Genomic DNA, 576,716 nt, shown 5'->3' on the forward strand with positions numbered 1-576,716 from the left:
TGAACGACAATAGACTCGTGCGGCGCTGAAACCTTGAAACACTCGATAGATTTTCTACTCCTATTGAATTGACCAGACTGTGAAGTAAATGGGGCTGATATCCGCGAAAGTCATAGTCTTCTATCCGATCTGGATATATAAGGATATTTAAATATCCAAATATAGCATTTGAATATAAGTGTCAGACCCTTAATGTGCTATTTCCATCCAACTGTATTGATTTCAAATTGGGTATGTTTCACACCAAAGCTTTTCTGACGTGATAGTACCACAGATGAAATGTCGCTTCTCTATTGATAATCCTGTTAAATCTTCACCCAGTGTCTAACGGTGTGCTTAAGCAGTCAGTTGTGACAGAAATATGATGTCTGTGTAAGACAAGAACTTACATTTCTATTCTGATCAATCAGTTTTGTATGATTCATTGTTACTGACATACCATTAAACCTATTCATGTTCAACAGGGCCATGAAAAAAAAGTAGTGATAAAACAAATTGAAAAATTCCGTCGCGATTTATAAGCCATCAGCCAGGTCGAGCTTTACTGGGTATTTGGTGATATCGTAACTATTCTCTCCAGGGATCATGAGCTTCACAAGTAGATCTGACATTTTCAGATTCACACCACGCTGTAGCATGGGAATATTGGGAGACTGGCTTAATACCAACAGAGATAAGGGTATGCTTGCGCTGTCTCCTGGATTTTGTTTCCATTCTCTCTGACTGGATTGTCATTAGGATGACTTTCTGTCCTTTGAGACACTCCGTGTCTTCTGACCCCTAAAAGGAGGAATTCTTAGCAAGATCTATTTTATCTACTGATTGGGATTGTAGCAGTGAAGCAGTATTCTACAGAAGACTGGCCCTCAATTTTCCTCCATAACCGGTCAACTGTAGTGTTCTAACTTTATTGTCAAGGCGTATTTTTATATATACCGACAGGTTCCCAGAGGATGTATTTCGAGTGATCGCAGAATACAATAACACTTACAATAATATGTGTGTAGCGGACGTCAGTCAAGTTATAGTCATTTGTTATATAGCATTCATAGCATAGTTAGCAATGCGATAGCGACATGTCCGATCAACAATCGGTCATTTATAGGAACAACAGATGTCCTTCTGTCAAGTAAGAGAATTCGGCAGAAGTTTCATCGTGAGCCTCATCCAGTGACAATACAGACTCGTGTGTAGGCTAGAGTCCTAACAAGACTTAAGAGATTTTCTACTCCCAATGAATAGACCAGCCCGCAAAGCCAATGAAACAAACATCCGCGAATATCATGGTGATCAGTCCGATCTGGACATTTAAGAATTGTTCAAATCACGACTCATTATCTGTGCGACATTTGTAAAGCCTTTATTGATTATTTCCATCCAAGTATATTGATTTTTACAGCGTTAAAAGTGGGATGAATGGATTGAATGTTGACAGCATCATTCTCCATCACTGCTCTTCTGAAGTGACAGTGCCAATGATGAAGTCACGGCTTTCAGTCAGTATACATGGAGCCGGTAAATCATCACTTTGTGAACGTCGAACATCTCGGTATGAAATCTTGGAAATATGATCTATGTGTAAGACAAGAGCTTAAATTTGCATGTCTCGGCCCAGTTGTTCAAAAGTGTATTAGCACATTCGTCTGGTATTAACTTCAGTCTAGAGTTAAGTCCCATTAGGTTTGTATTATGCCAAGACTGGTATTAAATCCTGGGTTAACTTTTAATACGCTTTTTTGAGATTAAACGGCCTAAATACTCACTGGAGAAACATCAACACATGACATTAAGGCAGCGCCAGGCAAAAACAAGACAATTAATTCTGGGCTGTCGGTATTTCCTATTGACATACAAAGGCGCCTGTCATTGAGGAGCTCCTCGAGCAAAAGTTACTTTGCCACTCAGGGCTTGACCTCAGTTAATGCGCCTGTTGTCTACACAAAGTCTTCCGTTTTCGGACAAACCTACCATTAGGAGGACACTCTTCTCAGCAGCTTATATGCCAAAGAGAACAACGAAATCAGAAATGATATGAAAGAACACAATAACAGTCGAAAACCAAGAGTAATACCTTTCTATGACGGGGCAGACTAGAGTACTACCGACTCCTTCGCCAGCAACACATTGAGAAGAATGGAAGAAGAAAGGGAGTCTCGACAATACCTTGTGCAAGAAAGGGTCGGAACTTGTCTTTGTTCACTTAGCCATTGAAATGCAAACACCCTAACTACACAGCCACGCAAGGTGACGCTGTATAACTTGTAGTGACAATATGGCATTGTCAATAGCAATGCGAAGTCCTGGATTCGTGGCGAGAATTTATTTGTCTATTTATCTGATTGGTGTTCTACGCCGTACTCAAGGGAGACTAAGCGGGTTAACTGGCAAGTAGGTAAAAAATTTTAAGCTGAGAATATTTTGGATGACCAGAGACAGATTGTTCAAAAGCCTATTAAAAGTTAAGCCAGGCTTTATAAATCTTAAATCACGAATAGCGAGCGAACGAATATCTTTTATTGTCGTTTGGTTTAACACTGTGCTATGGTGTTTGAAAAAAATGTTTCTCATGATCATGGACATTAACTTGCCGTTGCAGAACAAACGGCGTTTCGTGCACTAGATACATATGTATGACGTTTCTGTCATTTGCTAAAACGGCATTGTAATGATTATTTGCTGTGTTAGTCTAAATTCCCTTTTCTTATCGCGAATCAGTGGATGGTAACCACATTATTTAGTTGACAGACAAATTTAGATATAAAACATAAATTCAAAAACTGAAATCGCCATTAATAATAATTTTAAATTTCATTATATCCTTCTTGGAATACATCTGTTAGGTAAAACATTACTTGTGGAAATGATTTCAGGTCACGGATTTGTAATTAACTCTACGATGCCCTTTCAGCGATATAGCGTGGGTTGGCTTACAGTTACTGTCGTCAGCATCGTTGTAACCATCATTGTCTGTTGCATAGTCTGCACAACGTCATACAGCGTCAGTCGCCGACCTACACAATATATAAATACAATGGTGTTACAATGGTATTTAAGCCATACTTTAGAAATCTTCCCTTATTCGACTTTGGTGAGAGGAGACAGTGGGGGGCAGAATATACCATCGCCCTACGCCAAGTATCTGGCGTATCACCGAGGGTTGGACATTACCCTAACCGTTAATAATCCAGCTATTACATCCACAAAAATAGTCCCCAAGTACAAACTAAGTAGTTCTAAATGACGCAAGAATACCTATGCTGTGGATTTTAAAAGTATAGAACATGCCAAATATTACTAAAGATACTCATTAAAATATCTTTGCCAGTAACAAAAAGGCATGCATATTATGTTATCGACAACTGATATTCTAACGAAGTAGTCGATTTGAAAACTGATTTCACTTCAGTCGTCGAGAACATACCCAGCATCTTTCCAACATTATTTAAAACTGTTGACTGCTTCTCTTTGCATGATTCTGTCCTATTTTTGTACTTAATATACTTTCTTAGTTTAGTGGTTTGTGTTCTACGTCGTTTTGGAAATTGGTCTTGCCTTTATTGACCTGGAACGTCCTTGTTGGTTGACAGCTGGTATACGAATGTTCTGTTTCGACGCATAGATTTATAGGCGTCTATACTCTCTCCGTCCCAAGTACAACACGCACTGCCCGATTACCTGTGACCACAATAAATGTATACTCATAATTGCATATGAAATCAACAGATTTAATCCTTGGTCTTGTATCTCCAAAATTACAAGTTGTGGCCACGATATCCTGAATTATTCATTGCCAGACTGGTGGAAAGTTTAGCAATTGATAAGTGTACAGAGGCACACGTTGGCGTTGAAAATGTTTCCCTGATTTTTTTCCTCCGTGTGAAGAACATTATTCAGATATTCATGTGACGCGACGTAAAGCATGAATACTCCACAGAGAAATGGGACTTTCATTTATACGCACACTATATGATGATTTGACATGTTTAATTAAATCTCTCGAGAGTGTATAATGTCAAAAGTGCGTGGGTAATATGGGTGTGCAAAACGATCCTGATGGATTACCTGAAAAACTACGGTGCCCTCTTGGAACCATAATACATCTCGCGTTATTGTGCCACCTTTCATATATTACCCGTCAGTGAACCATTAATATATCGTTGGGGGCTCAACCTTAATTATAGCTGTCATATAAACATTACCAAAAATGTGAAATTAATATATCTGCAGGTGTATTACAGGGGAAATTTGAGCACATCCACAAGAAACATATTCTAGTTCTGAATTTTCCTAAATTTACATTACCCGATGTTTTTACGTTTAGTATTAATTCAACTGATTTACTAGTATTTTAGCATGTAATTCACATCGTGTTGTGCTTTATGAAACCAAATTAATATCAACTTATTTATAAGTATCTGTCTCTTTATATTATAACATTCTTAGTTAATAGTACATGAGACTGTTGATTTCAAAATATTTCTTGTAGATACTCTAGATCAAAGGGAAGCAAATGTTTTCATCTTTTACGTGAAGGTCAACATCTATTTTCTCTAGAAAGTTGAAATTTACGGTCTACAGCATGAATTCTCCTGTACCAGGAAGCAAGATAGAAATACCAGAAGTCCTGTCAGAAAACAAACTGATCTCAAGTTTTGTGAGAGGCGTTACTTCTCTGGGGACAACCAAAATTTCGGAATGTATCCATGTAGCAGACAGCGTTAGGTAGAAGAATGGTGTCACGGTTCATACACAGGTGGATATTACTGTCAGGGAATCTCATGGACTTCATTATCCACCTGATAACGATTTTTCTCATCCCAGTAAAACTGAAATATCCTGACACGAAATCATGACAGTTTGAAGCACCATAGTCATAAGACGAATGGAAACTTTAAGTTCCTTATTTGTTTGTAACGTGCTCAGATGCATCCCTCTTTCAAATGCCTTCTAAATAACCTATTTCATACCATTAATCATTTCGTGGACACTTTACGAATGACGGAATATACTGATGAATAATAAATCGAACATTTAATTACAGCATATCTATTTGCGATAGAAAAAGCCAACACCTGTTTTTAATATTTAATTCAACTAATATATGATTAGAAATCATCCTGAAAAATGGTGTCAGTTTGACTTGAAACAGTGGCAAGTTCGTATTTTCTCACCTTCAAATGAGTTATCCTCCAAAGAACGTCTGCATGGGCGTCAACTGACACCAGATATCTGGACATTAAACCTTCTATATATGTGTATATGTGTGTATGTATTATGTACCTCTCAGTGCTGAGGTTTATTGTTGACCAGTGACCTGCTAAATATGAATAAAATGAACTGCCTTTTCTACCTAATTCTGATTAACCATGGTTCTAGGAAGCGCATAAGTTGCTACTATTTAAGCAATTACATGAACAGTTATAGTCAGGGCTGTAGTCAGAATAAAGCCCTAACTATGGTAAATTGGCAAAGAAGCTGAATTTAATTGGGAACTTGTGGACATTTGCCAGCTACTACACTCGCTGCCGTTGCTGTATTTTTCTCTATGCTGTTGTGTTTTTTATTATAAAGTATATGTCAACGCTTTTAACGACTGTCGTAGAAAGGGCGCATTTAAAATTTTTCAACGTGAAACCATTCTAGAACCTTTCACCATCTTGTGATGAATCCCGTTTTTATACAATTTATTGTATTTTTTATTTGTCAGTGTCTGTCCCATATACTTTCCCTCTCTGTATGTTATAGCCTGCACTGTGATTCAGTCGAGCGTTCTCGAGGCTTATGAGTTTAGTCTCATTGTAACAAGATTGTACACTCTGGAAATATGTATCGGTGTTGTATGATTAAACATGTTTACGATCAAACCTTTCATAGTTTTCTTTTACGTTAGTCTATAAATATGAGCGACGGAGATGTGAAGCTCGCAGTCATTTACCCACGTCTATTTGAGAGCAGTCATATTTACTGTCATTCAATGTGAAGGATTTTGCTGGGTTTGGAGATATGGGGTTTTCACGCCATTCGTCATCTGTACGCCATTTTCTGTACAGAGCACTTTTTGAGCTTGTGTTTCGCCGCTTACTATTTTTTGAGACGTTATTTGGAGCTTGTTTCGCTCATTGTCTCTTTGAGCGATTACGTACATTTCATCCCAGTTTACCCTGAAAGTGACTTTGTGTATATTTCGGAGGCGTGAAACATATATTGACAGCTCAGCATCACGGACGCTACTGTCAACCCGTCCGCCCTGAGAAGCTCCACATTCACTGGCAGTTGAGAAATAAACCATAAACGAGTTGTTTATCATCTTTACTCCCGGATAGTCTGCCCTTACAGTCTGTTTCAAACTACAATGAACCTTGAAAGTAAATACAATTATCCAGTCTACAATGTGTAATTGTTGTTGACGTTATGTACCTAGGGAATTCGAGGACGAAGGGAAATTTTTCATGTACACTTAAACACCTCGGGTAATTTTCTCACTAGTTGCTTCCCCTTAAGAAAAGGGCAGAAAAATTAAGAGTCAACCAATACGCTTTCCCTTATCACAACTTTCCGCAAATCAGTTTCTACCGACAGCAAGAGGCTATAAAGTATTTAGAGGAAAACTAAAAATCGATGAAATCGAAACATTTCCCAGACGGAGCTTCCTAAAAGGCTGCATCGTGTTGAATTTTGGCAAAACGAAACAGCTGTGGTGTTAAATGACGTAAAGATATATGTGGTCAGGGCTGATGAGACGCGTTCAAGTTTAAAGGGAATCAGTGGCATTTCGCATGATTAAGAAAATCCGTCTGTTACGCATGAGGTGTAAACTGCCCGTAAGAAAGTGTCTGCATATATCATTTTTATTAATAAGTGATCGATTCTCCGACATAGTTTGAAGTAAAAAGTTTGAGCAAATCGGGAGATATGGTTCGCGTTACAAAAAGCGTGGGCGGCAGTTTGAAGAAACAGCTGACACTATTTCGTTGTGGGACAAAGTTTTCAGTATTTCATCATTCATAGCCAATACAAGTAAATGCTAGTACAACAAACGTGTCAGTAAATTAACGTCACAATATTGTTAAGAAAACAAACCAAAAACTGCGTGAAAGACCAACTTCCCGAGTTAAGGTATTTATAGGCAACAGGCTGCTATTTTAACTTTTGTTTCATTTCACTTAGAGTGTTGAACTAATGTTTTAACGGTGTTCTTGTTGGGCATGATAGAGATTAAATTACCCGGCGCTAGGGGCGATATATTCATCGTCTTGAATTAGATCGCCACTCTTGATACATGAACAGGTGTAGCTGAGCAACTGAGACACCTAGATGTTATGCACATCTTGTACAATAGCGTGGTACACGATTTGAACACTGATTTCACTCAGTTGCCAAGAACATACCTTTTGCTCTTCTCCAACATCATTGAAAACTGTTGACTTCTTCCCTTTGAACGATTCCGTCCTATTTTCATACTTTATATACTTTCTTAGTTCTGTGGTACTTTGTGTTTAACGTCGTTTTGGGAATTGCCTTGCGATTGTTGACCGGGAACGTCCTTATTTCTTGACGCCTTGTATACGAATGTGTTGTTTCGACTCATAGATTGAAATATCATCACTTTGTCATTTCATTGATTCTATAACCTCCTAACATACCGATTGTGCGAAATTTATATTCATAAACTTGATAAACTTAATGATGATAGTCAAACTACTTAAATATCACAAGTGACGAACATGACTAAACTCGAGTAATAAAGAAATGCGGCGTAGTGGTAAGGCCAAACGCGGAGATGAACTTCCACCTGTGACTGAGGACCCTCGCTAAGTGTACTGTTGTGGAGTATTTTATGATCAATGACATTCTGACTCTCTCATGGTGTAAACTTTGCTGAAAAGTCACATGGTGTTCAAGTCATAATTCTACATTGAACAAATCCACATCTTTCATTTTAAGCTACCCTATATGTAAACTCCAAATGGTTGTTTGGTGTTTGAGATATTGGCATGTGCCAGTCCCCAGATGGGACTTATGGATTCGTGTTAAACGTCGTTTTGGGAACTGGCCTTGCAACTATTGACCCGGAACGTCCTTACTGGTTAATGACTGTCTTTGTATGAATGTCTGTCTCGACGTATAGATTATACCACAACCGTATGGGCGTCTAAATATATAAAAAATAAGACAAAAAACCTTAAATCTTCCGGTAGACACAACAAACTCTGCAACAGCCTTATAGACTCCAACGACCCTCGGTATATTCTATACATGCAAGTTCACTGACCTATCGCCCATAGGTTTTTCTTTTACCTTTAAGACATAAGGTTAACGTGAGGCAATTTTTCCCGGCCATTTGATCCACGTTCCACTTGACGCTTGTTTTCTACAGCCAATTGACTGTAAGTGGAATAGAAAAAAAATACTGACTTGAGATGATCATGAAAGTGCAGTTGCTTTAGCCCAGGGACATAGGAAAGACACTTCGTTTCCCCAGTTAGTTGGCCTATATCCCGAGGTATAAGTACGGAGCTTGAATGAGAAAGTCAATTTACAATAATGAGAATGTAAATACTTTGTATTTTCTACAAAGCTTGCCTTCCACTCCAAGCCAACCGTTCCATTTGACCTGTAGCGACACTCACAACATCAGTACGTACATTTATGTCCACAAACCATTCGTGTTATATAGCACCGGGCTTTTGTGACATCCAGTGCCCAATTCAAAGCAGCGAAAACCTCTTAAATGTCATGTGTTGGTATAGAGAAAAACATGTCAACCGCAATATGACGGTAACATCAAAATTTAGTGAGGGAGAGGGTGTTATAGAACCATTCTATTTATTTTGATATCCCTAAATGCTGGTATTGTGTTGGCTGCTTTTTAAAATGAGATAAGGATGCCCTCCAAAATCAGTCACAAAAGCGAAATGTTATAGAAGCCTGACAAGATATTATCTTTCAATTTTAACTTTACATCATTTGCTTGTAAGCTAGCAGAACATAAATCTGTTTTCACATACAAAAAGTATATGGAATGTGATATTCATATTTATACACATTATGTGCGAACATGTACCCAGTTGTACGGTACAAATTTATGCTTAGGTACTCAAGAATATTTCACTAATGCGACGGCGGCCAGCATTATGATAGGAGGAAACCAGCCAGAGCCCCGCGAAAAACCCACGACCATCCACAGAAAGCAATATATTTCATTTGTAAAAAAAAAGCAATGTCAAGTAAAAGAGATTTTTATACTTTTTATACTAGCCAAACTATCTGTTGACATTTGGAGGATCAAGTCATTGGAGTATTAATTGTACGGATATAACTCATCTGGTAAACTGCAGTTTCAACTGAAGACTTGCTTCTCCATCTGGTATAACTGCAGTTTCAACTGAAGTCTTGCTTCTCCATCTGGTATAACTGCAGTTTCAACTGAAGTCTTGCTTCTCCATCTGGTATAACTGCAGTTTCAACTGAAGTCTTGCTTCTCCATCTGGTATATCTGCAGTTTCAACTGAAGTCTTGCTTCTCCATCTGGTATGACTGCAGTTTCAACTGAAGTCTTGCTTCTCCATCTGGTATATCTGCAGTTTCAACTGAAGTCTTGCTTCTCCATCTGAATCGCTCTAAGAAGAGTTCACCGCGTCCAGTGAACGTGACCGACTTTCCAATGGATTTTGCATGGATGACAGCATACGCCTGAGTGCAAAATCTAGTTCTCCATCATGACAAATTTGTCTGGAATAAAACACCGTTACCAAATGAGCCTAGAAGACAAGCTTATCAGTCACCAACTAACGGCCTCCCACTCAGTACAGTGATAATTACGTTAATTTTAACTGTCTAATTTGTTTCCTTCCTTCCCTTGTTGTGGACCTCGCTGTCTATTCTAGCTTCTTACTGCTCACTAACACGCTGTGTTTAAAAATCCTACAGACCTTGAAAGGTAGGAGAAAATGTTCTGTTTTTAAATTACACTAAGTGCACTATTCTTTTCAATAGCTTGCAGTTACAATGGTTTTGACCTGTGGATGGCCGTTGGCGTAGTTCGATTTCCTCTCATCATAATGCTTGCCGCCGCCGTACCAGAGAAATATTCTTGAGAACGGTGGAAAGCACCAGTCGAATAAATACAATGGTTTGAATTCATGTTCATACTGACCTACTAGCGATATTGGTGGATGTAAGATGGCTGAAGGTGTAGACCCATGAACACAGTAATCAGTTAGAAGAAATTCTTACGGAAACACCATCACGGATAGTGTGTATCTATCAGGATTTATAACTGACTCGAAAGAGGAAAATGTGGATAATATGTTCTGGTGCAGGGAAAATTTTTATATTTCTTTTATTTTGTTGCTTATAAATCTAAAAAATAATATAACGTACTTCACGACAATATAAGCGTTTAATACCATGGGCCTGTTTTATGAAACAATCGTACATTGCGCCTGGCCTAACTGCTGTGACAATATATAGTGAAGAAATACATCACCACTGAAAAAAATGCGCTGGACATAGTTTTATGACAGCTTTGAATTTTATTTATTTATTTGATTGGTGTTTTACGCCGTACCCAAGAATATTTCACTTATACCACTGCGGCCAGCATTGGGGTGGGAAGAAACTGGGCAGAACCATCTGGTTGTTGGCAACAGTTTTTTAGGGCGACTAGGGACTCTAGTCGCCCTAAAGCACGTTCAGTAAGGGTAATTGTAATCACATCAATGGTATTCCAGCTGTGTATTTTATATTAAGGGCTCCTTGACCCTTTGACCAACGCCATTGACCTGTTCCCTGTGCTTAATGACACTCACGGCTATAGTTAATGGCCACGTGTCGAAGGTTCGGCGAGAATACATCCCTTACTATGAAGAGCGTTTTTCACTAATGACAGGAAAAAAATAACATCACTAGCCTCACAGGAAGAACATCAATTGATTCCAGGGCTTGTAAGATTTTCAGATTAGAATCGTTAGTAAAACTGTCGGCCGAAGACTTTATCATTTTACCTTTCACCCTTTTGTCAACAAATGCTGCACCATAATTTCCCGAAAGATACAAATTGTTACTCTAGCTGAAGAGTGGTTTCTCTAAAAAAATACCACAGTAGATTCCAATCTTGTTATAACCTGAGACATCCTATAATAAAATTAGTATAAAACTGATTTTCTGACTGACACCTCGCAGAAAAGGATAACAGGTTGTATCAAGTAGGCAAACTAAATATACAAACTAAATATACTTCCTTTTCACGAGAGGACATGCCAAAGACGACATTCAAACTACCAACTGAAGAAAAAACACTGAGCTGATTTCTGAAATCCGACTATCTCCCAAAACTACGGTCACAATCTCTTATAACATTATTGTACTTTCTAATCAAATCACTTTATTAAGAAAAAAACAACCAATAATCTTCAATGAAACTGAAACAACAAGCCTTGAACTCATGACTTACAGTATCTAGCTTCATCGCTCTACCAGCTGAACACCAATTTGCTTCTAGTCCTCTCTGTACCCCACTGCAAGTGCCGAACTTACTCCGTTCTGGCACTAAACTGTTAGTCTAGGCAAACTTTAGTATAATTTATTATTGTGGAGCGTGTGGATGTATATTTCTGGTTCGAAACTGCCTTATAACCCTAGCCAGTTAAATTGATATCGTTTTACACCAGAAAATCTATAACACGACCCTGCGGATAGTCGTGGGATTCCCCGGAGATTCTGCACGGTCTCTTCCCGCAAAAATGTTGGCCGCCGTCTTTTATGTGAAATGTTCTTGAGCAAGGCGTTTAAATTAAAGAAATAAATTGAGCTTGGTTTACGTAGCGAGGTCGCTCCGCTCGCTACTTCTTTACCTAGCTGCTTCTTCGTCTCACTATGTCACTGGCTCGAATCCAGGACAATCTAACAAACATGATGTTAAATATTTGTTGATGTAAATTCATATAGTCTGATTTGTTTTCCAAATTCCAAATTTGTCATCAAAACGTATCCCAGTCTGTCACTCGGGTTCAATAGCCTCGCTCTCATAAGCGTTGTACACGTACGTTTTGAAAACAATATATATCATCATGGCATACAGGTTATAGCTTACTACGATTCGCTGTATCACTTCTCAGCTGCCGTAAGGTATGCATTTTGAGTCGGTTTACAATTTTATGCAATTTTATATGCTCACCATAACAGATGTATTTAAATTTTTTGATTGTTTAGAAATTTAAGTCAAATTATATTATAGTTCTCAAGAAAAATGTTATTATTCTAAAAAAGAATAAAAAATAATAATTTACTTCTATAGGTTACTGTCTATTTTTTCTCTGTTCTATATGCGCTACATGGGGTGTAAATGATAAATAAAACGAATCAATGATCTTAACGTTAAATTGGAAGCATTCTGTATTAACCGCGTAAATTAAAATTTATATATTATTCCCCGAAATCGGGAAAAATCAATGCTGGCTGCATGTTTCTGAACATCTCTTTTCTTGAAAGAAAAAAAAACAGGCACGTTTTGTTTCTTTTCTTTTCTGAGGTTAACACCATCACTGCTACAAGTATTTGGAATTAACCATTTTCTTCAGAGGTGTTAGGCTACAGCATGTAAATTATATTTCAAGGAGAGGAACAAATGACATATACATAAGATTTGTGTCCTTAGAACAGGAAATAAAATTCTAACGCAAGCTGTTATACAGCAATTGTTTACCATACTTGTAGACTACATTAGTTTTCAGATAAGTTTCACTATCTCACTGCTTTACTACCTCTTTGTCTCACTATCTCGCTGACATTCTACATATTGGTTTCACTATCTTGCTACTTCGTTACCTCCCTGCCTTGCTACCTCGCTAGCTTCCAACTTCGACCTTTGTAATACAGGACGAGGTTGCGAGGCTGGTCACATTATCTCGCTTCGCAAAATCGCTTCTGACAAATTTCTCATGTTTAAGAAATATTGATGGTTGGGGTAAAAAGTGTTGCGAACTTATCATATATATAGGATGGGAATGCTGAAAGTTGAAGAACTCCATTCATCTCGCTTCATTATATTATTTATCACATAATTGTATGGTATATTCTCTTGTGTACGTGTAAATGGTAGTTTACGGGGTCGACCAAGAAAAAACAGCAACAGGTCGATGTAAACAGGCCTTTCTATCAAAAATCGCAGAGAAAAACTCGACAGAATATAAATTGCCAAATATCTGCATATATATTACCTCATAAGTAAGATGACGTACATGGTTAGAAAATTTTGTAAACATTTTTTCCGCGATAATATTTGCAACTCAGTCAAGGAAATTATTCTCTTCGTCCGCAAATCACATAATAACTATAGATGCGTAATTTTATATTAAAATACAAAATGTTTTTGGGGGGATTTTGTAATACGCAATGACCTTTGTGAAATATTCTCAGCTGTTTTTTGAGAAATGTATACTCTAATCTTCCCGCTAAGCCTATTACGTGAAAACATTCCACATTTGCTAATGTAATCAATCAGACTTATCCTGTCAGATGGCTTTAATCAACGTAGCATGTCTGCACCTGTCGATAGCATGCTGGTTACACAAGCCGAAACATAGCGACTAAAATGTCTAATCAGATCGGATTACATCTGCTTTTTGAGTGAGATCTGCGTCATTTCAGCCAATTACATGTAACAATCTCTTTCCATGTTTTCCTTTTACCAAATTCTTTTCAACAGAATTTGTAATCAACTAGCCGTTTTCGGCTGCATTTTTTTTTGTATTAAACCCCACACATAATATTCATTTTCACAATCTACCGCTTCCATATGTTGGTGTGAAAGAAATGCACGATTGTTCCTTATGACTTTGACCCCAGCAAAGCTCTTTTTTCTGGCTGTTCCTGAATGATTGTCATTCTCACTATAACTGATCTTCCAAAATCTGCTCGATATCCATATTCATTAAAAACGTGATACAGGAAGTTTCCTCGCTGATGTTATACAGCTGATTTTGAAATGCTTCATTTTCCCTGTAGCAAGAAGCATGATCAGCTTATTTTTGAGAGTTAAAAAAATTTTCTGCAAGCTAATGGTTTTGTGAAATTTCATGCATACATCACATACATGTCCCACAAAGAAATGCAAACTGTAGATATGGAAAATCCGGGTGCAAAGATAGGTCATATAAAACCCGTTAATACATGAGTTTCCAGGGACATCTTCAGGAAAATATTTCATTTGTGCCAGGAATTGCTCAATTTGATACTTAAGAAAGCATTTGGGGAACTCTGTGGCGAGGTGGTTAGCGTGCCAGCGCGGCGCAATAACCCAGAAGCCTCTCGCTAATACAGTCGCTGCGAGTTTAAGTCCAGCTCATACTTGCCACCGTCGTGTAAGTGAAATATTCTTGAATATACTAATCAAATAAATCAACAAATAAGTTTGGGAGTACACATCCCAACGTACAAGGTAGGGAAGGTAATTAAATCCACAGGCTCAAGCGAGTGTTACATTTGCAAGAGGACAGAAATTCGACCTGTGTAATGCAACAAGTCGAACAATAATGAGATTGAGTTTGCAAAATCATTCACATATAATATCTTCGTGGTGTGATGTTTAGCGTGTCAGTACATCACCATGGATCAAGAGCCTCTCACCAATGTAGTCGTTGTGAGTTCAAATCCAGCTCTTGCTTGCTTCCTCCCCCAGTCCAATGAGGGCAGGTCTTTCAGCAACCTGTGGATGGTCATAGGTTTCCCCCGGGTTCTGTTCGGTTTCCTCCGATCATAATGCTGGCCGCCGTCGTATAAGTGGAATATTTTTTGTGTTCGGGGTTAATAAAAATAATCAAATAAATAGATAAATCAAATCAGATATTATCTACCCAAAGTTCCAAGTTGCACTTCTTCAGCTCGTCCTCTGTAAAAGATTGAATGTCTGGATATCTGACGTCGGAGTCACCAGTCATGTGCATATGTACATGGAGCCATTCACCAGACTGTGCCATTTTGTTCAGTTTCACTTGAGAAGTTATTACCACTCAAAAATATCGTTATTCATGTACGGGATCATAGGAGCTGGGGCATCCGATCCCCGTCCAGGAATTTGCGATATCAGATGAGAGTCCCTGGAGAATAGAAATTGCTTCCTTGGTAATATCTTTTTTGGTTTTATGACGCCACAATTAACGGTCTCCTTAGAACAAACTGTCACCTTTGGCTACAGCTCTAAACCGTTCTTTGCGTTCGCTTTACATCCCTGCCACAACTAGCAATACAGATATCTTGAATAACGCCGAGGTCATTGGTGTCACGGTGATGAGGCAGAAAGTTTTGTCAGAAAACACACAAAAACTCTGTCTCAACCTTTTTGGTCCAGTAATACTTTATACACGTGCAGTCTTACCTACAGCATGCACAACATGATTGTAACACCTGAAACAAATTTATTGATAAATACTGATAAAATAGTTCCACACGAGGACAGAAGTGGTGAAGCTAAGTCTGAATAAACAGAAGGGCTACATACAGGCCCGGTGTGGTTAAGCAACTCCAAATCCCATTTGTATGTACTTGTCAAACAATTAGAAGGCAGACAATATCGAAATTCTTGACAGTAATCTTGTATATAGTAGAAAATGACACGCCTCACTAGCACCAAAAATGCAGTGACCTTCATTGCATTGTTTTAGACGTTACTGGTGTAGAATTATTCAAAACGCTGTGTTGTCATCACATTTAACATACAATAACATTAAGAAAATGCAGTGGGACCAGGGCACGGTTGTTCAAAACTGGTTTAAGACTTAATACCAGATTTAGGTTTAAGCCAAGTCTTCAATTTTGTACATCGCCTAAAAAAAGTTGTGTAACATTATATTAAGTATGAACTAAAACTGCTGTTGTTATACTTTGACTTTGGAGAACTGCACTGGCTGCTGGGTTTGGCTAAAAATTTAAATACAAAACATGACTTAATACCAGTATTAGATAATTCACTTTCGAACAACTGGTCCCTGTGCAGCGAGGTAGAGTGATACAGTTGTCAAATGGTCACACGTAACCGATGAAATACCGCCTCTTGTCAGTTTACCTAAGTTAGAGTTGTACACTAACTATTCATGTAAATGCATAAATAGCAGCCAGCAACATGCCCCCTAGCACAATGCCCCCTAGCAGTAGAATTAGGTAAGAAAAATTGCCTTAATGTTAGTTGGCTGTGACATGTGAAAAAGCAGTTTATCTACTGTAATACCTCATTACAGTAACTCGTTACGTTACAGTTTGAGATACATCATATCAGCTAGAACGTAGTATACAGCGCTTACATTTCAGCGTGCCATAAATACGTTCGCTGAGAACGCGTTATTCATATTGCGCTGTCATTATACCGTTCTATTTCGTAGAGACACCTGGATCAGGCTGCTGATAGATGTCTGTAGTCAGCAATACAAGGATATAGACGTCAGTATGATTAATGGCTGTTACAATGGCGCCCAAGATTTGCCTCTCGTGAGTCGCACACACAAAAAAATATCCCCCCGCAAACCGCTATTTCTAGATTCCTGTGACAAATGATTTTGTCGGCTGTGTACAATTTTGAGATATGCGTAAAAACCTCAATATGTCCACTTCCGAAGTGATTTACTGCTGCACAGAAGTTTAGGGTAAGATTTTTTTAAATCGTGCGACAGATGAATTATATTAGCTAAAGAAGACCATAAAGTAGGTGTAGCTATAGACTTCCGGTAGACTCGCAACTTAAGTGATGACTGCAAATCCCTCTGCATGCGCCTAGAATTTGATCTGATGATATATTTTGGGACTTTTTTGCGGCCTGATGATTATGAGTTATTCACTTAATGACAAAGAAAACATTAAACAGGCTGTTAGACGAAAGACCATTAAACACTGTCCAGAAAAGTAGTACGATTCATTTTTTTCCAGTATAGTGATTAAAATGCATTTGAAACTTTATATTCTACGGTGGACTTTTCTAGCGATTTTGGAACCACACACGTTAAATCAGGTTTAAAATTTCATCTTTCAAAATGCATATACACATAGAGCTATGAATGCATTCACCGAATGGGCCTTGAAGCAAACTATTTCAAGTCAAAAATGTGGATGTGATGTCATTGACACCATCTGCGTCATTCCACTTCGTTGCTAGCAATAAATCCGCTTTGAAATTTGACTACTTAAAATTAATTGCTTCCGATTGCTTTCTGTTAGACTGTTTTGATCATTTACACGTTATTGGGAGGGGTGGGGGTGGGTGGGGGATATAGGGCATTCGATTGTTCAGAAAATATGGCGAGGTAGTTGAGAAATGGAGCTGGCATTTTTCAATATAAATGCGTTAAATCAAAATGGTTTCTGGTATTTATCATTGTGACTGTGCCCGTTTTGGCGTAAGCACATTGGCGGTGAGACTCTACCGTACCATTAATGAAAAATTACACGAAACCGCGAAATTGTAGTCTAATTATATAGGAAAAGCTAATAAAAGAGTCTGTCGAAACACGCAACGCAATCTATAACTTTCACAAACTCCAGTTCTTATATAGGATTTAGAAAAGCACACAGTTCTGCCATTTCTGCTATTTCTTTAACAAGAACTTAACCCGGAAGGTGAAAATAAGAAAGCATGAGATTAAATTATCTCACGACGGGTTTTGTTTTAAACCACGTGTTCAATCAACTAAGGATGAATTTACCTCTGCAGCACTAAGTTCTATTGAACCGTTAAAATGTGTTTTGCCAGTTGAATTGGTTTGTTAATCTTTACATCTTCCTAACATGGCCTAGACATAATGTAACTCTCATAAACAGCTATAAAGTAGATGGGAAGAATTATTCCCTGATCGATTCAGGCATGACATCAACTCTGTGCATAAACAAGGTGCAGTTAATAGAGAGATTTATATTATTTATCTCACCATAATGCTGGCAGCCGTCGTATAAGTGAAATATTCTTGAGTACGGCGTAAAACACCAATCACATAAATAAATAAATATTATTTATCGTTATGAGCAGTAATGCAGCAGGGATTTTACTTCAAGAACCTGATAACTACAGCTGTAATGTTTTTTCTTTACAAACTGTGGTTACTTCTCCGGTGGGAACAGGTAAAATTTAAATGGCTATAGGAAATGGTTTCAGAGCAGAGAAAGATCGTGATTTTTTAGGTTTTTTAATCCCGTTGGCCATTGCATGAAATGTATTAACAGTGCCTCATTTTGTTCAGCCATATCTAAGAGCAATTGACAGCTTGTTAATAAAGAATGATCTACGCCAACAAATCCCCCGTCTAGTAAATGGATTGACCTCTTTATCACACATAACATCGATTGCCTTTCAACTTGAAAATATCCATGCAAGTCCACTCTATGACAGCTCGTTTACGTTATTTACGCTGCTCTTCACGTAAGTCGCATTTCACGGGTATTTCATTTTCATTCATTCTTAAAGGCGTGGTCTTTAAGGAGTAATTTTTTTAAAGAAAATGTGATGCATCCTCGATGAATAATTTCCTCCTTGAGCCATTATTCATGTGCTCCTCCCAGAACGAACGGAATTTCTTTGATACATACCGTAGCTGATTACGTAATCTCTTCAGCACTTTAGTAGGAAGGAATCGAAGTGAGAGAATAAATGGGCTAATTTGGGATAAATGTGTCTGATTTATTTATACCTAAGTGCTGATATATTTATAGTTCGACCTCTCTTGAAATCTTTGACAAGTATAGCATCACGAATAACTCAAAAAGGAAAAAATAGACAATAAAAAATAAAACATAAACAAACAGAAATCAACCACCGTGTACAGTTTTAAAAGCCGTATCAAGACAAGCTTTTAATACGTTAAACCAGTCTCACAGTACAAATTGTATATATTTGGAATAACACACCGTCTCTGGCTGTCTAAAAGGCGAAAGAATCAATTATTGTTTACGGACTGCTAATGCGTGATACAGCGGAAATCTGACGATAATTTAACAGGAAGTAGTAACAGAAGTCATCAAACACATCCGGAAACACATTAGGCGTAATAGGGCCTGAATCATATGCTGCATCATTCTGTAATCTCATTTTGATAATTCTACTACAGAGTTGTTATGTCTACACGCCTGTTTGATGAAATAAGGCCTCTTCTACCATTTTGTGCTAAGTGTGAAAGCGAGGCTATTTGAAAAACTGTAGTCTGAAGAGAATGGTTTCATTTTATACAGTATTTTCCTACTGTTTAAATCGCCTTAAACAAGCGAATCTCTTAACGTATTTGATGTGGCGCTAAACCCTGTATCATCACAAAGTACTCAGTAGTCTCCACTTTATTACTGCCACAGCACTTCCATGTATAGCTTTAGTAAGGCGCCACGTCTGCTGTTAATGATCTATGCAGTAGTACATAGCAACATTAAAACGTTCATGAATTAGGTGTGTGTACATATACTGTGTCTTCTTGTAGCAGGGCGAGTCCATGCCGCCAAAGTGTTGCCATCACTGAAGTATCATGCCGAAGACACCAGACATGACACCCTAGTCAGTCGCATTATACTAACACTGGGGCAACCAGTCTCGTTTCATTGCTCTGACCTGTCAGTACTGATTCGTGTATAGATTCGGGTGACTATTTATCATGCTACATATAAAGACCTGAATGTCCACTGGCTTCCTTAAGAAAATATCACTTGGTTTCAGGAGACAACGAGGACGCGTTAGTAATGCCAGTGGGATTAACACATCCCTTGTGCTTGGAGATAACCATGTCTTGCTTTTGTACGGTAAATTTCCGAACATGTTCGTATTTCCTGAGAAAAAAAGGGTCTGTACTTTAAGCTCTTTTTAACATGCCACAAGAACGACAATCTATCAACACTACAGACATACCAAGGGCGATAGAATGCATCACATTTCCAAAACTTTTCCGTATAAATTTCATAAGTCACTTTTATGCCACTTTTACAGACTCATACATTTTGTCAAGCATACTCACAGTTGCCATGCTTAGACCTTTAGGCCATTGAGGTCGTGCGTTCGAATCTATCTCTTGCTTTGTTCAGCCGTGGCTTTAAGTCATGGCGTTTGTCAACTGGCTGGCGAGGGCCGGTGGTTTGGTGGTTTGGCGTGTGGCCTAAAAATAATTCATTAGTACTTATATTGTGCTGCTGGATTCCGGTTCATAGTGAGTTAAGATAGGTGCTGTGGTCTTTTCTGGGGAATGAGAAAGAACTGTCGTTTAAGAGGGTTACTCTCAGCGTTACGAGAAAATCAGGATTAGGCCCTCAAAAAACTGTTAAGTGGCGGTCATTTGTAGGAAAGCAAGAAAAGCGGCTATATATTACGTTATTTCATGTGTTTAACGCAAAGAAATTAGTAACGCTGAGGGCAATTTCTTAAACGACAGTTCTTTCTCATTCCTCAGAAAAGAACACAGATCCACCAATTCGTCACGCGATATTTCTTTGGCAAGAACTGAAAATGACAAGGTGAAAATAGCAAAGGATGAGATTAAATTATCTCGGGCCTCGGGCTGATTGAGTGGTTTCATCGATGCTCTGTCGGGTTTTATTTTAATACACACACTCGATCAGCTGTGAAAGTTGTATTAGGGATGACTTTAAAATTTACCTGTGCAGCACGAAATTATACTGAACCGTCAAAATCTCATTTACCAGTTGAATTGATTTGTTAATCTTGACATCTTCCAACCACACAAACGCAACGTGGGGTCGACATAATGTAACTCTCATAAACGACTGTAATGTAAATGGGAAGAGTTAGTCCCTAATCGATCCAGCCCTCAGGTCAACTCTGTCCATAAACTGTTAGTAAGAACTACAAAGCCTTTTGGACCATGTCTTCCAGGCTAGAAACATGCCGATAAGGCGTCGGCTTACTCCTTCCATAGTTTGCAAATTCACTTTGTTTGCAAAACTGTGACATTACTTTTCGGAAAAGCTTGACTGTGTAGCAATAGGAACAAGTAGGCTTCAATATTAGATCATGACAACCCTCATATGTATTGCGCTCGGTGGCATGCTCTCACTGTGACTCGTTTCAGAACTGAACGGACAAGACGGATGGCCTGTGATCTCAAGGTACAGTTGAAGTTTTGCACTGTGCAGACACACAATTGCCATATCACTTCAAGAAATCGATGGTAAACCCTATTTTTATCTCATTTCCACTGATCTTCGAATTTATGTATGCAATAATTTGCTCCAAAATTTGGCTGTGTGCATTCTACAAAACTCTTTAAATGGCCCATAAAACAGTCAAAAGATTACCCTATATTTTGGACTTCTATTCGTCCTCCTCCACAAATCCCCACAAGTCGTCAAATGTTCCCATAAACTGCAATTACTTTCCCAGTGGGGGAAAATTTACAATTTAAACTATCTAATCCTCGAGAGATGGATGCAGAAAAATACGCCAGTCACGTATTTTTGATTCATAATCGTGTTAGTGGGAACAGTATTAACGGTGTCCCACTTTATAGTTCCGCTGTCTTTAATACCCTTAGCAATTCACATCTTATTAATAAAGAATGATCTATGCGGACAAATACCCACGGACGGTTTCCAGCTCTGTCTTGTTATTGAATTATCCTTTTGATACCAAATGACATCGATTTCATTAAACTCGAAACCATTCCATCCACTCTAATTACATCCGGCTTTTACGTTCTTTAACATGGCTCTCCAAATTTCATTTTGGTTCAATCCTAAATGTGTGATCTTTAAGAATTGTTTTTAAGAAAATGTAACTCTTTGCCTCACCGGTGTATGTTTTTTCTCATTTAATTCATTCTTTGCTTCTCCCAGAAGAAAAAAAATCTCTAATCATTTTTAATTCCCCATTAGTCTTATTCTTGTCTACTAGCATGCCTTCTCCTCAGCGTATTTTCGTGGGGAAGTGAGAATGGGTTTGGGGGACAAGCAGGTTTCTAATTGTCGTGTGATATATTCCTCCTGTCTTGAAAGCCATGACGAATGCATCGAGCATGAGGTCACATACACCCATGCACACTATACTGGAACTTTGTCAACTAGTACTTGGTCTATCCCGCAATTTCAAACTTCATGGGGCCAGGCACACAGACGTCCAGTTTTAAAATCTCGTGGATGACCAGATTCATGGTCGAACTCTGGTTTTCCATTTTCGAATCAAAGTGTGCCCTGTTGTATACTGCAATATAATTGTCAAATAATAAATGAATATCATCATACCCTCCAAGCATAACCGATACAGAAACATGGCTGACAATGTAGTGTCATATAACAGTGACAGTAAACCGTGTTATCACAAAACGTTCATTTAATTTGATTTATGTTTTACGCAGTACACCAGAATATTTCGCTTATACGACGGCCGTACTATGCGTTAAGTTTGTCTCTATTTTATAACTGCCATAACACATTCGTGTACAGGTTTAATAACGATTTGTACAATGTTACCAAATATCATGGGTAATAAAAAAAATCCTGAGTGTATTGACCGGGGGATACCTAGTTACACATTACGCAGCCTACAACGGCCTGAATCTCCACCAACTTCCTCCAGATCGCTTGACTTCAAAACACGGAAACAACGGCATAGTGAACGAGCGAACGAGGTATTGTTTTGCTCGGGTAAAACTCTGGCTTGTTGATATTTACTGTACAACAGAACAAATACGCTTGAAGCACTCTGTGAAGACATTATATTTGCGATGGGAGCGCGTCTTCATTGAGACGGTAGAAGCGAAATCCTTGTTGACGCTGTTGAACTTCTGCTGTTAAACACCCCCTTGATAATGCGTTCGCTAAGGCGAGCTTTAAATTCATGACTGCCTAGGAGCACACGTAAGGTGTAGAGGCAAAATATTTCATTAATTTAAGACCAGAATACGTGGCCTATACACAATTCCTTGCATTATATCATAAGTCACCTCGGGGTTTCATATCACGGCTATAGGTGTTAGGGTAGTAGACATGCCAGGGACATCTTTGTTCATGCAGAGCAGAACAGCCTGGAGGGGGAGATACTGTGTATCGGGCCTTGCACACAGCATGTAAATCTTGGCATATTTAGTCATGATAAGCCATACTGCCTACAGGGGAATAGTTGGCTCTTGATTCCTATAGGATACAAGCTTTCTTATGCAGAATATACGCCGTATTAGAGAATGCAGAACAGCGGATAAAAAAGAGCAGTGACGACAGGGTGATAGTTGGCAACTGATCAACCACCGGTGAAATCCGGACTGTAGCCAGTTACGATGTTATTCCAACTGTTTATCTAGATGCTTAAAGAGTGGCAATTAATACTCCCCATATGGCTTATCCAGAGTGAAGATCGCCTCCTAGCACCACGGCTTTAGCAGAAACAAGGCCGACAGTTTCCGTGAACTGCAGACAGCAAGTAGACTATCATTTTCTCAACCATCTTCCGGTAAACAAAGACATTTGTTAGTGTTCTTTTCTCATAAATACGTATCAAGAAAAAAATCAAACAGCTTAAGGCAACAGTAGATTGACAAACACCGACAGGTTTCCTCTAAGCATGGAGTATTGTTTGTTCAAACATCGCACGGAACAGTGTAAGAAAAATTGTCCTTCAACTGTCACACACAAGATCACCTTGCTATAGACCTACACAATGAACATGTATCGTCACTCGCAGAACACACATTGGGCGCGTGTTAGAGATGTCGGAAGTTGAGCTATACTCTCGCGAGATGGACGAGACTGATATAGCTGCGATTTTGAGCGCTCGCGGTATCTGGTCTTCAGGGATTTATCGCCGTCATGTGATGCCTAAAAGAATTAGACTCTCTCCATACTTGGCGTGAAGTTGTGAATAGAAGGCTATTGGTGGCAAACACTTTTCTTTGGAACGTTAATCTCCACTGTAAAAACTGGCTGATTTTTTGTTTCTTTTGATGCCATGAAAGCAGATGGTATCTAGTATGTCAATCTGACAGATGAATTATTTAACGCTATCATGCGAGATAAAAACGAATGTTTTCACGATCCCGGGAGTTATTTCATCGTAATCACGTTCACAGTTGTCAGTGGTTCACAGGGCCTTAGAGGAGAGCCAAGTGTAAACCATTAGCTCAGTTCACAGATTTTAGCGTGGAGACGTTTTTTACCCTGTGATACAAACGACAACTGTTTCAGGTTAAACACATTTCGTGCAAATTAAGTTTCATTTCTTTGAGTTCGTTTTCGCTCAAGCAGTCCAGAATTTTAAAGACAGGATACACAGAAACTTTACCTAGATTTGCAAATATCGACAACCCTTAAAGAATTCACTGGTAGATTACCTGTTTCGCTTTATTCCGGTTCACAGTATGTAGCGTCAGACGCTAGGTTTTTGGGGTGATCCTTGATCTTTGGAGCGATACCCAAATCAAATTTCAAAAGACCATACAAGTGCTATAGCCTCATTATACATTTACAATGACATTCTCACAGCGCAATGCATGCAGCTTTTATGAACGAAATTAAATTAACTGACATATACATGCCAGGCATCAGAAGATGGTTCAGCTTCAAACCGCAATGTAGGAAGTAAACCATCGTCCTATGTTAGGACGATGTAACTGGCAATCTTCTTCAGTTGGAGCAAACGTCATGTGCTGGAATCGAACAATACAATAGCATATCTCCCGTCACATTGGCTAATGCAGGACACGACATAGGGTAATACACAAAATAATTGGACGAAACATGAGCTTTACTGTCACAGATGTTCCTTATGAGATGAGTTACGTGGGTAAAAAAACTACCACGACAGATTGCTCACGATGTGTAAAAGGTTACAACAAGTTATCATCAACCCAGAAAAATTTCTCGACAGGAAGTCATTGGTTTGGGAAAACTAATGAATGAATGACTGCGATCTTCACAACTCCGTCGCTCATATTAAAAGACTAACGCACAGAAAATTCTGGATGATTTGATCGTAAACATGTTTACAACACAGATACATATTTCTATAAGGTATATGCTGTTTACAATGACTCTAAAGTCATAAACACGGAAGCCTCGAGAAAGCTTGAATGCATTACAGTGCAGGCTACAACATGCACAGAGTTGAAAATGTCGGTCAGTTACTGACAAATAAACAAAATTTAATGCAATGTTTAAAGATGTAGTTTGAAACATATAAACCACTCAAAACTATGCATAAAAATACTTTCCTTTATTTTTTTTAGATTTTTTTGAGAATTCTGAAAGGCATTCAAATATTTGAAAATTATGGTGGGCTTTATGAGCTATACTGACGGTATCTAGGAAGTCTGACTATCTAAGAACTCGCCATTTTTTCCTGATGTTCACCAGAAGGAATGAATTTTGGAGAACATTATTTCAGTAATCTTTCAATCAATTTATTTATTTATTTATTCGATTGGTGTTTTACACCGTACTCAAGACTATTTCACTTATACAACGGCGGCCAGCATTATGGTGGGAGGAAACCGGGCAGAGCCACGACCATCCGCAGGTCTTTCACTCAAGGGTAAAAAGAGTTATTCCAACATTCAGTGTCGCATTTAGAGTTGGATTTCTGTGGTTAGAGTTCCTAACCTCTGATAGTATGTCCACCCTAGTATCGTAAAGTCCACCTTAGAAGTCAAATGTTTGGGCGCCTTTAACTCTCTTCACAAAAATCTAAAAAAAATAAATGAAAGTATATTTAGTTTTAAGTGGTCTTCTTATCGATGCCTACATCGATTTTTAGAGATCCTTAAAGCATCAATGTGTGAATGACAAAAACACTTTCACCATGTAACCTCATCTGACCAAATTTTAATCCATGATTGACTGATTGCTTCATTTGTTTAATTGGTGTGCAAGAATATACGTTACCAGTGATTATATAATTCACATAGATTATATTCAGGAAGTGTAAACGGATATTTTTTACAACGTACCGTAAGCAGTTATCACATTCGTGTGAAAGTGACTATGTTTTAGCCATTTTTGCAGTCTGCATGTTTTACTGGCATTTCTTCAAATAAAACAGGACGTTATAATGTGTATCATAAATTCGTTTCTTCAGAAATGGATCCATCGCACGAGCAATCAGCCAGTTAAAACCGAGCTTTTTAAGAACCTCAAACCAATATCGCGTTTTTGTCAAAGCCTGGTGATCAATGTACTTTGCTGACAATGCAAACTCTGTATTTGCTCTCGCAGAACTTTTAGGAAATTACGAAATCAAAAAACCTAAGACAGATAAAGTTAAAATATAGAAAATTGGCGTTATATGAAAAACTGTAAAAGCGCCCGGTGAAAACGTTGAAGATATGATGCAGTAACACAATGATCGTTGTGGGAAATCAAAGGCAAGCTCTGTTTAAAAACAAAATACGAGATCTTCGGAATGGAGTATCGGAAACATTTTGCTAATGGGATGTAATCAAATTTCTGTTAAATTGACAAATGACATGAATCCACACGTCAGAAAAGATTTCCTTTTATCACATAATGTGACTCAGATTATTAACAAAAAACAAACAGAAATATTTCATCCAAATGACACCGCACAATTTAGAGGTAATCTGCCCCGGTCACAAAGTTTAACTCGTCCGATTACCATGTTTGTCGTCACAACACAAAAAAATGGTACTTTGAGAAATGCCATTACACAGGATGACAAATATTGATTAGGCCTACCTTTAAAATCCTTGAAATAATTTCGCTGAGTCTTTCAGCAGGAAAAAGGATTTCAGGATATAAAGTAGCGAGCATTTCACATTCCACAAACGCAAGTAAAGCGCGTAATAGGTCTAAGTTAAAAATAATTCCAACCAGGAAATCGTAAAAAAAAATAGTAGTCTGCTCGAGATATATTTTGACTGGTGTTCTTACTCAAGAACGGGCGGGTCGTTTAGTTCCTCTAAACCTTAACTGCTGTCAGACTCGGTATAGAGGTCGAAAAGAGAAAAATATGAGGTGTCTGAATTACCTGTTGATGTTTATTCGCTTCAATCTTGATCAGCAATGCTGGCGAGTGATTTTAATTTCTGGTTTTCCTCCAAGCCCATAGAGCGGTTAGCTCTGACTAGTTTTACCTCCACCCAGAAGACTTCCACCACTGTCCAATTAGACTGTCCTACAGTCTTCTGGTTCATACAGCAGTAGAGTTTGGGATTATCGCTGTCCAGTGTGTTCCGAAGTTATACGTTTTGCTGCAAACCTGCCTGGTTTGGGCTGCTCTCAGCCCTGCCATTCTAACCGCAGCAGAGCACGGCAATCTCTCGGATCAGATAAAAAGCCGTAGGACGTACAGTGTTAAATACAAACCTGGTTAGTTTGGGCTGTTTTAAGTCCTGCAATTCTAACAGCAGTTGACCACGTATTTTAACAGAGAGCTTTCAGGGACTGGCTGCAAACTTTGTGGGGCATTAGGCCTATTTTGCACTGAACCTAAGAGCAGGCAGACACGAGTTTCTCTGGTTTACCGTACGTAGAGAACTTCCGCAAGATATACTACGCCTGGTCTTTGGGAATATTTTGATGTAGCTGAGGCCTCGGTCTAAGAGTGGCTTATATCTACTGATAAGCAGGGACCGCTTGCCTTAGCCGGAGAATTGTCTGCGCCCGATTTCGGTATATTGCTTACGAGAACTACCCCCTCGTTCAATTCCGATCCATGCGCTTTAGAATCGTCCTGAATACACATAACGTACGGCAATTCTGAAAGCTAAAATATTTACGCACATTACTGGCTGTAAAGGCTACAGAATGTGGGAAAACTCGGTGAACATGAGTCATTGGAGTTTTGCCGTGTTAATGGATGTATTGGTACATTTTACACGGATTTTTGTTGTGCGTAGTAGGCTGATCTTACATACTACTATTTTAACCTGGTCGGGAACCGTGTCCGGAGCTGTAGTCGGGTTGGTAAAGGACTCAAAAGGGAGACGTCTGGAACCGTCTGGAGCTGTGATCGTGCTGTAACTGGGGAGTCCGTGCCCAATACTGCGATTAGGCTGTTGTAGGGTGTCAAGGGAGACGCCGGGATACTTACCCTGGGCTGTGACCAGGCCGTGAGACTGTGCGACTGTGTTTGGCACTGATCAGGCTAGGTGGAGCTATGGAACTGTGACTGAGGTGCTGTGGGGCCCCATGTACAGGTTAACACGGAGGGTCAGCGACCAAACCACCCTGTATTTGTAAATAGGGTTCTTTATACGGCAGATGTAAATCGCGTTTATTTTGAATACATGCTATTTTTATTTTATTCATTTCAATATTGTTGTGCGTGTGTTTCACCTCAGTACAGGTTTCCAATCTTCCCTGGCCCCCGATCTCTACTGGTGAAGGGGTGTCCTTGGTGAAAGCCAAGATCAGTGGCAAGCCAATCCCGGGTGCAACGGCTGACTAAGCTAGCTTGAAACGTTACAGTACTAAGGGCGTTAAGGTTTATGGGTAACGGAAACCTTACTTCCCGGCGTAAACCATGGCACTTCGCCTGGTACTTAAAACACCACAATCTACTTAACGACCCGTTGTTCAGAGCGTATCAGAGATTAATAAAGGGAGATAACTACATGTATTTGTTTTTACATAAACCCCATTATAGCCGGTCTGTAATTATCTTTTATTGTTTATATGGGGTAAAGTGGAGGGGGTGGGGGGATTTCGTATCCCATCTTTCGTCAATAATGTTGAGAGCTGTTTTCAGCCAATAGAAAGATGCAAACGCGCCGAAATATCTTGTTTTTACTGTGTGACTTTGTTGTCTGCATTGAGTGCAAACGTCTAAGATATGTTGACTGCAAGCCATGGTGGTATAGCCATAGATACTTTGGAAATTTCCTAATCAGTTTCATCTCTAATTGTTTGTGAATGTTCTTGTCTGGACGTTAAGGCGCTTTTCAACCGGCTTTCTCACACACGTGGACGTGCGCGCAACGCGCTCGTGACAGTGTCGTCGACACTGATATTCCCATGATTCATTGAGGTTTTCGTTTGACAATAATGTTAGTAAACTGAAAGCAACATTTATGTAGATGATAGTATAAAAAAATTCTCCAACTTTTGGACCGTAAGGCAGTTCCGATGTTGAACCTTTTTGTGTGGCGGACATGTGTATTTCATCCTGCGCAGAAATATTGCGCTTTGGACTTACGTCACATCCTTAAAGTACTTCGCGCCTCTGCACGCGCGTCTGTAAACAGAGACACAAGACGACTCGCTGATTTGAGGCATGATTTTGTGCTTTTTGTCGATCTTTCATTGATGGGATAAACTGAATTTTCAACGTGTGACCCGGTAATATCAAATTTATTAAAGTCGAATCATATATTTCGTTTGTAATTTTTTTAACTCTCGTTTAATAAAATTTATACTACAAGGTCACTCCTTGGTGACCCTCTATTTATTCAACCAGCATGAGAGAAAAACGGACAGACCATCCACAGGTTGTTGGAAGACCCATCCCACGATTTTTCGGACCAGTGACATCACATCAATTTTTTTCTACTTAACACACAAAGACTTTTAGATTTCATCATAGAAAATTCTTATAGATATATCAGTGCGTTCACCGCATGGACCTTGAGAAAAAAACGTATAATCCGATATTTTGAAAACATTTGGAAACATTCTAAAAATAGTGTTTAATTATGTTTCATCTGATACATACGTCAATTTAGTGTTGTCTTTGCATTTTTTTTTTGCATCTGGTGTTTCACATGATCAGTCAATTACTGATTTTTATCCCGTAAGTGAAACCAATGGTGATAAATACATGTAGTAGATTTACAAACAGTTTAAAAGAATCAGCACATACAATCACACCTACCGTGGATTAAGGAGATTTTTACATTCGAATAATAACGAAATTCCAACATTAAAGGATAAGTGTTCAGATTTAGTATTTATTCATAATTGGCTATCCCTGTATTTATTGTTAAACAGAGTGTAAAAAATGTTTCAAAAGGGTACATTAATTTGAGTAATATAGCACTTTAAATCACTACATAATGAGGCCGTTTTATGCATTTTCCAGCCAACACTCGGTAGTCTCCGTCAAAATACGTCACAAAGGCCCAACCTTCACGAGATGTCAGCGCTTTGCAATTTACAGGTCTGTGTTAAAAAGGTACAAGAGTGACAACCAGCATATCGAATCTCTCCTCGAAATGATTTGCTGCTCTGCATGCGGTTGTGAAAACAGGAGGTCGAAGAAACCTGGAGTTATTTTTCCCCAGACGATTTGACCCTCAGGAAGGCGTGGATTTACATTACAAGGGGGAAGGATTTTGTTCCCACCAAAAACAGCCGTATATGCTTTCGCCATTTAACAGCTGATAGTTATGAAAGGAGTACAGCGGAATTTCCACAACGGCACATATACACAGTAGTTATAAAATACTATAAACTGAACTGAAAGGTAATAGATAGTAAATATCTGTACACTAACGCCGATAACAACATCGTACATGTATTTATATTGTGCGTGACTATATGCCCCTATAGACATAGGCCATACGGAATGCCGACAATAATATGCGCCGGTTGTTGTCATTGGTATGAATTTAGAATCCCCCGGGGAACAGAATGACATTTATTGTGTAGCGGACAGAGGGAAAGAATAGTAAATAAATATTAAATCTTATTAGGTAAACACACGAAATGTACAGTTTAACACAAGATAAAGCTATAGCTTACCAGTCCATATTGCCAGTGCGGTTTGAAATGTCTTAATAAAGATCAAAATCTGATGTCTGGCAAGAGATGTCAGTGTCATAAATCGAAACCAACGTCGTCCATTATGGGTATAAATCGATACGGCAGTGTATCTGCATCTGCATAGCTAGAATCCATCTCGAACATGACATCGTTTTGATTCGAATTCACAGGTTATTTAGACCAGCTAGACTGTGTTGGCCATCTATGACGTCAACCGCTGAGCCGTACGGGGCGGCCGGCCGGAGATCGGCTATAGGGTAGAAATCTATTATTTTTGGTGGATTTAAAATCATTAATACGTTTCTCAGCCGCCCTCCCGGGAACATACTGTTAAACAGGTTATAACGTTTACAATTTGGACCAGTTGCTCAGTCTGGAGGAGGAAATCGTGTGCTATTTTGTTTTGATAAGGGAGACTGTCAGTCACAGATGATTTTGCACATACTATGCCCAGTCCTCGGTTAGATTCGGAAAACATCAGCTCTTTTGAGAATTTGAATAAAAGTGGTGATCCTCTTCTATCTGAACTTGGTCTTATGATCTCGCCTTCTGACACGTTTCCGGTGATATATGTTCTCAGAATGGATGGTTAAGTCGGTCCATGTAAACAATTATCCATTTTTCACGTGTTCAGCCCGGATTCCTTGTTTATTATACATAATTTGGTATTTGACGTTATACAAAAGCACTCCATTATTCAAAGCGCAGGGAAGGGCTTCATCCAGGAACCGTAGGAAAATCCACAATCGACGTTTCAGAAACAGAGTTTCAGAGCATTACTCTTTTTACTTTTGCAAAAATGACAGATGTATGACAAAAGGATTGTTCATGGCTTAATTTTAAAACGCTGACTCTGTTTTCGTATCAGAACTAATCTCTTACAAACGTTAGACATGCTCGTGAGAAGATTCCAATCGTGTTATTTTGTATGAAGTCTTAGTATTCCTCAGTTGGGATTTGGCAGCTCAGAATTAGTTTTCCTCTTGCTGAGCGAGATAATCCAAATCCTTACATTTGGAACGCGAACTTATGACGTGAATTCATTGAAATTTATGTCTTCGTTTATAACGCCACACTTGATCAAAAGAACAAAATATTGACACGAGGATTTCCAGATATTTGAAATTCTACAAACCTTATTCCCATGTGAGCAAGTTACGTAGCTGTTACTGACAGTAATGGGCCAAAAGCGTTTGACCTTAGAAAGAAGGTTCAAATGAATCCTATAGGGTGATAGCCAGGACGTTTTTGATGCCCCATATCACTGTGATATCAGCCACAAACTAAATTGAATGCATGAATGACAACATGACTTCACGCCATGTGGGTAATATTTCAGCTTTTTCTGTAGCCGAGAACATCCCATTTCCTATATCTGAATCTGTGTTGATTTCTATATGACAGAGATGAAAATGTCCAAATTCAAGACTCAGAAAAGAAACTCTCAAAAATCAGATCACAAACTAAACTTTAACTAAAAAACACGTTTACAAATTATATTGGTACTTGTAAAGAAAAAACTATACCATCTTATATAGCAATCAAAAAAAGAATCTGTAAGGTTCTGCCGAAAGATTAGAGCTTTAAATCACAAAATAATTCTACGATTAGGTAGAACAATTAACAGGGATGCTACATGCATATATTGACAAGAGGAAGACTGATGTCTTAAGCCGGCGAAGATCGAGCTTATGACTGGGAGCAATTGAGTTTTTGGCGACGGGAAGCAACTAGGGGCAACTGGGAGCATACGGTCGGACGCTGGTCGATCTACGCGCGCTTGCAATCACCGAAAACTGCTGACTCGGAGTTGCTCGGAGTATAAGCTCATCAATTTGTGGGGGCTTAGCCCGTGCTTGTACGACGACATAGATAAGTCACAGACAAAGCAAATGGTGTACACGGTGAGTGTAACGAGGGAGAGGGCTATAATTAACACAAATGATTAAAATTGTCGTTCCTTTCACTGAATGGCGGTACAAAGTGAAAAGCTGGAATGAAAAGACAAGAACATTTTCCAAGAAACCTAAAACTTCGAAAGAAAAGACAACTTTAAGACATTGCATCAATTACATCCACGTATCACATAAAAATACCGTTGCTAAGTGTCTGCTCACAGTCGCCATACCGAAACTGAATCTGATCAGGCGCCGCCAGTTGCTCACGATCGTAAGGTTGTGTCAAACTTTTCCACTTAAGTGCCGCGCGTAGGTCGACTGCGTCGAGTTGGACCCAGTTGCTTACGATGGCAAGTCGACCTACGCACTGCTTTACAATCTGTATTACCCTTCTGATTCATATTTGTAGGATTCCAACCCGTTTAATAAGCAGGTCAGGTGGTTAACTCGCTAGTACAGCGCCGAGACCCAGAAGCCTCTCACCAATGCGGTCGCCGTGAGTTCAAGTCCATCTCATGCTGGCTTCCTCTCCGGCAGTACGTGGGAAGGTCAACCAACAACATACGAATCATTTACAATGGGAGAGTAGCAGTCAGTAAGCATATACAAGTTCATTAACGGGTATATCCTACTCTTCACTCAAATGCTAGTAGCTGAACGTTTACATTAGGCCATGTAAGACGCTTGTGTTTTGGTTTTAATTATAAATATTAAATCACAACTTTTCCAAAACAAATAAAGGCACATAGGCCTAATGTAGCATGCATGGATGAGGACAACAAATCTTGGCTGCACATAGTTTTTATACGCCCACGCCATTAGGCGGCGCGTATTATGTTATAGCGATTTTGTTCGTCTGTCCGTCTGTTCGCCTCTCTATATGTATTCGTGTCCGGGCTTTAACTCCAACAGTTTTCCACACAGGGTTTTAATTTTTGGTGGATATATAGATGACAATGTGTCATGACTTACCTTTGTCCATTTTCGCTTTTATTATGGTAACCAGATGGTCATTTTCCTTATTCATACTACATAAATAGAAATGATTTCATGCCCGAGCCATAACTCGTTTTCCGCATAAAGTTTTCATTTGTGGTGGACACATTTTTCCACTCGATCGGTTGTCATTTCAAACAAATGGATTTGTTGGGGCGTATGTTGTGTTCACCTGAATTCATGTTAGTAAATATTTCAGTAAAGATTTACTCATGACAGGTAAAAGTTTACCATGATAAATGTTTACCTTTTATATGAAATGAAACTTTACTGAATCGGATGCAGCCTATCTGCATTTAACGCTTAGGAGAAAATGTTAACAGTGCGGTTGTATGAGGATCGTAAATAACATAAGAATAATCCATATATATAATTTTTTATTCATTTATATTACTTGTTATATGAGTTATTTATTTATTTGATTGGTGTTTTACGCCGTACTCAAGAATATTTCACTTATACAAAACCTTCTCACGTACGGCCGGAGAGGAAGCCCATATGAGCTGGACTTGAACTCACAGCGACCGCATTGGTGAGAGGCTCTTGGGTCATTACGCTGCGCTAGAGCGCTAACCAACTGAGCCACGGAGGCCCTCGATTGTTAGTTGACCCTGCGATCATATACAACAGCGGTCAGTTTTATGGGAGAGCACCAGTTAAGCCACTGACGAACTTGCCCACGTATACCATCGAGACTTGTACACTGTATTAATTGTGGAAGTCTCCTACGAACGTTGACAGCACCAAAAGCCCCGTCTACCCAGTCTTACGAACAAACTGAATGGTTAGAACTCATTCTCAACTTTTATGATGTTATGTAATATGGCCTCTGATGAGCTTCTAGACAAGCAAGCTTTAAAACACTTTAAAGATGATATCCTCAAGAATTTTTGAAATTACAAACACCTGTAATTTGCAGTTTTCTACAGAAAAAACAAAACAAAAGCACTTTCCGAATATTTCGAGCAAGAACAATAGCCTATCAGCTTGGAAGTGAGCCGGTGATTTCAAGATACTCTGTCCAAGTCCGGACATGCAAGTTTTGTGCCTCTTTAGCACTGAGCCACATCCCGCTGAATATAATTATTAACCATATATTGGTGGAAACAAAACTATAGCCATCAGGTTAGACATTTACATTTCTGTTACGCGTCAGCCGAAAGACGCTTCACTGCGTCCTCTGACAAGATACCTGTATCAACACACTTTATTTATCTACGGTTCCAAGGAATTTGTCTTGGAAATTGTTTGCAGTGTCGCTGAACTCTGGCTCGAAAACATGTGCATGTATGGTTTTCCACGGCATGATATCAAACTACTAATATATATATATATATATATATATATATATATATATATATATATATATATATATATATATATGGGGTGTGTGTGGGCGTGTGTGTGTGTGTGTGTGTGTGTGTAATCACAAATAATCACAGAAAATTGTTCTGAGGTCAATGACCTAAGTGTTAGGGTTGCTGTTGCTCTCAAAACAAGTAGTACTGAGCAAAAATCATCAATCGACCTAATTTTGTGTATAACGTTACACATAGACGAAGCGCGTACCACGGCAAAAATTCTATACACGTGAGCCTTTAAGGTCTATCTTGGATCCAACTTAACTTTTCTACACTGCTACGCATCAATGATCGAAAATCTCTCAGAGACTTGGAAATTTAATGTCGTCAAGTACATGCCTGAGTAACTTTCTTGACTGCCATGCTCTTGAGACCTCGACTCGCCAATTTACTTTGTGTATACAGATAAACGCAATTCGTTTTATTCTTTATTGTCTCATTGTATTTTGAATACTTGCATTTACTCTCTGACCGTCGTGCGCATGTCAGATATGTAGTAATGCAAATAATGTCCTAATGATCAAACAAGTGCGATACGGATTTCGTCTCCAAGCAGTAGTCCTCCATTGTTCCCGCTGTTAAGTAGGTCGTGGTGACCTACTTTAACACTCACATATTGAAGGTAAGTTTGAAACGCATATACAGTCGCCAGTGTATGTGACGGATGCATGGCGAGTTTTCTGTCAAACGATAGGGTCCTGTTCTTCGTTGTATAGTTGCTATATACGCTACATATCTCCAGGCGTTCAACATCATTGGGTTTATCAATATAAGCCCTGCGTTTCTGCGAGAGTTCCACCTTCGCCACGGTAGTAAGGTTCAAGAAACTTCACTATGATACTGGACATTCTTTCTGCAAACCTCACGACGGTGCTCATCTTCGTTATAGCTTTCCTGCTCGTCTGGCGAACTCTCCGTCGCCCGGCCGGGAATCTGCCCCCGGGCCCCTGGCCCCTACCGATCTTTGGCAATCTCCTGTCTCTGGGTGGGGCGGACTCGCGGAAAAGTCTGGAAGCCCTCCGAGAGAAGTACGGAGATGTGTACACACTGTACATTGGTAAACACCCCAGCGTGTACGTCCACGGCTACGAGAACGTGAAGGAAGTCCTTGTAACAAGGGGAGACGACTTTGTTGACCGGCCCCAGTCATTGAAACTGGTGCAGGAGGCGGAGGGAAAAGGTATCGATTAACTACGTCTGTATACGTTAGAAATCAAATAACTGGCAGTTAAATCATGAAATCAAAAATGCTGTTTTGTGTGGCCTGGGGGAAGGGGGAGGGGGTACGAGGCGCGTATGCGTTGATACTTTATTAAGCATATACCTGAACAGTTGGAATAAAACCCTATGTGCGGTAAATTGACAAGTGATCGAAATTCACCAGTAATACGTGCCATTATTTACCAACTGTTACACTTTACTCTCCCTGCTGTGTAGTCTTTTATGTTGTATTCCTACACAAATCAGGACTCTACTGGTGGACTAAGTATCCCCAAGACCCATGGCTTTTTTTAAATGTGACTGTGTATTAATTATGATGATAACACAGCATTTTGAGTTTTTATAGTCTTGCACCAAACATCACTGCATTTTTAACCTAATTCTGCCAAAGACATGGTGCTAGGGGATGTATACGTTGCTACTTTTCAAGCATGTAGACCTACATGAACAGTGGGAATAACACCCCAACTGTTATCTGTGACCATTTGCTAACTAGCACACTTACTTCACTGCTTTAGTTTTGTTCTCTGCGCTGTAGTTTTTTTCTCTATATCTGTGAAGTCCAAATGTTTGTTTATGCATATTTTATCACCTGTGACGTTTATTACTGTTTCGACATTCTACTTAGCATTTTGTAACAAACTGATCCTGATAAAGCGTTGATACTTGACGCCTATTGTTCCTGGCAAATTCCTCCCGATACATGAAATGGCGGGGTCGAATGCAAATGTCTGAAAAATCTGCGATTTAGCTTGGATAAAGAACAGCACATGTCCTATGATGACGCACTGACACAATTCAACAATAATCACGCAATCTTTTGTGACACCGATCACAGTTTAAAGATAAAAACTTAAAAATATATATATATATGCTAAATCCTGGGTTGTGGACCAAATATGCAATGTTGAAGCATAGGCACAAATCATCACGTGCTCTTGGTTGCCCCATAAATGACCCTTTCTGCGCATGAGTAATAACGCTCTCTCGAAGTCGTTAGCTGGCCTATATGGTATGGTTGGCATGATTGACAGTTCCATATTTCTGCTTAATTGTCTTCCAGTTATAACGCTCAGGGCTCAATTTGTAGCTCTGACATAGGTCTCTATATTATTACACCTTATAATTTGATACAACAAGTTTGCATAGATCATTCTGGTGTTCACTGTACACAAATTTACTTGTACAAACAAAGTACATGTTGTTGTTATGAAAAGCAGGTATTATGCCTCAAGTGGAAACGGAACTGTGGTATATCGTATGAGAAAGATGATATGCCAGTTACTACACAAACCACCTTGTCATTAACATGCTTCCTGCTGTTACAATTGCAAACAACATCAAAAATTGCCGTAAGCCAGCGCTTCAGGCATTCTAGCAGGATATGTATGTGGTACATGCGGTTGTCAGATCAGCTTAATTCTTATCGTTGAAAACATTAAATCCACGGTGTATAACTGTGCATTATTCAATGGTCTTGATGGGAATTTAAACCTCTAGAAAGCGACACATTTAAATATAAACTGTTAATCTAAAGCATCTTCTAAAGCATGATTTGAGTTCATTCAGAAAGAGACACGATTTCTTCAAGTTTGTTGTTCCCGTTAGGCCATATAACATGAGCTGTTTCCCAAAATGAATAGCGTTCATCAACTATATAGCCTTGTCCCACACTGAATGTACTTGTACATGAAGCTATATAAACCCAGGGAGAGGCACGAGAAGGAATATAATTGACATATCATATACATTTTATCAATAATAATGATAATATGCAGACAATACTTGGTGCAAATACCGAAGTTTTACCTTGACGTGGTACAAAACACAGCCTCTTTACACAAATAAGATCATGTCATTGTGACCCAGACAACACTGGTTAATTAATAACACAATGTAATAATGAACACTGTATAGGATGATTCATGGCTCAGTTAGTTCTTGGTTTTTTGTTGTTTTTTTTTAGGGGGGGGGGGGTGTTTTTTTTTTTTTGCTGTCTATTGAGGTTGAAGATTTCACTCTGATTGTTGTGAATAAAATAGCGGGGTGTGCTTGACGACTGAAGCCTGAAACGACAGACGCAACTATTAGTTATGTTATGGTGGAGTATAAATATCTCTGAGATGCCGTGCTCCGTATCTTAGTCATAACAACACAAGGAGTAATTCTGACAACTGCACAACAAGATTAATCAACTCCAGCTACATTAGTTGTTTTTTCTTTTTTTTTTTTTTTTGAACTTTACTATATATAGGCATGCTTTTGGTTTTACGTCGTACTTAACAATTTTGAATCATACGACGAAGAGTCATGAGGTGTGTGAACATACGCTGTGCGTCCTCGTGGCACGGTGAGTCCACGCCGCCAGTGAGGTATCATGCCGCAGACACCAGACATTACACCCCACCAAGTCACAGTGGCATTATACTGACACAGAGCCAACCAGTCCTGTTTCCTAGCTCAAACCTTTCAGTGTTGAGCGCCAAGCGAGGCAGTAACAAGTACCCTTTTTATACCCATTTACTTTTTACTTGAACTTTTTCGTTACTTTACCAGGTATTTTGTTCACGTCCGGTAAAGTATGGCAAGAACAGAGAAGATTCTCGATTCAGGCGCTAAAAGATTTTGGCTTTGGGAAACACGACCTCCAGGTGAAGATCCAGGAGGAAGTAGAGGTTTTGGTGAATCGCATCAGTGACCTTCAAGGTCAACCATTTGACCTTCACGACCTCATCCACATCTCGGTCTCCAACGTCATCTGCTCTGTTGTGTTCGGTACCCGATTCGAGCATGACGACAACGAGTTTAAAACCTACGTGGACATGTTGGACGAGAATTTCAGGTTGACGGAGACAGCCATCTTGGGTTTACTGATTCCGTTTTCTTACTTACTCCCCGGAGATCTGTTCCACATGAAGAGGCTAGAAGAAAACAAGCATATACTGAAAAGTTTTATCACCAACTTGATCCAGGCTCACAAGGAATCCTTTGATCCCAACAATCGAAGAGATTTCATCGATGCGTATATGAGGGAAGCGAGAGAACGACAACAACACGATCCTGAGACAACGTTATCTGGTAAGCTGATGTGAAGAGTATATAACGCTACTGTGCCCTTCAGTAATGGGAGTAAAGTTAACACATGGGCAACGTGCATATTTATGTCTAGATGAGTAATCTCATGTTTTTCGACAGATGGCTTGTCAATTCTAAATTTTCATTTAGATAGGTTAGAACAAGGTCCTCGAGCTACATTCGCGCTAGACTACCGTGTTTACTTTTCTGTAAGTTTCTGTTGATTTTATATTTTTGCATTACTATATAACGACATACTAGCTAAATCGCGAAATTAAGACTTGATCTTCAGGTATTGTCCTCTGTTTTCACTGGATAAAACCTCGTATCGTGCACAAATATGTAGATGGAAAGTAGAACAAACTGGTCGTGACCTCAAAGGCGAAATAGTATCCGAATTTAAATGCATTCGCTTTTTTATGAATAGTCATTCTAACACCTAGTTTTGATATGTCCGCGGAGAATAATTAACTTGAAACATTCAGGCAATTTTTGGGGCGTGGGGGAAGGGGTGTCTATTCTAACCCTGTTTGACGCACATATTTTGAAAATCTTATCGATCTTTCTGTCTTTCTTTCCTTATTCTTCCTCTGATTCCGCCAGAGGACCAGCTCGGTGCTGTGATAAGTGACTTGTTTGCGGCCGGAACTGAATCCACTTCGACAGTTATCCGCTGGGCGGCACTTCTGATGCTGAAATACCCGGATGTCCAAGGTCGTGTGAGACGGGAGATAGACTCTGTGGTGGGCGGTCGTCTGCCTTCTTTGGCCGATCGACAGCATTTACCTTTCACCGAAGCCACAATGATGGAGGTGTTGAGGTATACAGATATAGCCATGGCGGGCCATGCGACTGTCCGAGACTTAACCTTCCATGGGTACAACATTCCTAAGGGAACAACCGTGATGCCGTGTTTTCATTGCGCTCTTCACGATAGGAACTACTGGAAACACCCTGATATTTTCAACCCTGACAGATTTTTGGACGATTGGGGACATTTTCGGAAACCTGAATCTTTTATCCCGTTTTCAGCAGGTTAGATCTTTGTTCAAAGTCAGCCATTCATCTGGCCTTCATTTTGTCCGCAACAAATAAAGTGAACATAGCACATATTATATTTTCTGCCGTCCCAAAAGGTGTTGTACCGGAGACAAAAATAATGGATGAGAGCAAAACTAATGGATCTTTTTATTTTACTTAAGCAACGCCCAAATAAATACCGTTCAAAAATATTAACCTCGTCTGTGCACATTACCATTCAAAGTCCGAACACTAAAGTTACTAAAGTTTAAACTTTTTCACTGCGTCAGAGAAAAACCAAACTCGTCTAAACCATGCTGACCATATCATTGTTGTCTTCCACAGGCCGGCGGGTATGCTTGGGAGAGTCGTTAGCCAGGATGGAATTGTATCTTTTCTTTTCCGCCATCTTGCAGCGTTTTGAACTTCGGCTACCAGATGGCGCTGGTGAACCGGATTTGACGCCTGTCATTGGCATAACTAGAATGCCCAAACGCTTCGAAATGATTGCAAAGTTACGCCATTAATCTGTCTATAACTTTTTTTCGAAATCGGCCATTTATCACAATCTTGTTATCTTCCTTATGATACTGTTTTTACATTAAAATCCTTATGTTGATTTCCTGTCGGCAGATTTTGCAAATTATAATGACTTTAAACTAGACATGACATTAAACCTTTTGTAACTGTGGGAATGTACGTAGAACTGCTTGTAGGTAATGAGAAACTACTTATTGCTTTTTGTGTAAACTTATTACTGTAAGAATAAGATCGAAATATTGACGAGTTATTTGTTTGGGTTGAATACTTGCTGAGACCTTTGTGTAGTGTAAAGTGTAGGACCATATTGTACTGTCGAGTTCCGTATGTATTTCTGTAAAGATTTAAGCTCTTCTAATATAGTTTAGGAAAAATTCATGTTGAATTAAATACAAATTTTCAAAATACTGCTGTGAAAGTTTTCATCTCTTTGATCGGGGTTGATATATGACTTTGATATGATATTCCTGATGGCTGACTCTAAAGTTTGAAAACCTTTCGACAGTGTATAATTAGAGCAGATTCTTTGTTACTTCGTTTTTGGTAATTATTTATTGGACCTACTGCAACATTAGAAGGAAAGCTTAGGCTAGATTAAGTTGGTTTTTTTTAATTTTTAAAGCGATACTCGTGGCCTCCGTGGCTGAGGGGGTCACGCTAGCTGGGCGCTCATGCCGTACGCGGGAAAGTCCTCCAGCAGTCTGTGGATGGTCGTGAGTTTCCTCCCACCATAATAAATAAGGACATACTCAAGAAGTTCACTTATAACGACGGTGGTCAGGTTTATGGGCTGAGAATTCCAAAGTGCCCGGAGTAAACCACCGATATCCGCTAGGTATCTGACAAACCTCCGGACTTAAGGACAGCCGCTGCAGTAAGAGCTGGATGCGAACTCACGATCCCACTGTAGGGCGAAAACAGCCAATAAAGCTGCATTTATAATTCACCTGTTCAGCAAATCTGTGGCGAGGTGATGTACATTCTCTGTCCTAGAACATTGGCATGTGGTCAAGAAACTATCCCTTGCCTCTCCGAGCATTGCTTTGACGTCGGGGAAAGTATGCCAAGAACAGAGACGATTATCGGTGCACGTGCAGAAAGAGTTTGGGTTTTACAAAACAGAGATTCTGGTGAAGGGATATTCTCGATACTGGAGACTTCCTCATGCCTTCCGAATGAAGAGGATTAGGCTGCTAGTATTTACGAAACTACGAGCAATAGAGCTTCTGGCATAAAAGTTTTGTATGCTTGAGAGATTGCCATTGGGGAACAGACATTTATTGTAACATCTGGATGTTATGAAGATCCATTTACCTATACTCCCTAAGCTTGTTGTGGACCTGGGCTTGTCATTGGGCTTGTCAAACCAATGTTAAAGTCTTATAGCATAGAGAGTAAAATTAGAGCAGCGACAACAGTGTGATACTTGGATAATAGTCATATGTACAGCCAGGGAAATACATCCTCATGAGAATTAACCTGCGTTAGGGTTTTATTCTGACTGATCATGTAGATGCTTAAATAGTAGCAAATTACATACTCCCTTATCATAATGGCTTACTGAGAATTAGGTGAAAGAAAATTAATGATGTTAATTGCAATGACAAGAATTCTGTCTGAAGTTAGCTAGTATACAATGATTTATGTCAAAAGTAATTCTTGAACTTCACCTTTACCAGATATCGCTGGTGGACAGGATATCACCAAAACGCATTGATCACAAACATTAGTAATCACGTCGCGCCGTTAACTGAATAAAACTACGAAAAAACGAATCTGTCTCACAAAGTGAATTTCCCAGGGTATCACACAACGCTAACGTGTTAACTGAAGATACAGATCAATTGTTTTGTTCATCTGAATGACTGAATGAATATATCACTTGAATTTTATTGACTTCCTCGTTGATATTCCAATCCCAGCTGCACCCTTAACCGGCAAAATCCATCCTTCTGTCAGTTAACTTCACTTAATTGGAGTTATCCTCTTCACGACCAGTTGGACACACAATGTTTTTGTACCAGTCGAATTACGTTTTCACCAATTAGTGAGTGAGGTCGACTGTAGCTTATGCACTTGTTTGACTTTCCATATGCGACCAAGTCCAATAAGTAGAATCTGATGCCCCATTTTTCAGCGTTAACAGCACGCCGAGTCATGGCATATATGTATCACCTTCAGTTAAACGTTTAGAATCAATCTGTCTTCACCGGCCCCGATAGCACAATTGGTAGAGCGTCCGCTTCGAGAGCGGTAGATCCTAAGACCTTAAAAGAGGAAGTTGTATCAGCAGCAGCACTAGATAAAAGAACGGTGGAAATCCGTTCTGCAACAAGGATGCACTGCACTCTAAGTATTCCTTCGTCGTCATATGGCTGAAAAATTGTTAAGTACGACGTTATACCCCAAGCACTCAGTCAGTCTGTCTTGATCGGTCTTAATTTTCTTTGAGAAATGTTGAATTGACCGGATGAGCAAATAGCAGTTATTAAAACAATAGCCTTGCAAATGATAGATCACTTTATCATGTTGATTTGGTCTATAGGCTAACAAAGCAAAATACTCGAACTAAAAAGAAACGTACCGTCTACCATTATTACATAAATCGTCCACTATATGTCCAACTGTTGTCCTTTCTGTACAAATGAGACCATTTTTATCGGAGAATGACAGGAAATCGGAGAATGACAGGAATTGTGGCAACCCCTATTTAAATAAATTACGCCTATTGAAACAATAACTTCACCAGGGGTTGCAGTTGCAACCCCTAATGAAAAAATATTTCAATGATGGTTGCAACTGCAACCCCTATTGAAATAGTTTTTCATTAGTGGTGCCCCTATTGAAGTAATTGTTTCAATAAGCACTTTGTTTTACATTTATGACCCTTATTGAAATAAGTTGACTTGACACCAAGTTTTTTTGAATCTTCTATTTGTTAGTACTGTGTAAAATTGTAATATTGCTAGGTTTAATATTCAAAGGAGTTTGTACATAGGTTCAAGGTGATAAGTATTTTATACGATTTCTTGTGAAACAGAAATTTATTACAAAGTTGTGCTGTGCAACAGAGATGTCCACATACATGTGGTACCATTTTTAATACTTTATATGTGGTATTATTGTTTCGTGGGTCTCATTTGTTTCTGTCCTTGTAAAGAATAAACCACAGAGGTGCATGTGATCAGTGAACAAATTCAATAGTCGCCCTTCCATCGTCTGCTCCTTAGCATAGAGTAATTTACATTTTAATATTCAGTGGCTTGCGGTAGATCTTATGCTTTCCAGAAACTCCCACTGCAAATTTGCCCCTATTCAGATTCGATTATGTCTTATCTGTTGCATTGTGTGTAAATAACTATTCTTGATTGTTGATGAAGCGAATCTCTTTAATGACCTCTGCTAATTTGTGAACATCATTAGTGATGTTTATTTTTGCTAGTTAAAAGGTGACTTGATAGCAGAAAGACTATACTTGTACTTCATTGTTTAAGTATAAATGAGCATGAGGTTGAAAAGGCGTCAGTAGCGCTGAGAAATTCAGTTTCTTTAATTCGTTTTATTTGTTATCTCAAAAAAGTATGCCGGCTACAAATGCTGCCGCTTAACATAAAATGCTCTTTAAATACGTGATATTCTATCAATTTAGAGAGATAATACCTTGGAACTGTAATATTACAAAGGTGTGAAATACATCAAATGGCGAGTAGAATATGCGCAAAAGTGTCCCAATGAAATAAATCTTCTTTACTTCAACAGGGGTTGAACATTTTCTTAAGCAAGGGTCCCTGATCATGATCTGGTAATTAATGGACGAAGCTGAATGTGTTTTCAACCATGTAAGTACAGAGCTTTACGTGCTAACCAGCAAGTGTCATTTTGACAATTGTTTAGTTTGCTTTAACTTCTTGTGAGGCGTTGCGCCTTGTTATAAACCAAGCCTAGCCACAGACAGTTGGGACCAGAGTCAGCTGGTGCGGTCCCATTTATCCCTAAACTGGTCCTCTCCCAGACAGAGTATTAATCGTCTGTTGAAAGTCAGAACACGTTTTCATGGATTAACAGCTTTGTGTGTAGGCAATTATAGACGCCTTTTCTCCCAGGGATGGTGCCTTGGACAGCCAAAGAGGATTCATGCGACATGTATACCAAATCCGTATTAGTGACTTTGTCCTGCTTCACAAGTACGTTTTATTATTTGACGCTGGGTTGGACCTATGCCGAAACGAAGTTTAGTATTTATTTTGTAGGGACTGTCGTTGATATTACAAGTTTTACTTTGCCTCACTTATAATAAGGACAGTTCTCCAAACGACATTAACTCGGGTTTGGTCTGCGGTGTCAGGATAAAACGGGACCCTCATACATCAATCGCGGATGAAGTTCTGGACAGAAACCTTCATGACGTGTCACCCTGGAAGCTTTGTATGCGTATTTGTACCGTATGTCTGTGTGTGTCGGGTATTACGTCCTACTGAGCAATTTTTCAGTCACATAAACAATGAATGAATGATTATGGCTTAACGCCACATCGCAATATTTCAGCCATATCGTGGCGACATAAACAATGACGAGGAGTCATATACTCTGTCTTTTTACACGAGGGCACGCCGTCAAAGTGTTGTCGTCACTGTAGTATCATGGCAGACATGACACTCCATCCAGTCAAATTGTACTTACAGCGGATCATCCAGTTCTGTTTCTTTGCTCTAACCTCTCAGTGCTGAGCGACACGCGGAGTAGAAATCAGTATCATTTTTAAAGTCTTTGGTATAACCGCACCCGGATTTGACTCAAGGTCTCTCGATTTCTAGAGGGGCTGAGGGTAATGGCGGATTAGTTAAAGGCCTTCTGTGTTATGATCACTTGTTCTGACAAAGATATATGAATCGTATCTTGGTTACCAGTTTGTTATCCTTCATCCACAAAGCTCAGGACTGGCAGTTTGCCCTAATATTTTTCAGGAAAGTGCATACATGTCCAGAACTGACCTTTTCACAACAAACATATGTCTCTACATAAGAACCTGATATTTTCATAGGGCGTCAGCATAAATATTGTCTTCATTGGTATACACCCTAACACCAACTGTGGTTGGCCGATGTCACCGACGATTTTTCACCTAATACACGAACCCATTACTGCTGTCCGAACAGCTTGTAAAAGTGATGTGCCAGATCAAGTAGGGACCTGCCAGTGCTGTCCCTGTACCATACATTCTCAGATCGGCAAAAAAGCCATGCAGTATCGAACTCATGAGCAATAATAAATCCGCTTTCATTCGAATCCAGCTCAAATCGGTTTCACGTCAAGGCATATAAAGAATTTAACGAGGTGCGCTACTTTGTTGGGCCAAACAGACCACGTGACTCGGAAAATCTCGCTCACAGTGTATGTTGGAATATTGCAGTTGCACGTGATAATACGTGAAAAACCAGTCCTGTACCTAATTCGAGCAAGGATATCTCCCACCACATACCTGGCTACAATTTCAACTAATATATTCTCTGTATAATAGCACCCAAAGATACATAGGTCTACGACACGTGTTATTACCATGTTTGGACTTCATGAATATATAACAACTTTCACACGCGAAATCCCGATTCGCCATACTTCACAGCTCTGACATGGACATTAAATTGTGTCATGGACTCGGTTATACGTACTAGTTACCCCGAAGCGTTGGCGATTCACACACTTTCTTCCTACTGAAATCCACGAACGTTCTCAGCGTTCACGGCAACCATTCAATAACTGGATACTTCATGTCACTTTTTGTACAGTTGCTCGTTTGTCTTCGCACAGCGTTGTGTAAGTAAGCCATATTCTCGTGACTGGTAAAACTGTACTGCCAATGCTACTACAATATATTGCCTGGTGACAGGAGCCGGTGTCTTTGAATATCCACAACGATCTTTCTTTTTTCCCTTTTTTATACGTTTTCGCAAAGGGATATCCTTACATTAGCCAATTCGCCTGTCCTGAAACCAAAAGCAGCCATACATCTTCATATCATGCAGTTCAACCACTATCTCGCTGCAATAATTATAGGTCCGTTGCCTATGATGTCGCGTTCTGACCCAGCGCACGCTGTTTTAGTCGCGGTCGTAAAGTCAGAGATCCGTCATATACCTGAAGAGGCCGGTAGACCTAATTGCCGTTAAATAAGTGGAAAATTCGTCAACACAGAATTATTTGAAACGCTAATGAATCAATCAATGCTCTGATAGAGTTTTCAGATTGAGTATGAAGATTTTTATTTTCTTATATATGCATTTGCGGGAGGGTGGGGGTCTATATTAAAACGTCATTGAAATTAAATATTTGGATTACATACGATGGACAGGGCTTGCCCGCAGACAAGCCTTACCTCAACGGATTTTTCAGTTTGAAGTTAAACACACGTGGATGTTTTGCTGAACAAGGTCGTTCTAATTGAATTTCCGGTTTCTGTCACAAGATGATATAGCAACAGCAAACACAGTTCATATATACAACCATAATGCAGTGGCAATATCACCTAATCACATTCATTCTGCAGGTTTGGGCTGTGCTATATAGCTCGCCAGTTAAAATTAATTTTTCAGCAGAATATCACCTTAAGTGAGTGAGCGCTTGGGGTTTAACATCGTACCCAAGACATATGACGACGAATTCATCCTTAGAGTACATGTAATGTGCCGCCTTGTTGCAGGACAGGTTTCCACCGCTCTTTTATATAGTGATGCTTCACTGAAACGCCTTACCCAAGGCATGTAAGCCACCCCGCCCGAGCCGTGTCAACCAGTCGTTGCACCATCCCCTTCATGCTGAACGCCAAACAACTTCCTCTAATAAGGACTTAGGTGTGACTCGACCCAGGATTGACCCTGGATCTACCGCTCCCAAACCGAAAGCTCTACCAACTGTGCTATCGGGGCCGGTTTGTCACCTTAAGTGCGGCCTATATAATCAGACGTGTCACACAAATAAACGTGCCACAGCAAAAATAATGTCTGTCCATTTTTCATGGTGATGTATCATTCAGTCGTTATAAGACTTTGTTTTCAGTCTACCTTGAATCATTCGGAAGACGCTGTCCACAAAAACTGGAGGTTGATAATCAAGGATTTCCCAGTTTCACCTTCTGCCAAATAAAATTGTTGTGAAAATAACTCTTGTATCTCTTCTACCTGTTTATTTTGATTTAGGTCCGCTTCGGTGGCCGCCTCGAAATCGGGAGATCTGGTCACACTTTAATTTTAAAATGGAACTTGTTGCTTTCTCCTTTGGCGCTCAGAACTGGAAGGTTAGAAGAGTGGTTGGCCCAGTGACAGTATAATGTGATTAGGTGGGAGGTCATATTAGGTGTATTTGGCGTGATACTTTAGCGCCGGAAGCTGTTTGTCGTCATATGCCTGAAAAATAGCTAAATACGATATAAAATCCCAAGTATACATACATTTTGCTCTATAACTACGTCACGCAATAATGATCACATTCAGTTACACAACAGGCACGGTACGTACCAATATCCCAAGTTTTGTCACTTGTCCCAATACACAAATGACAACGTGAATAGAACTTCGCTGTGTAGTCGACTGCGATCCTAGAATGGATTATCCAGTCATTTCAACTAATCCGCTATTAACATGTACTAGTGTTCACAGGTTGTCTTCAACGCACGCTATACTGTACATCACTAACGACCTCACGAGCCTTACCGACCATATATTGTCACCACGGCTTGAAAGGCAAGTACCTTTAACCACAAGGCAATGATCCGCTTCACCACCAAAGATGTCTGTAAGCATGCTTAGTGTTTTACATCATACCTAACAGTTTTTCAGTTATATGACGACGAGAAGTCATTCGGTGTGTGTATATATTCTGTGTTTCCTAGTAGAAGGACGAGTCCACGCTGCAAACGTGCTGCCGCCACTGCAGTATTATTCCGAAGATACCAGACATGACAACCCACCCAGTCACATTATACTGACAAGGGGCAGTGCTCAGTGCTGGGGCACCAACAAGTACCGTTTTTAAGTCTTTAGCATGACTTGACCCCAGTTTGATCTTAGGTCTTCCAATTTCAATGTGAATGCTCTAACCATTAGGCCATCGAAGCGTGTACACAACGAATCAGCCCAGACAGTATGACGGTCAAGACCTCAGCCTTGACCTCAGCCCAATTCCCTTCAACAAACAAAATATGAAACTTAATTCCAGGATAAAGATCTCTGACAAACTTATTTACGACAATAAGATAACCAAAATATCGTAGCAAAGAGTAATAAATTCTGTTTTGCAAGCAAAATGGTACAACGTGAGATATCGAAACTATATAATACATACAACAATAAAATATGACAAAACAAATGTAATTGTTGGAGTAACGCGTACTAGGGCAAAGTTACATATAATAAATTAAACATGTGTTGGACCAACTTTTGTAATCCGGGTCCAAACTAACTTTTAATAGTTAAGGTGTGATTGGCTGGAAGCCACCAACCCTCTGATCAACGAAGTCGGATGTAAACAATGACAAAGATTGTCAGCTTCCTGCCATGCTGTGGTGGAATCATTTAGGCTCCGCCCAGTTTTCCTCTACAAATAAACCGGTCCTCATACATTCAAAATATTGTTGTGTGCAGCGTAAAACACTAATGACTAATGTATATAACAAATACACACTCAAATTTTTTCTTAAACAGAATACCTGCGAGGTAATCTTAACCATTGTAAAGGCACACCGAGACACTACTTGCCCTGAAAAATCATTAAAATCAGAGACATCAACAAATTTATATCTACCATATGAGTCAGTTTCCCAAATGAACCAGGTAAAACACACTATATTGTACGTTAATACAATCTTATACAAACTTACGTAAAATATGTATACTTTTCATAGTCTATATCAAATTTATATCTACCATATGAGTCAGTTTCCCAAATTATCCAGGTAAAACACACTATATTGTACGTTCATACAATCTTATACAAACTCACGTAAAATATGTATACTTTTCATAGTCTGTAACAAGGACAAACATATTATGCTACTCCTTTTCCCAATTGGAAAAGTCACGGTAAACATTAAATGACGGAACAATCTAAATATAGGTGCAGATAAACATAAATGGCAATTCTCCAAAATCTATTCACTTATGAGATAAGCATCACAGCATACTAAGACACGCTGTTCAAAAAATGTGTTAAAAGTTAAGCCAGAGTTAACCTATAATATCCTAGTACCAGTTTCATTCTAACAGAAATCAAATGGTACTTTAGTTTGGGCTAAAGTTAATAGCATTAGTCATAATACACTTTTGCACAACTGGCCTCAAGAGTACCCATTTTACAAAATGCTTGTATGAACTAGTAAGTACCGTGACCCTGTTACGGCTGCAATGTACATGTAAATCAGACGAACAAAGTCCGCTTTGAAAATCAGGACCAAGTAGTTCTACTTTATATTCTGGGGCCTGGATCACAAAGGTGCCTAAGATTTAGTCTTCATGTGTGGTATTGTGCCTAAACTAGGATTTGAACATAAATTCGACTTTTTTTTATAAGTCTAAAACAGCTTTCAGCAGACAGATTCTGGGGTCGGTTATTCAAGAGTGCAATAAAAGTTCAGATAGGCTTAAATCTTAATACCAGTCATGGCCTAATATAAAAATGATGAGACTTTAGTCCACGCTAAACTGCTAATGCACCTTTGGGCCCTGGTGCCCTGACCATTTCCTCAACATGCCATTGCTAATTTAATGGACACATATCTGCAAAGATTGCCAGTGACACACCTTACCAACTTCTTGGCATTGCTCAGGGTTTGATGTCTAGAGTACAGTGTATCAGGCCACTTAACCAGCAAGAGGCCATTAAAAAGCTATTTCGCAAGTGAAACGACTGAGATGAGTTCAGGTAACATCTACTAATGACCACAGAGCAATTTATATGTGACAGTCACCCTGGAGCAGAATAAGCAAACATTTTTAATGGCAACTAAACAGGTTTAGGCACTGTACAGGAGAATTTTTTGAACACAACTTTGAAACACATTAACCATGTCTTTGTTGCCCCAGTTTGGCTAAAATAATAATCATCACTGTTTCAACGGAAGTCTTTCCTTTATTTCCTTAGTATATTTGATAGCGTTCATCAAAAGTTTCTTCTCCAGGTAGCGCAGCAAAACAGCAGAGGTCTTTGCTTCTGACAAATCCTGGTTCAGCATTTCCTCGTCTTCCTGAAGGTCAAACACAGACACCACAAATCAGACACATTATCACCTACAAAAGGTCAAAGATAACTTCCTGGCTCACAGCTGAAGCCAACATATTAAAGGCACTCATGTCAACATAAGGACAAACTGGCTGCAACATCTTCCACAGTCAACATCAGCACTCAGTCTCTTCGTTGAGTGATTGACTCAAGTTAAAGGTAATAGAATGTCAAATATCAAGCCAATTGATGGACTGACCAACTTAAAGACCTGCTGGTTGTAGCTAAAAATATCCAGAGCAGTGATATTATCAGATCTAAACTTTTGCCCCAAAGTGCATTTCAAAAGGCAAATAAATGCAATAAAATGTTACTTTTGGAGCATAAGCTTACATTTTTCTAGAGGAATATTCTCCTCATTTCCAAATAAACCTCTAAACACCATTCTAAGGTCATTAGAACACTCAAAATCAAGCAAAATGTGCAACCTATTCTTAGGAGAAAAGGTCATTTTCCGTATGTGGACACTCATTTGACAGTTAGTGGACATGTATAAAGTAACCTAGCACAAGGTTGTTTCTTAAAGCTACATTTAATGATTTTTAACAAATACCAAATGTTCTAAAAGCCTACCTGTAAACTTGTGGGGTACATCTTTAAGAGCAAGGAGGCCCTGGTGTCCAGGAAGTCCCAGGCTTTGAGCTCCAGCTCTGGGGACAGGGGTGATACAGCCCTGCCCAAAACCTCCAGTAGCTCAGGAGATTCCTTGTTCTGGAAGGTCTTCAGAGACTCTGAAGAAGGGAAGTCAATGCACATGTACACTTGAAAGAAGTACAAGTTTTACAATGAACTACATGTTGCACTAAAGGCTGTCAAAAATATTCCAGTAAATAGAACAGTACAGATCGGTATTTCTGAAAGCTGAGCTAGGAAGAATGAATTGGATATCAGATCTCTCTAAAGTTAACCTATACTGGATATGGGCTAAATATGTCCGTGATTTTATAGGCTATGTTTAATAATAAACATACACATATATATATATAAAATCATTGTGGTGACATGGACAAAGCCAGATATTTAATAAGAGACGCATAGGGTATGTATTTATTTATTTGATTGGTGTTTTACACAGTACTCAAGAATATTTCACTTATACGACGCTGGCCACCAGTATGGTGGAAGGAAACCGGCCAGAGCCTGGTGAAAATCCACGACCATCCACAGGCTGCTGACAGACTTTCCCACATATGGCCAGACAATAAGCCAGCATGAGCTGGAATTGAACTCACAGCGACTGCATTGGTGAGAATCTCTTGGGTCATTACTCTGTGCTGGCGTGCTAACCACCTCAGCCACGGAGGCACACGAAATGCTTAAAGCCTGGCTTGTCTTGATACTTGTTAAATGGACACCTGGCATAACACTATGGTAACTTTCTGTTAGCTGGACTGACTGTCATACCCTCATCCATGACGAATATCCTGAGGAAGGTTAATAACTCTGTGTCCACAGCCTCACTGCCCATGTGTAAGGAGAAATTCCTAGAGCTGAAGACAGACAAACACAGATATTCTGTTGGATTGATGGAGTGTTTAATTAATCAGCAGTGACCAAATATTTAGCTTTATTCCATGGCTGGAGGTAACAACTCCATGTCTACAGTAATCCAATGATCTCTGTTACGTGTATGACACACTTTCACCCATGTCTACAGTAATCCAATGATCTCTGTTACGTGTATGACACACTTTCACCCATGTCTACAGTAATCCAATGATCTCTGTTACGTGTATGACACACTTTCACCCATGTCTACAGTAATCCAATGATCTCTGTTACGTGTATGACACACTTTCACCCAGAGAGCCAGCCACAAGTGTACATGCGTGTCGTACTGGAGAAAGACAAGCCATCAAGCAAGCTTGATCCAAGATGTCAGTAGGCTTACAACCATTTTTGATCGTATATTAACATCAAGGATACGACTGGAGGTGAACTTAAAAAAATTCTTTGCCCGAGGCTGGGAATGAACCAAGGCCTCGTACATAAGCTAAATTAAAAAGCAGTCATCTCAACTGTGGCACTGAGAAGAGTGAAAGCAAGGGAATCTCAAACATTTTTTGTCCAAGGCAAGGATCGAACCACCGCCTGGTGCATTCCACCCTTCAAAGGCAAGTCTCTTAATCAAAACCCTAATAGGGTGTACTGAAGAATTTTCACCATGCAACTGTGCATATGATGGCAATGTGGTTTGTGAGCGACGGACACCCACAGTAAATTTTAATCAACTACTGACTTCTGCCAGGTGAAAGGAAAACCAATTGATTCAAGATACTGTTGAATCAGCGACATCATGAATGGAGTTTGCCACATAATGGAGTCAGTCAAGTCCTGGAAAACCCACACTAAAGATGGCTAGAAACAAATGCATCACTCACCTCAACATCCCTATCCTTCCTAACAGTTCAGATTTCAAACCAAATAATGGGTCATTTTTACTGATTCCTACAAGGCAAAGTTTGCAAAAATGTACATACACAATAATACATTGAATACGTCAGACAATTCAAACTGGAAATACATGTAGGAATAACCTGAAAGTGCAGTGCAACTCTCAAGTGTATGCACCATGCCACAAACCGTCAAGTTTGTAATAACAAATTTTCATACAGAAACATGGAGTATATATTAATAATAAAAACAAGCAGAATTTTTGTCAGGAAAAGAATATCACAGATTTCATGAAAAAAATTTACTTCATTATAAATATGGAGTACATTTACTCAGTTCACCGGCTTAATTTCAAAACAAGGGGGATAATCCATTACAGTTTTCAACTTTCCATTCCGTTTAGAGTAGTGTCCCCTAACATACGTCATTGTTGTCCAGGTCTTCAAAAGTGTTGATAATTCTAAATGGAAGAATTTGCTCACCTAATTTTATACTCAAGCTGTCGTGTTCATTTTCTTTATACACAAAACCATTGTGGACAAAAAACTCTCCATTTGACCTGGCACCATAAAAAATAAATATCTACAAAAGAATAAACAATGAAGACATTATGCTACATGTAGGAACGATGGTGCTGACTTTTAAACAATGACTGGCCATAGGAAATACAAGATGACTTACAAATTGCACAATGTATTGTTTTAGGACTAGTAAAATTACCTGTTGATCGGTGAGAAAGTCCTTCATACAGAAACACTCTCCTCTATCCTGTTCCAAGTTAAAGTCTGTGGACAACTGAAAACAGAGAGTATCATTTTGTTTTTTTAAATACATGTCTTTCACAAAACATTTTTTTGTTGAACACATTTTCTGTTATACTCACTGATGAAAACTCTTGTACACCAGCCTTGTTTTATGGAAAAAAGAACTACATTTAGCCATGTTCTTATGGTAAATGCCTAAAAGGTGCCAATGTCAGAATTTTTGTAAAGCTATCTGAATGCATGTCAATTACAAAAGAAGGAAACACAATTTCAAAACAAGAAATACAAATTTTTTTTCTCAATTTACTAAGAATCTACTGGAAATATTTTGTGTCTTACTTAGCATGTTGATCTGATATAATTAAGTAATTCATGACCTGTTCACATGAAGTAGTCATTACTGTGAATCATACAAATGTATCAATTACATAAAGAAGTGGTCTTTCAGCTCTACAATTTATCTGGACATTATATCGACTTAGTTTTCTCACCTGTCCATTTTGATGATTGCACATATCCCAAAGGGGAATGAGTCCATATGTCATGTGACCACCATCCACTGATGGGATTGGATTTTGCCTTGTCATCACCGTGGAAACTGCCCATCTACATAGTAAAGAACATATCAGATGAAAGGATAACATACATGCCTCTCCCACAGGGGAGCTTTCCTGCACTGAAACTATAAATTTTCCGTTCAAAGTAAATCTGAATTTTAGGCAGGGCTGTATAAACCTCCATGTAGTAAGACAGAACCATTAGTCAGAGTTGGATTTGAGCCATCAACCTCATTGTTCAAATGTTGATGGAAACCATCTTCAAGAAACATGTCAAAATCCCAACAGGCATAAATTTATGTTATTTGACTAGTGTTTTACGCCACTGACAAATATTGGACTTATGTGACAGTGGCCAGCATTACGGCCACTTTGTATAAAAAATTACCTGTAGTCATCATAGGTGAAGATATCTTTAATAGGAAGTTTGGCTGCCAATGGATTTGTCTGAAAAAATACAACAAAATTCACATTATACTTTCATTTAATATTATGTAGAACTACCAGGAAATCTTTTCATTATTTTTCAATTCCACTTTCATATTGGTGCTGACCCCTTTGATTCTATGTACCAGTTTTGACAGCCACTCTTTGATCCACCTGTTTTTAACAATACCCTTTGACCCATCTATCACTCTACTCTTTGATCCAATCTAACTGTTTACTCTTTGATCCTATATACATTTTTAAAATACTTCTTGATCCTATCTACCAGTTCTGATACTCTTTGATCCTATCTATCCATTTAAATATTGTTTCATCCTGTTTATCTGCTTTATTACTCTTAGATCATATCTACTCATTTACTCCTTCATCCTGTTTTTAAAATTTTTTCTCCTGCCTACCAGTTTTGATACTCTTTGATCAAATATACCTGTTCTAATACTATTTCATCTTATCTACCTGTTTTAATCCTTTTGATCATTTCTGCCTCCTATCTACATGATCTACCTGTTTACTTTGTCATCCTATTTACCTGTTTTAATCCTTTTTGATCACATCTGCCTCCTATCTACATGATCCACCTGTTTACTATGTCATCCTATTTACCTGTTTCAATCATTTTTGATCATATCTGCCTCTTATCTACATGATCTACCTGTTTACTCTGCCATCCTATTTACCTGTTTTAATCCTTTTTGATTACCTTATATGATCATAAAAATCGTCCATGATTAACATGCCCATTTTTCCTGATTCTGAGAGTTTGATTGAGTTTAGATAGCTGTTTTGAGGTTTGCTTGGAACATGGGATGACATTCTTCTGGAAAATTGTAAGTTTCAGCACCAAAAAAAAAATACTGTGTGACATTTATTTGCCTCTAAAATTGCACATTTGTGAGTGAAATTTGAGGTCATTGAGGGTATATATGCGTCCTATCTACCTGTTTACTCTGTCATCCTATCTGCCTATGTTACTATTTTTTATCCTATATACCCGTTTTAGTACTCTTTGATCCTATCGACTCCTTTCCCCTTCATCCTATATCACATGTATCTACACAGATGTGCATGCTGCATCATGGAGATTCTCACCTGAAGATGTCTGTAGAAATAAGCGTATTGTCTTGTGATGTTTCTGAACTGATTGATCGCCTCACCTGAAATATGTAACACCAATACAGAAATGTGTAACACCAACATAGAAAAGTGTAACATCAACATAGAAACATGTAACACCAACATAGAAACATGTTACCATGAACACGGAATTATGTAATAATAAAATACAAATCCACAAAGACAAACCATGGTCAATATTACAGTGACCAAGGGCCCGTTTCACACATTGGGTGCAGCATTACATACCTACCCTTGTGACATAATACATATATCACTGATCAGCATAGAAATCATGTGCATGTAACTCATTGGTCTTCTTTGTGAAAGAAGCCCCCAGAAATTCCAAACAAAGAAGGAAACAATGTATCTTTTACACTGTCATTTAGGAAAAGATGCAGAATTTGGAAGAAAGAAATTTTTGACTATACTTGACATAAACCAGGGGTCACTATCACAAAACTTCAGACTCACATTTCTTGTAATTTTTACATAATTGGCCTCGTCCATAGGAAATAGTGCCATAAGTCATGGCAAGGAAAGTTACGAAAAACTGATTTACAAAATTTCGTGAAATTTCCATTTAGCTGTGTTACTTGTACATTACCTTGGGTAGGTGAGCCCTTTAACAGCTGCAGGTCATCTGTGCTGAAGTACAGGGGTGTATTGTAGGAGCTGGGTAAGATGTCCACAAACAGGTAAGGAAAACATAATTCATAATTTCCTCGTGCTTCCACCAGACCAGTCTAATTTCCACGGACACTTCGTCTTGCAATGTAACACCAGCGTCACCAGTTTGTGTTAGGGGAAGCTCAAAAAATTCGGCTTGAGTGTAATCGAGAATACGATAGCTTTGCCTCTCTTGACATCCATTTTTCAAAAAAACACATGTCTCTCCAAAACACCCTACAATTTCCCAAAATATCCACACTGAGGTTTTTTGACAGTTACAAGATATTCTAAACTTAATGAGTCATTGTTAAAACACATTCTGCATGAAAGCATTAAAATCACTAAACACTAAAAAGACTCTAAACACTAAATTATTTATTTTATTTATTTGACTGGTGTTTTACGCCGCTTTACTCATACAAAAGTGTCCAGCATAATGGTGGGAGGAAACCGGGTGGAGCTTGGGAGAAACCCACCACGGCTCATAGTTTGCTAGCTCACCCTGCCACATACAGCTCGACAAGAAGCCAAAAGTGACTTCAACGATTGCATTGATGACATAGCCCTGTGTCTCTGTGCTGTGCGGGCATGTTAACCACTCAGCCACAGAGGCCCCAACCACACACAAGAGAAGTATTAAGGATACTGATATAGGGAGCCCAGAAGGAGTTTTCTCTGTATTTCTCACACAGCAGGTGCAGAGAGAGGGCCACATTAGGCATGCTCTGCAGAATCTTGTCATCTGACATAAACGGGCCTGAAACAAGATAACATTTCAATTTCAGAATGAGACATTTCAGATTGCTTTTAGAAACTCTAATAGCTCAGCCTATAAACTCTTCAGAGGTGTCAATCAAAAACATGCAGTTCACCAATCACAAACATACAACATACAACATTTGGTTCAGCTAAGGTACTGACTTTGAGGTGAATGAATGACCAACAATGTCTGCAAGGCAAAGCTTGCAATATGAACACATACCTAAGGGCGATAACTTTGCTGAGTCTAAGGTCAACATCAGTTTTCTTGGAATGGAAAGGAACAGATCTGCTGTCTAAACAAGGAAGGAGAAAATCATTAAACTTACACAAGGCACATATACACATTTAAGCACTTTCGCAATTTTTCTTGATAAATTTTTATAGCCACATGGACAAGGTGTAAAACAAATGTAAACTAAATATAATGAAATGTATTCAATTTTAAAATAACAACAATTCTGCTCCACCTTGCTTGTAAATGCTTACCTTAAAATCTTTTTCTGCCTTCAAGCCATATCCATAACCTTTAAACTCACAAATGCCAACATTCGTTGTATCCACTCCATGAGTATTTAACCAATCAAGAAAGGCCTGGATATTTTCTGCTCTATTTTGTGAATGCGTCCCACTTCCTGTATCAAAGATAAATATGGACAAGAACACTGAAACAGTTTGCCTTTGAAAAAGTTTTAAAAAAATGCACAATAGACAATACAACTGACAAATTTATATTTACATACAGGGATAGTTAGAGATCTTTGATCCAGAACTGTATTCATTTGGTCAGTTTTAAAAACATTCTCCATAGAAATGGTTGATGTTTGAAAAGTTACCAGAACAGTTAAGATCAACCATGTGTACTAGCTCGTGACAACTTTTCAGAGCATCTTTAACGACCTTCAGAGTAACCTTGATGTAAACTTAATATCACACCCGTTTGAAGCTGCTCCACACGCTCAATAACCTGGCGAAGTTCAATAAAGTCATCCCATTCTTTTGCTCCCATACTCAAAGGTTTGGTACAGACTGCAAGTATGCAAGAAAAAACACACATGTAAGTTCAATAAACCAGTCTCAATGGGCAATATTTCTCAGTTTTCTCTCAGCTGAAGGAATACACCAAGTGTTGGTGTCATGAATGGTGTCTTCAGCATTGTATTGTTGTGAGGCAACATCTGTTTTAGCTGCTGGGTTGGCCCGACCACAAACAATTTGAAACTTGTTACTAGAACCTCAAGCATGTTAAGAATCAATCACATTATCAAAGCTATAGCGAATTCTACCTTCTCTTTAAAAATTTAAAAACATTTTTAAAAAAAAGCTGTAAAAATATATAAATGCACATTACATAACATACATATATGTATTTTTATAAGACTTCAGAAATATTTTCAGTTAGTGCTATGAGGTTGCAGTGTCATGTAAAGGTAAACTGACTAAGTATAATAGAACATTACAAAAGACTGACTCAGGAAGCCTATTACTTTCTAAAGTATCAGTTTCGGTTAAAATACATTCAACATTTGACCTGAGGTCAATGCTTACCAAAAATGGATTCTCCCACAGCATGACAAACCCTTTAACAATTTTCGTGTTAAAATCAAATTTCACTAGACTCAATTGGAGACTCTCAGATGACTAACATGTAATAAAAAGGTCAAAACAGCACTAGGACACATCATCAGTTCCCCACTGCAGTCGTTTATGTCACCTATAAATCTTATGTTTGATATATAAGTGAAAATGGACAGATCAGAGATGGACAGACAGACACCAACTCCTACGACAATATATTAAACCACTGGTTCACAACAAGACTTACGGTCCAGCACTTTATCTATGCAGTCCTTCAGTTCTCGTTTCTGCGCCCGATTCAAGCCGCTGTTGTCGGCACCTCCCGCATCGCCTCGAGGCTTTCGGTTTTTACGCCCCATCCTGCCCTAACGGTTCAACCTGCAGACAGATTCACAACATACATCAGCTGGATCTTACTCTTAGCTCCAACTCTGCTGCTCAAAGCCACAGGTATATGATTGAATATTTTATGATAAGTGGAAGTGCAGAAAAAAGTGTTGTCTAGATAAAGTTACTTCAAGGAAAAACACATCAACAGGCTTGGACACAGCTAAGAAATCAGTAGTTGCGGAGTGGGGTAACTGTTATCGAGCAATGTAGTTGTGAGGGTTATGAAGAGAAACATCCCCAAATGTGACAGATCCACGGTAAAGAACATCTTACCGCTGTCAAAGCAAAGCTTACCTGGGGGCAGATTCTCAAAGGGGTCATAGCGTTCTCCCAGCCTAATCACCATGACCTCGCATGCAGGCAGCATACATTGCCTTGGTATTTGCAACTGGCGTAACTTAACGACCCCTTCCAGAAACAGTCCCCTGTTCTCAGGTTGGTCTAACCGAAACTAGTCCATGGCAATAACCAAAATGGACAAATAAAAGGACACTTTCAGGGTCTACAGTACTGTGGCCGCCATCTCGATACCTGTAACTCACAAACTGCAATGGTATAGGCTCGGAAAATCTGATTAATTTTCACAAACAGATGCGTTAGTTAATTACCTAGACCACACAGCTGACTTCAATTTATGCTAGGGAAGATTAAATACCCCATGTGAACAGCCGTAAATGTGCCTTACGGTCAATCAAACACATCTGGGTCTGTTTCTCTCCCTAACTCTCGTAACTGCTTTGGTTAACAAGAGTTACCTCACTAAGAAACTAAGAAATCAGCTGTGAATTTTTTATATTGGGTGAACTTAAGTTGTAAGGATGGCTAGCAGCTTCTGCTTTATAATATATATATATATATATATATATATATATATATATATATATATATATATATATATATACAAGCCACCCCTACTCCATCCAGATTGTTTCAGGAGACTATGCTACATGTATTTTAAAATTCTGTCAATCATGAATGTCAGAATGTTACAAAAGCACAGAGTCAGCAATGCTTAGATACTGGATTTTGGGCTAGCATGGACGACACTAAGGGTGTTTACAATTAAAAACACGTGTCCACATGAGGATCAATGACGTTATAATAAAGTCGAATAACTTCACACAACTGGCTAGGCTAGGCTGGCGACACCAGTGTTTTCGTATCATCGTAAGTGCCCTACATGTACACAGTTCATGGAGAACTCCCAAATCCGGTCCATGAGTGTGCAGAGTGTTACAGGCAAGATGAACATCCTCTTTAATTAAAACTCCACAGTTCAGGTACATGCATCACAGATACAGTATATAATTTGTCACAGTATTTTTTGACTATCAAAAGCCAAAAACCTGGCTCTGTAAAACAACTTGTAGTCGACTGCACCGTAATGTGATGAGCTACAGCGCAAACACTGTTCAAAGTTAACATGCAAAAGACTCTAAGACCAATGACCATATATGGTCCCTGGGTCCATTTTCTAAACGAAGCCAGCGTAGTGCAGGCTAGCGTGCACATTTCCAGCAACACACACGGTACATTATCTGACCACATTCCACGTTACATACCGCCACAGGACACTCGATTTCTCCTTAAATGTATTCGCTAACCCGATTTCAAACTTACCACCCTGTCTAAATTCAAATTATCACTTCTAACGCTTCCAAACCACCGAAGTTTTGACAACCTATTAACCCATGTGTACATCGATGGAAAGTTCTCAGATATGCGGGGATTCGTGTCTGTAATCAATTTGAAACCCATTACACCGAAAAACTCCGAAACCCGGAGAAGGAAGAGTTCGCTTTTCTTCCTTCGAAAATGTGATATAAAGGGAGATAAATCTTTTGTGCATTGTCTCCGCATAATCCATTTCGCGTTGGCATTACAAGGGTTATGTAGTAAAATCGCGATCAAGAACGGAATAAATGCACAGAGGCATGTCCCAGTTAAAAAAAAAATCTTTTAGAGTTATCACGCTATACAGTTCTGAAGAAAGTAGCCTACCGGTTAAATGTTAGTATGCCAAATTGTTATGGATGGTTTTAGCATTTAGCGCACTGGAGTAAACAGCCGCTCATAACTAATTATCGATACCATACAATATCGTATGATTGTTTTAAAATCCATCACGTTTTTGAAATATTAGGCACAAATTTTCCTTGACGGTCATTCTTGGCAGAATGGGGGGGGGGGGTAAATAGACCGGTAAGCTTATTGTTGTTTATTGTTTACTCTACAGATAATCTCCGGTACAGAGTTTATTTGTTATCCCATCCCTCCCCCAAAATGACACGGGATAAAGCGAATCACAAAGGCATGATATGTATGAGAGAAATGTTTTTTCTTGGAAGGAAAACATGCATGCATCTATTAATTTGCTCTTCAGAAATGCAGTCTTGATAAGTTAGACTACCAGCACCAAATGTGCGCTTTGCTCCACTATAAACAAACATATACAGGCCTAACTCATCCCAGAAATTTATTTACCGCTAAACGAGAAGAATAAGAGATTCTAGCTAATCATTTGAAACGTTATCATTCACAAAAAAATCGAGAGCTGATGAGATTACTGGTTTAAAATATGCCTTTTCCCACTAAAAAAGCAAACAGAACTGATGCCACATTAGAGAACGGGCTGTGTTTACAAAAATGATATGCAGGTAAAGTGAACCGCAAGTCATCTCTGACAAACCCGGGGACCAATTTCATGATCGCGTAAAATCACGTAAATACTGGTCAAAACCTCAAATATTGAACCTTCTTACATGCTATTCACACCTGTTCTGGAGACATTTTAATTTCACATTGCAACTATAATTTATAGAACTATTCAGAAGTTTCACCTATACAACAGTTTTAAAGACATAATTCGACGACTGTTGATTTCAAAAGTGTCGGCAAACGAAATGAAAAACAAAAGTTTTAGATAGATTGGGAGAACAATGAGCAAATGCAAAAGTTGGATTGGCTGGCCAAATTTTAGCTGATTGGCTGTTAAGAATGATAAATGATTGGATGAAACGTCTTAACACTGACTTGTGATAGATGGAATTTTCAATCCCCCGTTGGGAGTATAAAAGGGGCCCCGTCTCCAGGTTCGCCCATTGACGATCAAAGTGATAGAGGAATATGTGAAACACCGTCTTTTGTGATGGAGAAAAATGTGAGACTCCATCCTAAGTGATGAACAAAAATGATATCATCCTTTGTGATGGGAGGAAAATGTGTGAAACAATACTTTGTGATGGGGGGAAATGTGAGCCACCACCCTGAATGGAGGAAAATGTGAGCCACCATCCTGAGTGACGGAGGGAAATGTGAGCCACCATCCTGAATGATGGAGGAAAATGTGAGCCACCATCCTGAGTGATGGAGGGAAATGTGAGCCACCATCCTGAGTGATGGAGGAAAATGTGAGCCACCATCCTGAGTGATGGAGGGAAATGTGAGCCACCATCCTGAGTGATGGAGGAAAATGTGAGCCACCATCCTGAATGATGGAGGAAAATGTGAGCCACCATCCTTTGTGGTGGAGGAAAATGTGAGCCACCATCCTGAGTGATGGAGGAAAATGTGAGCCACCATCCTGAATGATGGAGGAAAATGTGAGCCACCATCCTTTGTGGTGGAGGAAAATGTGAGCCACCATCCTGAGTGATGGAGGGAAATGTGAGCCACCATCCTGAATGATGGAGGAAAATGTGAGCCACCATCCTGAGTGATGGAGGGAAATGTGAGCCACCATCCTGAGTGATGGAGGAAAATGTGAGCCACCATCCTGAATGATGGAGGAAAATGTGAGCCACCATCCTTTGTGGTGGAGGAAAATGTGAGCCACCATCCTGAGTGATGGAGGGAAATGTGAGCCACCATCCTGAGTGATGGAGGAAAATGTGAGTCACCATCCTGAATGATGGAGGAAAATGTGAGCCAAATGTGAAAAACTATCTTGTGCAATTGAGGAAAATGTGACACCAGCTTGATCTTTTGTCTGCAGTTTTATGTCTGGAGGTTGGGGGCTCCGCTCCACCCACCATGATGCCAGTCATAGAAGTATTTCACTCATATAAGTGAAATATTCTTGAGCCGAAGACCATTTCTCAGAAGGACTTAAGACAGTCGTAGACTTAGACCCGTCTTAAATTATAAAATTTTCGGCCTCACTGTTTCTCAAAACCAACTGACACCCTTGACAAGACACAAGGTGTCGTGGGTCGGTAGTAACAATGAAAAACCTGCAAACATGTTGGCAAATGTGCCACAGACGCCGCAATAAGCACCTGTCAAAACATTATGCCCGTTTCTGTAACCCGCTACAGAAAAGTATTTGCGCACTTTCATCAAAGCTTATGCTGTTGTCTGTACATCAGTGCATGAACATTTTTCACCTTTTTTCACTGAAGAGTCCCAGTGCTTGTCCAAAACTAGGTCGCTGATACCTGGTAGAGGTTATGCATGAAAGTAAAAAAGTTGGTGCATTGTAAATGCCCTACGCCATCATAAAGTTAAGACACTTCTGAAAAATGGCTCCCACATACATTAAATAAATAAGTCTGGAAGTCAGACATTAAATCTGTCAAAGGGCAGTAATTTTCATACATTTTTTTCTTGACATTAATATCCATTAAATATTCTTGAATAAAGTGTAGAACTTGAATTAAACAAACAAAAAAGAAAATCAATAAAATGAATTTTGTGATAAAATATCACAATCAGTTAGTGCTCTCCAGTAAAACAACTTTATGCAGATGGGCAACCTGCCGATGGTCTTGTTTTCTCCCACCATAATTGGGGGCCTCCGTGGCTCAGTCGGTTAGCGCACTAGCGCAGCGTAATGACCCAGGAGTCTCTCACCAATGCGGTCGCTGTGAGTTCAAGTCCAGCTCATGCTGGCTTCCTCTCCGGCCGCAAGTGGGTAGGTCTGCCAGCAACCTGTGGATGGTCGTGGGTTTCCACCCACCATAATGCTGGCCACCGTCGTATAAGTGAAATATTCTTGAGTATGGCGTAAAACATAAATCAAATAAATAAATAAATAAATCCCACCATAATTCATTTATCCCCGTCACATAAGTGGAATATTTTTGAGTACAGTGTAAAACACCAACCAAATATAAAGCTGGGCCAGACTTGACACCATGGAGAAATTATGGGTTACAATGTCCAGTGGCAACTACATCGTAGGACATTTTGAGGACTGGAACATACATGTATTTAAGATACCTTCGATAACATGGACGTTGTGGATTCACTAATTCACAAAGCAAATCTTTAAATAAAAATAAAAAAATGATACTCTGTTCAATTAATATGCAGCACAATTAAATATACAAAAACAAACTGGCAAAGACAGCAAGAAGAATGCAAATCCTGATTTCTTGGGAATACATTTATATTAAATGCACATGTAGTCAAAGTTATGGTGTGATAAAAGTTACATAAATGATGTATGTGCACTTCAAACATACATATATGATAATGTGGACAATGGACAATGCAATATTGAACAAAATGACATCCAGGAACAATAAACCCATATCTCCATTCAGGAGTCTGGAGTGCACTGTAATCTCGAAGTTAAATTGACAGATATAAATCTTCATAGTATGGGTACAACTTCCACATGGAAATTCACTTGATAGATTTGGCTTCTTCTCTTACGATGATTGCATAAAAATCTGTAAAAGGAAATAAAAACTCGTCAATAGAAATGATGAACATCTGTTGAAATCATTGACGTTAAAAATGATCTTGGTTCTGTTTTAGTCCAATGTGTAATAAAGAACTGTGTGTAGAATAAACCCAGTTTTACACAACCTACACAATTTAATGATCCTCCTCCAACAGGAGAAGCTACATGAACCTCAGAACATTTATGTCAAAACAACTCTCAAATCCTCTCTAATGGGGAACAGGCCATAACTACCTTATTCTTCAGTTTCTAATGATACTCAACATCATCAAAGCATAGTTTTTAAAACTTATAAGGCAGACTTATCCCGGGTTATTCAGACAATATTCTCACTGCCACTTGGAGGCACAAGTTAAACAGTAATGCCTTAATGTCTACCATCTCAATCCCTTCAAGGAAGGTAACAATATTAGCGGTACCTGTACTTTGAGTTGCTCCGACTTGCCATGACAGGCAGCCCTCAGGTGAGCTGCGACTGTAGGACACTTCTCCAGGTATGTATCAATTACTGCACCTGCCTCCTTCATCCTGCACACAAATCACAACCACATTTCACAGTACATGTCTTCTGCCATTTATAGGCCATTAATCTTGCACGCTCAATCCCAACAAATGTATTTTAAAAGAAAACTCTTAAACCATATTATTTTGTGTTTTACTGACCGGCACACTAAAAACCTGCGCCCAAATGGAACCAAAATAATACAGAAAATCTACCGTTTTACTTTCTCCGATCTTGATATTTTTATGACTTTTCAAAGATTTCTGATCATGTAAATATGTCTTTAAAATGTAACATTGCTGGGACAGTCATTTCTCACAAATTAGATGATTTGTTAGGGGTTTTATTCCTGCCTTCGACATATTTATGTTTATTCATTATTCTTTATTTTATTTATTTTTAAGATATATTTTGACTGTAAAGCAACAATTGGGGGCCTTCGTGGCTCAGTTGATTAGCACGCTCGAGCAGCGTGATGACCCAGAAACCTCTCACTAATTCGGTCCCTGTGAGTTCAAGTCCAGCTCATGCTGGCTTCCTCTCCTGTGGGTATCCTCCCACCATAATGCTGGCCGCCACTGTATAAGTGAAATATCCTAAGGAACAGTGTAAAACACTAATCAAATAAATAAAATAAAACAACAATTTAAACTAGAGTGGCTTAACTCTGCAAAAAATCAGAATTTTACAGATTTTTGCTAATCATATTCATCATTACTTTGTTCTCATCAGCAAGCAGACAACAGATCTAATTATAGGTTCACATTATTGCTACCCCAACACACGTCCATCTTCTACTGGCTTTTTTATCTTTGAAGCTTTGTAATTTCATAACGACAAATCAAGAAAAATTAACCGTAACTGTTATAAGGACAAAAGGCTTTGCTTATATATAACTGTGCCTTTATAAGGGTGCAGTCAAAAAGATCGCAGCAGAAGTCTCATAAAAAGATGGCAGCAGGAGAAAAGCCACTAAAAAACTGTCTGTAATAAATATGTTCACTTCATGATTTTTTTTTTTTGGATATTTTTTCACAGAATTAAATGCAGTCAAATATTGGAATTGATAAAGCGGGTTTTGTGGGTCATACTGCCAATGGCATGATACTCTGATGTCATTTCACCTTTTTTCCTTGCTACTCACCAGCAAGCTAATTTTTCGGAAAGGTTCATTATGTAACCTTTCACTTTTGGGGAATATTAAAGAGCAATTCCATCTTTAAGGCCTTTCAAAGTGGGGTAAACTTCTTGTGACATCAGGGTACCTAAACACCATCTATGTGGTTCATAAAGTCCAACATAAAAGTTAAGCCTCTTTTCAAAAAAAAAACAGTATCTCAAAAAAAAAAAGGAAGAATATGTACAAATCGCTTTCAGAGTCTTACATCATTTTTAGCTTTCTGTCATTTTAACTCAAATCTTTTTAAGACATGTCACTTCAAGAATACGCTCATGACATTTGAGGCAAAATGTACAGAAAAATGTTCATTTTCAAGATACTTAAGTTATTCACAGTAAAAAGCATAAATTTTAACAATTCAGTTCCTCTTTAAACTGGAGTAGCTCTTCACAGTTGCAATAATTATGTCTACCGTCTTAACTTTGTCAACTTGTTCAGTTTTATTGATAAAACATAGCATGACCCAAAGTTCACAGGAAATGTTCCAGCAGAGAATCACCCGGTTTCCTCCCACTATTATGCTGACCGGCGTCATAGAAGTGAAATATTCTTGATAAACACCAATCAAATAAATTCAACATTAAACAGATACTGGTCTATCTACACTAATATAACTGAATGGCACAGAACAGAGATGACTGATGCAAGATTTTTTGTTATTCTGAACTTTGCTTTATCAGCAGAAATAAAGTTTACCTCCGGAAAATGTGCATTAACATGTCTTATCATTTTTACCTGTTGTGATTATGAAGGTGTTCAACCAACCCTTGGACATCCTGCTTTTCTATCAAATAGTTAATAAAGGCTTGTTGTCTCTCTGACCCATATATCTTATCATAACTGTTTGTCATCTCTCCAAACTGAAAAAGAATGTTCTCCACCTAAAACAAAAAGGTGGGAAAATAGTTAATTACCCTAATGACCTAAAATTTTCCCCAACAAAATGCATTTTCAGAGGCTAATAAATGTCAATGTATTATTTTTGAAAGGTACAATTTTCAGTAGAATATCATCCCATGTTACCAGGCAACTTCAAAGCACCTTCTAAAGTAAAAAAAAACTCTCAGAATCAGAAACAATGGGCAAGTTAGTTATGGATGACATTTATGGTCATTTAGGGTACCAAACTGGGTGGGTCATCGCTGAAGGACAGAAGAGATATTGATTCAATGCCAGCCGAAGATGGGTATCACAGAAATTTTCTTGCCTGCTCTGGCACTGTTGTGGCAGAAAGATATCATGAGGATATCAATGACCTATTAGGTACATGTAGTGTTACATGAACTTCCCTGGAGGTATCTTGTCTTCCACCAATATCACATATGTATTAATATCACCATCTCAAATTTGTGTGCCACATGTGGGAAAGGTTTGTCAGTTACTTACCAAATGCCAGTGGTTTTCTGCAGTGCTATCCTTGAAAGTGCTATCCTATCTGGCTTATTGATGTACTGATGCACCAATAGAGTAAAATTTCTGACAACTGACAATGTCTCTTGCTCAGCTTGTATAAAGGAAAAGAAGATGACCTAAACGCCTGTGTACTGGTATTTTTTTCTTTTCTTTTGAATGAATGAAATCTGTTTTAAAATTATCCAGCAAGAGTAAGGTTCGAAACAGGGTATTTACTCCTACATGCACCTGTAACTATTCGTTTTTTCATGACCGTCACAGACTTGAATCAGTGGTTACAGCAGATACCCATGTTTTCAGTTATAGTAACTACATGTATAAAGGGAATGTGTTTGCTCAGACACATCTGGATTTAGCAAGATTCAAAAATTGACCATTACAATGTAACATACATGAAAACTTACCCGAGAAATCATCGTAGCCGACAATCCTTGTTCTTCTGCCATTCTGAGATTGTCCACGACAGCTTCAAGACCTGCTGACATCACCATCTGAAGAAAAGGTGATTTCTTTTGACAACCATTAAGACAAAACAAGCAAATACAGGAATATCCAGTTTAGCATTTCATGACTTTACACAACTCAGTTAATGCTTTCCATTTCTACCACCTTTTCTTATTCTAGATATGTTTATAAATGTATTCATGTAGGTATATGGTCTGTGGTAAAGAAATCAAGTGTTAAATCATAGGCCAGTCAGTCCAGTGCTTGTTTAAATCTACTGTAATTCTTCCAGCTTTTTGCATTTTTGCAAGGTGTTTATTCAGACATATTCTGAAATTATTATTATGTGTAGACTGATAATATGACACTTTTTGTGCAGCCCTGAAATTGGCCAATCCAACCAATGTAGTTTTGTCTCCAAAATCAACTTAAGAATGTGCATAATTTGTATTGACATTTGCTCTTTTATATGCGAAAATGTTGAGGTAAAATTCCCCAGACTTTGGACCAATGGACAAGGGTTAATCTTGAGCCCTTGTGATGATGGGTTAATCTTGAGCCCTTGTGATGATGGGTTAATCTTGAGCCCTTGTGATGATGGGTTAATCTTGAGCCCTTGTAATGATGGGTTAATCTTGAGCCCTTGTGATAATGGGTTAATCTTGAGCCCTTGTAATGATGGGTTTTGTTACCTTGACCTGCTGTATTTGTTGGTCCTGATCCAACATAAAGGTGACACAGCCCAGGGCACAGCTGTACATCTCTACACGGTTACACAGCTCACATAAAGCAGCCAGATCTAATTCCTCCGAAACGGGACACCTACAACAACAACAGCATGGTTATCAGACTTACAGCACAAAAGAGCCATCTCCACTACCCTGTTTCCCCTCCTACTTGGGACAGTTGCAGGGACAGCACTACTGAGTGTTTTGTTGTTTTTTGTGCATAAATGTATGTTTCGAACTACACGATGCGTTATCTTGTTTTATGTATACTGATGTAGTTATTGATAGGGCTCTGAATAACGTTTCCTTTAATTTGTTTTCTCTGTGAATTCCTTGGGGAAGAACAATTTTATTGTAAATTGATTGAGCTATCTTCAATAAATAAAGACATTATAATTCAACTCTAGACAGCTTGCAAAAATTGTGATATCCAATTCTTCTGACACACAGGACCTGCAACTACCAAAATGGATTTCTATTTTTATTTTTAGGAGGCAAATAAAGAAAATTTCAATAAAATATGACATATTTATTACCGTGTGCATATGACACTGTTAATATCAGGGGGTTTTAATTTTTAGTACTGAAAATCACCTTACACCACTCAGAGTTTCAAACGACTAACTTTAAGAGTGAGGCGCGAAATGACCAGCAATATATATACATGTGAAATGTCTTGGAGAACTATGCTATCCACAGGCCTCCCACAAACACTAGGAGGTCTACATCAAACGTGTGAATCCCAACATCAATATTACTGTTACCTAAAACCACTTTCTAAATGAAATCTACCAATATGATAAGTTCAGCACAGAAAACATAGAGTATTACACTGTATGTACGATAGTACAATGTATATGTCAGATGAAAGACCAAGTAACAGGTAAATAGTTCGACTTTTATTTTCTTGGAATTTTTCCAAGTAAAAAACATTTTCAAACATCAAATTCTAAAGTGGTCAGTTTGCCTCGGTGAGATCGCATTCACATTTTTGGCTTGAAAGAGATCACTTGAAGGTCTGCAGAAGTCCTACAGTCCAAGGAACATATATTTAGGATCTACACGTCCAAGTATAGGACTATTTACCAAATTAAAACAAAGCCAATGATATGAGATATACTTCAGTTGTTATCACACTTACCTAACATGAGGTTATCCAATAAAATCACCCTTCTCCACCCCCAACCCTCCTCCACTACCTTCCTCAACACAACCAGTTAAGCAGACAAAGTTTCACAAATTGTTACAATGCAAATTAAAATTCATCTTTATATTTGCTTTACTTTTGCAGAAGATTAATGGCGCGAGCACATTCTTGAATCTGTTCAGCTGGCAATGGAGGTAGACCTAAAGAAAAAAAAAAACTAAAAATTACCTCAATATCCAATACTAATAAGTTTTAATCTTTCACAGGAAAGAAAGGGCATAATGTGAATTTAACACCCAGAAGGCTGCTCATGTGGGCTGGTACATGAATGCATTATTTCAGTAGCAGATAACTCTACAATAATGTAACACTAAGATGGAAAATATTTCAGCTTATAAACTCACTCATGCTCAAGGGCCTGAGACCTCAACATATTACATGCTGCAGTCATAAATATTAAAGAGGATTTTTCATTGCTTATAGTACGTTTATATTCATTTGATTTCAAAATCCTGCGGTTTCGAGCCGATGCACAAATGCTACCAGGTTACCGTCTATATACAGATAACTCTGCCACCTCTACATGCCATCCTAAACAGAGTTTTGAGGAGCTCATCACTGTAGGCATTGAGGAATTGATTTGACGTTAAAAACTCATCAGTGTATCCGTTAGCTTAACAGAACAGCAGTAACCTGACGAACCAATTTGATCTTTCATCAGATATCAATAAAATCTCCACGTGACATTGCTTCAATATAAATCCTCAAAGTGCCCCCATATTAAACTCTGGAACTAAGCTAACAACACTCATCTGACACACTGTGCCAACTCTCTCACAATACATTGCCTAAAGCATACAACAGACTGCGTCAGCTCACCTTTGTTAAGGAAGCTGACGAGTACGTCCTGCCAGACTTTGGCCAGTGATGGGATTTGCCACAATTCACGGATGCCACTGATTCGGATCAGGGAGTTCTCCAGCTTCTGGCTCTGTGGAAGTAAAGAGAGCTTTTGCTGATAAGTACATGTAGATGCTTAATGGAGCTGAGATAAAAACACAACATATTGTGAGGAAATAGATTTGATTTGATTGGTGATTTACGCCTTACCCAAGAATATTTTACTTTTACGATGGCGTCCACCGTTTTGGTGGGAGGAAACCAGGCAGAGCCTAGATGCATTCTTGCTGGCAGACCTGCCCATGTATGACCAAAGAGGAAGGCAGCATGAGCTGGATTTGAACTCACAGCAAGCATGACCTGGATTTGAACTCGCAGCAAACACACTGATAAGAGCCCCTTGGGTCATTGCACTGTGCTGGCACGCTAATCACCTTGGGCACAATTCTACAATGTATCTGAAATCCTGCCATATTGTTAGACAAAAAAAAAAAAGAAACCAAACATGTAACATAATAAAAGATTTACAACATAAAGAGTAAAACTAGAGCAGCAATGACAGTGTGGTAGTGGCCAAACTGTCACATGTAACTGGAGACATGGGTGCTAAAGGGCCTCCTGTCAATTTACCTCAATGTTCGTGTAAATGGCAGTACAGTAGCAAACTGTAAGCCTTCCAGTACCATTGCCTAAGCAGAATTGGATAAATAAAAATGCAGAGATGTTAACTACAATTTAATGAACGTCACTGGTCTAGAATTACTCAAAATGTTGTGTTGTCATCACATTTAACACACAATAACATATCGAACTTTTCTGTTGGACACCAACCTTACCCTGCCAAACATCTACAATTTCTGCAATTAATATTACAAATATTAATCAGTGATCATTCTTACCATGCCAAAGGCTTGTAATTTCTGCAAAACACAGCTCCACAAGTGAACATCAGCAATGTTATAATCCAGACAAATGTCACACACTAACTGTACGGCCTGAGGGGAAAGGAATTAAAGTTTATTTATTTATTTACTTGATTGCTGTTTCACGCCATACTCAAGAATACTTCACTTATACGATCAGGGCCAGCATTATGATATGAGGAAAGCCTTGATCATCCACGGCCGGAGTGGAAGCTGGATTAGAACTCATATCGACTGCGTTAGTGACAAGACTCCTGAGTCAATGTGCCGCAGAATTGAAATGCATCATGAATATCAATCATTCTCATGATAACAATGTTTTTCCTTCAATGTATTTCAGTTCATTGTAGGATAATTCTGACAAAGCCAATGAAGGTCCATGCTTTTAAGAGCAAAGGCATGTTAGAAAAATTTGTTAAATTGAATGTATCACAAAGTTACACTAATCACACATCTCAGCCATAGAGCTTAGGACTCATTAAATAATGACCCAGCAGTTTCACAGACATTTTGATGACAAGAAGAGCTAACAGGTCAAATATGTGAAATTTGAGAAAACACATGTACCGGTAGATTAAAATCACATCTATGGTAACCACTGATAAACTGTATTGGAACTGTCATATATAATACTCTATTGTACTGAATATTCCATGACAGGAGAGTCATTTAACAGAATGTCAGACAATGTGATGTTTGACAGACCTCCTTTAATAGATGAGCTCAGCTAGTTTTCTAAATAAATAAGTTATAAATTACTCCAGTTTTTAAAATTTTGCAATGAGGTATGGACGCTTGTTCAACAATGCTGCTAAAACAGTTCTGTTCAAAAATTTCAGCAGAACTGTAGACTTACAACTTTCTTGTGACTGTGTTTCTGCCAGACGGCCTTTACCAGGGCATGTTTGTTACACTGTGTAAAACTGTCCAAGCTGTGCTGAATGTTCAAACTGTCCAGGTCCACCAGATACATCAACACCTGCAACTCACACCTGGGCAACAACACAAACAGATTTGTTCAAACTGCCCAGGTCCACCAGATACATCAACACCTGCAACTCACACCTGGGCAACAACACAAACAGATTTGTTCAAACTGCCCAGTTCCACCAGATACATCAACACCTGCAACTCACAACTGGGCAACAACACAAACAGATTTGTTCAAACTGTCCAGGTCCACCAGATACATCAACACCTGCAACTCACACCTGGGCAACAACACAAACAGATTTGTTCAAACTGCCCAGGTCCACCAGATACATCAAAACCTGCAACTCACACCTGGGCAACAACACAAACAGATTTGTTCAAACTGCCCAGTTCCACCAGATACATCAACACCTGCAACTCACAACTGGGCAACAACACAAACAGATTTGTTCAAACTGTCCAGGTCCACCAGATACATCAACACCTGCAACTCACACCTAGGCAACAACACAAACAGATTTGTTGTATGGAGTTAATAGCTGGATAAGACGCTGCCAACACGTGAAAAATCCCAGACATGTATTATAATAAACAACATTACTACCCTTTTTCTTTCATGTTCGATTTTACATATCACATCATATTTCTATCTATTTTTTTTTGAATAGTGTTTAGATGCACAACAATATATTAAATGATAACATGTTAAACAATGCCAAATGATCTAAAGGAGTGTTTGAAGCGAAAAAACATGTCAGCAAAACCTGTTTTACCAAAAACACAAACCATACATACAAAGAGCAAGTCATCATGGAATTTATTACAAAAAACAGGGATATACTTGAAAAAAATATGTGAAAGAGCAAGTATAGGATAGATATACATGACATTTTTTCAAATCATACAAAAATACAGAAAGGCAAGGTCTAAAAACATAGGGTTCCTCTCTGATTATATGTTGGAAGGCTTTCCAGCAACCAGAGGATGGTTGTGGGTTTCCTCTGGGCTCTGCCTTGTTTCCTCCCATCATATGCATGAAATATTCTTGAGCGCAGCGTAAAACACAAATAAATAAATAGGCATAAAACACCAATCAAATATTTATTTATTTATTTATTTGACTGGTGTTTTATGCTGTACTCCAGAATATTTCACTTATACGACAGCAGCCAGCATTATGATCCAATCAAATAAATAAATAAATGCAATCATAGGGCACACTGCAATTCCTCAGATAAAACCTTATCTGATACCTTAATCAAACACGAAAGTTTTCGGCGTCTAAACAGACTAATACCCTTGGAATATATGCCTGAATCATCATCACATAATCATGAGAGTCCTAGACAGTACTGTAGAAATACAATTGTTTATCAACACTGAAACACTGAAAGTGGAGGGTATCTGTAAAACATCAAAGCAACAAACAACATCTCTTTCCTACCTGGTTTTAACTGCTGGCTTTCCACACACACGCTCAATAGTAGCATCATCTGCTAGTTCCAGTAAACATCGCAACGCTCTCACCAGACATTTGTTACTCTGCATCACACTATCCGTCTGTGCACAACAACAACAGCATCATTATAGTAATAATACATCAGACTAAAATCAAGTCATCCATGACAGGCCCCAACACATGAACATTAAAACTGAACTGCACACTTCAGTTCTGTAGATTTTTCTCTTCAAAATTCGAAACAAAAATTCTCAGAAAGCTTGGCATAATGTACATAGATGCAATGCTTCTCAGATAACAAGAGGGAATATTATTTCCAAGAACAGTACAAGATCAGAAATTCATTTCAGAAAGTAAAGAAAGGCATTTTGGGGGACAGTATTGGGGGAATGGTAAGTGCTGACAGCCCTCTGGCAGGTAAAGAGGCAAATAATTTTAACACAGAAGATTTGATGCCAAAAACAACGAGAATAAGAGACAAGTAAGCTTACTGGAGAAGTGTTGAAGAAATGGAACAGGAACTGACAGCTAAACTCTTCCGTGTAGAATCTCAATAGGTACATCACCCTAAATAAGAGTAATACACACAGAACACGGTGAACATCTGAAAATACCTCAGGTCAGAACATACTCAAAGTTGATAAACAAAAAAGCAGGACACTTGCAAATGCTATACAGTGCAGTGAAATTCATGCAAAAATAATAATAAAAAAAAAAAGATTCCTCTATTAATGTACAATCTAACTGCAGAATTCAGTCTGATTCTACATAAACAATTTTCTGATCAGAGCCACATGTTTCCCTCTCTCAACGAATAAATAATTTTACTTCATAGCAGTAAAGCTAAACACAAGCCAACAAAAGGTTTGGACAAGAGTTACCTACCTTCTGAGGGAGGACTCTTCATCCTCAGAGACAGGCTCTTCTTTTGCAAAGTCCATATTTGTGAATGTAAAATTCATGGTCTGGAAGAGGGAAAAAAGATTACGTCTTTCGCAGCTGTGTTGGAGTACATCAGTGCAGGTGTTAAGAGGGTAACAATACCATTCTGGCAGTTATTTGGTAACGAACTCCTGCATTATGCTGCTCACACTGCCATTCAGGGAGAGCAGCAGTTAACAGTGGTACAAACCACATAACACTTTGTGTTCTTTTTATCAGTCTGCAGTATTTCACTTGAATTACAAACTTGATATAATAAGCAATCAATTATTGTTCTACAGTTTTAACAGGATCTCCAAAATTCTCATTCTCTACTAATACAGGAGACTTACTGCGTCCGTATCCTCCTCTGCCCTGCTCTCCCCTCCTAAACACTCCAGGATCAAATCATTCACAATCTTCTCCAGCTGAATCGAGTTCACTGCAGCAATCTTCTTGGCCATTTCATGAATATCTACCAATGGATGGACTCGACATGAGGAACAGAGACAATGTCAGTCTTTGTATTACTATAATTGTTCAATTTTTTCACATGTTTGCAAGGCGTTTATTCAGACATATTCTGAAGGCATTACTCTGTGTAGACCAATACAATTATACTTTCTGTGAAACCCTGAAATTGGTCAATCCAATAAATGTTTCCGAAATCAAAACAGAAATGTGCATGAATTGTACTGAAAGTTGCCCCTTCATGTGCACAAAAGGTTGAGAAATTAGATTACTATGATTTGTGCAATAAAATAATAAGCTGATATTTTCTATGGAGATTTTCAACCATTATTAACTTGACATTTTGTCACTAACCAGGTTTGGCCCCATCTCGTTCGTCCTCATGTTGCAGAATGCTGGGATGCATGTAGAGCTTGTGAAGGAGAGCTTTAGGGTTGTTAGCCAGCTGTACTAGCTCTGGCTGAGTCATGCTGGCTTGATACAATATCCTCTCTGTGGCCAAACGCTGGTACAGCTCAGAAAACTTGATATGGGTAGCCTTGGCTCGCTCTTTGCTGGATGTCTAAAATTGAATTATATGATGACAAACCAAAAGACTACAAGGTAAAGAGCACATACATATGAAGTAAGCATGGTCAGCAGAAAGTTCATTAAAACTCTATCTGACAACGCTTGACTTTACAGTATTTATTTTTATGCAGTCAACATATTGGTTGTGAATTACATCAACTGTCTTCTTTCCCTTTCTCTTTATGATATGGCTGAGATATTGTTGATGTGGCGTGAAGCCATTATCATTCATTCATTCATTTCAATCATTCCCTTTCACGCGACGATATGAATGTTTTCACAAAGATAAAACCATTTTTTCAAGAGGGATCACTAAGTGTGGCAACATACCAGTTTTAAATAAAATGAAAGATTGAGAAAAATGTAAATACATGTAAATGTAGAATTACTTACACCTTCCTCAGCCGCCTTGTACCACTTCATTGCATAGCTTATACCCTTCTCCAGGGCTACCAGCTTCTCAACACCTGCAAGTACAGTTATACAAAATAGGATTTTCATTTGTCTGAATGTTTGAACTCTACTGATGAACATCCTGCCATCAACCTTTTTGGATAGAACAAGCATTTGCATTGTCCGCATCGATCAGTAGCAGACACAACAAGCCATGAGTACTCACCAACAGGCAGTATTAAAATGACGCAGGAGATACAGCATACCTTGAGTACTCACTGACTGGCAATACAGAAATCACGTAGGAGATACAGAATGCTGTGAGTACTCACCAACTGGCAATTCACAAAATCACAAAGGAGATACAGCATGGCATCAGTACTCACCAACTGGCAGTAGAGAAATCACAGAGGTGACACAGAATACCATGAGTACTGACCAACTGGCAATACAGAAATCACGTAGGAGATACAGCATGCCATGAGTACTCACCAACTGGCAATTCAAAAATCACAAAGGAGATACAGCATGGCATCAGTACTCACCAACTGGCAGTAGAGAAATCACAGAGGTGACACAGAATGCCATGAGTACTCACCAACTGGCAGTACAGAAATGACGGAGGAGATACAGCAGGCCATGGCCATCTCACAGTTTGACAGTTTGACCAGCATCTCCTCTACCTTCCTCAGCATTTCCATGCCAGCCTCGCTCAGCTCCCAGCTAGATGGGCTGATCTTAGAGGCATCTGTCCCCGCCATCAGGCGGAAGGAGTTGTTCTCCTTGTACTGTACTACTGTGTTCTTGATGGCTGCCATGTACAGGTTGTCCAGGGGGATCTAGGAGACAACAGAGATTCCATGTTAGTCTGCAGGCACAGCATGTAGGCCTAGTTTACAACACGAAATGGACGAAACTGATTTTTATTGCTATGATCAAAGAGTTTTCACCTGCACAATAGTTGTCAGCTACATGGGTACTTAAAACTGGAGAGCCTGTTGGAACCACCAGCCTCAACTTTTGCAATTAACTAACAAACTTTTCCTCATGTGATGCATACACTTTCACTTTCAGATCAACATCACTGTGTATTCCACAGTGGCAACAGGAAAGCTCTGATTAACAATGTTCATGTTAGACTACCCAAACGAGCCTACATCAACTATTGACTGCTAATTTTCTCAGAGGCAGGGCTGAACCATTGCCTTGTGTGAAAGGCCTATTCAAACAAAACATCCTAACCCTGCTACAGACATGTCCATATTTCAATGAGGGCTGCATGTGAAGTACATGAGCCTGGCGTTTGGAGGGGGTGCTCCATGAAGAGATTTTTTTTGGCATTATTGTTTTTTCTTTGTTTGTTTTAACAGAGATGCATCATTTGTTATTAATGTCGCCAGGTGTTGAATCTCACCTGTAACAATTTAGCCATTGGGATCCACTGTGTCACAGTACCATAGTTCAGCTCGGGTTCTGTAAATAGTTACACAACCAATACATATAATCTCACACATACAACCATAAATTCCTCATGTACAATACACTTCACACATAAAAACCATGACCTGAGAGTACCACTGCTTAACAGTTTCAAATGTGAAGCCATAAAAGACAAGATTGACATGCTTATGGGAAGAAGTACACAGTGACACAGACCCCAAAAAATATCTCACATACAAATGACAGATTTGACCCTTGTACAATATAAATTTTACACACAAAAATTCTGACCTCCAAAAACTAATGTTTGACGTTTTCAAAGGTGACTTCATAAACAAGAAGAAACCAAATAATGATATGTTTGTGGGAAGAGGCACACAGCTATCAAACATATGACATTTTCCAGACTGTAATATATTTTCTTAAAACAAAATATTTTTTAGGAAAAGGGTGAAAACAAACTTAACAGTGCTACATTTTTGTCTGACGTGTTTGGTAAATAAACAATGTTTAAACAGGAATTCTTACGATGACAAGGAACCCGCCATTTTAGAGCAACCAAAACACAATATCAATGAGAGTACGGGGGATGTAAGCAGAAACAGACGCGTGCCTCACTTATAGAAATAGCCGGCGCCTCGTTGGCTTACACTGATACCATAGCAGTGATTTCGACTGTCTGAACAGCATGGGGCTTAATTTGAACTGCGATATCTTTGTCGTGCAACATCACAAAAATTAAAAGCTATGCTTTCTAAACTTCCTGCAGGATACTTTATTGATGCATATATACATTTGGTCCAGTATTGTCCTTTCTTTTAAACATCTATAATCAAATAAAAGATAGACTGCACTGTCCACAGAAAAACATGCTGATGTTTCACACAGTTCAAAGCTATAATTATGTCATGCATAATCAACAGACAAAGGGACTACACTTTAATCTTGAACTTATCTTGAGCAGATGGTCATTCAGCTCAGAAATACTTCTTCTGGAATGTAAAAAAACTACAGGTACTTACTGATAATGCTCATGGGTTTGTCTGACATTAGAGGGGGGTATGGTAGCCTATCCTGTGACAAGGGATGAAGAGACTCCAGTCCACACACTAACTGTAACACCACCATACACCTTTATGTCATAAATTTACAGTAACTTTTTAAGTGTATAATAATACATAAGAATAACAATAAATAATAAGACATATTTCATCAGTCAAATATTGTGGAGGAGAAAGGTAAGATCGCCACTATATAATTTTTCAGTTTGTTAGTTTTGGATATTTGTACTATAGATATCTGATACTGTGTCCCATAATGCACTGCACGTAACAGACAGTGATCATTAATATACAGGGTTATTTGAGTAAGACAATCATGTTACACTAACTTACCTCTTCAGACTCCTGCATAATGCTGTACTTAATCTCTGCCTCTGTGGGAGGGACACAGCGTTGGTAGATCTTCAGGTACCACAGCAGCTCTAAGCCCTGGAGAGTAAAACAGGCACATAGCCTGGTCACATGCGTGTAGTAAGATTTCTTCACAACTATGTGTACAGACTTTCCATGCTAAAGCACATCCACCCTTGACCAAATGATGAGTTCCACCAAAGGGTTAATACTCCGCTAGGCACTATTACAACGTGAAATATATTTGTGCCCCATTTGGCAATAGTGGAGAAAAGTTTACAAAAAACAACCAGCTGGCTTTGGATCCAGATGAGAACTATGACCAAAATGTAATAGATTGGTAGTAAACCAGAGGCAAAGCAGCGCGTAAGGTTTCCTCCAAGTCTGGGCATCATGTGCTAACACACAGACAGGCCAATAAATAAAATGGTGTTCGAGGTGGTGAGCACATCAGTGCGGCGCAATGACCCAGGAGCCTCTCACGAATGTAGTCGTCGTGAGTTCAAGTCCAGCATATGCTGGCTTCCTCTTTGGCCGTACGTGGGAAGATCTCCCAGCAACCTTCAGATGGGCGTGCATGAGTTTCCTCCAGACTCTGGTTTCCTCCCACAGTAATGCTGGGCGCCGTCATATAAGTGAAATAATCTTGAGTACGGTGTAAAACACCAATCAAGAATATAAATAAATAAAATGCTGGTAAAAAAATAACAGAAGTTCCATGGTACAATATAAAAATATAGTAGACACAAAATACAGAAGATTTTAGTTTGTGAAATTCTTTCTACAAAGAAACTCCAAAAACGAAAGTTGAAGCATGTGACCCAACAGAGCGATCTTAAACTCACTTTCTGCGCCTTGGCATTGGACACAGGTGACAAGGATAATATCTCCTCTAACAGGAACTGAATCACCTCATAGTTGTAAGGGTTCACCTATCGGACAGAAAGCAACAGGTGTGAAAGCAAGAAATCGTTTATGCATATCTCAGACTGGCCTGCAAATTCTCACATGTAAGTATTTTATTATCTGTGTACCTGGTGTTTCCAAAAATGTAAACGATTAGTCACCTCCCTGCAACAGTTTTATTAGCATCAACAAATATTGGGAGCACCCAGTGAAAGATAAAACTTCTCCACTAATCCATATATACTTGCTGAAACCATTTAGGCTCAACCCATTATGCAAAAATCATTTGCTCAGCCGAACTAAGAGTTCTGCAAGTAAATATCACTTTGTGGGGGTGGGGGGGGGGGGTCAGCAGATTTTCCAAATTTTGAGGGCTGACTTATAGTTTTAAAATTTGCTTCTTGTTATGAATAAATAATAACGTTATCAGGCAAAACAATATTTCACCCAATCATTTTCAGTTTTTACCTGTTCCAAAAGTAAAGTATGTAATCTCTCCTCCAATACATCAGGTAATTTCACTTCCTGCATAGCTAACCTAGCTCTCTCTAACTGAGCTTGTTGTTGTTGCTGACCTGCCAGGTCATTTGGAAGTGGGGGAGGTGTTAACAGTAAATGGTTAATGTACATCAGCAAACCTTCATCTTCTTCAATCTGAAATGACCTGATGAACAAGAAATAATACAAAAACACTCACAAAAAATAATAAAAACACCCAACCTGCGAGTCCATCATAAAAATGTTGGCATTAGGAAGGTAAAGAAAATTCTACTGGGCAGATGCTCATGTATACCGAGCTTATTAATTTTAGCTATATATAAATAAGAAATTGCAAAGTAAAATGCATTATAAATGTTCAAACATTTTCCCACCTTAATGCAAGACATCGAACACTTGGAAAGTTGGTATTTTCTTTGAGATTACAATTTCCAACACACCCTCTTTCGATAAAAATAGAGAAAATATCACAAATTTCTATCTATTCAGGATGCCTATATGAAACAAATATTGCTTTTTCACCTAAGTGGTGGAAGTGAACAAAGATAGGTAACAAACCTGCAGTAGTCTTTAATTAAATCAATCGTGACAGATTCACATTGAGCCATGGAAGGCAGCAACTTTGTCTTCTCACTGGACGGTGCCATAAATGCATCTCGGAAGTTGATCTGACAACATAACATGACATGAAGACAAAAATGTAGTGGGTTTTCTGAGAAATGCTGACAACAATAAACACATATGTGAAGATAAAAACACTTGCAAAAATATACATTTTTTTTTACACATACATACATGCTAACTACACATGGATACGACCTAACACCTGCTCCCGGTATGTCTCACAACTCCTGATTGGCTGGTGAAGTCAAACCTTAGTAACAATCAGATCTGATCTGTTATATCTGAATACACAATTTACTGTATTCATTACAGCCAATGACATTTCCCAAAACATGCAAGAATTCAACAACTGTGGGCAGACTGTGAAAAGCAGATGTTCCTTCAGATGTACATGTATATATAGTTCAAGGTCAGTACAGGAAGCAGCTGAGTTATGTGACATTAGGGACTGCTGTTGACACAAGTATTTCATGTCAACATACATGAACTCCCTGAATAATACTATCTTTATTATATTTAAATGTATATGAACCTCAAACTTCTTGTTTATGCTAATATGCCAGTAATTCGATCATGATAGTGACTTATATACCTTAATATGTACATGTAAAAAACTTTGCAACAATACACAATGGACCTTTCTATTACCATTACCTTAATTTTGCTCAATCTGTGACCCCAGGTGGCGTTTTTCTCCAGCTCCTTAAACTTGGCTAGCGCCATGGGATCCCTGTAAAGGCTGCTCAAGGCTATCCCCACCCTGGACACAGACTAAAATAACAAGAGACAGAATTATTCAGAAAGTCTGGCACCAGTAAAATCTTTGCTAGATTAGTTCATCAAAATTCCATGAAAACATTTACAGTATACAGACATACACACTGGATATGGAATATAAGCAAGTTATGTCCATGACTGTGTCTAACTGTAGTTTTATCTTCTGATACCTACCATGATCATCTTGTAGTTGTGTCTGGCAGCAGACACACCTTTCTTCAGCACGGTCACACTGACCTGTCTGGGCAGACTGGTCAGATAAGCTAAAGCCAGTCTGTGGTCAACATGACTTTGATGTAAAACCTGCAGGATAAAACAATGTTATTTGGCACCACACATCTGCTGCAAAAGATACACTACTGCTCATATTAAGTGAAAGCATACTAAACAAACTCATAATTTCATTTCCAAGTCGAGAGAACCAGGATCATACCATAGACAGCTCTGAGAAGTGAGAGCAAGGAAACATGACTGGTTAACCCAGTGTCAGTATAATGTGATTGTCATGTCTGGTGTCTTTGCCATCATATTTCAGTGAAGGCAGCACTTTGGCAGCATGGACTCACCCTGCCACAAGAATACACAATACATGCACACACGCCTGTTGACGACTCATCGTCATATGAGTCAACAATTGCTAAGTATGACGTAAAACCCCAAGCATACAACCATACATTCATATCTTCACGTATTGTTTCATGTATTATTTCTTTAGAATTTTGATAAGGATATACTTGTGAAAAGTTTTAGGTATATCACTATAAAAAACAGTCTTGGGTAAAGATTGCAAATATCAGTAACACTACATAGCTACAGCAATATTTATATATATTATAACGGTCCACATTTTCCAATACTTTCTCATTCACCACTATTTTGTGAGTCTAAGCTACAGAAAAGCACGGAATGTTTGCCAGCTACCTGGAAAACTTCCTAACATAAGGCCACAACCGAACCACATGAACTTGAAGGCAAATGTATGAATATCTCATTCAACGCATGGACCACGTACATCAATAGACTAAAGCATCTGATGTCAATCTCTTGCATCTGGTGGCACACTGACATCTAACTGGATGCATCAAAAACCATTCACTGGCTCCTGTTCTACCCTTGTTCTTGTGGTGTTAAGCCATAATCATTCACTCATTCATTCAAACATGATGCATTCATGGACAGTGAACAAACCTTAGACAACAACGCAGAGGTGAGCTCTCTACACTTGGACAGGCCTTTGGTGAACAACTGAAGGTGGGCATCATCAAACTGGAATTGAAAGAAAGAATTCAGGAATATAAAGCATGAAAACTACATGTGTATCTACTTACTTACAATATAGTTTACATTCATATTTCTGCCGTCACAATTTCTGTACCTTCAGAATTGTGAAATATAGGCCCTGTAATCCTGGTGAATTGTGCTTCTTGGCAGGTCCTTTCTTGTGGATAATGATGTTGTATCATCCAGAAAAAAAAACATCATGCAAAGCTTGACTAATCCATTCAACTGATCCACAATAAAATCTGATTCCTTTCTTTTATTTTGTCGCATTTTTTTCTTTTTTTACAGACCAGTAAAACAGTAACAATTCTGCAGGATCAGGGCCCACTTTCACAAACTGTAATCAGTTTCTGTAACTTTCCTTATAAATGACATTGCCTTATGGTTCTATAACAGACGTCTTTCATGAAACAAGCTACGAGAAATATGATTTTCAAAGTTTTGTGAAAGTGAGCCTTGAGTCTGTTTTCACAGTGCTTGACAAAAGACATAGTTACCATAGTAACATGCCGCATACCATACACTGCCATGGCTGTTATACAATCAACCATAAATACAAGAATAGCTTAAAGCATACAGCCCCTGGCTTCCATTCTGCTCTTTCTGATCAGCAGCATGCTGTTACATTCACTTTATTTATTTGTCTGATTTTTGTTTAATGCCATGCTCAATACATTATTTCACTGAGATGGCGGTCAGTTTTATGGTTAAAGGAATGGGTGGGGCGCCCGGGGTAAAACGCAGAACACTGGCAAATTACTCACAAACTTTCTCAGGTATACATACCATATTGGTGGAAGACAAGAGATCCTCTATGACTGCTATTGTCACCAAGGCTCTATAAAAAGTGAGAGTGGCGGCCAAATGCCCAGGAAATCTACAAATCCACAAATTCCCTGTTCAAGTTCAGGATTGAACCTTGTTACATTAATCTATTAAAGCCTCTGATATTCATTAACCACATTATGATATGTTTACCAGTGGATAAAACATGAAACTTACAGATGAAAAAGTGTGAAAAGTTAGTTGTAAATGTGGTCTTCAATATTTTTTTCTACTTTTCAATAAAGAGAAAAAGACACTTGAAAATAATTTTTGTCTGGTGGGCATTTGGAGCCACCTCTTGGTATATACTGCCTTTGTGTAATAATGTTATAAACACAGATGTAAAACAGGTATAATACATTTGTACTGGAATTTGGTCTTGTCAGGTAACAAATGAGTTCAACCTGGATTTTGATCATATTTATACTTTTAACAATAAATAAATATTATTATAATTCAGGTTAATGTGTTCGGATATAAACAACAAATTTACATTCAAATAAATTTATTAGACATTGCATCACATCCTTTTTTAGAACATTATTATGCAAAGACAGCATATACCAAGAGGTGGTCATAAATATGCACTATACAAAAATATTTTCAAATACCCTTTTCTCTTAACAGAAAAAAAAAGTATATTAAAGAGCACATTTGACATAAGTTTTCACGCTCTTTCATCTGACTTTGGCTTCATTTTTATGTTTTCTTTTCCTTTAACCAACCAGGCACACCTTCTCTTCGTTCTGGTACAGCAGACAGCGTAGAGCAGTAGCCATCATCTGCCGGAGACACTCCACGGACAGGCCCAGGTGGCCATTTTTCTGCAGGTATACGACCAGGTTATGAGCACTGCTAGCTAAGTCTAACATGCCCTCTGTCTTCTCTTCTTCCGTCTTGGGGTGTGCGGAGAATGAATGCTCTGAGAAAATGCAAGTTTTTCATTTATGTTAAGGGGTAAATGTTGTGAGGTTTACACATTCATATATGCATGTTTATTGTTATGTATTATGCGAGAGAGTAAAACTTGTAGGCAGTTGGCACAAGTACCCAACTGCCTGTGGTCCCTAATATTTGCACACTGCTTTCAACACAATATTTGGTCTATTGCCTTTATACAGGGATTGCCCAATTTGAAGGTAGAAGGCATGACCTGACTCAGGATTGATCCCAAAATCCCAGGTGAATTCTTCATTGTAGCCATGACAACAGCTCAGGAGTTCATACTGTAGAGGTTGTTTGTACACATAGCAAGCCAAAAATTTAATAACTTTTTCTTTCAAATTGAATATTTTAGTAATTTACGGGCCCTCATATTTCCATATAGCATATTTTACCATTTCATTTTCGATGTATATTTCAAATAATGCAATACCACAAATCTCAAATTCCTGTTAACACAGTAGTCAATTACTGCATTCAAATTGTTGTATCCCATCACCCAGACTTTTTCTAGTTTTCATTTTATTATGAAAAATCATCAAAGTTATTGTCAAGCAGCATATTTGTGCTCATTCTATAAATACAACATGCGAAAGATTTCTTTCTTTAAAAAATATTATAATTAGTTTGGGCAGTCAACTTGTAATATATAAAGCAAACTAGATCTTTTGCCAACAAAAGTCATTAACCTTAATCAAACAACTTGTACATAGCCAAAAAGTTCAGAAGCAAAATAAACCGGAGAAGAAACGAAGATGGCATGGAACAGCCTTTCAGCTTCTGGTTAAGGTGATTAAATTGAGTTTTTCCACAAGTATTGAATGACAGACTCTAAAAACAAGCAAAATATTGAATAACAAACACATACAGGTCGATATCAACTCATCCAGACAACTCACCTACAAGTCCCATGTGAGAGCTGGTAACACGGGCAGCTAGAGGTAAAGCCAGGGCAGAATCTAAGACCAGGGCATCCTCTCTGAACACAGTATCCAGATTCCATACAGCGTAAGGGTCCTGGGATGTGGCATCTCCCATCTGTAATAAACACTGGCTACCGATATCATGTAGGACTTATACTTAGGCGAAATCAATTTTATTTATCAGTTTTACAGGTGAACTGACACTTACTAATCCAAAAATGGAAATATGTATAAAACTGAAAATCCACCTCTTCATTTTGTCTGACCTCCATATGATTTACCTGTTTCTCAAGGCTTCTCACTCAAGTAAATAACAGGAAAAATTGCTGAGATTACCCAAATTTCCCATAAATCACCCAATTTTTAAATTTTATTTGTTTGTTTAATACTCTCCTCTGACATTGAAAAAAAGATGTATTCTGTGATGACAACAACATTTTGAATGGGTGTGTCCTTATGACATTTCTAACTTATAATACAAGGATTATTCTCTCTTTATCTTTAACATGTTTGAACACAGACTGATGTTTTAGTGTATTTCATGTAAAGTTTACTATGTAAAATGCACTTTCAGGAGCACATACAGGCCTTAAAATGCCACTTTTGAAGCCAATACTTAGGTTTTTCTGATTAGAAATTAATCAAACTTCACAAATAAATTCAAACTGGCCATATAAGCTCAATATTTACCTGTTCAGATAGGTCATAGTCACCTGCCTCACACTGACCACACAGTCTGCAGGAGAGATCTGTCACTTTACACAGCTCCAAGCATTTCCCAATTAACTCTGTCAAATGGCCAACATATCAGAAATATATGAGCTCAAGCACAGCTCAATAGAATAAATATACATACATGTAAGTTGCATGTGTAAGTGGTAGAATACATATACATACATGTAAGTGGTCTTAGAATTGAGCTACATGCTGATGCACATCAAGGACCAATTGAAAGCTTTTTTGGTCAAAAACGAAATATATGCAGCATCTTATAAAGCAGTTTCATCACTCTGCCTGGCCTAAGAATCCACGGCAAACAAACAGTGAAGACATACATCGACATGGTAAATGACGTAGCATTGCGACAGCTTTGTAAGTTGTGCCCCTGAATGCTACTTTAACAGCTTATCCATGTAAAGAAAATGATTCAAAGTGATACATGATTCTATATTTCAGTTTAATTTAAACCAATTTCAATAGAATTTTCCCAGGAGTTTTCAAGAAAGTGGTATAAAAAAAAAAAAAAAAAAAGGAGATTAAAAACAATGACCTCCATGTCACTGGTGTAGATTTTCAGACAATTTACAACGACAGAAGGAAGGACGACAGTGCCAGAAAACTTTCAATTACTTCACTTTAATTACACTTTTCTAATGAGATTGTCATCAGAATGGCAATTTCTGACCTGGGCATATTTGGGCTGACAAACTGGCTTGATCTAATCGACGACAACATCAACAATATGAAACTTTCAAACCTAAGAGAGCTCTCAATTTAACTCTTTCAACATAAATAAATCAACTAGTTTCCATATTAACACCAAACCTGTGGTAAAAGCCTAAGCGGACACCAACATCATCACTGAAACTGCCACATTTTCCTCTCAAAATATCTCATCTACTGTCTAACAGTAATTGTCACGAAGCACTATTTGTTATACATGTATTATGGCACAGGTGCTGTTATCAGAATTTATGCTTAGTGTACCTGTGGGGCAAAGGATGACTGCCTGAGAGGCAAGAGTGTTGAGAACGGGCGGTAGCCGGCGAAGCACGTCTATGGGTGGACTCTCTAATGAGGCTAGGTTATCCTGAAGTACACACAGCGTCCTGGCCACATCATACATCACTCTGCCTGTCTGTGGGGTGGGCTCAGTGTCCAGTAGCATCCTGACAAATGACAACATCTATACAGTTATTCATCACTCTGCCTGTCTGTGAGGTGTACCCAGTGTCCAGTAGCATCCTGACAAATGACAGTGTCCAGTAGCATCCTGACAAATGACAACATCTACACAGTTATTCATCACTCTGCCTGTTTGTGAGGTGTACCCAGTATCCAGTAGCATCCTGACAAATGACAACATCTATACAGTTACTCATCACTCTGCCTGTCTGTGAGGTGTACCCAGTGTCCAGTAGCATCCTGACAAATGACAACATCTATACAGTTATTCATCACTCTGCCTGTCTGTGAGGTGTACCCAGTGTCCAGTAGCATCCTGACAAATGACAACATCTATACAGTTATTCATCACTCTGCCTGTTTGTTAGGTGTGTCCAGTGTCCAGTACATAATGAAAACCTTTGATGACACTAGATCTTACCTGCAAAGGTCTATAGCAGTGTCAACTTGTGCACTTCTGGCCGCCTTTAACACCAGCTGACCCAATAGCTGGGGACGTCCCACCTGGAGCACATCTGCCAGTCTGCAAAACAACAGACGAGGCAATGTATGAGTCATAATGCAAGAGATGGCAATGCAAGGGTCATGATGCAAGACATGGCAATGTAACTGTCACAATACAAGACATGGCAAAGGAAAGGTCATGATTCCAACATGACAATGTAAGAGTCATGATACAAGAGATGGCAATGTAAGGGTCATGATGCAAGACATAAGAGTGTAATTGTCATGATACAAGACATGGCAATGTAAGGGTCATGATTCAGACATGGCAATGTAACTGTCACAATACAAGACATGGCAAAGGAAAGGTCATGATTCCAACATGGCAATGTAAGAGTCATGATACAAGAGATGGCAATGTAAGGGTCATGATGCAAGACATTAGAGTGTAATTGTCATGATACAAGACATGGCAATGTAAGGGTCATGATTCAGACATGGCAATGTAAGTGTCATGATACAAGACATGGCAATGTAAGAGTCATGATGCAAGACATGGCAATGTAAGGGTCATGATACAAGACATGGCAATGTGAGTGAGTGAGTGCTTAGGGTTTAATGTCATACTTTTTTCAGTCATATGACAACTAAGAACTCTTTAGAGTGCGTGTACGTGTAATGTGTCTCCTTGTTGCACGACAGATTTCTGCTCTTTTATCTAGTGTTGCTTCACTGAGACGACTTAGAGAGGGCAAGTAAGCCGCTCTACCCAAACCATTATACTGATATGGGTCAAAGTCATTGCACTATCCCCTTAATGCTGCACGCCAAGTGAGGAAGCGTCTTCTTTTAAGGTCTTAGGTGTGACCCAATCCAGGACTGACCCTGGACACGGACGCTCTACCGAGCCATCGGAGCCAGTGGTGATGTAAGAGTCATGATGGCTACCATTAATGCTTCCCGGTCGGGAAGAACCAAAGTAATCCAAATCTATTTTTAGATATATTTTCTTTTGCTCCTTTGGGCTGCCCTTTTTCGTTTCTTTCTGCTTGTACAGTGGCAGCACTTTGTAGCAGAGGCTTCAAAGTTTCATTCCAGGTATAAATTTGTGTACTTTTCAGAGAATAGTGGCAGACGCACACTAGACAAAAGTAGTGGAAAGTGCCGTTTGCTCTCCATGGGTGGGTTTGACCGCTATCTGCTGTTTGTCAAATTTGTGAAAAATGTCATCGTTCAACTCCTAACAGGAATTTAACTGGTGGTGTGTCAGGGGTTGAGGATTAACAGGCCTGGAGCTTTTGGGACTCAGCAAAACACAGCAAAATATGAATGTGTCACAATAGATAAAAAAGACTGTTAGAATTATGATTTCAGAAAAGACAATTTCAGGGATCTGATAGGTAAAAAATCTTATAAATCAATGGTGACGAGCAAAAAACAGTGTATACTCCTTATGTTGAATATTATAAACTAAAATGAAGTATAACAACACATCCTCACAATATTTTATCTCACTTTGTACTGTCAATTTAAAAAAATTTAAAAGCACTGGATCTTACCTGAACAGCTTGTTGTAGCACAGTGCATTCTGAAAAAAAAAAAAAACATAAAGAAAAAATAAGCCAAACAACAAAGCCTCAAGCAGATATATGTACTTGCACTCTACAGACATGATTGTGGTGAACCAAGAAAATAGCTGAAATTTACTATCATAGCCCAAAAAGGCCGGGGTCCAGGGGCCGCCTAGGCCCCGTAAGCTGGAAAAATCTGCGGAAAACAGGTAAATTAATCGAAAACTGAACAAAGAAAAAGCGGAATTCCGCTAAAAAGCGGAAAAAAATCATGTCTGACTCTAGAAACAGCTCTGCACATGGAGCCCTCAGTGGCCAAATGAACTAAAAGCTTCATCCAGAAGCCGACTGATTGTTCAGCAATGAGGTCCAAGGTTTAAATCCAGCTTCTGCTGGACTGGATGGGGATTAAGAGGTTTGTCAGGTATATGGTGAGGTTTTGTTTTTCGCACCCTAAATCAGGCCGCTGTTATATGAGTGATATGCTCTGAAGTAGTTGAGCAAATCAGTGCATCAGTGACCAGACAACTAACATGTATGTATTGTATAAAGTAGAGAAAGCTATGTTAAGAATATACGGTCCCTTGTCAAATGGATTATTAAATGTGCCCATGACAAGACGCTCACCATTTGCTGATTTGTCCTAGAGAACATGTCCTGTATGTGTTTGGCCAGCAGGGAATCTCGCTGCACCTCACTTCTGTAATCATTCAGTTTGACCACCTCCTCAAACTCTGTCTAAAAAGTACAGAAAAAAGGTATGATACACACCTGACACGTAAGGCTTCACAGAGTTGGCAAGTGTTGAGGTTTTCACTGATGACAAATTAAACTGACCAAGAATTCTGTGAGAAACTCAACAGCAACAACTTCCTCAACAAAATACAAATGTATCACAGGCCACCATCAGAATAGCTTAGCAACTTTGAAAATGTGATCAAAAATGATAAATGTATGTGAGCCCCCAAACTTGGGTCTGTTGGTCTAATCTGTACAAACAAAAAATAGTAAGGAAAACATGCAAGGAATAACAAGCTTACCTGTAGGGTGGCAAGACTGTCAAATTCATGCTTGGCATCTGCATATTCCTCCACATCAAGACGATCTTAAAGACAAAATAAAATCTGACCTTTAACACAACAATGTAACCATACACATCAACGTACATTGTACACACCCAAACCAAAGTTAGCAAGACGTCTAACCAGACTAAGACACCACCAGCATCACTATAACTCACCCTCAGACAGACATACATACACATAGTACCGTATGTCACAAGAGCACCAGAAAGCACATGTAGATGGTGCAAAATTATCGGCTTCAACTCCAAACTATGTCCTGGCAATTTTACCCGAAGGTGAGTTAATACTGATGTACAGATTTTAGAGCACCAACACTTTCCTTCATCAAAACAGAGATTTATATAGTTCAAGCACATATTTTGCAGTTCGTTTACCTTCCCGTTTTCCGTAGTAAATGTTAACGATGTAAAAGACGATATTATTTTTCATCTTTATCCTGATCACCATCCCCTTTGGGCTTCAGGTGACTGCTCAACCATCAAGAACCAGACACAGAAGCTCAGGAATCCTGAGAGACACTTGCTAGATGGACTATATGTGTAAGACTACAAAGCCATTCACAAATAGATTGTGTCCAACATATTTATGGGTTATTTTTCAAAAGGTTAAAGGAGAAGAAAACTTAAAAAACACTACAGGCTGAAAAGCGGACATTTTTTCTATCTGGTGGTGCCTACTGCATAATTTTGCGATTTTTCCCACCATACACGTAAAGCCTGAATACGGCAAAGCTGGCATAAATCGCTGAGTCCATCTCGTCCTCCATCTTTAACACCCTGTAATTTATGCTGGGGGTGTGTTGCCCTCTCAGCCAATGAGAGTTGTTCAAACTGGCGGTTTGTTCGCGTAAACTTGGAACCTACGTCCAACATTCCGGTTTCTCGATTGTAAAGCGGAAAAACGAACTGTACTTTTCGCTACTTTCTGGGAAGAGTTCTACCAGAAATGTACGAAATGCACTTTGGCGGTTTCCGACGACAATTCTCCTCCTCACACAGAAGACTTCAGGACTAGTTCTTAGACAAAATAGAGTCGCCCACAGCAGATTTTGGCGCTGACTTTATTTATAATTTATCAACTTAATGTACATATTAGAATTTTTTTATGGCTTGCACCTGTGAGGAACTATATACTCTTTTCAATGGTATTTCATTGATATTTAAATTTTTTTTCTCCTTTAAGGTGTGTTTTCCTCAGACTCTGTCCGGTTTCCTCTGACCATAATGCTGACCACTATCACATAATGGAAACATTCTTGAGTACAGTGTAACACCAATCAAATAAATAAACAAAAGGTTAAGAGTATCTTAGGAAAATCAAGTTCAGAACATTTGGGAGCCTTTCACAAAACTTTGTGACAGACACACAAACCTTTGAGGAGCTCTGTCAGGTAGGAGCAGAAACTGGAGCCTGCAGCAGCAAACTGTAGTCTTCCTTTCTCCTCCACCTGTAACAATCAGTGGTGTGTTTAATACAAATTACCTTGATTTGGAAAACATCTGGCCAAAGAAGACAAATCCTGATTGTTCATGAACTGACTGTGTATTATTGTAAGACTTCACAATATATGTATCTTGGGCTATAATTAACAAAAACAGTTTTAATATAGAAACTTAATATAGAAAATCTTATTTTTCTCAAAACAATAAACGTTCTTAAAATTTCAGTATTTTTTCTTCTTTGTTTTTCATGCTGATGTTAATGTACCAGTACCTTTGGCTGCCAGCGGATAGGTTCATTCAGGATAACCTGGGCGTAGGTGATGAGACGTTTTGCACAGGTCTCTGACAAGTAAGTGGGTAGTGACCTCACCAAGGAAACGGCCTCATGTTCCTAGAATACAGAACAGCACAAGGCAATCCATAAATCTGACAACAAAACACAGATAGCTTCGCAATACATGGTTGTGAGAGCCCAGTTCTTTCAGCATTCCATACTTTCGAAAAAGAACGCAACAAAAATTAACTTTGGCTCTGTGAAGAAACAAAAAACTGACAAAAAGACAATGTGCATTTTTTTTTAATCATAATTCCTTCTGTTATCTTCATGAGTCATTGCTATCAAACATATTTCCCTGTTTCACAAGCCATGTATTGCTCCCCGTCACACTGATGCACTAGAATATGATGTAGCTTATTATTATTCCTGAGAAAATTTGTTATTTCATTGTAAGTGCCTACCATTATACATAACAAAGGGTATTAATTAAGTACTCTGAAGATTTTTTTTTGGCTTAAAATCCAACTGCAAAAACTTTATAGTATTTTTTATTTTTGCACACAAAACTCCAGCGAATTCAGTGTGACATGGTTGCCTAGGAGATACAGAGAACAAAGCTACAAACCCGATCTCCCTCCACCAAGAAGCGTAGTCTAAAGGCATAGACGTCCACCTGATGAGAACGGTCTAATCTCTTCAGCTCTATGATCCGCAAAGCGTCTTCCACAGACTGGCTGCCATCTTTCTTCAGAATGAACTTCATAATACGCTGAAATCAATCAGCGGTGTCAGCAGATCATCTTATCTTGCAGAAGAGCCACTTTTTTTTTTTGTTGTTACTATGGGTTAACTGTATTTATAAATACCTTAGTCTTACAGATTATGCACCAGTAAATGTAACCAGTGAAATAAAATCTCTATTTTCGTCCATTTCATTAAAACTGACAAAAATTCTAAAACCATGCACACACCAAATTCAAACAACAATAAACACCTAAGTAACCAAAAAAAAAGGGTTAAAAATGCAAATGGCAATTCTTCGTCACACTTTACTGCCTTATATACCTGTAAGGGAAGAATTGCTGAGCATGGTGTTAAAACAACAATCCAATAAGTAAATAATGTGTTAGTAAAGTGTAGAAACAGATGTCATTGACTTACAGAGAGATCATAGTCCCCCAAATCCTCCACCTTGATCTTCTTCAGCTCATACTTCAACAGAATCTCTTTGATCCGTGTGATATTACACTGCTCCTTCAACAGCTTAACTCTGTAATCAAACATTTATAATATCTCTATTAAATAAAGTAGAAGTTGTTACCCAGACCAAGAATACGTTTGGCACCAAAAAATGACACAATGCCACTGTATAAACATCTATACAAAATTTGCTTGTCTGATAACAATTAAATTATGCTAGTTGAGTTGTGCACTGCAATGGCTGAAAACATTTGGCTAAAGTGCAGCATATATGAAATGAGCATTCATGTATATGTACATTGTGATAACAAAGAAAATAAGAGAAACAAAACAGAATTTTGTCATCAGATTATTAACAACCACACTGATGACTCTGCTTTTCCTCCATATCATAATAACCATCCAAGTATTATCCATGGCTACAGTTTATATAAAGACAAACGAAAACAACTTTAAATAAATCACTTTATTTAAAGCTTTGAAATCAGCCTTCTTGTCCTTTAAAAACTTTAAATATACTGCTCCGAACAGTATCATAGATCAAAAATGTTCATCAAACCATCTTACTTTGGATGATCCAACTTCAATCCAGCTTGTACTAAATTCTGCACATCTTCAGTCCATGGAATAGATGCATACTTCATCACTTCAAGGACTGCTTCACACTTCAACTGAAATCGACAAATGAGAATGAAGTTAGGATGAGAGTATGGAAGTTGCTTCATGAGAAACTAATCAATCATAACATTCTGCATCACGATCACCTTACTAAAGATGGCTTTACCAAAGCTGTTTTACTATCTGAAATATAGGTTCTTTTAACTTTATTTCCTTCTTTTTCAATCAGTAATTCTCATCTGTCTTTGAATAAATCTCAGTTTCCTTCAATAGGTCAATTTTATCAAATTTCTAGCTATTGATGATTAAAACGTAACAGATTTCCCATTCATTTTTGGGGATTCGTATGAGTCCCATTATTCCATACCTAAAATGTCTAACAATTTATCAGCTGTCATGACCAATGGACTTCACAAGCAACAAAAAACTGTAATGGTAATACCTGTAAACCATTTATCTGGCTTACCTCAGAGCTTTTGATGTACTTGATCACAGCCACAGCTTTAGCCTCCCACCGAGCCTCCCCGTGGTATGACACTTTTCTTCCCATTCTCTCCAACAAATCCTGAAAAAAATCAAATTTGAGACAAGATCAGCAGTCATAAGCCTTCATGCTGATGAAACATTTTAAAAATTTTCCAGAGAACACTGCTTCCTCAGAGAACTTATATGGTGGCTATTATTAATTTGTGTCTTTTATATATAGCATGTACAATAATTCTGCTACATGTTGTCCATTCATACAGTTCTGGTAATCAATACAAGTGAATATATCCACTTACTGTGCCCACAACTGCCATTATTACAGGATAGTTTCATTACAAAAAAAAAAGTTTTCGTAAATTCATTTCACTTACTTTGATGTACTTGGAGAAGATGTCATCTTCTTTGAGGCTGTGTTCTATCATGTAGGGCCGTATCTGTTTCTTCAGTGTTGTGGGTATAAGCTCTATTGCCCACACCTTGTCCAGCATGCGGAACGCTACGCTTTCAGTGGATTCCTGTCAGGTCAAGTAAGTATACAACTTTTTTTTAAGTGGTCTTTTACTTCATACTTCCAGGCCCTGGGATCACAGAGTGATCTAATGTCGTAAGCAAATATTTGGACCTTATTATTCAAGAATTTTTTAAATTTTGACTTACTGATAATCAAAAAGTGTCTGAAGGTACATGTTGGACAATATCCTCCTGGACAAAGTACAGCTCGTGCTGGCTTCCTCTCTGGTTGTATGTGGGAAGGTCTACCTGCAACCTGTGGATGGTTGTGGGTTTCCCCAGGGCTCTGCCCGGTTTTCTTCCACCATAATGCTGGCTGCCGTCGTATAAGAGAAATATTCTTGAGTACGGCGTAAAACACCAATCAAATAAATAAATAAATATTTGATTTTGGTTAAATTGGCCAGTTTCAGGGCTTCAAGTCTGAGTATAATTTTATCGGCCAACACAGAATAATGCCTTCATAATATGCATAAATAAACACCTTGCAAACATTCAAAAAGGTTGAAGAATTACACTAAGTTTACTGTTCTTAACTGACGGCATCTTTACTCAATGACCGATGCCTACCCTCCTTACCTCCACAAACTGACCATAGGTCAGTTGAAACTTGTACTTTTGCTGAAGGTCATACATGTTTTGGAGTTTAACAATCTCAGCGTTGATTGACTGTAGTGCATGGGTCACATTCATCTGGGTCTGACATTAATCAGTTTAAACAGATATTTCAGTTAAGGACAAACTTAAGACAAGAGATGCCATAGTAATTCATTCCCTAACCTTGACTGGAAATGATTTCTTATTTGAGACTGTTATCATTTAGGGTCATATCTGTTTCTTGTTTGTTTCTTTTTTTCCCCTCGCCACAATATGGCTGAAATATTTTCCGATGTGGCATTAAGCCATAATTATTCAGTCATTCTTTTCTTTTCAGTACTGTGGTTATTTTTTTTTTCTTAAACTCAGATGGTCAGTGTCATGGGTGGAAGAAACTGGAAACCCTAGGCTAAACCACTGACCTTTAGGAAGTTACTGATGAGCTTTACCGCAGGGTGATGTACAGGCTATTGTTTTCAATTTTCATGTGTTTTGTGTAACACAGTCAGACAAAAGTGTAATAGACATTTATACATTCATTGTCCCTACGATCCATAATACGACACGAGCAATATATTTTCGTAATTCTGATAACTGAAATTTCAACTAGGGTAGCCTTTAATTTAAATCATAACTTGTATCATGAGATTCAATGATAATATCTTCTTAGTACTTCCAAAAAAGCTGAATACTGTTTTCTTTTTTTTCGATTACATATGCCGTAGTCGACTAAAAACATGTCAAACCCTGAGGACTGTTTCTGCAGGTGTGGCAGACTTGGTGTAGCAGAACTCCATCCCGGCTCTGTGAACTGATCTCAAAAACTTCATGGCATTCACTGGCCACTTCTCCTAAAATCACAGGAAAGAATGCACCTTTTGATTGAACATGAAATGGAAAGTCTTGACTGCCAAACAAGTTGTCAATTGTCCTTTCAATGATGTACTGATCATCCTGGTCTCAATCCAACCTTTCCAAGAGTTTAGCTTTTTCAGAGGATGCCAAGCGCGACCGACTCAAATTGAAAATGATGCTAAGGGAATTTGACTTCTTGTGGATGTGCTAATTGTTATAGTCTTTATCCTTCATGAATAACCTGATGATATGAAATCAGAATTACTGTAGGATTAAAGGAAACATGGAAGAAATTTTCCTCGTGTAAGAAATACCTTCTCTAGTCTCTCCATGTTCAGTGCCTTACGAACTGACCATTGTAGCAGGACAACCTACAATGAAAATGCATTAAAGTTGTGAAGGTGCATAAAAAAACCATTATTTGTCAAAGTTAAAGGCAAAATATTAACAATGGTAACACTGTTCAAGAAGAAATTCATTTTTTATGCAGCAATTTTACTTAGTCACAAATCAAGGTAAAATTCATGCACTTGATCACAAATGAAAGCTTGATACAAGCTATATACTCTTTAAGACAGGAGATGAAACCATGCTGTATGACACTGTTCTGTTATACTGAGAACAAAATGAAGTCATGAATTTCATACATCGGAAATTATTACTACAGGCACTTTTATATTTGAATAATCTTCTTCACTAACAAAAAAACAAGGCTTAAAGCTTGAAAGATTTTTACCTACACTTGTATTTGTTTTAAAAAAACCATGATGTTGAGATTTCCCAAATACAATTTGATTTTATATGACAGGTAAAAAACAACTGCCATTTCATCTGTTTGGTTGAAAAACTGGAGCGAGTAATGTTGGGGATCGTTTGTACATGTTCAGGTCATTTGCACTGTACACTATGTCATAGACTAGCCAATAACTAAGTTACTGAAATTCTTCAACCTTTTCACAAGTTTCCAAGGTGTTTATTCAAGCATATTCTGAAAGCATTATTCTGTGTACACTGATGAAGTTATACTTTATATAAATCCCTGAAATCCGTCAATCTAACCAATGTAGTTGTGCCTCCAAAATCAAATTAGAAACGTAAATAAATTGCACTGAAAGGCTGAGGAACTACAGTAATCCCTAAGGCCACACCAATTTGTTTTGGTGAGTGATTGGCTACTCCATAAAAAACTGAAAATACTCCTATTAATTTTGTCAGATCTAAATGTTTCTCTGATTGTCCTGCTTTTCTAGGCTTTCTGATCATCTAAATGTGTCTTCAACAGAAAAAATATCCAGGATATAAAGTTTCACAAATTAAATGATTTTTAAGTTTCCATTTTTATATTCTCCCCCGACACTAAAAAAGAGAGTTACCCTGCCAGTAAAACTACAATTAAAACCGGCATAGCCTAAACACCATTTGGTGCAGGACAAGGTGGTGACTTACGAAAGCTTTCGGTACAGTGCACAGGATAAAGGGCAGAAGATCCTGGGTGATCCAGCTCGTGAGCTGATCTCCCGTCACATTCTCTGGGATCACAGTGAGTAAATCATGAAAAGACTCTCTGGTCAGGTCTGTAACCCAGTCATGCTGCAAAATATCACAATACACAGAGATTTGATCTACTGTATTTGTGTTTTAAGACTGTATCCAAGAATTGTGGTAAGTTTGAATACTGAAGGAACCCAAGCTGAGCCCAGAGGTGACCATGCCACCTCACAAGATGCAAGACCAAGCTCCTGATTTAAAGCAAGAACCTGTGATTCAGGGGGATGTTTTTCAATGGAGTCTTATCATGGTTTTAGATTTTTTGATCAAAACTGTATCCCCTGGATTAAAGTCATGGCAACACAAATGTATAAAGAAATCAAATTTATAGTCCAATTAAAAAAAGTACTGTCATCCTATTTCCACAATTCTGTATAATTACAAAACAATCAAACTGTATAATGTTTATACACATATACTTTTTAAAGTGAAGAACCTGGACAATGTAAAAATTGTACATTTATGTTGCAAGAAAACAAACTACATGTAAGTCAATTGTAAAAATTGTATCCAATCGTCTTTCAAGTACAAGCATCTAACCTGATGTCTTGTCCAGATGGCAAGAGCCTTGCCCAGCTCTCCCTGTTTGAACCAAGAAAATGTATCCTCCCACAAGTGACTCTTAATAAAACGCTCCCATCTCTCAGCACTGTAACAAAACACATGTACACAAGTCACACTGTTAGAATGTACACTCCCACAAGTGACTCTTAATGAAACGCTCCCATCTCTCAGCACTTTAACAAAACACATGTACACGAGTCACACTTTTAGAATATATCCTCTCACAAGTAATTCTTTATGAAATGCTCCCATCACTCAGCACTGTAATAAAACACATGTACAGAAGTCACACTGTTAGAATGTACACTCCCACAAGTGACTATGAACCGCTCCCATCTCTCAGCACTGTAACAAAACACATGTACACGAGTCACACTGTTAGAATATATCCTCCCACAAGTGACTCTTTATGAAATGCTCCCATCTCTCAGCACTGTAACAAAACACACGTACACGAGTCACACTGTCAGAATATACCCTCCCACACGTGACTCATAATAAAACGCTCCCATCTCTCAGCACTGTAACAAAACACATGTACACAAGTCACACTGTTAGAATGTACACTCCCACAAGTGACTCTTTATGAAATGCTCCCATCTCTCAGCACTGTAACAAAACACATGTACACAAGTCACACTGTTAGAATGTACACTCCCACAAGTGACTCTTTATGAACCGCTCCCATCTCTCAGCACTGTAACAAAACACATGTACACGAGTCACACTGTCAGAATATATCCTCCCACAAGTGACTCTTTATGAAATGCTCCCATCTCTCAGCACTGTAACAAAACACATGTACACAAGTCACACTGTCAGAATATACCCTCCCACAAGTGACTCATTATGAACCGCTCCCATCTCTCAGCACTGTAACAAAACACATGTACACGAGTCACACTGTCAGAATATATCCTCCCACAAGTGACTCTTTATGAAATGCTCCCATCTCTCAGCACTGTAATAAAACACATGTACACAAGTCACACTGTCAGAATATATCCTCCCACAAGTGACTCATTATGAACCGCTCCCATCTCTCAGCACTGTAACAAAACACATGTACACGAGTCACACTGTCAGAATATACCCTCCCACAAGTGACTCTTTATGAAATGCTCCCATCACTCAGCACTTTAACAAAACACATGTACACGAGTCACACTGTCAGAATATATCCTCCCACAAGTGACTCTTTATGAAATGCTCCCATCTCTCAGCACTGTAACAAAACACATGTACACAAGTCACACTGTCAGAATATATCCTCCCACAAGTGACTCTTTATGAAATGCTCCCATCTCTCAGCACTGTAACAAAACACATGTACACGAGTCACACTGTCAGAATATATCCTCCCACAAGTGACTCATTATGAACCGCTCCCATCTCTCAGCACTGTAACAAAACACATGTACACGAGTCACACTGTCAGAATATATCCTCCCACAAGTGACTCTTTATGAAATGCTCCCATCTCTCAGCACTGTAACAAAACACATGTACACAAGTCACACTGTCAGAATATATCCTCCCACAAGTGACTCATTATGAACCGCTCCCATCTCTCAGCACTGTAACAAAACATATATATGATCAATGACAAGGACTACACACAGGAGAAAGAGACAGTATTACAAAATCACCCACAATACAGTTTGCACCAAAACACACATGTAGAACAGGTCATACATATATATATATATATATATATATATATATATATATATATATATATATAAATATGGTGACAAAATTTTCTAAGTGTTCAACTCTGGAACTACCCTAAATCTTCAACAAAATCTTCAACAAATTCCACCACACACACAGCGCATGTTTTGGCATATCAGAGTAATGTTACTGGACAGTTCATTTTAGAATTTCTGACAGGTTCCTATGTGCCCCCACCTAAACAACACATTTGTTGAATTGTTGAATGAATTATAATTTGAAATTACATCTGAAGTTATACTTTTCTGGTAGCATTTGTTGAGGATCCATGGTATGCTCAAGACCATGTAAAGTTTCCAGTGTCAAAAAGATCCACATAAAATGCTCCCGAGATCTGAATGTGTCATTCACAATCAAAATTCCCATTTGGTGGTACTCTAATTTCTCAATCTTTCTGCATATGAAAGAGCAACTTTTAGTGTAATATATGCACATTTTTTAAACTGATCATGAAGACAAAACTACACTGGTTGGATTGCCCAGTTTCAGAGTTTCGCAAAGAGTATAATTGTCTCAGTCAACATAGAATAATGCCTTCAAATATGCTTGAATGAACACCTTGCAAACATGCGAAAGGATTTACAATACTTAATAAAACTCACCAATAGTTATCTTGTCCATACACCAGTTTATAGGTCATCAAGCGATGAATAACTTCCAAAAGCTGAAACACAAGAGTGACAAAATCCTTCCACATTTACACAATCCCAACTGAATCCCTTCCCGAACTGTCAATCAAGAATAGAAAATAGTGCATTCATAAGCAGTATTGTTGCAAACAGGTCAACTGGATGTCCCACACATTGGTTACAAATGTTCAATCTTTGACGTCACAACTGTTTTCACTGGGAATGGAATGACAAGTAACGAAGAGGCGGTGGGACATCAGATGTATTGGATCCATCAACATGGATGGCTATAAATGGATAGGTGTTCAAGACAAGTCGGAATGCTTCTAGCTCAACTGCCGTATTTCACCAAAAAAGTTTGGTATGTAAAAATGCACTTTCAGAAGTACATAAAATTCTTAAAATGATATTTCCATTGCCAATACTTTAGTTTTTCCGATAAAAAAATTAATTAAACTTCACAAAAAATTCTTTGAGTGACCCAATTTGATGGCTGACTCCATCGGAATAAAGCAAAATTGGTCACTTGAAACATGCTTAACTTTAGGTCAAATACAATAAGAGGCTCCACAATGTCTAGGAGATTATAGGAGATGCTCCACCTACCCATCACAAACAAACCAATCACATAATAACCTAATCTGCCACAAAACATCAGAGTCAATCACATTTTGCTGGTACTGAACATTTACCAGTGCCGCATCTTTCACGAATTAACTCTAACAACATACTGATAACTCTAATAATCCACCTTAAATACACCTCAGGACCAAATACAGCTTTTTAATTTGGGCATCCTTTCAGTAGTCTAATTTGAGCTCATATATTTTCAGATATTAAGAAACCTGAACTTTATGCCTTATAAGATACCAAATTTTAACATCACAATTGTATAAAAATCTTGTCAGTGCACATGGTTGTAGGGAAATGTTTCTAACATTCAAGTTAAATTTATCAGGCAATATTCCTCAGATGATCACTTGAGATTCAAAAAATCTCAGTGATGAAAAAAAAGTACTTTCAAGCAGATAAGCAATGACAATAAATAAAAGTTCAAAAGGTTTCCTAATGTTGTATGGAAAACTACAGCTTACACTGTTTTGAATAGTATTTATTTATTTGATTTGACCTCCAGGACAAACAAACTTCACACAAGGCCTGGACTGCCAAATAGGCAATGGAAACCGTTTTTGCAATAAAAACAAAATGATTTATTTGGCTCTGTGACACAGTCAAAGACTGAAAAATACCTTCTTCAAATCATTTGTGGCTTTGCTTCTTTGAACATCTGTTAAATCTTTCCTTGCTCCCAAATAGGACTTCATCTGTAAAATATAAAAATAAATGAGACTAAACAGTGAACAGGATAAAAGTTTAGGATTTTACAATCACCCTTTTATAATATCAAGCATTACATACAATGCTTTAATACCTCAATGCTAATTTTCAAAAATTAATTATTTTATCTATAAATGAAATTTTTTTTATCTTGTAATACACTGTACATTATTGTTTTCTTAAACAAAGATCTCTTTCATGGAAACAAACTGCTGCCTGTTTATCCACCAGTCCTTCATCATTCCTACACTCTGTAAAAATAAATATATATACCATGCATGATCAGCTTTCAATTTACACCCTTGTTCCTTACCAGTTTCTTGACGTACAGCAGTATCTTGTGAGTGTCATGTAGGGTTGGTAAAGCAACATAGGTAAACAGAGACACAATATCTGCAATATCCTGAAACAAACCGATAAAAAAGAATTGATTGAACTTTCGAAATATTTAGAAAATATTTATTATTTAATAATGTATACATACTGTTCAAACTTACAGTTCTTACAGACCTTCCCACTTGCGGCCGGAGAGGAAGCCAGCGTGAGTTCAAGTCCAGCTCATGCTGGCTTCCTCTCTCGTCGTAAAGTGGGAAGGTCTGTCAACAACGTGCAGATGGTCCTGGGTTTCCTCCAGGCTCTGCTCGGTTTCCTCTCACCATAATGCTGGCCGCCGTCGTATAAGTGAAATATTCTTGAGTATGGCGTAAAACACTAATCAAATAAATAAATAAATACAGTTCTTACATGAACTTTACCAAATATATTTTACTTTTAGCTTTCTAGAGATATATAAAAAAATGATTAGGACTAATGATTCTGTGGATTCTCCTTGAAAATATGTTTATTTTTTTGGAATGTATTGTAGAGAGTGAATTTATCTTTTGATTAATTGTAAGTCTTACAGGGTTCTTCAGTGTTGAATATTTAAGGTAAATTATGGCACTGGATTGGAGGTAGAGAATATTATTTTTTTTCTTTTTTGATATCAAGTTCCTCTGAGCAGTATGACTGGATGACCTCTAACCTTGATGAAGGACAAACAGGTGTGAAGGTCGCTGATCATCTCCTTGACAACATCTGGCTCGTATTTCCCCACATTCCACGCTGATACTTGGTCCAACAGGTACTTACACTTTGCTTTATAAACAAGCTAAAATAAATAAAATCACAAAACAATGTAGTTCAAATGAAATGACCTAGTGGCACGTACAAAAGTTTTAATGTATAAAGATTAATTGGCATCAATCAGACCAAGATAAATAACACATAAAAATTCTTCTATTTCAAACTAATTATAGTAAATGAGTAAATAATTACGCACAGAGCAAACTTTTGGCTAGGGATGGTTTTAACGGCATGCTGAACAATGTTTCTCTTACAATGGCTGCCAAGTCTATGGATGAACGAAACACGAGTGCGGGAAGTGAACAACAACCTTCACCAAGTACCCGAGAAGCCTCGTGGGAAGGGACTACATTTGGCAAAAAACAATCAATCAATGCAAATCATATTGAATTTTTACTATTATTTTAGAATATCTAAAATAATTTCATTTACAAAACAACATTATCTGTGCATGTTACCATTCCAAATCAGGAAAAAAGTTTGTTATAACAGTTATCATGCAGGTCGCTTTTCAACTTCTCCAAACGTGAGAATCAATTAACTTAAGCTATTCTTTATAAAAGGAGAAAATTTGAGTTGATTAGCTAATATGAATTTTTTATAAAAAAATCTCTGGTATAGTCTTTATTAACATTAGCAGACTAAGTGTCTGTTGACAACATGTTTGGGCAAAGGCCTCTCAGCTGCAAGAAGAACAACTTTAAACTGAGAGAAGAGATGATCAGAAAACTCTTGTTCAGGAACTCACTTCTGTATCCAGGCTGAACATTTTAGCAAACTGCATTGCTTCATCAAATCTGTTTTTATTGAGCAGTCGAATAAGTCTGCAAACAGAATAAACAGAAGAACATTTTATGATCCAGAACTGTAAAAGATTTTCACCGAACTACTGCAATGACTGACAGTATCTAAGCAACAAACAGGCTAGGAGGATAAAGCAAGAAAAAGTTCATAAAAAAAAAATAAAACAAATATGTTTCAAAGTATGCTAAATATAATACTTGTATAAGGATACAGAATGAGAAATAATCAGTAAAGACAAATCATGAGAGAACCTCTGAGGATTTATTTACATGTATATGGTTGATTGTTGTCTCATGTTAACATTGTTCATTTTTCACTTAAACAATTTTATGAGTGTGATAATACAAGAAAAGCAGATGAAGCCTCCAAAGCAAGTAACATGTTGATGTAACTGACAATTTTAGGGTGGACCTCAAAGCATAGCTGATTTTGCATGAGTAATTTAAGCACTGTTATCTCAGTGTAACCTGATCATCACACAAAAGAATACAGGCTTAGATCAGGTATGGGGAAAAAAAATGAACAAATTACAATCCCTTTAAAACAGTGATACACAATCCTCAGGGAACGGGCTTACCTGGTCTCTGGTAAAGCTTCTGTCAGGCACCTAACCCGCAGGTGTGGGTCCGTACTACAACAACACAAGCCTCCTTATGAAGCAGACAATTTCCGTAAGTGCCTGAATATACTGCCTATCTAGGGGTGAAAGTACACTCCTTGAGAGAATAATGACTTCAACACTTGAAAGAATAGTTCATTTAAATTAAACATTTGGTCTATTTTCAATGATTTTTTATATTTACCTGCCTCAACATTTAATCACTGAATTAAAAAACACGGTAGGATCATTCCTCAAGGCACTTTGTGGGGCGAAGACGGCTGTCCACTCCAAAACTGCAGCACATGCCGACTTTGGTGGACAATAAAGAGAATAGGACCTTCATAACCACTCCTGCCAGTGTAAATCTATTCCCAAGTCGAAATGTTTTTGAAATCCACAGAAATATTTCCTTTCCCCTTGTTGAAATAACTTTGAGCTGTCATGGCGAGTCAGGTGTACTTAAATCTCAGAAGCACAAGCCAAAAGATACAGAAATGAAGAAACCAGGCAACCAATCTTAAATGACAAGATTACCGATGATTTCATCAGCCATCATGAATGTAGAAAGAAACATTTGCCCAGTCAGTCGAGCAAGAAAAAGTAATTCTAATTGCTCTAATCAAGGTTTGCGTCTATCGGGGTATGGACATTTTCCCCTCCCTACATCTCTACATGTATATATGATCAGTGGGAAATATAAATATGATCTTCTAACTGAAGTGTCTTGTAATGAATAGCCCAGGGGGGTCAAAATAAGCAATTTTTTTACATATTCGCAAACTTCTGGTATTTGTCTTCATGGGGGTGAAGATTTTAAGGCCTCTGTAGCCCATCAGGGTGTCAAAACAATAGTTTTTTTTTAAGAGCAGTGGGCCATTACATCAGATCGTAACACATGAACTATGTCAGGCAGTGGAGGGTCTTGGTGGGGGGTGGGTGTTTGAGGGGGGGAGGGGTGGGGGGAATGTCCTACATACATTTTGGATGCACTTCATGCATCACAAATGCACACCACAATTTTGAAGAGAGAAAACACTTTTTTCAGATTTTATAACTAGTCTAAAATGGGTTTGAACATGTATCAGTGATTGAAAGCATCATTTTCTCTTCAATCCTCAACAGAAATCGGCTTGTGCTGCTTAATTAGAAATCACTGGAAGTAGACCTCAACATTTAATTTAACTAACATATTGAAAGGACTGGTTTTATTTCTTAATGTACACTTCAGGATGTGTCACATATTAATACAAGAAAAGCTTCTCAGACTTCCTCTTGGTAGAAAAATCTTCCTAAACAGGTGCCATGTTGCCAGTAAGTTCATCCTTGAAGTAATTCCCAATAATTTCCCACCGTCAGTGGTAAATATGCATAAAATAGAGGGCTTATTAAGACATGTCAAATATGCCTCAAAAATGCAAAGGGGGACACAGAATTTCTTTCATTTTATTAGAACTATAGTTTTCATTTTAGAGTTCTTTTTTTATGTACATGTATGCTTCCAGAAGAATGCTCCGGCTTCCTTGCATATGTAGGAAACAACAACAACAACTGTCGCTGACTATGAGCCAGAAACAAATGATCCAGACTGCAGGGAAACTGACAAACTGGTACTCACATGTCATTATTTTCATCTGTGTCACACCACTCTATAATGTAAAGAGACTCCTGCAAGCAAATGAGCAGATTCCTCTCTTAAACAGGACTAAAAACATACAGGCTCCAGACCTATAGATGGGCTTTACATTTGGAATCTCAATGTCTTCCACCGGTTTCTCCCTACCACAATGCTGGCTGTTGTTGTATACGTCAATTATTATTGCATACAGTATAAAACACCAATCAAAGAAATAATTTCAACAGCACCAAAAAGGCATATACCACTCCTCTTATCTATTAAGTTGTCTTAAAGGAGAAGAAAATTTAAATATCAAACAAATACCACTGAGAAGCGTATGCATTTCCTTGCAGGTGCATACCATAAAAAAAATTCTAATATGTACCTCAAGTTGATAAATTATAAGTAAAGTCAGTGCCAAAATCCACTGTGGGAGACTCCATTTTGCCTAAAAACTAGTCCTGAAGCTGTCTGTGTTAGGAGGAGAATTGCCGTTGGAAACCGCCAAAGTGCAGTTCGTACATTTCCGGTAGAACTCTTCTTCCCAGTAGGTAGTCAACAGTACAGTTTGTTTCCGCCTGACGATCGGGAAACCGGAATGCTGGATGTAGGTTCCGAATTTATATGAACAAGCTGGCAGTTTCAACGGCTCTCATTGGCTGAGAGGCAACACACGCTGAGCATAAATTATAGGGTGTTAAAGATGGAGGACGCGATGGACTTACCAATTTATGCCAGCTTTGCTGTTTTCAGACTTTACATGTATGCCAAGGAAAAATCACGAAATTAAGCAGCAGGCACCACCAGATAGAAACAAATGTGCTCTTTTCAGCCTATAGTGTCATTTTTTAAAGTTTTCTTCTCCTTTAATATTATTTCACTAATATTTATATAATCAGGCTTTCCCAGAAAAAGTAACTATGATATCTACTATCACAATAACTTGAAAATGTCACACACACACATACCTGGAAAGGAAATGACTCAACCAGGTGAGTGGGGAAGAGTTGTAGGGTATAGGCTGTATCCCATCCAGGCAGATTCTTCACCTGAAGACAGTTCTTGCCCTTTGCTGATGTAATCATCACAACTTTAACACCTTCCAGACTGAAATAGCATACAACAATGTCTCACTAAACACATGATGTTAGTATTCAAATGAAATGACTGTTAAGGTTAACAATGGTTTTATGTAAATCAGGTCAGGCCTTCCTTAAAAAAAAATTCTCTCTTGGTGTCCCATAACTGTACTGTATCACTGAAAATAGGTTTGGGTTAGTGGGTAGAGAAATCTTTTTCACATTCTTTTTAATGAAAGACATAAGAGATTACTAATTTTAGATTTGGGACAATATCAAACGTTGTGATTGTGCTTTATATGTATTTAAACCATCAGCTCAATAAATGCACCACTTTTTGAGATGCCACTCCTAACACTTACTTTAACATCAATTTTAATGCACACTACACCAAGTGGTGAATTTTGTAATTTACAGTAATTAACATTCATACAGCGCATGAAGGATGGAACATCACCCTTGTGTTGTTGTACTCAACATGCAAGGCCTGAGCTAAATACATGCAGTTTTGCTTAAGATACCACCCCTAATATTTACTTAATCATTGCTAACTCTGCTATTGGATGTCCAGGGTATGACAAAAGCTATGAATGTACTCTAGTCAGGTAAGCTAAAAACTGACATTGAGAGACAAATAGAAAAAGAAATTCCTTGTTCTCATCCCTCAACCATATATGTATAATGACAAATTTGTCTGACTTATTACATTTCAACCTGAATAACCCACTGATCCCAAACCTTAATCTTCTTCTTTCGTGTTATTTTCTTACTTTTACCATGTTTCTGTCCTTGAACTCCACATCTTTTTCATAACGTCACTCGTTTAGATAGTCCTTAACAGGTTGATATTTACCTGTACTTATTCTCCTCTTCTGACTCCAACAAGAAGAAAGCCTCGACTGTTTCCTCATCCCACACTGTCAGCAACATGAACTGTGAGTTCAAAACTAACAGGTGCTTCTGTAGTCAAACAGAAAACTCCAAACTCACAGGTGCTCAAATTATTTGTATACATTCATGTATCAACCTGTGTTACAATAAACGTAAAAGCAGATTTTCATGAGGTACATACAGAGAGATAAAGACGATTTCAATGAGAGTTTATTTACTATAATTTCATTTTCTCTCAGTCTGCTGCATACAAAAGTTTGCATTAATACAGCAATAATGTGTAGAATTTTAAAAATGACCAAAAATGTCAGCTAATTTTGGGTGAAACAGAATTCAACGCATGGAGTCTTCCAAATAAAACAAATTTTTACTTATCTGACTCTCGAACAGAGCTACCCTAAAATCACCACAAATTTCATCCATGACTAACTTGCCCATTTTTCCCGATTCTTAGATCTGTATTGAATTTAGGAAAGTGTTTCAGGTTAGCTTGGAACATGGGATGATATTCTACTGGAAAATTTTAAGTTTCGGCACCAAAAATATATTTTGTGACATTAATTTCCCTCTAAATATGCACTTTTGTGGGCAAAATTTTAGGGCAATTAGAGTATATGTACCTTTTCATCCAATAGAAGAAGAAATTTCTCATTGGCTGTGACACAACCAGAGAGGATCCCAGCATCTGCAACAAAAAACATGTGTGGTACAATCAATGACACTTGACATGATTATCCTTCATAATGTGATTCTTGATTTCCATTGGTCAATGCAGTCACATGATATTCTACAACACCTAATGTCCACTGCTTACACGCTCAAGGAAAACAACGTCACATTACCAGAGTAACAGTCCACATTCATGAGGCAACAGCCAACAATCTCATGCCAATTTCCAACGATCCTGCGCATTTATTCAACTGCAGTTGCCACTTTTGGGTGTCTCTCAGACGTCTGCTTTTTTGTAAAATAAACTACGCGATGGCTACCTCCACTATCGATGTACAAATTTAGCGATTTAAAGTACCAATTGCGCAAGAGCTGTTCTTTTTGGTATAATATACAATGCATACTGGAGATGGGATATCAGGAATTGTCAACTCTCCACAAGTAATATTCAGTGAGTGCAAATATCACTTCTCTCAAGCTGACAATTCTTGAATCAGCTATCCATCAGCAAGCACCATATGTACAATTTCTGCACTAACATAAATTAACTTGAGTGAATTCTATTGTTTTAGTTTAATTTTGCCAGTCTGTCTATAATACTGATAATCCAAAATGACAAAATCTGAAACCATGTACTGAGTGGTGATCACAACTCACCTCGTGTTAAGAAACTGGTGCCCTGCTTGATCACATCCAGCTGGCCACTGTCCGAGGACCACACGCCTACAATATTCTCACCGAAGCCCTAAAACGCACAAACTAAACACTCTTCAATAATTCATAACAGAGAAATGATTCAACACAATGATGCTTACAATGGTTTTCAAATAATGCACCCTGCCCGGTTTCCACCAACCATAATGCTGGTCGCCGTCGTATAAGTGAAATATTCTTGAGTACGGCGTAAAACACCAATCAAATAAATAAATAAAATAAATAATGCACACCACTCTTTATTTGGTGGATCTCTGGTGGACAGGTAACCGTAACAGGCAAAGTAACACAAACTACTTTTACAACTCACTCAGATACGCTACAGATTCTTCAGAGAAGTGGCCACTGATTAGTCAACTCACCAGAGTGAGCACTGGCTAATGATCACAGATGTGAACTTTGACTAACTGGAGAGGTTTCCCTGTGCCAAGAAAACACGTCATTATTCAGACTGTGCATGCTGCCCCCATCCACAAAAATTTAGCACAAGTTTCACTGTTTTTCTCTTTACGGACAATCAATGTATTGTCACAGATTCATATGTTTGGGCGATGAATGACTGTTATAAGTTCATAGGCAACAAATTACTGTTACACCTTCACAGACAGTGGATCACTGTTACAGGTTTACAGACAAGAAATTACCTCTACACACTAACCTGCTGGCTATGCGAGATTAACCACCTGCTGGCTCTGTGACATTAACCACCTGCTGGCAATGTGATGTTAACCACCTGCTGGCTATGACATTAACCATCTGCCAGGTATGTGATGTAAACCACCTGCTGGCTATGTGACATTAACCACCTGCTGGCTATGTGATGTTAACCACCTGCTAGCTTTGCAACATTAACCACCTGCTGGCTATGTCACATTAATCATTTGCTGGCTTTGTAAGATTATCCATCTGCTGGCTATGTGGCATTAACCAACTGATGGCTATGTGAGATTAACCACCTGCTGGCTATATGACATTAACCACCTGCTGGCTATGTGATGTTAACCACCTGCTGGCTATGTGACATTAATAACCTGCTGACTATGTCACATTAACCATTTGCTGGCTTTGTAAGATTACCCATCTGCTGGCTATGTGACATTAACCAACTGATGGCTATGTGAGATTAATCACCTGCTGGCTATATGACATTAATAACCCGCTGGCTATGTGATGTTATCCACCTGACAGCTTTGTGACATTTACCACCTGCTGAAATTGTGATGTTGACGACCTGCTGGCTATGTGACTTTAACCACCTCCTTGGCAAGTGGCATAAACCACCTGCTGGCTATGTGATGTTAACCATCTGCTGGCTGTGTGACGTTGACCATCTGCTGGCTGTGTGACATTAACCACCTGCTGGCTGTGTGACGTTAACTGCTTGCTGGATTTGTGATAATTATCATCTGCTGGACAAGTGACATTAACCACATGGTGGACAAGTGACATTAACCACCTGCTGGCTATGTGACAATGAACAACATTAACCACCTGCAGGTAATGTAATATTAAGCACCTGTGTTTTATGTGACATTGACGTCGAAACAAGTTTATTATGTGACGTACCAATGTTATGATGTTTCTCCTCAGGAAAAGAGCACATGTTGTATCTCTGGTATGAACAGTCGTCAAGTCACCTATTTCAATGGTCAGCTTTTCCTGCAAACTCTTTGAACCTGAATGGTAAATTAAAACACAAAGCATTTACTTACTATTGTTAAACCTGATAACTGTAAAGAATAAATAAAAGCATAAAGCACTAAAACTTAACAATATACACAAATTTTAGACTGTTATCACTGAGTTTGTAGAATTTACTTCATTTTGAGAATAAATCATATCTCTAAATTACATAAACTTCATTCCTTATGCTAAAGCTCACCATCCATGAAGACTGCTGGAGTTGCCTCCCTTATCACAAACATCTGTGATGAAGTTGATAGAATAACTATGTCATACCCATCTGAAATAAACGAAAGATTGCATGTGAAAATGACGGAGGAAAGTTCTTATCTTTTTACTATGATGAACAAAAAAGGCATGCAAGCGAGATATGCAGGAAACTTCTCATAGCATCCCCAAAACCATCTCTTGACACTCTAATTTAAAAAGTTTCATCAGATACAAAATCTTCATAGAATGAACGTAAATAAACACTGTTTGGATTTAGAAGATTGAGCAATTCCACATAATATCTGTGTTCAGCGAATAATAATTTTATGCGAATGATGTCAATTCATACTGAATTTTTTCATCACGCATAAGATATGAGCAAACTCTTCAGTATACTTAGGACGTAGTCCTGCAACATCTGTGTTAAATACTCACTGGTGAATTTCTTGACAACAATACTCTGGAAAGTTTTCCCTCCTATTTTATTTGGGGGCAATATGGACTGTAAAGTCAAAATTATAAACTATGACAAAAAGCACATCACTGCACACATCCATGTTACCAAAGATCAATGTGAATCATCTCTTAAAGGACAGACTTCACAACATAATCTGACCATTACTCTGTGTAGGTTGACAGAACTATACTTCTTAAGAGGCCCCGAATTTGGCCAACCCAACCAAGGTTGTTTTGTCTTTAAATTGAATAGAAAATATGCAAAAGTTGCAATGAAAGTTGGTCTTCTGAATCCGAAAAGATTAAGGAACTATTGTATGAGTTAAGATTCTGGGAAATGGCTAACCTTAACTTTTAAAATTTTCTTTGAAAGGATGAAAAAGATTATGATAAAATGATAAAAACAATACAAAAACTGAAAACACAGAAAGACTGTTTTATATACAAATAACAGTTTCAAGTTAAAAAAACAAACTACAAAAGATCCTTTGTCTTACAGTGTTGCAGATGACTTCCTGTGAATTGGGTTCCACCACATACAGTGAGCCTTTGCAATCTCCCAATACCAGGAAAGCTCCATCTGGACTCCAGGCCAGTGTATCTATTACCGCATCTGTAAAGATTAAGAATGAAATCAAAACAATTGCAACATAGGAAGGACAAAGTGTAATATCCCAAGTACTGTATTTCATCTATATTTTAGCATTTTTGAAGTGACACAGTTTAGTTGATTCTGACTGATTTGTGCCCCTTATAAAGTCGCTTAGTAGTTTTCTGTTAAGTCTGATTGATTTCTTATCGGTTAAACTTAACTGTTGGCATGAAAGTTTTCATTTATGGTCTTGCTGTGCTTCTGAAAGTGCATTTTTACGCACCAAATCTTAGATGAAATACAGTACAGAAAACTGTACAATTAAACTGATGGACAATAAACTTGAAACATTAGTGACGCAAACACTGAAAGGCAACAATTCACATTAAATTTTAAAAGTCACACGACTGCCAGATCTTTTTGAAAAACTAAGGCGTACAACATATACAAAATTAGCATGATAGGATGTAACAACCTTTTTTGTGATTCAATTACAAGAAGTCATAATTAAACAATTATACAATTAAAACCTACCAAATTCCAAGGTCTGTTCAAACTGAAGATCCCGAAACACAGAGAGATGCTGATTGGCCACAACAGCAATCAACTCTCCAACCACAGCTGCTGAGAGGTGGGGCATTTCACAACTTTTATTCTGTTCATTCAAAAGAAATTACAAAACTATTCAATATAAGTTTTTATATTAGTAACATGCATATAGAACCAAGTTGTCCCAATTTCAGAGTCTGTTGGTTGGGGTTTTAACGTCGTGCTTAACAATTTTTCACTCATATGACAACAAAGGAATCCCTAGAGTACATGTAATGTGCCCTCTTTTTGCAGCACGGATTTCCATGGCTCTTTTATCTAGAGCTGCTTCATTGAGACGCCTTACCGAAGGCAAGTAAGCCGCCCCGCCCGAGCCGTTATACTGATAAGGGTCAACCAGTCGTTGCACTATCCTCTTTATGCTGAATGCCAAGCGAGGAAGTTACAACTTCCTCTTTTAAAGTCTTAGGTGTGACTCGATCAAGGATTGATCCTGGATCTACCGGTCCCGAATCAATCCTGATCTTAAATACCAATATTTTAACCTGGAAGACTCCTCGGCTGTCATCTACACCTAACCCCACATTAAAAGATCACTGCCGAGATCCTTGGCTAGGACCATCCTCGGCTGAACAAGACTTTGCCAAACCTAACGTCAGAGCAATCCTCAACTATAATACATGCAGAGATATACCGGTTCACGTTGTCCTATTGTAGCGATCGTGTTCACTTCGTAAAGCGCTGATCCAGATTCCTGTCGCGGCCCAAAATTCCTTGTTTCATCCCCAAAGTCAGTCTCCACGCAATCCCAAGACGACGCCATATCTGAAAAAGCGAAGAATGAAATGTCAAAATTTCACACCGAAAGTCTCGAACTCGAAACTGACACAATCATAACTCCTTCCACACCTTAGAAATTAGATCACTACTTCATGAGTACCACCAACCTTTGGAATATCCTGATAAAAGACTTACTCGATGACGTCGTTCAAAACTGGCATAAAAATGATTACAATGAATGAAAATAGAAGAGATCTTTAACGTGACTTACCGGTTGTTTTTGCCTTTCCCGCCAACGTTCCACACGATCTCGCCGCGCACGAGAACATATGGGATTAAACATGGCAGCCCCCATAACCTCCACACGCCGGTTGATTTGTGGATGTGGTAAACACATCTTACACTATTCAAAAAGGGGTGGTTTAAGACCACGTTTCAATCACACCAACCCGTGGAAGGATAAGTCACTTCAGGGATCGGTGGAAGTTGACATTGGTGGCAGGTGACAAACATTGTTTTTCAGCTGACGTCAAAGCGCAACAACAACAGCAAACATTACCCCCTGTGCTAGTATGCGAAAACGAAAGTGAATAGCCTTCAGTGCCACTGAGCTAGTTTTCAACGAATACATACTCTCATAAAGGAATGGACATTTGTACGCTTTGTTGATAACTTGAAAGTCTTAATTTACAATTTATTCATAAAGTAAAGAAGAATTCACTGGGTTGGCACTACACACTCTCGATTTCATTTCGTTTCCTTTCATTAGTGTCAACCCAAGTGTACTTAGTCACAGTGTGCTAGCAACACTTTCTGACATTATGCTGTTGGTGTAGTGTGATAACTGTGAATGTATTACAGCTAGATCACCCTTTGTATTTCTATTGTGTATTTCTTCGCCTAACCACTCTGGCGCACACATTGCATTATCACTGGCAGAACTTCCTATGTACTACCAGAGAAGAAGCCAGCATGAGCTGAACACATTGCATCGTAAGCAACTGTGTAGTCCCATATGTATGACCGTGTGTTTTAATGCTGATAACATAATTATCTGTCATTCACTTGACCATGATTAATGGTCATATATACTCTCGTTAAAGATTTAAAAAGTAAGATGCTCTTCTACTCTGGCAAAGAATACAGTACCGAAAGTATATATCGTGAATACATTTTATCTTGTCTACAGGCCACTGAAATTATCTACAGGACAGTTTGCCAGGTTTGCAGATGGAACAGCAACTGCCCAGGTATGTTTCAGCAAAATTTCATCACATTCTCAGGATTATGTTAACATTAGGTTTAAGTTAACATTAGTAAACAGAAAAAAGTGTGACATTAAGCATTATACCTTGATTAATGAAAGTACATTTGTTAATTCTCTTGTCTTTCTCAGCATGGGGACACGTCAGTCTTGGTTACTGCTGTCAGCAAATCCAAACCTTCCTCTTCGTCCTTCTTACCTTTAACAGTGAGTATACCATTCAAATGCATTGGTCTCCCACTGGGCCGTGATTAAAGGGAGCATTAGGAAGACAAAAGGTGCATTTTATATACCAAACAGAACATGCAGGTGCATCAGTGCTGCACTGTGGAAACTGGTTACAACAAAGCATATATTATCAGTTGCTCTGTTGGTTAGGAGACAGAGATACATGTACATGTAGCATGCCAGGCTATTTTGCCTTCCTCACTTTCCCTTATTTTACATCTCTTTTTGTACTGAAATGGCCAATAGAGCAACTGTTTACATATTTGCAACATACTTCCATCATGTGGCCAGGCTGATCTAGGCTGAAAGTTTTGGGACCCTTTTGAACTTAATGCTTGTCTTTTTCACCATTTTCTATGCAAAAGACTAAAAAAGGTTTTGGTATTTAGGATCCCAAACTCCTGACCTCCCAGTGCCTTTGACAGGTTGAAAAAGGCGCTTGATTTTTTCTTGTCTTAAAGGTGGAGAAAACATAAAAAGGACATAAAGTTCACATGAAAAAGACACTTGAAAATAATTTTTGTATGGTGGGTATTTGGGACCACCTTTTTGGTCTTTATAGGCTTTGTTTAATAATGTCATAAATGAGGATGTAACACAGGTTCAATAAATATTTTTGCACTGGAATTTGTTCTTTTCAGCTAACAAATTTATTAAATCTCAATTTGGATCATATTTTTATTTTTTACCAAGTTTGTAGGGTGATCATTACAGCCTACACTTACAAACTCTGTTGTGAAAGGTTTGTATACACTATATAAATCATAAAATCTTTTCACGGGTTTGGAGTAAAAATTTTAACACCTCTTACTGCTTTATCATAAGCCAAAATTTTTCATGTGGTGTGAGGTTGAAGTATGCATGTATATATTCTGTTGTTATTTTTATTTCATTATTACAGGTTGACTACAGACAGAAAGCTGCAGCTGCTGGCAGAATTCCCACAAACTATCTGAGACGAGAACTAGGGCCAAGTGAAAAGGAAATACTAACAAGCAGAATGATAGGTCTGTATCCATTTATACCCACACTTATACAGGCTTCCCACCTGTTTTACCTTTCCTAATTTTGTTACAAGCCCCCACCCATGCTACTTTTCCTACTACTTTACAGGACCCCCAACATGTCCTACATTTCCTACTATTCTTTTATAGGCCCCCTCACCTGTCCTACTACTTTTTTACAGGCCCCCTCACCTGTCTTACTATTTTTTTACAGGCCCCTCATCTGTCCTAATTTTCCTAATATTTTTTACAGGACCAAATACTCAAATATATGGTGTCAGTAATCCCAATATGAGGATTATAGACACCATATATTTGTGTATCCCATCACTGAGTGACCATGTAACGCATTTATCCTACAAAGACCCATTAGTTCAGTGCAGAAGACGGATGTATAGGTGAAATGCTTCAGCTATGTGACCATTATTGGATCCCAACAAAGGGAAATAACCTGTTCAGCAGACACATTTGACATCGTCTGCAGGATTTGAGAATATATCTGTACCCCATGTGACTGTTGTTACATTGTCTACTGAATGTAATGAACCATATCCCATTCTGACAGTTTGTGAAGTCAGTCAGTTTCTCTTAGCTTTAAAATACTGGTAAACATTTATCTTTTGGAACTTTAATAGGAAATTCAGTTCTAAGAGTTTTTGGTTTTCATTACAGTAGCTTCTTTAAACAGTATTACATGGCAATTCTTCCCATTGGTCTAATATTTTCATACAATTTAGTGGCAAATATGAATGTTTGTTTCTGTTAAATTAGAAATTGTTGGAGAAAATTATAGTTATTACAGTTTGAATACATTTTTAGTTGCCTGCACAAACTATATGCCTCGATCAGCAAATAGAAACAACATCCAACATCCAAAGCAATGTTAAGGTAACTGTTAAGGATATTATCTTATAAAGTACTGCATATAATGAGGTCAGGATTTGCAGGCATGTAAAGCACAATAACATGAAAGGTATCTTCTATGAATATATAAGTACTTCATATAGTGAGATGAAGTTTTGCACTCTTGTTTCTCCTACAGGCCCGAGCTCTTTAGTAGGCTTGCTACAAAATCTAAGATAACTTTGTAGAGTTATTTTGGGATTTGTATTTGAATGTGATGCTCTTTGTCCCTTTCAGATCGCTCACTTCGCCCTTTGTTTCCACCTGGCTTTTTCTGTGAGACACAGGTAAGAGTAGTTGGTAGTCCTCAAAGCACACATGAAATGCTTGGTGTTTACTTCTTGATATGAATATAGGATGTGGCCTGACATATTAAAGTAAAAAAAAACTTCACAGCTTTCTTAGTGGTAAGTAAAAATGGCTTCAAAGCACAGTCTTCCTGAGGCACCAGCAGCATTTCCAGAAATTAAGTACCCTACTGTGGTGAAGTCAACAGTGATAGCTGTCAAAACTACTTTGGCAGAGGAAGAGATGGATTTGGGAGCAATGAGCTGGTTCCGGCTTCCCAGTATGTTCATCGATGACGTGATACCCTGGAATCTAAACCCCTGATGAGAAATGTACATAAAAAGGAGGGCCTATTAAGAAGTATAAAATATTCCTCAAGTATGAAATTTTTTTTTTTTTTTTTGGCATATATGTTTTTATGATTCTTAAAACCATTCTGTTCATTTTGTGGTACATTTTCATGTAACCTTTAATTCATGCCAGTCTGAGATTCACGTAGCCCGTTCCCAAGAATGAAAATGGCCATGGTATATAATGAAACACCATGTCAATTTATCGGTTCAAGCTAATACACAGTGTTTTGATCTCGAGTTCAGTTTACTCCGATTCATCTGATGTTTATAATACGTGCTAAATCTTTTTTTTAATATATCTTTCAGCTGATGTGTAACTTGTTGGCCGTAGATGGAAAGAATGATCCAGATGTCCTGAGCATTAATGCAGGTATTAAACACGGTTACAAGAGCAGTTTTAATGAGATTCACAGCCATTTGTGGGAAGGTCTGTCAGCAACCTGCAAAATGGTCATGAGTTTCCTCCCACTGAGACTGATCGCTGTTTTATAAGTGAAATATTCTTGAGTACGGCATAAAACACCAATCAAATATAAATCAATAAATAAATAAATAAATAAATAAATAAATAAATAATGAGATTCAACCCACACAGAAAATCTCTGCATAATAAAGCAGAGAAACATGTAATAAAATATTTCCTTTTTAAGAACACGTTTATTACCAGGAACCCTGAATAAAACAGTGTGAACTTTGTGTATTATTTTATTACACCAGCATTGTTGTTATGCTAGATGATAAAATGAATTCTTTTGTATCTGCTTACATACAAGACTTACACAAAATGTTGTTGAGCCACTCTCTGGGAATTTTTTTTTTTTTTTAGAAATGACACTGTGGATGTTAAAATGTGATGAAATGAAGGAATTTATTAGAAAATCGATTGACAAAGAGTTTATTTTTTACAAAGATATCTCATAGCCAAACCATCGTGAGTATTTTTAGTATTTCTTATTGGCAAATGTGGTATTAAATCGTTAACTATTTTGAAATATCTTCACCATTTGTTTTGTTTTAGCCTCAGCAGCGTTAGCGCTGTCAGATATACCATGGAATGGTCCTGTAGGTAAGAGATGGATAACATATGACAACACAGAATGTTCAGAGACAGAGCAGTTCTCTGCTTGGTTTTGTACTGAGTAAAAGATACAATGTATTGGAATCACTGTTATTTCGGTTTTGTTTTCAACGTCAGGAGACTTGGGTTCAAAGCCAGGTCATAAAATGGTACTCGCTTCTGTCTTGCTTAGCATGACACTAAGAGTTCAGGGCAAAGAAACTGGTTGGTTTCATGTCAGTATAATGTGACTTGGTGGGGTGTCATGTCTGGTGTCTTCAGCATGATACATCAGTAGCAGCAGCACTTTGGCAGTGTGGGCTTGCTCTGCCACTGGAAGACACAATCTGTGTACATGCCCCTAATGACTGCTTGTTGTCATATGACTGACAAATTGTTAAGAACCTCATAAAACCCCAAGCGTACATAAAATGGCAGTGTTCGAAAAGCCATGTACATGTAATTTTGATATATTAAAGGTCTGCTCAGCTTATGTCCACCATCTTGGTAGCATTTAAAAAAGCAGAATTGGAAGTCATTATTTGCAAGCTGTAATTCGTTTATACTTAATGCCTTGAAGTTACTTTAATTCCAGCGGCAGTTCGTGTAGGATTTATTGATAACGAGGTCGTGATTAACCCCACTCGCCGTCAGATGTCACAGAGCACATTAAACCTGGTGATAACTGGAGGAGAGAGGAGTCAAGTAGGTCAGTGAATGTCATTACACAAGTTTCACTTTTCAAAACATGATTTTGGAAAACCTTAAAAATGGAGTTAGTGTTTTGCCAAAAAAATTACATTTGCTCATGACAAGATTTGTTAATATTTATATATTTATTTGATTACTCTTTTACACAATTTGAGATGTCACCCGAATTATGGTGGGAATTATGGTGTTTTGCCAAAAAAATCACATTTGCTCATGACAAGATTTGTTAATATTTATATATTTATTTGATTACTGTTTTACACAATTTGAGACCGGCCCGGATAGCACAGTTGGTAGAGCGTCCGCTTCGGGACCGGTAGATCCAGGATCAATCCTTGGTCGAGTCACACCTAAGACTTTCAAAGAAAAAAAGAAAAGTTGTAACTTCCTCGCTTGGCGTTCAGCATGAAGGGAATAGTGCAACGACTGGTTGACCCGTATCAGTATAATGGCTCGGGCGGGGCGGCTTTCTTGCCTTCGTTAAGTCGTCTCAGTGATGCAGCACTAAATAAAAGAGCGGTGGAAATCCGTCCTGCAACAAGAAGGCACATTACACGTGCATGCACCCTAATGATTCCTTCGTCGTCATATGACTGAAAAATTGTTGAGTATGACGTTATACCCCAAGCACTCACTCACTCACAATTTGAGATGTCACCCGAATTATGGTGGGAATTATGGTGTTTTGCCAAAAAAATCACATTTGCTCAAGACAAGATTTGTTAATATTTATATATTTATTTGATTACTGTTTTACACAATTTGAGATGTCACCCGAATTATGGTGGGAAGAACCTTTCAACTTTCAACTTTCAAAACATGATTTTGAGGTGATTAAAAATGGAGATCTGATGTGCTTATGATTGTTCCAAGACCTCTGTATTTCATCTAGATTTTACCATTTTTCAAGTGGCACATTTTGCTTTCAGCCATTAAATATGGAGGAAGCGATTCATATAAGGTCACTTTTTTTTTGTGAAGTTCGATTAATTTTATGTCAGAAAAACTTAAATGTCAACATCAAAGGTATCATTTTAAGGTTGCGAGCGTCTGAAAGTAGATTTTTACATTCCAAACTTAGATGAAATACAGTATATTTTTTGATATTAATCTCCTCAAGAATGGTGCACTTGTACAAGAGGAGTCAAGTTTATGGCCATAGCTAATCCATACTCAATAAAAATGTAAACGCACGAAGCAGTTTTATATTGTTTTCTCTCAGTATTAAGTAACGTGTTAACTGAACAATTAGGGTTAGTATTCTTTATCAAGTGTGGCTTCAATTTCCACCAGATTTTCACATTTTAGGGCCATAATCCAGGAGATATGGCAGCTTGAAAACAGAGTAGTGGGTAACCACAGTTCACTTTGTGTGTGAGGCTAACGGTGGACACACCCAGTGAGTGCCGTGAATTGTGATTATTGACCACTGTTTTCTCACGCTTCAATAGTTTCTGGATTATTGCCCTAAAATGTGATAACCTGGTGGAATTTGAATTGGTGACCTTTTTTTTTTTACGCAAGGGCTCACATTGGTAAGAGACAAGTGGTGCCAACCGACTTATGACTGCACCATGATATCATGCCAGCATCATTATATTAACTTGTTTCTTGTTTGCAGTCATGTTAGAAGCTTCGGCTGAAAATATGTTACAACAGGACTTCATGAAAAGTATCAAACAAGGAATTAAGGAAACAAACAGTATCATCTTGAAGGTAACATTTGTTTGGTGTTAAATTGTTTTGACAGATATCTCTGATGCCTGTAGCGGGGAAAAGCTTTTTGTGTTTAATATATCTTCGATTTGATCTTACCTGGTATAAGCCAAATTTGGAAATGATGCTAATTGTAAACCTTTTTTTAGACAGATCATAACATGCCACAGATTATGTTTTGTGTTTCAGCAAAGGACTTATCATGTTTAATTTAATATATTTGCTTCAAGATTCAAGAACTCCAAAGAAAATATGGAAAGCCAAAGAGAGAACTGACTCTTCCAAACCCTTATGATAATGAACTGGTGGATACTGTGAAAAGGTTCGTAGAGATTAAAGTAAAAGAGGGCTCAAATGTGAAGTAAGGTTCATCATACTGAAAACTATGCTAAAATTACTTTTTTAAAATATTTGTTCAGATTTTTTAGGATTGTTGAAAGATATTCAAATTTTAGAATAGTAAGGTGGGCCTAATGAGCCATACTGATGGCATCTATAAACTCTGACGTCACGTCACTTTTTTTCCTGATGTTCATCACAAGGAAGCAGTATTTAGGAATGTTTTATCAGTAATCTTTTACTCATGGGTAAAAAGAGTTATTGCAACATTCATTGTCATGATTGGAGAAAAACTTTCTGTGAGGTCAGAGCTCCTAAGCTCTGATAGTATGGTCCATAAAGCCCACCATAGAATTCAAATGTTTGGCCGCCTTTGACTCTCTTCACAAAAATCTAAAAAAATAAATGAAAGTATATTTATGCATAGTTTTAAGTGGTCTATTTAGTGATGCATACTTCAATTTTTAGAGGGTTTTTCCTTTAACGGCACATGATTATGCAGAAACACCAGGCATAGCCAATCATTTATGACCTGATTTGCTATTATTGTTACATGATTGGTCCTTATGGGCTGGCGACACCAATGTTTCTGTGTAATCTTTAGAGCCTTAAGTCTCTGATTTAAGATATACTTTCTTTAACATAATGCCATTGACTTTCACAAATGCAGTTACTGTAATATTCAGCTATTTCCTGTTGTGTGATTTATCACCCGAAGGCAATGGTGCTCTGCTTAATTTCATCTCAGTTCTCAAAATCTCAATTAAAATAAGTGAAATAGTTGTAAGTGTTGTTTAAAACACTAATATTGAAAGGACGAGAATAAGTCTTCAGATATTTGAAATATATGTGATCTTAAATGGTAGCATTTGTGTAAGATCATAGGTGTGTGATTGTGATGAGTCTTTTGAGAGTGTGATGACATTTCTGCTGAATTTATCAATAAGAAAATATTGAGATTCAAATTACTCTGATCTTGTGTTGGATGTCTATATATCTGATATATATGATTTTCAGCCTGACCTCTGCTAGACTAGAGCAAGTTTTGACAGATGAAACACATGATAAGGTTTGGAACTTTATTACTGAAAGCAATGACATAGCTGGTAGTCTAGTATTGATATACATGTCTTAACATGTATGGATTTAAGATTGTTTGACATTACTATAAAGCTTACATTTAACGTTATTAAAGCTTACATTTAACATTATAAAGCTTACATTGAATGCTGAATTTTTTAAAGATTTTCTACAAATGATTCAGTAGAAAAATACTAAAGCAAAAATAATCTTGCTATTTGAGAAAGTTGATGAAGTGTGTTTGAAGTGATACTTTGTTTAATAGAATGGAATAAAAACTTCAATACAAGGTTGTACATTGTTGTAACATCCATTATAATCTCTTGCTTTTGAATATTTCACACACTTTAATTTTTTTTTAACCAACAGTTTTCTAGAGATAATGCTTTAACAGAAATAAGGCAAGGTACCCTGGAGAAGTTGAAAGGTATTTAGCAGCTTTCTGGTAATTCATGACTTATTGTTGATAACTATTGATGGTCATATTTTCAAATAAAATTATACAAACCAATGCAAATACTATGCATTCATTTACACTATATAAATATGAGATAATTACATTTGTAAGAATGAAGTATAGCTCACTCTTTTTATAAGGCCTGTTTATTTTATTACTGGTGAAAAAATTATTGTGACTGTGTGTAGATTTGACTTTGCACTTACCTTGTTTTTCAATTTTAGAAAATTATCCAGATAAAGATCCGGGTTTATTGATGGAAATTATAAACGATGTGGTGAAAAGTGTTTTTAGGAGTTTAATCTTGGATTCTAATAAGAGGTAAGTTTTCAACATTCTGAAAGTCAACAATGCTGAATAATAACTATCACCCCTTAATGCAACCTATCAACAAAGTTGTCTCCCCTTAGTCCGATTTGTAGTGATTGTCCAGATGATCCTGCCTAGAAATACAACTTTGCCCAAATTACTGCTGTGTTTTTCACCATTATTCTTGTCATGTAGCATAAGAAAAATGATGTATAAAATCAGATCAAACAGTTAAGAGTGATTTAAAGCCAGCTAAATTGAAGAAAACAGTTGCAAATCAAAAATCACATTAAATGTTGTTTTTACATAATACGCATAATAAGAGCATGCCTTTTATTTGCTTGAAAACACAAGATGTGTGTTACTAAATAAATGGTCAGTGACACCCGTGTGGCTGTTTGTACAGTCTGACATCCATTGGAGTAAAAAATTCTTCAGTATGGCATTTAGGCGTATCAAATAAGTAAAATAAACAATATATAATCTTAAAACTATCATTAAATATAATTCTTATAAAATGATCTTTAATATCCAGGTGTGATGGAAGAGAGCTGACTCAACTGAGGGACATATCATGTAAAGTTGACCTTTTCCGACCTCTTCATGGTTCGGCAGTCTTTCAGAGAGGCCAAACTCAGGTGAGAATTTTGTTATTTTGTATGATAAAAATTGTAATGTGTAAGAATTTTGTTCAGATTAGAGAATTTACCAAAGTGGTAAATATTTAATGACATTAAATACACACATTGTAGCAAATGAAGTAATTTTTAAATTATTCTCTCCTGGACTATAGAATTCGGATGCCAATTTACATCAAGAGGATTGTCAGGTGATTGACGAAAGGTCCATGGGTTATTGTAAGCTCTCTGGTTTCCTTCAGCTGACAGCTGTCATACATTTGGAAAATTATTGAGAAAAACATTTAAGAACAACCAAAAAAGAAAAGGAGGGAAAAAAAGCTTGATGTAAAGCTATAAGAAGATTAAATCCAAATAGTAAAGCAAAGTCATGTTGTTTGCAGGCTGTAATCTACAATCTAACGTCTTTTGGTAACATTTCAGGTGTTATGTACAGTTAGTTTTGACTCTCCAGACTCTGCTATGAAGGCTGATCCAATATCTGTGATGACTGGGTAGGCAGATCTTGTCTTATAGACCTAATATACTCTATTTAACTTAGTATTTAAGATATGACTTCAGTAACACATTCTGTGGGAATATGAAATTTTCTGTCATCTAAGAAGTATGCTTTAGAGGTTGTTTTCGAGGGTTGATTTTGAAGGCTGGAAAAATTTACCTTCCTACAAAAAGCTACATATTAACATAATTATTTTCATTTTAAAACACCGGTCGCTGTGAGTTCAAGTCCAGCTCATGCTGGCGGCCGTACGTGAGAAGGTCTGTCAGCAACCTGCAGATGGTCGTGGGTTTCCCCCGGGCTCTGCCCGGTTTCCACCCACCATAATGCTGGCCACCGTCGTATAAGTGAAATATTCTTGAGTACGAAAAAAAAAAAAAAAATTTTAAAACGCAGTCATTATATTGTCCAGAATTTAAGATTATATATGAAAAGCCCTGAGAGTATTTTTCCATCTGTGGAACTGGATAGATCATATACTATTGTCAGTGTTGGTGATATTTTAAATATAGCAGCTGCAGAGATTAAACTGACAGCAAGCTGTTAATTGTTCAGCTTTTGGATGTACATACATTGCATCCAGAAACTTTGTGTATGTACATTAAGTAACAATGCTATGTTATCAGTTTTAGCCGTTTAATGCATTTTCTTTTCATCTTGTATTTATTGTTCTCCTTTTTTCTTAGGGGACTTAAGGAGAAAAATTTCATGCTTCACTATGAGGTAAGAATTTAGCTTTTTTTTTTCTTTTTGGGCAGTATTCTACCCACTCATTTCATTGTTCATCTGAGTATAATATAGTACAGGTAGATATGACTCGTTGTTCACATCTCTGTCAAGATGCCAAGATTTACAGTCAAGTATTTCTTGTAGGATATCAAAAGACCACCAAGGGTTCAAATTATGCAGTTCTTATTTTTGTGAGAATTGTCATAAAAAGCACAATTTCATCAAACTGATTATTCAAAGCATCAAGTTAAATTTATGTGTTTACATTTATTTATAATGCCTTTTTATCAATATAATCTTTGTTTATATAAAGCAATGTTTTTTTTCTTTTTTCAGTTTCCGCCATATGCAACAAATGAAACCGGTCGACCTGGAGCCATTGGTCGGCGGGAATTAGGCCATGGTTTGTCATATATCTTTTTTTTGACAGCACTCTTAATTACTCAAAGTTCTAAATGATACCTCCGCACAAAGTTTATGAGAAAGAAATTACATCAGAAATACAGCAAAATTATTTTTTTGTTCTGAATCATATTACAGGTGCCCTAGCTGAGAAGGGTTTACGCCCAATATTGCCCAGTAACTTCCCCTTTACAATTCGGCTGACTTCAGAAGTATTAGAATCCAATGGTAAGACTCAGTTATCTGTAATTTAGAATCATATTTGAAAGTTATATTTTTCAGTATCTTTCTTCTGGGATTTTATCTTTCTCACCCACTCGAGCAATGTAACCCTTTAACAAAATATACAGCATTAGAACCATGTCATATTTAGTGTTATATGAGTATGTGTGACTTGGTTTTGGCCGAGTGGTGCTTGTCTTTTAATAACTAGGATACATTAGGTGCGAGTTCAATCCCGGCATTTGACTCGGAATTTGTAGATTCCCCTGATCTCACTGTTCATAGGGTTTTAGTGACAGCAGGTGACGCTGCTCGGTGGTGATTTGTAGAATCTAGCATTTGTTGAAGACCACTTGTCTTTCAGCAATACATTTTGCATATCTGTATGTCTCACATGAGTAAGGTTTCTTAGGTTTACGTCGGGTACTCTGGTTTCCTCCACCCACAAAGCTGACCGAAGTGAAAATTTCTTGAATATTGTGTTAAACAACACTGAACTAAATATATTGTATCATTTCATTTTAGACGGCTTCAAACCTGGGTCAGGTCATACCAAAGATTATATTTATTTATTTATTTGATTGGTGTTTTACGCCGTACTCAAGAATATTTCACTTATACGACGTCGGCAAGCATTATAGTGGGAGGAAAATGGGGCAGAGCCTCGTGTAAACCCACAACCATCCGCAGGTTGCTAGCAGACCTTCCCATGTACGGCCGGAGAAGAAGCCAGCATGAACTGGACTTGAACTCCCAAACGTTTTATAAATGTTACTTGTTGCTGCCTGGCTTGGCACTCAGCACTGATAGGTTAGAGCAGAAGGACTGGTTGGCCCGGTGTCAGTATAATGTGACTGGGTGAGGTGTCATATCTGGTGTCTTTGGCATTATATTTCAGTGGCGGAGGCACTTTGGCAGCATGGATTCGTCCTGCCATAAGAAGACACAGTGTGTGTACACACTCTTACTGACTCCTCGTCATCATATGACTGAAAACTTGTCAAGTATAACGTTAAACCCCAAGCATTCTTTCATTCATCCCTTTCATTTGTATCTGGGGCCTCCGTGGCTCAGTCGGTTAAAGCGCTAGCGCAGCGTAATGACCCAGGAGCCTCTCACCAATGGGGTCACTGCGAGTTTATGTCCAGCTCCTGCTGGCTTCCTCTCCGGCCGTACGTGAGAAGGTCTGCCAGCAACATGCGGATGGTCCTGGGTTTCCCCTGGGCTCTGCCCGGTTTCCACCCACCATAATGCTGGCCGCCACCGTATAAGTGAAATATTCTTGAGTGCGGCGTAAAACACCAATCAAATAAATAAATAATTTGTATCTGACTGTATTGTATGTATGCTGTTCACCAGGTTCATCTTCTATGGCATCTGTGTGTGGGGGAAGCCTAGCCCTGATGGACGCTGGAGTACCTGTGAGCGATCCAGCCGCTGGAGTCGCCATTGGACTGGTTACCCGATACAATCCCGATAAACCTACTGACATCAAAGACTACAAAGTTCTAACCGATATCTTGGTAAGTCGTCTGCTTTTCTCCTGCCATTAGCCTAAAGTATGAAAAGCTCAGGGAGCTGTTTTTCTAAAGTGTTTTAACGTTACAAAGGTGTAGGTATTTACACAGACTCATTTTTTTCCTACATAAGTTTCTCTGGCTGGTGTAACTTCTACAACCTATCAGCGACTAAGTTTTAGACAAGAACTGGAACTCTTGCGCATTATGCAAAAAGGTAATAAATGTACGGGCTGATTTAGAGACAACAACTACAACACTGGCACTTGCGCACGCACATTCTTCCCTGTAGTGTCTTGCCTGATGCTAATGGCGGCATCTGCCCACCACATTTGCAGTCATATTTGCAGGTTTCTCATGGCCATAATCAGACTTACACCACCGCCTTAGTAAGTGCAAAATTTATGACCTGTAGATGGCATAGATTTGGTTTGAGAAATCTTGATGTGGTAAAGTTTAAGACTTGAGATGGGCCACACTCTGTTATAAATCCCAAAGAGAAAAAAAAAACTTGATCTCAATCTGTATAGTTCTGTGCATTTTTACTGCTTGTATGCTTTTAAAAACAAACTGGAAAACGTACATTATTGATAATTTGTGTGACATGAACTAAATTCAGGACAAGAACTGAATATGTACAGGACCCAATGTTGAGAAATGTTAAACTAATAAAGCATGCAATGTCTCATAAATTTGAAGATTAAGTGAATTGTATTTCAAAGTTTTTGTTAGTAATGATTATTTTCCGTACAATGACCTTGTGATTTACAGGGGATAGAGGACTACATGGGTGACATGGACTTCAAGATGGCTGGTACCAAGAAAGGAATAACAGCATTGCAGGTGAAGAACTAGTAATTTTGATCAAGTAATAACGGTACACATAATTTCCTGAGACTTTTTTCTTTGAAAGTAAAACAAAACTTTGTGTGGAATATGTAAAAGTATTCAGCAGAATCGTGTGTGACAAAACATAAAAATTGTTGGATATAGAATATAGTGGATAAGTAGATGTGACAGTGATGTTTTGTGTATTGCAATATTGCAATGTAATATGTTTTTCTTTGCTTGTCCTTTTGCATCATACAAGAAAAAGCAACAAAAGAAAATTATTTATGTATTATTATTTTTGGTTTGGCTTTGCTCTTTGCAGGCTGATATCAAAATTCCAGGTTTACCACTAAGGATAGTAATGGAGGCAATTGAACAGGCCAGAGGTAAGGCCTCAGCTTTGTGCATAGATTATAATATGCTAGCTCAGCAGTTATTTTCAAAAGTTTTATCTTAGTAGTAAGCAATGTGTATACACTCACTAAAGCATGCTAGCCTGACTTTTCCTTGGCAAGATATGAGTGTCCTGAAAACACCCTCCTTTTGTTGAATATTTATTTATTTATTTATTTATTTGATTGGTGTTTTACGCTGTGCTCAGGAATATTTCACTTACACCACAAGGGCCAGGATTATGGTGGGAGGAAACCGGACAGAACCCGGCAGAAAACCACAACCATCCACAGGTTGCTGTCAAGCCTTCTAACTTAAGACCTGAGCAGATTTTTGTTGAATAGGTCAAGGCTTACTACCAAATCAGACAGGGTATAGGGCCTTGAATACTTTGAAAAGCCTGGAAGTTAAAAGTAATTTGAAAAGCTTTGAAATTGAGATCTAGCTTGGCACAAATGGTATCCTTTTTCATATCATTTTAATATTTCCGCATGGGTTTTTTGGGGAATGAAGAGGCACTTTAAATTCAACAAGTACTAGTTTCAGTTTTGCTGTCTTCTGTTTCAGATGCCAAAAGTGAAATCCTGCGAATTATGAATGAGACTTTGGCACACCCACGAGTGGGGCAAAAAGAAAACAGCCCAGTTATTGGTGTGTTGTTGTTGTTCACACAAAGCATGTATACATGCATCTTTAATCTTATGACTAGTGGAAGACTACTTAATACAGATGTACACTGCTTCGGTGGCCTAATGGTTAGAGCATCTGCTTTGAAATCGGGAGACCAGGGATCAAATCTGGGTCATGTCATAACACAGACTTTGAAAAAGGGTACTTGTTGCTGCCTCGCTTTGCGTTCAGCATTGAGAGGTTAGAGCAAGAAACATGGTCCCAGCGTCAGTGACTGGTTAGGGTGTGATGTCTTCAGCATGATATTTCAGTGGCGACAACGCTTTAACGGCATGAACTCACTCTGCCACAAGAAGACACAGTATATTCACGCATAGCTAATGAGTTCTCGTCATCATATGACTCTCTAATGTTTATTTATTTATTTGATCGGTGTTTTACGCCATATTCAAGAATATTTCACTTATACGATGGTGGCTAGCATTATGGTGGGAGGAAACCGTGCGCAGTCCGGGGGAAACCCACAACCATCCGCACATTGCTGAAGGGCCTTCCCATGTACGGCCGGAGAGGAAACCAGCGTGAGCTGTACTCACAGCAACCGCATTGGTTCTTCTGTAATGATTTTAACTACATGGTGCCATACTTGTAATACAATTCTGTTAGATTATTTTATTGAAATAGATTGTTATCCCAGTAAGTTTATTTTATTTTTTGGTATTTATAGAAACCCTGGATGTGCCCATTGCTAAGCGATCCCGATTTCTTGGAATTGGTGGATGTAATCTTAAAAAGCTCCAATCAGAAGCCGGTTAGTATCTGTAGAGATGAGTAAAAGAAAAATACCACTTTCTTCATGACTGACGAACAGAAAGAGCCAGTTTCCAAAATCATGTTGGATGACAGTAAAAACAGTGGTATTTTACAAGGGACTAGCTTGCTCTTGAGGCAGCCATATAGTATAAAGATTTTAGGAATCATTGTAAATAAAATGTCATCAGTGTACTTACCATAAATCAATCACTTGATGCATAAAATGTGTTTCTGCTGAGCAGTCACTAATAAAACTCGAAAATATCCCACGCGTAAAATTTGTAAAAAATGAAATTGATATGACATTTGTGATCGACAGGTGTCACTGTGTCATCAATTGATGAGACAAAATTCCAGGTGTTTGCCCCAAATCAGAGTGCTATGGATGAGGCCAAAGAAATGATTGAGGAAATCCTGGCAGAAGAGGTACGTCATCATATTTTTTTTCTGAAATAAGGTTTCCACCATTCTATAACAATGTAAAGTTTGGTAAATGGGAAAAAAAGTTTTTTCAAAAGATGTGAACATTTATAATTGAATACTGAATATTTATTTTACAAAGAGTATTCAATTCTGAACCATTTCTTAACGGCCAAAAACTAGCCTTTGGACAATTGAGTGTTGTTAAAATTTGAAAATTATGAAAGAGTGTAATCTGACAATAAACGGATTTCATTCTGAATTTTTCTCCCCTTTTGACATGCTTGACACGAAAATAGCAGCATATGGCGAGATCACACTTCATATGACTGGCCCGGATAGCACAGTTGGTAGAGCATCCGCTTCGGAAGCGGTAGATCCAGGATCAATCCAGGGTCGAGTCACACCTAAGACTTTAAAAGAGGAAGTTGTAACTTCCTCGCTTGGCGTTCAGCATGAAGGGGATAGTGCAACGACTGGTTGGGCAGGGCGGCTTACTTGCCCTCTGTATGTCGTCTCAGTGAAGCAGCACTAGTTAAAATAGCGGTGGAAGTCTGTCCTGCAACAAGGAGGTACATTACACGTACATACACCTTAAGGATTCCTTCGTCGTCATATGACTGAAAAATTGTTGAGCACGACGTTAAACCCCAAGCACTCACTCACTCACTCATACTTCAATGTAGCTTTGGCATCTATTGCACTGCCCTCAGCACAAAACTTATTCAAACAAACCCTTAAATATGGATTTATTTATCTGTATACTGCTTAGATAACCTGTTTACTGATTTTTAGAGAGAACCAGAACTGGAATTTGGTGCTGTCTATACAGCCACTATTGTTGAAGTTAGGTAAGTATAGAAATTCACATACAACTGTAGGTTATTTTTGGCAGTGACAAGCCGTTGTTGTTGTTGCCCAAACTAGGTATGGTTTTTTTCTTGTTCTTGATCATGGGGTGCTTTGTTTAATGTTTATGCATCTCGGCTTGTGACCACACGAGTCACTTTTTCTTGTTTAGTCTGTGCCAGACAATCTTATATGCAGATTAGGATCTGAAATTAACTTGATATTGCGGATTATAAGTATTATCTGGATTAAGTTTTCTTCAAGATTTACATGCACCAGTCTGTTTGTTGATACGTGATTAAGGCCCTACCTGAAGAGCTTTTCACTTGATCAATGTCGGCCACTATGGTATGGCCTGAGAAAACTGGAGTGGGTTGAGTAATCCTCCAACTTTTCACTGGTGAACTTTCCTAGGTGTGACAAACATGTCATATTGCTGGAAGGCAAGTGGTTTCCAGCAAACTTCATGTAAGACTGCATGAGAGTGTAGCATTATGGTGGGAGGAAACTGGGCAAAGCCCAGAGGAAACCCGTGACAATGCACAGGTTGCTCGTAGACGTTCCCTTCTTGTATGACAGAAGAGGATGCCAGCTGGACTTGAACTCAGAGCACTGCATTGGTGAGAGGTTCCTGGGTCATTGCGTGCTAACCACTTTGGGGGTGGGGTGTGTGTGTGTGTATTGGGGGTGGGGTACCAAATATAAAGGTTCTAAGACCAATTTGGAAATTAGGAAAAGTAATAAATCCTAGTATGCAAAATACCAATGCAATTTAAAAAAAGAAATTCCTTCAACTCTGAAAATCTTATATTTATACAGTTGTAATTATACAACTTTCACTTTTTTCTCCTTCAGGGAAAGTGGTGTTATGGTGCAAATTCACCCCAAAATGCAGCCAGTTCTCATCCATAACTCTCAGTTAGATCAGCGCAAGGTAAGATTTAGTTCCTGGCTGTGTCATTTTCATAATTAAATGTAGCTTTCAATGCTTCGCAAGCAAGCGCAAGGTGGTACAATGAAACTTGACTTGTTTATTTGAAAAATAAACCTAACCTAAATATCTTAAGTACAAGGTGAAGTGTGGATTCTTGTGTGTTAAAGGCAGTTTTTCTCCACACAACTACCCTCCTTATGTCAAGTAAGATAGACTTCACCTTAAAGGTGTGGTGCATTATGACGATTTGAAATTCACTGCCCCTCCCCCTCTCTGAACTCCTCCACCCCGCTCACTCTCATCCCCAAGCTAAGACCATTTTTTTCCAATTGCTTACAATTTGTGCTGTCTAATTGCAGGTTAGCCATCCAAGTGCTTTAGGATTTGAAGTTGGTCAAGAAATAACTGCCAAGTATTTTGGCCGTGATCCAGTCAGTGGGCGAATTCGATTATCACGGAAAGTGCTCTTCTCTCCTGCAACAACTGTCATCAGAAACTTCACCGGGAATAAGTCAGACTGAGATAACATTGTAATCAACATGTGAAACATTAAAAACTGCTTGATGAGGGTATCTGAGTCTAACAAATGACAGTCTAACAAATAACAGTGTAACAAATAACAGTAGGACAGAACTTGGGATGGTGAAGACATGCAATGGTCAGAACATGGAATGGTCATGACATGCAATGGTCATAAAACGTAATGGCCAGGACCTGCGATGACCACGGCCAGGATATGCCGTGGTCAGGACATGCAATGGTCAGAACCATGACCTGAAGGGATGCATTCATCAAAAATAACCTTCACACTTGATTGCTGATTTATCTGGATCATCCAGAACCATGAAACGATTCTCTTTATTAATCTTATGATTAATTATCAGCATTAGATGCTTAGATAATCGGTGTGGTACACAACCTGTACTACGTGTACATGTACCTATAGGCAAAACTTAAGTTAATGATAGATAATTTTGTATGAGGGAATAAGTATAATTGTCAAATCTACTGGCCTTGTAAGCCATTGGCAAAATGTTTCCCGTTTGTATTTTATGCGGTCTGTGGTCCTTTGTTGCGACTTTTATCAGTGCTATCTAGAATGAATATTCTGTAGGTTTAATGAACTGCTTGATTAATCAAGCAGTTTATAGAATGAACTGCTTGATTAATCAAGCAGTTTATAGAATGAACTGCTTGGTTATTGCATGCATTGTACCTTCATTGTTAATATAAGTATCAAGATTTGTCCAAATAAATATCAAATTTCAGCTGTGAAATTTCACGTGTTTTTACGTAATAGCTGGTTCTTATTGTGATGAAGATTTCCAAGAATGCATTTTGCCAAATAAATATAAATCATCTGATTATTCCACGATTTAAAAAGTGCATTTGCTTCTTCCATTGTCCCTGCCGAATATAATGTACATGTAAGTGGATACGAAGCCTATATGCTAGAATCCGAAAGGTTGATCGATTCAAGAGTGGTTCTTGCAGCAGGGCATTAGATATAACTTCATCACACAGTATCAATATTAAAATCTTCAGGGAAATCCATTGTTCTCCAGTGCTTTTAAGCTTTCGAAGTTTATTGGAAACGACTTGAATTCTGCCAATATGATATATGTCACATGTGGGAGGGCAGCCTAGTAACTGGCCTAAGCTCAATGAATTACTCCGGCACTCCTTGCTTCCACAAGACATAATACTGGCCTTCATAACTGTATATCAGTGAAAAATTCTTCAGTGGCATTAAACAACAATCAGATCAAATTAAACTCTTCATTGAAATAGATGTTAGCCATTCTACCATAAAAATGATCGTTCATGCTATTCTCTCACATTGATGTACCACACCTTTATTAGCTTATTCAACAACAAAAAACGCTACTGTTTTCAAACCAAGATACACATTTATTGCAGGTTCTTTGAGTTTATAGCATTTTTTAGGATTCAAGTCGCCCAGTACCTCCATTCATTGCTTTGGCGTTGGCTGAAATCCGGCATACACATTAACTCAAGACCCAACTCAACTCAGCTCAACCGTTGGGTCGCTGGTGCTCGTGTTTATGAAATAACGACGCGAACCCACAGGAATACCACTGCAATCCGAAGTCGTTTGACTATCAGCGACTGGGTCCAACTCCATGGCACAAGTTGAGTTACGTCTTATGATCTCGTCTGTGACGAGCTTTGAACTGCAACAGCAGTGTCAAAAGGTCACAGTGCCCCTTCCTTTCAACCAAACATAAATGTCATCATACTTTGAGATGTTTCACTCTCATTGAGTTGCAGCAGTTTTTCACTAGTAACATTTACGGCATGTAAAAAAAAAATGCCGTGGTTGAATACCCTCTCTGGCTTATTGAGTTAAAGAAGCCGCTTGGCCTTTGACTAACGCAACGCTGCGGTTTTAACTCCAAAAACATGTAGTATCTACTCCACTGTGAATAAACTATATTATTTTTTTAAAGCCGAATTTCCTAACATCGAACTCTGAAGTGATAACGACGGTGAGATCATATAGCTGCAAGTACCAAAGACTTTAAAACTGGTTCTTTTTGCTGCCTTGCTTGGCCCTCAGTACTAAGAGGTTAGAGCAAGGAAATGGGACTGGTTGGTCGGGTGTTAGTATAATGTGACTGGGTGGGTGTCATGTATGCATGGTGTCTTCTGCATGGTACTTCAGTGGCGGCAGCACTTTGGCGGCATGGACTCGCCTTGCTACGAGAAGACACAATATATGTGGATACACCTAATGACTCGTCGTCATATGACATACATATAAATATACAGCTTATATAAATATATAGCTTAATTTCATTTATTATGTTATATCATAGGCTTACTAAAACTTGAAAACAAGTTTCAAACATGCAAGTGTCAGAAGCATGGTTTAGAGTTGCTCTGAGATCGCTTACCCCTGTTCCCAGCTTAGATTTCATACAAACGTTGTATTCTGAAAGCTAAGCTGGGAAGAATGAAACAGATCCCAGATCTAGGTTTAGATCTGTCGATCACAGGTTATATGTAACTGCTGCCGTTCTCCGTCAAAACATACTGGACTCGGCACATTACCCAGCATACCACTTGTTTTGGAATAATTATGACGTCAACCAAGACATTGAGGTCTTCATCCAGAAAACAGCCTTGTGGAGTTTAACATTATGAATTAGAAAAAGTATTCTAACAGCATTGTCTGGGCAATGAAATGAACGGGCAAACAAAAAGGGTGGTAAATGAGGACGTGGCAGAAAGAGGGACAAAAACAAGGCGTCGTAAAATATGTTACAATGGCGATGTCTTCTCCACCCACTCATTTTTGTTCGAATTAAAGGAGAAAACAACAACACCAGATAGTTCATCTTTCTTGTAGATCTTTTGAAAAAAACGACACTACATCGTCTCGTTTGACGGCCATTATGATCATAAAAGATAACACGTCGCGCTTAATGTTATAAATTGTTTATGGTTGGATAGCAATACATCTGCTATAGGGATTCTGAAGGCTTTTCCCTGGTGTCCATTATTTAAGAAATGAACAAGAAACCAAGATATACTCCATCACAAACTTCATTCTAGGTTTCTTCCATTTAATTAATCTATATGACATGTTTATTGGTAGAAAGGAAGGCGAAACTTCACAACTTAAGCGTGGCATTTTTTTATAGCCTTGTGCCTAATTCCACGGAACTTCATAAATATCCGCATTCCTACACAAACACGATGCTTTTGACATTGGATATCAAATAAAACGCTAGGTATTTGAAAACTTACAAATATAACATGGGAATGTTGTCGCTGGGTATCCCGCTGGAATTTGGATTATGTGCCCGGGTAATTGGCTATTCTTAATTACATGGATAAAAAATCATGACTGCCTCTCCTCTTTAAGTAACTTGTTATATACAACCTAGCTTATTTTAATGTCTATACTACTTTATTAAATATATATATATATATATATATATATATATATATATATATATATATATATATATATATATATATATATATATACGACGGTCACGGTCGAGATTGAGAGAGGATAAAACCGGAGGGATCCCAGTAATTCACCACCCTTTGTCTTACATGTATACCGGACCTTCTGACTTAAGAGACCACAACTTGCAAGAGTTAGATTCGATTCTTGCGACCTCATTGCTTTTGACGAGTGATAAAATTGACTGCTACAGTTAATAACCGCCCCCCCCCCCCCCCACAACTCGCCCACCCTGAACTCGCCCACCCAACACCTTTTCCTTTCCATCTGTGTGTATGCATGCCTATAATGCGAGGTGAACGTGCATAGTTTTAAAATAACGTCGTAAAATTATTGGCGGGTAAAGTTATACTGTTTGATAACATAACCTATAAAGTATACCCCCAGATTGCAAGAGTTGGGCCTATATACGTTTTGTTAAGGTTTTGTTAAGGTTGTTAAGAGCCACAGATATTTATTTATTTATTTATTATTTGTTTGATTGGTGTTTACGCGGTACCTAAGAATATGAGTGGGAGGGCAGGTGTGAGGAAACCGGGCAGAGCCACAGTCACATGTTACTTTTACATGATGGATTCAACACAATTCAGTGCAGAAGAATTAACTGCACAATGAAAGCAACTTGCACCTGTCTAAATTGTTTTAAGAGAAAATAATACGCTATGACAAGAAAGCTGACTAATTATATAAGAATCCAAGTTTCTTAATTGGCTATCAAGAAACATCGTAGTTATTGTTCTTTTTTGATCCGTTTGAAATGTATATATAGCTGTATTTTGAAAACCCTCCGAAACATTTACATCTCGTCAAATTAACTGTACAGTTTCCCCTTTTTGCCTTAATTGGAAAATTGCCGAGCTAAATTGTCTCGTCAGCTGCTAGCATGTCATTTACACGAAAAACAATGCCAAGGTTTATATTTTCTTTGTATTTTAACTGTACATAGCGATTTTTGGTACGTCGAATTCATTAAGCTATAATTGGATAGCTACGTCTTTTTACTCCAAGGTTCACTTCACATGTTCACTGAGTAATAGACGGCTTAAAAACGGTTCTCTGTAAAAATGATTCTAAATACCTGACGTGATTGCACCTCTCAAAAAATCCATGTGACTTTCCTATATATGTGTTCAGGTTTGTGGATTAATAAAACTTTCAATGCCATGTGGATCATGCATAATTCAATAGCAAGTTTATTGTTTAGTGGCGAATTTCAAAGAAACACTCTGAGACCGTGAACGCGATAACCATATATATTATTCGCAAAACAGGCGAAAACTTGTGGTACATGAGTATGCATGTCCGAGGGAAAAGTCAATAGGGATTAGTCAGTTTCATCGAAAAAGGCAAAAACGATGAACTTTCTTCTCTTCGAAAAGGCGAAAAAGACAAAAAACATGGGTATTGATATATCGGGTGAGCCAGAGGTGAAAAAATATAACCTTTTTCACTCCACAAATATTTAAAATGTTTTAAACGTATATGACTTATTTATTTATTTATTTATTTATTTATTTATTTATATAATTGGTGTTTTACGTCGTACTCAAGAATATTCCACTTACATGACGGCGGCCAGCATTATGGTGGGAGAAAACCGGGCAGGTTGCTGTAAGACTTTGATATTTGGCACGCAGCATTATATATCACACCTTTCATGAAAAATTCAGCAACAAATTTAAAAATGCACGCTTGAAGTATGGAATCAAGCTTCTGTGACGCTGTGTTCCCCGAGGTGTGTGGTTGCCATATATATGATATCTGTCATGCACTTTTGAATGTGTTGGTATGTTAACAGTTTTTATAGTATTCCACATATCAAGCGGAAAAAGTCTAGTGTTCACAGGATCATTGCGTTTATTTAATAGACCTATTCAGTAGCTTTTTGTGACATATAGATAATTTCCTACATTCGCCATTTTCCCGTTGTTTCCGGGGCAATGTCAAGAAACGGTCGAAGGTACTCCCTCGTATGGTCTTATGTGAAGTTAAGTGGACACCACTTGTTTTAGTACCGACTAATATGACTCGTGGGAGAATTCATCAATTATTTGCTAAAGCTCAGTTGTTTTCAAGGCAGGCACTCGCACGTTTCCTACATCCATAAAACCGTCATCGTATATATAAGTGAAACATTCTTAAGCAATATAGGTGTGAAATAACAGTCAAAGAAATGAAATACATTTTTAAAACATGCACAAAAACATAAATTCTGTAAAATCGGAGAGAAAACAAATCCCTCAGGTCAGTAATCATTGTTTGTATGTCAACTTTCACTCTAGTACTTGCACCATCATCTCTAATACTTGCACCATCATCTCTGTTACTTGCACCATCATATCTAGTACTTGCACCATCTAGTGCTTGTACCATGAAGATCGAGTATACGGTATACACCTATATACGTGTACATTTCTCAAGATTCGCCATGCGTGCATGCAACGTCTCCACATCCCTGACGGTTTTGAAAGTAAGCCCTGTGTACACACTCTCTGGGTGATCTAATAGTTACACGGGCACTGTAGGTTGTGACAGGTAGCATGTGTTAATCACCGGGTTGGGGAGTAAGGGGCACTGCGAACCCCGGGAATGTCGTGATGACGCACACAGCCTGCTTATCCTCCACTGAAAAGAAAACACCACAATGGCGGAAATGCCGACGTGACCACGGCGAAATACCGCGAGATCAGTGTGTAGCGTTAGGCAAGCTCTTGGCAACTGTATATAGCAGAATTAGCAAATCACTGGAACACCTTTTGGCTCGGGAAAAAAACACGGAGGACAAGCGAAGATTTGACAACCCGATGGGGAATGTTTTCATCCATTGTCTGCGCGCGATGTTAAGTTTGTTCCCTCACCCACGCGCAGGATGTTTGTCAACCCTTCTTAGTGTACGAAATGCCTTGCCCTTAGATAATTGGCGTATCACAAAATGCGCTTTACAGAAATAGTTTGAATCAAGCGTTTACCCTGGCTTGCTGATAGTAAACATATATTGGCCTAATCTAAAAGTTGTACAGGGAAAGCTCCAGATTTTTCGAGCATCAATCACAGTTATATCGCGAGATACCGATTACATGTACCTTAACTGACCATAAATTTCATCCATGACTAACTTGCCCATTTTTCCTGATTCTGAGATTTCTATTGATTTTAGCAAGGTGTTTTGAGGTTTTCTTGGAACATGGGATGATATTCTACCGAAAAATTGTAAGTTTCAGCGACGAAAATAATATTTTGTGCCATTTATTTACTACTAAATATTAACTGTTGTGGGCGAAATTTTAGGTCATTTAAGGTGCTTTCATACGTATGTGTTAATCCCCAAGGATTCATTCATTCACTCATTCATTCATTCCATATATATGTCGTTTTAAATATTTCAGATTAACGTATAGTTGAGGGCAGATTTAAATGCAGAGTATAATGCATGCGTATTTTGAATTGTGAGTTTGAATTGTGCAATTAGAGCTTTGTGCATGTATAGTAGTTATTTGCGCTCCCGGGACCGCTCTGTTTCGCGTGTGTGTCATTTCGCATAACCCGGGGTTTGGGCCTGTATGTATATTCATCGTGTTGAATAAGATCGCCACGTTTGATACATTGACAGTTACATTCAATGCACAACTGAGTTACATATTTTGTTATCGACAATTTATATTCTAGTATGGTGCACGACTTAAATACTGGTTTCACTCACTCGTCTACAACATACTTTGCGTCTTTCCAACATCATTGAAAACTGTTGACTGCTTCTCTTAGCGAGATTCCGTCCTATTTTCGTACTTTATATGCTGTCTTAGTTCTTTAGCAGTTTGTGTTATACGTAAAATTTGTTATTTTGTTTAATACTATTTCATGACTTTTTTCATTGATTTCTGCTTTTCGCCGAATAATTTTCTTGCACAAACATCCAGTTTTGTGTCATCATGTTGTGCTGTCAGTTTCATCGTGTTTCCATGACGACCCATCAAAAGTAAGATAGGTGCGCATGACAGTTTATAAATATACACACTACTGACAGATGTAAGAGGCGAAAATAAATAGGAGTACCACGACGTATATAGCTACTATATACCAGATTAGCCAACATATTTATAAACAGGTTTCATTTAACAATGATAGAATTCTAATAAAAAATTATTAATCAAAAGAGTAATTTTGCAGGTGTGATGTCTGTCTTGATTCTCATGCCATTATCTTGTCGCGTGTCACGTCTTGTTTGATGTGGATTTCCTGTTTTACAGCTTTATATATCATTTATTTGGCATGAACTAACAAGGCCTTTTCATATAAAAATTACATGTTTCTTAAGAAAAAAGCCAGAGAATCATTTTACATACTATATTCTGCACCTGATTCAAGAAGACTTGGCATAACATACAGTATATATACAATTGCGGAATGCACATACGTGAAGTTTAGAATGTATGTCATTGGTGATGTTGACATTGATTTGATAATATGTCTATCTTAAATCCTACTCAATTATAGTTAAATTTGAAAACTAAGGTTTTTAAATAGGCTGATCCATTTCTACTTTTCAATGCATATACAAATAGGTCTATAGGCATGTATATACTGGCAGCAAGTATATTGTCATTACCCCTTCTGTCGGTATGTCAGCCTTTCTGTCTGTCCAACTGTCAGTCTGTCTGTACAACTGTCAATCTGTCTGACCAACTGTCAGTCTGTATGTGCCTATATTTGTGACTGTAATATCTATGAACCTATATATATAACTCGCTGTTTTTATTTATTTATTTATTTATTTATTATTTATTTATCTATTGATTGGATTGGTCGGGATCTACGTGGCTCACTTGGTTAGCGTGCCAGTGCAGTGTACTGACCCAGGAGCCTCTCACCAATGCAGTCGTTGTGAGTTCAAGTCCAGCTTGTGCTAGCTTCCTTTCCTGCCGTACGTGCTAAGGTCAGCGAGCAACCTGCGGATGCTCCTGGATTTGCCCCGGGCTCTGCCCGGTTTCCTTCCACCGTAATGCTGGCAGAATATAAGTGAAATATTCTTGAGTACGGCGTAAAACACCAATCAAATAAATATAAAAATAAATAAATTTGATAGGTGTTTATGCAGTACTCAAGAATATTTCACTTATAACGACGGCGGCCAGCACTATCGCTGCTTTGAGCCCTTGGTGACAACATATATAAGTGGTCGGCAGTACTGGTTTAAATTATATGGCCCGCAACAGACCACGTCTCCCACCAATACGACATGCAAGTCTGAACTCACTTTCACAAAATTTTGTCAATACATTTTTCTCGCCCATCACATTGCCTTATGGGGATTTCAAAATCAAAAACGTCGTCCAGGAAAGAAACTTATGAGAAATATGAGTGGCCGCTGGACGTACACAAGTTAGTCAGCAACTTGCCGAAGGTCAGTGGTTTACTCCTGTTTCATCCACCTATAAAACTGACAGCCATCGTATGTACCAGTATGTAAAAACTTATGGACTATATGGCGTTGACAAACAATCAATCAACCAATCATAGACAGATTGCAAGTTATTAATTTATTGACTACATAAACATATACAAGCAGACATACACTATAGAATCTGCATGGTGTTAGCTACACTGCAAAAGATATGACTCAAGCAGATGTCATTTTCACTTGAAATGTCCTCTTACATATAGTTAACACGTACTACAGTGACATGTATGTTTGGCGATTGCCGATGATACACTCATGTACGTTAAGATTCATTCTCCGCATGAATAATGCATTGATTGCACGATTTGTTATCAGTGATTAGGTCATTATCAGGATTATTCTAATTGTATGACTGATTTGTTGGAAGAACATATCTCATTACGTCGGGGACATATTCGGGGACATATTGAATTACGATTCATCTCATAATAATTAAATCACACACTGATTGCCTTACTGATCACCTGCATGTCTCCCTAACTCTATATAAGCCTTGCCCGGTTATTGATTTCAAATCTCTATATATATAGATTTAGCAATTCACATCACCTATTGCCGTACGTGACAAGGACTGCCAGCAACATGCGGGTGATATTTCTTCAGGGTTCTCTACGGTTTCCTCCTACCATAGGGCTGCCACCGTCGTATATGTGAAATAGTCTTAAGCAACGGTAGGGCGTAAAACTCCAATCAAAAAAAAATTAAATTAAATAATCTATTGCAGTCAAACATATACACCCTTCTAGGATTAAATCGTCCTCTTTCCCGTTATTCTAATTCGCAGATTAACTGTGGTCGGTGGCCTACATGTTGTTTGCAGGGCGCTGTAAAACGAAGTTCATGGATTCACATAGGAAGCTAGACCTAGTCTAACCTTTCCTTGCTCACAGCTGACTTTCAAATCCATCAATCACTTTCAATTAGAGAACTCGTCAGCATGATTGCACATAAAAACCAAACAAAAATGTACTTAACAAGAAACAGGCGCCGTCGAAAATCGCTCGAAGAAATTCCTCACATATTTTTATGGGGCAAAACCATCTGATGTTTGTTCCTACGTCCTTCCTAGTCTTTCCTCAGCATTTTAAAAACGTTTCAGAAAACTCTGTCCAGAGTCGTGACCTGTTTGTGAAGAAAAAATGGAAGACTGGTTAAGAGTCGTGGTGTATTTTTTGTTAAGCTCAGTGTCGTAAATTTTTATGTTTTCGATTGATACAAATTAAGCTGTAGCCATTCCACCCAGGTAGTAATCAGGCACGCAAGCTGGGCAGTGGCAGAGGCCAAACTGAGATCGGTCAGCTGGCGCCACCTGTCGGATTCTGACGAAGCTACACTGATTGACGCTGTCGGCCACCAGAGGGCGTGGTTGTCATCCCTCTCTTGACAAATCGCACGATTCAGACTGACTTCACCGAGTGGAACGGAGCTGCTGTATGTTTCAGCGGATTACGATTAAAAGAGAGCTTTCGCTTTTGTCGCATGGACTAACAAGGCATAGGAAAGAGGTGTTTTACGAAATGACCAGCGTGTGACTCGTCAGTGGATACGGTCGCCAATCCTAAATGGTAAGTAAAATGTGTTTTCAATCCGAACATACCTCGTTTGTAAAAATATATAGAAATAGACGGGCCTGTGTCTCAAAACATAGCTAAAACGTTCGCAATCCAAGGCAGTGGTCGTGCGAAGACGCTTGTTGTATCGCGAGTACTCACCACATATCGCCAGACAGCTGCAGGTGCACAGTACTATTACAGCTGCATGGTTAATGTATTATATTGATACATGTAGTTCAGGCTTAAGTACTGAAATTTGCATATTTAATTAACTGGTTATTATGGTGTTTACCTTTGTCATTATATGGTTAATCTATCGTACAATGGAAAAAAAATATGTTGAAGACAGACATTGAAATTAGAATCTCTAGTTCATTGTAGGCATGCCGGTAAATAGTAATGTAATTTCCAGATACAATATGTAATGTACATCTTGTACATACAGGCAGACCCTATTAATATAGTTATGTATTGTATATATTTATTTTGGTAGCTAGCAGAAATGGAATAATTAACATTATTTTGGCAGTAGGAAGGAATTTTATATACCTGTAGTATTTAAGTGTTAATATGTAGCCTACATGTATGTGGCTCCATAAACTAATGTGAATATTTTTATTTCAAAAAAAAAAAATTAAAAAAAATTCTTTTTTCATTTAGCTTTTAATTTTTTAATTTTTTTTTTACAGTTTGAATTTTACATTATTTGTATCATAATAGTCCAGGTACATTTAAAGTGTGAAAGAGAATATGAACTAGAACCTCCTTTCAATGCAGCAGACTTTCATTCATAGTCCACTTTCATTGGTTGTTTTGCTGAGCTATGACATCATTATAGTTTATGTCTCATTCGAGGGAGAGTTCATATACCAGGAGATTCTCCATGTGCCCTGACAGCATTATCAAGTGAGGAAATTAATGGCTGTGAATTGTGAAATAAAATTATGGTAATGCCTGTTTTCTCCAACTTCTTGCACTGAAAACCAACTTAAGACGCAGATTTTGAAATGAACACTAGCAGTAACATGGAGTACAGCTGACTTATCCAGATTTATAATTGCCATTCTGATACAAATATAGAAATACATGTAGATGTTTATGCAGCAAACGTAATATTTTCTCACAATGTACATCCCATATACAGTGTGCCAATGTATAAAAGATGTTAAGGAAAGCTCTTTAAGACATTCTGTTGTAGATGTATACATGTGAGGCATCTTTAACTCGTGTATTTTTCAGAATTTTATGGCAGTCTGTTAGAATTATAATGTGGTGTTAAATAATGCCTGTAATATAATGTATAGGCCTATGTATAACCCAAATGAGTTGTTAGGTTACATGTGTAAATGGAAAGATGTATATTTACAGTATTTATGTAAATTTTGTTGGACATCTAATGAAAATATAAATATAAGCAACAGTTCATCACACCTATGTAATTGGCTGCTTAATTGGATTTACCTGTATTTTACATTCATATTCTCATGTTAAGATAATTCTGTACGCCACAGTGTGTATGCCTTAACATATCTCAGAAACATGCCCACAGATGTTTATAGCTGACCATGTAAGTTACCAGAACAGTACATTTCTCCTGTCATTCAAGAACAGCTGCCAACCTGCTATCTCCATCCTTTTCAGTCAGCCATTTCCTCCTCAGGTAATGTGACGATATAGCCTGTTTTCGTCATGGAATGCTGTTTCCATTTGATTTATTGAGTCCTATTGTACACAGTGAAAGAATTTAAATTCTAGTCTTTATTTTACGGTTGAGTTTTTTCTCAATTACATCTGAGCAATGAGGTGGAGCGTTGAGTTTGATGTACAACAAACCCACTGGTGCATGACCAGGTGATAATGAGATTTGTAGCTGTCCACACCTGTAGTGTACATATATAAGTAGATATATAATCAACTGACATCGCCCTATAATGAGCACTAGTACGTGCACTATGGGGGGTTTTGGAGAAAGAAGTCGTTATATACAACTCGTTGAGATATATGAAATGAGATATATGAAAAGATATAATATGAGTATATATGAAATATTAAATCAGATATGAAATGTACAGTATTTTAAGCATGAATGTTACGTTTAGTTTCCTAGTAAATTTTACCATACATTTACATCTCTTTCCAGCGATAACTGTTTACACTGCTTGTAAGGACACCCTGTTGTAATTGCTTCTGCTACCTACATGTGTACACAACTGGCTCAATGCAGCTGTCAGGCCTTTGACTAATGAGGTCACATGTTCAGATCCAACTTGCTGATGAGGCTGTAGCTTTAAGTCAGGAACTTTAAGACATGTGTGTTAGGTACATGTTGTAGTGTGTTTCCTAAGTGGGCATAGCAGTCTCCTCCACCCATTAACCTGACTGCTGTCGTACAAAGTGTAAAATTCTCCAGTATAGCATTCAAACGCAAATGAAATAAATAAATAAATAGATTTATGTAGAATAAAACTGCACAGTGCTAAAGTTAAAGGACGTTTACAAATTATGTGTAGAAAGGGTCGAATACCCACCCCCATCTCCCCTTTTTTATCTTCAAAATGGCTAAGAAGACCAGATTTTGTTCTTCCATTATGGATCAAGTTGTTTATGTACACATGTGTCTGCATGCACACAGTTATCATGATGAAAAAAGGTGAATGCAACAAACTATATTTTATGTGAATAAAATGCGGACATCTGGATTTGCTCGGGCGTGTCTCCCTGTCAGTGTGTTTGCCTCAATTTATTTTATTTAATTTTTTGAAAATAATAATTACCATATAATTATTTGACAACTTTTGGGCTGTTTTCCTAAAGTGTGAGTTTTGAACTGTGAGCAGGTCTGAACCACGCAGTACATGTGGGTGTGTTTCTCATTCAAAGGAAGCCTCTAGTTGAGTCTTAAAAAGTATTGTAGGGTTACGTCAGCTTTTTTTTTCTTCATCCATATGTAAATATATCTGGTTAGTGTTCAGATAAAATTTAATGTAATTTAAGTGAATATACAAGTAGACCATGTAGAAAGTTTATAATAGCTTGTGTCAGTCATGGTTACAGATTCCCCTGGGAAACCCTTCATGAAATCACATTACACTGTCAGTTATGTACATGAATCTCAGCTACTTAATAACAAATGGGAAATTCTCTTTATCTGTTGGACGAACATTTGATATACACATAATATGACGTAATAAAAGTTACACACGTACACTAAAGGGCTGTCTGTGCTCTGAATCATTTTGACCCGCTAAAATGTGTTTTAACAGATTTCTGCTCATAGATTAGTCTGTCTCACAATAATGAATCTAAATACAGTTCCTCGCTTAACCATTTGACACATCCAACTGACAAGAGTGAAAGGTGCGCACACTGTATATAATACAGGTGCATTTATAGTGCTGGCTCACTTGAAAACCATGTTTATAGCGTAGTATCAAGATTGTCACATTTTAGTCCTGACCTGGTATAGGATTGACATCAGGCCTCCCCCAATTACAGGGCAGATGCTTAAAGTATCCATTGGTTTAGACACATAGGCATGCATGGGTTAAGTGATAATAAGAGAGAAATAAGAGGCATCACCACATAGATGCAAAAGGTTTAGTGCAAGAAGCAAAAAGATTGTTTAACCTGTTACATTTACATACTAATGCCTCGGTGGGGGTGAGGAGGAAGGTGGGGGGGGCACAACCATCTTCTGTTGATTGATGGTAGTCCTTAATTCCCACATATGAAAGCTTATTGTTACTTTGATCTATGTCCAGAGTTGCATGAGTCATTTTTTAAGGCAGATGAAATGTTGATTTCAGCCTGTGTCTGATCATTATCATATTTGTATACATTTACATTGCATAATTACAACATTAGATTATGTAAATGAAATTAGCCTTTTGTAGCCTTTAAGAGTTTCCTGTCAAAGGTTTCATTTACAACTATGCAAAGAATTTTAATAAAATTACCCATTTAAAATTCATCGTATTTCATATCAGAAAATGAAAGGAAGTGGGTGGCGGTACATTATTCATATTTGTCCAATGTCAGAAATGATTGACGCAATCGCTGTTTTCATCAACCGCATCTCGTACCTAACTACAGGCACTATGATCCAGTTTGGGGAATGTAAGCATGCTTCAGACAAGTCCAACACAGCGTAGTAATATTCCCAGCTGTGAACTGCCTGAACTAGAGAGCAGCGATACTGATGTACATGTCTGTCATGAGGTAGTTTTACTTATGATAACAGGATACCAGTGTTAATTGCAGAGGAAGGTCTGTAGTTGCCCGTGATGATATGCATAATCAGTCGCCACCGGAGCGCCTTTACTCCCCAAGGGTGCCCCAGAGCCAGTTGAATGTAATAAATGTGATTTGATGGCCCATATGGACAATAGGAAAGGTATCCTGGAGGGGATTCGGGTGTGCCGGGGCTCAGTTTTAATATCGTTGATTGCAGATCAAATTGACCCATGAGAAAGGAACGATTTATTGCGAGTTGATGAGAACATACATGTACGTGTATCTAGGTGAGCTCAACATGTAAGCTAAGCCTGTCTCATTGACCAAGTGAATCTCAAGTGATTGACTGTAACCATAGCAAAATGCCCTCAAATAAAGTACAGCTTGGATATTTGATGTTAGCTACACGTGAATAAATACTTATTATTAGCAACAGTCTGCAGCACATTTACCTGTATGTACCAATGTTCGATTTGGAGGTGGGAGAGGGGTGGTGGTGGTGGAGCTTTGGGGGGGGGGGTGTGTGGTAAAGTTGGTAACCCACTATGATTTCATCCGTGAACCTGCTTAGTATTTTGCACATAAATTAAGGTTTGCTGTGTTAGTTGAAGTGCATTAAATCAAATAGTACTATTATAATGTATTTGTGTACATAGATGTATTTTGCTGTCTGTTTTACAATGTTGAATAGTATAAATTGTAACAACTTTAATTTTTTTGAAATAATTTTGAATGTATGCAGTACTTGTTAATGTTGGACAAAGTGAATGCTAACCACATGAATTTGTGAATGAACTACAGGTGTACATGTCCAGCTACCACTGCTATGTAGGTACATAGCCGTACAGATGTATATTTATTATATATATATATATATATATATATATATATATATATATATATATATATATATATATGTGTGTGTAATATGTGTTGTAGGAGAGCCCGTTTTAAAGTGAATGTCCATCTCAAGGGCAACAGAACCATTTGTATGTAGAATAATACACACAGTTGTGTGTTAAAAAAAATTGTGTTGTGTCATATGTGAGTTAATCTATGTGAATACAGTGAAGCCGTAATAACTGCATGAGGGAAAGATTGGCGGTTGTAGCACATATTGCCGTGCGTTCTCGGTGCTCAAGATGTGGTTAGCTGTAGCACCACTGTAAGCCCTACTCCATATATGAGGAGGCTAAAAATCAATATATGCTTTCCACCGCTCTGGCTTTGGCACACAATGTAGTAGAGGGCTTTGGAATTACTTCGCCATGTAGTCCATTGGCAGCCTGATTCATCTCCTGCTGGAAAGACGGGTGGCAACAGTGTTTGGGGTGAGGATGAGGGGTTGAGAGGGGGAGGTGGTTGAGGGTAGGGGGTGGCCACATCCTCAGGCAGGCAGGCAGTACTTGACATAAGCATTAATGAATTGTCGCCTCGAGACTACATCATAGACCGTTACGATACTGGAATATTATGTTTTGAGCATGCACATGCTGATGAAAATCCCAGGAGAGTGTAGAATGGCTATGATTCTGCATGAATGACAAGTGTGGTGAATGACATGTACGATGTAGCACACTGACGTGGTTTTCTGTCACTACAGGTGTATGCATGCGTTAACAGATGATACTGTAATAATGAACAACTGTTATGAAATTACAGCACAGTTGATATATGTTTCAGTATAAATTTTTATTGGTGAATCTATGTGTTGTGTTTGCTCATATATTTGGGGTTATTTTGTGAGGTTTTTTTGCTACGCTTGTATACCAGTCATTATACCAGTTTAGGGCTGTTCAGGTGATGTAGAAAAAGAAAATAAATGAAAAATATGTTATTGTATAATTCTGTGTACAGTAAATGTCAAGTACAGGTATAGTTTCAGCAAAAATGTTATACACATGTAGTTGCAACTTGCCTTACATTTCACTACATTTTACGTGCAAAGCTTCCATTTTGGGTGCACAATAATTCATGTATGTATATGCGTGCACATTAGTTCATGTGTGTGTGATCTGTGAAAGCTGATCACATTTCTAGATTCTCCTATAAAAGTCCCTAAACCTAGCTGCATGTAAAATTTAGTATTGCGATAGTAGATAGATATTACATTTATCAATATCTGTCAATCGATACCTGACAATCCTTCCAGTGCCTTCAGAGCAATTCTAGAAGATTTTCCATTGATAATAACCTTGGTGACTGCCTGTATACCATACAGGTAGATGCGTTGTGTACATCTGCATGTATGTACCTGCATGTCTGGGTCTGATGGAAATGGTGGAGCAAGAAGAAATCGATACTGTCAGCTGGGAACTGGTTCTTTTGATGGCTGTCTTGTCTTGTCTTCATCTCGTAATAGTAGAATCAGGTGAGCAGCGTATGAATCCACACTGTAGCTTCATATGTATTCATTGATGTTTATAGATGTACTCTGGCACTGTGAATGATTCAGCTTACTCCCATGTCATACAATCTATCTTTACAACCAGTGGCTGTTTTTAACTGCAGCCAATGTCGTTCTGTCAGTCAGTCACTCAAATTTTTTTTACTGCAGGACCTAGTGGTTAAAGTACAGGCACAGCACAATGACCCAGAAGCCTCTCACTACTGCAATTGCTGTGAGTCCAGCTCATACTGTCTTCCTCTGCAGTCATTTGTGGGAAAATCTGCTCAGCAGCCTGTAGATGGTCGTGGGTTTCCCCTGGGCTCTGCCCAATATCCCCGACCACAGTGCTGCTTGAAAGTCCTCTTATAAGTGAAATATTCTTAAATCGGTAGTAAAACAGCAATGATATCAATCAATAAATCTTTAAGCACAATCCATTCACTTCACAAGGCTTTGTGGGATTTTGTAGCAATTGGAAATTTTGCAGCTGCTCTTCCAGCAGTTCAGTTGTTCCACATGAAAGTCTATGATTATGTGATTGTAAAAACGTGGACTATAGCATGCTATATACCGATATGGCGTGAATCTCTAACCAAATAAACAAATATGATGTGCTTTTTGGCTCCACATACACGTAGCTGCAATGAGAAAGCCTCAGTTGGCTCGGTTTTTCAAATTTTTGTCACCCTTACTTTTAATTTGGGCCATTCTCTTAACGAGTGCAAGACAACATCAGCGTTTGGCAGGATATTATAACTGAGCCATTGCAAAATTTTTACCCTTGTTACAGTAATACTTATACATACATGCACATGGAACTATCATTGAACATGTGTCTAAGTCATGTACAGAAGTGTTTCAGCAGGTGGTTTTTGAGTAGACAGCCTTAAGTTCACAACTTAGAATGTGTTCACAATCATATGATAAGCACAAGCAATGTTAATGAGACGTGTTGTGTTTATGAAGTTTCAGACTTCTCTTTTACCAGTCCCAAGTACTCCCATGCTGCTTTTACTATTGAAGTCAGATGGGTTTCTGCAAGGTCGCTCTTTAGATCTGGGAGGGTTTATTGTAAAGCTGGAATGGATCTGTTAAATGGGTTACACATGTGACCCTTAGAAGTGGGAAAGGCCAAACCACACAGAGATTGGCAAGTCCACTCAAGGCTTAGGCCGCAGTTCATGAAGATTTTTCTTTCTTTCCCATTTTTTTCCCTGCGGAAGGATTTTTGAATGTGAGCACGTACACTTCAGATATCGTAAACACGTTGAGAGATTTCCAGGCGCAAGAGACATCTGGTGACGGAAATCAGCGATTGGCGTTTGGCAGCGTGTGTTTGTGTGCTCACAAGTGCAAGGTAATCAACGCGCTTGTACACCGTTTGTTTGTATTTTAGGACGAGGGCCATGTTTGTTGTTTTATTTAGAGTTTTCAAAGTGCCCCCTTTGCTCTAAGGAATTCCACTTCAGCTTGGCTAAGACTGTACCTCTACATATACATGTAGATCTTGATGTACATAAACACATAGCTCAGTGTTCGGCATGTAGAATTTGCAGCCCATGTGATCTATAACCTATGATGACTTGCATGTAGCTCCAGTCAAGCACCTGTGAAGCTAAGTAATTACTTTATCCCTACATCAGACATATGTACGTGGGGTATTTCATCTACTGACTGTAAAATAGACCCGAGCGTTGTAAATTACACCTTTAAGACGGAATGTTGCTTGCCTGGCGTACTTTTAGCCTTGAAATGATGGTATTGTAGGTAAATGTACAAGTATAATGGTCCTAATCCCAGAGAACTGACCAGTGTGTCATTTGCGTGTCTTAGAACAGGACACCTGTTTGATCACATTCTATTACATTTAGATTGCATACTACATGTACATTATACATGTCAGAGGTGATTGTCAGAGGATCTGGAAATCAACACAGGGCAGCTGTGGAAATTGGCACGTCTCACAGTAAAATGACAGGTGTGATGATAGATTCAACTACATTTGTGCCCTTTAGTTGTATGTGAATACTAAAAGAAATATTAATAGGGATGATATATATATATATATATATATATATATATATATATATACACACACACACACATGCTGATTCTTGTAAATGAATATTATGGTTGTTGAGTATGAAGTTTACCTTCAGCTTGAAACAAAGATGTGTGTCAAGTCAGTTTCTTGCTTTCATATATTGAGAAGTGAATTAAATTGTGTAATTGTAACAACGGTTTGGATTTGTAGAGAGAGCTCATTGGACGGGCTGGCTTCAGATCTAGATGTCCTGTAATTCCTCAACTTGTTTGTAAGGTGTTTATTCAAGCATAATCTGAAGGCATTATTCTCTGTAGACTGATTAAATTATACGCTTTGTAAAGCCCTGAAATTGACCAACCCAACCAATGTAGTTTTGTCTACAAAATTAAATTACAACAGTGCTTACAGTGCACTGAAAGTTGCTCTTTCACATGCAAAAAGGCTCAGGACTTAGGGTTGTCTGTGACAAGTCAGTTTAGGGAGTGGTTGCGAGATCTGACTTTAGTCAGGTTGCCTTTAAACAGAATCGTGGTATAGCTGGATCCATACTTGGCTGCACTGAATCTCCAACAGATGTATAAAGCTGGCTAAATACATCCTTTTTCCTCAAGAGCACAGCCAAACATTGCCTGAACTCCCAAAGAGTACCCCTCAAGCATCTCTCGTGGGGAAATGGTCATGCAAAAATGACGTCATGCGAACAAAAATAACTAAGCTTGGACCAGAGTAGCCCTAAGGCAGACCACTGGTACTGTTACTCAAATGGTGGGTCAATACGGTTCGCTTATGCAGATTAGAAGGGGTTTACTATTGCCCCTAGCCTGTGACCTGTGAATCCTGCTTTATACAATGTAAGTCTCTCCTGGAGGGTCAGTCTCCAGATCAGCAAACTTGATCGTTCTTGATCAATTCAAGCCAGTATGGTTGATCATGATGATAAGATTGTCAAGGACTATATAAAGTTACTGCATTTTACCTTAAGTTTAGCATTTTCCGAGTGACACTTTTTGTGAAATTTGGTTAATGTCTTAATTATCAGAAAAATTGAGGCGTTTGGAATCAGAAGTACCATTTTAAGGTTATTATATTCCAGTTTTAATTTTTAAAGGACATATTACATGTGCATAATAATTTTGTTACACAATATTATATGAACTAATAATTCTTTTATAAAGGAGAAACCTGTTTTCAGTTATTGACATAGAATTTTATAAAATGTGCGTGTTGCTTGTTGTTAAACTTGTTGCCAAGTTTCGAGAGCTATATAATGGATCTGGAATATATTATCTAGTCACAGTGGCATGTTAATAGCATGTTAATTTCAACAGTGTCATTGTTAGGAGGTGCAGGTGATAATTTGAAAGAGACATATACATTTAGCTTTGAAGTAAGTAAGTTTGGATACAAGTGTTAACATGTATCTGTATTGAGGCTAGGGATTATGTTGAACCTTTGCCAGGTGTTGTTCATTGATATTTCAAAGTCACATACAGAAACGTTACTTTTGTTGCTACATAGGTGTTGGAGTCTCCCCAGGTGCAGATGTGAAGTGGTTAATGTAAACCATTGCTGAGACTTTCTACAGTTTAATAATATCTCTTGCTCATGGATATTGTGTACCTAAATCTGAAATGCTAGCTGGTCAGTCATCTGGCATGCCTGAATTGACGGATGAGTCTGGCCACTAGCTTGGTCAGCCACAGGATCAAATTGACTGTTGGCTCAAGGATGACCAGAGCAAATTGAGACCAACTGTATCTGCTGACCAAGTGTTTGGGAAAGGTTTAATGGGATCACGCTGTCCATCAGTTTGCTTTAATGGTCAATGCAGCCTATAGAGAAGCCAGGAATTCCAGCGGTCAGTGTGTCGTGGTGGTAATCAAGCATGTGGGTGGCTAGGGCATTGAATTTCATCAGTTTTGCCCGTTCTGACCATTGTTAGATGGACTGTTTGTAGTGGCGCTTTTTTGTCTCTGGTTCATTGAAATACATGGTGACTGAGTTTGGAGAGGTGTTACGGGTCTCTAAGAATAAATGACCAGGTGAACTCCGTCATTTATGTTAATTTGCCTTGTGAAGTTTTCCTGAGGCCGGCACATCCCTTAGTTGAAATACTGTCAAATTTATTAGCAAGTAAACACTTGGTCTTAATAAATGTATAAGGATCTGCAGGTATAGTAACTTAGACCTCATACATGCAGCCTTGGGCCGGCTAGTGTTTTAATTGCTATGATAAACAGGCCAAGAAAAAAATCCAGGCATATACAGAAAAATGTGAAACGTTCGGTACTTATTTCTAAATATGCAGTTTAGGATGTGTCCTAACATATAAAGGTACAAAGAGGTTCTCAGTTTTCTTCTTGGGAGGTAAAAATGGCCTTAAACTACAGTTTAAGTAGGCAGCAGTAAATGCTGTCAATCAACTTTGAGAGAAGAGCCGGGGTAAATAGGAGGTGCTAAACTGACCTGGCATTTTCAGTGGGTTCATTGATTGAAGAGATATAAATTATGACTCAAACCAGTTTATATTTTGTGAAATAAATTCTTATTGCAAATAAATTCATATATACATTCACATTGATAGTTGATGCCATTTTTTTCTAAAGGGGAATTGCAGTATAATTCTTGAAAGTTTTAGGTTTAAGTTACATATTTGCATTAATTTCATTCAGTTTTCATTTTTTTAACATGTAGAAAGCCCAAGTAACATCAAACTGCCTTTCTAAATACATGTGTGTGTATCAGATCTAGAGTTTCTGAAAAGCTGTCTATTTTATTGCTAAATTTTACACATTCATTGTCTTATATCATCCTAAATGTCCAATACTGTCCATTTTAATGGATTTGTTCCTATTCTTTTAAAAATTTTAAACTTTCTGGTCAGTTTCACAATGTTGTACTGTCATTGAAGAGAGCAGTGAGATGGACGTGTTGATCTTGTCAAGATATGAAGGCTTTGTATGAGTTATATAATCTGTTACCGATGTACTAGATCTAGTTGACAATTACACACTTCATTTCACACAAACTGGTTATTTGCTCCACTGGTTTTAACGGATAATGTTTAACATTTGTGTCTTACTGGACATTCCAATACCTTCATACAATGTGCAACTGCCCAAAATAATCACACTGCAAGCATTATTTTGTTAACCGAAGCATTGACTTTTTGTAAAAGTAAAACAGTCCTTGTAAATTGTGAATTGTTGCGCATTTGTGGTTGAACAGTTTTTAACTCAGATGCTTATCGGTCCTTGAATAATTTGTCCTTGTTGTAAGCCAGTTTTACAACTAATCTGTGCATTTACATGTAGTAAGCCTTTTTATACCAGTGCGTGCCTGATGTGCACTAATTAGATATAACTAGAGTTGAACAACAGTGACAAATTTTAAACAGTTCAAACATGACAAATTTGCATTAAGAGCTCAAGTGTCCTCTGCAAACAAATTTTACCAGAAGGAACATGAACAATTGAGTCACACTTGTGGTTAAGTTGTGCTTAAAAAGCCCTGCTTTTTTTACAGTGAAAAACTAAATTAGCATCGAAAGTAGGGCCTTGTTTTTCTGTGCTGCATAGGTCAGTAAATAGTGTGCTTAGAGCATTGATTCCTGTGTGAGATAAAAACAGTACAACATCACAAACATGCCGATCCTCTTTCCACCATAGTTGGCAAAGCTGTGTGTGTTTTAAACAGGTCTTGTGAGCCCAAAGTAAATGTTTGTTGAAAGGGCTTAGCTTGCAATCAACTGTACATTTTGTCCCAAGGTTAGGACATGTGGGTTCTTTTTATAGTCTTAGCACCCATTTAGAGCATATTACTGCATTATATGTTTGGAAAGTTTGTCATTTTTGGTGGCCATTTGGTCACTTTAACATTATGTACAACAAATCTGAGAGCAATAAATGCTGCAAAAATATATAATTTTGATGACTATTAATTTGCATTGGTCACTTGTGACTTGTCAGTGCACAAAAGTCACAAGTAAATAGACATAAATAGGGTTGTCTTTACTATTCCAACCAGCATGCCGTTACTATTCCAACCAGTATACCATTACTATTCCAATCAATGTGCCTTTACTACTCCAATCAGTATGCCTTTACTATTCCAACCAATATGCCTTTACTGTTGCAACCAATATGCCTTTACTGTTCCAACCAATATGCCTTTGCTATTCCAACTAGTATGTCTGTACTTTTCCAACCATTACGCCTTTACTATTCCTTCCAGTATGTCTGTACTTTTCCAACCAATATGTCTGTACTGTTCCTACCAATATGTCTGTACTATTCCTACCAATATGTCTGTACTATTCCAGCTAATATGCCTTTACTGTTCTATCCAATATGCCTGTTCAGGTCATGATCTTAAATGTGTGCACATATCTTATTCATGTTTTACTTTGTTGTTTGCATGCTTGATGCACAACAAATGTGGATGGTACATATTGTGTTTAGAAGAGTCTTTATTATGTGAGAATTTTTTTTTGTCACCATTCACTGCAAAGCGATAGTGTGCAAGGAATATTTTATAAGGTTTTATTATAAACATGACTACATGCTTTGCTTTGGTTTTAAGAATTGAAATGTACATCATCTGCAGATGGTACCCTAGCATCTGGTGTGCATGCCAGTGTACAGTATACATGTACATGTATGGGTCTTTAATCCTTCAGTTTACAGGTACATATTTTTTGGCTATTAGAACTCTCCTTCTATAATGCATGAATAACTCGTATGGACCCCGTCCATTCCTGGTCAAACTGCTTCTCACAACTCAAACTGACCCAACAATAGTTGCTGTGTTTGACCCCCTCAGGCCAGACTAGCTGGCATCTACACACAGTACACCTGTCAAAGGCCTGTAACCTGCGACTATCCTACAGTGTAGTCAGAGCTTTCTACTTACCTGTACTCATACATACCTAAGTGGTCAGGGGTAAATGTCACCCTGAGGGGTACATACTAGATCTGGACGGCTTACCACTCTCTCTACAGGCTATCTGATGGCTAATCGACCCACTATCTCACCCCCTTGGAGCCAGGTTATACTGGTATGTGTGTCTGTTGCTTGCGAAAAATTAAGTTTTAATTAAAAAAAAAGTTTAATCCTACTATTTTAATTGTTTAGTCACTGCACCTTGTGTAGAGTAAAAAGGGTTGTTTTTGTTTCCCCTTGAGAAGCATTAGTGTGATTTATACATGTATATTATTTATTATATCAGAGAATATTATTTTTTAATGTAGCCTTCACAATTAGTTTAATACAGATATCCATCCATTTTCACTTGAATGGATCTTATGTGAACGGCAGACTAATAGTGGTAATGGTGAATGTCATGTTTATTGACAAGTACATGTACATCTATTCTTTGATGGCCATTTAATGATATAAATGTAAATGTACACATACTTTATACCTACACACCTTAATGATACATATATGTGTGCATCACATCGCACATGTACTGATAGAATGCGGGTTGTTTTTTTTGTCCCGACGACTTGGAGAATTTTGTCACATACGTGTAGCTGTCTTAAACAAGAACAACATTACTGTATTAAGCGTAACAATGTAGTTTGGAGTACGCTGCCACGGATTATCCTGGATTATAAGTGATTATAAGTGACTTAATTCAGGATTAGGAAAAATGTACTTTGTCACCTATACACCTATGGACACCTATACAGAACATGTAGGGTATATATTTGGTATTGTATAATGATCGTATTATTAGGTGTAGCTGTAATTGAATGATGTAACATGAAACAAAGTGAGTTAAGAACCAATTAATTACATAACGACCTACTGCTGGATAATATACTGACCTTATATCGTCATCTGATATGCAGGTTCGCTTATAATCTCATTTATAAATGTTTTCTATAATGTAATGTAATTTACTAGTCAGATTATACAGTGCGATCTCTGGGCCAACTAATGTTTACTTCTCCCTGGCATATGTAAACAAGCTTGAAGTGTTTAATAAATGTCATCATGAGCTAGAATATCCACTCTGAAAAAAAAAATGATGACAAAAATGAGTTTGATCCCATGTAGTTTAATAGTAATAAATCACTGATTAATTCTGACAGTGGAGTATCAGTGTATGGCTGTCTAATCTGTATTGGTCTGGCTTATCTCACACACTCAGGTTAATAGCTTGACTGCGACATGTACATCTGTCTGGCATGCCTAATGACTATATGTTTAGCCTATATGTACATGTACAGTACCTATGCATTGTTCAGGCACAAAAGCAGATAAACACCTTTTGTGCCAGGACATAAAAAAAAAAATTCAATCAATGAAATTTTTAACTTCTTTGATGAATTTGCATTTGCTTTCAAAATTTTGGGATAGTTAATACCTTCACATGCCTGCACTCATAAAAACAGGAGGCAAACTTGTACAAAAGTTGATTTGATTCAAAATGGAAAATTGAAATGGATTTGTCCATTTTTTTTGTGCCTGAACTCTTCTTGTATACACAGTTTTGCAGACCTGCTGTTGGACACCGCAATGATTAACTGTTCAGGCGATCAGGACTTCAGAGTTGATTTTATTTTATGGAGAATGAAATGAAGTGATAATCTTTTTTCTCACAGGATATTAAAAGTGTCAGATTTGTTTGTCTTTTGTGATCCCAGTCTCTAAACACCCTTTTGTTTTATGTGTCACATAAAATGTTAATGACCTTATGTTAGACAGTTTTTGAAAGACATTCATGTGGTGTACTTGTATTTGCCGTGTAAGTTTTCCTGAAAAGTGCATTTTTAGAGGCGGTTGAAGTCCTAACGTATTACTTTTTTTGTTTGAATGTACAGTTTTCCAGTAGGACATCATCCCGTCTTACGGGAACTCCAATTTCATTTTGTGTTTTATGTAGTCGAGGTTTTCCAATCGTGTAAAAATGTCTTTAACATGAACAATTTCTGGGACAGCTAAAACTGTCAACAATAGATGATTTTTCAGGGATGTTTTTATGCCTTACTCCCAAATTGATAACAGATTCATTCTGCCCGTAAAACAGAAATTTAAATTGATGTACCCCCCCCTCCCCTCCACACACACACATACAAAAGAGCCCCCCAAAAACCTAAACCCTTAGTTAACCTTTCTACAGTCAGAAGGACTTGCTGAAGGACTTAATTTTAGGTGGAATGCTGGGGTTTTATAGGGTTGTTATTTAGAGGTGACAGTTTTGAAATAATGAGTTTTCAGCATGGAATGTTACAAATCAGGTTGTTACGAAATACTGTAAATAGTGAGTAACAGATTTGTCAATACATACACACTGTATGTACATAGAGGGAAGACCCCCTTTTTGTATCTGGAATGTGCGTGTAATTCTTAAATGTGTTTTTCTCGGCTGCTTCCATCAACTTTCCCAAGATCTCTTAGCTCAGTCATAAATGACGCTAGGATTTTGTATTTCCCAGTGGCTTATACATGAAAGCTAATATTATTTCGCCCTGCCAACCAAAAAACATTTTATTTTCCAAGGAGATGAGAATGTGTGGATAAAGCGCTGCAGGATTTGCCCTATGGGTATAGAGGCAGAGAGAGACAGAGTGGGGGAGGTTTAGGATGTGTCAACTGCTGAGGCCTGGCTATGCTAGTACCACACACAGGCTCAGGTATTAAATAGAACAAGCTTTATAAATTTATAAGGCACAGGTCAGAGACTGTGTGTCAACACTTAACCCCTGCCTAAAGTGAGCGCTAGTGGGCAGGAGGATGGGAGTGAAAAACAGGAGTTAGGTAGGTTTAGAATGTCTTTAACATTTACATGTTACCCTATTACAGCGCATTCTTGGGTATGCACCCAACCCGTTGTGGTGTACATGTATTTACTTATAATACCAAACTGAGTTACAGTTTCTGGTGAACATAAGTTAAACTTAAGTAGATGAGGCCTGTTTCACAAAGCGCACATAACGTTACATGCACTTTACTTAGAGGTTACGAGGACATACATGTAGCGCTGTGTGAAACAGGCCCGTTTAAGCTAGTTTGTAGATTTCGAGTTTTTGGCTGTGGCGTATGGGAACTCGTGTCTTCCAAGAACTCTATTTCACCTAAAATTGCCTTTAAAAATGCGCGTTTTTGGGTGAGCATATTTTTCGGATGAATAAAGTGCATGGATGTTGACTGTTGTATTTTCTAAACTAAATGTTCTGGTGAAAAAATTGGATTTGTGTACTTCACATGGTATACATTGTAATAAAATATTTACATGTTCATCTATATACATGTAAAATATGTATGTACCTTTAAATTACCTTTGCCTGTTTTTTTTCGTATATGAAAACAGATTTCTTATGTTCACATTACATGCACTCTAAGGATTCCTTTGTGGTCATATGACTGAAAAATTGTTAAACCCCAAGCACTCACTCACTCACTCAATAAAGTATAAGCTTACATGCATGTCTGCTTTTGTGTCTTCACATACCATCTATACAGGATAGGACTTGTCTATGATTTATGTAGAAATAGAACATTATTACTATGTGACAGTTATGTATAATATATGACTTTTTCATTTTCAACCAAAACCCCTCCAAGCCTTGCCTTATTACTATAATCACAGCAGGTGAAAATGTAAGGTGGGTCTAGAGCAGGCTTTTCGCTGTTTTCTTGGCGTCACTTCACTTATGAAGTCAGAGATTATTTGGGAGATCAAACGCGATGATTCTGATGAGCTGGGCTGAACATCAATGGACAAATATCGTCAGTTTCACCTCTTTATTACATTCATTTTGTGGTGCCTGATATCCTACAAAGTGGCGCCCCGCCGGGACAAGATCCTGTGTGGATGCGTTTGTGTGTTTACAGGGAGCAGAAAGCGAGTTTTAAATCCCTGGCACTGTGTCAGAGTATTGAAAACCAGTCATGCGAATGTCTAAGGGATTTCAATACCATTTCAACAGGCTGTCAGTCAGACTGAATTGACATGTTAATACAATTATCATCATGTTTTATTGCTTCTGTACTCAAGAGAGGGAGTGACAAATAGGTAGGGGGGACTACAGAAATAAACGACATAGCTCTCATACATCTGCGCGACAGATATTACAAGATTTGAAGGATTTGTTTGTACTTAAACTTGTTCAGTTTGTGTAGCAAATTATTTTACACAGTTCTCAAAGCTCCCTGCATATTCTTAAGTACATATGTTCGATACTTTCGGTGTTATTGAGACTTTAAGTAGCAGTTGCACGGCGTATGTCGGACACACTATGCTGACGATGACCCTTACCTTGTTGGATTAGTTTCGACTGGTCCTCCATTTCCGGCCTGTTCTGTATGGCTGTCTGAGAAAGCCGGGAGGCATTTTACACATTATTTTTTAATGTTGATGGATGCCTTTTCCCAGCATTGAACTCAGATCTTGATGTTCATCAAACTCTAGTATCAAAACTTTTTAATGGATTTATTTTTATTCAAGGATACAGAAAATGGTTTTTCTTATAGAAATGAAAGACAGTGGATGTATGTTTCCATATCACAATACATGACCAGATGAAGTATTAAGTAGGTGACAGTAACATTACAGAATGTGCACAAAGATAAATACTTGTATTAAGATATATGTTTGATAGATCCAGTACCATATTTAGAACATTCAGAGATATGTTTAGGTAGGTTTACATGTATTTTGAGTAGAAGTATAAATATTTTCCTAGTCAAGAAGTTTTAATAATCAAACAAGTGTTGCTAATACATGTATGCTTAAGGCTCAAACTGTTTGATATTTTGAGCTGTTCATAGTGATGATCTCAAGAAAATGGAGGTCATCCAGTGTGGTTTAAAGGTGTGGAATGTGTTACATCTCCTTTATATCATTGTAGAACAACATGGGCGTGGCTAAAATACAACCGTCAATCAAAATATGAGTCGGAAAATTTGATGTTACAAAGTCATCTTTGTGATGTCCTGGACACAATTTGATGTCGGCAGTTTAATTTGAGCTCTTAAAAAGGAATGCCATGTGGGAAGGTCTTGCAGCAACCTACGGATGGTCGTGTGTTGCCCCTGGGCTCTGCCCGGTTTTCTCCCACCATAATGTGGCTGCTGTCATGTAAGTGAAATATTCTTACATACGACGTAAAACGTGAATCAAATAAATAAATAAAAAGGAATGAATTACCCAACATTTTGACCCTGATGTACATGTATATATGTTTGACTCCTAAAAGCATGTGCATGTCAACATATAGAAGAAAATCAGACTTCTGGTGAAAATAACTATAAAATCATGCAGTTGAATTGTTCCAATCGGGTTTAAATTGAGTATTGAAATAAATTACGTCCGTGTTAGGGTTATAGGCATGTATGGACAGGCTGTAGTTGAATAAAATTTACAGGTATTTGCCAGTGTAACATTAAGTCATAATCATTCATTCTTTTATGTCTGCTAATGAGGTGTACAATAAGCTATGCACCTTTAACGTGGATGTGGCACAAGCAGTGGTGGCTATACAGCCATTCTTGGCATACATATACAAGGAAATTAACAAGTGGTCTATTAAGAGGCACTTAAGGTACCTAGTGCGAGAGGTGAAACCATGGTGGGATGAAGTTTTCTGATGTTCGCCAAGATCCTTTTAAAATCCGTGCCTGGAAGGTTGATTGACACCTCCAGCAAATTTGTCTGATGGCTAGTTTAGCCTGAGGGCATGAACACTGTATTTTCCACTGGTGAACATGCAAGGAGCGGTCGTCAATATGGGAGTGATTTTAACGAGGAATGCGAGGGGTATTTGTCTTGCCCGTAATATTGATGAGTTTGTTTTTGATCCTGCTAAAGGTGCTTTAAATCCACCACTCTTTAGCCGAGTAATTTATCACAGCAGGTTTTTTTCCAGATGTGTACATCCTAATAAATTCATCATGGATGAAGGAGAAAGCAGTAGTATATGTATCCCACATGTTCATGGCGGTCAACTGTTGTGCATGTATCATGGTGGTAATCCACCTCACAGATGTTGGCATCATTTGCAGAACCAAATTATTTATTCTCAGTATTCAAAGATTTACATTAAAGGTCCAAATATTTATTTTCATCATTCAAATATTTATTTACATCATCCAGATATTTATTTACATCAAATACTGTAGTGACCTTCTTTCTCTTTATTAAAGGCCAGCCAGTATAAATATTTCGGTGCTTGTTGACTGATTTAACAGATTGAGTTTGCTGATAAACTAAATTTCAGTCTAATGTTTTTATGATTTTTTATCTGTTATATAATCTTAGCAGATGTATATTTAAATAAGAAAAATGTTCGGAAATTCAGGTTGTTTTTTTTTCTTTTACTTTGACGTGAATTACAAAAAAACATAAACACAAATTATTAGACATTTAGGTTGTACATGTTATGTTACTTGGATAATACAGTTTTTTCATAACCTGTTACAAAACATGATAGCTGTTTTATTATTATTACTCTTCACATTACAAAAACAGTGGGTTTTTTTTTTTACATGGAAATGACACATTTTTTCTGCTACTGGTTAGCTTCAGTTTAGAGTAGGTTGTAAATAGTGCTGATAACTGGTGCAGTAAGTGTAGTATTTACTTGTACTTAAGGATGTAGAAAGCATTCCAGGCCAGCTTTAGATGATGGCATTTGAAGAAAAACAGCACCTCACTGGCCAACCTAAAGAGCCTTCAATTAGAAGGTTGTTGTAAAGCAGCAGTCGTGGAATGTAGGACTGTAACCTGTAGATTACGTTGAGGCATGCAGCTGTTTGACAACGGAGGTCACATGCCAAAGACATTTAACATGGGGAATTGAAAGGTATTTGACTGATTGCTGAGGCACTTGTACTTCTGCGCATGTGGGATCATGTGTAGTTATTTAACAGGAATGTAGCATGTCGGACACCAAAACAAGTTATCCACCCTGCAATCCGGGTATAAAAGTTGAATGTGTACTTTAAGTTGGGATGTTTTCTTTGGCTGCTAAGGTATCAAAACAATAGAATATGATAAATGATGAAACCAACTACATCTCTGTACAGAGTGAGTGAACTCGTATACATGTGCTACTTTTTCCATCAATCGTACAGTTGCATGTCATTGTAATTTATCATATTTATTGACGATCCTTTCTTGTTTTTTGTTTCATTGTTTGCTTTTCATAGCTCATTATTACAAAGTATAAACATGTCCAGTTAAGTATTTTTTATGTATAACTCACTTCTGTGTTTAATATATGGATAGTAGGTTAAGATTTACGCACCTGTACATTAAGAATTTTGATACGGCTCTTAGGTTTATTCATAATACATTTCATTCAGATGTTAATGGAAAGTGATTAGGTTGATCTGTTTTGTTTAACTAAAGTTAATGGTTAAGATTTAATGTTTATTTAATTAGTTGGATATATGCCCACAACAGTAGACCATTGACTAAAGTTCTTTTGACCTTTGGTACTGAGTTACATCGTATGAACTGTACAAGAAACAATTACACGAACTGTTATCCTGCATTTTCTGTTCACAGTAATCTATGCAGAAGTGTTTTTTTGGTGCTTTCTGTTCTTGCACTTTAATTGATTTCAGATAAATGGGTTTATTGAATGACATGTATTTTCACTTTCGGTTGAAAATCTCATAATTGGTAGGGTCTACAAGGACATGTAAAAAGAACTGAGATCTGATCAAAAATTTTCACCAAAATGTCTCAAGTGCACTGTGGAAATTATACCTCACATTGATTCATAAATTCATTTGTATGTCCTCTAAATTACGATTGTCTTCAGTGATACGGCTTTCAGAAGTAAAGTTTGATCATAGACAGATCTTTGTTCTTGTTAATCTACACGAGGTTTCTGTGTCATGTGTGAAATGACACTGCTGCTCCCCCACCCCCACCCCGCCCCCTCCCTGGGGTAGTGCGCTGATTCACTTACAGACATCACAGCAGTGGTTCTCTCTGATTGTAATCATTTTATCTATGTGTTCAGAAAGAAACATTGGTAACCTCCAACCCCAAACCATACTCCCCAAACTCTTATTCCTCACTGTTGCCTCAGTCCTGAATTTCTCAGCCTTTCCAATCTCAGGTTGCTGATCCATAAAATACATGTACATTTAGTTGATATTTTGTTACTTTGAAATCTCAGAAGCTACACTAATACAGTGCATCAAATGTCCTTTCTACTTAAGCACTGCATTGTTGCAGAAATTTGCTCTGTTTTTACTTGTTAATGATTCTACTTGTTGATTGTTTTACTACACTACACTACACTACAGGGTGTATTTCCACTTAGAAACTATAAGTGCTTGAACTTTCATATTCAAATTTGTGAAACGATGTTTTATGCATTTATGTAAATTATGGACTTTTATATTTTAATTTATAGCATCTAGGGTAGAAGTAGAACACCTTGGGTGTTTTCTACCGGTATTGGTTGGCAGAGCATATTTGCAGACTGCCCAGGTGTGCTGTTCCTGTCACACTGAAGGACACCTGTACTCTGGCACGTGAAGGTGACATGTCCTGCCTTCATCTGGCTGTTCTACACCTGCTGAAACTTATATTGATTTTGACTTGCTTCCCCCAGACTCGGGACGTCGGTTTCACTTCATCATGCAACGGAATAATACCATAGCCTTCCCAAGAGAAATCAGTTCCAGTAGCACGCATGTTGTCATAGCCTGTTACTAAAACAGGCTGATAAGCAATGCTAAATTGCTGAGAGCATATTCCATCACATTCGGTTAGAAAGTCATCATGTGACCCAACCATAAAATCATGTACATGTTTATGGCCACTCGACACAATAATTTCATCAGCTCATTGATTAAATGTAATCATCGGTAAGGTTACGCAGACCGCTTAATTTCCAGTAAAGAGAACGACATTCTATGTACTTTAATGTTAAAGGCCATTTGCCGCATAATTCTGTGATAAAACGAGCATTGATGATAAAGTGATCTAATACTTCATAAATACAGCTATCACGACACCTTTCAATGCAGAAACTGAGTTAATCAATTGAAAAGCAATCTTCATAAAATGTTCAGGACTCAGATAACATTGGCTTATCACATTTGTTGCATTTGTCTTTGGTCGTATCAAATCCACTTTATGTTCGCCAAATGTAGGATGTTAATCCTCTCTAGATTGAAATCGCTGTAAATTTGGAAGGAACATAGATTTAACTTTTCATGCATGTTTCAAATTGTTTTGAATATTATGAAGTACGGTCCATGGATTTTAACTTTTATTTCTAATCACACTATTTCTTGCAGTACTTGATGTGTATTTTGAAAATCACTTGATACAAGTACATGTATTTCAATACATTTTCTACGTGTATTTAGCTAATGCAATGGGCAAGATATACAAACATTTATCGTACGGGGGAAGGTCTGGCAACCTTGGATGGTTGTGGGTTTTCCTCGGGCTCTGCCAGGTTTCCTCCCACCATAATACTGGTCGCCGTCGTATAAGTGAAATTTTCTTGAGTACGGCCTAAAATACCAATCAGATAAATAAATAAATAAATCAAACATTTATCCAGATGCACTAAAACAGTATGTATTTGCAAGTCTCATTTTTATTGTTGCTGTATATTGTAGTTACATGGATATGTGGAATGGTCGTGGTTTTTGGTGTATGTGTGTAGAATGGAGATAGTTTTTGGTGTTTAGATATCCAGCTTGGACATGTTAGAGAGCTTAGCAATACAGCAAGATGATAGAGGTCTTGAACTGCAGGGAAAAGCTTGATTTATTGTCTGCGCTGGTACAGCCAGTTCTGTCTCGCCCAGCGTTGAATGTTTGCCAGGTTATATCAAATTGGCTTCGTTAGACTCGGCTTGGGCTGACGATTGCCAAATAACTATTGATTTAATGGTCCGCTTTTTGCAGATTTTCCCTGCTGCAGCTACAGCCTCTCTATGTATGTGTGAGCACCTGCACAGTTTATGGGACGAGCATCCCATTGGTGAAGTCTACAGTAAGGTACACACAATGGTGTTACTGTGCTTTTTGTCCAGGGTGAAATGGGTTGATAAAGTCTCTCTCATTGGTCCTTAAATCATGGTGTTTGTGAGTGAAGGAAAAAGCAGGTGGCCATTCACATGCAACACTTCCTTTCAAGAAGCAAAAATGACTATCAAATACTTGTCTCCAGGACAATCAGTTTGGATTTACTTTAAAGTCTGGAGGCCAACTGTTTGCTACAGGGCAAAACTGCCATATAAATGTAAACTCTTTTTTTATTGTGAATAGCTGGAAGTTCTGCTATTCTGCCCTGCACCAACTTGCAAATTATTACCTGGCTTGATATACCAAATATTGTGCTCTCGAAATTCTTTCATTTTGATGGAATGGTGATATGCATTTATAAGTGTGTGGTTTAGTTTACATTTAGAGATCAGCTAATGTCACACACAGAATTGAGTTTGACAGCCGAGTCCCAGTGATCACTTTTAGTGTCATGGTATTGGGTAAGATTATATATTGTTCAGGCTAAATTCGTACCTCAGAGTACATGTACATAAATTTTCCTCTAGCTTTCCAAAACTGTCTCTTTTCCATCCATCCCTCCATTTTAAGCTGTCTGGTTCAGGTGTGGCCCATTGATAGATTGGACTTTATTACCCTGACACAAGATTACACTTCTAATTTCAGCTACTAATAAATCTACTACAGTCCTTATGTCAGCCTTCCAGTTAACCTTTCATCTGTCTGGTTGTCTTCTTGTGGTAACTGACATTTGTGACAAATCTGACCTCTGACCTCTCAGAGCACCTGTCTGACCTGCCGGCTACCTGCAACAGCCTGCCAACTCTCATCTCACGTCACTCAAACAGCTATGGTGTATTGACCTGTTTGTTGAGGCTTTATGATTTTATACTGAGGACAAGTGGAAACTCTACTGGGCACTGGATATCTTTGGATACAGTTATCCCTTTCTCTTAACATCCTGTTTATGTCCTCTCAAAAATATGTGACTGAATTCAGTTTGGATATCTAGTTTACTCTTGAAGCTGTTATTGTCAAATTTAGTGGTGATGATAATTTTAATTTTTTTTCTTTGAAGATGTGTACATTAAAAAAGAATTATTCCTCCAGGTACATGTAACTGTACTAAAATTTAATTATTTGTAGATACATGTACATTAAGCTTGATCTGTTAAATTATTTAATTTTTTGATTGGTGTTTGATTGTGTTCTTAAGAATTCTTCACTTAAATGACGGCTGTCAGGGTTGGTAGAAGAAACCAGAGTGTCTGTTGTAACACACTGCCATTCACCAGTTACCTGGAAAACCTGCTGACTATAAACTGTAGTCCAAGTGCAGCAAAAGCTTGACTCAAAACATGCGACCTCTATGACAGAGAGCCTGACTACTGCAGTAAGCCAATGCCTTTTAGCCAGCTGGGGTGCCCTGCTACTGTAGATGTAGTATTGTAAACGTTGCATGTTAACATTGTGTATGAGCATCTAGTTGGTTGAGAACTGAATTAGGCTCGGAATGGTTCAAGCTCAAATTAATCTAATTGTAGCAGATGAATGTTGAAGAAGACCACATGTTCCATGGATTGGTTATATGTTTATGTGTATGTGAATTTCAATACGGAGGAATAAAACATGGCTGCCACAGCAATGGCTGTGTACATCTGTTCACGCTGAATGATCAAATATTGGTGCTGGTTGATGGGAGTGGTTCAGAACCAAAATTTGCTTCAGCATTGGAGATCGCAGGACGAGCTTATCCGTGAGCTTATGTGTACGTGTAGTAGTAATGTACTTTGCTGTGGTACAGCTCTGGGTCAGCTTCAGGTCAAGTGACGCATTTGGAAGACTACGAGTGGCTGGCCGTATTTCTGCGCTTCGCATCCTTGAAGATAACCTCGCTGTGCTCACAGAAGACAGCAGATCTGCAGACTTGTTGAACTGACAGCACTATGGCAGGGTCTCTATGTGATTTTTACCATGGGCCTAAAGTGGCCGGTATTGATCTAGTGTGGCAGGGATGGGACGCGAAAACGTAAATGGGACATGAGTGTAGCACAAGATTGATTAAGGCTGGATTTATGTCCCGACTGTCTACTGGACGTCTCTTAGAGCCCTGTATAGACATTACTGTAATCATGGACACATCTACCACAGGTATACCTACATGTGCGTGGAGAGTTCAATACTCATATATAGGTAAAGAAATTGTAAATTCTTACAGAGACAGGATTTTTAAAGAAATAAGGACTGGATTATACCCTTTGCTAAGAACGCATATAAGTTAAAATGCATGCGCCTCAGAGTGTTTTTTCTTTATTTTTAATGCAAAATATTAGTTGTTGTGAAATGTTATTTGTCAGCATACTAAACATTCTGTAGGGGTGAAAAACCATTTGATAACATTTATGGAGTCATCTTTCTGTAATTGAAAATGCATAATTCTAATTTGTCTGTGTGATGTGATCATCAAACTGTGAATGGTGTCATGTTGATTTTTATCTTGTACCACCCACCTACATATTCTGTACATAGTGCATGTAGTTCTGGTATTGCAATGTTCACCTACAGTACCAGTAAGACAGACGAACTACTCTTGCTGTTTACCATACCATGCTGTTCACAGGCTAATCTATGGCGCTCCATTCACTTCGAATAGATCTAGCTGTTTACTTATCACTAGGTCTCATTTTAAACTTTCATTAGACCGCAAATTTGTTTTTCAACATGCATGTGTATTTTGATAGAAAGTGTTCTTTTGTTGCAAGTTTCAGAAAATGACATTCAGTATGCAGTGTATGTGTACGTGTACCTGAAGAAGTAGATGTACATGTATGTCTCTCATTCAACTATGTACATGACTTATAAGCATACATGCACATGTTCTGTTCATTTCTTGTACCTTTCAATAGACAGGCTTTTTATGTGACAGTGTTCTACTTGTTACTTTAAAAGAACAAATTTATGTTATATGTCCACGTATGATAGTAACTTTGTACTGGAATCAAAAGGCAGTCTTTGGTCAGCAGGAGAATGTTTCCTCTTTTGATCTTACCTTGTTTATCGCAATATTTTGTCAGTTAATAAAGGATCAAAAGCCCACAGGTATGGCTTTTGAGTGAAATGGACTTTCAGACAAGAGACTAAACCTTTTGGCTTGCCTTTTCCCCTTTATTCCTGATCGCTAATCTTTATGATCTGGTCTGAAAAACAGCTGGGTAGTGATCCCAGAATATACAAATTATCAGTACACATGTACCTTGTGAAGATCAAATTAAAGTTGCGTTTTTGGCTTGCTGTCACAAAGTGAGGCAAGTTATTTTGAGATAGAAGAAAAATTTTGCCTTTGTCCAGTTAATTGTTTTTTTTTTATGTGTAGCTGAGATTTGAGATCTGGGGACTTGGGTAAATGAACTAAATTTTTTTTAGAGGCCAGTAAACGGTCATTAAATGTTACTTTAGGTGTTGAAACTTTTCTCCAGTAGGATATGATCCTTACCCTCCAAACAAACCTCAGATCACCTCATAAGATCAACAACACTCTCAGAATCAGGCAAAATGTGCAATTTTGCAAGAAATTTACAACTTTGAGTTGAGTCTGTGACATTGATCAGTGAAGGGAACTTTGTATTCTTTCGCTGGTGTCTGAATTGTTTGATAGAAGCGAAAAATGTTGAAGTAGACAAGAACCCCTGCAAAATATGATATCACTATGTGAATTTTTAGATATTTACAAAATATGCCTGTACGAGTGCAAAAATCTGGCTGCTGGTGTACCTGGCTTTTATACTGAAAATATGTAGTGATGTGTATGCATAGGAATCCCCCCTGTACATGAATGTCTGTGCTTCTGACCAGGAATTTACAGGGTAGCTGTGGATATATGTGCTTATGATATGGAAATTTTCAAGATTAAATCGTTGTCATGTTAAGTGATGGATTATGAAGGTTTAAGCCTTGGATTATAGACACGGCACCTAATAAACTGGTTAAGAAAAAATAAGAAGAAATAAAAATTTTGACGCGCACTATATGATTGGCAGGGCAGGTCATCAGCACCTGGCTCTATGGTAACCATAGGTTGTGTTGGGGGGCAGAAACAAACTTATTAATGATTACGGAGTGGCAGTAGGCCGAAAAGAAATGAGCGTGCTGACATTGATGGATGTGGCTTGAGCCAGGTTTACAGGTTGTGACAGGGTTTGGGATAAGGTGTGCTCTGACAGATTGACACAGTGTCCGCAGTTTTTACCCGGGGACGGATTGAGAATAAGACCGGACAGATTATAGCTAGCACTCATGCAGTATACATGGATACATAGGTGCACTTGGGGTGTTATGCTCGATGAACTTTTCCAGAGCTGTGCCTGTGGACAGAATTATTCATGTAGAGATACATGTTGATCTGATATTTGGTAAGAGTTGGTCCGCTGATTTGGTCACATTGCATTTACATTGGGCATAGGGGCTCGTAGTACAGATGTACATGTAATAGAGTTTATATTATGATTTAGAAAAGAGGATTAGAAGTGAAGAGTAGTGGGTTGAATGATAAGTAATTTTGTGGTAGTGCTATTGGATTAACAGGCCAATATAGTAGTCAAAAGTAGGCAACTACAGATACATGTAGTCCAAGTGTAGACAGTAGGCATTATGCTGCCAATTTGTCATTATGGTACAGTATACATGTACTAGCGATTTTCATCTTTTTCTTGCATGCTCATCTACATGTACGCCTCACAATTTAGATTACCTGTAACTTCTCCATCAGGACTTACATAACTCCTTCATCTGCAGCAGCTGCTTTGTTATTGAAAAATGCATTAAGAAAGGAAACTGTCCAATAAATCATACATCTGTGTATATATTCTTAGGGTTAATTATTTAATCCATTGTGTTCTAACCACATATATCATTTGTCCAATCTTTCAGGTCTTGAGGATGTAGTTGGAGGATCAGATAGATACCCAGCTTATTGCGCTATGGTCAGACAACCTGATTCCCAGTCAAGTGTTGTGACGTAACATCGGACATACGGCCCATTGATCAGTATTAGTCTTTGTGACGGGATTATCCGTGTCTTCTGCGTAACTACTAGGATCCATTGTCATACCTGTTGTGTCGTTTCCATGGTTCCTTCAGTCCTTATATACCAGCCAATCAGTGGTCTCCTTGTATAACAGCATGGCTGAGGGTACCATCATGTCTGTGGTACGCTACACTGCGGTGCTTTTGCTTCAGTTTACCTTTACGCACTTGTGCCTGACCTTTGATCTTGAGGGGTCGCAGACATCTTATGCAGCCTTCAGTCGATGGAACCCCTGCCTCAATGGAACCTTAAGTTTTGAATTTAAAACAGACCAACCAAACGCCTTGTTAATGTACACTGACGACGGCGGTAAGTATGATTTTTTCGAGGTCAAACTTGTCGGAGGAATTGTGCGCTTGCGGCTCAATTTGGGCGATGGCACAGTGATTCTTACAGCGGGACACAATGCCAATGACATGCGATGGCACAAAGTGGAAGTGAAGCGATCCAATGAGCAGACGACCATCAGTGTGGACGGAATGTCTCAGTCCAGATCTTCAAAAGGTTCAGAATTTGCATTCGGTGGAGCCTCCAATAACAACGTGTTCTTTGGCGGGATGCCTATAGAGTACAGTGCCACTTTGAACCAACTAGCTTTGCCATCTGTAATGTTTGAACCTAGATTTAAGGGATCTGTCAGGAATATCTTATACTCCAACTGTGGTGGTCCCTTGGAACGGCCTTCCATGGTGGACTTTCAAGGAATACGCAATTCAGATGAGGACCTTTGTGACCAGAGCAATCCATGTGAAAACGGCGGGATGTGCCTGTCGCTGAATAACGGGGTACACTGTGACTGCTCCCGCACGGACTACGAGGGAAAGTTTTGTAAAAGGGGTAAGTTGCTCAGCCTGTGTTCTTGATGTTGTTGTTGTTCTGAGGTTGACTGCAGACAATGACTGACGCAGTATCTATGTGAACGGGTAGCAGTGTTTCATGATGAAAGACACACTTAATTACAAAGAAACATTGATCAATACACCTTTACATTTAGACTGTAAATGTACATGTACACTATGCATAGGGGTTCCTGAATGTGCATGACTGTTTGAGTAAACATTTAGAACTATTATATACACCATCCTACTATACATGCACATATCCCGGTAAATTTACATTTAGATACATGTATATGTTTTGCAAAAGTATTTTGTCATCTTGGTACTGTTTTGCAAAATCCAGCATTGTACAATAAGTAACTCAACATCAATGTACAAAGAGTTTTTTTTTTTTTTTTTTTAAATATGCTGAATATTTAAATGGTGCTGTCTGTTAACATTTGAAAGTTTCGGTGACAAGAAAAATTACAAATTTGCATGTACATTGGCAGACAGTGTCAAAAGAAGTCAAAGGTAATGCTTTACTTGCACCTCAAGAGAAAGGTGCTCATAGTAATATATTTTTTTTTTACAAGAAATTCCACAAAAATGAATTATTTTGGGGGTTTTGAGACAATATTGATCACATGCATTTTTCACATTAATTTGAGGGTCTGTATTGAAACTTAAATCAGAATGATCCTAAAGTTGTTCATCAGAGATAATTTTGCAGAAAATAACTATTTTCAAAACATTTGGTAGGCAGATAAGGGGAAATTGTTATGAAGGTAAATTTGGTTAAAGATTTGTGCGGCGGGTTGAGTGACACTGATTTTGTGGCAGTGTTAACGTTCACTTCGCAGGAACTTGGTTTGGAACCAGCATATACCTTAAAACCTCAACAAATTCGACCACAGACACAGTTTTTGTTTTGGCCTATTACACGAATTTTACCTGATCTGGATATGTTCGTTTTACAATTTTGGTGAAATTCATATGTGCCCTTAACCTGAACATCATATTTTATTTTTCAAAATCTTATGAATTATGCTTTAAAATTAGATATAAAGTTTTACCTTACTGGTCGAATTTATTGAGTATTTAGGATACATCAGGAGAGGTCCACGAGGGGAATAATCAGTCATTGTAACAACTATACACTGTAGTTGCCTATTGTATGGATCTATCAGGACATACCCACGTGCTGATAAATAGCTCTATCCTGCTGTATGATAAGGTCCTATTATTTGGCCATAAGCCATAGGGTTGACATTGTTAAGAGCTGTGGTCATTTTGCTGTTCAGTCGAGCGGAAAACAACAAACTTCCGACAGATTGATTATGACTTTTATGGCTGCTTGATCTGATCAAAAGAAAAAAAAAACCATGACCAATAAATCTTTTGATATTGGGGAGCCGATCTGGCTGGGCAAGTACAGATGTAGTGATTTTAGATAGAAATGTAGGTATACCTTCCTGTGGATCATGCATCCTATCAATTCTTAAACTGTTCACCTGTCGGAGGCAAGTTTGAGACAGACTTGTCACTTAAAATACATTGTCTTGTGTTTGTCTCCCTGTAGAATGGCAGATGGGGAGACACATGTACAAGTAGTCAGTCAGGCCGTATATATGCTGGCCTTCATGTACACATACATAAAATATGCACATTATAATTCAATGTTACATAAAACAATTTGCATGAATTGTGAACATGATGAAAGCAAATATAAAATTGTGAATGAAATTAAATATGTCAGTGTACGTTAAATAGAAATTAAAATGTTTGTCTTAAAATCTTTCTGGCACCTACATGTAATCACCCTAATTTTTCAACCTTTTCAACCTTGGGGTGTAGGGAAATAATTTACATTATAATAATTTTATGAAGCTTGCATCTTTATTGGCACAAACACATCATTTTAGCGCAATTTATATAATAATTCTATGCATAAATTTCAATGAAAAAATTCCTTTAGAGGTTGAAAAGTTTGAAGATTTACAGTACATGTACCAAATTAACAAGCCCAACCCATCCCTCATGTACTGATGTTAAAGCAACGTGAATTAAGTTAAACATCATTGCCATTCATTTCACATCCAGGATAGTAGGTTTTGAACTAATAAACACTCTTAAATCAATCCATGCAAGATTGAAAAAATGCAGAACAAGGAAGAAATGATTGCCAAATGGAAATTATTCCTTGTACCTGTGCCAGATATCACCGTTGTGACTTTGATATTGTTCCAGAGATTTGCAAACCATTTACAATGATCATTTGTAATTTTATAGAGAGTTCAATGAGTTACAGTTACAGTTAAGTTCAGTAGCCTATGATACCCTTGTGGAATGGTTGTTGCCCTGGAGAACGGTGTGTACATTTAAATGGAACACTCAGGATTTAGACCAGTTCCTTGATTTGGTTTGATTAATTGGTGTTTATGATGGTGTTTACTAAACTAGTACTTTTTAAAACTTGCCAACTTATGCATGTAACTTACATGTTCATATATTTAAAGTTTGTCGTAGAGTGAAAAAAAAGAAATTTCAAAATTCTCTATCCCAATTTGAAATTGAACTTGTGGCTTTTCTTATCAGTTGATTACAAGATAGGCATCACAACCACACTTTGTTACAGCCTTAGCCTGCTGTTCCATTTACTTCTCCAACCCATGTACATGTAATCTCTGTCAAACCAGTTCCAGGTGTCACAATGTCCATGATAAAATTGATTGATGATGCTGAAAAAAATAAGTGGTAATGTTGAGAAATATGTGATTTTAGACTAGTTAACAGTCACCCCTTTTACCATCAATCACCTGAAGTACATTGACGTTAATGGTGTTAAAATACATGTACACTGTAACATGACAGACTAGTTTGGTGGAATCTGTCGTTTTCATGGACCTGGGAACTTTTTGACTTCAGTTATAAAATAAATGTACAAGAAGGTTAACTGTTTCTGTTAACATTGTACATGTAGTTAGAGATGGTAGGCAATGGTTACCTGTTTTACTACACGGAGTAATATAGGTGTATATATGTATAGGTACATGTATAAACCAGATGACCTGCGTGTAACTTACACCTGGCTCATACAAACTGAAAGGTGACCTGTTTTACTGCACCGAGTAATACAGGTGTATATATATGTACAGGTACATGTATAAGCCAGATGACCTGTGTGTAACTTACACCTGGCTCATACAAACTGAAAGACCTACGTGCATGTTTGCCTCTGGATTCTGAGAATTAAATTCATGCCTGGACACGCTGAAAAAATAGAGGTTTTAGACATAAAATTTCAGTATAAATCTAGATGTATTTTATTCAAATGGATATATAAATCAACTGACACTAAATATGGGTTGTCTGGTTGTATTTGAGTAGAGGAATATTTGCCAAAAGTATATGTACATATATGTGGCAAAAGTTCAGCAAATTTTGTCAGAGGCAGACATCTCATTAGCTCATTCTTCCAAGTAGAATATCGTATTGCAAATAGTTGTCATGTGACCAGTTTGTTATTCACAACACTTCCACGCCATCCTGTTCTTAATATGACTAATAACTTTCCTGACAATTTAAAAGTATCTTTGCTATATTGTCGTTGTCCAACAAGTTCTTGATGTTTTCAAAAGCACCTTTTGGGGTGGAGGGTATAAGATGATGTTGTAAACATTTGTTATTGTAAAGTCTCATATTGACCGACATCGAAATAATGTACTGTAAGCGAAAATAAATATATGTATATATATATATATATATATGATGCCTACACATACATATAAGCACTATAAATGGAGATTGCAACATAACATCCCCATTTGTGCCTCTAAAGTGCTTTCACCTATGAACATGTGATTGGATAAATCGGTTTTATGCATCCCGTAAAAATGCTGACAGCTGTAGTGAAGCCATATTGTGGTCATTCCATCATAAAACACAAGTTAGGGCAAAGATAGAGGCCCAGAGGTGTACTAACAGAGTACCATGGGGAATACCAGCACTGGTGTTAGGTACATTTTATACAACATGATCCATGTATGTTAACTCTATCATTGCCCCCTCCCCCTACCACCCCAAACCCGGTCTTTGTGCAGCAGACACGATCAGATAGTTTCCCGACCCTGAGTTCTGATGGAGGATAATTTACTGGCTGCGGTTTTCAGTTTGGATAATCAGATTTTGACTGGAGCAGACATTAGTCCAGCCTCAGCCTATCAAATTCATTTCTTCCGTCTTCATCAGCAGTGGCTGCGTACTTCACGGGTAATAAATGAGCACGTCTTGGAAAACCTATGGATCTATAAGCTTATGAGAGGCTCGTCCCATGATCAATACACCATCTAGTTGACTTTATGACTTGAACCATGCAGCCCAAGACCCAGAACAGCGACTTTTATTAAAAATCATCAATTATCAAATTACATGTTATGTGAAGATGGTGGAATGGTCCTTTGGAAGCTTCAGGCTGTTGGAGGTAAAGACCCATTTTAACTCCAATACCAGGACGTGCAGGTCAATACCTGAATGCGCAGGTGCTCTTGACACTGAAGGAATTTTAGGCAAAATCAAAGTGCACATGCACTGAAAGGTATTATGTGCAAATGTGTGATGCAATGGCGATGACCCAGGAGGCGTTTACAGATGCGTTTGCAGAATGTAAGTCGGGCCCACGCTGGCTTCCTGGGAAGTGGGAAGGTCTGAATCTTTCCATTCCCATTCCTTGGAAAGCCGATCAGATTTTTATGGTAGGTTACTTGATTTGAGAAACGCACAACTGTTTGGGGTGGGATAGTCTGATGGCACCTATAACATTTACATACATCAGTCCCTGTGCAAGTGGGCATGTAGTTTAACAGGAAATCTGTATAAAAAAGGATGCAGCAATGTTGTTTATTCACTGATGGTGTCAATATGATTAAAACCAACATGGAAAAAAATGATTTGTAAATCAAAACTGCTAACAAAAAGAATTCCAAAAAAAATGTTATTTCCAAAGAGTGCACATGCACATATTCAACTATGTTTTTACATACAAACATACATGTATACATTACAGTGACCTATAACTTGTAGGTTAGAGACCTAAATCTGCCAGACAAACATTGCCAGCGACAAAGTCAGTTTGTCAATTCTATAGATCCCTAACCCCACCTCACCCCCAAGGTTCTACTATGACCACTTCAATGGCAGCATCAAAACTGTGTCCCAGATTTAAACCATCCAATAATTTCTTATTGGTGAACATTTCCCATTCTGCGGGATATTTCTTTTGTTAGTCTCTCCTGAATACAACCATCACCAACTGAGGCTCCCCTCTGTGTTGCTATTTTCACTCTCTCTTATGGGAAATTTGTTTTGAGTCCTATGTCATTTTGGATTTGTGACAACAGCTGGAAATATGCCGTACAAGGAGCTTAGCTGGTGAAATCTGTCTAGATGAGATTTTAATGAAAGATTTTGTGGTCTGGACAATCTGGCTTGGCGGACTTTGAATCAGTTGGGTTGTCTGAGACATCAGATCTCTCAGTCTTGCATACAATCTACAATAATATCTTGTCACATCTGCAGACATCTGGATATAAGTTTTGAAGTAAATACAAGTATTTGTTGACATGTACATGTACACAATGACGTTTTTAACAGTACAATCTACGGTCAATAACAGGGTGAAATTGTGGCGTACCATAGGGGCATGCCATAAAAATTCTTTGTTGGTCGTAACCTAACCCTATCTGAAAAACTAGGGTAAATGCAAGACAGGGCTTCTAATGAAATTAATGGTGAAAGAAAAAAAACTTCCTCAACATTTCATCTGCATATGCCACAAGAGTTCTTTCATCTTGTATATGGACATCTTAACAGCATCATTTGAAATTCCATATGTCAAAAACCACAGTCATATGTGGGACGAATTCCAACATTATTGCGGACACTTCAGTTTCTGCCAGCCATAAACTTGAATGCCATAATATACACAGGTGTATTAAGCAAAACATTCTTGAATACATAATCATGTAAAATCAACTTGCATTGAAGATTTAGATGTCAATTTCATTCTAATACTTTTTACTTGTTTTTATTTGGACTTTAATGCTTCTGTAAGCACTTTTTTCAATAGTTTAACTGCGTGTTATGCTTGATTATGAAAAATCAATTCATATTTTGTATGTAGGAGACTGTTACACTTGGGTGACTGCACTCACTGATAAGTGAACCATTCTAAGGGAATGAAAGGAATCATTCCCTTTGCTATTCCTGAAGGAATGCATGAAAAATTGTATTTTTTCAAGTACTTCATGCAATGTGCATTTAATTTCCAAATGACCAGAGCAATAAAGGGTCCTTTCCAAAAGGCTAGATCTGTGATCTGTGCTTACTGATTCATTCTCAGGCCTAAACTGCTGCTCCTGATCGCTTTCAGTAATAGTTGCCATGATGGAGCGGTAGTTTTCACCTCGCCGGCGTCTCTAGCTTGCTGCTCATTTGCATATCTCACTAGCGGTGTTGGGCGGTCAAGCAGTCAACACCGTTGGGAAATTGATTTCCCAGAAGGCCTAGCAAGCCTGTTAAGTCCTTCGCTTGGGCTCACACCTGCCCTTGCTAACTCTCCATTAATCTGCAGCTGATGTTAAATACTGGAATGCCAGTCACTGTTCTGCACCCAACTAATGCAGCAACAGCTTTTTTTGACGGCCATGCAAAACACCGTATCTCTTTAATGTGTGACTAATCATGACACTTATGCGGTGTTTTACTGCTTCATTCAGTGTTGTAAACTGTAGGTTAAATTACTGGTTTTGCTGATATTCTTGGAATTTTACTACACTTAATTTCTAATTTACTACAGTTAAATCATCCCATAGGCTCTGTAATTGAACATTAACCCGTAGTTTGCTGGTGACATTAAAATTTCTCGCATCTAAGTCATCAAGACATTTCACCAATGAGCACTTAATTTTTAAAATTCTTTTACCCTGTGGTATCTTTTCACAGATCTACTGAACAAAATGAGTGGGTGAGTGAATGCTTGGGATCTGTCGTATTTAACAATTTTTCTGTCATATGACGACAAAGGAGTCCTTAGGGTGCATGTACATGTTATGTGCCTCCTTGTTGCAGGATGGATTTCCATTGCTCTTTTATCTAGTGCTGAGACGACTTACCGAAGGCAAGTAAGCCGCCCCGCCCAAGCCATTATACTGATACAGGTCTGCGCGCTAACCAATGAGCCACTGAGATCCCTGAGAAAAGAGAAACTCTCCTTGTTATAATTATATGTATACTGGCTGACAAAAACAGAGCAGATCTCCCAAAAAATTAGAGGAATTAGGTATCAGGGTGTATATATACATGTATATAAAGGTGAGTCTGCAGAGTTTTATCTTTGACACATTGTTAACATAAGCAAGATTTGTGTATATTTTCATGCGTGTGTGCATATATACATGTACCTAAAGCTTGGATTCCTGAAGATAACATGTAGTCCTGATCTCAGACATATTGTTAACTCCCTCTGGGCCATTCGGGTGATGGTTGCGTGCAAGTGTCATGTGGGCAGTAGGGTGTACGCGTAGATCTGAGGTAAGCATTTGGGGGTAAGCCGGGAAGAATTTCCCTCAAATGATGGACAAGAACACGAAAAACGCCAACAAGGAATTGTTAGAGGAGGGCCAAATGGTGCTAGGGCGGACTTGGATCAATCGGGTAATGCCACCTGGAGGTTTGCTGGATAAACTGCAATAGCACTCTTACACTGAACAGGGAAGTATTTCTCATAGGGGTTTGTAAAGACTTTTCTGGATACGACAACAACAAAGCATCAATTGGTAGTAGGCTCTAGGGCCTTATACTTGTTCAACCCTTCACTGTTAGGGTGCGAGACACTTGTTGAAATTGCTACAGAAACCAAATCGACCCAGACTGTAAATACTGGATGAAGCTTTTATCAGAGTTTTACTCATACTTGGAAGGACACCTATGTCACAGCTACAACTGTATGACAGAAGTCGTGTGTACCTGGAATGATGTACTAGTATATCTGTCATGACTGAAAATTTCTCCCTGGAGTTTAGTACCAGAATTTTGATGTTAAATTGAACTTTTTGATCAGATGCTGGGTGTGTGGCATTATCATGACTTAATATTAAAAGTACATTTAATATAATTATGGCTGATCAAATTGATGTAGGCCATGCCATGCAATACCTTTACTGCTGAAGTGACATTCAGTTGTAGTCTCTCACTCATTCAAAATAATATTGCCAGAAAATTTCATGCAAATGGCTGAGACTTTGATCAAGAAACTTTCAGATGATGCAAGTGTTTATTTTATTTTGCATTCTTTGAACAGTTACAGTATTTATCAGACAAAAATGGTTCTGAAGGCAAATAATAAAAAGTGAAGTTGTGAAAGGCTCACGCATGATACACATGCATATGTATGTGGAGGTTAGTACTTGTACGTGGTAACTTTGACTTAAACTCTGGTACATGTTATAGTTGCTTGCGGCCTCTGAATTATTTAGTCACGATGGCCATGCTCTAAACACTGGGTCCCGTAAACTGTGGTTTTCACCAAAGGCCAGATTATGCAAGGTAATTGAGTCAGGCTGTGCTTATATGCTAGCTGTTCAGATGAACAGGAAGAGAAGACCTGACAGCGTTAATTAGCAGAGTTAATTAGTCAGTGTGAACACTGTAATTGATAATGTCAGGCGGTAGGTTTGTAGCTGTACCGAACATGAACTACTGTGTTTGTTGTCTGTATAAGTCTGACCACATTGGCATGTATGGGCACTAGTGGTCTGCAGGCTGGTATAGGTAAGACTTGGATCATATGATGTCTCAGCGGAAACTAGTGCGTTCTCGGGTTGTAGTGATAACTCCCATCTGATTGGTTAAGATTGATAACATGGTGTCACTTTAGATTTTATCACTGTCTAGGTTTTTGCTCACTTTGAACTGTGATATTTCATGTATAAAACGCTAATACATGTATATGGTGTGGCCAAACATACATGTGTAACACTACAAAAAAGTTTATAAACTTTCTTCTTAGGCCTAAAAATGGCGCTGAACTACTGTTTTCAAAACACCCATTTCTGAGTCCTGAAATTAAGAAGCCAAAACAAATAGTCCAAACAACTTTGTTGGGATGGGGGTGTCGGTGGAGTGGGGCAGGTGGGGGACAGGCGGAGGGGGGGCAGGTGGAGGGGGGTGCTGAGGCACTAAGCTGGTCCTAAGTTCCCAGTATCTTCATCAGTGTGGTCATTTCCGAATGTATCCGACCATTGACAGAAAATGTGTATAAAATAGAAGGGGTGATTCACTATGCCTCAAAAATGAAAATCTTTTCTCTTTTTGGGGGCACACCTTTCTTTATTTTTCTTGATAGCGTACTCTTTGTTTTATAGAACATGTACCTTTTCATACATCCTTTAAACTCTTTTGGGTAGGATAATATATCAGAATGTGTTTATATACATTTGATCTAATGGTGTCCATTCTTTTATGTAGTGAGATCGAATTATTGGTGATTTCAGCTTGGGGCAGCTATTAAACCCTGTCTTCATACCTGCTTGGGGCAGTAACTGTACACTGCCTGTAATATGGACATTATGCTAATGAAAATCTAGATACATATTGTAACGTGGGAGATATTGTTCATCATTGACGAAAATACCTTTAAAGTGAAACACAGCATCTGACTTATGTTTATGTCCACTGAAAGACAACTAGTCTTCAAAGTATCTTAAACCGGCATTAAATATTTTTTGAGATTTTTCTCAACCCTGTAAAAATTAAGTGAAACATCGTCTTTACACGGCTTCAGCAGGCCTCCATTATCAACAGCAAGGTGACGTCATGTCTACTCTAGCTCTCTGATGTCAAAGGTATTTTCCATATGATAGTCTAAGCAGTAGCCTATGGCAGATAAAAGTTGTGGACTTCGGCGATGAAGGCCCAAGTGATAGATATAGTTTTCTCAGAAAATGGACATACTGGAAGAATATTTCTTCCGCTGCTTGAAATGTTGATACAGTAGGCCTACTATGTAATTTACAAGGAACTCTAGCGACCCTGTTTAAATAGCCCACAGATGCAGGGCCAGGGTATTTCATGTTCAGGCCGCAGCCTCCAAAGGGATGTGCTGGTGATTTTGACCCCTATTAAATGTTTACAAGATTGTTGAACAACTATATGTAGATTCAAGCTTTATTCTGAAACAAATGGAAATAAAGCTAAACACCACTGAGGCTGATCTTGGCAGTCAACTGTCACTGGACTTTATGCTTCAGTTTTGTAGCAGTGGCTTCTAAGATGAAAGCAGTGCTGACCTAGTTATTGCAGACGTCAGGGAAAGCACCTTGGCTTCAACAAGGCGTTTCAATGATTTGACTGTATTTTTTGAAAGGCAAACATCCCTTGTATGCGAGGAAGATGAAGGGGCAAAATTTAAATTCTTCAGTTGTAATAAATTCAGAGAAAAAAAATTGTGTCATAAGATTTAATTTAATTTTAAGCGTTGTCTGTTGAGATACCATCTTCTCATTCCCATAAACCTTCGGCATCACTAATGAATTTTGCACTGACTGATATTTGTTATTTAGAAACCAATGACTAAAGGCTAAAATGAACGACAACCAAAATTTAAAAAAAAATGCAGTTTGGGCTGAGGCGACATGCTACTGTCTGACATAATTTGTGATAATGTCGTTGAATATTACATGGCTTGTAAATCAACTGAATTTATGTCTGTGGTGGTCGGTAAATGATACGGTCTTGCCCCACAACACTTTGCGAAATTGCCCTTTTGCTACACGCAACTAAATCATTGTAATCAATCTCAAATGATGTCTTCTGCAGTAGTTCTGTGATATCATATGTCACCGCATGTAGTAAATGAGCAAAGGCTATGTCATAGCTTAGGCCATGCAATCTGATAGCAACATGTTTGATTGGATAAAATTCTCAAGATGGCTGCCTCGACTCACACAAGCCATTTGTGCAGTATTGTCTTTTTGTTCTACATGATATTCATTGAAATCTCATTGAAATAATAAGGTATGATACTTTTTACAAAGCTTGAGTATCCTGCTTTTGATTGAAATATGTTTTACCCAGGTGCTGTCTTTCACTTTAAACAGTATTCTTGAATTTGCATTCTGTCATTTTTCTTTTACTTGTGCATATGTAGTAGCTTTTTTTATTCTCACCCACAAGTTGATCTTAATAGTGAAAAGGGGCCTTTTACGTGGTTCTTTGTTTGTTCACTGGCTGTTTCTAATTAGCTGTGGTATTTATGCAGTTGTAAGTTTGGGTAATCAAGCGGACACATATTGTAAGGGTTGATTACCAGTGGTATGTATCTATGACATCTCAATGCACATTGTACCCCTTGTCATATTATTTACATTATCCATCATGAGCAAGATAGGACCAATGTCTGTAAAATGACTGTGTTACATAACGGTAAATAGGTGGTAATTACGTGTAAGTATGTGTATGTACTGCCTGTCTTCTACGCTATTAAAGTTTTAAATCCATTCCGGAAAAAGAAAGTTAGATGCTCCCTAGCTTGTTAATATTTAGACTGTGCTTAAGGATGCTCTTGTGATGGGTAGCCAGTTAACATACAGCTGATAATTGGCTTAACCTCTGTTTACAATTTGCACCAGTGAAATGTTTACAGTTTGTAATTAAATGTAAACGGTTGCTACCCAGGTATAATGAAGTTCTCACGCAAAACTCAATTTGCATCAGAAAGGTAAACATGAACATTTGTATGCAAGGTCACAGGAAGACAAGTACAACCTGATTATTAAAGCATGTTGAAAATTTGAAAACCATACTTTGTTTCATCTGCCTTAACTTTGTCATTGCAACATTTTTGGGGGTAATATTTAAAATCTAATCTTGTTCTTAGGAGAAAGGGAATCCAAATAGGTTGTGGTGGGTGGTGGGTAGGGAGAAAAACTGAAGCTTATAAATCTGATTGATGTGTAATGCAAGAAAAAATTAGTAAGTGTTTAAAAAGCATTTAATATTTTGATTACAATTAAGATATTAACAGCTCGGAACATTTTGTTGCTTTAATTTCTTGCAATGAAAGGTAAATTACATTTTTACAAATACATGCTCCAGAAGGGACACCTCCAGGGACAGTGAAGTATTTGTCTAAAAACTAAGTGGCCTTTTAATATATTTCGTATTATATTAACAGTTCATATTCAGTGTTTGACTTTTTTCCAGTACATATTTCAGAAGCTGTTTGCGCAGTTGAAACCTGTATTTTACATGTTTGTAGGAATCATTAAATTCTGCTTGGAAGGATTTCATTGTGAAATTGATCTCCCAATGTTCTCCGAGAAGCTTTTTTTGGCAAACTGCCAAACTGAGATAATTTAATATTAGACACAGTGTTGGGTTTGAGAGAGCGATTGCCCTGGATATATGATAAGTATGTACATATAGATAAAAGTGCCCATCAAAATCCAGGTTATCTGGGAAAACTGGTTTTTGTGAAGGAGTACAGGGTTTTGTTATTAACATGGCTTCCCCTTCTACCCTTCAGATCAGTTCTCAGGTCAAATTATGAAAGTAGCTGGGGATAAACGAATATAAATCACAACCATATAAACCAGACATGTCAAGATATGCCCCCAATTGATCCACTTCATATTCCCCATCAGGTTTGTTAAGGGTTTTTTGTAGGCACCAAGTACATACATTTATACATTTTGGGAAGATATTCAGTAGCTAGTAGCAAAGTTCTTTGACTTTTATGTACATGTATATGTAGGTGGCCATCACTGCATCAGTCACACCAATTAATTCTGAATTAATTTTAATTTAGGGACATGTACATTTAAATTTAAATAGGATCAGGCTCTTGGGCTGAATGGTTAGCGTGCTAGAATAACTCAGTGACTCAGGAGCCTCTGGAGTTCAAATCCAGCTCGTACTTATAAATACATATACTTTTTTTCCGTTTTACATAGAATTGACAAATGTAGATCTATACCTTATTGGCCATCTCAGTGTAATTGACAGTGTGGAGTGAAAAAACAGTTTAAGCACAAATGGGTAATTTAGTGTATGTCACTAGAGATGATTGTATCTTACTGTATAAGCTTTGTTTTATGTTGATATCATCATGGTTTGTGAAAGTGTATACACCTAAGTTGTATGTTTCCCTGCTATGCACTGAAAGTTACGGGCTTCCCTTTCATGTGGGTTTTTGTGGTGGTACTGTACCAGCAAAGACTTTGTTTTGATCTAAGCAAAGCTGACAACATAAACTTTGGCCATGCAAACATAACAATGCTCAAAGGTAAAACAATTAAGTTAACACACCTGTCAAAAGGAAAGTACAATTAAAGGTAATGGCACAGGAAATTTGACATACTTTTATTGTGTATTTAGAGCTTCCTGTCACACATTCTTTTGTTCTTTCTATATTAGTTCCCACGGAAACTGAAGTTTTCTATTACTTTGCAATTCATTAGGTTTAATACAGAGACTAGAATTTTTCCTTTGAAAAAAAAACAAAAAAAAAAAAAACAGAACTGCAGATTTGCATAGTTAGCAGGGTTTGCGTAGTTAACAGTATTTGCATTGCACTTAGCATGCATCCAGTAGTTCAGGTTATCTTCAAAGATAGGCTTTTTGTGAGAAATTTGTAATAATAAAGTTAAGACAATTTTTGATGTCATATGAGACAGTGTATCATTTGTCAGATGCATGTGCATGTAAGCTACGGTGTAGTATTGTTGATAGGTATCCTGTTAGAATGATGTTAATTCCTGAAAGTACATAAGAGTTTTTCACTTGTGTGAATGCAGTCAGGTTTATGGGTATGTGGTTAACCAGAGTCCCTGAAATTCTGTGCCATTGACATCAAGTACATGTATCCAGCAAACATCCCAACTCACATATACGCATACAGCTGAGGCCGCAAAAGCTGTATTTTAACTCACGACCTAATCGGTGAAGTGTCTGATAGTTATATTTGGCGGGCCCTTTTATCTCTGAAATCATCAGGAACCAACACTGCATGGGACTCCTGTTGACATGTACACATACATGTATATGGAATAAGTTTCTTGTAGGCTCTGCCCGATTTACTTCAGGCTCTGTCCAGTGTACTCTAGCTCTGCCCGTATTACTCTAGGCTCTGCCCGTATTACTCTAGGCTCTGCCCGGTGTATACTAGGCTCTGCCCGCTTTACTCTAGGCTCTACCCAGTTTCCTCTACTGACATTTGTAACCAGTGCACTTTTCTGTAGCTTCCAGGTCAGGTTTTATGGTTGCTCTGTTTTTGGTTGTTGCTCTGTTTTGGGTTGCCCCTTGAAGAGAGTTTTCTGAAATGCCAAAACTTCCAGTACACGGGTTGATATCTTATGATGGATCTGAGGCCGATTGCACAAAGCAATCGTTGGCTAAGTTGATTGTAGCTAACATGACGACACATGCTAAAAGCATAAGGTGGTTTGCATGGTAGTTCCTTAGGCTACGGTTGCTTTGTGCAAGCGATCTCAGCTGGGCTCAGTCAAAAAAACTTTGTTTTGGCAAGATGAATACCTTAAGACAAAAATAACATAATATAAATCTAAACAAATTGAGGATCGATTTCATTGGTAAGCCCTCTTTTACATATGAATCTGGCTAATGCAGTGTAGGATCGTGCCCTATTCAAATTTGAAATTATGGCTGAGCCTGTGACCTGACTCTTCCAAATGAATCCTTATGTATGGACAGGAAAACAAGTTACGTCGTGTAAGATGTCAGGATTAATAATGTCCCTACAAAGGCACAAAGGTTGATCTCATGTCAGCATTAGCTCAAATAACAAAATGTTGCCCATGTTGCATAAGTGAAATAGATAATTCATATACTGTTAGAAACTGTATAAATATAAAAAATGCAGAAATTACTGAGCTTAGATTTGTAATATTGAATTAAAGATAAATAAATTGTACATTTACCTCAGTAATAAGTGCAATTAGGTTTTGTTGATTTTTATGTCAAATACTTACTTGTAGCTTTTTATTTTTAATCAAACACCAGTTTCAAAGCTCAGCAGATGATATCAGATCTTGATAAGTCTTTATTCTGATTTTGCAACTTGAGGTTTATCATCTACCAGTATCTTGAGCATAAATTAAATAAGTTTAATTTGCGTAATCTTCAATTTATTTATTTATTTGATTTGTGCTTTACGCCATACTCAAGAATATTTCACTTTTGCGACAGCAGCCAGCATTATGGTGGGTAGAAACCAGGCAGAGCCCGGGGGAAACCCACGACCATCCGCAGGTTGCTGGTCAACTGCATAATCTTCAAATCACGTGCTTTTATAGATGAAGATTGTAATAGAGATAGTAATTTGAAGGAAGCTAGCTTATGAAGCGTCACTAGGTGCAAACTCAAAACTTTAACTTATTAGACTAATGGTTTTTTTGTAATGATTTTTATAATGCAGAAATCAGTGCATACTTTTTGAGCTGTCATGAGAAGATGAGGATATTTTTAAGTTGTGTTTTCCTGGGGATTATACCATTTACCAACAACATACAGTCACATGTGTTTGATATGAATTTGAGATTGGAGCAGACAGCAATGGGTTGTATTATATTAGCACTGAAATAAAATCCATTAAAAAAAATGTTGAAAATTTTGGTCACCATTTGTTAAAGTGAACATAAAGTCTGCCACTATATATACATAGAAAAAAAGATAAACAATGCCTCATATCTTGTACAGCTCAAATTCTATAAATTTTGTAGTTCAGCATTGGGGATATGGCACTGATGGACAATTCAGTCTGAGTAGCCATGTTGTAGAAGCCCTAATGAACTTGGCCAATCACTAGTGCTTAAAGAGTCGTGTGATAATTGGCTGTCCGTTCAGAATACCTATTAGCTCTCGATTGTCAGTGTGGATTCTTATAGTGGATAGACAAATATCAATGCAATAAATTGGAGTTTGTGGTTAGTTTAATTGTTAATCTGATGCATTTTGGACCACACAATTACGAACAGGGAACGGAGAATGGCTGCCCATGTCACAGTGCCTACATGTTGGTCAGGAGACTACAGTGTCTTGCTGGGATGAGGGGGCAAGAAAACGGGGGGGGTCATTTCTTGAAGAAAAATGGCATTATTCTTTCCTTAACAAAGTCAGATTTATTCTTCCCGAAATCTGCATGAAAGAGTCTCTTGTAAAACAGAATGGCCTGCTTTGTGTGGTAAACTCTCTGATGTTGGTACAGCCAGTTAGACTTCATGCTTACACCCAGACAGGTCAAAGACGAGGACGAGCAGGATTGCTAAAACATGACGCTTTGTGCCCACAAAGATCATAAAGACCGAGCACCAGGCTAAAAGAAACATCGGCCCTTTGAACACGGAACAGAGCTGATACTCTTTGGTAGGGTACCAGGCGTTTTTGTTTGTATTTTCTTATTGGCATATTGTTGAATACTGACAATATGGGAGAGCTCCTGGGTTTTGTGACTTCGCTCTAGATAGCTATATGGCGTCATCAAATGAGTGGGTACTGTCAATCATTTGCTGCTTATTTTGTTGATAAGTTGTGCAGGATTTTTAAAATATGTTTAGAACATTTCTGAAATACAACTTTATTAATCGAGTGAGCTTTGGTGGCTAACTTTATGTTCCCTTTAACAAACCATGCACACACGTACAGATTTATTCAAGTCCTGTATTCCACCTGAAGTTTAGCATGTAAAAATGCACTTCCAAAAACCCATAAAGGCCGTAATAAAATGACGGCTTTTGATGCTGATTCTTATATGTAAGTTTTTCTGATATGAAATTAATGAACCCTCCCAAAAAACAGTGCATGGCCCAATGGATGGACCAATCATAGGCAAGTAAAATGTGTCTATTGTAAAATGGTAAAATTGTTTAGTAACATGCAAGAATGAGATATTAGATGAAGAAAATGTACTAAATTTTGTTAAAGGAAGAATCTTGAATCATGAATGGAAAATGCCCTCCTGACCCCAAGTGTAAACATGGACATGTCATGCTGAGAGCAACATCTCCAAACACAACATGAAGTCTATATGAATATAGACTTCAAACATGTCAAACATCTGTCTTCAAATGTCAGCCTGGAACTCAAGAGTGTGTCAGATTTGTATAGCTTAGCAGGAATCTTAGAAGTTTCAAAGATGCTCGAGCATTTCAGCCCCTAATTGCATCTGATTGTTCCTTTGCTTCGTGGATTAATCTAAAAGGAGATCAGTCTCTGTGGGTGGGAGAAGAGCTTGGAATGTGTGAAGTGAAACACAGCTTGATATAAGGGTTATACCTCCACAGGATTAATGTGTTGTTCTTTGAACAGATGAAAGAGAGGAAACAGTTTGTTTCCTGTCAAAGAGCTGGCCTTGTCTGTGCCGGATGTATTTATGGAATTGTATGTGTGGGCAGCTCAAAGCATTAGACATACTGGTTTGAGACTACTTTGGCTGATCTAGTGGGATCGTTAAGATTGTCTCTTAATTAGGTCAGGTGTCAGCAATGGTGCAAGACGGACCTACCTGAGGGGTCACAGTGGAAGGTTTCCTTTTTTTTTTTTTTTGTTGTATATTGCCTGATGAAATTAACCACCCTATGATTATCTGTGAGATAACATCGCACGGCACATTAATATGTAGAAACAAATTAAGAAAAAAATGCAAGAAAAGGTATGTGAGTGTAATGGAGTTAATGTTTGGTTCTGAGACCCAGTCTTGTGGGATGTGTAGATTTCAACTTTTTTTGGAAAGGTGTGTGGGAGCAGAGTATTAATAGTATTAATGTGAACTGGAGCGTTCAGGTGTAAAAATGATTATTTTAATGTTTTTTTAGGTAGTAGTTTAATGAGCTCCTGTGTAAATTAGTAGGCCAATTAAGCGTTTTATATGTAATGTATACTTACTTTGGTTTTTTGTTGTTGTTGTTGATTGTGTTTTCTCTTTTTTTTTTTAGCACACATGTTTTATTTGTAAGGTGTGAATATGCATATGGGTATATAGATACAGCGTGACAAGCATGTTTATGTGTTTCATGAAATAATTCAGTGGGAAAATTGAAAAGTTTGAAATCTACATGTGCATATCTCCTATCCATCTTTATGTACGTGTAGATGTAAGACTCTCAGCAGATGTCTGATTGGATCAACTTCCCAGCAGGTCCTGTCTGATTGGAGCAACTTCCCAGCAGGTCCTGTCTGATTGGAGCAACTTCTCAGCAGGTCCTGTCTGATTGGAGCATCTTATCCTAAGGGAATATTTTTAATGGTAAACTTGAGTGCTCTTATGGGTTTATTCTGGACACTGAGATAAGTAAATTTGGAGGTGACACATCAGTTGACCACCTCAGTGAAAATTTGCACCTGATTGCAGTGCACAGAAAAAAATGAAACCCCAAAAACAAAATAAAACAACAACAACAAAAAATAGCCAGATTAATAGCATTTTTAAGTTATACACGTCCATGTAGACTACTTCTCCTAAATTGGATTTGTTCATTGAATTACAACTTCCTGGTCTTATTTACTTTTTTTTTCTAATACATGTACCAAGTTGATGTTCTTCTAATTACACAATATTAGCTGTAGCAATCTGCCTTCAGTTAATAATTGCATACTCCCCCGTCCTTTTTTTTTTTTTTTTTTTAACTAAAGGGTAATCGGTCCAGACTAGATGACCCTGGTAGCTTTCATCAGATCTACCTGACTCAACGGAAAATCCATTTACATGTCAAACAATATGTATTCTTGGCCAAAGAGTACATATAGAGAAAGGCCAGTTGAAAACCATGGACACCTGGTCTCATAGCTCCATTTTTTTATTTCAGCAAAAGCGGATTTTTTCTTTTCCATTAAATACTTGTCTGCAGATGTAGGTTTGGAGCATTAAATATTAATGATTTATTTTTAGAAAATCGCCTTAGCGGACAGGGAGAGACTGTTGTCAAGGATCCATTATCCACATTAGGTTTCCATGGCGATGCAAATTGATATTATGGAGAGGAAATGAGTGATATTAAATAAAAGGGAAGAGGACTGGCAGTTGGTTCAGACGTGAGCTGAAGCATGGGTAATTAAGCCTCAACCCTAATACAACTCATATAGATACATCTATATGCTGACAGCTACGCCAAAATGTGTCGGGGTACATTTTGTCTGAATTCCGCTCTCAGATCATTAATACGTATAGTGTGAAAATAAATATATCCATATAAGGTATTGGAGGATAGATCAATCTGATATGATTCGAGTGAAATTAAATACCAGAATGGTCTTGTAACATAATCCGTTTGTCTCAAGCTGAAATTTTGTTGTTAAATGTCAAATACAGTTGAAGTGGAATAAGGTCACTCTTAAATTTCAAAGGTGTATATAAAATTAGTTCATTTTCTCCATAGATCTACTTGTGTGTCATTGTGTAGTCTATACATGTATTTATTTTCTAATTGTATTAACAGTTCCTAATGGCTAAATTATTACCAATCGTACCAACTTGAACGAGCCGTCACAACATTACTGTAACGGTGATAAAAATCATGACTTCATTCGTTTAGACAGCCTTATTTTATGTATCAAGAGTATTGGACAGTTCAGTGATGACTGTAAATGTAAAATAGCATGTTGGAATTTTGGTTGGAGCTTCCACTAGTAGGTTGTTTTGATTCTGTGTGGTCTCTATCGTCCTTGACAGGAATTCAGTTCGACTGCCAATTACGGTATAACCACCACTGCACTATTCAGACGGGGTAGGACCAGTCAGTTCTCTGCTCTGTGGGAAAAGCTGGACTTTCTTAAGCAACATTGCCAGCATGCTTAAAGCAGCATGTGGGCGATGCTATTTATGTTAATTTCTTTAAAAATTTGAAGCCGTTTAAGTTGAAGCACTTAACGTCTTGGGGTGAAGGGTAATACATTTTCTTTGACAGGTCAGATTTTTTTTGCTGAATTATTTCTGTGGGCAAGTGAAGCTGTGTTGTGTTTTTATACATTTTTTTTAACGAAGTACAAAATTCCTCCGTCGTTAATTTCAGAGCATTTACTTAATATCTGTTCTGTGGATGTTGTTTTTGTTTGGACTGGAAAGCCTGTCACGTGGTGAAGCGTTGACAGGGATCGTTCATTTCATGAAGATGTCTTGTGAACCTGTTTATCCTGCTGCGGAGGATGTTGTTTTCTCGGCATGCAGTCACGTCAAAATCATCGCTCATGTTCACTTCATTCTTTTCTACAATATAGATCGACTGTGGTTTCACCACTTTTCATTTCTCTACAACCATTTGTAAAGATAAAGTAACTTTTTTTCGATTGTCAGTTTCATTTAACGTCAATTGGAAATAAATGTTCGCTTTGTTTATTGAAGATTTTGGTATTGCCAATAATGTCACATGATGAAAAAAAAAACATTGTTTTATTTTTTAACATTTTTGGTGAAGGATTCCAGAGGAAAAGAAAATGAAACAAGTCTAAATGTGCTAAATGTAGTAATAATTCAGGTTGAGGTTTGTATTACGTGTATGTGAGGGGTCTACATGGCCTAGTTAGGGTGCGGATGCAGCATGTTGACCCAAGAGCCCCTTACCAATGTGGTGGCTGTGAGCTCAAGTCCAGCTCATGCTCGCTTTTTCTCTCAGTCATTGGTTGGAAGTTTTGCCAGCTACAGGTTTCCTCCCACCATAATGCTGGCCAACGTTACTAAGTGAAATATTCTTGAATATATTGAAGAACGCCAATAAAATAAATAAGCTAATAGGTTTATTAGGTTTAGGTTTATTATTATTAAAATATTATTTTAAAAACCTTTTATTGATATATGCACCTATACCATTTACCCTGTATATTGAAATATGCATGGTTTTTATATTTGTGTTTTATACTTGGGCACTCCGGTACCTCCACCTATAAACCCAGCCATTATGACTGAAGTGAAACAATTGAATAAAACTGTAATGGTGTTCTAAAAATTTGGTGTATAATTGCACTTGTACTAGTATTGTTCTACATACATGTCCGTCTGCTGGGACAAAACAATTTCTTGGAAGTTGCAGATGGCTGACGCTGATGTCTGTTTCAGTGTCAACATAGACATACTAGTGATGAGTTTCGGTCATGTCATCATTTGATGCCTAACCTCTGAGTACATTAGCCTGGACTGTGTATATCACCAGATCTATACTGACTTTATAACAGTATCATTTAATTTGTCTCTCACCATCCCTGGAAAATTGTCCATTATGAAGGGAAATTATACGAAAGAGCTAATCAATTTTTTGACAAAGGAAGACTAATGACTGTTGATATTTATAATTAAAAATGCCTGGAGGCCCATGGTTTTATCATATTTCTTTTCTTCTGTTTTTTTTTTTTGTTTTGTTTTTCATATACATGGTTATTTTTCCACCCCAACATCATTAGCATTAAAAATTTGGAGCACTATTTGTAAGTGATGAATTGATTGTCATGACAACGATCAACTTTATAGTTTCATACTTTGTTCTAGTCATTAAAGCTCTCAGCTTGCCCATTATGAAGTTCATATTGTATTCAATTGAGCTTCATTATATATTCATGTCAACATGTGTCAATGTACAATGCACAAGATCAAAAAGTGCATGTTTGTTCTAGTATAGAAATTTTACATGTAAATCACAGGCTTGATCCCTTCTAGTGTAATTTCAATAGCTGATGGTATAAAACTATTATTATTACTGCAGATCGTCATGGGTTTCCTCTTATTATTACTGCAGATGGTCATGGGTTTCCTCTCACAGTCATACAAGTAAGATATTCTTGAGTAAGGGCATAACACACCTATCAAATATATAAATAAATTATTAATATATTTACTAGATGCATGTATACATGCACGCATAGGTTACAGCATGTAGTGATCCCAAAGATATGTTGAATTTACCACATGTACGTCTATTTGAAATTGTTTACATGGATTTCTTTCACCTCTAACCAGACAGGCAATTTTCTTTGCTTTTTCATAATTCATGCACATTTTGCCTGTTTTATGTTAGCAGGTTTATCTTTGCGTCAAGCTTTAATCTGGATTTAATTTTTTTACACATTACATAAATGTATTTATTTATTTGATTGGTGTTTTACGCCGTACTCAAGAATATTTCACTTACATGATGGCGGCCAGCATTATGGTGGGAGGCAACCATGCAGAACCCAGAGGAAACCCACGACCATCTGCAGGTTGCTGCAGACCTTCCCATTACATGAATGTAAACTGTACATGTAGTTTTCCATTACATCTGATCATGACACATACATTGAAATTAAGTGGTTTTTGTATTGGTGTAATGAACATAATCAAGTACAATTCAAGCAACGATGTCCTGACTGAGCTGTCATGAAATTCCATGTTAAACATTGGGACAGGTTTTCTAGGCCCCAGTTTGCCAGCCCGCTATTCCCACTGCAGATGTATTCCCACATATGTTCCCGTCTTCATCAGAACCCAGTTGGATACACATGTTCTTCTGGTGGCATAAAACATGCGTTGCAGCAAAGGCCAACTTTGTGTAATCACGGCCCTGTGAGATGATCGCCCAATCGGCGTCTGCGCTATCAGGATTAACCGAGTCCAGATCACGACTCAATTGCTTTGGTAAATGCGATGGTGATATTTGTCGATTTGACAGGTTTGCGAAGCAGGAATTTGTCTGTGGCCCTTTCATCTGTGTCACAAGTATTGGCGAATTTGTTCCCAATCTATTGATTTTCGGGAATAACCTAGTTACCCATGGCAGCATAGTTTTTTTTTTTTTCGGTACCCCTCTCACTCAATCATTAAACAACAAAGAAATGGGTTGAGAAAAAAAAAATGCTAGAAATACTAGACTGTTTTTAATACAAAATGCTTCTCAAAAGCAGTGAAAATAGATATGATATGAATTTCAAGAAGCTGTAAGAATCCCCATACAAATAGTTTGGGGTAAGTAAATATGGGTCTCAAGTGAGCTCACAGATATTGGAAAATTGTCGAGGGCCCAAACCCGGGTTGATTGTTAATCTAGGCAGGGTGAAGCAGAAACATATAGATTTTCTGACGCAGTAAGTGGGGCGAATAAGAAACCCCATTTCTCTTTTTAGTCTGCAACATCTTGCGCAAATATCTCGTATGTAAGTTGTTGAATGATGTGGTCAAGAAATGGGGAGAGGAAGCGCATTTCTCCTGGGGTTTGATGATGCTCTGTGGGATATTGATATGTCTGTTTTCCACCTTTGTAGACAAGCTCAGAGCATCTTTGGTTCAATTTGATTCAAGAAATATGAATGTCTTTGTTCGGCAAAATCCAGTAGTTCAGTACATTTCATTTTTGTTGGCATTGCCATTGATATCTGTGAGGCAATATGGATATAATAGAAATCATTTCTAATATGATCTACTGCCTGATTTTTTTCCCTGCCCAGTTTAAATGTGCTATTTTTGATAGGTATTAATCTCAACAATCTATTGTGTAATTTCACCGACCTTTTTTTTTTAGATGATTTACACATGTGAACTGCCCTATATGTACCATATAGAAGTATTGTGTAACTACATGTATGTGTTATATGCCAAGCTACCCTCCTGTGTCTATACATGTATTAACTCCTTCATAAAGTAACTAAATCTTTCTGATGTACATGGTGGGAGGAAAAACACACTGATTTACCTCTTTTTGATGTGTGCGAGTAATATTATGGACACCGGTCAGCTTGATTTATCACAAGTCTACCTGCTAGTGTTTGTGTATGGTCAAACCTCGAACATGGTTCTAGCCTGGGGATAGTTGAAAGAAAATGAAATTATTGAGTGTTTATGTTTGTTTACAGCCCAGCACTTGACATGCCCCTAGTGCTATTGATTCCTGGCTTCCACCTAGCGCTACGAACTGAAGAATCGATAATTATTGTGCCAATTTTGTCCAAAATGTTTTCAGCTTTCCCAAACCATGTCCCAATGAGCCAATGAATCGAACTGCATGGAAAGTACTCCAGGGTCAAGGTCAAGGGTCATCTCCATGGCGATTGAGAGGGAGGTAAATTATCTTCTCCTCAGTGCACATGAGAGGCCCAACTCAGAGCCTCGGCAGCCGTATCAATCACAGTAACATCTCTATTTGGTCGTGGGTCTGCCTCCATACTTCGACTAGCCTCTCCCCACAGCCTAATCAATGGTACTCATTGTTCTCTTCTGAACATGACCGGAACTAACGACTTCGGCCATTGACTCCTGATGCCCATTAATTGGCATTCTTTTTATATACTTGATTGGTAAGACCAGCCAATTCTTTGAACACATCCCAACAGTTTGCCTGGTAATTCGCAGGGCAGCCCATAAGATCTGCAAGATAAAATTTTGCAACTTCCACACATGCCATTCAGTCTGATTGGGGTTTGTTTGAAAAACACGTCAGATGGTCTCAATCGTTACATACATGTACGTGTACATTTATGCCCTTATCACAAGCATGATTTCTGATATGTCTTATTCAAATTAGGGAAGCAATTTGAATTTTATCTACAACCAAACTGTCACCAGGAAATCTTGTGTTGTCTGTCTATTCAGTCAGATGATATCTTCACATGTTTGACAGGAGCTGTTAAGGCCTAAATAGTGTTAAACAGCTTTAAAATACCTTTAGGATTGTGCAAGATAAGAACAACACCATCTCAGCCATTTAGTTTTTCTACAGTTTAACTTTGGCCAGGGCTGGGGAATGTTGACCAACTTTTTTCAACATCTACATGAAAGCTGATTTTAACAAGATGGTGGCATTTAGTTGAAAGAAGAATGTTGGATCTCAGAGCAAAACTGTTCTATCTTTCTTGCTATGACTACAATTCTGAAAATTAAAAGGACATTGGGTTGTTATTGGTATCTAGATTTATTGCTATTTGGAAAAAAATGTCAACGTCAATGTAATTCTTGGATTGCTGTTATAGTGGTATTGTTGAATTATTACATAATGTAATATAAGAAGTGACCTTGAAAAGAAGACATGACCTTGGCATCCTAAGAAAAATTGATCTGTAGATGTTCATCAAGGGGTTGAAAGTCTTTCTTTGAAATATGACTATCTGGTGGCCTTCAACTATTTACTTGATCATTAGTTGGGCTGGGTGAGGGTCTGGGGGTAACTTGTTGGCACCGTATCAGTCAGTCAGGCGGCCAGCCTCTATTCCGTCTCCAGCCATTGCAAATGCTATTAATCTCCTCTGCAGATCTGCGTAAATGGTGGCAAGACAAGGGGTGACCAAATTTGGCCAATTTGTATGTGGTTTCCATGGAAACCCCAGCTGATCAGTTTTGATGAAGTACATGTCTAGAACATTTAGCAGTAAACTGTTATTGTTTGTTCACAGTACGTCTGCTTCATTTACAAAAACTTGGTGGTTCAAGGACAAAGGATTATTTACATTTGTTTACCTTTTTGTATCATGTTAAATTATTCAAATGTCAAACAGAGGCCACAGAACTATTTCCTTTTTGTCTGGTTATGGGTCATTTTTGTCATGATTACTCAAAACTTTTATATAAAGCTGGTATGTTGGTGAAATTTCTGTATGCCTTATGTCAAAATAATCCTTAAAACTTGCGGAAATGGACACAGGTTGCCTCGGGTTTGATGCGGTTAGTGACAGAGTTTGTGGTTCTGTGGTTTGTCCTGTGGTTTTGTACCCATACAGTGTGTACACCATGTCAAATCTCAAGCAACTACTGTATCAGCCAATTCAGACAAGACAGTTCAGAGATTGGACAATCAAGCAGGGTACATGTAGCCCAATGCATTGCTCTGTCTATTGGTTGTTTTGTTGAATTTTTGACGTTTTCCAATTTAAAATGATCACTCACTTAATAACAAGAGGTCTGAGTGCAAGATAACATCAGCTGTTTTGCAGGATGTCGCAGCTATAGGAAATTTGCGCTTGTTTGTTTTGTTTTCTTTTTTAAACCTGTGAGCATTAACAGGAAAACTTTGAAATCTGTTACATTAATAACGAATGATCTTGGAAGGTCGTCATTAAGTGCTTTGCAGTTGCCTGAATTGTGTTGAAGGAGTTTTCTTGCACATCTTTTGTGTACCTTTTCTGTGTACCTGTTCATCATGTCTAATAAATGTAGGACAGCCTTTAAGTCATGTTTTCTATGAATTGTCATGAAATATGCAGTTTTAATGAGAATTTCCTATCCCTTTTCATTTTCACAACTACATACCTATATCTCACTGTTTCTTTTCTATGGGGATATTTCTAAAATCAATAAATATATATATAACAAAAAAGTCTTTCCTTTGAACAGATTTTACTTTAGTACAGCTGTGATCTCATTCTACTTTTTTTCCTTCGCAGCAAAAACACCATCTGAAGCGACATTTTTTGGTGCTCACTACTTGTCATATGACCTGTCTAGCCGTGGTGACCCCATCGTTAGCAATGTGGATGAGGTTAATCTGCAGTTCCGTACCAGACAGGCCAATGGACTGCTCTTCTACACAGGTAGGTCACATTTAATAGTGTCAGGCAAACATTCACAGAATTCAAGTGGTATATCGTATTCCATCATCACACACAGAACTGGAAACCAGAAAAATCTTATTACGGTAGACATGTATTTGATACGGTCAAATTATGACCAAAATCAACATCCATTTTAATTTATTTACTGTAATTCTTCAACCATTTTGCATGATTGCGACATATTTATTCAGGGATGCTTTGAGTTCATAATTCTGTGTAGACTTATTATATTTATATATATATATATATATATATATATATGTGTGTATGTATGTTAAATTATACTTTCTGTGAAACCTCTAAGATGACCCACTCAATAAACCAAAATAGCTTTATCTCTAAAATCAAATTTAAAAAGAGCTTGAATCACACTTACGGTTACTATTTTATGTGTGAAGAGGTTGAGGAATTAGGGTGCACGTAAGTGTGTCACATACACATATAATTTAAGAAGCAGTTATACGGCCAAGTGATAAGATTCAGTCACCAGAACACATAGGTTTCTTCTCTTCTGTGGACAGAGAATTTGTGGATTCCCCCGTTCTCACTGTTTGTGGCGCCTTCATTGCCTTCATCGGTGACAATATGGAGTTGACAGTGAATGTGTCAGTTCATGCCATGTAACACACATTGGTCTCCCACCAATTTGTCTGTAACATTATCAGGAACTTAACCAAAGGCTGGCCTGTCTAGAGGTTTGCTCTGTGCACTCTTAGTTTCCTCATTCCATAAGCAGTGGGAATAAAAAAGAGCTTTACAGTTTAAGGTTTTCATTAAGAAGTGCCTTGTTTCTTCATGTAACACTATAGAAATTTACAGCTCAGCTCTACCCTTGTCTGCATACAGAAAAAGTCACAAGCCATGAAAAGAGCATTTTGTGTCTGTCTGTATTAATAAACATTAGCTCTACCCTTGTCTGCATACAGAAAAAGTCACAGCCATGAAAAGAGCATTTTGTGTCTGTCTGTATTAATAAACATTAGCCATGTCCAGTGGGGTTACAAGATAGCACAGCGTGCTGCCCTGTGCTCATCACTTTTCACTTGGGGCAGTGTTTTCCCAGACAGACTGGGATATATTCTATTAGACAATGTACCATGGCTTTGAGGTGTAAACAAACCCATGTCCCCTTGTACATAACATATGGTTGTTTATATAGCTCGTTAGATGCAGACTCCATCTGCCCATTTCTCATATCCACAAAAGAATCCAGGGAACTTTGTATAAATGATAAAGTCTTGGTTATATTCATTTCATCACACACACACGCACACGCACACGCGCACGCGCACGCGCGCACGCACGCACGCACGTACGTACGTACGTATGTGTGTATGTATGAAAATTTAATTCTAGAAATTGTTTACTTATATTTATTTAATTGATGTTTTATGCCATCCTGAAGAATATTTCACTCTATGTGATGGCACCTAGAATACTATTAATATTCTCTGTCAGTTCTGAATTTGATTTTATTTATTTAATTAATGTTTAATAATTCCATACTGTTAGTTTAATTGGCGGAGGAAACTGGAGCACCTGGGATAAAGCAAGACTTTTGGCAAGTTACTAACAAACCATCTTACATACAGACTTGCATACCACACTGATGGAATACAAGTGGTTTTAAGGGGCCCCATTAATAATGTCGGTGGGCAACAATAAAAAAATTCCTTGTCCAGTTCTGGGATTGAACCTACACCTAGCACTGTAGCTTTGGTCCTCTTTCATTGTTAAGACATATAAGTTACTTATAGCTGTCTGTTTATTTCTCACATCATGTTCGACACCTTGAAGTGGATACTGCACATTGAGTCTAGCTATTGTCAGTTTTGATTAAGTTTTTGACATCCCATGAAGGACTATTTACTTGTTATGGGTTTCCTTGTAAAGAGAAACAATATCTTAGAGATTAGATGTATCTGACAATAGGCATGATGTACGGGCTGTCAGTTGACAGATCCTGTTTTTTTTTTTTCTTTTAAATGTCACCCAGCCATTATAGGATCTGATAAGTCTTTTTGTTGCTGGCCTTGTAACCGAATACTGTTTGAGACCTTTAAATGGCACCTCTTCACACTGGCGAACTCCTCTGGCCACTTAATTTCAGGGTTTCAATTTCGTCATGTGCTAAAATGGCTGTCTTAGAAGGGCTGTTTGCAACAGACAGTAGATAATTATATATGTGGCAGTTTTTAAATTCGTACATAGGAATTTCTGTAAATGACCTCTTAGGCAATCCTGAATTGGCAGATCGCCTATTTTGGATTGTTGACTGAAGTTGACATGTTTCACTCAAGTGGACAATGAAAAACCGTAACCTGTAAGCTGTCAATATATCTTCTGCCGTAATAATAGTAAAGGCCACTTGGCTTTGTGATGTAAAATTAAGGCTATATTTTTGGAGTTTAGCCCACACCATTGGAATTTCATCAATCACACTTGAGTTAAAAGTTAAAACCTCGTAACTTATATTTAACAACTGGAGCATTTAGGAAGGTTCCATTATTGATTCCTTGGCAGATTTCTCCTATGCATGTGTATATGTATTGGACTACAGATTTCTCCTATGCATGTGTATATGTATTGGACTACAGATTTCTCCTGTGCATGTGTATATGTATTGGACTACAGATTTCTCCTATGCATGTGTATATGTATTGGACTACAGATTTCTCCTGTGCATGTGTATATGTATTGGACTACAGATTTCTCCTGTGCATGTATATATGTATTGGACTACAGATTTGTATATGTATTGGACTACAGATTTCTCCTATGCATGTGTATATGTATTGGACTACAGATTTCTCCTGTGCATGTGTATATGTATTGGACTACAGATTTCTCCTATGCATGTATATATGTATTGGACTACAGATTTCTCCTAGGCATGTGTATATGTATTGGACTACAGATTTCTCCTGTGCATGTGTATATGTATTGGACTACAGATTTCTCCTGTGCATGTATATATGTATTGGACTACAGATTTGTATATGTATTGGACTACAGATTTCTCCTATGCATGTGTATATGTATTGGACTACAGATTTCTCCTGTGCATGTGTATATGTATTGGACTACAGATTTCTCCTATGCATGTATATATGTATTGGACTACAGATTTCTCCTATGCATATGTATATGTATTGGACTGCAGATTTCTCCTATGCATGTGTACATGTACATGTATTAGACTGCAATTAGTGTACATGATCAAGTTAAATCTTAAAAGAGATAAACATTAGAAGAGATATTATGTCTAAAAGGCTGTACATGTAGTAATGTGAAAAGGCCGGTTCACTCTGCTTTACAGAGGAATGCACTCTTTTGTTTTGGCTCTTATATAACTTCTGTTTAATTAATTTATTTTTAATTTCGAGCTGTATGTCAAGCCAAGGCAGGCCCGTCATGTAAAACCTGGGGTCAAATTTAGTCAAGAGGGTGAATACAGAATTTTTGAAGTTTGCCGATTTTTCCCAGCCTAAGTGTATAACATAAAAGTTTATAGAGGTCAATACAGTATCCACTTAAATAAATATATTAAGTTTTAAAAATAGCTTTAAATGGTTTGTGCCATGTTCATTTGAAGGGAAGGTTTGTTTTATAGAATATGTAGGTTACATTTTGTTTGGCATGTTGTACCAAATTCTGTGTCTATTTACATCAAAGGGTTAAAAATCTGTCATTTTATCTTTGATCAAAACCATTAGTTATGACAGCCAAAATCAACACCAGGGATTGCAGGTTAGAATTTGAAAGTGAGAAAATAATTGAAAACAAACAAGACGAGATTGTGGTTGGCTGTTGATAATGAGATTGGCTACAGACACCATCGTTAAAATACCAGATCTGAAATGTTTCCTTTGGGAAGATAAATGAGGTCAGGTTTAGTATAACTTTGATGAAGATCAAACCAAGTGATAATTACATAACTTTTAATATTTAAAATGATATCATGATAACGATTTATTTAAGCAGTTTATGTATTCAGGGACTGTAATTGTCTGACTTCCATAGGGTTTGCATTCATAGAATTTCTTGTATAATGATACAGTCTTGGTCATGATTCATTTGACTGTATCGGAGGAAAGAGCTATTAATGAAGTAATTAGTTCGGGAAAACCTTAATGTCATTATACATTAGGATCACAGTTTACATAAAACCACGCTGTATAAGACACCTTTTTCTTTGGTGTTCATTGCCTCCATGGCTCAATTGGTTAACGCGCTAGCGCAGCCTTATGACCCAGGAGCCTCTCACCAATGCGGTCTCTGTGAGTTCAAGTCAAAGTTATGCTGGCTTCCTCTCCGGCCATATGTGGGAAGGTCTGCCAGTAACCTGCGGATGGTTGTGGGTTTCCGCCGGGCTCTGCCCGGTATCCTCCCACTATAATGCCGGCTGCCATTGTATAAGTGAAATATTCTTGAGTACGGCGTAAAACACCAATTAAATAGATAAATAAATAAAATTAATCTAATGCCAGAACACAGCTGGAGGAATTACATATTACACAAGTCCTGGTTTTCCAAAGTTTGGTTGTTGTGCTGCATAATCACCTGTTCTGAAATTAATATTGTTTCATCATACATGTAGTAATTTGAGGGAAATAAAGGCCATAATCTACAGTCTCCACTCATCATGTGTTTATTGTGTATTAGTGCTTCTGTTTGTCTCTGACCTTTACCAGGTTTTGATATTGAACAGGAACTACCAAACTCTGGGTCGCCAAATTTGCTGAAACTGATTCTGTGTTAAGAACCTGTGACCTTTTTGGTCAATATTCTCTCTAAATCATTCGCCTAAGGCTGTTATTATTTGAGCTAGTTGGGCTGATCATGATGGACAAAGCTTTTGGGGGGATTGCTGGGGAACCTGTCAGGACTTCCTCTCTGAGGGTCGGGTTGCCTGTGGGGTCTTATTGAAGTCCAACCCTCATCAGTCATCTATCAATCTTGCCAGTGATACAGTACACATAGCTAAGCTGATTTTCAGGAGTAGAAGTGTATAGATTCTGTCTATTGGTTCAAAATGTGGAACAATTACATTTCTTTCATTGTGGTACCTTTGCTTTATTTTCAAAGCCATACTGGCGTGGACGGCTTTAGGCATAACAGTGTTTTCGTAGGACTGTATTACGATTAAAATTTATTGATATCAGAGGGTTTTACCCAGTTGTATTTATCCATCCAAGGGGATAGGTAAAATAGGAAATTAGCGCTCCACATATTTGGACACACTGTATGTTTTCAGAGCTTTCAACATGGGAGGGATTGAGAAAAGTAAGATCTGGACAGTGTGCTCAAACAAAATGGTCAGAAAAAGGTTCTGTTTGGACGCCCCTCTTTGACATTTGTAACTAACACATGATGATTAATGTATTGGATGGTAATAGAGACCTGGTGTACATTATGTATAAGTAAAGTTTTTTTTTTTTGTTTTTAATGATTAACATTTTTAGTGAGAATCAAATAGGATATTTATTGATTTGTTTGCTCAAAAGTCCACTATGTAGATGTGCATCCAATGGTTGGTGAGTATTGTGTATGTCCTTGAAAACTTCTAGATGGGTGTAACAAACACAACCTCGGAAATAGCTGGACAACAATTGACAACAAGTAAGGGTTGAGTGGTAATACCAGTCTCAACTGAAGGTAGTAAATTGAAGCCAGTGCCAGAATGAATGATTTTTTTAGGTCAAGATTATTGGCTGTACATGGACAAATATGTACTGTCAAAAGTTCCATAGCCCTTGGCCAATCAGCTTACAGGATTGAATCCAGCTTGAAGTGGTTTGCCTGTAGCCTTAAGTCAGGTGGAATGGTACTGTAGATGCAGTGCTGTGGTTTCTTTTTCCTGCTGCCGTAATCAATAAAACTGACCAGTACCAGTCTTATTAGAAAAATATGCTTGAAAAAACATTATTTCAGTATAAATAAATAAATAAATCAGGTAATTTTTAAAAAGTAATATGAGTTTTAAACTGAGTAGGTACTGGACTGGACTCATTCATTTTAAAAAACACCTAGGATAATTATACTTGTAAGAATATGATTAGGTTCTGTTTTTTTGTTAATTAGGATTATAAATGAGTGAATTCAATGTTTTGCCATTTGGAGACATGTGAACAACTTTGCCGCAGTTCTTTCCTGCCTTAAAGGCTGGGAGAATTTTTTTTCCTCACTTTTCCTTTGAGTTTATCCATCTTGTTTTTTTTTTTTTTTTTGTTGTCTTCAACAGTTCTTTGTCTTGATCATTTCTTTGTCTTCACCTGCATGGGCCTAATGTATGCGGCTGGATACCTGCTGTGTCGTCTCCTTAGGGCCAAAAAAACACCTTAGACAGGAATCTTTTTCCTTTGCATAATACATTGGCAACCTTTTCGAGTTTCCTCTGATATTCTGCGTAGTCTTGGTGTCTGGGAGATGCTGTATGTTTTTTGTGGGAACACATTTTGACAAGACAATGTAGTAAATCGTCTTATTTTCCCTGAATAATTAATGTGCTTCTTGAGGAAGGAAGAAATCTGAGAAACATGTCTCACGCAAAAAGTTTGTTCTCATTTGTGGAATGACCAGAGTCTGGTTTAGTTGTGTACCTGAATTTTTTTGCTCAATGAATTCTCTGACTTTACGTGCATGCATTCAGTGAAGTTTTATGTTACAATACTAATCTCAGTGGAGATAATTTGACTTGCTGTGAATTTTCATTTGTCTGAACAAAAGTTCTCAACTCTTCTGTCTGGTAGATTGAATAAAAATTGCTGTTCTTGTGTCTTTCATGGTTAATGTAAATGATGGGTCACACCACAGTAATTGAAGCTTTCTTGAGGATAAGTGAATTGTTCATTATTAAACAAGAATACAGAATGTGCCTGTATATGGATTTATGTGCCATTCAATTTCATACAGAACATTAACACATTTTAAAAGTAGTTCTTGGCAGAAGATTTTAACATATATTTTTTTCAGAGCTGAAAAACAAAATATCCCAGTAATTATCCTTAAGTATGTGTAGTGAAAATATGCTGATCAATCATAACCAAAAAACAATTGAAATGTATTGTTTGTATCATCATGAAATGATTAATATTTCAGCCTTAATCTCTAAGACTGTTTTATAATACAAAACAGTGATATCACATTCCCAGTCACTCTGCACATGGTCGTGGTTTCCCCTGGCTCTGCCCAGTTTCCTCCCACCATAATGCTCTCTACGGTCATATAAGTGAAATATTCTTGAGTATGGCATTAAAACACCAATCAAATAAATAAATTAAAAACACAGTCACTGAATAAATCCTTGTCGAGTACATGTTGTATACATATGAGTGCTATGTAGCTTTTGCACACCTCTGAAACAAACTTTTTTTTTTTAGAACATATATGTAAAATTAGACCAAGGGATAAAGAAAGGACATTATTGTTGGAATCCATGTTCCATGTTAAAGTTGTCATTAAAGAGAATTGAATTGTCTGTTGGCAGAGCTCCTGTAACAAACAGTGATGTTCATCCAAAACCATTTGTCATTACTTATTTCCTGGTTTTGTTGACATGGCTAATCAGCAGAAGAATGGAAGTTGGACTGGGCTAGCCATTAATCTGAGGACAGTGTTTTAATGTTTAATGACTGGCTTGCAGGCATCTGGACATTCTACATCACTGATGTATACTAGGCATATATAAAGTATATATAGTTATTTTTTTTTTTTTTGTTTTTGCGAGCAAGTGTCATCAGATTGTAATGATTTATTAAATGGATTTTTTTTGTTCATTAATATTTGGCTTGTGACGTGGTGTTTGTAGACTGGGGCTCTCATGACTGAGTTAATAAATTGTTGTGTTTTGTGTGTGCAGGTGATGGGGCAGACTATTTGAACATTGCGTTAAAAAATGGTGGAATTGCGGTCAGCGTCAACCTGGGGTCAGGAGTCTACACCAAGGACGTGTACTCTTCAGATCTTCAGCCTGAATACCCAGCGCTTAGATGACAACAAGTGGCACCATCTGGTGGTGAAACGGGAAGCCAGAGAGGTAAATTTTATTGCCCTTCTCTTTTTTTAATTGCCAGCATTTGCAAACAAAAATTGCTCAGAAACTCCCATTGTAATAAAATGCATTTCTCGTGAAATTAGAATCTAATGACTTATCTACTGATTCTTTATTTTATGGTCCATTTCTGTCATAAATTTTATTGTCTCTGTTAGAAACAACTGAGTACTTGAAGGAAAGCAATGCTTTACTTAACACCTTCTTTAAATGACCTAAAATTTCGTCCAAAAAATGAGGCAAATAAATGTCACGAAATATTGCTTTTGGTAATGGAAATTGATACCCTTTTTCCTGTAGGACATCGCCCTATCTTCCAAAACTTTCTGATATCAGCAGAACTCTTAGAATCAGGCAAAATAAAAATAAAATTTAGTTGTGGATGAAGTTTTACATCATTTACGGTACATAGATAGTTCTTCTCCCAAAAAAATAGGTCACTAGGACAAAGCATTTATTAATTAAAATATAAGCACAACTTAAATTTGAAACCATTATGAAATTGTTTCTTCAGTCTACACTTGTTTGTGAAGAGGGCATGCAAGATGTTTGTCTGGTTTTGTTGTTCTTTTGCATGGTGATAAACCCAATGGTTTCAAGCTCTAAAACAACAGGTGTTGCTTGTCAAGTTTTTTTTTTTGATGGCACGACGTTGTGTTGGAATGAGTATGTCATGTGATCATTTAAGCATAGTTCTGTCTTTAATTCTGCTGTTAAGTTCATTTTTTCATAAAAACAGACCTTTCATACAGCAGAGTTTGTGAAGAAGTACATATTGTGTTGCATAAACATGTAAATGTAAGACATGCATTGTAACATTCTACTTTGCATTGATTGTGTAGTTAAAAAAATTTTCTTTGTTTCTAAGGAAAGTTATTTGTGTATTAAATATTACATGTACATAATAATTCATAGGTATTTATCTTCCATCCAACCAATGACCACTCATCTCATCTAATTGCTTTTGATTTTATAGTTTAAGAGTAAACAGCAAAAATATCTTTTTATAATACTGGTACATTTTATAAGCTGATTTAGCCCTAATCTGATTTGAATGGATTGTAGGACATAGCAGCTAGCCGTACAAGAAACAAAAATGTCAGATCCACCAGTGATTAAATAGTCTATAAATACTGAAGTAATCAGTTTATTGTGAGTTTCTTTTTAACTCCAGGCGAACAGTACATCTTATATATACAGTATAGCCAAGCTGTCCTTGCGGCATTTCTGCAGTTATTTATTTTTTGGGGAAGTCTCTTTTAAGGAACATTTCATGCATTAGGCTAGGCACAAAAAGTTCTGAGGGAAAATAGCTCTTTGAGACTAAGGCACCAACGGTAGTCAAATTACGATGAAGCATTCCATCTGGTAAATTGTTATGGGACGATGAGAATAAACTATCCTGCAATGGAACAAAGTTGCTTTGCTAGTGGCATGGTGTGAGAGAAACAAAAAAAAAAACAAATGCCAATGGACAGATTGAAGACTTTCAGCACTTGAGCATTTCATAGTCTTGAAAAAGTTGTGTGTTTGACAAATTGTCTCATTTGTTGGTCCCCTGTGGCTATGGTATGTGTGTTTTTGGTTAGCCCATAATTTTGTTCCTGGCAATCCTTTTGACATTTCTCTTTTGGATTTCCTATTTATTTATCCTCAGGGATTCTGGTGCTGTGTCACTTAGAGACACAAGAATAGACCCAGAAAACGAACTTAACAATGTTGCCTGTAAACCAATATGTAGAAATTGGCTGTCCATGTACATACTCATATCCATGAAAAACTAGCGTACGTTGGCGCTTTATTGTCCCTGTAAACATATGAGATAAATCTGGCTTTAGTATGGCAGGAAACACCAATAACTAGGGCGAGGCTTATGGGTCAAGATTGGAGAACAAGTACCAGAATATACATTTAATCCAGGTTTATAATAAACACATGCACATATATCAGAATTCAGCATAAACATGCCAGTAGTTGGCAAAAGTCATTTCAGTACTGTTTGGGACTGAAAGTATTTGCAAGACAGATATGTTTACACATAAAAAGAAAAAACATGGATTCTAAGAGAATATCCTTAAGGTGACTTTTTGATGTCCAGATATATTGCAGGAATGTCAGTTTATCAGTAATTTCTGATCAAATTTTTGACCTGTGTGTCTGTAGCTTTGAAGGGATCAGGACAAGGAATTGCTAGGCCTTGTATTGTTCTGGTAAAGGCAGTCATCTTGGAGAGATTTTCCACTGTAGCGCATCCATTTTATTGGATAAGCTCACATTGCTTTAGGATCTGACCAATCAGTGCTTGGACTTGTGATTCATATTGAGCTCTTCTATGTTTGAGGAAGCAAAATGGACATATGAAATGTTTAATCCTTTTTTAAGGATTTCCAGACACCTATGTATAACTGATAATCACATACTCATGTGTACGTCTCTTGATGTAATTTTGTGAAGATGAAACTGTTTGCTGTATGGAATATCTCGTACATTTATTACCTCTGCAAGTTTGACAGTTAGTGGTGAAGCCATAGGATGTATAAATTTTCATGGCCAGTTGAGTGCTGTAATTTTTGAGACATCAGGTCTTCTCCTTTTAGTCAGTATACCTGTAATTATAACAGGCACACACTGTTTTTCTTTTCTCACATGGTTAGTCCATCAAACTGACAACATATACATATCTTTACTTTCCAAAAAAGCTGAGAGACAGTGGTTATTTTTTGCTTTCCGCACTACTAATATGTGTCCTAATGGTTGGAAGAAAAACATTGCCAGAATCTGTGAACTTCATGATTGCCCAGGGATCTTGAGTCATCTAAACCTATGTTTGCTGGAAAATTATATAGCTATGAGTTAAATCTGCTGAACGCATTAAGCCCCTTTGGTTTCACCAGCGAATTTCCCAGTTTAGTTGCAGGAATTATTTATGACTACATTCGCCTAAAATCCAGTCAAGCAACTTAGATTGCCTTCTTTCTGTCCATTATCCAAGCTTTGCTCTCAGTGGCAGTGTATTTCGCTAGACCGCACCACAAACCGATAGTTCACAGGGATGAGGATTTCGGTGACATTAGTTCAGACTAATGATAGTATGCCTGACTGAACATTTGTTGTGTGTTCATTGGCTGGAATGGGGCAGGATATGATGTGTGCTGCTATTGGTGGAAAGTGAGCGATAATAATCTAATTTGCCCCAGCTACCTTTTAATTTGGCACTGTGACATCTGCCTGTTATACCATTCCTACACATTGGATTGGGTCTTCTCGGATCCACTGAACCGTTATCAGTTCTGCCCTTTTGGTGTGGTCAGGGTTAAAACCCCACCCACAGGGGTCTGGCTGCAAACCTCTGGGGAAGGCCATGTTACAGGTTCATCCTTGGTCCCCAGCAATGGTTTCGCAGGCAACATGGTCACACCGAAACATGCATCAGGAGGTTTGTGGGGAAAACCCATGTTGAACTGATAATCTCATTCCACAAGGGAAATCCACTTCAGTTGATTGGAGGTGTTAATTTCTCGATGGCTACTTCTCGGGGAAAGGCACTCAGTTCATGGCCCATACCAAGAAGGAATGGTCGCACCTGAACACTAACATTTTATTATGCCAACAAGTGATTGCATTTTAAGGATGGCCTAATTTAATTCATGCTTCTGCTAGTTATGAATAAAATATGACCGATGTCTGTAATTTTTTTCATTTGGCTCTAGTTACCGATCTGGCCACCATACTTTATTGATGTCATTTCAAAGCTGTTTAAATTATTGATGTCCTAAAATGCCAATCGGATTGCCACTGACTGGTCTCTATGATCCATGGAGAATTTCTGTCCCGGATTTGTCAAGGACACTTCAGTGCCTCCTTCTCTGCTCTTTTTTTGTGTCAGAGCTGTGGAATTTATACCTAATAAGATCAAATGGTAGCCATTTTCTTTACATTGATTGGTGATGCCCTCAAACAAGATTTAATCTCTTCTGAGTCAGTGTTTGTTAAAATTCAGACTGGCAGTGATCCTCTGTGTGTAGCTCCTTTACATGCCGTTATTAACATTTAACATCAGAGACCTGGGACTGGCACAAAAAGAGAGGAAAAAAACAAAGAAGTCGATCTTGAGCCTCCAGAATCCTCTTATGTTGTTGATGTGGTTTTGTGTGCAATGAAGAACTCTGTCATTACAAATTTGGTTTGAAAAAGCATTGCTGTTATTGTTTCTGGCAATACTAATGTATGTGTTAACTCATCTCCTAAACCTCTGTGGTGAATTCTGTGTCTCTGGGAACATTAGTTTGTACTGATTCAGTTTTGTACTCCGCACGAATATGGTGGCAGTGGGGGGAATTATGATTAAACCTACGTTTTTATATGTGCATATGGTTTTTTCTTGGCTGCAAAGTTTTGGTTTGTGACTCGATTTCCAATGCCTTGCGGGTAAAAATGTATGAACACATGGATGTCTGAAAATAGTAATTGATTTTAGTAATTGTTTCACTCATCTCCAAAACCTCTGTGGTGAATTCTATGTCTCTGCGAACATTTGTTTGTACTGATTCAGTTTTGTACTCCACACGAATATGGTGGCAGTGGTGGGATTTTAATGTTGAAACCTACGTTTTTATATGTGCATATGATTTTTTTCTTGGCTGCAAAGTTTTGGTTTGTGACTCAATTTCCAATGCCTTGCAGGTAAAAATGTATGAACACATGGATGTCTGGCAATAGTAATTGATTTTAGTAATTGTTTCACTCATCTCCAAAACCTCTGTGGTGAATTCTGTGTCTCTGGGAACATTTGTTTGTACTGATTCAGTTTTGTACTCCGCACGAATATGGTGGCTGTGGTTGGATTGTATAATGAAACCTACGTTTTTATATGTGCATATGATTTTTTCTTGGCTGCAAAGTTTTGGTTTGTAGCTTGTTTTCCAATGCCTTGCAGACATGTGTACATGGATGCCTTAAAAAATTATGCTGGTTTGTTGTAGTTGTACATGTATTCCAATATTGAACAAGTACACGTGGTTTGCAAACTTCTGATTAAACTATGTATTAATACTGACTTCTCAGTTTTGTGTGAGGCTGCATTTGTACAGAACTCATCAGAGATATCATCATGTTTGTTTGAGTTAATAAACATGTATGCATGTCACACGTGGCATGACCAAAGCTTGTGGCATGTTTTTGGACTGGATATTGGAAATGCGTTTTTCAAGTATGGTAATATGCATTATTTGGTTTTTGTGGGTGTGGAGGAATTATAAATTGTTAACAAGATCTCATTAACGTGTGATTGTTTCTGCTACAACAGCTAACCCGGAATAAAGGTGTATGCTATGTAAGTAAACAGCTGCTGTTTGGTATCGTGATTCAGTGTTGTTAACATCAGTAAATCGGTCAAGGGCTCCTTTTTGAGAGTTTTTGGAAATTTGCTTGTTGATTTTATGACTGGTATAATTAAGAGTCAACCTTTAAGTGTAAATGCCCTTCCACTGTGTTTCAGTTGGTTTAAAGTAAATTTGGAAAAACTGGTTGTTTGTTTGTTACTGCAGTATATAAAGACTTTTGATCTCTGAACATGGGTTGTTCAGAGAGTGTATACATGTAAAACCTGTATGTATGTATGTATGTAGTAGTTGGGGTAGGGGGCTTTTTGTTTGAGAAATTCATGACTATAAAATGTCTATGTTCAAGTGAAAGTAAGCAGAAAAATAAGTAAGCCTCAGTGGAACTGAAAATTATATTTAACACTACCATATTTATTTATTTTTTTAATTTAAGTTTAAATGCTAGACTTAAAATGTAGTTTTCAATGCCCTTTCCACTGATGCTTATATATTTGTTTTTCCGTTTCTTTTGCTTCCGTGAAGGTTTTAGATGTAATAACTAGTGTATTCCTAGGATAATAGATCCCAACCCCCCACATGTCTGTAAACCTACCTCCCCCTCCCCAGTGTGTGCCAACCTTGAGTGATAGCAGGGTACATCAAGTTTAATAAATAAACTGAGGGGTAAGTTTAGAAAACTACCATTTAAATTTATTAACAGATGTTAATCAAATTTAAGAGGATTTTATTCCCTGTGTCAAAATCTATGTCCAAGATCTTTTTGGAAAAATTATTTAGAAAAACATTTGATCAATTTAATATCTTAGCCAAGAATCCTGACCCAAGTTAAATGTAGGTTGAGTTCATTTCACTAGACTGTAACTTTAATTTGTTGAAACTTTCAAACTGTAGAGGCCTTAATTGCCTCTTGACGAGCTTCAGTCTATAGGCAATTCCATGTCTACTTTGGCTCATTTATTTTTGTTAAATGCCTTCAGAGGTTAAATTATGGTAGTGCTAACTCCTGCTCTATGTTGTGTTTAGTATCATGTGCCATTTCTTTCTCTTGTGGGTTGACCCATCCACAGTTCCTCCCCTGTGTACATAATTGGTTTGGGTGTAGTTTGATATATGACGAACAAAACACAAATGAGTTCATCAGATCTCAGTCTACAGGATGTGGTGGTGGCAGTTTAGTAACAATTTTCCCCATAATTTAAGCAAATTATACATTAGCTACAGGTGATTAAATGTTAGCAATGTATGAACTTTGTTATGAAACACAACATTTATGACCTGCAAATTATGAGACATTTTTTTTTCAATTAATGAAATTGTGTTTTAATCCATTAAATGAAAAAAATTCATCCCTTGCATGGTTGATATATGTATATTAGTTTTTATGACTTATATTGTGTTTTGTTAGATTGTTTGAATGTATTTTCTCGAAGTTGATACACTGTTATGCTGGTGTTATGTATGTTACAGATAAATGTGGGAAAAAAATTACTTTTAACTTCCCAGTTACTTTGAGTGAAACCGGCTGCGATAGCTCAGTTGGTAGAGCATCCACTTCAGGAGCGGTAGATCCAGGGTCAATCCTGGGTTGAGTCACACCTAAGACCTTAAAAGAGAAAGTTGTAACTTCCTCGCTTGGCGCACTGGAGGGGGATAGTGCAACAACTGGTTGACCCATATCAGTATAATGGCTCGGTTGGGGCGGCCTACTTGCCTTTGGTAAGGCGTCTCAGTAGACATCCGTCCTGCAACAAGGAGGCACATTACATGCACTCTAAGGATTCCTTTGTCGTCATATGTCGACACATATGACATATAGTGAAAAATTGTTATGTAGGACGTTAAACCCCCAGCACTCACTCACTCACTTTTAGTGAATTTCCTGATCAAACAGTTTATCCTCACAAAATCTGTCATTCTGCTGCCTTACCCAGGGGACTGTGTTTTCAGTCCCCTGGGTAAGGCAGCAGAATCAATCAAGGGGTAACTTAGATAAGATGTGTAATGAATAGGCCCATTTGTCAAGATTGAGGTGTCTTGTTTTGAATGTGCTCTGATAGATGTGCCCTGATAGATGTGCTCTGTTAGATGTGCTCTGATAGATGTAGTGGCGAGCATAAGCCTGTACTGTTTACATTTCTGGTTTAATTCATCGTTTTGAACATAACTAAACCTGACAAAATAGAATGTGATACATCTGAGATTCTTTCAGCCCCATCGGGCACAGTCTGGTTCATTTATGTAAACACAAGACTGTAGGGAGAACAGTTGAAGTTCTGGATACTGTCATGGCATGAATTTCTGAACATCTTGTCTCCAATTAAAAATGAGCATGTGAATTTTTTTTTCTTAGAAAGAGTTGGCGCGGCTAAGGTACTTCTGATTTCAGCTACAACATTACACTTTTTTTCCCCCAGTATTCTAATGCCTTCACCATAGGTTCAGTCTGTGGTGGTTTACCTGACATGTAACTTGTTAATTGTTTACAAGGAGAAAGATTTGTTCTTGTCCATATCACACATGTAAATGGTATTGCTGATTTTCACGATTTTACCAAATTGTGCAGATGACTGACTCGTCGCAAAATTGATTCACCAAGTTCTCATTTGTCTGGTGTCTCTCTTCTTTACATTTTTCCACAGTGGAAACATAACTCAATTTTCAGTCGCCTGATTTATGATAACGATATAGCGTCCGTTTTTTTAACCAATCAACAAGGAGCAATTACACTCCAATGAAAACCATCAAGGGAAAAGCGTGCCTGAAGAGCTCTACATCAATAACCCGTGAACATCTCCATCTTGGACGTCCCCATCTCATCGTGGTTCTATCGAGGAAAATTGCAACAGGAATTCAAACAAATTATCAAACAAACTTCCTGTGGCATAAATACTTTGTGAGTAATGTCTTTTGTCCAGATTTGGAGGATAAAATGGGTGCAAAGGATTCGTGGTTGCAGTCTGTGTATTCCTTTTAATGATTTCAAAAGAATTCCATTTCGGCTAGGAAATGAATTTTTCAGCTGATGTGGCTGAGATAATCCAGGCATCTTGATACAGGTGCTTTATGTGTATTGTTTTGGCCAAAAAAGCAATAAATTTTTGTCATTGATTTCAGTCAGGAAGTTCTACCCAATACAGCTGGTTGTGCTGGATGCTTACGATATGATAGTTCTTCTCTTTCAATTGCACTAAAAATTCCTGGCAACTCTACAATTTGGGTTCTTCGACATCTTAACATTGTTAAATAGTTGTTTTCATTGTAATGGTTGAAATCGTTGGATCTTCATAAACTTTGCTATTGGTCATCAGTCACATCAACTTATAGCCAGTAAAATGAAGTACAAAATATAAATACATACAAATCAGTTTAAATGTGTTTTATTATGGGTCAGTTGGTGAGAATCAAAAGAGGCCCATTATAGAAGCATGGAAAATTGTGAAGAAATTGCCGAAAGTAGTTCCATCCAAGTATGACGTGTCAGTGGGCTTAACAAAGTAGACTGTATGCTGCGGTCAAATATTAGCTTCCTTTTGTGATGTTTTCTTCATTGTTTTGTTGGGATTTATATGTTATGATTTTGCATTAAATGAAAGTTTTAATTATGTTTGGAGTCCTGCTTTAGTATTCGTTTAGTTTGGTGTCACAAAAGATTATCGAATAAGCATGCGCTATTTTGAGGATATTAACAGTAAATGTCACATACCAGTCGGTACCTTGATTGCCTGTGATAGTGTATGTAGCAAAAAGATTTACACCATAGCCTACGTTTATGCATTTAACAGCTTGTAATAATATTTGGACCTACCTTACGGCAATCAAGTGCTTTGTTAGTCACCAAAAGGTGAAAATAGTAAATGTGGAAGTTATCAGACTGCAGGTATGCCACCAGTGCTACAGATAAGGGACGTTCAGGTGTAAATGCACTTAGAAATTAGATGATACGCTTCAAAATTAAAACAGAGCATGCTGAATACACTCGACAACGATTTTTGTGTAAATTCCTGAAGCCTGTAGTGTACATGCAAGATTTAAAGCAAACATTCCTGTCAAAATCGAAAGTAGATTTCCAAAGTAGTTTATGTGCATGATACTGTCCACGACTCTCCACAGTTTTCAGAAACTGAAATGTTACAGCAAAGGCTCATGTACCACTACCTGGAGATGTGGAGAATAACCAATTTGATATTTGTATTTGTAACGATCACGAGAACAGCTAGTGTTCAGAGACGTGTTAGATTTATACTATATACTGCTTATAAATAAAGCACAAATAATAAATTTGTGTCTTCTAATGTAAATCTCTGCTTGGATTTAGCATAACAAGTGTAGTGGTATCATGTTTTGATCCCAAAACGGCAGTTGTTCATACATACAGAAATGTTTCGACCGGTAAAAAAAAAATTATCAGAAGCATTAGGCAAGTTAACTTAGAATGAAATAATACTGCAATCACTGCTATCAAAACAAAATGAAATGGTACAGTTGTCGGTGAGTGAGTTATTGGAATAAGCCCAGTAGGCCTACAGGTTGAGATGAAATAAATAAATGTAGGCCTATGAGTGTAATTCAGATTCAGTCCTCATGAGGAAGAGCTGACATAAATAATTTATTCTAGAATGTTATGACAAGTCATAATTCTGGACAATCGACATGTACATTCATATACTTGTAGCCCTGTATGTAACTACAAGAATCTGGGCCAGTAGGTCTGTACATGTATGTAGACGTATGCACATGTATGTCTTTTGATTTTCTCAACCACCTTCACTCAGTGAACTTTCCAGGTGTATTGCTGGGGACTTAAAATAGTGAAGTGTTGAGTGTTCTCAAAGAATGTGTACTGCAGTAAGCTTCACCCAGTACTCCCTATCTTGGAAAAGTAGGGAGTACCATACTACCTCTGAAAATTATCTGTAGCACAGCTTGACCCCTTGGGTTACTGCCCAATAGTTGAACTTCCTAATTGCGTGAATGCCAACAAACTTATTATGCAAGGATTTTCATGGTCCGCTGAAGAAGTTATCTGTTAAATTGTGGAATGAGCTGTTAGTAATCGTTTGCTATATGTGATGAACATTTGGATGTAATCCTGAAAAGAATGAAAAAAAGGTTGACAGGTTGCACATGTAGTTTATGTGTCCTTGCCATGTTTGTACTGTTGAGATACAATTATACTTTGTAAGGACCAGAAAGTGTATTGTATTATGATCTGTTACCTTGATCTGTTGCCACATACGGCAGTGATACGAGTAATGAAGATTTTCATGCTCACACTAACCGAACAAATAGAAATGGTAACAACATAGTTGCCAAAAAAATTTGTGGAAAATGTCTACAATCTCCCAGTATATCATAATGTGAGGTTCTGACGCAATGCATTCTCATTAAAGTCCTGTCATAATGAGATGAGGCCGGGTCCTCCATTACAGACAGAATAACTGATAGGCCCTTTGTGGATGGAGACGACCAGTGAATTGTTCTAAACAACAATTTATCATTAGTTACTAGAAAAATAAAAATAGAAGAAGAGCAATAGACCCATTTCACAGCTCTTGGCTTCTAGTTATCACTGTACTACTTCAGACTCATAGTGATATTTGAAGAGGCATTGATTTCTTCATTACCAGGAGTTGTATGATGTTTAATTGAGACGCCAAGTACAGATTACATTTCTTGAACATTAACCGTGTCATCTTGTCTTGAACATGATACCAGTCTAAATTTTGTCTTGTTTAGATTGCTTTATCACTTATGGTATGAGAGAACTTGAATATTGTTTTGGAAATTAGACTTGAAGTCAGCCAAACAGATCTTTCGTGATGAATGTTCAAAGAATTTGAGATCATTTATCTCACTTTATCTCACCTCTAGTCTGACAAGTTGCCATGTATGTGCTGGTTTGATTTAATAGGGAAAATGTGTGTGTCATGTAGATTAATTGAAAGTGCCACTTAAACATTGTATGCACTGCTATTTAAAAAATACCTAATATTTACCCATTTATTAAATATCATTGATCTCCAGAGATCAGCAGCCATTATTGACAATAGCTGATAATTTGGGTTGGGTCAATCTTTCACGATATTAGAACGATTTCCAATACTTTGAGAAATCTGAATGAAAATATTGGTATTGACGAGATACAAATATGAAATATTCCTCAAAATGTTGATTAAAAACATTGCAGTTTAGGAGCATGTTTCCTTCATGTAACATTGTGACTCAGGAACAAAGTTTTTAACCTTGGCAGAGAGGACACCTTGTAACATCATCACATCAACAGCGTTGATCACACATGCCACAATCTGACTTTCAAATGACCTTGAAAATGTTGTTATTGGTTAATGGGCCATGACTGGTTTATTGATCGAAGGCTGAACACCGAATATGAGTTTGTCTGCTACAATTATAGCCATCACAATAAAGGTTTAATGCTCTGGCAGCAAGTTAACCTATAAAACATGTGCGGCTTTATATTCACAATAGATACCATACGTAGACACTTGTATTTGCATAAAGCTACATCGGCTGCTGGAACATCAGGTATGGTTAATTCGGAGTTCATCAATAGATGTAGAGCTAATTGGGCTAAGTAGGGATAACCTAGTTCTGCCTGGAATCTGTTTGTGGCCTGCTGTTAGCCCCAGATGGGATTATTCATGATTAAACTGACCAGAGGGAAACCTGCTAACCTGCTTTCCCTCTCCCCTCCGGTCAGAACAGTGTTATCTGTGCTCTCCATGGCTCTGGGATTTATCAGAGAGGAAGTGCTAGGGCAGTGGCCTTCTCCACTCTGCTATCACTCCTGCTGCTACCTGCTGGATGCGTCTTTGTCTAAGGTCAAATTTAATTGCAGATGATTATCTTTCCAGTATGCCAAGGTCATTGCACAAGGGTCTCACCAGCATATATCACCGGTAATTGTCACCGTGGACAAATCCTGAAGTTCAATATCTAGAGTGAATCTTGTCACACGGTTGATTTCTTGTAAAAATGTAATAGCTCCTACAGGGCTAAATCTTCCCCAAAAAGTTCATGGAAAAAGTTTCTGTTAATGACTGAATTAGTGAATCGTCAACTGTAAAGTTCAGTGATAAATTTAAATCCTGTTAGGACAAAGTCTGCGAAAAAAAAAAAAAAAAAACCCACAGTTTCTAAGTGTGATTGCTTGAACAAGACTTCAGCTGTTAATTTCCAGGATGACTTTTAAAATCTAAAAGGGGTTCTAACAGGGCAAAGTCTTCAGAAAATACACTTAGAAAGTTTATTATGACTATTATGATTATTGCATTTAGTTTAGTGACTTTTATGCTTTTATCAACAATTCGTTGCATTAGCTTCCAAAGTTTCTGAAAATATCAGTGTTGAAAGGTGTGATGAGTCATTGCCTTAATTATGTGAGATTTGATCTCTATTAAGTCTGTGATCTATTTTGATACAGATGTATGCTGTAGACACAGATGGTAATGCAATCATCGTATGACTTATTGCTAAAAATATTCTGATGGATGTTTTTAACATAATGTGTGACATCATCTGTTCATCACTCCCAAAAATCGGATAAGAATCTCTCAAGTATTTTATCACTAAGACATGTAACCTTAGGCATGCAATCTTTGGTGTGACGAAAACGTGTTTGTTTTTAATAGCTGTTGGTCCGTTCTAGTGTTCCCACACATGTAGTGAAATATTCTTGAGTACGATGTAAACCACCCTATCAAATAAATAAATAAATTAAATTTTTTTTTTAATATTTGTGGATTAAAAATGATAAACCATATAAAATCTAGTGAAAAGTTACCTAGGATAAACCTTGATTGTGCATTGACATACATTTACTGTAGCTCCACATTATCCAAACTAAAAACAGCAAATATAACATAAATAGCCAGCTGCTGTGAGACATTTTGAATTTAAATTGTATTTATTTTCTTCATTACCGCAAGGAAAATATGGAAACAGGCTTAATAACACTTTACATGTACCTTGGAAGGGTTAATATGATATACATTGTGTTTATTTAGTCTCTATTTTTGCCCTGCTTTCAAATGATGTGCGAAGAGAATCCCTTGCATTAGTTGTATCCTTGGTTTAAATGTTGTTTTTTTAGATATCCTGGCCCCTTGATCCTCTTCTGTTTTGTACTGTTATTTATCGCATTTTTTGTAGTCTTTTTTTTTTTTTTTAATTGTTGATAACAAATGTGTTTATCATCTTGAAAATATTTTGATTCCGTCGGGTGGAAAAAAAAGCATGATTGAAATTAAAATGGGAATTTTGGAGATAATTTTTTTCCCTGGATCTCTGTATTCACTGGGACATTGCATTGTAGAACTGTATTTATGTGATTACTCCACTGCATCGTGGAGTGAAAAGAATTAACTTCAGCTTTACAGCAGACTACGAATCAATCAGTTTGGAAGAAAGGTTTTTGTAGTAATATTTTTGCAAACATTTACAATACAAAAAAAGGGGTGATGTGCAATTTTATATGTAATCATTTTAATGGTCTCAACTCTCTTCATTCAATAGTTCTTTTTGAAAAGAAAAATTTTTGTGACCATCTCAGTTGTTGTGCTCCATGGTTTATCATCAGCACATATATATTGTTACAGATCCGAGTGAATGTTGATGGTAAAGAACAAGACGTGGGCACAACCTCTGGGGACTTCACTTTGCTGTCCAGTAACATCCTGTTTGTGGGGGGAAGCCCTAACACTGCGCAGCTAGCAGGCTCCCTGGTACCAAACAACTTCAAAGGCTGTTTGAAAAAGGTAAGAATTGTGGAGTGGCCATATTGTTATTACATCACTGAGGGCTTAAAACTAATTTTAAGAAATTTGCAGAATAAAGATCATTTATCTGCTGCAGAAATACATTCGAGTTATTGTAGGCTGTTGTTTTTTTGTTTTATCAGAGAAATAAACTGACACCTGCAATGTGGAACTTTCATCAGGAATTGGGATAAAAGTCAGTATTAAACTTGAAGCTTGATGGGGTCAACTTATAATGTCAACATAGAATAAACTGTGTGGGAAGAAAAAGGATGAACGTTATCTCAACTGCTGTATGTGGGAAGGTCTGCCAGCAACCTGCGGATGGTTCCTCCCACCATAATGCTGGCTGCCGTCCTATAAGTGAAATATTCTGAGTACGGCGTAAAACACCAATCAAATAAATAAATATCTCAACATATTGTCTCGTACTGTAGCTGTTGTGTGACTGCTTCGGTGGCCTAATGGCTGGCTGTACACTGTAGTGTTTGCCTCGAAGTCATGAGACCCCAAATCAAACCTAGCTTGAGTCATATGAAAGATTTGGTAAAATGGCACTTGTTGCTACCTTGCATGGCTCTGAGCACTGAGAGGTTAGAGCAAGGAAACAGGACCGGCTGGTTTATACATCAGTGGTGGCAGGATTTTTTAGTGACATGGCTCATGGTTCAAGAAGCTACAGTTTATGTACACACCGAATTACTCTCAAGTAACTGTTAAATATTATGTAAAACCCAAAGCACACATAAATTGTAGCCGTTGTGTATGAAAAAAATACATGTCCACATATCACACATACTTCACACATTTGATGGACAGAATTAGGCCCCGTGAAACCTTATCACTTATTTTTTTTTTTTCAAAGACCTCTTTGAGATCTTATCTTTATTACATATTAGGTAAAGCCCAGCTCCATTAAAATGTAACTTGTAAATGCGGTCTCTTGCAGAGAGACTGTGGAATGCTAACCAGCTGTGAAGAGAATCTTGCTTGACAGGTTCAGAGTTACATGTCTAATCATTGCAGTTTTAGCTCTTTATCTTTTATTTGCCATTAACAGCATTTACAGGAGACGAGGAGAAAGTCGTAATAATCATATTGGAATTTGAATTTTTTTTGAATGTTTTCAAGTGTACACAGTGTTTTTAGAGAGAAGTGGATGATGGGATTTATTTTTTTGTGTTTATATTGATGAGGCCATGAACTTGAGCCCAGCATAATAATCAGATGATAATGCATATACATGTACATTGCATTTTTTGTATGATGCTTAATTTTGGGGCATCATGTTGGGTTTTAAATGGATTGATTGATTGATGTGAAGGCAATCAGGAAACCGAAGTACCTGGAGTAAACAACCATATTTGGGCAATTAGCTGACAAACTTGTTGACTTAAATCTGTGCCCGAAATGGTGACAGCTGGATTTGAACCCACAACCATTAGTATTGCAGAAATACTTAATTAATAACTGTGCATTAAAGAGTTCATGATACCCTGGTACTATTACTAATTTTTAACATCTTGAAAATTTTGTAAGCACATGAATGGTATTCTGCTGCAAAATCATTCATGTGGTTAAAACAATGTGGTTTGGTACTAGTTTATTATTTTCAGTTGACCAGCTTTACCCACTTGTCATTACATACATGTATGTGTAAAGTCACAGAAATTTTCTGAACTCTGTACAAGTATGTTATGATTTTGAGACATTAATGTGCCCAACTTCAGTGATGTGGTTTTGTTACATATTTTGTCAACAACCATTGTTTTGTTGAATCTACAATACTGCATATAAACACATACATGTAAGTCTGGATCAGGTATATTAACACAGTTGAATAGGACATTTACACTCTGGAATATTACATTTACACAGTTGAATAGGACATTTACTTACTTCAGCATACAGTAAGTTACAGATGACCTTTACCGCATGACTAGCATTGGTGAAAAGCATTTTGTACGTTTTGGTAATTAGAAAGTGTCTGTTCCAGGGAACAAGTTCGTTCTGTTGGTTTTGACTGTGTAAATGCAATATTCCAGTGTGTAAATGTCCTATTTCAGTGTGTAAATGTCTTATCCCAATTTGTAAATGTCCTATTCTAGTGTGTAAATGTCTTAACCCAGTGTGTAAATGTCCTATTCCAGTGTGTAAGTATACCCTATCCAGACTTACATGTATGTGTATATCAGTAGTATTGTAAATTCAACAAAATAATTGAACTTTCATTTTGTGAAAACCAGCTTTTCATTTCACTTCAGAATGGAAAGTCTAGCTGAAACATTATTAAATTAAAATGGTGGAAAAACTTGTTTGGCCCTCAAATACTCATGCGTGTACACCGTAAATACATTAAAATGATAGAAAAACTTGTCTGGCCTCCAGATACACATGTGGCTGAAACATTATTACATTAAAAAGGTGGAAAAACTTGTTTGGCCTTCAAATACTTATGTGTGTACAGCATAAGCTTCGTTAGCTGCAATTGAATGAAGGTTAATGCAGTTCTATTGTGCATCAGGCTGTCTTCTGCACAGTGCTGCATTGTGTTAAACCAAGTGGAAAAACTGCAGATGACATATCAATGTGCAAATAAACATTGACTTAAGCAAAGAAATGTCGTTAGATCATTTGGTTGCAGTACATTTGCGTTGGATTGTGTTTTTACTAAAAGCCTTTTCTGCTACAGTGACAGCAAACGCAGCTTCTCACAATGCCAGAATGTTTGGATGGGAGTTCGTTGGATAGCTATCTCGCTGATCGATAATAGCTGTACAGAAAATGAGGACCAAGTGTTTTTTTTTTCTCTTCTCGTCATTTTTTTTTCTTTCTATAGAAAATCACATGTCTACTTGCCTAATTATGATCCCAGATCTTTGGGCAGATCCCCTCATTTTGTGGCGTTAACACCGGGTCTAGATCTCTCAATGACCAGTATTTTGAGAATGTTTACCCAGGTCAAAAGTGGTGGGTGTTGCAATGTAGACCCACAGAAAGACACAACACTAAGGAAATACAGTCCTGAAGGCCTGACCATCGATCTGTGGAAAAGTCTTCCACGCTCGACTATTCCTAACTGAAGACAAAATTGGCCTAATTCCAAGATTACGTGAGCTACGTCTGGAAGTACCTAGTTAAGTTAGACGACAGTATGAGGAGATCTATGGCTCCTTACGTTGCACTTATTTGGAAATTGATAGTGCTGTTTGGACAGAAAGGTAATTTTTTCCCATGCTGGGCTCACCAAATGTCTTAGTAATAATAATTTATTCCTATCCCAGGGGAATGCTGCATTCCGCTGTTAGGGAGATCAAATGGATCTGTTGAAAATTTGTCTACGAGAATGTCTGAGTTCAAATTTGGGGGCTGCCATCTGGTTTATTTCCTGCCTGTTCATTGGCTATCTCTTTTGCCTTGATGGCAATTATTTGTCACCTGGACGATGTTATTACACAGCTGTCCATTGGTTAAATCTGAGATCTGATAGATTTTTCATTTGGGAAACTCGCCAATCTAACAGATACATATACAGTATACTTTTATGTTGGCTTAAACTTTTCTTTAAGAATGTGGACTGGATTAGCAAGGAACGCTGAAGAATTGTCTATGATAAGACAAAAGTGCACAAAAATAATATTGTCTAAATATAGCGCCTTCATGTCTCTTTTTCTTTCAATGTAAAGTTGAAAATCCATTATTTTTTTATTACCTCGCTCAGTGTTGGTTTTTTTCGTTCATCCGATGTTATTTTGGTCTTCGAAGCGTCTAAATATATCTTGGATTTGTCTTGATCTTTTGTATTTTTATTAATGTACCATGTCAAGACATGTCACATAAACTCTGTTATAATCTGTATCGTCACTTGGTTTGGAAAAAACTTTATAATATATTATAATATCGTGTCTTTTGACCCTAACACCTGTCTTCAACCATGTGAATATAGATTTATATATATTTTAAATCCATTGCAATCACTGAGAAGCAGATGGAGTCCTCTGTTTTTCTCTGGCCTCCTGTATGCACTTGTGTTTGTGACAGTGTTAACCAACCTGTAGTTTTCTATCATACCCATTTTTGGTGTACATTTATATACATGCACATGTTAAAACCTCCTGAAATATGAGAATGATGGATGTTTGACATTCTGGATTGTAATCTGAGTAGAAAACATAAGTATTTTGTAGCCACTGATGTTCAGATAGCCTATTGCCTTATCACCTGTAACATCCTGAATTTATTGCTCAATTTATAAAGAAAGAGTAAACATATGTTTGCTGCCATTTCATGTCTAATATAAAGTAGGTATTTATATTTATTTTGACCTTTTCTTTTTTGTAGGTGATTTACAAAGCTGACAGCATTCATCTTGACTTGGTGGACTTGGCTCGTGCTGACCACAACCTGATAAACGTGGTGGGAGATGTTTTATTTGACAAGTGTAAGGATTTGGTGGAATCTCAACCAGTCACTTTCACTAGTCCTGAATCCTTTATTTCCCTGCCAACATGGGAAGTTGAAAAGAATGGTTCGGTCTCCTTTCAGTTCCAGACGATCGAATCTAATGGCGTCATCATGTACAACAATGGCGCTGAAAGCAACTCCGATTTTTTCGCCTTGGAGATTTTGGACAGTAACCTCTACCTGATCCTTGACCTTGGGTCTGGTCCTGTGAAGGTAAAAGCTCCAGCCAGGTCAGTTGCGGACGGTTTGCCACACCATGTCCTGGTGAGTTTGGATGGTCAAAATGGCTTCTTTCAGATGGATGGCAACAAGATTGAATTTTCAACACCGGGTCCTGATGACACGCTTGACTTGGAAGGTATGCTGTATGTTGGTGGCATCAGCAATCACCGTGATGCCTATCTCTTACCTCAGGAAATGTGGTCTGGGATGCTGGGCTTCGGATATGTCGGCTGTCTCCAGGATTTGGTGCTTAATGGGGTTAAGATAGACCTTGCCCACCTTGCCAAGCAGCAGGCATCTCAGGGAATTGCTGAGTACTGTCGCACCATGGAACCTCAGTGTCTCAGTCGACCCTGCATGCACAAGGGGGTCTGCTACGAGGGATGGAATAGATTTGTCTGTGACTGCAGAGCGTCTGGCTACATTGGACCAGTATGTCAGCAAGGTAAGTGTAGTACAGTGCTACTTTTAGACATTCAATGGCTGGAACACTCAGGATAAAGGTTCAAATTCCACCTTGGACAGGGAAGCTGTAGATTCTATCACTCTCACTGCTTCCAAGGCTTATTGGGACAGTAAGAGGTTGACAATGCTCATGTGGCTGTTAGTGCAATCCAACTTTGCTGAAGATCATTTATCTTCCACAAATATGGTCTGCATATCTGTATAGTACATGTGAGAAGATTTTTGAGTATCTTGCCAAAGGTCAGTGGTTTACACCATGCACTCAAGTTCCTCCACCCATATTAATGACCGCCATTGTATAAGTGAAACAGTCTTAACTACGGCATTAAACAACTATGAAATCAATAAATACTTTGGAACAGATCTGAATGAATTGTATTATGTTGTGGAAAACAATATTAGCCTGTGAACAAGTCGTCCTCCATCATGTGATCAGATAGGCGGTTTACTCCAGGCTTAAACCTGACTTGAATTCTTGTATATGGCATTAAACATCAATGAACCAAATAAATAAATAATTACAATAAGGGTGGAGCATCTGAAGGAGATGTACATAATGGCCCTTGCACAGTTTGGCATTGGTGTCTAGTGTTGTAAACTACTTTATTGCCATAGTTAACATTGACTTTGTATAGCAATTGTTGCTTTAAACTTAACAGAGCTTAACTGTGTACATACGCTCGTCTGCTTCACCAGTGGACATTCCTGTGTCTCTGTCATGAAACACTCTCTAAAAAAAAAAAGAATGATAAATTGCTGAATAAGCTTATAATTGCATTCTGAAATGATTACTCTAATTCATTATGTGAACCATGGCCCATGAGAATGAACATTGATCCTAATGTAACAATTTTTATGCCACAATATTAAAATATCTTGCAGTAAATCCCAACTCAAAAACTGTGTCAACTTAATTCAAACAAAGTTATGGCAGTGCTTTTTGTCAGCAGGTTTTAAAAGAAAGTGAAACTCAACATTTGAATTCAAATTTCGGCATAGATTAATTCTGCTAAATGACTTCAACAGTAGTCTCATGCTGTAACTTCACATCTAACCAGTAACATTTAACAGGATGTTCTCCATTATATATGAGGTTCATGCGGTGTGAAGTCAGGGTGATGGGAAATCCTACACTGTTCCATTTGCCCGGAGTTCACTTTTTCCCTCCAGGGATATTGGGAGAGCAATTATCAAAATTTTTGGAACCTATTGAATTATTTAGTAAAATTATAAAGCAGGAAATGTATTGTTTAGTTCACCAGGTCTAAATTGATCAGTTTTTCGTCTTAAAATGATCTGGGAGCTTGTTTATACGGTTAAGGGCAATGTTGAAATTCGATGCAAGGAATACAATAATTTTTTTTCTTTTGTCCTTAATGACATTTACATGAATAGCAAATTTTAAAGGAAGCATGCAAAGGGATTATAAGATATAAAATATATATAAAAGCTGTAGTTGAGAACCATTTATAGACCTCAAGAAGAAAGACGAAAAGCTGTTTTGTACTTTTATATGTTAGGCCACATCCTAAACTCCACATTCAAAAATAAAGACCAAGCATTTCATGCATCCTTTAAGTTTGAAATCTTGAGAGGAAGCAAGATATCATCAAGATTTCTTAAACAATATAACCTGAGCTATTAAGATTAGTGTCTTGATAATGTTTAACACAGTCATCTGGGGGATGCTGTGACAGTGTTTATACAGTCAAGATAAAACAAGACTTTGTAGTGTAAGAATGTACCTGCGTTTGACTGTATTTTTCAAATAGATGCAGTTCTGAATTTATTTGAATGAAGTGGCCCCAAGATCACAAAGCGACCTCACACTTAATCAGAATTTCACATTACTTTATAATTGTTATTTTTGATGTAACAAAGTCAGAATATTGCTTGACAAATTCTTGGTAAATTCTGGGTAATTTTTTGTTCAGCAAATTTCAGCTAACATAAAAGAAAGGAACATACTAAATTTAATGTTAAAATTTTGACTTCAGTCTAAGATCGCTTCTTGATCTTAGACTGAAGTCAAAATGATGAACCCAAGTGCTGCACGGCTTTCTAAAATTTTCAATATACACTGTACGCAGAGATTGCATTGATGTGAAACGACATCACAAAGACCAGGAAGGGTGTACAGAGTTTTATTTACCTGATAATGATGACACGACTTTCATTCGTGTCTTATGATCAAAATACTTTGAGCCCCAGGGGTCTGCCCAGTTTCCTTTTACCATAATGCTGGCGGCCGTCATACAAGTGAAATTTTCTTGAGTATATGGCGTAAAACACCAATCAAATGAATAAATAAATAATAAATCAATCAAAATACTTTGACTAATTCAAAAATGTGTGTACTTTTGACGTACATGTGGGATCTTATACTAATTTAACATGGCCTGGAGGTGGACTTCAAAATTGAGACGTTATGTTTTGGGCTTACTTCATACATGTATAAAAGTTGCATACTTACACAAAAGCAATTCATATCCAGGTAATTGAGCAATTATAAGAGAAAGATTATATTACACGTTCAAGAGCGAATCCCTCTATAGGATTTCATCAGTTGCTTTGATAGCTGTAACTGTCTACATGGGGGGGCATTACTGACGTACGGTTATAATCTGACTTGTTGATGTTAGCATTTGTAAAAGCCAACAGATTGGCTTGAAAGTTCATACCCCCATAATCATTATTGTAACACCGTGTGTTCTGCAAATGTGCTTACATTGCAAGCTGTTTTTGCGCAAGCATTAACGTGAAACCAAAATTGCCAGTTCCCAGGGTATTTCTCGAGGGGACTAGACCTCAGGTTTTTCTGTACCTTACTTTTTTAACCCCGCCTCACCTTTTCTCGGGAGTCCGGTTTAGTGAGCCATTAATTTCACGGTAGACTATTACACACAGAAAACACTTGATGTTCGACCAGACAAAAGCCTTGTTTTTAATGGTGATCAGAGAGGTTGATAACTGCTCGTGTTCCGGTGTCATCTTACATAGAGATTATAGGTGTCTTAATACACTTCTCTTCAGGGCATTTACTGATATCTTAAAGCAGGTAATTACCTTGCCCCACAAACTAGGCATTGTCCTAGCCATTGATGGAGATATTACCTCAACAGTTTGCGTGTCCACAACTGATTACATGGTTGAATAAACGAGACAAATGTAATTTTCCGTAACTTAACACATAAATTACACGGCCAGTGACTTGAGCCTAAAGGTTGCCTTTGAAGTCGCTGCTGTTTTGTACCGTGTATATATATGACTGCCATCTTTAACATGTAACTACAACTCTCAGAAGGATTCACCAAATAATCTTGTTTTTCCAACTGGAAATAGGGGATTATATTGCCTTGGGATCATGGTGAAAATTGTTTGGCTGGAACCTTTGAGGAAGATGGTGTAGATCTTGTCGTTAAACACAAAGTGCTGTAGGCATATGATACACTGACCCCCACCCTGCTCATTCCCCACTCTCACCCCCCAGCATCAGCCACACCATTAGCCCAGAGACGTAAAACCTGGCAACTTTAAGGAGCTTTTGCCAGATGCTCGGCCAGGGGACATTTGGCAGATCATTATGAATTCTGAATTGAGGAATTAGTGTGTTTCCTTGGTTGAATTGTTGCTGTTGGCCATTGAGATTTGCCTTGGGCATATATAACCACTTACCATCCTTACAGTTATTCAAATTGTGTGTTACATTCGTCGTACTTAAGGTGACAAGCAAGATTACCTGCTGGTGAAGTGTGTCTTTCAAGATGGAAAAATTATAAGTTCTATCTACATAATCTTTCACAGACATTCTATTCTTTTATACATGAATTATCAAAGCCTTATGCAAGTTCATCCTCATTTCATAATTTTCTATTGATACTGTATATTGTTATAAAAATGCAAAGGGTATTTTTATTATTGAACAAGTTTGTGCATTAATGGGTAATCATGAATTGTGAATCATTTTCTGTTTTCCCTTTTGTCAATTTCATGATTTCCAGTGATGTTATACAGGTGTTATGATATAGCATCATAGAAGTGATATATGTATTTTTAGAGATTATATGTCCTAAGTACAAATATCGTATACAAATATAACATAGTAAACCAGTTCTGCACAACAGTCATCAGTGGCTAATGCGTGCAAATTAGTGTAGGTGTATCTTCATTTTTTAAACCATAATCATATCTTACTCCACACACATATATACATATATGTTTGCTTCTTGATATAGTATTAGCAAAGTGTTACAAAATTTGTTTCTTCCAATTTTGTACATTTCCTTTTCTGTCATATAATTTAATTTATTCAGACAAAAATAGCTATATAACATGCTGGACCATTCAGAGTTATTTCCCCTGATTGTGCTCTGACTTCACTGAAGATGAGTGACGTTCAGTTGACGTGTACGGATGATTTCTATGAGGTAGGATTTCATTAATTTAATTCTTTCCAGAAACTGATATATGTCTGTCTATAATAAACATGTAAAACCCTATCCGTCATGTTTCACAGCTGCAACCACACTCAAGTTCGACGGCACTCAGCACATGAAGGTCTCTTTACCAGCCGAATCACTGACTGAAGCTGAGGATATATCCCTACGCTTCAAGACCATCTATCCAAATGGCCTACTTTTTGTGACCACCACCAGCAGATCGGAAGACTCGATGGAGCTGACTGTGGACGGTGGATCAGTACGCTTTAGCCTCAGCCTGGGAGGATCTTCTACGGTAAGAGGGAGGCTTGGGGCAAATCACAATTCACCAAAGGGCACGAGGATTTGTTGTGATATAGTTCACAGAACTCACTGCTTTTTATACACCAATAAAAATTGATAGCCTTCATAGTGGAAGTGGAAATATCTTTATACTGTCTACAACAGTTAAGAAATGAATGAATATTTACTATAGTTTTATGGTAGGCCTCCAGCAGTGTATACATCAAAGGATATTGTAATGCTGTAAAGTATAGCCATTATTACAAAGGCAATCATTTTTCCAATGAGAAGGACACTTAATTGCCTTTAAAAGTTTTCATTGTGCTTATATACCGGAAATGGATGGAGAAGTAACACGTGTATAGTTCAAATTATTCAAAAGGAATAGAAAAAGCAAGCTATTAATATTAGACATAAGTGTTGATTCTCACTCATACATCTGGGGACAATGATCAGTGCATACTAGGCTGTGATGCAACTAAACTTGTGTTCATTAACAAACTTACATATTCAAGCTGTAATACAGTGTAGCCTCACTATAGTGCACCGCTTTGGGGACAGGTTCTTGAGTGGGTTATAGGCTGTCTACGAAATGGGCTTTGGATCCAGTATATAGGCTTACAGTCTATCTTACAGTTCATTACTTTAACATTAAACTAAGATTTATCGATGCAAAAAAATATATTTTGTCAAAAGCTTTCTTACTGTTAGTTTAATATAAACGCGTTTTCATGTACAGAACTCTGCAGTGTCCTATGATGCAAAGCATGCTGGTATCACGTAATCACAGACCTGAGCTGATCAACTGTACTCTATGCATGTTAAACATTCCCACAAGCTGAATTCAGTTGTACAAACTTTAAATAGGGTAGGTTTTGACCCTTAAGCTGATGCTAGCATAAAAGTAGCTATTAATTATGTGCACAAATGAAAACCCAAATCAGCCAGACTTTTAACACTTCACGTGGTAGTTTTCCTAGTCTTGGCAAACCATTTCTGTCACCTCAACATTGCCACTGCCTTTCCTTTCCGATCCTGCAGATTATCACCTGACATTTAAACTGGTTATGCACACAAGGAAGTCACCCATCAAACAGCAATCAATCAGTAGATAAAGCTGACTTACTGACTCCGAGGATGTAGTAATCACAATATCGACTACTTAGCCTGGCTGTCAGCCGGATATTTTAAAGCCTACGTGCTGTTGTTTATTATCGTAGTCTTAAGACAACTGTCTGACTCGAGACAGATTAAAAGTCTGGATCCAGTGATGTCTTCCTAATTTTTATTGATCTTTCGTGCATCTCGCATGTTATAGTTTCATACGATCCAGGTTTATGACGGTCTTCTTCTGGAAAGTAAAAGACAGTGTGCCAGTTTTTCTGCCAGCAAACCCTTTGATAAAGTTTCAGTGGCTGTTAAAGAGAAGATAACTTGAAGTTCAGAGGAACCTTTAACCATGACTGAAATGTTATGGCCCTGAAACAATGTTTCTACCTTCTCTGATATATAGTGAGAATAGGTTCAGTCAGTCAAATGTCAGTTTTACTCATTCAGTACTACACAATGGGAAACCTTTTCTGCCTGTTTGTAGTAATTCAGGCCAAAACTGCTTTTGTCTGTTGTTTATTCCTGCCTTTGCGATGACAATTTATTAGCTAACTGGTAACACAGTACTTAGATGTTAAAGGCAAAGAAAACACTAAAATAAAGTGTATTTCAGATGAAAGGCCATTAAGCACTGTCCAGGAAACTACTTTGATTTAGTTTTTTTATAATTTTTCTAACCAACTGAAAGGCATTTAAAACATAGTGGTCTGTTGGGACCTAGAGGATATCACTGATGTCACAGCAATACTTTTGGTTGAAACAGTTCGTTTCATTGTCCATTTGTTGAATGCATTCATAGCTCTAAATGAAGATGTATTTTGAATGATGAAATATAGCAGTCTGTTTGTGCCAAGTAGCAAAAAGCTGAAGTGGCATCACTGGTTCCAGTATGGTCAGAAAAGCCCACAGTAGAATCCCAAATTATAAATGCATTTTATTAGGTCAAAAATATTCCAAAACAATAAATTAAACCATTTCCCCGGGACAATATTTAATGGTCTTTCATCTGACATTAATTTGCCTTAAATTACAAGAGAAAAGTGTTCAATGTGGGTTGGATGTCAGTTGCCATTTGTGTGTGTTGTAAGGCTAATCACACTTTAATCCTTGTTTCCTGTCTCATACACACTCGTCATTTTGCTGTCATATATACACACGTCATTTTGCTGTCATATACACAGACATCATTTTGCTGTCATATACACACACATCATTTTGCTCTCATATACACACACATCATTTTGCTCTCATATGCACACACATCATTTTACTATCACTTACACATCGTTTTACTGTCTCATACACACACGTCATGTTGCTGTCATATATGCAAACATCATTTTGCTGTCATACACACACATCATTTTTGCTCTCATATGCACACACATCATTTTACTATCACACACACACATAATTTTACTGTCATATATGCATTGTTTTACTGTCTCATACACACACATCATTTTACTGTCACATACACACACATCGTTTTACTGTCTCATACACACGTCAGTTTGCTATCATACGCACACATCATTTGGCTCTCATATACACACACATCATTTTACTATCACATACACATCGTTTTACTGTCATATACTCATTGTTTTACTGTCACATACACACGTCATTTTACTGTCACATACACACGTCATTTTACTGTCACGTACACACTTGTTATTTTACTGTCACATATATAATGTTGACTGTCTCATACACACACGTCATTTTACTGCCACGTACATACACATCATATTACTGTCTCATACACAAACATCATTTTACTGTCGCGTATACACATCATTTTACTGTCGCGTACACACACGTCATTTTACTGTCACGTATACGCACATCATTTTACTATCACATATACGCACATCATTTTACTGTCACATACACACATATCATTTTACTGTCACATACACAAACATCATTTTACTCCTTGCACTGGAACTCACTACGTTTGGAACAGAAATATAAATGGGGGATTGTTGTCTTCAGTGCATAAAAGCTCACTTTGGTTTCTTTTCCAGTACTAAGTTTAATTGTATGATACTCCATTATCCCAGAACCACAAAATATATTACACATGAGTTCATTTATTGTATTGAACTAATTATTTGCAGTGTTGCATGAATATTGGATCTGAGAGTTGATTAATGTTTTGGGTTTTTGTCTTATTTGTCTTTAGACATTAGTGGTGGGCACAAATGTGAATGATGGCTACTGGCATACAGTGTACATAAAACGCCGAGCGCGGGAAATGGAGATGCGCATCGATGACCAGCATCCTCACAGAGGTAAGCCAGCTTCCAGTGATGTGAAATTGTGTGCTGAGAATCATTCTTTCTCGATCTGTCTCTCGCTCTGTGCAAAATGATCTTCTTACTAACAGAGAAGTCTGGGGTTTGTTGACTTGCTGTGTTCATAATTTAACATCATAGTAATTACTAGAATGTATGAATTTATTGCATCTGCTACTAAACTAATGGTCACGCTTTGACACAAGGAGCCATTTTTTCTGAATATGCATACAGAATGACTGCCAGATATTGTAATTTTGACACATGCGTTTTATATCTAGTGGGGGCCTCGGGGCTAGGTTGGTTTAGGACAGTAGCGCAGCGTAATGACCCAGGAGTCTGCCCAATTTCCACTCACCATAATGCTGTCGTATAAGTGAAATATTCTTGAGCACGGCATAAAACACCAATCAAATAAATAAATATATTTATCTATTGTATTTTTACACTTACATGTACTCTTTAAACTGTGGCATAGATATGACCTACATTTATGAAGTCCAAGTCTTGAAAACCTTTCCTTCATTGGACAAAGTTTTTAAAAAATACTGTTGTAGATTACCCCATTCAGCATGTAGTTCATGGTTGAAGAAGTTTCTCTTTCCTTTCCTTTGTCTTCAGCTGGCTTTGCCCTGCTCTTGTTAATCATATTGTGATGATGAAATGTCTACTGTATATTAGTAGACATAGAGTTTCCAATTCTCATAATATGAGTCTTTTGCCTTGTATTTGTCTTACAGAAAAACTGCGAGTTGACCAGTATATCTTTGAGTATTCAAGTATTTTTCTAGGTTCAGCAGAAGTCACTGTTGATGGTAATTTGGAAATAACCTGATTGTTTTGTGTTCTTTATTATTTCGTCAGCTCAGTATTTACAAGTTGTTTTTTTTAACGTTTTTAAGTTGCCATTGTTGTAATAAGGTTATTTTTCTTACAGTTTTTGTTGTCTTTACGTGGATAACAGTTTTACTGTATTCTTTTTAAAATGCATTTTAGTTGTACAAGTTTTGTTTTGCATGTTTAACCTTCGTTTTCACAATTATCATATTAAGAACAACTGAACATATTTTTTTTTACCTTGATTGCTGACTCTTTAGTCCTTAGACATAACTTAGCCTGATCTCAAGGTCACAAAACTCTTATGATATTTTGCCATTGTGGCACAATGACCTAGGGAACCTCTCGCCATTATGGTCTTTGTGAGTTCAAGTCCAGCTCATGCTGGCTTCCTCTCCGGCCATGCATGGGAAGGTCTGTCAGTAACCTGCGGATGGTCCTGAGTTTCCCCCTGCGCTCTGCACAGTTTCCTCCCACCATAATGCTGATCGCTGTCATATAAATGAAATATTCTTGAGTATGGTGTAAAACACCAATCAAATAAATAAAATAATTAATGATCTTTTGCAAATCGTGTAGTATGTGATCTTTTACTGTGATAAAATTTGAGAAATCCACAAAAACAACAGATTTTAGTCTGTGATTTGAAAATGTATTGTTAATGTAGATGTAGTGCTTTGGTTACATTTGATTTATTTATTTGACTGGTGTTTTACACTTTACTCAAGAATATTTCACTTATACTATGACGGCCAGCATTATGGTGGGAGGAAACCGGGCAGAGCGCGAGGGAAACCCACAACCATCTGCCGGTTGCTGCAGACCTTCCCACCTATGGCCGGAGAGGAAGCCAGCATGAGGGTTAAGTTTGAGGTCATGGGTTTAGTGTACTATGTTAGTCAACCATGGATTATATAGTTCAGGCTTTATGTATGTTTTGATGACTGCTTTCTTTTGATGCATGTTGTTTTTCTTGTCAGATGCCCAAAACCTGTGGTAGATATGTTGTGACGTGTTTTTCATGTTGAATTATATCATGTACATTTCAGTTATTATGTTATAATAAGGCCATTCACACTTTAATCCTTGTGTCCTTTGACCCGCATACACTCCTTGCACTGGAACTCATTATTTTATGTCCTGCCAGAAAAGATGACGTTATCCTAAAATAATAATAATGAATAATGGAAATTGTTCTACTGCATGCACAAGTTTTGGAAAATAATCAGACAAGAAACAAGGAATTGAAGACAGACATGGCTTTGAAACATTGATTGGGTTAAAACTAAACAATTGCACCTTGCTTATGTATTATATGTACTAAAGAGACTCTAAGAAATGAGCCATTCTATCTGGCTTGATGGAGCAATTTGATGCTATAAGTAAGGAGTTCAAATCTCATGCAAGCCATTTGCACTGTTTCCTTCAGTTTGTCAAATATGTGTAGTATTCTTGAAGGTTATGATATTAGACATCATTTCTGAATTATCTGTGAAAAATTACTCTATATATCTATATGCATGTATGTAAGTTTCTGAGCAGAAATGTTTTATGAATGTTATACATACTGAGTGACTTTTCATTTATTGTTGACTTTGATCTGTTTATTATAGCAACAGCCAAATCTCGAAACCGGAAAACTATTTTAGACTTTGAATCTCTAGAAGTGGGCAACATGATGTTGAGTGATGACAACTCCTTGCGTACTCTGACCAGCTTCAATGGCGAAATGCAACAGTTCGTGTTCAACAAGAACCAGTTCATTGAGATGGCAAGTTCAGGCCAGATCCAAAACATAGAACTAACGGCCACAGTGAACAGCCAGGAGATCATTAAAGATCCGGTCACGTTCAAGTCCAAGTCTGCTTACATCATGCTACCACAGTTCCAGGCCTATTCCTCATTCACACTTTACTTCCAATTCAAAACCACGGAAGCCAACGGTCTTATCTTTTATAATGATGGCAAAGAGCAAGACTTCATAGCCGTTGAATTGACCAAAGGTTACCTGTACTATAGTTTTAGTGTGGGAGCAGGATCGAGCCGGATTAAAATTGAGAGTCCGACAAAGCTCAACAACAACGAGTGGCATGATGTGGCTATTATTCGTCCAGATGATACTCAACACATTCTGCGTGTTGACGATGCACCACCTACTGTTCATAAATCAAAGGAGACTCAGATCGTGCACTTTGACCTCAGTGGGCCCCTGTACGTGGGTGGAGTGAAGAAAACGCTGTATTCGCTTCTGCCGCGGTCAGTGCTGTCCAGGGAGGGTTACCAGGGCTGTCTGGCTTCCATAGACTTGAACAGTCAGATGTTCAATCTCATGTCTTCATCAGACAGAATTGTGGGATCTGTGGCTGAAGGTTGCCAAGGTAAATCTACTAAATGTCCTAATGGAGCTCAACAGCTCACTACAAAGGAAAGCAAATCTTGTATATGATAGAACAGTGGCGCCCTCTATTTCTCCTTAAGTTTGCAGTCTCAGAAGCACGTAGAGGACTTAAAATGACACTTTAGATGTCCATGCTTCTACCCTAAGTGACCAAAATTTTGCACACAAAAGTGCATTTTCAGAGGCAAATAAATGTCACAAAATCTTATTTTCGGTGCTGAAACTCACAACTTTCCAATAGAATATCATCCCATTTTTCAAGCAACCCTCAAAACATTTTTCTAAAATCAATAGAACTCTCTGAATCAGAAAAAATGGGCAAGTTAGTCATTTAGAGTAAGTTTTTCCTTCAAGAAAGCCATCAAACTTCACAAAACAAGACTGTCTAAGTGGCCCTATATGGAAAATAAAACAATCAGAATCAAGTAAAACGTGTCAGTTCAAAATGATAAAGTTTAGGTGGAATAATCCTGGTACTATAACAGTCCTGGTATTGTAACAATCCTGGTACTGTAACAATCTTGGTACTGTAACAATCCTGGTACTGTTACAATCCTGGTACTGTTACAATCCTGATACTGTAACAATCCTGGTACTGTCACAATCCTGGTACTGTAACAATCCTGGTACTGTTACAATCCTGGTGCTGTATGACGGTTCTTGTCTAATGTGCTTTCCCATGGTATACCTTTCCTCTTCTCCCTCGCAGGCCCCAGTGTGATGTGTGCCACTGATTCCTGTCTTAATAATGGCCGCTGTGTCCAGCACTGGAATTCCTTCACCTGTAACTGTGACCTCACCTCTTACACGGGCCCAAGCTGTATTGAGAGTAAGTACACCTGTGCCTTATTGGAGACACGTTTCTTGATGACAAAACTAAATTTGAAGAAAGAGCATGTTCAGATTTGGCCTAGTACATGAAATTTTAGATTTCCACGCAATCCGTGTTTGTGGGGCATTTGTGACAGTACGTGGTCTACAACACTCATGTGACTGGTTGCACAGGCTAAAGTTCACGGATGAGTATTGTACTCCATCAGTATGATGTGCATATATAATGGTTTACCCCTCACGCTTTAGTTGCTTAGTCCATAATGCTGACCACTGTGGAAATGAAAAATGATTGACCATGGCATTAAACCTAGAAATAAATAAATTCACACCTTATCCCACCTTATCTGTTAAGCTGCATTGTGAAAGTAACAAAATTTAGTTTTAAAGGCAAAAGCATGACATAATACCCCTCCCCCCCTTCCCCTCACCCCATTTAAGGTTTGTAGGACCAAGAATCTTGATGTTTCTGGAGTCCTGTTTTCTGAGCTGAGTGTAGTTCTGGATCGGTGCATGAGATAACCTCAAGGTTTATTAGAATGAATGACTAGCACTTAGTGTCACTTCATGGGACAGTATTGCAGCCTTAATCATCATGTCATTTTTTTGGAGTGGACAAAAGTTACATGGTTGTTTCTTTGTTTTCCAGAGAGCATCTCTTACCGCTTTGGTCCTGGAAGTGGACTGATCACGTACAGGTTTCCTGATGGTAAATACCCCAAAACGACTTACGATGAGCTGGCCCTTGGCTTCATAACGCAGGAGACAGATGCAGTGTTACTGCGCATCGACAGTGCTACATCAGAAGATTACTTGGAGATGGAACTGGTACGGTTGTGTTTTGCATGGTGACAAAAAACTCCTCAAAAAAAAGAGCAAGCTTATATAGTTCTGGGCCCAGTTGTTCAAAAGTGTATTAGCTAATACTGGTATTAAGTCATGTTTTGTATTTAAAATTTTAGCTAAACTCAGCAGCCACTGCAGTTCTCCAAAGTCAAAGTGTAGCAGAGGCAGTTTTGAATTATTTTTAATATCCAAGTATACAAGTATAAAATTGAAGACTTAAAGTTTAATCGTTAAATCTGGTATTCAGTCACAAACCAGTTTTTGAACAACAAGGCCCAGGAAAATTTTTGACTATTTCTTTGGTCCACAGAGGTTGCCTGTTTGAATCCAGCCATAATGGTCATGTTGATTTTTTTTGGAGATGGCTTTTGTTATCTGTTATTTGGGAGCAACTATACTTGATGCTGATGTCAGAAAAGATGTATTAAACAGAATTATCAGGAAACAGTTGGATAGACTCTTTTTGGAAAATGGTTGTATCAAACTTTGATATTCTGGTGTTATCCTGTGTACAGGTGAAGGGGAATATCTTTGTGGTGTACAACATGGGAAATGATGACCACCCAGTGGCTGAGCTGTATGCCAAGGTGTCCGATGGAAAGTACCATGTGGTGAGGTTCACGAGGACGGGGCCCAACTCCACCATACAGGTGGACAACATGCTGGTGCAGCCCAAAACACCAGAAGGTGAGAATCTTCATGCTAATACATGTATATCAATATAGTCGATAATTGTGTCATTTAAAGTTATTCCCACATAAAAGATTTGCAATTACTCATTTAAAGGAGAGATACAAATAAGCTAAGGCCTTAAATTGTAGAGGAACATTTACAGTTTAGGAAAGGATGTGGTTTATAACTCTGGAAACCAAGAAGAATTTGTGACAGTGTTTGATACAAGGTTTGATACGATAAAATCATCAAAGATTTAGTATCTTGTACATGAACACACACTTGCTTACTTTTGAGGTTTATATAGAAATGTCACTGCTGTTATTATTTATTATTGTACCATTATTATTGTAATACTTAATCTTGTCAAGTTTTATCTTCATGCCATCCGGAGAGTTTATTTATTTTATGCCAATCTGACCCCCCACCCCCCACCCCCTCCCTGTTTGTCAGTCATTTTTGCTGTCTTTCTAGCTTGCCGGGATATAACATTTTGGCAAACAGGGGGTGTTTAACTTATGATGAATTGAATTTGTAATCCCAGCTCATGGTACATCCAGGCTACATTTTATGTCAATCTCAGAAATATTTCAACTCATTTTCTCTTATAGTCTTCTTTTCATGTCTTTGTCAGATTCATCATGTTAATTTTGGACAATGTGTCATATTTATGCTTTTATTACTGTAGTGCATTGTGTATTTTTTGGCCGTTAAACTTTTAAACTTATGTTTTTTCTGGACTCATGAAATAGAAACTGTTATGATTGAAGAAATTGACATATTGATAAAGTGTACAGTTCATGTTTTGTACGAGATCAAAATCTTTATATGGCTACCGTTATTATTTCTTTTTTGTGTCAAAGTGCTACACTGTAATATGTAACAGGCCTGCTTTGAATTACCTCCCTTGTTACCTGACACTGACTATGACATAGCGCAGGATTAGTTTTGGAGGTGTGAGGTGAGATCTGTTAAAGTATTTAGGTTTTGTCATGACAGTGACAATTTTTTTCTATGCAACAAAATGTAGAAAAACATATCAGCCTTTGACAGTTACAGAAATGTTGAGAGATCTTAAATTAAATCCATATTTTTGAGCGTAGATAGAACATACAGATTTGACAAAGTTTACCAAAACTGTCTATTGTGTATTTTTTTAGGGCTAGCATTTTTAAATTAACTCTGAATGGATTAAAAAAATACCTTACGTTTATCCTGGGTTTTCCAAATCAGTTTACAACATTGAAACTTGTCAAGGTATTCAACAAGGTTAGTATGATGCTTTAACTTTGAAACCATTTTCTGATATCCTACCTAACCACAGTCTACATGTGCATGTACCCCTGGAAATGCACCTGTTATACAAGAGAGTGAAATCAAGGGGGGTATTTCAGTGTGGCCTTATTAGCTTGTAATATCAATTAGGGGCCTTTGCTGGCAACTCAGAAATCCCTAAAATAAATTAGGTGAATAAATGTAACCATTGAAAATTTTAGAATGTGTGAAAGCGCAAAAAGTGCATTTTTTGAAGTAGAATCGAACATACATGTATTCTCTTGCCTGCTAAGGTTTGCCTCAATGGATTTTGGCATGTGTGTCAACAAAATGTTGTGGCCGAGATCTCCAGCCCATGGCATCACCAAATTAGCTACCAGAATGGAAGACATGTCTGACAGCTGAACTGATCACAGAATTATATATATATTAAAAACAAGATGATTAGGTTGCATCTTGGTCATTGAAGCATGATGTATGTCAAAGTCCAGTTTGGCCTCTGAGCAGGATCTCCTAAACTATGAGGCTCTCAGGTTGTGGATTCAATCCTGGCAATGGACATGGAATTTGTAGATTCCCCAGATCTAACTTTTAGTAGGTCATGATGACCATAACTGGTTGACCATGTCCTTCGGGCAGTTTGTAGGGTTCCATGAAGACCATTAAGGAACCTTTCGGGCCAAAGTTACTTCAGGGCCGAGCTGTGTAGATAACTTTGAGCCAAGGGGGAGCCTGAGGAAGACGTACTGTTGTCTTCTGGCAGCCTGTCTGTAAGCTTACCTATACAGGAAAATTTGTCAGTAACTTGCCCAAGGTCAGTGGTTTACTTGGGCATTCTGATTGCCTCCCCCTACAAAACTAAATGGCTATTTTATGAATGAAGAATTCTTGAGTGTGGTATTATTAAACAGCAGTCATATCAATGAATAAATTAATGAACATCCTGATCAAATTCTAGATATCGTTGTCTTCAGTGGACCAGTTTACTATATGCATGTAAAATTTCACGAGATTTTCCAAGTACATTGCAATGGACAAATTGTGCTCTAGACATTGTCATTCACGATTTTAGATATTTTTTGTATTTTTGTTCTTAAAAATTGTATGTTTACTGTTTGGATTTAACATTAAAAAAATGTACAGCGGTAGAATTAATTTGTATGAGTTATCAGAGTTATAGCTGAAATTTTGACATTGTATTTTAGGCATGTATTTTCATACCTGTACATGCAAATGTTTTGTCAGTCATAGAGACCTGTTACCAATGTCATGTATATGTCATCTTCCAGATTATATTGTTGTTTAATACTCATGTTATTTGTATGGCAAACACTCTCTGCTCTTGTCTTTGTCAGATTTATATATTTCCCATGTTTCACCATCATTAATGCCCAGCTGTCTGGTTTGTCATTCTGATGAATAATATTCAGTGTTCTAGAACTGAAAGCATCTTGGGCAGTTTTTACAAGAAAGGTGTATCATTCCATCAAACTGTAACTACCATGGCGAGACTTTGGACGAAAGCCACGCCCTCTCTGGAGGTTATTACAGTTACACTTTGTATTATGACACATTCACCCTAATCCAGTTTTTCAAAGCAAGATATGAGTGTGTTTGTCATTCATAATGGCTTTTTTTTTATTCCATTTTTGCCCCCCATATTTTGTCTCAGTTTTCTCTTGGCTTGTGCATAAGGGAAATGACTCAGGTAATATTTTTCAGGGCAAACTGACTGAAAATACAGTATTATCCTTCACTATTGCACCATTTTCAGTTTTGAAATCACATTTAGTTCAAAATGAAATCTAAATAGCCTGACATCCCTGGATAAAAGTGGACTGAACCATGCATGACCATGAGTATTCATTTTAACCTGGTCAGGACAGGCTCACTTTATTCTTGGATAGAGGTGTTTGGTTTCAGTTTTAATAGTTCAGTGCACTCTTGTCTCATCTTATATACTAATCTGACAACTCAATCAACCTGAAATTTCCTTAGAAATATAAGTGTCTAAAGAACACTTCTGGATTTAATAAATTATGCAGGGTACTATCTCTAAAAAGCAGTATTGTTTGAAGAAACTTTCCTTCCCAAAATCAGATATCTTTGCTAGTTGGTTATCTGTTAAGTTCATTTGTCTGTCCTTTTTCCCCCTTGTTTCATGTTATATCATCTGTAAAGATTTCCCTATCCCTGCATAATAACAACCACGGGATGGCATTCCTCAATTGCAGGGAGACAACTCAATATGTTCAATGATCAAGCTGTGATTCAGATAGGAGGCAAGAAGAACAAAGACGGGCGAATTATACGACAGTTCCGCGGAATAATGTCAGGTAGGCTGTGGTGAATGGAAAGGCAATCTGCAGACCTCTTGGTAGTGCAGGAGGTGAAACAGATTGTTGTACAGGATTAAATGTGCTTGACATTTAGGTATTAGACAAGCTGCTGCTTCTTACAAAAACTTGCTGACATTTGACTAATGAAATCATAATAGTCTGGAACACAATACCTAATGGGGGGCCTCCGTGGCTCAGTCGGTTAGTGCGCTAGCACAGCGTAATGACCCAGGAGTCTCTCACCAATGCGGTCGCTGTGAGTTCAAGTCCAGCTCATGCTGGCTTCCTCTCCGGCCGTATGTGGGAAGGACTGTCAGCAACCTGTGGATGGTCGTGGGTTTCCCCCGGGCTCTGCCCGATTTCCTCCCACCATAATGCTGGCCACCGTCATATAAGTGAAATATTCTTGAGTACGGCGTAAAACACACCAATCAAATAAATAAATAAATCACAATACCTAATTCAGGTGCTACTTTAAGGTAGGAGGTTGCCTCTGACTGTGTGGAGCCTTTGTTGGCAATAAACTGTCATTTGTCTCCCACCAGTATGGTGTGCTTATCTGTATAAAGTCTCATGTGGGAAAGTTTGTCAGTTACTTGCCAAAGGTCGGTGGTTTACCTTGGGCACTCTGGTTTCTTCCAACAGTAAAACGGACCATAATTATATATATCCAGAATTCCTATTTATGTGGTTTAACAGCAGTCAAATAAATAATTTAGCTGCATGTAGGGGGTTTGGTCATGTACCTGAGATATAGTGTTGGTATTCTCTGGGCTCTGTCCATACTCTCCCATCAGTAGGACGACACCTCACTGGTGTTGCATAAGGTGAAACATTTTTACTTGTTTCATTTGTTTTCATTGTTAAAAAATAATTACTTTGACTGAATAGTAAAGCACTAGAACATTTATTTCAGTAGTCAGTATCCATTTGTACCACTAAATGGTGTATTGACCAAAAAAAAGTAGGACGACACCTCACTGGTGTTGCCTAAGGTGAAACATTTTTACTTGTTTCATTTGTTTTCATTGTTAAAAAATAATTACTTTGACTGAATAGTAAAGCACTAGAACATTTATTTCAGTATTCAGTTTCCATTTGTTCCACTAAATGGTGTATTGACCAAAAAAAAAAAAAAAAAACAAGAAAAGAATCTGACCAATGTATGTTTGTTTGTTTTGTTTAGGATTGGTATTTAACGAGAAGCGATTACTAGACCTGGCATCGGAGAACGATCCACAGATAACAATAGAGGGGGATGTGCAGGAGGACATGGAGTTCGAGAGACATATCAAACAGTGAGAGCTTTCTTTATACCAAACCTACATGCCAACATCCAACTAAAATAAAGCTTCATAAAAACACTGGATATTATGTGGAGCTTAAAGTTTCTACAGTTGCAGCTAATCTGTGGCTTTTATTACCGAGGGCGTTATTTCCTTGTTAAGATGAGATTTTGTTTAATTCTCTGTGTTCCAAACGATTTGTTTGCAAAGTTTGGAAGATTTAACTAGTTGTTACTCTCATAAAGATGTATTATCTGTATATAGCCACTGATACATGAATGGGTTTTTTTTTGCCATCAACAGTAGAGACACATTTATGGTGACCATAATTCTTGAATCTTTTCAACCGTCTCTGCAGCAAACATTTTCAAACATTCTGAGAAAACTAAGGGGTTTGGAAAAATAGTGGCACATTTTTATGAAAGTTTTAATGTTAGTGCCAAAACAAATCATTTTTAACATATATTCATAATTTTATACTTAAATTCCACTGAAAAAAGTGCTTTAGTCATTGAAAGCAGGCTGTTGTCTGATTGTTAATGATGGAAGTTGCCTTTCAATTGCTGGAATACAGGACATGCAGGGTTAAAACCAGCCATGATATGGGAATTAGTAGATTCACCAGCTGGCACTGTCCATGAGCCTTTGGTGATAATAAGCACCTGTCTGGCCATTTGTGCTGTACAGTGTTTGTCTTCAGCCAATGTGGTATACATATCAGTATGTCACTTGCGGGAAAGTGCGTCAGCAACTTGCCAAAGGCTGGTGGTTTATCCAGGTCCATAGTGAAAAATACTTCAGTGTGGTGTTAAACAATGATCAAATAAAATGCACTTGCCTTTTTAGATGTGAAAATGTTTGAGTGTGTAAAAAAAATTTTGTTTTCATTGCATTGTTTATGACTTCAGAAAACCTTTCTACTTATTAGTCTGTAGCTATTGTCAGTCTTTGTGTCTTTTTTTTTTTGGTACTTTCACTTTAAACTGACTTGTCATTAATTTGTATGTTATCAGAGACCCCAAAGCAGACGTTGTTGATCTGGTGAAAGCTGGCTGGCAGTCGACCGAAGGAATCCGAGTAAGAATTAATTCCGTCTTCCTTCAAAGCATTGTCAATCTATTCTGTGTTTATTTGTCCTAAAATGATTCTGGTTTTTAAGTTTCTTCAGGAAAGTGCCATAAACATATTGACATACTCTTCTTGAAGGAGTCAGCATCTGGTTTCCCACAAGGTTCAGAAGTAGGTTTATACTGACAACGGATTCGTAGTTTACACTTCAACAGATTCAGTGAGCTAGGCAATGTGCTGATGGCAACGTGCTCATGGTCGTGGGTTTCCTCCTGGGCTGGGCCTGGTTTCCTTCCACCATAATGCTGGTGAATAGTACCTTATTTCTTTTAATATTGGGACACTTGGTCTGCTCATTTGAAACAATAAATGTGTAATTGTAGCAGGAATACTGAGTTTCTTTATTCTCAGAGGGTTAGACCATCTAATGAGGAACAGATCTTTACTTTTCCAAACGGCTGGTAAAGAAATGTAATATTCTATTTTCGACACTACTAAAACCTGTCCCAAAAATTGAAAGAATTAGGGTAAGGGAAATATTCTTGAGTTAAACAGGAATCAGATCAATCAAAGAGTCGATTTATGACAAGATTTAATTACATGTATGTATGTATGTATGTGTTGTTGTTGTTATATTCACCTGGCAGCCATCTTGGACAACATTGCCAACTCCTTCCATAGTTATGGAGAGTTCTCTTGAAGAACTGCAGTTTGGTGTGGCCAGTGGCTCAGGGAGTGGGATCTCACCCATGCGACCAGGATTTGAGGACATGGAGGTAGAGGTTGAGATAACTGGCAAAAAACCATTCAATGGAGAGTCTGACAAAGTAAAATCTGCCAGAGGATCAGGAAGTGACAATGGTCCCATATTGCCAGGATTAGAGGATTTGGAGAATGACAGTGTGAAATCTGACAGAGGATCAGGAAGTGGCAATGGTTCCATGTTGCCTGGATTAGAGGATTTGGAGAATGACATTGTGAAATCTGACAGAGGATCAGGAAGTGGCCAAGGTACCATGTTGCCTGGATTAGAGGATTTGGAGAATGACAGTGTGAAATCTGACAGAGGATCAGAAAGTGGCCAAGGTACAATGTTGCCTGGATTAGAGAATTTGGAGAATGACAGTGTGAAATTTGACAGAGGATCAGGAAGTGGCCAAGGTACCATGTTGCCTGGATTAGAGGATTTGGAGAATGACAGTGTGAAATCCGACAGAGGATCAGGAAGTGGCCAAGGTACCATGTTGCCAGGATTAGAGGATTTGGAGAATGACAGTGTGAAATCCGACAGAGGATCAGGAAGTGGCCAAGGTACCATGTTGCCAGGATTAGAGGATGTGGAGAATGACAGTGTGAAATCTGACAGAGAATCAGAAAGTGGCCAAGGTACCATGTTGCCTGGATTAGAGGATTTGGAGAATGACAGTGTGAAATCCGACAGAGGATCAGGAAGTGGCAGTGGTTCCATGTTGCCTGGATTAGAGGATGTGGAGAATGACGTTGTGAAATCTGATAGAGGATCAGGAAGTGGCCAAGGTCCCATGTTGCCTGGGTTAGAGGATATGAAAAATGAGAGTGTGAAACTGGACAGAGGATCAGGAAGTGGCAGTGGTTCCATGTTGCCTGGATTAGAGGATATGGAAAACGAGAGTGTGAAACGCGACAGAGGATCAGGAAGTGGCAATGGTCAAATGTTTCCTGGATTTGAAGATTTAGAAAATGAAAGTGTGAAACGCGACAGAGGATCAGGAAGTGGCAGTGGTTCCATGTTGCCTGGATTAGAGGATATGGAAAACGAGAGGGTGAAACTGCACAGAGGGTCAGGAAGTGGCAGTGGTCAAATGTTTCCTGGATTTGAAGATTTAGAAAATGACAGTGTGAAACGCGACAGAGGATCAGGAAGTGGTAATGGTTCCATGTCACCTGGATTAGAGGATATGGAAAACGAGAGTGTGAAACGCGACAGAGGATCAGGAAGTGGTAATGGTCAAATGTTCCCTGAATTTGAAGATTTGGAAAACGAAAGTGTGAAACATGACAGAGGATCAGGAAGTGGTAATGGTTCCATGTCGCCTGGATTAGAGGATTTGGAGAATGACAGTGTGAAACGCGACAGAGGATCAGGAAGTGGCAGTGGTCAAATGTTCCCTGGATTTGAAGATTTAGAAAATGAGAGTGTGAAACGCGACAGAGGATCAGGAAGTGGTAATGGTTCCATCTTGCCTGGATTAGAAGATATGGAAAATGAGAGTGTGAAACGTGACAGAGGATCAGGAAGTGGCAGTGGTTCCATGTTGCCTGGATTAGAGGATATGGAAAATGAGAGTGTGAAACTGCACAGAGGGTCAGAAAGTGGCAATGGTCAAATGTTTCCTGGATTTGAAGATTTAGAAAATAAAAGTGTGAAACACGACAGAGGATCAGGAAGTGGTAATGGTTCCATGTCACCTGGATTAGATGATATGGAAAATGAGAGTGTGAAACTGCACAGAGGATCAGGAAGTGGCAGTGGTTCTATGTTGCCTGGATTAAAGGATATGGAAAACGAGAGTGTGAAACTGCACAGAGGATCAGGAAGTGGCAATGGTCAAATGTTTCCTGGATTTGAAGATTTAGAAAATGAAAGTGTGAAAGCAGATAGAGGATCAGGAAGTGGTAATGGTCCCACTTTGCCAGGAATGGAGGATTTGGAAAATGAGCATGTGAGACTGGACAGAGGATCAGGGAGTGGCAATGGTTCCATGTTGCCTGGATTAGAGGATATGGAAAATGACAATTTGAAACCCAACAGAGGATCAGAAAATGGCAGTGGTCCCATGTTACCTGAATTAGAGGATTTGGAAAATGAGAGTGTGAAACCCAAGGGAGGATCAGGAAATGTTGCTGGTCCTATGATGCCGGGACAAGAAGATTTTGAAAATGAAAGTGTGAAACCTGACAGAGGATCAGGAAGTGGTAATGGTCCCACTTTGTCTGGTTTGGAGGATTTGGAAAATGAGCATGGGAAACAGGATAGAGGATCAGGAAGTGGTGGTGGTTCCATGTTACCTGGATTGGAGGATGTTGAAAGTCCAGCATTTCAGGGAAAGAGCTCAGGGTTCCATTTTACAAGTTCAGAAAATTCACAGGTGCAGAAATCAACAGAGAAATACAAGATTCATAATGGAGACCCTGGCCATTCTGGAGATCAACTGTCATTTAAAAGTGACAAGAAAGACCAAATTTCAGAAGTTAAAGGTCCCATTGTGGATGAAGTATTGACTAGAAACTCTGATATTAAGAAAGCTAACAATAACACACATTCCAACTACAAGAGCATTCCAGGGTTTGTTGACATGGAGATGTTGCAGCATAAAAATATGTCACTTAAAAGAATAGTAATAGAGGAAGGCAGCCAGCCAAATTCGGTAGATACCACGGATGATATTGATGAGAATTATATTTTGTCAGGTTCAAGATCAAGGTTTCATTCGGGTAAAGAAATTGTCTCCAAAACTACCCTTAGTAACCGTAATGCCCTGTCTACCTTAAGGATCAGTCATTCCAAGAGAATTCGACTTAAAACAAAATTGTCATGGTATCTGAAGGAAAGTTGGACAAGCCATGAAAAAGTTTCTTCTAAAACGACGCCTGTGAAAGACAATAATGTGATCAGTTGGAGGAATGCTGTTCAGAGCATTAAGCGCATCATTCAGTTGAAAGTTAAAGACCCAGCAGTCCCAAAACCTGAGGATTTAACGAAGCAGAATGATCAAGCCTCTGCCCAGGTATGAGGAAGACCACAATCTGTGGTTGCCTGTGTTGTTTGAGTGGTTTGGACCAAGGATGCATAGTGTTTGAGCAGCATGGAGCAAGAATGCATAGTGTTGAATGGACCAAGGATGTATAGTGTTTGAGCAGCATGGAGCAAGGATGCATAATGTTTGAGCAGCATGGAGCAAGGATGCATAGTCTTGGATGGACCAAGGATGCAAAGTGTTGAATGGACCAAGAATGCATAATGTTTAAGCAGCATGGAGCAAGGATGCATAATCTTTGAGCAGCATGGAGCAAGGATGGATAGTGTTTGAGCAGCATAGAGCAAGGATGCATATTGTTGAATGGACCAAGGATGCATAGTGTTTGAGCAGCATGGAGCAAGGATGCATAATGTTTGAGCAGCATGGAGCAAGAATGCATAGTGTTGGATGGACCCAGGATGCATTATGTTTAACCAGCATGGATCAAGGACAGTTGAATAAAAATGTACCTGTCCAGTTACTAATCCATTCCACATCTGCATGGATGAGGTCAGAAGAAGGTCATCTCAGACACTAGAGTTTTATCTTCAAGTGAAATAGTTAACACCTGGAGTATAGAAAAATTAACAAACTGTATTTTTGTGCTAACATACAAAACTAACATTGTCCTGCATGTTAAAAAAAATTGTGTGTGTGTGTTTTTTTTTTAATGTCTTATTACACAGATGCGACATCTCGCCACAATATGGCTGAAATATTGCCGATGTGGCATTAAGCCATAATCATTCATTCATTCATATGCGCCATTACCTGCGTAATAACATGTCTCATTTCCCACATTTATGCTTGTGTTTGCTGTGTCTGGTAAAATAACTGTTCAGTTGAGGCAGCTCCTTGTATGTAACACATTGAGCCTAGTGATAATAAGTCTTACATTTATACATGTAGCAAATTTAAGCAGACTAATAAATCAATAAATATAGCAGTTATTGGACCATTTTAACCTTTTATGAATGATTTGAATAAATGGTAAACTGCCGACGTGCTTAATCAATAGGATTATTAATACTATTTGCACTTTCCAGACTTTCAGTCAAAAAAGGAAATCTCTACTCTGTTCCATGTGTATAAAAAAGATATTATTTTTTCTTTAGTGCATATCTATGTGAATTTTGGATGATTGCTCAGACTTGTGTCCAGTAATCTTAATTAACTACTTGTAAAGGAATTGAATCTTGGTCCTATATTTTGTTACCATTCTATTTAATATTATGCAAGAAGTTTGTCTTACTGTATATATGACATTCACTCTCCCTGTGCAGCATGAACTTATGCTGGTTTGGTACTGTGGAGCTACAGTACTACCAGTATATAGGAAATTTGAAGATAATCTTTAAAAATATAATTTTTTTTTTAATATATTAATTTAATATATATATATATATATATATATATATATATATATATATGTATACAGATAAATACATTCCCAGTCAAATTGCTTTGTCCAGTTCTGTTCATTTAACCAATCTTGATTTTCAAGATTACATTTTATTCATTGTTCTAAAGCTTTCATTAATACAAAATTGAAGTCTTGTATAAATGCTTGTATATGTAGTTACATGTATGTTGTCTTACTTCCTTACAGCACACAACTCCCAGACAGGATGTCACGGACGAGATCATCTTTGCAGGAGAAGGGTCGGGTTGCCATAGTGATGATGAAGATGACTGCACTGATGTTGTATCGGGTCACGAGGATGATATCATCACACCTACAGTCATCATCAGGACCACCCCCAAACCTAAAACAACCACCTCCAGGTAGGCTTTTACTGTGTCGATGATGTTTCTTGTTGGGCGTTGTCATTATCACATCTGTCCTTCCACGATTCCATAACTCCATGACTCAAATCAGATATCAACATGTACATCTCCATGTGATCTTGTTGATTTAAAAACATTTTCATCAGAGGAATCCGTTCATTCCTGTCTTTGGAGAGAGATTTTATTAATCACCTCACTCTTTCTTATTTGTTTATTTGGCCAATGGCACAGTCTTAATATGCAGTGAAAATCACTTGCACCAATATGGTGTGCACATTATAATGGCACACATGAGAAAGTTTGTCAGTAACTCAACAAATGCAGGCTGGTTTTTTTCCATCCATTAGACTGACTGCCAGATGTAGAGTAAGTTAAAGATTCTTCAGTGTAGCATTATAAACACCAATAACTGTTCAAAATATTGTTCAGTTTGGATAAAATTTTGCATGTAGTTACATTTTGTGGCCCAGCAGATTAAGTCAAAATACCAACTTGACCCAAGCGCAAGTTTTGCATACTTAAGCATGGGATAAATTCTCCAACTTTGTCTTTTTAACAGTAAAACTGCTCCGTGTGATGATGAGGACAGCTGTGATGGCTCTGGTGGGGATGGCCGAGAAACTCAGCCATCAAGGAGACCCCCAACAAGGAAGCCGCCCAGGAATCCTGGGAAAACCAGCAGAAAGCCGCCCACAAAGGGATCTACACATGGCACCACCAAGCGGCCTAAGGAGGACGCAACTGTATGGAGCGGCCTTGCCAACATCACTGTGTCGCTTAATGGCCCGTCAGAAGGAGACAATGCAAATGGACCAACAGAACGACCAATCAAAACAGAAAAAAATATGGAACGTGTCAATGTCGGTCTTATCGTGGGAATAGTGGCTGGTGTTGCAATTGCATTACTTATCCTAATATATGCTCTGTATAAATTTCGCAGCAGGGATGAAGGATCATACAAAGTAGACGAAACTCAAAATTTTGCCTATGTAAGTGAACCCAAAAAGGCCCCCAGCACTAATGGAGGCCTTAAACCCAACAATAACTGTGCCCCAGGAAAAACTGGCAAGAAACGAGACGTTAAAGAATGGTATGTCTGAGAATTCTAGACTGCTCTTTAAGAAGAAAATTTTACTGTATAATTTTTAAAATGTGATAATGAAATCAAAGTGGCTGGAGGGGGAAAACGTATTATAGTGTTCAAGGATTTGTGAATTCCACGCTCAGCTCAGTCTGTTTGACCAAGACTTGTGTGTGAGAGCCCTGAATGGTCAGGGGTCCAAGAGAAGATATTGAGTGCTCAATTACAACAATTCTGAGGACAAAGCTGATTAAACCTTAGTCATCAAAGGTCTACACACAAACTGTCCCTGATCAGCACGGATAGTGTTTACCAGTGTTGTTGTGCAATGTTTTGTCTAAACGTTCATTTAAATTCAGTAAACAAACTAATTACCGATAGTTGGCTTTTACAGACATGCCTAGAAGCTTCTGACTGGAATCTAGTGACGACAGATGATTAGCTGTCTCCCCTTGACGGATATGTACATGTAGCTGGCCTCCCAAACAATGTGATTTTTGGGGGGTTATTTTGGTTAGTACATTGGTGCAATTTGTATAAGAAGGCGCCTTTGAGGGGAGTAACCATGAGCTCAATCCTGAGATATTACCCCAGTTTGCAGAAAATTGTTTCGAATAAAAACTATTGCTGGGAAAAAAACGCAAAAGCAGAATTAGGCTGTGTTTAATATAGGCATGTCTTTTGGAATACAATCATTTATCAGTATTGAAGTACTGTTTAATTTTGTTCTATTCATGGCGCAGATGTTTTAAGGAACACATATCATGTGTAGGTTAAGCATACAAATTCAGTGTTTGTACAAATTGAGCTTTAATTGTCATATCATGCACCCGTTCACTGTTAGTAGACCTAGTTGACACATTAGGATGGAACGAGTTACAAGACCAAGAATTGTCACCATAGCAACAGAGAACTGTAACCATAGCAACAGAGAACTAGGACCATAACCACTCAACTGCGTGTGATAAAATACAACCCTTGTACTTCTGTCGGAAATATGGTCCAGAATAGTCAGTCTATAGAAATTTGCTGTATATTTGTATTATAAGAAAGATAACTCTGCGTTACTGCTGTGTTCTAGCACTGTTATAAACCTGATTGTGTAGCCGCCCAGTTTTCCTGTGAAATGCTTGGATAATGTGCTCAGAGCTGGATCTGACCAATACCACGGCCTGTATTATAGAGAATTTCGTCGTGTTTCCCGGCTGAGCAAGGACCTAACCAATGGAGTTGCCTGTACTATTTAAGCTTGGGCCTGAGTTTCCCTGCTGAGCAAGGATCTGACAAATAGTTGCCTGTACTGTATAAACTTGGGTCCAAATTTCCCTGCTGAGCAAAGATCTGACCAATAGAGTTGCCTATACTATATGGGCTTGGGTGCATGTTTCCCAACTGAGCATGGATCTGGTCAGTAGAGATGCATGTACTGTAGGTGCTTGGGTCCATGTTACCCCGCTACTTATATTCTCTAGATAGTGTCACAAACGACCTTCCATAGACGAGGGAATAATTGACCTAAATGGTTGTATCTGTGTATTGTTTGTATTTTTATCTACGCAGTGTTACACTGTTGTATCATTACGTGCTTTTATATTGTTATTTATGACATACACAAATTGTTTGTGTTAATTTGCAAGTGCACCTCTTGTTACGTTTTTATTTTTATTTTCCTTCTGATTATTACCTCATAATTCATTCTTTGTACATATTATGCTTGCTAGCAGACCCTGCATGGCAAGAAGTAGCATATTCAGTCATTTACCTGTTCGAATGACAGCACAATGTAATCTCTGATACTTGTATTATACATTGCCTAAATGACACGGGTTTTACTGAAATATCGGCTGAATGAGGACTGGTGTCCTTTGATTGAAGTCTGGAATTCACTGGCTGATGGCGTTGAGTCCACAGGAATGACGGATCCAGACTTCATTTCTGTGCGTGAAAACTTGACAGGGGATTTTAAAGACTGTGGGATTTAGCCCAAGTCTATATATATCTGACTTAAAACCTCACGATTTAGTTTAGTTCAAAAACTGGGACCAATGCCTTTTTATTCAGATTTTTATAATCAAGCCATGTTGTTTGAAGTGAGTAGTTGATAATTTACCTCCTTATTTCCGTACACATGGTGAAAAACTGTGTTAAATGGTTTTCCCATAGAATAGTGCTTTAAGCAATATGGCGTATAGTCTCTTCCCGTATATCTTTACATTTTTATCATGTCCAGGCAGTAAGAGAGGAAAAACAAATATGCCTTAGCTTCTTATCAGAACCGCACAATCTCCTCCTAATTTTCATAAACGTACCTTATTTGACTAATATTTATTTGAAAAAAAAAACACAATTTTAATCCAGTTTTTACAGTCTGTTTTAGCAGTTTCTCTTTTTTTCAAGGTTAGCATATACCATGCAAAAAATCTCAGAGACTAATTTGTTTGAAACAGGTTCCAAGTATCACCACCAGTTCCTCAGTTTCACACATCACTACTGGCTGATGAAATATGTCTCAAAAGTACTGTTTTGTCTGTCTGTTTTATACAAAGGCTTTAAAGAAAGTTTATCATTATTAGAGTCGGCACTCTTCCATATTGATATTACAGTAGACTTTGTGAATGTTATTGATCGTACTTGTGTATTGTAGAAAGTCGTCTGTACATGGTACTCTGTGCTTCAAACATGGTTTCACCGTCGTTTTAAAAGTGGTAGTTACAAATAGTTATTATATATCAGCTGTAAACTTCAATCCGCACGTGAACATGTTCATTTCAAAGTTGACCTTGTTCGTTGTATGTTCTTTATAAGGCGTTGCTCAGCCAACTGCCTGGGTAAAGAATTCATTGTTGTTGTATGTGTGTGTGTGTTTGGAGAGTGCTAATGGCGACGAGTAGATTAAACCATTTTGTACAAATAATTATGATGATAAATACACGTGAAATAAACGTTTCTACTCGATTGGATATGTTGTGTTATGAATTGCTTGACTTCTACAAGTATGGTGTGCATATGTGTGCATCAAGTGTGGGTATGTTTGCCAACACGTTACCAAAAGATGGTGGTTTTCCCTGGCCAATTCTGTTTCTTTCATACTGACAGCCATAGCATAAGTGAAAAATTCTTGAGTATGGCGTTACACAACAAAGTATGGTTGTACATCCACGTTTGTTACCCATTATAGGCCATAGAGATATAAACAGTTAATCTGTCTAAACCTCAAGGCAGTAATAAGCCCCTGGCTGGTTAAACAAAGAGAAAGATCAAATTAAAGGATATGTGAAGAAGGAACTATAAAACAAAGATTATGATTCTATGCCAAATGAAAAGTATGCCTTGGAATTTTGGTTTAAAAAAATTTCATGGGTATTTTTATACCTGTTAATTACCCCTCTAGATTATGCATATTTTCCATCAATGGCCGGATTTTTTCAGAAATTACGTCATCGTTGTTCTTGCTCGGAACTCGGTGAACACCCTCGAAGTGCCCCAAGCCCTGTGAACCATGTCACTACAGTGTGGGCAAGGTGACATGTATACATATATTGCATGGCTTAATCGGGCCAGTTTAGCACCCCCTCTGTGCCCCTAAACCTGCCCCCATTCGGCTCATTATTGACGTCAGCGCTGCAAGCTACTTAATTTCCGGACTGGCCACTGGGGCCTTAAGAAAACTGTACTTTAAAGCTATTTTTGCACTCCCACCCACCCTACCCCACTGTGAAAGTCGAAAAATTTGTTCTTACACAAGATAATCTGCACATTAAGAAATAATACCAAAGCATTTCATGTTTCCTTTAAGCTCTAATTTATGGGTTGTCCGGGTGGATTAAGCCTTGCAAATTGAAAAGGTCCCCAAAAAAGTAAAAAAAAAAAAATTAGATGCGTACAGATAGCCTACAGTCCGTTAGTAAATATGATGAAAACCTCTACTGAAGAACGTAGAATGCGGCCCACTGAACAACCTGTATCAGGTGAATATTGCGGCGTATAGACACAAAAAATGGTCATGGAATATTTCGAGAAGTGTGCTAGATATCGTTTCTTTTTGTTGTGCTCCAACCACTAGTTTACGGTCCGCTCCCATTAAATATACTATATACAACATAATAAAAAAGAGACAGACGGCTGACTGATAAACGAGGTGATATTTAATTTATGTACGTATGGTATTTTTGGCATTGTCTTTTTTTGCTTGGAAACTGCGCTGTCAGTGTTTCTTTCCCGCCTTTTCTTTTACCCCATTACTGGGTTTTTTGGATAATCTGCTCTTGACGCCTTTTCGTCTTGCCGATCTTGATTCAGACTTCGAGTCGCTCATAACATCAGCTTTAGGATTCAATGTGTCTGAAAAAATGGAAATTCATACTGTATAGTTGTTATATAACCTGCTAAATTAAAACTACCCGCATGTCCCACAACAAGGGGTGTTTGCTGCGTATAGCCCGATGGCTTCAAGAGTAATCATGGTAAACAAGTCACAAGTCTGTAAGATTCAGCCGGCAATTAATGCTTTAATGGGCATCTGATGACACAAACCTGTGTTAGCCTATTTATCGTATATATCTTTATTTGCATGATATTGTATCTTGTATTTAAAAACCCTTTGCACTCCATATCTATGTGAAATGAAGCATTTTGTCTTCAGGCTGGCTGATATACCGAGGAATTCCCTAACTGTATAATAATCGGATGTAACTGATGATATTTTATATCGCCTGAAACCTGTAAGAAATGATCCCCATATCAGGTAATATCATCCTTGATTGAATTAATGATATCTGACACCGTTTATATAGTGGTACTGAACTTAAGTGCATGGTGATATCAGTTCTCCTATATCGTCTTACCATGGAATTCGGCGTTGTCCTCCAAGCCGTGCAAGAGAGGGACAAATGTTGATCTCTCCATTTCTGTGTCTTCGCTCATTGAACTGCTTGTTCCTGAAACGATGCCAGAACACAAGATATATTCATTACATCTGGAAATTGTACTGATTAACAAGCTAAGGCCGCCATCTTGAATTTTACGGTACCGGTAATCTTTCAGTCTGGGATTAAGACAGAATACAATTTTTTTATTCGTTCTGCCTGAGATGTAGTATCCCAGGTTTTACACTTCATTTTTGGAAGGGAGGGGGATTTCTTTGTTTCTATAGATTACTTTCTTGGACAATCCATATTAGTAGCGGCATTACAACTGCATGTCAAAAGAATGGAAAAAATAGCTTCGATTTACAATCAAATATTTACAAGCATCTAATGGCGAAAGAGCACATTGACAGCATGCAGATATGCTTGTTTTCGATAGAACATTAATTAAATTATTATCCTCGTCACTATAAAGATGCCTTATGTTATAACAGCTTATCTTATCATCAACCCTCAATAATAGATATAATGATGTTTTGTGTAAATGTGTTGTGACTTACCACCATCCCTCAACTATGTATATAAATGCATCTGGCGTAAACTTGTTATCTTATTGTCAACAATCGACAATATAAGGATCTTTTGTATAAGTGTGTCAGGATCTTACCACCAACTCTCGACAGTATGAGGATTTTTTGTGTAAGTGTGTTATTATCTTATCATCAGCGCTCAGTAATAGAAGGACTGTTTTTTGGGTGTGTTATCTGACCATCAACCCTAAAGAACATAAGGATCTCGTGTGTGAATAGGTCATAATCCTACCTTCAACCCTCAACAGTGTAACTATCTCCTGTGTAAATTTTTTTATAATTTTATCGTCAACACTTATCGAATTTCTTGAGTAAATGGGTTAATCGCTCAATTCCCATCAATCCTCAATAATGTAATAATTTCTTGTGTACATAATTTTTTTTACCTTAGTCAGCTTGGACAATATAAGGCTCTCTTGAGTAAATGGGATATAATCTTACCATCAACCCTCAACAATATAAGGCTCTCTTGAGTAAATGGGATATAATCTTACCATCAACCCTCAACAATACAAGGCTCTCTTGAGTAAATGGGATATAATCTTACCATCACCCCTCAACAATAAAAGGCTCTCTTGAGTAAATGGGATATAATCTTACCATCAACCCTCAACAATATAAGGCTCTCTTGAGTAAATGGGATATAATCTTACCATCAACCCTCAACAATACAAGGCTCTCTTGAGTAAATGGGATATAATCTTACCATCACCCCTCAACAATAAAAGGCTCTCTTGAGTAAATGGGATATAATCTTACCATCAACCCTCAACAATATAAGGCTCTCTTGAGTAAATGGGATATAATCTTACCATCAACCCTCAACAATAAAAGGCTCTCTTGAGTAAATGGGATATAATCTTACCATCAACCCTCAACAATATAAGGCTCTCTTGAGTAAATGGGATATAATCTTACCATCAACCCTCAACAATATAAGGCTCTTATGAGTAAATGGGATATTATCTTACCATCAACCCTCAACAATATAAGGATTTCTCGATCCCTGAGATATTCGGCCGCGTAGTCGGTTGGATAGTTCCGCAAGTTCTTCACAACTCCACGTTCGTCCGACAGTTCAAGGACATCTGTGGGAACGATATATTACATAACTGCATTTATTTACTTATTTCACATTCTTCACATAAGCTATACACTGAAGAATATTTAAATTATGAGAGGACAAGAGGAGGAAACTGGACAGAGCCCAATGAGAAACCATAGCTCCCAACTAGTATAGTCGGCCAATGTGTAATTTGGTTGTAGTTTGGGTCTAGTGAGGACGCCTCACAAGAACACGATACTATTAGAAAGAAAATATGTACTGTTTTGACCACGTGATTTTTTGCAGCTCGTGGTGTAAATTAGATGTATATATCACAGGTACATGCACTCAACTACTTACTCACAGATGCCTGGTACACATCTGCATTTAGAGAGATGAATGGTGACAAGAAAGGGCTGAGTCTGGAGGAAACCTATGATCATACGTAGGTTACTGCCAGACCTTGCCACGTACTACCGGGAACGAAGCCAGTATGAGTTGGGCTGACAGCGACCGGCTTCAGTGAGAGACGGCTGGCTCCTTATGCTGCGCTGACATCAGGTCACGGAAGCTCCACTGATATAAGGGCTGTTAATGAAGTTGCATGGTCAGGAGGTGAAACCCTGTAAATTTCACATTTCTGACACGAAGACTTGATACAACACACACAGAAATGTAGCATGTACATACCATCGGTGCCAGCCAGTTTGCATTTCGATTTGATATGCTGAAGCAACACGTCATTTCGGCAGTCTGGATTGTAAATTTCTGAGACATCCTCTGAAAGAAAATCCAGAAAAAGACATGGGTGAATATTTGGTAATGTCGAGTTTCCAGTGGCATTAAACTATATGAGTATTTGGTAATGTCGAGTTTTCAAAGAGGCAAACGTTTTTTTCAGCTTCGTTTTTGACGGGTATTTTGGGTCATACCTTCGACGTATAGCATTGAACTACATGATTTTAATAATGTACACAAATTACTTCCATAATTTTAATTAATTTTTCCACCTTCAGTGCTACAATTTAGTATAAAATGTCATCTCCGTCACGAAAAGGACACGTAAACTGTGGTCGTCTGAAATCCAAACATCTTTGCTCTAGAGGTCTTTGCAGTTGTATCTTTAGTTTCGCCGTTAAAGCTTGAATATTAAATCTGGCTTCCAAAATCTAATGAAAAGTAAAAAAGTAAAAATCTAGCGATATCTTCTGTTGCAAAATAACAACAACTTCTTAAATAATCCACTTCATTAACGACTGTCACTCCAGAAATGTGCAATGATCAACCTCAAAAGCTTTTCAAAATCTTGCTGACATGTCGATCTGAAAATGGTTAGATGTTGTCTTATTTGCAGAACATAATTATTATATCAAGGAAAACCTGTCGCGTGACGCAGGTGACATGCTGTGATGGAGATGACAAACTGCGACGTACATGACAGTTAATAACAAAAGGCAAAGTTTTTAGTAGCTATTTGAACTGACTTTAATGCTTTTGAATGAAATTAAGTAGTAACAACGACAGTGGATCTTAACTGTACATATACGTGCAACTTAACAAAAGAGGCGTGGGTAACATATCACTGTTATTAGAAAATATAATTAAGATGTCAAATGAAAGGCCGTAAATGTGCTCTTTATAACCTCGTCAACTAATGGGAGTTCAAGGGAGAGGTCAGAAAGAAGAAATCCGTCATGGTTTTTTGTTTTGTTTTGAGGGTCTGGACGCGAAGCGATCCAATGAGGTCATATGAGGTCATTCCTGAGGTGGTGAAAAATTTAGTGTACTGCCGCAGTGTGTTTTAGCACCCCCGTAAGATTTTCTTTAGGTATGTAAACCCGCCTAGAGCATCGTCATTGTGAAGTACAATAATTAGTTCATAAAATACCTGTCAAATTATGTTTCTTACAATAAAATTTTAATGTTGTCTGTTCTCACTCTTTAGCTGTATGCATGGTACAAAATAGTCGCATTTCCAGTGGTTCGACCAGGCCAGGATTTTTACAAAATGTTTGTTACCACTTGAGTCGCTAAATTCGGACCAACCGAAATGTGAGAATTTCTTTCTTCGGGAGACAAACATTGCCTAACACGAACCACTGCACTGCTATGATTTACAGAAATTAGGTTCAGTGTTATAGGTTTGCTCTCTCTGGAGTCAGAAGACAGTTCATTTCATCCAACACGTTACAGCACATACATCTTCACACAACGAATGTAGGTCCCGAAAAATCTAACAATGGCATCGTTTAAAATCTACTGTTTTGCAGCCAATAGTCACAGATCCGTTGGACCTACCGTGTAACACCACTATTCAGTGTGGCTTAGTATTGCTCGGTACGTCCGTGCATCAGTAGATCAATTGACACACATTTGTGCGGCTAATACCTTATAATCGCGCACTTCCACTGCATGATAAAATCAGAACCCCTTTAAACCCATGGGTTCTAGGTTTTTAAGTTGTTGTCTTTCGGAAACCAAACTTTCTAAAAAAAATATTTTTTTGGAGATTTGATGAAAACATACCTAGTTTAAAGAGGTATACCGAAGATTTTTGGCAAAGATCCATTCGCTGAAAATCAAAATCAAATCAAATTTTCTCCATTTATCATGTAGAGTGCAAATTATTGCTTTTCAACTATGTCTTTGTACGCATCAACATATGTGTGTGCGTTTTTGTCTGTCGGTCTTAACAGACGAGCCATTATGTAACAGTAGTTGTCATCTCCGAAACGGGAATTGTCATCTACGTCACTCAAAAATGTGACGTAAATGACCGTGACGCAGATGACAGATAACTACATGTATATGACTGTCTTGTGTGAGTCTGGTTGATTCCCTACTAGACAGTACTCACTGTCAGACCTACTGTTACGTGGTATTATAATAGGTCAGCCTATTTCGTTACTAAGCAGTCAAAATTTTGAAATCAGGATTTAATAATTACTTGCCGTTTGGCCTTCGTTCTTATAACAAATCACAGAGAGCCTTTACCTTTCCAGTTGGTTTAAAAAACCAACTAGAGCTGCTGTCAACTGTTGAGAGCTGCGTGGTCAGTCACGTGCCTTTTCCGAACTGTAATAATGCAGATCCGCCATCCTTGACGGAGATGACCGAAAATTTAGACACAGCAAATTTTAAAAACAAAGGAGAGGTTTTATTCTAGAGTATAAATATAATTGATGTTTTTTCGGTGTAAAAATAAAGTTTTTATCATAGTTCAGTCCCACAAGCACATTTTTTGTAATGAAATGAGCATAACAAGAATTATATCAGTGCGCAAATTTTTCGGAGTATATGCTGGGACATGCTATGTTGACTTACACGAGTGACTTTTGAGGCATAAAAAATAATTATTACAGTGATATACTAAGGTGTAAATATGTATTTAGTCTTATAAATGTATTAGCTTGTTAATCAAGATAAAAAATATAGTCCAGATCCGACAAAATCAAAATAAATGTGATATAAAAACTGAAGGACATGAATGCGCAAAACAACCGAATATTGACCCATGTAACTACAATATTGTTTACTGCAAAAACCGAACGAAACATCCAAGTATATACCGGTAGTCCTATAAGTTATATCTGGGAAACAATTTTACATATACAGCATACATGAGAAGAAGCGTCGGACAAAAAGAGAAAAAAAATGGAAATAAAATATATAAACCATAACTGTAGTTGTGCGTAATCATTGTTCCTTAATCTTCGTTTAATCATGTTCGCTATTTCCATCAACACTATCTAAGATTGCTAATTAAGCGTATATATAGCGGAGGGTGAACCTTTCTGGAAGCAATATGTATATGGACCTCTTATATATTAAAGCGAATGTAAGTTCATCGAATAAGTGAAATGATTAACTTACAAGTTAAATTATGATTTTTGTGTGTTCCTCATGCTATAAAGAGTTTGTATATGTATGCTAACGTCCAAAGAAAAGAAACAAATATTATTTGTTTTAATAAAACTTGTTTCATCTGGGACTCCATATGTCTGTGTCACTGCTCATCAAAACATTTATCTTGCCATGGAGTGTCATCTAGTTCACACCATTCCAAAACATCACTCTCTTGAAAACTTATCTCTTTTTAGATGCAGTAGTCTATGTGTTTGTTTTCTTTTTCGGTCGTCTTTCAAAGCCTTGGTAATGTTTCTTGTGGACGTCTGTATATGTATAACAAAATACGACGTTTGGAAAGATCAACCATGATCATATGTAAAACGCACATTTTCAGACGACATTTCTCAATCATTCTTGTGTGGGAAAGGAGAGAATGTTGTTTTACTAAAACCAGAGTTCAGTAATTTTAAATGGGAAGTGGAGAACGATATACATACCTCCAAACTTGACAGTGACAAACATCTTTTCGGTAAAGTGTACAACAGTGATTTTTTGTACAGACAATTGTATAACAGAGTGATCCGGGCAGGTGTTTAACTTCTTGCCGTCTTGTCGTATGATTTTCACAGTGACAACTGCAAATATTACATTCGTCCTTAGTTGTGTATTGAGGACGAAGTTCCCTCCCTTGCTGTGTAGACAGGTACACTGCTTAAGCCATAAAATAGCAGCTTATTGAACATGTATAGACTTACAATGTTGCTTCGTGTCAGATGTCCCACAGCGCGCAGGCCTAATGCCTTATAGTTAGTTTATTAGTTTTAGCGTGGGCATGCCGTTTCATGTAACAGTTAATCCTTCGTACCGAAATTCTCTGTTGACAATAGCACTGATTACGGTAGTCAAGCGGCTGTAAAGGTAACAAAAAGGGGACAGACAACACCCATAATTGACGTGGGTTAACACATCGCTAATCCTAGATCCTAACACCCTAATCCCCGACCCCACCCCCTCTTGTGTTATATTTATGTTCTCCTCAGGTAAACCATTTTATGCTTTCAGATTTAGCTAAATGAATTTGGTAATATTTCTCATTAAATCAAGGCAATGGCATGTTTCGACATGTATATATCATGTATATAAATGACATGCATGCATAAATTTTTCTGCAGTGAAAAATTAGTCATTTTACTCTTAGCATAATTTAAAAGCAAGGTGGATATCAAAATCTCGTAAGCTACTTTATGTCTTATAGCTAAATGCTATTTAGTCAGGCACTTGGATCCGATCTAATTAGGTACATGACGTGGCCTCGCCCAAATTTTTAACTACAAATCGGACTAAACTTGAACGGAACATAGTGTGACCCCGGTGTATACGACGTGCGGGAATTCCCCGGTCATGCTTTTTACACTCCGAGTTGTTTATTTATTTATTTGGTTGTTACTTAACGCCACACTCATCCATTTTTCACTTATACAATAAACTGCACTCAGATTCATGGATGGAATAAGCCGAATCTCGGGGTAACCACTGACTTTTGTGACGTATATATATATATATATATATATATATATATATATATATATATATACATATATATATATATATATATATATATATATATATATATATATATATATATATATATATAGATAGATAGATAGATAAATAGATAGATAGGCCTACCACCTTGCTCCGTCAATAGTCGCTATAATGTCACCATACAAGGACCTACGAACACTGAAAGCGCGGAAATCTAGAAATGTCTCTGCCAAGGCCGGATTGAACCAGCGACTTCATAATGAGCCTTGTGGTTAGAATCATGAACACTAATTCTCTCCAAAAAATCTTTCGTCAAATTTGATCCCTGAGTAATGACGGATTGCATATTCTTCGATCTAACTGACAGATCCGTTCTTCTGTCGAATGAATCCGTTTCTGATTTGTATTTGTACGTGGGAAAAGTTCGTCAGTAACTTGCCAGATGTCGTTGGTTAGTAGAGGATACTCTACTTTCCTCCACTGACAGTCGTTGTTTAGGTAAAAAAGTATAAACATCAAATAATATATTTATGTATATCGAATATCACAGTTTGACGATACACTAGAGGAGTGTCAACATATACCATTCCAGTGAACGACTTGTTTATGAGTATGATGGTATATCACTTGATAAATTTTAAAAAAAGAAGTACTATTGGTAATCACTGTTAAACTGGCAGTAGTTGTTTTTAAGCTATCCTTCTTTACTTGGATTATAACACTGTATAAATGGAGATTAAAAGTGAAAACCTATCTACATGTATTTATTTGATTGATGTTTTACGCCGTGGTCAGGAATATTTCACTTATATGACAGAGGTCGGCATTATTCTGGGAGGGGAAAACCACGACCATCAGCAGGTTGCTGAAAGATCAGAACACGTACAGCCGGAGAGAAAGCCAGGATGAGGTGGGCTTGAACTCAAAGCGAACGCATTGTTGACAGGCACCTGAGTGATTGCACGACACTGATATCCTAAGCACTCGGCCAGGGAGGCCCCTTTTTTGGAGAACAACATGGTCGGGTAATCTTTCTGTAGTCTATGATTTGATGGTTTTCATGAGACCAAGGGTTCTGGTTTGTTTAAAAGTTGAACAGCTTCGTGCATGAACACTTGAGTATCTCGCACCATCTCACTAACAGAAACATACAATCATACAGTGATTCGAGATGCATGAACTTGGTTGACGGCTGAATGGGCTTTCCGTTGTTGACGGTTTGGTGTTTTTCTTCAGGAGTTATTGGAAAGCGGGTCATGACCAAGGGGCTAAAGGTACTTGCCTGTTGATCAGTATAGCGACACATGAGTTGCAGTTTCAAAACCGACCCTGGACAAGAAATTTGTAAACGCTGCCTTTGGGGCCTTGGTGACAATAAGCGGTCGACAACGCTCGTGTTGTCATTGGCGCAGTCTGACATTCGTCAGAAGACCACTTGTCTTCCACCAATATGGTGTGCATATCTGTATCATCAAAGTATATGGATGATCCCAAACCGGATAAAACAGACTTTAGGAATTAACTCCTGTTGCTTGGAAGGAATTTCAGGGGAATCGAATGGTTTGATTTAACTATCATGGGGGCCTATAGATAGTTTAACTGAGCGAACACTTCTCTACACCACACCAAGAGCGGACAAATATATTTGGTCCTTCTTTTGAACTATAGGCCTTAACTGCTAAAAAAGAAAAACTTCATAAGATTGTGAATGTACACATTTCGGCACCACTCTCTTAATGATGGCAAAATATTTATTTATTTGATTGTTGTTTTATGCCGTACTCAAGAATATTTCACTCAGTCTGCCAGCAACCTGTGAAATGGTCGTGGTTTTCGCCCGACTTCCTCTCACTACAAAGCTGACCACCGTCGCGTAAGTGAAATATTTATGAGTACAGCGGAAAACAGGAATCAAATACATAACTCGTATAGGCGAAGCTGATTGTAACTACCATGGCAATACATCAATAAGGACTGCATAGACGCTCTAAGCGGCCATGACAACAGCTGTAAAAAGACATACCTGCATGATAATTACAATTAATTTATTTTACGACCGCTTTGTGAAACGGGGCACAGGGCGCAGTTTTGCGAGCAGATGAATGCAACACTGACAGGAGCTATCAGCAAGACAAAGGTAACAACCACATTTTTAAAGCACAGAGAATTGTTTATTTTAGAGCATTTGAATACGTTTATTTTAGACATCAAATTCTACCCACACCAATACTTTCTCATTTGTTAGTGTACAGGTCATGCAATATCTTGTTACACTTCTCACATGTATCGTATATAACAAAACGTGTTCCATGAGTAACTCTTGCACAAGGCATGAATATATAAAAACAGGCTAATGTAGCCCAGATGCAATATCCCAAGGAATATCTTCTGTATAGTCTTAGCCATGCCAGTTAAAACTTACATTTTTAATAAGTAGACAAACCACCAGAACAGGTGAAGAATTCTTAGGACAATGAAATAATTCTGTGAACAGACTAAAAACACTGAGTTAGTTTTATCTTAAGAATATGAAAGATATATCAAGATTGATAACCAACTGACCCCTTAAAACAGTGTAGCTGATATAATATAATGACCAACGAACTTCAATCTACGTATTTCATTATGATGATCTAATGTTAAAAAGTTGTGGAAAATAACAAATAGTACAGGATTATGAAAGACAACTTACATCCTATTCCGCGACGAAAGCCTTCCAAATTGACAACTATGACAAGTTAAACACAATGTGTGTGTTCTGCGAGATTGTGGTACAAGTATATGTGAATGTGTGTATTCTGACTGTGGTAAAAACTTATGGACAACGGTTGTGGCTACCTTATTCTATAAGATATCAGATACTGACTTGAAACGCCTTTCCCAATACATTGCCCAAAGCATTGAGCAATATTCCAAGTCTGATAGAAGTGGAACAATACCAAAGTACCTCAGTTGTTCACTGACAAGTCACAAATATATATTTACCATCTGGTAATCAATGTGGAAGCTATGTTTCTCTCACAACTAGGTGTAACACAACACTACCAGTAAATAAGGAGTAGGTTGGTAGGATTTTTTTTATCTGGTCAAATAAAATTGACAGATAGGAATTTTAAAAAAAAAATGACATCGAGCAAGAGGAAAAAAAATTTCATCAAATTCTCTAGATAAACTTTGGACTTGAGCCCTTTTAGGCGTGAATGCCCAAGGAACACATTTTTACCTCATAGAATTAGACAGATAAAAAGATTAGTTATGAAGCAAAGAGAAAAATATTGATCCATTTTCTGACATGTCCAGAGCAGAAGGGAATATGAATTTGTTTGCCTTTGTTTGGAGGATAAAACATCACAGAAATGCAATTACTAATTAACACTTGTCTAATCTCTAAACCAAAATAAACAACAAGTGCAAAGTCACAATAGGTGCATGTGATATTCTGCATAAAGTCGCGGTCATTCGGGATTGTTTAAGTGAATTGTCCATGTTTGATAGAATGTCAGAAATTTGACAGGACATATAAAGTAGCTTGTCACAGCTAAATGATACAGCTTTCATCACTGAGTATTTCAAAGTTAACCACAGGCAAAGTTTTGCCAAAAAAAAAAAAAAAAAAAAAAGAAAAAAGAAAAAAAAAAATAACTAGTCATATAAGTTTGCTTGGTGCAATTAAGCTTTTGAACAGCAAACAAGTGTCATACTTAAGCATCACAAGGTGTAACCCATCTTGTCTCATAAGAAAAAAAATGTAAAACTGTTTAACAACTTTGTATATATGATGACCACTAAAACTGATCATCTGCTGGATATGTTTGGTATAGCTGTTTATATTATCAGCAAATGTTATAAATACACAAGCTGGTCTGACATATCTTTTCTTGTATCTGACATACTGAGTAAAATGTTACCAAGCATTTCCACCACAATCTTGCAGCCAGGTCTTGATATGTGTATAAACAATACAGGAAAAAATTTCTTACAAAATTCTATAAATTCTCCACAACTCTTCATACTACATGCTGAGTGATGTCAAAGAAGGATTGATGGATAAAAATGTTGAGATACTAGTATAATGTATGAGTGAGTCTGTATATAGTTTATGATCATGTACGATCATGTATGATCAGTGTGATCAGCATGATATCCTGTAACTGTACAGAGTATTGTAGTACTCCATGTTGTCATGAATGGCTTGTTCTGCAGCTTCTGACAACTTCGGGTCTTCCTTTGGGCTTGTGGCCTGAGGCTTCAGAAAGCCTGTTGTCTCGTTGAGCGTCTTCTGCCACCCAGGGAATGCATTCTCTAGGTCTGACATACCCCCACGGTCCCACTTCAGCATCTCCTCAGAGAATGGCAGACCAGTCTTCATGCAGTACTTGTTAAGCATGCGATCTGCAACAGATATTCAGCTAGTATAGTAAACTCATTACTGATAACAGGGCGTTGCGTGCTCGCTCTAGCGTATTTATTTATTTATTTGATTGGTGTTTTATATGCCATGCTCAAGAATATTTCACTTTTATGATGTCAGCCGGCATTATGGTGGAAAAAACAGGGCAGAGCCCAGGGGAAACCCTCTAGGCTTAGAAGGATTATGGATGATGTACACAAAATGTGTTTACAACCAAAAATGGCTAACCATTTAGTCTGTCTTTACTCTGACCTAAAATTTTACTCAAAGAGTGCTTATTTACTAGTATATAAAGAGTCATGAAATATTGGTGCTGGTAAAAATAATCTTTTTAAGTTTTAATAAAATGCTTACAAACATGTAAAATGAAAATTTTAGTCAGGGAGGAAATTTTAGGTTATTTATGGTATTTATTTAATTGGTTATGAACATCTTTCTGAAATGAATATAAAACTCAAACAGGAAACATGATAAATGACTAATTTGGTGATGGACAAAATTTTACATCATTTATACTATTGGTTTCATTGTTTATCAATGATCAACAAAATGCTCAGAAACAACCAAAACCAGCCTCTTGGATCAAAATCAGTCATGGATGAAATTTTAGGTTATTTGCAGTATTGGTTTCACTGGTTATTTTATACACCTGTCTAGGACCCATAAAATGCTCAGAAAAAGGTAAAGTGGGCATCTTCGTCATGGATGAAATTTTAGGTCATTTGCAGTATTGGTTTCACTGGCTATTTTATACACCTGCCTAGGACCTATAAAATGCTCAGAAAAAGGTAAAGTGGGCATCTTCGTCATGGATGACATTTTAGGTCATTTGCAGTATTGGTTTCACTGGCTATTTTATACACCTGCCTAGGACCTATAAAATGCTCAGAAAATGGTAAAGTGGGCATCTTAGTCATGGATGAATATTTAGGTCATTTGCAGTATTTGGTTTCATTGGCTATTTTAAACACCTGCCTAGGACCCATAAAATGCTCCAAAAATGGTAAAGTGGGCATCTTAGCCATAGATGAAATTTTAGGTCATTTGCAGTATTTGATTTCACTGGCTATTTTTTACACCTGCCTAGGACCCATAAAATGCTCAGAAAAAGGTAACATGGGCATGGGCATCTTCATCACGGACGAAATTTTAGGTCATTTGCAGTATTTGGTTTCACTGGCTATTTTATACACCTGTCTAGGACCCATAAAATGCTTAGAAAAAGGTAAAGTGGGCATCTTAGTCATGGATCAAATTTTAATTCATTTGCAGTATTGATCTTATTGGGTATTTAAACATTATACTAAAGAATAGTCCAGTACATAGTACATACCAACACCATTGCCACAACCTTCATACAGCATGATACCCATATTTGCAGTTACTGTTCCTTTTTTTTTTTTTTGTTGGCTTACCTGGATTTTCAAGAAGGTCAGCAGCATCTATCACTAAAGGTGTTTCTCCAGTCTGCTCCTTAATCTTGAAGAATAAGTCGTGCAAAGATTTGAACTCTGCTTCAGCCGGATCAAAATAATTAAAACCTGGAATACAAAGTGAAACAGTTTATCAGGCAGCAGTTCAATAGCCTCTACAAAACCCGATAAAATGCATTCAAAATAGCTTCATGGAGTCAGCCCAGCAGCAAAACTATCTTAACACTTCATTCAAAATACAAAGAGTCTCACTACAAAAGGGCCCCTGCCCTCTATGTTGAAAGGGTCTTCCTGATTCCGCTGGCAGAGGCATTTGCCAGAAATTTCCACAGGTCCTGCGAGTGCCACCGTCCTGGAACTTATGTACTCACCTTCTGTGGAATCATTGAGTGAGGTCTTGTAGAGGGAGGCCACTGTTTTACGGGGGTGACGAATCAGGAAGGTGTGCACATACCCCTCAGGTAACACCTCATTCAGTCTCTCCATCTGGTTGCTCAGGTAATAGGCCATATCCTTGGCAAAGATAACAGAAAATTCTGAAAAAAAAACACAGCACACACAACTTTCAGAGACAAACACAGCATATTTGTTTTTGGTCCTTCAAACCCGTGAACCCGGAGTTTCTGGGAGCTTAACACCCATAACCCCTGATTAATGGACACCAGAGTCAAAAAACCACATCCTCCCCTACCTGTAAAACATACCACATGGATTTTCAATTGCAGCAGAATTTCCCAGTGGTTGTATTAATGTTTTTGCGCACAAATTTCTTTAATCAACTCCAACAGTATTTAAAAACACTATTTTTTGAGTTACCATATATTCAGACATGTGTTGTTTGCATGTCCATGTAAATATCATTTTAATGTGAAACAAATCACAAGGAAATGTTCAAAAGATGACAAAATGGCTGAAAGGCAAGTCCTTCTTCCATTTCATAAATAAGTAATACCTCTCCATCATGCTGTATTTTCCAAGACTAAGAGGCCAAACAAAGAATAATCTCTAGCCAGCCTGTGGTTACAAAGTCAAACTAACCATTTCAGTGCATTTAAGATGACAGTACACATCTTGTGTGACATGCATTAAATCTGTACTTGCTAGTGGCTATCTGCGCAAGCCTGTGACAAACGATTAAAAATGAGTATACTAAAGAATTAGTGAAATATCCCATAAACAAAATCGGAAATTTTGAAACACACAGGCTTCCAAACAGGCACTTGCAAATTTCAGAAGACAACAAACAAACAATAGAATCTTGCTTCCGAGTGCAGCACTGGCCTTGCCGGCGATCAAATACTGGCTGCTCTCTGCAATTTCATGCCTCAACATGAGCTTGCATATATTTTTGACAGAGCCATCTGTGAACAAAACAAAACCGGGTTGGCCACATACTTACAGCTTTACGATCAACCACCTCAACTGTGTGTCAAGACTCCCTGAAACATGGCGCTCATGCCAGAAAGCTGCTCTGAAATGTTGAATTGTGTGACACCATGGGTTAAGTGGGTTAATAAGGTGTGAAGTTTGTAATCACAGTTGTGCTGAGGAGACATCCGATAACCAAGGTTTCCTCCATCTGGACAGGACAGTACATAAATACACTGCATGCTGTGTCACAATGGCAGGAAAGAATGTTTTGTTCATATTTAACCATAAATCCAAAATTATAGCCAAAGAAAAAACACAAAAAAAAGAAAACGAAAAAATAATAAACTGATGAAATTAGGTTTTATGAGCCCTATACTGCATGTTTGTAAAAGCCGATTCATTTGTAGAACACAAATTACGTGTAACCACCTCCAGTACAGGTTCTCACAGTCTTAAATTGAATGGTAAATTACTGATCTGCCAGTGTGACACTGCACATAACATCAGACTGAGATGGCCTTGAACACGCACGCACCCACACACACACACACATACATAGAATATTAGCTTTCATAATTTGCCCAATCCAACACCTGTTGTTAGCAGTCTAATAATAGGTGCCGCCCTTTAGCCTTGAAACCACCTCCTTAGAAAATGTGCATGTAAAATTTCACCATTACCAGTAGCAAACTGTTTACAGGAAAACGTCGACAGAAAATTCTCCCACCCCTTGAGATGAAATACTAGTATTACCTTTATGAAAAACAAACTTTTCTATATTTCAGCAAAGGTTGTTTGGTTAAAAAGGCCAAGGGCATCATACTGTGCTTTCCAGCAAACACTCTCACACAGTGGCACAATACATTTCGGTTCAGGCTTCATAGAGTAAAAAAGAAATGCCTGGGACTTACAGTGCATATTTTTCCACAGGCGCAAAAAATTTTCACACTTATCCAAGAGACGAAATTTGTTATCCAAAACCCATTTCTGATTCCAAATGAAAAAATCCCATAAAACACTTCCATCTTCCCTAATTTTTTCCCAAATACAACAAAATAAAAATATGTTTTCAATGAATCACTAATTTATCAACATAACTGTCCTTCAATTACCCCTCCATGAAGCTGTTCCAACAATTAAAGACAACATCTATTCCAGTGAGCAATCAGACAGAATATGTTACCATTGTAGTCATTTTCAAGAGATTTCTGAATGTCACTGAAGGACAAGTTGGGTTTCACAGGGTTGTTGTTGTATCTTCTGCTGACGCGCTCCTCGCCATAGTAATACGAATCAGCAAATGGTTCCATAACAATCTGAAAATATAACATGGGGAGTGGTCAGAAAATTTATTTTTTTACTTATTTGGTTGTCATACTGAAGAATTTTTCACTTACATGGGGGTAGTAAATGTCGTGGATGGAAGAGACTGACCTTTGCTAAGTACGTGACATCCCTCCTGCCTTACCAGCCAAACCAGACAGAGCCGGGTTTGAACTCAAAAGCTCACTGGTCATGGGACTTATACATCGTAATTGTCAAGGCTGATATATACCAATACAGAGGCATGTGACAGTACTGATTTTAAAATGCTTCTCTTTGACTACTACTGACATTTCTGGTACCCTCTTTCCTCAACTTTTTAAGCATATGAAAGAACAACTTTCAGTGGAATTTAAACACACTTTTATTTTGATTCGAGACAAAACTACATTGGTTGGATTGACCAATTTTTGGGCTTCGTAAAAAAGAATGAGCTTATCAGTCTAAACAAAATAATGCCTCTAGAATATGCTTGAATAAATACCTTGCTAACATGCAGAAAGGTTGGAGAATTACAATATATACCTTTTTACTCAGATCAAATCCAAAGGATTTCACAAAACCTGTATTTGGCTCAATTCTACCACAAACACTTATTAAAGTCAAAATTACAGCTAGAGTACATTATCTTGATCATACATATTAATCCAAGAGTGCACAACATGTATCTGCAAAACTAAAGATTCCATTCTATGTGTCATGAATGCATTCAGATAAAATTCCTTACAAGTTGTTTGCTTTTCATTTTTCATATGTGGTTTAGGCTGGGCTTTTCATAACAAAATACAAAAAAGGATCACAGCTTTCAACTGGAGCATAAAAATAGTTGAAGACCACAGGGAATTGTTTTAAATTTATTTCTTTGCTTGATATGTGTTTTAAGCTGTACTCGAGAGCATCTTTCACCTTTTCAGCCTCAATAGCACTTTTTAGTGGAATTCATACATACAATTTTTATGAAAGTGATGCCAAAAATGATTTATTTGTGTCACTGAAGATACAAGTTCTGTAAAACTGTGCAAACTATTTCTCTACACTACACAGTTCTCTCAGAATGCTTCAAATCATTGGTCGCAATGGTAATTGAAGAGGTCGAATAATTAGGCTATATGACAACAGCCAGCATTATGGTGGGAGGAAACCAGGCAGAGCCCGTGAGGTAACCCATGGCCACCTTTAGGTCACTCTCCACACAATTCGGGTATCCTTCTGCTAAAGCAAAGATCATATTTTCAATGTCATACTCGCAGTCTCCTCTATTATCACCATGTACTAATAGGCTGTGATGGACAAGCAAGGTACCTGTCCTACTGGTATTGCGAATGTTCTCTACAAAACAACTCATCCATTCAAATTCATTCTACATAAAAGGGAACCTGTTTACTAACAGACCTTCACGTGATATCTGTACCTAGTATGTACAGTGCCCAGCCAATCTGTAGTCCTGACGTCAATTCCAGTATACAAAAGCCACAGTGACCTCAACACGACCTTAGCACCTAAACCAGGTCACCCTAAACCCATATATCCTACTTACTAGCTTCCTTGTACAGTGTTGGTCTAGATAATTGCCTTCATTCTGACTGTTCACTTGGTACCCTAATTTTTCTAATTTTGGGGACACCTGGTGTGTTCTTTTAAGCCATTATATCTGTAATATTTATTTTATGTAGCAGGAATAATTATTTTCTTTTTTCTTCACATGGTTAGTTCATCTAATGAACATATTCATATATTTCCACAAAAACTGAGAGAGAATCCTAACAATTAGAAGATACTACATTTCAGGCTGTTTAGCACGATGCTATCCACAACTTAGTCACAGTATAATTCCAACCATAGTTAAGTATTATATATAGCCTTATATATGTATATTTGTTTTGTAACTGCCACCTTCAGAAAGTTGTAATACTTGTAAACATTTCTGTGTACAGCAGTGCAGTATTTTAGACTGTATTTATGTCCGCCTAATGTTTAAAAACTATGGATATCAGATTTTTAAAACAATGACAAAAAAGGAATACTTTCACAAAAGACTAAATCTAGCCAAAGAGCGAGGCACTGTAAGCGATAAATAATTGGAACTGACCACTATCTATATAAGACCATAATTGTCCAGGGAGTTGTCAGATGGAACTAGACAATGTATCAATACTATCAAGAATTTAAAAATCATTTCTAAATGCAAGATGCTACACTCAATCACTATGGCAACAAAAATTATATATGGGTACCGGTAAGATAGGAGGGAAAAACACACACACACACACACTCAAAAAAAAAAACAAAGTTTATATAAAGTTATATATATATATATATATATATATATATATATAACTTTTTTTTTGTTGAGTATATATATATATATATATATTTATTTATTAATTCTAGCATAAACAGTGGAAAAAAACAAACAACACATCGGCCTATACTTTGAAAGTCTGTATCTAAAACCAATAAAGCTGACATCAGACAGGAGTTGACTAAAGTCGTTTCAGTCATGTGAAATTACAAATTACCTAATTAAGCGCAAGTTTAGCAACAGATTTTGTTGAGGGAGTGAGACACTCAAGGCAGAATAGCTTAAGCAGGTAGTTCACGAAGTACTTCCGTAAGCAGTTGAGATTCAGTCACGTCATACATTACAGATAATTAACAGGTGTGTTTTTAATCAAAACAAAAATATACCTAAAATTTAAAAAATGGGATGCATGGAATCCTTCTTAAACACATTCAGTAGTTGGTCAAACGATCTGAAAGACAAGGGTGGAAAGGAAGTACAATACAAAAAAAAAAAAAAAACCTGTTGGATCCTGTTTAATGCAAATGTGAAGTATCCTTACCTTGGAATTTTCCTGTTTGGAAATGGCTTTGGAAAATGCCGTTGAACAGCTTCGTGGAACACACCACAACATGATTTTCACTTGGTTGTTCATCTTGAAAGATGGTTCTGATTCCAGATAAATAAAACTGAAATCTGGGTAGCCGCTTGTTGCCTGATATTATCAGTGACGCTTGTCGTGCTAGACTGACATTGGTCCCTGTCGTTTAGCTCACCTTATATAAAAACTACCTGGTAAAAGAGCGCAGGGTCGGAAACGGACCGGACCTGGAGCCTAGTCATGTGACCCCGGGCTTGTTGACACACGGATCGATCACGTGATTTAATCCCATTTTCCTTTAATATGCCAACACTCGCACTAAACAAACATAAATATGTGTACGTAGAGACACAACATGTCATACATGGGATTATTTCTGAATAATGAAGGGTGTATTTGGTGGGTGGGCATTGCGGAGGGGCAGTGAAGTGGGGTTTGGGGGTTGGGAGGAGGTCGTGAAAGGAAGACAAGACGGCACTTGCCTGTATACATAGGCGTACACGTACAGATTTGTAAGTAGGCCCATTGGCTTACCTACTCACGATGGTGGACTTGGCGAAATAGTGGAATTTTCCACACCGCATTCATTGACCTACTTCTCTTACTATCCCGAGAGAACTTGGACAATCTCATCAATTGTAATATATCAATGACGTAATTTCTAATAAAAAAAGTACCAGCAACAATGTTTGGTAGAGACTCAGTATATGAATAAGGTGAAGCCATGAGGGTATATATAGAAGGAGGAACAACTCATATATGCTACATATGTACCTCCACGGCCGTACGTGGAATGGACAGCAACCTGCGGATGGTCGTTGGTTTCCCACGGGCTGTGCCCGGTTTTCACCCACCATAATGCTGGCCGCCGTCGTATAAGTGAAATATTCTTGAGCACTGCGTAAAAGACTAATCAAAGAAATAAATACATATGTACCTCCATGGTTTCACCTTGCTAATATAGGGGGCCTACTGAGTTTCTACCAAACACTATTGCCTGCATATTTTTGTTTTGTTACGACATTTTCCCACAGGACTTTAGAAAAAATCCGGTAAATTACATTGATAATATATTATTAAGACTTAATAAATCCAGTGCACGAGTAAATCAAACAACCTTATTTTCAGTCGTGCTTTATTTGCCCGAAATGGCTATTCAAAGTTCTGGGAAGTTATCCACGGGAGTGGGGTTGGGGTTGGGTTTCTTGAAGAGAGGGGAGGGATGGTATTGGGGTGGAGGGTGGGTTCTGGCTTGTGTAGAATTTATGCGTCCATGTTTTTATATGAAAGAGGATTAACTCGATTCTTAGTTCTCATATCGAGCTGGACGAGCACGAACGTGAATTGGATGTGCATATAGTAGGCCTATATGCATGTCTCAATATGGCCTATAGACGTGAAATCTATCAGACTGCACATCCAGATGTTAGGCATATATCCTATGAATAGCAATCAATGTTCATTTGTAGGTGTTTTCCTATTAAAAGCAATACGTATGCATGCAAAGGAAACTTCATAACAGTTATATGCAGTGATCGATAGGCGCCAATTATACGCAAGGTTTTCAGTATATATTTATTTATTTATTTATTTGATTGGTGTTTTACGCCATACTCAAGAATATTTCACTTATACAACGACGGCTAGCGTTATGGTGGGGGGAAACCGGGCAGTGCCCGGGGAAAACCCACGGCCATCCGCAGGCTGCTGGAAGACTTTCCCACGTACAGCCGCTTTCAGTATATAGGCTACACTCGAGAAAAACAATGTGTACCGTTTTGCATACATTTGTTTGTGCAACCCGCGATGTAAACAAGATGTGTATCACAAGTTCACAATTTGGTACACACCGAATGTGTATTAGGCCTACATGACGATGAGGTGTGTTACGCTGAAAATTTGTTACACTTGATGTCTGCCTGTGGCCACATCTTGTGTACACAGCTGCTTTTAGTGAGCAGGCATTTGATGAGATTGACAGTTCCAGATTAAAGTGGATGTAGCAATTAAGAAGAGTTTTCTCTGCTTTTCCTATACCTCATCTCCATATCACCTTTTTTTTAACGAGCTTAGGGCTATATAGACGTTCCAGACTGTCCCGGGATTGTGTATGCAATCCTATCCTGTGATATGTGTTGCACGATCTTCAGATATTCTCCTATGATTAGTTTAACACAATTGTACACACAAAGGACCCTCACGAAACGCCCATCGCACCCCAATCGAATGGGTTTGAATATATTTATAGTACAGTCACTTTGCTGGAACTCAGAGAAGGCTGTCGTTTATAAGTACAAATTCATGTTCACTCTGCACAATTACGATTTCTCAAAGAAGCCAGGGATTTTATTTAATAGTGAAACAATTTGTAAGGTTGTAAGGAGCACCAAATTTGCTATACATGTAGTCATAAACGGTGTATTGTATTGAAAAACAATATATATAACTTATACAACGAGTGGTATAATTAAATAAACCTGCATCTTATAGAAGTCTCAACGAATAAACCGTGTATCAGCTCCCATTTGCAGGCTTTGCAGTCAGTCATTCAAGCTGTAGTGCGTGTCGACCTGTGTACAGGTGCCACTTATCATCAGCTCTGGGTCAGACAGATCTGCGTGACACTGGACTAAAGGTTATAGGTGTTGTGACAAAAGTTTATGACCTGTGTATTTAACCGCCTAAAACTGGTCCTCACAATCCACATCGGGCCAATGGGCACCTGCTCACAGGAAATCGGATGACACAAGATATAATAAGATAAGATATATATATATATATATATATATATATATATATATATATATATATATATATATATATATATATATATATAGTCAGACCATATTCTGACAGCTGACACGAGGTTGGGTCTTTATAGGTTTTAATGCACAGTGTCTAAATATTGGCTCTTATGCTATACATGTTAACATGCAGAGCGAAGTTAATCTTACCATTTGCCACTTTCCCACAGTCGTCACTACCCTGTTTATTCTATATGCTGTAGTCTTTTATATTATAGGAATGAAAATTGAATTTCTTTTAAACAGAAAGACACAGAGAACCTGTAGCATTACTTACCCTCTTTGTTTAATCACCTGAATAATTATATTTATTTATTTGATTAGTGTTTTACGCCGTGCTCAAGAATATTTCACTTATACGACGGCGGCAGGCTCTAAGGTGGGAGGAAACCGAGCAGAGCCTGAGGGAAACCTACGACCATCAGTAGGTTGCTGGCAGATCTTCCCACTTACGGCCGGAGAGGAAACCAGCATGAGTTGGACTTGCGACCACATTGTTGAGAGGCTTCTGGGTCATTAGGCTGCACTAACCAACTGGCCCACGGGGGCCCTTGGATAATTATATGATATAGTTGGGTGTGAATGGTTTAGAATGAAGCACTGTAAATCATGGTGTTATTACAGATACATTCGTAAACCAATCGCGTCGACCATATAATAGGCGTTACACGTCAGAAATATCCAAGATTTCCTTAATGACATTCAACATACAAACTATGAAAGAAGTATATAAGTTGTAAATACGTGAAGTATAAGATGTCAGGATGGAATCACGTAAAGAGAAGAAATAAATTTAACACTTTATAATGATACACGAATAAAAGCATTCGTACCACTGGATACTAACTCTGAAGATCGCCAAAAACCTTCCATTTATGGAATACCTATGTTGTATGAACACAAACTTGCATTCTTTCCAACAAAAGCCTTGTCATATTTGAACTGTTCTATTTGTGTTGAATTAACGCATGGTCTTGTGTTGAAAGAAATGAGCACAAGATTTGTTGGATGTTATACACAATACGTGTTACACAATATATATGTTTTGTGGTATTGCATAAAGGACCTCATTTTAGTTCAACACAGGACTGTGTTTTATTATTTTGTAAAATGTGTGCATCACATTTATTTAACATGTGTGTGTGTTGGGGTAACCATTACAGCGTGTGTTGAATAAAACACGCATGTTTTTTTTGTGCATGCTTCATAGATAAAAATCAGGACACCCGACTTTGTTTCCAGATCACCAAACAATATAGGATGTGTGTATATAGGTCTATGCACGGTCATGCTTGCCGAGCATGTCAAACCCATTCAGGAGACTTCAGCCCGTGTGGAAAATAACTGTAGTGGAAATATTATATTCTTTGTGCATATTTATATAGAGCTTGTTTATCTTATCAGATAACATGTTCAAGGTAAGGCCATGGTACAAGACATGTGACCAGCTGTTAACTTGGCACAAGCTTATATATAAAAGCTTTTACATGCGTGGTATATATGTATTGCGAACTGTGTATGACAATTTATTTATTTATTTGATTGGTGTTTTACGCCGTACTCAAGATTGTGTATGACAAATGTGTATGGCTATACATAGTTCATATATAAAGCTCTGTGTATATATATATATATATATATATATATATATTATTGGTATTTTACGCCATTGATTTATTAAGTCTTAATAATATATTTTTTCTAAAGTCAAATATGCAGGCAATAGTGTTTGATATAAACTCAGTAGGCCCCCATATATTAGCAAGGTGAAACCATGGAGGTACATATGTATTTATTTTTTGGATTGGTCTTTTACACAGTACTCAAGAATATTTCACCTATACGACGGCGGCCAGCATTACGGTTTGAAGAAACCCGGTCAAGGCCCGGGGGAAACCCGCGACCATCCACAAGTTGCTGTAGACCTTTCCACGTGCGGCCGGAGAGGAAGCCAACATGAACGTGACTTAAACTCACAATGACCACATTGGTGAGAGGCTTCTGTATTCTTATACGTATACTGATTATTTGTCTCCTGCAGTATTTATGATGTATAATGCAAATTTTATATCCAACACAACCAAGACTCTCTTTAATTTCATGCTAGCCACCCCATACGGACACTATTTAACGTAAGCCATTTTGTCGGTTTGTTACATAAGACACGGCATATTCCTGTATATGTATGTATTAGTTTGGGCTTGCATATTCTATTTAAGATCATTCACATTTGTTCATTGAGGAAATGGGACAAAAACCCAATTATATCTTCTTTTCAGGTATATATTAACAAACCTGATGACAGAAATGTAGCCTGTCGTATGCCAAGGAAGCATGGTTCGAACATGATGTCGACCCCTTATTGAAGTCATGTATGTTGATATCACAGTGGTTTCATGTGACGGAGTGTATTCGTCATCAGCAAGATTATTGGAACCTTTCAAGACAGACACATACACGTGGATGGAAATTAAATGGATTAAGTCGTTTTAAAGTTATATGATGTATCGTTCTGATGATTCATCTACGATAAGTGAGTGAGTGCTTGGGGTTTAACGTCGTACTCAACAATTTTTCAGTCCTATGACGACGAAGGAATCATTAGGGTGCATGTACGAGTAATGTGCCTCTACCGCTCTTTTATGTAGTGCTGCTTCACTGAGACGACTTACCGAATGCAAGTAAGTCGCCCCGCCCAAGCCATTATACTGATACGGGTCATTATCCCCTTCATGCTGAACGCCAAGCGAGGAAGTTACAACTTCCTCTTTTAGAGTCTTAGGTGTGACTCGATCAAGGATTGATCCTGGATCTACCGGTCCCGAAGCGGACGCTCTACCAACTGTGCTATCCGGGCCGGTCTCATCAACGATGATGTCACAAACCTATATAAATACAGGCAGTTGGTTTCTAAATCCACTTTGCCTTGGACACGAAAGCTGTATTGTATATGGGCAGGGGGTTTGGTGATAATAAGTGCTTACGATCGTTCAAGACCCCATGTCTTCCACCAGTATGGCATGCAAGTTTGTAGGTCTCACGTTATTTATTTATTTATTTGATTGGTGTTTTAAGCTGTACTCAAGACTATTTCACTTATACGACGGCAACCAGCATTACGGTAGGAGGAAACCGGGCAGAGCCCGCTAGAAACCCACGATCATCTGCAGGTTGCTGGCATACCTTCCCACGTACGGCCGGAGAGGAAGCCAGCATGAACTGGACTTGAGCTCAGAGCAACCGCATTGGTGAGAGGCTCCTGGGTCATTATGCTTCATTAGAGCACTAACCAACTGAGCCACAGAGGCTCCTAGCTCACACGTGGGAAAATTCATAAATTACTTGCCAAAGATCGATGGTTTATATAAATACATGACGTCACATCACCCTTTTTCCTCACGTTCACCAGAAGGAATGAACTTTTGGGATTCTTTTGCCAGTAATCTTTTGCTCATAAAGGCTGCGTAAAGCATACACTGAAGGTAAAAGACTTAAGTGATACCTGAAACGCTTGGTTTTTATTTCTTAATATGGAGTATATGATATATATGATGACAACATATAAAACTACAAAACATTTTCTTAGCTTACTCCTTGGGACGTAAAAATGGCTTTAAATCATAGTTTTCGAAAGGTCCCAATCTTCATGTCAGGAAATTACATGTATTTGGTCTGTTGCGGTGACGTTTATGGGGATAGCTGTGAAAACAACTTTGTTTTGGGAAGCCCGAAACTGCTCCCGAGTTCCAGTATGTTCAACGAATATATCGAGTTGTACATTGCTCAGTGGCGGTTGATGGGTTGTACATTGATCAGTGGCAGGTGATGGGTTGTACGTTGATGAGTGCCAGGTGATGGGTTGTAAATTGATGAGTGGCAGGTGATAGGTTGTACACTGATCAGTGGCAGTTGTTGGTTAGTACACTGATCAGTGGCAGGTGATGGGTTGTACACTGATCAGTGGCAGGTGATGGGTTATACATTGATCAGTGGCAAGTGATGAGTTGTACATTAATCAGTGGCGGGTGATGGTTGTAAATTGATTAGTGGCAGGTGATGGGTTATACACTGATCAGTGGCAGGTGATGGGTTGTACATTGGTCAGTGGCAGGTGATGGGTTGTACACTGATCAGTGGCAGGTGATTGGTTGTACATTGATGAGTGGTAGGTGATGGGTTGTACATTGATCCGTGGCAGGTGATGGGTTATACATTGATCAGTGGAAGTTGGTGGGTTGTATATTGATCCGTGGCAGGTGAGGGCTTGTTCGTATAATAGAATCGTTATATTAAATTAATAGAATTTAACATGATAATCTGCCGCAAGTAGTAACAGTACACATTCTAGAATAATAGATAACACAGAATTGTTGTTAAATTTAACAAATTATTTTTTATCAAAATGTGCTCTGTTCAGAGTGGCTATATAGAACAGAGAAAGGCTACTCAATGACTACAATCTGTAGGGATCATGTGACCATGGTATAACTATTACACACTGTTGAGATACATGCTGACTTAATCACGTAAGCCTATTCTCCTGCGCTGAGGCTTTGGTCGAGAATCCTAGGAGCATAGGCAGGAGGCATGTATACAACACCTATTTGATCTGTCTATTTTTGATCATTCGTCATCAAGATGACGTAGAGAGGCTGGTAATACTTCAAGTTGTCGTTAATTGTTTGTCTGGTCACTTCTGTTAACTCAGTACTCTGATTACTCTGCTGAAGAGACAGCCTGTGGCCTCAGGAAGACTGTTGAGTCGTCGAGGGTGTCCTGTCATTCAGGGAATGCATCCTCTAGGTCCTACATCCCACCTCTGACCCACCTCAGAAGCTCCGTACAGAACGGCAGACCAGTCTGCGTGCAGTACTTCTTTAACATACGAGCTGAAACACAAAACAGAGAATAAAACATGAAAGTAGAAAATAATGTGTTTACAGAAAGCCTGTTTGAGTAATGGTAGAATTTATTCTGTTATTGGAGCATAATGCAGTGTAAAATTCAAGTACTATATCCTGTTAGTCCAATGCAATGTCAACGGTGAATTAACTATATGGAACACGTGTGTTGTAATTAACAGAATAATCTGCAGCAAGAGCAGAATACATTCTATAATCACTCCGACAACAGATTTCTTTCTCGAAGGAATGTTTGTTTCCCAAACAGTTTAGCTGTTATTTAATACAAATCACTGACCAGCACCCAATTAAGTGAGTGTGTGTGTTTGTGTGGGTACGTGTGTGTGTGTGTGGGGAAGGGTGTGTGGGGGGGGGGGGGGGGGGGGGGGGTGATCTTTCTTTGTATACAAGGGAATTTAGTGAAAAATATAGTTGCAGCGTTGAAGAGAATGAGGTTCTTCAAAATAACTGACCGAGGAGGCCGTTAAGCCATAATCATTCATTTATTCAAAGGGCTGGACAGAGGGAAGGACTGACGCGGACATCTGCGACAACATGCATGCTTAGGCTAATTCTGACAGAAAGGCCAGTCTGTGAAAATTCAGTTTGCGTTTATTCATTTATTTATTTATTTATTTATTTATTTATTTCAGTGGTGTAAGGTCAAGTTCACTGGTGGAGGAAAACTGCCGGCATATCGCATGCGGAAGTTGGAAGTTGTGACTCACAACTATACAGTTGTCATCTTACCAGGAAACTCATCACAGGCAGCTTAGTCACGTTTTGACGTTGTTTTCCTGTCCAACAGTTGACAGTGTCAGCTAATGTGGTCATATGACTCTGAGTTGAATTAGCTCAACTGTATAACTCATATACCTACACGAATAAAAATAAAAAATAATGAAATATTCTTGAGCACGTAAAACACGGATCAAACAAGTAAATAAACATAATTCAAGATTTTTGAGTCAGCTGACCCAAACTTTTCTCTCACGAAAGAACAGGCCATCACTGTATCAGTTGTTATGCTCATACAGAACATTGCCGCGTAAACCACAATATTTGGTAAAGCGTCGAAATATTCTTAAGTACGGTGGAAACATAAATAAATAAATCAATAAATCAATCAATAAATAAATAAATCAATAAATCATAAAAATTAATAAATAAATACATATATGTTGTACCTGGATTTGTAAGAAGATCGGTGGCATCTATCACTACAATTGTTTTTCCGGTCTGCTTTTCAGTGTTGGTGAACAAGGTATGCACGGATTTGAACTCTGCTTCAGGCGGGTCAAAAATAAGTAAAACCTGCGATAAGCTGAGAGAAATCTTGTTTTGACACCAATTGAATGCCCAGGGTTATATTCCCATCGAATTTCAAACGTGTTTTAAACGTAAGATTATTTTCAGTATCATAGGGGTTCAAACACTTAATAAATAATGTCTTTTTCAGTATAATCTACTACAGCTGGTACCCGGGAACACATGAACTTTATACTGCGGTGTAGTTTTAATGCGTTAAAAAAGCGTTGTAAAACTGATATCAAAACCCTTCTTGACACACTCCTTAATGTGCAGTATGGTACACTATTAGAGTTACCATATATCACTTACTTTATTACACATGCCATATAGTCTGTACAGCGAGGCAATTGTTATGCCGTGGTGAAGCATCAGAAAGGTGTGTTGATACCCTTCACGTAACACTTCGTCAACTGGCTTCATCTGGCTGCTCAGGTAATACGTCATATCCTTGGCAAAGACAATGGAATAATCTCAAGAAAAAAACCCATGAACCATTTTTATCGGACAGCTGAACATCCATGAACCCCAGATTATTGGACAATTGAACGCCAGTGCGGGAAACCCCTTTCATGGATTTACAGACGTTATTAGGCAGCAGGAGGCATAAGGGCATGGCTTTTCAGCAGTTATTATCAACACACATACACACACACTGTATATGTCTTCAGCAATACCAAAGTATTCCAAAAAACGACACGTTATTCCATTTTGAACACATTTTGTTTTTGTGTGGTAATGTATATTTGGACTAAATCTGCCTGTATTTCCACCTCAGCACAATTTACGTGACATGTAATCCCCTATATAAATGAAAACATAAACGATGGCAAGAAAGATCCATCTTATCTGAAAATTGAAAAACCTCATTCCAAAACCCATGTCTGACAGCAAATGACGGAAAAAATTAATGAATTGTATGTTAATAAAATTGCCCCTCAGTTTCATGAAACTATGCGTCGAGAAACACATTTGTATACCAGCCGTCACTCAATAAGGACGTTCTGGTCATTAATCGTTTAATCCTTCGTACCGAAATTCTCTTTGACAATAGCACTGATTAGGGTAGTCAAACGGCTGTAAAGGTAACAAAAAGGGGACAGACAACACCCATAATTGACGTGGGTTAACACATCGCTAATCCTAGATCCTAACACCCTAATCCCCCACCCCACACCCCCTCTTGTGTTATATTTCTGTTCTCCTCAGGTAAACCATTTTATGCTTTCAGATTTAGCCAAATGAATTTTGGCAATATTTCTCATTAAATCAAGAAAATGGGATATTTCGACATGTATATATCATGTATAAAACAGCCATGCATAAATTTTTCTGCAGTGACAAATTAGTCATCTTACTCTTAGCATAATTTAAAAGGAAGGTGGATATCAAAATCTCGTATGCTACTTTATGTCTTATAGCCAAATGCTATTTAGTCAGGCACTTGGATCCGATCTAATTAGGTACATAACGTTACCTCGCCCAAATTTTTAGCTACAAATCGGATTAAACTTGAACGGAACATTGTGTGACCGTGGTGTACGACGTGCGGGAATTTTCCAGTCATCCTTTTTACACTCCGAGTTGTTTATTTATTTATTTGGTTGTTAATTAACACCACACTCTTCCATTTTTCACTTATACAATAGCCTGCACTCAGTCTCATGGATGGGATAAGCCGAATGTCGGGATAACCACTGACCTTTGTGACGTATATAATATATATAGACCCACCACCTTGCACCGTCAATAGTTGCTATAATGTCACCATACAAGGACCTACGAACACTGAAAGCGCGGAAATCTAGAAATGTCTCTGCCAAGGCCGGGACTGAACAGCGACTTCATAATGAGCCTTGTGGTTAGAATCATGAACACTAATTCTCTCCAAAAAATCTTTCGTCAAATTTGATCCCTGAGTGATGACGGATTGCATATTCTTCGATCTAACTGACAGATCCGTTCTTCTGTCGAATGAATCCGTTTCTGATTTGTATTTGTACGTGGGAAAAGTTCGTCAGTAACTTGCCAGATGTCGTTCGTTAGTAGAGGATACTCTACTTTCCTCTACTGACAGTCGTTGTTTAGGTAAAAAAGTATAAACGTCAAATAAATAATAAATTTATGTATATCGAATATCACAGTTTGACGATACACTAGAGGAGTGTCAACATATACCATTCCAGTGAACGACTTTTTATGAATATGATGGTATATCACTTGATAAATTTTTAAAAAAAGAAGTACTATTGGTAATCACTGTTTAATTCGCAGTAGTTGTTTTCAAGCTATCTTCTTTACTTGGATTATCACACTGTATAAATGGAGATTAAAAGTGAAAACCTATCTGCATGTATTTATTTGATTGATGTTTTACGCCGTGGTCAGGAATATTTCACTTATTCGACAGAGGTCAGCATAATTCCTGGAGGGGAAAACCACGACCATCAGCAGGTTGCTGAAAGATCAGAACACGTACAGCCGTGAGGAACCCAGCATGAGGTGGGCTTGAACTCAAAGCGAACGCATTGTTGACAGGAACCTGAGTGAATGCACGACACTGATATCCTAAGCACTCGGCCAGGGAGGCCCCTTTTTTGGAGAACAACATGGTTGGGTAATCTTTCTGTAGACTATGATTTGATGGTTTACATGAGACGAAGGGTTCTGGTTTGTTTAAAAGTTTGTTGTTGAACAGCTTCGTACATGAACACTTTTGAGTATCTCGCACTATCTCACTAACAGAAACATACATTCACAAAGTGATTCACGATGCATGAACTTGGTTGACAGCTGAATGGGCTTTCCGTTGTTGACGGTTTGGTGTTTTTCTTCAGGAGTTATTGGAAAGCGGGTCATGATCAAGGGACTCGCCTGTCAATCTGTTGTAGTTTATAATGTTGCAAACCTGTCTTAGTGAAGTGGGGGCTGTGAAGGAACTGATTTTTGTGACAAATGCATGCACACTGGATAATATATATCCGCTGTCTGGGATAGGTTACCTCACTACGCACGGACACCAAGGACGACACCCGCCGCCAGCCAGCTCGCCAACAGCAGCAGTCAACGCCGCGGCGGCGGCGGGGACGGAAGCGGGGTCAGAGAACGTTCGCGGGAAGAGACTCAGACCCGGTCGATACTACTCTCCATGCATTGTACTATGACCCCAATAGTCCAGCGGCTTACAGCGGCGTCAAGCCTTGCACGGTCAATCCGCGTCCAAACGATCGGTGTACCGTTATCGCGCCGGCGATCTCGTGTGTATAAGTAAGGTGAAAGGGAAATTCGAAAAATCGTACCTCCCGAATTGGAGCACGGAAATGTTCCGCATCGTCCACACCCACCCTCGTCAGCCTGTCGTGTACACACTGGATGATTTGAACGGGGAACGGTTGCTCGGCACGTTTTACAAAAACTGCAACCGGTGACGGCCGCGGCAGACCAGTTTTATCAGGTGGAGAAGATCTTAAAAGGTAACGTCGCCGAGGAAAACTGCACTATTGGGTGAAGTGGGTCGGCTATCCACCCAGCTTTAATTCTTGGGTGTCGGCCACCGAAGTTAAACATATTTAACCCTGAGGATGACGGGCGTAACTGCCACTCCCGAGCCACCTTCCTCAAGGGATAGCCCAGTGGGTACAAGGCTTGCGCGAGAATAGTTCTCGGAGTTCTCTTGCACATCGGAGTTTTAGTGGGTGGATTGGCCGCGGAACTCAGCGTGCAGCTCCTCCAAGACCTGTCGACCCTTCAATATCTACAAGGGCAATTGAACAAGACGCTCCTTCGTTGGTCTGGGAAGCCTTTGTCTTCGCCACCCCCGTCACCATCACCACCATCACCACCGTCGTCGCCGAATGACATCGCGCGTCGGCTTGACAGCACCACCTCGGGCGATTTCCACCTCGCTACCCTCCACGGTGTTTACCCCCGAGCAAGACGCGTCCACGGACCCAACCATCACTCCCCAGTTGAAGTTTACGGGATTCCCCAGTTCACCCCAACTTCTCCGGCGTCACCGACCATCGGTCCCTAACAAAACTTCGTTACCGATCATCAATTCCACACCCGTCTATTCTTCGCTCAACACGGCCCGCCGCGGCAGCAGCAGCAGACTCAGAAGCAACCCGTCTACCTCATCCCCCCCTCCGCCCGCGGTGATGGCGGCGGTGACCGCAGCGGCCTCCCGCACTGTCCCACACCCTCACCCGTGCGACCAGCCGAACTGACTCACCCAGCTTCTCCATCCATGGATACTCGATGGAAGCATCCGTTTACCTGCATCGCCAGCGGACCGACGGGGTGTGGAAAGTCCGTGTTTGTGAAACGGTTGGTGGAGCACGCTCAAGCTCTCATTACCTACCCCCCGCAACGCGCCGTCTGGTGTTACGTTGAGTGGGAGTTGTTGTACACCACGTTACCCAACGAAGCTTGAAGAAGGCGTGCCCAGCCGAGAGCATTCGACCCGGGGGAGCGGACGTTAGATGTCGTGGACGATTTGATGGCCGAAGGGGGACGAACGCGTGAAAAAACTGTTTACCAAAGGCAGCCACCACCGCAATATCTGCATGGTGTACATCGTGCAGAACTTGTTCAACAAAGCCAAAGATCATCGCACCATGAGTTTGAACGGACACTACTTGGTGTTGTTCAAAAACCCACGAGACGCGTCTCAAATTATCACGATCGCAAAACCAATGGCCCCGGGGCGGACACACCACGTGCGCGAGGCGTTTGAGGATGCCATCACCCAACCTCACGGGTATTTGCTCGTGGATTTCAAGCAAACCACACCTGACCACCTACGACTTCGCATCCATATCTTCCCCGGGGAGATTCAGCACGCCTACCTCCCCAAGTCATAAAACTTCTTACGCACGATCTGTCGAATGAGTTGTTTCTACCTCAACCACCCACGACGTCATGCCGGCTCCAACGTTACGGTCCCTTGTTGTCCCTGCTGGCTCGAGCCACCCCTGCCAATGATCTGGTTTTACTTAGGTGTTTGTGTGAATGTGCCAAGAATGTGTTAAATTTAAACGTTCCACTATCGCCGGCTCAGAAGGGGAAGTTACAGCGGCATAAGACGGGTTTTCGCACCTTGGTCAAGAAAAGTGTTGCCCTGCATAAGAAAGTACGGATTGTTCAACGCGGTGGCCTCTTCCACTGCTGCTCGGCCCCCCTCCTCGCCGCCGCCGCACCCCTCATCGGCGCCGTCGTTAAGAGCATAGCTGGTGGGAGGTAATGCAGCACGCCAAGAAAATGGCCTTGGTTGAGCCGCGGCTCTTAGATACCCTCACGCGGTCACCACCCCCGTACACCGTCCTCCCCGTTCCCCGTGCGCAGTACTGTTAAAGCCCTCCATGCGCTCGACCAAGAGATGGTATCCATCCTCCACGTCACAACTCCTCGGACGATGAGAAAATAGAGCGATATCACCACACCCCTCAACGGTACCGTGCGTTTCAAGATCAATACCAAGCCGCGCAGCAGCCAAGTCCGACGACGAACCCACCCATCGCCAAACCTGTTGATCGTTTGAGTGAAGGGGAGATTTTAGACAGCGTCCCCGTCGCTTTACGGCAAAAGGCTGCTCTCCACTGGGGCGACACCGTGCGATCACACCACGATCGCTGGCGTGATTGAGTGCGGGAAAAGATGGACACACCAGCCGAGACCATAAAAATCTACCACATCACGGTCTTTAATTGTCCGTTCTCGCCCTCCTCCTCCCACCAAAAACCACGACCAACAAAACCAATTCCACGACCACCACCACCACCACCACACCACGCCAACCCAAGGGGCAACAGCGGCGACCCGGACTGCTTCCGTCTCCAGCCATCGTACCCTCGCTAAAGTGGAGTCCGTATTAAATGCAAGAAAAACGGTCAGTCCTGCCGGAGGAGATCACCCCACCAACATGTTTTACGTTGCCCAGTAACAGCTCGCTCGACTACTTCCCCAGTAATACCTTGACGCATTTCACCACCCAACAAACACAACCCATGCATTTGACTGGTGACTGGGAACGTGGGTTGGTAGAAATACCCGACCTGGTTCAACGTGCGGCAAGACGAAGTGTGGTATGTCTTCTACTCCAAAGAGGACTCGCAACGCGCTAAGCATAAGCTAACATTGCTAGCAGGCTATTACTCTTCACCTAAAGACCTCGCCTAGGGACTGACCGACTTGTTGACCCACTCACACACATCCCTTTACTTAAGGCTCATGCCGGTGATTTGACGTTCGCTTTCGATGATCTGCAGCGGAAATACAGCCTTCGGAAACAACTGCAGCTCATGAATTTATCGTACGATTGGGTCATGGGGCCCGAGGATCTGCTGCATATAGGTGCCGAGGATTTACAGGCCACCACACCCACGCTGTACATCATCGTTCGGACGTCATCGAACCACGTGTTGTGGGAGACACGCTGGCCCCGCTGCTGCGGCTGTTCACCACGAAAGGGAAGTACGGGCAACACATCTCCAAGACCTTCCAACACGTGGAATACACCACAGTGCGGTGCAAGCATTTTTCGACGGTCAACCCGTCGCATTTGAACAGCGGCGCATTACCATCGCAATGACTGCCGTAGACAACCCCGCCATCTACCGATCCTACATCGACTATTACACCAAGCAAGCCGGCAGAGATGGGTTTCTTGTGTTTCGGGGTGCGGTTGTACAGCGCGGTCACGGCTTGTTTGGCAGTTTCATCAAAACGGCGCAGCCCTTGTTAAAGCCGGCTGTGAAAGCGCTGGGTAAAATTGTGTTACGTACCCCGACTGAAAGTCATGGAGAACGTGTGGGACGAGGGAGTGCCGGTGAGCCATGTTTTCAAACGACGAGCTCTGGAGGGGGGAAAACAGCTGGTGATCAAAGCCGGTCGCTACATCCAGCGCAGGATGTGGGGCAAGCTGAACGGGGCGGGAGGGGCGTCTATAAAACGGATGGTCCGACGCATCGCTCCCACTCGTCACCTGTACGCAGGACCCAGAAGACGTACATCTCCCACTCGTCCTCACTTCCCCGTTGGGCCCAGAAGACGCACGATTCTAATGTATGAAATACGGCATGGGTTTATACTGCATCATATGATACATACATCCGTTTTAGTTGACGGCCTAACAACACCTAGGCTATCTGTAAAGCTGAAAATGACACAAATCCAACGAATACACTATTGCTGACATCAGTTTGACAACAGGTATATTCCTGTGTAATATTTTTGCGGGACGAATTTCTACATGTGGTCTCTAGCTTCTGGTTTTATAGAATAGCCTATAGTGTCACATAGTTATCTGTTGGTATCGGCAGTCATACCTTTTCATGTATGTGCAGAAGCGAATATCGGGGGGCGATAACCTGCGAACATGACGGCAAGTGGGCATAGATTAGCCCTACAGCGCCATCTGTTATTGTTTTATTCAATTTTACATAAAAGGCACCAAATCCAGAGAATATGACGACAGAAACGAGTTATGCCGATGACGTTATTGAGTTTTTTTTCTAACAGGCCAGGCGGCAGGTGTGCCGGATTCTTTGTCGGGGTGAAACCCCGAAGAGGATATCAACAGACGAATATCCACAGCGTATATGACATTGGCTTATAATATATATACTGTTGGACAGTGCAGAAGAGACAGCTATCAGTATAGCTATATATCTATATATCTCCATTATAAGGCGGCTACATATCATTGGAAATACGAGGTCTACGGGACCAATAATATTACGACATGTGAGCGGTTTAGGATATACTGGTCGACCAAAAGTAGTCATATACGACATTGTTATATGCGGTCGTCTGAATGACACCGTGTAAACACTGGTCGACCAAAGGCAGACAAATGTGACATTCTCTTATATATGGTCGCCTGAATGACTGTGGGTATAAAATATATATTGTGTTCTTGGGCGACCGTTTTGAAATAAAAGGAGACATTTAGGTGACCAGCTTAACTTTGGGCGACCATTCTTGGTGTTTATGGGAATCCTATATTTCTAACAACTTTGATATATACAACATTGTCTTAAAATGTATGAAAATTGGCATAGTTGGGAATACATATTTACACACACACATACGCACCTAATGATTAAGGTTAAATAACAATAAAGTACGACGTAAACCTCACTCATATATACATAACGTCTTCAACTCACTATTTTGATATTTAATACTGGCATCTTCCGACAACTAGTGTTTCAAATTTCCACCCCTCTGCTAAAATGGATGTTTCATATTGCATCTCTCCTGTATTCGGTGTTCCGTCTGGTCATCACCTTGTTAAACCGCCTTTTGCATTGATGTCTCATCATCAGCATGTCATCTTAGTGAATGTCCACATTCTCGTTTTAAACGTTTTTTGCTGTTTCATGCATTTAATCATATGTTGATTGCAAAATTGCCTAATATCACCATGGAAAGGTAGGGGTGTTGTTGTCTTGCAGAAGGACTCGTACACACAGCACCTGTGTACAAAATGTATGCCAGACACATACATGTGGGCAAAGGCTTACTCGATCTTCAGATGCATGTCCTTTGATATTATGCGCCTTATTCTATATGCATGCCTTCATTCCAGGCTATGTCTTCATTTATTGTTATATATGAATTACCTCCATTTATTTCACACTACACAGGCTCGTTGTCTAGCCACCCGAAATTGATTGTTCCTGCACTCACAGACGAGCGTGCTGTTGCTCACGCAATCTGTGTATTGTTAAATTATACATTCCGTTTTACACATGTGCACCTGCATCGGGTGTACATCACCTTACAAAATCAGACAAAAACAGAATATCCATTAATAAATTAGCATACTGCATAGTTGGAACCACAAACCATTGCAATTAAGGACGTCTTGACTTGTGCTGTTGAAACTGCTTTCGCACTGTATACCAAGTGCATATTGGTATACAACAAATGAATGAATTTCACTAATTACTTCAGTTTCTGCCAAAACCATTAGTGCACCTGCAACTGTACGGGTGTCTTAAGCTGCTGCTGCCTGCAATGTTAACTTGGAAATCACATATCCGTTAAATTAAGCCATTGCACATAAAAAGGGATGCTTAAAGTATACTTTAATATGGAAACAGGTAGATATATTTGTTCTCAAAGTCACAGCGGCCACACTGGTGTCATCGCTCTAGTTTTACTCTCCGTGCTGTTCGTCTTTAATTATATCATATAGCTAGGTGCATGAAATCCAAAAGTTATGGAGTCACGCGTGTCAATTTTACTATGTAATACCCTATGCATTAAAAACTGTTGTTGCAGGCTATAATGTATTCATAAAGCGTGGACAATGTTATGAATTAATGTATAAAGCTAGATGTGCAACCCTGTGTTTAAATGCTGATATCTTACCTATACATTGGCAGGTAAGCGGCCATATGCATTTTCCTTGCAAAGCACATAAAACGGTGTTTTATGAAGGTATGAATAATGTTGAAAATTAAAGAGCCCCTGGTATTTATTTATTTTTTAAATATTATTATTTTTGTTTGTTTTCTTCTCCTCTTTTGTCTCGATATCCCTGTCGGTTAAAAATATAAGCTGGACTGAACTGAAGGTAGATCTAAGCCTTGTGTAACTATGTAGGCCCACACTGAAGAAAAAATTATACAATGATAATACACCCCAGATTTATTCCCCTTGTTAAAACTGTCCTAAAATGTTAAGCTCTATACCAAACATGTTTGAGCCTTGTCATCAATGCTTTAAGATTAAAACCACACAGCAACACAATTGCGGACCAAGAGAAATAAGCTGATAACTTGGAAGCATACGGTTATGTAACACTCGCTGTGTCACTTTGAATGCAGTTCACCAGTAAATTTCAAGTATCCAAAATTGGACCATTTATAGTACGAAATACAGCATGTGTTTACACTACGGCGAGTGTTCGGGTATACCAACTGTGAAAGAAAAGTCCTTTTTTGAGGCGATGTGTCCGCACCAGACTGGGGCATAGCAGCGTAGACACTAAGCAAAATGATGACATTCTCATTAACATGATCCTTATTCCAGGAGTTCAACCGAAAGCGCAGCCGACGTCCGTGGGGGCTTACCGATGACGTTATTATTTTTTTTTTTTGTCTGACTGGCCAGCCGGCCTGTATGGCTAATCTAAGCCCACTTGTCATCATGCTCGCTAGGTCATCGCCCACCGCTATTCGCTTTAGCACATACACCAAAAGGTATGACTGCCGATACCAACAGATAATTGTGTGACATGACAAGCTATTCTATAAGACAATCCAGAAGCTAGAGACCACGAGATTTCCCTGGTTGCAAACTAAGTGGGTGAAGAAATTCATCCTGCAAAAAAATTATTACATAGGAAAATTATTATATAGGAAAATGCCTGGCACATCTCCGACAAGTAAACTTTGCCAAAGCCTCTGCTTCTTCTCCTCCTCCTTCTCCGTAAACCATAATGGCAGTGTAGCGTCAGTAGTATACTCTCTGGTGTTGTCTAGGCGTTGTACCCGGAAGAAGCGTCACTCACTTCACACACCTTGTTTTTTTATCCCATCAGCGCGAACGTCCACGAAATTCAGGCGCCAAAACCGCGCGATAACCTCATTGGTCAGTTTTGGCGCGAATAGACCTCACCCATTGATCAGTTTTTGCGCCGAATGGAACTCACCCATTGGTGAGTTTTGGCGCGACATGGAGCTGAAGGAGCTATTTTATTTTTAGTAGAGGCCCTAAGCGGCCATGGCAACAGCTGTAAGAAGACATACTTGCATGGTAATTACAATTAATTTATCCTACGATCACTTTGTGGAACGGGGCACAGGGCGCAGCTTTGCAAGCAGTTGAATGCAACACTGACAGGAGCTATCAGCAAGATACACCAATACTTTCTCATCCCTTGGTGTACAGGTCATGCAATATCTTGTTACACTTCTCACATGTATCATATATAACAAGACGTGTTCCATGAGTAACTCTTGCGCAAGGCATGGATATATAAAAACAGGCTAATGTAGCCCAATTGCAATATCCCAAGGAATATCTTCTGTATAGTCTTAGCCATGCCAGTTAAAACTTACATTTTTAATAAGTAGACTAACCACCAGAACAGGTGAAGAATTCTTAGGACAATGAAATAATTCTGTGAACAGAATAAAAACATTGAGTTAGTTTTATCTTAAGAATATGAAAGATATATCAAGATTGATAACCAACTGACCCCTTAAAACAGTGTAGGGCCTAGTTGACATAATATAATGACCAACGAACTTCTACGTATTTCATTATGATGATCTAATGTTAAAAAGTTGTGGAAAATATCAAATAGTACAGGATTATGAAAGACAACTTACATCCTATTCCCCGACGAAAGCCTTCCAAATTGACAACTATGACAACTATGTTAAACACAATGTGTGTGTTCTGCGAGATTGTGGTATAAGTATATGTGAATGTGTGTATTCTGACTGTGGTAAAAACTTATGGACAACGATTGTGGCTACCTTATTCTATAAGATATCAGATACTGACTTGAAACGCCTTTCCCAATACATTGCCCAAAGCATTGAGCAATATTCCAAGTCTGAGAGAAGTGGAACAACACCACCAGAGTACCTCAGTTGTTCACTGACAAGTCACAAATATATATTTACCATCTGGTAATCAATGTGGAAGCTATGTCTCTCTCACAACTAGGTGTAACACAACACTACCAGTAAATAAGGAGTAGGTTGGTAGGATTTTTTTTATCTGGCCAAATAAAAATGACAGATTTTAAAAAAAATTAACATCGAGCAAGAGGAAAAAAAATTTCATCAAATTCTCTGGATAAACTTTGGACTTGAGCCCTTTTAGGCGTGAATGCCCAAGGAACACATTTTTACCTCATAGAATTAGACAGATAAAAAGATTAGTTATCAAGCAATGAGAAAAATATTGATCCAATTTTCTGACATGTCCAGAGCAGAAGGGAATATGAATTTCTTTGCCTTTGTTTGGAGGATAAAACATCACAGAAATGCAATTACTAATTAACACTTGTCTAATCTCTAAACCAAAATAAACAACAAGTGCAAAGTCACAATAGGTGCATGTGATATTCTGCATAAAGTCGTGGTCATCCGGGATTGTTTAAGTGAATTGTCCATGTTTGATAGAATGTCAGAAATTTGTCACGACATATAAAGTTGCTTGTCACAGCTAAAAGATACGGCTTTCATCACTGAGTATTTGAAAGATAACCATAGGCAAAGTTTAGACAAAAAAAAATCAATAACCAGTCATATAAGTATGCTCGGTGCAATTAGGCTTTTGACATGAACAGCAAACAAGTGTTATTTTAATACCTTAAGTACCACAAAGTGTAACCCATCAGGTATCAGTCTCATAAAAAAAAAATGTAAAACTGTTTAACAACATTGTATACATACCATGACCACTAAAACTGGTCATCTGCTGGATATGTTTGGTAGTGCTGTTTATATTATCAGCAAATGTTATAAATACACAAGCTGGTTTGACATATATTTTCTTGTATCTGACGTACTGAGTAAAATGTTACCAAGCATTTCCACCACAATCTTGCAGCCAGGTCTTGATATGTGTATAAACAATACAGGAAAAACTGTCTTAGAAAATTCTATAAATTCTCCACAACTCTTCATACTACATGCTGAGTGATGTCAAAGAAGGATTGATGGATAAAAATGTTGAGATACTAGTATAATGTATGAGTGAGTTTGTATATAGTTTATTATCATGTATGATCAGTGTGATCAGCATGATATCCTGTAACTGTACAGAGTATTGTAGTACTCCATGTTGTCATGAATGGCTTGTTCTGCAGCTTCTGACAACTTCGGGTCTTCCTTTGGGCTGGTGGCCTGAGGCTTCAGAAAACCTGTTGTCTCGTTGAGCACCTCCTGCCACCCAGGGAATGCTTCCTCCAGGTCTGACATACCCCCACGGTCCCACTTCAGCATCTTCTCAGAGAATGTTAGACCAGTCTTCATGCAGTACTTTTTAAGCATGCGATCTGCAACAAATATTCAGCTAGTATAGTAAACTCATTATTGATAACAGGGCGTTGCGTGCTCGCCCTAGCGTATTTATTCATTTCTTTATTTGATCGGTGTTTATATGTCATACTCAAGATTATTTCACTTATACGATGGCAGCCAGCATTATGGTGGAAAAAACCGGGCAGAGCCCAGGGGGAACCCTCTAGCCTTAGAAAGATTATGGATGATGTACACAAAATGTGTGTACAACCAAAAATGGCTAACCATTTAGTTTGTCTTTCCTCTGACCTAAAAATTTGTTCAAAGACTGTATATTTGCTGGTAAATTAAAATGTCATGAAATATTGGTGCTGGTAAAAAGTAAAAGTTTTCTAAGTTTTAATAAAATACTCACAAACACACAAAATGAAAATTTTAGTCAAGGAAAATTTTTAGGTTATTTATGGTATTTATTTAATTGGTTATAAACATCTTTCTAAGATCAATATAAAACTCAAACAGGAAACATGATAAATGAGTAATTTGGTCAAGGACAAAATTTCACATCATTTATACAATTGGTTTCATTGCTTATCAATGATCAACAAAATGCTCAGAAACAACCAAAATTAGCCTCTTAGTCATGGATGAAATTTTAGGTCATTTGCAGTATTTGGTTTCATTGGCTATTTTAAACACCTGTCTAGGACGTATCAAATGCTCAGAAAAAGGTAAAGTGGGCATCTTAGTCATGGATGAAATTTTAGGTCATTTGCAGTATTTGGTTTCACTGGCTATTTTATACAACCTGTCTAGGACCTATCAAATGCTCAGAAAAAGGTAAAGTGGGCATCTTAGTCATGGATGAAATTTTAGGTCATTTGCAGTATTGGTTTCACTGGCTATTTTAAACACCTGTCTAGGACCCATAAAATGCTCAGAAAAAGGTAAAGTGGGCATCTTAGTCATGGGTGAAATTTTAGGTCATTTGCAGTATTTGGTTTCACTGGCTATTTTATACACCTGCCTAGGACCTATAAAATGCTCATAAAAAGGTAAAGTGGGCATCTTAGTCATGGATGAAATTTTAGGTCATTTGCAGTATTGGTTTCACTGGCTATTTTAAACACCTGCCTAGGACCTATAAAATGCTCAGAAAAAGGTAAAGTGGGCATCATAGTCATGGATGAAATTTTAGGTCATTTGCAGTATTTGGTTTCACTGGCTATTTTATACACCTGTCTAGGACCCATAAAATGCTCAGAAAATGGTAAAGTGGGCATCTAAGTCATGGATAAAATTTTTATTCATTTGCAGTATTAATCTTATTGGGTATTTAAACATTATACTAAAGAATAGTCCAGTACATAGTACATACCAACACCATTGCCACAACCTTCATACAGCATGATACCCATATTTGCAGTTACTGTTCCTTTTTTTTTTTTTGTTGACTTACCTGGATTTTCAAGAAGGTCATCAGCATCTATCACTAAAGGTGTTTCCCCAGTCTGCCCCTTAATCGTGAAGAATAAGTCGTGTAAAGATTTGAACTCTGCTTGAGCCGGATCAAAATAATTAAAACCTGGAATACAAAGTGAAACAGTTTATCAGGCAGCAGTTCAATATTCTCTACAAAACCTGATAAAATGCATCAAAATAGCTTCATGGAGTCAGCCCAGCAGCAAAACTATCTTAACACTTCATTCAAAGAGCCTCGCTACAAAAGGGCTCAAGGCTTATAAGGAGCAGGATGTAGCTCTGTGGCTCGCATGCAGGTGAGGTGTGGAGTCAAATCCAGTTTTATAAGGAAATGTCTAACAGTATGTTTCCCGCCCTCTATGTTGAAAGGGTCTTTTTGATTCCGCAGGCAGAGGCGTTTGCGCAGTCTGACGTTTGTCTTCCATCAACCATTTACATTAAGTCTGTCAATATGGAACTTTTCGTGAGTCTAAAGTCTTGACTGGTGCGTGCTCCAGATCCAGAAATTTCCACAAGTCCTGCGAGTGCCACTGTCCTGGAACTTATGTACTCACCCTTTGTGGAATCATTGAGTGAGGCCTTGTAGAGGGAGGCCACTGTTTTACGGGGGTGACGAATCAGGAAGGTGTGCACATACCCCTCAGGTAACACCTCGTTAAGTCTATCCATCTGGTTGCTCAGGAAATAGGCCATATCCTTGGCAAAGATAACAGAAAATTCTGAAATAAACACAGCACACACAACTTTCAGAGACAAACACAGCATATTTGTTTTTGGTCCTTCAAACCCGTGAACCCGGAGTTTCTGGGAGCTTAACACCCATAAACCCCTGATAATTGGACTCCAGAGCCAAAAAAAACACATCCTCCCCTCCCCTATGGATTTTCAATTGCAACAAGACTTCCCAGTGGTTGTATTAATGTTTTTGTGCACAAATTTCTTTAACCAACTCCAACAGTATTTTAAAACACTATCTTTTTGAGTTACCATATATTCATACACCTGTTGTTTGCATGCCCATGTAAATATACATATCATTTAAATGTGAAACAAATCACAAGGAAATGTTCAAAACTTGACAAAATGGCTGAAAGGCAAGTCCTTCTTCCATTTCATTAATAAGTAATACCTCTCCATCATGCTGTATTTTCCAAGACTAAGAGGCCAAACAAAGAATAATCTCTAGCCAGCCTGTGGCTACAAAGCCAAACTAAGTATTTCAATGCATATTAAGATGACAGTGCAAATATTGTGTGACATGCATTAAATTTGCACTTGTGAGTAGCTATTTGCGCAAGCGTGTGACAAACAATTAAAAATGATTTTATTAAAAAATTAGTGAAATATCCCATAAACAAAATCGGAAATTTTGAAACACACAGGTTTCCAAATAGGCACTTGCAAATTTCAGAAGACAACAAACACAAACAATAGAATCTTGTTTCTGAGTGCAGCACTGGCCTTGTCCGCGATCAAATACTGGCTGCTCTCTGCAATTTCATGCCTCAACATGAGCAAATATATTTTTGACAGAGCCATCTGTGAACAAAACAAAACCGGGTTGGCCACATACTTACAGCTTTACGATCAACCACTTCAACTCTGTGTCAAGACTCCCTGAAACATGGCGCTCATGCCAGCAAGCTGCTCTGTAATATTGAATTGTGTGACACCATGGGTTGAGTGGGTTAATAAGGGGTGAAGTTTCTAATCACAGTTGTGCTGAGGAGACATCCGATAACCAAGGTTTCCTCCATCTGGGCAGGACAGTACATAAATACACTGCATGCTGTGTCCCAATGGCAGGAATGAATGTTTTGTTCATATTTAACCATAAATCCAAAATTATAGCCAAAAAAAAAACACAAAAAAAAGGAAAAGAAAAAAAATAATAAACTAATGAAATTGGGCTTTATAAGTCCTCTACTGCATGTTTGTAAAAGCCGATACATTTGTAGAACACAAAATTACATGTAACCGCCTCCAGTGCAGGTTCTCACAGTCTTAAATTGAATGGTAAATTACTGATGTGCCAGTGTGACACTGCACATAACATCAGACTAACACAGCCTTGAACACGCACCCACCCACACACACACATACATGTACATACATAGAATATTAGTTTTCATAATTTGCCCAATCCAACACCTGTTGTTAGCAGTCTAAAATAGGCGTCGCCCTTTAACCTTGAAACCATCTCCTTTGAAAATGTGCAGGTAAAATTTCACCATTACCAATTTCCAGCAAACACTCTCAAAATGACACAATACATTTCGGTTCAGGCTTCACAGAGTGAAACTAAATACCTGGGACTTACAGTGCATATTTTTCCACAGGTGCAAAAAATTTTCTCACTTATCCCAGAGACGAAATTTGCCATCCAAAACCCATTTCTGATTCCAAATGAAGAAAATTCTATAAAACACTTCCATCTTCCCTAATTTTTTCCCAAATACAACAAAATAAAAGTACGTTTTTAATGAATCACAAATTTATCAACATAACTGCCCTTCCATTACCCATCCATGAAGCTGTTCCAACAATTAAATACAACATCTATTCCAGTGAGCAATCAGACAGAATATGTTACCAGTGTAGTTATTTTCAAGAGATTTCTGAATGTCTTTGAAGGACAAGTTCGGTTTCACAGGGTTGCTGTTGTATCTTTGGCTGACACGCTCCTCGCCATGGTAGTACGCATTGGAAAATGGTTCCATAACAGTCTGAAAATATAACATGGGGAGTGGTCAGAAAATTTATTTTTTTACTTATTTGGTTGTTATACTGAAAACTTTTTCACTTACATGGGGGTAGTAAATGTCGTGGATGGAAGAGACCGACCTTTGCTAAGTACGTGACATCCCTCCTGCTTTAAAGCCAAACCAGACAGAGCCGGGTTTGAACTGACAAGCTCACTGGTGACAGAGCTGATACATCGTAATTGTCAAGACTGATATATACCAATACAGAGGCATGTGACAGCACTGGTTTTAAAATGCTTCTCTTTGACTACTACTGACATTTCTGGTACTCTCTTACCTCAACCTTTTTAGCATATGAAAGAACAACTTTCAGTACAATTTAAGCACACTTTTATTTTGATTCGAGACAAAGCTACACTGGTGGGATTGACCAATCTTTGGGCTTCGCAGAAACTAATTTTATCAATCTGAACAAAATAATGCCTCTAGAATATGCTTGAATAAATACCTTGCTAACATGCAAAAAGGTTGGAGAATTACAATATATACCTTTTTATTCAGATCAAATCAAACGAATTTCACCAAAACCTGTATTTGGCTCAATTCTACCACAAACACTCATTAAAGTCAAAATTACAGCTAGAGTACATTATCTTGATCATACATATTAATCCAAGAGTGCACAACATGCATCTGCAAAACTAAAGATTCCATTCTATGCGTTATGAATGCATTCAGATAAAATTCCTTACAAGTTGTTTGCTTTTCATTTTTCATACGTGGTTTAGGCTGGGCTTTTTATAACAAAATACAAAAAAGGATCACAGCTTTCTTATTGGAGCATAAAAATAGTTGAAGATCACAGGGAATTGTTTTAAATTTATTTCTTTGCTTAATATGTGTTTTTTGCATCTTTCACCTTTTCAGCCTCGATAGCACTTTTTAGTGGAACTCATACATACAATCTGTACGAAACTGATACCAAAATGATTTGTTTGTGTCACTTAAGATACAAGTTCTGTAAAACTATGCAAAATATTTCCTTACACTACATAGTTTTCTCAGAGTGCTTCAAATCATTGGTCGCAGTGGTAGTTGAAGAGGTCAAATAATTAGGGTATATGACAACAGCCAGCATTATGGTGGGATGAAACCAGGCAGAGCCCGTGGGGAAACCCATGGCCACCTTTAGGTTACAGTACCCTTCTGCTAAAACAAAGATCACATTTTCAATGTCATACCCGCAGTCTCCTCTATTATCACCATGTACTAATGGGCTGTGTTGGAAAAGCAAGTTACCTGTCCAGCAGTTTACTAGTACTGGTATTAAGAATGTTCCCTACAAAACAATTTATCCATTCATATTCATTCTACATGAAATGGAACCTGTTTATTAACAGATGTTCACGTGATATCTGTACTTAGAATGTACAGTGCCCAGCCAATCTGTAGTCCTGATGTCAAGTCCAGTATAAAAAAGCCACAGTGACTTAAACACGACCTTAGCACCTAAACCAGGTCCCCTAATCCTGTATATCCTAATTTCTAGCTTCCTTGTACAGTGTGGGTCTAGATAATTGTTTTCATTCTCAATGTTCACATTACTCGGTACCCTAATTCTTCTAATTTTTGAGACATCTGGTGTGCTCTTTTAAGCCATTATATATGTAATATTTATTTTATGTAGCAGGAATATTTATTTTCTTTTTTTTTTTTTCACATGGTTAGTTCATCTAATGAACATATTCATATATTTTCACAAAAACTGAGAGAGAATCCTAACAATTAGAAGATACTGCATTTCAGGCTGTTTAGCACGATGCTATCCACAACTTAGTCACAGTAAAACTGCAACTATAGTTAAGTATAATGCATAGCCTTATATACATATATTTGTTTTGTAACTGCCACCTTCAGAAAGTTGTAATACATGTAAATATTTCCGTGTACAGCAGTGCAGTATTTTAGACTGTATTTATGTCCGCCTAATGTTTAAAAACTATGGATATCAGATTTTTAAAACAATGACAAAAAAGGAATACTTTCACAAAAGACTAAATCTAGCCAAAGAGCGAGGCACCGTAAGCGATAAATAATTGGAACTGACCACTATCTATATAAGACCATAACTGTCTAGAGAACTGTGGGATGGAACAAGACAATGTACCAGTAATAAGTATGTATGGTAAGATGGAGAAAACCCGAAAAAATAAAAAAAAACCACAAACACACACACAAACAAAGTATATACTAACGTATATATATATATATATATATAATATATATATATATAGCATATGCAGTGGAAAAAAACAAACAACACATCAGCCTATACTTTGAAAGTCTGTGTCTAAAACCAATAAAGCTGACATCAGACAGAAGTCGACTAAAGTCGTTTCATTCGTGTGAAATTACAAGTTAGCTAATTAAGCACTTAGCAACAGATTTTGTTGAGGGAGTGAGACACTCAAGGCAGAATAGCTTAAGTAGGCAGTTGAGATTCAGTCACGTCCATACATTACAGATAATTAACAGGTGTGTTTTTAATCAAAACAAAAATATACCTAAAATGTATAAAATGGGGTGCATGGAATCCTACTTAAACACATTTGCATCCTTCAGTAGTTGGTCAAACGATCTGAAAGACATGGGTGGAAAGTGAAGGACAATACAAAAAAAAAAACCTGTTCAATCCTATTTAATGCAAATGTGGAAGTATCCTTACCTTGGAATTTCCTGTTGGGGAAATGGCTTTGGAAAATGCCGTTGAACAGCTTCGTGGAACAACACCACAACATGATTTTCACTTGGTTGTTCATCTTGAAAGATGGATCTGATTCCAGATAAATAAAACTGAAATCTGGGTAGCAGCTTGTTGCTGATATTATCAGTGACGCTTGTCGTGCTAGACTGTCATTGGTTCCTGTCGTTTAGCTCACCTTATATAAAAACTACCTGGTAAAAGAGCGCAGGGTCGGAAACGGACCGGACCTGGAGCCTAGTCATGTGACCCCGGGCTTGTTGACAAACTGGTCGATCACGTGATTTAATCCCATTCTCCTTTAATATACCAACAGTCCGCACTAAACAACCATAAATATGTGTGTGTAGAGACACAACATGTCATACATGGGATTATTTCTGAATAATTTAGGGTGTATTTTGGTGGGTGGGCATTGCGGAGGGGCAGTGAAGTGGGGTTTGGGGGTTGGGAGGAGGTCATGAAAGGAAGACAAGACGGCACTTGCCTGTATACATAGGCGTACACGTACAGATTTGTAAGTAGGCCCATTGGCTTACCTACTCACGATGGTGGACTTGGCGAAATAGTGGAATTTTCCACATCGCATTCATTGACCTACTTCTCTTACTAGCCCGAGAGAACTTGGACAATCTCATCAATTGTAATATATCAATGACGCAATTTCTAGCAAAAAAGTACCAGCAACAATGTTTGGTAGAGACTCAGTATATGAATAAGGTGAAGCCATGAGGGTATATATAGAAGGAGGAACAACTCATATATGCTGCATATGTACCTCCACGGCCGTACGTGGAATGGACAGCAACCTGCGGATGGTCGTTGGTTTCCCACGGGCTGTGCCCGGTTTTCACCCACCATAATGCTAGCCGTCGTCGAATAAGTGAAATATTCTTGAGCACTGCGTAAAAGACCAATCCAAAAAATAAATACATATGTACCTCCATGGTTTCACCTTGCTAATATATGGGGGCCTACTGAGTTTCTACCAAACACTATTGCCTGCATATTTTTGTTTTGTTACGACCTTTTCCCACAGGAGTTTAAAAAAATCCGGTAAATTACATTGTTAATATATTATTAAGACTTAATAAATCCAGTGCACGAGTAAATCAAACAACCTTATTTTCAACCTTATTTTCAGTCATGCTCTGTTTGCCCGAAATGGTTATTCAACGTTCTGGGAAGTTACCCATTGGATCATAGCGGGGTTGGGTTTGTTGAAAGGGATGGGGGGTGGGGGTGGGGAGGATATATTGGAGGGAGAGGGGTCTACCTTGTGTAAAATTTATGCGTCCATGTTTTTATATGATAGAGGATTAACTTGATTCTTAGTTCTCATATCGAGCTGGCCGAGCACGAACGTGAATTGGATGTGCATATAGTATATGCATGTCTCAATATGGCCTATAGACGTGAAATCGATCAGACTGCACATCCAGATGTTAGGCATATATCCTATGAATAGCAATCAATGTTCATTTGTAGGGGTTTTCCTATTAAAAGCAATACGTATGCATGCAAGGGAAACGTCATAACAGTTATATGCAATGATTGATAGGCGCCAATTATACGCAAGGTTTTCAGTATATAGGCTACAATCTAGAAAAGCAATGTGTACCGTTTTGTATACATTTGTTTGTGCAACCCGCGATGTAAACAAGATGTGTATCACAAGTTCACAATTTGGTACACACCGAATGTGTATTTAGGCCCACATGAGGATGAGGTATGTAAGGTATAGATTAATGTTCCGGTGAAAATTTGTTACGTTTCCTGTCTGCCTGTGGCCACATCTTGTGTACACAGCTGCTTTTAGTGAGCGGGCATATTAGGAGATTGACAGCTCCAGATTAAAGTGGTGATACCAGGATGTAGAAATTAAGACGATTTTTAGTTTTCTTTGTTTTTTCCTATACCTCATCTCCATATCACCTTTTTTAACGAGCTTAGGGCTATATAGACGTTCCAGACTGTCCCGGGATTGTGTGTGCAATCCTATCCTGTGATATGTGTTGCACGATCTTCAGATATTCTCCTACGATTAGTTTCACACAACTGTACACAAAAACGCCCATGCCACCCCCATCGAATGGGTTCGAATATATTAATAGTACAGTCACTTTGCTGGAACTCAGAGAAGGCTGTCGTTTTTAAGTACAAATTTATGTTCACTCTGCACAATTACGATTTTTCAAAGAAACCATGGATTTTATTTAATAGTGAAACAATTTGCAACGTTGTAAGGAGCACCAAATTTGCTATACATGTACTCAAACAGTGTTTTGTCTGGAAAGACCATGTCTTATATAACGGGTGGTATAATTAAATAAACCTGCATCTTATAAGCCTGAACGAATAAATCAGCTCCCATTTGCAGGCTTTGCAGTCAGTCATACAAGCTGTAGTGCGTGTCGACCTGTGTACAGGTGCCACTTATCATCAGCTCAGGGTCAGACAGATCTGCGTGACACTGGACTAAAGGTTATAGGTGTTGTGACAAAAGTTTATGACCTGTGTATTTAACCGCCTAAAACTGGTCCTCACAATCCACATCGGGCCAATAGGCACCTGCTCACAGGAAATCGGATGACAGAAGATATATACATGTATATATTACTTAGCCTCTTTTCTTAATTACCTGAATGCTTATATTTTTTGATTTGATTAGTGTTTTACCCTGTGATCAAGAATATTTCACTTATACGACGGCGGCCAGCTCTAAGATGGGAGGAAACCGAGCAGAGCCTGAGGGAAACCTACGACCATCAGTAGGTTGCTGGCAGATCTCCCCACGTACGGCCGGAGAGGAAACCAGCATGAGTTGGACTTGTGACCACATTGTTGGGGGTCATTAGGCTGCGCTAGTGCGCTAACCAACTGAGCCACGGAGGCCCTTGGATAATTATATGATATAATTCAGTTTGAATGGTTTAAAATGAAGCACTGTAAATCATGGTGTTATTACAGATACATTCGTAAACCAATCGCGTCGACCATATAATGGACGTTACATTACATGAAACATCCAAGACAATTTTCCTTAACGACATTCAACATACAAACCATGAAAGAAGTATATATGTGAGGCCCCATATACATGTGCAATCTCACCTCAGTGAAGTAATCATCTTTTGTAACATTTTTTTTGTTAACTATGACTGTGGCACAATTTTCTGTTAGTATATTTTATAACCTGTAATGAATAACATAAGGAATGAGTGTTCGTGTGTTTGGGACAGCGTGACTTCAGACGCAAAGGATTGTGGGATCGCGCACTCATTTACCATCCTTGAGACGATCGCCACGTTTTGATTATGTCCTAGCCAAATTCCCTTTTTATTCTTCTTCAGGTATATAATCATGCAGATTCCTTTAGCCATATGATAATTGTTGAATGCATAGTTACCTGTATAGTTATGCGGAATGAGCACATTGTTGTGCATTAGTAGATTAGTTTACAAAGTAGTTGTCTGTCGGTCACATTCAGACGTCGTTGTTGTTTCCATTTAACTAACATTACGTAATGTTACGTTTCGTGTTCGCTAGATTTCTGATTGAAATAACAGTAGTTTTAATTCAATATATTTAACGATAACTGTGTCTTTTAATGTTTTGTAACTCCAGTAAAGCTAGATAGAAAGCCTGAGTGGCTAGAGGAATATTTCCTTACGTATTTCTTGGTAGAAATCCACGAATGTGTGCGATGTTAAAAGGATGTAAACAAGGGGGATAACTCCTAATGGAATACGCTCAACAGGGGCAACTACTTTTGCTGGAATAATGGAAATAAGGGGCTTAACTCTAAATGTCAAAAGATAATGTGTGTCTGGAAAGTGTAATATATTGTAACTGTCTTTATTTTTGTTCCAAAACTGTATAGGGGTTTTGCAGAGTTAACAATTGCATAAGTATATATAGATTTATTTCATTTAGTTCATATTTGTGTAAAGCAGACTCATGTCACAATTCATTTAAACACATTGTATTACTTTATTTCACTTAATTTACAGTGTTCCATGAAAATTAATTATGATTTGTTGTTATTTAAATCGCGCACTCATTTGCCATCCTTGAGACGATCGCCACGTTTTGATTATGTCCTAACGAAATTCCCTTTTTATTCTTCAGAATAAAGCCATGTGAACGTTATACAGTGCGTCATCTGGGTCTTTTACATATAAGTTGAAAATACGTAAAGTATAAGATGTCAGGATGGAATCACGTAAAGAGAAGAAATAAATTTAACACTTTATAATGATACACGAATAAAAGCATTCGTACTTCTGGATGCGAACTCTGAAGATCGCCAAAAACCTTCAATTTATGGAACACCTATGTTGTATGAACACAAACTTGTGTTCTTTCCAACAAAAGTGTTGTCATATATGAACTGTTCTATTTGTGTTGAATTAACACATGGTCTTGTGTTGAAAGAAATGAGCACAACATTTGTTGGATGTTATACACAATGTGGTATTGCATAAATTTTTTTTATGCAATACCATATTTTAGTTCAACACAAGACTGTGTTTTATTATTTTGTTAAATGTGTGTTTCACATTTATTTAACGTGTGTGTGTGTTGGGGGTAACCATTACAGCGTGTGTTGAATGAAATGTTTTTTCGTGCGTGGTTCATAGGTATAAATCAGGACACCCAACTTTGTTTCCAGATCATCAAGCTATAAAGGATGTGTGTATATAGGCCCATGCAGGGTGATGCTTGCCGAGCATGCCGAGCCCGTGTGGAAAATAACTGTAGTGGAAATATTACATTCTTTGTGCATATATATATATATATATATATATATATATATATATATATATATATAGCTTGTTTTCGTGCGTGGTTCATAGATATAAATCAGGACACCCGACTTGGTTTCCAGATCACTAAGCTATAAAGGATGTGTGTATATAGGTCTATGCACGGTGATGCTTGCCGAGCATGCCGAGCCCGTGTGGAAAATAACTGTAGTGGAAATATTACATTCTTTGTGCATATATATATATATATATATATATATATATATATATATATATATATAGCTTGTTTTCGTGCGTGGTTCATAGATATAAATCAGGACACCCGACTTGGTTTCCAGATCACTAAGCTATAAAGGATGTGTGTATATAGGCCCATGCAGGGTGATGCTTGCCGAGCATGTCAAACCCATTCAGGAGACTTCAGCCCGTGTGCAAAGTAACTGTAGTGGAAATATTACATTCTTTGTGCATATATATATATACAGCTTGTTTATCTTATCAGATAACATGTTCAAGGTAAGGCCATGGTACAAGACATTTGACCAGCTGTTAACTTGGCACAAGCCTATATACATATGCCTTTACATGCACGGTATTTATGTATTGTGAATTGTGTGTGCCAAATGTGTATGTCTATATTTAGTTCATATATAAAGCTCTGTATATATATATATATATATGATTGGTATTTAACGCCATATTCAAGAATATTTCACTAATATAGACGGCCGCCAGCATTACAGTTTGAGGAAACCCGGTCAGAGCCCGGGGGAAACTCGCGACCGTCCGCAAGTTACTGTGAACCTTTCCACGTGCGGCCAGAGAAGAAGCCAACATGAACGTGACTTGAACTCACAATGACCACATTGGTGAGAGGCTTCACAGTGGTTTCGTGGCGGGGTGTTTTCGTCATCAGCAAGATTACTGGAACTTTTCAAGACAGATACATACATGTGGATGGAAATTAAATGGAGAAAGTCGTTTCAAAGTTATATGATGCATTCAGTTACTTCCTGTATCGTTCTAATGATTCATCTACGATGATGTCACAAACCGATACAAATACAGTCAATTGGTTTCGAAATCCACTATGCCTTCGACACGAAAGCTTTATTGTATATAGATAGGGCGTTTGGTGATAAGTGTTCACGATCGTTCAAGACCCCATGTCTTCCACCAGTATGGCATGCAAGTTTGTAGGTCTCACGTTATTTATTTATTTATTTAATTGGTGTTTTACGCCGTACTCAAAAATATTTCACTTATACGACGGCAACCAACATTATTGTGGGAGGGAACCCACGACCATGCACAGGTTACTGGTATACCTTCCCACGTACGGCCGGAGAGGAAGCCAGCATGAGCTGGACTTGAACTCACAGCGACCGCATTGGTGAGAGGCTCCTGGGTCATTATGCTGCACTAACAGCGCAAACCAAATGAGCCACGGGGGCCCCTAGCTCTCACGTGGGAAAGTTCATAAATGACTTACCAAAGATCAATGATTTACATAAATGTACACATGACGTCACATCACCCCTTTTCCTCGCGTTCACCAGAAGGAATGAATTTTTGGGAATCTTTCATCAGTAATCTTTTGCTCATAAAGGCTGAGTAAAGCATACACTGAAGGTAAAAGACTTAAGTGATACCTGAAACGCTTGGTTTTTATTTCTTAATATGGAGTATATGATGTATATGATGACAACATATAAAACAGTTTCTCAGCTTACTCCTTGAGACGTAAAAATGGCTTTAAATTATAGTTTTCGAAAGGCCCCAGTTGTCAAGTCAGGAAATTGTATGTAGTCTGTTGTGATGACGTTAACGGGGATAACTGTGAAAACAACTTTGTTTTGGGAAGCCCAGTATGTTCAACGATGACGTCATTTCCGAATATTATGACCATTGACGGAAAATATGCATCAAATAAAGGGGCTATTAAGAAATTTAAAATATACCCCAAAAATAAAAATTTTTCATTTTTTGGCACATCTTTCTTCATTTTCATGTATCCTTTAATTAAGAAGTATGTTGATTGGAAAATTGATGAGTGACAGGTAATGGGCTGTAAATAGATGAGTGGCAGGTGATGGGTTGTACACTGATCAGTGGCAGGTGATGAATTGTACACTGACGAGTGACAGGTGATTGGTTGTACACTGATCAGTGGCAGGTGATGGGTTGTACATTGATCAGTGGCAGGTGAGGGCTTGTTCGTATAATAGAATCGTTATATTAAATTAATAGAATATGTGTGTTATATTTAACGTAATAATCTGCCGCAAGTAGTAACAGAACACATTCTAGCATCACAAATAACGGACTTGTTGTTAAATTTAGCAAATTATTTTTGATCAAAATGTGTCCTGTTATAATGTTAAACTCCGCTACTCAATGACTACAATCTGTACTGATCATGTGATCATGGTATAACTATTACCCAGTGGTGAGATACATGCTGACTTAGTCATGTATGCTTATTCGCCTGTGCTAAGGTTTTGGCCGAGAATCCTAGGGGCATAGGCAGGAGGCATGTATACAGCACCTATTTGATCAGTCTATTTTTGATCATTCATGATCAAGAATCCTCTCGGTCCTACATGCCACCACGGTCCCATCTCAGAAGCTCCTCAGAGAACGGCAGACCAGTCTGCGTGCAGTACTCCTTTAACATACGAGCTGAAACACAAAAATAGAGATTAAAACATGAAAATAAAAAAATAATGTGTTTACAGAACACCTGTTTGAGTAATGTTAGAATTTATTCTGTTATTGTAGCATAATAAAGTGTCAAATTCAACGTACTATATCCTGTTAGTCCAATGCAATGTCAACGTTGAATTAACTATATGGAACACGTGTGTTGTAATTAACAGAATAATCTGCAGCAAGAGCAGAATACATTCTATAATCACCCCGACAACAGATTTCTTTCTCGAAGGAATATTTGTTTCCCAAACAGTTTAGCTGTTATTTAATACAAATCACTGACCAGCACCCAATTAAGTGAGTGTGTGTGTTTGTGTGGGTACGTGTGTGTGTGTGTGGGGAAGGGGGGGGGGGGGGGGGGTGATCTTTCTTTGTATACAAGGGAATTTAGTGAAAAATATAGTTGCAGCGTTGAAGAGAATGAGGTTTTTCAAAATAACTGACCGAGGAGGCGTTAAGCCATAATTATTCATTTATTCAAGGGGCTGGACAGAGGGAAGGACTGACGCGGACATCTGCGACAACATGCATGCTTAGGCTAATTCTGACAGAAAGGCCAGTCTGTGAAAATTCAGTTTGCGTTTATTTATTTATTTATTTATTTATTGATTTATTTATTTCAGTGGTGTAAGGTCAAGTTCACTGGCGGAGGAAAACTGCCGCATATCGCATGCGGAAGTTGGAACTTGTAACTCACAACTGTACAGTTGTCATCTTACCAGAATATAAGCGTCATATTCAACATTCATATAACATTCGTAGTCCGTAAAAGGCGTTCCAAGTCGATAATCGCAAGATCCATTTCCAAAACAACGTTTAACATTAGCTTCCAAAGACATAGGTATGCAAGAAATTATACAAATAAGAAATAAAGCCTGTAACACACAAGAGAGAAGCAGCCATCAGTTTTCAATGCTACCGGGCAGACAATGGATGTTCCAGGCATAAATTCCATATCAAAGTTCAAATTCGTAGTCCGTGAATGAGTTCCAGGTCAAATAACAATTAAACAAGTATTTAAGTCGCGCTTTGATTGCAACTGTTCATAAAGGCTCCACGGAGATGCAACGAGCGTGGCTGCCTTTACGGCCCCTAGCCCCAGGTTAGGCGGTATTAGATACAGTTCAGAAAACCCTTAAAAGGCAGCTTAGCCACGGTTTGCCGTTATTTTTCTTGACAGTGTCAGCTGATCTGGTCATATGACTCTGAGTTGAATTAGCTCAATTGTATAACTCATTAGGGATCCCGTTCTTCCCGAACGGGATCCCTATTGTAATCGTTATGTTTTTTCTTATTATTTTTTTTTCACCGACTTTGTTAGTGTGGAAACTCCTACACCGTTCAACATAGAAGCCCCCAAATTTTGCTCATATATTCTGGCGGTGACTATCCCGGCACTAATTCTCCATTTTTTGTATGTCACGTGGTTCGGCCGCCATATTAAATTTTGTATAAAACTTTTAAAAATCCTCTTCTCAAGAACCACTGAACCAATTGTTTTCAAATTTGACATGCAGTTAGAAGGTCACGAGTTACAAAAAGTTTGCAAAAATGGTTGACTTCCGGTCAAAACTCTGGAAGCTCGCCATTGGTCGAAGTTGTGACGTCACAAAAAGTTCTGAAATGTCAATTGTTCTTAACGTATTCTGATGTATCCTGAGCTGCTGATTCCGAATCTGCTTTTATTTTTTGCATATCGGTGTAACTTTTTGAGATATAAGCAAAACACTAAAAAAGTTACGTAACTTCAGTGACCTGTAACTCGAGAACTATGGGAGCTAGAAATGTGCAACTTGCACCAAATTGTATCCCAAGACATGCTCTTTCGAGCATCTGCCAACGGATTTGAGTTACGATCAATAGTTTTCTAGCTAGAAGCGTTTAAATGACAACACCGTTTTTTGTTCAGAAAAGGGTAGGAATCCTATTGCTTTAACATGGAGTTAGTTGGGGACAGGACTGGGTTTATAATATTTGACCTGATGCTTTCGGCTACACTGTCCGTGATCTCCCGAAACGGTTGTAGGATGACATTCAGTTATACAGTACCCCATTAGATGGTGTAGAATTCTAACTACAACAGCAAACGACGTGGACCTGTAAAAGTTAGCTTTGTTTTGCGCAGGCCTTGTCTTCTTTACTATACGCTAACCAGGCCAGGGTGACTGACAGACATCGCCATGTGCCGTGGTCCAGGTGTTGACTTTCTAACAACGGCCGAGATATCAGTAGAGCAGTGAGTCTGTTCATGGCAGGTCGTGGATTGAGACATGAAAGTACAAACTTTGATTTTTCTTCTTTCTTTCTTTCTTTTCTCTTACCGCTGACGCCTGTCAGTCATGTCAGAGTTCGATCCTACCTTAGCCAATTTGTCAGGCGATGAAAATGTTGTGAATTTCAAGGTTTTAAGTAGGCTGCTAGGCGTAGTTGGATGTTCTGATGACGAATCTGGTGGTTTTTTCCTTTCTCCGACGCACGGTTTTGTCGCCAATTGCTATGAAAGTGCGAAAAAGTGCAATTTTCGCCATATTTGGAAGTCACGTGACACAAAACTGCTGCAGCTGTGGAGCTCAAAAGGGCTATATGGGTACTGTAGGCGTACGGAAAATCATGGAAGTGTGTCAATAAATGTGGGAGTTGCAGTGCTTCAAATATTGTCCAAAGGCCGATTTGCTGTATTTGGCACTTTGACGTCCCCATGTTATATGATGCATTTTAAACGCATTTGCGACTAGGATGAAGGCACGAACATTGTAAGCATGCTACCCGACGCAAATTGCGATCAAAACGCGAAAAAGCGCTAACACCACCATATTTGGAGGTCTGGTGAGAGAAAACCGTTACAGCTGTAAAGCTGAACATCACTGAGTGGAAAGCGCTACACACGTACTCTATGTGTGCTGAAAATCTTCGATCTTTGTCAACATCCACAAGACATGAAGGGGGAAACGTCATTGATCCGATCCGGGATTCCGGCCTAGGATCTGCTGTTCGCAGATCCATTCTAGTTACTTATATAATTATACAAATGAAATATTCTTGAGTACGGCGTAAAACACCGATCAAACAAGTAAATAAACATAATTCAAGATTTTTGAGTCAGCTGACCCAAACTTTTCTCTCACGAAAGAACAGATGCTCATGTAGAACATTGCCGCGTAAACCACAATATTTGGTAAAGCGTCCAAATATTCTTGAGTACGGTGGAAACATAAATAAATAACTAGGTAAATAAATGTTGTGTAACCTTACCTGGATTTGTAAGAAGATCGGTGGCATCTACCACCACAATTGTTTTTCCGGTCTGCTTTTCAGTGTTGATGAACAAGGTATGCACGGATTTGAACTCTGCTTCAGGCGGGTCAAAAATAAGTAAAACCTGCGATAAGCTGAGAGAAATTTTGTTTGACACCAATTGAATGCCCAGGGTTATATTCCCATCGAATTTCAAACGTGTTTTAAACGCAAGATTATTTTCAGTATCATAGGAGTTCAAACACTTAATAAATAATGTCTTTTTCAGTATAATCTACTACAGCTGGTACCCGGGAACACATGAACTTTATACTGCGGTGTAGTTTTAATGCGTTAAAAAAGCGTTGTAAAACTGATATCAAAACCCTTCTTGACACACTCCTTAATGTGCTATATGGTACACTATTAGAGGTACCATATAGCACTTACACATGCCATATGTTCTATACAGGGAGACAATTGTTATGCCGCGGTGACACATTAGAAAGGTGTGTTGATACCCTTCACGTAACACTTCGTCAACTAACTCCAACTGGCTGCTCAGGTAATACACCATATCCTTGGCAAAGACAATGGAATAATCTCAAGAAAAAAAAGGACGTATTATTGTCTTGGTGTCTCAAATCCATGAGCCACAGGTTACTCGACAGCTGTATTTCGGTTATTGGAGAGTCGAATACCCATGAACCATGGTTACTAGACAGTTCAACATCCAAGAACCCACGTATAATGGACATTTGGATATCCAAGAACCCCAGGCTATTCAAAGGACAATTGGACATCCATGAATCCCAGGATATTAGTCTAATACTCATGAACCATGGTTACTGAACAGTTGAACACGCATGTATTCCCGTTATTGGAAACTGGAACACCTATAAATCATGGTTACTGGACAGTTGAACATCCATGCACCCCGGTTATTGGACTGTTGGACATCCACGTATCCGATTATTTGACAGTCGAATACCCATGGACCATGCGTGGTTATTGGGCAGTCGAATGAATATCCATGAACCATGGTTACTGGACAGTTGAGCACCTATAAACCATGGCCAATGGACAGTTGATCACCCATGAACCATGGTTAAAGGACAGTTGAACACTCATCAACCATGGTTATCCAGCAGCTGAACATCGATGAACCCTAGATTATTGGACAGTTGAACACCCATGAACCATGGTTACTGGACAGTTGAACACTCATGAACCATGGTTACTTGACAGTTGAACACCCATGAAATATGGTTACAGGACAGTTGAACACTCATCAACCATGGTTATCGGGCAGCTGAACATCCATGAACCCCAGAACCACTTTCATGGATTTACAGACGTTATTAGGCAGTAGGAAGTACAAGGGCATGTCTTTTCAGCAGTCATTATCAACACGCATACAGACACACACTTTATATGTCTTCAGCAATACCAAAGTATTCCAAGAAAACGACACGTTATTCCATTTTGAACACATTTTGTTTTTGTGTGGTAATGTATATTTGGACTAAATCTGCCTGTATTTCCACCTCAGCACAATTTACGTGACATGTAATCCCCTATATAAATGAAAACATAAACGATGGCAAGAAAGATCCATCTTATCTGAAAATTGAAGAACCTCATTCCAAAACCCATGTCTGACAGCAAAATTAATGAATTATATGTTAATAAAATTGCCCCTCAGTTTCATGAAACTATGCGTTGAAAAAGACATTTGTATACCAGCCGTTGAGCAATAAGGACGCTCACGGTCAATAATCGCAAGGCCACTTCACAATACGATGTTTAACGCAAATTACCAAAGAACTAAGAGAGTATGGAAAGTACGAAAGTTATGGAGTTATGCGAATAATTAAAAACTAAAATGTCCTCCACTATAATAATAAACAATAAGAATGTCTTACTGTTGTAATCATGTTCAAGAGAGTACTTAATTTTTTATTTTTTTTTTTGATTGGTGTTTTACGCCGTACTCAAGAATATTTCACTTATATGACAGCGGCCAGCATTATGGTGGGTGGAAACCAGGCAGAGCCCGGGGGAAACCCACGACCATCCGCAGGTTGCTGGAAGACCTTCCCACGTACGGCCGCAGAGAAAGCCAGCATGAGCTGGACTTGAACTCACAGCGACCGCATTGGTGAGAGACTCCTGGGTCATTACGCTTAATGTCAGTGTATTGGGTTTTGGTGGATTCTTCTAATACCGCTTGCTCGAGGGCTTCATGCCACGGTAGTGAGAATCACCAAAGGGTTCCATTACAATCTGAAAAGAAACCATACAGAGTATAAGGCCTAACTTGAAATTCTTCAACCATTTCTGAGCTTTTAATGCTGGCAATATACTCTGTTCGTTAAACGACACTGACAATTTTTTTTTCATAAATTACACAATTTCAGGCTGGGCACAGTGGTGTCTTAAAATAAAGGAAATTGTTACAATGAAAACACTTTCTAAAACGGCACTTGTTCAATGTTGTAAAATATACTCGTGCCAACATCTGAAGATGTTACGCAGCGTATGATGTGCACAGGTTGTAACATATAATGATAGGTTACGACATCTATGTAACATTTATTATTAGGAAGAACACACCGCCTAAGAGTATCAGCTAGACATAAGGTAATGTTAAATTACATTAGCATTTGGCACTGTTAAATTTTTAACATTTTATATAGAGCTAACGTAACAACATTAACAACCGATTTTTAAACTGTTGAACTCCTCGACTGCCAAAACGTTTTTCAGATTTAAGACAGAGCAAAAAGTATGTATATTGATTCCTAAACCGGTTAATTGTAAAAATAACCCCAGGCCTTTGTTTTTCACCTGAATATTGATTCCTTTATTCGGTTATTGCTTAAGATCATACTCAAGGATTTTCACTGATACGACGTCGGCCTGCAGAAAGCCGGAGAGCCCAACGAAAAGTACAGCATACTGGTGGAGACAAGTGGTCTGCAGCGCAAACTGATTGTTCGGGAGTCTCCGGGATCAAACCCGGAACGGGTCATACCAAAGGCTTTAAAAATGGTACATACATACACACTTACATACATACACATGTGTCGTCAATCGCTTACTGTGACCAAAGCCTCAGCAAGGCAGTGATAGTAGGGGGAGCTCAGTATCCGGACCGGGTTTGAACCCTCACCATTTGTGTCCTAGTGATTGATGATATATTTATTCATTTGATTGGTGTTTTACGCCGTACTCAAGTATATTTCACGTGTACGACGGCGGCCATGCTGCATTATATGGAAGAAGGAAATTGGGCGGAGCCCGAGGGGAACCCATGATCACTTGAAGTTACGCACAGAATCTATAGTTGTTAGACTTAGGATCCATCATTATTTAAAGATACAAACAGGGTCTACTGATATTTCAAGTTACGATCAATCATCATTAGAGGTTACGCCTAGGATCTATAGTTATTAAAATTTACGCCTAGGATCTATAGTTATTAGAAGTTAAGGCTGGAATATGTTGTTATCAAAAGTTACGCCTAGGATTCATAGTTATCAAAAGCTACGAATAGGATCAATAGTTATTAGAAGATACACCTAGGATCCATCATTATTAGAAAATACACCTAGGATCCATTGTTATTTCAAGTTAGACCTAGGATCCATCATATTTGAAGATACACCTATTCCACTGTAATTTCAAGTTCCGCATAGGATCCATCATGATTAGAAGTTACGCCTAGAATCTATAGTTATCCGAAGTTACGCTTAGGATCTATAGTTATCAGAAATTACGCCTAAGATTCACCGCTATTAAAAGTTAAGCCTAGGCTCCAGAGTTATTAGAAGTTATACGTGGATCCACCATTATCAGAAGATACACCTACGATCCATTGTTAATTCAAGTTATGTCTAGGATCTATCATTACGACAAGCTACGCCTAGGGTCCATAGTTACTGGACGTTACGCCAATGATGCATAGTTATTGGAAGCTACGCCTGTTGGAAGTTATGCCCAAGATTCATATTTACTAAAAGTTACACAAATGATTCTTCGTTAATAGAAATTGCCACATCGATCAACACAAGATCATACAGCAACAATTTCGTGCAATCCATCATAAAAGCATTTGGGATTATACCTGATCAAAGTAACATTATCTCTTAACAAAAAAGTAAGAGAAAAAAGGTGATAATAAATGCTGATAATTTTTCGTTTGAGAATCCCACCTTGGAATTCTCCAATTTGGAAATGGCTTCGGAAAATGCCACTAGAACGTCAACTCACCAAAGCAACATTTTACCTTAATAGATCGCGAAGAACGCGACAACAAACCTTTTAATTTAAAATTTAATTTACTTGACGAGACAAACAATCTCGCTACCTCGCTATCTCAACCTTTGCAAAGGGCGAGGCATTTCCTCCATCAAACAGGATGGTGTCTCATATTTCCCCCATCACACAGGATGGTGTCACACATTTCCTCCATCACACAGGATGGTGTCACACATTTCCTCCATCACACAGGATGGTGTCACACATTTCCTCCATCACACAGGATGGTGTCATACATTTCCTCCATCGCACAGGATGGTGTCTCATATTTCCCCCATCACACAGGATGGTGTCTCATATTTCCTCCATCACACAGGATGGTGTCACACATTTCCTCCATCACACAGGATGGTGTCTCACAATTACTTTATCACACCGGCTGGTGTCACACATTTCCTCCATCACACAGGATGGTGTCACACATTTCCTCCATCGCACAGGATGGTGTCATACATTTCCTCCATCACACAGGATGGTGTCACACATTTGCTCTATCACACATGATGGTGTCACACATTTCCTCCATCACACAGGATGGTGTCATACATTTCCTCCATCACACAGGATGGTGTCACACATTTCCTCCATCACACAGGATGGTGTCACACATTTCCTCCATCACGCAGGACGGTGTCACACTATTTCTCTATCACATATTATGGTGTCTCACATTTCCGCTGTCACACAGGATCGTGTCCCACAATTTCTTCATCACACAGGATGGTGTCACAGGTTTCCTCTACCACACAGTATGGTGTCACACTATTTCTCTATCACACAGGATGGTGTCTCAAATTTTCCTCCATCACACAGGATGGTATCACACATTTCTCCACCACACAGGATTGTGTCTCACAATTCCTCCATCACACAGGATGGTGTCTCACAATTCCTCTATCACACAGGGTGGTGTCTCACGTTTTTCTCCATCACACAGGATGGTGTCTCACAATACCTCTATCACACAGGATTGTGTCACACATTTCCTCCACCACACAGGATGGTGTCACACATTTCCTCCATCAAACAGGATGGTGTCTCACATTTCCTCCATCACACAGGATGGTGTCATACATTTCCTCCATCAAACAGGATGGTGTCTCACAATACCTCTATCACACAGGATGGTGTCACACAATACCTCTTTCACACAGGATGGTGTCACACATTTCCTCCATCACACAGGATGGTGTCATACATTTCCTCCATCACACAGGATGGTGTCACACATTTCCTCCATCACACAGGATTGTGTCAAACATTTAATCAATCACACAGGATGGCGTCTCATATCTCCTCCATCACACAGGATAGTGTCTCATATCTCCTCCATCACACAGGATGGTGTCTCATATCTCCTACATCACACAGGATGGTGTCATACATTTCCTCCATCACACAGGATGGTCACACATTTCCTGCATCACACAGGATTGTGTCACACATTTCCTCCATCACACAGGATGGTGTCACACATTTCCTCCATCACACAGGATTGTGTCACACATTTCCTCCATCACACAGGATGGTGTCTCATATCTCCTCCATCACACAGGATGGTGTCTCATATATCCTCGATCACACAGGAAGGTGTCACACATTTTCTTTCGTCACACAGGATGGTACCACAAACGATCACACCAGATGGTGTCATACATTTCCTCCATCACACAGGATGGTGTCTCACGTTTTTCTCCATCACACAGGATGGTGTCTCGATTCATTTACCAGCCAGGATAGTGTCTTACAATTCATCCATCACACAGGATGGTGTCTCACGTTTTTCTCCATCACACAGGATGGTGTCTAACAATTCATCCATCACACACGATGGTGTCTCACAATACATTCATCACACACGATGGTGTCTCACAATTCATCCATCACACACGATGGTGTCTCACAATTTATCCATCACACAGGATGGTGTCTCACAATTCATCCATCACACAGGATGGTGTCTCACAATTCATCCAACACACAGGATGGTGTCTCACAATTCATCCATCACACACGATGGTGTCTCACAATTCATCCATCACACAGGATGATGTCTCACAATTCATCCATCACACAGGATGGTGTCTCAAAATTCATCCATAACATACGATGGTGTCTCACAATTCATCCATCACACATGATGGTGTCTCACAATTCATCCATCACACAGGATGATGTCTCACAATTCATCCATCACACAGGATGGTGTCTCACAATTCATCCATCACACACGATGGTGTCTCACAATTCATCCATCACACACGATGATAATAATTATGTACCCTTAATGGAAAATGGAGGAAAGCTTCTTGATGATTGTTTCTGCAGCCTTATTGAGGTATCACTACTTTGTGTAAAAAATACCAATGTTTTGAAACGTAAAACCTGTTTTGCTAAAATGTGGGATAAGTCTATGGTTGTGAAAACTATCACTAATCTGACCATTTGATACAATTTTATATTTGTGCTATATGACGTTCATAACTCACCTCACAGGGCAAAGTTCATAAAATCTATCAGTTAGTGTGACGTCACCTACTATAACGTCATGGAGTTCAAAATTTAAAAGCTGATAAGCATGACATTTGTAAAGTTTAGTCTTGTTTTCTGGTCGCACAAATGCCATGAATTTAATTCAACGAATACAAAATAATAGATCAGTCTGGCATAATCATCACCAATTGTTACTACAAACTTTGCACTTTAATCGGGAGGTGGCATATTTTTTATCCCGTGAGGTGGAGCTAGTGTGCAGCAGGACCTCGAGTCATGGTGATGTCAACATGATGAGCTGTGAAACAAACGTTTGACGTCAACAATATGGCGTCAGGTCTAATGACCGGAGGTTTGTCAGGTCCCCATTCTTTCAGGAATAACCTTTCAAGTAAGTCTCAGTGATAGTGTTATGTCATATACGATGGCATAGCATTCCGTCTTTTTTGTATGTCATGTCATAACGCCACGATCAATAACCAGTTGCTTTATGACATCATACCACTGCATTTCCATCCTCAGTTTATTGTCATTTGTGACGTCACAATGATGTCACTGGATAACAATTACGTATTATTGAATGACGTCATTTAAGAACGTGACATCTAAAAAACGGTGATGTTTGGTCAAAACTAGAAATTTCTGACGTGTACAATCTACGTCAGAAGTTACGAAATTACCTTCGAAACTACGTCTTCATGCAAAGCTAGTCCGGAACAAACCTACGTGCTACGGGGGAGAATGGCCGCCTTCCTTTGCTGATCTTGACTGATGCCTTTTTTCTCTAGATGCCATCTTCTCTGTGTCTCAGGAGAACGCTGTGGATATTCTGGCGTCTCCCCTGGAAACGGACCCCTTTTACACTCTTGGGCGGGACTGAAAATTTCACCAATCACAGGTATTTGTGAAAAGAATTTTAACCAAACCTTTATCGTTATCAACAGTCAATCGGTGACATATCCAACAGCCAATCACAATGCTGTTTTTGCCCATTGTTCTTGCCATTGACTCGCTATAATTTCTGGTTTACATTGGTTACCAAACATTTTAAATCGCAAGGCAAATCAATTTATTTTAGCTAAATCAATACAAATCAATATAAAGAGTTTAATCAGCCCACAAAATGGCCGTTATTTTGAACGCATTTTGAATTAAAACTCTATTTCGAAGCCGCTGTGTTTGCGGCTTAAACCACTCAATTATGAACTTTTTTGTGCTTTATACCAAAGCTGATTTGATTTCAAAAGGCTTGTATCGCCTGTTTTTAGAGCAATTTCAAATGTAAAATAGAGTGTACGTGGCCCCTTCTGCTTCATTTTACCCGACATAATATAACTTTGGAAGAGCTATGTATATGGTCTACTTTCCATGTATTTATACTCCACGCAACGTATCTATCACTTAAAATGGTTTACCACCCATCCCCACCGGTCTGCCCTTCAATAATGTATTATTAAAACATCACCGTGTATCTTTATATCCAACTGAGACACAATTACCATGTTTTTGAGACACAATTACCATGTTTTTCTACAATTTACAGAAAATATACCTTGTGAAAAGCCCTAAATTTGGCCTCAGAGATGACCAGAATTGTTTTATTGCCAGAATCAAACTATAAACATGAAAAAAAAATTGTCTTAGTACAGATGAAAACGTGGAAGGATTTTTTAGTGTGTAATAATTATTCTGCCCTGGATCACTTTGCTGATCGTGCCGTCATTTCTCCTGGATAACAGTACCAGTTTAGTGGCTTACGTTTGTGAAATTGGGTCACAACACAAGCTACCATGGGTCTGCAGAAGCTATACAGGAATTCTCGAGCAAAGAATCAGCCACCTGTTGAACATGAGTAACCCTTCACATCGGTTCCTAATATTTATGAAAAAATATGTATATACCACAGGTATAAAAGTCTGGTATTTATTGCACGACAGGCAACAATTTGAGGTACTTTGTTCTGATTATCAAATATGGGTTATGACTTTATACATGCAATTTCTTTCGTTAGTTCACAGATCCACGCTGGCTATTATAGTTCCCCAGTTGTGGACATTTGGTCTGTTAACAAGCTGCCACCCATTTTCTAAGATATATCCCTCACTAAACTGAAATGTATACTTGTGGTCAAAAAACAAAGTTTCCAGCTAATATTTTTGGAAAAAAGTCCTATACTTATCCAGTATGTACGTGAAACATCCTAGAGTTGGTATAACTGCAGACTATGGTTTGGGCCAGAAGCCAGAAGAGAACCATCAAGAGCAGGAGTTGAACATGTGAGTACAGTACAAGCCAGAAGTAAACCATCAAGATTCACAGTAGAACATCTGAGTACAGTATAAACCAGAAGTGAACCATCAAGAGCTGGGGTTGAACATGTGAGAACAGTACAAGCCAGAAGTGAACCATCAAGAGTGGAGTTGAACATGTGAGTACAGTACAAGCCAGAAGTGAACAGTGAAGAGCAAGAGTTGAACATGTGAGTACAGTACAAGCCAGAAGTGAATCATCAAGAGCTACAGTTGAACATGTGAGTATAGTACAGGCCAGAAGTGAACCATCAAGAGCTACAGTCGAACATGTGAGTACAGTACAAGCCAGAAGTCAACCCTCAAGAGCTGGAATTGAACATGTGAGTACAGTACAGGCCAGAAGTGAACTATCCAGAGCTGGAGTTGAACATGTGAGTACAGTACAAACCAGAAGTGAAGAGTGAAAAACAAGAGTTGAACATGTGAGTACAGTACAAACCAGAAGTCAACCATCAAGAGCTGGAATTGAACATGTGAGTACAGTACAAACCAGAAGTGAACCATCAAGAACTGGAGCTGAACATGTGAGTACAGTACAAACCAGAAGTCAACCATCAAGAGCTGGAATTGAACATGTGAGTACAGTACAAACCAGAAGTCAACCATCAAGAGCTGGAGTTGAACATGTGAGTACAGTACAAACCAGAAGTCAACCATCAAGAGCTGGGGTTGAACATGTGAGTACAGTACAAACCAGAAGTCAACCATCAAGAGCTGGAATTGAACATGTGAGTACAGTACAAACCAGAAGTCAACCATCAAGAGCTGGAGTTGAACATGTGAGTACAGTACAAACCAGAAGTTAAGCATCCAGAGCTACAGTTGCACATGTGAGTACAGTACAAACCAGAAGTGAAGCATCCAGAGCTGGAATTGCACATTTGGGTACAGTACAAACCAGAAGTGAAGCATTAAGAGCTGGAGCTTAACATGTGAGTACAGTACAAACCAGAAGTGAACCATCAAGAGCTGGAGTTGAACATGCGAGTACAGTACAAACCAGAAGTCAACCATCAAGAGCTGGAGTTGAACATGTGAGTACAGTACAAACCAGAAGTGAAGCATCCAGAGCTGGAGTTGCACATGTGAGTACAGTACAAACCAGAAGTGAAGCATCCAGAGCTGGAATTGCACATTTGGGTACAGTACAAACCAGAAGTGAAGCATTAAGAGCTGGAGCTTAACATGTGAGTACAGTACAAACCAGAAGTCAACCATCAAGAGCTAGAGTTGAACATGTGAGTACAGTACAAGCCAGAAGTGAAGCATCAAGAGCTGGTTGAAGAAGTTTACATGTGGTTTGCCATGGAAATATCTTTAGCCTAGTTTAGCTTAATATTATTCTGATCCCAACACAACACAAATTTTAGTCAAATCAATTTAGTCCAGACTAGAATTAGTACCAGGCACCATATACATTTTTGAACAATTGTTCCAGACTCATGACTTAGGTGGGAAGGTGTGCAAGCAAATTGCAGATGGTTCTGCCCAGTTTCCTCCCATAATAATGTTGGCCCCTGTTGTATAAGTGAAATATTCTTGAGCATGGCGTAAAACACCAATCAAATAAATTAATAAATTTAATACTCAAATTCCTATAAACTGGAATAAAATTAAGAGAATAAATTCAATTTTTTGGCTTAAATTTTGTTTTGACATTGTTACAAAAAATAAAACAACTGAATATTTCAACCTAATACAAGATTCATAATACTTTAAATTGATCAATAAAGTCCATCTAATAGATTTCTTAGCACCTTTTCAAAGGCACTGGAGTGTTAATTGTGTAGCAGTAAACTTCTAGAGGACAATAATATCATTATTGGTTGTTAACACTAAATTTCAGTCATGCTTTAGGAGCAAACATGGTACCTGTCTTCAACTGTTCACTTGTGAATGTCTTTCAAACACACATGATATCAGCCTTGGTGGTTTACTTGTAAATATTTTTCCAGCATCTGAAGTACATGTGATATCAGTCTTGGTTGTTTACGTGTGAATTTCTATCCAGATTTTCAAGCGCGTACAATATCTGTGTTAGATGCTTAATTATAAATTTCTTTCCGGCAGCTGAAATACATGTGATATCAGTCTTGGATACTTACTTATGAATTTCTTTCGTGATTTTGAAGCACATAAAATACCAGGGGCCGGTTTCATGAAGCTCACTTAGTTAAGGGCGCTCACTAAGGGCAACTTAACACCAAGTAAGCTTCATGAAACAGGCCCCTGTCCTGGTTGTGTTGTCTTGTGAATATCTCTACAGCTTCTGCAGCAGACATGATATCCGTCTTTATTGTTTTCCTGTGAACGTCTTTACAGATTCTGGAGGACACACAATATCAGTCTGTCTTGTCTACATCACAGAGGCATAAAATTACCAACAGGCATGACATGGAGTGTCTTAACAACCCCACAGTGTAAAATCAGACGTAATCACTTGTAACTGATATATACAAATACATACAATGTTCACAGAGTAAATGAATATATCTATAATACATGGCAACCAATTTAAATTTGCTGTTAGTATATTTATTTATTTATTTACTTGGTATTTCATGCCATATTCAAGAATATTTCACTTATACTATGGCTGCCAGCATTATGGTGGGAGGAAACTGTTCTTATCACAATAAACATATCCATATAATTACCCCAAGATTCTGAAATCTGTATTAAACACTAAAATACTGTATTTTATTAAACAATATTAATCTGTTTAATAAAAAGCCAAATCATGCTGTAAATCTAATAATGCGTGTTTTATCCATTTATAATGCCTTGCTGTTAATGTCTTCATCACAGGTAAGATTAATGAGGTCTAGTTTAGAAAGCCACTGTTCACGAAGGTTTCCCTGACCTTTGACACCTCATCTGATTTCAGTGGAATCAATGGAAGTCTGGTTGGGCCTCCGTAATACCCGAACCATTCCATTGAAGCCTTCAGTGCTGGAATCCCGAACATTTTGGTGACCGCTGCATTCGGAGCAATAATCCTCTGCTGCAATTCTTTGGCTTCTTTTAGCTTTCCTTGTTGATAAAGGCTGTGCAGATTACATAACGCATCGCCCAGCATATTTGCAGATGCGCAGACGCCTCCAACGCAGCCTGCCACAAGAGCGGGCAGTAAGAAACCTGCAGAGCCAGCTAGGACCTGGAACTCCTGGTGTTGTGTCTTGTGGACAATGTTGCCTATTTTGACGATATCACCACCGCTGTCCTTCATCCCAATGATGTTGGGGTGACTGGCTAGTTTGACCACCGCCTCAGGGGAGAGGTCGATTCCTGTATTTCCTGGGACGCTATACAACAGAATCGGAGCAGGGCTTTCATCAGCAACATGCGTGTAGTGTTGCACAAAGGACTCATTGGTCATCCGGCCTTTGTAGTAACAAGGTGTGACTACCATCAACACATCTGCACCTGCTTCGCTCATCTTTATACACATGTCTATAGTGTCACGTGTGGACTCGCATCCGGCGCCCCCTATCACCAGTTTCTCGGGATCCAGAATTTTGCGGGCATGGCGGATCATCTCCACTTTCTCCTCTGGTCTCATGTAAACTACTTCCCCGTTCGATCCCAGCACGGCCAACCCTCTAAGTGGAACCTTGTTCCACAGTGAAATGTTATGCTCAAGCTTGTTCAATGCCAAGTTTCCATCAGCGTCGAACGGTGTAGCTATTGGGGGAAATATACCACTGACATCTGTAACAAGTGGCTTGTTGGATGACAGTGATCTAGCGGATGATTGGACAGAGCTCATTATTGCCTCTGGACTGGGTAGACCAAACCGCTGACTTAATCCAATGATGTTGCAGCCTGCTTTTCGTAACATAGTAGACTCTGAATCACATTACCAAAAGTTAGCTCCTGAATACAAGAAAGAAACAACGTTATTACAATCAAAGAATGAAAGATGTAATGTCATACAAAACACGCTTAGAGTAGAAGAGTGAAGATGTAATATAAAACATAACAAGGTCACAGTCACTGTGGAAAAGAAAGTTATCAAGCGTTTCCTTTGAATAAAAATTCTTTCTGAAAGGCGTTTTGATTTCCACCAAAATATCAAACATTATTTATGTTTAACTTCTACTGAAGATGAAAAGCAGTCGCAGTGACTGAATATATAAGCTCTATGTTTAAGACATGTATGTACACAGCTAGATAAGATCTACACGTATCCTTCGCTCATAGTGCTACCTCACTCTAACAGCATTCTAAAGACACCACATGAGACTATTGCACTCTGTCATGTTTTATGGACTTTTTGCCTGAATGCTATTAAAGTGTCTAGCAAAGACATCAAAGTATACTTAGTTAAACTTCACAAAACTTAGTACATCAGTTTTTCATAAATATTCTTGTAAATGATGTCACCGTATGGAGATATAACCTAGAAAATGTGCGTCTTTAAGAAAAAAAGTTATGACAAATATGACTTACAAAGTTTTGTGAAAGTGGGCCCAGAGAAAGAACCATGACTGTCTTATCCAAACATAAATTTAAAAAAAAAAATTCTTCACTTTTTTTGCCATCACAAAGTGACATCACATGGAATGTACGATTCATCATTTAAACCATGACATTACACAGGCCCACTGTTCTCGGCACTGGACATGTGCTCTGTTTGTGGAAAGTCATCGTTATTCGCACGCATATGCACGTCACCACATGCCTTTAATTTTTATTTCTTCTTTATTTCTACAGTGATAGGATTCAAACAAGCAGCTGTGACTAAACCGATTATAATACACGATGTAGGACTACACTGTGCCCTTATGGAGGGTGTATTGGTACAGATATGTATACATATATATAAATACGTACCTTAGCGTATTGTATTTCACAGGTAGGCGTTGTTCTGTGATCCTACAGTTGGCCACACAAACAGCCCAGTGGTCCCGACGCAGACTAACTGTGTGTATTTTGTTCAGATTACAACATCGTGACTTTACATACAATCCAGTCGTTATCAGCCCCAGTTTCTGACACCTTTCCTCTTCAGGCAGTTGTGTTCCACAGTTTATGTTAAGTCTGTTTATCTCTGAATAGATTCATTTATATTTACGGATTCATTTATATTTACTAAGTCTGTCACATCAGTTACTGAGTTCGTTACCGGTACAGGTACCAGTAGCCTCCACGGTCTACATGACCCCGTAGTTTTAAAGCTTGTAGTTGTTTACTGGATACAAGCAAACGCAGCACACTATTAAAATCACATGCCACAAATTTATACAAAGAGCGCTGTTTACTGCAAAGATGCAGATAAGCAAACTTTAACCCGTAGATTAAAGACTTGTGCAACATCAACACAGTCTCCGAATTCAAGGGCGATAACACAAGCTTATCAACCGACAATATCGTCTGCATATAAAAAGTGGCTTTGGGTAGTCCCCCTTGATCCGCACTCGCCGCGTTACAAACTCGTTTCTGGAGAAGGTGAGATAAGTTAATAACTACTTATCACTGTCGTTTTCAAAATAACTGTCGTTGAATGAATTTTTGTGTAATGGTGTGCACTTCTTGTATATTTACTGACTCTAAATCTAAATTTCGTTTTATTTTGTACATTCAAGATAATGAAAAGTTTAATATGTCCTCGTCATTTTCTTTTTTTTTATGACACGACAATAAAATGGTTTCATTGTCTTCTGCATCGGACAAAAAACTATGATAATATTACATTATATCATGATGGCCGATAAGGGCCATAGTGTGCCTCCAGTAACACCATGGGTGATGAAGCGAAGGGGCGATGTTGTGATGCAAAGAGACGAAATTGTGATATGATCTTGGCATCGTCACCTTGCATTACAGCTTCGTATTATCGTAACTTCGTATTATCGTCTCTTCGCATCGCAACTTCACCTCTTCGTTTCATCAACCTTGATTTTACTGAAGGCATACTGTGGCCCTTATCAGCCATCGTACAAGTAGCTATGTAGCATAATGTCCGCATATTTCACTGGATAACCGCTGCAAACTGATGCAGCACACAACCAAATTAATCACAATCTACACCCAGTTAACAGTGATGCTTAATTTACTTCAAAGTTCTAGATAAACAAACTTGAACACACAGAATGAGATAGACGAGGGCCACATCATGACCGTTATGGGAATCAATGCACGTAAATAAATCTTATCAACTGGGCAATGCCCGCAAATAACAGTTGCTTAGAGTAGTCCCCCTTGATCCACTTCATAAGCTAGCAGAAACAATAACCTTCTTAACCTCGCAATTATTCAAAATGCTCTAAACATAAGCATTTCATATTTCATATGTATCATTAAAAAATTTGTGAAGACAGTTTAATATTGTTTCACCCATGATTCTTAAATTTTGATGAATTGTAGACGATATTATGCAGTCAAAAAGATATGTCATCTCCTTCGATTCCAGTGGCCCTTTTGATGCTGTACTACTCTTAATGGGACATATTGTCGACGGCATATAGTTAAGATTGCCAGATGGCTATGAACAAATATCTCACCCTACGTGGAAAGTGATATGTTTTATCTGGCATTTCCATTCAACACATCCACTCGCTCAGGTCGCTATATTTATAATCATGGTCGAAGCTTGCTTTATTTGACGGAATTTCCTTCCTCTTGTGGCGCCACTACTTCTTAATCAGGTGTTCAAATAAGATAGTGTATAAAAAAAACTCATACATTCGTCACATGTATGGATGTGTTTATTAAAATAAATATACAACGGTTTACAGTTGAAATCTATATACATACACCCAAGAATTATGATAATCTGTACAAGAATGACATTCATGCATACAGTATAATAAAGATAGTTGTCAGTTTCCTGTTATTGGGGAATCCCAGCTGTAACAAAACGGTCCGAGGCTATGAACACTTATGTTTTTTCTTTATTCTGCAATTATACACTTATCGGTGTATGTATTTTCATTAAACACATGCAGTACACAAGCACTGCAACGTCACACCAGAAAGAGATATGTTCTATAGGCCTGTTCTGAATTACTTCCCATGTTACGCAACAGTGACTATGAGGTTACACGAGATTATAACAGCATCCATTATGTAGGTTATGTCACAACACTGTCTTAGAACACTAAGACAGGACTATATAACTAACCAATGGCATATGCTGTATGTGCATAAATGCACAGGTAAACATCTGTTCTCGTAATTTATGCACACAATTACTCTTAGCTCCAAACAAGTAAGTTACGCCTATATGTATTTTGATGGCAGATATTCAACCGTGGTGAGGTGAGAGAAAACTGGGTAGAAAGTTTACTTAAGACGAGTGAATTGGCGGTGCAGTTGGGAGTCATATAGTGATTTTGACTTTTGATAAGTATTTTTCTGTTGTATGGCAAGCCTTAGTGTTAATGCACGAAAAACAAACTGAATGTTATGTAGTAGCAACTGACATACTTCTATTGATATGGTACATGTACTTGGTAATGAAATCTTAAAATCTGGTCCAACAACACCATAACCTAATTTTCTAACCTTAACTTACATATAGCTTATCAAAACAGACATGAGCTACAAGTAAGACTCTAGAGGATGAGAACTGTGATACCTAATAACACTTTCCCACGTTGTCAAGGGGAGAAAATTTAGTAAGAAACTGAACTCCTTACAAGCATAAATACCCATGTTACATCAGCCATATAAATGTTCGTTAAGCATATTACTTATGACATAAAGTATATACAAGCCATGATTCTGTACAGGTATAAACAACAAATTCCCACAAAAGTGCACTGTATGTGATATCTTTGTAAAACACTTATGCACTGTGTTGCCTTGGAAACAGACAGTATCAATTGTTTTTTTTTTTTGTAAGTGTTCAATTCCATGCTGAAACAGTTCATTCGTACGTTAGGCTCCATCGTAAAGCGACAAAAAGTAGATGTACAATAAAAATATTGGGTACAGAAGAAGAGGTCTTTTCTGTTGAAGTTCTTGCACACAGAGGAGTGATCCAGCGCTGTATGCTGCCCATAATACACCCAGTATCTGAAATGTTACAAACGGAGAGGTTCATACAAAAATTCACTGTTAGAGGCAAATGAATGTTACAAAATATTATTTTTGGTGCTGGAACTTACATTTTCCCAAATGACTATTATTCTACCTGCCACTTAAACGTCAAAACACCTTTCTAAGGTCGGTAGGACTCTCAGAATCAGAAAAATGAGCAACTTGGACACTGATGAAATTTTAGGTTATTTTAATAGGGTAATCAAAATTTTCTAATGTTAAATTGTAAACTGAAATACATTTTGCCAATCAGATCAAATTTTCAGATCAAAATTGATGATCCTGTATACTTGCATTTTTAAAATTCAATGCCATTTACTCCTACATTCTGTTAGTTTGTCTATTACTTATTTATTCTATTTATTTGAATAGTGTTTTATGCCATATTCAAGAATATTTCACTTATACAACGGCAGCCAGCATTGTGGTGGGAGGAAACCAGACAGAGCCCTGGGGAAATCCACGACCATCCCCAGCTTGCTGCAGACCTTCCTACACAACAGCCACAGAGGGATTTATTTATTTGATTGGTGTTTAACGCCGTATTCAAGAATATTTCACTTATATGACAGTGGCCAGTATTATGGTGGGAGGAAACCTGGCAGAGCCCAGGGGAAACCCACAACCATTTGCAGGCTGCTGTCAGACCTTCCCACTTACGGCCGGAGGGGAAGCCAGCATGAGAGTAACACAATGACCATATTGGTGACAGGCTCCTGGGACACTGTGCCGCACTGTTGCCCTAAACACCTCGGCCACAGAGGCCCCAGTTTGTCTGTTACTTTTTCTGTACAACTTACCCTGAATGTCATACTGATGTATTTATAAGTGCTGAGTAAAGGAAGAATGGAGGCTGTTATCACCAGAGGCAAAACTGAGTAACCAATTACTCCCAAACACTGTGAGTAGTTTACCTATAAAAGGCAAGGATTTAAGATACTTTCAGAAATTTAAATAAATAACAAATAACATAGCACAAGAATTATTTTATTTATTAAACATTTGTTTGATTGGGATTATGGGAGGAGGAAACTGGACGGAAGCTGTTTGCTCTACACCCTGGTACCTGTTAGCTGATTTAAGTCCGTCACAGAACAAGGGTGAGCAGGATTTGAACCACCATCAGAAACTGGTTGTTCAGAAGCGTATTAAAAGTTTAGACAGGCTTTAATCTTAATACCAGTCATGGCCTAACACAAAACTAATGGCACTTAAGTCCAGGCTATCACAGCATATCAGGTGACGCTCAGCGACCCTAGATCATCAAAGATGAGATCTCAGCACCCCACTGCCCCACTGTCCCAGCTCCGACTCCACTGACCATCCTCAATGGAGAAGTGCTAATCGGCTTATGTGACAGCGAGTGAAAGAGTGTTTGGGGTTTAACGTCGTACTTAACCATTTTTCAGTCATATGATGACGAAGGAATCCTTAGAGTGCATGTAATGTGCCTCCTTATTGCAGGACGGATTTCCACCGCTTTTATATCTAGTGCTGCTTCACTGAGACACCTTCAGGTAGGCAAGTAAGGCGCCCCCCCCCCCCCCCACCCCGCCGAGCCATTATAGTATTCCCTTCATGCTGAATGCCAAGCAAGGAAGTTAGGCTTAAGTGAGAACAATGTTTCATCTGTATGAGTTAGCCATGGTGCCTCACTACAGGTAACTGTTTGCTTGAGGTTTAACAATGGTTTCAACAGTATTGTGAGGATGTCACAGTTGTTGGAGAACATCCCAAGGCTGACATATTTTACAGTGCTGCCTCACTGGAGCAACATCCTAAAGACACCAATCATGACATCCCATCCCAGTCACGGTTCACTGAGAGCAAGACGACTTGTACTTGGCATTTCCCCATAAAGCGCTTTTAAAAAAATTACTCATCTCAGGATTATTTGAGGTTTACAAGGCAAACCACTGATATGTGCTCTCATTTTTCCAAAATATGACCAAGTATATTATATAGATTATCCAAAATTTAGGCCTGTATGAAATATTGGCAATACATACCTCTCCACCAAGAACTCGAGCAAGTAAAAATATGATGAGTGAACCAAAAATCCAAATCGTAATAATCCAGGAGACAACCTGAAAACAAAAAATTATATATATATATATATACTATAGATGTATTTATTTATTTGATTCCTGCTTTACGCCATAATCAAGAAATTTTCACTAACTGTAGATTTACATGTATTCCCTCCTACAACATTTCACCAGCTGTTTACATCCTGCAGAATATTCATACATCAGTTTTTATGCACAGCTCAACAGACCTTCACATTTACAATTTTGTTTTACAAAACTTCACATTCAGCAGTGTGATGATGTTAGCAAAGTCATATTCGTTTGAGTCACAATATTCACATGTGATGACAACCCTTGTGATGACAGTTCATTGCGATGAGTACACACTGCAGGAGTGCCTGTTATTTCCATAATATGTCTGATCTATATCATATGCTATTCAAAATATGAAGACAGAATATTTCGTCTTAAACTTTCTGCTACTGTAATTCTTCAATCTTTTCGCATGTTTTGCAAGGTGTTTATTTTAAGCATAATCTGAAGGCATTATTCTGCATAGACTGATAAAAATTATACTTTTTGTGAAGCCCTGAAACTGTCTAATCTAACCAATGAAGTTTTGTCTCCAAGATCAAATTCAAAATGTGCATAAATTGCACTGAAAGTTGCTCTTTCATATGCGAAAAGGTTGAGGAATTAGAGTAACTTATTTTGTTTCTACATTGAATGTTGGAAAAGAAGCAAATTAAACTTATGGGTGCTTCATTATAGAAGATGTGAGAAAAGAAATCTAAATTATAAGACTGAAGGTAAACAGATCAATACATACTCCAAACTGTCCATAAAGGGAGACAAGTGAGAAGAGGAGAATGACCACCAGAGGGCCCCAAAAGTCAGGGTTGTCACGGACGACCAGTCTGTTAAGACCCATCTGTGGAATTGGCAACAGCACACAACGTACTTTGTAATAAATGTCCTTCAGATTAATATCAAGCTCCTCCCTGCAGAGAAAAAAATAACAGTTACCTATTTAAAGTGAACTGTAACCTTAATATTTGTGCAAGAGTAGATGATGACCCTGCCTAGTAAAACAGTAGTAGCCTGGATGTTTTTTACCCAAAAACAAGATGACTGCATAATAAATAATACGTAGAATGACTAAATAATGAGGCTCTCATCAACCGGTTTAGGAACTACTTACTGTTACATTTATTTATCTGATTGGAGTTTTACGCCATACTCAAGCATATTTCACTTATGTAAGGGCAGCCAACATTATGGGGGGAAGAAACCGGCCTTGGGGAAACCCTCAACCATCTGCAGGTTGCTGATGATCATTCCCACATACAACCCAAGACGACGTCAGCATGAACTGGACTCAATGAAATCGCATGTGAGGTTCCAGAGACACTGTGCTGGGCTAGCACTAACCACTAGGCCATGGAGGCTCCTGTTAAAGAAATACTGGAAGCACTTTGGGCATTGTGACAATCCTACTCTATCACAACCATTTCCAGGGGCAGGTAGTGCCTCTATCATTTAAATCCTCGGCACACAAAAGTCCCGGCGGACGTATGCCACTTGATCAGTATTAAGTGTATCCAGAAAATGACATAAGTCGTTTGCTTGTTCGAGAAAACTTGAAACATTCTCCCTGAAGTGACGTTTCATACAATACACCTTTGCAATCAACAGAACCTCTTCTTACTCGTTCAATCCCCATGTATTCTAACTGTTTTTGACGACATCGGAAAAAGATACTAGTATGTATCTCAGCGATAAGCAGAACGCTCAACCTCCGTTCCAGGCTTACCTGAAAACCTCTTCTTACTCGTTCAATCCCCATGTATTCTAAATGTTTTTGACGACATCGGAAAAAAATACTAGTATATATCTCAGTGATAAGCAGAATGCTCGACCTCCGTTCCAGGCTTACTTGAAAACTCATTTTATATTCTAAGAACACAAATCTTCTTAAATCACAAAATGTAGCAGTGATGGTTTTAACCTCAAAAACCAAAAGAAACAAAACCTGCCTGTTTTCATCTTTCCAAGTGTAGATGTTTTTTATTCTTTTAAGAATATTTAAAACTAATATTTTTCTTGTGAACTATAATATGATTTGGTTTAAATTTGTGAAAAATCTAAATTTTTAAATATATCTGCTATAGGGAACACATAAAATTGCATAAGTTGTCTATAAATCGACTCAAAATGCATACCCCACGGCAGCTGTGAAGTGATGCTGTGAATCGTAATAAGCTATAACCTGTATACCATGCTGAAATATTGCAGCCAAACAAATTAAGTATAGTGGTTCGTAGAATAAACTTGTACTTATTGGATAATAATATTAGAGAAATCAGAGACAGTGATATTGTATGTGTACAATGCTTATGAGAGGAAAGTTGTTTAAGTGAGAAATGGGATATGCTTTTGATGACAAATTTTTAGATGGAAAACAAAGTCACACTACATATGAATTCACGTCAGCAAAGATTTGTCATCATGTTTGTTAGACTGTCGGATATGTATTGCCTGCTTTCGTCCCCCCTGGTTTTTGTCCGCGGGGCTTTGTCCGCCAGGGCATTTGTCTTGGATTCACACACAATAGGTGTTACTGAGCTAACTCAGCAGACTATTGTCTCTCCGTCGCATATCAGAATGTTTGTTGATGGTTTACTCTGAGCACTTTGGGTTTTTCCTCCAGTGTAAGTGGTCACTATAACATGAATAAAATATTCAGAGAATGGCATTAATCAATCAACCCATCAGTTTGCAACACCATACATTATCTTTCACATACAGCAGAGGTGCTTGCTCCTCCTCCTCCATGTCTTCAACCTCCATCAGCCAACCAAATCCTCTGTTCTCCAGAAACTGGGAGGCCACGCCCCTTTGTCTGATACCATGGAAACCAGGCCCTTTGGCACCACTCTCAACAGAAATGGTGCCCTCTATAGTCGGAGAGCCTGAAAAGTATTACAACCAGAAATCAAAGATTTGAAATCACTATTGGAAATTTGATGTGCATCATACTTTAAGTTATACCAGCCCTATAAATATTCCTTGAATAATACTGACTTATTTTGGGCACTACACTTCACAATTAATTAAACTCTCAAGCAACTACTACTATGCAATTACAAAAAGCTTGGAAACAAATTTCTGAATTCTTCATGATGAAATGAATCATGCAGGAAAAATACAACATGTATATTTACTTATTTATTCAATTAATGTTTTATGCTGTGTTCAAATATATTTCCTGTGATCAGGGTAATGGGCAGAGAAAAACCAGAGTCATAATCATTTACCTTCTTGTCGCAACAGAGTCAGTGGGAGTCTGGTTTAGAACATACAGCCTCAATAGCCAAGGAATAATGGTCACTAAGTTTGAATCCTAGTGATTAATCTAATAGTTCTCAAACACAATGTGTAGCAATAGCATTGCATACAAGTAACTACCTGTCACATACAATGCCTCCAACACTGAGACCATTTAAAAATATTTCCAATTTTGTTCTAAAAAAATTTGACATTCTACGGAGTTATTGCAGCAATGTCACATTCATGGCATCAGCATTCTTATGTAGTGAAGCTACATTCCTTGTGACATTTCATCTGAGATTATCACTGGTCAGCAATTTATAATTTTGTAGTGATGTCATATCTACCCCGAACCAATCATCAGCACACTCTTTGGTCACATGACTGGAGTACTGGAGGTGAAAACAAAGCCAATTCAGTCCAGGTGAGATAAGCATTGAAGTTGAATTTAACATAAAAAAATGAAAAGTATAGCTTTCAAAAAAGACATTCTTTTGGGGAAAATTAATAAGAATGTATCTAGTCATATATGCCAGTTTCAATGATCTGTAGTCCATAAGACTTTAGCAATAGGTAAAAATCCGCATTTCTCCCATTTAGTGCCATGTTATTTATCACCTCCTGCTCCTTGCAAGGAACCTATCTGTAGGTGCTCATTGCTATGAATAAGGACAATGTTGTATTAATGTATGCTACTTCAGTACTTGTTTATATCATGGAGGCTGAATAGATGAAGACACAGCTATGAGGCTTCACACTGTTTAATGTATGTTACCGACACTGTGGGGACCAGTCTTTGTTGTGACAGGAGAATACAGCTGTCTGGAATAACCCCAGCCTTGTCTTTGAGTGCGTTACCATTCAAAATCAATCATAAAGTTTCACCAATTTATAAAGCAGGTTGCATAATTTTTTAGAAACAATTCCGTGAGCTCAAGAAATGCCAGAAGCAGGGTAAGTCTGGACCGTCGGCATCGCAAATATTTCTAATGCTGTCTATTAGGTAAATATTCATTAAAGTCACCTGCCCCACCCATGCAGCTGCTGAGCAACAGGCCTAAAAGTGTGTGTATAGACCACTCCACCCAAGCATGCAACAACTGCGTTACCTCTATTATCAACAGGAAAGTTTAAACCTTGGAAATAATAAATGTAGAAGTTTTTATAAACACGACTGCATGCCAGAAGGAGTTTCCTTCAAACAATATTGTGACTTTTGTTACACCGCAACCTTACTTTATATGATTGGTTTTACACAATTGAATGGGTGGGCCTATAGGCTTAATTGCTCTATATGCATTCACACTGGATAGCCTCGAGCTCTTGTGGGCATTCACTGAGAGAAAAATATTGCAGACGCAACTCTTGCATTAGTTCCCAGAATTCGTGCTTCCGACTCCCAAATAAGGCGGTGTGCATATAATTTTCATTTTGCTCTTTTGATTAGTATAACCTTTTCATATGAAAGTTGATCGGAAAGTATATCAGTACTCTGTCAAAGACAGGCAATATTCTGATATTCTCAGCTTTTCTAATGTTAATCACTTAGGCTTTTGGTGGATTTTCTAACCCTGAGTTTCTCTGAAAATAAGCTTCTGATCTCCCGTTCACTCAAGCAGTCAATAACTTGTTATGTTATTTACGTTCACACAAAATATTATTTTTCTCAATTGATCGTAAAGTATTTCAAATTATTAAAAATCGTTTCACACAGGGTCTTTTTCAGATCACTGTAACAACCTAACCAAGCCTTGTACTGCTGTCAATCAAACATGTGGTCATAGGTCATTTTATAAGCAATTTAGTTGTTGTTGAACTGTTGGTGATAACCAGCTAGTTAGAGTGAGTGAGTGAGTGCTTGGGGTTTAACGTCGTACTCAACAATTTTTCAGTCATATGACGACGAAGGAATCATTAGGGTGCATGCACGTGTAATGTGCCTCCTTGTTGCAGGACGGATTTCCACCGCTCTTTTATTTAGTGCTGCATCACTGAGACGACTTACCAAAGGCAAGTAAGCCGCCCCGCCCGAGCCATTATACTGATACGGGTCAACCAGTCGTTGCACTATCCCCTTCATGCTGAACGCCAAGCGAGGAAGTTACAACTTCCTCTTTTAAAGTCTTAGGTGTGACTCGACCAAGGATTGATCCTGGATCTACCGGTCCCGAAGCGGATGCTCTACCAACTGTGCTATCCGGGCCGGTCCCAGCTAGTTAGAAGGTACATACAAGTCAGAATGTGCTCTTTGGAGAAAGCTTTTCTGGGCGAGTCTAGTTGGTCATCAGTAATGTACTGAGAACATCAAAGTGCGACAAGACTGCATGAAGTGTTTTCATGCCTCAACAGACTAGCGTTGTCAGTCTGTGAACTGACCAGACTATCCTCCTTCTATTCTATCTCCATGTTTATATTAATTGAAAATTAACTTAATGTCATACTTATAATACTTAACGCATGTTCTTTCAGCAAAGGTTCTTTCACTAGAAAAATGTTAACCTAATCAACACACCTTCCATTTGACTGACAAAATTTGAAAGTCAATTCAACAACACTGTTTTCGCCAACAGAAAGACGAAAGCTACCCCCCAGATAATGCCATCTAGGCCATTTCTTACCAGGGACGCCACTCGACGGTACAAACTGAAATTCATCTTGAGTTGCCAGTAATCTGGAGGGACTTTGGGCTGGTGCTGTACTTTGGTCGTAAAACGCTGGATTTGTAGGGACAGGTTCTCCCATCATCATGGAATAGTGCTGTTGACGTGGAGGAAAACCTTGTTGTTGCTGTTCCGCCATGGCGAATGATGTTTTCTTTACTCTCCTTTCAACTCTGGTGGAATGTGTTCATTACGCATGGTAATACCTCTGTGTGAAGACTTCGCAACTTTTCCACCCTGGACCCAGGCCCTCGCAGCAGCTGTCATTCTTGTCATATAGCATTAGGCATACAATTGTACTTAAAGAGTCATGGGACTGTGGTTGACCTTTTTATCCTGAACGCGGGAACTACAGACCGCGAAGTGAAATCCATGTTACCTTTTCGTGATCTTTATTTATTACAGCACTGGATAGAAGGTAATCGAGGAACTGATTCTGAACAATGCGGTTAGTATATATGGTTAAATATGAACTTAGATTAATTGTTGTTTCATGGATACGAAACTGCAGTAAAGTTCATCTCATGTAAGCTGTTAAATTATGAGTATGACGCTGCATGCTGTCGTTCGCAACCCCTGAATGACTCGCTAGTCGTTTTCCAACTAGATCATAACAAAGGTGTAGAAGTCTAACTAGAAACCTTTGGACATGCATCTCCTCAAGCGAAGGTATGAGCAGTCTAGAACATCATGTCGATTTTACTTCGCTGGCAAAGATGTTGCTGTTGCATCCCAGAAGTGTCGCCTGTTTAACAGGTTAAGCCATCAAAAAAAAAATATATGTCTTGAGATCATTTATTTTTTTGCGAAATAAGTGAATGAAAACAAAAGTGCACACTGCAATATTTGCATGTATGCTTTCTTAGAACGATTAACTGATTGGTGTTTAATACTGAATTGAATAGTTTTTCAGCAGTGGGCATGATCATGTGGTCATTCTAAATGCGGTGTGGGATAACTCTCATTGAACATTGTAGTTGCAACAGTTGTATGTATGCAGGGGAAAAAACCTTAATATGTCAGATTGAGGGTAAGGATCATCACCATTGTTCACACGTGCATTAAAGCTTCCCTAGTATAAATCAACGTCAGCGGTTTGGTTTCTGTAATTAACTAACCTGTTCAGTCTGTTTGTCCTAGTCACGTGGTTGATGTGGTCACTCATGCAAGGGGGATAATCCCTGGACTCTGCCTCTTCTTTCAGAACATGGAATAACTGACTGACCAGTAGTGCAGATACAGTTGACAGAAGGGTCAGCATCACCATGGGTATACAAGGGCTGCTTCCCTTCCTCAAAAAGATCCACTCTCCAGTGAATGTGTCCCAGTACTCAGGATGTACTGTGGCTGTAGATGCTTACTGCTGGCTGCATCGTGGGGCGTTCTCTTGTGCAGACAAACTGGCTATGGGAGAAAAAACTGAACAGTGCGTCAAGTATTCCACCATTTTTTTGCTCTAGGGAGTTTAGAGTGCATTTATTTATTACACATGATAGGTGATACTCTGCAGGCTGTAGAAGTAACTGAAAGGCTTCAAATATCAAGACAGCATTAAACCTTAATGAGATTAAAAAATAAACAAATTTCAAGAGACTATAATTCGTTATTAGTTCGCCTTATGTAGGAAGGAGAGGTATTATGAGAGAGCAATCAGGTACTGTCAATGGCAGTGTTGGTGTCCAATTAGGTTAAAGTTATTGACCCATCATAGGGTTGCAGTGGCCACCCATAGTACACAAATATCCAATCATTGGTCGTGATTTGCATTTGAGACCAAGGAAGTCTTTTACCTCATAGCTCAACGTTTGGCTCAGCTATTCACAGGGTTGCAGTTCACAATTTGCACATCAAAAAACTCTATGGTAAAGTTAGGCACTAAATCGCCACACTGTCTTTTACCGCCACAATGATTTACATCTCCATAGCATATGGAATCACTGCTCTGCAATCCTTACATATACGATACATAGTGATTGTTGTGACAGTATATTAATTTTGCTCTTTCTTGTTGATTTAATGGAATTTTTTTTAGCAATATATAATTATAAGATGATATCTGTGTGTGACAGTGTCAGTCATTGTACTTGTTTTTTGGGTTTTAGAGGTCAATATCACATACATGACTTGAACATCCTGCAGTTTTACAAATTGCTCCATGAGGCGAGCTACAGGTATTCTCTCAATGCCTTGTTTTGCAGTATGTGTGAAATGATATGCAGCACGTTTTCTTAGATGCTTTGAGGAGATTGTGATGTGTTATTTTTTTTTATGAAAATTGAGTTATGCCCTTTTTTGTATTAGGTATGTGTATTACTGTATGAAGTATGTGAACTACCTTCTCAGTAAGGACATCAAGCCCATCCTGGTGTTTGATGGTCAACATTTACCCTCCAAACATGATGTGGAGAAATCTCGCAGAGAGTGAGTAGTTTTTTATCCTTATACAACCACCTACCCCAACCCTCTGCTACACTTAAGTTTTCGTCATGTGTGTACAGGGTTCCTCTCTAGTATGTGGGAAGGCCTGTCAACAACCTGCGGATGGTCATGGGTTTCCTCTAGGCAGTGCCTGGTTTCCTCCCACCATAATACTCGCCGTCGTCGTACAAGTGAAATATTCTTGAGTACAGCGTAGAACACCAATCACATAAATCACATTATGCATGTGGGAAGGTTTTTTGAAATACCTGGACCGGGTGAGGTGCAACACAGTGGTCTCCCTTGGTTCCCATTATATTCTTACACTCACAATATCAGCGATATTATTCTGGTCATTCTTTACTTGATCACCCACTGATGGATATAGAGCCATTGTCCGTTTAAACAGCTTCGTGACCCAGTTATCAGAGAGCCAATCAAATGACAGAAATGTCTGTGAGACAGGGAAAAATCCATACACAAAATATTATCGGATGGTTCACGTCATGTGATCCAATTGAAAGCTGACTGACTCCAGGAAAGTGGCTGACAACTAAATGAATTATCAAGGATATTACTAAAGAAATGCCAACATTGAAATATTGAACTGAATATTTTAAACAGCTGATCAGGCAGATACAGTGAATTTGAAAAAAGATAAGCTTGTATATTCGTCAACGGGGAGAGAAAAGTCAGTGTGCTTTTGTGTTGTTGATGGACTCGAAGTCAAGACAACAACAACAGGCGTCAACCAGTTCGTCCAAAATGTTAGAAGACATATTGTACTGTTGTAAAAATATTCCTACCAATCAGCGAGTAGATAAACTTCCTGCCAGTGGGTTTCCAGCGGTAAGTGTGATTGCTAATTTAGTCAGAGACAGTCACATTATTGCCACAGTGTAGGTAAACAGTCTTTGTCCGACCGATGTGCTGATGAACTGATCTGTAGCCGTGTTTCATTGGTTGACACAGCTAATTACAGGTTCATGTCACTTGGAATTCCCCTAGTTGATCTAAGTATAACGGAGAATGTATGTATAATTATCTGCAGGTGATCGAGTAAAGAATGATGAGATAGGCCAGTGATATTATGAGTGTAATATGTTCACCACATAATCCATTATGTTCAATTGGTGGCAGCAATAAACATTTACAAACCGCTGTTACCTCATGACTAAAAAGTTTCATAGTGAAATTGGTCATTTTCAGAACTATCCGAAAGCTCTTGTTAATTGACCATCGTTGAACCCTGTATCAGTGACATTTCTAAATTGTTTTGAATGAAAGAGATGCAATGTCTTCTTGTTTTTTCAGGCGACGTGAAATTAACCGCAAGAAGGCAGCTCAGTTTTTGCGTGAAGGGAAGCGCGCAGAGGCTCGGGATTGTTTCCAGAAGTGTGTGGACATCACACCAGAAATGGCCCTGGAGCTGATGAAGGTTGGTGGTGATCAATGAGGAAAATGAAAATGAAATTGAGAGTGGGAAGAAATGATGTGTGGCACAAATTCATATAGTTTTGAATGGATTGTGTAAACATAAGAAAAAACAGGGATGTTTATTCTACAACTTGCTACGTAGTAATTTTTAAGAGGCAAATAAAGCTCATAAAATATTACATTTGGAAGCATTTTCCAATAGGACATCATCTTTCTTAGCAAACCTGAAAGGATACCTGTGTCTTTATTTTCACAGTAAATACACAAATAGTTAGTCTGTAAACTGCGTCATAAATATAAATAAAGTTTTAACATGGTTCAGCTGTGGAACTTCATTAAAGTTGGGCTGTCTGCTTATCTTGCCCACTGCGAAGCACTGGCCTGGTGAATAATCTTCTGTTTTTTGTCGGTGATGTGTGAAACTTTACACCATCCTGTGTTGTTACTGCAGCCACAAGTAAGTTATGGTTAGTTGCAACAGTTTAGCGATTGTCTTCTGCGGTCTGTGTTTGGAATGTAGCAAATGCCTGCTGTGACATCACTGTAAAGTACATTTTCTAATGTTTGATCCCAAGCATTCTATCATTGTTAATCCGTTTTCTGCGTTGTAAATGATCAAAACATGAATCGGGAGGCGTCAAACTATATAGCTGTAGTTCAGAAGACCCAGATCAACTTAAGAACACCTTTCTGACTCGGAATCACCAATGTGATTGCTGTGCGTTTATTCCGTTTTCTGCGTTGTAAATGATCAAAACATGAATCAGGAGGCATCAAACTATATAGCTGTAGTTCAGAAGACCCAGATCAACTTAAGAACACCTTTCTGACTCGGAATCACCAATGTGATTGCTGTGCGTTCGTCTAACTCATGCTGGCTTCCTCTCTGGTTGTACGTGGGGTCTGCAAGCGGCCTGTGGATTATACTATCAACTGAGTTTCCCCTGGGCTCTTCCCAGTTTTCTCCTAACCATAATTTTGGCCACTTGACTTTAGTTTTATTGAGAAACACTCTGTGTTGGACTAAAGAAATATACTACTGACATAAACCCCATACTGATCTTAGGAAGTGTTGTTAAACCAAGCCCTGGTGATTGATTGACTCGCGTTGCCTGTTAATTGACCTCCTGTGTTCTAGGCGTGTCGCTCACGAGGCGTGGACTGTATTGTGGCTCCCTATGAGGCAGATGCTCAGCTGGCTTATCTCAACAAGGCAGGCATTGCTCAACTCATCATCACGGAAGACTCAGATCTGCTCTTGTTTGGATGTGACAAGGTGAGGGATAAAAGTGGTATTTTGTATGCTGAAAACCGTTATCTGACAAATTGAAACATTTACCCACAATATGGCTTAAAGGACTAGACAGCATCTGGCTAAAACATTTCAGTCGACAGCAGGATTCTCAAGCTTTCTAAAAAGTATCATACTTTATTATTTTAATGAGATTTCACCGCATAACATGTAGAACAAAATGTCAATACTGCACAAATGGCTGGTGTGAAACGAGGCAGACGTCTTGAGAATTTTATACAAGCGAACGTGTGGCTATCAGGTTGCGCGACCTAAGCTGTGACGTAGCATTTACACGTGCAATCCATGAAGTGACATATGATAACACAGAACTGCTGCATAAGACATCATTTTGAGATCGTGTACAACAATTTAGTTATGTACAGTCGAGGGGCCATTTCATGCAGTATTGTGGGACAAGTCTGTATCATTTAAAATTCATAAGGGATGCCGAAGGTTGATGAGAAGACAGCATCTCACTGGACAATGCTTAAAATTAATTAAAACTTACGATATAATTTTTTTCTTTGTTTATGAGAATTGAAGAATTTAGATTTTTCTCCTTTGTCTTTCTTGCATACAAAAGGTGATTTTTTTCTGTTTTCTTTTATAATAACAGTAAAATTATTGAAACGCCGCGTTCAAGCCGCGGTGCTTTCTCTGACGTCCGTGATAACTAGGTCAGCTCCTTCCAGTATGTCCAGTTTCTGAGAAAGCTATTTGTCACTTGGACCTTTGTCACTGAAGTCCACAACTTTTATCTGCTATAGACTACTTCTTTGACTATAATAAGGAAAATAACTTTGATGTTAGTTTAAGATGCTTTGAATGTTATTTTTTCAGTGGACATAAACGTTAGTCAGGTGGTGCCTTTCATTTTAAGTACTGCTGATGTGATGTTAAACCTGAATCATTTAATTAAACAATTTAAAAACTTCCAAAAAGTATCTCCAGATTTGCTGGACTGTGCTACCTTGTGGATGGGAAGAAGTAGAGTGTGTATGTCTTTTTACTGATTTTAAGAGAGCCTGGGTTTTTATTGTCTTTGGAGCAAAAAGCTACCCTGGAAAAATAGCCAACCTAACAGAAGTAAACAGGAGCTTTGACAAAAGTAAGAGGCAACCTGCTGATTTTTTTTTTTTTTTTTTTTACAAAAGCAGGCCTCTGGTAGCTGGTAACCTTCTGATAAATCCCTTGATGAAAGTACATATATATGTACATATATAGCCTTAGCGGGCTTGGAGGCGTTTTCCTCTAGACGTTCTGGTTTCCGCCACCCATAAAACCATATAGTGATGAATTGTTCCTGTGCACATCAAACAGTCAATCTTTATGTCAGGAGATATCTCATCATTGAGAACCCTGCGAACAGCAGGATCTCTTTCAAACATTTACGTTATGTCAAACAGTGAGCATTATTCTTACATCTGACAGGATCTCTTTCAAACATTTATGTTATGTCAAACAGTGAGCATTATTCTTACAAATCTGACAGGATCTCTTTCAAACATTTACGTTTGTTTCAAACAGTGAGCATTATTCTTACATCTGACAGGATCTCTTTCAAACATTTACGTTTGTTTCAAACAGTGAGCATTATTCTTACATCTGACAGGATCTCTTTCAAACATTGAGGATCATCCTTCAGCGGAGCCATTCTGTTTACTTTTCTTGGAGTAGAGCCAGACTTCTGCAGCCTTGCACCTCAGGCAGTTACCTTTTGTCTCCTGCGAAAATATAGACCTGCGCAATAGACCACACTACAATTTAGGCATCCTCGCCTTTGTTTAGGTTAGCAACCAACCAGCCTTGAATCTAGTCGACCCATGGCCAGGTTAAAATGAAGGCTTGCCCAGGGCGAGGTTTACTCCTGTGCCTGGAGGTTTGTCATACATTCACCGTCTTCTCTACATGAGCAGTTTATCTGGATCCTGGCAATCTGCAATCAATCTGAGCACTGTGATGAATATTCTTGAGCATGGTTGTAAAACATTAATCAAACAAATGAAGAAATTAATTTTTTTTCACTAGTAAATGTTATGGCTTCCTATTTGATGTAGTTCCAATTTTTACTGTGTTTCAGATAATTTTCAAAATGGATTTCTATGGCAATGGGATATTGATTGACAGCAGCCGTCTTAATGAAGTCGTGGAGATGAGAGAAAATTATACATTTGAGAAGTTTAGATACATGTGCATATTGTCAGGCTGTGATTACCTCTCTTCGCTACCAGGCATTGGCTTAGCTAAGGCCTGCAAGGTGTTCAAGACAGCTAGACAGCCTGACCTGAGATTGGTGAGATTTTCTTAGTGATAATTTTGGAGATGTGTGTGTGTATTGGAGGGTGGGGGGTGGAGGGGAGGGTCGGGTCCTTGCTGGCACAGGTGGTTAAAATTTGGATTCTGACTAACAGGAGCCGATTATACGAAACTATTTCTTACAGGTCAAAATATGAAATACTATCATAAAGCTTATTTTGGGGCTTTATGAATTCAAATTTTGTGCCCCTCATGAATGTTATCTTAAGATGAACGTATCTAAGTTTCAACTTCCAGTATCAAAAACTAAGCATTGAAAAGAGTTTTTAAATTCAGGAACAGGTTTGTGGCACCTATCAAATAAATAAATAAATAAACATCAATCAGATAAATAAATAAATAAATAAGTGATGCCTTTGTCTATGACTGTTTCTATTTTATGAATGCCTCGATTCTCTGTTTTATTTACAGGTGTTAAAGAAAATCCCCAGTTACCTGAATACAAAAATTGCTGTCAGTGATGAGTACATCAAAGGTTTTATTCAGGCCAATAACACATTCCTGTACCAGTTAGCATTTGACCCCAGAGAGAGGAAACTGGTTCCACTTACCCCATATCCCACAGGGATGGATCAGAAGGAGCTGCAGTATGCTGGGTCGTATCCTTTACAAAAAGTTTGGAAAAATTAGAAATGAAGACAACCCAGTGAAATATTAAATTTGGAACTAACTAGGGGTGTAATCAAGAGTTTGTTGCATGATTTATGGCAGCTTTCAATATGTTCCAATGACCCAAGAGCCTCTCACCAATGCAGTTGTTGTGAGTTCAAGTCCAGTTCATGCTGGCTTCCTCTCCGGCCGTACATGGTCGTGGGTTTCCGGCGGGCTTTGCCCGGTTTTCTCCCACACTAATGCTGGTCGTCGTCATATAAGTGAAATATTTTTGAGTACTGTGTTAAACACCAATCAAATAAATAAATAAATATGTTCCAATGTAAGTTGTATTGATGTTATACATGACAGTGTTGGAATTCACACTGAAACATCATCACTAAGAAAAGGAATTTGATCACCAACCTACTTCAAAATGGCATTGATTGAAGACAGTTATAGACCAGACTGGTATTGGCAATGATGTATTTTAAATATCTTGTTACTTGTTCTGTTAACCCAAGATTTAGCCAGAAATTAATATGAAATACAGTGCACAAACATCCCTTTTTGAGGGCATTTTACTTGAACAAGGTGTGCATTTTTTTCCTTATTTCTCCCTTGTTAAATTACTAAAACATGGACGGGTGGGTACCAGGCTAACCCTGTGTTGTTGATTGGGTGAAATTCTCTACAGGGTTAGAATAACATTTTGTTAGTATAAACCCTTGACTTGCTTTCTAGATATTTTTCATCAGAGAAGGCACTACAGATAGCGCTGGGGAACTGGAACATTTACAGCAATGAGATCATGTCTGACTTCGACCCAGACTTGCCACAGGTACATGACTGTCAAAGATTTAAAAAATGTGTTTTATTCAAGCTTCCCAGTCCTGCATAATAAATAAACCTTTCCATTGGATGTAAATGGAGCAAGATTTATGTTACAGTAATATTTTCAGTTCTCTATTTTGAAGTGATAAAAAATAAATAAATAGATAAAATAAAAAGAAAACACCTTCCAAGCAGTGCCATATTGCGAACTGCTGCTGTCCTCATAGTTTCATAGTTCAACACTCATTCAGATCTTCAGTCTCTCTTGACGTACTGTTTTTGGTTTTGTCACGCACAAACTGAATAGAATGTTGACCCTGGTGTCCCCATACACTTGTTTTGTAGTGTATAATTGTTGGTATGTTTGGTATCATCCTGGAGAGGCGGCACTTAGTTATTTAATAATGCCATGCTCAAAAGCATGTGGTTTGACTGACGATCAGGGTTATTTGTGAAAGACAGTGAGAGCATCTCTGTGAAAACCATGTCCCCTGTCCATCAGGTGCATGTATTGAACAAACCCCCTGTTGCAGAGTGATCGTCTCAGGCAAACCACTGAAAGATGGATATGAACATATGACTTCAGTCTGATTTGTGAATAACTAATCTTCTAGATAAACTGTCAACAGCAACACAGATTACTATAATGCTTCATCCATTTCACATGTTTTTTCACATGGTTGATGTTTATTGAAGCATACTTTGAGAACATTATGTGGGACTTATAAAATACTTTTTGTGAAGCCCTGAAATTGGCCGACCAAAGTCGGTTTGATTCCAAAATCAAATTGAAAGGATGCACTAAAAGTTGCTCTTTTATACGTGAAAAGATTGAAGAATTAGGATAATGTTGCCCTGCTGTTGTTGTGTATGATCAAAGTTATGTGAAAGAGAATTTTATACTGAATAAAAAGATTTTGAGATTAGATGATAAGAGGTTCAGCAGTGTATAGAGGTTGGTGGATTTATTTTGGCATAATCTAAATGTGTTTGTATTCTAGAAAAACAAATGTTATGATCTATTTTCGGGTATTACAGTTTATGATTGATATGTTAAGTGTAATGAAATTGAAGACACCGTAGAAATTGCCGTTGTTGGAACGTATCGAATACTACACATAACTGGTGAGCTGTTGTGCCAAGATGGAGGAGAGATACTAGTATGGCCATTTTGTTGCTGAGTAACTGGACGTGTAATGGTAAGATACAGGATTGTAAACAACAATATTCTGTGAAATCTGAAGTAATTACATTGTTAAAGAAGACTAATATTCATTAATGTTTATCGTATTTGTGTTAACAGTCTTCTCAACGGTCTTCTCAACAGAAGGGAAGAAACAAGCAGAATTTCCTGTCTCACCTTAGCATATGGAATAAGAATTACCGACCTGCAGGAAACATTCATGCTCTAAAGGAAATACAGCCTAAGGAGAGATGTACAACTGTTGGAAAAGAGCAAGTGATTGATTCCAAGGTTTTACAATGTTTGAAGAGAGCTAGAGAAGGTACTTGTGGCCAAGTTTTTACAAGAGAGCTAGAGAGGGTACTTGCGGCCAAGTTTTCACAATGTTTGAAGAGAGCTAGAGAAGGTACTTGCGGCCAAGTTTTTACAATGTTTGAAGAGAGCTAGAGAAGGTACTGGCGGCCAAGTTTTTACAATGTTTGAAGAGAGCTAGTGAAGGTACTTGGGGCTAAGTTTATATTTGTTAGCGCGTTACTCGTCCTTGTGCTGTTAACAGCGGCGTGTTGGTGTTGGCATAAGTTTTGGCATCCGGGTTAGTTTGTTGGTTTATTTACTTGAATAAAAGTCTTTTCTAGACATCTTTGAACTGTTAATCCAAAACACCCATTCACTCATTGACAACAGTCTTAATCTTAGATACAGGTAATTTTGTTTCTGCAGATGATGAAAAAGAGGAAAAGATGGTTGAGGACGCCTTAACAGACACATATGGAGAAGCATGTGGCATGAAAAAGCGGAAACGATCAGAGGGACACGACAGTAAGAACAGTGATTCTGAAAGTGATAAAAACGGAGGTGAAGGGAAGGATGAGAACAAAGCTGACAAGAGACACCTCTGGGATGTGATACAGCAAGAGGACAAGGAAAATTCATCTGAGACACCTGTCACTGTTGTCACGCCAAGGCGGAATAAATTTGCTGTCTCTCCTCAAAGCCTGAAGAAAGAAAGATTTGATATAAACGCAGTTGTGGACAGACCTGTTGTAAAGACAGAAGTTAAAAGCAGGTTTTTCAAAACTCAGTCGAAACTGGCCTTGAAAAGGACACCAGCATCCGCTTCAAGACAAGAGGGTATCAGTGAGAAGGGAGATAACGCTGCTGTGAAAAATGAGCCCTTAGAGGAAGACCACCGGGAAGTGTCAGAAGAAGCTGAAGGTGTGGCTGGTACAGACAGTTGTGAAAATTCAAGTGCCAGTCAGCAATCTTTAGATGATTTAGAACAGAAACCTAAAGAACCTACCAAGAGTATGAAACCCAGTTCTTTCAGTCAGGAAAAAAATTCTCCGTCGGCATTCAGCTGGTCAAAATTCAAATTCTCTAAACAGGCTGGGGGGAAAGGATTAAGTTGTCATACAGATAGACAAACCATGAAAAATAATTTGAAAGTGAGTCAGCCTTTTAAACAACTAAAAGTGGCAAGAAAAGAGTGTGCAGACAGAGACTGTGAACCTAATGCAAGAAGTAAAAGTCCAGATAGTGAGGAAAATATTGAACTTGGGTCGTACTCCTATGATGATGAAAGTGGGTATCGATCGTCGTCATTGGATAATGGTGACAGCTCCACATCACAGAATACATGCTTGTCCCAGCCGAGTCTGCCAGTAACAGAGGGTAAATTCAGCCTCTCCACCGCTGACACTATAGATCTCACTGATCCTGAGGATGACATCACTGATACAGCACAACATCAGAGATTTGCTTCTAAGGGTGACTTCCCAATAAGCTGCTCTACAGTTTCTAAAGAGGTAGGCAATGGGACTAGTGTGATCCTGGAAATAAATCTGAAGTTTATTTGCTCCAACTAGGTTGGTCAAGTTTATTGAAACTCTTTTTGACTTGGGCAACTTCATTACCATACTAAGTTGTGTTTCGCTTAATTTTTTTGAGAAATATTGGGCGAAACAGTACAAACTTAAGCAGGTTGAACAGAGGAAGTTTTGTGAAACCGGGCTGAGTTTGGCTCAGTCATTCTGGATGATGGTCAATCTTTTAACATGGGAATCCTATTTTTTAACATCAGCCATTCACTTAACAAGGATGCTTAGTCTATGATGACACGAAACACCGCTTGGAGTACTGCAGCTATTGTAAAACTGCTCTCGTTTTGTTGTACTTTTAATTATTGATGCACGTCTCTACTGTATTGCCGCAAAACAGTATATGAAAGATCACAAACAAGCAATGTTGTGACTTAGCATTTTATTTTTAATTAATTGGATTGATTACTTGCCAACTGCATGTAGTAGTATGTATTATATTTTTGTAAATATGTTTGGAATGAAAAACCCTCCTGGTAAAGTGAGAATTGAACAGTCTGCCACATAATTTATTTTTCTGTTATCACACTATCATGTTACAGGTAGCTGACTCCATCACTGTGACCCCTCCCTGTGTGAAAACACCATATAGAGGTATAATTAATACATTGTCTTGAACTTTTATTCCGTCAGTGCATTGGATAACCTTTAAAGTTACCAGTCTCTAATGTGTCTATTAATGTAAAAAATCTACGTTCTGGATGACCCAATTTCTGATGTCAGAATAATGAGTAAGGGATAAAACACCAGTCAACTAAACAAATATCAGATTGTTTAATGTTAAACTTTATTTTAAAATAAAGCATACAGATAAATGGCATAAGTACAATCTCTACCTGAGTTGTTGTTACTCCATCATCTTTCGTTGTTGAACCTGGATTTGAAGATTTGAAAAATGCCAATTTGAGATATTATTCTGGTAATGAGTACATTTTTTATATTAACTTTTGTGAAGTGAATTACGTATCACAACATTTTTTCCAGCATCCTCCATGTGTCGTGTGTCCGGGTTGTCTCGAGAGAAGGGGAAGAACTCTAGCCTGACAAAGCACAACTCCCTGCCAGCTGAAAAACAGACCAGCATCAAAAGCATGTTTGCTAAGTTCGCACATAAAAGCAAGTGAGTAAAGAGTGACAAAAATTAATTTTATGGGGAATGTTAGGTACGTGTAGAAAGTAAGGTCCTAATGAGAAGGTTATGAATTTAACATAGCTGCTGAAAAGTGTTTCAGGTATTGTACTTAAGCAATTGACATCTGCATGTAAGGATATAGGAGACCTTCAGTGTCTTAGATTGGACGATTTCACTTCAAAGACAAGCAAGGCCAGGCAATTAGTACATGTATGTGTAACATGCTCTTGTCTTAATCTGCTAATGTGTTTTAATGGATTTCTCTTTTATTTATTTTGATTGGTGTTTTATGTCGTTCTCAAGAATATTATATGACGGCGACAAGCATTATGGTGGGAGGAAACTGGGCAGTGCCTGGGGGAAACCCACGACCATCCACAGGTTGATGGAAGACCAATTTTTCTTTTATTTTATTTAGTGTTTTACACCATGCTCAAGAATATTTCATTTATACAACAGCGGTGAGCATCATGGTGGGAGGAAACCTGGCAGAACCCAGGGAAACCCACAACCATCTGCAAGTCTCTTCTGTGACAGTGGCATTAATACACTGTTGTGTGCTACATGCATGATATATCTGCCTGTAGCTCACAGGTCAGTGTTTATGACATTACACCAGAAATCAAGCACATTTTTCTTCCATGTGCAAATTTGGTTTCTGTAGTGGACTGTACTTGTACTTGTAATAAGGTTATCTTTAGCAGTAAATAAATTAAAACCATTTTGACATGCTTTGTGCTGATAACATTGTGGAGAACACAGACTTAATATTCGAACTGCTGATGTGTAAGAATTGTTTTAGAAAACTTGTTAAGACGAAAGACAAAGTTAGTAAAATGTTGCCTGTATTTGTTAAGAGCAAGTCCTTTTGTTTTCATGTTCAAGATCTGACGATAGAATCGTCCACTGAGAGGACACATCCACTGATGGGGCACATCCCCTGAGGAATACACATTTCCTGAGATGTCGATTGCCTGGATCAAAGTGTAATGGAATGTACAAGGGATCATTGAATACCTTATGATTACATTGTTCTATTAAGCCGGATGTAGAGCGACGTTGCGACTGGTAGCAACAGGGTTTTTGGCGACAGGGAGCAACTGGGTTTTTGGTGACAGGGAGCAACTGGGTTTTTTGGCGACTGGGACCAACTGCGTTTTTGATGACAGGAAGAAACTGGGTTTTTGGCGACTGGGAGCAGAAGAAATTATTACTCAATAATTGAGTATTATTACTCAAGCAGGTCTGGACATTAAAAGGGATCTCTACAACCAGTAAATACATATAAACATTACCTATTGGAAGGATGACTCAAGCAGGCCTGGACATTAAGAGGGATCTCTACAAACAGTAAATACATATAAACATTTCCTATTGGAAGGATGACTCAAGCAGGCCTGGACATTAAGAGGGATCTCTACAACCAGTAAATACATATAAACATTTCCTATTGAAAGGATCATTTGAGGAGGTCTGGACATTTAGAGGGATCTTTACAACCAGTAAATACACATAAACATTACCTATTGGAAGGATGACTCCAGCAGGTCTGGACATTAAGAGGGATCTCTACAACCAGTAAATACACATAAACATTACCTGTTGGAAGGATGACTCCAGCAGGTCTGGACATTAAGAGGGATCTCTACAACCAGTAAATACACATAAACATTATCTATTGAAAAGATCACTTGAGGAGTTCTGGACATTAAGAGGGATCTCTACAACCAGTAAATACACATAAACATTATCTATTGGAAGGATCACTTGAACAGGATCAACCTTTCTGTGAGGGAACCTCTTCTAGGTTACCGTCATTTAAAGTATGTTCATTAAGCATGTCATTCTTTAAAGCTGGGGCCTAAGTGGCTAGTGTGTTAGTGCAGCACCATGAGCCAGGAGCCTCTCACCAGTGCAATCGCTGTTAAAGACCAGCTCATGCTGGCTTCCTTACTGGTCGTACATGAAAAGGTCAGCCTACAGATGATTGTGGGTCCCCCCCTCCCCCAGGCTATGTTCGTTACCCACACCCCCACTCCCCATCAGGTCGCCGTGGCATAATAGATGTATTCTTTAGTACACTAAAATTCAAGTCAAATGAATAAATAAACTCTCTATTTATTGGGATTTTCATTTTTTAAAATCTATTTCTCAGTGTTAGTTTAGTTTTCATTTATAGCCTGAGTAAAATAAAATAAGAACCTTCCTTACTCACATTCTCTATTTGTTGAGTTAGCAGCAAAGATTTAAAGGATGGCCATTTATGTAACAGGATCAACCTTTGAAATGAGCAGGCTGTTGCCAAGACTGGAAGTAAGTCTAATTACTCATGAAGTTACAGCCTGACGGTGTCATCTGATATAGGTGTATGAAAGGGAATGCTGTGAGCTGTTGGAGGATTAGAAAGACTTGGTGGAGAGATTAAGCTTGTATTGCATCTGCATATCTTAATTCCTCAAAGTGACAGTTACACTGATTTATTTACCTATTTATTGAAGCGATTGGTATTTTATTGGGTATATTTACTTAAAAATATTTCACTTATACAACAGAAAGGCAGCATTATGGTGGAAGGAAACTGGGCAGAGCCCAAGGGAAACTCAACCATCTGCTGGTTGCTTGTAGACCTTCTCACATATGTACACTGATTGAATGGCAATTTGAGATGTGATCTACACAGTGAAATAAGTCTGATGTGTCGCCTGTGTTGCCAGTCCTTACACATAAAATATATGTAAAGCTGATTGTTTTAATATAGTATCCAAGATGAATTTCAGAGCATCTCCATGTAAAAATTGTTAACTATGATGGGTTTGATTATTTGATTGGTGTTTTACACTGTACTCAAGAATCTTTCACTTACACAACAGTGGCCAACATTATTGTGGGAGAAAAAGGTCAGAACCCGGAGGAAACGACCATCTGTAGGTTATCAGCAGACTGGGGAGAAAGCCAGCATCAGCTTTACTTGAAGTCACAGGGTTCGCATTGGTGACAGGCTCATGGGAGTTCTCAAATGAAAGCACGACAAAGTAAACAATTATTACGTGAAGATTCTTCAAAGTTTGTCTTTATTTTATTCAACATGATCCATGTGCGAGTCTCAACCAGTATTACCAGCAATATGTGATGAGATAGAGAATTGGGTCTATATTAGGTAAGAATTCTGACATGGAATTTTTTGTATGGCTCTATATTGAAGGTTTTTGCTATTTATCTCTAAAGTGCGACAACAAACTATACATGTATGTGATTGTAGTGCTATATGTAGACATTGCAGCATGTTTGTTTATTGTCTAAGAATGCATTAACACTCAGAATTTTAGACGTTTTTGTTTTATCTAAGGCACATGTTGCATGTAGTGTAAATAACTTTTCAGGCTGTTCTTGGTAGTAAATGTTGCTCAGGATAATGTTTTGTGATTTGAGGTCATTTTTGACTTTACTTTATGAATTGTTTTTCTGCCTCTTATTTTAACATTGCCACAAAAATCTTTTGTTTTATTTAAAATGCAATTGGAAAAAAAGATAGAGTACTGAAACAGTAATGCTGTGAATGTTTGCATTATTTATCACTTGGCAGGTTCCCTGATTAGTTGTTGGCATCAAGGTCTGGTCTACCATTCTTTAACGGCATTTTGTTTACATCTTAACTTTAAGTGTCCATTTTTTTTAGTTTTGTCCTATATTTTCAGGTACCAGTTGTAAATAGGTATCATTTAATTTTGGAATTATCAGTGACAATGGCACTTTTTCTCGGTATATATCACAGGAGAAAGCCATCTGACGATATTGTATGTGATAGAATTCTTGATGTGAAACTCCAACCAATCCAGCAGGAGAGCGAGGGAAGACCAATTTTTTTACGCATTGTACACAGATATCTTATCTGCTTTAGTAACTGTTGTCCATAACAGAAGATGACAGAACCCTAACACCTCCAGCTAATTTTATGTACCAGTATCATACATGTACTTTTGTTCATGCTTTATGGGTTCTTATCATGTCTCCATGCTGAATGGACAAATGAAAGTACTAGCATTTGATTACACAGGAACTTTGAGGCCAGTTTGTTGAAATAGATGATTTACACGCTGTATGAATATTGTCTGTGACAGAAAAAAAGGGAAACCAAATAAAGTGTATGTTTTACATCACCACCATATTTAGAAGTTTGTCCTCCAGAATATTGGTCTTTTTTTTTTATCAGATACAATCTGGTCATCTTTGTATGCCTTATGGATATGAGCTCTTATTTATTTATTTATTTGATTGGTGTTTATGCCATACTCAAGAATATTTCACGTATACGATGACGGCCAGCATTATGGTGGGAGGAACCTGGGAGAAACTCACGACCATCCGCAGGTTGCTGGCAGACCTATGAGCTGTTAGAAATGGTTTATCTCCATTTCGTCACCTCTTACAAGGGTGATCTGTTAGTCTTCCCAGTAAAACATGGTGGAAACAAAAAGGTCAGTAGTTTTGGACAGAGACTTCTAGATTTCTGAGCCTACACTAATCCTGGGGCCTTGGTGCCAATAAGGGGTCAACAGCCCTCATACAGCCATGTAGGTGGATTTTACATGTATTGCTTAACACCATGACAAGAATTTTTCTTTGACACAAGGGCAGTCAATTTTATGGGTGGAAGTGTTTTGGAATAACTTCCCTTGGAACAGTATGACATTTACACCTACACTGAGATTTTCTGGAGATGAAAGTGTCAAATGTTAGAAAGTTTGTGTTTTATTTACTTGCCCAAGACTCATAGTTTACAATGGGCCCTCTGGTTTTTTCCTTCACTCCTAAAATTCGTGCTATCATATAGGAGTGAAATAAGGGGCTTCCTTGGCCAAGTGGTTGGCATGCTGGCAGAGCACAATGGCTCAGGAGCCTGTTATCAAAGCGATTGTTGTGAGTTCAAATTGTGCTGGCTTTCTCTCTGTGCTGGTCGTAAGTGGGAAGGTCTTCCAGATGGCAATTGTTCCCACGGGCACTGACCGGTTTCCTTCCACCACAATTCTGGCCGCCCTCATATAATTGAAATATTCTGTAGTACAGTGTAATACACCAGTCAAATCAGTTAATAGGAGTGAAATATTCTTCAGTACAGGTAGCATCCATTAAAAACTTCTATCATAAACTGGTTGAAGGTGGAGAAAACATAAAAACTACATAAAGTTCAGATGAAAGAGTGCGAAAGGCTAGTTGTAGATATGGTCTTCAATATTTATTTTTGATTTTTCATTAAAGAGATAATATTTTCCAGTACACTTTTCTTTTGCGAGAAAATTTTTTTAAAAATATTAAAGAACATATTTGCAAACAAGATTTCATGCTTTTTCATCTGATTTTGTTTTAAGTGCAGCTGAGCAAGCCAATCACCTGCATTCAAACACAGTGCCTCATTAAGAGGTACACTGAACGACTTCTCATGGTCATTTTACAGAAAAATTTTAAGCACGACTTAAAAGCCCTGTAAAGCATACATATCCTATTTCTTCTAAAATCTGAGTCGCCTGTTCTGCTCAGTTTAGCCAATACATATATAATTGTAGCAGGAACTGTAGGTTTCTTTTTAGAAGAATTAGGGTACATAGATACATTCAAGAGGAAGCCTATACCAATGTGCCAGAGGGGTCCAAGGACATCTCAGTGAGTGAATATTAGGCCATCTGTAACACTAGACTGGACACTCCATAAAAGAATTGCACTGAGCCCAGTTATTCAAAAGTGTATTAACAGATTTAATAAGCCTGGAATTAACTTTAGTCTGGACTAAAGTGCCATTAGTTTTGCATTTGGGCCCAGACTGGTATTAAGATTTAAGTCTGGCTAAACTTTTAATCAACCTTTGTACAACCAGTCCCTGAAGATGTGTTTAAGTTACGTGTTGTGCCCACTGAGGTGTTTTGAGCAAAGAACTATGAATATGGCAACCCTGGCAATCTTGGGCACCTCCAGCATGCAATACTCGTTAAAGTAAAAGAAAGGTAAAATATGAAGTAAGCTTCAACATACAGACAACTGAAAACTATGCCTAAAAATAATTGCAATTGCTTTTTTTTAGAGTGTTGAAAGGCATTAAAATATTTGAATTCTATGGTGGACTCTGACGTCACCTCACCTTTTTTCCCTCATGTTCACACGAAGGAAGGAATTTTTTGAGAACATTATTTCAGTAATCGTTTACTCATGGGTTCAAACAATTATTACAACATTCAGTGTCGTGATTAACGTTGGAAAAAACTTCCTGTGACATCAAACTCTAATGCTATGGTCCCTAAAGTCCACCTTAGAATTCAAATATTTGAACGCCTTTACCTCTCTTCACAAAAATCTAAAAAAAACAAATAAAAGTATATTTATGGATGGTTTTAAGTTGTCTATGATGAACCTTACTTCATATTTTAGCTTTCTTTCACATTAACTTAAACTGAGATGAAAAGTTAAGCTGACTTCTTAATCAAAACAACCAAATTTATGTCAGTCAATAAGCTTTATTATCTCTCAACCTTTATAATCTACATCCGACAAACAAAACTGCAATAACTGGTTATGAATTCTTATAGATCGGCAAACTTAAATAATCAAGGCCTCAACAACACAAGAACTTACAGCAAATGTTCTGGTTTTCAGTTAAAAAATTACACACCTTAATATGCATTTTCACTCACAAGTCTGGATACAAGATGTATTCTAAAAGTTAAGAATGCACTGGCATAAAAAACACATGGTCTATATAACATGCATAAATTATATTATGCATAATGTCTCGCAATACCTAGAGTTCTCGTTCAGGACATAGATAAAGCCACATTTTGCTCCTTGACCATTCGCTCTGCCAGGTTTGTTTACGTGAGCATGGGCTTAGCCAATTCTAGCTCTTTAGGACATGCTGCGAGTTTGTTTACGTTCCAAACAGTGACTTACAGGTATTTGGCCGTATAAGACAACAATGTAACTTCAGGTATACTGCAGCTGATCATTTCTCTCCATAAGGCAAGAAAGTACAAACACAGCATGATGCAACTTCAGCTCTATACCGCCTGGTTAGGTAACCTTGATACCTGGGTGATCTATGCTGATTTGGTTCTTACATGCTGCACTATCATGCCTTCACAGTTAAGAGGTTACATCTTCTATTTATTTGTCTAAAATATTTTATAACGGTTTGCAAAGATGAGATGTATCAAAACAAACTTCCTTTTTCCTTGAATAGGAACAGAAAGCATGTTTTTTTTCTGTAGACAGAGGCTGACAGTCAAGTAACCTCATCACATCTCATCTGCAAACCAAAGCCATTCTGAAAAGCAAACCACTCCCCTTCTATTGATACACAACAAGCTTAAACAAAACAAAATCAGCAAGAATTGGATTTCAACCAGCGACCTCATGGGTCAAGGGATTATCTGATACACACTGCAATTCAGCCCAATGTATCCTCAGATATGTAAGTTCATATAGTGTCCCTCCTTTACACATTAGCAAAAAACATCATAAAATATGAGTTATGGTAAAAATGTAAAAAGCTACACCATTCCATCAATTTGAGGGGAAAAATGAATCATAAAATTGTCTTAGCCTACCTGTACTCGTAAAAACCCCAAACATATCAGGAGAAATGGTGACTATAAGCTGAAAGCTGCATTAACTGCGTGATATGTGACGGAAGGAATTTCCTTCACAGGGAATTACTGAGTGTATGTCCACTAAGGTTAGTCAAAAATGAATCATAAAGTTGTCTTAGCCTACATGTACTCGTAAAAACCCCAAACATATCAGGAGAAATGGTGACTATAAGCTGAAAGCTGCATTAACTGCGTGATATGTGACGGAGGGAATTTCCTTCACAGGGAATTACTGAGTGTATGTCCACTAAGGTTAGTCAAAAATGAATCATAAAGTTGTCTTAGCCTACATGTACTCGTAAAAACCCCAAACATATCAGGAGAAATGGTGACTATAAGCTGAAAGCTGCATTAACTGCGTGATATGTGACGGAGGGAATTTCCTTCACAGGGAATTACTGAGTGTATGTCCACTAAGGTTTGTCAAAAATGAATCATAAAGTTGTCTTAGCCTACATGTACTCGTAAAAACCCCAAACATATCAGGAGAAATGGTGACTATAAGCTGAAAGCTGCATTAACTGCGTGATATGTGACGGAAGGAATTTCCTTCACAGGGAATTACTGAGTGTATGTCCACTAAGGTTAGTCAAAAATGAATCATAAAGTTGTCTTAGCCTACATGTACTCGTAAAAACCCCAAACATATCAGGAGAAATGGTGACTATAAGCTGAAAGCTGCATTAACTGCGTGATATGTGACGGAAGGAATTTCCTTCACAGGGAATTACTGTGTGTATGTCCACTAAGGTTAGTCATTGACACATTATTTCTTCCCAAAAAGACGGAACAAAATGTGTGCGTTGTTAAGATGTAATTTGAACATAAAGTCTGCCACTATATATACATACAAAAAATGATATAGGACGTAGTTATAACGCAAAAACCTGTAAAAAATCTTGTTAAGTCTTCAAAGCCGAGAAGATGATGTTCAGCACTGGGAAATGGCACTGATGGAAAATTCACTAGTAGCTATCTTGTAGAAGCCCTTATGAACTTGGCAAATTACTAGCACTGAAAGCTCCCGATTGTCAGTGTGGTTTCTTATAGTGGATAGACGAATATCAATGCAATAAGTTAGTTTAAAGGTTAAGCTGATGCATTTCTGACCACACATTTAGGAGCAGGGAACTGAGAACGGCTGTTTTCACAATGCTTACATGTTGGGCAGGAGGCAGCAGTAACTGCCAGGGTGAGCTGGCAAGAAAACTGCCCAGGGAGAGTCATTGTTTGAAGAAAATATTTTGACTTTGCATTATTTTTGCTCATATTATTTAATATGAAAATATCTTCCCACAATCTGAATGAGTCGGTTATTAATCAGAAAGATCTGCTATGTTCGGTAAATTCCCTGAAGTCGATGTGACCACCAAGGCCAAATGCTTACATTCTGAAGACGAGGACAAGTAACACAACGCTTTTGCCAACGAACGTCGCCCTGACCAAGCGCCAAACTAAAAGAAATATCAGCCCTTTGAACAAGGAACAGACCCGAGACTCTATGGTTAGGTATCAGGTTTTTTTTTTGTGTATTTTCTCATTGTCAGATTGTTTAATACCGATGGTACAGGAGAGCTCCTAGGTTTTGTGACGTCACTCTTGGTAGCTATAGTCTGGCAACATGGCGTCACGAAATGAGTGGCTAGGTACTGACAACTGCTTGCTATTTATTTTGAAATATTTTTAGAACATTTCGGAATACTACTTTATAAATTAATTCAGCTTTAGTGGCTGACCTTATGCTAACTTTAATGAAAATCTGTCCACAAAGACTCCACAGTGAATAGCTTAAGTGGCCTACCAAGCACAGAAGAAAAGCTGTATCAGCTGATGGGTAGGGTTTTCACACTAACCTTAGAATTGACTGGTCACCACAACAATGATAACCAAGCCCCAGAAACATGGCTAACTTGATGGACCAAATGGTGACATCAACAAATATCAATTATTCTGGCTGATTTAGTATAGCAGTAGCCAATGGTCAATTCAAGTGCAACAGGGCGGACCGAGATTCCTTGTTGGCAAAGTAAGAATGCAACATACACAGTAGCTTTGATACTGACTTTTGTTATTATCGTTATTATGGTTATAAATACTCTGTGTTCAGATTTCAGTTCTTTACTGCCTCACACACTTTATCTTCAGCTTCCATTTCCTCTGGACCTGCCACTGTTTCTTCAAGGTCATGACCTGGGCTTTTCCTTTTCACTTCAGGAGACTTGCCTGGTGAAGAGTTCTGTCCCTTTGGATGAGATCTTTTGTCAATATTTGAGTCTGTGCTGTTCTCTGCCATAGCAGCACCATTTTCTTCTCCTGGAACATCTGTTTTATCCTCATGCTCAGACATCGTCTGTTCAGGAGACTTACTAGCACAGTTTTCATCTTTGCTGCTAGAATGCAAGTCTAGAACGACAACCAAATTCAGAGAGTTTAAAACACGTGCTAAATATTAAGAAACCACGCATGAATCAAGACCTGCACACACAATTTTATCAAAATTGGATAGTATTTGAATCTCATCTAACATTCAATTTTATGAAAACTGGACAATATTTGGAGAAGTTTTTACCAAGAAATGAAATTGTGACAGACAGACGGATGTATAGATCCAAATTATTATTCCCCTCTTTTCGCAAATCAGTATGAAATAAAATGAGGTTGGCTACAAACAGCAACTCAACTTAGTATCAGAAAAATTTCTAATAAAACCTTTCGAATGTGCAGATACTAAAATGTCTTGGAACTTTGAGCAAAAGAAGTAAAATGACAAGACTGTAACTGTAAAGACACACAGTTGATGCCAAAAAAATGCTTAGAACTGGTAGCAAGGCTTCCAAAGAACTCACCTGTATGAGACACATGAACTTTAGCTCAATGCATAAAGAATTGAAATCATGAATTTAGCAATTTACGGCAATGAATATGCACTCAGAGCACCAGCAATGGAACACCCCACTTGTGTCATGTTGCTTTATGTGCATGTAAAACTTCAGGTCAATACATGCAGTACTTTTCGAGATACCAACCCTAACATTTTGTTTAACATTGCTTTCTCTATTATTGGACATTGACGGCGATGCTCTGGGTACCACATAAGCTACGCCTATACTTTATACAGGCAAAGCTAATCAAAATGAACCATAATTATTCTGATATCATTTAAATAATTCTAACAGAGAAGCTGGACTTCTTCTCTCTTGAATTCATGATTCTTGCCTGATAAAGAGCTCTGTCCCTCTGGATGAGATCTTGGGTCAATATTTGGGTCTGTTCTGTTCTCTGCTACAGCATTATTTCCCTTTTCTCCAGGATCCTCTGTTTTCTTCTTCAACTCTGACTTTTGTTGTTTGCCTGATTTCCCTGTACTAGCACTCTTTTCATCTTTGCACCCGGCACTCAATTCTGCGAGAAAAATGGCAAGACTGTAAAGTTCATCCCTGAAATCGCTGAAAAATTTTTAAGATCTGTAAAATACTCATACTGAATGCATAGTAAAAATATATCAGTCATAATTCTGATATTACACGTAAATCTAACATTCAATTAATCAACATTTTCTACGTTGATAATTGCATGAATGATTTATTCTTTTTAATACCAGCAAAGATCACATTTTAAACTGCAAATAACACATTTGAAACAGCAATTTGCAATAGATAAGGGAAATATCAAAGACATTTTAGGACAGTTTCTGTATTAAAGTAGACATAGTTAAAAAAAATGACACAAAAAATTACTTATATTTCTTGTCAAATAGCTGATCTACAAGTTCTATATGTATATGTATAATATTTATCTCTTGTGACCAAAATGATATACTGTAATTCTTCAAACTTTTCCCATATGAAAGAACCGGTTTCAGTGCAATTCATGCACATTTATAATTTGATTTTGGAGACAAAAACTTCATTGGTTCGATTGTCAGGGCTTCACAAAAAGTACAATGTTATCAGTCTACACAAAATAAGGTTTACAGAATATGTCTGGAAAAAAAGACACCTTTTAAGCTTGTGAAAAATGTTGAAGAATTATAGTAGTACAAGATCAACTCACCATTTTCTCCCAGGGGAAAGAACACTGGCATGTACTCTTCATAGAGTTTCACATCCACTGGCAGGAATAAACAGAAGATGATCCGATCAATCTGTGGATGAAGGAATGTCGCATTTTACATAGATGCAATGATGTAAGCAATATGCAATGATTTACATAAAAGAAATGATTTAGGTAAATGCCATAATTTTAGATGAATCGTACAAGATGCAATATTTACTAAAAGGAACAAAATTACATATCTGAAAGTATTTAGGCATAATTATGCATGACATAAGCTTTAAGCTGTACTAAAGAATATTTCATTTATACGTTATTATATTTTGGTGGGAGGAAAACCAGGCAGTCGTTATGATTTCAGCTTTTTGGTCTCAAATTTCTTACTTTTTACTTGGCTTACATTAACTACCTCTCCTGCAGGGAGGGTTTGTCTTTGATGGAACAGCCAGACTGACTCTAACCTGGTTAATATAGAGCAACATTTCTGATGACTCACCATATCTGCCACTCCATCCTCCTCCAGGAATTGCCTCATTGTTTTTATAGCTAATGAAGCTGCTGAGTCATTAGGGTAGCCTGGATTTTGGAGAAAAAGAATATTTTTCACAATTCCATAATGCTCTGACAAGGGTTTCCTAACTTAAGGAAATCAAGTAGCATGTTAGTCATGTCAAATGATTCCTTGGACATCAGAGGAATATGATTTGTTCTTTCTTTATTCGATTCGATTCGATTACTCAGGAATATTTGATTTACGTAATGGTAGCTAGGACTGTTAGTGCAGAAAACTGGTCAAAGCCAGGGATAAATCAGTTGAACCTAGTCAGTCAAGGGCCAGTGGAGCCACTCAAATGTATTTCACTTCTTGTGAAACAAAACATACCAATTATCTTTGTATGTAATACAAAATAATTTTATTACTAAATGACATATTTACTGCTTAATGTGTTTGAAACATACCGTAAATCCCTGTAGATATGCAAGGAAATGCCTAGAAATAGAAGAACGAAAAAAATTATATAATTGAAAGAAAATCTATAATTTCAGATAAATACTATGATGTGTTCTACTCATATGTTACTTGTTACAATCAAAATACATCTGACATTTATAGTTTTGTTATAGAGATGGTAGACAGCACAACGAACCAGGAGCCTCACACCAATGCTGTCACTCTGAGTTCAGGTCCACCTCATGCTGGCTTCCTCTCTGGCCATGCATGGGAAGGTCTTGCAGCAACCTGCAGATGGTGGTGAGTTTTCTCCCACCATAATGCTGGTTGCCGTTGTATAAGTGAAATATTCATTCAGTATATACATTGTAAAACACCAGAGAAATAAATAAATGATGGAGATGATATTATTACTTATTTAAACAGCAATCATCCCTGTTGTCAAACTGTCACACCCTAATCACTTACCACAGATCTCAGCTGGTTTTCTTTGACAATCTTCAGGCAGGTTTTGTAGGCACTGCATAATAGGTTCTTATTTTCTCCTATAGGTCCTACAGTATGTATCACATCTGGGAAGAACACCAAACATTGATGCATACGTGGTGTATTTTGTAGAGAGAAAAAGGGAGATCACTCTAAATGACACCTGGTTCCTATACTGCATGTGTAGGTGAAGACTATCTCTGGAGAGGCTGTAAACCTAATTGACACGTCATAAAATACTCATCAACTAACTGAAGCAAACAGTACTACACAGCAGGTTGTTTCGCTACACAATACCAGAAGAAAGAAAAACACACATACACAAACAAAAAAACAACCGATCAGCTGGCAAAGATGGGTAAGTAATAGAAATGGTAAAAAGACTATGTTCCTTAACGGCTTGTCTCAATTTTCACTGATCTTGCCGTTAAATCAATAGAAAAGGCCAAAAAATTATTCTGTCACAACTGTTTATAGTATGTGAAAGGATTGTAGAGTTGTGACACTGTATGTTATGGAGTTGCAAATCATTGCGGTGGTAAAACAAGACTCTATGGAGAGTTTGTGCACAAATTTACCACAGGGGCAAATCGCAAACTGCATTTGACAATCCATGTACTATAGGTTGGAACCGCAACCCTTTGAAAGCCTGAGGAAATGTTGAGCTATGAGTGAAGAAAACTTCCTCCGTCTTGATATACAAACAACTGGTTATCTGTGTGCCATGGGTGGGCAATGCAACCCTATGACTGGCCAAAAGCTTTAACCAAACTGGACACTGACAGCACCACTGACACTGCCACTGACACTGCCCCTGACAGCATCTGATCTCCCTCTCACAATACCTCTCCTTACTTTATTCAGGCGAGCTAAAAAATTAGGTAGTAAGAACAATAGTGCACTTACATTTTGCAGGAAGGTTGTATCCTGTCAAAAAACAAAACAAATCACAATAAAATGCTTTGTGAATTCATCTGGATTTTTCCACCTTGAAAACCAAATTGGGAGGTTAGAATGTTTAAATTACCAACCAAAGAAATCACAACTTTAAATCTGACAATTCACAATGTATGCTTGGGGTTGTTGTTGCTTTATACAATTTTTCAGTCGAATGATGACGAGGAGTCATTAGATGTGTGTACATATATTGTGTTTTCTTCAGGTAAGGAAAGTGCATACTGCCTAAGTGCTACCATAACTGAAGTATCATGCCCACGACACCAGACATGACACCTCACCTACTGGCACCAAGTCACATTATGCTGACACTGGGTCAACCAATCCTGTTTCCTTGCTCTAACTTCTCAGTGCTAAGTGCCATTATTACCATTATTAAAGTCTTCAGTATGATGTTACCCGGGTTTGATCGTGAATCTTACCCAGGTTTGATCGTGGATCTTACCCGGGTTTGATCGTGGATCTTACCCAGGTCTGATCGTGGATCTCTAACTTTTAAGTCAGCGAAGTGTCTAACTTCTAAGTCAGCGAAGCAGACAGTTACTCAAAACTGGATTAGAATGTATTTGATCTCAAACAAATGTTTAACTCAGAATTAATGTCCACAGGTCATCACATACCAACATAATATCACAGCTCTTTATTACAAATACAGCATGCACATACATGTATTTCAAACAGGTTGGTGAGACAAGATTAAATTCCTTTGTCCAACAGACCAATAACAATGGAAACATTGAATTAATTCCTTCTCACCAGCCGACATCTTGGCATCTCCTGTGTCACATCCTCCCAGGGTAGCGCACTCTTGCCTTAATTTGCCACCAGCTGCTGAATGAATCGCTCCATCAACTACAATACAGAAATATTTCAACATGTTTGCGAAATTCACACAGATGTTGAATACTTCCTTACTCATTAGAATGCATGCACAACAGTACACTAAAAACTCGGAGTGTAATATAAGCGCTGCAAAGGAGCTTGAAACCAAGTTCACAAGAAACATTATGTGCAAAATTTTATGGAAGTTTCCTACATGTATTCACGTAAACATTTCTCACATAAATGGATCTCATAGGATAATATCACAACTGATGGAAGCACCCCATATACAGGGTGCCCCAGAAGTCGCGCACCATACAGGCTGAGGTTGAATGCTTGAGCTACAGAGTGGTGTGTTGGCCTACCTCTTCCAAACATAAAAACCAATTCAACTCTTTCTTGTACTGTTAGTTTATTAGCCATAGTTAACTCTGAAAGACAGAAAAAAACTTTAAAATGAGTATTAAACGTGAAACACAGAAAAAAAAATGAAATCAGGATGGTGCACGACTTCTAGGATACCTTGTACAACAAATGATTAAAGAACCTGATGCAAGAGTTATCTACTCTTGAATGCACATTACTTACCTCCCCCTCCTCCCAATAAGCTGTTGTTTGCCGCATTGACTATAGCATCAATCTCCAACCTGGTGATGTCTCCCTGCCACAAAGACACCTTACTGTTGAGCTTGGGGTTCACTTTTATTGAACTATTATGTTTTCTCACTGTAAGGAAGGAAATAATGATGTGAAAACAACAAGCTGTGGCAAACTCCACACACATACACACATGTGCACACACATACACACACAGATTGTAGTATGATAATCATTCAATAGAAAAGCCCCCCCAAAAAAACAAAAAAAAAAACAAACATTCGTTAATTTATTTAGTTACTTCATTGTCATTTAATGCCATACTCAAGAAGTGTACACTTATTTGATTGTGGAGAGTTTTATGGGTGAAGGAACTAAGTGAGGTGCCCTGGGTAAAACAATGACATTTGACAAATTTTTGATGAAATGATAAATGATGTGTGATAAACAGATTTGTACACCACATTATCCTGCATCACAAAATACTTGGCTTTTCATTGGACAGCACAGGTCATGTGAAGGAAGTGTATATTCCCATATCTTACAGCTGCTGTCATACATGTACGTGCTGACTAGGTTAACAATACATCGGTCTTTTGCAATGAGTTGATTGGTCTTTAGCAGGATAATTAATGCCTCACTCAATGTGATGTTTACCTATTTTCTGTATCTTATCACAAAGTAACTAACACTTCAAAAAATGTAAGGCTATGCAAACAGCGATATGAGTTCCATCAACCATGAACAATGAAAGGCTACTTTTATGGGTTAAGACAACATTTCCAGTAGTATCACTGGTACAAATCCTCTCTTCATTACATGCTGGCCTCCTCTCCAGCTGTATATGGGAAGGTCTGTCAGCAGCCTGCGGATGGTCGTGGGTTTTCGCCGGGATCTGCCTGGTTTCCTCCCCCCATAATGTTGGCCACCATTGTATAAGTGAAATATTCTTGAGTATGGCCTATAACACCAATCAAATAAATAAATAAATAAATCTCTTCCTTATATTCACCAGAGATGCGATGTTTTTCCTGGTTTGCCATGAAGTATTCAGGCCAAGTAGGTATATCTTCATGACTTGTATATTTTGAGCCACACTTGTACAACTTTCTTTTCTCCTCTTTGCTCATTTTCAGATATTTTTCTAAAAAATAAATACAGAAAAAGTAATCATTTTGAGGGCATCAGAAGCTCTATAAGGCTTTTATTTTTGAACTTTGTCAAAATACTGACTAACTTTATCATGCAAAATTGAAATACATGTATATAAGAACAGCAAACCAACCCAGGGATATGTCACAAAACAACATGCAGCCAAGATTAACAAATATCATGAATTCCACACATATACATCTGAAAAGTATGTCAGCAACCAACCTTGTCTTTACAACTGCCCGTAACATCATCACCTTACAGCTGCCATTTATTTTCCACAGATTCGAATAGTCAGTCTGAACTTTGCATTCAGTACATGTCTCTTCCCATCGCAGAAGAAAGGGCTGACTGGAACAGGTGCCTTAGTTACATGTATCTGGCTTTAAGTCAGTAACAAATTTATGGTGTTTTTTTGGATATCCTGGGCGAATGCTGTAGTTATAGAGAGATAGGTGTTTTTTGAGGAAGAATAATGCTTCGCGGTGACATGCTTCTGGAACAATTGTTCATGAACAATTAAACACACAGTCATATTGTACAACACTACAGAAAAGAATCATGCTGGGAAGCTAGAGTAGAGCGCTTTTGGTATTACATGTACCATTATAACTTTCTCGATGTAACTGTAGCTTCTTTCACTGGCTGACATGTAAGCGATGCCTCTGGGATATAATTTCTGATGGAAGCTCAAACATATATTATACCTCTATCTGTTTTAGCCACCGCTTCTCGGGTTACCCGTCTTGTCTGTTGCCCATCTCCCCCAACTTTCGGACACGACGACCACTTATTTTCATTTTCTGTTGGTTTTGCCGACGGACTCTTCTCTTTCGCTTTGGAAGTGGAACTTTTGTCCAGTGGACCCGACATCGTAGCAAACTGACAAACGGGGCTGGAGACGCACAGATTGTCAGTTAGATTCAAGCCATGTCTTATGTTCCCAAGACGTTTAGGTAAAAGGTTGCAGGTCAAAACGCGCGGCAAGAAATTTCTGAACATAGATATGCCCAAAGTGCAAAATGCTGCCGAGTCCCAGTTTCCTCGGAAAACGAGAAGAGCAGATCTTTCTTGCCTCCTTCCTTAGAGATCATCAAACTTCGTTACCTCCCTTGAAAGACAGGTACACGATTATTATCACTTGTTGATCTACAAAAAAAAAAACAAAAAAAAACGAGAAGTCGCATGTTTGACGTTTCACTATTCCGACCAAAGTTTATTTGTCATCTTCAGGATGCGTATCCTGGTTTATCATCTCCTATGCAAAAGATTTTGTCATTTTAAGTAGGCCGACAGTAGAATAGAGATATGGAGGTAGGCGTATATGCATATACCTCCATGGTCAGACAAAAACGAACTTTTACATATTGCTTTTCACAGATACACCAAGGTTCTGAAAATCTGAATCGAATATGGCGATGGATCTATACAGGCCTAATTGAATCCTTATTCTTTTTTCAAACATTTGTTATTCAACGTAAAACGACAACAGTCAGTCAAAGAATAAATGTTAAAATCATTTAGGCCTTTATACTCAGTAAAGAACGCTATCTATTAAAATTGACTGAAAACATATAAAAAACGAAAACATATAAACAAAATCCACAGCGTCATTTTTTTTAATCGAATACAGAAAAATATAAATATATATGATATAAAAATATAAATTATTGTGTTTTGTCTCTCCTGCTGTAATATTATACCTTATGTTGTCTGGACCACGAGGAAAGGGGTTTTGAGAGAAAAAAATGCACCTTAACTTTGCATCTCACTGACTTGATTTTGAATCTTATTTGCACACCAACTCTTGATATTAGCTAAGAAATTAAGGCTGTGGCGTTTTTTGATTTTTGGACCTGTCGTCACCCGTTTGCCTTAAGAGTCTGGTCAGTAAACAAACAGCAAACCTTAGACTGATTGTTCGGGCCAGCCTACATGTATATTACATGTGCCTACCAGATAAATTTAGTTTGGACATTTTATATCAAAATGGTACCGTACTTAATGTTGATCTGCACGAATACAAATCTGAGTATTCCCTACATTAAGTAGCTTTGCCTATTTTTGCCAATATTTAATATTTGTCGGCTAAGACATACTCTGCACAGCTAAGCAGTACCATGTAACCAAAGCTACGAAGTTAAAATTAAACTGCGGAGGTATTGATGATGAAAAGCTAAAACCACATAATATAAGTGATATAACTAGGATATATTCACTGTATTTATTTATTCATTATTTATTTGATTATTTGACCTCCACACGTACGATATTCATTGTATTCAGTATTACCATGGGCTATTCTTAAATGTAGTTTTCTTTCAAAAAAAAAAAAATCCCGGTAGCCCGGCACATGCATGTTACTGAGTCCTGCTTGACAGTCTCAGATATGTGCCTTGCTCATAGTATATATCGGTACATGTTGGCCAATATTTTTGCATTATGTGTCAGGCAGAAAAAAATAAGAAAAGAAAAAGCATGTACTGGTATAAAAATACGTATAAAACTGTTTTATTCCATTAATATTTTGTCCAATTTATTTCCCCTTTGACCTGAGCAGGTAATATAAAGGTCAGCGAATTTCCAATTCAGATCTGAGTATATCAAACGTCACAGTGAAATTTGTATGACAAAAGGCCAATCAGAGATCCACATTCCTATAGGTCAAATGAAGAGGGGCATTCACGCACTTGTCACACATCGCAGCGCCCCCTTTCGGCAAACTTTTGAAAAGTGCCCGTATACAGGTATTATCAAAATGGCGTCGATACAGGTTTGATGGAAAGCAGGTCACTGCTACTTTACGCGGAATTACAGTTTTAGGTGAGTACCAAGGTTCCGGTTAGTCATGGGTTAAGAACTATATGTAATTGCTAGCTGCTACTTACTTTGTTAGACAATTTATCATTGGGGTACTTATCTTTCTGATGGTAGAGTATTCGGTTGATGTGTTGTTGTTGAAATCGGAGACGGCCCGTCCCACCCGGTGGCAAAGACAAGCTTTAAGGACATAGGTCTTTGCGGAGGCGTGGTCAAGCCCACGGAAACAAAGGTTTTCTGACTCACGTCTGTCACAGTATAATGTTCCAAATATCGTGCCTGGAAAGGTTACATAATTTGTATTATCTACACCAAACTGAAATCTAGATGCAAAGCGTAAGAAGTGACCTAGGCATGTGTCACCTTCTGTTGGCTGGGATTTAAAACCTGTTGATTGTACATTAGGTTAAACGGGGATTTTAAAGTTAAAGGTGATGGCATGTGGTTGAGTTACATCAAATGATTGAATAACTGGCTTTTGACAATGAACATCTGAGAAGGGGGGGGGGGATCATTGACTAAGAACAGAATCGACCTCGTCTTTGCAACTGCCAATTCAACACCTTTGTCATTTGAAGGGTTACATTACTGATGGCTGTATTTAATGTAATTGGTGCTCTGAAGGATTTGCTCATTACTTCTTAAATACCATTAATTCTGGTTATTACTACGTTTAGATGTACTTGTAAAATAATCACAAGTGGCACATGTTCACCACAGTGTAGTCTTAGAAATGTTACAGTTGCACCAAGATCAATGTATGACTTCACTTCCATTTCGCATTTCTTAAAAACATTGCATGTATGTTGCATATGCTATGAATGTAGCGGTAATGTGGAATAGGTTACATTCAAAGGTCAGGAAATAATTTTCGGTTATGAAGGTTACATACATACATACATACATACCCAAATCTACCCAATACCTCAACATGACATATCAGGAAACTGAGTGGAAGTTGACAGCCACTGAAGAGTGAAGTGATCATATTGACACTCTTAAGTCACTATACCCTGTATGAAAATGTGCCAGTTATACTTTTATTAAAATGATAGCTTGAAAATCATGACTTAGGAAACCTGTTGTAACTTGTTGCTCTGCTGTTGCTTTTTGTGTTTTTTTTTTTTTTTCTGGTATGGGTACCTTTATGCATTGTTACTGTCTAAACATTGGGTATACTCTGTTTCTTACTTGTGGTAACAGGTGGGACACTTTCACTTTTGAAATTTTGCATCTTAAAAGAAGGATATCAGATATTTGTTTGATATCCTTGTTTATATCCATTTCAAAATTTGTGTATAAAGTAGGCTTTTTGTCCCATATAATAAATGAAATATAAAAACACTGAAGTCTGAATGTTGTCTCAACAGTATCTGCTATTAAACCTCATGTCCTATCAAAACTTGTACACATGGATATTCGTGGCTAGTAATGCGCTAACCGCAATAATTTACTATTATCACAACTTATTACATACTTTCATCTAGTCTTAGATTGCTCTGATGTTAGGTTTGTCAAAGTCATTTACAGCCAAAGATGGAACCAAACCAACATCAGAGATAACTCCGTTTTTAAAACCTCATGAAGTTACCTATCCTTGTTGAATATGTCAAGGCTGGCAGTACAATGGGTGGCTGGCTTTGAGCATTTACCAAATAATATTCAGATGATGCACTTCTTGAAATAGCTAATTGATGTTGTGCTTCAAAGCGGATAAATATTGAAGGGACATGCGTGACTGCAAACCTCAGGTTGTGGAGAAGTATTTCACAGGTAATTTTTGTCCCAAACTACTATGGCAACTGCATTAGGTTTTTAAATGGAACACATTTTGACGTTCTGAGACTATCCTTGGCCAAACAAAGGTTTTCCAAATATAACAGAGCAATCTAGAAGTCATCCTTTATATTTTGACTCATCGTTAATTATTTTGTGTAGAACAGAACCAAATGTATGCTTTTGCTGATGTTGGACAACTGGAAATATTTTAGGCACAAAAGTAGAATTATCATAATAATTAAAAGGCAATTTACATGTGTTTAGTGTAGGATCATAGTATAGCTTTAGTTTCCATCATTTTTGTATGCATGTGGTAGATAGATGGATAGAAGAAATGTTGTTTGCCTGTCCTTCACTTTCTTGTTATGAATGATTGGAAACTGCCTATCATCATCGCACAATGCTCACATACACAATGAATATTGGGGGCCTCCGTGGCTCAATCGGTTAGCGCGCTAGCGCAGCGTATTGACCCAGAAGCCTCTCACCAATGCGGTCGCTGTGAGTTCAAGACCAGCTCATGCAGCCTTCCTCTCCGGCCGTACGTGGGAAGGTCTGCCAGCAACCTGCGGATGGTCATGGGTTTCCCCCAATCAAAAGAAAAAAAAAAAAAAAAAATCACAATGAGTATTAAGATGAAGTTTCAGAACAAGATACATGTGTGATCAATTGTATTGATGTCCAGTTAATACTTTTCATTTCCTTCATACAGTTTTTATAACAAGACACTTAGTTAGTTACCATTATTCATAAAAGATTACAGTTTGTAGAACAAGGTGGCACCCAGTCAGTGCTAAAGGTAAACATTTGATAATACTCTTAGGGACTGTACCATTGTTTTTGATAATCTGATTTGTTGTGAATACATGCAAAATAATAAGTAAAGCCTCATGCAGAAGATACGTACCTATATCTCATATACCACCCAGGGCAGAGTATAATAGTGTACATAGACAATTCAACCTGATTACATGTTTACATGATGTTATATATGTTATTAATGTAACATTGTGAGGTTATTATCCTGTGTTTGTGTAGACTGATAAAATTACATCCATGTATTTTTGGAGCCCTAAATCAGGTGCACTGACTTAGTGAGTCAGTGATAATTAAGGATAATTAAGGGAGCTACTGAATAGACTTTCAAAATTGTATTTTATATCTTACATGTTTTTTAGCACATGTATGCTTCAAAGCACATTGCTAACTTTGCAACAGCTTAAGCAAAACCAACTTGTTCTTACATGATAATTATCCATAAATTTACTTGTAAGTTTAGTATTTGAGATCAAATGACCTTTGTACATACAGTGTACGTTCTAGATATAAATGTTGTATAGTACAGCAATTATAGGAAATAATATTAGGAATTATGGATTATGCATTAGTGAGGACAATAGTAGAGGCTACACACAAACTGAAGATGCATTTGTAATTGGTCATTTTTACTTTTACGAATTGTTGAGAAAATACCTTGATATGGCTGCAATATTGGTCAAGTTGCGGTGGCATTATACAGTCAGCGTCATTCATTCATTTATGATTTTAATGTGTTAACTCCGTCCCTGGCAATTTTGTTTGTGAATTGTAGATCAGAGCCTGGCTATTCAAAACTGGTTTAGGACTTAATACCTGATCTAACTTTAAGACAAGTCTTCAATTTTGTATTTAGCCTCAAAAAAATTATGTACCAGTTTATTAAATATGAAGTAAAATTTCCGCTGTTATACCTTGACTTTGGAGAACTGCATTGGCTGCTGAGTTTGGCTAAATTTTGATTTTATACCAGTATCAGCTAATACATTTTTGAACAACTGGGCCCTGTATTATTGTACAGCATTAAAATGTATGTGTTGTATTTGAATGATCTATTTTGCGTTACAGCTAAGCCTATGTGAATTTTTTGCACAAATCTGAATTTTTTTTTCTTCTAGTGATAGTAGTAACTTAATAGTGTAGTAATTTAACTTATTAGAGTTAGCAGCCATTGTTCCCACAGGTCTGTTACATGTTTCTGAATGTTGGCACTTCAGTTATGGCTGTATAACATACAAGTAAATAGAACAATCTGACCCCTTATGGGAAAGGGTTATGGGAAAGTGATTGACCTGCAGTTTTTGTAAGCAACATATTCTTTTTTTAATTTGCTTGACCACCTAATTTGTCATGTGTCTGTTTTCTCGCACACTGAGCCTGTCATTAAAAGAATAATTAGGGCAGTTCAGGTACTGACTGTACTGACAACTGTAAGAAAGCCCCCTATCGGTATGTACATGTACTAGTAGAGAAAATATGTGATGGTTAAAGCTCACAACTTTGGAATGCTGTGGTATATGAGGAATGTAGAAGGCCCATGTGACTGAATTATCGTGAGGAGGTGGATAATATAAAGAGATCACATTGATATTACCCACTTGTATCTCAAGTTGACATGCCAGATTGTTGAAGTCATGAAATATGTATTTGCTGTCCAAGCATGCATACATGTATGTGTGTGTTGCAAATAGTTTCACTCAGAAAAGTACATGTATTTTTGCACAGTGTGTGTTGTGTATGGCACTGTGTATGTAGTCCTTGCTTGTAGTTTGTTGATGTAACTTGTGATATGTGAATGGAGGTAGTTAATGCTTATGGCCAAGTACAACCGACATTTGATCAACATGAAGTATTTCCAAACACATGGTAACCACGTTAACATTAAAACAGCCACATGACAGGCATGGCTACAACAAGGTTAGGTCAGACTCACCTCAAACACACAGTTTTCGAGTTATATGTAGTGTATGTTGTTCCAATCCACAGAGTGACGTCCCAATGCACAATTTTTTGTTGCTATATGATGGCATGGCGGCGCTACATGCTTACATGTGTATCTTTTAACATAGCAGTAGTAGTTTTAAGATCAAACTAGATTGTCATAGGCGCAATATTTTGCAATATTGAGAACCCAAAGCTACTCAAGAACATACCAGTATTAGGAAGATCAGTTTAGCCCTGCTTCATTAGTTTTCTACATTATATATAACATCCAATGTTCAAATTGGCGAGACTGATTTGGCTTATATACTTTTGAAACTTTATCTGAAACTAGAGTATGATTAAGTGCAATGTTTACAGTGCAAGACTTCTCTTGTATTTAGGACTTGATTAGATAAAACTTGATTACCGTAATTCTTCAAGCTTTTCGCATGTTTACAAGGTGTTCACTCAGGCACATTCCGAAGGTATTATTTGGTTTAGACCGATAAGATAACGTCTTTGGTAAAGCTCCAAAATGGGCCAATCTAACCAATGTATTTTTGTCTCCAAAATCAACTTAAAAATGTGTATAAATTGCAGTGAAAGTTGAAATATGCGAAAAGTTTGGGGAATTAGGGATGATCCATTTTTATTTAGTTTTTGTTTTGAGATAAGATCCTTGAAGATTGTAAATGTGAAGCCACCTTAATACATACAATGTGCGATATATAGTGTCTGTATAGAGTGAAGCATTGGAGCTGTGAATGTGTGAAGGCTAGAAAACAGTTTGGTAGAGATGATGTATCACCAGCACAAAATGACTGTAAAAAATTGTAATTATGACAAGGATAAGGTACGCTAGAGCCAAGATGCCTTCACTGTGTATTTGTTAGAATGGAGCACAGGTTAACCTTAAACTGAGGTGTCTGATGTATATCTGCTGGCCCATTTGGTCCTCATAACCCAGCCACAAACTGCCATGGCTCAGGAAGATGGCTTCTAAGTGTTATTTTGATTGGCATGTGGTGTGTTAATCCCACTTAGTGTTATTTTTAGGTGGCTCTGCCAGTGTAGCCCTATGCTAATGGATTTTGCATGAAGACTGACTTAAGATAGCTCATGCGCTGCAGAAAATGAACCCTGTGAGTTCTTGTTCTTTGTTTTTGTGTTTATAATGTCTATTTGATATACATGTACATGTACACTGGATGTAGGTTATTCTTGTAAGAATTTATTTTTGTACGCCAAAGATTTTTTAGTCTTGCAGAATATTGTGTGAACATTAGGTTTCATGGTTATACAGTACATACCTGCACATGCATGATATACATGCACCTGCAAGGTATGTCTGTCTTGTTCTCCAAGTGTACACAGGGAGATAAACTGTGGCTATTTTCTTGTGGGTCTAGCCAACACCTATATGGGAGATCTCTGTGTTGAAGTTGAAGGTGGCTTAATTTTGTATTATTGCAATTTTTAGCTGCAACAAGCATCTGCATAGGCTGCTCAGTTGCTCTGCGTATCTGCAGGTCAGTTGGTTTATGACTGATTGGATGGTCGGGCAAATTGGCGACCACTTGTCTTCAAACTGTCTCCCACTGCCCTGTTTCCCTTATTTCAGACTACTGGATGCTTTATCTTGTTTTATATATATATTGTATTGGTTGTTTTTTTTTAATTGGACTCAGAACTACATGTTTCCTATGTATTGTTTTCTCTGTGAAACCCTTGGGGAAGAACAGTTCAATAGTAAATTGTCCGAACTACCTTTGATAAATGATAAGATATTAGTACTATAACAGGGACTATTCACTTGTTAATTGTGCAGACATTTACTTTTGGCAAAATGTCACAGTTATTGCATATTTTGGCTTGTTTCTGTTTGTTTCTCCTTCGGGGGGGGGGGGGGGGGGGGGCAAGGTTTGTGGGTTATTGCTGCAGCACTAAGTTATGACTTGTATGTTTGCATGTCATATGTTAGGCCTTGCTTTTAATAAAGTACATGGTTATATCAACTCTGTCAACACTAGATAGTGAAAGGATAATGACATGTACATGTACATCAGATCAATTGTGATATAGCTTGATACAATATTATTGCAATTCTAATTGCTGCTTTGTTTTTTAAAAGACTCAGCTTTTGAACTTTGCAATGCACCATTCTCACTTCTGTTGGATATTCATCGGGATGTAGCTAAAATATCACAAAGCAGTGTGTTTGCATTAGGTGATCATTTTGATGTTGCATGTATATTGAACACTGTAAGCATTTTAGTCCAATATATATATGCTGTCATATGCTGATCTGTAATTTCATTTTGCTTGGATTTTGAGTGTTTCGTTTATCTTAAGGGTTTTGATGTTTATTGGCTATGTAGGAGCCATAGTATGACATTCCTAATTAGTAATATTTTATGGCTTTTATTAGCCTCCAAGAATATACTTTTGGGGCGAATACTTCACGACATTTATTACATGTAATACGTCATGCACATGTAATAGCATACATGTGTAGGATGAGGCTGTGCTGTTTTCAGGGTAATAGTCATTAGTTTTCAGCCTTAGGCCACCTCACATTCCCTGACTTCTATATGAACACAGTCAGTGGATTCTGCATGTACATGTAGCCACTGGCAGGCTAGGGACTCTGCTGCAGTTCATGTACTACGAAACCATGTGGTGACCTAGATTGCAGCAGGATTGTGGCTGTGCTCAGGAGTAAAATCCCAAAATTTGGTGCTCTCAGGCACACATGTGGGCCAAACTTGTATTGTTTTTATTTGCATTCCAGTCCTAGCTCAGCCTGGAGTGGTATGTGGTCATAGACAGATTACCTAATAAAGCATGGAGGGGGGAAGACTAGGGAGATATAAGTGTTACCTGATTTAATATCTGTAGTACAGGTCCATCTGATCTGATGGCCTAAGGTTGGATTATAAGCTATGCAAATGTGTATGTAACTGTTATACAACATGCAGTGTGCAAGGCGTAACTGATGGTGATAATTATGTTTGTAACACTAATTAAACAGGTGACTTTATCATTTGCTTTGCAGAGTGCAAACATTTTGACCTTGATGCACTCATCAATGGCATGTCTAAATGTCATCATACGTGTATAAATTATATGTGGAAATGCAGTTGATTACATCGGTGAAAGTTCTCAATAAACAGTTTGTGTAGTAAAGAAAGTCTGGCTTACACAGTTGTACAGCTCATGCTGGCTTCTTCTCCGGCCGTACGTGGGGAGGTCTGACAGCAACCTGCGGATGGTTGTGGGTTTCCCCCAGGCTCTGGCTGGTTTCCTCCCACCATAATGCTGGCTGCAGTCGTATAAGTGAAATATTCTTGAGTACGGCGTACGACACCAGTCAAATAAATAAATAAATAAATACACAATTGTATACATGTGGGTGACTGACATTCGTGTACTGTCTTGATGTGTATTTTTAGTTGTTTATTCAGGTTTTTTATTTTATTTTTGCAATATAGGTAGTGTACATGTGCATGAACACGGTCAAATCTAGGGAAAGGTCAATAAGGCACAATTACACATTTGTTTACTTCAGATTTATTAAATTTGGTGACAAAGTTCAGTGTAATATTTTGTCTATGTTAATAATGTTTTAATGCGTAGCGTATCTCAGTTTTTGCAGATGTTGATATATGTGCCTAAATGAAGAAGCTGTAAACCTGATTTATAATACTGAATTGTTACCTCATGTATGGATAAATGGTTGTAAAAATCTTGAGCATGGTGTAAATCAGAAGGTACAGCAATCAAATACATGTACACTACTGCAATGTTGAATTAAATATTATATCTACTGTCCGTATTAATTAGTTGCCAAACCTTAACACATGGCTTATATTTAAAGTGACTGAACTGCATGTAGGTGCACAAAATAACTTTGCTCTGACAAAAAATGTATGTTTTATTATATTATTAATGACAAATTTAACTTTAGGCTATTTTGTAATGACTTCCATTTATGCACATATTGTGTGATTGGCAAAGTGCAAGCTAGGTTTACCCATACATTTATGTATATACATGTGGATGTACAATGTATATAATATGTCTGCTTAGCTTTTATCTATAATCACGTAAGATTTCTGTATTACTGGTAAACAACCCCTAATCTACAACAACAGGAAGTTTCAAGTGTGAAAGCAACACCTGTAAAATCTCGGGCTCTGGTAAGCTCAAACCTGCAGTTATACTTACATACATGTTTATGGAACATGTATCATAAGAAAACTATTGACATGCAAATCTATCAAAGTTTAACATGAAGCAAAAGCTATGTGTGTATGTCATAAGACATGTTTTGGTTCAGCTGCTCAAGGAAACAGTTGTCTGCCTGAGGAACATCAGCTTATTAACCAGGTTGATTAAGAGATATATATATATATATATATATATATATATATATATATATATATATATATATATATTGATTATGAGATATATATTTTATATATATATATATCTCATATTCAACCTGGTTAATAAGCTGATGTTCCTCTAGACCCAGGATCTCAAAGCTGTCTTAGAATTAAGTCAGACTAACATGTACATGTAGCCTTGGCTTCAAAATAATTTACTGCTCTGAAATCATCGCTTACCTGACTAGTCAGAATTTTTGTATTTTAATCCCGTTAGATGTCATTAGACTTTCATAACAATTTGAAAATCAGTGCTTGAGTTATATAACAGGTTACAACTGTGCTAGACTCTAGTCTAGGGCAGCTTGTGACCCTGGCATGCCTGGGGCCGGATGTGCTAAGTTGCAAGAATTTAATACCCATGATATGGTACCTGTAAGTGTGACTGATGACACCCTGCTTCTCTCATGAGAAGGAAAAGAAAGTTGGCCACCAACAACTAATTTAAACAAAATCTAACAACTCACCACAGAGCTATAGACACAATTAAAATATTTTAAATTTCATCATTTCAGTAGTGTTAGCAAATAACACCTGTAATTTGCTAGGCACATGTTAAAAGAACAGGTGGGCTGTATCAAATAGGTACAATGTGGTATACCCTATACGGTAGCTCATATACAAATTACATGTGGGATTTAATACATTTACTAAGCATAATTATTTATAATGGAAATAAGCCTTAACTTTGGGAATTCCATTTATGATAAAGGGATTTGTTTATTAATATTATGTGTCATCCTTTGTGTCAGCTAGCACTGAACATGTAAACATACAGGGCACAGGTTGGCTGATGACAGGCTGTTTATGTTAGTGTGGAACATGTCAGGATTTGCTGACTGGGCTGCTTACAGAATTGGTCCCAGTAATTCTGCCACTAAACATTCTGGGTAGAGCACAACTTACTCATGTTGCAGTTATGACAAGCCACCCATGAACTGCCTAATCCTTCTAACTTTGAGGACATTTTTATGAAAGCAAGGAATGACATTTTTTTTTTTTTTTTGAAGTTTTTTTGAAAAGTAAAGATATGAATATGTTGTTTATTAGATAAGCAAACCACGTGAAGAAAAAGAAACTACATTTTCCTGCTACAATTGCAGGTACATGTATATTGACAAAAAAGAGCAGACCAGGTGTCCCTAAAAATAGAATAGTTACTTTGCTTACTTGCTTTTACATGTACAGGTATGTAAGTTAATATGTCAGGGGTATAGCAGTATTGTAGCGTCTCCCAACTGTTTGGACACAAGATGCCGGGTTGAACACTACACACGGGATTTTTAAATTCCATTGCACTCATTGTGCATGGGACATTATTTAAAATGACAACACAACTAGAGAGTATTTTCTCACTATCCTCTATCTGCATACATGATTATGAGATTTATTTTATTTTTTTTAGAATGTGGGCTCCATTAAACATACATGTTGAATTTGTTCTGTATGGGATTGACAGGGATTGAGTTGTAAACACCAGTTACCCAAAGTACACCTTTATTCATGCGCCAAACTGGTGTGCCTGCACGTGTATATTATGCTACTCACACACACAACAGAGGAACCTGTGAACTATGATTTATGGGACAGGCTGACCCTCCCAGGCACTGCATGCCCCTGGGTCAGATTGCAGCCTCTTATCTTAGCTGACTGTAAACCTAGTAAATTGGAGGAGAAATGATCCTAGGGCTGTAATGTTACAGATCAGGACTATGGGACCATGTATGTATAACTGTCAACAAACAGTAAGTGGGCCAGTAACCCAGAGTACCACATCAGGCCGTGTGTGCAGTGTGTTAGGGAGTGGTCTGGCACCTAGGAGAGCCAGCCCATTGTATGCCGCTGAGGTCAGGGTCAGGTGCAGGAGGTGGTGTATACGGTCTACCCTTCAGTTCTCGGCACATTTTGTACTGGATCAGGGACTTATACAGAGCGTTTTTGATGAGAAGTTAGGGATAGCAGATGATTTTTATATTTTTGTGTTATTGCATTCATGCACATAAAAATTGTCAAACTGACGGCTTTTCTAATCAGAAAGCTGATTGAACAGTGAAACTATTCTGAAGGATCAAGCTGTTTAAATATACCGTACCCCAAAGATGTATATATGTGTATATGTATCACAGATGTATATGATGTATATGGTACCAGGCATGACCTGAAATCCTCCAGACATGCCGTTCAGATTGACCAGTTCTTCATGATTTGTTCAGATTTGTTCCTGTGCCTGTCTAAAACTACAAGTTAAAGTAAAATTTGATTTGCCAAACCCAAAACTGAGTGAGGATATTGCCTGTCAAAAAGGACTTTTCTTCGTAACCATTTTGGAAATTACATTCTGTAATCTTTACTTCGTAATATATGTACCTCATCTTGTATAGCCTGCTCTTCACAGACTGAAACCACTCACAGTTCTGCCCAAAAGTAAAAATTACAACTCTATGGAAATAAAAACACATTAACACAAAGTATGGACTTAAAGCAGGTTAATTTGTAACTTCATTGATGCTCTCATAAAGTAAAAAACAAAAAAAATATACAGATGTCTTGACAGGTTCCTGGGACTAAAACATGTACAATGTATGTACAACAACAGTTTACAGGCATGTTACACATACATGGTGTACTTGTACGTGTGACTTAGAGTGGCTGGCTGTTCAATACTTGTGCATTCATAGTGCATAACAACTCAACAACCTTCTGTTAATTTTTTTTTTATACTCATATTGAAATCCTGATTTAAAAATGACATGGTTGGGCTACCTGTGTTAGAACTCTCATTATGGTTTTCATGCCAAGGGGACATGCACTGCGCATGCAAGACCGAAGGGCAAAATATCTCTGAATATATTACAAACTCAAGGTGCAAAAAATGCAAAAAAAAAATCCTGAGTTCATATAGAAGTGAAATCAATAACAATTTTTTTTTGAAGGCAAAACAATTTTAAGGCTAGATATGAATTTACACTTTTACTGAATAACTGTAACAGGTATGTTGAATACATGCATGTAAAATTCAGTACCTGTGGTATTTTTATTGAACAGTTTCAGTGGAATTCAACACGTGTGGCTGTATAGACCGTGTGCTGTGTAAGCGGACGATTGTGGTACATTGCAAAGCTAGTTGAGGAAGCATTTAGTCATGCATACCTGTGCATTACGTATCTGCTGGAGCTTATAAATTCTGTAATTTGCGTGATTTGCCATTAGATTTATCACCTGATTTGTGCAATTAGTTGACTTTAAAGGAAAAGACCTCTAAAAATGGAAGTAGGCATCACTAAATAGACCACTTAAAACTATGCACAAACATACTTTGATTTATTTTTTAAGATTTTTGCGACAAGAATTAAAGGTGCTCAAACATGATTTCTAAGGTGGGCTTTGTGAACCATACTATCAGAAGTTAGAAACTCTAAAGTCATAGGAAGTTTATCCCACTCTAATCACGACACTGAATGTTGGAATAACTCTTTTTAACCTGTGAGTAAAAGATTACTGAAACAATGTTCCCAAAAATTCCTTCCTTCTGGTGTACATCTGTCATTAGGAAAAAAATGTGATGTGACGTCACAGCTGCTAGCTACCGTCAGTATGGCCTATAATGCCTACCATAGTAATCAGATATTTGAATGCTATTCAACACTCTTAAAAAATTTAATAAAATAAATGAAAGTATTTTTATGCATAGTTTTCAGTTGAACCTTATTTGATATATTGCTTTCTTTTACTTTAATGCTCATGTTGTGACATCATTTGTGAACCGAAATGTGAACAAAATTTTAGAAAACTTACGGTTATGTGGCTGTCAAGTGTTCACTCAGCCATGACCGAATACATCGAGCTTTTAAATGGTGGGTCTGTTCTATTGGTCGATGAGGTTACCAAATCTGAAGCTCACCTTGTAAACATTAGCTTGACAGGAGAAGAATAGAAGATATTTTTTTGTGGGGAATACACAGGAATGTAGGATGTGCTGTCAGATAAACCCATTCTGCTCTGACTGTTACAGTCCTGGGGAAATAAGTCATGCTCTTGTACAGCACAAATGAAACCCATCTGAAATGAGCTAGTTTAAATTTTTAATGGGAGTTGAACTGCATGTAGCCTAGGATTTTTGCCTGGCTGAAATTAGTATCATATATTTATGAAGATATACATGTAATTTTGTTGTATTGTAGTATGACAGAGGTATTTACATGTTCTAGCATGTTACTAGGTTATAGTACTAGTACATACATGTGTACTTTTAAATCATATGCATACATGTATAGTGTACAAGGAAACACTTTGGGTAATGTTACGTGTTAGATGTACATGTATTTACAAAAAATTAATGATTAGAGATGGATATGCTGAATAATGTCATTGCTAGCAGTCTTCTTAAACCAAATTTCTACATGTCTAAAAGATTGCTGCCTGATATTGTTGGGATACTGATGCATGGAAAAGTAGCAGGTCGTAGTGACATCCAGTAAGGCCATGCTTGAAAAACGTGCCCGTTGCCTCCAAGGGAACATGGCCTTGTGGCAATAAAAAAAGTATAAGGGTAGGTATTTTTATTTTGGTTAAGGAAAGAAATCAGGATTTTAACGAAAGTATCACTGAGAGTAAAGTAAGATAAAGGAATTACACCAAAATCCGAAAACAAATTTCAAAGTAGGGGCCTTGGAGGGTCAGTCAGATTACCCCTAACATATGATTTTATAGTGATGGTCTAAGTGCACGTGCCTATGTAGGTTCACTTTTGACTCGTACATTTCCATGTACATGCTATAGAATGTGTGGTCAGTTTTGTCATGTGCACGTACATTTACCTGGCAAATTGTAGTGGTTTACTCAGACGCTTGAGTTTCCTGCACCCACACCCCTGACCATTTCCCTGTGTAACATTCTCAAGTACAGCATTATACACCAGATTTGAGATGTACTGAGGGGCCTCCATGGTCTTAATTTGTTAGCGCACTAGTGCAGCGTATTGACCTAGGAGCTTCTCACCAATGCGGTTGCTGTGAGTTCAAGTCCAGCTCATTCCGGCTTCCTCTCCAGTGTTAATTTAATACCAGGGCTTTGTTCTGTTTTTCAGATGTACAGATCAGTTTGACATCCTAGGAGCCAAGATGTTCAAAAAGAAAAAGTCGAAGCCTATGATTTCCGATCCAATAAACTTTGAGCATCGTGTACATGCTGGGTTTGACAAGAAAGAGCAGCGCTATGTGGGTCTTCCTAAACAATGGGCCAGTATTATAGGGGAGGAGTCGGATCGGCCCCGGCCAATCATAGATCCCTCTTACATCACACAGGTGGACATTACTCCATTAAAGGTAAGATGTGATCTACAAGTAGCTTATGGGGCTAAGTTGTCTTGACAGTCGGATTTATAGTATCATGAAATGGTGCTATAAAAAGAAGATTGGTTTTAAGGAAAGTAATGAAAGGTATACCAAAACAAATTTCCTATACCCTGTATTAAGAAAAGAAGACCAGATGTTTCATGATTAGGTTTCATTAATTCCCTTCCTAAACCTACTAGTACACTTGTCCTTTCGTTCCAAGGACAAAGTTTGTAAGAAAGTTTACAAAGGAAACAACTTCTTTGGCAGATCTAGTCAAATATACATTTTATGGTATGTATTTTTCATGTATTTTCTTTACAGACGATCGTACGTGGTTCACAAGGTGGTTTTAACGTGGCCAGGTCAAATTCTCTGCGTGAGGCCAGCCCTCCACCGTACAGGCGCCTTCAGTATTTACCTAACCACAATGCCCCACCCCTGATAGAGGAGGACTACCCATCCCCTGGACGACCTGTGTCACATCATGGCCCTCCCCAGTACTACCAGGGCCACTCCCCACATCACCCACACGACCCTCGCAAAGCCCGGCGCAGCGAAGGGTACGATGGCTACAACCATGACCCCCGCAGTGATGGGCGGGATTACTACGATGGACCTCGACATAATTACAACAGCTTGGAGCGCCCTGCCAACGATCATCCAAATTCACCCCACAAATATGGTCACCCTGGCCAAGATATGTACAGGCATCCATCACGCTCATCGCCAGCTGTTAATAATCAGGTGAATAGTCCACATCGGGTAGAAGACAACCACTATGGCAACCAAAGAAAAATGGCAAATGGACAAATTAATAACCATGGTAATAATCAAGGCGCACGTCGCCAACTAATACCAGGCCCGGGATCTCCACCTGCACACCAAGGGGGAGGCTACCATGGTCACCCAAGTTCTCCAGCTGAGCAATACAGGACAGTGAGTATTCTCCTCTTTGTCATTTCTGAGTTTTTGTGCAATAAAACCGAGTTTCTCTTCCAGGTCCTTTCAAGAAAAAAATTATTACATGTATATATGAGTGGCATAAGAAAAGTCTGTGCTTTTGATCAAGGATAAATTGATGTGTGTGATCCATGTGCATTGGCTATTTTTCTTCTTGCATTGTTTTCAGTTTCTTTGCATTTTGCTCGGTGATTTTGTTATGCACAGTGTACATGTGCAAACATGTGGGTAAGGATCTATGAGTTCAGTTCTGATTACCAGCTACTCCAAGGACGGTGTATATGTATCTTTTCATTGTTGGCCTGCAACTATCACAAAACCAGATTTAATGTTATTATGTTTCAAATAAACAGTGGTGGGTTAAGGTTTAAACTGGGTGGTAAATTCTGAAAAACCAAGATGATACATAATTCAAGCTTATTTTATGAAATCTAACACATTGTGGGGAGGGTTTAGGGGTTTATTTCACTGTGCCCATAAACATTACATCCATATTTATCAGTGGCAGCAACCTGCAGGTGGTCGTGGGTTTCTTCTCAGCTTGGCCCGGTTTCCTCTCACCATAATGCTGGCTGCCATATTCTTTAGTAGGACCTAAAACACCAGTCAAATAAAGTTGGTTAGTGTTTGTACACATCTGATGTAAATAATGTGTGAAAGTAACATAAAGAAATGCTGCCTTCGAAGGATTATCTCCTGAAGATTAACTCCAAAATAGAATTTGCATTCACACTTCTTTTCTTTTGATCTTATCTACATCTAATTTTATTTGTTATGGCTGCTTGTGTAATGCTTCATTTTTCTTTTCTTTGCTGAACTTGAAATTTCTGTTTGCATGGTTGTCATTTTGTTTTTAATGGATAATTCTCAACTCGCGTGCAACATGATTAAAAGATGAAGACAACTGATTTTGAATTTGCTGCTCTTGATAATTTATTGTTAATTTTACGGGCTCAAAATAAGAGATTCTAAGTCATTAGTGAATATAAAGGCACACCAAAAACTCAGCCATTCTGAATGCATGACCCATGTGTAATCTGACTCTAAATAATTACCAGACATTGGTAGATCTTCCGTTTTATTTTATTTTTATTTTTTTTTATTTTGTGTCGGTACAGAACTTGAAATTTAACGGCAGACGTCCATGCTTAAGGACAACTTCCTGTAGATTTCAAGGTCTACTACATCTGTATATTATAGACCTCCTCTGTCAGGTTCTACATGCTGTTCTTGTTTTTTTGTTGCATGTTTTCTCCTTTATGATTTGTCACATGACTGTGTTGTTCCATTGTGAAGGTCCATGGCTTGTCTCCGGGAACTCAGAATTCCCCTCACCAGGGGCCACCCCAGCCCCCACACCACGCCCCAGCCTCCCCACGACAACAGGCTAATTCCCCCAGTAAATCACCCCCTAAATCACCAGGCCCAAGTCCAGAACAGCAGCGGCTTTCGCACAAAGAGGTAAACATTAAGGTTGAAACTGTGCTGCTACAGGCAATACTTGCAATATGTCAGCGGTAACAGCACTCAATACCTTGCCTTCAGGAGAGTGTTGATGTTTCCGTCAAATACAGCTGAATGCTGTTCCCAGCACTACATGTAGTACACTTGTACCAGTACCAGACATTTGTAAGATGGAGTCTGTTTGTATATCGGCATAAGTACACGAATAATACACATAGATATTTTAATGTGACTTTAGAATTCCTGGCTCAAATGATTTACAGGCTGTAAAACTTCATGAACAAAGCCAAACATAATGAAGCTTGATTTTGGTTAAATATAGTTCATAATTTTAAATGTATGACAGAAAAGGTTGTAGACATAAAAGACAACTCTGCTAAAATTGGCCTTTATGAGATCAGAATTATCAAGTTTTATTAAAGCAAGATTTGTATTTCTTTCATCTATAGTATGGACTGACAAAGCATTGATTTTTTTTTAACACTTTAGTTTCAAGCACATGGATTCTTAAACTGCATCTTGATTGCATGATATTTACTTTTTTTTGAGGCCCTCTTTTTATTTTGCACGATTTTTTTTTTTTTTCATTTCATTTAACTTCCTTGCATTTATCAAGATTGTCACCTTGATTTACAGGTATATGTAAGTGCAAGTGTGGTGTATTTGTACACTCAGATTGTGTGCTGTTTTCTTAACGAAGATTCATGTCAGTTTCTTACATAAGTTCCTGGCAGTTGACTGTTAATGAGATATTCTGTAAATCAGCTTTTTATTGGTAGCCTTCAACATGTTTAATTCTGTAGTCATGACGACTGTTGTAATGTAAATGCTGTGTTTGTTTTTAGTTCCGTGCAGCTTTACAGATGGTGGTCAGTCCAGGTGATCCTCGTGGAAACCTGGATAACTTCATCAAGATCGGTGAGGGATCCACAGGTATTGTCTGTATCGCTACAGAGCGCAACAGTGGCCGGCAGGTGGCCGTCAAGAAGATGGACTTGAGGAAACAACAGAGACGGGAACTTCTATTTAATGAGGTGTGTTTGAAACGTCAGCTGTCATTATGTTAACAGAAAGATTGTTCTTTAAGCTCAGACATTTTTAGCCTGAAATTTAATGAGGTCTAAATGAGTGTGGTGCCTAAGCATTTCCTGCCTACGCCAGTTGATTTGCCACTAGTGATGTAAAACCACACCATCCTCTACTCTTTGTATGGAGCAGTACTCCTGAACTACCATTTTGTGCCATGACCACAACAATTACAGAATTACAGAAAAGGACAAAAGAGTACATCTCTTGGACTGACTTTTGTTAGGCAGGCAATTTTCATATTAAGTTGTCCTAAACAATTTTTTTTGAAACATGCATGTGTCACATAGTGCCTAGAAGATATAAGTGACTGCTTGGATGGCCTAATGGTTAGAACATCTGCCTTGAAGTTGGGCGACCTAGGATAAAACCCCAAAAATGGTACTTGTTGCTGCCTCACTTGGCACACATCTCTAACAGGTTTCTCTAAGGAAACAGGACTGGTTGGCCATAGCCAGTATGTGCACACACCTAATCACTCCTTCTTGTCACATGAATGAAACATTGTTAAGTACAACATAAGACCCCTAGCATACATATGTACATCACCAATGCCGTCGCTGTTAGTTCAAGTCCAGCTCATGCTGGCTTCCTCTCCGGCCGTACATGGGTTGGGCCGCCAGCAACCTGCTGATGTTCGTGGGTTTCCCCCGGGCGCTGCCTGGTTTCCATTCACCATAATGCTGGCCGCTGTCGTATAAGTGAAATATTCTTGTGTACGGCGTAAAACACCAATCACATAAATAAATAAATACGTATGTACATAGATATAGGAGATACAGGTAGGACGAATACTTCCTTTTCATTCAAGCAAATCTCATTATCTGTGTGGCCTTGGCAACAATAAGAAGGTGGCCATGCTTGAAGTTGTGGAAGTGTTGCCCAGTTTTGCTGTTTGTTGAACATCACGTTGTTCAACCATTGTCAGTGACTTGAAAGGGATCTGTTTTCCCTGGGTGCTCGGATTTTCTTCACATATATTACTTCTGTCATCCTGTAAGTTAAAAAACGTAGTGCATGATGCGTACAAAATGTTTTGTGGCTTGAGATATGTGGTGTACATACATGAGTGCCGTGTTATGTTTGGTCAGGTTGTCATCATGCGGGACTACCATCACCCCAATGTGGTGGACATGTACGACAGCTTCCTGGTGGGAGATGAGCTGTGGGTGGTGATGGAATTCCTGGAGGGAGGTGCTCTCACTGATATAGTCACCCACTCCAGGTCAGTTGCATGTACATGTATATAAAGGCACTGTAATTCTTCAACCTTCTCGTGTGTTGGCAAGGTGTTTATTCAAGCATGTTCTGAAAGCATTATCCTGTGTTGACATAAAATTGTACTATTTGTAAAGCCCTGAAACTGGCCAGTCCAACCAATGTATTTTTCTCTTCAAAATTAAATTGAAAATATGCATTAATTACACTGAAAGTAGCTCTTTCATATGCAAAAAGGTTGAGGAATTAGAGTGGTAAGTCAGTTGATAACATTTACTTGTTTTATTGATGAATTTAGTCACAAACTGTGTTCAAAAGTTGATAAACACTTACACAGTCCTTTGGGTTACACTCGTAAGATATCATGTGAAAATCAATCTGCATGTTATATAAATTGTACTGTTTTTATAAAAAAAGTAAAACGATGTCGTGAAGATACTCGGGTCCTTTTACATTGAAGCATGTACTGCTTGTTGTAAACTTGTAGTCTAATGACTTTGTCAACTTGATGTTTTCTGGTTTTCCTTCACAGAATGAATGAAGAACAAATTGCAACAGTTTGTAAAGCTTGTTTGAAAGCTCTGGCCTTTTTACACACTCATGGAGTCATTCATCGGGACATCAAGTCAGACTCTATATTACTGTCACATGATGGAAAGGTGAGATTTTGGGGCTTATCACCAATTGTGACTTCATATTATACAGAGGGCTCTTGCTGGCCCTCTCTGGCTGCAACCAAAGGCCATTGGTCGATGAATCATGTGCTCAAATCAAGCTCCCATATTCTTGGCTGCCTCAGGAGGTTTGTCAAGGGCAGTGGTTTGGTGCGGGCCAAGTTTCATTCAGTTTTCAAGCTGACCACTATCATAGATGTGAAACATTCTTGATTATGGTAATACGCTTTATTAAAAAATATAAGTGATTACAACTACATAGGCACTGGAACATCATAAAAAGTGGGTGGAATGAAACAGTGTTATGCGATGCGATCAGACTTTCAAGGGGCTGCCCAGGTCCCGGAAGCTGCATTCTTTCAGCCAGTTGAAGAGCTCTTTTAGGTTATTTCTAGTAACTAACATACTTATAAACAGAGATGGCTGATTAGGGCCAATTTGCTGTTTTAAAAACTGTCACATTGTTAGTTGTGTCCAGTGATACCTAGTTGTTTGAACAAACCCCACTAACATTATGGTGTTCTTTGTTTGACCAGGTTAAGCTGTCCGATTTTGGATTCTGTGCTCAGGTTAATCCAGAACTGCCAAAACGTAAATCCTTAGTCGGAACTCCTTACTGGATGGCACCAGAGGTTATTTCTCGACTACCCTATGGGCCAGAGGTAAGAGAAACCACAAATTATTCATGTGTAGTCTAAGACCTTCACAGTGATAGCAAATTACGTGTTTAGAACAGTAAATGAGACACAAGATGAGGGATAGTGTGACAATTTAACATGAATGTGTGATATAATGGATTTACATTCTGTGTTAATTGGTATCATTTTACCAGTATAACAATTGATTTATTACATTCCAAGAAGCAAGTATATTATATCAAAAACACTGTTATTGTCTGTAAGGCACCTTTGTCATAGGATTTAGTCTGATTAAGTGGTTGTCTGGATTGTCAGGTGGACATCTGGTCATTGGGAATAATGGTGATGGAAATGATTGATGGAGAACCACCATTCTTCAATGAGCCCCCATTACAAGCCATGAGAAGGATACGAGACATGCCACCTCCAAAACTGAAGAATACTCACAGGGTAGGTAACTCCTATTAAACTTCACTAAAGATTATTACTTGATGTGAATGATGGAAGGTGAACAAGACACACTGGGTGAGGTACAGATTTTAAGGTTATTTTATATGTTGTGGTCCTGTGGTATCGTGTGCAGTGTAGATGCTGGCTTTTATGGGGAATTACCCTTCATGTATCTGGATTTTCATTATTTTCTGATTTGAACTAATGGTGGAAATTGGTTAATTAAAAACATATTATTCATGTGTTTTCATGAGAGGAAGTTGAAGTTGATGTTATGTACTGATGTGTTAAGTGAATAATCAGTTTCTCATGAAACACAAAACATAAACCTGCAATCTGAGAGGATTGTTAGATTTTTTCTGCTGTCTTCTGGTTTTGTCTGACCACAAAACTGGAAAATGTATTGTTGAAAAATTCTTAAATACAAGTATGGTGGCAACAGTTGAATGAACAGCGGTGTCTGCCAGAAGTCGCCTTGGCTCAGAACCCATTTCTGACTGATTTGTCACAAGATTTGTATCTGATTCGGTGTGGTAGTTTCTCCAATCCAGTTTCCTCCACCCATAAACCTGATCTCTGTCATTTAAGTATGGTATAATACAAAGCTGTCCACAGTCAAATAAACCAGTCAAATGAACAAACCAACCCATATGTAGGAGTATTATGACACCTTTTCTCTTTACTTGTCTGTTCATGTAGGTGTCACCTCGACTCCAGGGTTTTATAGAGAAGATGTTAATCCGTGACCCATCCCAACGGTCCACAGCCTTTGACTTACTACAACATCCGTTCCTACATCAGGCTGGTCAGCCAGGTTGTCTAACCCCATTGATGAGAAGCTTCAGACACAGCCCATGTTGACCCCTTCCTTTCCTCTCTCTTTCTCAGGCCACTGACCAGCGGTCAGCGGGATCCAGGTCTCAGTCAAAGACTTAAACCTACATGTGCTAAAGCACTCACTCGTATTCATTACTAATGTACTTCCTCATGTGCCAGATAACAGCCTTAAGAGTGCATGTTCCTTTCCTGAAAACTGTTGGAAGAATGTGGAACATGTTGGGATATTTGACATTGTGGGACTTACTTACAAGTTAGCTCTTAAGGATGCTAAATTGGTATCATGAATATACAGTATAGCATAAATAGCACACACAAGACTGAGCAGTGGACTTTGTGTCCAATACAGGCCATGGGCATCTTGTTGGTCATCATGATGTATCTAGCTGTGTCCAGCATATGGAAACTTGTGCCCTGTTTTAAAATCCATGTATGTAGAACAAAAGTCTTATGTTATCCTCATTTTAGCAGAGATCTGTTTTGAGTTCTGTATGTAAATAAACTGCATGCTATTTTTGGATCAGTTACTGAATCACCTCATTATTATTATTATTATGGTTATTATATAAACTATTTTGCTTTATGTTTGTTTTGTTGTGGGATTTTATGACAATCTGTGCATCTGACGTCTATGAAATGCCTACTGGGTGCTTACAGTATCTGGTTTTCAGCACAATGAACTGTTTTAGTTATTACTGGGCATGTATGTATGTGGCCTGTATAGAAGAGATAAACATGCATTCCCTGTTAAACAGCACTAGAGCATGGAAGTTCTTGCTATGGGTGTTTGCAAAAATCTGTGGAGCACGGTCAGCATTGTTTTCCTTATGTGTATGTTTTACTGGTGTTCACAGGCCCATACTAGAAGTGAAACACACATGCCACTGTGTCATTATCTGAGAGTGGAGACATGTGGAATCATGCATTGCTGTAGAACAGTCCAGAGGTTAGCATAATGTTGAGCCTTCCTGTGTATAATCTGGTCTGTGTGTGTATAATACATGTACACTTAGTATTGTTACGATAAAGCCAGCATGTGTGATGTTGTGGATGGTTTGCACACCTAAGTCTCTGCTATTGACTATCAGAGATAGGCCAGCAATAATTGCATTCAGAGAAGCCTCAAAGCGTCACATTCATGATGTCAAATATTCAGTTTTGAAGCTGAGGCATTGGCAGTGCTCACTCTGAATCACCCATTCAGTAAACGGTAATAGAGACTTTGCCATGGGAAGTAATCAGTTGCTTACTGAAAGTCATGAGCTGGTGTGTGAAGGAGTTACCTCCCTTATGAATGTTTGTATCCGTTTGCACAAGTGATGGGTGAAAGTTTACATGTCATATTCTTCATATTTGTATACATTATTCTGGTAGTGATCATTGTCAGGTGTTAGGACAAATTTCATGCTTTTCCTCAAAGTCAGATTTTCCATGATTCATTAAGTGCTTCAAGCAACTTCTTACATTTGTCATTTGATTTTTTTTCAAAGCTTGTATGTAGGTATACAAAGTAAAAATTATGGCCAAAATTTGTATTTATCTTTTTCTCTCTTAAACCCAGTGTGCAGTAGTATATTCTTGTCATTGCGCCAGACTAAACAGTCTGCTAATATGATTAACTAGTTAGAAAGTAGAAACTTCCACTTACTAAGTTCTACATTTTGCCTCATTCAGAGAGTTCTTAGAAAGGTGTTTTTAAAAATGTAAGCATTATTTCAGGACATTTAATTCCGTCTAAAATTGCATTTTTGTGGGGCAAAATGGTTGGTCATGTACCGTAACTAAGAGTGAATAAGAAACAGTGGTACGCATTTTCTATGTTCCATACATACATACCATTAGGTAATTTAGTTTATTGCACTTAACAGAATAATTCAGTTTCTAAATGACAGCTTGAGAAACCTTTTGAAAGGCATAAAGTGGTAAATCCAGTATTGGTTTGCCAAACATTCCACCAGATCACGCTGAAAAATATTTTGTTATTCTTTTATGTGGATTCAGCTCTTGTTCTTGAAATAAACAAGGTTTTGTTCTGGTGCAGATGAGACTCGAATGGGCTGAAAATAAGAAAGTTATTAACATCGTTCCATGCCAAACTAGTTCGCAAAATGAGAACTTGTAATAAATATGATAGTAAGAACTGACAGATTATGACAAGATTTCAGAATTTGAAAATGGTAGAGAACGAAAATCATATGACTCACAGTCTTTATGTGTCTATTACAACAGCGAAAGCTGGTTAGCTTTTGACAAGCCTGTTAACCAATGGAGCCGTCTGATAATGATGAACCTGTCTGGTAACCATGGAGCTGTGAGGTAGTCCTGTAACTGTTGGGTAACCATTTAGCTGTTAGGTAACCATTTAGCTGTAAGGTAACCATTTAGCTGTTAGGTAACCATTTAGCTACCTGGTAACTGTTGAGTTGTTTGGTAACCATGGAGCTGTGGTAGCCATGGAGCTGCATGGTAACCATGGAGCTGTCTGGTGAATATGATGTACTAGCTGTGTCTTAGTCATCAGCAGTAATGTACATGTATATAAGTAATATGCCAACATTGATGTCATATTTTGGCAACATTTTGCAGTATAACAATAATGATGCTGTTTATATGTAGGTGGTGTTTAGCTTGGAAACCTATTGTCTTTGTTATACCTTTTGATATTATATACATTAATCCAATGAAAGTGTTATGATTTTGAATGACATTTAGGGGAACCTGCATTTTTTGACTATTTTAAGCAAGTTGTAGAGGAGATGCATTGGGAGACAAAAAAGCTTGAAAAGTATGTAATGTTTCCCATCAAATTGCAATTTGTTTTATGCAGCTACGTGTCTGTCTGCATTGCTACAGATAATAAAGTAATGGAGAGCTTTGCTCTAATATTTTGTAAAAGTATGAAGTGAAGGAAAATGCCTTGATATATTCCACTTGTTATTTTCTACAAACTTTTGCTACGCATTTATCCATTTTCCATGTGTTTTTGTATCCATGCCCTCTCCCTCGGTAAATATACAACCCCCCATCCCATACTCATTTTGTGCATCTTTGCTCATACCTGTATTTTTTTTTCTTCGAGTTTGCCATTACCATTCTCATTTTTTGCCTTTATAAGGGAGGAGGAGTTGTCACTAAATTCATCACAGATTTTTTTTCGACTGTTTACAAATAATACCTGAGGAATCCAACTAACTTTGTCATCTCAATATTTTGCGACTGTTACCAACGAAATTCAATATTTAGACAATATTCATCGGTTGACAGATCATAAAAAGTGCCTTTTATGGCGATTTGGTTCTCATCACCTCTTGCATAACAAGCCAACTGCCAACATTGCCTTCATGCTATAAGCTGTCACTAATGAAGACCTTAAATCAAAATAATGGACTTTAATGAAAACGAACCAAAAGTATTCAATCAGAGGAATTATATTTTTTCCATTGCTATTTTTTTTTTTAGCGAGTGTTTTTGGAACTTTGTGGTACTGATGTCAGTTTTTGTGCTTTTCTTGTATGCAATATTACCAATGCCTCTCTGACAGGATATTAAAGTTTAATCATGGCTTGTCTTCAGTACTTTTGGCTCTAAGCCTTAAATGGCGACATTAATACTCCTCAACCAGAACCATAGTATCTAATTTTCAGTATACTCCTCAAATACTCCTCAGATAACATTTGCAGGAATAACGTCATGAATGATATATCAACCTAGATAAAAACAGCAAATACCCTCAGTGGCTTGGCTTGGATCAAACGACAAGCATTCTGAATGGCTCTGCTTGGATCAAACGACAAGCATTCTGAATGGCTCTGCTTGAATCAAAAGACAAGCATTCTGAATGGCTCTGCTTGGATCAAACGACAAGCATTCTGAAATGACAAGCATTCTGAATGGCTCTGCTTGGATCAAACAACAAGCATTCTGAATGGCTCTGCTTGGATAAAACAAGCATTGTGAATGGCTCAGCTTGGATCAGTACAACAAACAACCCAAGTGGATCAGTTCAGATAAAAACAACAAGCATTCCTAAGTGGTTCAGTGTTGATAAAATAAAACAGCTTTGTGTTATAAAGGTTGTTTTCTAAATGTTGCAAGTACCCCCCTCGTCTCCCATGAGATGTTAAAATGATGGTTTATTCTTGTACATATCCCCCAGTTGATTTATTAAATACATAGAGAGGTTAGAATTTGATGTGAAGCATGTGATAGTGAAGTTAATCTTGTGGTAATAGGATGATTGTAATATTGTGACGTTCAGTGTTGGAGATGATGACAGGGAAATTTCAAGCAATTAGGTCTGTGTTAGTACAGGTAATATCTAGTTTCGTCCTACATTTTTTAATGACCATGTGATAACCAGCCAATGGTTTAGTTCTGTTGTTTTAACCATGTACATCTGTGTATGAATAGGCTTATGTTCCACTCTGTGCACAATATTATCGTAGCTTAAGCATGTCCGTATCAATTATAATTATGTGAGTATAAGCATGTTACTTCATATCCCCTGAAAGCAGGGGAACAGTTATTCGCTTCTAGACATTGTTTTTTGGTATGGTATCAGTTTCCAGCCGTGTTAACCGGAATTGTGATAGAGGAAATAGCCTGTGCTCAGAGGATTTATTTTCATGTTAGTAATTGTTTTTTCTTTTTTTCTTCTTCTTCAGTATGAATTTGTAATTTATGCGCCGACATTTACTTACTTATCATTCAACAGTAAGTACTTAAAACTGTTAGATAAGGTTATATTGTAACTGAATTCGGCCTAGCATTGTCCAGGTATTTAGAAGAAAATACGAGTGGTGATGGCAATTCTTGGGATCATCATCTGAGTGAGGGGAGCCCATTCACATGTAGTTTCATGAACAGGAAACCTTAGATGATTTACTTGCACAGTGAAATCACTAGTAGCCCTGAAATAGACTAACAAAGTTGACATCTTGTGTAATGACGACAAGCATTTTTTTTGGAAGTGAAGATTCGTCAGCAACTCAGTGTAGGTTGAAAAAATTTACCTTTGACTTTTTTGGATGAGATATTTTTTTTTGAGATATATTTTTTAAAGAAACAGCCTATGTGAGAAACAATGCATGGATTGTAAGGTTCCATGATGGATTTAAACTCGTGACAACTTCTTACTATGCTACAAAATACATTTGCACACTTAAGGTGTAAAAACCTGAAGCTCAACATGTCAGTCTCAAAGTCACCAGATTCCATTTTGCCGTGGTTTTCATTTTCATTTTTTAAGTGAAGGCACTATGCAACGTTAAACAGTAGAATCCGCCCAGATATTTTGTTATTGGTTGTTGTCTGTGTGGACTATAGTTTAATAAAGTGTGCCTCCTTGACAGGGGTTTATAAGGGAAAAAACATTAGTTAAGTGTAATCTTAGTGAAAGTATTAATCTGTTTTCTTTGATATTTTGTTTTATATGAAAAGTGTGAAATTTTGACAGAATCATTCCATTGACAGCCTGTATGTCACCTAATTTCCTTATCAAATGGTTTTCCAAAAGGCTGTTATTGTCTTTGTCGCATTCAGCTAAATGTATAAATCTACAAAGACATCTTTTTTTTTTTTGTCATATCAACACTTGAACAACACTGGTATCAGCATAAGATTTAACATGTATTACTTTGAAACTACCATTGATGTATTTACATCCCAGTTTCTTCATGTAAGCCAATCTGAATTTTGTGAAATAAGATGCTCTCCAGATATTTGATACAGTTGTCAGTGGTAGCAGTATAATAATAATAACACATGCACAGCTTATAAACTCCATCTTGTGTACAGCGACCCAGTGGTTATGGAAATAATAAAATGTATTTAGCTAAACTAAACTGGACTATTGTGAATTTTTGTTGTTGTGGAACAGTGTCAATTCCTGCTGTCCAACAGGGAAATGTGTATGATGGGAAATCCGAAAGACCAGAAGCAAAGGAGAATCTTAATCGCAGGCGTACAGAGAGCGAAGATTGAATTGTTGAGAATCTAGAATCACCCTTCTTATTTAGCCTTGAAAGGAGGAGGAGAAATATATTTTGGTATAGTTCTGCATTTAAGCCCAGTTCGTGTTTCAGAGTATAGTCGATGTAACATAGTCAAGATTCTAACAATACGTTATCTTCAATACGCGATCGAGGAGCCGTCTTTCGGCTTTAGAGCATTTAAATGACATCCCAGTAGATGACGTTCCAGTACGTGACCTCGTTCGTCTAGGGCCAGTTCTTTACCCGAATGTGCCTGTGAAAATCCGCATAGTAAATAAAACCTTAGTGTTCTTGCACTTCATCTTGACATCGCAGATGTGAGGTACAAAACAGAACCGCCTCAAAATGTTTGCGAAACACCACCTTTAACTTCAAGAACCCCACTGACAAGACAACAGTCCATGGTTATTTTTGGTGTAACAAGGATGAGTCAAAACACAAGTTATTTTGTATCCACAACCATTTATTGTCTCAGACTTGTATAGTAACTAAGCAAAAGTATTGAAGCCACGATATACATACCAACACTTGTGCAATGAGCAAGAGTAAATTACACCATAACACATTGAAATATATAATTCATTACCAATAATTTGTCTTAAAGGTTACATTTAATGTTGAGTTCGAAGACGCTAACTTAAAATATTCCTTAGTTAGCTAACTGAAGATAAACTAAAAAAGAAATTTTTAATGAAAGAAACGCATTAGATACTTTCAAAGACAAAACAGTCAAAAGCTCAGAAATAGAAGAAAGTGGTTAAGGCATGAGACTTAAAACCTCACTCTCAGTACGGTATGAAGTGGTAAGACTCCATTGTCATAATATCCGACCCAGACGTGCATAAGCCAACAAAAGCAGGAAGTGGCAATTCTTCCACTGTTAATTAAAATAACGTAGGTCAACGGAGTTAAAGAAACATGAAGTAACATTCCTTATAACTTGTAGTAGGACGACGAAAATCATAGTCCAGGACCAGCTGGAATAAAAAAATGTCGAACAGAATTACCGGCTGGGTCTCCGATGCCCTGCTGCTACCCATCGTATCATGAATTGTGGTCTTGCGTTCATGATAATCAACTGTGCTATTAGACAGTCGGGCGTTGTCTAACAGAGCACCAGACTAAACTTCCATGGCAAGAAAGCTACTGTGGTTGCGCGGCTAACCGGATTGAGTTTGGGACAATATTATATAAGATTAAAAGGACTGCTTCCCACGTTGGTGCTTTTTAGAGATGCGAGCTTCGCCAGAGTATACATGTAAAGCGGAGCGGTGGAAATCTGCCGTCACTCTTTCACCATTTTGTGCCATTTAAAGTTTTCGCAACGCCTTGGCTTTTGGCCAACAACGTTACCATATGGTACAACTGTTGAAATTCATGATTTTTTCAAGTGAGCCTCACGTTACCATCAATCTCCTAAGGCAACGTCCACGAATGAGTGCTAGAGAGTTCGCAATTTTATATGCAGGAACCACATCGGATCAGTCGCAATAATGTATGAAGGAAGCACATCGAGCACGAAGGAATTCTGTTAACACTGCTATCTGCACGTGCCAGTGATACTTGTACATGGAGCGCACGGAGAACGTTAACTGTAACTGAAGAGTTGTAGGCGCCATGAAATATATTACACTGAAAGTCGGGCAAGTGAGATGTAAATATACATGTACAACAAACGTAAATATATATATATATATATATATATCCCCCCCTCCCCTCCCCCCCTCTAGCTATATATATAGACAGACCCATGCAGTGGAAGACTAAACGCGACAATAATGCAGCATCCCCTTCTCCTTATCACATCTATATAACGGATGCCAACACAGCAACCTCAACAATTAAAGGTCGGGATTAGCACTTACCCTTGAATGGACACGAGGCATTATATTTACAACACAGCTGTATATGAAAATAGATTATTTTCTTTTCACTACATAGTATTCATTATTTCTATATTGCACAGATAATTCAATGATCGGTATAGGATCATTGTTCGCCATGTTCTTCACAGATCACTCTAACTCATCGGTACTCAAAATGTATGAATACTGAGCTTGGCATTGAGCCTTGCCTTTTTTTCTATTCATTTAATTTGCTGTTTTGTAAACTTTTCTTATGAAGTTCTGAAAGATAATAGATGACAATCTGAATACAGAGAAAACAAAAAATGTCATGACAACAACATTTGGGTGAATAAAAACCCATGGAGATCTCTCTGAAGATGGTTCTAATATTTAAAGATAGCAATATAACCAGGGAAATCGAACATGCCGATACAAACATTTTTATGAACTGGAACCGATACCGATGCCCTACTCTAGTACGTACATTGTGTACACATGTTAGAGTTATCCAAAATAAGAGCAATCCTTAATTTTTGTGGAATTCAGTAGCTCTCGTGATAGAAAATCTCCATCTGGTACAGGTACAATACATCTGACCTGGCCAATAGTTAATAATATAGGAGATAGGGCTATGTCTTCTATATATGTCTTAGCAATAATTATAACATGTTGGATTTTCTCTATTTCATAAATCCAAAATTAACATTCAGTCTGCCTGTAAAATACAACATGCGGTCCTGTCTTCTTCATATGTTTAAGCGTCCAGGAAAACATGTTGCATATATTTCTTTATTTCTTAACTCCAAAACTAAAATTTCATTTTGCCTGTAAATTGCAACAGTGATAGAACGTTTCCTTAGCGGCGAATAGATACATTTTTGATTATATATTTTTTTTATAGATCTTTATAGTATCAACTGAGCTATATTTAGATTGAAAGAAGCAAGCAAACTGACTGTTGCAGACTTCGGCTTTTACTGATGTAACGTGTGGGTAGAGTACTTCCGAATCGCCCCAGATGATCACTCCATGTTTCTATATCCAGACCTCTTTATGTTCCGTGAAATGACGTATACAGTTATAAGCACTATGATGATGAATGCCAAACATCCAGCCACAACGACTGGAACCAACCAGCTTTCATCCTTCATCTTCTCTAGCTCCTCGTCAACATTGCAGACATTGTCTGGAACAGATCACGTGTAGATTTTCAACTACTGCATTTGGTCTTATTTTCAGTTATTAATTAAAAAAAAAAAACAAGCAAAAACCTCAACAACAGGAACGTTAGACCAAGCACGCACTGGTACAAGCACGTAAAGTGGCACTGGTGCTTTACGGCGTAGCTTTAAGCCTTTTCCACTTATATGACGGTGGTCAATGCCTGGAAGGCTTCCTGACTTCAAACAACAAGCAGCGAGAGATGGATTCGAACACGTGACCTCATTGGTTAACCATCTGATTTTTACCATCAGAGCAAGCGAGTGCGCAACAAAGCTTTATATATTTCTATATCGTGGTTACGATTTTAAGCGATCTGCAAAACACTCACGTTCACCAAACTTTCCGTTTGTTACGGCAAAGGGTTGAAGTTCAATTTCTGTGAAGGTAATGGCGGCGCCTTTTTCAATCTCGCCCACCAGAATCTCGTCCCCAGCGGTACATAAATATGACTGACCCAGAGGTGTTTGGTACAGAGTAATGTTGTCCTTGGTTACCGTCAACTTCTCGGCTGAAAATATAACATTAACCAAATTTTTTAAATTGACCCAAATATATGTCATGAAATGCCAAGTGCTTAAAACCAATCTCAGAACAGGAAAAAAACTCAAATTGTAGTTGGTACATTGTTCCACAGAATAGAATCAGGTACAAACTTTAAACTTCCTAAAACAAAACATTTTAATTGCAGACGTTTTATGTATAGTATCATTCTTTCCTGTTTAAATTAATTTACCTTTAGAGTGAAACAACAACAAATTTAGCTGGGGGAGTGGGGGCATATCTGAAATGTACGATATCAAATATATGAAAAAATATATGAAAGTCTTACGTTTAAAATACCTGTAATTTTGAATAATTGTTCATTTAAGAGGGTTGGGTTTTTTTTCTCTTTTTTGCATTTACATATCTACTATTTAAGAATTTACATGAGCAGATAGAATAAAACCCTAAACTGAAAAGAGCCCGGATTTGACTTGCTACATGTGTCCATTTACCAACTATCACACTGTCGTCGCCGCTCTAGTGTTACTAGCTATGTTGTAATTCTTATATTTATGATTTCGTGCTTGGAATCTGTGGAATATCAACATTTTCTTCCTGACACCACTGAAAGACTAATGGTAGATTTTGTCCAGGTACAGACTGGTGGCCTTCGTCATGCAAGCGCGGACGTGATACTGAGATTTGACCGAGGACTGAACACTTACCAACAGCAGCGTCAGGGAAGTACAGCTGGTCTGATTTGTCGTAGGTGAACTCTAACCCTGTCATCGCCCAGGCCTTTTCTGTGCTGTTCACTTCCCCTTCCATATCCTAAAACAAGAGGAGATTTTAATTATGATGAGGTACAGATTTTAATTATGATCTGTATGATCCAGACTAAATATTGTCTCCAATCTTCCACGATTCGTGAAAATCCACCAGAGGTTTAGAAGGAGGTACGTTTACAAGGTTTAATTTTATAGAACTCCAGTTCTTCTTCAAATGGCGATAACTCGGAAAATACCTGTACAGTAAAGTTAAGCAGCAGTCGGAATGTTCCCATAGCCCAGGTTAAAACGAGACTGGCAGTGTCCATTTCATTCTCAGCACACTTGCTCTCGAAAGGGTCCGCGTCCGTACCAATCACAACCGGGACAGTGTTAGCGATGCTCTGTCGGAAAAGAAAACAAATCTTCAGTTTTCATCTCAATCACATATCGACAAAAATTACTATAGGCTAACAGAATAAGAACGCTAGTCTTACACCTGAAACAAAGAACGTAAATCACATTAATCAAAGCAATCAGAGCGAAGTCATCATTGTCTGTACTTATCTTACGGAATAAGACAACCTTTCAGTTGAAGATATTAAAAAGAGGTGTTGAATTTGGATAGGATAATTTTGCAAGTCAATTTATCCTGTGAATGAGCTACTAAAATTCCTCTGAAAAGTTTCTCTGAAAAGTAAATCGTGTGCGGTCCGAAGAGCAGACGTGCGTCGTCGTACATGTAAGGAAATGGCAACCGCTTAAACGATGCCATGGTCTACGGTAGTTTAAGTTGAACGCGACATCCATTAAAACATGCGGAACTACGACTGAATAAAGCGACGGTATTTGTCAACCTTTTTTCTCGACGACGGGAAAGTGGTCTTTGTGTTGTCTGGAGATCTGGTCGAGTTGTAACCTTTGTTGTATAAATATCGACCTTTCATCAACTTCTGGAGGGGGCCTCCGTGGCTCAGTCGGTTAGCGCCCTAGCGCAGCGTAATGACCCAGGAGCCTCTCACCAATGCGGTCGCTCATGCTGGCTTCCTCTCCGGCCGTAAGTGGGAAGGTCTGCCAGCAACCTGCGGATGGTCGTGGGTTTCCCCCGGGCTATGCCCGGTTTCCACCCACCATAATGCTGGCCGCCGTCGTATAAGTGAAATATTCTTGAGTACGGCGTAAAACACCAATCAAAAAAAAAAAAAAAAAAAAAAATCAACTTCTGGAGAGAATCCTAAAACGGTCCTAAAGAGTACTACATGAGAATATGTTGATGTTCCCTCTGTTTTATTTGTAGTCATCGACTGCGTGGGATGACGGGTTGTATTCCATATTATTTTTTTGCAGGCCAGCAAAATAACACGACTGCCCATATATGCCAGACGTTTACATTATATGTATAACTTGCTCTCGCGGCCATGTTGGATCTCTAACAAAGGAATGGCAGTATCTACCTTGGCCTGTGCCTTTCACAGTGTGCACTAGACCATGAAATTTGTTTGTTAGTATGTATCTGTGTATGTTTGGGGTATTACACACTAAATGACCACAAATTTCCTCCATGGCTAACTTTTCCCTGATTCTGATAGTTCTGTTGAGTTTAGAAAGGTGTTCTGAGGTTTGCTTGGAACCCGGGATAAAAATATTTTGTGACATTTTTTTTTTTGCCTGTAAAAACGGACCTGTCAATCACACTTATTTCGTCATTCTAACCTCTCTCAGTGATGAGTGTCAAGCGAGGCAGCACCTTGGAAGTACCATTTTTAAAGTCTATGGTATAATCTGACTCCGTCTTTTAAAGATCCAAAATGGCAGCCAGTGCAAAACTTCTTTATACAACAGGTTAGTGTTAAAATCGCAATTTGAGATTTCAGTCAGATTACGGCCAATTCCACTATCACTCAGTCAAGACTATGTAGGACTCCACCTCTCACCTGATTAAGCTCTCCGGTAGCCTCATACGAGATCCGGATAGTCGTGTTCATCGTGGCCAACATACAGACCTCGTCGTTGTGTTTGATCACATATAATGCTTCATCTGTTGTCACACCTGGTAGGGAATGTAAGCGAAGAAAAAATTTCGTAGTTGAAACTGAGGCTAATTTCAGCAATAGTTTCTGCTGAATCTATAAACGTCATGGTTTCCTTCCGCCATAATGCTGGCCGCCGCTGTTTAAGTGAACTATTGTGGAGTACTGCGTAGAAAACCAATGAAATATATAAATAAATATAAGCGTCATAAGAGACATTCGTAGATCATTCATCAAAGCATATTGATCAACAATAGTAAGACCAATTTCTTAACCCACTTTCCACACAAACCACTAGTAAGTGAGTGAGAAATAAGTGAGTACTAGGGTACGAAATTAGGATCGAGCCACGTAAAGAGGGGAAGTAAGTAGTAACCAAGGTCAACTCTGTACCACTATATACTTGTTTTCTTTCAGCTCCACGCAAAAACAGCACCCTCATAAAAATCTATGGAGAAGCATTTTCAAAAAGAAGTCATCGGGACATGGCTATAACTTCAGAGCTGAGGTCATGATAAGACAGATGTTTTTATTAGGCCTTAAAAGGGAAGAAAAAAAGAAAATCTGCTTTAATAGAAAGACCATTAATAATTGTTTCTGAAAATGTCTTACATATTTATTTATTTTTAATTAATTTTAATTTTGATTAAATGCAGTGACATGTCTGGATTGCTAAGTGGGCTTTATACAGCACATTGATAATGTATGCCACCAGTTACGTCACAATGGCTTTTCTCTGGCCTTAGAGCAGGCATTTAATGTCAGGTTTGGTTTTTCGTAAAGAGGCACACATGGCATGAGAAAAGTTTTTCAGGCCTATTTTCAGAACTATTTTCAGGCCTAAACATAAAGGCGTAGAAATAGTTGTGTGACGGATCGAGTGACATACATCGTTAATATGGTTAAGAAAATATTCATCACAATCAAAATATCTGAATGAGTTTAATTCACTAAAAAGAAATCTCAATAAAGGCATTTTAAACGTGTAGTTTAATAGTCTTTCTAGTGATATTAATGATTCTTTTGTTTTCTTTGGAATTGTGTACGCTATTGTCCATAGACTATTGTGATCAAATGGTTACATCAACATCGGACATAATGTAGAAGACATGTCAAAATGACAAGAATTTTTTTAATACTTTTTGTAAATCTCAATCTGCAGTTAATGTCTGGATATTTTCTATCCAGGAATATAGATGTTGGGGAAAGGCATTTGCATTTTCTCCATGCAATCCCCGATCTAAATAAACATTTATGAATTGATCTGTTCCTCTGTCTGCCTTTAGATTAATAACCACCTGTTACAGGCTATGCACGCATATACTGACAAGCTCTAACAGTCTTATTGATTACTTCTTCATATCTTCTAAAGGCTATATATATATATATATATATATATATATATATATATATATATATATATATATATATATATATATATATATATATATATATATATATATATATATATATATATATCTTAATTTTCCTCTTCTTGTACACCCCCATGGTCAACAGGAAAGCGAAATTATTATACCTGTTTTATATGCTAAAAATGTATTATCAGAACGAGAATGCCTACTGACCTTTATAAAGAAAATGTGCACACCCCAAAAAATGAAATACCAAAATATAGATTTTATGTTCTCGTATTTACGTAAGCTACATTCCAGACAAAGCCTGCATTGCCTCTAAAATCGATATTTGAATTAATGCAGGCCTACTCTGTGGTTCGCGATCGGCCAAATGCATTTAGGAGCAAAACTGCTTAAAACTATCTCTAGGATTTAAACCCTCATTTCATTATTGCTATCTGAGTTCACACTATTAGTTTCCATAATTTTGAACAGGAACAGACCTAAAAAAAACTCGAAACAGCAATATCGCCTTTTCACCCTGTAATCTTGATGTAGGACAATGGTCGACACTGTATCTAGATAATGAATTCATTGGCATGAAGGCATACGTCTCTCTAGCTGTCTTTGTATGTTTGAGGTTTTCAGAAAATCGTTATAATTACTTGTGTAGACATTTCAAAGCTTTTATTCAGAAATGCCGAGTAATAGATAGTAATAGATGCTATAGTTTGGACGTTTGCACACTGGATGCCACTGTAATTCTACAGAGACTTCATTCGTATACCAATCCTGGACTATAACGAACGATACGTTTCAGTGAATACAAAACCAATTTCATCACCAACTTTCATGACAAACCACTAAAGAATAAAAGAAGTACATAAATTAGGAAATTAGGACGGATTCATGTAAATAGAGGCTATTTCCGATTTCCGCAGTTTTCCGATGCAAGGAATTTTCTAGGGGCATAAGTATACAAACAGCGTACCATGTAAGTATTTTAGTAGGCCTTGATCGGAACAGGTGTCTCAATTACGCTTTAACTATTAGTGTTCATATATACAAATAACACGTCATTTTCCTTCACTCTAGATAACGTTACATTTTGTTCACCAGAAAAGTTTTTATTTAGCTTCCAGTATGTTGCACTTTACACATTTGACTTTTCTAACATGGTTAGATGTTTCATTAACGAATAGTTTACACAACGATCGCTCGACTTGTTATCCTTTATGGCAGCTTACATCATTTGGATAATGGATGTGTGACATGGACAGACGCATATACCTGCTGATGTGGTAGTTTCGCCTGCAGATTCCGTCGTATTTGTAGCGGCATCCGCCGCTGTGGTTGTATTTGTAGCTGCATCCGCCGCTGTGGTTGTATTGCCATCCGCCGCCTCAATCACCACTGTAGCGGTGGTCGTGTTTGCGTCAGCCGCATTGGTGGTACTTGCATTGGCAGCCTCTGTGGCTGGTGCACAAACTATAAAACACAAGAGCACACAAAAACTGGTCATACAAATGTTTTTGCATACTAAAAAAAAAAGGAAGATTCCAAAAATGTTTCGGTAATGTTATAATATCCAATAGAACCTACATATGTGTTCAAATCCATGATGAGTGCGTCCTTGGAGAGGGAATATGTACATAAGTGGTTGTCGAAACTCATGTGGCCCCTTGCACAGTCTAACGTTCGTTGATAACTACTTGTCTCCCACCAATATGGTGTTCATATCTGTACCTCTCTTGTGTGTAAGTTCGTCAGCAACTTGCCATAGGTCGGTGGTTTACGCAGGACACTTTGAAAACCATGCATGACTATGGCCCGTACTAACGCTCCGATATTAATTCATGCACTTATTTGATTGGTGTTTTACGCCGTACTCACTTATACGACGGCGGTCAGTATTATGGTGGGAGGAAACCGTTTAGAGCCAGATGGAAACCCACAACCGTCCGCAGACCTTCCTATGTACGGCCGGAGAAGAAGCCACGCACCGATATGAAGCATTATTGAATGTTTGCATACTCAAGAGAGGGACGTCATGATTTGGAGGAATCAGTTGTTAATAATAAGGCCCCAATATGGAATTGTTTGTTTTGTAAAGCCGCGCATGTCAAATAAAGCGCATACAGATGTCGACCCTGATACACATGTCATGCTATTCTCCACAAAACAGATCGAAACTTCTGCCTTTCCTCCGGTATTCTGAGTTGACTGTAAAATACGGTGACGTAGTTTTCAAAAACTATCGAAGTGGAAGACCACAGTGAGGTCTCAAAGTAGCCTCGGTTTCACGCGCCAAAAGGATACAACTTCTGTTGAATTATGCGTCAGAAAAAATACTAAAAAATACTAAAAAAGAAGACAGAGGGAAAAAAAGATGTTTTGATCGATATTTTTGCTAACAAAATGTATATGTTGTGTTATGTTTGTATGCACAAGTTCTCGGCATTGATTTATTGTCTCATATAGCTGTGTGTAAAAAGGTACCGGTGATAAACCAGGGAATCTTCCCAGACCAAGGGATGTTTGTATGTATGACTGCGTTTTTACGTCGTACTTAAAAGTCTAACTTTTCAGTCATAAGTTCTGCCCGCTCAACAAGGGAGAAAGTCATACACGATGTCTTGGCATTATATAACGAAATTCATATATCTGCTCTCGTGTGATTACTGCGGGCGAAGAACTTTTGCGCCTTCTGCAAGAAACTGTGCGTCACTCTCATAAAAATCGCTTAACGTCTCCAGTACCGATAATGATTGGCTCTTCCTCTCAACCCGTCACCACTGGAATGGAATTTCTGTGTACGTTCGCTACAAATCCCCAGGGCACGATTGGATTCTATCACCGATCATCTAAGTAGTTATTTAAGCCACAAAGAGCATGGCACCTCAGGGTTACGGTTAGCAAGACGGATGATCCCTCCGGCCAGACGCGATTAACTCTGGTCTTCTGATAATTGCGGACTCTCCGCATTGACCAAAGGCCCCCGTAATGCAAGAAACTTTCTCTAACCTGATATCAATGCTATCGTAAACAGGTCGGTGGTTCAATTACAGAATGGCGTTATCGATGATCAGTTACTGATATCAACGTGTCAAAGCTCTTTTCATCGATAAGGGCAATGATGCTATTATGACATTATCTGTAAAACAGTTGTGTGAAAAGAAAAGCGGCAAGGCGTCTTCAAGGAAACTTAAATGAATAGGTTATGTATATGATATAATTAAGATGTACAAAATAATTAAGACGTACAGCGTAGTGAGAAAAACCAGAAGAGCGACGACAGTGTGATATGAGTTGTTACAAGAGAATCTTTTGAATGGCCGACAAAAGTGTTAAGCTTAATTAATTACAAGTACCACCAACACGTGAGCGACCCGCTAGAGACAATCACGTGACCTGGTAGATACAGTACAATTATGACCTATCAGGATCAACACAGCTGTTGTTTGGCTGCCTCTGTTCTCTTCCCTCTAACATTTGTTACACTGTTTGCACTGTGGCGTTGTTTTTCCCAGAAAAAGAAAAAGGAGAAAAGGCATACATATACTTAAAACAAATTCGATATGCCAGTATGATTATGGTATATGTGTGGTATGTTTTTCAAAAACATCTGTTACGTGCTGTAGGCCTACTTTATTTTGTTCCGTGTTATAACCTTAATATGTATATAGACCTGTCGAATCACGACATTCTATGCTGAAGCTTCGTTTCAAACCTGTGCGTATAGAATTTAAAAAGCATCTGGATTATGTATTTAAATTCGCATTTGAGGCAATTAATATTCATTAATCGTTCTGAAACTAATTTAATTTGCCAAAGGAGAGTCACGTGTTTTCGATCTTGTCCCTAAATAAACCCAGTTCACAAGTGATCGAAACGGCCTTCTTTCATTAGTGAAATAAAAATGTGTTAATATGTTAGAGATAAGATTCTATTCAGCATCACGTCGGCGCAGATATGAGCAACTTTGTTGTTTACCTTTGGAATCAATTCAGGTGCATACCAATACAGAAAAAACCCATGTTGGTATAAACGTAATTGCAATACATATAAAAATAATTCGCCAACAGTTATATGCAGACTTAAAATGTGCTAAAAATAAGCGGAGTGCAATCTTTCATAGAAAATAACATGTGCATGTCAAATACAAGGGCGGCCACCGTGGATAAGTTGGTTAGCGCGCCAGCGCAGCCTTTTGACCCAGGAGCCTCTCTCGGTCGCCGTGAGTTCATGTCCAGCTCACCCTGGCTTCCTCTCCGGCCGTACGCGGGAAGGTCTTCCAGCAACCTGCGGATTGTTGTGGGTTTCCCCCGAGCGCTGCCCGGCTTCCTCCCACCATAATACTGGCCGCCGTCGTATAAGTGAAATATTCTTGAGTACGGCGTAAAACACCAATCAAATAAATAAATAAATATTGGTTAAATATTCCATGTACATGAGATGCAGGTAGACCTTGTCGAGTCATAGCAAAGGTGTAGCAACAACGATTACAGTATGTAATTTTACCTGTAAATCTGAGAAGAAAATATCGATATTCGACCTCTAACTAAATAATAAATCGCAATATATAACACTACATATATTGACAGCGAGGACAACGGTTTGATACGTATCAATGGATATACGGAATTATTCATAAGGACCTATTAAACTAATAGTCCGTAAGTAAACAATTCTTGAGTATGGTGATAAAGAATGATCACACAATTAATAAATTTATAAATAAATAAATAAATAAATAAATAAATAAAAGTCGTTTAAACAAATATTTTAACTGATCAACTTAATTTCTTCAGTATGGCGTAAAAATCATTCCAATAAATAAATAAATAGATATTAGCGAGAAGCTTGTAAAACTCTCTCGATCATGCTATTGATGTCTTCGTTACTGCACTAGAATAAATGAAAACGCAGCAGGCGGGTACCACATGACACAAACACTAAATAACTTGCAAAGTCAAGTCAACATATTTATATCTACTTCGGCGAGTATTGTAATCTTAGGCTACAAAACCATCTGTCCAACATACGTAAGAAAAACGCCGAACAAATCTGTACACAGCATGGCGAATACAGGCCTACACGACAGCGCAGGCAGCCAAAGTCTTTCGACACCTTAACAGCTTTTTCCAATAGAAATACTCTTTCTTACTTCCAGTAAAATCTTTATAATTTAGATGGCTTATCCCAAAATATCTGAGGCTCGTACGTTTGGTAATGGAAAAGGCGCCATATGAAGGGATTAAAAGGTAAAAAATTTCAGTATTTCAATTTCCGGGCAAAATTCTTCACAACGGACCCAATACCATGCGATGGACAGTATTAATCCAATCCTGGGTGGGGAATTCCAATCTATACACGCTAAACGGCAATTTCTATAAGGGCATCATATTGCTGTGTGTTATTGCACTGTCCATCAATCAAGAGAAGCATTAATTATTAAAAACGGCACCGCTCCCTTACATGCACCTTTCACCTCTTCATGCCGGATGGCACAGGAGCTTTGGAAATGAGAACAGTCCTGCTATTATGTAAGCAGTGGTGGTGGTATGGTGTGACTAGAAGGATTGTCCGACTGAGCCAATAACATTTTATGGCATTGTGTTGTAACACATGGCGGTGAATTGTACGATTTTATTGCATTGTATTATACAATTTATGGAGTTGTATTTTACGATTTTATGGTATTGTACTGTACAATTGTTTGGCACTGTAGTTTACGACTCTGGCTTTGTACTGAACGATTGTTTGGCATTGTAGTTTACGACTCTTTGGCATTGTAGATATAGACAGAAAATGTCAGTTTGCTGTGGACTGAAACCTGCATTACGTGATCTTACGTGATGTTAGAAGTCACGTGGCTTGTACTGTCGCGTATTGATGCAAATAAAATATATCCTTGGAAACGGGTTGATTTTGTTTAGGTGTCACAGATAAGCGATAAAGGCGTAGGACGTTAGCAATATAATCTGGTCGATAGGCCCTATTATGATTGCAGATTGGGGGAAAAAAGCGATGGTGTCAATGCGATTTATCAGCTTATTTATTTTCCAGGAACTTTTTAATGACGTCATTTTCAAGAACACCGTAGATAAATTTCAAAATAATTACAGCTGGGTATGTAGACATAGCCCAACATCTTAAGAAAGGGTCAAATGGAAACTGGATTCTAACATCTGTCTTGAATGGTAAGACACTATAATTTAACACCTATAGGCCTACTCTGTGGAACCCTTGGAATAAGCCATATTGAGTGTCTTCACAGGAAAGGCCATAAGTTCACACGTGGAGTGGTATGACGCAAACTGGTCCTAATTCCAGCAGCCTTTCAGTCTGCGGCCATTAACTCGGTCAGCTGGTTAGATTCAACTTAACGACCAGGACAATTCAGCCCGCTGCTCTACGCCTCAACAGGTGGAACACGGAATAATGGTATTGGGCTCTATCCGGTACGCCGCTAAAACAATGGCCTATATATAGCCATGGAGCACACTTAACGAGAAGAAAAAATCGAAGACAAAAAAGACGTGAATTGTCAGAGAGAAAAAAGCTTTGATTCTTGGTATTTCTGAGAAACAATGGCTTCTCTCCTGCTTTTTCTTTCAGTCTGTTAATTGAGTCTGATTTGATTTTCCCTATTAGGTGTCGGTTATCATCTGGAATCCTTTAGGGTTTCAAGCGCCATATGTTTTACTTGTTAGCGGAAATGCGTTATATTCATCTGCCCAATACAGACACAGATGATCTAGAAATAAAAATATTATATCTTCTCACATACATATGACAGTCTGAAGTTAAGATCGACTTTGTTTTTCAGATTCAGCAAGGTTTAAATATTTACGCTAGTGTGAAATTTGAACTTACCTATTGCGATACATATTAGGCCCAGTAAACAGGCAATGCCGGGCCAAACGGCCATTGTTGTAAACCGCTGATGGCCTGTCACGACGGACACTGTCCACTCAGACTTTTGCCAAGTAAGATCCGAACGTATAAACCTTATGTGGACCGTCCGGTGGAAAATACCACAATATACATGAGAGCTGCTCTTCTGTATGATTGGTCGCTGAGGCAGCTGCAAGATGAGAGATTATACTCTCCACGCAGGTCAGCCTGTGTGTCAATAATGAAAACTCTGCTGCACAGTGGACCTGCATGCGTTTCAACCAAATCCAAACAGTTCATTTTGGAAAGTCAAAGCGGAAATTTTTCAAATGAAAACACAGGATATTGCAGAAAACCAAACTAGGGTTAATTGTTAAGCTGTCATGCCGGTTATGTTTGTGGGACTACATTTCGTAGCTGAGGGCAGTTACGAGGGCTCCTGCAGTGTGGAGTATCTTTGGGTCAATATGTTTCACTGGCAATGAGGTGACATGAAACCTTTCACATGCTTATCGATCAATAAGAATAGCGGGCTAATGTCCTCAGTAATTCTTCACCGCGTTTCCCACACAGCCTCATTTCTCTTACAGTGCGCCGGTAACAGCTGTTCAGAACTCGCTCACAACTCTACCGGAAAAAGTTGAAGGGTTTAACGAGATTTCCGGCTGAATGTTGCACGCTTTGGCCTGCAAGGGAGGCTACTCTGGTTAAATTGCGGGGGCGTACGGGGCGTCGAACGATTTTTGAAATGACACTATATACATATTGAATATGGCTGATTAACAGCTAATAGACCATTTGATATGCTTGTTCATCTTTCCAACCACGATCGCTCAGTGGCTTACTGACATGGAATACCCCACCGATCAGGATCTTCTCAATTCAGTCAAATATTTAGATTCCTTATAATTCCAAGAATCCCCACAGACTATTTCCCATCCAGCACGTCTGTTATAGGGTCAACAGAGGACCGCCTAATCACACATCTGTCCAGTTAATATGGTCATTGATTTAGATGTTTAGATCACAATTCACCCGGTAACACAATGTCCAAAGTCAAATTTCATCCTAGGAGTAACGAGAATCACGAGAAATGGAATTTTTTTGATTAACGAGATCTAGGATTTTGTCTGTTCGTGAATGTACACTGAGTACACTATCTCAGTGTAGCATTTGAGACCATATTTTATGTCTCAGTTCTAGATTTGGATATTCGTGATAGGCTTCCTTTTTGGAATTTGATGCTTATGTCTTGTGTTCTCTTATACATAAATGCACATCGGACAATGAACAGCTTCAGTCAAAGCGCAATATACTTAGATTAACGACATTATGAACTTTTGTAATTCTTCAGTCTTTTCGCATGTTTCGCACGGCTTCCCTCCCGTGTAAATTTATTGAGTATCCATTCAAAGGTATGAGTTTCATCTTAAGCGCACCGTTCATATCTCCAGAGTGACAATTGTATTCAACGCGATGCATATACAGTCCCTTTATAGCCCCGGATTAAACGGATTATGGACACACCGTCTATATGAACTCACAGGAATATTAATGTATGTATAGCTATATGCATATAGATATGCTTCTATAAGCTCCCGTATATATGACGTGTACTCTGTAGGTCTTTTAAGTGTGAAGAAAATATTTGAACATAGTAATACGTGCGTATTTATTTACCGGTTAATGTTGGCATACCGGAATGCCCTTAATTGTTCTCATTCAGATACTATTCATGGTGTATAAAGGCTGCGCTTAGCTTTAGCTATGCACCCCACACAAAGACTATGTACAAAAGACTCTATTCCTTGAATTAGCCTTTGTCACTACCAAATTGAGTTCTAACAGCGATCTGATATACTAGCGAGCCACAACTGCGCCCCAGCTTTACTCAATTAAATAAACACCAATGTAGTCTACAGAAAATGGATATCACGGACGAAGCGTTTGTTCCTCTGGAAGCTTTTCACAGCCACTGAGCTTGTGCCATTGATCGAACCTGATTTGACACCAAGAGAGCGGTAAATGGACGCAATTTACGACAGTCTGTTTGGCATGGCGCGCCGTAGAACATTGAGGAGCCGAGGCCGCAGACGTTGGATCAAAGTAAACAGGCTGGGTGGAAATTTATGAGTGGTCTGGATTGGAGTTCGATGTGAACAAGGGCTCTTGAGACAGCTTTAGTGTTGACGAAGGAAACGGCGTATCTGTCACTACTTGCCAGTTTGTTATTCATTGCAGGCCGTCCTGCACGCCTCATATTGTCATAGACACGGCTGCTTTACCCTGATTACTGCGAAAATTTCTGGATTCGGAATCGTTTACATTTTTAGCGGACAAGTCTATCAGGAGCAGAATTCCCTGATGTGTCGCAATGATCTTGTTTAATTTCGGTGACTTAACAGAATATACAAACTACTAACTAAGCAAGCAAACTTCTCCAGGACGTTTGTCTATCGATACGGGAAAGCTGTCTTTCTTTCGATCTCTGGAATATCATTCAGGATCGTGGTGAGCAAACAACAATCGGAACTGTCATATTGCACTAAACTGAATGAGAAAGGAAGAATAGGACGAGCTTCCAAGAAATTGGTTCTTGTACCTGATTGTGGGATAATGTTTGTCCAAGCAACAACTTTCGGCTCAGAGGAGTGACACTTTCATCGACCTGCTACGAATGGACAGTATTCTGAGCCTATTCTAAGCATAAGTATGCGTACACAGTATATCATTTTGAGAAAAAATGAAATTAGAGCCGAACTATAGGATTAGTGGTTGAGGACTACAGAGAATAAGATGAGCAGCGCACGAGCTATACCACCAACGCTGAAGATGAGGCAAAGAAACAATGCCGAGGAGAAATTCTTAAATAAACGGTTAATAGAGATTGAGGTGGATTATCGATTACAGAATGGCAAGCTGATAACGGAAATTGCCGAGTTGAAAAACACATTGATAGGGTTTAACCTTGATGGTGGCGACCATTGCCTGGAATATTTCAGTACTCCTGAGGAACCTTCTATACCAAAATCAGCCATTGCATTGCCCGGTAATCACAAGTCATCTTCAAATACACAAAATTCTGTGTTTAAGCCCACAAAGACAACAGACGATGGGTTCACTGAACAGGTTAATCTACTCGACGAGGACACCGTAATTGACCTGCGGCAAAGCCGCGGTCTGCCAAACCAGTGCGCCTATGACTCGGGTATCAAAAACATGAGGTGTCAACACTTCCCGTGTGCTGTCCCCAGGAGCTATAATAGTATCGGATATCAGATAATTACTAGGGATTATCCTGAGAGACCCGTGGCTCCCAACAAGCCCCAGGTTACAAACGACACAGGTGAGTCGGACCAGAAAACCGGCGTCTCTGTTTCAATGGGGAAGGAATCTGCCTCAGCCGCGCCAGTGTTTCGGGAGCGAACTGTCAAACAAGGGAGACCATCCATACGGGAAAAGGTTCAATCACTGAAGCAAGTGCTTCACGAACAGAAGCGGAAATTGGCAGAAACGAAGCCGAAAGCATGGGTGACAAACTATGGTAACCCAGTACCTTTACGGAGAATAATGAATCCACTTCGGCCAGCGCCGTCGGGCGGAGAACGTTTATAACGGATTCAAACTGGGAATCCTTTTGGAATCATAAAATCCATTCTAGCGTTAAGCTGTTTGTTCTTGTGATATTTAACGTTTATTACAGGCAGTTTCTTTTGCTGGACGAAATTTTCATGGTTTAGGGCATGTATAAATCTGTGCTTCGATATAGGTTGGACTTGACTGGTGTATTTTGTTGTTTTACTTAACAAGCAATGGTAGCGAATACATAGAACATCAGCATGGAGATTAAAACTAGAGCAGCGACGACAGTTTGCAAATGTTTGCAAATATTTACACTTAGCCAGGGGAAATCCTGCCTCTTGTTACGGTACGGTACGGTAACTGTATATGAAAATTCGGAACAAGTTGCAACTTTACACGATCCTTTGCACCATGGTTTAACCAGAATCAGGTAAAAAATTAAAAATGCAGTGGTGCTAAATGCAATGTATTATAGACGTCTCTGATCTAGAACTACTCAAAACGCCATATCGTCGTCGTATTTATTGAACATTGACATGAAACAATTCAGTAAAAGCTGCTATTATCAGCTATACCTCTCTCAACTTGTTGTAAAGTTATTTATCATATACCTATGCGTGTTATCCGCCTGATTCGACTGATATTTTTCCGTATCACCATCCTCTGAACATTTGTACTGCATTTGCATTTGCGCCGAACTATTTCGCACTGGGTGACCTCTGGCTGGGAAAGCCCTGTCTTTCTAAACTGGAATTTCCATGGAGTGCTGACCTACTTACATGAACATGTCCTTACATGAACTGTCCTTAAAACCGCTGAAAATGTTTAATTTTCTACACTGTCTGCATGCCATTATCACAGGCAAACTGTTCATAATAATTATTTGCGTCGTCTTCTTGTGTCGTCTGCTTCGTGATTTTTTGGCATGACCAGATTCCATTCCGTGGCGCATACAGCTGTCATTTCAGGCCAGATTTACCGTTCAAACCATCTGCACAATTGTGATTATCGCCGTTTTACCTCGGCATCAACTACAGGAGAAAAGCTTCCAGTAGTGTAAGGTATAAATGTCAGCCAGTAAGAAAATCCATAACTCTGAAATCCATAATGAAGACTATGGCAAAAAAACCTAACTTACCTGACCGTTTAACGAACCATAGCCTGATACTAGTAAAACTGCGTGTACTCGACTCCTTCATGCTGACATACTAACTCACTGGTCACAAAAATGTTGTAAGCATCAACAATTTCGCTGTCGCTTCTCACAGTACCGATATGCAGGCAAAATAATGAGTCACATCATTTTAAATGCACCAGACTTCCACCTCAAGGGTAGACCTGTCCAACCAGCAAAGTACATCCAAAGAAATGGACTCGTGTCTCCCATCCAATACTTCTCGATGGCAGAACGATGCCTTTATTTTTCACAAAATTTCACACACAGCGTGAACCATGACACTCGCTGAGTTACAGCTGCAGGAATTTTCAAGGGAGCATCCTTCTTAAAGTACACATTCCACTTTCTGCCAAAGTTCCGATAGCCATTAACTTTGATAACGAACTTTCCGATGCAGAAACTTCAGAAGTTTTGAAAGATTTTCTGTCATTATACCGGCGTGCAACTCACTAATTTTGTAAATTATTGAAGCTACATGTTCATTTGTAAAGCAGGTCAATTTTTTGGCGCATACAAATCTGGACTATACTCTATTTCAAAATGTACCACTTGATGCCACTGGTCAGTCGCAATCTAGATGAAGTTTAGATTTTTGGTTTATCCAAAATTGGTTGTACGTTGATGGAAAAATTCTTTTAAAAGCACAATTACACGTAATGGATCTTTTAACAATAAAATTTTCATGGTTTTACACGACTTTGTGTTTCTTCTTTTTTCTCTTTTTTCCCCCTTCATATGGACTACGGTTGTGAACTATTGAAATACGCTGTACTTAACTGAATTAACTCCACGAGCGCGTAATGGTTTGGAAGCGTCGTGCAGGCCATCACGGTACCAGATACTACGCAGTGTACGAGGTACATACCTGGATTTTAATGTCCCAAAATAGCTTTTTTAGACGGTATATGATAAATAGATTATCAGTAATCAACGCGTTCTCTGTGGTTGCGTTGGCGCAGGGAACTTGAGAGATACAACGCTGCAGATCTGGGGCCGATTTCACAACGCTATTTCGGACATAAGTCAAAATTATTTTTGGGTTTTAGAAATTAAAATTTTGTACCCTCATCAATGTTATGTTAAGACAAAATGTGTCGAAATTTCAACTTCTGATACCAAAAACTAAGCATTGTGAAGAGTTTTTTAAATTTTGGCATAAGTCAGAAATGTCTTTGTGGAATCGTCCCCCAGCAAGGTGTACTGATAATCTCTATATATGGTAGTGATATGAGAATTGCTTTAAACAATGTTAGTGTGTATATAATACATTACATATCTGGCGGACTCCAATCTCGTTCATGGCATCTATTACTGATGAAACTGAAATATTATTTTTGCCTAGAAGATGTTTTGAGGATTCCTTTTATCTTCATAGTTATAACATGATATGATCAAACCCGCTGTAATTTAGTTGATTCTGATTAGAATATCATTAATTCATAGCCTAAGAATTCAAGTATATTTATCCATGTTTCCTGCTATAGACATGTGGGTTAAATGCTGGCTGAGCCACCCTCTGCTGCATTGTTTACTTACAAACAGCTGAAGCGTCTAGACTGCATTACTTTATACAAACATGCATATCTGGGGGCTTTAAAAGTGGTATACAGCCTTAGTATTTCCTCACCTGGTACCAAGCGTAAAAATAATAGGCCACGTATACTGGTCGGGCCGGTGTCAGTATATGGTAATGATTTGGTCACCGTTTTTGGTGTCTTCAGTGAGGCAGCACTTTAAAGTGAGGCACTGAGGCAGCACGTTAAACATGTCGGCATCTGATTTGCTCTGCTTCAAAGGAGATACCGCCGAGATATGACCAAGACACTGTTCAAAGCAGCTTCAAACTCAGCAGCTTCAAGGAAGAAAACAAACTGACTTCAGATCACCACGCTTTTGACTAATGAAACTGGAGTCTCATACCCTATAGTGGTTTTGTATCATGAGGTTTGCCAGGAGCTTCGAGCTTTGACTATTTTCTTCTACCCTATATTCGTCCTCATTTAAATTTAATATTCTTAATTGAGGAGTAAGATATTTACGGAATAACCAAATCAATATATTAATATCCTGTATAATAATGGATTGATTGAAGATCGTTTAGATATATTTAGTCGGAAGGATGACGGACGTACTGACTCATGCAGGTTAACCATCTAGCCAATCGAAAGTGTCTTGAAAACAGTGCATAGTGTCACATGTCACAGTGACATGGGGAAACCATTAGTGTGGACCAAATGATTGCTGGCTATAAATCTTCATCCGCCATCCAGCATGAAAACAGATCCGCCGTATCGCAGATGGAGCAGGTGACTGTTTTTTTGGTTCTCTAATACTTTCCTACAGAATCAATGCGGGGCATGGGGCAATCTGACCTACTCGACCGTGTGGCGAGTAGAACGTCAGAAGACTGACAATGACGCCCCTCCCCCCTCCCAACACTCAGGTTTCGCTTATCTCTTTTGTGATATATATAAAAATCAATATCACTTTTTCTGTGGACAACAATTGAAGCATTGGTCACAGTTTGGCCATGAAAAGACTTGGATAATTTCGCTAATAGCTCTGGTTTTCTTGGCAGTTTTGTGATTTATTTGACCACTATACAACATGGAGTTCCATTATGCAGTTAACACGTGTATAGGTCAAGCAACCGATGAATTATGAAAAAAGCATACAAGGAAAGAATGAAATCGCCCCGAAGTAGGTTATAGTGTTCATAATATTTCATCAACACCTCTGTGTATATATGAAAATTGTCATCACAACAGCCAAATAAATAAACCAACCCATAGCGTTTCATAACATAAGTGTGACAAGTTATTCAACGAAAACATCAGTGGGTCAACAAATCAGCCGATCACGCTATAAACAAGTGATTTAACCATTTATTAAATCAAACCAAGAAATGAATCCGCCACCCAAAAATTCGATGAACTGTTGTATCAGCTAAATAATAAACCCATCAACTAATAATGCTATCCTCCAATAAATTAATGAAGAAATAGTAGCGCATTGATTAATAAATATTTCAGGAAACAGGTCGGAGTTCCAGTGGTTAAGGTACTTGCGTTTCAATGGCTAGGACACAGGTGATGCAGGTTCAAACCTAGCCTTGGGCAGAAATTTTGTAGACTCATGTCTCACTGCATGTGTAAATCCGTGGATAAGCGGTCGGCGATGCTCTCGTTCACGCAGTCTAAGACAAGATATTGTCCGAGAAGACAATATGGAGTGAATATCTGTAGGTCACATATGGGAAAGTTTGTGAGTAACTTCCCAAATGTCGGTGGTTTATCCCCCTGCACGCTGGTTTCCTCCACCCATAATACTACTTCCCGAGTATATATGGCTTTAAACAAGAATCAGTCAATCATTCCAGTCCAAGGCATATCTAAGATTCTGCACGCTGTGTCAGTGAGCGTAATACTAATTGCTACAATGTCCATGGTGTAAAGGACTGTGAACCTCAACAACCCCCCCTTGTGCCCCCCCCCCCTTTGGCGTTTCTATAGGTACCCAAGACACACTCTTTTCCATATCGGTGGGATATTTTGTGCTTAGGTGAATATGCCAACTACTCCACCAATAAATCAATACTCAATAAATTAATCCTCAATAAATCAATCCTTCGCTAAATAAATTCACCAATAAAGCAACCCATCGATAAAATCAACCCTCCACTAAATCAATCCACCAATAAGCAACCCAAAAAAAAAAAACAACCCAATAGAATGATCGACCAGAAAGTCAGTCAGGCCATTAGTCACAGAACCAAATAAGTCAGTGAACGAATAAGGTAAAAGAAAAGACACAAACAACAAGTCAATGAACTGATAGGCAAAAATACGTATATCAACTTCATAAAGCAACCAACCTACCGACCGATATAACATTTAACCAATCTGGAACAATTCTGAAACCGTTTGCAAGGACAGGAACGGTTGGAATATCAGTAAGGGATCGGAGTACGTATACTCGTATGTTACTCAGGAATCTCGCATATGTCATCGAAATGGAATATGCACTGGCTTACATGTATATATGTGTATGTATGCTTGGCGTTTTACGTCGTACTTAACACTGTTTCAGTTATCTGACGACGAAAAATCATTAGGTGTGTATATAGACTGTGCTTTCTTGCGGCAAAGTGCTGCCGCCACTATCATGCTGAAGACACCAGACGTGACACCCCATCCAGTCACATTATACTGACATCCAGCCAACCAGACCTGTTTCCCTGCTATAACCTCTTGGTGCTGATCGCCAAGTGAGGCACCAACACGTGCTATTGTTAAAGTCGAAACAGACATTCGTATGCCAGCAGTCAACCGATATTCCAGGTCAATAATCGCAAGGCCAATTTAAACGATGTACAACACAAACCACCAAAGACCTAAGAAAGCATATAAAGCACGATATTAGGACGGAAACATTAAGGACGGAAGTGAAGCATTCAACAATTTTTAATGATGTTGGAAAGGCCCGACCCAGAATATGCCTATAGTTGATTTATTTATCTGACTCTTTGTTTACGACTCAAGAATAGTTCACTTTATATTCGACGGTGCCCAGCATTGTCGTGGAGAGGGGATGTGGGGGAGGGGGGTGAACCGGTCAGAACGCGTGGGAAACCCACGACCATCCGCAAAATATGCCAGTGGGAAAAGATCATTTACTACATACCGGTTATTTGTCAGTCTGTGTCAGTAGACGAATGTAATATGTATTCCCTCACGGAATATTGAGTTAGCGTATATCCGATCTCCTGATGCCAGTTAATGAAAATAACAGCGTGTTCATATGGAATAAGTATTATATAGCACCAGAATAGATCCTAGGCGTTTAACTAACTTTTTTTTACATATATTAAAAAAACAACAAATATATAAGAAACAACCAATGGGATATGAATGTTTTTACACTCTTATAAATTTTTTATTTATCTGTATGGCTGGCGTTTCACGCCATATATGCTCAAAGGATATTCCACTTACTACTGTGGCAAACATTATGGTGGGAGGACAGCGGGTAGAGCCCGGGGGAAACCCACAACTATCCAGGTTCGCTATATCTCAAAGGTGTGCGCAAACAGTTTGACATTTAAAAAACATACAGTTCATTTGTTGTCGTAAACATAAAATTGATTTTGGAATCCACACAAAAGTGTAGACCTATTAAGCTTTTAAATTTCACAACATTCAGTCCTTATATACACTTTTGGTAATAATTAATTGTGTTGGCGGCAATATTTTGCTCCACAACGAGGAGATATATTGCCAAATAATCTAACAGAATGTCCCTTTTGTCCTGAAATATTCTTTAAAATTACATTAAGCACTTTGTCGTTCAGTGGTAGTCCAGTTCAGATAGAATTCGCATGTATATCGCGTCTCTTCCATGAATTTGCTCAGCAATATCTTTCTACATACGTACGAATCGGTTGTGGTCTTAACTAAGTGCTGGCCATTGTAAGTAGAATAAACATCGCACTAGAATGCGCCGGGTATGAAACTGCACGGAATGGGCAAAAGAGAACATACATTGCCTTCATGAGGATTACTCCTCTTACACCGTCGTTAATTCGACGTTCAATGTCTTCAGACTCAGAAAGACTTCTTCGAAACGACAGGGACTAAAGATCATCGGTAAACAACCTCAGTTTAAATTGCACTTGTATAATGCTAATGCCATTACCCGTGTATGCTGGTCCGAGCTCGTAGTTTACTTAAATCCTGCAAAATTTACGATCCTTCGGAATGTTCTGACGCCGTAGACTTGGCAGCTTTGCCTGAAGATGGTGAAGTGGGAGGGGAGAGCTCAGCGATAGGTTCCAGCGGAAGTGAAGATGACGTTCCCATGGCCATTGCCTTCACGGGATCGGAGGTTTCAGTTGACTGGCTGATTTCCGGAACAGTTTGCGTTTCTCCCGGTGCCGTTAGTTCGACAGCAGAAGCCGTGCTTTCCATGGCTTGTTCAAGTTTCTTCACATCCCTCTTGATACCTTCAGCGACGCGTCTGGCAATCCTCACCGGATTGTGATGCTCAAAATACCGAAAACAGTAGCAACGCTCTTCCGGAAGACTAACGCTTAATTTGGAGTAAGGAACTGGGAAATCTTTCACCTGTTGTTCAAGAAGATCCATGTCCGTGTTTTTGTAAAGTTTCGCAAAACTCGGCATTCTCTTACCAATTCTGCGCAAGTCATCTTTGAGAATGGCAGTTTGTTTGGCGTGAATTCGTTCCTGCAAATCCCTGTTGCGGCTGATGACGCGCTCTTGAACGACTCTCCGCTTGTCCAGCACATTGTTGATGACATGGGTTCGCTTCTGACACTGTGCGTCAAGCTTGTTGTAGATGCTGGGCACCAAGGCGTTGTTGACGGGTGGATCAAAGCCTGGCCCGTAAAACATTTGCGTCTCGAGGTGTTTGGCCCTGGTCTTTAGGAGGGAGTCGCTGGTCGTGGACAACCTGCCCCACACACAGGATGAACTGACACTGGTGCCCGGCGTCGATGATATCGGGCTATTCATCGCCGTGGTATTGTTCCGTGCCATGCGCGCCTCAGCGATTCTTTTCATTCGGGATCTTAGTGTGTCCTCGTAACAGCGTAATCGATGGGGAATCTATCGGCTGGAGGTGAACTAGTAACAAGCGGCCTGCCAGCATGACATATAGTCAAATGGATTTCCCTGTCATGAAATATAAAAGCATATATACATGATTATGACATGAGTCGAATATATTGTAGACAGTTAAATACAAGGGTGACAATGGCTATATAATCCTCAATGTGTATGTCTGATACCATTACGGCTTGATAACATTAATGAGTAACAGAACCATAAAGGGCCAAACTCAACAATGATTCTATATCCAATGGAGAATCAAAATTTCCCCCAATTTTATAACCGAAAAAAAGCTAGGTTGTGACATCGGCGTTTCAACAATTGACACACACCCCTCCAGCTAGAAGGTGTTACATCTAAACTTGAACTTACAGTTCAGGAAGAAAAAACCTGACACTCCCCTGAAATCTTCCTAATCCAATAAAGAAAACCTATACGTCTGAAACGCCTCAATTTTAGGTTGTCTATGTTAACATGTATGTATACAGTCTGAAGATATAGATGTTGTCTTGGTGTTGTATATCTTTTCATTGCGTTTAAGATCAAAATGTTATACAGGTTTTAATTAACTGAGAAGGAGTGTAGTTATTGAACTCGGGTGTGGTTCAGTCAAACTAGGACAATACACATATCTCAGTGATATTAAACCTGTCATAATGTCATGTTATATGGTTGATCAGTTTGACATGTCTCAGCTCGTAGCCCTCTGACAAATGTTGGTGTTTCCGTATTCACAAGGTGGAGAATTTGCCCCGGGAATAAATGGGTGAACATCAAAAGATCGAATTTCGGTAAACTCTAGTAACATTATTACTGTTTAAAGGCCTTGATGGTTATCAACTTAAAGGTAAATAAAACGGATAAAAGGGGTTATTGAAGCAAAACTACGACGATTAGATCTTATCGCTGGAGCCTTTGTCGTTAAAGACTAATTGTGGAGAAGACTGTGAGCTTATCTATGCGTGAACTCTTCGTATAGTGTTTGTGTCTCCTTCGTGTCGCGGGTTGAGAACAGGGTCATAACCCTCGCAGTTCAAAGGGCATCGATAAGGACACGACCAAACGACTGTCTACCCTGCGCATGCGTACGATCTAAGTGTATATACTGACTTTGGTATGCCAACTGTCAAAGGTTGATGGTCGTTTCCAAGTCCACATTCGTAGTACCGTCTGTGAAAAACAGTTAAGCCCGCGTAATTAATTGAAAGCAATAACCTCTCAGCAAACGGAATATACAAGGACTGGCTGAGACTGATATGACGTATTTACACCTGAAGTGTTTTGTGGATTTCGATGATAAAAACCTTCTCTTCATCCGATTTTATGTTAGTTTGGTTTTATTTTTAGATATTTATGTGAATTTATTATTCTTAAACGAGATTTGTATATGAAGTTTTAAATAATTTAAATTATCCCAATATCTTTACCTAGACAATATCTACTAAGAAGCGGGTCACCAGATACCAACCATCAAACAGTCGTGGTCGCTGTAGTTTAAACCATTCTTTAGTTACTTTCGTTACAAAGTTTAAATGAGACAATTGGATGAACGTCTACAACGCCAGGTCTTTAATGATGTGATGAACGTCATATTATACACATACTGAAAAAAAAACATGAAGTTTTTGAAATATTTTACACTCACCGGTATCTTCCTGGTGGTATTACAGAGTGTGATAGGCGTATAAAATACAATTTATACCAAGATGGCCAAAACCAAAGTAGACCGACAAAGTGCATTTGGTCATAAAGTTAACAGGCATCTTACTGGTGTTATAACCGAGTATGATAGGGAAGAGGGTGAGGCGGGGGACTGGGGGGGGGCATAAAAACAGTCTGTGTAACAAAATGGCGGAAACTAAAATGGAGCGACAGAGTGAATTAGGTCATATACAAAACATGTTCCTGGTGCTACGACAGAGTGGGAGGGGGGAGGCATAAAAAAATCTATATATCAATGTCGTCAAAACCAAGGAAAAGCCACAAAGTGCATTTGGTCACATACATAACTGATAATACATGGCAAACTTAGGTTACTCCGTGTCAGTCATCTGAAGATTTCATGGTAACATAAATTCCAGTGAAGAAATACAAACTAACATGAATACTTGTGAACAAAACCAAAATGATGCACATAAACACCTATGAGCAAAACCAAACGGCGTCACGGTTCCAGGAAACAATACCAGCTCAACGGATGATTTTGTTTCCATCCACATTGTAGTTATATTATTGGTATTTATGTGACCATTTTGGTGTAAAAGGAAACTAGCCCAATATGTGCATATCTGGGCTACCTGTGCAGCTATAGTGCTAGAGTGTGTCCTTCCATCATTACCACGAATAGTCAAAAATTAATACCGAGTGACGTAACTTAAGTGTGTCACGTAGTCGCGACTAACCCATCTAGTATGTGTGACCAGCATAACAGACATCGTTGCTCCTTTGGATTTGGTTTTATAGAGTACTTCACACCTTGGCCTTGCGCTACTGCTCACAAGCAATTAAAATTGAATTTGATTTAGTCTTCTACTAGCGAGCTATTTAACAGATGACTAGGATTTAAAACGTCATTAACATCAAAAGTATTAAAAGTGTTTAACGGTGGACATTTCATATCCAGTTTTCAGACATCCGCGCCCACAAGTAACTGATTGATGGATTGGGTGTGCTTGATTTTTTCACTTACATGACAGTGGGCAATTTTATGGGTTGTGGGAGAAACCAGAGTGCCCAGTACACCACCAACCTTTGTCAAGTATCTGACAACGTCCTGACCAGCCGAAACAGGGTGAGCTGGATTAGAAAAAATCACCTAACTGGTCAAAGAGCCAGCCTTTTAACCGTCTGAACCAGCGAGGCCCCACCTCCCATGTAAAGGATTACAGTTGTCTCGAAGAAGTAGCCTATAAAAACAAATGTCTTATCGCATGTCTGTCACGCTTTATGATCTTTTTACAATTCACTTTACCATTATAACGCTGCTAATCATGCTTACTACACCTTTTAAGGTTAATAGTGCAGCGTCATGATGCATAGATCATCTTGAGTGGTAAGATGTCCCCATGACGTCATGAACACATTTGACGTCACAATCAGTCTTGCAGAAGGAAAGACAAAATGTCGGTTTTGCATCGTAAAATGGCGCGAAAGCGACTCGACGGTGACCCTTGGGAGCCATTGGATGCACAATGGGACGTAAGTGTAAACTAATAATATCAGTTTCCACAAGGCAATTCATGCATGACTCTAGTCAAAATTCAAAACCTAGCCACCGGACATGGTATTTTTGACTGGAAGTTGAAATTTCTAGCACAAAAAAAATAATTTCTAGAATCGTTTGTAAAAAAATGTGGATTAAACAAGAGATGGCCATGCCGCCGTCTTAAAAGTGATATATTCTTGAGTATGGCGTAAAACACAAATCAAATAGAGAAATAAATATAAGTAAAAAAATTGTTGAATATGACATTAATCGATGAACAAATCAATCAATCTTCACTGTTATATTCCAGTTTTAGCATTTCTAGGAGAATCGCTGGTTTAATTACCAGCGATGGTTAATTAAACTGTATGCAAAAAGGTTCCAGCCAAATACAAAATGTGGAGAAAATTTGCCTTACAGTTGACAAAACCGCTGCAATGTTACCTCATTTGGGTTGTGCATGTCGCTAAATTATCAAATCCTCCCCTTATACCAAGACTGATAATATGTAATGAGATATACATGTATGTACCAATACAAGGATTTATTAACTAAAGTACAAAAACTTTCTCACTTCCTTACAATAATGAAGAGGGAAGAAAAAAAGACGACCAATAATTTCGAAACAAGACATATTCTATGTCGCCATTAGGCGCAAAGGCCTATTTGTTAACATTGCATAATAAATTACTAATTGTAAGAACATGTGCGATGGACTATAATAGTAAATTAATTCCTCAACCTTTTCGAATGTGAAAGACAAAATTACAAAGGCTGGGTTGGCCTGTTTCAGGGTTTAACAAAAAGTATAATTTTATCAGTCAACACAGAACAATGCCTGCAGAATATGCTTGAATATACACCTTGCAAACACACGAAAAGGTTGAAGAATTAGCATTTTATAGCATATTTATGACTGTTTGAGAAAACAAAATGAACCCATTCACATTTAACTATTTGTCTGCCATACCTGATAGTTTAGGCGTCGAATACTACCAGTACACGTCTTAAGGCTTCAGACCACTTGTGTTAAATGCCACATCAAAACTCAAACACGGTCACTGTTGAATATTTCATCTCGGCAGTGAATGCAGTCCATCTCAAATTTCCCTTCCGGCGCGTGCCTCGTTGCCATGGTGATGGTGCAACCAACGAATATATTCTTTTAAGGCTGTATTTACAACTGGCTTATCTCCGGGAATGACAGCTGATCACATAAATATGCGGAAGCATGAGTAAATACGCAAACACTGAAAAATCAAGCGCACATAACGGATTTAATGTGGTGCGCCTTCGTGGTGCGGTTTCGTCCCAGTCTGCGCGCCGCGAGTTTACCGTGCTGTACCAGTAAAACAAAATTCTTGTTCAGATTAATTAGGCGGACATTATAAAATCGTTGAAAAACACAAACTATGGAAGGACTAAGTATGGTGGACGATATGTCACACATTGCACACTGGCAGGACAAGAACTATGGTGAATAAAATACATGTAGGTCATATATACCGGTACAGTTTATTTCTTCTTCACTCTACAAGTAATTATATGACATGCATGGGTTGTATCTTAATTAATTTTGAGTTATTTGACAGCTCTTTTTGGGATATGCATAAGATTAAAAATATGGACTAAGAATCTCGATGCTCCAGTTTATCTGAATTATCTCCCATCAATGAAGAGTTTCTTTTCGAACAGCAGTGAATTCACCAAATTAAATATTAATTGAAGATTCAGGCTTTATTTGTTATATAGAATCATGTTCATAACAAACCAATTGAATATTCCAATTTGTCAGTAAAGGGGATTTCTAAGCTGTCAATGATGTCACAAAAATGCATTTTCTTACTGAGAGTTACATGTATGTACCTGATGCTTTTACCAGCACAGTTAAACTTGAACGTAGAGAGAGCCCGGAACAGTTGTCACGTCATAATGTTTGGTATGCATGCACTGATTCCCCAGGTAATCCTGCTTTTAGAAATGTCAAACCCTACATTGGTAAACAATCTATTAACAATATATAATCCAATGGTTGAGAAATACAAAGCGAATTCTGCGCGAAAAGTTGTACGAAATTTTCGAAAATTTTCCGGAGATTCGAGTATGAAACACGGCAGTCGACTTTTTCGTCGGTTTCAACTGGATAATTGCTGGAGAAGGGTTTGCCAATGCCGGTTTTGACACTTTTGGAAACAGGATGACTTGGGGTATACGAAAACAACTGGACGATTTCAAATTGTGATGGTACGTGAAATTTGCACGTACCTGGCTTTATATGCATAGTGGAGGCCTGCTAGCTTGGGCAATGCATTGACTAAAGCTAGGCCCAATATGCCGGAAATACCCCGGTGCCATACCTCTATCTACATTTAGGTATAAATAACGCTGTATTTAAATGAAAAAAAAAACAGTAACATTTAAGCACAAATAATGTATTTAAATAAATAAAACAATAAATGGAATAAGGTCTGGAACGGCCCACCGCAATATCGTTAATGTCCCGTTTTAATGGCATCGATTCTCTGGAATTTGCGACGCAAAGACGGCATCAGTAGGGACTGGAACACGTAAAGTTATCAGATAAGGTTTCCACTCGATAGAGTGGACACCTACCACGTTAATTGCGTTAATCTGAGTCGTTTTATTGATTGGCTGGGGAAGATATCCGAGTAAACAGTCATTCAGCGTCATACAAAGTGCCAAATGGTGTCCGCTGCTCTTAGGACAGGGATGTTTGCTTCAAGGCTGGAGCAACCGCCTATGCCTAAAACCCAAACAACGTATGCCTTGCTGCGTTGGGCCCGCTTGACTTGATATAGCAACGCATGTAAAAAGACAAAACTCTGTAGCTTTGATTGTTACAATCAGCTTTGCCTTGGTATATTTTTATGGAACAGAATCCTAGAGGAATTCCCGTTATTTCTGTTGTTAGACGTTCAAGTGAAACCAGTGGATTAGCTTTATCTATGTGTTAATTTCATTGTTGCTTAACGTCATTTTAAAGAATTTGTCACTTGTCACAATTTGTCCATGGCGAAGGTGAAAAAAAACGCAGTGCCTGTCGTAAACCAGGCTACTGACGAACTTTCCCACGTCTGACGTGCAGAAATGCACTCCAAATTGATGGAAGACAAGTGATCATCAACGAAAGTCGCAAATCGAACGCCATTGATCGCTTATTTTCTGTCTAAGGCCAGATTTGAACCTATAACTCGTGTATCATGCAAGCACCTCTAATCACTCGGCCACAGCCATATCCCCAAACCAAGGTTGTTTTCTTACCCCTAAAAGTGTATCATATCATTACCTATTCAAAGATATGAAATTTTTTTCGTAGAAGTGGAGCGCAAATGCCTGTTTTTTTTCTGTTTCTATATTCCAGCCCATCAGTACACAATAAGTGTTGGACAAATCTAAATCCCGTGTGAGCTATATCCTCCATACTCATCTTGGCTCATTACCATTTCTTTATTGAAGGCGTCGGCAAGAATCAGTTTTAGTGTTCTTAGTTGCTCTGACATTCTTCGATGAAAGCCGATATGCACATAAGCTTGTTATGAAATAAAATCTAAGGCACTGCCTTCCTACAGCCGTAACCAGATTATAACAACGACTGATCTATATTGAATCAAACGCTGGATTTGGGGTTAAGTCCAGGTTAAAGAGTAAGTTGTATTTAATCCTTTCTTGGCATGTAGACAGCTGTACAAGCGTCGAACACAATATACAGAATGATAAAATCTCAACTAGTAAAAGGAGAGAGAGAATTTGGAAGGCTATATCAATGTGACTTGTTCTACAGGGACATACATGTAGGCCTACGTAGTCAGCAAGTGACACCAAGGAACAATCTCACTGTGGCTTGAAATGTATGTATGTTTTAGATGTATACTTTACCAAATACATGTTTATATACAGATCTGTTAAAGTTTAAGGTATTCATTTTTATACTGTACAGGAATTTATATACTGTACAGGAACATGCTCTTGATCATCAGTGGATCATCCCTTGCACGAGGGAACTGTTCGAAAACATTTAGAATTTGTCATTATACCGCAGTCAGAGCATTATTCCAACTTTTCATTTAAATACTTAAGGAACAACACATCTAGAACAATGACGTATTACAGGGCCAAGAAGCTGTAACACCAGACTGGTATATATTCTTTTAACGTACAACAAGAGATGCAGTAACTTTGAAAAACAGTATGTTGTGCACTGGCAAAATATTAAGGCGCCAATTAACTGCATGTTGATTATTAAAAACTCAAAACGAAGAACTAAAACCCCATGAACACACGTACCATGTCCTTATCCATATCCACCGGAGATTTCTCTATTCTCATTACTATTGTTTGTCACAAAGAATTAAGTAATATAATTTAATCAGTAATTGTTATAGTTTTTAATTTAAAGAAATCGGTCACCGCTACCTTAATGTTCAAAGGCGGCAAAGCCTTTTTCCTTTACCCTACATACAAAGGTTACTGTTTATGGGAAGTCTAGTTGTTCATCGAGTGGCTTGAATTTCTTCTTATTAGAGATGATTCATCTTATCTGGAACGACCAAAGCGGTTTCTTGTCACGCCTAGTTTACAATTTTTCTAATTTGGATAGTAATATACTTAAGAACCCTGCATATGGCGTGTACATCTATCGCCTTGTAGTATGTGTTAAGTGATTTGTGTTATGTGACTGGTAAACTGGTATGTCAATGTTTTTGTATTAAACCCCTTCACTTTAAGTTTTTTAAGTTTTACAGTGAGTATATTTCTCCTAATATTGATACAGCGTCCAGACTCTCTGGTGCTCTGCTTCTTGAATGTGTCTAATTCTGCTTAACCAGGGGCTAGGGGAAATATATTCCTCGTATTTAAACTAGCGTGGAACAAGATTTGGATACTAGAACATTCCTCGCGTTTTTTTCCACTTCACCGAAAACTGTTAACTGCTTCTCTTGGCATGAATCTATCTTAATTTCTTAGGTAGATTGTGTTGAACATTGTTTTGAAAGTGGCCATGCGATTTATACTGACCTGTAGCGTGGATTTTAGTTGACAGCTGGTATGCGAATGTTTTGACACCCACATTTAAGAGTTAGGTTAAAAACAATGTAGGGGTGTTAACTGAAATTTATTGGACTTAACTGATCGAGAATTACCCCAACATCGTTGTTATTATCACATTTAGCAAATTACGTGAAACTATGAGTGTTTGTGTGTGTGAAACACTGTTAGGCAAAGATGTAGTTAACAAGCACTGCTGCGTAACACCAGAGAATGATATGTCACCACTAACGCAACGTCCATTTTCGGTGTAATCTACAATTTAATGGCTGCTCGAAAGGTGAACTGTTGACAACGAAATCCAATGTCTATAGTACCCTTTTATTTGATGGCAATAACACATGAAATAAATTTCCAACGAAATCTCGCGGTGGCAGAAATTCTCGATCAGCCATGCAGCACGCACCTTGCCGGGAAATTCAGATTCAAAACATGGCGAGCCTTGGTTCGACCTGCTCGATTCAAAAGTTTAAACTGCTAGATAACTGTCATAAAAAATGGTTTACCGATGCTGGCTTTGACATATCTACATTTTGGATGGCTTAGGGAATCGGTGCAATCAAATGTATGGACGGGTTCAAGCTGTTATTTTTAATCAAATTGTTCGTCTGGCAGCATAAGTTACACCAAAGCTGGATCTGCGTTGCGAGCGTTGTGTCCCAGCTAATTTTGGACAAACTTTGGATCAGACTTATTTTATTAACGAAAAACTGCTTCCTTTTAAGTTTCATCCCCCCCCCCCAAAAGAAATGTTCACAACGAAATTTGTCTTTGTTTCTGCATTTCAGAAAATGATGGACAATTCTAAGAAAAGGGCACAGAGAGCGAGGAAAATGTCCCTGAGGTCGTGGAAACTGAACGAAGTGGCAGGAGAGCGTCTGAAGCGGGACTTGATCGACCTTGATGCCTCTTGTCATAGACTCGGACAGAACTATAGCCGTAAGATGGAAGCGCTGCAGAATGAATTGGACGAGATGTCAGAGAAGCGCCACTATTTAGACTCTCAACTTCCACCTCTGACACCAAAATCTCCAAGGCTCACTTCATCCTTGGGAAGGGAAACTCCAGACATCAGAAGTCCTAGTCGAAATGATCGGAGGTGGAGGAATCTGCATAGTCCTCTAAAATCCCCGCAGGACATTGGGGGAGATGTTTCTTTTCCGTCTTGCCGTAGGGACGGGTGTAAACTGTTTCCCTGCAGACGGCCGTCCACATATCATTGTTTCGGACTTTACCAGAGCGTATACCAGAACTGGAAGAGGGAACACACTGAGCAATCTGGGTATACGTCTCCATACACAAATGCCTCGACTTTAAAAACTCAGAATCTCAAGAGATCTGCGTTTAAGCCGCCCCCTGCAACTTCCCGTAAATTTCAACTCACGTGCCATTATTTGGGGGTTCCTTCCAAGATTACACGCCTTCGAACGCGCGAGTATCAGATCATTTCCGGTATGCAGAAGCGCATGAAAAGTAAGCAGCCGGAAACGTGGTGCACAAACTACGGCAGACCCGTACCTTTCCGCAGGCTGCTAAAACCCGTGGTGACTTAATTTGACACAAAACAAATTATAGATCGTTTAATGACAGTCATGAGTCCATACCTTATAAAACAGAACTAATATCGATTTTGAATTAAATCTAATAAATCTAGCATTTCTTGTTCATATATCTCTTGTAATGGGGTCATTTTTGAATTAGCTGAGGTTTCAAACATTATTTCTGGTGCATATTTTGTATGTGATATTTGCAGATATCCGGCTACATTTGTCAAATTAGTGTATGATTTCGATTCACGAATCACTTTGTGCAAGCGGTGTAATATATTTTTGCAATCAACCATAAACTCAGTTGTACGGTTTACAATCGATTGTATCTACGAACTCTCACTGACCGGATCTGTGGATAATGCAGGAGAATGTTTGGCCGGCCTGTGGAAAAGAGGGGTGAACTTTTGTCCGGCTGTCAGGATAATTGGGGAGAATGTTTTTGTCGGCCTGTGGAGAAAGGAGGAGAACGTTTGGTCGGCCTATGGATAATCGGGGAGAACGTTTTGGTCGGCCTGTGGATAACGGGGGAGAAGGTTTGTGTCGGCCTGTGGATAATGGTACAGAACGTTTTGGTCGGCCTGTGGATAACCGGAGAGAACGTTTGGTCGGGCCGTGGATAATGGGGGAGAAGGTTTTGATCAGCCTGTGGATGGAGGGGGAGAACGTTTGGTCGGCGTGTGGATAGTGGCGGAGAACGTTTTGGTCGGCCTGTGGATAACCAGGGAGAACGCTTGGTCGGGCCATGGATAATGGGGGAGAAGGTTTTGGTCGGCCTGTGGATAACTGGGGAGAACGTTTGGTCGGGCGGTGGATAATGGGGGAGAAGGTTTTTTCAGCAGAATGATATAAAAAAATATTGGTAAAAGTTGGTAAGATTTGTTGATCCTGTGACATCAAATATGCTCAATGAAACGCGTCCCGTTTTTATATCTTACAGCAGACCTCTTATTAGAAGCAGTAGACGTTGGTTATTAATAGTCGCGTCTAGTTCTGCCTTTTATTCAAGGGCCTAGTAAGTCTGTAAGTGACTATTTAACATCTTCGTGGGGCTTACATATCATCCACTTCTAACATTCCTTTTCAGTTCACATGCAGCTGAAATACTAATGTCAAGAGTTGCTGTGGTGGTTTTTATTTCTACATCGTTGAATCTATGCTTAATTCAGTCTGAAGTGTGATATAGTTATGTTTTATCGAGCGTATATTCGAATATTTATGCTTTCTATAAAGACTAGTTAAAGATATTTGTGCTCTCTATGAAGACTAAGTAAAGACATTTGTGCTTTCTATCAAGAATATGTAAAGATATGTGTGCTTTCTATCAAGACTAGGTAATGATATTTGGGCTTTCTATCAAGACTAGGTAAAGATATTTGTGCTTTCTATAAAGACTAGGTAAAGATATGTGTGCTTTCTATAAAGACTAGGTAAAGATATGTGTGCTTTCTATGAAGAGTAGGTAAAGATATTTGTGCTTTCTAAAAGTGTAGGTAAAGATATTTGTGCTTTCTAAAAAGTGTAGGTAAAGATATTTGTGCTTTCTATCTTTGTGCTTTGTAAAAGTGTAGGTAAAGATATTTGTGCTTTCTAAAAAGTGTAGGTAAAGATATTTGTGCTTTCTATCTATTTCTAGGTAAAGATATTTGTGCTTTCTAAAAAGAGTAGGTAAAGATATTTGTGCTTTCTATAAAGAGTAGGTAAAGATATTTGTGCTTTCTATCTATTTCTAGGTAAAGATATTATTGATTTTATCAAGACTAGCTAAAACTATTTGTACTTTCTGTAAAGACTAGGTAAAGCTATTTGTGCTTTCTACGAAGACTAGGTAAAGATATTTGTGCTTTCTATGAAGACTATAGGTAAAGTTATTTGTACTTTCTATAAAGACTAGGTAAAGATATTTGTACTTTCTATAAAGACTAAGTAAAGCTATTTGTACTTTCTGTAAAGACTAGGTAAAGATATTTGTGCTCTCTATAAAGACTAGGAAAAGATATTTGTGCCTTCTATAAAGACTAGGTAAAGATACTTGTGTTTTCTATCAAGACTAGGTAAAGCTATTTGTACTTTCTGTAAAGACTAGGTAAAGATATTTGTGCTTTCTATAAACACTATGTACAGTTTAATATATTTTTGCCTTTACCAAGTGTGAAATGTAATCTATTTATACAATTTATCCGGTGAAAAGAGTAATATATTTATAATATATCCAAGGTAAAGTGTCATGCAATTACTACTTATCCAGTAATAAATTCAGTAAATTTTATGTATGCAATAGTCACTGATGTGGAAGTTTGCGCGAAAAAGACAAATTTTGTCCTAAGTGAAATATTCCCAGAGTAGGGATGTTCCCAACAATACTGAGTTGTTGACGGAAGGGAGATAACTGTTTCTTGTTTTGGTGCATCTGATAACGATGGTTATTTACCCTTGATTACTTCGATAAGGACAGATCAGTTATTTACGTTGAATCAAAACGTCACTTCCGGCATAAGTTCCATGATTAAGAGCATTTCAAAAATCATACGGCTGATACTGTATGATACCAGACTCTTAAGGACGCTAAGAAGAATAACACATGTCTGAAGTACAAAAATTTACCCAAAACCAGTTTCATTAAAGGCATAAGCATCACAAACTTCAAAACATATAATTAAAAATATATTAACGAAAGATAGCTATCTATCTGAAAGCGCAGATTCCATCAACCAATCCCCAATGTCGGTACATGTACATGTAGGCCTATATGACACGAAGTATAATCCCTTTGATCATATTGCATACAAAATATACTTAATATAACCACGACAATAATAAAATCATTACATAGCCCAAAGGCGCAAATGACCTTCGGGATTTTCCTTGTAAGGGTTAACAAATCTCAGGAAGACTTGACCCATTGATTTGCTTGGACAACAAGCCCAGGCCATTTTGATTATTATTTATTTTGACAATGTGCAATGCATCATAAAATCATCGGACACTTCGTAGACACATATGGAAGGAAGACGGATGAATTGTAAAAAATCAGAGAGATCAGAGGACAGACGGATGAATCATGTGAATAACGTTTATCAACACATCTCAGGCTAGGGTACAAAATATACTAAAAATTTTCTTACTAACTGAAAATCTTGATATCACCTTTAGAAGATTAATGTCATGCATTATCTCCCTGGGAACAATAGACTTTGCTCAATCATCTGACCTATTTCTCACTGCAATGTTCGTGATGGACATTTTATTTTGATAAAAAGGCTTGGTCGAGTTTTCAGTATTTTACTTTACGCGTGAGGGAATCAGGGTAGATAGTCCGGTGTTTTTACAAGCCACCGCCTGTGGCGCTCACAAACTCCACCTGTATCCTCGTGCATGATTAGATAGCTCAGAGGAGAAGATTGTTTTGATCTCCGTAATCTCGTGGCCTCAATTTCCCCTGCTTGAACAAACGGCAAGGAGTAAGATTTGAAGCTCAAGGGTTTCATTATGGGCTTCAGCTGTTTGGGTGGTGGAAGAGTCTGAGGTTTCTTTATAAGCGCATTCCATTTCGTCCGAGGAGACTTATCAAATCGGACACCACTGTCAGTGGAAGCCACTGGTTCTTTCCATGAAATTGTCTTCACTTTACAGGATTTAGAATCTTCCTCCTGTTTTTTTAAGGAATACACTTCCTTAGAGGAACTTTTGTTGACGTCCATAACAGCGTTGTCATGGCTACCTGACGCAGATGTCCGTCGAATATTCACCCGTTTGGCGTTGTCAATATCATTTGTCGAATGAGACAGTTTTGCAGGGCCCATTTTGTGCTGACCAATATTTTTCCGAGGCTCTTCAACTCGCCCTCCTTTATAGCTTAGCCCATAAGGGTCAGTTTTTCTAATAACAGGGAAATTGTTCTCGGAGCTTTGGTTTTTAGCATCAACCCGATGCCTTTGAAGTCTCCACTCGTCAGATTTGCTGGGCAGTTTCGGATTAAGCGGGATAACTCCGCGATATTTCTTGTTGCTGATATTAGTTACCTTTGGTCTTTGTCTCTGAGGTGTTTTGAGAGATATATAACTCACCTCCGTAATGAAAACTGGTGGAGGATTTTGGTTCCCTGTGGAAGAACTGACAGGGAGACGTTCGTCAGAGGGCGCCGTAGAAGCTGTTTCCGAGACATCTCCATTATCTAGCGTATCTTGAGGATTTGAAATTGACACTGTGTCTTCTCTGGGATACAGCGACATAACGTCATCGGTCTGTGTCAGGTCGCCGGAGCTGATGGCAGATTCACTTCCAGATGTCACCTCAACACTTTGGTCAACAACTTGATGTTTTGTAACATCATCCGATTGCTTTGCAGCCTGCTTCTCTTGTTTTGGGTCTTCTTCAGAGGAACTGTATAGTTTAGGAGATGCTCTGCGAGACGGCTGTTGCAACCGAGGAGGTCTCACTTGGACAGCGTTGTGGTTTTTGCCTTCAGTGAACACAGGTCCAATTTTTCTCACCCTGTCACAGATCTCGCCCATTGTCACTTTCTCGCCTGGAATCGCGGCGACAACTTCGCGCATGAGTTGGAAGCGTGAGAGTTCCACGGGGTTCAGGTGAGACACGTCCGCGGTGAAGGCGTCTGGAGTGGAATCAGCTACCGCATTGTTACGCCAGGGGCGGGTCTTCAGAGTTTTCCGTAGGTTGAGTAAGGAGCTGTGGTGTTTCGAAGTCTCCACAGAGTGATAAGAACAAAATTTGCGTCTCTGTGTCTCCAGACAGAAGCTGGTTCGATGAAACCTGTTTCGAATTCCCGCGTTCAGGGTGCGAGTGTGCCTACTCAGACGGGTGGGAAGTACGGCGTATTCCCCAGTGATGAGCTCGAGGGAATCCGTGTCTGCTAATGCCACAAGCTTATCCATGATTAATAAATCAGTCTAAATTATTGGCATTGAATACCTTGCTGTCGATATGCACACTTTGTATTGGCAATGCGCCGATACATACACACTCTGCATGAAGATGTCCATTTCTTCCATATTTTTAGATAAACCACTAGCATCCGATTTTGAAAAACCATGCTAAAAATGTGCATTAAGACAGAAAGTTGTCACTGCAGCGCATAATGACTGAAGATGTCTTGTCACAGAACACGTCGTTCTCTGTCGTCGCCGTCAAGAAGGGAATAGTGAGGTCTGTGCAGGCGAAAGGTTTAATTAAAGAAACTTTGCCCAGCTGACATACATGTCCGCAGACCAATGATGACCTCCTGGCCAACTGGGCATCACATATGTCCTCGAAACGGAGTATGAAAGAGGTCAGGGTCTGACGTCACACGATGTCCTTTGTTTCACCTGTAAAGTACAAATATTTTCGCGACTCTCTGAATATAAACGAATGAAATATCAGAATGTTGTCATTTTTACGGGATCCCCAGTACTTATACAGTGTTAGCACCTCTGTCACATGCTAAGCAAATAAATAGCAACCGAACAATCCAGCTCTGGTTATTTTCGACTGATTGCACTGGAGGTCTATTAAGTTGACCATGATAAGAAGGTGAGAATTCACGCAATGTTACTTAACAACGCCTGCTAATATACTCAATCACTATGTCAGTGCGTCGGTTAGACAAACTTAACCCTGTGAAGATTACAGGTGTGTTAATGTGCCTGCTCACCTCGACGTAGCATACACCGTGGAATCATGCACGAAACCGTGCTGTCACCAACATACTGTCGGCTTAGGGCTTTGCACCAATTGCCAAAACGTACAGCCGTAACTGCCGTTGTCAAGCTGTTGGCTATTGACGGCTCTTAACCCTTGGGTGAATCAGTGGGGGCCTTACAAAGACATGTCTGTAAGCGCCTATTGTCGATATGACAGACCACTTCAAACTGATCAACAGGTAGTCAATGCTCTTTGCAAATCTGCTGGCAGTCAGTGTACTCTTGAGTATTCTAGGTTAAACACCGCGAAGTGTTAGAGACACACACGTTCTATCCGCATTCAAACCACAGTCTATTAAAACAGTTCATTATACGTATGTTGGTTGACAAGGGTGTTCAAACTTGTCTATATACCTGCGAGTTTAAATCATTAACGCGGACATCAATTGTGTCGCGGCTAAAAGATCTGATAACTATTTCCACGCCTGGATTATATGTCTATCTAGATTATATCTCAACATATACATTTATAAAGGAGAGTGTAGACGAATTCTCAAGGACTTACACCTGTGAACTGGTGATTCCAAATCACCACACTCTGTTTAATGAACATAATGTATTGATCAAAACTCCTATAGATTCTCCGGACTCTGGGGATAGATTCCCCGGACTCTGCCCAGTTTACTCCAACCATAATGATAAATCCTGTACATTTATTTATATTTCAAAAGACTGTTAAACACTGAGCTGAATAATGAAAATCACCGCACCTCGACACATAACTGACTCTGAACATGTAAATTATAGGCAAGGAAAACACAAAAATTTCATCACATGAACAATTCATTAAAAATTGTGCACAGAAAGAGGTCTGCTGTGACTCGGCGGGTATCAGAGACGTAATGTTGATGATTTTTGCTTGAAATAGTTCGTTTTAAGGTGCATTTGGCGAACTTGAGGTAGACCTCGCGTTAGTTTTTTCTTTGCCTTTAAATTAAGCGTATGGACGAATTTTCTCAACTGTTTTGTCCTGCTAATGATTCCAAATCACAAAACTGTATATTCAGTGAATATAATGTATACATCAAGTCTCCCATGATTTTTATTTATAACTTGCATGGCTTTTCAAAAACAATACTCAGGAATATTTCACTTGTACGTTGGCGATCAGTTTTATGGGTGAAGGAAGCCGGGTACCATCAAAGTGCCTTTGTATGAGTGGAATATTCTTGAGTACGGCGTAAAACATCAATCAAATAAATAAATAAGGCAACCGCACCTCGCCACATACAAACCTCCTGAAGCTATAACTGCCGCAGCCGATCAGACATATTACAGGAGCATTTGTGGCATTGGTTTCACTGGGGCTTTAGCAACATTTGCGGGGAACTGACCACAGAAGAATGCTCGTAGCTTGAAGTTTCGTCTCTTATACTCTGGAGGCATTGACTTGCTTAGATTTTGACACCACGAACAAAAACTTTCCATGACATTGGTCAAGATTGTCGGTCTTGCAAAAAGGGGAGCACCTTGGGAAAACAACCGCACACTCCTGGGCATCTGTAAAATCTCCTGACTTAAAGCCACAATCCAAACAGAGGAAGCTAGATTCTGATATGCAATCTTATAGAATAAACAACGTAAATGGTCAAATCATTCATAATACCATTCTCGAATTGCGTGAACGCAGTATTTTATTTTTTAGGAAAAGCAAATAACCTATATAAAAAGCCCAATTCAACCTTAGCTGCGACAGATGTAAGCCTTGTATATATAGGGCCAAAAGTTTAAAAGGCAACAGCTGATGTAGCTAACCACATTGTAAGGATTATCAAGCATATGGTTTTGGGCGTATAGGTTCATTTGGCAGGTGGGTGTCTTTAAGACTCAGAGTCCATGCAATAAAAATAGCGACCTATACATGTATTTGTATCCAAATAAATAATGAGCCAACATCATGTAAACTGTTGTTAATTAAAGCCTTTTTATTTCAACATACCATAAACTGCGGATATATCCAAATCATCCCATGATAATCAAAAAAACACGTTGTTCCAATACCACTGTTTAGGTCTAGCACAACAGAACAATAAACTCCAGAGTATATGTAACTATTTACATGTATTAACTAAACATAATTTCCTTAAAGCAGCAGGGGAACACCTATGCATGTAAACGTAATGGTCTTAAAATATACGTAGAGAAAAGAAAAACATTGTTTCCGTGCATGGATGTGGGCATTACACATATATTGTGCCTCCAATGAATGGGGCACATACAAAGTAGCGTTAGGCGGGTTTCAGAGAGCTGTCAAAACATGTGTCTGGTGTCCATTGCAACATTTAAATGAAGGCACATACCACCAGAGAAAATGTTGCGGTAGCTCTGACAAACAAGGGGAGACAGTTCACGTAAAAAAGTGCAATCCCGCTTCTCAAAAGTGAAACATACAAATCTCGCACTAAAGCTCCAGATGTCACCTGACATGATTTCTTGAACGGCCATTAAAATATACTCAAGCTTTTGCACACATGGCAGCAACATGCCGAATAAAATGCATACTGCAGATGATGGAAGAAGTGGACTGCTTTTGGCGATTGGGTGATCAGATAAGCATTATTTACCCGAAAAAAAAAAAACAACAAAACAAACCAAAAAAAAAAGAAAAAGAAAATAAAAAAAAAACAGCACGCTAATGTGGTTCAATATATGTATGATATAATAACTATGATGATACCAGTATGTAATATCCAGATACAAAGTGTTATGTTCATATAAGATGCACAATAATGTTTGTCCTGTATCAGGTATTTGATTTAGAATAAATGACAATATGAAGTTATGCATGCATATGGTTGTTGGTTTGACAGAATCATTTCACTTTAAACAAGAGCAGAAGTTCGAGTATAAATTTAAGACCAAGGAAAAAAGGGTATTAAAAAAATACAAAATTAAAGCTAAAAATCATAGAAATTCAAAATGCAAGATATTAAAATAGGACCACAAAAACAGCAAAAAGGGTTGCCTAAAGTCAGTTAAAATACAGTAAAATTCAATTAACTTTAGAGGGATAACCCTGGTCTATACAGTTTTGATGGGTTAAGGTCTAGTCAAATAAAACTTTCTTTAGCAGTAATGGGAGTTCACACTTTTGAGTGAAATTGAGTTAAATTTGCTTTAACAGTTGAAGTGATCCTCAAGTGTGCCCTTGGTCATAACAATTCTGCTAGGAATTTGGGTCTACGGTAATTCTTCAGCGCCTAAATGAAAATTAGAAATCCCGTTATGAGCATATTTATTCACGTGATCGTAATCTAACCCCATAATTAAGAGTTTTTCGCTTGTATGCTGGCAGTGTGTTTTATGGGTGCAGGAAGTGTAGTACACAATGCTGGTAGATGACAAGTGGTCTTCAATGAGGGTGACACTGTATCAATATCCACACAAGCATCATCAGTCATTTATTTCCAAAAACACAGAATTCCACAAATTCTGTGTCCAATGCCGGGATAGATCCTGCATCTCGTGTGTTCTAGCCATTGAACCACTAACATATGGCATGTATATCAACCATGCTAAATATAGTAACAAAGGATAAAAACAATCAGACTTCTTATTAACTAAAAGTAGAGTCTACGTGGTAAAGCTTGCGTGGCAATCACAGGCTAGATTCTGTGGTCTGAACAGTTCATGACAAAGTTAAAACTGTAAATCCCAACAATCTGAGCAGCAATGAAATAAATTAACAAAAGAATTATTACAACTTTAAATTCAAGTGTTCTGGTTAATGACCACACTGAGTAGAAGTTTAATCCATGATTGATGCTGGCATCATTTTGTTAAAAAAAAAATAAAAATGAAAAATCATTTTTAATGAAACAAATAAAGAATATATCAGGAAGAAATCAATCAACAAAATTATTCTTTTCACCTTCCTTTAGATGAAAGAAAGAAAACATAAATTCTAAAACTCAAGAACATATTCTGCAAGAAATCGATCAACAAAAACACTTTTGTCACCTATGTAACATAAAGGGTACACACTGTAACATATAAGGTACACTCTGTGTAACATAAGGGGTACAAATTTTGTAACACAAAGGTATAAATTAACAAACCTTAGTGCCATATACATATTTTTTTGAAACGTAAATTTTAAACATCTGGCATCAAAGACATTCTCGGACCAGTCTTTAATGGATATGTCACATACTGACACGGGTCTATATTCCAATCCGCACAAGCCGCAAAACAATCCATTTCACAAATGCACCATTAAACACCAAATTCAACAGCAACTAATTAACAAAATATATATGTTAGCACAGTTTGTACTCTAAAACAAAACAGTGACCATTTTAAATTTCACAGGATCTATGCACCTTTCTACACAGGGTTTTATGGATTTTAAAATTCAGACATTTGTGCTGTGTGATCAGCAAATAACATTTTGTGAATAAAAATAAATGATCTTTGACATTTCAGCTTACACCAATCATGCCAATGGCACACAGTGTCTGTTTTAACAAGGACATGTACTATGAACAATATATTGGTGTCAAAAACATTGGATATCCAACAAAATGTCAAGAATTTCACAACAATAAACAAGATATGAAATTTAATCTTTCAGTCACACTGTCATGTAAATCTTCAAGATTGCATAAGGTTTCTTGGACCATACTGTCACGTCACATCCCCAGGCAGTTTTTTTCTTCTTCTGGTAACTGCCAGTATTCCTTAACACCTGACATAGCTGGGATTAAGGCCACGGATTTACTGATGAATCTGACTACAACCCTAGACTGTACACTAATAACCACCACAACAGCAATGGCCTTCACAAAGGAACACAGGAAAACCACCACATAGTACATTACTAAAACTGCAAACATTTCTCTTAACACCATTGCCCATATTGACCCGAGGCATTTAAAGGTGGCTAAAAATGGACATTTGTCATCTATGACACATGAATTTAATGTTGTATGTGTCCACATTAAGATATCTATGTTGTAATTGTACACACCAAGATGTTAATGTTGCAAATGTACACACCAAGATATTAATGCTGCAAATGCACACACCAAGATATTAATGTTGTACATGAGTACACTAAGGTATGGAAGTGCCACAATAGTCCCATCTTGTAAATTTTCAGATGAGTGTCCAAGGCAACGTAATGTTGTAAATATGTACACTCAGATATTAATGTTGTAAAGGTGTACACTCAGATATTAATGTTGTAAATGTGTACTCAGATATTAATGTTGTAAATGTGTACATCTAGATACAAGAGCACAGTGTTGTAGATAAGTGTTTAAGAGATATGCCAGACCTTATAGAAAGTGGTTATGGATATATTTAGAGAAAACTAGTATGAAACCATCTGTATGAGCTTGAGAAATGATAGAATGGGATGAGGACCAGTTAGCCTACATTAAGCCTTCAAGTTAAAAACAATGCTAGGATATAAAGAATTCCATAAGGAAGGAGAAGAATGATTTAAAATGAGAAAATGGTAAGAGAAACCTTCATTGAAATATCAAATTGCACATGTGAAACATGAAAGAAGACATATCTGCTTTTGTAGACATATGAGGAAATGCTATATGCACATAAGGATAATGATGGAAAGAAAAAGACAAAGTAAAACATCTACAGTCAAGAAATATCTCTAGGAAGTCATGTACATGTACAAATATGTATGCTGTTACTGAAGTTCCAAACCAAGGTCTTAATCCTCTAGGATGATGATGCTATAGATGTCGAAGTCTTAATCCTCTAGGATGATGATGCTATAGATGTCAAAGTCTTAATCCTCTAGGATGATGATGCTATAGATGTCAAAGTCTTAATCCTCTAGGATGATGATGCTATAGATGTCAAAGTCTTAATCCTCTAGGATAATGATGCTATAGATGTCAAAGTCTTAATCCTCTAGGGTGATGATGCTGTAGATGTCAAAGTCTTAATCCTCTAGGATGATGATGCTATAGATGTCAAAGTCTTAATCCTCTAGGATGATGATGCTATAGATGTCAAAGTCTTAATCCTCTAGGATGATGATGCTATAGATGTCAAAGTCTTAATCCTCTAGGATGATGATGCTATAGATGTCAAAGTCTTAATCCTCTAGGATGATGATGCTATAGATGTCAAAGTCTTAATCCTCTAGGATGATGATGCTATAGATGTCAAAGTCTTAATCCTCTAGGATGATGATGCTATAGATGTCAAAGTCTTAATCCTCTAGGATGATGATGCTATAGATGTCAAAGTCTTAATCCTCTAGGATAATGATGCCATAGATGGCATAATGCACATACTACACACATGAAACAAGTATGCCTTGGTTAAGCAAACTGATTCTCACTGGAGGAAAAAAAATCCTTCTATAACTGAATCTGAAAACTATGCTCATCGTTTTTACTATTTCATCAGCACATTCCTAATAAGTCATTTCAAGCCGTTTTGAGCAGTGCCCCAGAATGAATGCACAGAACAAGGTGGAATAAACAAGAGTGCATGGCAAATTTATATTGCCACATTAATATTAGTTTTGCAAGGTGTAGTTTTTCACATTCATGCTGGAGTCCATGTAAAGTGTGAGGTGACACAAATACTCACACAAAATGTGCAGAATTATGAGTGGGTACCAAGGGTTACAATTCTTAAACACAACCATGTGGTTGTCCCCCAGCGAAGGGAACCCAGTCATTTTTGCTTATTCAGAATGACAAAGATGAGCTGTTGGCAACAAGATGGAGATGCACTGAATGATGATAAACAGCAGGTGGTGAAAATTAACTTCAAGAAGCACAAAGGTATGGAGAACCATCTTTAAGCAAATGTTAACTGTTGTTAAAATCTAGTTACGGTCAAAATTATATGGCCAAACTTTCAAGATCACTTTCCTATGTCTATCAACATGTGGAGCACCTGAGTCTTTAATCAGTGAACATATTATCACTTCTGCAAATGGTGATGCTACAGGTGTAATCATCTCTCATGGAAAGACATTGAATAGGTAAGGGTTGATAAAGGACAGCAAAACAGAAAGGGAGGAGATACAAGGTACTTATTCAGCAAAATCACAGACATGAAAGTGCCAGAGTGGGAGAAAGCTGGCTTGGGGTGGGGGAGAAACAATGATTAAGTATAAAGAGAGTCAAATGGATAGAAAGCCATGAGGCAAGAAAATGTGATGGCATTTGAAATTCAGAATAAGTATTAAGTGAGATATGAAAGTACTGGAAGTGGTGAATGATAACTAGACAAAATGAGTAAGGGTCAAGCAGATGATGTATACTTTATGAATCTATTCATGGTAAGAACAGTGACTTAATGTACAGTTTCTACATTAATTGCTAGGATATATATGCTACACCAAAGAACTAATCTCTACTTTGGAAGGCCTTAAACAAATCTGAAGGTCATCCAACTTCACACGGTAAAATGGACTCTTGGATTTAGGCACTGTTTAATTTATGGCAAGAAACATTTATATGCTGGGAAGATCCTCTGGTGAAACTCAAACATGTTTACAAATTCAGTCTTTACTGGCTTTCAGTTTCAAAGCACCAAGATTGTTAGTTTCATTTATGGACTGTTTCTTTGTACATGAAACAAAAATTGAAAATGTATAGACTATAAACATGGACAAATGTAACGATGTTTCTTTCTCAATGTAAATTTTTTAAAAACCTCATTAATTAGCTATAAAATGCAAGTATGAACTGTTACTCTAATCTGTATCTTTTGTCATTTGGCCTGAACTTGGGTAACTTTTTTTATGCTTATTATGGTAACTATAATGCAGTAGTTGAACTTTTTTTCTGCCCATTAATGACTAGGTTATCAGGAAATACATTCCATTCTTTTAGCCTTATGAAGGTTAGTGGAGTGGGGATCATTGTGGAATTGCCTAAGGTAATCAACATGTACTTTGATCATGTGGGTGAATCTCAACATTGCACTTTAACTGTGGAATCTGCACAGTTTCCTGAATATTGCATTGGACAACACGTACGGGAAATATGCAACTTTAGTTCACATAACCAACGTAAATCAATACACATATTTATCCCACATATTTTGGATTACAATGCACACATGTATATAACATTTGGTCCTCTAGTTGTGGATAGGTTTACATGAATATAGAAAAATAATGCTAACCATCAAAAAGCTGACTTACTCTAAGATTTAAGCACAGACTATAAAACTTTAGCTCACAACTTCAAACAAAAAACAAAACCAACAACACCTTATTAAAATAACCTCTTTACATTTATCAAAAACTAAAATAGGTAAAACTACGCCACACATATCTGAAATGCAAACAATCCTCGTTGGCTTAAAACAAATGATATCAAACTTGCAACAATTAAAATACTACATATAGTATGTATGCCATGAAAATAAGCTGGCCTTGTTCATATAAACTGGCCTACTTTGTAACTTTGCATTTGCTGGCCTAGCAGTACAGCTTGGCACAGCAAGCTGATTACAACCCAGATTTCTGGTAATTTATTAATTTATTTGGTGTTTTATGCGGTACTCAAGAATATTTCACTCATATGATAGTGTACAGCATTGTGATAGGAGGAAACCAGGCAGAGCCTGGGGGAAACCCACAAACATCTGCAGGTTGCTTGCAGACCTTCCCTTGTAAGGCCAGAGTGGAAGTCAGCATGACCTGGTCTTGAACTCACAGCTACAGCTTTGGTTGGAGGCTCCTGGGTCACTGCGCCATGCTAGCACGATAACCACCTCAGCCCTTCAAAATTTCTTGTACATAGATGACTATTTTACCTACACTTCATAAATGTAATACCCTATCAAACAGACTGTAAGACCACAGACTGTGAGCTTACATGAAAATAGCCCCTGAAAAGTGGTGCAGATAATAGTTTACCTTCTCGTTCAGCACAGAAGCTGCAGTGTTATTTGTCATTAAACTCCATAAAACCTGCACTTTATTAGGCACTTTATCATAATATTTTAATGTTACTTGTAGGGTTTCCCATGTTCTAGAAGCTTTCTCTCCTTTGGCAATACGAAATGGGAAAACTGTTTCTTTCCAATATGCAAATCAATTATTAACAGTTTCAATTTGACTTCAAATTTGACACGTACATGTATAATCTATAACAAAACTAATCTTATCAAATAACATCAAAGAAAACTATCTACTGTTTTCTTCCAAAGAGCAGTGAATATCCTTCAGCAGTGATGGGATACTTTGCAAGAAGAACATGCAAAATGGTGACACAGGACAATAAAGTGAACCAATCACCTGATTCCTAAATTCCCTGTTTTTCTTTTCTTTAAACATCATGTTCAGCATGTATTTTCAGTACAAAAGCATAATGTGTGTATGTATATATATATATATATATGTATATCAATGTTTCTCTGTGTATATAAATAGATCTATGTATACATGTGTATCTGGGTATATATTTATACAATGTACATACTCTAATATACAACTCTACCTTGAATACAGAAACTATCTTAAAGACGTGATGGCAAACATACAGGTACAAAATACCCATGCTAAATGACTGAAAGTTTTGCCCATGATTAAGAGGCACATTTTGCCTGATTCTGTTAAAGAGTTCAGTTGATCTTGGAAAGGTTTTTTGAGGTTTGTTAGGATGGTAGGAAGATATCCTACAAAAAAAAATCTAGTTTCAGCATCAAATGAAATGACAATTATTTGCCTCAAAAAAGGACACCATACATTAGGACACCTGTGCGCCATTGGCCAGATTTGCTTGAAACATGTCAACACCATCACAACAATAACCAATGAGAAAGAAGATGAGGGAACACAGAAAGGCATACCAGCGAAACAAAGATGAATACAGAAGTAACACAATAGACGCAACATTGAACCATGTCCAAAATATCAAGGCCGCATACATGTACAAATTGATCTGTAATGTTCGTGAATTGGCCGGGGAGTGATCCCCAGTGGAATTTGTTTGTGTAAATGTCTTAGTTCCACCATAAAAATCCTGCAGTCTCTTCTCTTTCTCCAACCAGATCTTCTGGCACCAGTCGCTCAGGCCTTGCTCTGATGTGTCAAGGCCACTGATTGGATGAGAGGTCATGTGGAAGTGAATCTCCCGTGGAAAGTTGCCAGCGATCAGATCTGTCTCGTTTTGACACAAGTTTTGTGGATAAGCTATGGTAATATCAGTCACATGCCCCAAGCCATTTCCTGTTTGACAAAAATCAGTTAATTCACATATTTATGATCACAGGAAAGTAGAGTCATGACAGTGCATGTAACAGCTTCTGTAAACTTTACATCAAGACACATTTTAACCATACCATTCCAGAAGATCAGGCCATTCTCAATTACAGTTCTCAAATAATTTCACTCATAAAATAAAAAATAAGTCTGCTACCAGACACATAAACGCAAATTTCAGCATAACATCTAAGTACTTAAGCATTTTTTTTATCAAAACAAGGATTCTAATACAGTGAAACAAGACAGTAAAGTCTTGACTTTTATTGTTTACAGTAATAAATGGTAATCTGTAAGGAACATCCCCTTTGTTATTGTGCTGACATTCATGCAAAAACTGAACTCACCCTTATCACCCTTAAAATTGACTCCAATAAACAAGAGGCAGAGTCATGAATTTCATAATTTATGGCCATTAATATGCCATCAAGGCATCAGTGATGGAACAATGATCCCCCCGTGCATTACATGTAGGCAAAAGTTGAACTCATTGCATCCAATACATTTCCAGATGCCAAACCTAACAAATACCTTTAATATTAACACTGATTACAATAACCAAGAGGCAAAGTTAAGAATTTTGTAATTTATGGCAATTAATATGCACATAAGGCAAAAAAAACCCTACCCCCCCAACGTATTATTGTGCTTGACAAATATGCAAAACCTGAGCTCCATACACGCAGTTACTTTCTCAAATAAGTCCCTATTGGACGCTGTCAATAATGCTCATGAGCTGTGCCTGTGATTTGTACAGGGGAGCTAAGTGAATCAAGACTTTCCTCACCTTTCATCATTTTCTTGGCCATATAGACAAAGCCTGTTGTCCTAGGATGAAGCACATGTTGATAAGACAACAAGTTTTCTTTCCTAGCAAACTCATCACTTCTGGCTCTTGTCGTCTCTGTTAGGTCTGTGCCCTCAGGAAACAGTAGAATCTGCAAATATGGTCGACATATGGTCTTTGTAGTTATTTAATCATTTGATTGGTGTTTTACGCTGTGTACAATAAAAGTTTGCGTATCAATTTATTTTTTTTATTTCATATTTATATGATTCTTGTTTAATGCTATACTCATTTTTCATTCATACGATGACAGTCAGTTGTACGTATTGACGGAACTGGTGTGCTTGGAGTAAAACACAAAACTTTGGCAAGTTACAGGCAAACTTTAGTAAGTGTGACGTTGGTAAGGACAGCGCACTGGTGGTGAACAAATGATCTATGAGTCCTCAACTATATAATAACCCAACAAGCATCATAGACTGCTTTCTATCACCAAGACTCCATGAATAATGAGAGCATGGAAATCTGTAATTCCCTGTCCAAAGGTGGATTTGAACCTACAGTTCCAAACAACTGAAAGACCTACTTTGTACATAATACTTGCACAGGGCTTCACAGAAGTTGCCAGGATGAGGTGGTATTTGGTCCATCAATCAAATAGAAGGCTCAATTTCTTGTAATATTTATTCAATTTGGGTTTTTTTCTTCAAGAAACACGTCTTAAGTCCATGAATCAATATATGTGCATAACAGTTACCTCCCTTGTACAGTTAATCACAACCAGCTGGACAAATTTTACTTGAGAAAGCAATTTCGAAAGCTGAGGGACAAACAGTATAAAGCTGCTATGATCCCTCCCAAATCCTCGTGAAGAAATTTGATCAATAAAGTTTACAATTCTGTCTCCAAGTTTCTTTTTCAATAGAACAGGGCAATGTAACTTGAGTGAGTGGGTGAGCGAGTGCTTGTGGTTTAACATTGTACTTAACACTTTTTCAGTCATATGATGACGAAGGAATCCTTAGAGTGCATGTTATGTGCCTCCTTGTTGCAGGACGAATTTCCACCACTCTTTTATCCAGTGCTGCTTCACTAAGACGACTTACCGAAGGCAAGTAAGCCGCGCCGCCCGAGCCATTATACGGACACGGGTCAACCAGTTGTTGCACTTTCCCCTGCAAGCTGAACGCCAAGCGAGGAAGTTACAACTTACTCTTTTAAGATCTTAGGTGTGACTCGACCCAGGATTGATCCTGGATTTACCGCTCCCGAAGCAGACGCGGGCAACTTGAGGTCACTCTCCCGCTTAAAAGCCGTACTTATAGGAAAAAGCTGCGTTGAGGTGGGGCCTCCGAGAAAATTGCTTACATGTATGGCAAGTTTCTGGGTTAAAGTGACATAAGCTACGTTAAGACAGATTTTAATGTTGTATTCGGAGAGCCCTGGATATACACTATGTACTTTTTAAACACACTCGAAGGTAATTTAAATATTCTGGACAAAATACCTATATACTTAAGATAAAAAGACTGGAGACTGGAGTTACGATCCAGCGAGGTCCCTTTTCTCGTAGGTTCATGTCTCAAAAACTACTCTCGCCTTACATCATAGCTGTTGTGTAACAAGGGAGATAATTCAGAGCTGGCCTATTTTGATAAATGGCTTACTGTAGAAGAAAAAGAAGCCTCTTGATTTGCCTTTAACATTTACTAGTGACACTGGTTCGCTATAAAAAAAGGTCATGGACAGAATATAGAGATCTGTGACAAAGTACATACACATAATGTGGCAGTATATGAATTCATCTCTCTATTCCAATCCATTTTTTATTCACCACAATCCTTAAATTATATACATAAGTATACACGAGTAATACATTAGGTGGGAATAAAGTTCACAAGAGCTTGTCCTATCCCATGAAAAGTAGAATTTATTTATTTATTTATTTGATTGGTGTTTTACGCCGTACTCGAGAATATTTCACTTATACGACGACGGCCAGCATTATGGTGGGTGGAAACTGGGCAGATAAAAAAAAAGTAGAATGTTATGTAATAGAGTATATACATAGATTAATGGTAATGATATAACATTGTGACATATATAAACATACATGGTTACAAACAACTGTCTGCAATCAGGAACCATAAAAGATGTTGGAAACCTTAAGATGAGATTTAGGGAACTTTTTTTTGGACATTAACCTACATAATCAATCAAAATGCGTCTTAATCAAATTGCTCAAGGAGATATGTTTTAAGACTGGATTTAAAAAGAGATGTGGAATTTATAATACGAAGAGTGGTGGGTAGTTTATTCCATTCTTGAGGGCAAATTGTTCTTAACGAGAAGTATGATAAGTTTGTACTGTACATAGGTCTGTTATAATCCAATCGAGTTGCTCTAGTCACATAGTGATGGGTAGCAGCTTGTTTAAACAGATAAGTCTCGAAGCTGGGAGGAATAAGTTCAGGATGATAAAAAAACTTGTGTGCTAAGAGTGATACAGATAGAAAGTTTCTCTCTCACAGTGGTAAGATGGATAGTTGACGGAACTTTCTGAATAAGTGGTAGTTTGAATGACGCGTTCCTAGAGGATCTGTAAGGGTGTGAGATGAGTTTGATGCGTATTGCCCCATATGATGTTTCCGTATGAAAGGTAAGGATATATCAGAGAAAAATACAGAATAAGTAATGTTTTCTTGATAACAAAATGCTTTATGTGGCTTATCAACCCTAGATTTCTAGACACCTTTGCACTAATACAGTCGATATGGGAAATCCAGTTAAGTTTGGAATTGACCATTCCAACAAATTTGCATTAATATAATCTTTCTATTTCATTGTCACATATTTAAAGAGAGGGTGATGAGTTTATTTTCTTTTTAGTGAGAGGGGTTATGAAGAGATATTTTGTCTTCGTAATGTTCAGGGATAGGCCGTTTCAGCAGAACCAAGTATGAAGTTTTTCAAGTTCAATGGACATAGTATTATAGAGATCATTTATATTATGAGAGGAGTAAATTGTGCTGATATCATCTGCAAATAAAGTAAAATGAAGGTTAGATACATGAGAGATATCGTTGATATAAAGTAAGAACAAAAAAGGTCCTAAAATAGAGCCATGTGGAACTCCACACTGTACAGATTCGGTTGATGATGAAGTGTCAGAAAACGACACACACTGAGTTCTATTATATACATAACTTCTAAACCAAGAGTTACTTATACCTCTAAAACCATAGTATTCAAGTTTAGGCAAAAGTATGGCATGATTTACTGTATGAGATGCCTTTGAAAAGTCGAGAAATGTGACCATACTGTACAGTTTTTTCTCCTTGGCAGTCACTAATTTATCATACAATGAACAAGCAGCCAGAGATCTTGAATTTATACTGAAGGACAAAGGTAGTTCTTGAGACTTCCTGCGATTCCTTTATTCATTTTAAACTTTCCAGTACCTTTAATATCATTGTTTACCTTGTGAAATTTGTGAAAGTCGTGTTATCTTGCTAAGCAAATACTATTGTTTAACTTGTTCCTGAAGGATCTGTACCTTTTTTCAGGTTCTTCATCTCTATATTTAAGTTGATATAATCTGTTTTTTTTTTCAAAGATAGATGTCAGAAGGCTGCCTGTTACCCACGGTTTTATGATTTTTTTTACGAAATTTGAGTTGAGTAATGGGAAAACAGCTGTCATAGATGGAGAACATTTGAGCAAAAGTGTCCATAGCATGATTTACATCAGTTGAGTTTAGAAGAGAGTCCCAGTTTGTATTTTCTGCTTCTTTGATAAAATTTTGCTTCTCTGATGCACTGTATTTCCGGTACTGCAATTATTGTTCTGTATTATTCCTAGGGTATCAGAGTATTAATCCAAGAGTTTCATATTTAATGATATGAAAAATCCGAAAATGATCTGTTATGCCTTCCACAGATTCCAGAGAGAAGATACTTACCGAAACAATTTGTACATTATCAATTAATGTTGCTGATCCAGATTGTACTCTAGTAGGCTTAGTAATTTGGGGGAGACAGTAATTTGATTTCATTATTTCAAGAAAGTCTTTTGATGGGATGTTATATTCAGTTTTGAAAAGGTCAATAATAAAGTCCCCCATTATAACTGTTTGTTTTGATTCTTTTTAGCATTTTTCTATGATATGTAATGTATGATTATTAAAACCAGTGACTTCTTTACTAAGTGATCTATATACAACACCTATACGATATACGGACTTGTTGAATTTAATCTCTATGAACAGACATTCACAACAACCAGAGTCACTGGGAAAACTCAGATCCTCCCTTAATTTACATGATGTAATGTCTGATGTAACATAGAGAGAAATGCCTCCATCTTTACACCGGGTACGTTGCAAAGAGAACATACTGTAACCAGGAATTTCAAACAGTTCTTCAGTAAAGCCAACATTTCGAGAATCCAAGGACAGAAAGGGGATAATAGAAACTATGAATAAAGACAGATATTTCCGTGAAATGCTTGCTCAAGCTTCTATCATGCAAATGAAAAAATGATAGATTGGTTGTAGAGACAAAATTTTGTAGCCGAGGTTCAGAATTAAAAGACAATTGAGAAAAGTAAATCAATTCATGTGAACATAATGGGCACAATGAAGGACATATTAAATAACAATAGTAGAGCGTAGCACATGCAGAAATGATTGATTCAATTTGAAGCCACAGGCTTCCGAGGTTGATGAACAAGGGCGTGATGACAGGAGGGTGTGGGCCCAGTCCAGTCCAACAGCGTCCAGTGTTCAGCTTCAGATCGCGGTACTGATGCCAGTCTTTAAATAAGAACTCGTATCTTTCCCGGTCTTCTCACTCGGCTTCATTCCAGCGTGCTATCTCATAGTCGTTATCGTCACTTGGTACTGATACATGTTCAGTGGCATTTAAATCAATTGGATTAAAACACATGCTATCCAACATCTCAAGATCATACTGACTTGGTAGATGGGAGGATGAAGTACTTGCTGCTGGGATATGTTTTTCACGTGAAAATGGCAAGACTGATGACAGACTCGAGAATGAAAAGTTTCCACTAATGTCAGTCGTTTGAGAAGAGCTTACAGGTGCATATAGTACTCATGTAGGTCATGTTTCTTAACATATAACAAGATAAACCCAGAAACAGAAAAAAAGGATGAGATGAAATTTAACATTTTCAATAAATAGATTGGTGTGCTCCTCAGTAGAGTGCTCTGTAGTGAATAACAACTGACTCATACTGAAATTTACAAGTTACTGACTTTAAACGGGATTTGTAAAGGTGAGGTTGCCATTATGTGGAACAGTAGCGTCAAGCGGGTTGGTAAACATCAGAGGCCAAAAAGAAAAAAAAAGGAACTGTATTTAAGAAATTATGCTACATTTGTATATGGTATGTACAAAAATGATCTAAAAACTAAACACAGTGAACAATATTTTTGACTTTGTATTTACATAACAGCAATAGGTATAAGGGATATTCTGCTGTAGCTCATGTTAGACGAACACTGCCAGATAGGAGACACCTGATCGTTCAGCTATTCACTATATACCACACATTTCATATACCAGCGTATCCATCTGATTTAGTTGAGCGTGCATGTACAGCACAGATTTTGTTTTGATCCGCAGTTGACGTGATTATAGTTATTTTGTCATCTTGAGTTTTCACATGAATTTTTTAACAGATTTTAACATGGACTGAGTTTGTCATGTGAGGTCCTCGCGTATGACAATACCGGATCCCTTTAGAACTTTCCGGTGTTTTATTACCTCCACTTTGTTACTTCTAGATAAAAATTTTACAATTACACCCTTTGGGTTAGACTGAGAGTTGGGACCCAAGGGGCCAAGTCTATGGGCAATACTTTTATCACTTGTTTTGGTAGTTGTTCCCAATTTGTTGTTTAGAACTTTCTCAGAACAGTCAGCTAACGTTTCTGTCTTCTCGTCACCCTGAATTTCAGAAATTCGGACGTCTCTTTGTGTGTATTATTCAAAATCATTGAGATGTTTACATACATCATCAAGTACTTTTTTACCCGGTTTAGTTCTTCACAGTCTTTCTCTAGCTCCAGACACAACGCTTTGAAGTCCTCCCTTAAAGCATCATTTTCTTGTTCGGGATACACTTTATTTTCTTGCCGGTCAATTTTCTCTGTAAAAGTTTTTATAATACGGCTCCCACTCACAGCAAGGAAGGAACCAGAGTCTTAGCCATCGTCATGATAGCATAGGTACAGAGCAAATATTTTGTTTCACCCCTCAGTCGCCATATCTATTTAAAGATTATTATAATTACTGCAGAGTATTCTGTATAGGAGTCAGTTTCTCATTCGCTGCAGCAGTTATCAGAGGTGTTTGATCAACAGGGGAGTTTAGAGTTTGAACTCTTCTGTCTTTGAAGATAAAAAGTCCAACTGTATCATGTGAATTGTGACAAATGATTGGCAACCTCTGCTGACATTAATTTATCGACCACCTGTTTCATGGCATTCCAGAGGCACAAAATACACCTCTTTCCTTTAGAAACTTCTCCAGTTCACAAACCGTCAGCAACTCAATTTCTCCGTCATTCCTCAACTCTAAATAGCATTTTGTGAAACTTTTTACGACACCCACGATTACAGTAAACGTGATCAGTAATAGTGTTCTCACATTTCTGACAGGTCAGATATTGAAGTTGCACTCAATGAGTTCGAACTCAAAACTTCCCGCATTACACATAGCTCTCTTTGTGAACACTAACTACTGTGTTCACCTAAAACTTAGCATGTAAAAATGCACTTTCAGAAGCACATGACATTTTTGCCGCCAATACATAACTCTTTCTGATACAAAAAATTATTTACACTTCACACAAAACTTAAGTGGCCCAATAAGATGGAAGAAAAAATCCAAATCAAGCAAAAAGTGTCACCTGAAAAATGTTATTAAATTTGATGTGAAATACAGTCTAGGTACCTGAGGTCTGTAGTCCAGATTCCTGAAATAACGTAACACTCTAGAGATGAGCGGCTTATCCATCTCCCATCTGCGGTGAAGGAACAGGAAAATTGCACACTGCATGGCCCAGCCTGTTTTCAGAAATTAATAATACCACTAATAAATATTGTGAATATGGGGAACTTCCTGCCTGAAGTAATCCGATTGATTTGTTTTATGCACATTTCAATTGTACGACGACAGCAGCAATCTGAAGTAATCTGGGTTTACAAATTTGACTGATTCATTGTTTTTTGTTACGCCATACTCAAGAATATTTCACTTACACGACGGCGGCCAGCATTATTGTGGGAGGAACCCAGGCAGAGTCAAGGGAAAACCCCTGACCCCTGCAGGTTACTGACAGACCTTCCCACGTACTGCTGAGGAGAAAACCAGCATGAGCTGGACTTGAACTCCCAGTGACAGCACTGATGAAGGGCTCCTGTGTCACTGTGCCGCGCGTGCACGTTAACCACCTCAGCCCCGGAGGCCACCAAATTGGGTCTAAGTTGGGTGTCTTTTTTGTTCATTCCTGCCTTTGCTATGATGTTTTTGAGCAAACTGGTGAAGTAGTGATACTTGATACTCGTGCACTGCAAAGATCATATCAGTCAATTCAGCTTGGATGTATATCACCACTGTGCACGGTAAAGTGCCCTATAACTTATAAGATATTATGTATTAAATTACCATCTGCTTTCAACCTGGATAATAAGACATTAAAATTATTCATCTCACCAATCTATTTATTAGAAACCAATATTCTCTGATCATGTGTTTTGTACTTGTAACTTTGTTTATAGTGTTTTGTAAACTGACAGAACACCTAATTTGCTTTTATGTATTTACTTGATTGGGATTTGATTTGAATTGGTCTTTTAAATCAGTATCAAAGAATTTTTCACTTATATGGCAGCTGTCAGGTTTATGGAAGGGAGAAATTAGACTGACCAATCAATTACATAACATGTATGGTGGGAAGAAACTGGGTAGAGCCTGAGGAAAACCCAAATTTCTGGTAATTTATTTCACCACCTGGTGTTTTATGCGGTACTCAAGAATATTTCGCTCACACGACAGCTTTCAACATTGTGATAGGAGGAAACTGGGCAGAGCCTGACGGAACCAAGAACATCTGCAAGTTGCTTGCAATGCTTTCCACGTATGCAAGTCCCTCACCCCCACCTTCCTATGAAGGGAAACAAATCTTTGAACCATTGGAACAGCAGTACCCTTTAATACCCACCTGACTAACAATACCAGTGATTTAAATAACAACACTACTAAACAGGAATAATTATGGATGGTAGTACTATTCCCCTAGGTGGATGGGGTAGCGATAAGATCTTAACCTTTTTGCCAGGTAGGCATGGCTTGTTTATGAATATTAACAAAGCATGCCTAACCCTAAAACATTTTTTTTTTACGTTTACGTTTATTTTACATTATTTTTCATGAATAGACAGTGTCTACACGTATCCTGAGAAAGGCTTGGAATCTGACCACTACCAGTGCATGAATTATAGAAACAGTCTTCAAATAGTTACAAGATTTGTCTCCCCTTATACAGACCATGGGTAAAGCCCAAATGTGCATTCCAATGCAAAACCAATGAGCGCAGCCACATAACATTGTATGAAAAATGTACTTTGTATGTCTCTGTTTTTAGAACCTCCCAACGTTATTGGTGGTCATGTTAGCAATAAGTCTTGGTGATGTGTTTGATAGACAGATGTATGAACCAATCACCAAATGAAGTCTTGGGCAAATAATAAGCTGTCCAATATTGTCAGATGTTGTCCACTTTATTTCTCGCCAAACATATGCCAAAAACTGAACACTCTAACGTTCGGTTTCAGATCAGAAAACTTTGCAGTTCATCTGTAAGGGGCCAGAGGCCCTTCAAAACTCCTCACCTGGTCCAGGGATATTTTTTAACAATGACTTGAGGATGATCTTGCCCCTTGTTATTGTGCCATATCTCAACTCATAGGAGAAGTAAAACAGCCAGTCCAGACGGGTTCTGTGGTTCATCAGAATTAGAGAGCCCTCAGAGGATTTGCCAGGAGAGCCCGTAAACACCATCTTCACACCAAAAACCACCTCATAAAGGGCCTGAATATACAAATTCATAAATCAGTACACATATTTTAAAGACAAGTTTTAGGGGTCTTTCTGGTGTTTCCTACTTCATTTTTTTTTTATAGTCATCGTCTTTATTTTATTTATTTTTTTGGTCAGTGTTTTATGCCACTCTATTATTAAAAACAGCAGTCACTCCTATAGTGGGAGGAAACCAGGCAGAGCCTTGGGGAAACCCATGGCCATCTACAACACAAAACTTAAATCTGATCATTCCCTTGTTAAAGCTGTTAACATGTATGAGACTCACTTCACAGATACAATATTTACCCTAATTCCTTAATCTTTTTGCATATGAAAGACCAAATTTCAGTGCAATTTATGCACATTTATAATTACATTTTGGAGACAAAACTACATTGGTTGGATTGGCCAATTTCAGGGCATCACAAAATGTACAATCACATTTAATAGTCTACACAGAATAAAGCCTTAAGAATATGCAACTAGCAAACATGAGAAAAGGCTGAAGAATTACAATAGCCATCTAAAGGAAATCCAAGGTCTGTACCCTTCAGTGGAAGCTCAAGTGACATACAAACATGGCAAACTTCAGGTAATTAACAGGGTCACCATATATACATGGGAATCAATGGGGTTTACTAATACAACTGTAGCTAATGCTTAAGTTAATACCGCTGATGGCATTAGAGGCAGTATTAAGAATTACCTGCAAATCAATAAACAAGCCCACACACAGTTTTAATATGCACATATACTGGTACATTTACAAGTAAACATTACTACTAATTGCAACCTGGGTGGCAGATGGAGCACGGCCTATTAGACTCTTTCCCCCACCAAAAATGTTTAAAAAAAAAACAAAACAAATAAATGAAAATAGTTTTAGAGACAATTTTGTATAGTACTTTGAATGACAATGACTTTGTCTCATTGCTTACCATGTTTCACACTTGTGTCCAATAACAATGTTTGCATGGATTTAACATACATGCCTGTAGGGTTTACAAGATAACCTACAGTCACAGTAACATTGGAGGAGTGCTGCTATACAAGCTTTAACACGTTAAAACAGGCCTTCACACAGTAAACACCTTGGTGTAAATTAAGGATAATTTTTACCAAAATACTCAATTTACTTTATTTCCATGTGGATTTGATCTCTGGATGAAACAAACAAAGTACTGCTACCACAATACACATATATAATGTCTATCTGGGACGGACATTAGCAATTTTCAGCCCTGCTGACTATGAATTTTTTTATGCACATATCATGTTTTAATTCTATACAGGGGCCTCCGTGGCTCAGTCGGTTAGCGCGCTAGCGCAGCGTAATGACCCAGAAGCCTCTCACCAATGCGGTCGCTGTGAGTTCAAGTCCAGCTCATGCTGGCTTCCTCTCCGGCCGTAAGTGGGAAGGTCTGCCAGCAACCTGCCGATGGTTGTGGGTTTCCCCCGGGCTGTGCCCGGTTTCCACCCACCATACTGCTGGCCGCCGTCGTATAAGTGAAATATTCTTGAGTACGGCGTAAAACACCAATCAAATAAATAAATAAATAAATAAAATTCTATACAAGTCCCGAAGAATGCTAAAACCAAATGACAATCCTCCAAAACATGAAAAAAGAATAAGAAAGATTCAGCAAGAACAGAGCTGTCATTCTTAGTTACCTTACTCAGGCTAGACTTGAAATCATTTTGTCAAGCTCACGTGTCTATGAAGTGTGACGGCAGGAGCTCATAATGTCAACCTCTAGTCCATAAATTTAAAAAAGTTCAAAAAATGTTTTTACATGTATTTGTTCTTCAGCAACCCCAGTGTAGCCATTTTCAATTTAGCTTTTCCGTTTTTATATCTGGAAGTCTTTTTTCATAAATAACAGGAAATATGGTGCAAAATTCTGACAAAATGAGAATGTTGTATATGCTTTTAGAGTGAGTCAGTGCTTGGGGTTTGAAGTCATACTTAACAATTTTTTATTCATATGGCGACGAACTGATCCTTTGAGTGTATGTATTTTATACTGATACGGGTCAACCAGTCGTTGCACTATCCCCTTCATGCTGAACGCCACGCAAGGAAGTTACAACTTCCTCTTTTAAGGTCTTAGGTGTGACTCAACCCAGGATTGACCCTGGATCTACCGCTCCCGAAGCCAACACTCTACCAACTGTGCTATCGGGGCCGGTATATGATTTTAGAAGCTATAGTGGAGATTTTTGGCAAAAAGTTGATCAGCTCAAATACAATCAAATTTTCGCTTTTATTTTAGAATACAGTAGCCCAAATAATTACCTTTCCCAAAAATATTAGCTTCGTTTGTGCATGTATTACTGTTCAAAATCGGTAATAAAGTTCTTAAAAATATATAGAGGGTCACATCATGACTTCTTTGAAAACGTTAGAGGTTTTAGCACTATATTATAAAATACACTATGAGTAATTACAGAATATTTCATTTGATAGGGGAATGTGGATTTTTTGCCACATATCTCTGGCATAGCCTCTTTAAGTCACTATTGTAACTACACTGTACATGTACTGTGCACCTCTATATACAGTCTGTCCTGCCTGGCCAGTAGGCATGCTTGTTCAGTTATGCATCTTTTAGGTGAACAATTTGGGCAAATTTCCTGCTGGGAATCTGGGATAATTAGATTTATCCTGATGCATGCACTGCTTCCTAAATGTGCAAGAACACTGACCTGAGCTTCGATTGATTGTCAAAATCTCATTACCATGAACACCTAGCAGAAGGGTGCTTGCACATGTAACTCAGTCTATTCCCAACTCTGTAAGCCATATGTGCAATATATCACCTTAATTATTAAATGCACGCCAGAGTCACTTATTCTATATGGTAATTGGTAATCTCTGGCAAGCAGACAGGTATCAGGGTGGGGCTTCAGTAGTTTTATCAGCTTTATGAAACCACAATACATAAAAACTAGTGAGAATAATTGCTTTACCTCATGGTTACCCTGCTGACAGATATACGAATCCTACTGTGTTTGAAAAAAAAAATTTCAGAGGAAAATAAATTAAATTAATTGTGGTGCCTGTATATGTACATTCCAAAATCTGTAAACACCTAGAACTCTCAGAACCAGGCAAACTTTAACAGAAATAATGAAATTCTTGGGTCAAATACAACACAGAAATGTCTTCTTATTTATCCATTTATTTGATTGGAGTTTTACAACATCCTTTAAGAATATTTCACTTATACGGTGGCAGCCAGCATTATGGTGGGAAGAAACTGCCTGGGGAAACCAAGGCCTTTCGAAGGTTGCTGGCAGACACAATGTCTTCATATGGTATCAAGTAAACAGTGCAAGCCCTTTCATAATGCTTTTCTTATTATTCTTTAGCATGTTCATCTGCTTTAATTTTCTCTGATAATGTACATTTAATTTTCAAATATAACATTTAAATCTCACAACTTAACACATGTATGTTGATGAATCAATGATTCAGTTGACAGACTCCTAAAATATGCAGTTCTCTCCAAGAGATCGTGGGTAGATTTAAGAAGATTTTTACCTATAAATAAAATTATGAACTTCGATCTAATATTGAGACATGAGAAATACATAACACACGGAGAATATTACAGTGTAACACCTTCCCAACACACTCCAGTTTCTTCCACCCATAAATGGTAATCATATATAAAGTGAAAAATTCCTGAGCAGTGAACACAGCGATAAACCACAATCAATCAATCTTCCAACAGTAATTTTGCCAATCATACTGTATATTGCTCTTTGCCACAAACTGATCTCCATGCATCATGAATCATAGTACTGACATATTGACAGCAGTGCTGCCTCAATGGAATGCCATGCTGATGATAACTTAATGCCAGAGATATTGCTTAACTCAGTCACAGAATAATAACACCAACTGGTATACACTGGTCTATCCCAATAATGAGGCATCAAAAAAAGAAGTGTAGAGAGGTACCAGTGCAGTATATGTGTGTGGATATCTTCAAAACATCTTTCTATTCTGAGGATGAAACATACATCTACTATGATGCACACCAAAATAAAGAATCATTTTAAACAATGACAACATGAATTTCAGTTCCACCAACATATGCCAAACTGCCATTTATTCTAGCCTTTCAGCGTGAAATACAGCTTTTTAATTTAGGTGCCCTCCTGATTCCCATAATTTGGGCTAAATTCAAATTTTTTTTCAAACAGGTGTAATATTATTGTGAAAACTTAATGCTGACTGAGTAAGAAGAAAATCACGTATTTTCTTCTTCAACACCAAATTAATCAAAATAAACATACGGTAAAAAACTGAATTTCTTTTTAGTTTGGCTATTTTGGGAAAGTATGGATATGAAAAATTGCCAGCATGTATTGTATTTTACAACCTAAAAACCAGAATTAATGACAGAATTAATTTAATTACTTATCTGGAATTATCCACCAGCCTTTAGCACAATACTGATGAACACCAACCACTTATTATTACAATTGTAAAAATAAAAAAAGATAAACTTTATCTATTTATTTACTTGTTTATTTGACTGATATTTTATGCCATACTCTAGGATATTTCACTTAAACGACGACGGATAGCATTATGGTGGGAGGAAAGCTGACAGGGCCTGGGAGAGATCCACAACCAACTGCAGGTTGCTGGAAGATCTTCCCACATACGGCCGGAGAGGATGCCAGGATGACAAATGCTATAATAAGAACAGAAATCTAAAACTATAGGTTCAACATGTCCAAGGCTTTGACTGAGCTGCCAAAGTGCTACCACCACTGAAGCATCATGTCAAAGACATCAGACATGACTCAGGCCCAATCACATAATACTGACACCAATCAACCAGTTCTGTTTCCTTGCTCTAATCTTTCAGTGGTAAGCATCAAGCCAGGCAGCAACAAGCACCATCTGTTAAAGGCTTTGGCATGACCTGATTTGGTTTTGATCCCAGGTCTCCCGACTTCGAGGAGGATGGTCTACCCATTGGGCTACTGAAGCAGTTGCTTGTCATGTGCTGTCCCATTTAGTTGTTGCACCGTTTAAACACAACTTCTAATTCATTAGGCTAACAGGGGTTCATTCCTCAAACCCTAGACATTTTTCTATTGATACCTTTGAAATGTTTCCTTTCTGCGGAGGGGATTACTCAATTACTCCATTATTGGCTTCTGTTAAGCTCAAAACAGTCCCTTGCATGCTGCAAACCTGGAAATATTTTTAACAGGCAGCTAGATATTGCTGATTCAGTTTTAAGTGTGGATACAAAATCCTCCAGGTTTAGGGAATGGGCATCTGTTAGCTATTGTATCATTAGTATGCAACCTCTAATTCAAAGAGGAAATTGCACAGTGACAGCTGAATACCACATTATTCTTGAATACCATATACACTGTTTTTATGATTGGTAGAAATGATAGCCCAGGAGAAATGTTATCATTTTCAGTGATGTTACATGGGAATGTAAAAGTTTACTATACTGTATCACCCGTTCACACTGGAAGGTTATGAAACAAAATGCTTCTATTTCGACATGGCCTCTGGGAGAGAAATAACAATAATACAATAACAAAAAAAGTTATCTGAGATAAAAATGCTGTTGGTCCCCTATTTATATAAATAATACAATAGGCTACCTAATGTACTGCCTCCATCATCAGCATGCTATCAAAATAAGGAAGACATGGTTTAAGGCAAAATACAATCATGCCCTAACAGCACATATAACCCTCCCAAATGTACACAAAAAGTGCCCGCTTTAGAAAAAGTTCACCAAAATCACATGTAGCTCTTCTAACCTTTCTTAAGTGTCCTTTTGGGACCAGAATTAATTATGGGCCTGACATCGAAACACTTTTAGCCCAAAATAACCTCTGGCTCTGGTCAACACTGTTAAGAATGTCCATCGTGAACTTACCACGGCGTACACCTTCCAGGTTGACAGAATCACATCACCGACCCTTCTACCAAGTGAAGGGCGGAGTCCCAGCAACGGCAAGATAGGGGTGAGAAAAACTATCGTGCCGAATGTACTGCTAATATATAAAAAGAGCAGCGAAAAGCAGCCCGGCAGCGTAGTTTGCCATGGTTGTCACTTTTTCTTCAGCTACTCATTTTAAGTTTCCACCACACGCTTTCCATCGTAAACAAATTATTTATACGCCACAAGCATATGTCGTGGCCTTCGACTTGCACAGTCATATTTTCCTTCCTCCATACAGCTGTAAACAGAAGAGAGCGTGTCAGTAAAGGGGAGTAATAAGTTCCCATCTGGCCCAGACTTCTTGCTGTGAGTTCATTCACCATATGGTTCTAAGGCTAGGTTAAGTCTAATTTCAAGTTGCTGAATGATTTTAATAATGATGTTATAAAATGAGTGAGAAAGTCAAACTCACTATCCTGTGGGTGAGGACATTGTTTGCAATATAACTTTGTGTCCAGTAGGCCTAATAAGATAAATATGCACGTGGAAAGAAAATATGAATGATCGTTATTATGTGAAGGGCACTCGCTGGCTCATTTGACTAATGATAGGCCTATGAAAACGTTGGTCTGGTAAAAGGCGCCCGGCACCAACATACATACACTCTAAACAAAAAAAACTAATCTGTTAAATTTAACATAGCATCACGCTTTCTGAGTGATAGCAGAATAGTTCCTACATTACTTTACTGCAATATAATATTACATTATGAACAACTGAATACCCCGTTAAACCAAAATACCTCGGGAATAAGGTCTGGAAAAGGCTGGAATAATAGATAAAGTTCGTCTGTCATATAAATACATAAAGGACTATAGACTGTAACAGAATACACTTTGTAGCCATGGCATAATCTGTTCTTTGCGATCACACAGAAAGCATCATGATCAATTTAATATTCATTCGACTTAGCAGACATATTTTGGGGGTGAATAACCGAAGAGGTTGCGGGATAGAATTCAGCTCTCTTTATATTGTCAGCTTGGCTTACGTGTCCTATGAACAGGTTCTCATATTGGTTTTGTTGACTTCAGGGGCACTACATGTATGTGTCTAGTTTTTATCATATTCAATTTTCATCTCCCTCCATGGGAAATTAAACCTGCATGGTTAAACGACGGACATGTTCAAAGGTTCAACACAGTATATATAGTAGCCTAAAATATAAATTTACAAAACAGCTGTATCAGGTTTCTTCTTGCTGCGTAAAATGGCGTTAAACTACAGTTTTCGTAAGGCCTCAGCTGTCAGGCCAGACACCAACTAGCCTGCTGTGGTGACGCCAACCGTGACAACTGTCAAAACAACTTTGTTTTGGGGGAGAGCTCGAACAGGGGGCGCTAAGCTGGTCCCGCGTTCACAGTATGTTTATCGATGATGTCATTTCCAAATATTTCGACTGTTGGCGGGAAATATACATAAAGTAAAGAGGTATTAAGAAATGTAAAATATGTCTCAAAAAATGAAAAAAAAAAAGAAAGGGGCATACCACACTCTTCGCTTCATAGTACCTTTTCATGGATCCTTCAAGGGTCGTCGTATGAAAACAATGACTTTCACTTGAGAAACAATGTTGTTATCTCGCTTTGTCGCATTTGTTAGGTACCGTGCGTTGTATAACGATTTCAACCGACGTCACAAGTTATTTCTTTAAAGACTGTTGTGTCAAGTTATTCCATCAAACGCCTTCGTTCTAAGTTTCTTAAGTTTTAAGAATGAGTAAGTGAATGAGTGAGTGCTTGGGGTTTAACGTCGTACTTAACAATTTTTCAGTCACATGACGACGAAGGAGTCCTTGGAGTCCATGTAATGTGCCTCCTTGTTGCAGGACGGATTTCCACCGTTCTTTTATCTACTGCTGCTTCACTGAGATGACTTACCGAAGGCAAGTAAAAAACCCCGGCCGAGCCATTATACTGATACTGGTCAACCAGTCGTTGCACTTTCCCCTTCATGCTGAACGCCAAGCGAGGAAGTTACAACTTACTCTTTTAAGGTCTTAGGTGTGACCCGACCCAGGATTGACCCTGGATCTACCGGCCCCCAAGCAGTATGGGCCTACAATAAGTAAAATTCTCTTGTCAGTAAATATGACAGAGGTGTCCAGAATATTAACCCTGGCTACGGACAGTATATTTATCGTGTTGAATGAGATTGCCATGCTTGATATATATACAGTAGCAATCAATGAGCAAATCAATGAGATATATATTCTGATTATTGCCAACTTATATACTAGCATGGTTCATACGAAAATGGTCAACCAAAATGGACGTTCCGGGCCCACAATCGCCAGGCCAAGTCCCAAATCGACGTTTAACACAAGCCACCGAAGAACTAAGAAAGCGTATAAGGTATGAAATTTCACTAAAAGAAGTAAACAATTTTCTGTGATAAAGGAATGACGCAGAGATGTTCTATATTCATTCATTTATTTGTTTCGTGTTTACACCGTACTCAAGAATATTTCTCTTATACAATGGCAGCCAGCATTATAGCTGACGCCCCCCCCCCCTCCCAACTTGTCTTAAACGATGTGACACAGCCAGAATAGCTATGTGTAAATGATGTTGAGAAAGAATTCTGAAAGAAAAGCGGTTGAGAAAGTATCACGGTTGAAAGACAGTGTCTACGCACATGTTGGTCTCTTTATAACAGCTTTAAACAGTGTGGGGTTTACAACCATTTTTTGGGTGTTCCTCAACACCATCAGGTTTTTCAGACTGTTTTGTGTGATAAAAAATTCCCTTTCATTCTAAGGGTTGATCCTTAATGGAATTTTGCCACTCAGTGGAATGACGGCAGGACAAGATATTATAATATTTAATACATTATTATTACTACTATATGTCCAAAGTATCATTTAATTAGAAAGAAAAAACATATTTGGCAACTGCCTTGGGTTTGTTATTATTCCTAGGAAATCGAAATGATGTCACTGATTTCGGTCATCTTGAATTTAGTGACACTACGAGACAACAATTAATAGGCACTAATGTAGCCATGTGCCAAATATGGTGCTGTTGTCCGCCAAGTATTAGTATTTTCAGAAAACCACCAGACTCTCTTGTTCACGCAAAGGCATCTTTAATTGCCTTGTAGCATGAAGTGCCCCAGACAGAGTAGGCCCAGGTCTGCATGATGGATCAGCAGACAATGTTTATCGCATTGTTTATTGAGACATTACTTATCAATGGACTGAATTTCCAAAGAGGCATATACAATTTCGCTATCTAGCACTGGAGGCGATGCTCAAAAAGCGATATCATCTAGTAGACCTACTTAATGTCACCATAATGAGGTTAGAAGAAAAGCACAGAATGGCAATATCGTCCTGTAGGCCATCCTAATTTCAACGTTATGTATGCACGTAAATATTAAGAAAAACAATATGACCTCGTGTGATGACCTTCATAATTCCAACATCGTGTAAAGAGATAAAGCGTATAAAGTCAATATGATATCGTATGTAGGCCTTCACAATTTCAACAGAATGCAAATAACGGACAGAAAAGCAATATGATATCGTATATAGGCCTTCAAAATTTCAACAGTATGGACATAACGGACAGAAAAAACAATACCACCTCGTATGGTGCCCTTCACAATTGCACCATCATGTAAAGAGATAAAGCGTGGAAAAGTAATACGGTATCACATATAGGAAGATAAATAAAGCACAGAAAAGCAACATCACCCCACAGACCTTCGCAATATCAACGTTATCTAAATTAATAAGGCAAAAAAAGTAATATCACCTTGAAGACCTTAACAATATCAACGTTATGTAAACAAATAACGCAAAAAAGCAATATCACCTGGTAGACCGTCGTGATTTCAACGATAGCAGATTAAACACAGAAAAACAATTTCAAAGCTATGTTAGCAACATTAACCTGCATACCTTCACAATTTCAACTTGATATACGCAAACAATGCACAGAATAGCAATCACCCTAAAGACCTACACAATTTCAGCATAATGTAAGCTTGCAGAAAAAGCATGGACAGAATGCATTAAAAGTTTTAAGTTTTCATCGTAAGGTTCACGGCGTCAATGTACAAAGCCCTATATAACCTATAATACATCTATAGGCAATTTCACCGTCTTGTAAGATGATAATATTTAATACCCATAAATGCCAATTATGGGTTTTCACAGTTTCAGTGTCATACAAAACCACACCGACCTGCATGTTCCCACGTTATCTACCCACTGCTATATGGCACATGTATGTAGGGATACCATGCGGAAAAACCGGAGAATCCATAAAAAAACCCACATGGCCGTATATGCCCTTACAATTTCAACTTCTTACACAATGACAATGCACAAACAGCCAGGATACTAGTATCACTATATATGGGCCCAGATAATCTCATCGTTATGTAAGGCGACAATGGATGTATTCAGGTTGGAACGGTAACTACATTTGACCTACATCGGGACCCCCCACGACATTTTTGTTTTTCGAATTCTTCACATTGGTCATTCTGTACCTTACTGACTCTTGACCTATTGGAGCCTTTTGTTTGGTTTCGAAATTTGACAAGTGGAAACGGCACCTGTCATTCTTGCGTATATCGAACGGAGGAAGGAGGAAGTGTAGCCGCTTGACTGATATTGCACTATTTAGTCGCCAGCTAGTCAGTTACGCAGTCTTACAAAGGTTCATACACAGTTCGTGGTTACCTTTCAGCCTTCTTCGGAGATATGTTAGTGATATACACATATAAAGAAATAATCAGAGCGTACACTAGTCGGTGGGGGTGGGATCCACGTGTAACTACTCATTTTCCAAGGACTTAACAGCCAAATGTATAGAATTTAGGCGTGCGATATTCGTATATCGCTCGTAAACCACAGCGGGGCCTTCCTTTCAAGTCGATAATCGCAGACCCATCACAGACACGACATATAACACACCACGCAGTTCTGAAAAGAATATGTAAGAAAATGTTATGCTCGGGGTTTATTGTTGTAAGTAACTATTTTTCAGTCATATGACGACGATGTGTGATTAGGTGTTTGTACATACGGGCATAGTATTGTGTCTTGTGGCAGGACGAGTCCATGCCATCAAAGTGCTGCTTCTACTGTACGCCAAAGTACTGCGGCTATTGTATGACAACAGGTGTTAAGTATCATGCCGAAGACACCAGACATGACACCCCACCCAGTCACATTATACTGACACCAGGTCAACTAGTCATGTTTCCTTCGTCTAACCTCTCAATTTTGAGCGCCAAGCAAGGCGGCAGCAAGTACCATTTTTATGATTGGTATGATCCCGGGGTCTCCCGACTTCTATGCTATATATAAATATACACAAAGAAAAAAGTTAACCACCTCCTGGAAAGTCTGCACTGACACATAAAATCATTGGTGTTGGGAGATTATTGGCAAACTGATATCGCGGCAACGGTTGTGATCAAAAAGGGCAACGTTCTGTCAATAAGAAAACACCATAAATGACATTAGACTTATTCAGGATATCGTTAGCCAAACCAAAATTGTATTTTTCACAAAATAAAAGTGGCTTGTATGTATTGAACTTCAGAAGTCATCTGGCTTCATAGGGCGTACATTTTAAGTAAAAATGTCACTTTGCTTCATAGGGCGTAAATGTTTAAGTAAAAATGTCACTTGGAGTGTTTAGAACATAAATCCTTAGAGACAAAGGTTAATAGCGCGTATAGACCCCATTAGTCCGCATGACAGCTTCCAATCTGCGTCTCATCACTCCAGTGAGACGTCGGATCTGCCGAAGGGGTAACTGTCGCCACTGCTGTGAGGTTCCTCGTATAGTGACCAAGTCCAGTTTGCAGTCGTGCGAGATGCACCTCCAAACCATTACAGAACCCCCTCCATAAGAAACATATGGGTGGATGTTCGTAGGTGTATACGCTATGTTCTTGTGCGTCCAAACCCTCATTCGTCCATCTGTAACGTTGAGCAAGAACCGACTTTCGTCCGACCAATGGATTCTACGCCAAGTCCTCAAACTGCAACCTCGTCGTGCTAAACACCATGCCAAACGTATCGGTTGATGGCGATCTGACAATAAGGGGCGTTTGATGACTCTCCTTTCCCTAAGCCCTGCGTCTTTCGAGTGGTTTCTCACGGTCCTTATGGACAGACGTCTGTTGCGTAGCCACGGTCGCTTCAAAGATGGACTTGATACAAATGGCTGACGACGTACCAGTCGGATCAGTGCCCTGTCTACACGCTGTGATGTTACAGGTGGTCGGCCGAAGCGTGGCTGGTCTTTCACAGCATTAGTTTCATCGTGTTTTCTCACCAATCGGCTTATCACTGTATAATGGTAGCCCAATTGACGCCCGATAGCTTTGATCAACAACCCTGCGGAGTGCCGATAATTTGCCATCTTTGCTCCTCTGATACACGCATTCGTGCCATGTTCACAGAAGATTAGTCCACACTGCACAACGCCGAAATTAAGTACAAAAATTTGAAGGGCAAGCACACTGAATTTTGCATAATTACACGAAAATTTTTTTCTTGTCGCAGAACATTAAGTTCTTGCGTTACTGTCAAAAATGAACGACCACAATCGTTCAAAGGAACATCATTCTTGTCATCACCATTTACTGGCATTGCAGTTGAAATTAATGGGGACAAAATTTAAAAAATTGAAATTAATTAACAAATGATCGTAGCAGGGGGTGCTTAACTTTTTCCCTTGTGTATAGTACATACAGCTGCTAACACGTAAGAGAGAAGCAATGATAAGTTTTCACTTTTTCTGGGGAGACAAATTCCAATGAAAAGTGAAACTCTTTCTGCGTGAATAAATTACAGGTCAAATACAAATATAGATGTTTTCAGTCGTGCTTTCATTGCAACTATACATAAAAGCATCATGTCGACGTGACAAACATAGTTGCTTAACCTGTCCCTAGCCCTGCAGTCATATCCGTTTAGGAATAAATAAAAAGTCTTAAATGTCTCTGGTTTATCCACTTCTCTTATGCTCCACGAAGGACCGTATGTGAATACCTTTTACCTGAATTGTATAAAATGTTTCGATCTACGTTTTATGTGGACCTCTCGTCGTCACGGTTAAGTTCACATGTGTGCACCCTTGTCTAATAAATGTATAACAGTTCAAGCCTGCACTTAGCTCCCAGACGCTTCCGAACAGGCTGATGAAGTTACAGTCTTATGTTACACCCAAGCTAAGTCATACGACGTTTTCAGGGAACAATACCAAGCGGAGCGCACTGGCGTCAAGCGAGTATTCGACTAACACCTGTGGAAGAAGAAAGACGAGCCTAAAAGACGAGAGACAGTCGACATGACTCGCATACAGACAATACTCGTGTTTGTAGCTTTTGTCTTTTCTTCGATTTCGATCATCATCGCACACAGGTCGAACTGCCGAGTCGAAGAATACAAAGTGAAAGAGTTTGATCCTCAAAAGGTAAAAGAAACAAGTTCTTTTTATTCCTGAAAAAAAAAACACACACACTGACAATTTAATACCTAGTAGAATGCAGGAAAATACCCTATACTTTCATGCAACAACTGTATAATTTACTATTTGAGCTTCTGTAGTACCTTGTATTCTTTTCATTTTTGGCCAGCATACCATGTCATAATGCTGGATTAAAAAATGCTCATGCGCTAGTGCAGCTTAGTGACCCAGGAGCCTCTCATCAATGCGGTCGCTATGAGTTCAAGTCCAGCTCGTGCTGGCTTCCTGTCCGGCCGTAAGTGGGAAGGTCTGTCAGCATAGTGCGGATGGTCGTGGGCTCTGCCCGGTTTTTCCCCACCATAATGATGGCCGCCGTTGTGTACGTGAAATAGTCTTGAGTACGGAGTAAAACACCAATCAAATAAATAAATAAATAAAACTGCTCATCTTTTGAATCATTGCCTGGATAGTTTTTTTTATCCTAGCCTCGGACAGAGAAGTTTGAAATTCCTCTGCCTTTATAGAGTACTCTGCATAATATTTATCTATTTCATGGAGATCGAGTGGCGTACTCGTTTTGAGACTTTTTCACTTTAGCCACGACGCTCAGGTCAAGTGCCCTTTCGCAAACTATTGCATATTAACGCTCGTCAATTACTTGCTGGAGGCCGAGGGGTTCCTCCGCACTGTTATGCTTCCTCCACCCATGACAATGATCAAGGTCATATGCCATGTCAAATATTCTTGAATATACGGCCTTAGGCATCAATCAAACATGTTAACAGAAAAGTTTACCTTCGGCTTAACTCGGGCCTGCCGCAGTGAAAAATTTTGGGTTTTTGGCTTTGACCAATGTATATTTTATCGTATCTAATTGTCACAATTTTGTTAAACACGAATATATGTCAAGCAGTAATGCATGCAAGCAACATTTTATACCTGAAATGTCACGTTGTCGCCCAAACAAGCCGGAGGACCACATTTATATGACGTGATTCTATGTTTGCATTAGACCGCGACAAACCAACATTTTAATGACCGATGTATTTCAAAAGAGAGACATGCGCCAGTTTAACAGTATGATTGAGCGTTTGATGTTTTACTTTACATTGCGGCCTAATGGTTAGAATGTCCGCCTTGAAGTCGGGAGGCCTGGGATCAAGTTTGGGGGTCATACCAAAGATTTTAGGAATCGTACTTGTTGCTTGGCTTGGCGATCAGCGCTGAGAAGTTTGAGCAGGGATTGGTTAGCCCGGTGTTATTATAATGCGACCGGATGGGGTGTTATGTCTGGTGTCTTGGGCGTGATACTTCAGTGACGGCAGCACTTTGGCGGCATGAACACTACAAGACACAGTATACATGTATGCACACACCCAATGACTCCTTTTCGTCATATGATATGTCACTATTTCCAAGATATGTCGCACGGGAGTTTCCTTACAATGTTCTAGGGAGTCCCATACAAACCCCGTACGATGTATAAAATTCATACAGATATCTCACGGCTCCCTGTGATTGCCGAGGTGCAGCGCCTGCAAGATTACCGTGAGGTATCCTTGTGTCTTATACACGAGCACCTGGCGACTGGAGTCGAGAAAACTTCAAAGGGCAATTGGGGACTGAAGTCACAAATATGTGTAGGAATGCCGGAAAGCCTCGCGATTCTCTGGATTTCCAAAATGCACCGTAGGTATAATAATTCGTAAACAGGCCAGGTGGATATGTGATTTAACCACAAGTATTGTAAAATAGCTCATCTGGCCAAATATGACACTGGTTAGTTATGAGGGCTCGACTGCTCTATTAATCAAACAAAATACCTTACATGTATGATTTTGTGTTTATTAAGCGAATCCAAAAATTGTTCAGTGACAGCTGTACATCGTATGTTATTTATTTTTATTTGGAGTTTTACGCAGTACTGAAGAATATTTCACTTATAAGACGGTGGCCAGCTTTATGGTGGGAGGAAACCGGGTAGAGCCCGGTGGACCCTCCCGACCATCTGTAGCTTGCTGTCAGACCTTCTTAAGTACAATTGGAGTGAAAGCCATGACGAGCTGGACTCACATTGGTCGCATTGGAGAAGTTCCTGGGTAATTAAACTGCTTTGGCATGTCAACCACTATGCCACGGGTTGTTGTATAGTGAGCATACGTGTATACAACAAATTTGCTGAGTAGATGAAAATGCTGATGAGTTTTCACAATGTGTCCTCAAAGCATCGTATGAGGGATGAAATTTTTGTATAATTTGATACTTTTACTTGAGACAGTTCGTTGAGTCTTTTGTTGCAAATTATTTCTTGGGCGGAAAGAAATGATAAAATAAACATAAATAAAAAAAATAAAAACATCTGAACAGAAGTTGGATCAAATCTATCGGTGTCTTGTAATTGAACGAATCAATTTACGCATGCAATGTATAGCGAGGGCTAAACCCACCGTATCTGCATTCAGATACGTATGCGAAGGTTTATTTAAACCTACGCAAGCAAAGCTGAACAAGGTCATGTATTTATTGCACGAAGGAATGCATTACGTAAAGCACAAGAGTGAAAGAAAGTCGTGTCACTGGTTAATGCAGCCGACCATGAGGTCAAGGTCACACAGGTTGTTTCAAAGGCGCTCTCCTGTTAAGTCTTACTCAGCAGTATAACTTATCAAAAATACATGAACGTTCATCTCTCCATCACACTTTTGCGCCTTCCTTAAACCGAAGGTCAAAATATTTAAGTACTTGTGATGAATTGAAGAAGCGTTGAATATTTTCATAGAAAAAAAAACATCACCCAACAATTCCCTCTTTTGCCGATCCTTTTGTGTAAAGAGTAAAGCATCGCGTGTGGGTATTTCTTCCCTAGCCCAGATGGCCTACATGTTAGCTATAATGTCAATATATATGTATGCATGCCACGTGTTGGTTATAGCCTACGTTAGGACATACCCAGGGTTCCTTTGAAAAGTCTTTGTAAATGCAATGATAAGTCTTAGTCGTCTGTCTTTTGTCCACTGTGTCATTGATAGTCCCATGTTGATACATAAGGTATTGGAATATACCTGTGGACACAAAACGGTTGTCACGGTTAGATGACGTTGTTTAGCTAATGTCAGACACTAGAGCTGATGTTACTGGGTTCATTACTGACAGTCACGCTAACACGTTGAATAGATACAGACTTCCATGGACTCACGGCAATTTCAGCTGTGTAATGTTGCCTTCTGAGGCTACCAGAACAACTTCTGTAGACGATAAATAACTGATTACAATTTGCAAGGGCATATCTGGTTCCAGGGGACATAAAGTTTTCCTTACAAAGTTAACCAGGCGGTGGTTTTAAATGACAGCATAGAAATCGAGGGCTCTTTATTGCGTAGCTATAATACCTCTTTCTGCCCCAGCCTTGTGACATTCTTGCACGAGTGGCCACGCGATGTGATACAAATTTCCCAATGTAACGCGATTACAGACGGACAGTCAGTGCAAAAATCGTACGGTTATATCGTCTGATGCTCTCTATATATGGGGATCAGAATCAGTTAATAAGGATCGCACCTTCTCACTGTATCTAACAACATAAACAAAGAAATGACAAGAATTTCGTACGTGAGCTATTAACATTGCGCGTTTTGTTGTGGTCTTAATTCATATGACCGGTAATAAATTCACAATCGGGTTTTGAACTAATAAGCCCAGGTTTAGAATTAGAATGATTTTTATTGCCAATCAGTTTGATACTTGTTCTTAAACTTAATGGTGTAATTAATCTGTAAGAATCACTCCTAATGTACAATGCTCAGAGCTCTGTTAAGAAAGGCTATACAATTCTCAATTAAGTTTAAACCTTTAGTTCTCGGGTTAATGTAAATGCAAACTACCTTTCGTACTCTTGTTAATGTAACTGTGTAATACTCTTTGAATGCCTTCATTAAGGCCACTGTTATACATTTACACAGACACTACTTCAATTATTGTACACATACAATACTCGAGGTAATCTTTGGAGTACACATATAACACTCGAGATAGCGTACACATACTCCGACCAGGGTAAACATATAAAATCACACAGGAAGGGCGCAGTTTGAGCGACGGTCTGTCGGTCTGAGATCCGGTCTGGGCAGTCCGGCAAAACGGCCATGTGTATCGACTGAAAACCACTACAGATCGACTGCCGATTTTCTCTATTTATCAGTGTATAGTTAGTCAAGATTGAACAAATTTTTATTATCATATATCATGGTTCACACTGAACCGAATAGTGGCTTTCCAAGATGGCGGATGGAAGCCCTGCCGCCATTATTTTCAGATGCCTAACAACATAAATTATTATCCCAGTAGTTAATTCAAACTGCAGTACATAATATATCTTTATTTTCAGGCTCATTTATTCATTTGATACATTGCATTACATTTTTGTATCTTCTTTCCAATTCTTTTCGATGAAAGAATAAAAAGCTTTCTTTGTACCTAAACTTGGATGTTTGACCCGAGCAAGTGCCGTTGACAAATGTTATGTATGTTCTCTGTTAACAGTTCGCAGGAAGATGGTACGCTTACAAATACCTCCCCAGCAGCGCGTTCCCGTCACCATTGCCTTTCCAAGATTTAGTGTTTACGTTTATACTGTCTGATAATGAGACGTATACAACCTACACCACTAGCAGGTAATGATAGTTCCAGACACGTGAGACTTTTTATTGTACCGTCTTTCGTTTTGTATGACTAAGGTTCTAAAGAGATTGTTGAAATCTTAGAAGCATCTTTCGCCATTTTGTATTCCACGATGTGCATCTTTTAACAATCTGTGATGTATGATGTATCTTTTATGCCTCTTTCCACCATCTTCCATCCCTTTCTCTCCCTTAACTCATTATCTAATGCCCTATTCCAGGCATCCTAAGAGTCTTCCCTTCATCTCCCATCAAACTTTTTCTTCCCTTCCTCTTCCCCGGTAATTGTAAATTAGGTGAATTCCAAAATCTTCATTTGCAGATTTTAGGGAAGACATGGGAAATATATTAAAAGTAGGGTGTCACTGTCGATGGGAAAGGGTATTTGAGATGCTTATAATGGGGCATTATAAATTGTATGAAAACAACGACCTATTTGACATGCATTATACAATCTTGCATGTCTCCTCCATCAATAAATAAAAGATCACAGTGCTAGTCCCACTAACTTCTTGAATGTCATGTTTTTTCAATGTCATTTTTATCAATTTTATGACGGCAGTCTGGACTATTGGTACAAATAGGCCTAAACCACTGAACTTTGCAAACACCTATCAAACCTACTGACTTAAAGCGCAGCCAAACCAGGGAGAGTTTGGTCATTTGAAGTGAAGTGAATCGGTGATCAACCTCCAAGTCTTTTCTTACCATCTGTAATCATGAATAATCATTACACATGAAATATAATAAGGGTAAAAGCCATTGTGAGCCATATATATAACTATGAAATAACCATCACATGGTTTATTCCACCATCTATTGCTCTTTTCCATCATCACGTCACAACTTAACTCTTTCATGGCTTGTTTAACTATATATCAGGCGTTGTTCGTTTCTCTGCTACTTGTACACGTGTACATAATGGCATAGTTTAACCTCTTTGTTCTGTATTGTTACATTCCACTTCTTTCTCTCAATAACTGTAGTTATTTATGTATATTTTCTCCTTATCTACTCCGGGTCGGGTCATAACAAGGACTTTAAAATGGTATTTGTCACTGCCTCGCTTTGTGCTCAGCAAAGAAAGGTGAGAGCAAAGAAACAGGACCGGTTCACCCGGTGTCAGTATAATGTGACTGGGTGAGGTGTCATGTCTGGTGTCTTCAGCATGATACTTCTGTGGTGGCAGCACCTTGAAGGCATGGACTCGTCCTGCCACAAGAAGAGACAATACATGTACACACACTTAATGACTTCTCCTTCTCATATGAAATTGTTTAATACGACATTAAACCCCGAGCATTCATTCATTCATTCCTTATTTTCTATTCCTGATCTATTAGGAACAAGGGCTCTTTGAATTGCGACACAGTGGAAGGGAAAATGTACATACCGTATGCCGGTACGAACCAGAGCGCCAAAATGGAGTTCCAGATGGACAATAATTCAAGTAGGTTATTCTGTTGTTCCAAAAACATTATTCTTTCAGAAACAACTTAAAGAACAACTTAACTGTTAAAGAAGCGAAGCCGGGTTTCAAGCTGGTATGTCCGGCATATGTTACGTTATTTACGGTTAACTGAATGGTTTATTTATTCATTAGAATATAAACAACTAAATTGGAAAGCGTACATCTTCCCTGTCCTGTATTTATTGACACAGTTTAACGATTTTAGACACAGACAAAATCCCATTGAAGAAATCGAGTTTCAAATATAACAGTTTTCCCTCACATAAGTTCGAAATATATGTCGTTTTAACTGCAGAATTTCTTCAGTTTTGAAGTATTTAAATATGACAATTTTTCTTTTGGTATATAAGCTAATACTTCCAGTTTGATAACGTCATTTCCGGATATGTAAAATTTGTAACCTTCCCTTGGGATGAGGCGTCTCTAGCTTCATTGGGTAAAGGAATATGCCCACTTCCGGTTTTGAGAAAAAATGCATATTGAGAATCGTCCAAAATCGTTCACAGCTGTATCAAAGAAGACTATCTTCCGCTCAGAAAAAATGTAGAAATTATTGCTGCCCATCCCTACTCCCACCCAAACACGAGTTTTTTGGTTACAAGCCATTTCCAAAACGAGAAAGTCCTCATGAACAAATGAACATACCTAGGTTTTGTGCAGTTTAAATTTTAGCTCAGTCGCATCAGCCGATTTTTTTCGTGTTGCAGAATATACAACATAGCCGCCAAGTCGCGAGAAAAGTTTTTAAAAAGTTTAGGTGCAAAACATTAAGTCCGCCTCAACAAATACAAAAGCGTTTTCAAGTCTACAGTGGAACGACTTGATCTATAATAACGTGTAATGACGAAGCGGCTTCGAATCTTCGTCTAAATACATACGGCAAGAAGCGCACATAAATTTTTTTAGACATGAAAGTTGGAAATAAATAATTTGTATTTTATTTTCAGACCAAACGCTGATGTTCTGGGTTTTGGAGACAGACTATACTAATTATGCTGTGGCCTATGGGTGTCTCTCTGAACTAAACGAGACTACAGGTTTTTGCCCGGATAATAAAGTAAATGGCTGGGCTTTTGCACGTTATATTTGGGAGCCCCTTAGTGATTACGTAGACTGGCGAATAGATCACAGACTCGACTACTTCTGCAGCAACGTTTCCCACTACGAAATGATCGTCCATAATAAAGAACGTAAGAAATTTACTTGGAAAGTATATATCGATTAATAGTAACCAGAATTTCATAGTTAGTACAAACGGTCGGCACCTGTGTTCAGAGAATATAGGTAGGCCAATTTAGAATATTTTCGTAAAACACCAATCAAATAAATAAATAACTGTATCACTTATCATTTACATAGGCAGATAACATGTCCATATTAAAATGAGCCTTCATCACCCACCGATGCAAAGAGCCTATCTATAATCAAAGGAGCCTTGATCACCCACCCAGGCAAATAACCTGTTCATAATCAAATGTGCCTTTATCACCCACCCAGGCAAATAACTGGTTCATAGTCAAAGGAACCTTTATCACCCACCCAGGCAAATAACCTGTTCATAATCAAATGAGTCTTTATCACCCATAGTGAAAGGAGCCTTGATCGCCCACCCAGGCAAATAACCTGTTCATAATCAAATGAGTCTTTATAACCCATAGTGAAAGGAGCTTTGATCACTCACCCAGGCAAATAACTTGTTCATAGAGAAAGGAACCTTGATCACCCACCCAGGCAAATAACCTGTTCATAATCAAAGGAACCTTTATCACCCACCCAGGCAAACAGCTTGTCCACAATAAAAGGAGCCTTTATCACCCACCCAGACACATAACCTTTTCAGCTATATAACCTGCCCACAATCAGATACCCTTTCGTTCAGTTTCAAGAGTAGTGAATAGAATCTGGACTTTTTAGACATTCTTAGGTTACTCATCATTCACAGAGGAACATGACCTGTCTATATTCATGAGGAGCCTTTATCACCCACTCAGGCACATAGCCTGTCCATAATAAAAGGAGCCTTTATCACGCTTCATTTCCAGTGACTCATTGATATAACTTGTCCATAAGGGATACTTTTCAGCCAATTTAACCATACACCTGTAGCATTCTCTTCCAACTATTGAATGACACTGAAAAGGTTCCTTGAGTTATTGGCATAATCTATTGTTAAACCAAGGAAACATTTCAGCCAATTAGAGGGATTATTCTGCCCATAAGGAACCTTCTCAGGCAGTAACTTAGATAGTTTTCAACCATAAACCAAGGAACATTTGAAGCTACCTAGAGACAAACATATCCATAAACCAAAAACTCTGTATAAGACATCAAAACTCATTCATAAAGCTAGAGCCTTTCAGCCACCCTAAGAGATAAATGATCAAAAATATCCGTGGTTAGTTGTGTATTTCTCAAAAAACACAGGAGGAATAAAGATATACAAATGTCTGCTTCGACGTGTAGGTTCAAACCTATCAGCCATCAACCAGAATGGACGTTTCAGGTCAGTAATTGCCAGGCCAATTCCCAAAACGATGTTTAAGACATATCACCAAAGAGCTAAAAAAAGGATGTAAAGTACAAAATCAGGTAGGGTAGCAATCAAATGTTTTCAATGATGTTGTAAAGACGCATGGAATGTTTAAGGCCAATGAATGAAATCAGTTTTCAGACCGTGTCGCAACGAAGTGAACACGTTGAAGACAAAGTCACGAGTCACAATGATATATGTAGAGGTATGCTATCTCTTAGTAAATACCTTGCAGTCCACTATCATTATCCAGTTATCCATGTTTAGAAACGTATACAAAACACAGGTACATTGCGAAGCTTCCAGTATTTATTGTTTTTACACCGAGGTGATTCTCATCGACAATGTTTCAGGATGCCGTTTCCCGGAGTCCAAGTTCTGGCTGCCACAACCAGCCTTTAATATCAGTAAGGTAAGACATCCGCCAAACACCATGTTATCTAGTTAAAGACATTAAATGTAATATTTTACTGTATTTTTATGGATAATCACTGCTTCTTTAAATGTAAAAATGTATACTATAAAGGTATAATTTGTATAGAATTATGTCGCCAACAGAATGTGTCCGTTAGGAACAAATCTGTTTGATTTAAATTTTCCCACGACAGGTGAAAGTTAGTACTGTCATGTGTCTTCATTTAAAGAAGTTAAAGAGTGTGAGGGATTACAAAAGACGGGGGTTAAATATTGTGTAAGCAGGATTCAGCGGTTTTTCACATTCTAAGTAGTTCATACTAGCGAACGTAATAATTGTCGGCAGACGGTGCCCCTGATTATACCAAATGATTGGTTATTTTCTGTATTCTGATTCCAGTTTATGGGAATGTGGTACGAGCAAGAGTTCATTCCCTTGGACGCCTATCAAGTCCCTCGTGTTGAGTCAGACCAGAATGTTCGATTTTCCTTACGGTGGCAAGAGAATGGATCTATTCATTTGGCAAGATCTGCAAGGTCAGTCCTTAAAATCTTACAGAATTGACACTGATTATAGTGTTTTCCAGATCGCCAGTTTACTCTTAAGACGATCCATCATACAGAGCAGACCCTGGTAAGAAATAATGGTTATTCTTATTTGCTTGGGGTCATGCTCCAGGGGAAAGGGGTGGAATTAACTTTGGTATTTTGGCAATTTCCGCCTGTGTGGAAATTAAACATTTTTGATAATGTAGTTCTAAAAAAATTAAAGCTGTTACGTTCCTTACAGCGACACCGGTGGTCAAGCATCAAGGCCTAACTGATCATCAAATAAGAAAACACTATAAAAGTAATGCACTGAACTAATTTACCATGATCGGAAAAATTAAGCTTTGCAGAACATCTGTTTACCAACAGATGCTAACACACATAACAACGAATGGCTTTATTCAGCTGCCAAAGTACACAGACAATGGAAAATTCAACAGATTCAGCCTGCATGTACAAACTGTAACAGTGTTTACAAAAATAGGCAACGTGGAGAAAAAGCATGACAAAAATGAAAAAAAATCAACTGGGTATGAACCCCACACTACCAGATGTCATATACAATGCGTCTAGTGCCGAAAACCACCACCGCGTTTTGATTAGGCCTTGGCGATCACTGCACCTGGTTAAGTATGTACATTTCAGGTTGCTCGACACATGGTGTGCAATCACCCCACTCTAGTGTCCCACCTTGTTTGCCTAGGCTCAGTTCAGTTTTGAGAGCGGGTGCGGACAGAGTGCATGTAGGTGATACGAAATGCTAGGCGACTATACAGATATGAAATTTTGGTCTAAAAAGTTAGAAGGAATAAGCGGTGTTGTGTCTTTACAAAAGATCCTTAGCCATGCCGTATGCTTTCATAGTTACTTTTCTGTGCGGCATCCTAAAGCCCGTCTCTTCCATACGGACATGTAAGGAATAGAAACTGGAAACCGCGATATTTCTGTAACGGTTGAATTTGGCACAATAAGAGTAACATGTTTTGGGCTCGTCATGGATAGACATTTTTCGTATATCTGGCCATGGCTTTGGGCTTGTATTGGTGATAGCACGGGTTTATGGGGGAATGCCGTCGGGATTGTTGAGAACTACCCATAATGCACTGCGAACAAGGCTGGCTTTACGTGCAAACATTGAAAATTGTCCGTTGATAGCTTTGGACAGGAAGTAGAGTTATTCATTTCTCTGTTTAAGTGACAGGCGGCCGACCCATGAGGCAGGTTACATGCAGCACATGTATAGTGATACACAGTTACCTTCAAAGTCTATATTAAATGCGCATTTCTATTTCCGAAGTAGGGTGGTGTCATTTAAATATTTCTAATGAGAAAACTATAGAAAATCGGTTCGTACCACAAATCGGTTGGCATGCAGCAGAAACTACATATCATGGGCTACGATTTGGCGCAAGTCTCAGATCTGTAGCTTGCGTAGTTCTCGAGTTACAGGCCATTGAGATTACGTGACTGAAAAAGTTTTTGACCATATCTCAAAAAGTTACAAAGATAAACAAAATCCAAAAGCAGATTTGGAATCGGCGTTGCCACATATGAAAAACATTACCAATCTTAGACATGTGTATAACGTGATAATTTCGACCAATAGCGAGCTTCCAAAGTTTTCAGTGTATGTCCAAGATATTTTCGAACTTGTGCACTCTACAAGTATATCAAATTTCAAAAGAATCCTTTTGTTGGCTCTTGAGAAGAAGAAATTTAAAGGTTTTAATCAAAATCCAAGATGGCCGTCATGTCACGTGACCAAAGTTAACCAAAAATAGCCGTGATTTGCCTCGTAACCTTGTTCCTAAAATCACCAAATTTCAGCAACATCCAATAAAAACTTTTCTTTTTACAGCTCTTAAAGGTTTAAAAAAAAAAGAAAAAAAAAACACCCAAAAAGAAAAAAAAAAGAAAAATAGTTAAAACCGAACGATTTGAATAGATATCCCTAGATCTCTTGGCCACCTAATAAAATGGCCCGTATGCGCTACCGCACGAAAGCTATAGACTGGATATTCTGATCAAACATTAGGTCTCAAGCTGTGAATGTAGTACGGCTAATTTGCGCTGAGTTAGGCCTATACTTAACAAGAATCGTTTTGATGACCAAGACTGTTCAAGCCTGGGTTAAACTCCTTGTTGTTTTATGTTACAGAAAGGCGATGAACAATTCGCGTTGTTTCAACGAATCGCGATACCTGATAATGACCAACACCCCGGGCAAGTTCTTCTACAAAAAGGAAGCCGATGCTGGTAGGTTTCACGAGATAACGTGACTGTCTTCGAGACTTTCCATGGTCGAGACAGGGCTCGTGTACAGACGGGCGCCATCGTTGTAAAAATTACGAGTAACGCGACATCGTGTTTAGGGTTTCTCTGCCATGGCTTATCCCATTACATCTTAAAATTTCAGATTAAAATTTGATTTATAAAATTACCAAGCACGTGGGAAGAAAATGTCAGTTATTTCGGAGAAAGGAGGAAACAAAGGTTGTATTATTTGTTGCCTTTTCTTCTAACGCCATATTGAAGAATTTTTCAATTGTATTACGTGTGACATACTGCCTTGTGGGCATCTTGCCAAATGGAAGTGGTCTACAACGAACGCACAAACGCCTTCGACTGTTAATTGTCACTACAGTTCCCCACGACCAGTGCTGGTTAGAGAATTCACAAACTGTCTGCCCAATTAAGGCTGTAACTGAACTCTCACCTTATGTGTCTTAGCGACTGAAAGACAAGCTGGTCTTAAGCCGTTGTCTACCTCATTTTCAGGTCCTTACAAACAGCTGGTCAAAGCTTCCAAGGAGGCTAGTGTGAAAAATACATGATTTAAATTCGAAGAACGTGCCGCTTTAGTTTAATTTTTTTTCAGTTTTTCTTTAGTTTCTACATTTTAGCTTTAAACAGCTGAAAATCTTATTTCCCTCTGTCCCTTTAATGTTATAATCTGATGACTTGTGTTTACCAGAAGAGTATGATTTCATTGTGGCGTTTACGGACTACACGTCCTTAACCTTCGCCGTGGGTTGTGTAGACAAGCCTGTAAACAAGAACAGTCCGTGCCAGAAGTACCTGAGCTGGGTGGGAACCCGCTCCGTCAACGCTTCCGGTCATAATGGACTTTGGCTTCAACGCTTGATGGCACTCCATGACATTGACGATAGGCTCTTCTACCCGACCATACAAAACCACAGTGAGTCAACCATTTGATTTCTAGTATAAAGCAATCCTTGTGACTGGAATTGTAACTTTATTTAGTTTTATGCCCAAAGCTTCTTTAAGTTTGTTCCCTTTATCCTAATATTCGTCAGAAAGGGGATGTCAGTTATACGAAGGCTTTGCATGACTTCCGCGCATTTCTGTGTGTTTGAACTCTTGGAAGTGGTTTCAACAGAAAGAATAACTCATTTTCGAAGGCGTGGCGTGATTTCCACACCGAGATTTGAAAACAGAAGAAACCTGTAGGTAATATAGTCAGATCATGTGGTTAAGTTGAGAAATTTCGCTGCTCACAAACATAGTAAATAACCAACCGCAAAGATGGGTATGTTATCAGTAATGTGACGCTAATGTACTAATTTAATGCAGTATAAAATATGTGTACATTTTAGCTTGTAACTACGTACCGCCAACGCCTCCAGCTCCAAATACACCCGCAACACCCAGTAAGTGAACTTCTCCATAGTTATTTCTATCCAGGGCTTAATTTATCTGCTTTTCAATCCAGTCTTTTTGAAATGGTTAGCTGTTACTATTTTTTAAATAATAATTTTCCAACTTGCTCATTAAAAACTAGTTAAATGAAACACATTGACAAGTGATTACTTGGCGTCGGCTCAATTAAGACCAGGTAGACTGCAAGTTCGAATCGAGCCGTCCAGGAGGGTTAACACGTACTCGATGAGTCGTTGTGGCATTCACTGGTTAACTGTACTCACCAATTTGACAATTATTAGTTGCTTAAAATTATCGTTAAGAAAGGTGAGGATATCCAATCGAGTAATTAAATGCAACACAATGACACATTCATTCTTAGAAATAAATGATACATTTGCTTATATCGGCACTTGTGTACGTTTGTGTTTATAAACGTTGTGTACATTTGTTTTAATAAACGTTGTGTACATTTGTTTTTATAAACGTGAATGTTTCATTTTCCAGCATGCACTGATAAATCCACTAATGGTAAGTTGAATTCTCTGATTTCTTCTTTATCATGTAGCGTACACTTCGTTTTCCATTCTTTTAAACTGAACATAAAGTTTGCCGCCATATACATAGAAAAAATGATGTAGGTCACAGTTGTCACAGGAAAATAGAGAAAAAAATCTATAAAGTTTTAAAAGCTGAGAGGATGAAGTTCAGTACTGGATATATGTCACTGAGGGGCAATTCACTCCGAGTAGCCATGTTGTGGAAGCCCTTATGAACTTGGCCAGTCACTAGCGCTGAAAGCGTCACGTGATAATTGGTTGTTACGTCAAAAAAACATATCAGCTCTCGATTGTCAGTGTGTTTTCTTATAGTGGATAGATGAATATCGATGCAATAAAAAATGGATATCGATGCAATAAATTGGATTTTGCAGTTAGTTTAAGTGTTAAACTGATGCATTTTGAATCACGCATTTATGAGAAGGGAACTAAGAACGGTTGCCCGTGTGACAATGCTTAAATGTTCGACAGGACACTGTATTAACTTGTCAGGGTGAGCTGGCAAGAAAACTAGCTCAGGAGAGTTATTGCTTGAAGAAAAATAGTGTGACTTTGCATTATTTTCCTTAGCAGAGTCAGATTTATTACGAAAATATCTTCCCAAAATCTGAATGACAGGACCCGTAAAACACGACGCTTGCGTCCATGAACATCGCCTTGACCGAGCGCCAAACTAGAAAAAACATATCGGCCTTTGAACACGGAACAGAGTTGATACTCTTTGTTTGGGTATCAGGCTTTTTTGTATTTTCTTAATGTCACATTGTTTAGTACTGATGGTACGTGAGAGCTCCGAGGTTTTGTGACGTCATTCTAGATAGCTATAACATGGTAAAATGGCATCACCAAATGAGTGGCTACGTACTGACGATTGATTGCTATTTACCTTGTTGATAAGCGGTGGAGAATTTTTTTTAATATTTTAGAACATTTCTGGAATGCTACTTTATTAATTAATTCAGTTTTAGTTGCTTACTTTATGTTCACTTTAAATAACTTCTGATCCTAATGTTTTGTATATAATGCTATATATGTTTGCTATATTTCTGTGCTGTTATTTAGGATGTTTATACATTTTAACATTTTTGGTGGACAGACAACGAGACGTTTGTTTCAATTTTAGATTTTTTTGAAAGAAAAAGAATTTGGGGAATATTTATTTGTTTTATTTCTCTACAAAAATATTCAGCACAAGCTCCAGTTACAATGGATTAAATGATATTCATGTGAAGGCATATGAACCACCATCTTGGAAATTTAACAGTCTTTATGGGTAAGGGTGTGTATCATGCATTAATGTTATAATTTTACTTTTGACAAAAAAATAAGTATTTCACATCAATACTACAATTACATTCCAGGGGGCGCGCCACTCTACATGCACGAGACCTTAGTCCTTATGACCGCCGCCATTATGACATTGGTCTGGAAGGAGATGTAACACAAAATGCAGAGGGATATTTCACCTTTTGTGCATGTGGAAATCGTGTACAATTTCTTCCAAGTGATGTCATGTTTAAAAGGCAACACCTCTATATGTGTTAAGACAAATCCATCACAATGGAACTTCAGTGGCCAAACACCATGTATACTGAGGTTTGAGATTTTGAGCCAAAAATTGCCTTGTTGAATCGATCATAAGCATGCTTTTCCACGCACATACGCAAAACTCATGTTCATTTTATCAAGTCAGATACTTTGCATATAGCTATGTCAACACCCTTGATCCATCATTTAGGAATAAGCCCATCCACCCGATTCAATAGCTGATGAATATTAATGTAAATACAGTATCCCATGAAACTTCCCTAATGATGGATAGCAAAGATGCGTAGGTAGTCCGCACACACGGCCATTGACAGGTTAAATGTTATAACACAAGCACTTTCCACGCCCTGTATGAATGGGGACAAATGCGACAGAAACCGCAAGATGCCGATTTGCTGTCAAATTGAAACGTGGGGACAAAATACTCCTGGGATGGTTCCATCGATTGCTCAAGTTGATCAGCCTTGTGTTTAACCCCTTAACTTTCAGTACATTTGATCAACATGTTAGATATTTGCCCGCTCGAGGATTTACGCAAATGGAAAATTTCAGATTGGATAACTATGACGGTCTGGTATGTTCTGGCAGGAAGGAAGACTTTCGCGTAGCTATTGGATCAAAATAGTACTTGGAGTGACATAAAAAGCATGTCTTGATGAAATGAAAATGTTAGAACAGGGTAAATATCAGCGCAAGACTGTTATGGCGTTTGGTTTGACAAAAATTTCGTTCGGCCAAGGATGGCCTCAAGCCAATGCCACAGCGCTCTCCATTTAAAACCTGTTGCAGTTTCGGTGGCATTTTGTCACACCGTTTGAGACAAAAATTACCCAACAATCACGTTTTGAGTTTGCAGACAATTTATTTTCCTTATCTTTACATAGATAAGAAAAATATCAAGGGTGCTAACATCGTTATATGTAGACAAATATGCCACCTTTAGGCAAATATGTCATCTGTAGGCAAACATGTTATCTGTAGGCAAACATGCCATCTGTAGGCAAACATGTATATAAGTAAAATGCTGAGGTATGCTACCCTAGAGAACAAGGTATTGGCTGTCAAGAATGAACGGAAAGTCGTGCATGACGCCGATAAAAGTTTTCGGTTGAATCAACGGCTAGGGTATATGTTGATTGGCTGTAAAGTTCGTATTTCTGACACCTACTCAATGAACTTTTCTTTCAGCTGGATTGATAAGATTAGGCCAGATGTGGCTAAAGTTCTTTCTTAATCAGACAATGTATTTCACCAAAGAATTTTTACTCCATAGTTATGGAATTTATCTCCATAACACTATCGTATGACATGCCATGGGAAAGTACAGTATACACTTCGAAATGTAATGGAATGTCCCATGAAAGTATAAACCATGCCATCGAGTACCAGAGGGAAAATTTACATATATTTCTGTACATATCATTAGTTATATGACGACCTTCCCGGGGTATACAGGTAAAAATATTAATGGATGAAGCCAAATATCTACCCGTATACCCCAATTTTTTGAGACGTAAAAATGGGGGAAAACAAGAGTTAACTATGCCAGGCCGACTGCTTACCCGGATCGGTCTCCCTTTGTGTGTGTTTGTTTCTTTATTCTTTGGGAGGGGGGGGGGGGGGGGTTGGTCAATAAAATAAAAATTTACAGTACGTATTGATATTGAAGTTCAGAGCCTTCCGACGTCGAAAAAAGATTGTAATCGATGTAATTTTCTATTAATATTATTGTTCACTGACTGTATGGTACAGTTGAATAATTATTAAACGTCGGAGCTGACCTGTCGGTGGCAGCGGAGCTGTGTCATTATACTTCGTCTGATTTAGGTCGGCCGAGGTCAATATAAGTGCTAATCAAATGAATGGCCCGAAGCAGATAGGAAGGCAGAATACTGCAATCCATGTGATTCAGGCGATTTTGATTTCGGAAAGAAAGATGTCGATTTAGATAACGATGTTGTATATAAGATAATCATTAGATAGAATGTTTCTTTTTGTTCAGTGTTCATTTAAAGAAATTGATTAGATTCTTTTCTGATGCAAAATGGGGTATGAACAAAAAAGAAAAACGTGTGCAAAATTGTGAATTCTAATTCTACGACATGGTCCACTTTTAAAGTAGTCAATTCATGGGCGTGGCCTACGTTCATCGAGATATAAACGCAAAATACTGACCAACCAAATTGCTCGCTATCTCTTGAACACCCACAAGGCAAATTTTTTTATAGTCTTCAATGTTTTTAAGCAACATAATGTAAAATATATTCAATTTAAAAGTAAAGAGTTTTGAATATTTTCCGGCACAACCCATCTATCTTATACTGATACAGGCAGAGCGACGGGTTTACTTCCACCAGAGTTGTTTCTGATTTAGTTTGTGTATATACAAATCAGCTTCATGCACAACTGATCTAAAATTGTATTTGTTTGCTTTTTTAACGTCATTAGGCTTTGTATTGACAAATTGGACCTTTCAATTAAACGGACAAATTTTTTCAATAAGCTTTTGTGTTTGTTATTCTTTGATATAAAATGTATGTGTAACAATCTATTTATTTTCTTTGAAACATGTTTAACCTATATATTTGATTAGTGTTTTACTCCGCGCCTGCAGTATAGTGGGAGGAAACCGGGTCGAACCTGAGGGCGGGGGGAACACACGACCATACACAAGTTGCTGCCAGACCTTCTCATGTACGACCGGAGAAGAACCCAACACAGCAACCGCATTGGTGAGAGGCCACTGGGCCATTTCCCCGAGCGTGCACTTTGTTTGACAGCTGATATAGAGATGTCTGTTTTAACAATAGATTAAAAAGTTATACTAAAGAATATTTCGCATATACGATTGCGTTTATGTTTTATAGGTCGTACCTATTGAAACGATTGGAACAACTCTTGAATTAGACCAATACAGGGGTTAATAATTAAAGCGTCAAACCGACTATGTTTATAGCCCTACCATTCGTCACTACAAGAAGAACCGATCTTCAAACATTCGCTTCCAACATCATAACATCATTCCACACACAGAAATGGAGGCATAAAATACGGAACAAAGAAACATTCTTGTATGGCAAACTTGAAATTATTTCATAATGGCGAAATTGGTGAAGACATTTAAAATATTATTTTATGCTTTATTCATGATTTCCATATCATAAGCTAAGTCGATAGAACAGGTACTTATTCCTCCCCAGCAGTCATTAAAGAAGTATGTTTATCCTCTGGTCAATTCAGTACTCATAACAAGTAAATAAATAAAACTGTTGTTTAACATATATTTAAGAATTTTTCTCCCTCTACGATGGCGGCCACTTTTATGGGTGGAGAAAACCAACGACATTGGCGAGTTACAACATACCAAACTCTCCTACTTGTGAAATCTGAAGTTCGCTGGAGACAGCAAACAAATTAACAAATGAACAAAATTAACAGTCGCTTTTCCTCAGTTACATTGCTGAACTGACTAGATGAATTATGCACTTGATTGTATCATAACTATGCGAATTCAAAAGTCAGTGGGCAGAAAATATAACATTTAATTACTTTACTGAATAAGTTTGAGAATTTACGCTCTGTGCAATAGCTAGCACTGCCCTTGCTACATTATTTCACACGACTGTGTATTACTGATACCCATTCAAATCATTACAGACTTTTTATTTTGTGTCACACACCAAAATTCTGCAGTATTGTGGCAAAAATTCACATCAATATAATGTGACGTGTACATCTCCTATGCGCAGTAATTTTTATAGCGTAACCTCAGGATGCCGAATAAATGAAATACACTTGATTTTATCAGAAGGAATGATAGTGATTGAGTACTTCATGAGTTAAAATGAAGGACAGAAATAAAGTTCACACATGTGTCGATTTGGGGAAGATGTCGAGATGTTTCCAAATGACTGGTTATATAATATGAAAGACTACAGCACAGTATTACATTTGTCATCACATTTAATACACAAGCACGGTAAAACAATGGACAGCAACCAGGCCTCTGGGATGGTTAGTTCCCAAGCTCGGTCACAACTTCATTTATTGTTTAGATGTTAAGTAAGCTGCACTGTATCTATTGCGCATCATGCCTTTCTACGGAAGCCGGATAAGGCCATTATCTTTGCCATCGTGTCATCGCACAATCGCCCAGCGATGGCCCAAAGCGATAGCACGATGGCACGAAGCGATGATAAGATTGGCACGATGCGATGACACGATCCTTGTATCGTACTATCGTTTCGTGGTATCGTGTCATCGCTTCGTGCCGATAGGCCAATGGTACGATGGTACGACGACCTTATACGGCTTCCATACCTTTCGGTCTACATCTATGTTATTACCGCCACCGTACAAGAAGGTTGTGTTTTGCTGGCATTGATTTGTTTGGTTTCAGCAGCTTTAAGGATTATTGACTTGGACGAAATGTATTGTACAACTTGGCCTTGGACCAAGCATTACACTTTGTTAATGGTGAAAATTCGTTTGAAAATTTCTTGATCTGGAACCCTGGAAATTGTACACAACTGCAGTTTTCCCTTTTATCTGGTGATGATGCTTAGCAGAGTATTGTCCCTTTGTTAAAACTCTTTAACAAAGGCAGATCTCAATGCACAAAATGACGCAGAGGCCTGACTGATCCCATCCCCCTGATGCCAGGTGGTGGTAATCACCTCAGTCAATTTCAATACGTTACATGAGAGCATTGACTTTCATTAGTAAATTTGCTCACTTCAACCTCAAAAATATATACTCCTTTCGTGTGGCACCATGTCAAACCACCGCATGCAGCTTGCACTTTTCTCGGCAGCATATCAAAACATTAGCCTGGCCTGATCACCTCAGCAGCCACAACTCAAAAAATGTTGCAGTCATACCTTTTAGTCACTTTGGCAGCCTCTAGGGGGATGGGTAGTAATACTAGGCAAAATGTTTTCAGTTCTATCCAAAGCAGACACAATTCTGATATACTTTAACTAGGTGCCAAGTGGCTGTGCTGAAATTGTGGTGTATCAACCATGTCAACTACCTAAAATGTATGTGTGGCAATTTTCTCCAGTCAGAACCCTTCAGTTCGAAGGCAAATCTCAATGAATCCAATTCCGCGAATTGCACATATGTAACCTCAAGGTACGCAGAATACGTCAGGAAGCAGACTGTGGCGGAGGTTTGAGCTCTTTGAAGTGCTTTTTACGGTTAATGATTGATTTTGACTGGGTTTAACTTGTGCTCAATAGTATTTTATTTACATGATGCTTGGTGACGGTCACGTGAAAGCCACCGCCCTAACACAGTCCCCCGGTGCTCAAAACTGTACCAGCAGTTTCGTCAGTTTCGTCAGGGCTAAAGTTAATACTGGATTTTAGTCCAATTGATTTTGTACTAAAACAAGACAGGTATTAAGATTTAGGACAGGCATACCTTTTTTTAATGCTCTTTTGAAAAACTGTCCCCTGAAACTCAACTTCTGACGATCGTTAACGCAGATCTCTACATATTGCAACGAAACACATCTATGAAAGAAATAAACAAGCGTCTCTAAAGACGTTCGTACACGATTATGTTAAAAATGTGTGTGAAATAGTTAAATATATTATGGGCGATTGCGATTGCCAGAGAGTAAAACCATTGCAACGACGACAGTGTAATTGTTGGAAAATGGATAACACTTCTCCGTGAAATACGCACCTCAGGTTTTATTCTAACTGTTCGTGGCATTGTTCAACAGTAGCAACTTACACATCCTCTACCACCATGGCTTAAACAGCATATAAAGCTTGACATTTACAACCGTTTGTGATTTCAGTTCTGAACATATCTGCTCCTCGGGAAAGTCTGTTACTCTATGGATGACTACACAGCGTTTCTGAGTAATTTTAGACAAGTGATGTTTGCTAAATTTCAATTAACACCGCCTTTTTTTACCTAACTCTGTGAAAGCCATTGCGCTACAGGGTGTGTACGTTGCTACTTTTAAGCATATACACGAATAGCTAGAAACAACCAAAGGCCGGGTTTCACTGGTAATACGGGTGACCGTTTGTCACATATCACACTGTCGTCACTGCTCTGGTTTTGCCGTTCATGGTGTTGTCTTTAATGTGTAATTTGGATGCAGGTTTTGGCCGTCTGTCTATATCTAGTTTTTACGTTTCTTAGCTTTAATAGTTCTTCACTTTCGTTTTCAGATGTTACGATTTAAGCCGATGGATTCTCCTCGCCCTGTCATCCAAACCACAAGGGACAACAAAGGTGGAATCTGTTTTTCATGGAAAACGACAGATTCATACTAAAATAAGTGACCGAAGCATGTAAATCAAATCTCCAATCACGACATCGTCCTTCCACCCATGAATATAGCCACACATCTGACACGCACTGCCCGGCTGATCCACGAACCACTGCCTTGATGGTGTACCGCTAACTAAATTTTGTTAATATAATCGACATTTATTACTTTGGTTGGTGCTTTACGCTGTGATCATTTTATGATCATGTGAATATCTGACTCTTACGACAGCAACCAACGTTATGTTGGAAGGAAAACGGACAGAAAACCAACGTCCATCTGTAGCTTGGTGCCAGACCTTCTCACGAACGACCGGAGAGGAAGTCTGCATTAGCTGAACTCAAAGCGATCGCATTATTATCATTGTTGCGCTGGTCACTATATATTCTCTATGTTGATGCCCACTTTGGGACTACGAATTGGCTGCACCCGGCTCATTAGACTTCCCGTATGTCGCAAAGTAAGGGACAAAGTGGAATGTTTCACAAGATCAACCAGCCCTCCGTCACCAAGATCACAGCCTCTTTGACTGTGGATCGCACCCCATAGCCAGCATACCGATCCCCGGTTGTCTCTCACACAATCCGAAGAGATATGGGTGTAGTTTGTTCACCGTGTCATCATGACAGAGATCCAGAGTTTGGGGTTAGATTTGATTTACCGTACTATTTATGTAGTAAATTTGTCAACTTTAACTTCAAAAATATATATCCCCTAAACTATCACCACATGCAGTTTGCACATTTCTCTACAACATATCAAAAATCAACCCAGCATGACTACTTTTAGAAACCACAGCTCAAAAATTGGTGAAATCATAACACTTTGTTACCTTGGTGCAAACGAACAGTGCAGATATTTGTTGTGCATTAACAGCCTACATTGTCTGTGTGGCAGTATTACCCAATCAGTGCTCCTTCACTCTTCAGGTCGGATGCCTGAATTCAGATGGAAACATGTGGAAACATAACTCCCATTCTCCATTGTCTCCATGGACATGGTGTTTCATGGGACAATTCCTATATTTGATGGATTGAGTTGTGGTGTATTTAATCATGGATCATATACACGGAATTGTTAGTGTTGTACCATAAGATACATATACGTCTGGTATAGTAAAAAGTACGTCCTTCAGCAACATTTAATCATACCTTTGCAGCTGAAAACAAGAGTTCATTCGGAGGACGGCCGAGAATACATACTTTTCAACCAATACTACCCTCCCTTGATTACGTCGCAATGTTGTACTATTGTCATGCACCATCGTCTGTCCCTCCGCTCGTACGCTCTTCTCAACCAATTAGTGATAGCCCGCTTCTTCCAATGTGTATTATGGGGGCAGATATACACTTTTTTCGCACAAAAGGCATATATTTGTCAGGCTCTGCATAGTCGAGAAACTCCAAAAAGCGTCTATTGACAAAGTTGAAAACCTCAATATTATTTCACGTATACGGCCAAAACAAGTCCAAACTGTAACAATTCGTCTTTTCCTTTCCCGCGCAATAGCACCTGGGGTCCAAGGTGAATGGATTGATGCATCACATCCAATGCCCCACCCCCCCTCCACGTGACAACGGTATCTTTCATTGATGACTGGTCAATTGCGAGTACATGATGGACAGTTCGGAAAGGTCTATTGAACATGGTCTCTTCTCAGCATCACAAAAACTGCCAACCAGATTGCGAACAAAACGTCGTCGCAGGAATGACACAATTTAATTCTTTACTTTTAGCTGAATCATTTTAGGCAGAACATATTCTCCAAACCCCAAAGACACAAAATAAGCCTTGCCTTATATTTTCAAATTTTGACTGAAAAACACGTGGAATCGGCCCCTGCGCGCCTTTAAAATGGCATATTTTCGTACAAATTAAACAAGTTACAGAAGGACAAAACGCGACGAATCTCCCAGGAACCTTGCTTTACATGACCTTCCAAACCAATGTCATAATGGCGGCAGTCACAAGTGTAAGAGTCTCGGACATGTCACGTGGTGCGCCCCCTGGAATGTAATTGTAGTGCTTATGTGAAATATTAATGGCGGTAGAGACGTTAAAGATATATTAATAGGTATATCCCATTAACTGTTGGGATTATTAGAGATCAAAGATAGCGTTTTAGAAGTCTTAATATTAAAATTATTAATCAATTTTTCATAATAAATGAATAGAAGAAGAGAAACTCTGCAGAAAAACAAGGAAAAAAGAAAGCATCTGGGGAAACTTTAAAACGAGTTTAAACAATAAAAACAAACGTCTCGTTGTCTTCCAGTACAGAAATACGTCATGCAAAACATTAAGAGCACATGTTATTCACTACAACAAAAATCCGATGAAGTAAGGATATAATTAAGAGAGATCAAACAATACAACTTACCAGTAGCTTTTTCAGCACATGCTGGAAGATAAAATATTCACGTTGATACACACATTACAACTGGAAAAGGTACCTTTCATTATGTACTTTTCTTTAAGTTTATTAAGCTTATTTATTTATGTGTTATATATTTCAAGAAAAAAACAGCACATTCCAAGAAGACCGTAAGGAAAAGGTGATAAATTACAAACTGTACATAATATTGTTAAGAAGTATACTTCCTGGCGCTCATCCACATTATTGTTTATAAATATACTTACTGGGGTTTGTACACATTATTGTTAAGAAGTATACTAACTGGCATTTGTAAACATTACTGTTAAGAAGTAAACTTGATGGGGTTTGTAGACATTATTGTTAAGAAGTACACTTACACGGGTATGTACACATTAATGTTAAGAAGTATACTTACTGGGTGATGTACACATCAATGTAAAGAAACATACTTACTGGGGTTTTTTCAATTTATTGTTAAAATGTATACTTCGATTTGTACACATCATTCTTAAGATGTATACTTACTGGGTGGTGCGAGTGTAGTTGCAGACGGGGGTGGGGGCGGAGGCGGTAGTGGGGGCGGCACGTAGTCACAAGCTAAAGTGTAGTAAGATGTACAAAAATTGTACAAATATTATATACAGTATTAACAATACAGTATTGATAACATACTCATCTATGGGGTTGGTAATTTACTATGTTCTGATCAGATAACCCATAGTTTTTCTCCGTTGTGAAATCTAGGTGTGGCAATACCAGCTGTGCCCAAGTTTTAAAAAAAGACATCGGAATGGTCGGTTACACCGCAGTACTTGCGTATATCTGACATCACATTTTTGCGAAAACAATTTAGGGCCTATAAAAGTGCGTCGTTATGGCAAGGATAACGTGTCAAAATGGCAGATAGTTTGGGACTCGTGTCATTCGGTGGGAAGGTATCCTCATAAATAAACTTTTAATTCCGATCAACTTTATTAATGGACAAAGTAAGAAATAACAAAAATGAGATTCTTGACTCACTGTGGTTTTGTATGGTTGGGTAGTAGAGCCTATCGTCAATGTCATGGAGCGCCATCAAGCGTTGAAGCCAGAGCCCACAATGACCGGAAGCGTTGACGTAGCGGGTTCCCACCCAGCTGTGGTATTTCTGACACGGACGGTTCTTGTCCACAGGTTTGTCTACGCAACCCACGACGAAGGTAAAGAACGTGTAGTCCGTAAAGACCACCGTGAAATCAAACCCTTCTGTTAAACGAAACACAAGAGTTCATAAATATTAAACAACAAAGAATATCTTATTTCCCCTAATTATGTTAAGTTAAGATTTAATTTCTAATAAGAAAACCGCTGTATCACTACACCGAATTTATTATGTGTTATGTATATCATACAGAGTTTTATTTACAGTCGATGGTTGTTCCCATATGCTCCATAACACCAATAGCACTTGATCCTTCTTGTCAGCAATTTGACAAACTTCACCTGAAGCCTAACTCCGGGATGTTTGACTCGTTTTTGTCATTGTCGTTGGCTTCATATGAGCTTAAATTTGCTCGATTACCTACCCCAAATTATTTAATGTGTGGAAAGACAACTTGGGGGTTAACAACGTCTTGATGACGGTTTGGTAGACACACTGAGTGGGTATCCCAGGCCGTGTCCAAGACGGTGTTAGTTCAAGAGTGAGGGTGGTAGCTCCTCTTGAAGGATATATGAAACGTTAATTCTTAATATGGAATTTTGGATATGTGTTAACATCTGTAAGTAAAGAAAAGCTTCTTAGCTTTATTGGGCCTCACAAATGGCTTTAAACTACAGCCTTCGCAAGGCCCCAGTGGCCAGTCCGGAAATTAAGCAGTCTGCAGTCGTGATATCACCGATGACAGCTGTCAGTACCACTGTTTATGGGAAAGAGCACGAATGGGAGTGCCTAGCTAGTCTCGCAATCCTAGTAGGTTACTCCATGACCGAAAACTTTCGAATATTGACGGAAAATAAGCACCAAACTGAAAGGTTATTAAGATATAAAATATGCCTCACAAATGATTTTTCCATATTTTCCCTTCATTTTTCTTCATCGTGTCATTTTAGCTTTAGAGTTCCTTTTCTTGAATCCTGTAGGGTTAGTTTTCTAGGAAAATGGAAATTCAGTTTTGTTGCAGTTTCATGCTTTAATATCTTTTCCGTTTTGACTAATGTAGATCTGACATGGGTGGAGACGGATGTGGCTGATTTCATACCTCATGCATTTGCTGGGTGGTCGACTTCATTGTGTTCAGAAATATGGCTGCCAGGTATAGTATAGAGATAAACTCTCAGCGTAGGCACAATGACATCTCCTTTGCAACTGTTTACTTTTAAGTCGGTCAAAAGCACCAAGGTTGGCCTTCAAGTAACTAGATCAGTTTTCCTATAGACATCCTCGTGTTCTTTGGTTGGTACCGCCATCCCAGTTACTGAATATGAGTTACTCCGAGGTTTGTTCTTCAATTTATGATTTCAATAGGATTTATTGACTTCTCTTTACCTATGAAATAGGGAAAGAGGGTATCCACACGATGATGCACACTGGTAGTTACTCAAAACCTTAACAGGACTCAATCCCTGTGCATAATTACCCTCCAAACTAAATTACCATTTACTTTGTATAAGGATGAGACTGGTGACTAAAGCCTAGCTATATAAACTATAAAATACCTGACCGCACGTCTCTCTAGGCTCGTGCACAGAACGTAGCCGTTGGAGTAAGCAATTTCTTAAAAAAAAAATGAGCAGTCTCGATCACGGAAAGTCTCGTACATTAGCACGTATCTCGAATGAAACCACCGGATAGCACAGTTGGTAGAGCGTCCGCTTCGGGTGCGGTAAATCCAGGATCAATCCTTGGTCGAGTCACATCTCACACTTTAAAAGGTGTAACTCGCTTGGCGTTCAGCACGAAGCCGTGCAACGACTGGTTGATGCGTATCAGTATAATATTCAGTAACTTATAGGATGGCGTATCAGCATACTTACCTTCTGTAAGTCGTCTCAGAGAAAGCGGGAGTCACGAGCTTTTCCATAGGCGATCTACACACAGTACTAGATAAAAGAGCGACGGAAATCCGTCTTTGCAACAAGGAGGTACATTACATGCACTCTAAGGATTCCTTCGTCATAGGACTAAAAAATTATTGAACGACGTTAAACCCAAAGCACTCAATCAACCTACCAGAATCGGCTTCCACTTTGAAAATGAACTTGCCCGGGGTGTCGGTCGTTTCCAGGTATCGCGATTCGTTGAAACAACGCGAATTATTCATCGCCTTTCTGTAACATAAACAACACCGTGCTTAATATACGCGTGATTGTTTAAAGTGCAAAGCAAAAATATTAGAGGTGTGGGAGTTGGTGTTTAGTCAGGATATTTAATACATAACTTTCGTACTTGACGCTGTAGAGCTGTTTAATTATTTGTAAATTCATTTATTTTTTTTTCAGATTTTGAATTTGTACACGTTTAAATTAATTTTAATGTTGATACAAAAATGAATTTTCATCCGACATTAAATCATTTTCAAGCAGTGTGATAATAATTGCAAGCAAACACTTTGGAAAGATTCACTGTCTCCAAGAAAAACATTAGGTGTAGGCTATACCCCTTAAGAAACAATGCTTTCTCTTAAAGTATGTAACTAAGTTAAACTGTGTCATGTTTTCCAATTCGGACAATATAATAGTATCTGAAGCAAATAGATAAAGAGAAAAATGCCACACTCGGTTTATGGTAGGCCCCCTATACTCTAGCTACTCTGTGTTCCAACTTTTTCGTGGTGGAGGGGTTTGGGAGTGCCTCACAGCTCTTTCCCACCACTAGGCAGTGGCGATCTACATCTGTGTGTAGATCGCCTATGGAAAAGCTCGTGACTCCCGCTTTCTCCACCCATAAAACTAAGCGCCTTTTAAGTAGAAAAAAATTCTCGAGTAACAACATACAAATAAATTTAATGAATAAACCTACTCCAATACAAAAAAGAACTTGCAACAAAGGTAGTAAAACCTGAACAGCGACGACGGTGTGATAGTTTGCAAATGGCCACACGTAACCGGTAAAATGCATCCTCTTGTCAATTTACCTCAGTTAAGGTTTTATTCCAAGTGTTCATCTGAATGCTTAAATAGTAGCAACTTACATGCTTTGGATGGTGCATTCAATCGCAGACAGCCGATGTCACCTTTTTCGCGCTAGTGGGCTTTAGTGTATAGACTAACACGTCACGATGCATCGTTGTGAAAAAGCCGGAGGAAATATTCAATGCCACACATTAGGCGAACACACTGAATCGCGCCCGAAGCTGCAAAACAGCCATTTTTTAAACCGAATTTACACGAGAATCCAGTCAGCTGCAAAATGCATTTGTCAATGACTGATCGTGACTCCCAGACGACAAAATATTTCCCAGAATTCATCAGTATAGCGTTGGCTGTTTTTTTTTTTTTTTTTTTTTTGGTAACATCGCTCATCGCTCCAGTGGCCAGTCATGCCGGTTATAGGCCTACACGCACACAGGCTGCCATATTATACACTGGAATACCAGAACTTCCCTCTGTTTTTGTACCACTGATAGTGTTTAGATAGCCTAGTTAGAAACAACTTCAGTGAACTATCCAACAACCCCCCACCCCCACCCCCCACACCCGGCCAACCCTCTCTCGCCTAAAAACATAGCCATAAATCAATAAATGTACTTATAGCTATTATACCTTATATGTATGTACCCTCCAAACATGCACATTCACACACGTACACGCATACATACACACATACACAAGTGTACAAACACTGTATACAGCGCTCACTCTGTAAGCTTTTCGGGACTGACCTTGCAGATCTGCTCAAATCAATGGTTCCATTCTCTCTCAGTTGTAAGGATATTAGAACATTCTGATCTGTTTCAGCACGAGGGACCCGATACGCGTCCAAGGGAATGTACTCTTGCTCGTACCATTTCCCCATGAACTGGAATCCGAACAGAAGTAACCATCTTGGTTGATATGAGCACCTGTCACCCGGCTACGTCCGCTATATGACTTACTTACTCACCAATTTAGCTTTGTTTTCACAATGTTCATCTTTACCCCATAATTCAGCAAACTGTAAATATTTGCACTTTGTTCAAACTTTGTTTAAATTTGTATATATGAGAATGTGTAGATTCCTGTAACAGGTTTCAAAAACTAATTTGTTCATAATAATAATACTGTACAATATAAACTATTATAATACATGTTTATAAACATAAACATATGTATAATTACATGTTTTGTTCTTTTGTACCTTGTGCAGTTATCTCCCTTAGACCGCGTATTCTTTCACTGCGGAGGTGGTTACTTTTTAGTTATGCTCGAATTTCACCTAAAATGTTTATTTTATTGAATTGGTATCATTGTTTCCAAACTTGTGACAATGTAAATGGTAGGCATGTGAACGTTAAGTCCGGGGAATGACTTAAGTTGGTGAAAAGAAATTGCACCAAAAACCGATCTCCAGATTCTCCTGAAACAGGTCAGTTTAAAGAGATATTGCAGTGATGTAGCCTCATAAGCAGCACACTGCTGCTTAATGCTGGTCACCCTCATATAAGTGAAATACTCTTGAGTACGGCGTAAAACACCAATGAAATGAATAAATAAAATAAATATAACCAATTTATTTTGTAATCACATAAATTAATGAGGATTATAAATAATGCGTGATGTGGTGATGGTTGTAGGGTAAAACTTGGTTGTAAGTGTGATAAAATAGTGTACTATCATATTTTAGTGAACTGTGTACATTAGAATAGTGAGTGAGTGAGTGCTTGGGGTTTAACGTCGTACTTAACAATATTTCAGTCATATGACGACGAAAGAGTCCTTAGAGTGTATGTAATGTGCCTCCTTGTTGTGGATTTCCGCCGCTCTTTTATCTAGTGCTGCTTCACTGAGACAACTCGCCGAAGGCAAGTAAGCCGCCCAGCGAGGAGTAAATTAGAATAGAGGCCACATTATCATTATGGCTTTTAGTCAGTTCATTATTTACACAGTGTATGAATGTGTTAGCAATAATACCTTGTTGTATTTGCTCAGTGTTTGGTTCACCAGAGAGAACTCTATCACTGTATTCAATTTTGTTGTTTTAGTAGTTGGTTTCTGTACAATTGAAATAACGTGTAAGTATTTACATATTTTCAGTGAACCTGTACTAATAGGGTTTTTTTATTCCTCCACAGCTAGGTTGTTAGCCCTTTTTTTTCCTTTTTTAACAATTGTCTTCATCAAAACTATCGAGTATAATAAATAGAGTACACTGGACGAACTGTTGACATTTCACTCCGGATACAGTAAGTATATATATATATATATTGGTTTAATGGCAGCCCAATTCTAACGAATGATTTGTGCCATAGCTCAGCCACTAGTACCAGTAGGTACATGTATGGACTATAATAAGCATATGCATACACACACATGTGTACAATACACATAGTTCTTCCATGTCTGGGTTTGTCTCAGTAAATACATGATACAGTATGTAAAACAGAAAAGCAACAGATAACACGAGGTTTCTTACCTTACTGATATTAAACGCAGGTTGTGGCAGCCAGAACATGGACTCGGGGAAACGGCATCCTGAAACATTGTGGACTAGAATTACTAAGGTGTAAAAACAATGAATACTGGAAAGTATGCTCAGCAGGTATATATTTTCATGTTTTAATAAAGTTAATAATGGACAGCTGGATACTTCTCGTTGTCAGGAGGCTTGATGACAGAAAATAGTTGTATTATAGGAAGATTGTCATTTGGTTGTTGACGATGCACGAGTACGATGTAAAACCACAAGCATACATACATACGTACTTAAAAGAAAAGGTTCTTGTATTATGAACAAGTGGTTGAAAAAGAGCCCGGGCGTTTGGGATCATATGGCCAGGTAATATCACTGAGTATCTAGACATGGGTCATTATTATGGATGGGTTATCCAACATGGTTCCGAGAAGGGTCTTTTGATTATGCCTAGGTTATGTCAAAGGGTGGTTCAATAGTGCCCCTTGAATACTGAAACGTTTACCCCGTTCACACGAGTAAAGTTAAGCCGGTTTAAATCCAAAAGCAAAGGGGTGGGGGTGGGGGTCATTTAATCTGTTTGTTTTTTGACCCCTGCTAGTAACATGGCTTTAAGCCAGTTTCTGGTCTCGAGCCGGTTTATCTGTGCCGTGTGAACAGTAACTAGATTAAATGCCCCGGATACGTGGAGGTCAGAATGACGTTGCAATTATTAAACCGGCTTAAATGTGACGGTGTGAACGGGAAAATTCCTGAACTGGCTTAAAACCGGCATGACCACATAGTCGTGGGAACGCACGCATTTTTACAACTGACTTAGATCTAACCCGGCTCAGATTTGATCCGGATTAAATTTTGGCCGTGTGAATGAGGTAATAGTGTCTAAAAGGTTTCTTTGACTATAGACAAATTATAGGGATAATTAATCACCTATTAAAAATGTGTATAGCGGCCTTTTGACTCCGTTCGTATCATTTGGACTGCTTGGGACTTTTGTCCTTCACTCAGCATGATATTTTCCACAGTTATTCTTTTGCATTATTTGAAAGTTGAACATTTTTTTTTGCACACTTTCGTGTGCCACAGTACATTGTGAGCACCCGAAGCACAGGTATATTGCATAAATCGGCTCACAGATATTTTGCGGACACTGTCGACGAGGACTGTTTGTAATATTTATTAATTTAAACTACTGTTCAACTAAATTCCGCGCTTGTAATTTCCTTACGTTCTTTATTATGGACGACCATTTCGTAGTGGGAAACGTTGCTACAGAAGTAGTCGAGTCTGTGATCTATTCTCCAAATGGCGTAATCACTAGGAGGTTCCCAGACAAAACGTGCCAAAGCCCAGGCATTGACTTCATTCTGTGGACAAAATCCCGTAGTCTGATTTACCGCAGTAAGACATCCATAGATCACAGCATATCCCGTGTAATCTGTCTCCAAAACCCAAAAGCTCACTTTGTTTGCTGCAAATAAAATAGCAATTTTTTAAGAACAGATTTTGTGTTATTGCCTTAAATCTTAGCTTATAACCGCACATAATTTGAATAAACATACAGAGATGCTGTATATTGTACCTGAAGATCTGTCCATCTGGAACTCCATTTTGGCGCTCATGTTTGTACCGGCAAACGGAATGTACATTTTCCCTTCCACATTGGTGCAGTTGGACCAGGAGTTCTCCCTAATGGATAGAAAATAGCAGAAAAAGAAGAAATGTACACGAGTAACTACAAAGTTTGGAGAGGGGTGAGTTACATAGATATCGAACCTGGAGGTTTAACTATGCCATTACATGCATATGTAGGGAAACAAGGAAACAACGCCTGGCATATGGTTGAGAGGTTATAAAGTTCTCGATCTGAGGTACATATACTGAACAAGATTCGTCAGACATGGTAATGTTTCTAGTTTAATTTCTTACAGCGTAATGATCTTATTGACTTGTAACTTTCTTTATATGTTGATAAGGCGGTGTTCAGTTATAGTACCCTATACAGAACGAGCGGATGGGATGACAGACAGTCCCCTGGCTCCATATAATCATGATATAAGGCACAGAATGGTAGAATTATGCACGAGCATGTGAAGTAAGGCATAGGGCAAATGGTGGAAAAGACATGTTAGTTGGTGGGTTGTTAGAAGCATTACAGATGGAGGGAGAACTCTGAAGAATGATAGGAAAAGACATGAACGAAGGTTAGAATAGGAAATCACCACTTGTGGAAAGACATAGGAGATCGCTGATACTGGACAATACTGACTGTGGAAAGACATAAGGAGATCGTTGGGGATTTGGAACTATACATAGATGTTGGGAAAAACAAATCGTAGATGGTGGAATGAGACTTAAACTTGAAAAATAGACAGGGATGAACGAGGCATACAGGGTGGTTCTTTGGGAATACCAGAGATGATCTGTGCATGGAATAATAGATGATTCAAAATGGTTGTAAGAATAAAGAAACGTTATTCCTATAAAAGAAGAGACGAGGAAATAAATGGTTTTGGCTATAGATTTACCTGCTGGTGGTGTAGGTTGAGTATGTTCTATTGTCCGACAGTATAAATGTAAATACCAAATCTTGGTAAGACAATGGTGACGGGAACCTGCTGCTGGGGAGGTATTTGTATGCGTACCATCTTCCTGCAAACTGTTCATTAACAGAAAGAATACATCACTACAAACATAACATTGTCAATTGCATTTGCTCTTACAATATATCATATGCAGACCGCACCACAAAACTTATCCAAACTTGAGCAAAATGAAATATTTCATCCTTTTATTTCCAATTGTATTAGATCGGATACAAAAACTTGATGTGGTGTTTTGAAGTGTGATAAATACTAGTAGGCCTTACTTAGTAGGATAAAGAGCTTTAGTATTATGGGTTTTTTTTAAATTGAATTATGAGATTATAATGTTAAGAATACAAGTATATGCCACTACAGTTAAATGTTCTGTTATAATACTACTGAAATTGATATTTATTTATCTGGGTATACGTTACATTACATCTGGTGCTGAGCAAAGCATTTGGAATTCGCACTAACCTGACTACAAGTGTGAAGTAATTAGTTTTCTGGGTATACATCATATCTGGTATTGACCAATGCATTCAGCATTTACACTAATCTGACTGCAAGTTTGAAGTAATTGGTTTTCTGAGAATAATTTACACCAGGTATTGAGCAATGCATTCACTATTTACACTAATCTGACTGCAAGTGCAATATATTTAGTTATCTGTGTATACATCACGTCTACTGCTGAGCAATGCGTTGAACATTTACACTAATTTGACTGCAAGTGTGAGGCATTTAGTTATCTGTGTATACATTATGTTACATCAGGTGTTGAGCAAAGCAGTCGACGTTTACATCCAATCTGAGCACCAGTACATAAGGAGTATTCACTTATCGGAGTACCCTACAATGAACGTTTATGGAGTAAAGCATACAACGTTTATGCCCCAATCCGAGTATATACAATGTTCATACCTGGGTATACATTATGTTAATGTACAGAATTTGCATTTTCATAACATCTTGCATAAATAAATAAATACATGTATTCTATTAAAACGGAAATGCTATATATAATTTTCATAATACTAAGATACAACATTTTGGTGGTGGTGGAGCAGGGAGAGCAATTGTAATAATAGGATAACACTTTCTAAAGTATTAGAAAATGCTTAAAATTGTAATCTAACAGTATCGTATACGAAAAAATTACCGTACACTTTTAGGTGTTGTGTTCCACGTTTATAAATGTCACCCTCTGCGGAGTGTAACATTTTCAAAATGTTGACTCTCGCTTTTTACAGCATTTAACGTATATTTTTATACACAATGCGCTCACTCAAGCATTAAATGTTTTACCTTCTCGGCTTTGTGAAAGTTTTTATAAAACTAAGCTCATTTCAACGCAGACATGATGAAGGCCTGAGGCTCAAGGAGTGAATACAACGGTACACCAATCCTTATACAAACTCCTCTCGAATAGTTACGTGCAAGCTTTAAACTGTTTATGTTTTATTAAAAATATCATCCTGTTAGGTTGTAACAAAGAACGACCGCCAAGACTTACAAGAAAACTGTATGACGAACCAGGTACATTACTCAGTTTTCAGACAAGACGTCCTTGCTCAAATGTAACACAAATGTTAAAATGCCGATAGTTTCTAAGTTCCAAATGATATACAAGTTCAACGTTGTACAAGTATGAGTGAGTGAGTGAGGGAGTGAGTGAGTGCTTGGGGTATAACGTCGTACAAGTATGAGAGACAACATCTTAATATTGAATAATCTTAATACTGAATAATATCATCAAGCTTGAATAACACAATGTTATTAAATTTATTTATTTATTTAATTATTTGATTGGTGTTTTACACCGTTCTGAAGAAAATTTTACTTATACGACGCCGGCCAGCATTTTGGTGGGAGGAAACTGAGGCGCTAACCACTTGGTTACGAAGGCTTCTTGTTAAGATTACAAATTGTTACAGATTTTACAAGTTACTTTACAATACCGAGGAAACCAGGATGACTTGTTTTACTTAGCAGGCAAGTAGGTAAGGATTTCAAGATTAGAACACCACTACGGTTACTCTTTTCTCGGCTGCTGTTCCTTTTTTCTTTTCTTTTTTATTTGTGGATTTAACTATTCCATATACACGGTTACAGATGCTATGTAAGTAATGTAATGAATAACGAGAACTTCATATAGGACAATCGCACCATACAAGATTTATTAAGAGGCAGGGCTCATTGTCATAAACTTTCTATGTTCAGTAAATGTCTTATGTCGGTATATAGCATTTTGCCAACATATAGTGTTTCTGAAAAAAAAAGTTCAACACCACATAAATACTTTATTATGTTGTTTAGCTTATCCACACTTTTACTTATCATGATAAAGCAAAATAACTTATAGGGTATTCCGTGAAACTAGGCCCTAGACTTCCAATCCGTGTCGGACATACCAGAAGCTGAACCTTTCTGTTGCTGCAGGCAGGGAATCCTCGGAAACTGCGCTACTTGAGAAAGGTTAGTGGTGTACTCAGGGAACTCTTGTTTCCTATGAAATTGACGACGTCGTCTAGCTGAAAATTCTTAAACTGAGTACGTCGTCTAGCTGAAAATTCTTAAACTGAGTACGTCGTCTAGCTGAAAATTCTTAAACTGAGTACGTCGTCTAGCTGAAAATTCTTAAACTGAGTACGTCGCCTGGCTGAAAATTTATAAGCTGAGTACGTCGTCTAGCTGAAAATTCTTAAACTGAGTACGTCGTCTAGCTGAAAATTCTTAAACTGAGTACGTTGTCTAGCTGAAAATTCTTAAACTGAGTACGTCGTCTAGTTGAAAATTCTTAAATTGAATACGCGCTAATGCGAAGTAAATTAATGCAGGATGGAAGCAATCTCAAAAATTCCATGTTCAGTTAAGGCTATGAATGAACATCTTGTGTGTCCAACGACTGACAGACGAGCATGCACTTTATTACATTGTGCTCGCCAACATTAAAACCATGCTTTGCGCGAAGATACATACGCTGAAATCGTGGTACTGATCAATGAAACTGTAATATGCAAATAGGGTTTGCCCATGACTATTCTAGAGCGCATTAAGTGATCAAAGTTTTTTTTGTTTTCAGCAAAAGTAATCCGAACTTGTTTCGTTTACCTTTTGAGGGTCAAACTCTTTCTGAACTCTGTATTCCTCGACTCGGCAGTTAGACCTATGTGCGATGATGATCGAAATGGAGGAAAAGACGAAAGCTGCGAACACGAATATTGTCAGTTTGCGAGTCATGTCAACTGTCTCTCTTCTTCCAGACTTGTCTTGCTTCTTTCACAGGTGTTAGTCGAATGCTCGCTAAACCCCTGTGCACTCGGGTTAGTAATGTTCCCTGAAAACGTTGTATGACTTGGTGTGGGTGTAAGGTACGACAGACTCTTGTCTTAACGGCCCGTTTAGAAGCCCCTGGGAGTTGTGTGCAAACTGAAACGATATGGAAGGATGCACGCGTGTGAACTTAAAGGCGACGACGTCAGGTAGACAGAATAAACAGACCATGTCCTTACTGTGACTGTACATGCATCAGTATAGCATGAAATTGTGAAAATCTGCATACAATTCAAGTAAAAGGTATGCATGTACAGTAATGCATGGAAGGGTGTAAAGGCAATTTTTAAAAATTCTTAATTGGATGTATTCTATATTCGTCTGTAAAACTGAATAAAACTGAATAGTTATAGATCGTCAACAACGAATATCCATATATGGTTATAGCTAGTTCACCCACACGAAGTTAAAGCTTCGACTGTATTCAGTTTTGCAAACTGTTACCAAAGATTTAGTTTAATGTGTGACTTGCCGACTGGTTCACTGATATTGTAATGAATTAGCCTTGCCTCTTTTGGATTCCTAATCTAGCTGGTGATAATTATGACGAGATGTTGAAAATCCCGAAAAGACCGCATTCGTGAACACAAAATTCACCCCAAGGCTGGTGTACGCTCTAATTGTTTCTTTGTGTATGTAAACACCGCAAGTAGTGCATCCGGATGCTATACTAGGAAGACAATACAGGTCGTTAACTGACTTTATATAGCTCCGAAGAAGGCGAACGCAGCTTACAACGAAGAGGGTAAAAATCTAATATGACTGTGGATTCACGCGAGCCTATATGGAGGCATGTTTCATGCATTGTCCCTTTACATCGGTGAAACTGCGTACGCTTGCACGGTGATATCACCGTTTGTGCACTGAATCCATACGTGACAGTGAAATTGCGCATGCCTGCACGGTGATATCGCATTTTTCGTCCATTGTATCCATACGTAACCGCGAAATTGCGTATGCTTGCACGGTTGCCCTTCTTGCGCATTGTATCCATACATGACCGTGAAATTGCGCATGCTAGCACGGTGATATCGCCTTTTTCGTATAATGTATCCATACGTATGCTTATGCTTGCACAGTGATATCGCCTTTCTTGCGCATTGTATCCATAGGAGACCGTGAAATTGTAAATGCTAGCACGGTGATATCGAATGCGCTTGTTTGTACATTGTCTCCATACGTGGCCTTGAAATTGCGTACGCTTCCACGCATTTTTTGTGCATTTTGTCCCTAGGTGTCCGCGAAATTGCGCACATTTGCACGGTGATATCGCCTTTTGTGAAGTCTCTTTACATCCGTGAAATGCTAGAATGGTGATATCGCTTTTTTGTACATTGTCTCCATACGTGGCCATGAAATTGCGTACGCTTCCACGGTGACATCGCCTTTTTTGTGTATTTTTTCCATACGTGACCGTGAAATTGCGCATGCCTGCACGGTGATATTGCATTTTTCGTCCATTGTATCCATACGTGACCCTGAAATAATTATTGATAGCACGGTGATATCGCTTTTTTGTACATTGTTTCCATACGTGGCCGTGCAATTGCATACGCTTCAAAGGTGACATTTCCTTTTTTATGCATTTTCGCGCTTTCCGCATTGTCTGTATTCATGATGATGAAACTGCGCCTAAATGATGATATCGCCTTTTGGACATGCATTGCCTTCTTCGTGAAATTATGCAGGCCTTTTCTTCAGATAGGCCATGTTACCTGATCATTAACTAGTCCTATATCCAAATGGGAAACTTCACAGAGACGCATATCTTGTGAAATAAATGCTTTAAACTGTATTTAGTGATCCATCATTCTGGCCCATCGTGCAAAATGGCATGGCATGCATCTGATTGCTCGTTCTTCAACAACGGTGCTTCTGTGGACCAGTGGTTAAAGCGTCCGCCTTAAAGTCGTGAGATCTGGGATTAAACCCAGGTCAGATCATATTAAAGATTTTGGAAATAGTACTTCATGATACCCAGCTTGACGCTCAGCACAGAGGTAAGAGCAAGGAAACCCGACTTGCTGGCTCGGTATCAGTATAATGTGAGTGGATAGGGTGACATGGACTCACCATGCCACAAGAAGACACAGTAGATGTTCACACACCTAACGACTCCTTGTCGTTATAAAACCCAAGCACACATACATCCTCATTTCTCGATCGAAGAGGCTGATTGATAAGCTATATGTCTAAGATAGTTAAAATGACCAAAGGCTTGTCGTTGCTGGACTATCAGTTTATGGGGGAATGTAAGGTATATGCTAGCCCACATGTCAGAATACGCCACTGTGTATAGATATGTACTTCACATTAAAAACATGTAACCTACTATGTATTTGGTTATAGGTCTGAATTATTTATGCCCGTCGGCTATTTTTTTTATACAAGATTACAAGCGACTGATGTTCCTGTGAAGTTATGAAACTAAGTTCAAAATTTTTAAAGCGTGTAAAACAAACACGAAAAAAGCCACATTAAAACGACGATGCTGCGTGCTCCTTTTCTTGTGTTTTATTTTTTCTTTCTTTCTTTGCTTTTTTTTTTCGTCCTCTCTTCATGATTAATGATTTCGTCCATTCTAGACGCGAGAATTGTTTTATGTTTTTCAGCTTAAAGCTTTCAGAAATACATATCAGTCTGTACTCTTAAAATCACTATAGGAGAGCGAGGTCAGTGAGCAAGGTTGCTATTCCAAACCGTTAGGCACACGTGGTGCTGGTTCAATCCTGGTTTTGGTAACAGTGAACGGTTGAAGGCGAATGAGGGGCCATGCACGCAGTCTTACATTCGTCGACAACAACTTGTATTCCATCAATCTATGAGTACCTCACCACCCTCAAACAATTAATCAGTTAAGTTTAACAGAAAGTTTGTTGTCTGAGTGATGCTAGAATGGATTCTGCTACTGCAACAGATTATTTTGTTAAATATAACAAATCTCTTCTATTAACTTAACATCAAGATTCTTTATTTACAGTTTGTAATAATTATTACAAATTGTAACTCTAAGAATGGCTTTTTGTAATAATTTATTCCTGTCAAAAAGACTTTGAAAAAAAATCATTCATTTAAAAATATCCTTGCCTAAACTGGCAGATCTAATGAATAAGAACAATGACCATAACTTCCTGTAAGAACATATCACTTACACATTGGATTAATACAAGTTGCGTTTCAGACGTTAAATCAATTTGCACTAAAAGCGCAATTTGCAAATAATTTCACACAAAAGTATTGAGAGTGTTTATAAGCGTGAAAGTTATGAGCAGTGATATTCATACCTGCCCAAAGCTTAGACAATCTCCATCATTTTGATACCAAGCATGCACCTGTACACCAAAAATGGCAGGCTGGCAGCGAAAAAAGACTTTACCCCCGAAAATACACAGAATTACGTTCGTTACGTTACCCTCCCGAGAAACGGAAGTGCTAATAGGGTACTGCTTCCAACTGACCATCCTTGGTAGAGTGGTTAGCGTGCCAGTGCGGCGCAATGACTGAGGAATCTTTCACCAATGCGGTCGCTGTGAGTTTAAGTTCAGCTCATGCTGACTTCCTCTCTGGTCGTACGTGGGAAGGTCGGAAAGCAGCGGATGGCCGTGGGTTCACCCCGGGGTCTGTTCGGTTTCCTCCAACCACAATGCTGAATGCAGTCGTATAGGTGAAATATTCTTGAGTATGGCGTATAAAACACCAATCAAATAAAAAAATAAAATTGACGGCCTTCATGCAAATATATAGTTCTTGAATATGGTTTTAAAATAATCAAATTAATAAATGTTTAGAAAAAAATGAAATGCAACAAAGTTACGATTGTATGCCACAATCATTTTTGTGTATTGTTTACACAAAAACATCTTCCACTGTAGCACACCTAGCGCTATCAATAATTTACAGTTTTTTGCAAGTACACAATATTTCAGTCATTTTCAAATTATTTATAATTCTTATATGGCAGGACTAGAGACTATTATTTACAGAGGTTTTCATAAAAACAAAACATGAGGGCGTGCATCAACAAGACGACCAACCAGAACACAGGTGCTTCCTGCCGAAAGCCTGAAATTAAAATTATTACAATTAGCTCCTCAAGCCGATATTTTTAAACGTAAGTCCAAATTTAAAACCTTAAAATAAAATGCGCAGTTTATGACAGAAGCACACCTCAAATTTAATCATAAATTTGTGTCAATCTTAATAACACATGTTCAAAGATTTCAACGTTTCGACAATTCAAAAATAAATGTTTTAAGCACATTTCAAAATGTTTGTTGAGTCGGATAGTGGGTTTCTGTAGGATCCAGCTCAAATATATCAATTTATTAATTTTCACATATACAATAGTTGTTCCAAGGTCCTAGTTTGTAACATGCATGAATGTGGACACAGAAGTAAATCATTTTGATAAATGAAAGGTAACAATAAAGTGAATTGCACGTCATTTACATGGCCTAAAATTCAAGTAGGTCGAAACTACCCTGTAGAGCAAGATTCGTAAAATGTCAGGTAGACTAGTACATTTACGTTGACCAGCGTGCTTTCGCATTGTGAACGGCGTCCTTTATTTCTATAAATACTAAAGAGTGATGTTTCGCTCTAACAGTTTGTACACAAGTACGATGATAAACTACCTTACACATCCATCTTGTCATCATGAGGACCAGTCGTGGTCTTCATCATTTCAAGTACACCAGTAAAATGGAGAGTTTTGTTTGCATGGAGTATGATGCCGTCTTCTGCGTGGCTCAGTTCAGCGTTTACTATACAAGATCAAACTCTAGATATTTAGCGCTAAAAGACATTGAAAACCTTAACGCATAGGGCTACGCGCAACTGTGGTCCGTTTGAAAAGTGTTTGGCCAAAATCGTTTCATTGGCATTAAAGGGTACATGAAAACGAACTCTAAAACGAGGTTTATTGATCATTCATGTTTTATATCTCTTAATAATCCCTCTACTTTATGTATATTTTCCGCCAATGGTGGGAAATTTTCAGAAATGACGTCATCGATGAACTTGCTGTTTTGACAGCTATTACCATTGCAGATTTCTTAGCTTCCAGACTCTGGGGCCATAAGACAGATATAGTTACGCCTCAATAAAAAAAAAACTGAGAAGCTGTACTTTTTTTGTATGTTATTACATATAGTAAACTGAATATTATGTAAAACCATTTCATGTATCCCTTAAGGGAAACAAGATGCATAATCCGTCTTCTCCTTCTAGAAGAAATGTCTGTAGATCACGATTATTGAGACATATAGGTTCGACCCTACTGACTTGGCATCCTAAAACAAGTGAGGTCGACCATCATTTTGCCTTCGTCCATGGCCATCTTTTCCTTATGCAGATATACATGCATGTCCCGATGAACAATTATGGCACAAGCTTTGAACATCGCGATCCTAAACTGAATTGATTAGATCGAGACGTATATGCAGCTTTTCCAACGGAAGTGAAGCTCTATCTTGGTTTCTTATTATAGTGGAGATGCCTCCGTGACAAAGGTGGTTTGCACGCCAGCGCGGTGCAATGACCCAGGAGCTTCTCGCCAATGCGGTCGCTATAAGTTCAAGTCCAGCTCATGCAGGCTTCTTCTCCGGCCGTACGTGGGAAAGTCTGCCAATAAACTGCGGATGGTCGTGGGTTTCCTCCGGGCTCCGCACGGTTTCCTCCCACCATAATGCTGACCGCCGTTCGTACAAGCGAAATATTCTGGAATACGGCGTAAAACACCAATCAAATAAACAAATGTTTTGGTGGATTCCTAGCTCTCATTCTATAGCATGGTAGCACATATAGTTTTTCATTAATTTTTAAACAGATCAGGTTTGATTAATCTTTACAGGCAAACTTTTCACCTGAAAATTAAGATAGCATAAGTTTAAAAAAAAACGTCATCAGTATACTTACCCTGACTTGAGCAATCTGTGGAATAGAAACGAGAATGAATCAACCGTGTGAATTAGAATTTAACTATATAAAAGAACTGTTTAAACTATTTAAATAATGACAGCCCCTATATAACGGAGTGCCATGTGTACCTTTTTAAAATTTTCTACTTATAACTTATTCTTGAGTACGGCATAAAACACCAATGAAATAAATAAAGAAAGAAATATACTTTAAGTATTTTGTTACGATATATCATACGACAAGTAAGGTGAAAGTAGAGTGCTCATAATTTTACCTACCTTCAAAACTACATACAATATCGTCACCACTGCCCACTTTAAAACTAAAACATTTAAATGTATATTTCATTGTAATCAAGAAAGTACTGAAAGATAAGTGGAGTGTCTTTGTACAGACGCCGTTTTATTTATTATAAACTAATTTGATGTTTTATACATGCCGCCACCATTTCAGTACACAGGAGCTTATGATTTTAAAGATGGGAAAAATATGAGATAACTAAAGCTATAGAGGGGGTGAATGATAAGTAGCCCTGTATCGCGGAGCTTACCGAGCACGTGATCTGTGGGTGAGTATAGTCTGTCATCTACGCAGTACTGGTCCATCAGACGTTTGAGGCGGAGGGCAACTCGGCCTCCGATACTTGGAGTACGGGACCACACGAAACCGGTGTACTTCATGCACTCTCCAGTACTCGCCGTTACGTTCAGACATCCCAGAACAAAGGCGTACTCGTCATAGCTTGTCTCCAACACCCAGTAGTCGTAACCTGTAGAATGATGATCAAGGAAATTAGACGTTGATCAATACTTACAAAAGCAAGAAACGTTATGTCATTATACAAAGCTTTAATTGGGTTATTGTACTTTTATTCAACCATAATATTTGACTTAGATAAAGAAACCAAGGGCAAGCCAACCAAATTTCGAGAGAGCAAGCAAAAGCCCGAGTGGGAAAACAAAACACCGAATCATCAAGAAAACACACAAACATAATTTAAATCACAAGAAAACCGAGTCATCAAAAAGAATTACCGAATCATGCATGAAATAAAATTCAGGGACAGCAAACCAAATTTGGAGACACCAAGTGACCAAAAAAATGTTTTTTAATCACAATACGAAAATGCGCATCATCGAGCAAAACCAAGAGTCTAACCAAACAAAATCCCGGGTAACCAAAGAAAATCCCGAGTCACCAAACAAAATCCCGGGTAACCAAACAAAACTCTGATTCATCAATAAAACTGCAAAGATAGCAAGCAGATTGTCTAGAAAGCAAATTAATCTCAGCAAGGCAAAATTCATAAAAGAAAACAAATCTTTGATAAGCAAGCGAAATGCTTGGAAAGCAAAAATGTTTGATTAGCATACAAAAATAGGGTGAGTAAACAAAGCGAAAAGTAAATATAAAAACCCCGTATCTGTAACCCGAAGGCCGAACCACTAAACAAAACCCAAGAGTACTCAAAACCAAACCGCAGATTAGTTATTAAAGCTCTACATTATCAACCAAAAGTCCGAGCAAAATCTCAAGCCAGTAAACAAAAACAAAATCACGATTAATCAACAAAATCATAGGTCAGCAAACAAAAGCAGAATCAGCAAATTAAATCAAGTATATCTGAGTACGGAGTAAAAAAACACATCAAATACATTAATAAATAAAATCTAAGAATCACCAAAAAAAAAAAAAAATGTCCGAGTCCACAAACGAGATCCGTACTGAGAGACACTCTAATCAAACAGGACTATTATACTGTATAACATGTCCGAGTCCACAAACGAGATCCGTACTGAGAGACACTCTAATCAAACAGGACTATTATACTGTATAACATGTCCGAGTCCACAAACGAAATCCGTACTGAGAGACACTCTAATCAAACAGGACTATTATACTGTATAACATGTCCGAGTCCACAAACGAGATCCGTACTGAGAGACACTCTAATCAAACAGGACTATTATACTGTATAACATGTCCGAGTCCACAAACGAAATCCGTACTGAGAGACACTCTAATCAAACAGGACTATTATACTGTATAACATGTAGTTAAGGCATACTTCCCCGGAATTCCTGAAAGTACTTCATTTTCCCGGGAACAGTCGTGAAATTCAGGTGGCCATCTGTATATGTCAGACATTTTGAGTCAGCCACCGACCTGAACAAACACCAAAACTAAGACGATAACTTTAACATTTATGTACTGAGTCTATTTTTATAATATACACAAAGCGTAGGTAAAAATAAGGGAACTGACCACTATTGTATAAGTGAAAATGTTGGAGTCGGTGTTAAACTGTCGTTAAGTAAGTAAAAAATACAATGTTTAAATCAACATAGTTAACTAGGTTATTTACTGGAGCCAGCGAACTTTGTCTATATACCTGGTGATGCATAGATAGTATAGTTTTCTCTGGGCACTGAAAATCCTCGTTGCAAAGGTGAAATGTTTGTATTTAAGGTATTAAATCCTTTTCAAATGAATAAAGTATAACAGTCAAAATGTTTTAAATAAAAGACAAATGTATTCATCGATAATGTATCCCACAGGGAAGTTTATCGCAGAACAATGTAACCAAAATCACGCATATCGAGACATACGCCTTACAGCGCATGTGTTCCCTAAGCTCGCTTTACACCTCTGCCACCACTAGACAAGCCTGACCCGTGGAGCCAGTACGACGCACGTAGGCTTCTTTAGGCTTAACCTCACCACTGGTATTCTCGCGTGGAGCTGTTTATTCAGCATTCAGCAGTAAACTTCTTACATGTGTTGGTAAGGGTCATGATGTGCACACTTTAGATAAAGTGAATGCATATGTACAGACTATGATTAGAAACAAATGGGGCAGAGTTTTCGTGTTTTCTGCCACTTGTTGCCTTTTCTGTACAAAATTTACCAGTGGTGCATGACACTGATGTGATGCGAACGTAGAGAACGGCGCATGCGCAGTAAGGAGTATGACACTGAGGCAATCGAAAGCGGCGCCATTATATCAGTTTTATCCAATTAGGCCCGACTTATTTCTATAACCGAAAGATGCAGCTGTTCCCGCTTATGTCATCCGAGCCCTGTTTTGCCTTTTAATCATAAATCATGCGTTGGATGACGTTTTCACATTTGCTCATTGGCGCCTCCAATGTTCTCGTAAGAATTCCGGGTTAAATGTTGATTTATTAAGTGAACCAAGCACGCCAGAAGGAAATGCCTATGGCCGTTTAGATATGTTTTACCCTTCTTCCTAAATAACTCAAGCTATATTATTTGTTGTCGTTTCTTTTAAGCCCCCAAAAATATGAATCGGAAGTAACTGATAGTTCTCGCCTGAAGTGCATAATCTGTTAGTGTTTTCAAATCCAGCACTTGGTAATTCAGAATCGGCTCCATAAATAAAAACTTTGTCAGCTACCTGACAAAGCGCACTTGTTTACGCTGGACCCTCCTGCATCCTCACTGCCGCTGTGTAAGTGAAAAAGAATGCACGGCATAGAACAACAATAAAAGAAAACCAATAAAACAATGATATTCTCATATCTCCCTTTATAGGTTACAAGTATATGAAACAATTATCGAAACGTATTAAACAAAAATAAGTTTTCCGTGAAACTAGTTGACTACCTACCGCGCTCCCCGTTTTGCCACTACTTGATTATCTCCCTTGGAGTAGGTCTGGTAGAAGTCGGTGACTGCCCATTCTGGCGGGTATATTATGGGAGGTATCCACAATATCTCATACCACGCGCCCATGTACTGTAAACACAAGGGCGTAAACTCAGGTATCAACTTGTCACCAAATGTGTATCTATTAAACACTTTCACAGTATATTCTAAGAAATCCTCTCTTACAATCATATTATCTATAATATCAATAATGTGGATGATGAAGATTTATCGTTCCATTGTTAAGAAACACGGAATGCCGGGTTCAATCCCGACCTGAGACCCCGCTCTCACAATTTTAAGGCCTTGTTGATTAGCGTTTGACGACTCTTGTGTTTTGTCTTGCGTTGGCTGAAAAGAACTTGTCTTTTAGCAAAATGGGGTGCACAAGTAGTCCAAATATGACGGAAACTTGCCAAAGATCGGCGCTTTGGCTTCAGCACTCAGGATTTCTCCTGCCTGTCACCTGCGACACTGTCCTGAAGTATTTAAAGAATGAATGAACGAATGCTTGGGGTTTAGCGTCGTATTAACAATTTTTCAGTAACCCCACCCAGTCACATTATATTGACATTAGGCGAACCAGTCCTGAAGAAGACTTTCATTAAGAAGACCACGATGCAATATCTGGCTGGTTCCCTCCGCCTGACAGCAATTGGAGCTTCTCATACGGTTTAGACACGTCCATGCTACAACATGGCTGGAATCACTGCTAATTTGTCGTTTGGCTATTATCATACACTCATCCTCAACTTTTTCGAGTAGGGTCAACACAAATGACTTTAAAAGTGAGTTTTGCTCCTCTCTTTCTCACTCAGCTCGGGGACAGGAGAGGGAGGAGAGGGATAGTGAAAGAAGCAATGTTTGCAAACTGTTTCTGGATGGGTCGTGTCTGGTCACGTCAATATTATGATTGAAAAAGTGTTGACAGGAGCAATAAACTCTGAGTAAAGCGACGAAAAAAAAAACCGAAAGCAAACAAGCAAGTGCGGGAAACCATTGAAAGTTTAGCTAATACTTACCTGATTAATGTCAAAGTTTCCCTGAACAGTCCACTGACTTGGTTTGCATTGTCTGCACCCTGAAACGTAAAAGTAATTCTTGATAGTCAAGACAATTATGTTAAGAAAAAAAAATAACAGTTTCTTTTTAATATTTTTGTTCGTTATGTTAAGCTATATTGTAAGATGAACCTGATGCAGTTATAGTTTGTTATATGCTTTATTGCTAATTAGTTCAATATTTAAAGTGGAAACTAGATAACAAAAATGAAGAAAGCTTAAGTGGAAAGAATAAAACTATATCAAAAACTGCCTTTATTCATTTTTTTTTAAATTTTCGCCCTAAAATGTGAGGTGAAATTTGTTGAATTCTAAAGTAAAAAAACATGTTTTCACAAGGTGAAAATAAAAGTACAAAACTTGATGTTACGTCACATGTAACGTTCTGCCAATGAATAGGATTGGCTTCATTAAAGGTAGTAAATTCAAATTCAAAATGTAGCAGGTAAAACATTAATTTCTAATATAGTTTTCATTTGTTTTTCTGTTCGACTTAGACATATTTCTTGCTTTTCACTGTACAATAAAGATGACTGTTTACCACGTACCCTGTTTGCTGTGTGTAATCTGTTGGTAGTTGCTGGGGTCGGTGCAGAGGGAGGTGAGGGTGGTGTTAATGATTGACCAGGTGATGTCAGGGAGAGGCAGCCTCACCTGGCGTACCCACACCCAGCTGCTGACGTTCCCTGATCCACACGCTCCCGTGGGACTCAAGGCCACACGGCAACCGTACACGACAGCGTAAGATATGTAGTCCGTGGACATCACCCAGAATGGCCTCCTCAAGTCTGGATAAAGAGCGAAATGACAGAATCACCTTTTTCTTTATTCTCTAGTGAAATAGTTATGCTATACTCGATTAAAGTGAAAGACAGCACCTGATTAATGTTTATGTTCGCCGAGAGACTATCATTCAAATATCTTAAACCAGCATTAAATACTTTTAAAGATTTCTTTTAACTCAGTAAAAGTTTAGTGACTCTTCGTCATATCACAACTTCCGCGCGCGTCTCCATTATAGACGGCGAAGTGACGTAACATTTATTCTAGCTCTTTAACGTCGAAGGTGTTTTCCGTATAATAGTCCAAGAGGTAGCCTATGGCAGATAAAAGTTGTGGGCCTCGGAGATGAAGTCCGAAGTGATAAATATAGTTTTCTCAGAAACATACTGGAAGAGCATTTCTTTCACTGCTTGAACTGTTGATACAGTAGGCCTACTTTATCATTTACAAGGAACTCCAGCGATCCTGCTTGAACAACCTAACTGCAGATACACGGCAGGGCATTCCTGGTTCAGGTCGTAGCCCCAATTAAATTTTTACAAAATTACAATAGGATTGTTGTACAACTAGATTCATGCTCAATTCTGAAAGAAATGGACATAAATCTAAGTACCACTGAGGCTGATCTAGGCATTCGACTGTTGCTGGATTTTATGCTTAAATTTTGTAGCTCAGGCTTCTAAGATGAGAGCAGTGCTAACCTGGTTATCGCGGACGTCAAAGAAAAGCCCCTCGGCTTGAACACGGTGTTTAAATAACTTTACTATATTTTGTAAAGCAAACAGAAAAAACATCCCTTGTATGCCAGAAAGTCTTAAGTACCTTGCCGATGTATTAAGCCACAAGAACGGTCTAATTAACGCTAATTATGACTTTTATCGGTCATGTCGCGTACGAGGAAATATTCTTTACCAAAAGATACCTTCAGATGTGCTAATTATAAAATGGTAATTATTAAGTTCCAACTCCATGCTGAAAACCATTTAAGAACGGATCAAAAGTCAATATTTGGGCTAAATTACCTTAAAACCAGGGTAAACATATCGGTCGCAACTGAGTACGAGTCAAGGCAACCTGATCATTTAAAACCAAAAAGTCCTTTGAGATACAGTGATTTTCCAGCATGTACATGTACACTTAAGAACAGATGAATAGTTATCTACCGACCAAGACAGCAGGAGTGCCGTGCTAAAGTTTGCAGCTAATGGACTAGATTTTTAAATTCATGCATTTGGTTTTCAAAGGTTACCTGTCACCATTTGCCAATTGTCATACTAAAGTTTTCGATTTAATAAACTTTAGGGATTGTAAAATGATAGTGCATTATAAGTGTTTCAAACAATAGAAACTGTCGCTTCGCTACGAGAAACTGTAAACAATATAGGAGATGTAAGTGACTCGTAGGATGAGTGATTGCATAGCACAGAATGATGAAGGTGATCTTACCACCTGGTAAAACCTGCGTCATCTTGGCGTTCACCACAGTATCAGCATTGGGCTGCTCCAGTTTCAACGTGTCGTACGTGCACTCCCTGCCTGGAATCCTTGAAGACAAAACATTTGCAAACACGGGTATTTATAAAGAATACATGCGAAGAAACAGACATTCGTTTACTAGCCGTCAACCAAGATGGACTTTCCAGGCCAATAATCACAAGAGCAATTTCCAAAACAACGTTTAACGCAAACCACCCCCAAAAAACTAAGAAAGTATATGAAGCACGAAAATCAAATCAGGACGGAATCACGCAGACAGAAGCAGTCAGCTGTTTCTAATGATGTTGAAAAGACGCAAGGTATATGTTCCAGGCGAATGAGTAAAATCAGTACTTAAGTTGTGTACCATGCTGGTATATAAGTCGTCGATAATGAAATATCTGTCTCAGTTGTGTTTTAGTTGCACAAAATAAAGAAAACACAAAACACAAGACAATGCATGTTGGAGATTCATTCGCTCTGCGTGCAGGGCACATACTGGAGATCTTGGACGCTGCAATGAACTGACATTGCACCAACGGCCTCTGAATAGTGTGGGACAAAGTATGTGGAACGTTCACTCCGGAACAATGATACTGAGCTGAGTGGATTCCGCAAAGTAATTCTGACTTCAGTCAAATTTTCTAAACTCATAATGCTTAGTTTTTGATACTGAAAGTTGAAATTTTAATACATTTGCCTTGAAGTACAGTTAATGAGGAGATCAAAATTCGAATGTTTAGGACTCAAAAGTAGCCTCTGTTAGCATTCTTCAAATTCTGACTTAGGTCTGAACTAGCTTCGTGAAATCGGCAGCTGATTTGTTTCCAGTTGTTAGCAATAGACAGTCACATACAAATGGTGAATTACAAGTATCTTCTTCAGTTTCAGATTTAACATCGCTTTCAACAGTATTTTAGTCATACCATGCACGACGGTGTCTCTTTGTAACAGATATGTCCCAACTATGCCACCGGGCCAGGCCGCCCAGCGCTTGTCCTATATAAAGCACACGAATGCTGCGGTGTCAACATCATATCTGTGACACCGGCTTACCTTTCTCTGAGGTAGATGTCCAAATTGCCCCGTCCATCTTTCAGGTATGTGTGAGTTATATCTTGCAAAACAGTGTCCGTTAACGTCATTTGGGCAAACCACTGTCCTTCAAACTGTGGAATGATTAAATCAAACATATATGTTAGAAACAGTAAATAGCTTCGTGTACATTAAAAATTGTTCATGTCAGGAGCTTAACCGGTTAAAAAACATCTTTCATATGCTGTAAAGTTTCGTCTCCAATTGTTGAGTATATACTCTTTGACAATGAACATTATAAAAAGGATGTAGCCACCTTGCCCGAAGGGTTAAGGTGCCAGAGCGGCGCAATAACTCAGGAGCCTCTCATCAATGCGGTCGCTTTGAGTTCAAGTCCAGGCCGTACTGTCTTCCTCTCCAGCCGCACGTGGGAATGTCTACCAGTAGCCTGCGGGGTGTTGTGGGTTTCCTCCAGGCAGTGGCAGCTTTCTTCCCATCATAATACTGACCGCTGTCGTGTAAATGAAATATTCTTGAGTACGGCGTAAAACGCCAATCAAATAAATATGTTACTGAATTCCATAATTTACGGCTTGAAACAATCGACAGACCGCATTTCAATGCCTGCGTAGTTTGATTTCTCTTTTCCATGCTTTCACTCAGAAAAGCTCAAAATCATAATCGCTACAAGATAAATACTGTAAAAGCAACTGTCAGAAAATGTCCCAGTCAACCCTCAGCACCACCACCAATTTTGTCATTAAAATTTATGCATTTAAATGTTCGAGTCCATGCAGTGTTATATTTCATGGGCCGTATAATTGGAATGACGCACATTGCGGCAGGTGCATATTTTGTTCTTATATAGACATACACAGACGGAAGCGAGAAATGTATTTGACAGTCATAGTGCTTAGCGCTATTGGCGTGGTGCGCATATGCTGATTCCGACATAGCGGTCTTGAACTTCTTTTGACATTGTCATTGACATTTAAAGACTGTACTAACAGCCAACATGTACATGTATCATTATATCTGAGTACTACTTCATAGAATCTTGCAGAATGACAATTTCCTATACATTATAATGGCGACCTGTACACTAATATATATATATATATATATATATATATATATATATATATATATATATATATATATATGAACAACTGCCGTCAGCTTCTAAATTTAGCTTGCCACTGTTTACATATGCTGAGTTCAGCGCCTGCTGTCTGCCTCTGCCTTAGAATGTTCCAGAATACCCTCAGTTCGGGGCCTGTTTGTTTACCGAAAGTGTTCAGGAATTTTCTTATTCTAGAAAATTCCACCAGTCTATATAAGACCTATGAAAGCAGGTCAAAGGAGGAGAAAGGAGAATCATCAAGGGTTTTGGATGCTTTCGCTGTGTTTTACTTTAGTAGGCCTTTTATGCTGAATTTTGGTGTCTTTATAGCCCCTGACTTTGTTATATCCTATCTCCACCGAGTACTTGTTCAGTCTGAACTTGTATATTTAATTTGTGCTCTTGTGTACACAATGCTTATTAGTATACGGACCCTGTCTGTGGAATTTTGTGTATATTTCGTCATACACTCAGTTATACTGTGGATTTTCCCTCTTATTTGTGCATTTATGCCTGTATGTGGATTGTATGTCAGCATTGTGGAATATATCCGTCCGTTTGGACTTGACACCGTTGTACATGTAATATATATATATATATATATATATATATATATATATATATATAATATATATATATATATGCTAAGTTTAAAATAAATTTAAAAGTCTGTTTTCTGAGTGATGCTAGAATGTATTCTGTAATTATAACACAAAATTGTGTCATATTCAACGTAATATCCTGTTAGTTTAACAGAATCGTTATGTTGACTTAATAGAACACGAGTGTTACATCAAACAGAACATATTCTAGCATCACTGGGGTAATAGGTTTTCTGTTAAATTTAATAGAGAGAAATTTTGCTATTTATACAATGCTAAAGAGTATGTAAATTGTATGTGGGGAAAAGGTCGTGTTTGTTGATGCATATATATATTCACAAATACCTTGTACTTTAAAGGAGTGCTGCACATGAAAAGTCATTAAATATACTTTAAACAAGGAGGCGATACGCTCTGATTGTCTTTAATTTTTTCGGGTATACAGCATATCCGCTTTCCTCCACGTTTTATACAGGAAACGATGACTTAATAGTACACTCGCAAATATACTTGTATAGTTCCACGAAGTTTCTTTACACAAATGACTTAGCATTTCTCACAGGATGTAAACTTACCTTGTTTGGATCGAAGTTCTCTTGCGCTTTAAAGTCGTTCATGTTGCAGTTTGTACTCTGTGAAAACGCTCTCCAGCACGTCAGTAAAATCACAGATAATGACCTAATGAGACCCATAATTGTGGGATTAGGAAAACGGGCGCGGCATAACATACACACACACTGTACAAAACCCATATGTTGAAGGGACCAAGGCTAGCACAGACCAGCAGACCTCTTCTTTGTTCCACCTGCCCTCGTCTAACAAGGTGGGTATGTGTGTCCCTGAATAGCTGACATGCGAGGGTCAGGTGAGAGTCAATATAAGAACGAAAAGTAATGATGAGGCTTGAGAGACGCTGCAAAACAGGGGAGGCTATCCATAATAGTACAATCAGTCATCTGGAACATACCTTGCGTCTTTCCAACATCATTAAAAACTGTCTGTCTTAGTTTTTTGGTGGTTCGTGTTAAATGTTGTTTTGGGAATTGGACTTGTGATTATTTACCTGGGACGTCCTGATTGGTTGACGGCTGGTATATGAAGGTCTGTTTCGACACATAGATCCAGGGTATGCATAAGGGAGGTAATATTCTCATGCACGTGTAGATGCTATAGTAAAAGATATAAAAACACAGAGATTGACATTTTTTCCTCATCTGCTGCAACAGGATCGAAACTTTGATCGAAGTTCAAGTTTCAGTTCATTTGCTTTAATGTCTGGCTTTACACAACACTGAGGTCGTGAATCATGTCTCTGACGAACATGGACTCGCAACTGAAGAAAGTTCTCACTGCTTCGGATGTAGCTTTAAGTCAGGATGTTTGCCACGTATCTTACGAAGGGTGGTGGTTAAATTATCTGGACAAACCTCTTTATTTAAGGCCTCTAGCGAACCAGTTAGATTTGAATTCGAGCTTTAAATTTAAACTAAAATAAAAGAGGATATAGAACATGTTTTCTTGGCTTCTTTATAATTCTTTTCACCGGCGGGTCGTATATAGTTCTCAGTCGTTTTGGTACTGTTGATACTTCCATTCACAGATATAATTTATGCAGTATCTTTGAATGAATAATCTATACATTTTCGTACCGCTTCGGTGACTGGACTGGTTGACCAAGTGTCGTATAATGTGACTGGGTGATATATTTTTAAGCACGGGGTAAAACCCTAAGCATTTATACATACATATACATTTTCTAGAATGCCATCGAGTTCCTGTGTGCAAAGTAGAAGTTGAGATTTGAATTCGGCTCTAATTTAGTCTAGTCTACAGCATGATTTACGATCACTTTTAAATACTAGGTTTATGTGTTTTTATGGAGAGGTTATGTTTACAAGACATGTGGAAGTGAATTGATGGGGCTACAGGCTATCTAGTTATAGCACATAACCCTAGCTAAGTTGTAAGAAAAAAATCACCATCTGATAATAAACTTCGTCTTGTACGAGTGAGTGCGAGATGCTTACCTGAAGAGAGAGACAGGATATGCTGCATTTAAATTTAATGATGTGTGAAGAAGCTAGGTTTCAATTCGAATTGCTAGGTCAATGGTCAAAGGCCGATCAGATGCCATGAGATCGGATAGCATGGTGTAAAGCTAATCAGTTAGTACCCGAGGTTGTGTAGCCGATTTGCCGCTGTAAGGCTGTGAGACTGTTTAAGTACACTCAGGTTATAAAAAGCTAATCAGCTAGCGCTCCAGGTTATGTGGCCGACGTGTTGCTGTATGGCTGCGAGGCTGTATAAGTAAACTCAGGTAGTATAACGGTAATTAGTATTTATGCGTTAAACACTTCATTGTGTTTTTTGTAAGTATACAGATGTTGTATAAGGGCAATCAACGACTGTGTGCCAGATTGCTTGACTGATCAGATGCTGCATAGCTATCAGTTGGCATAATTATACTAAGAAATTTGCTTGAACATTATAGTAATTAGCTGGCATGCCAGGTACCTGAAATAAGCTTCGGTTCCTTTACAGGCAAGCAATGGGTTGTTGAATGATACTTATTACTTAACTATTGCTTAGGAGTAAAAAAAATATATATATATACTAGTACCACATATAGATATATAATATGTGATTAAGACATACATCGTAGGGAGAAAAACTAGAGCAGCTACTGATCACACGTAACCGGTGATATACAGCCTCTTCTCAGTTTACCTCAGTTAGGGTTGTGTTCTAACTGTTCATGTAATTGCATAAATAGTAGCAAAAAACCGCTGTAAGCTCATTGGCGATATATATTATGAATATGTTCAATAAAGTCCACCATACAATCAAACAGTTTACTGCGTTTAACTCAGTGGAAAAATCAAAAGAAAATAAGTTTTCAATTTACTTTCTACTTGTATTTACTTTCTTTTTATGGTTTCGCACCCTGTAAAGGATAATTGAATATTAGCTTAAGTAAAAAGAAAGCTAAAATATGAAGTAAGATTCATATTACAGACAACTGTAAGTTATGCGTAAAAATACTTTCATTTATTTTTTAGTTTGTTTTTAAGAGTGTTCAAAGGTATTCATAAATTTGAAAACTATGGTGGGCTTTATGAGGCACACTAACGGTATCTAGGAACTCAGTAATTTCAGTAATCATTCACTCATAGGTAAAGTTATTCCAACATTGTGTGTCGTGATATAGTTAAAAAAGACTTCTTGTGCCGTCAGAGTTCTTAACCCAAGATAGTATGGTTTATAAAGCCCACCTTATAATTCAAATATTTGAGCGCCTTTAACTCTTTTCACAAAAATCGAAAAAAAATAATGAAAGTATGTTTATGTGTAGTTTTAAATGGTCTGTTTAGTGATGCCTTCTTCGATTTTAGAAGTCTTTCCCCTTTAAGCTCCGTTTTTAATTGTGTCTAAACTACCAGCGTGGTACAGCCTCTCTATGCAAAGTTTACACCTTAATACTTCCTTACACAAAGAAAGTTAGATGATCCTCGAAGTTCATGTTTACCCAAGGGTTTAATTTCCTCATTTGAAATTCTACTTACATAATAGATAAAGCTATGTACATATTGTGCTCCTGACTAATTATGCGTCTGTATATACGAACAGGAAACCTAAGATAAATACTTTGCAGCGTCTCCTTTCTTGGGCACGTCGACCTCATTGTTTTCTAACATGTGATACCCCGTGTCTGATTCCATCACTGTCTCCACCACAATGAGAATGTGAGCATGTTCAACGCTCGCCTCTTATAATGTACAGCATTAAAGCATGGAAACTCTATCACCCTATATTCATGCAGCAAGGCTCGTTCCCACACAATTAGATTACTTCGACGGTCACTTCCGCTTGTTCTTCATATCGCAGAGCGTAAATTGGTCCTTACAACGGGTAATACGAAATTATAGTGAGTCAGTCAACTTTTTAAAAAAAGTTTTTATTTATAGTTTATCTAGAGCGAAAATAGTAGGAAGAACGATTAATATTATCACTGTGCGTTTTTCAAAACAAAATTGTCTAATTTAGTATTACAAAAAAGAGAATTTGCGTAAGACTTAAAAGATGCAGACGACACGACCGTGTATTGTCAGCTGTTGTGTGGTAGCTGCCATCGGTTTTGTAACGGGCGCGCTAATTGGTCACTTTGCGACTTCGACACGCAATGACTCCACAAAGACACCCAAGGAACAGAAAGGCAGGGATGGTATCGATCCATCAGTAAAGGCTGACATACTGAATGAGATTAACGCAGAAAGCATTAAGGAAAACCTAAGGTAAGATAATGTGGTTGGCCAGAAATACCATGGATTCGTTACATCTTCATATAGTGGCTCTGTAAGCTGTATTACATACAACTATTAAAAATGTCGGTTACAACAGGAAAGTTTAACAGTGAAGCAACACTCTAAAAGTGTACGTACAGACGTGTGCAATATTTTTCTGCATTTTACGATATATAAAAGTACAGTAAAGAATTTACGAAGATAAAGCAAGCAGGCCTAAAAATTACAAGAAAAGTATACATTGTAACTTTGGACATTACAGTCATGATGGACCATGGAATCATGTATGTATGTATGTATACTTGGGTTTTAAGGTCGTACAAAACAATTTTTCACTCATATGACGACGAGGAGATATTAGGTGTGTGCACATATATTGTGTCTTCTTGTGACAGGGCGAGTCCATGCCGCCAAAGTGATGCCGCCACTGAATTAAGTATCATGCCGAAGACACCGGATATGACACCCCACCCAGTCACATTATGCTGACACTGGGCCAACCAGTCATGTTTCCTTGCTCAAGCCTCTTAGTAATGAGCATTTTGAAAGCGAGGCAGTGCCAAGCACCATTTTAAAAGCCTTTAGTATGACCCAATCGCGGATTTGATCCCGAGGTCTCCCGACTTCGAGACGAATGGTCTAACTATTAAGCCACAGAAGCGAAGGCATGGAATTACATTCATCCATTCTAGCTGTATCTTTAAATTACGCATTGGTATATTTTATTGGTGTTCATATCTTCACACCATTTCTACTGTAAAAAAGCATGAGGCGATGGTATACCATTACGTCACCCTGAAATGCTTATATTACCACTCAGAAACGTGCGGATAATCGTGGGTTCCACTATAATGCTGGCCCTTGTTACATAAGTGAAATATTCTTAAGTACGGCGTAATACTCCAATAATATGAAAAAATAAACAAATAGCTTGCCCGCTTAAAGCTGTTGTTACTTTTTAACGTGATGGAGGTAATAACAGCCATTTAGAAATAAATTATAAATTAAGAAGTTGACTAATCCTTTAAGCAAAAAAAATTTGTAGTAACTTTATCACAGTGACATTATAGCGGACATTTTGTTATTCTTAAAACTCAGCGTCACATAAGGGCGGTATAAACAATGTTTGGTGGTTAGATATTACAGCAGTTTGTAGATGGTGTAATTGTAGATTGATGGTAATTTATAATTGACGTTTGATGCAAACGTGTGACTGCTGTCTGATGGTGAGGTATAAATGTAAATTGATGGTAAGGCATAGCTGCAGTTTGATGGAAGGCATGACTACGGTTTGATGGTAAGGTATATCTGCAGTTTGATGGAAGGCATGACTACGGTTTGATGGTAAAGTATAATCACAGATCGATGGAAAGGTATAGCTGCAGTTTGATGGGAATGTATGACTGCTGTCTGATGTTCAGGTATAATTGGAAATTGATGGTAAGGTATATCTGCAGTTTGATGGAAGGCATAACTACGGTTTGATGGTAAGGTATAATCACAGATCGATGGAAAGGTATAGCTGCAGTTTGATGGGAATATATGACTGCTGTCTGATGGTGAGGTATAATTGGAAATTGATGGTAAGGTATATCTGCAGATTGATGGAAGGCATGACTACGGTTCGATGGTAAGGTATAATCACAGATCGATAGAAAGGTATAGCTGCAGTTTGATGGGAATGTATGACTGCTGTCTGATGGTGAGGTATAATTGGAAATTGATGGTAAGGTATAGCTGCAGTTTGATGGAAGGCATGACTACGGTTTGATGGTAAGGTATATCTGCAGTTTGATGGAAGGCATGACTACGGTTTGATGATAAGGTATAATCACAGATCTATTAAAAGGTATAGCTGCAGTTTGATGGGAATGTATGACTGCTGTCTGATGGTGAGGTATCATTGGAAAATGATGATAAGGTATAGCTGGAGTTTGATGGAAGGCATGACTACGGTTTGATGGTAAGGTATAATCACAGATCGTTGGAAAGGTATAGCTGCAGGTTGATGGGAATGTATGAATGCTGTCTGCTGGTGAGGTATAATTGGAAATTAATGGTAAGGTATAGCTGCAGTTTGATGGAAGGCATGACTACGGTTTGATGGTAAGGTATAATCACAGATCGATGGAAAGGTATAGCTGCAGTTTGATGGGAATGTATGACTGCTGTCTGATGGTGAGGTATAATTGGAAATTGATGGTAAGGTATATCTGCAGTTTGATGGAAGGCATGACTACGGTTTGATGGTAAGGTATAATCACAGATCGATGGAAAGGTATAGCTGCAGGTTGATGGAAATGTATGACTGCTGTCTGATGGGGAGGTATAATTGGAAATTGATGTAAGGTATATCTGCAGATTGATGGAAGGCATGACTACGGTTTGATGGTAAGGTATAATGACAGATCGATGGAAAGGTATAGCTACAGCTTGATGGGAATGTATGACTGCTGTCTGATGGGGAGGTATAATTGGAAATTGATGGTAAGGTATATCTGCAGTTTGATGGAAGGCACGACTACGATTTGATGGTAAGGTATAGCTGCAGTTTGATGGAAGGCACGACTACGATTTGATGGTAAGGTATAGCTGCAGTTTGATGGAAGGCATGACTACGGTTTGATGGTAAGGTATAATCACAGATCGATGGAAAGGTATAGCTGCAGTTTGATGGGAATGTATGACTGCTGTCTGATGGTGAGGTATAATTGGAAATTGATGGTAAGGTATATCTGCAGATTAATGGAAGGGATGACTACGGTTTGATGGTAAGGTATAATCACAGATCGATGGAAAGGTATAGCTGCAGTTTGATGGGAATGTATGACTGCTGTCTGATGTTGAGGTATAATTGGAAATTGATGGTAAGGTATATCTTCAGTTTGATGGAAGGCATGACTATGGTTTGATGGTAAGGTATAATGACAGATCGATGGAAAGGTATAGCTACAGCTTGATGGGAATATATGACTGCTGTCTGATGGTGAGGTATAATTGGAAATTGATGGTAAGGTATATCTGCAGATTGATGGAAGGCATGACTACGGTTTGATGGTAAGGTATAATGACAGATCGATGGAAAGGTATAGCTACAGCTTGATGGGAATGTATGACTGCTGTCTGATGGGGAGGTATAATTGGAAATTGATGGTAAGGTATATCTGCAGTTTGATGGAAGGCATGACTACGGTTTGATGGTAAGGTATAATGACAGATCGATGGAAAGGTATAGCTACAGCTTGATGGGAATGTATGACTGCTGTCTGATGGGGAGGTATAATTGGAAATTGATGGTAAGGTATATCTGCAGTTTGATGGAAGGCACGACTACGATTTGATGGTAAGGTATAGCTGCAGTTTGATGGAAGGCACGACTACGATTTGATGGTAAGGTATAGCTGCAGTTTGATGGAAGGCATGACTACGGTTTGATGGTAAGGTATAATCACAGATCGATGGAAAGGTATAGCTGCAGTTTGATGGGAATGTATGACTGCTGTCTGATGGTGAGGTATAATTGGAAATTGATGGTAAGGTATATCTGCAGATTGATGGAAGGGATGACTACGGTTTGATGGTAAGGTATAATCACAGATCGATGGAAAGGTATAGCTGCAGTTTGATGGGAATGTATGACTGCTGTCTGATGTTGAGGTATAATTGGAAATTGATGGTAAGGTATATCTTCAGTTTGATGGAAGGCATGACTATGGTTTGATGGTAAGGTATAATGACAGATCGATGGAAAGGTATAGCTACAGCTTGATGGGAATATATGACTGCTGTCTGATGGTGAGGTATAATTGGAAATTGATGGTAAGGTATATCTGCAGATTGATGGAAGGCATGACTACGGTTTGATGGTAAGGTATAATGACAGATCGATGGAAAGGTATAGCTACAGCTTGATGGGAATGTATGACTGCTGTCTGATGGGGAGGTATAATTGGAAATTGATGGTAAGGTATATCTGCAGTTTGATGGAAGGCATGACTACGGTTTGATGGTAAGGTATAATCACAGATCGATGGAAAGGTATAGCTACAGTTTGATGGGAATGTATGACTGCTGTCTGATGGGGAGGTATAACTGCAATTTTAGTGGAAGGCACGACTGCAGTTCGATGGATATAATCACATATTTATGGTAAGGTATAATTACAGGTTTTTGACTAGAAGCGCTCATCTGGCGGGAACCCCAGCCGACCTGGAGATTGCGCAATATGTCAGAGAACTCTGGAAGCTGTACGGACTGGACGTGGAGATCGTCCCTTACGAAGTGCTTCTATCTTACCCACGGGACGATCACATCAACACGGTTAGCTGTGTCCCTACTTCACTCTATTTTGCTTGCTGCTTCGAAATAACCTCGAATTACCTTTAGATATACATTGACATGACACGAAGGCGTGTTTCCTCCCTCCACAATGCCGGCTGGTGTCGTAAAATACCAATCAAAGTACGGTTAGGTCTATAGTCGCGAACCACGCGTCCCTCTGGCTGTATTCCAACTTTATGAGTTCACTTCCATATCAGACTTACTACGTTTCTGCTCAACATTTGTCTGGTGGTCCTGCGCCATGGTGTTTTAGTCGGCATTTACAGCTCAGTGCTTTTTGTAATTCACAACGTTAAATCCCATTAGTTTGTTTCCGGACGAAGACAGTGCTTCGTTTGACGTTATAATTATTCAAAAACAACTGGCATGCTAAATAATTGGCGGAGTTTATTATATTTTGGCGAAGAGGGACATCAATTTCCTAAACGTTGAGTTTCCCCGGGGCTCTGCCCGATTTCCTCTCACCATAATGCTGGCCGCCGTCATATAAGTTAAATATTCTTAAGCGCTAGAGCGCTAAGCAACTGAGCCACGGAGGCCAGCTGTTTGATATTGTTGTCATGTTTTAGTACAACATTATCTTAATTAATGCAATTTATTTTATCTTTTGTAATTATATGACTTTACGGAAGTATGGCTTCAGGCATCGATGTTTAAAAATTCTAGTCTCTTCGATAACTTCTTGACGAAAACAAGTTTACGGAGTGTAACGTTATGAATATTATAACTACACATTCTTTACAATAATATAGACTTCCAAGACATCAATGTGCACAGCTTGTGGTGTTATCACTGATTAAAGGCAATTTTCCCAGTGATAATTATTAACTGCACAGAGTGCTGAATATAACCAAAAAGAAACAGACTAAAAATACTGTTAAAGGCAAAGACAACACTAAAATAAAGTATACATCAGCTGAAAGACCATTAAAAACTGTCCAGGAAAACAGAGTAAAATGGTGTTAAAACATAACTTCTACGTCGATCTGTTGTGACACAGAGGGTATCAATATCGTCACTTTCATTTCATTTTGGCCGAAATAATTTTCCAGATCAAATCGGCGAATGCATTCACAGATCTATATGTTTATGCATTTTGAATGATACAATGTAGCAGTCATGTGCGTGTTAAGTTGCAGAACCCTTATGTGACGTCACTGGTTCCAATGGTGCTCAGAAAAGGCTATCATAGAATAAAATGTCCCAATGTATTTTACTAAGTTGAACATATAAAAAATTAATCCAACTATTTTCCCAGAGATTTTTAATGGTCTTTCATCTGACATATACTTCATTTTAGTGTTGTCATTGCCTTTAATAGTGATGGGGCCTCCGTGGCTCAGTTGGTTAGCGAGCTAGCGCAGCGTAATGATCGCTGTGAGTTCAAGTCCAGCTCATACTCGCTTCCTCTCCGGTCGTACGTGGGAAGGTCTCCCAGCAACCTGCGGATGGTCGTGGGTTTCCCCCGGGCTCTGCCCGGTTTCCACCCACCATAATGCTGGGCTACCGTCGCATAAGTGAAATATTCTTGAGTACGGCGTAAAACACCAATCAAATAAATAAATGAATTTAATAGTGATGTTTTTTTTACACTGCAAACAAAACGAAATCTTGATCGGTTTGTTTTCTTTACCACGTTTTGTCCTGCTGTTTGGAAAATGTAATCGATTTTCTATTTTATATAAATGAACTGTAGGTCAGCCTTGTCGAGTCGAACGGCACGACCACATACACAACCTCTGCCGGGGATGTGGCCATCAGACTGGTTGCGGACCAGGCAGACGGAGTACAGCCCTTCAATGGCTTCTCTGGCAGTGGAAACGCCACGGGTAATGCTACATCCCATTTATATTTTTTGGCGTCTATCTGTGTGTCTGTGTGTCTCTCTGTAACTTTATGGAAGACGTTAGCCGCCGATTTGTTTAAGATATTGTTTACAAGCCTTACCTCGGCCTATCCCGATTCACTAATATTTCTAAACAGTTCTTATTCATTGTCAGATGTTGTGTTTTTTGTTTTGTTTTTGTTTGATTGGTGTTTTACGCCGTGCTCAAGAATATTTCACTTATACGACGGCGGCCAGCATTATGGTGGGCGGAAACCGGGCAGAGCCCGGGGGAAACCCACGACCATCCGCAGGTTGCTGACACACCTTCCCACATACGGCCAGAGGTCAGATGTTGTGAGGACACAAATGCACATTTTTTTATGCCTTGTAATATACTAGCTCGTGTATGGTTCTATTGTTTGAATTCATCATGCGATAAGAAAATCTGCTTGAAGAACACAACCTAAAAAAACGTTGAGCTAGAAAACTGTGGTAACATTTTTCCAGTGAAGAATCTTTGAGACATTCTAGTATGGCAGCGAAGTGATGAGGGAGTCAGAGAGGTATAGGAGCATGCCACCCTGGTGTGGCCAACCTAAATCAGCCGGACACCTTCTGTGATGGATTCGCGGGTGTATAACAAAACAAATAACAAACCAAAGACATGACATAATAATGAAGAATTGATGAATAAGGACACGTTTTGCCTTCAATGCTCTCAATCTTTTACATTAACTATATCACAATTTAATAATGTCGTTTAGTGTAGAACGGCTTTACAGCTTACATTATTTATTTATTTATTTATTTGATTGTACTCAAGAATATTTCACTTACACGATGGCGGCCAGCATTACAGCTTAAATTATAAAATGTGTTTGACGTTTAGTCATGCATTTAAATCAGATTTATTTGATTGTTATTGAGCGTTATACATAAGAATCTTGAGTTTTACATGAAAGATCTAAGGAAGTGGACAAACCGGCATAAACTACCAGCCATTGGCAATTTACCTGCAAACTTTCACATGCGTGTCATGCACACGTCATATTGGTGAAAGACTACAGCAGTCTGCAGTGAACTTTATGTAAAACCAAACGAAATGGAGAGTCCCCCTGGATTGGTATTACCACCAACGCCAAGAGAACAGTCAAAGTTAAAGGTAACTTCAAAATGCCGCCAGTCATTGGGATTGAGTTGACAAGTCAGGGGCATTGTGATTCAAAAGGTTTGTTTTTTTCTACAGGGAGAACTTGTCTACGCTAACTATGGACAAGAGTCAGACTTTGCTAAATTGAAGTCACAAGGGATTAACTGCACAGGAAGGATTGTTATTGCCAGATACGGAAAGATCTTCAGAGGAAATAAAGTGAGTTGATCGGACTGACTCTCCGCTCGTGGTAATCCTTTGATGGTTAAATTATAACTATGGTTTAATGGTAAGGTTTAACATGCGTTTTGATGATAACTATGTATCATCAAACTATGTAATTATATTTTGGTTCAGATTAGAAACGGCAATAACGTTGCTGAATGAAAAACTTTGAAGACTCCTTCTAGAGTGGTTCTAATTCCTCAAAGCGACTGAATACTTTGTTTTTCACTCAGCAATTCTGTCCCTGATTATTCATCGGTCTGGTCATTACGCCCAAAAGCCTGTGACAATCCATGACGGGTAAAGGTAAAATTCAGCCATTAAGCCAGATATCTTGCCAAATCATCCATATTGTACAAAGATACAATTCACTCACCAGTGACAGCATTTCTGTGATTGAATTTTTGCAGGCCCTTTCAGCCCAGAAAGCTGGGGCGATAGGTCTAATACTGTACTCTGATCCCGCCGATTATAATCCTCTAGCCAACAACACGAGCGTGTTCCCCAACAGCTGGTGGATGCCCGGAAGTGGGGTGCAGAGGGGTGGGCTAGCAATCAACAAGGGTGACCAATACACGCCCGGATATCCGTCTACATGTGAGTGAGTCACTTGTCACCACTCAGAGCCATTCTGACTTATATGCTCACACTTTTTTGTAGTCGATTCCACCGTGCAGCGAATACTGTACCCACAATGCTAAAGCCATGTCTTGCGGGTCTTCCAGCGATCACGATTGATAATGTAAGGAATCTTTATCTGTCTGTCCTCCGATTTTCTCCACAATTCAATGGTTCCTTGGATGAACTTCACAATTCAATGGTTCCTTGGATGAACTTCACAATTCAATGGTTCCTTGGATGAACTTCACAATTCACCGGCATGATGATGATGACCCAAGGAAGTTGTGCCCAGTGTCAAAGAACTGAATATTAAAATTTGGCAATGATGACTTCATAAATCTTTTCAACTGGCTCTACCCTCGACATGCTGGATTGGCGCACAAAGCTTACAATCCTCATATCTCTAAAATGACGAGGCCTCATGTTTAAAGCGCAGAGTTCTTGTATGTTTACTGATTACTTCAGAAATGGATCATTAAAAGAGAGTCGAAAGTGATTTCAACTTGTATATTTCCAAATCTCGATGTTGACAAAAAATAACTCACCGTTTTAAGACTACTTTCTTTCCCTATATACAGGGTATGCATACCGCTTACGGGACGTAGAGTTAAACGAAAGACTACACAGATCCCAGTTCATCAGTCAGCTACAACGATGCTCTGCCTTTGCTCAGGTACGCCAATCATCATTCCGTTGCTTATATCTACACATATATCTGAAAACAACAAATCGCATCATTTGGAACACCAACTCAAAAGCAGTTCTAGCAATACATTCTTAGAGAAGACATTACATTTTCAGTAGTCTACATAATAAACATACGACAAGTTTGCTTTCCTTTACTTGGGATTTGCTTTCAATTCAACATGATTTGTGTTATGCCAAGACGGTGTCTCCTTCTACCTACCAGTAGCAGTGCAGACCTATTTATCGTACACATAATGTCGACACATTATGCTGTCTAACTGTAACGCCTTGTTGGAGACACCAAATATGACGTTCTTGCGAGACAAGTGGATGCATGGCCTATATCCTTTAAGGTTGAGTGCAAAGTGAAGAAGGGGCGACATTTTCAAAAGTGACTGCATAATTTTAAACAACTCAAATTCACATCACCGTTTGCAAAAGGATTTCTGATAAGATGCATTAATAAGTATACATTACGCTGGTAATTATTAGTATCTTTCCACGCGTATGTCGACAAAAATCGTGCAAATCAAGTGTAAACTTTTTGTCTAAATTTAATTTCCAGAACGAGCTGTACCGCACAGTTGCTGTTAGTCTGACAAGATGTGTCTTTTTCTAGATCAATGGCTGGACCGGTAGCACCCCCTTCATTTCGCGGAGGCTTGCCAGTTACATACAGATTAGGTCCACAGCTCACCAATAACAGGTAAGTTTATTCTAGTGTTTTGGAGGCTCAACCAGACCATACAATTTTATTTCACGATACCTGACTATTTTTCCGCGTGACTATTTTGCTAGTTATTGTATGTTAAATGTGTTGACAGTAAAAGCGTTTTGAATAATTCTACACCGGTGACGTCTAATAAATTGCAATTAACATCAAAGCATTTTTTCACCTAATTCTGTCTAAACCATGGTGATAGGGGGCGTGTAATTTGCTACTATTTATGCATTTACATGAACAGTCAGGATAAAACCCTGACTGAGATAAAGGCTGCTCAGGTTTTACTCTCTCTGCTGTACGTTTTTTAATTATCTGTGGTTGGATGTGAGCTTACATATAAATGTGCTCTGTATTGTTTACACCTTTATCCAAAGACTGCAAAAACTTGGGATTTGAAGACGCCATTATTCAAAGATTCTTAATTCAAAAGATTCTTCAAAGATTATAGTTGTCTTCATTGAACGATTTACACGGTATGGTAAACAGACGCTCTAATTCCACAACAAACCTAATTCAAATATAGTATTTTGGTTTGTTTAGGATCGTGAAGATGGATATCCAGAATTACCGTACAAACAGAACAGTGTACAACGTGATTGGCAAAATAAATGGCGCAGTAGAAAAAGGTAATTCATTTCCTTAAACAAGACTTAATCGAAGAAGCGGTGTCTGAGGAGATGCGTGGCTCATAAAACGCTGCAGTCAGCCCTCTGTGGGAAGAGAGATATTTTCTTTTCGAGACTTTGGTGAAGAAGAACGTGTGAAGGAGGGATACACGTAGACAACTCTTGGGAGGAGGAAATTTGTTTGGACACTTGCACGGTCGTGTGTATGAAGATGGATATCTGGGACTTTTTGACGAAGTTTTTTTTTTGTGGGGTTGTGGATATGATATCTGGTAAGAGGCTCGTACGAAGTCATATGTGTGGACATGGATATCTCAGAAGACACTTGGGTGAAGTTGTCTGTGAAGAATTCTTATACCTTACATGTGCTAAAAGATGAGAAAACATAAAAATGCCATAAAGTATAGACGCAAATGTTTGAAAAGTTAGCCATAAATATGGATTCTTTATTGTTTTTCATTTTTTTTAATGTGTAGTGGGTATTTTGAGCCATTTTTTGGTATATATTGTCTTTACATAATAATGTTCTAAATGAAGATGAAACACATGTTTAATAAATATATTCGCGCTAGAAGTTTGTCTTTTCAGCTAACAAGATGTCAGCCGTCAGTTTTAATCATATTTTTATATTTAATATTATCATAATTCAAATTATAATTCATAATTAAATGCATGCGTTTGGATAAAAACAACAAATTAGCATTCGAATAAGTTTATTAGGCATGCATCACATCGTTTTAAAAACATTATTATACAAAGATGATAAATACTAAGAGGTGGTCCGAAAATATCCACCATACAAAAATATTTTCATTTACCCTTTTGCCTCGAAAGAAAAAAATCAAAAATTATAGCAAAAAAACACATTTTCCAATAATTGTTAGCACTCTTTCATTTGTAATTTGCATCATTTTTATGTTTTCTTCTCTTTTAATTGCCTCCCATTGCATTGGACCCTCTGAAGCGCCTAAGATTAATGACCTCTGAAAAGAGGTTGTGGCTGCTCTTGAATTGGGATATAGCTTAGCAAGCAACTCACGAATGTTCCCACAAGAATGCCCTCGGTTCAGACCGGTACGTTTTAATTCGGAAACCATCTAGATGCATGGATACAAGGAGCGGTTGACCCCTCTAGTGGAACCCGCAACATTACTGGAAATAGCTAGAGTGTTCGGACGGCAACTCGAGAAAGGTAAATCTTTTTGTCGTTTTTGTACATATATATTTAATTATTTTCATTGTTGCTTTAATATGTTGTTCTCAAGAATATTGACCATGCATCCGAATCATTTAATGTTTTAAAAAATTACATAACAGGATCCAGCCGTACCTGGATAATTTACCCAGCACTAAATATATTGTTAAGCTAAATGAAAATCATTATATGTGATAAATCCTCAAAAGAATTAACCTGTTTCTTATACAGATAATTAACCCAGTCCACCAATCACAACGTCACTGATTTGTGCTGTCTGAAACAACGCTTGTTTTCCGGACGTAACCTCTGTCATAAGATGATTTGTATTTGCAGGTTGGGTACCCCGTCGTACTTTGGTGTTCTGTAGCTGGGCGGCTGAAGAATACGGAATGGTCGGTTCCACAGAATGGGTGGAGGTAATCAGCTGCTTTTCTCAGAATCTGTCATAAAACTTCCCGTAAAATCACCTTTAAGAGCCATGAGGCACATTCTTCAATTTGCACAAGCGTAACTATCAAAATAAGACATACTTAAATTATACTTTTCCATAATAGATTTGCCCGTCGCAAAGATACGCACGCTTTGAAGAACGGACCACTGCCAACAAGCTGTCCTTACTTCCACTGTAATATAACAGTCGTAAATGACACTTAGGAGAACTTTGGACATGGTGTAAAATCATTTGTGAACCACGCGTAGATCAAGCGGTTCTCGTATTAGAGGTGTTTAACCACTAAAGCGACATGCAGTAGTTGTAAAACCCTCGTAGAAAATACTGAAGTTGGTGTGGTAAATATACAAACTTTTCTAAAAGTAAACGATGTTCTCGTGCATGTATCAGCCTTCTAAACCTTATTGTCTTGAGGTTACTCCGAGATCTGCCAAATGCGGTCTTTCAGTGTGTCCAGGCTATTGTGGAGTTTTTGTTTATACATTTTCATAATGGTATAAATCCGTGCTTAGGTATTCCAAGGTAAAATGTAATCAAACAACTCGCAAAACAGAAACTTTTACTTATGTATATAGAGTGCAACCGAGATAATTGCCTTTCGACAGCTAGGACTCACAAGATATACAGGTTCAATACCCGGCCTTGGACTGGGAATGTGTAGATTTGTGTCTGTTTGTCACATTTGTTCATTCATTTGATTGGTGGTTCATGCTGTACTCAAGAAAATTTCACTTGAGCCAACAGCGGCCAGGATTATGGTGGGAGGAAACAGGGCAGAACCCCGGGGAAACTCACGACCATCGATGTTTGCAGGCAGACCTTCTCAAGAGAGGAAACCAGCATGAGCTGGACCCACACTTTGTCACGCAGGCCTTGGTGACTATGAGCGGTGGGCGCGCTCATGTTGACATACTCTAACGTTCGTTAACTCGATCACTTGTCTTGCACCAATATGGCAACTTACAAAAGGTCTATGATTTTCACAGATCTCTCCAGTTTTCTCCACTCACAAAATTAACCGTGATCAAATAAGTAAAAAAAATTCTTTAGTATGCATTACGTTAAACAGCAACAACATTTATTTCTTTGATCACTGTTTTACGCCGTACTCAAAATGTTGATAGCGGTTCTGCGTAGACGGCCGGGTGTATGGTTGAGAGAACTAACGCTTTAATTCACCAGGTACCTAAACAAACCTGTCCGGCCACGATATGCTTGCAATATAGTGTGGCGTCAAGGCATAATCTTTCATTCATTCTGGCCTAATGGTTAGAGCGTTCGCTTCGTTCGCACTAAGAGGTTAGAGTAAGGAAACAGGACTAGCTCAGTGTCAGTATAATGTGACTGGGTGGGATGTCATGTCTAGTGTCTTATGCATGATATTTCAGTGGCGGCATCAGTTTTGTGGCACGGTCTGGCCACACCACAGGAGGACACAGTATATATCCACACTGTCGTCATAAGATTGAAAACTTGTTAAGTACGACTTTAAACCCTCAAGCATACAGTTTTGATGTGAGGTCCTAGCCGATCCAACGAGAACTAGTTTGGAAACACGGGACCCATTGGTCAAGGACTTCTGCATGGAAAGCTAGCGACGCTGTCTTGTGACAGTGACAGTCACAACAGGCAGGTAAGAAAACGCACAAGTACTCAATAGTCACCACCTGCGGCATTAGAGCCTATAATCTGTAAATTTTTGACAATTATTTTCAAACTCTGTTCACCTTCTGTTTTACCAGGAACATCTGAGAATATTAGACAAGCGAGCCGTGGCCTATTTAAATGTGGACATTGCAGTACAAGGTAAAAAAGAACCAATTACAACATCACTTTTATTAGATGGATTTGCAAGTGTTTAGTACTAAGTGACTCTGTCTTCTGTCAAACGTTTAATTTAACTATTAGTTCAATGCTAAGGTAAATAAACTCTTGCCAAATCGTAACATTCTTATATAAATTATATCGATCGAACACTATTCCTCGTTGTTGTTATGCATAGGACTCAAAACTTTAACATGCGGTTTTGTGTTAAGTTTAACACTGGGTAAGACGTCAGAGTTCAGTTTATGCGATCTGCCTCTGTATTACAGACGTAGCAATATTTCCGTATGCCCATATGCGCTGCATATATGTTGGGATAAATGTAGGACTCCCGCCACATGTAGGCCTATAACCAAATACGGAAGTACTGAGCTGGCAATAAGAACGTGAAGACACAAACAAACGACCGTGCGTTCCTCTGTTCAGGTGTTAAACTATTGTCACCTGTTGTTAGCAGGCAGGTGAAGATTATGTGATCTGTTGTTAATTCATAAATGGCCTATCTGAAACCATTGTACTCATTACCGTTCCTAGTCACTTTGTACCCGTTGCGATCTTTTTTCATATACCAATAGTGAAAAGCCATACATTTCTTTATTGTTTTACCAGGAAATACATCTTTTTCCGGGAAAGCCGTTCCTCTGTTGCGCTCATTGATGCTGGAGGCAACCAAACAGGTATATCGCATATAATATAGACCACATGCATATACATGTAGACATAAAACAGTACTAAATTTTCACTCAATAAACTTTCGTCTTCATATTTATTGTCCACGTATTCGGTGGCTTGGGTTGTCTAAAGGTATTCTTTTATTACAACTGCCTAACTTCCTGTGGAAATCGAGGTATCACTATCTTGTGCTGTTTTGGTGGCTGTTTTTTTCTTTGTAATAAAAACTTTCAAGCTTGCAAACCTGTGCTAGCAGATTTTTTTCATAAAAGTCCGGTTTTAGCTTGAAGTAGTGGGGAGTCCATTCCATTGGGAAAACTCTCTTTACGTGCATGAGTGTCCAATCAAATGCAGGATCGTGCGATTCGAATCTGAAATTATTGATGGGAATTGCTTTCATCGGGAAACACGATGGCTAAGTAAAATACTTCATTTTTTTCATATATCCCCTGAATACGTTAATGAAATAAATGCATTCATCAACCAATTATCTTATAAACTTTATGTGTTAATAATGTATTTTTATCAATTTACTTTCAATTCATTGTCTTCACGAGGAGTAGTAGAATGATGTCAACGTGGTGTATATATGCCATGTTTTGTTGACGTTATATGTAGGTGACAGACCCGAGAAACCCCCGCCAGACTGTGTACGATGCCTGGGTGGGGAACATACCTGACGGTGACACCGGAGATCCCGTGTAAGGACCGGCTGAAATGAAAGATTGCTTTTGAAGATTCCACAGAGCCTGCATGACTGGACTCACCAACACTGAAACACTTTTTCGCATTTCGCAAAACAGGATCGTGAAGAGCGCTTTATTGAATCGGAAAAATCTGCATATAGCTTGGCAAAATGGACCATAACTTTAAACGCTGTTTTGCCGATTTACTGAATGATGTTCAAACCTGGCTTTTTTGCAAGGAATTTTTACATTCCTCGGCTCTCACTTTGTTTTTTTGTCATTGTGACAATAAGTGTTCGTCGACGCTAGATCGAGTGCCCTTTGAAATCACTTGTCATCGATCAACATGGTGCACATATGACATAACATGTCGGAAAGTTCGTCACTAACTTGCCAAAGGTCGGTTGCTTACCACGGGTTCTTTGGTTTTCTCCACGCATAGAACCGACAGCTATCGTGTAAGTGAAAAACTCTTTATTGTGGCGTTAAACTGCAAAATTAAAGACCATGTTTAAAATGTCAGGGCCGTCGTCTCAATTAAAAACAGTATGGGGATGGTTAGGTTTTACGATTAGAGAGAGTATCTGAACCATGCATTGGTACGCTACCAAGTCAATGCACAATTATCGCCACGATATGGCTGGGATATTGCCGATGTGGCGTTAAGCCATAATCATTCATTCAATGCACAGTTCCATAATTTATTTATTTATTTATTTATTTGATTTGTTGTTTAACGCCATACTCAAGAATTTTGCACTTATACAATGGCTGTCAATTTTATGGGTGGAGGAAAACGGAGTGTCCAGGGTATAAACCACCAACTTTTGGCAAGTTACTGACGAACGTTCTTACATGTGGTGTAAGCTTACAGATATGCACACCATATATTGGTGGAAGATGCGTGGTTGTCGACGAACGTTACCATTGTTGACGGCTTATTGCCGCCAAGGCCCCACAGGTATTGAGAAAGGGGAGGGGGAGGGATCTACCAATTCCTGTCCAATTAATCCTTGGCTGACAAATTGTAGAATTCACTGTCTCAGCTTATTTACGTTTCTGTTCACCTTTTTGTCTTGTTTTGTTTTTCAGAGTAACTATTCCGGGATCTGGAAGTGACTTTCATGGGTTTATTCTACTAGCTGGAGTTCCGGTGGCAGATAGCAGATATACCTGGGATGTACGTTAACACGTCCACCTGTGGGCCAATATAGATTTGCCTCAATTAACAACTCGGCTTGTCAGGATGTCGTTATTCTGTTATACATTCATGCAATACACTCTTTAAGACAACTTTTCCTTTTTCTCCGTGGCTGGTTTCAGATGGTTGAAGCGCTGGCTCTCGACGGTAATCAGGTCTTTGGTAACGAGGTTCGAATCCAGCTCTCGCAACTTAAGTCGTTAGGTTTGTTAGATACCTGATGAAAATTGTTTAATCCGGACACTCCGGTTTCCTCCACCCATAAGCCTAACTGCTTTCATATAGGTGGGAAATTCTTTAGTATGGTGCCAAACACCAACAGTCAGTCAACTTCGTTATGATGCGTTCTCGAATCCGCTAGTTCGGCTATAGGTACAGACTCAGTCTGCACGTTTTAATCTACCCATAAAATCAACAGGCTGTTGTCGCACGTGTTACAATATCATTGAGTAGGGCCCTAAACCACTGAATAAAGTATTTTCTCTTGCCCCACCCCCATTTATCTTATAATGTTAAAATAAACAAGAAATTTTACAATCGGCATATTTCAAAGATCACCATTGAAACCTGCTGAAACCTGCAAGTTAGACAGCCACGATATGGCTACATTGAGCTTTAATCATCCATTCAAAAGCTAGTCTATCGCTAATATTACTTCTGATCTTGATGTGCTTTTATATCCGTCCCACTTTATCAAAACCTTATCTGTCAAGAAGGCACCATGTAACATTATTGTGCTAATTATTTTAGCATCGACGTTGGAGACTCCCCAGCTACCCTCTGTACCACACGGCTTACGACCTCTTCGATCAGATGCTGCTGATCGACCCATACTTCCGGTCCCACCAGGCAGTGGCCCGCGTCAATGCATACATGTTGCTGAAGCTTCTAGATGCCCGGATACTGCCGCTGGACGTACAGCAGTATGCCCTTGCCGTGACGAAGAATGTGGACAAGCTACAGGACAGAATCTCCTCGCAGCTGCAACAGGGGAACATAAATATTGGTATATAAACATATGTATCCGCCCGAGAAAGCCCGTGTGTGGGAATATTCAGATATAGGCCTACATAATTTCATTTAATTCTTTATTTCTTTAAACAGGATTTCTAAAGCGTAACAGCCGCTAGGGAGATCTCCTCTACACAACAATATATGTATACACTTAGATATAAAGGGAGACGGAAAGATGGTGGGCGCGAGCCTCGTTTGACCTCTGTCCTTGGATTCACTTCCGGAACCATTATCGTTTGCGAGATACGTGTGCCTAATTCGCGCTTAGACAGCGAGATGGACAGATATATCATCGTCTAGACAGTCAGATGGACAGATTGACGCGGAGACGCAGACAGACATATGTAATGTAAGTTATCGACAGATGGGCCAATACATATCAAAGTCTAGATAGACAGACGGAGATGTTTATATGGACACGCGTGCAGGCAGACGGGTAGTTACACGTTCGAGAGAGAGATATGGACGTCTTGACAAGACAGACGACCAGAGAGTTATACTATGAGACATCTACATGTACTCGCTAAAAACGATTGTGTGCAAAAAATACTCAAGATGTGTACCACAAGCAAACATTAATCGTAACAAATTTGCACAGGAACACTAATGTGTATCTTGCATACATCATATTTTTGTGTACCTACACTTTCAGTGTGTGCCAAATTGTGTATTTGTGATACACATTTTGTTTACATCGCGAGCTACACTAAAACATGTGTACAAAACACTACACAATGGGTTTCTGAAAGAAGTACGACAGATTGGCGTATAGATTGTGGCATCTAGTGAAGCGATCGAGAGTCAAATTTAATTTAGAGTCGGCATACTGCGATTAATCCATATAAGACAAATTGACATGTACAGATTGGAAAATGAACAAGAGGTGTGAAAAACGAGATCAACAGTGAACAGCCCACCTGGTTGTATACTAGTGTGTAGTTCATTCTTTCCAGTGCTTTTTCTTTCTTTTCTTTTTTCTTTCTTTTTGTAGATTCTGTGATGTCGGCTGCAATGAATTTTTCTCGAGCTACAACCAAATTCCAAAAACGCCTTGCAAAGTTGGACCTTTCCAAGTAAGATAAGACAGAGTTTAATACTAAAGTTTAAACTTGCCTTCTGAGAAGTAACTCTAAAAGTGGAGAACGCTTCTCGACTAAAACAAATAGGCCCGAATCTTGTACTGTTTGTAATATAATACGGTTTCTGATTTATTTGATTTATTTTATTGGTAATTTACGCCGTACTGAAGAATATTTCACTTATACGGCGTCCGCCAGCAGTATGGTGGGAGGGAGCCAAGCAGATAAGTATACTTTCTCTGACGTCACTTCCTAATCATTTGATGCAATTTCACTTCTCTGCTGATTATAGCGATCTTCAGGCTCGGATAATCAACGATCAATTGATGGGGGTGGAGAGGGTGTTTATAGAACCACACGGTCTTCCAGGCAGACCGGAAATCAGGTAGCTAATCCTTTAACCATGTACGCAAGACTCGGCTCTTTCTTTGCTTGCTCATCGAAACATTAATCCGAGGAAGTGTAGAATTTTATATTCTCTTTTTGGATTTACAATTGTTTACATATTTTAAGGTTTCCAATCGAGCTGCAAATTTTTAAAACTACATAATATGTAATGTAGTATCAGGTCGAGTTACTAGCAAACACATTTGTCAGCTATATAAGATAGCTTAGAGAATATTTTTTTAAATTATTATCTTAACTCAGATTAATCGTCTGGTTGTTGGAATCAGTCAACCCTTTACAACTATGTTCCATTTCCAGGCATGTCGTTTTTGCACCGTCGCTGACCAATAACTACGCGGGCGTTTCCTTCTCGGGAATTACCGACCTTCTACACAAAATCTCGAGCACCGACGTGAAGAGGTGGGAAGAAGTCAAGAAACAGATTTCTGTGATAACGTACGCCATTCAAAGTGCTGCAAATCTCCTGGCTCCAGTATTATGATTAATAAGTTGGATTTCAATAAACTTTGATCAGTTTTTGTGGCTGATCAAATGTTATAAATTAAGTATCTAGTTAAGAGATCCAATAAAGATGTAAGTCAATAAAACTAGAGAAATAACGGAATAAGATAATTGAAATACGTAACAAAAGAAATATGTGTGTAGGCTTATATGCATGATTAATTCGCAGAGTTTTCAAAAGTAGGCGGCTGAATTGAAAGTAATTATGTCACTATTACTATTGATTTAAATAGTAAGAATATTCAAAGTAGGCGACTACTGGGACGGCAGTAGACAGTTGTCTGCAGCCTGCTACTGGGACGGCAGTAGACAGTTGTCTGCAGCCTGCTACAGGGACGGCAGTAGACAGCTGTCTGCAGCCTGCTACAGGGACGGCAGTAGACAGCTGTCTGCAGCCTGCTACTGGGACGGCAGTAGACAGTTGTCTGCAGCCTGCTACAGGGACGGCAGTAGACAGCTGTCTGCAGCCTGCTACAGGGACGGCAGTAGACAGTTGTCTGCAGCCTGCTACTGGGACGGCAGTAGACAGCTGTTTGCAGCCTGCTACAGGGACAGCAGTAGACAGCTGTCTGCAGCCTGCTACAGGGACGGCAGTAGACAGCTGTTTGCAGCCTGCTACAGGGACGGCAGTAGACAGCTGTCTGCAGCCTGCTGCTTGCCCTTTATGAACATCCTGAATTCGGAGTTATCATTAACCTTACCTTGTCAACACATGTTAAACATTGCTGGAAAGCAGTTATGGGAACATATTTTCAGAAATATACATTTCGGTCTTTTTATTGTGTTTTGTATTAATACTGCAGTCATTTATAAATATAATATAATATATACAACTTTGTGCTGAAAAAAACTAATTTTATTCATGTATTTATTTGATTGTTGTTAAACACAATAAGCTGTTTTTCACTTATTCGCTGGCGATTAGTTGTATGAATGGAGGAAACCAGAGTGCCCGTTTCAAACCACCGACTTTTGGCAAGTTACTGAGGAAATTTCCCACATTTGGCACACCTATATGAACACCATGTATTGGTGAAAGACGAGTAACATACCCGGACTGTGCAAACGGCAACTGGAGCCTCGTCAGTTACATGTTGTCACCAAAGCCCCATACACAGTGAGAAGAGAGGCCAACAAGTTCCCTACCCAAGGCCGGGGTTGAACCCCCACGTTGTGTACCCTAGCAATTGCAAAATAATCACGTTGACCACTCGTTCACGCCCCAGTGATGTACAACAATTGTGCATACACATCTGGAAAACGCGCGGCACAATGCGGCAGCTGTGAGTTCTAGTACAATACAGGCTGGCTTCCTCTCCGGTCGTGCGTGTTAAGGTCTTCCAGCAACCTACGGATGGTCGTGTGTCCCCCCCACCCCCGGTCCCCGGTTACTGGCCGCCGTCTTATAGGTGAAATATTCTTGAGTACGACGTAAACACAATCAAACAAATAAATAAATATGTTGGCACATTTCTCCTGCAAAGAAAAGCCTGACTTGGTACATGTACCAACATACGAAAGTTTGCAGGGATATTTATATGACTAGTTTATTTTTATGTTACATGGTGTCGTGATGTACAAAAAAAGTCATAAAAAACTTGTTCACAAATGATAAGTTAAAGGCGATCCGAATTAACGAATCGTTGAGGCATAGCCAGCCGATAGACATGAATCAAGGGAAATAACTTGGTATATAGCTTAACAATGTAGTTGTCTCCCTTCAACCCAAGTCGAACAGGTGCTAGGCCAGGAAGGCCTGTATCAAGTCGGTCTGTTCTCCTCCACCCAGCTTGCACTGTATGGTATACACCTAATCATGAATATTAATACTTGTATTTATTTAACAATTGAGAAAATGTTATGGGAGGGTCTGAACAAACCACACTGGCGGTGGGTATTTAGCTACTGGGTCTATAACAAGAAAGTATTTAAAATACACTTCAAGGAACTTTTCAAAACTACCCAGTTGAAGACGTTCATGAGGAAGAAAAGCGTACTAATGAAAATGTCGGAAAGAAAGGCAAATGAATATTGTGATGAAGACAAACTAGGCTAAATCAAGCCCTTAATTATTTGGTGTAAAACTGCTTGGTTGTAACGAGGATACGTGTATCGACATGCCATTCAAACATTCCATACTTCATGGTATCCAAAACAAAGTAGGGGATATAGATCCAGTTCGTGTTGATTTCTCGAAAGTACTGTTATACAAATCAGAATGAAGAAGGACTACAACTATAGGACTTTCTGGAGGTATGACGTTAACCGTTATACAAATCAGAATGAAGAAGGACTACAACTGTAGGACTTTTGGGGGTGTCACTCTAACCGTTAGACAAATAAGAATGAAGGAGGACTATAACTATAGGACTTTTTGGGGGTGTCACGTTAACCGTTATAACAAACCAAAACAAGCCTCCTGATGAAGCCTTTTAGTTAGCAAGCTCTTATGTGAATGTGGTTTGGTTGAATTTTGATATTTGCTTTCAGAATAGTCAGTCAGTTTCCACACACTTGTCTTATTAAATCAGGACTGCAAATAATTGTTCGAAAATCGTTTCCTTCGTAAGATGTGTCAGCGTTATTGAAATAAAATCTTCAGTGTTATCCCTTTGATACCATCCTCAAGATCATGTATTTACATGGAAAATAAAAATGATGACAACCACGACAATTGTTTTGCACCCGTATGACAAAAATGTGCAATTGTTGTATTCGATTCGTATTTAAGCGTATAGATGTATACATGCGAACAATAATGTCACACATTTTCCTACCTAATTTAATTATCAATAATGTGTGCAAAAAATTCCTCTGTATATAGAACTTGTTCTTTTAATCTATCACAATACTAAAGTTTGTTCAACAGAGTATTGTTTATTTAATTAAAGATAATGAATAATAATGACTGGGGCGAATTATGTATAAAATGTTTTCTTGAATAGACCGAAAACACTGTCATATCTTATTTATGGTGAAAACACCATTGTGAGGAATGTACAGGAAACAATCTTTAATACCAAGCAATTGTATAGCCCTGGGCAACCAATGGTATATACATGGTAAACACTAGGATATTATGGTACCCATAGATAAAACTATGGGTAAAACTACATGTGGGGAAAGTGAACGGGTGCTGCTACCACGTGAATGTATGGTGGATATCCGGGCGACTTCACGGTTGAAGGAAGCTGCACCTGACTTCATGAATACAGACATATTCGAAGCTTTACGCCCATTGGTCTTTGTCGTTTATGCCATGACCGAAAGCAAAGTCATCCATCATTGGTTATCTGTATGACGGAGAGTCATGAGAGATGCAGTTAATTCTGAGAGGCTGCTTAAAGCCAACAAGCTTCTAATTTATTGTGATCGTAGCAAATGAGCGTCCTCCGAGGACTGGGTCTGAGCATAGCTAGCCTGGGTAAGTCCTGCCCGTGGAAATATCTCTCCAAGATCACTATCTCTGTCCGAGTGTCGACCTCTGGTAGTGAAAACACTCGGATGTCACGCGAGAAGGGAATGAATAAGGATCAACTGACAATGCAGAACTTTGGCCACATTCTATACATCTCCAATAAAGGCAGACGAACCCTTCCTTCTGGGGGCATCAAAATCCACTCATTTTGATTAATGGCTTACTTTTTACTCCCTGGTGACCGCTGGCGAATATGATGTATCTTTGCGTGGTTTGGTTTGGGAAGCCTTGACGACCGCCAGGTATATCGTGTGCTGATTACCTGGAAACCCCTTTGGTACATTACCCGTTCTGGTCGACCGAGCCTCGGGAACTTAAGATACCGAGCAGAAATCAGAAACTGCTCACAGCCAACGATTTTATTCTTTGCTCCATTCCATTTCCGGTGTAGTTTGGATGAGGCCTGTCACAGCAGATCAGACTCCAGACAAGAGCTCCGGTGCGGCGCTGCCCACCTAGATTCGCTTACCGGCTTGTGATAAGATTAAAACAGCTCACCTGCACAGGTGAAATAAAGACATGAAGTAGTGCGTAACCATCTTAACTACCCACTCACGCGACAGTTCGGCTGGAGTCTTGGCGGAATGATCTCCGCATCAACCATCTCACATCCGGTTGTAGCGGAGCAAATTGCTAAAGCTCTCTCTCTTTCAAATCGATAGAAACTTCCTCCACAAATTTATAGCGATTTAGAAGAAAAGGCCAGGCTGGATTGTTTCGGATATCGCGCACAGCATAAATAGGCAAATTATAGCACATTGATTCAACCTCACCTGACAAACAGTATATTTCTTCAATAATTGTAGACACTCACGAAAGTCTGCAATATTTTCTCAGCCGCCTTCGGGGTTTATTGACTCTGTATATACGGTTTAGCATCCTTATTATCATGAGAGAGGAAGCAGGGTGGTTCACAAAAAGGAGCTAAATGCGTAGTATTGAATATCTTTGTGACATAAATGTTGGTTTTAGCATTAACGTAAATATACTGAACAATGAGTTCAGTTCTTATACGGACCACTTTCTCCGTATCTTGAAAATGCTGAATACTGATGCGCGTCCTCTCCTTCAACAAAGTCCAATAAAGTAGGAAATAGAGCTGAAGATGTGCGGTATTTAGAAGTACTACGTAAGGGCTAAACGTGGCTTACATCTGAATTTGAAGTGCAGAATTACACTGAAGTGATCCTACAGAAAAGCCTGATCAGCGAAGAAATCCTATCAGCTATAATTGCTTTACTTATGATCCACTAAATCGTTCCTTCTCATCAATGCCGCGCAGTGAAGGTGCAATCCGATTACAGGTTTCTACAGCCCACCTTAAGCTTCGCTATATCGCTGACGTGAGAGGACGTCAGGTCTAGTCGGTCAAACCGCATTAAGTCAATCGGATAAGAAAAGAGCATACGTTAAAAAGTCTGCCGGGTTTAACGTCACGGTGGCATTAGCCAGGGAGACGCGCTCGCCCTCCATCAATATCCCAGACAAAGGTATATCGCCCTAGGAGGATTGGAATACCTATATGAGCGACTGCGTATAGGTAGGAGGGCTCGTGCCCCCGCCGCCCAGATCGATGTCTGAGAACATTAAACTGGGATTAGTCTCTCGGTAATTAAGGCGTGATTAGACCAGCTCAAGATTAACTCAGACGGAACAATCGAGAATGTCAAAGGACAAAGTCTTAGTGGTTTCAACTGTCAGAGAACGGGTATTTGTCATCGAATCTTGTCGTGTGTTGACTAACTAGGACTTTATTCGATGCTTTGAGAGAGTGTTAGTCTCTTGAAAGGCATTTGCACATAATTTGATTTAATATAATACCAGTACAAATAATGTTTTAAAAATTAGTATTATCTTAATATTAGAGTATAAATCTTATAATGGAGACCCTCGGCATCGGTTTAATTAAAGCATAACACTGTATATAGCTATATACGGCCCCTTTTTGTTCAATACTTGGCTTTTAACTCAGCTTTAATAGAGGAATACTGTGAATTATTGATTGATTTATGGATTTATTTGTGTATAACCATATTCAAGAATACGTAATACGACCGAACTTAAAATTTGCAGCGCTCGGACATCAAACCTTGCAAAACAATGCCTATATTTGCAACATCTCTACTTGACTTCGTTGTGTCTGATGTAGGTGTGAACCACCAGTATCTTCTGTCTTGATTTTGATAACACTATATTTCACCTATAAAGTTTGGCATGTAAAATTGTACTCTCAGAAGCACACCAAGGCCTTTAAGTGGTTCTTTTGATGCGAATACCTGATGTTATCCATAAAAAAAACTTTGTGATGTTGATTTTCTCTGATAAGAAATTAATCAAACTTCACAAAAAATCTTAAGTGGTCCCATATGGTGTATGAATAAAGCAGAATCACGGAAAATGTGGTTGTTGAAAAATGCCAAACTTAAGGTGGAATGCAGTGTGTTTATTTCATGCGCAGTGTTTTGTGAAAGAAACAACTAGAACCTGGTATTTTGCTGCGATATATACCTGTTCAGCATTAGACAAACAGATTTTATGAACAAATGTTTATGTTTTTGAATTATTTAAAACAAATCTTTTCAATTTTTTCTCAACCTTTGCGACTTATATGATGATAAACTAGGGCGCCCCAAACCCCACCCCCACCCTCAACTCCGGCTCCTGAACTGACCAGTGAACCAATACCATGCCAAGTTCCTCGGAGAATTGACAAGTGAATCATCTTTTGAGTAACCGGTAACCACGCCCCTTTTTAACATTCACAGTCAGGTGGAAATCACCTGTACCTTTTATATGATTCATCTGTTCTCACAGAGAGAAGCTGATGCCAGTTAACATGGCCCGAGCCAATGGCTCACAGCTTCTGCAACTTGTCTGTAAGCAATCTGGGCGATTTATCCACGAGAATAGCGTATGAGCTGTCCACATATATTCACAATTACCGTTATAATCCTTATAATCCGGCCTACAGGATTAGACCAATCCCAACTGTTCTCAGAACCCTCACAATCATAAATAAAGGTAATTAAGAAAATGATTATAAGAGTGTGTCGGACTATTCACGTAACAAAATCCAGCGTGTACCCGGACTACAATTCCTACCAATCCTAGATGCCCTCCCCTCCTCACATCACTCTTTTGCATCTCTTCTTGGCCACTATGCACCCGTAACACTGTAACAGTCAGCTGGGCAGACCATCATCCTTTATTATGTATAGTCTTTATGTACTGAGAACAACTTGCCAATAACCAGGAATCCCTCTCGCTCCGCAGATGACTCAACGAGCACTAAGGCCGTCTCCAATCAACCGTGACTGCGAATCTAGGACTCCTTTTAATAACTGTTTACGTTTCCTTGCCGGTCAGGCGCGTACATCAACCTACCCCTTGGGCCATGGTGAGGGTGCGGGCGGGGAGGGCTTAACGCGGTTACAGGTAAATAGACTGCGGGTGGGGCGCGTGCCACCTGCATACGATCTGCCATCTTTGTGTTGCTACCTGCGTGGGGGCAAAATACTTGACAACATCCAGGCGCCATTGGACACGTGACCAAAGAAAAGGCTAATGCATTTCCTGTTATCTTCCCTGAGAAGCTTCCGAACCTTTGGCTGTCCCAATTAAAGCAATCTCATATCTCAAATTAAAACACAAAAAAAAATTATCATGTTCTATTCTAAGAATTAGTCTTGTCATCGGTAAATCTTCATAAACACACAAGTAATGTGTCAACGATCCGCTCACCAAGCCTGCCGAAGTCGTCACATACAGCATCGTTGTTAGCAGGATTAGATTTAAATGAGACACAGGTGTGTAATTACTGCTACTGCTTCTTTTTATACAACTACGAACTATTATTTACTGTTATTTAAAACCATAATTGTCTATTCAAGTTCTACAGAGCTTTGAGCCCATCTTCACTTTTAACAGACAGAACGCATCTACTAACTATAGATAGAACTGGATTGAAATATATTTAATTGATGTTCGTTATTAGTAGAATATAATTTCTGGTTATGGTTATATAGGATATAAATTTTACTTTACATGTTTTATTTTTTGTTTCATGTTTATATGACGATAGGAGACAGGTGCTTCAAGTGGACCTTCAAGTGGCCTGTATACAGACCCCCCCCCCTCCTACCAAATACGTCATCAACAAAATGAGTTCAATAACATTGCATTGAATCCCATTAAAATTCTCTGGTTTTTATTTATTTTAATAGCCGGTATCACTGTGGAATTGAAATGTACAGGTAAAAGGAAATAAATTTATAATACAGAGAACACCAATTTAAAATGTGACGTGATTTATGCTTGTTGCATACCAGAAAATTAAGTGCAGTACACGTATTATGTAAATGAAGGTCATGTTTAAGTTGAAGTTACAAAGCACTGGGAACAGAATTTGGAATCAAGACAAAAATATAGGATGCTCTGATATTTTGGAAATCATGGTCCAAACAGTTTCTTTATTGATACGCCAAATGCTCACGCTTATGTTCCTATATTTCTGCTTCCGTTTTAGTCTGCTCATTAAAAAAAATAAAATAAAATAAAATACACTCCTTTATTAGCAGTTTCAGTGAGGAGCTAGCAATCCCTATTTTCATCTGGAGAGTAAATGATGCGACATTAGCTAAAGACAATCTCTTAAGCTAAAGTTTAAGGAATTGGATCTTTCTGTAAACTGTATATAGTTTTAACAACTAGCCTTTTTAAACAAAGACAATGACATACAGGCATATACATGCATGACCAGGTCAAGGAAGTTATCATAGAGAATACGTGTTGTATGTGTATCGATTGCTGGCTATAGTGCCCAGGTGTATAGTACTGAAGTAGAACAGTGTTGAACGTCTAAGTACTTTGAGGATTTCGAGCTGCTACATACGCATTTGTGATAATTTCCAGAGCATTTACCTGCAAGGACAAAGTCAACTGATTAATGCAAGATAATTACTGTCAGCGTCAAAGCAGGATCCCCGCCCCTAAAGTAGGCAGGGCGGCGTATCGCGTTTGACGCGCGGGCTAGTAAACAATATACTGATGATTCTTGGAGTATGATAGGATCTCTGGTTTTCGCCCGTTGATCTGACTGCTATGATATATATACACGGTGACTGGTATTTGAGCGGAGTGTACCCTCAGGCCGACTAAAGCCACTTTCACCTGGGTCCCTCAACTGGTCACACGATAGAGACCTGTTAAAAAGTCCAGGGAGAAAACGAAAGATGTGATGTGTATAATTTCTATAATTACAATTGTATGTTTCTTATGCATAATGGATGGTATTTAATGAGGTAGAGAATGACAGGTGCTTGTCGACATGCCCAGCTTTATTAATTGACTCGGTCAGGGATGGGTAGGGTTGTGACAACTTAAGAGAACGAGGTAATGATAACATCCGTTCTCTAAGCACGGCCCAATTAAAAAAAAATACTAATACTTTTTTACCACAGGCGTTTCTGTAGTCCCGTCCCTCTTTGAACTGGAGAGAAACAAAAACAATGATAAGGGAAGAATCGCTGTGGTATGGCACGCGATGCATGGACCAACTTCTGTCTGAAGAAGTTTTGGGACATGTATAACCCATAACTATCTACAACAGCTATGGTCCACAGCAGTCCGCGATAGCAAACCAGAGATTGTCAAACGTAATGCATTCTTGCAAATCCGCCAGCACAGACTAATATTCCATTTGAACTGTAACATCGTGAAGAAATGCAACACCAGTATAACTGAAGGAATCATGAAAACATAAACAGCAATGGTCAATATAATATCTTTTGTATGGATTAGGAAGTATAGTGAAATTGAACTATCCACGAAAATTTCCATATTCTCAAATTTTGCCCACAGCGATTTGTGCTATAGTGTAGCGTCCCAAACTAAAAGATCTCTGTGTGTGAAGTATAATAGTTGGTGAAGCCAGATGGCTTATATACCCCCAGAGCATGTACTGCCGTCGTATATAAGAGAAATTAAATCATTCAATCAATGAGTCAGCCAATCAGTCATGCAATCAAAGAAGCAATGCAAGCATCACATGTAAACATACATTTTCATTTTTGTTAGAAACCAACCGACATAACATATACACCCTACGCAGAATTATTTTACGCAGTGTTCCTATATATACAGTTATCTTTTCGGTCAGAAAATAAGACTTATTTTCGAACAAACACAGCCAGAATAAATTAAAAATTATACTTTAGATGCATGATGTTTATACCCATAATTCGAAAAATTTCTAATACCTTGGAAATCTTTAAGTCACTGTATTGGTGTCAATATGCAGGTCTTTTGTGGTTGTCACCACATGTACGTGATACGTATTTGACTGCTTCTGATATTGTATAATATTTGTATTTTAGATACCCATGTACCAGGAAATATGACACTGATCAGCAATTCGTGGAAAGCAGGGAAAAGTACAATTCCTTGCTATTTATATGTAACAAACTTTCCAATATAAAGCTAGCCTAAACTAAAAAAAATGAAAATGAAGCAAACAAAAATATAAAAAAAAAACCCAAAACAGACAACGTTGTTATCTCGAAGCTTCTCATTGGCTGGAGCAGACAACCGGGTATGCTGGATTTGCGTCTTACGTACAATTTAACTGGTTATTGGCTGCCCATATGATACATATACAATTCATATGATACTGTGTATCTGAGCTGAGACCCGAATTTAAACAACCCACGATTTGCAACATCAACAGAAAACGGAGAATATGTGAGGCGTGACGTCGTTTGGATTTGAAGAATATGACGTCGTTTGGATTTGAAATGTTTAAAAATTAAGCCATGGAAGCCATGCGTGATTATAATTAAAGAGAAACACTAGGCCATTTCCGCGCACAGTTTTTAAATGTACTATACATCACAGTGAAACCTCTTCTTACACAGTCATCAATTACCGTATACCACACTATGTAAATGTAGGTTTTCTGAAACGTCCGTGTCTCTGGACTCTGTGTATATTGCACTCTATATAGCCCGCTGTTGAATGTTTATTGATGTGTACACAGCATTGTTTTAAAGACAATCCTTACGTAATAGCTATAGCTACATCAAGCGTTTATTGATACATGCCTTGGCGTCTCTTCAAGGGACTACTTCCTGTGTGGTCCAACTACATGACTCGCTAATTTGACGTTTTCCATTACTTGTACTCTGCGTCGTCTCACACGGCTAGCTTTCTGATTATAGGAGAGCAAATATATTGAGACTTGACATGTCGATGTTTGTATATAATGCTGTACGTTATATACATATACAATACTCAAGGAATGTCACGTATACTATATCAGGCCTGTACAGAATTGGATAGACATGCATGTTACAGATTGGCCTTCAAGTATTTGGCAGAGCGAGCTGTTGCCACATGCTTATATAGGTTGCTTGTCTTTCAGTCGCTATAGAACACCCGAGGTCTGGGTTCAATCCGCATGCATTACGGGTAGAAAATTTTCCGACCCACCCCTGCTTCTATTGTTTTCGGGGCATTATATGGTGGCTAGAAACAATCTTGTGTGGTCTTACATGGAGTTCGCCACAGATAACCTTCCATTATGCAATATGTCACACGGGGGCAAGTTCTCCAGTCACGTAGAAAAGTGCTTTACGTCGACCATAATCAGGGTTAAATTGTACCACACATATATATCGAAAATATAAGTAAAAAACTCTCAAGTATGGCGTTAACGCAAATCAAATAGAATATTTTGAATAATACATCTGTCATGTGTTCGGCATGCTATTTCAGTGAGACCACACCACAGATGTTGGGGGCGGCATTCGGATCGTTTTGATATTACAGTATGTAGAGTTCACCGTTCATCTGTAGTCCAATCCTGTATGTGATGAGCAAAGGTATTCAGCCGAGCGTCGGCCCCAGAAACGAACTTCTTAGGAAATTGACTTGTCAATTCCACAGCCGTGACTTGTCACTCAGACAGAAACTTTGCTTTGTAGCTCCGATATGAATAGAACTACTTGATGTAGTTATATATCTTTGAAACATATTTTTTATTGCATCACCTGCTTATAATCAGCTTAAGTAGATGTAAAGTTATATCTTAAATAAAGTAAATACCACTACATCCCTAAATCCTATTTACACGTCAACCTGCGGATAGTCGTGGGTTTTCCCCGGTTTTCTGCCCGGTTTCCTACCACCATAATGCTGATCCCCGTCGAATAAGTGAAATATTCTTGAGTACAGCGTAAAACACCAATCAAATAAATAAATAAATATATACACGTCTTTATGTACATAATTATTTTGCAAGTCACTGGGTAAATATTCTTATTACAACTCATGCTGAGAAATCTAATTTGCAACTGTATATTCAGGTCGGCCTACTACGTTGCACCACACTTTTGCATGGATATGAACTTTGCTACTTTAAATTTATATTCTCTTTGTAATTACCACTACGGATATTTAATTTCCAATTAGCTTCTCAAATATCTGGAAGTAGAGCTAATTATTATGCGAATAACATGTTTGCAATGTGTTTCATAACCATGTCTTAGCTAATGCAGTATTCGGATATCCAAAATTGCACCTTGCTTTGAATCTGATTATGCATTTGTTACAGCTCGCGTCTCCAATAGTAGTTGCATGCAATGAACTCTTTTGCAATGATTCTCTGTAAATATTACTCGCTTTACAGATGTCGTAAATGTACGAGTGTAAACATCTCTAAGTACACAGAAGGCTTAGTTGTTCATTTCAACATATTAATAAACCGGACTGCATGAATGCCAGGAATAACCACTTTAGCCTTTCTAATACACAACTCTCTGTAATCGCCATAAGTGGGTCTTTATTCCGCTGACGTCAACCCGGAATTATATCGAAGACCCTATTTTTGTGATAAATTGCTTGCAACAACACTTCGCCACGGTGATTAAGACGGTCTAGACTACGTCAACGAGAGGTGTAATTAGTGCAGGATCTGATGATATAGGCGTCAGGAGCAGACGGGAGGCGGCGGGGGAGAGAAGAGTGAGACTAGGGGTTGTGCTGGGATGCGGGACTTGAAGGGGGAGGGGGTGGGAAGGATCAGAGTCTCTAACTTATCAGCCATTCTCTCCTAGAACCTGTGACTTTATCCATGGACATATTGCATCAGGGTGGAAACCGGACAATACAATCTGGAAACATATACGCTTTGACAGAAACGCCAACTTTTTTGTCACACACATAAAAAAAGAAAGAAAGAAAAAAAGAACCTTGATTCTGAGATTACAAAGAAAAGTCAGTGAAGTGGAACATGTGTAATAATCACAGTGTTTTATGTTGGTAATTAACCCTGGAGTGGACGCGTCTGTAACGCGTCATTGTCTTGGGGCATATGTAGTTGCTATGGAGGGCTCCAGGCCGGGTGGGTAGAGTTCCGTGTTTTACCATCAGACATATGCCTTCTCCGACACGCTTTCCTGGCCAGTGCCAATTAAGAATATTACTGGTTGTTCCAGTCTTAGGCTCTGGCCATCATAATGTTGATGGATACCCACTGATCACAAAAGGCTCGCGGGCCCTCTCTCTATATATGTTCAGTTTAATTTCCAACAATTATTGCTAAGGTCTCCAACCCTAGTCCCAGACCACCAGGTGGCGTCCGCCGCGGGGCGCACCGTTTTATCATCCACAGGGTCGTTCCCTCACGTTAATCGATAGAGACTTAATTTAAGAAATATTCAATATTAAATTAACATGTGGTACATAAGCCGCTTTCTTTCCGCCAATCACACCTTTAGCTAATCGTTTATTTCAGAAAGAAATTACTTGCTTCACCCCAAGCTTGAATAATTTTCTTAAATACTATATCTGATCCAACACACCTGCGCGGAGAAGTGCTAGTTCTTCTTTGCATTAGTTCAATAGGTAACTTTTCAGCAATATTGTACACAATAGAAAAATGTATAAGTACCATGCTAAAATGCTGTAACTGAGAATTTAAATATATTTTTAAATTTCAAATCGCGAAGACACGACGATATCAACATGTCTGCAAATTCCCTGTTTAAGTTAAATCCGTTCTCTAAATTCACTTTTCTTTTCTTTCTTTTGATTGGTGTTTTACGCCGTACTCAAGAATATTTCACTCTAAATTCACAATGCCATTTATAGCCTTAATGTTCAAAGTATACCACCAGATATTTATGCATACACGATAATTGTCTAATTATTTTAATGAAGGCGTATATATTTAATGGGACGTAGATTTAAGCATATAACATGTACACCCATTTTATCGGACAGAACTCACTTGAAAAGGCTGTGAATAGGGGGGTACAGATTAAGAAACGTGAGGAATTTTAGACACAATTAAAAGATAACATATTGCCTCACATTGTTACGAGCAAGAAGAATAGGTTTAAAATAAATATAAATACTTTCATATGATGTTGACAATTGTTTTAGATTTAATATTGTGGCTAACTGACCAGATAATTTAGTATTTGTAAGGTAAAGTAATTATGGTGATCCACATATCTTATCACTTTATAGAAGCGTACCTAGTTTAGTCTGTCGAGTTTGGTGCATGGACATTGAAATGACTGATGCATAGAAACTTTATCCTTGAAAACATTATGGAACTTCCAGGAAATATACATCTAATGCTAAACTTCCAGGAAATATACATCTAATGCTAAAAATGTAATTGCCTCTTACAAAATTTAGAGAATAATTAAAACATGGAATTATCAGTTGCTTATAGGGCGAGTTGATTGAGATAAATCTCAATAATCATTCGGTGTTTTAACGTGCTGGAAAGAATTTGCATTTTGTACACCGACATGCAAACGTTTGGCATCATCAGACGAATAAAAAATTATCCTTTAAAATAACTATGGAAGACTGATGTGGTCACTCGCGGTGTTTTTGCTTATCTTGAGTTCTCAACTCGAGCGCCCCATCATGAAGTCAACGGGTCGATTCTTGCGCAGTTCTGACAAACTTTTTGAGATTTGTTAATCTCAACTCTCGTGTACGTGATCTCGACACGCGGGTATTTAAAAAAATGCGGCTAGCTCGATCGAGAGCGCGAGTGGTCGCATGTGTCTTCCATGAAATAACAACTACATTAATTAAATCTAGAAAGCTCAAAATAATTAACATTGATATCATCAAAGAGTATTATATCCGTGCCAAGAGTGGTGACATTTTCACCTTTATATCTCTTTTCTTTTTAAGTTAACGTTCTAATTAAACTAATGCACACGACACAGGCTTTAAATAAAGGTATAATATATAAGGTATAGTATTCTTTCTTTATTTGTTTAATTGTTGTATCGCCATACTCAAAAATGTTTGCACAAAATAAAAAATAAAAGCCAAACCAAATAATTTCAGTGTAAAAGCACATTATTCTAAAAGCAAATTTTAAAAACCACATGTTTAGTCTCATGTGGTTTCAAACCTCCGTTATGTACCATGGGCGTTATGTTATAATATAGTTTATATACTGCAAAGACCCCAGGAGCCTCTCACCAATGTCGTCGGTGTCAGTTCTAGTCCAGTTCATTCTGGCTTCCTTTCAGGCTGTATGTGTGGGAAGGTCTGTCGGTAACAGTCGAACGGTCGCGTGTTCTCCCCCGGGCTCTGTCCCGTTTCTCCCCACCTCATACTTGAGAGCGGTGGAAAACAGCAATCAAGTAAATAAAATATAAATATATTGTAAAGAAATCTACAATTTATACAAATAGGCTTTTTGTCAAAGGGTGGATGTTTGTATCATTAGATGGAATGGGTGTATGTTCAGAGCAGTTTTTGGAGTATCCATGATATTGTAATGGATAATCTCCATACCGGCATTTCATTCAAAATGCGACAAGTATATAATACTAAAATGGATGGACAACTATATCGGTCACATGGACTGTTTGTCACCCAAATCGGGGGACAGGTGTATGTAATATTTGAGCGGACAGCAGCCTCTTGCCGCCTGCCGTGTAACGATATATGACAAGCATTCGGCGCAGTCTGAGTCACGGGCGTATTGACAGCAAGAGGTGAGAAAGAATTAATCATACGTCTTACCACCCTCAATTAATTAAGCACCAATCAATAACCACTGTCACCTGGGAGAGAGAAAAACATCGCTCCGTCTAACTGGTCATGCAGAGCTGATGACGAAATGTATATATGTATGCACAATCTGTATAATTGAGTGTCGGCAGTGAGTGACGATAACGTCAGCGTATACATCTAGAAACAATCTGCATAACGTGTTTGTTTGTGTGTCTGCAGTGTGTGATAGCATATAGGAATGGTACGGTCATTCTGTACCACGTGTTTGTTTGTGTGTCTGCAGTGTATGATAGCATATAGGAATGGTACGATCATTCTGTACCACGTGTTTGTTTGTGTGTCTGCAGTGTGTGATAAGATATAGGAACGGTACGGTCACTCTGCATAACGTGTTTGTTTGTGTGTCTGCAGTGTGTGATAGCATATAGGAATGGTACGGTCATTCTGCATAACGTGTTTGTTTGTGTGTCTGCAGTGTGTGATAAGATATAGGAATGGTACGATCATTCTGTACCACGTGTTTGTTTGTGTGTCTGCAGTGTGTGATAAGATATAGGAATTGTACGGTCATTCTGCATAACGTGTTTGTTTGTGTGTCTGCAGTTTGTGATAGCATATAGGAATGGTACGATCATTCTGTATCACGTGTTTGTTTGCGTGTGTCTGCACTGTGTGGTAATATATAGGGATGGTACGATCATTCTGTACCACGTGTTTGTTTGCGTGTGTCTGCACTGTGTGGTAATATATAGGGATGGTACGATCATTCTGTACCACGTGTTTGTTTGCGTGTGTCTACAGTGTGTGGTAACAAATAGGAATGGTAAGATAATTCTGCATAACGTGTTTGTTTGTGTGTCTGCAGTGTGTGATAACATATAGGAATGGTACGATCATTCTGTACCACGTGTTTGTTTGTGTGTCTGTAGTGTGTGATAGCATATAGGAATGGTACGATCACTCCGTATCATGTGTTTGTTTACGTGATAACATATAGGAATGGTGAGATTATTCTGCATCACGTGTTTGTTTGTGTGTGTCCACAGTGCGTGATAACATATATTGATGGTAGGATTAGTCTGTATCACGTGTTTGTTTTTGTCCACAGAGGCTGATAACATATAGGAATGGTAGGATCAGTCTGTATCACGTGTTTGTTTGTGTGTGTCCACAGCTCCTGATAAGATATAGGAATGGTAGGATCAATCTGTATCACGTGTTTGTTTGTGTGTGTCCACAGTGCATGATAACATATAAGAATGGTTGGATCAATATGTTTCACATGTGTATGTTTGTGTGTCCACAGTGCGTGATAACATATATTGATGGTAGGATTAGTCTGTATCACATGTGCATGTGTGTCTGCAGTGCGTGATAACATATAGTCATGTTAGGATCAAAGTTTATCACATACTGTATGTGTGCTGAATGTTTGTGCCATGCTATGATCAGCGTCAATTTGTGTGTGCAGACAATGGTAATGATGTCATCTTAGGATCAATCTGCTCTATATCCCTCATGCATATGTCTGCAGTAAATGTAGACCATGCCGTGGTTGAATCAATATGTACTGAATACATGCGTCATAGTATAAGATTTATTTATTTCATTTGGCTATTGCTTATCGTCATATTCATTTTTCATTTACATGATGGTGGTCAGTTTCATGGGGGTAGGAAACCGGACTGGCCAGCGTAAACCACCAACCGTTGGCAAGTTACTGACCAACTTTTGCACAGTCATGGTAGAATCAGTATGTACTAAATACGTGTATGGTGGGTGGTAGTGCATATCCCATGTATATTTAGAAATAACCCTGTTCGACAGATTCACTGTAGCCCTTCACCAGTAAAGAGGTTTCTCAGATATCTGGTGTGAGCTGAGAAGTCCACCGTACTCCTCACCTCCCACCCACTGGGTTCTGTCTAGTTTCGTCTACCCATAACCCCACCACAATCATCTGAGTAAAACATTCTCCCCTTTCCACTGAATAAATATTTAAACCAAAAATTGTTGAAAAAAGTTTAAAAATTAAGATTCATTTTTTAAAAATTAACTTCCTTCCTATTTTATAAAAGGATATAATTCGTTTTGTATCTCGCAAAAATAAAATTTAAATATCTATCTATTATTATTAAGGAAGCCTGAAAAGAGCAGCACATGAACATTTGCTATGGATGCTTCCACTGTCAATCGATGTCAGAATTTGTTCTTATCTGGTAGATATGATTTTTACGTCTGCTTCCGCCCGGTTTCTTCCACCATAAAGCTGGCCACCGTCGTATAAGTGAAATTATATATGAATATAAGCACGTTGTAAAATACCAATCAAATAAATAAATACATCTGCTTCCGGTACGATGGCTGTAGAAAGGAAGAAGAAAGTAGAATAACACTATTTCCATGGCAATTTCACTCTCATTGGTAAACTCTGGTTACTATGGATGTCAGTATGCTCAATGAGAATATATATACTTTGGCGATTTGTGAAAGACATTGTATTGCTGACGCGTCCGACAAAATATGGTTCCTGGCGTTGTACTGTTGAATGAAACGGTGTCAGGTTGAATTATTGGAAGGAGACACCCTTCCTTCTGGGGATGACTTGCTGTCGAGAAGACATACAGTCATCCTCACGTTTATCTCATTCTTGTTTGTCCTTTTTCCATCAATTTCCCGGCTTGTCTATCCGATTAACCCTAGCCCGCCTGACGTCCGTGCTTGCCAATATCTGGTGGTGCATCGGTGTCGTGTAAGGATAAGACGAGTCGTGTTTGATCTATCTAACACATTGCAGCCAAAACAGGATATTATCATCAGTTGGCCGAGTCGGTTTAATAACAGTGTGATACCCCATTGAGATAGTCGACACCGCCCTCTTGTTTACCAGATGCAAAAAGAAATGGCAATTTGCTAAAGCCGAGCCTCTATCGTCTTTTCCGTTATCATCAATAAAGAAAGCCAGGCGGAATCTCGTGTAACGATTTCTCATTATGTCCTTCGGGACAACTCGCAATTGTTTAACACTGTTCGGCTATTTGGCTTTTAGCTTCTTTATGAGATCTTCATGTCTCAAATAAACACTTAGAGTAGACGGAATGTGAGTGTAGTCTCGTTACACAGGGCCTAGTAATGACCGACCTTCGTTATCTGGAGAAGAGAAGAGCTGCTCGGATGGCAGGAACTGTCAGATCGCGTCTCAGAATGCTTTTCTTTACGAGATCAGCAAAGGGTTTATGTCATGGAGAAGGTAGATTAATGTTAAGGACGAATTCGATCCCAGTTGACAATTAACACCAAGGAAACCTTGTACTGGCACGACTTCAACTGTTATTAAACACAAAGGAGCAGGGCTACACAGCAAAACTTTCAGTAAGCATTATGTGTTTACTGTGTGGTATCATAGTTTCATTTTTTTCATAGCCTTCATTTTCCCCATTCTTTGCAGTTCCATAATATTCATGAACACAAATCAATTTCCAGCTTTAAATTTTTTATGTCGTTTTAGCACTTAAGAGTTTGACTTTCCTCCACGAATGAATTAATTATACAGAGTCGTCTTGTTATTATGCTTATGCTTTTACCTGTTGTGTTTGTCTTCATGCAGTTTTCCTCAGATTCTTCATCGGTGGTTTATTTTCGTTCGCCTTCTTATTTTTAGAAAATGTGTCATGAGGGCTTTTGTCTCAACTGTATTTTTATATGTACAGAATGCATTGGATAACAAATCTATGAAAGCTTCATCCTGAGTTCTGGTATTGGATTTGTCATCCTATATAAATATATGTAATCCGTATCATGCTTGGTGTCTCACCGCGAAGGTGGTCACTTTCTTTGTGTGGTAATTCTGTGGTAATATTCCTTTATGAATAATTAAGAAATAAATAAAAAGCTTAAAAAGAAAAACGTAAATGACAGCATACATGAAAGTACAGTATAGTACTGTTTGTCATATATATATATGTATATATATATATATATATAGTGTTACGCGTGAAAAGCAAACCAGTACGATTTTCATTTTTTTAAAACCCACTTCGCTAATATAACGCCTGTCTTTGGCGCAAGCAAGTGAAACATTTCATCATCAGTTGCATTTACAATAAAAAGCGCTATCTGTTTTACATTAATTGATTAAGTTTGGCTTTGTTAATGCCTAATACCGACTACTATGCAATCAGGGTTTCAGTTATAGGTCGCCGTGTTTCCTTTTATCGCATATGAATTTGAATAGGTGATGTACCGATGATTGATCTCCCACCACAAGCTCGCTCTGAAATATGACTGAGACAGACACAGAAAAACAGAATCGAGGAAACAGATGTATCTATTTCATGCGGGAAAAAGGTGGTCAAATACATATGCAAATTTAAAACCGATGAAAGCGTAATTTTTAAGCTATTTGATTAATTGTGCATGTGAATTTTTTAAAAGTACGTGAAAAGTTGCTATAGAGGAGAAATATAATCAGTTATAGTTTTTCCTGAGCGTTGACTTGCATCTTCCCATGTGACGCCATGATTGTCAATTGGGCCTTATTCTGATCATCATTATTCTAATTGCAACGCCACCTTTGCGTATGCTATCTAATCCTTGATCACTCTTTCGCGAGGCTCCTGTGGGACACATTAAGATGATCGAGTAACACAATATGCTCTTCTAAATTAAATTAGCGAGGTTTCTATCGGGGTTTTTTTTTCCATAGAGAAGACTCGGCTAGGAGAAAGGGGCAGAGGTTTGCCGGAGGCTCCCTCGGAGAGTCGTGTCGAGGGGTGCACATCTTCGTGTTGTTATTGTTTCGGGTTATACTCGCCTTTATTGCCAGCGATCGGGATGGTACAGCCCCACGCCATCGCAGACGGCTGGACTTGATTGGGCCACCGAGGACCCGACCGCGGCGTGATCGCGTTCTAGCAGCGATAGCGGACTGACAGAAGTTCCCAGTAAAAGAGACAAGGCAGCTCCGCAGAAAAAGGCAGGATGTATTGCAATTTCATTGATTGCATATTAGCCTAAAAGCATTAGGGACCAATCAATAGACATCGGTCTTAGTTTCCTTTGATTGCATTAAAAACCTAGCCGAAGGGCACGCGCTCTAGACCCTCCTCATCCAAGTGTCAAAGGTCAAGAAGACTGTGAGTCCATGTAGCGGTGTCGCGCGGAGGGATCTGTTACCCGGACGGAATGCCCGGAGAGACCGGAGTGAACGAGCGAAGAGACTTTTACTTTTAAGGTTCGTCCTAACCGAAATGCCAACCATTTCTCATGGGTACATTTCTCTACCACTTAGTACAATCTGACATTCGTCGTTGGCAAACCTTGGCTGTGTTTGGACAATTGAGGTAATACATTAGCGGGGAAGCCATACCTCTCGGTTTTAGGCATTGACATTTGGGATGGCCTGATAGGCTCGTCTTTTAGGGAATTGCAAACACCACATTTTCCATACGGTCATATTTCCGATCAATAAACCTTAATCGTCTCTGGTTGTACACATCTGTATGGCAAGCTAGAGACAGCTTGCCTCCATTACAATACTCATCCAAAAACTTTTTCTTGTTCCAGAATGAGATTGCAAAACGAAAGGAAACGCCAAAAAATCAGAATCATCTAATTGACAAGAAAAATAAACAAGAAAACTCAGAAGCAACTCTCTAATGACATCCTGCAGTAGCCTTGGCGTAATCAACTTCACATCAAATATCATTCCGGACCACTTACACCGCCAATAACTTGCCGTAACTTCCCGAAGCTGTCTTCGGGTTTCCCATCTGCTGCTCATGTTGCAAGCCCGAGCTCTGAGAAGACAAGCACGATCTCTGATTAGCTCTCTTCCGCTCCTTCACGAAAAACTGTCGCAAATCCCAACACCACAATCGTGGGCTTCATCGGCGTCTCACGTAGCACTGATATTTCCCCGTTTTCATACGTCTTTCGATCCAGGAAAAAAATCAGCAGTTTTAATATTTGCTGGTAACGAAAACGTTAAACAAAAATAGTCACTCGTGCAACAGAGTTCGACTTTTTGTGACATCTAGTCTTGAAAGGTATAAGCACTACTATAACGCATGCATTATTGCGATGATCTCACGACCCTCCGCCAACTGTTCTTCTCCGCCCACAGGCGAGTGGTAAAGTTTTTTTTAGACAGGGTGGTAAATCATGCAGTTTCCTTATACCGTAGTCTAAACGGTCACATCTATAACGTAGAATTACATAATGGGTGCGTATGAGTATATGCAAAAAGCTTAATTTAAGAAAAACGTTCATAAACAAATGATGGTCAGTTGAAGGAAACATTGAACATGTTTGTTTTATGCCGTAGGATTATACTGACAGTGACGAGCTGTGTGTCACGCATAACGGCTTGTCTCATTATGCAAAGGCGAAAGGCTGTGGTTCCCATGAATCCATAAACGCGAAAGCCGTCTCATAGGCCTTAGTGAAATATTCTTGAGTACGTGTAAAACCCCAACCAAACACATAGACGAAATATTTTCACGACAGACGTGTTCCCAGCCACAGAAACGTTGACTTCATCACCACTAAACGGATTTTATACCTGGACGCACATTTCTCCAGACACTAGATTTCGTTTCAGAAACCTGAACACGTTTAGGATAAATATGACATCCTAGGCATATACATACAAACAACTCAAGCAATCTCTATGCTTGGATTTAACTTTGTTTTTCACTTTCATCCCACGAAGATTTTAATGAATGACAAATGTCAGTAATATATATCAGACGCATACAACGTCATGAACTATGGAGATGAATGGTTGATGTGTCAGGACATATTGTCCAAAACCTGTCAGCATCATGAATTACGGGTAGATCCGTATAAATCCGTAAATCCGTATAAATAACAGGCCTATTCTTCAAAGCTATTTCTGATTCGGTCAAATTTTGTAATCATATTTTTAGAGTCCAATAAATTAAAAGTTGGACTGCCTAATAAATGTTATCTTTAAGACAAATACATGTGTCAAAATTTCAATTCCC

At 38.4% G+C, this 576,716-nt stretch overlaps 18 protein-coding genes across 20 annotated transcripts; 7 read left to right on the forward strand and 11 right to left on the reverse strand.

Moving 5' to 3' along the window:
• The first annotated feature begins 35,445 nt into the window (after positions 1–35,445).
• On the forward strand, positions 35,446–41,193 carry LOC135468424 (cytochrome P450 2F2-like). The gene is made up of 4 exons (XM_064746681.1): positions 35,446–36,110; positions 38,708–39,229; positions 39,830–40,261; positions 40,592–41,193. Exons 1-4 carry the CDS (start codon positions 35,765–35,767, stop codon positions 40,771–40,773), a joined length of 1,482 nt encoding a protein of 493 aa, XP_064602751.1. The 5' UTR covers positions 35,446–35,764; the 3' UTR covers positions 40,774–41,193.
• Positions 41,194–50,822: 9,629 nt separating this feature from the next.
• On the reverse strand, positions 50,823–61,425 carry LOC135468573 (actin-histidine N-methyltransferase-like). The gene is made up of 16 exons (XM_064746909.1): positions 61,350–61,425; positions 59,587–59,717; positions 58,698–58,790; positions 58,251–58,396; positions 57,985–58,057; positions 57,649–57,759; positions 56,938–57,018; positions 56,307–56,371; positions 55,159–55,217; positions 54,705–54,819; positions 54,170–54,244; positions 53,932–54,031; positions 53,437–53,503; positions 52,460–52,545; positions 51,629–51,786; positions 50,823–51,020 (listed from the first exon to the last, which is right to left on the reverse strand). Exons 2-16 carry the CDS (start codon positions 59,696–59,698, stop codon positions 50,880–50,882), a joined length of 1,482 nt encoding a protein of 493 aa, XP_064602979.1. The 5' UTR covers positions 59,699–59,717; positions 61,350–61,425; the 3' UTR covers positions 50,823–50,879.
• A 3,471-nt stretch (positions 61,426–64,896) lies between these two features.
• On the reverse strand, positions 64,897–115,644 carry LOC135467082 (kinetochore-associated protein 1-like). Its single transcript, XM_064744842.1, has 62 exons — positions 115,516–115,644; positions 114,807–114,927; positions 114,178–114,293; positions 113,660–113,726; positions 113,214–113,294; positions 112,898–113,007; positions 111,275–111,362; positions 110,569–110,633; positions 109,911–110,017; positions 108,947–109,085; positions 107,979–108,028; positions 106,340–106,393; positions 105,707–105,782; positions 104,858–104,983; positions 104,147–104,236; positions 103,746–103,820; positions 102,469–102,530; positions 100,109–100,217; positions 99,467–99,610; positions 98,335–98,391; positions 97,912–98,016; positions 97,148–97,267; positions 96,430–96,573; positions 96,039–96,137; positions 95,522–95,625; positions 94,916–95,024; positions 94,380–94,523; positions 93,749–93,868; positions 93,407–93,482; positions 91,991–92,055; positions 91,578–91,688; positions 90,939–90,967; positions 89,357–89,458; positions 88,738–88,919; positions 87,721–87,818; positions 87,007–87,145; positions 85,900–86,087; positions 84,248–84,325; positions 83,234–83,362; positions 82,937–83,053; positions 82,217–82,326; positions 81,629–81,824; positions 81,100–81,186; positions 80,237–80,332; positions 79,865–79,955; positions 78,817–78,875; positions 78,001–78,241; positions 77,403–77,476; positions 76,794–77,001; positions 76,322–76,443; positions 75,933–76,012; positions 75,539–75,614; positions 75,033–75,148; positions 73,512–73,647; positions 72,632–72,727; positions 71,712–71,823; positions 70,969–71,032; positions 69,650–69,779; positions 68,918–69,004; positions 67,836–67,981; positions 65,838–65,946; positions 64,897–65,404 (listed from the first exon to the last, which is right to left on the reverse strand). The coding sequence occupies exons 1-62, from the start codon at positions 115,642–115,644 to the stop codon at positions 65,384–65,386; spliced, it is 6,582 nt and encodes a 2,193-aa protein (XP_064600912.1). The 3' UTR covers positions 64,897–65,383.
• A 298-nt stretch (positions 115,645–115,942) lies between these two features.
• On the forward strand, positions 115,943–135,562 carry LOC135467083 (polyribonucleotide nucleotidyltransferase 1, mitochondrial-like). Its single transcript, XM_064744843.1, has 27 exons — positions 115,943–116,103; positions 116,791–116,851; positions 116,998–117,072; positions 117,995–118,100; positions 119,238–119,287; positions 119,948–120,011; positions 120,660–120,707; positions 121,294–121,407; positions 123,031–123,125; positions 123,356–123,447; positions 124,482–124,533; positions 124,914–124,971; positions 125,226–125,322; positions 125,846–125,948; positions 126,372–126,442; positions 127,134–127,170; positions 127,513–127,579; positions 127,717–127,806; positions 129,160–129,323; positions 130,089–130,160; positions 130,471–130,534; positions 131,109–131,192; positions 131,899–131,982; positions 132,304–132,410; positions 133,200–133,255; positions 134,109–134,187; positions 134,547–135,562. Exons 1-27 carry the CDS (start codon positions 115,943–115,945, stop codon positions 134,706–134,708), a joined length of 2,313 nt encoding a protein of 770 aa, XP_064600913.1. The 3' UTR covers positions 134,709–135,562.
• Positions 135,563–145,096: 9,534 nt separating this feature from the next.
• LOC135469371 (neurexin 1-like) lies at positions 145,097–257,947 on the forward strand. Its single transcript, XM_064748002.1, is given in 21 exon segments — positions 145,097–145,210; positions 173,788–174,781; positions 201,166–201,312; positions 209,195–209,298; positions 209,300–209,371; positions 214,692–214,718; positions 223,344–223,502; positions 227,844–228,633; positions 233,170–233,387; positions 236,676–236,784; positions 237,528–237,602; positions 239,238–240,002; positions 240,732–240,851; positions 241,503–241,681; positions 242,215–242,386; positions 245,881–245,982; positions 247,172–247,283; positions 248,285–248,348; positions 248,987–252,106; positions 253,728–253,903; positions 254,466–257,947. Coding segments are annotated over 20 exon segments (7,794 nt in total). The 5' UTR covers positions 145,097–145,210; positions 173,788–174,039; the 3' UTR covers positions 255,007–257,947.
• A 1,244-nt stretch (positions 257,948–259,191) lies between these two features.
• On the reverse strand, positions 259,192–265,858 carry LOC135467084 (uncharacterized). Its single transcript, XM_064744844.1, has 5 exons — positions 265,834–265,858; positions 262,178–262,267; positions 261,414–261,530; positions 259,832–259,924; positions 259,192–259,328 (listed from the first exon to the last, which is right to left on the reverse strand). The coding sequence occupies exons 1-5, from the start codon at positions 265,856–265,858 to the stop codon at positions 259,192–259,194; spliced, it is 462 nt and encodes a 153-aa protein (XP_064600914.1).
• A 5,137-nt stretch (positions 265,859–270,995) lies between these two features.
• On the reverse strand, positions 270,996–278,450 carry LOC135467639 (uncharacterized). The gene is made up of 5 exons (XM_064745426.1): positions 278,263–278,450; positions 275,280–275,412; positions 273,097–273,261; positions 272,708–272,833; positions 270,996–271,273 (listed from the first exon to the last, which is right to left on the reverse strand). Exons 1-5 carry the CDS (start codon positions 278,353–278,355, stop codon positions 271,014–271,016), a joined length of 777 nt encoding a protein of 258 aa, XP_064601496.1. The 5' UTR covers positions 278,356–278,450; the 3' UTR covers positions 270,996–271,013.
• A 20,081-nt stretch (positions 278,451–298,531) lies between these two features.
• Positions 298,532–304,457, reverse strand: LOC135468761 (uncharacterized). 2 transcript variants are annotated; one of them, XM_064747174.1, is made up of 5 exons: positions 304,382–304,457; positions 303,366–303,437; positions 302,343–302,507; positions 301,766–301,891; positions 298,532–300,341 (listed from the first exon to the last, which is right to left on the reverse strand). In XM_064747174.1, the coding sequence occupies exons 3-5, from the start codon at positions 302,479–302,481 to the stop codon at positions 300,082–300,084; spliced, it is 525 nt and encodes a 174-aa protein (XP_064603244.1). In that variant the 5' UTR covers positions 302,482–302,507; positions 303,366–303,437; positions 304,382–304,457; the 3' UTR covers positions 298,532–300,081. The 2 variants fall into 2 exon arrangements, with proteins under 2 accessions (XP_064603244.1, XP_064603243.1); XM_064747173.1 differs by lacking the exons at positions 303,366–303,437; positions 304,382–304,457 and having other exon boundaries at positions 302,343–302,956.
• Positions 304,458–329,823: 25,366 nt separating this feature from the next.
• LOC135468956 (4-hydroxy-2-oxoglutarate aldolase, mitochondrial-like) lies at positions 329,824–332,349 on the reverse strand. The gene is made up of 2 exons (XM_064747449.1): positions 331,934–332,349; positions 329,824–330,973 (listed from the first exon to the last, which is right to left on the reverse strand). The coding sequence occupies exon 2, from the start codon at positions 330,936–330,938 to the stop codon at positions 329,922–329,924; it is 1,017 nt and encodes a 338-aa protein (XP_064603519.1). The 5' UTR covers positions 330,939–330,973; positions 331,934–332,349; the 3' UTR covers positions 329,824–329,921.
• A 1,445-nt stretch (positions 332,350–333,794) lies between these two features.
• Positions 333,795–343,293, reverse strand: LOC135468533 (protein YIPF4-like). The gene is made up of 6 exons (XM_064746834.1): positions 343,122–343,293; positions 339,980–340,145; positions 338,003–338,174; positions 337,153–337,230; positions 335,944–336,057; positions 333,795–335,119 (listed from the first exon to the last, which is right to left on the reverse strand). Exons 1-6 carry the CDS (start codon positions 343,249–343,251, stop codon positions 334,982–334,984), a joined length of 798 nt encoding a protein of 265 aa, XP_064602904.1. The 5' UTR covers positions 343,252–343,293; the 3' UTR covers positions 333,795–334,981.
• Positions 343,294–343,509: 216 nt separating this feature from the next.
• Positions 343,510–356,237, forward strand: LOC135467085 (exonuclease 1-like). Its single transcript, XM_064744846.1, has 12 exons — positions 343,510–343,611; positions 344,368–344,589; positions 345,465–345,584; positions 346,896–347,019; positions 348,157–348,294; positions 350,393–350,605; positions 351,040–351,227; positions 351,964–352,060; positions 353,357–353,558; positions 353,957–355,041; positions 355,656–355,707; positions 356,098–356,237. Exons 2-12 carry the CDS (start codon positions 344,429–344,431, stop codon positions 356,235–356,237), a joined length of 2,520 nt encoding a protein of 839 aa, XP_064600916.1. The 5' UTR covers positions 343,510–343,611; positions 344,368–344,428.
• A 9,056-nt stretch (positions 356,238–365,293) lies between these two features.
• Positions 365,294–373,938, reverse strand: LOC135469341 (ADP-ribose glycohydrolase MACROD2-like). Its single transcript, XM_064747967.1, has 11 exons — positions 373,606–373,938; positions 372,759–372,890; positions 371,738–371,875; positions 371,084–371,179; positions 370,277–370,297; positions 369,353–369,456; positions 368,893–368,923; positions 368,429–368,508; positions 367,933–368,023; positions 367,096–367,281; positions 365,294–366,282 (listed from the first exon to the last, which is right to left on the reverse strand). Exons 1-11 carry the CDS (start codon positions 373,898–373,900, stop codon positions 365,990–365,992), a joined length of 1,467 nt encoding a protein of 488 aa, XP_064604037.1. The 5' UTR covers positions 373,901–373,938; the 3' UTR covers positions 365,294–365,989.
• A 1,714-nt stretch (positions 373,939–375,652) lies between these two features.
• Positions 375,653–403,180, forward strand: LOC135469340 (serine/threonine-protein kinase PAK 5-like). Of its 2 annotated transcripts, XM_064747965.1 has the most exons (10): positions 375,653–375,721; positions 389,771–390,008; positions 390,342–390,956; positions 392,277–392,441; positions 393,290–393,478; positions 394,622–394,755; positions 395,281–395,407; positions 395,959–396,084; positions 396,376–396,510; positions 397,210–403,180. In XM_064747965.1, the coding sequence occupies exons 2-10, from the start codon at positions 389,805–389,807 to the stop codon at positions 397,369–397,371; spliced, it is 1,857 nt and encodes a 618-aa protein (XP_064604035.1). In that variant the 5' UTR covers positions 375,653–375,721; positions 389,771–389,804; the 3' UTR covers positions 397,372–403,180. The 2 variants fall into 2 exon arrangements, with proteins under 2 accessions (XP_064604035.1, XP_064604036.1); XM_064747966.1 differs by lacking the exon at positions 392,277–392,441.
• Positions 403,181–405,066: 1,886 nt separating this feature from the next.
• Positions 405,067–418,113, reverse strand: LOC135468687 (lysosome-associated membrane glycoprotein 5-like). The gene is made up of 7 exons (XM_064747073.1): positions 417,926–418,113; positions 412,337–412,534; positions 409,596–409,711; positions 407,919–408,065; positions 407,620–407,725; positions 406,740–406,919; positions 405,067–406,373 (listed from the first exon to the last, which is right to left on the reverse strand). The coding sequence occupies exons 1-7, from the start codon at positions 417,978–417,980 to the stop codon at positions 406,210–406,212; spliced, it is 966 nt and encodes a 321-aa protein (XP_064603143.1). The 5' UTR covers positions 417,981–418,113; the 3' UTR covers positions 405,067–406,209.
• Positions 418,114–428,446: 10,333 nt separating this feature from the next.
• Positions 428,447–429,316, reverse strand: LOC135467086 (bridging integrator 2-like). The gene has a single exon (XM_064744847.1). The coding sequence runs from the start codon at positions 429,281–429,283 to the stop codon at positions 428,447–428,449; it is 837 nt and encodes a 278-aa protein (XP_064600917.1). The 5' UTR covers positions 429,284–429,316.
• A 24,932-nt stretch (positions 429,317–454,248) lies between these two features.
• Positions 454,249–471,080, reverse strand: LOC135468801 (lysocardiolipin acyltransferase 1-like). The gene is made up of 5 exons (XM_064747227.1): positions 470,884–471,080; positions 464,767–464,965; positions 462,827–462,939; positions 455,847–455,997; positions 454,249–455,026 (listed from the first exon to the last, which is right to left on the reverse strand). The coding sequence occupies exons 2-5, from the start codon at positions 464,933–464,935 to the stop codon at positions 454,545–454,547; spliced, it is 915 nt and encodes a 304-aa protein (XP_064603297.1). The 5' UTR covers positions 464,936–464,965; positions 470,884–471,080; the 3' UTR covers positions 454,249–454,544.
• Positions 471,081–484,411: 13,331 nt separating this feature from the next.
• On the forward strand, positions 484,412–495,395 carry LOC135467937 (uncharacterized). The gene is made up of 9 exons (XM_064745873.1): positions 484,412–484,514; positions 485,483–485,725; positions 487,419–487,477; positions 487,880–488,016; positions 490,187–490,284; positions 491,003–491,227; positions 491,646–491,699; positions 492,196–492,219; positions 493,610–495,395. Exons 1-9 carry the CDS (start codon positions 484,448–484,450, stop codon positions 493,687–493,689), a joined length of 987 nt encoding a protein of 328 aa, XP_064601943.1. The 5' UTR covers positions 484,412–484,447; the 3' UTR covers positions 493,690–495,395.
• A 39,328-nt stretch (positions 495,396–534,723) lies between these two features.
• LOC135467087 (putative N-acetylated-alpha-linked acidic dipeptidase) lies at positions 534,724–554,583 on the forward strand. Its single transcript, XM_064744848.1, is given in 21 exon segments — positions 534,724–534,935; positions 539,111–539,264; positions 540,982–541,173; positions 542,360–542,482; positions 542,899–543,085; positions 543,688–543,782; positions 544,416–544,498; positions 544,762–544,815; positions 545,061–545,146; positions 546,217–546,233; positions 546,235–546,288; positions 546,290–546,338; positions 546,678–546,760; positions 548,538–548,601; positions 549,229–549,296; positions 549,910–549,973; positions 551,009–551,157; positions 551,929–552,184; positions 553,184–553,265; positions 553,564–553,656; positions 553,977–554,583. Coding segments are annotated over 21 exon segments (2,349 nt in total). The 3' UTR covers positions 554,161–554,583.
• The last annotated feature ends 22,133 nt before the right edge of the window (positions 554,584–576,716 follow it).

This window comes from Liolophura sinensis, chromosome 6 (genome assembly GCF_032854445.1).
Source record: "Liolophura sinensis isolate JHLJ2023 chromosome 6, CUHK_Ljap_v2, whole genome shotgun sequence".
Taxonomy (NCBI): Eukaryota; Metazoa; Mollusca; class Polyplacophora; order Chitonida; family Chitonidae; genus Liolophura; species Liolophura sinensis.

Bases quoted from the DNA above. Each gene is read 5' to 3' on its own strand.
- LOC135468424 (XM_064746681.1), top strand. From the start codon at position 35,765: ATGATACTGGACATTCTTTCTGCAAACCTCACGACGGTGCTCATCTTC. The intron at 36,111-38,707 runs GTATCGATTAAC...TTACTTTACCAG, and splicing joins GCAGGAGGCGGAGGGAAAAG to GTATTTTGTTCACGTCCGGT. The intron at 40,262-40,591 runs GTTAGATCTTTG...TGTCTTCCACAG, and splicing joins TTTTATCCCGTTTTCAGCAG to GCCGGCGGGTATGCTTGGGA.
- LOC135468573 (XM_064746909.1), bottom strand. From the start codon at position 59,698: ATGGGGCGTAAAAACCGAAAGCCTCGAGGCGATGCGGGAGGTGCCGAC. The intron at 58,791-59,586 runs GTAAGTCTTGTT...GCATACTTGCAG, and splicing joins CATAGATAAAGTGCTGGACC to TCTGTACCAAACCTTTGAGT. The intron at 54,820-55,158 runs GTAATTTTTTAT...TTTACTATGTAG, and splicing joins TTCACCTATGATGACTACAG to ATGGGCAGTTTCCACGGTGA.
- LOC135467082 (XM_064744842.1), bottom strand. From the start codon at position 115,644: ATGGCGTCGTCTTGGGATTGCGTGGAGACTGACTTTGGGGATGAAACA. The intron at 96,138-96,429 runs GTAAGTGAAATG...GATTTTTTTCAG, and splicing joins TCTTCTCCAAGTACATCAAA to GATTTGTTGGAGAGAATGGG. The intron at 65,947-67,835 runs GTAAAAATGATA...ATTTGTGTGCAG, and splicing joins CACCTTCATAATCACAACAG to GATGAAGGAGGCAGGTGCAG.
- LOC135467083 (XM_064744843.1), top strand. From the start codon at position 115,943: ATGGCAGCCCCCATAACCTCCACACGCCGGTTGATTTGTGGATGTGGT. The intron at 124,972-125,225 runs GTATTTAGCAGC...TTTCAATTTTAG, and splicing joins TACCCTGGAGAAGTTGAAAG to AAAATTATCCAGATAAAGAT. The intron at 132,411-133,199 runs GTACGTCATCAT...ACTGATTTTTAG, and splicing joins AGGAAATCCTGGCAGAAGAG to AGAGAACCAGAACTGGAATT.
- LOC135467084 (XM_064744844.1), bottom strand. From the start codon at position 265,858: ATGTTTGTCACTGTCAAGTTTGGAG. The intron at 262,268-265,833 runs GTATGTATATCG...ATTTTCTTTCAG, and splicing joins TGTCACTGTCAAGTTTGGAG to AGGATGTCTCAGAAATTTAC. The intron at 259,925-261,413 runs GTAAGATAATAT...GCATCGTTTCAG, and splicing joins TATATTGTTGAGGGTTGATG to GAACAAGCAGTTCAATGAGC.
- LOC135467639 (XM_064745426.1), bottom strand. From the start codon at position 278,355: ATGAACAACCAAGTGAAAATCATGTTGTGGTGTGTTCCACGAAGCTGT. The intron at 272,834-273,096 runs GTGAGTACATAA...TTTGTATTCCAG, and splicing joins ACTCAATGATTCCACAGAAG to GTTTTAATTATTTTGATCCG. The intron at 271,274-272,707 runs GTAAGCCAACAA...TATCTGTTGCAG, and splicing joins TGACCTTCTTGAAAATCCAG to ATCGCATGCTTAACAAGTAC.
- LOC135468761 (XM_064747173.1), bottom strand. From the start codon at position 302,652: ATGTGTTTTTTTTGGCTCTGGAGTCCAATTATCAGGGGTTTATGGGTG. The intron at 301,892-302,342 runs GTGAGTACATAA...TTTGTATTCCAG, and splicing joins ACTCAATGATTCCACAAAGG to GTTTTAATTATTTTGATCCG. The intron at 300,342-301,765 runs GTAAGTCAACAA...TATTTGTTGCAG, and splicing joins TGACCTTCTTGAAAATCCAG to ATCGCATGCTTAAAAAGTAC.
- LOC135468956 (XM_064747449.1), bottom strand. From the start codon at position 330,938: ATGTTACGAAAAGCAGGCTGCAACATCATTGGATTAAGTCAGCGGTTT.
- LOC135468533 (XM_064746834.1), bottom strand. From the start codon at position 343,251: ATGATGATGGGAGAACCTGTCCCTACAAATCCAGCGTTTTACGACCAA. The intron at 338,175-339,979 runs GTATGTGAAAGA...TTTTCTCTGCAG, and splicing joins GAGGAGCAAGCACCTCTGCT to GGAGGAGCTTGATATTAATC. The intron at 336,058-337,152 runs GTATGTATTGCC...TGCCTTTTATAG, and splicing joins CTCGAGTTCTTGGTGGAGAG to GTAAACTACTCACAGTGTTT.
- LOC135467085 (XM_064744846.1), top strand. From the start codon at position 344,429: ATGGGTATACAAGGGCTGCTTCCCTTCCTCAAAAAGATCCACTCTCCA. The intron at 353,559-353,956 runs GTACTTGTGGCC...TTGTTTCTGCAG, and splicing joins TTTGAAGAGAGCTAGAGAAG to ATGATGAAAAAGAGGAAAAG. The intron at 355,708-356,097 runs GTATAATTAATA...CATTTTTTCCAG, and splicing joins TGTGAAAACACCATATAGAG to CATCCTCCATGTGTCGTGTG.
- LOC135469341 (XM_064747967.1), bottom strand. From the start codon at position 373,900: ATGTTCAGAAATTTCTTGCCGCGCGTTTTGACCTGCAACCTTTTACCT. The intron at 371,180-371,737 runs GTAAGTAATGTG...TCTGTATTGTAG, and splicing joins CTTATTGGGAGGAGGGGGAG to TTGATGGAGCGATTCATTCA. The intron at 368,924-369,352 runs GTAAGTGATTAG...TTCTATTTCTAG, and splicing joins AAAACCAGCTGAGATCTGTG to GCATTTCCTTGCATATCTAC.
- LOC135469340 (XM_064747965.1), top strand. From the start codon at position 389,805: ATGTTCAAAAAGAAAAAGTCGAAGCCTATGATTTCCGATCCAATAAAC. The intron at 393,479-394,621 runs GTGTGTTTGAAA...ATGTTTGGTCAG, and splicing joins GGGAACTTCTATTTAATGAG to GTTGTCATCATGCGGGACTA. The intron at 394,756-395,280 runs GTCAGTTGCATG...TTTCCTTCACAG, and splicing joins GATATAGTCACCCACTCCAG to AATGAATGAAGAACAAATTG.
- LOC135468687 (XM_064747073.1), bottom strand. From the start codon at position 417,980: ATGGCCGTTTGGCCCGGCATTGCCTGTTTACTGGGCCTAATATGTATC. The intron at 409,712-412,336 runs GTATATGCGTCT...ATTCCCTACCAG, and splicing joins CGAAACTACCACATCAGCAG to GTGTGACAACAGATGAAGCA. The intron at 406,374-406,739 runs GTGAGTGTTTTG...GATCTGTTCCAG, and splicing joins AAACGGAAAGTTTGGTGAAC to ACAATGTCTGCAATGTTGAC.
- LOC135467086 (XM_064744847.1), bottom strand. From the start codon at position 429,283: ATGAAAAGAATCGCTGAGGCGCGCATGGCACGGAACAATACCACGGCG.
- LOC135468801 (XM_064747227.1), bottom strand. From the start codon at position 464,935: ATGGTGTTTACGGGCTCTCCTGGCAAATCCTCTGAGGGCTCTCTAATT. The intron at 462,940-464,766 runs GTGAGGAGTTTT...TTCTGAAAACAG, and splicing joins AAAAAATATCCCTGGACCAG to GCTGGGCCATGCAGTGTGCA. The intron at 455,998-462,826 runs GTACCTAGACTG...CCATATTTGCAG, and splicing joins ATCTGGACTACAGACCTCAG to ATTCTACTGTTTCCTGAGGG.
- LOC135467937 (XM_064745873.1), top strand. From the start codon at position 484,448: ATGTACATACCGTATGCCGGTACGAACCAGAGCGCCAAAATGGAGTTC. The intron at 485,726-487,418 runs GTAAGAAATTTA...ACAATGTTTCAG, and splicing joins GATCGTCCATAATAAAGAAC to GATGCCGTTTCCCGGAGTCC. The intron at 492,220-493,609 runs GTAAGTTGAATT...ATTACATTCCAG, and splicing joins CACTGATAAATCCACTAATG to GGGGCGCGCCACTCTACATG.